The sequence below is a fragment of the Macaca thibetana genome, chromosome 7 (assembly GCF_024542745.1).
Source record: "Macaca thibetana thibetana isolate TM-01 chromosome 7, ASM2454274v1, whole genome shotgun sequence".
NCBI lineage: Eukaryota > Metazoa > Chordata > Mammalia > Primates > Cercopithecidae > Macaca > Macaca thibetana.
In genome coordinates, this window is record NC_065584.1 from 56,956,518 (window position 1) to 57,402,641 (window position 446,124).

The following is a 446,124-nucleotide window of genomic DNA, read 5'->3' on the forward strand; positions in this document are numbered from 1 at the left end:
TACCGGCTACTCAGGAGGCTAAGGCAGGAGAATCGCTTGAACCTGGGAGGCAGAGGTTGCAGTGAGTCAAGATCGCACCAATGTACTCCAGCCTGGGTGACAGAGCAAGACCCCCATCCCAAAAAAAAAAAGGCGGCGAGTGAAATACCCAACGGCTGCTGAAGACAGAAGGATGTGTTTTGTATCGATTTCCATTTGGGTCTCTTGGAGATCATCTTTGCAGAGGGCCTGTGCATCAGCACGATGTGGCCACAGCACATGAGAAATTGTGGTACAGGTTATTTAGGGGGTGCAGTATTGCCTGGCTCCTATGTTGTGCGGAATGGATGGAGTAGACACCCATAATGACAGCCTTAGTCACTTTTTACTGAGTTAAAAAAAAAAGTTTTTACTTTAGCCTGTTACGGGAAAAAAACCAAAAGTGCTTTTTTGTACTCTCACACAACACAATTTCTGACACCTGATGTGTAGGGATGTTTCTTCGCACACTAAGCAATCAATTCTACAGTGGACACCAGCCAGGTGTCCTTTAAATTCAATTTTAACACAATCTACCTCATAGGATCCCATAAGTTGAGGGCTTAGTCCCACAAGATTGCCCCACTTCAGATGCCAATCGCAAGCCCCACACTGTGACCTGTGTTTCTAACCCATCAGCTATAAGTTGGGGTTCCCGCAACTCCCTTCTTGGGTTTTATTAATTTGCTAGAGCAGCTCACAGAACTCAGGGAAACACTGTGTTTACCAGTTTAGTAAAAATAATAGAATAAAGGAGGGCTTCCATGCCCTCCCTAGGAATGGCGGCCTCCAGGAACCTCAGTGTGTTTAGCCATCCAGAAACTCAAAACCCAGTCCTTTGTGGTTTTATGGAAGCTCCGTTATGTAGAAATGACTTAGTATCTCACAGGCAACTTAACCTTCAGCCCCTCTCCCGTCCCAGAAGGTTGGTGGTGGGGCTGGAAGTCCCCACCCTTTAATTCTACCTTGGTCTTTCTCAGTTGACCAGCCCTTATTCTGAAGCTATCCAGCCACCAGTCATCTCATTAGCATACAGAAGACACTCTTCTGGAGATTACGAGGGTTTAAGAATTCTTTGTCAGGAAACAGAGATGAAGACCAAATATATATTTCACAATATCATGAAGCCAAGTAAAAACTGATAATTGCAAAGAATAGTTTAAAAATAAAGTTGAAAGTGGCTGAAGATAACGGCCCAATTCTGGAAGGAAGATAAAAGTTTCTAGGGTCAGAGAAGTCAAGATACAGAAAGAACCAGAAGGACAGACAACAGAAGTCCAAGGCCAGTGTTGCCAAGAATAAAAGACTCATTTTGGCTTTCTATCAAGTTTTCAGAGAACCTCTAAGTCTAAGCAATCACAGTACATAAGAACAAAAGCTAAGCTCAGAGACACCGAATCTCCCAGTTTGACTCCTTTTTATTAGAATTGTGTTACTAATTCTTTATGTTATTGGGGGGATGATTCGTCTTACATAACAGGAGTTTAGAAACCCAACTAAGTTGCTAATATTAAGCAGTTATATAATATCTTCAGAGCTGTGTAGACATTACACACCCTTATCCTTCATAGAAAACAACCAAAGTTTCTGCCTAATGGACACTTAGGAATTTACCCTCCCTTTTTTTTTGTTTTATAGACAGAGTCTCTGTTGCTCAAGCTGGAGTACAGTGGTGCAATCTTGGCTCACTGCAACCTCTACCTCCCTAGTTCAAACGGATCTCCTGCCTCAGCCTCCAGAGTAGATGGGATTACAGGCACATATCACCACGTCCCGCTAATTTTTGTATTTTTAGTAGAGACAGGGTTTCACCATGTTGGCTAGGCTGGTCTCAAACTCCTGACCTCAGGGGATCCACCGCCTCGGCCTCCCAAAGTGGTGGGATTATAGATGTGAGCCATCGCTCCCAGCCCCCTCCCATATTTTAATAGCAAAATTTTAGAGACTCGAAGAGCTATGATTGGCATAATTATTACTTCTTCCTGAGACAGATTAAGTTTATCTTGTTATGTGAACAAGAAGAGTGAGTTGGAGAGTAGACTAGAAGTTCCTCTTCTTTTTTACTTTTTCTTTTTTTTTTTTTTTTGAGGCTCCATATGTAGGCCTTATTTCCATTTTGGTTGTCTTTCTTGGATAATCTTTCACTGAATAGTTCACCCTTTAAAAATTTACATGCTTCTAACAAGAGGACATCAACATAGCATAAAGCCCTTAGCTGTCTTTGAAGTAACAATCTGGCATGAAATTTTATTTTTATACTAATGATGATTTTATATAATGCTGATAATTTAATATTTTAATAGTTGAATAAAAAACAAACTTTTTAAAGAAAGAAAATCACCAACATTTCTCTTATCCTATGAAGGTAAGTTTTTATTTTTGCCTATTCCCTTCTGCCTACATGGTGGAAAACTCCAGGACTGCAAGACACTTCAGAAATCAAATAGTTCAGCTGGGCGCAGTGGCTCATGCCGGTAATCCCAGCACTTTGGGAGGCCAAGGCAGGCAGATCACGAGGTCAGGAGGAGATCGAGCCCATCCTGGCTAACAAGGTGAAACCCCGTCTCCACTAAAAATACAGAAAATTAGCTGGGTGTGGCGGCGGGTGCCTGTAGTCCCAGCTACTCAGGAGGCTGAAGCAGGAGAAGAGCGTGAACCCAGGAGGCGGAGCTTGCAGTGAGCTGAGATCTTGCCACTGCACTCCAGCCTGGGCGACAGAGCGAGACTCTGTCTCAAAAAAAAAAAAAAAAAAAAAAAAGAAAGAAAGAAAGAAAAGAAATCAAATGGTTCACTTTCTTCATTTTCAGATGAGACAACCAAGAACTCAGAATGCTATGAGGTGAGCCCAGGGTCATACCCCACAGGCTCCACTAAAATAAATGTTGATGCTAAATTAATGTTTTTAAAAAGTTGTTAAAAACACGAGAAGCTTCCTAATTGCCAGTTTTCTCCACTGAGAATGTAACTGTAAGGGGAAAAAAAAATCTCTACTATGGAATGCAGTATTAGCATTACTGAAGGCAATGTCTGGAGAATTACAGCTCTGTGGAACTATAGCAAATCTGAATTCCTTAATAAAAATTCTCAGAAGTCAAGGAATTTCTAGAACACAGATGTTAATTGAAAGCTTTTAGATTTAAGGATTCAAATTCAAAGTTCACGTATTTGTTGTGCATTGCTATAGCTAATGCTGCCTGCAGATTGTTGATTCTGGAATGTACCCTCCTTGATAAAAAGGCAAATTAGGTGTCTTAAATAGAGCATCTAATTAAGGCTTTCTCTCTGCTATAATTCAAAGAAATGAAATAGCATTGTACAAGGGAGTACTTTGTAAGGAACATAGATGGCTTTCCAAACAACTGTGTTAGAAACAGTCTGGACTCACATTAGTGGGATTCTGAATGTTCTGTAGCAGAAAAGAGCCCCAAATGGAAATTGAGGCTGGCATAGTGGCTCACGCCTATAACTGCAGCATTTTGGGAGGCCGAGGCCGGCGGATCACTTGAGGCCAGGAGTTCGGGACCAGCCTGGCCAACATGATGAAATCCGGTCTCTACAAAATATACAAAATGTAGTTGGGTGTGGTGGCGGGCGCCTGTAATCCCAGCTACTCGGGAGGCCAAGGTGAGAGGATCGCTTGAACCTGAGAGGCAGCGGTTGCAGTCAGCTGAGGTAGTGCCACTGCACTCCTGCCTGAGGGATAGAGCGAGACTCTACCTCAGAAAAAAAAAAAAAAAGGAAATCGAAAACTCCAGTTCTGATGTTATTCTGTCATTAACCAGGAATATAATCTGAGGCAAAACACTTAATTTTTCTCGTTCCTTTTTGATGTTGATGAGGTGAGCCCAGGTAATCTCAGAATTCTTTTTCAACTATAAAATTCTAGGATTCTTTCCTCCACACGTGAAAGGTGTCCCGTATTTCAGGCTCTGGGAAAACTCGCAGTGAGAAGAGTTGCCTTTATTAACAAGATACTAATATCCTTTTGCCCTTCTCTGGGGTAAGCCTTGGGCAGAAACCTGGCACTTCTTTGGCTCCCCCTTCCCCCTTCAGCTCCTGCCTTCACACTCTGATGTGTAAAAAAAAACCCCATTGTGTTTTCACTTAAGTTTCATCACTCTTTCTTCTCCCTGCACACTATCAATGCTTTAGGACTTGTCCTTATTTCTGAACCACAGGAACAAGTAACTGTTTTTCTAATGTTTCTCTCAGAGTACACTCTGCTTCTAGTGAGTTCCAATTCTGTTTCTTAAGATTTTCGTACCCATGGGAGTGACTGATAGTCTCACACTCCATATTCAATGTCAGCAAATTTGGCGGGCTTTCTTTAAAATATGTCTAAAATGTGTCCACTTATCTCCACCTATTATTACCTGGGTCCAGGCCAGCAATAACTTCTGACTGATCTCCCTGCTTTTGCCCTTATCTCCATTGTCTACTCTCCACCCAGCACCCAAAGCAGTCCTATGAAAACATTAACTCAGATCATGTCACTCTTCTGCTCAAAGTAACACTCCTTACAATGGCCTATAAAGCCCAAGGTGCAGTGGCTATTGTTACTCTCTAACTGCATTCCCCATTCGTCTCCCCCTCTTTTCCAGTAGTAAACCCTCTTACTGTTCCTCCAATCTGCCAGGAACATGGCCACTTGCAGTGACTTTGCACTTGCTGTTCTTTCTGCCTGGAATACTGTTCCTCCAGATAGCTGCATGGCCAGTTTCCTCATTCTGTCACTTAACTCCAATGTCACCTTCTCCTGAGCCTTCTCTGGTCCCTCTATCACCCTCTCTAAAATTGCGAGTACTCTCTTATTTTCACTTCATCACTTACCACTATCTAACATAGTATGTTTTGCTTATTTTTCGTCATTTTTTTCTTTCCCATGACAGTAGGAATTTTTGTCTGTTTTGCTTATGGCTATATCACAAACACCTAGCACAGTGCCTAGCACAGTGGGTGATGAGTATTTATTGCTAAATGAATGAATTGTGGGAGATCTGCATCAAGGGAACATATGGAGACAGACCCTAGATTAAATGTCTCATTTGTTTGCTCATGGTAAAACAAAATTTGACCATCTTTTTAATGTTATGTGGTAAAAAAATTCCATGTCTTTTGTTGTGACATGTCTTAGATCTCTTGTGAGATGTTTTAGATCTCAGGGAAAGCATTCTTCATTATTAAAGCCTGAATTTGGTCACTAGGGGATGAATCCAATCTTATTTTCCAAATGTTATCCTGTACATATGGCAGTCTTGCTAAGTTATATAGAAGGAAGTAGAGTCTATTATTTTAGATAGAAAATTCCCGGTCCCGACTTGCAGTGGTCAAAGTCCTCAAAATTCTAAGATCGTAACACATAACGTCAGGAGGAAATACGTGGCTATTAATCATACTAATGATAATGATGCAATAAAATAATTGTAATATGCTAACACCAAATGTGTCTTAAAAAGAGGTACTGGAAATTCCATCTTGCATTCTTCCGTTTTTTCCTGTTATTAGAAAAACGCACTCCCTGATACTCAGTAGAGGATCAACTTATTTCTAGTTAACCAGCATGAACGCTTCCAGCAGAATAGATGATATGATATAGCACTACCCTGGGGGTCATGGTTAGCATTCCACATTTTTTACGGAACTGAATTCACCAGCCTTGGAAACACTAAGAAGAACACCCGTCTTGGGAGAAGAGAGTCACTGCCTCCATTAGAAATCCCGGAAGAACACAAAAACAACAAAAAAAACTGTCGTGGAGAATGGCTTCACGACTTGCGCATGCGACGAGCTCCCGCTCTCAGCTAGGCAGGGTTCGTCCTTCATCTTCTCAGTCGGCAGGACCTGCTTCTCGCTGAGGATGAGCGAGGACAGCCGCGGCTCGGTGGGACCCGCCCGTTAGCCGAGAGCCCCCGCACCCGAGTCCCGCCCCGGAGCCGCGCCGGGAGTGTGGTGGGGGAGGGGCGGCGGTGGCCGGCGCTGCGTCGAGCTTCCCAGAATTCCCAGCGGCCGCGGGGAAAGTTTACGGGATGTAGGCGGCGGCGGCGGTAGTGGTAGCGGTTGCCCGGCGGCCCGCGGCGAACCATGGCCCTGGCCTGGCGTCCCTGGGCTTTTCTCACGGCGTCCCCGAGCAGCGTCGCAGAGCGGGCCGACTTCCGGGAAGGAACTGACCAGCGACTGAGCGGCGGCCGGCGCGCTTAGCGCCCTGAACATGCGGCAGTCCCTGCAGGCAACCCCGGGCTCCGGACAGGCGGCGGCGGAGGCGGCGGCTCAGGAGGGAAGGAGGCGCCGGCGCCGGCGGAGGTGGCGGCGGAGACGGCCGGCGCCCGGCGCGGAGCCCTAGGGAGGCAGCTCAGCGCGGCCTCGGGCCTCGTCGAGAAGGATGCTGTCCCGAAAGAAAACCAAAAACGAAGTGTCCAAGCCGGCCGAGGTGCAGGGGAAGTACGTGAAGAAGGAGACGTCGCCTCTGCTTCGGAGTGAGTGTCAGGCGGGGCGCGCCCACACCTGGCCCAGGCGGCCGGGGGCTGCGGGGACCTGGGCGGGGGCGCCGGCGGGTCCCCAGGGCTTCTCCTTCGTCGCTGGTCGCTGTGAAATACTGGTTTTGAGATTTTCTTGTGCCTGAAGTGGTATTCGTTGATTGAAAGCCCGTAAGACTAAGAAACTTGGGTTAGTCCCCCCGCGCCTAACCGCGCCAAGAGCACCCCCTAAAAATAACAGACTTCCTCACCCCGCCTGGCAGAGAGTTGTTGGTTTTGAGTACTGGAAGAGAGACTAGAAAACACTTAAATTGTTTATAACCTAATGAGTAATTAGACAGGGACACTTTTTACTCTTCTGAGTGCGTCGAGATGTGCCTCATGTTTGCAAACATTGTTGGTGTCTCTCGACCGTGCTGCAAGTTGTGCAAACTCTGGGGCAGAATTCCTTAGTCCTGCTGCCGGATGCAGACTTGAGAAGGTGAAAAGCACACCATAGTTCTTGTGGCTGCCACCCAAAGCACATCCCAGAGCAGAGACAAAAGCCTTTGTATTTGGCTATATTCGTGAGATTCCAAAAAGGCAACTCAAAATTATTTCTATCGTGTTAGAGAAATTCCACCGTCCCCCGCCCCACCCCCGGAAAAGTGTTTTTTTTTGGATAGGGTATATCCCACCCTCAACCCCCACCTCCGATCCCCCGCTACTTTTCTTCTTAATTTAAGTATTTGATTTTTGAGTTGAATCTCTTGGATTTTTAATTATTGTGTGTTCAGGACATTTGTGAGGCATGGAGCTGGTATTTTGGTGCTTATACTGCGCCCCGGGCCCTTTGCGTAAGTTTCCTTCTTGGAAGCTGGTAGTAACCTTGTGACTTAAGTATTACCTCATACTGTAATTGGGAATGCTAGGTTTCTAGTATTTGCCCAAGATCACACAGATGGGAGAGCATGTTCTCCATTATAACCACATTGTCAGCCTTCCAGATTTATAGTAGTACTTGCAGTACTTTCAACAAAATATATGTCAGTTGAGCATGTCAGTAACTGGAAACTTGATTTTTAAGTTTTTTTTTTAAACTTGATTTTCAGTTACACATGCTGTTAGGTTTTTGGCTGTTTTTAAGTGATAGCTTGCTGTTTGCTACAAATAAAGTTTATCAAACATTACTTGAAATCGTGAATCATGTTTGTCACACTTTTTTTATTATTATACTTTAAGTTCTGGGGTACATATGCAGAACATGCAGTTTTATTCATGTTTGTCACAATTAAGCAAATAACTTTTGATATACTTTGTGGTGTTGTCGTTACATCAAGTGTTGAGCCTTATTTATTCGGATATTTGTTTCTGTCCAGTGTTAGTTTCTGAAGTTTATTAATATGAGTGTCTCCAATATTGTTTACTTAATGAATAATAAGAGGGTCTCCATATTCAGGTTTTTTCTTGTTTTAAAGGTATTTGCTTTCTAACTAGAAATGTCTTAAGCTGTTTTCAAGTTTCGTGTTTAAAAGTACAGTATCCTAAAAGCCATTGTTCTATTATCTACTATTTTGAATTATAATTACATAGTTTCAGGCTTGGTTTTTTTGAGCCAATTCAACATTTGTGTGCCTCTTTGAAATGAAAGCTTTTTATTTTCAATTTTCATACGTAAATTTTTGGCTTTCTAGCTTTTGATTACTGTGCTAGTGCTAGGTAATTCCAAGAGAAGAAAGAGCTACTAATTTTTTAATCTTTAAAGGAATCCACTTTTACATACTTGGGAGTAGCATTAAGTTCTATTTTATTTTTGAAATTGTGTTTGCTTCAAGAAGGATTTTTGGCAGTTTCTAAAATGAAGTGAGAACAACAAAATAAACTACTAGCTTAATTAACTAGAAACTATCAGTTTGTTAGATTGTTTCCTATTATTCATTAATTCATGACCATGTCATTAATGTGTAGTTCACAGATAAGATTATTGGCATTTTATCATATTATGTATGGTAGTATGCAGAATACATTTCATTCTAGCTGAGCTTTTACACATAGCATATTAATGCAAGTTATATAAATTCATTTGATTGGGAAAATATTAACCTTCTTCAGTTTAAAATGCCCAAGTACCATCCTAAACCAAAATTTAAAATTGTGTTTTAAGTTGACATTTGATTTTGGGGTGGTAGATGTAAATGAACAACTTTCGAAAACTTTTGTTACTTACTGATGAAAGGGTAATTTTATCCTTTGTTTTATTATAGATCTTATGCCTTCTTTCATCCGGCATGGTCCAACAATTCCAAGACGAACTGATATCTGTCTTCCAGATTCAAGCCCTAATGCCTTTTCAACTTCTGGAGATGGAGTAGTTTCAAGAAACCAGAGTTTCCTTAGAACTCCAATTCAGAGAACACCTCATGAAATAATGAGAAGAGAAAGCAACAGATTATCTGCACCTTCTTATCTTGCCAGAAGTCTAGCAGATGTCCCTAGGGAGTATGGTTCTTCTCAGTCGTTTGTAACGGAAGTTAGTTTTGCTGTTGAAAATGGAGACTCTGGTTCCCGATATTATTATTCAGACAATTTTTTTGATGGTCAGAGAAAGCGGCCACTTGGAGATCGTGCACATGAGGAGTACAGATATTATGAATACAACCATGATCTCTTCCAAAGAATGCCACAGAATCAGGGGAGGCATGCTTCAGGTAGCTTAACATTATAAATAATATAGTAGTTTATTGACATGTCAATTAAAAAGATGTTCTTTTCTAGATTTTCTTGGGACGCGAACAAATACTACTAGCGAAATTTTTTCCACTTTGCTAGTTCTGCTTAAGCCTGTGTGCAAATAGTTGTTAATCTACACTGAATGGAAGAGTCCTTGTGTCCATTTATTTTATTAACTCCTGTTATATAAACCTGGTACTTATCTCAAGGCTGTCTAGACTCTTAATCCTGTGTGTGACCCTTGAAAACCTAGAGAATTTAATGTCTCCAGTTGGTCTGAATTTAGGTTTAGGTTTGGTAGAATAATGGGAAGGGTGAGTCTTCAGAGACACTTGACAAACTTGGGAAAGGAAAGCAGAATAGGAACAACTGGGCATGCTCAGTGAGACCCTGAGCAACCGCATTACTTCACTAGATCCTGCACTTTTTCTCTGAACAAAAAGTAGTTTAAGAATTATTTCCTGAGTTGGCTAACATGGTGAAACCCCGTCTCTACTAAAAATACAAAAAACTAGCCGGGCGTGGTGGCGGGCGCCTGTAGTCTCAGCTACTTGGGAGGCTGAGGCGGGAGAATGGCGTGAACCCGGGAGGCGGAGCTTGCAGTGAGCCGAGATCACGCCACTGCACTCCAGCCTGGGAGACACAGCGAGACTCCGTCTCAAAAAAAAAAAAAAAAAAAAAAAAAAAAAAAGAATTATTTCCTGAGTTGATCAGAAAGACTTGTCACATGGTTAATTGTGTGTTGAGCACGTCTTTATTCTTTTTGTAACAGACAAAAAATATTACCATTTAATTTAGGAAAAGAAGGTGCTTTCCGTATCTCCTGACTTGGAAATACTTCTGAAAGGAGCAGAAGAGATTGGAGAAATGTACAGTTCTACTTTATTCCTAAAGTCCTGGTTTTACTAGATAAAATGAAGCGAGATGAAAATTAAACTTTTTTGTCCGATTGTTTTTTTCTACCAAGTTATAGACTTTAAATTTTGGCAGGATAAAAATAAAATGTGAGACAGATTTACTTTTTGGCTCACATAACTTCAAATAAGGCGACTTAAAAATGGTTTGGAGCATTAGTATTTTGACTGTAGAAAAAATTTATTCATTTAGTATTAACTGTTTATGTGCCTAGCGTTTTCCTTGGGTCTGTTGGTCTCTGCTTTCTGGTACCTTATTTGTCTGGTACCTTATTTGGAGAAACAAAACCAATTTATACACAATGGTCACAGAACAATTGTTATACTTTGTGATGCTAACTGTAAGTGCAACAGGGAATCAGAAGAGAGATCGGTATAGGCTGGAATACTTAAAGAGATGATTCATGGAAGAGGTAGGACTTGGACTGGGCCTTGAGCTTGGCCTTTAGATTAACATGGGCGAGAAGGAGGACATTTTACGTGGAAAATTGGGAAGAGCACAATGAAAACAGAGTAGGCGTGGTTTAAATCTAAGGAACAGTATAGTTCTGCCTGGTTTGAAGAAATAAGATGTAAGGTCGAGTGGAGATTTGTGGTTCAACAGTAGGCTTAGATTTGAGTCAAACGGAAGCTCTTGCACATTTTGAAAGACAAGTGATTTTATGAAAGCAGTGTTTAAAGATTAGTTTTGTACTAGAATTAAGGGTAGATTCCTAGAGAAAAGAGGATTGCAGGTACCAGTGGATACCAGTGGTAATAGGAAAGGGCAAATCTAGGACTCTCTTGAAGGAAAAATGAGAAGTAGAGTTTAGGAGAAAGCAAATCGCTGAAGTTTTAAAAATAATGTGGAATAGTTGGTAAGAACAACTTATTTTATGAAAGCTGACATCAGAGTCTCACTGGAACATTGAAGAGGAGAGGTTTTCTAGGCATGTGGAAATGCAGTAAGGGGCATGGGTAAGCACCTTTTAGTTTTTAAAAAATTAGGTTAAAGAATTAGCTGCATGCTTGAGTGTTTATTTTGGTTATTTCTGATACACAGTTCTGAACCTCAGGAATAATTTGTTATCTAACTAAAATAGTAAGTTTAATAGTGAGTTTTTCATTTATATTTTCTTCTAGAATAATAACTGCTTATTATAGGAAATTTGCAAAATGCAGAAACATAAAGGCAAAGTACCTCTCCACCAGAGATCCTCTTAGTATGTTATTTTCTTCATCTTTTTCCATGCCAAATTCTTTTTTTACATGGATGTGATTATACAATATTTTGTACAGTTTTCTGTTCTTTTTACTTGAATGATTTTCTTCTTGTTGTATACTTTTTACGAGTGGTTTTAATGACTGCATAATCTTCCATTTGGTGCATATTCAGTGGTTAATGAGGACTTGACCTATACTTAAGAAATTTGGAAGGCCGGGCGCGGTGGCTCAAGCCTGTAATCCCAGCACTTTGGGAGGCCGAGACGGGCGGATCACGAGGTCAGGAGATCGAGACCATCCTGGCTAACACGGTGAAACCCCGTTTCTACTAAAAAAAAATACAAAAAACTAGCCGGGCGAGGTGGCGGGCGCCTGTAGTCCCAGCTACTTGGGAAGCTGAGGCAGGAGAATGGCGTGAACCCGGGAGGCGGAGCTTGCAGTAAGCTGAGATCCGGCCACTGCACTCCAGCCTGGGTGACAGAGCAAGACTCCGTCTCAAAAAAAAAAAAAAAAAAAAAAAAAAAAAATGTGGAAAGAGGAAGAAGTGGGACATGCCCAGATTAATGGGACTTGGCCACTAATGGGGTTTGAAGGACAAAGGAGAGGGGAGAGTCAGATAGGATTAGCACAGCACATGACTGCCTAAGAGATGCTCACAAAAATAAATGGCTGAATGAGTGAATGAACCCAGCGGTTATAAATCTGGAGACTTAAGACAGTTTTTGGTAGCTGAGGGAGAATAGAAATAGCTATTTTTACTGTTAATATAGAATATGTGTTATTCTTTGCATTCACCTTTCCCATCTATATTGCAGATGTCACTGATAGCTTGTAATACTTTTCTACCTGAGGTTTAAGTATGTAAATATGAAGAATTGATAACAAGTTAAACTCTTGTTTTGAAAATCTGATTTGCAAAATATAATTGAGGAAATACTATGAGAACTAAATCTCTACTGATCCTCTCTTAGGAACAATTTGACATAATTTTTGTAAGTTTAAAGACAGACTTTAAAACAACTTTCCAGTCACAACTTCAAAGTAAAGTACAAGTTAATTGGATACGTTTTCAAATTCAAGTATGTCATTAAAAAAATAAGATTTCAGGCCGGGCACGGTGACTCACGCCTGTAATCCCAGCTCTTTGGGAGGCCTAGGTGGGCGGATCACGAGGTCAGGAGATCAAGACCATCCTGGCTAACCGGTGAAACCCCCTCTCAACTGAAAAAAAAAATACAAAAAATTAGCTGGGCATGGTGGCAGGCGCCTGTAGTCCCAGCTACTCGGGAGGCTGAGGCAGGAGAATGGCGTGAACCCAGGAGGCCGAGCTTGCAGTGAGCCGGGATAGCGCCACTGCACTCCAGCCTGGGTGACAGAGTGAGACTCCATTTCAAAAAATATATAAATAAATGTATTTTAAAAAAATAAATAAGATTTCAAAACACTGATGAAAGAAATTGAAGAGCACAAAAACAAATGGAAAGACATCCCGTGCTCATGGATCAGAAGAATTAACATCATTAAAATGACCATATTGCTCAAAGTAATCTGCAGATTCAGTGCAATCCCTATTAAAGTACCAGTCATTTTTCACAGAAATAAAAGAAAACAATCCTAAAATTTCCACAGAATCAGCAAGGAGCCCAAATACCCAAAGTAGTCCTCAGCAAATGGAACAGAGCTAGAAACATCACACTACCTTCTTCAAAATCTATTATAAGGCTGTAGTAACCACAATAGCATGGTATTGGTATAGAAAGAGACATATAGACCCATGGAACAAAATAGATAATGCAGAAATAAATCCACATACTTGCAGCCAACTGATTTTTTACAAAAGCACCAAGAATGTACATTGGGAAAAGGACACTCTTCAATAAACAGTGCAGGGAAAATTGGATATCCACATGCAGAAGAATGAAATCTGACCCTGGTCTCACCATATGCAAATTTAACTCAAGATAGATTAAAGACTTAAGACCTGAAATTGTAAAACTGCTAGAAGGAAATGTAGGGGAAACACTTCAGGACATCAATCTAGCAAAGATTTTATGGCTAAGACCTCAAAAGCACAGGCAGCAAAAAGAGAAATAAACATAGGGGACTATGTTAAACCAAAAGACCTCTGCACAGTAAAGGAAACAACAGAATGAAGAGACAACGTATTGAATAGGACAAAGTGTTTGCAAAAGATTCATCCAGCAAGGGACTAATATCCAGAATATGCAAGGAAGCCAACAGAAAAACAATCCCATTAAAAAGTGGGCAAAGGACGTGAATAGACGTATCTCAAAAGAAGACATACAAATGGCCAAAAGGTATGTGAAAAAATGTGCAACATCACTAATCATCAAGGAAATGTAAGTCAAAACCACAGTGAGGTATCTTACCCCAGTCAGAATGGCTATTGTTAAAAAGACAAAAAAATATACTACTGGTTAGAGTGTGAAGAAAAGGCAACTGTTACAGACTGTTGGTGGGAATGTTGTAATTAGGACAGGCACTATGGAAAGCAGTTTGGAAATTTCTGAGAAAACTAAAAACAGAACTACCATATGATCCAGCAATTCCACTACTAGGTATCTATCTAAAGGAAAAGAAATCAGTATATCAAAGGAATACCTGTACTCCCATGTTTATCATGTCATTTGCAGCAACTTGAATGGAACTGGAGGTCATTATGTTAAGGGAAATCAGGCACAGAAAGACAGGTGTCTCATGTTCTTACTCACATGTGGAAGCGAAACACATTGATTTCATGAGATAGAAAGTAGAATGATAGCAGAGGCTGGGAAGAATGGGAGGGGAGGTAAAGAGAGGTAGATTAATGGGTCCAAACATACAGTTAGATGGAATAAGTTCCAAGGTTTGATAGCAGAGTAGGGTGACTACAGTTAACATTTTGAAATAGCTAGAAGAAAGGACTTGAAATGTTCCCAACACATAGAAATGATAAATACTCAAGGTGATGGATACCCTAAATACCCTGATTTGATCATTTCATACTCTGTACATGTAACAGAATATCACATGTACCCCATAAACATGTGCAAATATTATATATCCAAAAAATGCTATAAAACAGTATTACCACCTGACTGGGCTCTTGTCTGCTATCCAAATAGAGCTGAACACTGAGACAGCAGATAATGTAAAGGAGAAACAGTTTAATTTTTGCAAGGCAGCTGAGTAAGGAGGATGGGAAATGTTTCTCGGAGTCATCACTGCAAGACTTCAGAAGCTAGGGTTTTAAACACGATTTGGTAAGCAGGGGGGTAGGGGATGGGGGCTGTTGACTGGTCTGGGATATTGCTGGTAAGTTGGGGAGTTGCAAGACCAAGTCAGTTCCATGGTTGAGTTCATGGAACACTGGTCCAGTTGGTGTCAGTTGGTCCACTTGTAAGCAAAGTCTGAAAAATATCTCAAGGACCAGTCTTAGGTTTTACAGTAGTGTTTGTGACTGCCAGTTACTATGGAAAGAAAGCTGGGGAAAAAATGGCAGGTTACTGTTTAAACCTATAGCTTAGCAGAAAAGTTTGCAGGAGGTGAGATCACCAGTGATGAAAGTGGCCTGGCCTCTTTGGCCAGTCCAACTTCTGGAAACCATCAAGGGAGTCTGTGTGATCTAGGATCAGTGTTTTCTTGTTCTTCTCTTCTCTTTTCTTTTTTGAGGCAGAATCTTGCTCTCTTGCCCAGGCTGTAGTGCAGTAGTGTGATCACAGCTCACTGCAGCCTCGACCTCTCGGGCTCAAGCGATCCTCCCACCTCAGCCTCCTGAGTAGCTGGGACTACAGGCATGCACCACCACACCTGGCTAAATTTTTGTGTTTTTAGTAGAGACTGAATTTCACCATGTTACCCAGGCTGGTCAAACTCCCCAGCTCAAGCAATCTGCCTGCCTTGGCCTCCCAAAGTGCTGGGATTACAGGCATGTGCCATAGCACCCAGTCTGGATTATTGTTCTTTAAAAGAAGCAAGTTTGTTAATCTTATGGGCAGCCTGCCCTGGGGCTACCACAGGAAGATAATTATTAGTGACTGCCATTTGTTGAAATGACTATTTGCAAGCAGTCATACATGGAGGTGGAAAAAGAAGGAAAATATTTTATTAAAATTCAGGCCCCTACTGTAATTTTAATCTTGAGGGTGTTTTTAATTTTATGAGGGAGGTTTCAGCAGGAGTCAGCAAGCTACACCCATAGGCCAAATAGACCTGCCTCCTGCAATAAAATAAAGTTTTATTGGAACGTACATACAGTGAAATAAGATTTTATTTCGTGGAATAGCCAAGACCTTGTTTTAATGAGACAGTAGACTTCTGCATTCGAAATCTCCTCCCTGGTTCTTTTATATCAGATTGCGTTAGGCTTAAAGCAGGTTGCGGGTAGTTGAAGAATCTCTCTGGTAATAAGGTATCTCCCCCAACCAAGAAAAAAAAAAAATTCTTTACAGCAGTTGATACATTGCTTGAGATACTTCATTTGATAACATTAATTTTTATCAGGGCAATATAGATTTAATATTTTACCTTGTAGAAAAAAATACTTTTTTTGAAGGAATCACTTAAGTTGCAGGGAAAGATGAATAACTAATTACATGCCAAACAGAAAAGCCTAATAAGCTTCCTTTTCCAGAAGGCAAAAATCTGAATATGAGACAGTAGCTGAAAGTTTCTTGAATTCACCTTGCGAAGACTTAAAACATACTTTTAGGATTTATGCTGAATAGGGTTCAAGGAATTTGAATGAATAGAAAGGAGAAAGTAACTTTATAGGAGGATAGGATAGGGATGTGTGATAGATTTATTTTCACAAACATTCAATTTTGATTGTCATAAGCATAAAAAGATTGGAAAATTTGTTTTGTAATGACTTAATGGCAATAGTAATTCCTGTCAATTAGTTATTAGATTTTCAGGAAACACCTTATGTCAAGGGTTAAATTCAGCTTATTGTATTTAGTAGAAGCACAAAAACAAGTTGTGTAATCTCAGAAAGTTTTAGAGCCTAGAAAGTTCTATGTTTAGCTTTAGAACTTTCAGATTAGAAAATTTGACCTTTTATGTTCTTGGCCACATACCAGTCACACACTTACTGTATGTGCCAAAGGAAGGAATCCTGCTGTTAACAGGAAGTCTTTAGTTGGAATACTAAAGGCAGATTGAATTCCTTTGTTTTGCGCTTAAATTTTAGTTCTGTTTTGAAAACATTTTTAAACATTTAAAGATGACTGAAGAAATCAGGATACAAACATCAAACTGAAAAGTGTGGGCTTTATCAAGAAGTACTGGATTTGCAATTACTCGGGTAATGTTGTAAATATTTGTGTAACCAGAAACCTTTGAGGAGCGGTTGATAATCTTTAGAGACACCACCTTTTCTGCATTTATTTTGCAGAGGAAGAGAGAAAGCATTTGGTTGGGTTTAATACTTAGATCTCTTTATCAACATCTTGATTATAACACGCTAATAATGTATAGTATCCATTACTAGGGACCCTGTGGAACTGTATTAGACCTCTAGATCCATTTTATTCTCTGTAGCCACTACAACATTTGGAAACCGGCCTATTTGAGTTTTATTCATAATGGTGGCTCTCATAAATATCTGCCTGGTTGTATGAGATTAAGTTTTTTGGCACATCTACTGAGAGCTTGGTAGAGAGAGAAAATAATACTTTATCTGTGTCTTCGACTAAGTCATATGTTGAGTATATGAATGTTTTACTTTATATTAATAGAAGGTGTTTGTGCAGTTAATTCCTGCAAATAGAAGCTGTTTTGAGGATTAATTATAAATCCAGTTTATTACTTTGAAGGACTACTTGAAATTACGGAAAGCTAATTTTGTTTTTGTCACTCAAAAACTGAAGTTCTCATTTTTTCTCACTGATTTGGTTCGAAATTGGTGGCTTGCTTTTTCTTTTGTGGCAGTCCTATTTTTCTTTAAAGAATAAATAACAGTTGATCTTTTGTTGCTAAGATTACATGGTTAGTAATAGGTTTGTCATTTGACCTTACACCACTTGTGTGACCACTGCTAAAATAATTCACTTGAACCTGTTTTCTCATCTGTAAATTGGTGGTAATAGTACTACCTCCTAAGGCAGTTTTGGCTATGAAATAAGACATATGGAAAGGGCTGGGGATAGAATACACATCCATAACTGTTTGCACATATCCTTTGTAAGAGTGAGTGTTTCCCAGCACTTCGGGAGGCTGACACGGGCAGATCACGAGGTCAGGAGTTCAAGACCAGTCTGACCAATATGGTGAAACTACGTCTCTACTAAAAATACAAAAGTTATCCGGTCATGGTGGCATGTGCCTGTAATCCCAGCTACTCGGGAGGTTGAGGCAGGAGAATCGCTTGAACCTGGGAACCCGCAGAGTGGAGGGTGCAGTGAGCCAAGATCGCGCCACTGCACTCCAGCCTGGGCAACAGAGTGAGACTCCATCTCAAAAAAAAAAAGAAAAAAGTGAGTGTTTTGTGTTCTGTTCTTTTCTCACATACTTGGTATGTTGGTTATTGAAGTTTGAGCTTTCTGGTGTAACTCATACTGGAGGAATGATGTGTTAGAGCTTGACATAGCTTTTTTATTTTTATTTTTTATTTTTTAGTCTGCTAGATCTGTTTTATTGCTAGTAATGCTTTAGTGGTTTGCATTATTTTGTACTATACATTTATCTCAATAGATTTTATAAAATTATCCCAAATAATAATTTGAAAAAAATATATCACACATATGCGCTTTCAGAAAGTACAGCTGGGGCCGGGCACAGTGGCTCACGCCTGTAATCCCAGCACTTTGGGAGGCTGAGATGGGCGGATCATGAGGTCAGGAGATCGAGACCATCCTGGCTAACACAGTGAAATCCCATCTCTACTAAAAATACAAAAAATTAGCCGGGCATGGTGGCAGCGCCTGTAGTCCCAGCTACTCCGGAGCTGAGGCAGGAGAATGGCGTGAACCCAGGAGGTGGAACTTGGCGGTGAGCGGAGATCACACCACTGGACTCCAGTCTGGGCGACAGAGCGAGACTATCTGAAAAACAAAAAGTACAGCTGGGGTATGTTTTGAAATTATTAATATCTCTAAAGAAGTTTAGGAATCATGGCTTTACAGGGCATTGGGGTTTTTTAATAGCGTTGGTAAAGCTGATGTGCCTATTTGCAACTTTCTGGGTACTTCATGGCTCCTTTATCAAATTGTCAGGCTTTAAAAATGAGAGTTTTTACAGAGAGGTCTTTGTGCTTCCTCTAAATATGAATTACAAATTTATGGTTCAGATATGGCTTTTGGTACCTAATGTTGTTTAAATGTAAAAGTACATGTGGTTCTAGATTTAGGCAAGTTCAGTACGTATGTGGAAATACGGGTTTTCTTAATAGATGAAGTTGCCACAAACTTTTAATACTCTCTAAACCTGTATAGTTTTTGTTTTTGTTTTTCTTTTTGAGATGGAGTTTCACTCTTGTTGCCCAGGCTGGAGTGCAATGGCACGATCTCGGCTCACCGCAACCTCCGCCTCCCAGGTTCAAGTGATTCTCCTGCCTCAGCCTCCCGAGTAGGTGGAATTACAAGCATGCGCCACCATGCCTGGCTAATTTTGTATTTTTAGTAGAGACCGAGTTTCTCCATGTTGGTCAGGCTGATCTCAAACTCCTGACCTCAGGTGATCCGCCCACCTCGGCCTCCCACTGCTGGGATTACAGACGTGAGCTACCGCACCCGGGCCCTGTATTGTTTTTAATTACTATAAAAGCTTTTGTTTTTAGTCCGGGCGCAGCGCCTGTAATCCTAACCAACACGGTGAAACCCTGTCTCTACTAAAAATACAAAAAGTAGCCAGGCATGGTGGCAGGTGCCTGTAATCCCAGCTACTCAGGAGGCTGAGGCAGGAGAATTGCTTGAACCTGGGAGGTAGAGGTTGCAGTGAGCCGAGATTGCACCATTGCACTTTAGCCTGGGCGACGAGGCTAGACTCCGTCTCAAAAAAAAAAAAAAAAAAAAAAAAAAAAAGGCAGCTTTTGTTTTTAATAATGCAGTATTTAGAAATTTATTTCTATTATGTGGTTCCTGAGGGAAGCTCTGTTAGCTAAAATATTATGGCTTTTATAAATAAATATAAATACACTAAATTGACTATGCATTAAAAAAATTGTTACATTGCTATGCTTGGTTTTGGCTGTAAAGCATTTTTAACATAATGAACATATTAGAGTGTAAAGTAATTGTGTGTTTCTACGATGTGATATTAGTCATTTGCTGTGTACATGTGTTTCATACATTGGCTTTTCTGTTTATTTTCTCTTTAAGTACTGAAGTTGCTTAAACTATATATATTAAACCTTCAGTTGCAGTTTAATAGAAGCCTAAGGTCAGTTTCACCAAAAGGCTTGTTTTGTTCTGTTTTATTGTCCCATCTTTTTAAAAATTACATATTAGCTTGCTTTTTCATAGGGTACTGGACAAGGGTGATCTTTAGTCTGTTTTTGTTCTTGCATCCTTTTTGCCAGAATACTTCATAGATAATGTTGTGTACTTTCTATCGCATAGGTTCCAGTGACGTATAATGATGGATTTGTCTGTGATGTTAAGATGCAGCCATGGGTACAGATGTCAGCTTAATTCATCCATCATGGAGTTCTCCATAAGCCTTTTATCTATTATTGGTTTTTGGCAGCCATTAATGATAAGTGGCTAGCACTATTACAGGCATACTTCATTTTATTATGCTTTGCTCTATTGTGTTTTGCAGATAACTGTGTTTTTTACAAATTGAAGGTTTGTGGCAGTCCAACAGCACATGCTCATTTCATGTCTTTGTCACATCTTGGTGATTCTCACAATATTTCAGACTTTTTCATTTCTGCCTGTTTTGGTGATCTGTGATCAGTGATTGCTGATGTTACGATTGTAATTGTTTTGGGGCATCACAAGGAATTGCACTCATGTGCAAACTAAACTAAAATAAGTGGAGCCTGATGATGTGACTAAATTGTTCTGGTCTCATGATAAAACTTGAACAGATGAGTTGCTTCTTATGGATGAGCTTTCTAAGAAAGTGGTTTCTTGAAATAGAATATACTCTTGGTGAAGAAGCTGTAAATATTGTTGAAATGACTAATGATTTAGGATATTAAATAAGTTTAGTTGATAAAGTAGCAGTGGAATTTGAGAGAATTGATGCCAATTTGAAAGAAATGCTACTGTGGGTAAAATGCTATCAGACAGCATCACATGCTACAGAAAAATCTTTCACGAAAGGAAAAGTCCATTGATGGAGCAAATTTCATTGTTGTCTTACTTTAAGAAATTGCCAGAGCTACCCCAGCCTTCAAACACCACCAGCCTAATCTGTCAGCAGCCATCAGTATGGAGACGAGACCCTCCACTGGCAAAAAGATGCTGTGAACTCACTAAAGGCTCAGACAATCATTTGCATTTTTTTAGCAATAAAATTTTTTTATTAAGACCTGTACTTTTTTTAATGATACAATGCTATTGCACCCTTAATAGACTACAGTATATTGTAAAAGATAACTTTTTATTTTTTTGAGACAGAGTTTCGCTCTGTTGCCAGGTTGGAGTGCAGTGGTGCAATCTCGGCTCACTGCCACCCCCACTTCCCAGGTTCAAGCGATTCTCCTGCCCCCGCCTCCCGAGTAGCTGGGACTACAGGTGTGCGCCACCAGGCCCAGCTAATTTTTGTATTTTTAGTAGAGACAGGGTTTCACCATGTTGGCCAGGATGGTCTCGATCTCTTGACCTCGTGATCCACCTGCCTTGGCCTCCCAGACTGCTGGGATTACAGGTGTGAGCGACTGCGCCCAGCTGTAAAGATAACTTACATTCACTGGGAAACAAAAAAATTCGTATAACTCACTTTATTGCCATATTCACTTTATTGCAGTAATCTGGAACCAAACCTGAAATGTCTCCAAAGTATGTCTGTATTTCATTAAGTGTTGCAAATTGTGACACTTGAATTCTGTCATTTCTTCTTTATTAGTTGGAATATTATAGTTAAGGACTTTATCAATTATTTGGTTGCTGTTCATATAGGAAAGAAGGGTTAAATGTTAGATCTTTTCCTTTGTTTGCTATTTCAAAATAATGAGTTGATACCCTGGCCACGTACAGAAGTAACCATGAACTCATGGATTTTTAACGCCAAGCTTTATTTGGATTTTATCATTTTTTAATTAATGTTCATTTTCTGTTCTAGGATTCATTCCAGATGTACTGCATTGCATTTAATTGTCATATGTCTTTAGTCTTTAATCTATGCTAGTTTCTCAGTCTTTTGTTTTTTATGACTTTGACAGTTTTGAGGAGTACAAAATGTTTTGTAGATTGTACCTCAATTTCAATTCTTTTTTTTTTTTTTCAATTTCTTTCTTTTAGACATTGTCTGCCTCTGTCACCCAGGCTGGAGTGCAGTGACGCAATCTCGGCTCACTGCAACTTCCATCTCCCAGGTTCAAGCAGTTCTCCTCCTGAATAGCTGGGATCACCGCCACGTGCCACCACACCTGGCTAATTTTTGTATATTGAGTAGAGATGGGGTTTCGCCATGTTGCCAGGCTGGTCTTGAACTCTTGACCTCAGGTGATCCACCCGCCTTGGCCTCCCAAAGTGTTGGGATTATAGGCGTGAGCCACTGTGCCCCACCTTTTTTTTCAATTTCAAAAGTCTGATGTTTTTCTCATGTTCCATATTATTGTGTATTTCCTCTGACCCAGAAGCCATTTCTCCAAGATGAACTGGTGGATTTTAAGATTTTTAAGACTTAGTTTTAATTATTGGTGTGGTATTCCTTTTGATGTTTAAATTGCTGTTTCTTTGATGGCAGGAGCCCCTTCAATGTTGGTTCCTTTTTATTTCTCTTTGCTTTCTAATGTGACTAGATATTCCAGGCTCATCTTGTGCATTTTCTGCCTCAGTCCTGTACTCAACCATTTATCTAAGGATCCCTGGTTCCTTTCAATGGGGAAGTAGTATTCAGGGATTGCACGCTTGTGCTCGTTGCTATTTGATGGATTCATGCTTGTAGACCTTTTCAGTGGACATATGTAGGAAATATGTTTTGTTGTTTTCTGGAAATAGAAATTCATTATGAGTTCATACTGTTTGCAGTTTAAGATTTCCAAGTTTTTACTTTCTGCTTTTTAAAAAGTTTAATTGTGATAAAATACACATAACAAAATTTACCATCTTAACTATTTTTAAGTGTACAGTTTGGTGGCAGTAAGTACATTCACATTGAGCTACCTTCTTTTTGCCTTAGGTTTTTATTTTTTTCTCATACTGAAAATCTTGGTTCCTGTTGACAATTATGTAACTATTCATTTGCTTTATCTGTAGCATAACTAGCTTTAAAAATACTGTCATCGACAATGTGATTACTGAATAAAACAGAAGATTTCTTTGTAGTTTATTTTTTAAATTTAGGATATTTCCTGATGAGGAAGTACAATTTATTGTGTTGAAAATTCTCTTTGGGCCGGGCACAGGAGCGCATGCCTGTAATCCCAGCACACTAGGAGACCATGATGGGAGGAATGCTTGAGTCTAAGGGTTTTGAGACCAGTCTGGGTGACATAGCGAAACCCTGTCTTTACAAAAAATAATAAAAAAAAGTTAGCCAGGTTTGGTGGTGCATGCCCATAGTCACACCTACTTGGGAGGTTGAGGTGGGAGGATTGCTTGAGCCCAGGAGGTTGAGGCTGCAGTGAGCCATAATTATGCCACTGCATTCCAGCCTGGGTGACAGAGTGAGACCCTGTCTCAAAAATAAATAACAATAAATATATAAAATTCACTTTGAATAATTTTTCAGAAGTATGCTTTAGCTGCTTCATGCACTCTTAGATTCATTTGCTTCATTTTGTTTTCACTTTTAGGGATTGCTTTTTCTAAATTTTGATTTAATTTTGTTTGGAAGTTACATAGGATATTTAAAAGGTTGCAAAATCAAAACAATAAAACAGAGTACATTTAGAAAATTAATTCTATCCCTATCCTCTTCCACCCCATTTCCTTCCTCCCCTTGTAAATACCCAATTTTATTTTACTTTATTTTTTTTATTTTTATTTTTTGAGATGGAGTCTCGTGCTGTCGCCCAGGCTGGAGTGCAGTGGCTGGATCTCAGCTCACTGCAAGCTCCGCCTCCCAGGTTTACGCCATTCTCCTGCCTCAGCCTCCCGAGTAGCTGGGACTACAGGCGCCCGCCACCTCGCCCGGCTATTTTTTTGTATTTTTTAGTAGAGACAGGGTTTCACTGTGTTAGCCAGGATGGTCTCGATCTCCTGACCTCGTGATCCGCCCGTCTCGGCCTCCCAAAGTGCTGGGATTACAGGCTTGAGCCACCGCGCCCGGCCAATACCCAATTTTATTAATTTTTGTTACGTACTTCATTGCAACATTTTATGAAAATAAATATAAATATATATAATATGTATTCATATTCTTCTCTTTCATGTATATTGTGTTAGGTTTCTGTAGCTGTAAAACACATTACTCCCAAACTCATTGGCATAAAACAATAAACATTTATTATCATAGTTTCTGTGGGTCAGGATTTTGGAAGTGGCTTAGCCAGGTCATTCTGACCTTCAGGATCTCTCATGAAGTTGCAGTCCACACACATATCAGCTGAGGCTGCAGTTATCTGAAGGCTTTGCTCAGGCTGAAAGATCCATTTCTTTCTTTTTTTGGAGACGGAATCTCTCCCTGTCACTCACGCTTGAGTGCAGTGACGCGCTCTCGGCTCACTGCAACCTCCATCTCCCAGGTTCAAGCGTTCTCCTGCCTCAGCCTCCTGAGTAGCTGGGACTACAGGCATGTGCCACCACACCCGCTAATTATTTGTAATTTCAGTAAAGATAGGGTTTTGCCATCTTTGCCAGGCTGGTCTCAAGCTTCTGACATCAGGTGGTCCACCCACCTTGACCTCCCAAAGTGCTGGTATTTCAGGTGTGAGCCATTGCACCCGGCCAAAAGATCCACTTCTAAGTACACTCACAAGGCTGTTAGCAGGAGGCTTCAGTTCTGGCTGGAGGCCTCAATTCCTTACTCATGGGCTTCTCATGATATGGTATCTGGTTTCCCCCAGAGTGAGTGATGAGAGAGCAAGTACACTTGACCAGGGCAGAAGCTGCAGGGTCGTTTATATCCTCATCTCAGAAGTCACACACCATCCTTTCTGCCATGAACTATTGGTCACACAGACAAGGGTGTGAATACCAGGAGGACAGGGATAATTGGGGCCCAGGGCCACCTTACTGGCTGGCTACTACATATATATGTGTGTGTGTGTGTGTGTATATATGTGTGGGTGTGTGTATATATGTATATATATAGTGGTGTACTGTCCAGATTCTTTTTTCAGTTAATACATCCTGAATATTATTCCAGGGCAATAAAGAGAAATCATCTTCATTCATATTTACAGCTATATAATCTAGTACTCTGTTCTGTGCGTGTAATAGTGTAATCATCCAGTTTGCTATTGGACATTTGGTTGATTTCTAGCCTTTTGCTACTACAGATGTTGCTGCAGTGACTAGCCTTATGCATATGCATTGTATGTTGTATTTAAATAAAAACTGTTTCTTAAACCACATGCCAATAACCTGTATTTATCCATACACTTACATATTCTTCTTTAGAATCTGAGTTTGAATTGAAGCATTTACCTTAATTTTAAAGTTTCTTCTAAATTACCTTTTGTCACTGGGGTCTGTTTCATTTGCCTTTCCTTAAAGGTAAACTTGATGTTTTCATTTTGCCTTAGTTTCCAGCCAACTGTAATTTTAAAAGCTCTTCAAAGTCGGCTGGGAACTTTTGACTAGTAGATGTTTTGCTCTGGCATGGTACTCCTTCGCACCTCAATGGTCACCCAGTCTTTCTTATTTTGGCCATTCTGAGATATTCTAAATTTGGCAGTTAGGGCCTTGGGTTGACTGGCAGTCTTCTGTTAACACACTGACTTTTCACTTAAATGCTGTATCCTTGTACCTTTAAGGGACAGGGATTCAAATTTACATTAAAATTTTGTCTGGGGTGCAACCATTACAAATAATGAGGATTAATAATAGCATGAACCATATACTGTCTTCCTAAGACTGTGTTAGAACATATCCAGCAATGATAATATATCTATATTTGCTGCCTAGTGGCTAACAAATTTACTCTCTTGTGATAAACACCTTCGTTTCAGAACTAGTAAAATGTGGGAGTGAAAGAGGCAAAATAAGTCCAAAAATCAAGGAAAATATTTATGCAGTTTCTGTCTCATTGATGTGTGTATCTCCTCCACTAATACCACGCTGTCTTTATTACTGCAGCTTATTTATTTAACACTTACTATGTGCTTTATTCTGTAGACACTGTTATAGAGACAGGAGATATATCTGTGAACAAAACAAAGATTCCTGTCCTAAGAATCTTCTTTGTGGGATTCTTGTAAGTTAATAAACAAACTAAAATTATAAAAAATGTAAAACGGTAAGTAGAAGCTCGGCAGATGTAGATTGCCATAGTAAGAATAAGCTTCATTGAGACATTTGAGAAGAGGCTTGAAGAGGGTGAGAGTGAGCCAAGAGAATATCTGAAGGAAGAATATTCTAGGGAGAATAAACAGCCAGTGCCTGCCATGTTTGAGAATAGCATCCAGGAGGTGAGTGTGGCTGGAACAGAGTGATCTAGGGGTTAAAAAAAAAATAGCAGCTTAAGTCAGAGAAGAAATGGAGGTCTGATCATCAGTAAGGCTTCATAGTGAAAGTTATACAGGAGATAAGTTTCATCAAGTAATGAGACAGTAAAGATAACTTGTACCAAGTGTCAAGGAAAAACTTACTGAGCTCAGCCAGTATCACCAACCGTAGTGAACCAAATAAATACTTCTTGTTTTAAGCCACTGAGTTTGGGGTGATGTTTTATACATATGCTATTAGTATTCTTGTGTGAGAATAAAATTATGCAGCCAGATTATTCTTTTAAAAAGTATAGTAAATTTAACTTTTTTCAAGTTACACAGTTCTTAGTATTAACATATGTATAGATTTCATGTAATGCCTGTGTAATGAGAATATAGAACATTTCAAACACCCTCCAGAATTCCCTTATGTTGTCCTCTTATAGTCAACTCCTGTCCCTCACCCCCAGTTCCTAGCAATCACTGTTTTCTGTCCTAGTAGTTTTGCCTTTGCAAGAATGTCATAAAAATGGAATCATACAGTTTGTAGCCACTTGAGACTGGATGCTTTCCCTCAGCATGATACTTCTGAGATTCATCTTTGAGATTCTTGCATGTACCAATAATTAGTTCCATTTTACTCCTGAGTAGATTTCACTGTACAGTTGCACCAAAGTTTGTTTATCCATTCTGTTGAAGGACGTGTATCGTTTCCACTTTGGGGCAAATATGAATGCAATCATTGTAAATATCCACAAATAGGATTTTGTGTGAATATGACTTCTCATTTCTCTAGGTAAATATTTGAGAATGGGATTGCTGTAGCATATGAAAAGCATATATTTAACTTTATAAGAAATTACTAAACTTGACTAAGAAATTATAAGAAATTACTAAGAGTGACTGTAGCATTTTGCGTCCGCACCAGCAGTGTATGGGCACTGCAGTTGTTCTGTATCCAACTTGTATTGTCAGGGTTTTTTTTGTTTTGTTTTGTTTTGTTTTTTGGCCATTTTCATAGATGTGTATTGTCATTTCATTATGGTTTTAATTTGCATTTCTCTCATGGCTAATTATGATCCTGAGCATTTTTTCATATGCTATTTACTGTCAATATGTTGTCTTCGGTGAAGTGCCTGTTAAAAGTTCTTACCCCCCCCCTTTTTTTTTTTTAACTGGGTCATTTTCTTTTCTTCTTCTGTTTTTGTTTTGAGAGAAGGGGTTTCACTCTGTTGCACAGACCGGAGAGTAGTAGCTGTTCACAGGCATGATGATAGTGTGCTACAGACCTGAAGTCTTGGGCTCAAGTAACCCTCCTACTCAGCTTCCTGAGTAGGTTGAACTACAGGTGCGCGTCACTGCACCAGGCTCAGGGTTGTTTTCTTACTGTTGAGTTTTGGGAGTTCTTTGTATATTCTACGTCAGAGTTCTTTGGCTAATAATGTGATTTGCAAATGTTTTCTCCCAGTTTACAGCTTGATTTTCTTTCTCATAGTGTCTTTCACAAGTGTTTTTAATCTTGACAGAGTTCAATTTAATCAGTATTTTTTCTTTATGAGTTGAACTTTCAGCATCATGGTAAAAAAAAAGTACTCTTTGTCTAAACTAAACTCATGAAATTTTATTCTGTTTTTTTCTTGTAAAAGCGTTATAGTTTTACATTTAGATATATGATCTATTTTGAGTTAATTTGTATATAAGGTGGGAGGTATAGGTTGTGATGAGGTTTTTTGCATATGGATGTCCAGTTATTGCAACATCATTTGTTGCAACGTCATTCCCCACTATTGCCCTTTCACCTTTATCAAAAATCAGTTGACCATGTCTGTGTGGGTGTGCTTCTGGATTCTCTGTTCGGTTCCATTTATCTATTTGTCTGTTCTTCTGACAGTACCACACCGTCTTGACTACTGTAGCTTTATAGTAAGCCTTAAAAATCAGGTAGTGTGAGTCCTTCAACTTTATCCCTTTTTCAAAAAAATCGTTTTGGCTTCTCTAGTTCTTTTGCCTTTCAGTATACATTTTAAAATCTGTTTGTCTAATAACTATCTGTATCTACAAAAACTCCATGGAATTTTTTTTTTTTTAAATTTTTTTTTTTTTTTTGAGATGGAGTTTCGCTCTTATTGCCCAGGATGGAGTGCAATGGCGCGTCCTCGGCTAACTGCAACCTCTGTTTCCGAGTTCAAGCGATTCTCCTGCCCCAGCCTCCTGAGTAGCTGGGATTACAGGTGCCCCCCACCACGTCTGGCTAATTTTTGTGTTTTTAGTAGAGACAGGGTTTCACCATGTTGGTCAGCCTGGTCTCAAACTCCGGACCTCTGGTGATCCGCTCACCTCAGGCTCCCAAAGTGCTGGGATTAAAGGTGTGAGCCACCATGCCCAGCCGGAATTTTTATTGGAATGACAGTAGTCTCCCTTTATCCATGGTTTTGCTTTCCACAGTTTCAGTTACCTCTGCAACTGCAGTCTGAAAATAGATGAATATGGTACAATAAGATCTTTCGAGAGAGGGAGAGAGATCACATTCACCCAATTTTTATTATAATGTAGTAATTGTTCGATTTTGTTGTTGTTAATCCCTTACTGTGCCTAATTTATAGGTTAAACTTCATCATAGATACGTGTGTATAGGAAAAAACATAGCATACACAGGGTTATGTACTATCTGCAGTTTCAGGCATCTACGGGGAGTCTTGGAATGGATTCCCCCATGGATAAGGGGGGACTACTGTAAAGATGATTTCAGGAGAATTGACATCTTAACTTTATGTTGAATTTTTCAGTCTATTAATGTGATAGGTTTTTTATTTCTTTCATCAGTGTTTTATAGTTTTTAGCATATGGATCCTGCACAATTTTTTGGAGCTGTTATAAATGATATTATCTCAATAACTTGTTTCCAGTTGCTTGTTAATATATAAATATTTAATTAATTTTTGTATGTTGACCTTACACCCTGCTACCTTAAGCTTACTTAAGAATTCTAGGGCACAGCCAGATTACTTTTAAGAATTTATAACTGAAACTGGTTTTACAAGTTCATTTTTGCATTTTTTTTTAAGATGAAATGTCAAATCTTTAATCGGGAAATTTTCTTTTTCCCACTTTTCTTTTGGCAGAACACATACTTAAGTAGCTTTACTACTACAGGCTGATTATCCCTTACCCCAAAATGCTTAAGACCAGCAGTGTTTGAGATTTGGGATTTTTTTTTAATTTTGGAATATTTGTATATACATAATGAGATATCATGGGAAGAAATCCCAAGTCTGAACATGAAATTCATTTATGTTTCGTATATACCTTCTACACATAGCCTGAAGGTAATTTTATATAATATTTTAAATAATTTTGTGCATAAAACAAAGTTTGGACTGAATTTTGACTATGACTCATCACATAAGGTCAGGTGTGGAATTTTCTACTTGTGGCAACATGTCAGCTCTCAAAAAGTTTTGGATTTTGGAGCATTTCAAATTTCAGATTTTTGGATTAGGGATGCTCAACCTGTAGTTAAATGTTTATATGGCCTGTTGATGGAAGCATCAGCCAGAAACCCTCCACAATTTCAAAGTCTAGTTCCTCCCCATTTTTATAATTAATTAGTAGTAATACTGACTACTTTTATGAAAACCATCATAATGGACATAATCATGAATTTAAATAGAAGAGTACAATCAGGATAGTTAATGTCATGACTTTGCTAGCTGACACATTTTTTACATTGAATAATTGTTCTGTTTCTTCTCTATCATTTTCTCTTTTCCCATAGGTATTGGGAGAGTTGCTGCTACATCTTTAGGAAATTTGACTAACCATGGTTCTGAAGATTTACCCCTTCCTCCTGGCTGGTCTGTGGACTGGACAATGAGAGGGAGAAAATACTATATAGATCATAACACAAATACAACTCACTGGAGCCATCCTCTTGAGCGAGAAGGGCTTCCTCCTGGATGGGAACGAGTTGAGTCATCGGAATTTGGAACGTATTATGTAGATCACACAAATAAGAAGGCTCAGTACAGGCATCCCTGTGCTCCTAGGTAGAGTATCAACTTTATTTTCCACTCTTAGTTTCGGGATTGTCTAATGTTAGATTTTGGACTGGTATTTTCATCCAAGAGAAAAGCATCCTAAAGCTTGAGACCTGAAAGCCTTACATTTCAAAATTTACACTTTTCTCTGAACATATGTTTAGCAATAAATGACTTTAATAAGTTAAAAAAGTACTTTTTAAACTACCTCAAAATCAGGGTCATTGTTCTTATGATCAGATTCTGCTATAATAATGCCAGAATGTTTTTGTTATAGGTGTCCAGAAAATGAAATAATTAAGGCTTCTGCCTTCTTACACTTAAATTTTTACAAATAATACAGACCTACCCCCTAAGTCACAATGCACAATTGAATTATAACATTTTGCAGTTTTTATTCAATTTCAGACATGATTGTATGTTCTGTTTCTTGCTATTACTAGACAAGAAAGTGAAAGTTGGGACTGAACAAAACATCCCATATCTGTTTAATAAATATAGCCAGTAATTCTTTGTGCTATTTTGATTGATACTGGGCCGGGTAGATCTGCTTTGTTGCCAGACTTTTAGCTCTTTGCTGCCTGATACTGTAGCCAGTTGTCATATGTGGCTGTTGAGCACTTGAATGTGATTAATATAAATTGAGATGTGCTGTAAGTGTAAATACACACTGGATTTCAAAGTACATAAAAACTAGTATTAGTTTAGTAATGAAGTTGCAAATATTTCAAATTAACCACATGTGAGCTTCAAAAGCTGAGCCACAAGATTAAGAATGAGTAAAATATCATCTGCATTTTGATAAATGTTGCTTAGTGTCATCTGGCATAATACAGTTTTTCGGTTATAGTGGACATTTGTATTTTCTTAGAACCATTAAAATAGTTATGAATATATGTTTTAGTATTACCAAGTGGAAAAGTAAGCTTTGTCATTATTGTGTTGTTTTAATTATTTTACATATTTGGATTTATTAATTCAACTTTGAAGATCTGTTTTTTCCCATGATTCCATGTAGTGGCACCCAATCAATGTTTATTCAACTACTGAGGTTGTTGTCCTTTGAAAGAATCAAACTTGTGGTGTGGTCATCAGGTGGCAATGATGGTTGCAGTCCAGATAACCAGATTTGAGAGTTTACTTTTCTGTTCATCACTGACATGGTTTGGCTCTGTGTTGTCACCCAAATCTCATCTCAAATTGTAATCCCCATGTGTTGAGGGAGGGACCTGGTGGGAGGTGATTGAATCATGGGGGCCGTTTCCCCCATGTTGTTCTGGTAGTGAGTTCTCACGAAATCTGATGGTTTAAAAGCATGTGGCAGTTCCCCCTTCTCTCTCCTGCTGCCATGTAAGATGTCCCTTGCTTCCCTTTCACCTTCTGCCATAATTGTAAGTTTCCTGAGGCCTCCCAGTTATGGAACTGTGGGTCGATTAAACCTCTTTTCTTTATAAATTACCCAGTTTGAGGTAATTATTTATAGCAGTGTGAAAATAGACTGATACAATCATCATTAACCTTATGTTATTACATAACTTTAATAGTTTTTTTAAAGCAATTTCATAATTAATGAATTTACTTCTCTCAGCAACTTGGTAGAAGTTGAACATGAGAGAATAAACGCTGCCCTTAAGCTCACATATGTAGTATTAATAACTGTCTGGTTGTCTATCTTAGGCCAATCCTTATACAGAATTCTTGACTTACATTAGGTCATTTAATCCTGAGAACAACCACCTGTGGTATGAATTTATTATTCCACTTTAAAAGTATGGAGGCTGAGGCTTAGAGAGTGGAGGAGTTTTGCCTATATTTGCATAGTTTGTAAGTGTTAAAACTGAGGTTCAAATCCAGGTATACCTGACTTCAAAGTCCCAATTCTTCCCCACCCCAATTGTACTATCAAAGAATATTTTCCTTTGAACCTATTTAGGAAAGAAGAGTTGAAGATAGAATTCAGTGCCATTTGCACATTGATCTTTTAAAATCGTTAACCACAGCATAATCTAACCTTATTTTAATCCCAGTTTATAAACAGTGACCTTTTCTAATATACACGTGCATTTTTTTCTCCCCACTGTTATATATACCACATTTTCTTTTTTTTCTCCCTAACTTTTATTTTAGGTTCAGGGGTACACGTGCAGGTTAATATGGGTAAACTGCATGGCTTGGGGATTTGGTACAGATTATTTTATCATTCAGGTAATAAGCATAGTACCTGATAAGTAGTTTTTCTTTTCTTTCTTTCTTTTTTTTTTTTTTTCCTGAGATGGAGTTTTGCTCTTTTTGCCCAGGCTGGAGTGCAATGGCGCAATCTCAGCTCACCACAACCTCCGCCTCCCAGGTTCAAGCAATTCTCCTGCTTCAGCCTTCTGAGTAGCTGGGATTGCAGGCATGCATCACCACACCTGGCTCAGTTTTGTATTTTTAGTAGAGATAGGGTTTCTCCATGTCGGCCAGGCTGGTCTCGAACTCCCGACCTGAGGTGCTCCTCCCACCTCGGCCTCCCAAAGTGCTGGGATTACAGGCGTGAGCCACCACACCCAGTCCCTGATAGGTAGTTTTTCAGTCCTCATGCTTCTCCGATCCTCTTCCCACAAGTAGACCTCAATGTCTATTGTTCCCTTCTTTGTGTCCATGTGTACTCAGTGTTTAGCTCCTACCTATCAACATGTGGTATTTAGTTTTCTCTTCCTGCATTAATGCACTTAGGATAATGGCCTCCAGTTCCATCAATGTTGCTGTAAAGGACATGCTCTTGTTCTTTTTTATGGCTGGGTAGTATTCTGTGGTGTCTGTGTACCACATTTTCTTTATCCAGCCCACCATTGATGGGCATTTAGGTTGATACCATATCTTTGTTATTGTGAATAGTGCTGCAGTTAACATGTGCATGCATATTTCTTTATGGTAGAATGATTTCTATTCCTTTGTAGAAATAGTCCCAGTAATGGGACTGCTGGACTGAATGGTAGTTCTAAGTTCTTTGAAAAATCTCCCAATTGCTTTCCACTGTGACTGAACTAATTTATATTCCCACCAGCAGTGTATAAGCATTCACTTTTCTTTGCAACCATACCAGCATCTATTATTTTCTGACTTTTTGATAATAGCCATTCTGACTGATGTGGAATTGTATTTATTTCATTGTGGTTTTGATTTGCATTTCTCTAATAATCAGTGATGATGAGCATTTTTTAATATGCTTGTTGGCCACATATACACATAAATCTTTGTGTTTGAAGGCGAAGACCCCTTTCAGTCTGAAATAGACCCTTTTGGCCTCCTCGAGTTCAGTTATTAACCTTCAGGTGGTTCAGTGCTTTCCTTATACTTTCCCATATAATATGTCCGCTTCCCACAGCATACACAGGCTGTTAGAACTAAAGCATTTATTTATTTTTTATCTCTGTGACTTAAAATAGGTTCTAATCAACTCTGACTCCCAAATGTTCTCTTGATTTGGCAAAAGTTGAAAAGTTATCTACATTGGATAGAGATATTTCCAACACAATACTCACTGCTGCCTCACTACATATCCCAACCCCCATTTTCAGCCTACAGGAGGAAGGAAACATCCTTTCTTAGAAACTGTCAACCTTTCTGTTACGAATTTACAGCTGATAACTATTTCTCGTGGGGATTTGCTATTCTAGTTTTAAGTCTTTGTGTAAAGGTTAAAACTTAGTTCCAGCTTTTTCATATCCTACTTTGAACCTGTTTTTGAAAAGACTAAATACCAGCCAGAAGAAATGTCTTTAAAATACATTATCTTTTAGGTGGTATAAGTCAGTTTGGGCAGAAGGCACACTGAAAAATGCCTAAGTATTATTTGTTCTTTATAATTTCTTGTTTAGATTTTAGGACGTTTATCCTAAAGAATGTCACTCCTCTCTTCTTAGTGTACCTCGGTATGATCAACCACCTCCTGTCACATACCAGCCACAGCAAACTGAAAGAAATCAGTCCCTTCTGGTACCTGCAAATCCATATCATACTGCAGAAATTCCTGACTGGCTTCAGGTTTACGCTCGAGCCCCTGTGAAGTAAGTACATTTACAGCACAAATTTGTTTGAGGAGTGAGTGAAGGGCTGAATGGAGTCTCTGGGCTGCTTAATCCAAGTAGTGTGCCATATTTTACTCTTAATAATATTGGGCTTCTAAGTAATACTTCACTTGAATAAAGGATATCATAGTTTATAATGTGTGAAAATCATTAATTAGAAATATTAGTTCTTCAAACATTTATAGAATCTTCATTTCTTTGTGTGCAGACGTCTGCTATAAGGGATACAAGTAAGAAACTTACATTCTCATAGGGGAAGATTAATTTGTAAATAAGTGATACAGTACTTGTGATAAAAGTAAGGACCCGGGCTTGGCACAGTGGCTCACACCTGTGATCCCAGCACTATGGGAGGCTGAGGCAGGAGGATCTCTTAAGTCCAGGAGTTCGAGACCAGCCTAGGCAACATATCAAGAGCCCCATTTCCACAAAAAACTTTTAAAAATTAGCCAGGCTTTTTGGCATGGATCTGTAGTCCCAAGTACTTGGGAGGCTGAGGTGGGAGGATAGCTTGATCTGAGGAGTTCAAGTTCAGCCTGAGCAACGTGGCAGGACTCTGTCTCTACAAAAAAATTTAAAAATTAGCAGCATGCTGTGGTGTATGCCTGTGATCTCAGCTACTTGGGAGGCTAAGGTGGGAGGACCGCTTGAGCCCAGGAGTTCGAGGCTGCCATGAACAATGCTTGTGCCACTGCATTCCAGCCTGGGTGACAGAGAGCGAGACCCTGACTGCCCCCCCACTACTGCCGAAAAGAGGAATGATAGCAGATGGCATTTTCTTTCCTATTTTTGTCTTTTTTTTTCCCCTTGATACCACCTGACTTACTACTGTATGTTTGTGTGCTGATTCTAAAGCATACGAAATATCTGCATGCGTTTTTATTTTCCTTAAATCTGGAAGAATATGTGCCCAGCTGTTAGCCTTGGTATTTCTGGGGGTGGATATGGTTGAGAAGAGTTACTCTTTCTATTGTATGTTATTTCTACTCTGTCGTTATGTTTAATAAGAAATGGCATAGTAAGCTTTCCTTTTGGGTGGAAGAGATAGTACTTAAATGGAATTCCTGGTTTCTTACAGAAAGAAACAGATTCCTGAAGATTATAGTCTTTTTCAGTTCTGTGGTTCTATAAGCTAACTATAAAACTCAAGAAAACTAGCAAATAGGTTGTAACTCTTCCAAAATGGGCCAGACTGACAAAAAGAGAGCAAGTACTATACGTCTTTACTGCTTAAAAACTTAAACAAGAGGTCCAGAAGCCTGCTGCTTTCTAGTTACTTCTAATTAATGTTTCTGAAGAGGATGGATGGAAATGGTTAATATTCTGTGTTTTGTTTGTTTGTTTGTTTTTGAGATGGAGTCTTGCTCTGTCGCCCAGGCTGGAGTGCAGTGGCACCATCTCGGCTCACTGCAAGCTCCGCCTCCTGTGTTCACACCATTCTCCTGCCTCAGCCTCCCGAGTAGCTGGGACTACAGGCGCCCGCCGCCACACCTGGCTAATTTTATTCATTTTATTTTATTTTAATTTTTGAGAAATGGTTAACATTCTGTCAACAAAGGGTGAGTGGTTATCTATGAATTAGATAATGAAGAATCAATTATCACAACAAAAAGAGACATTTTTTGCAAAAAAAAAAAAACGTGCCTGTCTCTTTTTTCAGACAATTGAGAATCTGAAATTCTTTAATCCTATCTCTTGCAGTAATTTACCAACACAGTTTTTGCATATACTTCTAAAACTTGATTTAGAAATAGATTGTTTTCCATTTTTTTTTAATTTTTGTAAAATTGTGTTCCTGTGTCTGCTCACAAAAGTCTATAATCGTTAGTATAACTGTACTCAAGCTAAACTATAGGATAAAATTTTTAAATTTAGGCCGGGTGTGGTGGCTCACGCCTGTAATCCCAGCACTTTGGGAGGCCAAGGCGGGTGGATCACAAAGGCAGGAGATCGAGACCATCCTGGATAACACAGTGAAACCCTATCTCTACTAACAATACAAAAAATTAGCCAGGTATGATGGCACGTGCCTGTATGTAGTTCCAGCTACACGGGAGGCTGAGGCAGGAGAATTGTTTGAACCCGGGAGGCAGAGGTTGCAGTGAGCCAGGATCACGCCTTTGCACTCCAGCCTGGGTAACAGAGTGAGACTCCACCTCAAAATAAAATAAAATAAAATTTAATATTTGACAGCAAAAACATTGTCAAGAACATACATACTTTCTGTTATTTCTGACACGCACACCAAAACACTAGTTCTCAGCAGTGTGTGGCAGGGGTATTTTTTATTCCAGTGGCTTGGCAATCCTGCAGTATCACCATTGACTCTGCTCTGGATACAGGTGAAAAAGGGAAGAGTGGGCACAGTGTTAGGCGGGTGGGTGCAGGAGACTTAGGCTACATGGCGATACCTGGAGCTGAGGATGGCAGCACTGTTGATCTTGAAGTCAGCATGCAATGTGGACAGGTTGTTTTTGGTAGCATTATAGCAACTGGCTTTTGTATATATGGGTTATTTATAAGTAGTGTTTGAATAGAATACTGCCCTAGGAAAAACAGAGCAAAAGAGATGCTAAAAGCATAGACTACTGGAGTGGTTTACACCCAATTTTCTGAATGATTTACCTGTGTATATACAGTATAAATGACTAAAAGTTAAACTTGTGGAAGCAGATTTCATGGCTAATTAAGAGGGAAAGAATGGGAGTTTATACTTTTCAGAAAAAGCAGGCACACTTAGGTGATTATAGGCAGAAGGGTAGTAACTATATAGAAGCTACAGAAGAAAGAATTTGGAATAGGATTTCCATTCCATGCTTTGCAGTTTTTTTCACATCTGTGCCCTTCTTGGAGTGCACTTTCTTCCCCCAAAAGGATTTTCTCTAATCTCATTTTTTTGCTTCTACCCATGATCGTACTCTTGATGCTGAATGCTGATTGGCAAGTCAGAAACTTGGCCAGGCATGGTGGTGCGCCTGTAATCCGAGCTACTTGAGAGGCTAAGTCAGGATTTCTTGAGCCTAGGGGTTCTGGGCTGTGGTGCACTATGCCAGTCAGATGTCTGTACTCTTTGGCATCAATATGGTGACCTCCCAGGAGCAGGGACCACCAGGTTGCCTAAGGAGGGGCGAACTGGCCCAGGTTGGAAATGGAGCAGGTTAATACTACTGTGCTCATCAGTAGTGGTATTGTGCCTGTGATTAGCCACTGCACTTCAGCCTGGGAAACAGTAGATCTTTATCTCTAAAAAAAAAAAAAAAAAAAAAAAAAGGCCACAAAATTGTTTGAAGGGTTGTTTTCTTCCTTTAGACATAACTCAAATACTTATACAAAATATTCGTGTCTTAAAAATAAGTATAATATTTACCAGTTTATTCTTGTTCTTTGTTTCCCTTGCTAGAAAGTACACAGATGCTAGTTTAGTTTAACATTGTTGTAGTTCACCTGGTATAAATGTAACCATCTTGAATTAGTAGACATTGCTGAATTGCCTCTTAGCTAACTCTGGGAGATTAAGATTTTTTGTTAGGAATTATGAATTTGTTTCCAAGAAACACATAAAATCTTAAGTTATGGGAATGGTTACGTGAATGGTGGACGTTCTAAGACGTTCTAAGGTGGACGTTCTAAGGACCTTATAACTGTTTCTTCATGGAGGCTTATTGAGTATTTCTTACAGTGTCACTCTAATTTATGTTCACAAGTAGTTGGAGTTTCCCACTAAAAAGAACAAAGCTTCCTACCAAACAAATCTGCATCTATTAATAAATTTGCAGCTCTTGCCTGGTGCGGTGGCTCACGCCTGTAATCCCAGCACTTTGGGAGGCTGAGGCAGGTGGATCACTAGGTTAGGAGATCGAGACCATCCTGGCTAACATGGTGAAACCCGTCTCTACTAAAAAATACAAAAAATTAGCCAGGCGTGGTGGCGGGCGCCTGTAGTCCCAGCTACTTGGGAGGCTGAGGCAGGAGAATGGTGTGAACCCAGGAGGCAGAGCTTGCAGTGAGCCAAGATCGCGCCTCTGCACTCCAGCCTGGGCAAAAGAGCAAGACTCCATCTCAAACAAAAAATAAAATAAAATAAAAAATCAATTTGCAACTCTCAAGTAACTGAGTAAAATTGGGAGTCCAATTAAATATATATACTTTCCAGTTTTTGCATGTTGTGTTACTGACATTTCTGTTACACATGCTTAAGTTGGACAGAAACGTGTCAAAATGCTAAGTATAGTAGCTCACACAATTGCTCAGTATGTTTTCTGTCTCCCTTTTTTAAAATCTCATTTTAAAATATTAGTCCTTTTGAAAGAATATGGTATAATATCAAAGAACCACTGGGTAGGAAGAACTATAAACGATCATTAAAAATAATACTAGAGTTTGCAATCAGAGCTTCCTATTATGTCTGCTCAGCAGTATGATTTGAGAGGCATAATTTTAGGTATAAGATGCCTTTCCCTAATTCAAGTTCTTTATCTAGTCTTAGTGGATATTAACATTCAAAACCACTACTTTGAAGCATCTTGGTCCATAGTTCTCTTCCTTTCTGAACTTTTAGTCACTAAACACTTTTGCAAGAGGTAAAGAGCCTCTTTAGGTTTTAGTGTTTTTCATCTTTAAAATGAGAATATTAGAGTGCTGTCTTCATCAGATACTGAAATGGAACTATGTAGCCAACTACTAAAGGTACTACTGCTAAGCAGGGATCTACTTACCACTGAAAGACTACTAACAGTCTTCCATGATATGTGTAAACAGAATCTTTTGTGAATCCTTCACCACACTGAAGCCTTCTACGGTCTACTTACTCTTTCATTTTAAAAACAGTTCTTTCCTTCCTTAGTTTTCCTGTTTGTTTTTTTAGATGCTATGTACTCAGCCTCAGGAATACTTAGATCCACGAATGACAGTTCCTCTTCATTTCTCCTTCTGTTTGGTTCCTTGTTGGCTGTGGTGAATAGCATTCCTCAAAAAGATCCATCAACATGAATGATGCAAATGACCATCCATTTTTGTGCATTATCATTTGCAAGCACAATATGGTCTAAAATATTCTTAAGTTCCTGACAATTAACTTTTGATGAACTTACAATAGCACAAAATATGTTCTTCAGAAATTATAGAACCACTGTAGTTTGAAATCTGTGTTCATGGCTATCTGCTGTTAATATTAGAATAATGGGTAAAGAAATAGGTATTCTTTAACTTACATTGAAATGAAGTAATATTAGCAGTTTTCTCCTTTCCCTAGAAGAATTATATGTAGGACAGGCGTGGTGGGCTTAAGCCTGTAATCCCAGCACGTTGGAGGCTGAGGCCAGCGGATGACAAGGTCAGGAGATTGAGACCATCCTGGCCAACATGGTGAAACTCCATCTCTACTCAAAATACAAACATTAGCTGGGTGTGGTGGCATGTGCCTGTAATCCCAGCTACCCGGGAGGCAGAGGCAGGAGAATTTGCTTGAACCCAGAAAGCGGAGATTGCAGTGAGCTGAGATCACGCCACTGCACTCCAGCCTGGTGACACAGCGAGACTCCGTTTCAAAAAAATAAATAAAAATAAAAAATAAAGAGAATTATATGTAAACAGCATTTAATAACTCAGATATTTAAAGAACTGTTTTATTTATTTTTAGAAACAGGGTCTTGCTATGTTGCCCACGCTGGTCTCATACTCTTGGGCACAAGCAGTCCTCCCACCTCAGCCTCCCAAGTAGCTGGGGCTATAGGCGCCACCACTGTGCCCAGCTACTCGGTTCTTTTTAATTAAAACTTATGGTTTGTTTAGTTATCAATAAGGTTGACATTTTAAAAAACAGACTAGTTTCTTGCTAGAAATACATGTTTATGTATGTGTTGTGAACATATATATGATTGTGTTTTAAAACAGATACGACCACATTCTGAAGTGGGAACTCTTTCAGCTGGCTGACCTGGATACGTACCAGGGAATGCTGAAGTTGCTCTTCATGAAAGAATTGGAGCAGATTGTTAAAATGTATGAAGCATACAGACAAGCCCTCCTTACAGAGTTGGAAAACCGAAAGCAGAGACAGCAGTGGTATGCCCAACAACATGGAAAAAATTTTTGAGCTGATTTTTGAAAAATAAAATTTAAGTTTTATAAGAGCTTTAAAATATTTTCACAGATAAAAAATTACAAGTACTTTGGTTAATAAATGCAGCTTCCTTTGTGGAGATTATAAAATTCTAACTTTACATGTATTTTTTATTAGAAATTTTCTTTTATTGAACAAGAAAAATGAGTGTATCATTTTAAGAGCCAATATGACAAACACTTTCAGATGCTGTATATTAGGAACTGCTTTGGTATTCCTGATGGAAGAATGCAGCGGAAATGTCATTATGAACAGATGTTAAATAGGAAATTATCACTTGTTAACTTCTTAACAGCAATAGTACCTTCTTTAAAAAAAAAAAAAGAATCTGCAGTATTTAAAAAAAAATGTTTACTGCTCTAGTGTGAAATATTGTCTGGAAAGGGATGGTTTAAATATTACCATGATGCCGTTTAAATATAAAATAGGATTTGGAACCTTATTGTGATAAATATTTATATATGATGTATGTTTGTCTCCCCCTCCAAAGTAAGGAACCCAGCTGGGTGTGGTGGCTCACGCCTGTAATCTCAGCACTTTGGGAGGCTGAGGTGGGTGGATCGCTTGAGCTCACGAGTTTAAGACCAGCCTGGGCAACATGGTGAACCCCCATCTCTACAAAAAATACAAGAAAATGAGCCAGGTATGATGATGTGTGCCTCTAGTCCCAGCTACTTGGGAGGCTGAGGTCAGAGAATGGCTTGAACCCGAGACACAGAGGTTGCAGGGTCAAGATCACACCACTTGCACTGCAGCCTGGGAGACAGAACCAGACCTTGTCTCAAAAAATAAAAAAAAATGAAAACAAAGTAAGGAATCCTTTTAAAGCATGTTGAGAAAATATTTTTTGGTATGAATGGGTGACGGGCCTTTTAATCTTTCAGGAATACATACAAGCATAAGTACTTAGCCTGTATGGTGAAGGTGTGTGAAACTCCCAAGTTGCTAGCATCATCTTCCTTATTTTCAGCCAGGGCTGTTACTGCATTTAGCATGGCTCTGATGAGACAGTGGAGAGTTCCTGACAGCATAGTATACTGCCTTCTGAAAGACTGGGTTAAGCTACCAAAAATGACAATCAGGGATTCAAAAAGAATTTTTGGTCATTAAATCGATTGTATATTATTACTTTTTAATCTAAGTATTTATCACAGGACTTTAACACCATATATTTCCCTGCCAGTTTTTCTCCCCTTTTGGTTTGATAGTTAAAACATTTTTCATAATTAGTGCTGTACATTTGATTGCAAACAATTTGGTGATACTTCTAAACTATAACTGTAAATCTCTAGAATTCTGTGAATTTCAACATTATTTGAAGTGTTCTTCTGTTATATTTACATGTGTTGTAAATATGTAAATATACTTTTAGCTTAGGAAGTCTTCCAGAATACAAACTGCTCCCAGTTACATATCAGTGAGTTTGAATTATTGAAGAAATGTTGACAAAGTTGAGTGTTTGATTTTATATAACAAGCTTATTAAATATATTTTTGTGGAAACTAAGCGTGTGGTTTTTGAGTCCATGTTTTAGACATAGTGCGGTATTTCATTTTTCTGTTCAAAAGGCCATAGACAAATGAATCAATTTAATTCAAAGGGGTAATGAAAAGGGGTATTGAAAAATGAAAGTATGGCTAGTGGAATTTTATCACTGGGAAAAGATAATTTGCTGAACTTGTGGTCAGATTTTTCTAAGATGTAAGTTTATATATCTTATGAACTCCCACACTCCTCTAACTTAATTGTTCTTTCCTGTCACTTCTTACTTTATATTGCTACTTAATTAAGGTGTACCCATTTCTGTGACAGTCTTTAGAAGTTACTCTGTTTTGGACCTCCTAGATAAATATTACTTTTTTCATTAACACACTTTCCTTCTTCCTCTAAGTCTGTTCAGTGAAACTCCACTAGAGATTTTAGTCATTAAGAACTAGAAGTTACCTAAAGGAATTAGCATGTTTTGTAAAATAGAAACTTAAGTTTGTACTGATGTCAACATTAAATAAAATGCATCTTGAGTCTAAAAAAAGAGATAAACCTTCATCATTCTATATCAGCACCTCTCATTTTCAAATTCAGTAAGCATTTTTTTTTAATCTTAGGAACCAGAGTAAACTTTAATAATAGTTCACATATTAAAAGAATAAACCTATGAAGAATACATTCTTTGTGTACCAAATGAAAAAATATACAATGCAGTGAAACTCACATATACAAAGTGATTTTTTTGTGCATTTTTTATCAAGAGGTTTATATTCTATTAAATCATGTAAAAGCAATAGATAGTTCTTGATAAAGCAACTGAAGGACTCTTAAATGTGCTTAAAAATAAGATTGTGATATATATAAGATGATACAGATTAAATCAAGCCTGCTGAGTTATGATGCTGTGCTTTAACAAATGGCTATGTGAAATAATTTTAACATTTTTTCTGTAGAAATTAAATGAGCATATCCAAACGTGGAATATCACATGATTTAATGATAACCCAGTAGTAGAATTTAGTAAATTCAAGCAGAACACATGTACTGTTATCATAAATAGACAAATACTTTATAACAGCATTTTTGAAGAAAAATCAGGAAATTGTACATGTTAACAAAATAGTATAACCATGCATACATACATCTGCTTATTAAACACTGAAGTAAAAGAACTAATCCAGTTTGCAGTCTTCAGAGGTGTTTAGTATTTTACTGTGTTCTGATGGAAGCACTTTGAATGTTTGCATGGAGACATAAAACTGAATATTTAATTGACAATTGGTCATGCACCTGTATTTCTTAAAATTTGGATTACATTTTTTTCTTTTCTGATTGTTCAGTAGATTCCGACTTTGGTGTAGGAAAAGCTTGATGATACAGATGTCTGTGGGTTGCTGCTGCACTGTAAAGCTTGTACAAAGCCTAGAATAAAAACATCAAGATTATAAAATATTTTATTAAACACACAGATGTAAAATTTTTTTCCTTTTTAGTTTATCATACTGTATAAAATTTAGCATGTTGAATTTGAAATCTTTTTTTATCAATATATAAATTAATACCTTAAAATTCAAAAGTATTTTCAACTCCTCAATGTGTGCATTAACTTAATCCTTTTGTGCGTTGACCTTTGTGGTAAATGTTTTATTCTCAAACTGTGTTTCCTTTTACCTTGCATGCCTCTTGGAGCAGAGAGCTGCTACTCTGCCCCAGGGGTGTGCTGAAAATTCAAATTGTAACTATTAGCAGTTTTAGATGAATTGTAAGACCTCATAACTTCTGATTGGCAGTAACTATTATGCATAGCTAGGCTACTTGCTTTCCTGAGTGGGACCAATTTTATTCTCCATCATTTACTGATACAGCCATGCAGCTCAGCACATATGGTGTCCTTCCCCCAGCACAGTAGGATCCTTCACTTTACATGCTCTTGCCTTGTTTCCATGACTTAGCTAATATCTTACAAACCCTATTCAAAAACATTACCTCAGCAAGCTTTCCTCATTTAAAACTACCTCTTATTGTTCTCTGTGGGCTTTTAATGATGTTTGAATCATAGGAATTTCTGTGTATTGTATATTGCTTTATGTAAGTGTTCATAAATATCTTTGTTTCCTGGCTCCCTCAGCTAGTGTCTAAGAGTTCATCCCCTGCTCTGACTTTCACATACTTGACAGTCAGTTACAAATGACTTGTCTGATTTAGTTCTGGAGTTTGTAAAGAGTCTTTGAATATTTTTAAAAGCTGCATAAAAGCTTGAGATCCTTTAAATAGTAATATGTTCCCAGGAAATTCCATTAATTTTTATCATTTGTGAGTCTGTATACCTACTTTCTTTTGATTTTCTTGTTTTCTTTTTGAGTTGGAGTCTCACTCTTGTCGCTCAAGCTGGAGTGCAGTGGCACAATCTTGCCTCACTGCAACCTCTGCCTCCCAGGTTCAAGCTATTCTCTTGCCTCGGCCTCCCTAGTGGCTGGGACTACAGGTGCCCGCCACCACACCTGGCTAATTTTTTGTATTTTTAGTAGAGATGGAGCTTCACCATGTTGGCTAGGCTGGTCTCGAACTCCTGACCTAAAGTGATCTGCCCACCTCAGTCTCCCCAAGTGCTGGAATTACAGGCGTGAGCCACCGCACCTGGCCTTGATTTTCTTACGGCATTAAGTCTGAATGGTACCATCTTCAGATCTATGAATGTATATTTGTGCAGCATAGTATTGTCTTCCATTATATTCTGATTCTAAGGCATTCAATTCAATTCTAATTCTCTAACTTATTTTTTTCTTAAGCTTTGATTTCCAAAGTTGAAATTTGCTTTTGCTTTTTTAATGAGCTTGCTTACTGAATTTTGCATGAAATAACTTCTTATTGACTTGTAAATATTAAGGGGTATTTGATTCGAGGACATAATCCAGTTATATGCCACAGTAGAAGCTGAGGAAAGAATTATCTCTAGTTATTCAAGATCAGCTTTGCTTCCTGAAGATAATGACTTAAATGATTCCAGAGTGATACTTTTTCTTAGTGTAACAGCTGATTCCTTCCTGGATGCCTAGAGTCTTTTCTGAGATATGTAGTGTTGCTGCACATGTGCAATAGGAGAAATGAACACTTACTGTACAGGTCAGGCCTGAGGTCTGCCAAGAGAGTTAGCATACATACTGGCCTGGGCCCTGCTTAAAGTGGTATGTATTACTGTCAGTCAAAAGCTAAAGTTAAAAACAACTTCTAAAGGTTGTAGCTACATTTAAATACCCTCCAGTAGTTGCATTTCCTCAAGTTTCATAACTGCTTGCTTTACTCTGCAGTAGAGCAGAGTCCACCTTTTCAGAGCTTAAGAATTTTGAAATTGTCTACACATTCATGGAACAAATACTCATGATACTCAATTTTGTGTGTGTGTAGATCAAATCATACATGATGTCTAGAATAAGTTAAATATTTTAAGACCATGTTAAAAATTCACAATTACAAATTTAAATGTTAGAAGTCACCAAAGATTGTTCTAATCTACACAAAGACATCCTTTAATGGCTGGTCAGTTTATAAAATAAGAATATCATAATGTTTACAAATATATAACTCTGAATTTTAAAAAATTTAACTTACCTCATTTGTACTTCCCTGCGGCAAAGGCAGATTAAAAAGAAAAAAGAAAAGTATATATCCTGCTTTATTAACAGCATTATAATATTCAACTTTGCTTACAGTATTAATTTGTGAGCATTTAAGAACAGAAGAGATACTCCTGCAGATTTTTCAGTTTAGATTACATATTTTATCAGAATCTTTGAAGAACTCAATTCTGTATTCCTCATAGGTTTTAGCATAACATATCTAGGAGGGTTTTGACATTGACCTCAAGTAACCCCTCTTAAATCTTACAGTTGAGACACTATTTGAGACAGTGGCTCAGAGGATCCAGTTTTTAATTCATTTCCCATTGTGCTACCATTCGTTTATCTCAACTAGATCCTTCAAAGGGCATGTTACAATTATGTTATAAAGTATATGTAAGTATGTTTTGTTTTGTTTTGTTTTTGAGACAGAGTTTCCCTCTTGCCCAGGCTAGAGTGCTATGGCAAGATCTTGGCTCAACGCAACCTCCGCCTCCTGGGTTCAAGCGATTCTCCTGCCTCAGCCTCCCTAGTAGCTGGGATTACAGGCATGCGCCACTATGACTGGCTAGTTTTGTATTTGTAGTAGAGACGGGGTTTCTCCATGTTGGCCAGGCTGGTCTTGAACTCCCGACCTCAGGTGATCCACCCAACTTGGCCTCCCAAAGTGCTGAGATTACAGGCATGAGCCACCGCACCCAGCCATAAGTATGTTCTTAATGCTGGAAGAACTGTAGCTATTACCCGCTGCCTACAGGTACAGAGACAATCGGAAGTAATCTGATACTGCTTTCAGAAGTTTTTAACTAAAGAGAATGAGATGACAACTTACGATAGTGGTTCATATAGCTCCTAACAAAGCTAATGCTAATCAAATCATAGGTTGTGAATATGAGATAATGTTAATGCAAGTCATAATTAGCTAAATAAAAGCTGTTTTCTCTTACAACTTATAATAGATTTAACATTTTTAGAATAATAAAAAGTAGGCTGGGTGGCTCACGCCTGTAATCCAAACACTTTGGGAGGCTGAGACGGGCAGATTGCTTGAGGTCAGGAGTTTGAGACCAGGCTGGCCAACATGGTGAAACCCCGTTTCTACAAAAAATACAAAAACCTAACCGGGAATGGTGGTGTGCACCTGTAGTCCCATCTACTCCAGAGGCTGAGGCACAAGAATTGCTTGAGCTGGGGAGGTGGAGGTTGCAGTGAGCTGAGATCATGCTACTGCACTCCAGCCTAGACAACAGAGCAAGACTGTCCCCACCCCCCAGAAAAAGAAAAAAATATGTATATACTACTAAATTGATGTATTTTTTTAAAATGCTGAAATGTTAACTGGAAAATAGGACTTCACATTTTACACAGTATTATATAGCTAGTTGTTCGTATCTGGGCAGGTCATAACATTCTTGATGACTGGGGCCCAATTCATGTTGATCTGTGTTATTTCCAACATCTAATGCAGTGGCTGGCACACGGATGACATTCAAATGTGTGCTGAAGTTAGTTGTGAATTAAAAGTGTTCTTACCTGGTCCCACAGAGCCGCAGCCACCTGGTCTATTACAGCTCCTAGCTCTCGGTATTCTCCAGAGTACCGGATATATGCCCAGGTGCACAGGGTGATAAGGGTCAGTCCCATTATCATATTGCATAGGCTAGCTATGATGTCCAAACCGATGAATCCAGTCACACCAGCAATCACATACGTGATAAAGATGACTACAAACAGTGTGGCTGGGGTACGAGCTGCATGGAAGATATTTTTGCTATCATTGTGCTTGATATATTGGATGTAAAGTTCATCTATTTCACTCTCCAACTGCTGCAGGTAACGCCGGCTAAATTCTTCCCCACCCATCTTCTTCACCCCTCGGAATAGCTTCACAGATTCTTCCTTAAGTTGCAGGTGTTTGCTCTGCAAGTCATTTGGGGCCAGAAATGGTTTGTCACCACCACAAATCTGTATCAGGCAGAGAAGTATTCGTTTATGCAATGTAGAGTAAAATTGGCAACTGTATCAAAATTTTTCACTTAGCTAGTTGAGTTTGTTAGAATACATGAATAATCAGGAGCCTGCATATATGTTTTTTCAGCCCACATCTTTCCACCCTCTATCCATGAGGCATGACTGTAAATGGGACTGGTATTCTATAGGTGGCTTAAAGTCATTTTACATTTTTCTCTTTTTGCTGTGGAAAATAATATTCATCACTTCAAGTCCTTCAAGATGAAAAGACATATGTGACACAACATGAAGTACAAAATTGAGTTCATTCACAGAATGAATCCAAATCTAAGAAAACTACATATATCCAAATTCTAGGAAATCTTCACCAAAGTCATTTTAACCAATGAAGTTTAATAAACAATGATCAATGCTATAAAGCTCTCAAAGTAAACTGCGAAATACATTCTTTAGCAGTTTTACTGATTTTTGTTTGAATGGAGCCCATTGAGTATTTTCTTCCAGAAACTAAGTAGGAGTATATTAAATGTTCTTGAATCACATTTTCAAGTTTTTGAAAAGTTACAAGGGTGATCTCAGTTAACCATACCATTCATTCACTTTGGTTATAGCCATGCCTCAGAGATAATACGTGTTTGGTTCCAGACCACTGTAATAAAGTGAATCACATGATTTTTTTATTTCCTGATGCATATAAAAGTTATGTTTATAATTATATAGCAGTCTATTAAAGTGTGCAATAGCATGTCTAAAAACCATGTACATAATTTAAAACACTTTATTGCAAAAAAATGCTAAGGATCATCTGAGGCTTCAGCACATCAATCTGCTGGTGGAGGCTCTCGCCTGGATGTCGATGGCTGCTGACTGATCAGGGTGGTGTTGCTGAAGGTTGAGGTGGCTGTGGCAATTTCTTAAAATACGACAACAGTAAAGTTTGCCATATTGATAGACTTCCTTTCATGAAAGATTTCTCTGTAGCCTGGAATGCTGTTTGACAGCATATTACTCACAGCAGAACTTCTTTAAAAATTGGAGTCAATCCTCTCAAACCCTGTCAATGCTTTATCAACTAACTTTATTTAATATTTTAAAGCCCTGGAAAAGGCAGGGGGAAGGGAATGAAGAGAGGTTGATTAATGGGTACAAATATACAGTTAGAAGAAGTAAGACAGTGTTCAATAGCTCAGTAGGGTGACTGTAAATAACAATATTGTACATTCAAAATAGCCAGAAGAGAATAATTCAAATGTTCCTAGCATAAAGAAATGTTTAAGGTGATAAATATCCCACTTACCCTGATTTGATCTTTACATATGGATGTATCAATTTATCATATGTATTCCAAAAATATGTACATCTATTGTGTATCAATAAAAAATATTCTAAACCCTTTGTTGTCATTTCAACACCGTTCACAGCATCTTCACTAGGAGTAGATTCCATCTCCAGAAACCACTGTCTTTGCTTATCCATAGGAAGCAACTCCTTATCCGTTAAATGAGATTACACAATTGAGTCACATCTTCAGGCTCCACTTTTAAGTTCTCTTGCTGTTTCCACCACACCTGCACTTCCTTCCTCCACTGAAGTCTTGAACCCCCTCAAAGTCATCCAGAAGAGTTGGTATCAACTTTTTCCACATTCTTGTTGATGCTGATACTTTTGCCTCCTATAAACCACAGATTCTCTTCATGGCATCTAGAATGGTGAATCTTTCCTGGAAGGTTTTCAATGTACAAAGCCCAGATCTATCAGAAGAATCACTATCTATGACAGCTATAGCCTTACAAAATGTATTTCTTATTAACATTTGAAAAATCAAAATTACTCCTTGATCCCTGGGCTGCAGAATGGATATTATGTTAGCAGGCATTGAAAACCTCAATTTCCTTAAATACATCTCCATCAGCGCTCTTTGGTGAACAAGTTCATGCCAATGAGCAGTAATATTTTGAAAGGAATCTTTTTCTTAGTAGGTCTCAATAGTGGGCTTAAAATATTCAGTAATCCATGGTGTAAACAGCTGTACTGTTACGTAGGCTTTGTTGTTCCATTAATAGAGCACAAGCAAGAGTAGATTTAGCATGATTCTTAAGAGCCCTAGAATTTGGGGAATGGTAAATGAACACTGCGTTCAACTTAAAGTCACCAGCTACAAGAAAAGCAGCCTGTTCTTCCAAGCTTTGCAGCCAGGCATTGACTTCTCCTCTCTAGCTGGTAAAGTCCTGGATGGCATCTTCCAATAGAAGACTATTTCATCTACATTGAAAATCTCTGTTTGGTGTGGCCACCGTCATCAATGATTTCAGGTAGATCTTCTGGATAACTTGCTGTAGCTTCTACATCAAGATTTGCTACTTCACCTTGCACTTTATGTTACGGAGATGGCTTCTTAAATCTCATGAACCAAAAACCTCTGCTAGCTTCCAACTTTATTCTGCATCTTTACCAACTCTTTCAGCATTCATAGAATTGAACAGAGTTAGGGGCCTTGCTCTGGATTAGGCTTTGGCTTAAGGGCATGTTGTGGCTGGTTTGATTTTCTATCCAAACTAAAGCTTTCTCTGTGTCAGCAAAAAAAGCTGTTTCACTTTTTTATAATCTGTGTGTTCACTGGAGTAGCTTTTTTTTTTTTTTAGACAGAGTCTCAGTCACCCAGGCTGGAGTACAGTGGCGTAATCTTGGCTCACTGCAACCTCTGCCTCCTGAGTTCAAGCGATTCTCCTGCCTCAGCCACCCGAGTAACTGGGACTACGGGCGTGTGCCACCATGCCTGGCTGATTTTTGTATTTTTAGTAGAGACAGGGTTTCACCATGTTGGCCAGGCTGGTCTCAAACTCCTGACCTCAAGTGATCCACCTGCCTCAGCCTCCCAAAGTGCTGGGATTACAGGTGTAAAACCCTCCCAAATTGCTGGGATTACAGGTATAAGTCACTGTACCCAGCCTGGAGTAGCATTTTTAATTTCCTTTAAGAACTTCTCCTTTGCATCCACAGCCTGGCTAACTATTTGGTGCAAAGGCCTAGCTTTTGGCCTATGTCAGCTTTTCATATGCTTTCTTCACTAAGCTTAGTCATTTCTAGCTTTTGATTTAAAGTGAGATGTGTCTCTTTGAACTTCAACACTTAGAGGCCATTGTAGGGTTATTAATTGGCCTAATTTCAATATTATTGTGCTTCAGGTAAAAGAGGACTGCAGAGAGGGAGGGATGGAGGAACTGCTGGTTGATGGAGCAGGCAGAAAACACATTTATCGATTAAGTTCAGCATCTTATAACAGCACAGTTAATGGCACTCCGAAACAATTACAATTACAATAGTAACATCAGCAATCGCTGATCACAGGTCGCCGTAACAGATATAGTAATCATGAAAAAGTTTGAAAAATTGTGAGAATTACCAAAATGTGACACAGACCTACACATGCTGTTGGAGAAAGGGTGTCAACAGACTTGTTCCACATAGGAGTGCTGGCAACATCCAATTTGTAAAAAGTGCAAGAAAGTGAAGCTCAATAAAATGAGGTATACCTGCATTTGAGATTTAACTATTACGGAGAATTCTTTCATTCTGATTGTCCTTATGTCATAAACAATGCCACTCCATATACTACATTTTCATTGATTCTAAGACTTCAATTTTGGATGCAATTTTAATTTCATAACGTTTTTTGAGACAGAGTCTTGCTCTGTTGCCCAGGCTGGAGTGCAGTGGCACAATCTCGGCTCACTGCAACCTCCACTTCCCTTGTTCAAGCAATTACCCTGCCTCAACCTCCCAAGTAGCTGAGATTACAGGCACACGCCACCATGCCTGGCTAATTTTTTTTGTATTTTTAGTAGAGACAGGGTTTCACCATGTTGGCCAGACTGGTCTCGAACTCCTGACCTCAGGCAATCCATGTACCTCGGCCTCCCAAAGTGTTGGGATTACAGGCGTGAGCCACCGCACCCAACCTAATTTCATAACATTTTCAAGAGAAAATATCTATCACAGTAGTACATATACACAATAATTATTAGATCCATCCTAATTTGGAGTGTTAAAATGAGGAAATGTAATAAATAGAAATATTGGCCCTTAAGGTTTTTTTTTTCCTAAAAGGTTTCATCTTTAAGAGAAATACCAAAATTGTGGAATATAAGGAGGCGTAGTGGTGAGGGTATCACATGCTATTTTAGCTACTAGATTTTATAAATAGTGGAAAGATCTGACACACCCCCAAATATGTGAATAGGAATATATTACAGAGAGAGACAATTCATTTAAAATGCCTTTAAAATTGCACACGTAATGTTTTAAAAAATATTTCAGGAATATAATAAATAGACACATGATACAGGCTGAGGAAAAAGTCAAAGCCACCTCATTGAATGTGTGTACAGTGTAACATGGAAGAAAAAAGAGAATGAGTTGCACGAAGAATACTGGTTTAAGACAGCATTTAAAACATTTAATTCTTACCTCTTCCATTTTTTTGTTGTACGTGTCCTTGGCAGTTGCCACGGCTGCTAAATTGTTAGCTTCTGCTGTGGCCTTTGGACAAAGTACAAAATATGATGTAAAATGCAGTTCATATTGATTAAACTTCCACAGGCAGTTCACATTTCAGAGCATCATGTGCAAGAAATGTGCAAGAAACCAAAGTCCTCAACGTAATTTAAAACGGTTACAATATTTCTACATTTTAAAAATTAGTAAAAAAGTTTCAAAAATGCATAAACAGATTTTTACTCAATACACAATAGTTCTAAAATGAATTTTCATTTGGAAGAGTTTCCTCTCAAAAAATATTTTTTAACCTGTCATTAAATGCTGGGAAGTAAAAATATCTATAAACCCAAACTCATGGGGAATAATACACAGTACATTTTATAAATACTAATATACACAAATATGTCTAAGGACTGCTGCTGATAGAAGAGTGTATCACTGATAACAAAAAGGAACTATTAAGAACTTACATTTTAAAAATATATAAGGAAACTAGTTTCTCCCTTTTTAAAATTTATTTTTTTTATTCTTATTTTTTTTGAGACTGAGCCTTGCTCTGTTGCCCAGGCTGGAGCGCAGTGGCATGATCTCAGCTCACTGCAACCTCCACCTCCCGGGCTCAAGCAATTCTGCTGCCTCAGCCTCCCGAGTAGCTGGGACTACAGGCTCGCGCCACCACGCCCAGCTAATTTTTGTATTTTTAGTAGAGATGGGGTTTCACCATGTTGGCCAGGCTGGTCTCGATCTGTTGACCTCGTGATCTGCCCACCTCGGCCTCCCAAAGTGCTGGGATTGCAGGCATAAGCCACCACTCCCAGCCAAAGTATGTTAACTTATTTTTTATACGTGAGGTCTCACTATGTTGCCCAGGCTGGACTCAAACTCCTGGGCTCAAGTGATCGCCCTGCCTCAGCCTCCTGACTAGCTGAGCCTACAGGCACATGCCACCGTGCCTGGCTCCTTTTAAAACAAAAATGTTTGTGGAGGCCGGGCACGGTGGCTCACGCCTGTAAGCCCAGCACTTTGGGAGGCCAAGGCAGGCGGATCATGAGGTCAGGAGACTCAGACCATCCTGGCTAACACGGTGAAACCCCGTCTCTACTAAAAATAGAAAAAAATTAGCCAGGCATGGTGGTGGGCACCTGTAGTCCCAGCTACTCGGGAGGCTGAGGCAGGAGAATGGCGTGAACCCGGGAGGCGGAGCTTGCAGTGAGCTGAGATCCGGCCACTGCACTCCAGCCTGGGGGAGAGAGCGAGACTCCGTCTAAAAAAAAAAGAAAAAGTTTGTGGAGAAACAGTTGTTTAAAACTCGGACCTGCTTTTCTACTGTGTGTTACATGTATGAATCTAAATCATAATATAAGACTGTTTTCTAAACAAATTTAGTGCGAAGAGAATGAAAACCCTTTGGTATAAAGTGTGTGTGTCTCAACACAAGTGAGGCTGCAATACGTTTATGTGAAAAATGTTTAGATGAAAACATAAATAGGTAAAGTTATTAGGCAAATAATCTTCCAATAAGTCATTCTGTCTAATATTATTATCTGGTAATTTCCGACAGCCAGAAATCTTAGCCTTAGTCACGTGTCTTAAAACATGCCTCCTCATTAATAAATACCTGTAACATGGATTTGGGATGTGGTAATTCTTCACCTTGATAGATCTTTATATAAGCCTAAAAAAAAAAAAAAGAAAGATTCATGTTCAAGCAATTCCATTCAATATTTCCTCTAATTCTATGAAATTGCATTCTAAGCTCTTGACATTTCAAAAATATTTTCAGGAACTTATAACTATTTTATCTTTCTCATACTCAAATTCCCTTTTTTCTTAGTTCATGTTGTTTCCCTTTCCCGAAATGCCTTTTTCAAACATCTCTGTCTGCCAATCTGGCCCTTCTTAAAGGCTCAACTGAATGCTACTCCCTTTAAAATGTTCTTAGACCCCTCTGCCGGGAGTAACCGCCCTTTTTCAGTTACCCACAGGAATCTGTACCCTGCTGATGTCATAAGCTTTATGGAACAGACCCTTGTGAGGGTTCTGAATCTCCTACCAAATTGTAAGCACCTCCACAGTGTTACACGCAGTAAAAATTCATATTTTAGATAAATAACATTACATTTATTGCTGACAATCATGAAGGTAAATAAATCGTACAGAACTTATATGACAGCATATTAAATGACAAAGCATGAATTTTAAAAATTGATATTTTAGTCCTTGGAGTGTCAGTCCAGAATTGGGTTGCTAACTGAAATTCTCCAGGATATATATGGGTTGTTAAAAAGTATTCAGTGCTATCTAAGGCAAACAGGTAAATGCAAATTTAAAATAATTCCACTTCATATTGGCTCTTGGTGCAGAGAGTAAGAAATGCGGAAGTATTTTCTTCAGTAGGAAGGTATCCCCTTGGGGAAAATCTTCAGAATTATGAAGGTAAAATTCAGAATAGATCATGGGCCCTGGGAAACACCCCATTCCCCCAAAAGACTTTTCCAGCTCTTACATTCATATTTCAAAATACAGTTCCCTCAGTATAAAAGGGGACAATAAAGTTACCTTTATGTGGTTTCCTCAAAAGAATAATTTCAGAAAGTAAGCTTTCTGAAAGGATTTCAAAAAGCTTTTAAAAGGGATTTTAAAAATCCTTTTTATAGATTCCTCGTACCTTTGCTCTCATATTATAGGGTCCATAATTTTTGTTTATAGGAATTGCGATCCAATATATGTCAAATCTAAGTACTCACAAAGGCTCTAGAAATGAGAGTGATACCTTGAAGTACTCCACCAGACCCCGACAGGTGATTTTATTCCCATTGATCTCTTTAATATCTAGGCTCTCAGGACTAAGTAGCCAAGGAATCAGTATTTTCAAGTTTTTGATGAATTCATCGTCTATTTCTACAAATAAAAGCAAATCCATTATTATTTTTGGAATCCTTCCCAGTCTTCCATGCCACAGAATAAAACATCCTTTGATCTCCCCCATTTCCTCCCCAGTGATAATGCCATCATGCACTTCCCTATCACTTAAGCAACTCCTGAAACCTGCTCTTCTCACAGTGAATGATTCTCCTTGCCCAAATTTCCACTCCCGTTTCATATGTATCTTGTCTTCCACCTATAAATTAGCTTTCTTGATATTATAAGTTAGCTTGCTTGGTTTTACATGTATGCTTTGTATGTAGCCCATTCATATAACCAGTTGAAGGTTTTTTTTGTTTTGTTTTGCTTTTTTGTTTTGTTTTGTTTTTGAAATGGAATCTTGCTCTGTCGCCCAGGCTGGAGTGCAGTGGTGCCATCTTGGCTCACTGCAACCTCCACCTCCTGGGTTCAAGCGATTCTCCTGCCTTAGCCTCCTGAGTAGCTGGGACTACAGGTGCACACCACTATGCCCAGCTAATTTTTGTATTTTTAGTAGAGGTGGGGTTTCACCATGTTGGCTATGATGGTCTTGATCTCTTGACCTCATGATCCACCCGCCTCGGCCTCCCAAAGTGCTGGGATTACAGGCATGAGCCACCACGCCCAGCCATAACCAGTTCGTGTTTTAAGTCTTATTTATGGTTTTATATACATAGGCTCATAAATGGGGAAGAGACCAGATTTTTACTGGCTTATTATAATGCATTCCCTCCAGAAAATGCATCCAAAAATTGCTCCATGCATAGATAGCGAGCCCATCTTCTAAGAATTGTACAAAACTGGGTAAGCTGTGGTAACTGGACTGCAGAGTTCAAAAAGATAGTGATAATGATGCTACCTCTAGTGGTGGAACTCAGCAACACAAAATAAAATAGCAAGAAAAGGCCACTTAAGCAGATGAGAGGTAGTATGCGTTATGTAGCTGTCATGTTTGATATAATTGATTACACATAACCCAAGCTGTAGCAGTAGGTTAAAGCTTAACATTACAGACTTAGCAAAGTAATATAGAAAATCATCACCAGAGAAGTCTTCTGAACACAGGGATAATTTCTTAAGTTGTTATTTCAAATATATGGAAAAATTGGGGCCGGGTGGAGTGGCTCCCGCCTGTAATCTCAGCACTTTGGGAGGCCGAGGCAGGTGGATCATTTGAGGTCAGGAGTTCAAGACCAGCCTGGCCAACATGGTGAAATCCTGTCTCTATTAAAATATAAAAATTAGCTGTACATGGCTGGGCGCAGTGGCTCGCGCCTATAATCCCAGCACTTTGGAAGGCTGAGGCAGGTGGATCATGAGGTCAGGAGATCGAGACCATCCTGGCTAACATGGTGAAACTCCACCTCTACTAAAAATACAAAACAAAAAACAAACAAACAAAAAACTTAGCCAGGCATGGGGGCACATGCCTATAGTCCCAGCTACTCTGGAGGCTGAGGCAAGAGAATCACTTGAACCCGGAGATGGAGGTTGTAGTGAGCTGAGATTGTGCCACCACACTCCAGCCTGTGTGACAGAACAAGACCCTGTCTCCAAAAAAAGAAAAAAAAAATACATACATACATACATATATATATACACACATACACACACACACATATATATATGGAAAAATACACATACTATGTAAAAAAGCATGATCTGTCCAGTGACTTGCTTGGTTCCTAAGTAAATTCAGTAACTGCCTGTAATTTTAAAAAATCTAAATTTTAGCAGAGTTACTGAGTTTTCAGGCTTTGGGGCTGGTGATTTTGAAGGCCTTAAAGATTCAAACCTTAAGACTGTGTTTGCATTTTTCCTGTTGTTATAACCCCAGTTATAACATTGTGGCTACACTGAAATACTATTTTATGTTAGAATTTGTTTTCTTTACTTCTTTTATGACACACACAAGCATGATGCTGGATATCTTTCAAAGTTATTTTGTTTCATGTTTTGTGCCACTTTGAAATTCTAGTGACCATGATTTATGGGTACTTGTAGTGGAGTTTATTCAAACTTACTTTGTTGTTTGCATTGTACCAATCTTCACTGATAATTTTGCTTTATACTATATATAGATTTATTATTGCGGTTTGCTTTTTAGTTACCAGTATTCACTGGAATACAATACTGATATTTGTATTTATGTTACCACATTCCTGTTTTGTTTTATTGCCTGCCATGTATCTGTATTCACTGATACTAATAGGTTTCTTTTTTGCTATATGATCTTATGTTTTTTCATCTTTAGTAGAGTATTACTATACATCTAGAATGTACCAATTCTTGCGTTTCTGAATAAAACAAAGTTTTCTTCTTATAAAATCACTTTCAAAACATGTATATAAATTTCTGTCCCCAAACATTCCTTATACAATTGGAATGGAATAAGATATGACTGTGTGTTAACGCACCAGCAAGTGTGGTAATTAATTATCATTAAAGTAACCAGCATCTAACCACACATTTGGATTAAAAAATGTGTCTGAAGATGGCAGTAGCCATCTTTGTTCTCACTGGAACCAATGCTACATATTCCAATTTTGGATTCAGAAAATAAGAACAATATATTCATAACATACATAGGTAGTGAGCTCTTGCTAATGTTAGTTGAACACCGTAAATAGATGACCCAGAAAATCTGCAAACCAGTTCAAATTGATTTGCAGAGGTGTATTAATAAGCTTTGGCATTGCAAGTGTTCAATTAATATATATGAATAGCTGATTCAGAATTATGTTCAGTAAGTTTCTTTGGTTATTTCTTCCACAATGGTAAAATCTTCCAAGGACTTTAGTGGCTTGGTCAAAGTGGTGGTTATCTGCCACAATAGTTGAGAATATGATGCATGCTTTGTAAGAACTCCACAGGGCAGATGCACTAGTATAGTATTGCTGTATAAATTAACAAAGGAAGATATTTTCTCGGGATTTCCTGATTCTGATAAGTGATTCGAAACACGCATTTGACTATGCATTCTCAAGTCTAACCGCAGCTGCTAAGGAAGCAGCTCCACATCTTATCATGTGGCTATCTGCCCATTCTACATATGGTGCTATAATGCAGAGCAACCTCAAAAAAAAAAAGGATAACTCCTTGTTATTTAAAAAATTGTATTTGCAATGCTAGGGTAGGTATTCAGTAAGCACCCAATAAGAGCTGGTTGAATGTTGCATAAATGAATGTGATTAAGTGCCTTTAATCTTCTTCATTTCCTTTTGGGAAGCTCTTAAATTAATAGTAGTTAAATTTAATCATAGTATTATCAGTTTTTAATAACACTAGACATAGGTAAAATAATAATAATTGCAATACTTTGAGCGACCATGAACAAATAGTTATTATAACAATGATTACTATTGATAATGAGCTAAAAGTTATTTCTGTGTGTGAAAGAGTATATGAGAAACTATTATCAAAGAACAACTTTTTTTTTTTTTTTTTTTTTTTTTTTTTTTTTGAGACAGCGTCTGGCTGTGTCACCCAGGCTGGAGTGCAGGGGCGTGATCTCGGCTCACTGCAAGCTCCGCCTCCCGGGTTTACGCCATTCTCCTGCCTCAGCCTCGGAGTAGCTGGGACTACAGGCGCCCGCCACCACGCCCGGCTAGTTTTTTGTATTTTTAGTAGAGAAGGGGTTTCACCGTGTTAGCCAGGATGGTCTCCATCTCCTGACCTCGTGATCCACCCGCCTCGGCCTCCCAAAGTGCTGGGATTACAGGCTTGAGCCACCGCGCCCGGCAAGAACAACTTTTGCATAATTGTTTATTCAGAGACTTTTCTTCACCAGAGGCAACCACTGAGATGCCAGCCCTCTGGAGAACATCATGGTCAGCTGACAAGACACCCTGGATAGAAATCACACCAAACTGTAAGATTCAGGGTGGGACAGAAAAATAATGTAGATAGCAGACTTTCAAAACTGCCCAAAGAAACACGGAGGCAAAGTACAACCTTTCTGCCCACAAGAGGGCTTATAGCAGCAGTCTTGTAAGATACAAAAGTCTCATTAAAATGGAACTTTTATGGAAATTGAAGCTACCTTTCACTTCTCTTTTTCCTAGGTGAGCCACTTTGGTAAACTCATAACTTATAGTTAGCTGTAAACCAATTGTGTAGGTCAATATATTCATAGAAGTGAATAAAATTTGATGGAGAACAAATGTCTTAAAAAGTGGGATTCTGGCCAAGCATGGTGGCTCCTGTAATTCATCACTTGAGGCCAGGAGTTCAAGACCAGCCTGGGCAACATAGTGAAACCCCCATCTCTGCAAAATAAATAAATAAATAAATAACCAGGCATGCTGGCACACTCCTGTAGTCCTATTTGGGAGGCTGAAGCAGGAGGATTGCGTGAGCTCAATAGTTCAAGGCTGCAGTGAGTTATGATCGCACCACTGCACTCCAGCCTGAGAGACAGAGTGAGACCCTGTCTCTAAAATAAAATAAGTGGCTGGGTGCAATGGCTCACGCCTGTAATCCCAATACTTTGGGAGGTCAAGATAGGAGGATTGATTGAACCCAGAAGTTTGAGACCAGCCCTGGAAGCACAGCAAGACCTCATCTCTACAAAAAATTTAAAAAAAAATTAGCTGCACATGGTGGTGTGTGCCTTTAGTCCTAGCTACTTGGGAGGCTGAGGCAAAACGATGGCTGGAGGCCAGGAGTTCAAGGTTGCAGTGAGCTAGGATTGCACCACTGCACTCCAGCCTGGGCCACAGAGTGAGACCCTGTCTCTAAAAATAAAAAATACAAATAATAAGTAGGATTCTGCATTTGCATGATTTGTCTTAAACTCTCTCCCTGAGCTCTTTCATTGCAAAAAGTATCAGTTATTCCAAGATCTGTAGCTGTATACTGCAGTAATGGAACAAGCCACGGTAATTTTTAGTTCCAATAAAGGACTGTTGTTGAAGGCGCACCCCTCCTCTGCCTGTTTATGTCTCCCAACTCCAGAGGAGAAAGAGAAGCTTTCTCTTTATGTAAGAAGCCTTTCTTTATGTAATTTATTCAAAACACATTAAAGCCATTAGGTAATTGCACAATACTGAGATCTGTGCATCCACTAGTGGGTTGGAATTCATAAATGTGACAGTGAAATTATAGAAGCCTGTCATCCATATGTACCATATGCTTACTGCTATCTAGTCTGTTGTATAAAAGTAAGACAAAATGTGTATAAGCACCATGCTGATGAATGATTGAGAAATTTGGTATTGTATTTATGGTACTAACTACTAAAGTTAAATATAAGGTATCTGAGAGTCAATGTCATGGGTGCAAGGACAAAAATAATTCATTTGCTTTTCAAATCTGCCAGTATTGTCCTTTCTTTAAAGTAATTTTAAATCCCTCTGACAACAATTGTGCTGAAAAGCTTGTAATGTCACTGTCTCACTCCTGGCACGACGCACAAAGGCCACAGTAAATTAAACAAATGTCTGAATTCAGTGGTATATTCCACACCATGCTTTCAAGTTAAAAAGTCATGTCTTTGAACTATGTCATATTAACTACAAAGCATATGTCTACAGCCCTGATGGATATCTTTTGGGAAAGATTAACTTCCATTTTCCCAGACTCCTACCTCCCCTCCCGCTCTTGTTTGTTTGTTTGTTTAACAAGTCCAGCTGCTTTGGAATCATGTAACAATCAGTCCTCTATTAAAGACATAATTACATCCTATAAGTATACACTATTTGAAAAACACTCTAGTGGTTTTTTTTTTTTTTTTTTTAAGAAACTGGTCCTCTTCCACACAAGATTCCATTTTTAGTGAAGTTTTTATAATTTATAATTAAATTATTTAGGAGCAGTTTTAAAGAGCATTTCTCTCAATCTCTAATTATATAACTTAATACAGAATTCCAATACTATAAACATCTGTTTTCCTTTTTCATGTAGATAAGGAAAATGAAGCATAAAAACATGAAGGAGCACTTCTCAGTGCACAGAGATGAGAAGGTGATGGTTACTGCCTTCTAGGGGAACTCAGGATCTGGCCTATTTTTGCAGGCAGCATATATATTCAGCGCCCACAGAATCCCACAGTTCGCCAAGGAGGAGCACCAGCCCAGGATGCCCTATTCTCCTGACAATTTCTAATCATCAGCCTCCTATCAGTAGATAAACTAAACTATCAGCCATTAGCCCAGTAGATAAAATGACATTTTTATAATCAGACTAAGTGATGCAAACATATTCACTAAAAGACACAAACCTTTCAATTTTCCATCAAAGTTTGGATTGGTAGCTACTTTTAAGCCAGGATGAGGTAGCAGAAAACAGGAAATGTTGGTGAAACAGGAATGGATGTGTTTTCTGACATTCTGTAGTTCTTCATGCTGGTTCCCTGAGACCTGCAATAAATCATTCTGAAGTTTGAACTACTTTCGTCATAAATTTTGCAAAGGAATTCTGTGGCATCTTATATTTGCTATGTCTTTTTGGTCCCACAATGATAAAAATGACACGACAGGGCTGCTACTAAAGAAAGAAGAAAGTTTTGGGTGGTTTGCCACACACAGTCATGTCTAAGTATAGAAAACACATGGCATAGTTATAATTAGCAAGTGTCTACCCTTATACTAACTCAAATGGGCCTTCCCATTTTTAATACAAATTAATAGGGCTTTACTCTGGCTAGTTTCTACAAATTCAAATTTTAATTCAAAGTACTCATAGGAGCCACAAAGAGAAAGTAAGATATTTCTACTTTCTTTTTAGTAGATATTCAAGACAGCCTCCTATCACCTGGTAAGTGTATGTTTAAATTCTAGAATGGAATCTGAATAGTTGGGTGTTTACTTACAAGCCAAATCACCCTCACCTCCCACCTTATGTAGATACATATTTGATAGTTTTTAATATAGACAAACTATTATGACTGTAAACCTAATAGGTTCAGAGATCTCAATTTTCAAGGAACATTTTTGTAAATTTTGATCTTTCTCCCTGATTTCCCAGTAGGCACTTTTGGTGATATCTGCTCAGTGTAACAATTTGTACAGTATTGAACTAGCATGACGCAGAAAGTGGAAGGCCTTCTAATTTTACATTCTGTGTTCTAAGATTGACTCCAGGGATTTCAAAATTAGATATATGTTACATTGGCTTTGAAACTTCTACTAAAACCTGAATCTTGATATTTGCACTATCAGTCTTGAAGTGACTTAGTTCTTCAAAGTAAAAGTTTTATCTTTAGGAGTAAATTCTTGTTTTATAGGTATATACAAAGAATTCTTTACCTGTGTCATTAATATCATAACAAATGAGATTGTGGCTACTAAGTATCTATTCACCAAATGATCCAACAAAAATAATTCTAGATTATTGTCAGTGAAATTTCATGCACCTAAATATCTAACAAACCTTGAGGCGTTTTTCCAAGAATTTGGCACCACCATCAGCTCCATATGAAAATTCGTATGGGAAACTCCAGTCTCGAACAAGAAATATCAGACTCTAAAAAATGATAAGAAAGGATAGATATGAGGACTTTAAGGTGCCTCCCTTTGCTTTTTACAGAAACCAATTATAATATCATTGTCATTTGAATATCGTTCTTTCCCACATTGCTGAATTAAAAATCAAACATAAAACCTTTGAAAGTGTCTGGGCAGTCTCTCCCCTATGAGATCATCCTACCTATTTCCATTAAGTGTGAACAGAAAGCTGCCTACAAAATGCCAGCATGAAAGCACCCCACTGAGAGATGACAGAGATGACTCCCAAACTGCCTGAATGGAGCTATGTCACTATAATCAGATTTTGTGTAGAATACGTTCCTAGGAATCTTCCTTTCTGATGGCTATGGCTGAATACAGGCATAAGATATGAGATCAGCTTTTCTTTTATAAAGAAATTGTTTTAATGTTTTTATAGAAATGATATGTATGTATGCTCATCATAAAAAGTTCAAACTAGATAGCAAAGTCCAGAGAGAAAATTTAAAAATGCACCCCAGGCAGGGCACGGTGGCTCACGCCTGTAACCCCAGCACTTTGGGAGGCCGAGGCGGGCGGATCACGAGGTCAGAAGATCCAGACCATCCTGGCTAACACTGTGAAACCCCGTCTCTACTAAAAATACAAAAAATTAGCTGGGCGTGGTGGCGGGCGCCTGTAGTCCCAGCTACTGGGGAGGCTGAGGCAGGAGAATGGCGTGAACCTGGGAGGCAGAGCTTGCAGTGAGCCGAGATCGTGCCACTGCACTCCACCCTGGGTGACAGAGTGAGACTCTGTCTCATAAAAAAAAAAAAAAATGCACCCCAAATCCCATCTCCTGGATTTAACGATAATTAACATTTGGTGAACATCATCCAGTCATCTCCCTAGGTACATACACAAATGGAGGAGGGCTAAAAGGAAGAAAAAGGAGAAAAACAGTTTTATAAAATGTGGAACTGTTTTGTATGTGGCATTTTAAATAAAAAGTATTAAAATGCACTTGAAATTAACTGACTAAAAGGAAGATAAGACGACATTTAAAATACTGCTGAATTTCAAGTAAATGATTTTTTACCATTAGAAGTTCTAATAAATTCACTTGAAGTTAAGAACAAAGATTTTGGAAAACATTGAGCTGGGAGTCATGTGTTTAACTTTTTATACCTTTGATTGGAATATAGTCCACATACAGAAAACTGCACATTACGTATATAACTTAATGAATTTTCACAAACTGAACACATTGTGTAACTAGTACCTAGATCAAGAAACAAAGAATGTCCAGCACTCCACAAGCCCCTGCTCCTGCCACCCTCCAGTCATGACCCCTTGCTCAAGGGTAACCACGGGCCTGACTTTTAACAGCATCGGTTCGTTTTGCCTGTTTTTATAATTTGCATTAAGTGGAATCATACATGATACATGACATATTCTTTTGGTCTAGTTTCTGTCACTCAACATTATATTTGTGAGATTATATTATTGCATAATTGTTTATCATTCATAGTCATTACTGCACAATTTCCCATTATGTGAATAATTATTAATTCATTCTGTAGATGGGCATTTCAGTGTCTCTAGTTCTTGACTGGTATGAATAGTGTTGCTACAAACATTCATGTGTCTTCTGGTCTTCTTTCTGTCTTCTTTCTTTTGCATTTATAACTAAAGCAGAATTACTGGGTAGAGAGTGTGCACATGTTCAGGATTGGCTGACATTGTCCGTTTTCCAAAGTACCAATTTATAACCTTACCAGTAGTCTTAGAGGGTTCCTGATGCTACACGTTGTCCTCACCAATGCTTGATATTCTCTGTCTTTTTAATTTTAAACATTCTGGAGGGTGTGGTTTAGTAGCCTAGCCCATTGTGTTCAATATGCATTTCCCTGATGATTAATGAAATTAAGCACATTGTCCTATGTTTGTTGGCCCTTTGTGTTTATTCTCTTTTGTGAAGAGGCTGATCAGGTCTTTTGTCTTTACTGATTTGTTTGGAGTCATGCTTTTTAAATATATGTTTCACCTTTAACTCCCTGCCATGAGAAAATCAGCATTCTCAGATTTCCTATTACCATTCCTCCCTTCCTTCTACTTTTAACATGTCATAACTTCGAAATAAAACCAAAAGCAGTTTGAGTAAAAATGTTTAAAATATAATAAACATTGAAAGATACTACAAAATGCATATGGAAATTATAAGACAATTTATATACGTACTATTGCTATGTGTTCCCATATCATCCTGAACTCCCCCTATTATAACACTTCTACTAGAATCTGGCGGACTTCTTTCAATTGTAAGTAATGAAATCCAATTCCAACAAGTTTAAGCAAAAAAGTAGATAATTGGTTCTGCAACTGGAAAGGTCAGTGGTGTAGGTGATTTCAGAAGGATTTGGGACACTTAAATGACATCAAGGCTCTTTCTCTCTGAACAGTCCTCTCTACATAATGGCCAAGATGACCACTGAGATCCAGATTCACACCCTGCTAGCTTAGCAACACCAGTGCAAGTCAGTTTTTCATGACAGCAATCTCAGGAAATTTCCAGGAATGGGCCCAACTTGATCATATAATCCCAGTCCAGAAATAATCACTATGGTCAGAGGGATGGGATGGTCTGAATTGTCACCTCTATGTAAGGGGTGAATGTCATCAGGTTCACCTGAACCAAAGGGAATTGGAAAGAGGAGTTCTATTGCTAGAAGGGGAACTAGACAGAAAAAGAAATAGATAACTCCAAACCATAATGTTATGGTGCATTATTTATAGACTGTAAGCCTTCTGGAGGCAAACATTGAATCTCTTTGTTGCTCATTATAGTATCCTTAACACCTAGTACAGTGCTTGGCACAGAATCAGTGCTTAATACAGATTTGTTGAATAAATGATTTTCTCATTTTTTAATTATCAATTTCAGAATGTCAGGGTTTAAAATGTTTACAATCTGCTCTATAATCACAATATTCAAAGTTGTTTGGCTTTAGTGTTATATTTAATTGGATTCACTGCATCAAAAATCCTTTCACTGTCAACTTCTCCATATCTGAGCTCTTATTTTTAATAAAAGTGGGCCAAATTTTGCCATGTGGCTTTCCAAGAAGCAGTATTAGGATTGCTGTATTTCCTGAGTACTCACATTTTTGAGAATATCTTCTGTTGCTTTCATAGTTAATGAACAATTGGCAGGATATAAAAATTATTGGGGTGACTCTTTCAAAACTTTGTCAATTATCATTCATCTTTTTCCATGAATATTGCTATGGAAAACTCTGTGTGGATCCTTTGTTCTTAAAAGTTCAATAACTTTACTAAGTATATTCTCATATTGACTGGAATGTATCAGTTTTCCCTAGGGAAACAGTATGACGATTCAAGTTTCATTCGAGAAAAGTTTTCCTCTATCATCTCTTTAAATATTTTTCCTCTATTACATTTATTGTTTCCTCATTTGCTTCATTTTCTTCTTCAGGGGCTCTCATTATGCATATGTGGTAGAGAGGCAGGTGGGAATCTAGGTTTTATGGGGCCTGAAGCTTACATAATCTGTGGGGTAGTGTGGGGCAGAGGAAAGCCTCTGTGAGAAAAAGAATGCAGAATTAGGCTTGAAAGTGAATATTTATTTAGAATGAGGAATACAAATTACAAATTCAAAAAACTGGCAAGTATCACAAACAAAAAAAAAAACTAACATAACTTTATAACAGTTTTATTTTCCCCAAAGTTGTTCCAAGTTCATTTCCTGCCTTAGACCTAGAATTGGGCATTTCTCTAAGAAGCACTGGTTTCTTTTAGTGAAATATGGTACTTCAAGATTATAATGCTCAAAGTGCTGCCGCATTGGTCAGTGTTTCTAGACCTTTTCAGTGGGCAGAGCTAGGATAAAATTGTGTGTGTGTCTGTGAAAAAATATCTCATAAATTCATACTGACACTCCCAATTCAAATTCAGGACTATAGAGTTTCCACTGAATGTCTATATTATATCCAGATCTCCTTATCCAATAATCTTGAATCAAGAGTCTTGATTGTTAATGCATCAGGGATGGCTGAATTATGATATCCCATAATTACTCATTTTTTCAATGCTATAATACATACCCAACAGTCGCAGAGTAGCAATACCAATACCACCATCAACTACTAGGAATACTTAATGAAAGTTCTTTTTTTTTTAATTTGGCACATGCTCTCCTCATTCTCCTACTTTTTAGTTTATCTATTCATTTATTTATTTGAAGAAAATAGACATTACATATGATGTTCTCTCCCTTTTGTCCCTCGTTTAGTCTAAGTTCCACAAACAAATACACATTTAATGATCATTCCTAGTCCTTATGTCATCTTTGCTGATCTGAAATTCATTCTTTAGTAGATTTTGCATTAAGGGTCATGGGAACAATATTCCTTGGAATTTTACATGTTGATAATAGTTGTGGCCCTTTATACCTGAAAGTCAATTTTGCTGGACATAAAATCCTTGAATCACATCTTTTTTCCTTAAACAGGGTCACTTCTAAGTGGTGTGTGATTATGGATCTTTCTTGTTTCCATAAGATGGAGCCTCTCCTCCCTCTTATTTTGTTTTGTAGATTCTTGTGGGAGAGAGGAGGGATTCTTGTAGAGAAAAGAATTAAAAATACCCACATCCACCCTCTTTAAGTAGCCTGCTAACTTTAAATAGATGTCCATTTTTTGCCACAATTTTTGTCAAAATATAATAATTTGTATTTTGAATATTTCTTCCTAAAACATGTATTTTGGAAATAGATTTAGCTGGGAAGTAACTTTTGCAAAATAGAGTTTCATGAACCAGGATAAATGAAACCAAGTATGTGGATTTGGCTGTATTTTGCATATTTCTTGGGAGCTTTTAATCTTTCTTTTTCACTTGGCATCTTCCCAATTCAAAATAATGAGGACCATGTGTGGTATAGAAGCAAATATAGTTTCATTTTTTAAAATTACCAATATATAAAGTAATCATGAAATTAATGGCAATGTTCCAACTCCTAGGTTTCCTGCCTGATGTTCTCATCCAGTGATGTGCTGATAAACTGGCTCTCTGACAAAAAGAAAAACGAAAGCCTTGATTTGTAGCATTTGCCAGTTTCTGTGGTGTAAATATACCCATCATAGCTGATTCCAAGCTATTAAAAGTTTAATAACTGGTTTATATAATTCCTGTATATTTAATAATTGGTTCTCATGAACAGGGAGGAGCATGCCTACTATCCCCCATCCCTCCCTAGATAATTTATATGCTTTCCATTCATCATGTATGGATTTCTATGAAATTCAGTCTTTATGTCAAAATCTATCAGTTTTTTCTACACTGTAGAATCTTGATTTGCTCATGTATGTATATAAGTAGAGATAAAAACCAAGAATACAAATTAGCCTAATTTGCTCAGATAAAAACATATGAAACCACAAATACTTTTTAAAATTAAATTCAGTCAGGCAACTGGGTCAAGTGATGGACCTATACTATACTTAGCTTTCAAATGAAATAATCATCTAACTTTTTAAAATCATGATTAATTTTATTAGCTTCCCTCTGGAGACTATATCTTTCAGGAAATTATTCAAAAGGAGTATTACAGCATGACTTGGTAACCATGAAAAACTGAAATAAATCCAAATGCTCAACAATTGAGAAATAGCTATACAAACTATGGTACATTAATATGATAACACACAGCTACTAATAAGTATGTGGAATATATCAATACATGAGTTGATCATGTCAGTATAAAAAGCTTATATGAAATAAATGTTATTTGAAAAATAACAGTAAATTTATGTGCACATCCATTATAAATACATGAAATTATTCCTACAGTCACGGAAAAAGACTACATCTTCTAAAACTGCCAGTAAATACCTGAACTGGTTTTTAATACATTTAATCAGTTTCTAATTTCAGTTTCAGATAAAAGTAAACACCAGAACTGGTTTTAAACCCAAAGTAAGTAACAATTACTTCAATCAACAACCCATACCAAAAGCCAACAGAGAGCCTCATTGCTTTAAAAGTCAGTCAAGTGGACAAAGACTCACTCCAGAAAACTTACTGTTTTCACCTCTATATCCAACACATTGAACAAAAGACATATTCTCAGATTGATGTCAACCCATCTTGCTTCCACAACACACAAAACTCCAAAACAAGCCTCTGACGCCTACATGTGGTCTTCAGTTTGCTTTGCTCAATGAGACTATGCCTCACCAGCAGAGCTCTACTTCATTAAGCAATAAATTTAGCTTTGTTTTTTTAAGTCATATTTTGAGCGATGGTCTTATCCTTTGCCAATTCTGGAAGTCTCATTGTACCATTTTTGAACGCCCTCACTTGGCAGCATTCTCTATGACTCTTAGACTAGTAGGCACATTCTCTTTCTGCCTTGTTCCCAAATTCCATTTGTCCTTCAGTTTGCTTCCAGGTGAGTCTGTCTCAACAACAATCTGAGTTCTGATTTGCTTCATTGAGCTCTTGTTGCTAAATTAATTTGTTATCCTAGGATTTTGTAACCGTACAGGTCTTTACATAAGGTCATTAGTCCTAAGTCTTTGCATAGAGTAACTCAAGTTTTAGTTTTGGAAGTACATTCACCTGATCAATAATAAGACCTAATTTTTGTATAAAGTTCTTAGAACTTTTGGTTTGGAGGCACACCATTCAATGAATATTTTTGCCATTAGCCTGCTTGTTCTTTGGCTGCTTGCTTTGCTTTCTTTTATTTGACAATTTGTACAGAGTCTTGTCTCATGTGTTTTTGTTTTGTCTTGAATTGTTTTGTATCACTGAATGAATACAAAAGTGCTCTATAAAGAACAGATGGAAGCATAGGCCTAAGAAGTCTTCAGTCCTATTCACATTGCCCCAAAGACTAACGGTTGGAAGTCTGGTAGGCCGGCAACCAATTTATGCAAAAGTAATTAATCAAATTTTGCCTTAGATTCCCTACAAAACCTTCAAGAGGACACTCTCTGTCTTGTCAATACATGCATGAGTCACTTTGTATAGTACATAATACGAAATCAGTAATTGTCAGATTATTAATCATACAACTCTGTCCTAGCCTCTGCTTGCTTAATGAACCCAAAACACTTCTCATGAGCACATACTATTGATTAACTTTTATGTTACAGGTTTCTCTATATCAAAACTACAACCTCCTCCTAGAAGAATTTCTGCTTCCTATTTCTATTAAATGACAACCCTAATTTTTGTATCAATAATAGTAAATAAACTTTTAAAAAATGAGAATAACTGTAGCCATTATGGTGAACTTTGGACATGTAAAAATAAACAACACAGTTAAGAGGAGCTCTTTAAATATTGAGACAAATACCAACACTCATTAGTTAGCTTCTTTACATAATAAACTGAGGCCTCAAAATAAAATGCTGACTCCAAAACGCAGTCTCTACATTTGACACTGTAACCTTCTGAAACCTGCCTTCCTTGCATTTCTTTTCACTCAGTTTTATTTTTACCACTCAGTACATCCCTTCAGTTCCTTCTGCTCCTTCCCCTGACCTTATAAACAAGCTACTTTTTCCTCAGGAATTTTCACAGGAAAGGAATGGGCACACTGCCCAAATCTACTTAAAACTGCTAGATCACAAGGCTATTCTATGGAAGTTGAATTTAAACCCTGGTCTTGAGCTGAGTGTTAAGGAATTTCTTTTAACCCAGAAAGATAAAAATTTGTTGCAGTCTTGTTAAATATTTACTGTCCTAAACTATCAGTTCTGTTCCAACTAGTTCACTTAATTGTTAGACCTTCAGGTGGGAAAAAAAAATGGTTAAAAACAGTGGGATAAGAAAGACCAGGAGAATATTTAAGTAATCCAGCTGTTCATTAAAACATAATGATAATACATTTTAACAATTAAGTGGCCTTTAGGGGGCAAGAAAAATAAAAAAAATTACAGAAGGCTATTTTGGAAGACTTCCTCTTAAATATCAATTGGATAAAGATTCTAAATTATAAATAAAATAAAGATGAATCAACAGGAAACTTTAAAAATTGACTTCAGGAAACTTTCAGACATCAAATATGAATATGGAAGAAAAAACATATGAGGCTCAGCTATAAAATACAGACTCAGAAAAAAAAAAGGTTGAATGAGAAATTGCCAATTTGGAGATCTCCAGTGTATCACTGACTTTTCATAGGGCTTGGGTATTTAGCAAAATAGAAATCAAAATAAATTTGTGGCCCTTCAGATAAAAACAAGACCAAAATATCCTCTGTTCTCTATGAATCAGGAACCTATAGATAGGGAAGTCTATGGATATTGCAGGCAGAAAATCCACTGGAAGAACTGGTATCCCAAGGCAGCTAAGAATACCTATAACATGTATAATTAAAAAAAAAAAAAAAATGAAGAATCTTTGCACAAACTCTCCAAGGATATGGGCAGAAAAATTAGAGACAAGCTAATAGGAGGGCAGATCAATCCTTCCAAATTATCATAACTCTTTCCTATTTATTAAAAAGAAAAGCCATGCTAAGTATTAAATCAACAACAGTGAAGATTCAGTGCCTTTTGTGGCCCATTGCTTGATCCAGTAACCAAGGCTTATCTTTCTTGCCTCAGAGCAGTTACGGTTTCATCTAATTACTTGAAGTATCTGCAGACCACGTTGTAGGATCACCTTTAAATTTGATGGTACCACATACAGTACAATCACTATTGCTAACTGAAAACACCCAACATTTTTCTGTTAGTCTTAACTAACAAAATATGGTATTTTCTTTTTGTATTACCACCCATCAGTGTGACACTTTCAATGCAGCAACTCTACTACCCTTACCCATTGAAGGAGAATTTCATGATTGTGTTTTTCCAGTTCAAGAAGGGACCATGCCCAGTACAAATATTTTGGACACGCTCATGTCAACTTATGACTTAATATTGTTTGGTTATAGTTCTTACCTTAAAATTATAAAGAGACAATACTGGGCTGGATATGTAATAGTTGCTCCAGATCTTGAATCCAGGTCTTTCAATTTTGAGTTGTATATGCAGACTATTTATAATCCCAAATATGTAAATACCACCACCTTAGTGAACATTTATTGAACACATGCTTTATTAACAGCATGGTAGATGCTCTAGACTTCAAAAAGTCAATGACAAAGTTCTTGCTAATAAGGCATTTATAATTTAATTAGTGAGAGGGGATAGGCACATTAAAATGTAAGATAATAAAATATAGCTCAGTAAGTGACTCAGATTAAGATAGCAAAGAGAAGCACTAAAAGATGGTAATTAAGTGCAAGCACCCTGAGTTGTGGCCTAGGTTGAGGTCAGTTCTACAATTTAAAGATACATGTGACCAGGAGTAAGTTTCTCAACTACTGTCAGCCTCAGTACTTCTCATTGAACAGAAAAATTAAAGATGAGAATAAAGAATGAGTGGTAACATTACTTGTTTTATAGAACTGTAATGATCACTAATTTGAACAATGTAAGAAAAATGCTTAGCACAGTGCATGGCACAGAATAAGCATGCAATAAACTGCTGTTATTGCTCTTCTAGACATTTCAGGTACCTAAATGTAGAAATTGGGAGAATCCTAGTCTACACCACTGACCTAGTTCTGTGTAGCCAGGTAAGTATTTCTTCTAATCCATACAGCTCTCAGATCACCTAAATTGCTCTCTCGAGAGAACATGGGATAGGGTAGATAACTTCCTCAGCTGTCTTTTTCCACATCATTTCCTTTCATTTTCAGCCCAAGCTGACAGACATCAGCCTTTCATTTTCTCAGTGAGGTCATGCATTTATCAGGTATGACTTGTCAGTTATAATCATCACAGATATTTGACCAAACATGTTTTGTTTCAAAGTAGCTTAAATCACTATCAAATAATTTTGTGCAAATGGATATTCTCAAATAATGGGAATAAATGGTCCTCAAACATAATTAAGCAAACTAGAGTAAAATAATTCCTAATTGCCCTGTGTAGGCCCCATTTGAATGAGAAATTGTGAGAAACAGAGTACCTGTCTTAATGTAACAGAGTATTATTATATGCTTCCCCTTCTATTATTTTTCAGCAAACTTCAGTTTAACTTAAAACTGGCACAGACTGATGTGCTCACTAATAATTACATCTCCACTGAAAGGAATGTGAAGAATTGAGTTTTTACTTTTATCTCACAAAGAGAATTTGAATCTCTTTCTAAAGTTTAAGGTCTTGCTGGGCTTTTAAGTATACGAAAATGGTTAATAAACATGCTATGGGTGAAAACTGGGCTGAATTAATTCCAGAAAGTGAAGTACTTGACACTGAGGAGATGGAAGAAAAGAGAATAAATGTAAATAGTCCTAAAGTATATGCTCAAGAAAGAAATAAGGCTTCTAAGAGAAGTCAAGTTTGTGTGAAGGAAAGTTTTTTAGGGATTATGCTTCCTACTTTCTTATTATAGGCCAACCTTAATCTACTAACTACCTGTACACAGAAATGTACATAGAAATGGTGCCCTATCTCTCTGCTACCAGAACCTTCTGCCATAGATGCTGTCTGCTGGAGTGTGCCCAGTGGCTAAATCTGTCCTCAAATATGTGCTCAAGAATGACATACAGAGTGCAGATTCCCTGGTCTAAACACAGGGATTCCAATTCAGTAGAACTGTGGTATGGCTCAGAAATGATTCTAACCCAGGTGTCTAAAACACCTAATTAGGAATCAATCACCAAGGCTACAGATATGCTGCAGCCCCATCTCTTCTCTGTGAGTCATGCAGCCTAAATCCTGCTAAAATTCCCAACTACCTCAGGGCTCTGGGCCTCAAAGAGATCCAGGAATCATCAGATATATTCAGGACTGGCTTAAAGGAACCAAGGCTCAGGAACATCGTGGTCACTATTTAAATCTGCTGTAGATTAAACGGGCTTTAGAAGACTAGCCTACTAGAAACAGACCCACAATGTAGAAATGCCACTGAGAAATGTATTGACATCTAAAACATTGACTCAAGCGAATCTTGAGACTATAATACACTTTAGCAAATAAGGAATGTTTCTATTTCTTTATAGCCTACATAATTAGAAGGCATGAAATGATTAAATCATAAACTCCTGGGCTGCTATTGCCAAAGGGTACATTTAAAGGTATAATGCAGGGTCTTCTTAGTAAGGGGGGTCTGTTTTTAGCCTAGGCCCTATAACAAGCTTACTGTATTACCACATGACAGAGTGAAAACCCTCTCCACCACCACAGCCCAGCAGAACTGAGAGGACAAGAGTGACAAGCACACACAGAGAGAGCCACAGAGCCATACAAGTGGAAAAAGAGCCTTTCCTGGGGAAACAAGTAACTGGTGGCTGATCATTTAACAAAGCATTAGAGGAAGGCAGCCTTGCTTGGTGTTGATAAGCAGCCTGTATTTAGAATGAACTTCAAATAATGTCTGACAACATGAAAAACATCCAGAAATAGTCATAGGGATCCTGACCCAAGGATGTGACCATCCCAGTACAGAGCAACGTGGGGCCAGGTGTGGCTTATGCAAGTCTAAATGACCAAGAAAAAAACACTCATAACATACCAATATAGACACAAATCTATTGCATATGACAAGATATTTTCTCTAGGTTCTTACAGCAAACTGGGTGTTATTACTCAAATAAAACTTGCACAGTTATTATATACAGCCATGTCTAAATTAATGAAAAAATATTGTCATTCTCAACAAAAACTGGAATTCCTAAGGTAGAGAAGCTAATATAAAGAACCTAGTTATTTTATAGATAGATATGTTGATAAAGTAGCTCCTGCCCGATTTTATACTTTAAATTCAAATACTCATAGTGAGCAAAACAGGTGAGAAAATAACTAATGTCACTTAGATAACTCTATACTGTGTGTTAATATGAATTATACTTCCAGGGTATGCTACATAGTTTAGAACTGGTTCATTAGAGCTTGCAAAAGGCATTTGTTAAATTTTGAGGAATTTTTGCAAGTTGGTTGATGTCATGGTAGCTTGAAATTGGCCATGGTAAAAGTATTTACACCATAAAAATTAGCAAATAATATATATCAGGCTCACCTCTTCCCTTCTCCCCAGCCACTTTTAAACATTTTACCAGCACACCACTGGTTAAACTTGCACTTCAATATTGCTTTTAAACTGAATCGCTTAGCTTTTAATTCTCTCTTTTAAACCATGGTTTTTTAAATACACTAACATATTTTTGTGTGTTTGATTACAGCTTGATATAAATTGGTATTTTAAAGAATAAAGTTAATCTGTTAATTTAGCTATTCATTTCCCCAGCTAATTGCCTTCATGTTTGTTGTTTATTATAGGTCTTGTTTATTATTTATAATTGTACTCTGTTTCAGAGTTAAGAATTCTTCTATTTTAAATTCGTTTAAATTAATTTTATTTATTTTTTGAGACACGTTCTCACTCTGTTGCCCAGGCTGGAGTGCAGCGGTGCAATCATAGCTCACTGCAGCCTCAAACCCCTGGGCTCAAGCCATCCTCCCACTTCAGCCCCCACCCCCAAAGAGCTGGGACTACAGGCGCTGTAGTTCTTTGTGGAGGTTTTTTTTTCTTCTTTTTTCCCTTTTTGTAGAGATACAGTCTCACTATGTCGCTCAGGCTCATCTCAAACTTCTGGGCTCCAAGCAATTTTCCTGCCTCCACCTCCCAAAGTGTTGGAATTGCAGGCATGAGCCACTGCACCTGGCCTTAGTTTAATTTTAATACAAAATTATTTTTAAAATTTCATTACCCCTCACCTTAGTGTCTCGGGCAATGTTTAAAATTTCCCCACACCTTTACCCAAATGAATAAAGCTGTTAACTTCTCAAAGAGAAGAGGGTGGAGGTGGTGACCTGCTGAAAAAGATTGCCTAATTGAAATTTCATTTAAAAGTTATTTTACTTTGCAGTTTTTCTCTACGCTTTTCCTAATTGAAATGTGAATTATTTAACTCATGTATGTTTTGAGATTTGAATATATTTGCATTTTATCTTTTGATTTTATAATGTATAGTATTTTTTGTTTTGGATTTGGTTGCTTTAATCTAAAATATTATAAAATGGCTTTGGATGCCACCTTTACTACTTAATGAGCTTCTCATTTCAATTTCAGATGGTTAGAGTTACAAGTCCAAACATGTTTAGGAGTCATTGTTGACTCAGTCAGCAAAATCTTTTTCTTTTCACTGATATTTCATAATGCCAACAGTTTACTAACTAGGGTAATCTCTTAAAGTTTTTTTCCATTGTTTGTTTTCAACTCATTTTTTTTTAACCAAAAGCAGTAACTCTATCAATATTTACCTATCTGTCATCTGTTTTATCACAGCATTGATTGGTCTTTTCCAGTATTCGTGTGTCTGGCAAAATGTAAGGAGCAGTGACATCTGCTGGTTAGACCTACAGTCCCTTTCGGTAATTTACAATGGAGTTCCCTACTCTGGTTTGCCAGTGGTTCTCAGTAACAAGTTAGAGAAGAAGAAAATCAAAACAATAGCCTTACAACACTTAGACTATCAACCTAACAAATGATTAAAAATAAAAAAGACAACAGAGTCTAGTAGATATTGTAAAACATATAGAAGACTGCAAGCAAGACTGGTTTTATTCTACCTCACCTCCTCCCTGCACCAGGTTCCCGAGCCCTCAGGGGAGAATTCATACTCCTTCATCACAGCATACATCGTCTCTCCGTGCTACTTCACTTCACCATATTTTTCCCAGATCCTCACTCCCATTCCTCAACTATTCATTCCCATCCACACTCACTTTAATATATATTATTTTGTATATGTATAGCATTTTAAATATTCATAAATAGTACCATGTTATAAATCTCATACTTTTTCCTGCTTACTTCAGTACAAATTTTAACGCTCTATTCATGCTACTCTATGTACTTTTGGTTCACTGCCTTCAGATGTTGCAAAGTATTCCAGAGCATGTTTTCCCCAAATTTTAATGTATCCGTTCTTCTAGTGATGGACACCTAAATTGTCTCCAAATTCCTGCTACTATTACTCTATCAGTAAATATCCTTACATATTTCCTCTGCTCCACGGAATGGCTGCTCCAATCTGCACTTCCAACGATACGGCCTGGGTGTTCCCATTTGCCCAAATCCTAGCTTTCATTTGGTATCATCTCCATATTCCACTTTTTGCCTGTTTAATGAGTATAAAGTGGTATTTCATCGTTGTTTTAATATTTATCTCATTATCAGTGAGACTTGACATCCCTTCAAAAACGTATTAGCCATTCAGGTTTCCTTTCTGTGAGTTGGCTATTAATATTCTTTGCCTGTTTTCTGACTGGGAACCAGGTTTTGGTTACTTGCAGGTTTCCTGTATGTTCTGTCTAGTAATCTTATGTTGACTTTGACATTGTCAATATCTTCTACAAATCTGTTCACTTTGATTATAAAGTCGTTTGATAAATAGAAATACTTAATTTTGATGTAGTAATATGCATCAATTTTTTACTACATGGTTTATTTTGGAGGGTTTAATAAATGTTTCTTCACCTCAGTTCAGAAAAATATTCTCCAGCACTTTCTTCTATTAGCTTTATAGTTTTAACTTTCATATTTATTTCTTTGATCTATCTGGAGATTACTTCTATTATGGTATTTAGTAAAAATCCAGCTCTTTCTCCAAATAGTCAACTCGTTTTTCCAAACCCAACTATTAACCCATTTATTTCCCACCAGTTTATCCTGCCACCTCTATTGACTACCAGGCTCCCATATATATATGAGTGTATTTAAACTGTTTAGTTCCGTTGAGCTTTGCTCTTGTATCTGTGTAGGACCTCACCATTTTCATTGCTATGGCTTTGCAGTGTGTATTGAGCCCCCTAATTTAGATCTCCTTCTTAAAAACTGACTTAAGGCCAGGTGCAGTGGCTCACACCTGTAATCCCAGTACTTTGGGAGGCTGAGGCGGACAGATAACCTGAGGTCAGGAGTTTGAGACCATCCTGGCCAACGTGGTGAAACCCCATCTCTACTAAAAACACACAGAAAAATTAGCCAGGCATGGAGGCAGGCGCCTGTAATCTCAGCTACTTGGGAGGCTGAGGCAGGAGAATGGCTTGAACCTGGGAGGCGGAGGTTGCAGTGAGATGAGATCACACCATTGGATGCATTCCAGCCTGGGCAACAAGAGCAAGACTCCGTCTCAAGAAAAAAAAAAAAAAGAAAAGAAAAAAAAAAGAAAACCTGACAAATCAAAACAAGGCTTAATTCTTCCATATGAGTTGTAGAAGATATACAAAAAAAATCCTGTTGTAATTTCAATTATAATTGCACTGAGTTTGACTAATTTGTTGAGAATTAAATTCTCTACAACATTAAATCATACCATCTGTGATCATATTATATCTCTTTGGTTTATACAATTTTTTCTTTATGGTCTTTAACAGACCTTTGAATTTTTCTCCAGAAAGGTCTTTATATTTTGGTGGCTAATTACTAAAGATTTTTGTTTTGTTTTGCTATTATGAATGGTATATATATTTTAAAACTTATATTTGCTAGTTGTAATCGCTGGTTTTAAGAAATGCTATTGATTTTTTAGACTGAAAAATGTTATTACATAATATGATACCTACAAAAGAATGCATGTAACATATATGTATGCTATTAAGCAGATTAATAAATACTCGTGAACCCACAAACCTGCTTAAATAATTGAAAATACCAATAATATTGAAGCTTCCTGTGTGTCCCTTCCTGATACATCCCCATTTCTCCTCTCCAGTAGTAAATACTACTTTACTTCTGCTTTTTTTTAATAGTTTTATCACACGTCTTTATATTCTTAACATATTGTTTAGTTTTGCTCATTTTGGACCTTTATAAAAAATGTTATCCTACTGTAAATAGTCTTTGGCAACTAGCTTTTTTCCAATCCACATTATGTTTTTAAAATTGATCCATCTTGAGACATATAGCTTTTATAAATGTTCTTTCTTATTTTCATTAGTTTTTGTCTGTTATTTTTTCTTTTTTCTTTTTTTGTTTGTTTTTTTTTTTTTTTGAGACAGTCTCGCTCTGTCATCCAGGCTGGAGCGCAATGGTGCGATCTTGGCTCACTGTAACCTCCGCCTCCCAGGTTCAAGTGATTCTCCTGCCTCAGCCTCCGGAGTAGCTGTAATTACAGGTGCCCGCCACCACGCCCAGCTAATTTTTGTGTTTTTAGTAGAGATGGGGTTTCACCATGTTGGTCAGGCTTGTCTTGAACTCGTGACCTCAAGCAATCCACCCGCCTCAGCCTCCAAAGGTGCTGGGATTACAGGTGTGAGCCAGTGCGCCTGGCCTATTTTTTCTTCTTAATTTGTACTTATCACTAATTTTCTGCCTTTCTTTTTTTCTAATAGAAAACTTTTATGGCTATATTTTTTTCCCTCTAAGTACCATTTTCATGATAGCATTTAATGTTCAATATGTATGTTTTCTTTCAAGCACTCAGTTTGCAGTATTTTCCTATATCTATTATGAGTTTAACTTAACCCATGAATTATTTTTGAATTGTGTGCTTAAATTTCCAAAATATGCTTTTTAAAATTAGCACTTTCTTATTAACTTTTAACTAAATTGTCCTGTGATGACAAAATGAGGTCAGTATGAATTCAATGCTTCGAAATTTGTGGAGACCTGCTTTGTGGCTTAATACGTGGTAAATTTTTGTACATACACCTTGCATGCTTAAGAGTAATGTGTTTTCTTTGTTACTTACACTATTCTATACATGCACCATAAAGCAAGCTTGCTAGCCCTAGGTTTCACATCTTCTCTACTGTTACTAATTTTCTGCTTACTTGACTTATCAATACTTAGGAGAGCGGTGTTTCAGTGGATTTACTCATTTCTTCTTATGGTTCTATTGATTTTTATATATTTTGAGGCTATTTGTCACAAAAATTTAGAATTTTTTTTTTTCAAGAGACAGAGTCTCTCACTATGTTGCCCAGGTTGGATTCGAACTCCTGGGGTCAAGTGGTCCTCCCACCACTGCCTTCTGAGTAGCTGGGATTACAGGAATGTGCTACCATGCCTGACTAGAATTCTTGTGTTTTCCTGGTGAAATAACCTTTTATTATTATGAACTTCTCTATTCTAAATAATTCTTACTGACAAAATATAGACACTTGTTTTCCTTTACTTAGTATGTGCCTGATATATCTTTTTCCATCCTTTTATTTTCAAATTAACACGTTCTTATGTTTTAATATATCTCATAAGATATGGCTGGATGTTTAATTTTTGTACATAAATGAGGCTGCGCCCAGGGGCTCACATCTCTAATCCCAGCACTTTGACAGTCACTTTGAGTTCAGGAAAAAAAAGCTGACATTTTGCTGGGAACCAGAATGCCTAATTCATCTTTCATTTCCACATTTCTTTTATAAAAAATCATTCTTTAAAATTCTATTTCCTCATTTCTATCTCATTCTATCTTGCATCAAATAGCATAAAATAGGTCAAAAATGTTTTCTCAATGAAATAAAAAGAAAAGGAAACATGACCCTAATTAATATACCTGGTTACAGTCTTCAGGAAAATCTAGTAAGAATTTACCATCATTTAACCCTCACTCACCTGAAATGGCTTCAGGAATGTTTCCTCCATTGCCAGTCTGCCATACTCAGTGAAAAGCTAGAAAAAAAATTACACACACACACACACACACACACAGAGAGAGAGAGGAGACAGAGAGAACTTTAGCATCTGCAAAGTTTTAATTCTTGGCTTTCTTTCATTTACTTTTTCCCCTAGCTATAACAGAATATTATATTAAGAAGATTATAATAATCATTTTCAGGAAATAAGCATTGAATAGGTAAAGCAGAGCCATGGTAATTAGATATTTAAGAATAAAAGACATAAAGTACATTTAAAAATAAAATTTACATTTTATTTTTAAAATTAACACCTTTTATGTTTTAAAATGAACACCTTTTATATCTAAAATGTGGGTTAATTTTTTGTGGGAGACAAAAGGGAAGAAGGAAACATGCTAAATGACCTTTAGAAGCAGAACGTATATAAATTAGACCAGAGAGATGTAAAGTATGTAGGATATATTTACAAAAGCTGTTGACTGAGGAAATTTAATGGCACAATGGCTTGGATTACTACAAAAACATTAGGCATTTAGCTTAAGAATGGAAAGTCCTTTTCTTTGTCTTTTTTCTTTTTTTTTTTTTTTTTTTTTTTTTTGGAGACAGGGTCTCACTCTGTCACCCAGGCTGGAGTGCAGTGGCATGATCTCTGCTCACTGCAGCCTTGACGTCCCCGGCTCAAGTGATCCTCCTACTTCAGCCTACTGAGTAGCTGGGACTACAGGCATGTGCCACCACGCCTGCCTGGCTAATTTTTGCATTTTTGGTAGAGATAGGGTTTCACCATGTGGCCCAGGCTGGTCTCAAACTCCTGGGCCCAAGCAATCTGCCTGCCTCAGCCTCCTAAACTGCTGGGATTACAGGTGTGAGCCACTGCATCCGGCCCTGGAGAATCTTGAAATGAATTCGAAAGAGGAGAAGAAACATACACTGTGCCCAGAGCATAATAAAACCTGAAGAGTTGTGCTCCTTAGTGCTAATCCTGGGAACTTTCTCAGTACTGTCACTATTTGTAAACCGAATCTCTGCTTCTTTGTTTCTGCTCCTTTTGGAGCAGTGATTGCTCTGTAGTTTTCCTGAGGCTAGATTGAGCCTTATCACCTCAGTTGTGTTTTTTTTTAAATGTCTGTGACTTGCAGTGTGACTCTTTTTCTAAAAAATATATGAAATTTGATGTCAAACTAGGGAGAAAGGTAGTTACTTATTGATATGGTTAGGCTTTGTGTCCCCACCCAAATCTCATCTTAAATTATAATCTCCATAATCCCCACGTGTCAAGGGCGAGACCAGGTGAAGGTAAGTGAAACATGGAGGCTGTTCTTGTGATAGTGAATGAGTTCTCACAGATCTGATGGTTTTATAAGGGGCTTCTCCCACTTCGCTTAGCACTTCTTCCTGCTGCCTTGTGAAGAAAGTGCCTTGCTTCCCCTTTGCCTTCGGCCATGATTGTAAATTTCCTGAGGCCTTTCCAGTCATGCTGAACTGTGAGTCAATTAAACTTCTTTCCTTTATAAATTAACCAGTCTGGGGCAGTAATTACCAGGCACCTAATTGGGCCAATAGTTCCTGTGTAAACAGCAGAATCAGAATCTGATTATGTTTTGAAATCATTCCCCAAAATTCTGCTATATATATTCCAAAGACTACCAGGTACACAAAAAAGAAAATATTGTTACCTGGAGGTGCTGAAGATCATCCTCCTGGACATTTTGGGATAAGTTATATACCTTGATAAAGAAATAAAATCACAATGATAAGATAATTGGCATCATCCTAAGCACTTACTTCATCATTCCCTACTTTTAAAAATATCAGTTATCACAAAAATGAACTTTCTTATATACTTGCTTACATGATGATATTTGTAAGACCTTGAGAGAGAAGTAAAAGAAGGTTGAGAGACAATAAGGAATGTACAATGATTATAAAATGGTTCCAGAAATACAGTAGCCATCTGCTCTGGAGACAGAATATTTAAATTATTTTATGAACCTAAAGAATGAGTCAAAAAAACTCATTCTTCCAAGCAAGACAAAATAATAGCAATCTAAATCTCAGCAAGCCATATGGAAAATTTTGTTTTGAAAAATCATGTTGGCCGGGCACAGTGGCTCATGCCTATAATCCCAGCACTTTGGGAGGCCGAGGCAGGCGGATCACAAGGTCAGCAGATCGAGACCATCCTGGCTAACATGGTGAAACCCCGTCTCTACTAAAAATACAAAAAATTAGCTGGGCGTGGTGGCAGGCGCCTGTAGTCCCAGCTACTTGGCAGGCTGAGGCAGGAGAATGGCATGAACCTGGGAGGCCGAGCTTGCGGTGAGCAGAGACCGCGCCACTGCACTCCAGCCTGGGCGACGGAGCGAGACTCATCTCAAAAAAAGAAAAGAAAAGAAAAGAAAAATCATGTTGACTTCTTCACAATTAATAATTTTATTTATGTCTGAACAGAGTTTCATCACATGGAAGTTAGGTTCTGAATATCATGCTCACAGCCTTATACATATGCATTGCTGCTTCATGAACAGATCACAGCATTAAGATGACATTTTTTGAGGGGAATAAATATCATTAACTTCAAAGAAAAGTTAAGGAGGCTTATATGTTTATATGGTGATATAAAAAGAATACTTTGTATACTTATTTAAATAACATCATTTCTCACATAATAAAAAATAGTCATTATAAGGAGTTAGCAGATTTTTCTATGAAAATATTCAATGTATTCAGGTCAAATATAAATAATGAGTAATACTGAAAAGGCAAACTCAATCTGGTTTAAATAGGCTTGTATAAATATGGCTTACACTGTAAATTATGAATAAATTAGATTAAGTCGGTATTTTAAAGGCTTATACAATGTATGTATTCAAAACATCATATTGTACATGATAAATATATATAATTTTTATTTGTCAATTGAAAGAAAAGTTAATTTTTAAAAGTTGATTAAATAGGTTATAACCATAACATTTTTTATGACTTTTACTTTAAAGTCCTTTATTTAATAAATTCAGTCTTTCCTTCCTCCTTCTGTTTACCCTGTCTTGTTTGTCCTAACCATATATGATGCCCTTGTTGCTGCTTTACTAGTTCCATTCTCTATGCTTGCTTATAATTTCATCCTTGACTCACTCATCCTAATTACTTTGCCTTTTCTGCATTTTTAAGCTCTCTTACTTTTTTTTATTGATCTGCCCTGTTCCTTGGCCACTCTCTCTTTTTGCTTTTGCCAGTGGATTGAAAATATCTAAAAATAGTCTTAAAATCTTTTATGCTATGGGTTCTATGGTTCTAATAAAACTCTACAAAGATTTTCAGGACAATTTAGAAAGCCCACAATAACCTCAAAAATAAAACTTTTTAAAAAGTGAAAGAAAAAAGGAAAGGAAAGAAAGATAAATTTTATATACAAGATATTTGCTTTCCTAAATGTACATTAAGGTGTTTTTAAAAGCTATGAACACATGTAAATGTTTTTACATTTAGTTCTACTGGCTATGTAGAACAAAATTTATATTTATAAATCCTGTTTCATTAAACATAACTTATAATAGATGGTCTCAATGTACACTCATATAAAATTTATGTTACTGAGTTTATTGTAGGCTTTAAACAACAACAACAAAAATCCCAATAAGATAATATGACCTTTTCTAACCAAAGCAGTCAATTTGAAAGTTTGTCAGTAATTAGACTACAATAACAAAAACAATTCTACTCTTACAGAAATCACAAGAACTGGCATGCTAATTGAGTCAAATAATATATATGATTCCCAATTTCTGTTGTTTATCTCATTATCACATGTATATAGAAACACATATATTCATAATTTTTAGTTAAAGAAACATCATCAAAATGGGTTTATTTTATTTCATACCTGTATTGAGCTGATCATTGTGCTAAGGGCAAATACTGTGGCTGAATCTCTCAAAGTTGACTGACTATCAAAGGTTCCCTGAGTATCCATCAATAACACTGCAACCTACAGGCAAGAAGAGTACATTACTGATATTTTATAGAACATCTAGGTCATTAGGGTTACCATAATATTAATATCATAAGAACTAAAGCAAACCATTATTAATGAATACTATTTTAGATAATTTCTTACACATACCATGAATGCCACAGAAAATAAAAATATTAACTGCTGATTACTATTATAAGTAATTTTTACTAGTAATCCAACATTACAGAAACTTTATGTAGCAGTGAAACAAAATACAGATGTTACTTGCTGATCTGCTATTCTATCATCCTTATAATTTTGCCCACCCTGATCACAAGAAAGGGAAACAAAGATCATGCTATAGGATGCTACCCCACTTTAAGCTTCATATCAAATGATCAAAATTAATTTTCAAAAGCGCATCTTCAAGGATTCTAAAAAGTAGTAACTGTTATAAGTGAAAACTCAATTTTATTTAGGAAGTTAGCATCATACCTTTTTACCATCAGGTTTATTGATAAGGAAGACTTCACTCCATATCTGAATTCCTGTAGTCTCTCGTTCAGATCCACCTCTCCATGAGAAACCAGTCAATGGTTCATTGTAATCTCCAACCCAATCAACTGATTCCTATAAAATAATAAAGTCTGTGATATGGAACTTGATATGTGTGTATAGTTTTTTTTTCCATTCATCCATTCTGATTCTTATCCCTCTCCAATTCCAGTTAAAAGGAAACAACATATGCACATCTAATGCATCAATACAATCACTTTATTCATCCAAAAAATAATTACAGAGGAGCAACCATCTGCCACATTTTTTATATGTCCTGGGGATATAAAAATGAAAAGATATCATTGCAGACCAGAGGAAATTCACAGCCTAACAGTGAGACAGACATGCAAACAAACCATTATGATGCAATAAATGCATGCCAAAATGGAAGTATATATAATGCATAAATGGTAGCATAAAAAAGAAATAACCCTTGGTCAGGCAAGACCACATAGGATGTTTGAGCTAAGACTTGAAAAATATTTAGGAATTTTCCAGGGGAGCAAATTTGGAGAAGGCATTCCAGAAAGGAAGGCAGGCAGGCAGAAAGGAAGGAAGTAGAGAGCATATTATGCTTTGGTTTTGGGGGAGGAGGAAGCAAGTAGCAGGAAAAGGCTGGACAGATGGCCAGATTCTGAAAGGCCTTGCAAGGTGCTTAAGGGAGTCAGATTTTATCCTGCAGGCAATGGAAAGTTATGAAGAAGCAGAGATGAATTATCATCATAGTTGTGGTAGAGAGATACTATTCTAGAAGTAGGTAGGGGTAGTTAGTAGGGAAGGGAAATGATAGCTAGAAGGGATAAGGGGTGGGTGCTATAATAAAGGTCAAAAATATGATTGAGGGCCTGACCAGGGCCGGGACAGCAGGAAGGAGTAGACAAGTACTGCTACAAGTGGGGTTTGAGAAGCCAAAGGAAGAGAGAATAGGAAAAACTATCAATTGTATAAAGGCTGAAGATCAAGTTGGATAAGGAATGGAAAATATCCCATAGATTTAGTAAGTCAGTAATTGGTGACCTTGGTTGATAGTAGTTACCCCCATTTTGATATTTGTTACAGAGAATAAGTTATTAGTTTTTTGGAAGATCTCATTAGATAATTCTCCAATCTAAAACCTTACATTAACGAATGCAGAGGAATTTTGGAGAGGACTACTTGGACTGATAAAATATCTACATAAACTAATTTAAAGAAAAACTTATTTAATTATATCTTATCTTGTTCTAAAAGGCATTTTAAACCCTTACCAAGCGCTTTGGTTCTTCTATGAATTTGTTCTATTATCTGCCTCAATAACCTATTCAATCTTATTTCTTCTTCATCTCCAATACTTAATTTCCACTCGAGGTAAGAAGGTGTACACTGTTTAATACATATATCATACTTTTTCCTCATAGTCCAGAATGTCCATTTTTCCTTTTCTGATCCAGATCCACACGTCTTCAAAATCTATTCTAACTCCCAATATCTCTATAAAGTTTTCTCCAGTTACTTTTGCCCACTATATGCCCTTCCCTGAACTACACTTAGAAATATATCGATCAGGCCGGGCATGGTGGCTCATGCCTATAATCCCAGCACTTTGGGAGGCTGAGGCAGGCAGATCACTTGAGGCCAGGAGTTCAAGACCAGCCTGGCCCACATGGCAAAACCCTGTCTCTACTAAAACTACAAAAGATTAGCGAGGTGTGGTGGCGCATGCTTGTAATCCCAGCTACTTGGGAGGTTGAGGCAGGAGAATCCTTGAACCCGGGAGGCAGAGGTTGCAGTGAACCAAGATTGTGCCACTGCACTCCAGCCTAGGTGACAAGAGTGAAACTCCATCTCAAAAAAAAAGAAAGAAAGAAAGAAAGAAAGAAATATATCAATCACCATATCACCATGTAATGATACTCTAAATATTTCACCTATCGTTATTCTGTCTCCTTGGCCAAACCGTGAGATGCCTAAATGCAAAATCTATGGTATGTTTTCTTTGGTATCCACCATAGTGCCTAGCACAATCTAGGACATTTAGCAGGTAGTCAATAAATAATTACTATTGAGGTGGAAATTGAAATTTTTCCAATAAGGTATTACCTGGAAAAATGTCTGGGGATGCATACTTCAATGAATAAATTGTGATTATTATTAATTAGCATAATAATATTTCTATAACATTCACTCTGAGTCAATGATCTACATTGAGATATTCATAAAAACCATAAGCCTGAAAAATAACCTTGAAGGACAAGGAAAACATGCCCAGCTAATTTTTGTTTTTGTTTTTGTTTTTAGTAGAGATGGGGTTTCACCATGTTGGCCAGGATGGTACTGATCTCTTGACCTCATGATCCACCCGCCTCGGCCTCCCACAGTGCTGAGGATTACAGGCGTGAGCCACAGTGCCCGGCCAGCAATTTATTTTCAAATGCATCAAAGAATAACTTGGAGTGATGGCTGGAAAGAGGGATGAATAGATGGAGTCATAAGTGATAACGCAGGAATACTAATGTTAACGGTAGAATCTGGGTGGTGGATACCAAGATGTTTAGTATAAAACTCTTTTAACTTCGCTATATGCTTGAAATATGTCATACTAAATGTCGGAAAAAAGTGATTACAATACAAAAGTTATGTGACATTTTAAACACTATAACATTTAAGTATAATCAGGATATTCTGTGTCTATTTTTTAAAGAATAAAAATATAAGTCATATTCTAAGGGAAATGCAACAAAGCAGCTTCAGAGAAAATTGGTCTGTGTAGTTTGGCCCCCAAAGCACTGAGGTTGGAATGGTTACACCACAGCATTTCTTTAGCGGGTTCATATATAGGGTACATAATAATAGAAATGAACATTTTGAACACCATTAAACAAAAACACGAAGTGACAGAAGCACAGAAGAAAGAAAACTTTTTGAAGTACTTCCTGCATACCTGGTTGTACATGTATCTCAACATGAAGTCCATCAGGAATGATTTTCCTTTTCTAAATGCTCCAGCAACAGATACAGCAACAACCTCCTTGTCTCTGACAGCCTCCGAAAGAAGGATCCGATTTAATGCAGTTTCATCTAACTCAAAGGAATGGTCATCTTTGACAATGAGCACTTGGACTGGTCCTGCCTTTTTCACTGGCTCCTCCTCTTCTGAGCTCCATTCATATGTCTTTTCCGAAAATCCACCTGTTGAACAGAGCAGTGACTGGTTCAGCTAATCATTCAAAGTGCCAAGAAATGTATATGTATCTCTCAACTCTCAAACATCTGACACAGGAGCATACTGGAATTAGAAATGCTCACTTTGTGCTGGGTGCCATGGCTCATGCCTGTAATCCTAGCACCTTGGGAGGCTAAGGTGGGAAGATCGCTTGAGCCCAGGAGTCAAGAGCACCCTGGGCAACATAGCAAGATCCTGTCTATATAAAAAATTTAAAAATTCGCCAGGTGTGGTAGTGCGTGCCTGTGGTCCCAGCTCTCAGGAGGCAGGAGTGGGAGGATCACTTGAGCCCAGGAGGTCAAGGCTACAGTGAGATGTGATCGTGCCACTGCACTCCAGTCTGGGCAACAGAGGGAGACCCTGTCTCAAAAAAGAAAAAAGAAAGAAAGAAAAGAAATGTTTGTTTTAGTGACATATTTTAATGTCATTCACACTATATTCCAGAAGGACTTACATTTGTTCTTTCTGATCATATGACTGAAACAAAAAAAACTTTCAAGAAAACTCTAAGTCAGTGCAGATGTCTCTGTTTGCTGAGTCAGAAAGAAAATCAAAGCAAAGCACTCTACTTTTGGAGCAGAGGAATAAAATGATTTTAGTTCACACTTTCTTTATCCCCCAGAAATAGCTTATTTACATAAAGGATCCTTGCAATACTTTTTAAAGCTGAACGTACATAGGAAGAAATACATAGAAGGGCTCGGAATCACAGATTCTCAAGCATACTATTGGCATTATTATAGATGAGGAAATTAAAGCCAAAGACGTGACTGACCTTGCCCAAGAGATGGAAATGGAATTTAGAAGGAAGGAAATGGTAGACTTCCTCATATAGGATTTCTATATCTTTCTCATGTTATTTATTTAATCCTTGTAATGTTCCAGTAAGGTATTTATTATCTGTATTTTTGACACATGAGAAAATTAAGAATCTAATTAAATTTCCCAGGAGCACAACTATTAGAAAGTGACAGATTACAGGTCCAAGTTCACATGGACAGTAACTGCCAACCTGGGATTGGATTGCAAGAGTCAAAACTTTCATCCCAGATCTTCCTACTACGATAAAAAATAAAAATAAAAAAAAAATTCTGCCTCTTTGGTAGCAATCCAATAACTTTTGGACAATACATACATAGGCTCGTTTGCTTTGTATCATAAGAACAGAAAGTCTATACATACACCAATTAATTCCTCAGATCAGATATATGATCTAGCCTCAAAGAAACCCTCAATAATTGCTATTGTAGAAACCTTAATCCACAATGTGACAGTACTTAGAGATGAGGCCTTTGGGAGGCCTTAGATTAGGCTTAGATTAAGTAATGAGGGTCTCCCATCATAGAGTTAGTTCCCTTATAAGGCAACTAAGGAACCAGAGCCTGTTTTCTCTGAATTGTGAGGATACATGAAGAAAGCAGTCTATGAACCAGGAGGAAGACCCTTACAAAAAATCCAGCTCTGCTGGCATTCTGATCTCATCCAGTTGCCAGAACTGTGAGAAATAAATGTTTGTTGTTTAAGCCACCCAGTCTATGATTTTCTGTTACAGCAGCCCAAGGTGACTAAGACAATAATACTAATTTTGAAACAAACTGGACTTTTAAATAATCTTTTATCTAAATTTTTGAAAATATCTTTAGGTAGACATTCTTCATGATGTCTATTTGATAAGAAGTTTTATAACTAGATAAAAGCAAGGCAATCATATCTCTTGGCATACTTTTAAATAAGTCTTCAGATCACATTGACATATATATCACATTGATAACTTTATTGCTGTTCATCTATAAAATAATGCTATTGAAATACTGAAAATATATAATTTTAGTTTTGCATGAGTAGAGATAAACATACACCACTACTTTCTGAACAATCGTACAAAGCATCTAGAGACAACAGACCTTTGCCTATAGCCACGAATCAGAGTTGTTCTCTCTGCAAAGTTAAGAAAATTTGACTTTTTATCTGAAAGATAATAGCTTCTCTATTGCCGTATCACAGGTGCCGGAGTCAGAGAGCCTTTGTTTAAACCCCAGCCTTACAATTTACAACATAAAGTTGTGGAAATTATTTAGCTTCCCAATGGCTCAGTATGCTCCATTTTAAAAAGAGTAATAATGGTACCCATATTAGAAAGCCTTTGTGAAGACTAAACAAAGTAATTTCCATTCAATAAAAATTGAAGAATCTGACAAACAGTACATGCTTAATTAATGGTGACGGTTATTAATGCTATTATCTATTCATGTTTGATTACAGTCCTACCTACCATCTAATTTCAGCCTCAGTACAAAGGCCCTTTTTGAGAATAGCAAATACACATTTTATTTGATGATGCTCCTTGCCTATGATTTAATTATGACCTGAGCACACAAATGTGAATCACGGACCCAAGCTAGACATAATATTTTGGATAGACAAACATCTTTGGTGCAGAAAACTAGATCATAACTTTCTATAGACTGAAATAATTGTTTGTAACAAACTACACATATGCAAAAGGTACTTGAGAATGCACATAGAAATGGAATTTCTGGGTTGCAAGTTTTTCAAATATTCAACTTTAACACATGATGCAAAATTGTCTTTTTCTAAGTGGCTATATAAATGCTTTGCTTCCACCATCAGTTTAACATCCTATTGATCCATATCCTTTCTAACACTTGGTTTTATCTGACTTTGTTTTTGTCAATTGCAGAGGTATAAATTGGTATCTCACTGTGGTCTTGATATACATTTCTCTAATTGCTAATAAGGTAAGCATCTCCTTTTATCCATTTTTCTATTAGGTAGTTTGTCTTTCTCATTGATTTGTAGTTCTTTATGTATTTTGAATGCTAGCCCTTTGTTAGTTATATGCGTAGCAAAAGTCTTCTAGTTTCTAAGAGCTTGCCTTTTCATTTTCTTTCCTTAAGCTATAATTGATGAAAGGCATTCTTAATTTTAATGTAATAGATTTTATTAATATTTTCTTTCATGGTTAACATTTTGTATGCCATGTTTAAGAAATGATTCCATATACAAGATCTGAAAGATAGTCACATATATTTTATTTTTATTTTTTATTTTTTATTTTGAGACAGAGTCTTGCTCTGCCGCCCAGGCTGGAGTGCAGTAGCTGATCTTGGCTCACTGCAAGCTCCGCCTCCTGGGTTCACGCCATTCTCCTGCCTCAGACTCCTGAATAGCTGGGATTACAGGAGCCCGCCACCATGCCCGGCTAATTTTTTTGTGTGTTTTTAGTAGAGACAGGGTTTCACCGTGTCAGCCAGGATGGTCTCGATCTCCTGACCTCGTGATCCACCGGCCTCGGCCTCCTAAAGTGCTGGGATTACAGGCATGAGCCACCGCGCCCAGCCAATAGTCACATATATTCTTCTAAGTGTATTTGTTTTTGTTTTTGAGACAGGGTCTCACTCTGTTACTCAGGCTGGAGTGCAGTGGTGTGATCTCAGCTCACTGCAACCTCCACCCCCTGAGCTCTATCGATCCTCCTGCCTCAACCTCCCGAGTAGATGGGACTACAGGCACACGCCACCACCAAATCCCACTAATTTCTGTATTTTTTGTAGAGATGGGGTCTCACCATGTTGCTCAGGCTGGTCTCAAACTCCTGGACTCAAGTGATCCACCTGCCTTGGCCTCCCAAAGTGCTGGCATTACAGAAATGAACCACTGTGCCCAGCCTTTTCTAAATTTTAAAGTTTGCTTTTGATATTTAAATTCCTAGTCCATCAGAAGTTGCTATTTGTAGGGTGGAAGACAGAAAGCCATTTTTTTTAAACATGAGAAACAAATTTTTTCAGAGCTCTGTCAAAGCCCCTTCTTTCTTCAAGTGGTCTGCCATGAGATCTCTGTCATAAGTAAGAGTTTTACACACACACACACACACACACACACACACACACAGACTCATTTCTGAGCTCTCAATTCTGATCCATTCATCAATTTGTCTATATCAGCACCAATATTACACTATCCTAATCAAAATAGCTTTATAAAAAGTTATCGTATATAGTATGGCAAGCACCTCTTATCCTTCTAATTATTATTGGTCTTGGCTATTTTAACCCTTTCCATATAAATATTAAAATCAATCTGTTAGTTGAACTCTTTACTGAAGTTACATTAAATTTATAGATCAATTTGAAATGAATCAATACCTTCATGGTATTAAGTCTTCCAATACATTAACATGATCTATCTCTCCATCTATTTTTGGTCTTTAAACTCCTTCAGTAATGTTTTTATAATTTGGGGGAGTAGGAAGAGGTTTATTACATTTAGTCCCAGGTGCACTGTAGTTTTTGTTGCTATGACTGGTTTATTTGTTGTTTTAATTATATTTTCTAGTTGTTGCTTGGATAACAAACTGTAATTAGCTTTAATGCATTGGTCTCACATTGAAGCATTTGTTAAACTTTATTATTTCCTGTAAAATTTATGTAGATACTTTTGGGTTTTTTTTTTTAAATATAGAAACAGAAATACAATTTTCAAGTAATGACAGTTTCCAACTTTTTAATCTTTATGTATGTTTTTTTTTCTTAAATTATTAGACATTCAATGCCATGTTGAATAGAAAGGGTCATAATGGGCATAACTTTTGATTTCAGTAGGCATAACTTCATGATTTTAAAGGGAATGTCTCCAATATTTTCCTATTGGGGTTACTTTTGTTACAGTTTTATTGGGCTTGGTTTGATAGATACATTTTATCATATCAAATGAAGGAAATTCTATGTATAGTTTACTAAGAGTTTCTAAAAATCACAAACAAATAATGGATTTTATCAAATAATCTCTTCGGCATCTATTGAGGTCATCATATAGCTTTTTACATCCAACATATCAATGCAGCAAATAATATATATTTGCATTTTTTATATAAACCTAATAGTCTCAGGGTATAGTATAATGCTGGATTCAGTTTGCTAAGATTTTGTTTAGGAACTGTGCATATATATTCATAAATGAGTTGCCTATAACTTTACTTTCTTATTTTGTCCTTGGGTGGTTTTATTATAAAAGTTTTGCAAGCTTTATAAAATGAATTAGCAGCTGGGCATGATGGCTCACGCCTGTAATCCCAGCACTTTGGGAGGCCAAGGTGGGCAGATCATTTGAGGTCAAGAGTTTGAGACCAACCTGGCCAGGATGGTAAAACTCCGTCTCTACTTAAAAAAAAAAAAAAAGAAAACAAAAATTATCTGGGCATGGTGGTGCATGCTTGTAGTCCCAACTACTTGGGGGGCTGAGGCAGGAGAATCACTCGAACCCAGGAGGTGGATGTTGTAGGGAGCTGAGATCACACCATTGCACTCCAGCTTGGGTGACAGAGTGAGACTCCGTCTTACAAAAAAAAAAAAAAAAAAAGAAAGTTTGTAATAAAAGATTGGAGTGAACAGTTCTTTGAAAGTTTGATAGAACTCACATGTAAAACTTTGTGAACCTGGTGTTTTATTTGTGAGATGATTTTTAACTGTCACTTCAATTTTTTTTTTTTTTTTTTTTTTTTTGAGACGGAGTCTCGCTCTGTCATCCAGGCTGGAGTGCAGTGGCGCGATCTCGGCTCACTGCAACCTCTGCCTCCCAGGTTCAAGCAATTCTCCTGCCTCAGCCTCCCGAGTAGCTGGGACTACAGGCACTTGCCACCAAGCCCAGCTAATTTTTTGTATTTTTAGTAGAGATGGTGTTTCACCATGTTGGCCATACTGGTCTCGAACTCCTGACCTCAAGCGATCTGCCTGCCTCGGCCTCCCAAAGTGCTGGGATTACAGTCGTGAGCCACCGTGCCTGCCCTCTTCAATTTCTTTAATAGTTATGATTGTTATTGTTATATTAGTACCAATAAAGCTCGATAGTTATTGAGATACTTCTGGTTCGTTTTATCTTTCTAGGAATTTTCTTTCCACTGTCTTAAAATTCAGACAAAAATCAGTAAATATGCAGATTTGAACAGTATCATTAGCCAGCCTTACCTATCTAACATCTAGTAATTATAGACCACACATTCTTTTTAAGTTCATATGGAACATTTACCAAATAGCCTATGTACTGGTTTATAAATCAGATCTCAACAAACTTCAAAGAATTATAATAATAAAGAATATGTTATCTCATCATAAAGGAATTAAACTAGAAATCAGTAACAAAAAGATATTAAGAAAATCTCTAAGTGTTTGGAAATTAAGCAATAAATCTAAATAACCTATGGAATAAAGAAGAAAGTATACTGAAAACTAGAAAATATTGTAAACTAAATGACCTGATGAATGTTCTGATCTATTTGTCAATTTGTCTTTGACAGCACCAATACAATACTATATTCATCAAAATAGCTTTATGAAAAGTCATTATATATTAATGGGACAAGCCCTCTTATCTTCTAATTACTATCAATCTTGGCTATTTTGACCCTTTTCATATAAATATTGAATCAATATGTTAGGTTGTAGTATCTTATTTATACTGAAATATTAAAAAGATGACATATACAAAACTTGCTTAGAGGAAACTTACACTTTGAAATGCATAAAGTAGTAAAGATGTTTGAAAAAAATCATAAGCTAATATCTATGTCAAGAAACAATAAAAAGAATATCAAATTAGATTCAAAGACAAGAAATGATAGGAAATAATGGTCAAAAATAAATGAACTAGAAATCGAGATCAGTGAGATTAACTTATAAGACTGATCAAAGAAAATAAGAGAAAAAACCCACAAATTACCCATATTAGATATAAAAAAAGATACTATAGATCCTACAGATATTTTAAAAATAATATGGAGATATGAGTAATTTTATGACAATAAATTTGATAACTGATGAAATGAACAAATTAAAAGTATCACTTATAAAAAAACCAGCCGGGTGCGGTGGTTGACGCCCCTAGTCCCAACACTTTGGGAGGCCGAGGCGGGTGGATCACGAGGTCAGGAGATCGAGACCATTCTGGCTAACACGGTGAAACCCCTTCTCTACTAAAAATACAAAAAAATTAGCCGGGCGTGGCAGCGTGCGCCCGCAGTCCCAGCTGCTGGGGAGGCTGAGGCAGGAGAATGGCGTGAGCCCAGGAGGCAGAGCTTGCAGTGAGCCAAGATCGCATCTCTGCACTCCAGCTTGGGCGACAGAGCGAGACTCCGTCTCAAAAAAAACACAAAAAACAAACAAACAAAAAAACTACATAAGACAAATAACTATGAATACTGTTATACCTAGAAAACAACTTAATTCATAATTTAAAACCTTCATGCAAAGGAAACTCCAGGCTCAGCTTCCCTGGTGATCTCTTCTAAACATTTAGAAAACAGCGAAGAGCAATCTTAAACTTCTAAGAAACAGAAAATAAGAGATCATTCTCAACTTATTTTATAATGTCAGACTATCTCTGATACCAATAACTGACAAGAACATTATAAAAAAGGAAAGTCATAAGCCATTATCTCTCATCAACATAAACTCAAAAGCTCTAAACAAAATATAGCAAATAAAATCTAGACATAAATTTTTAAAATATCACAAACACATGGTATCTATTATAGGAATTCAAGGTTAATTTAACATTCAGAGACAATGAATGTAATTCACCACATTGCATAACAGAGACAGATATATGATTATTTCAGTAGATGCATAAAAGTAGGTATGAAAATGTAATAGTCATTCCTGATTAAAGAAAGAAAACAAAACCAAAAACACCTCTCAAAAAGTAGGAATAGAAGAAAAATTCCTTAATTCAATAAATGGTATCTACAAATACAGCTAATGTTACATTTATTGTTAAAATACTGAAGGCTTTCTCCCAAAGTCAGTGAAAACCCATGTTCAGACACAAACCTGCACAAATATGTTTATATCTGTTTTATTCATATTTGCTAAAAACTGTGAACAACCCAAATTTCCTTTAACTAGCAAATGGATAAATAACTGTGATACATTCAATTTTAGAGCTGACTCTAAAGAGATAGAGAAAATTATCTGGGGTAATGGAACAGTTTTAAATATTGATTGTGGTAGTCATAATGTGATTATACACATTTCTCACAAGTCACAGAGCAGTAGATTTAAAAAGTGAATTTTGCTGTATGCAGATTATAACTTAATTATTTTTAGTGAGAAAAAATATTTATGTAGCATTATAAAACCTGATCATCTAGTAATCAGTCTAAGTGATGTGTTGGCACATGTTTAACAACCAGTTCTTAGCAGTGGGTAGGTGGGGAAAAGTCCTGATTTGTGACATTTGCCAATTTCTGTGATATAAATACTACCACCATGGCCCACTTCAATCTCACAATGTGATTTACTGAATGTGGAGCCAGGAAGAGAGGTACCCGATCGGCTCTCATGAACTAGTAGGAGCTGGCTCCAACATACCACTGAAATCTAATGAAAGACACTGAAGACTTCCGCAGAAAAATATAAAACGTTACTGAAAGAGGGATATACATGTTCTCAGATTAGAAAACTCTGTATTGTAAATGTGTCAATGCTCCCCATTGATCAATAGATTGATTATAACCAAAATCATATTCTCAGCAATCTTCCTGTACAAATTAACAAGCTTATTTCTCTGCTGCATAAATATTTATTATGCAAATTAATAAGCTTATATGGAAAGGCAGAAAGCCAAGAATAACAAAGAAAACCTTGAAAAGGAACAAAATTGGGGGACTTACACTAACAGACACCAATAGATAATTAAAATCTACAGTAATTAAAACACAGTGATATCACAAGTATAAACAAACAGACCGATAGAAAAGACTACAGACCCATACATATACAATCATCTGATTTACAACAAAGGTGCCACTGCAATAAATGAGAAAAGGAGATCTTTTCAATAAATGATGCTAAATCAATTGAATATTCATGTGTGGGGAAAATGAGCCATCACCCTTAGCTCTCAGCATACACAAAAACCAGTTCCAAATAAATCATAGACCTATGCCTGGAGGAGGAGAAGTGGACAAAAGATACAAATAAGCAATTGACAAAACCCACAATATTAAATGACCCCATAAATATAAAAATATATTTACTGTCATGCAAATAAAAATGAAAAAATACATTGATAACTTTTTCACATATTGGATTTACAAAGATCAAAAGTGTAATAATTCTTTTCATTAGTTCAGATGTAAACTTGTACTCACAGATACTACAGGTGGGAATTAAAATGGATACAGCATCTTTGGGCTGCAATTTGGCAGATAACTATGAAAAGCACAAATACATGTATTCTTGACCCAGCAATGCTATTTCAAAGAATTCATTCGCAGATATACTCATACATATGCAAAACACCAGAAACAATGTAAATGTCCATCAATGAGGGACTGATTAATAAATTATGGTTCATCCTCTTGTTAAATATAATTGTAAAGAATGAGGAAGTTCATTTGGAACAATTGCCCAATATATATCATAAGAAATAACTCAAGGTATAATACAGTGTGTACAGTATGGCATAACTCAAAAAAAGTATGTGGGAGAGTCTGTTTGGCATGTTTAAGAATAGCAAGTAGTACAGTATGCATGGAGCAGGTTGAAAAGGTTATAAGGGGCCAGGTCAGGAAGATAAGACAGAGCACAAATCTGAAAGGATTTGGAAGAGAGTAGATATTATGGGTGAGAGTAATGGAAAAGACTTCAGTGGATATTGGTATCTGATTATCCTTTCCTTCTCTGCCTTTGTATACTAGGTGTGGGTTAGGTAGATAACTGAACTTTACGTTTATATGTTCAAGGCTCTTGAAGAGTTACACATGGAATTAATGAAAAGGAGGGATATTGTCTATTAATCATGACTTACACAGGCTACAAAATAAAACAAATACCTGAGTTGTGATAGTTCTTTATCACTCAGTATCAAATACTGAGATGCTTTATACAAAGAAGTCTCATTCTGTGAATGTAAGCAAAATACCATATTAAATATTCCTTCTTGGTGTAGAGACTTATAAAAATACAGAAATAATTTGTTATTAAATGAGAAAATAAATAATAGAATAGAATGAATTTGTGGAATATTTATAAATATATAGCCATTAGTTTGTATGTAACTTAAAGTTAAGAAAGAAACCTATCATTAACATCAGCCCATACATATAATTATGGTAATCAACATTTACATATAAAAGTATTTAGAAAAGCTACAATCTAAATGTGTATCAACAAATAAATGGACAGATAAAATGTGGTATATCCATACAATGAAATATTATTCAGCAATAAAAAGAAATGCAGTACCAATATATACTATAATAGGATGAATCCTGAAAACACTATGTTAAAAAGTCAGTAACAAAAGACCACATGTTGTGTAATTCCATTTACATAGAAACGTATAGAATTAGGCAAATTTATAGAAACAGAAAGTAGATTGGTGGTTACCCAGAGCTGGGGAGTAGGAAGGGTATGGAGGGTATAACAGGTATAAGGTTTCTTTTGGGAGCTAATGAAAATGTTTTAAAATTATAATAATTTCAGAATTATATATACTAAATATACTCTGAATATACTAAAACCAGTGAATTGTACACTTTAAATGGGTGAATTATGTGGAATATATATTTCAATAAAGCTGTTAAAAAACTATTTAGAAAAACTTCAGTTTCTGTAAAATAACAAAACCAAAAAACTAGACTAAAAATATTTAGAGAGCAGAGACCGTCTTATTCATCTTTGTATTTCTTAAAAACTTACAGCCTGGGCACAGTGGCTCAGGCCTGTAATCCTAGCACTTTGGGAGGCCAAGTCGGGGTGGTTCACGAGGTCAGGAGATCAAGACCATCCTGGCTAACATGGTGAAACTCTCTCTACTAAAAATACAAAAAATTAGCCAGGCATGGTGGCACGGGCCTGTAGTCCCAGCTACTTGGGAGGCTGAAGCAGGAGAATCGCTTGAACCTGGGAGGCAGAGGTTGCAGTGAGCTGAGATTGCGCTACTGCACTCCAGCCTGGGCGACAGAGCAAGACTCCGTCTCAAAAACAAAAACAAACAAATGAAAACTTATAACAGAAGTTCACACACAGTAGGTGCTCAATAAATATTTATTTACATATATTTAATACAAATAACTGAAAAATATTGGACTGCAGGGTATTACTAAGAACAAATGTTATGCAGTTGACTCATTATTCGTAACTATATATTATCTACACAATAAATATTATCCTTGTTAATCTAAAATAGGCTGGGCATGGTGGCTCATATCTGTAATCTCAGCACTTTGGGAAGGTGAGGCAGGAGGATCGGTTAAGCTCAGGAGTTCGAGACAAGCCTAGGCAACATAGCAAGCTGCCATCTTCACAAAAAAATTAAAATATTAGCCAAGCATGGTGGCACATGCCTGTAGTCCTAGTTACTCGGGAGGCTGAGGCAGAAGGATCATTTGGGTCCAGAAATATCAGATTATAGTGATCTATGATCATGCAACTGTACTTCAACCTGGGAAACAGAATGAGACCCTGTCTCTAAATTTTTTTTAATTCAAAAATCCTTTGGAATGCATAACAAGTTTCCTCAGCACCAGATTTCTTTTTTCTTAAACATGTTTTGCTAAATTAAACTCAGTTTCAATTCCCAGAATACTATGCAAATCCTAAAAAGAGATGGGGCAGGAAACAGGTCAGAAGTAAACCAGATGGAGACTAGCACTTTACTATGAATAATACAAATGTACAGCTCACAAGGAAGGAAAGAACCAACTATGCAGATGCTCCTCAACTTACAATAGGGTTACATCCTGATAAAACCATCGTAAGTTGAAAATATATTTTGAAAATGCATTTGATACACCTGACCTACTGAACATTACAGCTTAATCTACCCTACCTTAAACATCCTCAAAACACTTACATTAGCCTACAATTGGGTGAGATCATCTAACACAAAGCCTATATTATAATAAAGTGTTGAATATCTTATGTAGTTTATTGAATACTATATTGAAAGTGAAAAAAGAATGGTTATATGGGTGCTTGAAGTATGATTTCTACTGAATAGGTATCGCTTTCATACCATTGTAAAATTGAAAACCCATAGGTCAAACCATCATAAGTTGAGACAGTCTGTATATCATTTCACCTTTTTATATACTTGGTGTTATAGTCAATCACTATAGGGACTTTGGGGACTTTTTCATTCTGTGTGCTGTTCTGAGTTACTGGAAGCTGGCACTCACTACTGAATTTAGCCATGTAGAAGGGGAATCTTCAAAAATGTCAAATGTGGAGAATAATCATATTTATATACTAGAAATGCTGTGGAAGTATATTTCTAATTTTCTCAATTGTAAACTTTGTAAAAAACAATTCTATCTTTCCAGCATAAACTAAGTAAGATGACACACTCTGGGCATATTGCAGTCATTATACAGAAAAAAAACATACCACCAAGGAAACTATCTCTTGGCAACTAAAATTAAAAAGAACTATTACTTTTTCTTAAACTATTTATATCTCTTCCTTGCAGTAGAACTCAAAGAGAATGACATAAAAAACATTGTGTGAATGAAAAACTGAGAATGACTTCCAAAGTAACAGCAAAAGAGTTTATACAGAGACAAACAGAGATAAGGAAACAAAAACAAAATACTAACTCATAAATGTGAATCTTAAGAATGTTAGAGCAACAATAGAGATATGGGATTATATGTAATAGATCTCAAAACACTTCCGTACAGACTCTCAGGTAGTTCTGCTGTTAATGATAGCCTTTGAAGAAGAGGGTTAAAAGGATTAATGCAGATCCTGCAATATGAAGGCCTTGGAAGAGGTTAAGTCAGTCATTTATATAACAAGCTATTTATTTATATCGGACACAAACGAATTCCATAAACCATTCAATGGATGTCTCTAGAAGAACAATGACATGATGATGAGGGCACTGTGAGTGTGCGTGTGTGTGTGTGTGTGTATGTGTGTGTGTAGAAAAGTAAGTCACTAATAAAAATAGAAATAGAAATGGATAATAGACATGAGGGGAAAGTTAAGTCTTTCTAGTAATTAAAGACAAACTAATTAAAACAGCCTTCCTAAATCAAGGACTAGACAGAGGGGAAAAAAGAGATAGCCTTTTTGGCTATCATAACTAGTAAAAAAAATATATATATATATATATACACACACACACACACACACTCAGTATTGAAAACAATGAAAAACACTTAAAAATACACATACCTTTTAATAAAACAATTCCATGTGTATTTATTTACATAGAGGTTCATAACAACATTATTTACATAATGACAAATTGGAAACAGTCTAAATGTCTAACTGTAGGATACTGTAAATAAATTATGTCACAGTTCTATTATACAAGATATGGAGCCACTCAAAATCATGGTATAGAAAAAAATCTCATCATAAGAAAATATGTTCACATGTTTTAAGAAAAACAGATGGAAGGCATAATTCCCACTAAGAAAAACAAATACATATACCTTTGTAGTCACTGAAAAAAAGTCAGTTTTAGACACAGTTGTTTTCTAAAGAAATACCTAGTCCTTTAATCATCTTTGAGTCAGCTATATTGAAAATGGATGATTACTCTTTTGCTGAATTTTGTCTGTGTCATGCTCAATTCTATCTCCATCATTCTAAGCTGTTCTCTACATTGCAAAGATTGGAAATATACTGCAGAGACTGTGAAACTACGGCACTACAATTCTTACAATCCATTCTTGGAGAGCTCTTGTTTAGATTTTGCCAATGAAAAGCATTAATGACATTTGGAAGACAGGGTGAAGGAAAAGCCATTATTGCCTTCTAACAGAAAGAATAGATATGTGAACTGACAGCAGCCATGAGACTTGCAGCACATGGCAAAGGCACAGAACTACACCAATTTGTGGACAGTAGCTAACACGTCCACCAGATAGTCAGGCACTTGGAAAAAGTATGTGATAGAGCTTTGGAACAGGCATGGAGTATAAGGATATTCAGTCCCAGGTGAATGTCCTCCAAAGGGCATTCACTGCTGAGGACCATCAAGGTAATTAGGTACACAAGGTGACTCATTTTATGGATATCAGTCAATCTCCTTCCCTTGCTATCCCAGCTCAGTAGTACCAGAAACTAACCCAGCAAAAGAAATATAAAGCACCTACATTAATATCAGATAAAATAGACTTTGGGGCAAAAAGCATCATGAGAGATAAAGAGGTTTGTGGCATAAAAAATAAAAGGTTAAACTCATTAGGAAGATATAACAATTCTACATTTGTGTGCACTTAACATAGCTCAAAGGTCTATGAGCAAAATAACAGAACAGAAGGGGAAATTGACAAATGCACTTCATGTTTTTTTTTAAAAACTTATCTGAGAACTTTAAAGTATCTATCAGATATCAGTATTTGGTAGATCAAGCAGTTCAAAATCAGAGTATAGAAGATATGAACAATACATTTAGTAGGTTTGAGCTAATGGACATATATTGCATACTGCATCAAAAATCAGAAAACATGAAATGCTTTTCAAATGCACATGGGATATTCATAAAAATTAAAAATGCATTAGTACATAAATCAAATTTCAACCAAGTTCAAAGCATGGGTGTTCTATAAACATGAACTGCTCAATATTGTAGCCAGTAGCCATATGTGACTATTTAAATCAATCAAAAATTAAGTGTATTTGGTCCTCATTCTAACTAGCCACATTTCAAGTGCTCAATAGCCACATATGATTAGTGACTACCATACTGGACAGTGCAGACAAAAAACATTTCCATCACCATAGAAAGTGGTGCAATACAACATATATTCTGACTATAATAAAATAAAGTATGAAATTGATAACAAAACATTAATTTAGAAAAAACCATACTTTTACCACATTCATGAGTAAAAAAATATATTATGAACAATGATATGGTCTGGCTCTGTGTCCCCACCCAAATGTCACCTTGAATTGTAATCCGAATTGTAATTCCCATGTGTTAGGGGAGGGACCTCGTGGGAGGTAATTAGATCATGGGGGTGGTTCCCCCATGTTGTTCTCATGATAGTGAGTGAGTTCTCATGAGATCTAATGGTTTTGTAAGGCACTTTTACCCCATTAGCTCTGCGCTTCTCTCTCCTGCCGCTACGTGAAGAAGGATGTGTTTGCTTCCCCGTATGCCATGATTTTAAGTTTTCTGAGGCCTCCCCAGTCATGCAGAACTGTGAGTCAATTAAACCTCTATAATTAAACCTCTATAATTCCTTTATAAATTACCTAGTCTAGGGTATGTCCTTATTACAGGATGAGAATGGACTAAAATTACATATTAAAATACTTAAAACTGAACAATAATAAATCTACTACATATCAACATATATAGGATACAGCAAAATTGTTATGTAGAAAAAACTTATAGCCTTAAATGCATAGATCAGAAAAAGAAGAAAAGCTGAAAATATATGAGCTCAGAATCCAACTTCTTAGGTTACAAAGAATAAAATATAGAATAAACCAAAAGAAAGTATAATAATACAGATGCACAGAAATTAAATAAATAGAAAAGAAAAAAGGAGAAATCACATGATAAAAGATATACTAAGGAAGGTACACGTAAACAAAATTAAGCAGAGAAAATAACAGAAAACTTAGAACAACCTTATGCCAGCTTGATGAAATGGATAGATTTCAAGAAAAATGTAAATTACTAAAACTGACTCAAGAAGAAATAGAAAACTTTAATTATTCTATAACCAAAACAGAAATTGAATGAATAGTTCAAAATCTTATATGTCAGGTCCAGGAGGTTTAATAGACTAGTTTTCTCAAACTAGATCATCCTAATCTTACATGAATTCTTACAGAGAATTTTTTTAAAAAGGAAATGTCCATACTCATTTTATAAAATTAGTATAGCCTTGATACCTTGATATCAAAGTTGGACAAAGAAAGTGCAAGAAAGGAAATTCAGTGACCTGTAAGCCCATGGAAAAGACACCATGAGCAAAGCTCACCCTCTGGAGTTGAAAAAATGTATGAACAAGAAGTTATAACTGAAATTAAATGGTGGCAGACATGTCCAAGGAATATTGTGGGGATTTGATCCCTTTATGAATCTTGTGATAGATAAATGTGTGGAGATGGCAACTAGTGGACAGCAGAACAATACTGGAATGGTGGTAATACAAGGAAATAGTACCATCATGTTAGAAGCCTTGAAATGAGTATAAATAATGACCGTTTAGAAGAGAAATCCATGTTGCCTCTCCAAAGGGCCTATTTTACTATGATGTAAAAATTAGGTCATATACATTTTCTTATTAGACTTTTTGTTAAATAAACTTTTGTAATAGTCAAAAAAAGAAATTTAGTTGTAAACATGCTTGCAAATATCGTCATCTAAAGATTAGCAGACCCAGTAATGTATTGAAAAAGGAAATACAGCATGACTATCCTGGATTTCTAGAAATGCAAGATCACTTCAACATAAAAGATCTATTAATCTAATTAAACATATTAACAAACTAGAAAAAAACCATATAATTATTTGAATGAATGCAGGAAAGGCATTTGTTAAAATTCAATATCCTGTGATGATTTTTTAAAACTAATAATTATGAATAAAGGAGAAATCTGATGAAGTCTTAATCTGATGAAGTGAGACTGGGAAGAGTTCTGAGAAGAACTCTGGAATCCATTGAAGACTTGAAACTTCCAGGGATAAGCTTGGACATAAATTGCAGTTAATTTCAGTCAATTTTAGCTCTTAGTTCAGCAGGAGCTACACATCCCATATCTCCCAGTCTCATGGCATATGCAGCCATACATGTGTTCCTGGAGCAGCTTGAATGCAGGTTGTGGGACCCAAGGTGGGAAAAAGAACCCTGTCTTCCAAAATTTGGAGATCTGTATTCTGATTGATAATTTGCTGCTTCTGATCATGGAGGTGCAGATACAGGTGAGTTGTCCTTGTTGCACACCCCACCTCTCATTGTTGGAAGCCCCACCCACTCTAGCTCAAGTGTCTTTCAGGGGACTTAAAGGGCAGGTTCCTTTAACTACCCCTTCATTTTTCTTTTTCCCCCCTTTTGGAAACCAGACACTAAAGACTAGGACATTCAAAAGCAACTGCATACACAGGGGAAATTAGTTACCGCATATGCCCAGGGAAAGTCATAGGCTCAGAAAAGACCATGAAGATCTTAAGTTTACATGTCAGGCTGATCCTTGACATGGAGACATCCTACAACAATTAAAACAAAAAGAAAAAATAGCAAACCCTGGGAAAGAGAGAAATTCTGACTTCCAGAGTTACCACATTATTAGTTTCAAATGTCTAGTTTTCAACAAATCACAAAGTATACAAAGAAATAAGAAAGTACTAGCCATTTAAGGGGGAAAAAATAAAACAGAAACTGTCCTAGAGAAAGACAACATGGCAGCCCTACTCAATAATTACTTTAAAACCACTGTCTTATAAATACTCAAAGAACCAGCAGAAGACATGCAGAAAGTCAAGAAAAATGACATACAAACAAAATAGAAATTTCAGTAAAAAGATAGGAAACCTAAAAGTAAACCAAAAATAAATTCCACACTGAGCAAGATGGTTCATGCCTGTAACTTAAGCACTTTGGGAAGGTGAAGTGAGAGGATCATTTGTGGCCAGGATTTTCAGACTGCAGTGAGTTTTGATCATACCACTATACTCCAGCCTGGGCAACAGAGTGAGACCCTATCTTTAAAAGAAGAAAAAAAGAAGCTTAAAAATATAATAATTGAAATGAAAAATTCACTAGAGGGAGTCAAAGACAGATTTGAGCAGATAAAAAAAAATCAGCAAACTTGAAGATTAGGAAAATAGAAATTATCAAGTCATTGAAGAATAGAAAGAAAAAAGATTGAAGAAAGCTGAAAACAGCTTAAGGAACCTGTGGGACACCATCAAATGAACCAACACACACACACTGTAATAGTTTCAGAAGAAGAAAAGAAAGAGAAAGTGGCAGAGAGATTATTTGTAGAATAACAGCTGAAAACTTCCCAAGTTCGATGAAAGATAGACATCTGAGAAGTTCAACAAATTCCAAGTAGGATGAACTCAGAGACCCACATTGAGACCCATTATAATCAAACTGTCAAAAGCCAAAGACAAAGAAAAATTTGAAAACAACAAGAGAGAAGTGACACATCACATAGAAGGGATTATTAACAAGATTTGTCAGCAAATTTCGCATCAGAAACTTTGGAAGCAAAAGAGCAGTGGGCAGACATAGTCTAAGCACTGAAAGAAAAAAAACCTGTGAACTAAAAATCCTATATCCAGCAGCTCTGTCCCTCAAAAATGAGGAAGAAATTAAGACATCCCCAGATAAACAAAAGCTGGAGTTTGTTACCACTAGACCTGCCCTTCAAGAAATGCTAAAGGTAGTGAGTTCTGCATGTTGAAATGAAAGGACACTACACAGTAACTTAAAGCCATATGACAAAATAAAAATCTCAGTAAAGGTAAATATATGGGCAATTATTAAAGGTAGTATTATTTTAATAATAGTTTGTAGCTTCATCTTTGGTATTCCATATGATTTAAGAGACTAATACTTTTAAAAAATAATTATAAGTCTAAAAGCTACTATAATAATAATTGTAATTTTGGTCTGTAATTCCACATTTTCTTTTCTATATAATTTAAGAAACTAATGTATTCTTTTTTTTTTTTTTCCGACAGAGTCTTTCTCTGTTTCCCAAGCTAGAATGCAGTGGCATGATCATGGCTCAATGCAGCCTCAACTTCCTGGGCCCAAGTGATTCTCCTGCTTCAGCCTCCTGAACAGCTGGGGCTACAGGCATGCACCACCACGCCTCGATAATTTTTGCATTTTTTTTTTTTTTTTTTTTTTTTTTTTTTTTTTTTGTGGAGACAGGGTTTTGCCATGTTGACCCGAACTCCTGGTCTTGAACTCCAGGGCTCAAGCAGTCCTCCCACTTCATCCTCACAAACTGCTGGGATTATAGCCATGAGTCACCATGTCCAGTTGAGAAACTAGTGCATTTTAAAAAACAGTTACTAGTTTATGTTTTTTGGACACTTAATATGTATAATTTTATGATACCAAAAACTGAAAGGGGTGAGGATGGACATGTAAAGGAGAAGAATTTTTGTATGTTATTAAAATTAAACTAATATACATTCAAATTAGAGTGTTACAACTTTAGAATGTTAAATATAATCTCCATGGTAACCATAAAAAAAGCTAGAAGGGAAATGATAAGGGAATTAAAACATTACACTATAAAAATCAACTGAACACAACAGAGGGTAATGTGCAGTAATGCAGGAAATGAGAGACAAAAAAGCTGTAAGACACACAGAAAACAAACGGCAAAACAAACAAAAGAAGTCACACCTTATTAGTAATTACTTTAAATGTAAACAGATATAAACCCTCCAATCAAAAGATAGAGATTGGCATAATGAATTTAAAAACATGATCCAACTATATGCTGTCTATAAGAGCTTTGCTTTAGATCCAAAGACACAAGCAGATTGAAAGTGGTAGGGTGGAAAAAGATATTCCATGTAAATATAAACCAAAAGAGAGTAGAGGTGGTAATACTAATATCAGAAAAGATAGCCTTTAAAAAATCAAAAAAGTTAACAAAAAACAAGAACTGGTTTTTCTTTAGAGACAGTATCTTGTTATGTTGTCCAGGCTGGAGTATAGTGGCTAGTCACAGGCAAAATCATAGCACATTACAGCCTCAAACTCCTGGGCTCAAGCAATCCTCCTGCCTCAGCCTCTGGAATAGCTGGGACTACAGGCGCATACCACCATACCTGGCTAGGAAGTCATATACTAATAAAAGTTTTAATACAGCATTTGAATATATAGCAATAACAAAAATCTATGTACCTAGGAACACTGTATCAAAATATGTGAAGCAAAGTTGACAGAATTGAAAGAAGAAATGGTTCTCTACTAATAGTTGGAGGCTTCAATATCCTATTCTCAACAATGGATAAAACAAACAAACAAAAAGGAAATAAAGACGTGCAAAGAAATAGAGAACTTGAACCACACAATATGCCAACTAGACCTAACAGACAAATACAGACACTCTAGCCAACAACAATAGAATACACATTTTTCTCATGTGTACCTGGAACATTCTCCAGATAGACTATAAGGGAGGTCACATATTAAATCTCAATACATTTTTAAAAGATAGATATAATACTAGATATTTTCTTCAATCACAATGAGATGAAGTTGGAAATTAGCAACAGAATGAAAATTAGAAAATTCACAAATTTGTGACAATTAAACAACACACTCTTAAACAATAAAGGATCAAAGAAAAAAATCACAAGAGAAATCATAATATTAATTGCAAATCAAAACTACAATGAGATATCACATCACATCCATTAGAATGACAACTATTTTTTTAAAAAACAGAACATAACAAGTGTTGGCGAAGATGTGAAAAAATTTAAACATGTGTGCACTGTTGATAAGAACACAAAATAGTACAGCCTCTGTGGAAAACAGTATGGCAGTTCCTCAAAATATTAAAAATAGAATTACCATAATAAGATCCAGCAATTCCACTTCTGGGTATATACCCAAAAGTATTGACAGCAGGGTCTCAAAGGGATACTTGTACACCATGTTCATGGAAGTATTATTCACAATAGCTAAAATGTGAAAGCAACCCAGTGTCTGTCAACAGATGAATGGATTAAAAAATGTGGTATATACTTACAATGGAATGCTATTCAGCCTTAAAAAAGAAGGAAGTTGTGATATATTCTATAATATGGATGAAACTTGAGGACATTTTGCTATGTGAAATAAGCCAGTCACAAAATGAAAACTGTATCATTCCACTAACGTGAGTTACACAGAGTAGTCAAAATCATAGTTAAAGGAAGTAGAATGGTGGCTGCTAGTAGCCATGAGAAGGAGGGATGAGGAGTTACTGTTTAATGGGCACAGAGTTTCAGTTTTGCAAGATGAAGAGTTCGGGAAATAGACAGTGGTGATAGCTACACAACAATATTTTATTTGTGTACTAGTATCATGGAACTGTACATTTAAAAATGGTTATGATGGTAAAATTTATGTTATATGTACTTTACCACAAATTTTAAAATCTGATAAAAAATGAAGTGTAAAATTTTTAAACCAGATAATATAAAAGACTATTTTACAACTTTGAGGTAAGAGAAGATATTTTTAAAAATATAAAAAGTACAAGCCATAAAGGAAAATATTGTTTAAATGGACTACACTTAAACACATAATATCTATTTGTTAAAATACACTGTAGAGATCAAAGTCATGCACAAAATGGTAAAAGATATCTATAAGACAATCAGCAAAGGACTTACATGAAAAATATGTATACAACTCCTACAAAGCAAGAAGAAAAGATAACCTAATTTTAAAATGGGCAAAGGGCAAACAGACACTGAGGAGGGAATATGAATGGACAATAAATATATGCTCAAGCCTCACTGGTAATCAGTAAAATGCAGACTGAAACTACAATGAGATATCATTTCAGATATATCAATACCAACTATGGGTAAGGATGTGGAGTAAACAAAATATCTTGTGGAAAATTGCACACTCCAGATTCTCTTTATTTTAGGCACTTCAAATGTAAAACTAAATAGTGTATTTTTTAGGGATATATATTTATTTTTAGCTAAACTGTAAAAATTATCAAGCGAATTAGAAACTTCAAATTAATGAAAGTGTTTACTTTTGGAGAGGAATAAGAACAGGTTGTGCTGGCCGGGTGCAGTGGCTCACACCTGTAATCCCAGCACTTTTTGGGGCTGAGGTGGGTGGATCACCTGAGGTCAGGAGTTTGAGACCAGCCTGACCAACCTGGGAAAACCCCATCTCTACTAAAAATACAAAAATTAGCCGGGCATGGTGGTGGGCACCTGTAATCCCAGCTACTCGGGAGGCTGAGGCAGGAGAATTGCTTGAACCTGGGAGGCAGAGATTGCAGTGAGCTGACATTGCACCATTGCACTCCAGCCTGGGCGACAGAGCAAGACTCTGTCTCAAAACCAAAACAAAACAGATTGTCCTTAAGGAGAGGCATACAAGGTGTGACAAAATATTGATAATGTTCCATTTCTTTGGCTGGGGGTCACAGGTGCTCATTCTTTTTAAAAAACTGAACACATATGTTTTATATGTTCTTTTGTATACATATGTTTCATAAGAATTTTTATGTAAAAGAGGAAGACCCTCTAAATCTAAAATCTTTTTTTTATTACTGGAAGTACCACACGGTGGATTATTTCCCTGGTGATCATAGGTTCTGCCTACAGTGTAGTCACTGATTGTAAAGATAATAAAGGCTGCAGAGTCTGAAATGGAACAAAGGTGTAACCCATGAGTCATCAAGACAAGGTAAGCAGATGTTAAGTATAAAAAATATATATCTATAGGAAAAGTAAATTTAAAAGATGCAGGGAAGGCAACTTAAGTTAAAAAATGTAGGGAAGGAAAATGTACGGTACATGTCTTATATACAGTACACATCACACAGTACATGTATGACCCAGTAGAAAATTATTATTTTTTTTTTTTTTTTGAGATGAAGTCTCGTTCTGTCACCCAGGCTGGAGTACAGCGGTGCAATCTCAGTTCACTGCAACCTCCGCCTCCCGGGTTCAAGTGATCCTCCTGCCTCAGCCTCCCTAGTAGCTGGGATTACAGGTGTGCACCACCATGCCCAGCTATTTTGGGGTGGTTTTGTTTGATTTATTTATTTATTTTGAGACGGAGTCTCACTCTGTGACCCAGGCCGGAGTGCAGTAGTGCAGTCTTGGCTCACTGCAACCTCCGTCTCCTGGGTTCACGCCATTCTCCTGCGTTCACGCCATTCTCCTGCCTCAGCCTCTTGAGTAGCTGGGACTACAGGCACCCGCCACCACACCCAGCCGATTTTTTAATATTTTTAGTAAAGACAGAGTTTTACCGTGTTAGCCAGGCTGGTCTCAAACTCCTGACCTCAGGTGATCCATCCACCTCGGCCTCCCAAAGTACTGGGATTATAGGCATGAGCCACTGTGTCCAGCCAAGACCCAGTAGAAATTTTATATTGTTTTAAGAGAATTAGGTATATAGAAGATGAGGTAGGTAAAAAGGGACAAACAGTCTCATTTCAAGAAAAATAGAATGTAGCCAACTGGAAAAGAAAGAATATCATGAGGTAACTATAGCACACTCAAGATTGTTTTAAATCTTTCCTCAAAACCAGAAACCTAAAAATTAATTTTCCACAAACGCCTTTTCAACAACTGGGCATTTCCTACACTTACTATGAAGCCAAGATAGTGATTTTTAAAGGCAGTCAAAGCTGCACTTTAGTGCAAATACTATTTTTCTTCTTCTTCTTCTTTTTTTTTTTTTTTTTTTTTTTGAGACAGAATCTCGCTCTGTCGCCCGTGCAGTGATGCGATCTTGGCTCACTGCAACCTCTGCCTCCAGGGTTCAGGTGATTCTCCTGCCTCAGCCTCCCAAGTAGCTGGGATTACAAGTGTATGCCACTACACCTGGCTAATTTTTTGTATTTTTAGTAGAGATGGGGTTTCACCAGGATGGTCTCCATCTCCTGACCTCCTGATCTGCCCGCCTCAGTCTCCCAAAGTGCTGGGATTACAGGTGTGAGCCACCGCGCCCCGCCTAGCGCAAATACTATTTTTCTAAAGCAATTTCGCACTATCTGTTTCTGTCACATTGTAGAAAACTCAAATTCCCAGGTGGTATCCCAAGTTTTTAAGCAACTTTGACAAAAACAAACAAACAAAGTATGCATTTCTGTTTTGTTTCTGGTAGTACTTAAGCTCTAACCCAGCAGTGAAAGACTGCTTCCTGGGCTACTGTTTCTGACACTTACCTGTCCCCTTTATTTTCCACACTAGCACATTCTTTGCCTACTTCTCTAGTCCAAGTGATCACATTTATAGAGCATCGATTTCTTATATCAGCTTAATCCTAGATAAGCTTGTTGTGGTACCTTTTGGCATACTAGTCCTTGCCCTCATCACATGGACTGTAGAAGCAAACAACCCTGAATTTGAATACTAGATTTATAACCTAGAAACTATGGTACCTCTGGCAAGTCACTTACGCTCTCTGAATCTCAGATCCCTTATACATTCAAATGATTCATAATAATACTAATGCCTATTTTGGAAGAATTGACTTGCATATGCTTAAATTTATTCAAACATCTTAAGGGTAGATTTAGGTACAGGTGGTAGGATGCTCAGTTCTACTCAGACTTGCTTCCCAGTTTTATCTCTGAGTATGGTCTTCAAACATCACCCTCAATTCTAGTAGTCAGCAGAGATGCTTTTCTGCTGTCTAGCTTTCAGGGTCCCTGTAAGACCTACAGGTCTGTAGCTACTAAGATAAAAACACCTGTTATATGGTCCTTAGGTTCCTTATCTAAATTTTAGCTCTCAGGTTGATTTTGCAAATATCTTTCTTGCCCTTTTCTTGGAAATCACCGTATTTTCCCATTCTGGATTGTCTACCTTGATGCCTTTTTCTTTCTAACTTGTCTGAAAAATACTTACTTAGCTAGATAAGGCCAATTCGCTGTGTTTTTTTGTTTTTTGTTTTTTGGTTTTTTTTTTTTTTTTGAGACAGAGTCTCGTTGTCGCCCAGGCTGGAGTGCAGTGGCACGATCTCGGCTTACTGCAAGCTCTGCCTCCCGGGATCACGCCATTCTCCTGCCTCAGCCTCCTGAGTAGCTGGGACTACAGGCGCCTGCCACCACGCCTGGCTGATTTTTTGTATTTTTTTTTTTTTTTTTTTTTAGTAGAGATGGGGTTTCACCGTGTTAGCCAGGATGGTCTTGATCTCCTGACCTTGTGATCCACCCGCCTTGGTCTCCCAAAGTGCTGGGATTACAAGCGTGAGCCACCATACCCGGCCGACTGGCTTATTTTTTAAGCTCTCATAAGATTTTTCTCATGAGAGACCTCTGTCTACTACGAGGATCTGTTTTCTGTATTATCTTCACACCCCACCCCATTCTCTCCATAAAAACATTCCACAATATCATGTTATAGAAAATAAATTAGGAAAAAACCCCAGGTTCTAATTTCAGTCCTTTTACTTACCAAATATGTGACTTTCACTAAATCATTTGACTCACCTCTGAGTTAGTTTTTTTATCTGCAAAATAGTGATATGCCCTAAGACACATAATTACTTAAGAGGTTGAAGATCAAATGCAATAATGTAGATGAATATGCACTGAAACTGTAGTTCTATAATATAATACAGAAGGTATTAACCATTCAACAAAGAGATAGAATAGAAGATAAGGGAATCTGAATTCAAACTGAAGAGCAGGAATCCTGGGTCAATCATCTACTAGCTATACCTTTTAACATGTAAAATGAGGATTACAGCATCTATTTCATATGATATTAGCTTAATGATGTTGGCTACTATTGCTGTTACTAAATGCCTACTATGTGTTAGTCATTCTACTAGATACTGGTAATAAAATGGAATTAAGACTGACAGGGCTAACATCTTTGCCAAAACCTCTATCTCCTACTCCATCTACTACATTTTCTAAGTCATTTATGTCATATATTCTTTACAGCAAAGAAAAATCTGACTAGTAAAGCATTTCCACAGAACATCAAGGTAAGAGTCCAGAATTCCACTATTTCTTTTCTATAATAATTTCCAGTGAACACTATAGTGATTCTAGTATTTCTTTTCTTAATCCATCCCTTCAGTTGAAACTTTCCTGATGATTTCTGGGTAAACTATCTGGGATGTTTCTATCAAATGTAAATAATCCAAGGTAGTATTTCTCAAAATAACACCTAAAGACCATCTGCTTCCCAATCACCTAAAATGCTAATTAAAAGGCAGATTCCTAGGCCCTCTTTCAGATCTGTTGATTCCAAAGCTCTGGCTAGAAGATGGGAGAGTCTGCATTTCTAATAAGTCTCTGTGTGATTTTTATGAAAACCCGATGTGAGAACCATGTTCCCAAGAGGAAAAAACTTCCACTACATAAGAAGTTTATAAGACCGGGTGTGGTGGCTCACGCCTGTAATCCCAGCACTTTGGGAGGCTGAGGTGGGCGGATCACAAGGTCAGGAGATCGAGACCATCCTGGCTAACATGGTGAAACCCCTTCTCTACTAAAAATACAAAAACATTAGCCGGGCGTGGTGGTGGGCACCTGTAGTCCCAGCTACTCCGGAGGCTGAGGCAGGAGAATGGTGTGAACCCAGGAGGTGGAGCTTGCAGTGAGCTGAGATGGCATCACTGCACTCCAGCCTGGGCGACAGAGCGAGACTCCGTCTCAGAAAAAAAAAAAAAAAGAAAAGTTTATAACCAAAGGAAATTCTGCGCAATAATGATCCAAAACTTCATGAAGGAGAAAAATTTTAATCCTCAGAATACATTTTCACACGCCTCTGTTAATAGGGTGGAGACAACAACTCATGGAGATTGAGAACAAAAGTGACTTGAATATATGCACCCTAACTCTGTGTGTTCAATAAATTCCTACTCTAGAGGCCAAGAGAACGGGTGGAAATGGGGATACACTGCAAATGTTTACTTAAATTTCAGAAGAAGCAAATAAAACGTATCGCAATAGTCAGATCTGTTAAACCTGAAGTTTCATGATCTCAGAAAATGGAACCACTTTCTCTTAAACTCAGCCAAGTCATGACAGACCTCTCCGCTCCAACTCTCCATGCCTACCACAAACCTTGGATAATCTCCCAAATGTAAACCTTGCCTACCGGATCCTGTGACCATTAGAACAATCAGAGGCAAGGAGATACACGGTCTTTTCATTAAAGTAAACTGAAATAACTAATTAAAATTTACATTTGTTCCTCTTGGTCAAATAAACAGTTATAGAAGAGCTCTCACTGAGATGTGGAAGAGAATCAAGCAGCTCTGAACTTTTCAAATAATAACAACTGTTATTTCCAAATAACAATTTCCAAATAACAAGCTGATGAACAAAATATTTCTTTACCCACCAAGCCACAGTAGCCTGAGACACTCTCTGGTTCAGATAATAAAATAAATGCCTTAGAGAGCTTTCGTTCCTAAGATGCTGGTGAGTTTAGCACTGTGACTGCAAGAAATCGGGAACCTACGACAAAAAGACGCCCAGCCTGCCCACACTAACCGTCCAGAACTAGGTCTGGAGCAGCAAAGCGGGCGGGGCCGCGATTTCTCCCGCATCGCTGCGCCCGTTCTTCTCCGCCTGCGTGAGCACCGCCCACCCACTCGCGGTGTGAACATACTGGGTCTCGCCTCTCCTTTCCCCTCCCCTCGGCCTGGTGCTGAATCATGAGCCCAATGTCTCCAAAAGGTAAAATCAAAGAACAAAGCCACCCTTGGGGCTGGTCTGAATGGGGTACCGCGTCGGGGTGGGGCAGAAGGCTGGAAACCACAACTTTGCTCCCCTTCTTCCCCAATTTCCCCACCTACCCCCCAAATTAAGAGGAGTACTGCAGTGCTCAGGAATTCTCAAGAGGGTGGCCCTTCTCCCCGTTGCTCGGGTCTGCTACGGTCCGTCGGGAACCCCGCGCGCTCCGCCTCATTGTTCCAGCGCGCCGCCCGCCGCCGGGAGCCCGCGCCCTGCAGGGCCAGCGAGTTGGCGGCTCCCGGGGAGGGGGTTGGGGCTTGGCCTGCTCTAGATCCCCGACCCATCGCCCCTCTGGGGCCGAGTAACAACAGCCCCCTGCCCACCCCCATAGCCTTCCTCCCAACTGATCGCTAAGGCGGAACCACAAGTCCCCGGAGGCGCCTGGTGGGTGCTGTCCAAATGCTGGGAGGAGGCGGCAGGGGGGTGGGGAAGAAGGAGCTGGAGGCCCGGCCTGCGCGAAGCTGCAGCCCTCGCCCCGACAGCGCGATTCGGTGACGCGGTACCGCTCGGCCATGGTTCCTCCGCCCAAACAGGGAGCAGCTCGGCTACGGCCCGTCTCCCAGCCGTGGACGCAGGCACCGAGCAGTCCTTGGCCCTCCCTGTCTCCAGAAGCAGAAAGCGGAGGGCCAGACCCCGTGCTGGCTGTAGAAGTTCTCATTTGCTACTCACCCCAACTGTTTCTGTCCCTGCGGTTCTTGGCCATGGTGGTCCAGGACCTGGTGGCGGTGAGGCGCTGTCACTGCGCTCGCTGCCTTCTCCGGGGCCGCAGGTTGCTGGCGGTGGGAGGCTCCGTGCCCGCGCTGGGCGCAGTTCGCTCAGACTCTGAGGATGTTGCTGTGGCGCTGGTGGGAAGGAGTGGGGAGGAAAAGGGAGGAGAAAGCAGATGAACCAAGCTCAGCATCACAAGCCCGAGTTCACACAAATACCAGCGTCACACCCTCCCTACCTCAGCCCACCCCCAGAGCGTGAAGACAGTGATAGACCATGTACTGCAACATTTTCAACGGAAAACGCACACAAATAAACAGCACCCCCCTCGCACCCACTCTCAAAGAATTTAACAGCATTATCAGAAATACACAAACCGATATACTGCATGATTCTGGATGTTCAAATACCTGTTTCAAGCACGGTTATACATTATTAGCACAAACAAGCTGGCAACATTCGTATAGCCAAAGTAGCTAAAATAATGTGCATTTATCTACCAGGCACCCATTTTTTTTTTCCATTTTAAAAGCAAGGTCATGTTAGTAAAGAGGGTATCATGCATTTTTGTATATGTATACTGAGTAGTTTGTCTTAAAATTAGAATAGCAAAATTTATATCAAGAAGATCAAGATAAATGAAAACTGTAGATTCATTGTAATCTGTAACTCAATATCCACTGGGTAAAATTTCCCACTAGATTTGCAAAGATAAGGTCCAGACTGATAGTCCAGTAGCGATTATTTGAGCTGAAATCATACTACATAGTCTGGGTGGACCCTGGCAGCCATAAAGGTTGCAGACAATTTTGAAGGGAAAAGAAAAAAAATAAAAAATATTTTCAATCTTTCCCTTTTCACTGCTTTCTTTCTCTCTGCTACAAACTTAGTTGTTTTCAGTAACCTGGAGACACTCTCCCTTTATACTACCTCAACCGTAAGATACCATCATCCCGTCCCTTACAGTTTCCTCCTGCCATTTGGTTGTTACCCACACTCTCTACTGATCGGTTCTTAGGAGATCACTGCCAGCCTCGTAATTACCAGATCCACGATCTCTGCTAATTCCTAATCGTAAGCAACTCCTCACGCTACACTCTCTCAATGTAATTTACTTTGATGGCTTCAGACAGGACCTCCATGCGGATGATTCCCAAATCTATACTTCTAGTCTTCTGCCCTCTAGAAGAGAGGACATCATACCAGAGGTGTGTTTATAACTGCCTAAGGTTATCCTCACATTGTTTTCCTCCGGACATTTCAACATCAACATATCTGAAAATAAACTCCCCCATCACTGCCAAATCTTATGCATTATATTTCAGTTACTGGTTCTAGTGACCGCAGAGCTGTGAACACCGTAACCGAGTTTACACCATGGTTTTAAAGAGGTCTGTGCTCAACAGAGTTGAAATGACAATAATGAAACAACATGGGAAGACATTATCTCATCCCTGTACCTATAAACCAAGTTCATAGAACAAAAAAGAAGTGTGAGTGTGGTCTGCTTTTCTTCTTATATTCCTTTACTATCATTCTCAGCTTATATTCCAGCCTGAAAATCCCTTTCATATGAATCCCATTTTTAAGAGTACAATAGATTACACACACAAAAAGGAAAAATTTATACAATGCAACACCTATGCCTAATTGAAAAAGAAATTAATTTTTTAAGAAACTGTTGCCTTTATAATTAGTAAGTAATCTGCAGGTGAATACTTCGAGACTGTGTGAATCACAAAAAAAAAAAAAAAAAAAAAAAAAAAAAAAAGCTTAAATAAATAGCTCTCTGTGTAAGACTTTTTGTACTGTTGGCCAATAACTTTTCATCCATTGATTTTAGCATTCATTGATCCTTGCCTGAATCAATTTCATATTAGTGATTTTTAAATGGAGACTTTAAAATAATTGTATTTTGTTTGTTTGTTTGTTTTCCAGACAGAGTCTCCCTCTGTCGCCCAGGCTGGAGTGCAGTGGCGTGACCTCAGCTCACTATAACCTCCGCCTCCCAGGTTCAAGCGACTCTCATGCCTCAGCCTCTCAAGTAGCTGGGATTACTGGCTGTTGCCAGCAAGCCTGGCTGTTTTTGTATGTAGAGACGGAGTTTCTCCACATTGCCCAGGCTGGTCTCAAACTCATGAGCTCAAGCGATCTGCCCACCTCAGCCTCTCGATGTCATGTCTTTTAAATTAAGTAGCTGGCATTCCCTCTCCAACCTTTCTCTGTTGAGTCCCACTATAAATTAGTGGAAACTTTTTTAAAAATTGTGTTATGCATCACCATTCTTTTTAATGCCTAAATTGCCCTAAATTTAGCCGAGGGTCAGCTCGTGTGTCCTTTTAACATTGTCCCTTTTTGTCTTTGAGCAGTTCCCTGTATTCTGGTACAAGAAAATGTTTCAGGAGTCCTTTGTATTTTCCCTTAGAACTAAAATAGCCATTTCTCCAAGATGCTCTGACTCCCAAAGGTGTTTAGAAACCAAGACGTGGGTGCTAGTTGTGCTCATTGCTGGCTGAAGTATCACTGTTTCTAGACCATTTCAGTGGACATTGCTAGAACACATTTTTTAAATCATAAGTTTAATCTACTCTGAAGAAATACCTTCAATACTATGAAAATATAAACATATGTGGTTATTTATTACAGTACTTTTTGTTATTGTAAAATGCTGGAAACAACCTAAATGCCCATCTATGGATGAGTGGTTGAATACATTATAATACATATATGCAATAAAATGTTACATAGGTGTGAGAAAGAACATAGAAGATCTTTATAAGCTAATACAGAGTGATTTCCAGATTATAATGTTAAATGAGAAGGAAAAAGTGCAAATAGTACACCAGTCCTGGAAAGAGTAAAGGATATGAAACAAAGTATCCATTCATCTGTGAAAAATAACTACAGCAAGAATAAACCAGAAACCAATGAGATTGGTCACCTGTGGGAGATGGGTGGGAATAGGGTAGAAATAATGGAAGAATGGTAAGAGGTTAGTAGGGACTAGGGGGACTGATATTTCTCTAAGTGTAATGCTTTTATATAACTCTGAGTCTTAGAACAGTAATGTTTCACTTTCTCCAGAATATGTTTAAAAATGCTTACTATGATGACTATAATCAAAAAGATAATAACAAGTGTTGGTGAGGATGTGGAGAAATTGGCACCCTCATAAACTGCTGATGGTGCAGCCACTTTGGGAAAAAGTCTGGCAGTTCCTCAAAAAGTTAAACATAGAATTACCATATACATTAGCACTCCCAGATATATACTCTAAAGAAATTACAATATATGTTCACAGAAAAACTTGTACAGGAATATCCATAACAGCATTATTCATAATAGCCAAAAGGTGGAAACAATCCCAGTGCCAAATAACTAGTGAATGAATAAACAAAAAGTAGTATGTCCATATACTAGAACATTATTTGGTCATAAAAAGTTACTGAGTACCAATATATGCTACAACATGGATGGACCTTGAAAACATTATAGTAAATGAAAGTAGCCAGCCACAAAGACTACATATTATATGATTCCATTTACATGAAATTTATAGAATAGGTAAATCTAAAGAGGCAGAAAGTACATTAATTGTTTCTTAGGGATGGAGGAAAGGAGTGGGAGGTTGGGGAGAAATTGGAGAGTGACTGCTAATGAGTATGAGGTTTCTTTGGGGGGCAATGAAAATGTTTTAGAATTCATCATGAAATCAACTTTGCACAACTCTTTGGGTATACTAAAAGCCACTGGATTAGGCTGAGTGCAGTGGCTCATGCCTGTAATCCCAGCACATTGGGAAGCTGAGGTGGGAAGATCACTTGAGGCCAGGAGTTCGAGACCAGCCTGTATAACATAGAAAGACCCCATCTCTATTAAAAAAAAAAAAAAATAGAAAAACTAGCCAGGTGCAGTGATGTGCACCTGTAGTCCCAGCTACTCAAGAGGCTGAAGTGGGAGGATCCCTCGAGCCTAGGAATTCAAGGATTCAGGCCACTGCACTTTAGCCTAGATGACAGAGCAAGACTCTGTCTCAAAAAATGAAACAAAACAAAAAACTCCACTGAATTGTAAAATCTAAGCTGGTGAATTGTATGGTATGTGAATTATGTCTCAATACAAATGTTTTTTAAAAGTCAAAGGTCAAGTTCATTTTAAATCAGAATAAAAGAAGAAAAGGTATTACTCCATTTGAACTTTAGTACTTTAAATCCTCTCTCTTCTTGACTCTTCTGGGATGTTACTCCACAAACTATTCTCTTCCCCCTGTAACCTCAATTCTTTTTTCTTCCATTGGTTCTTTCACCATGCTCATTTTCCTCCATCATAAGTAAAGGGGTCCCTCAATCAGAAGTTTCTCAATAGTCGATGGTTCAATTTGCTCCTTCCCTCTATAAATAGCAATCTTAGAAAAATATTTATGTCAATTAGAATACTTTTGGTGGTAACTCAAAATGGCTTAACCAAAAAATGACATTTACATTCACACAACAATTTGTTTAAAGATAGATTGGTTCTATGGTGGTCAATTCATCAGCTCAGTGGTATCATGGACTATACTAGTTAGGATATAGCTTTGGCTGCTATAAAAATTACAATGGCTAAAATAAGACAAATATTTATTTTGGTCTTATGAAAATAACCTGAGCATAAGTCATCCAGGGATAATACTGTGGCTTTAAAATATGAAGGAACTGGCCGGCCATGGTGGCTCACACCTGTAATCCCAGCACTTTGGGAGGCCAAGGTGGGCAGATTGCCTGAGCTCAGGAGTTCGAGACCAGCCTGGGCAACACGGTGAAACCCCGTCTCTACTAAAAAATACAAAAAAAATTAGCCGGGCTGGGCGGCATGCACCTGTAGTCCCAGCTATTCAGGAGACTGAGGCAGGAGAACTGCTTGAACCCAGGAGGCGGAGGTTACAGTGAGCCGAGATCACACCACTGCACTTCAGCCTGAGCGAGACTCCATCTCAAACAAAACAAAACAAAACAACAACAACAACAACAAAATGAAGGAACGGAAGTTCTTCATGCCTTCTTCCATCTTTCACTCGGGGCTTCCATCATATGTTCCATGATGGCTGCTCTAGTGTGGGCATTCACATTTTCATTCTAGCCATACAGAAGGGTAAAAGGGAAGAAGTGAATATATCCATTCTCTCTAAGAGTACAATCCAGAAGGTGCACATATCATCTCCACTCAAATACCATTGACTTACCATGTCCCACCTCATTGATAAATATTTTTATCAATGAAAAATTTGTTGCATACCATGTATGCAACAAAAATTTTGGGGTCTAATACTAAACAAAGAAGGGAAATACACATTGGAAAATAACCAGAAGACTTTGCCAAAAAGACAAAGGTGCATTCTACCATCTTCAGTGTGTTGATGTTACGAAAAAAATCCAGGATTATATAGAAAAATGTTCTCCCAAGCTGGGAGGGAACCAAGAGACCGAAGAATGACTCAGATAAGTCCAGCCCGGCGAGTGGATGAGTTTGTGAGACTTATACAGGACACTTCTGGGCAGCAGCAGGACAGCTCTAGAGATCCATGCCACCTCCCATCTCTAAACTGCTTTTAAACAATTTTTCTGTAACTTCTTTGCCTACTGCGTTTGAGCAATGAGACTGTTTTCCTTGGTAAGACACCTGCTCCTCCAGTGGGCATCATGGTCTTGGCTCACTGCCCAGCCTTCCCCGTTCAAGCAGTGGACGTACACTCTAAGTAACCTGGTGGGGACACATCACACTACAATCCACCCCATTCCCCAGCTCTCATATTCTTCCCACCAATCTTGCATGAAAGTTCTTGAGTGGGGTATGAGGGGAAGAACTATACAGACCTATAATGTATAGCCATGGCTTGTGTGTACAAGCCACATCTACAGTATACAAAACATCATAAAAAGCAGAAACTAACTACAATTATGATGCCTGTTAGCAAAATGTAACTTCAATGAGTAGGTAAGGTGTGTAACCAATTTGAGAATGAGTCAAAGAAGCCTAATTAGGTTATATAATGGATTTGAGTTGACAAATGATTTAAAACATTTGTGACACTGTTCTCTTCATCAGGCATATAGGCACAACAGGTAGTGTCTGTAAGGGTACATATTGGTTTTTGTGGCTTAAAAAAAACTTTTTAAAAATTTCAATAGTTTTTGGGGACCAGATGGTTTTTTGTTACATGAATAAGTTCTTTAGTGGTGATGTCTGAGATTCTGCTGCACCTGTCACTGGAGCAGAGTACACTGTACCAAACATGCAGCCTTTCATTGCTCACCCTTCCGACCATTTGCTCCGAGTCCCCAAAGGCCATTATATCATTCTTACGCCTTTGCATCCTCATTGCTTAACTCTCACTTTTAAGGGAGAACATAACAATATTTGGTTTTCCATTGCTGAGTTACTTCACTTGGAATAATGGCCTCCAACTCCATCCAAGTTGCTGCAAAGGCCATTATTTTGTTCTGTTTTATGGCCAAGTAATATTCCATGGTGTATATATACCACATTTCCTTTATCCACTCATTGATTGATGGGCATTTAGCTTGGTTCCATATCTTTGTAATTGTGTATTGTGCTGCTATAAACATGCGTGTGCATTTGTCTTTTTCATATAATGACTTATTTTCCTTTGGGTAAACACCCAGTAGTGGGATTGCTGGGTCAAATGGTAGTTCTACTTTTAGTTCTTTAAGGGGTATTCATACTGTTTTCCATAGTGGTTGTACTAGTTTACATTCCCACCAGCAGCGTGAAAGAGCTCCCTTTTTACCACATCCAAGCCAACATCTATTTTTTTTTTAATTTTAAATTATGACCATTCTTGCAGGAATGAGGTTGTATCTCACTGTGGTTCTGATTTGTGTTTCCCTTATAGTGATTTTGAGCATTTTTTCCTATGTTTGTTGGCTGTCTGTATATATTTTTTCAAGAATTGTCTAATTGTCTATTCAGTGACTACAGGCACACGCCACCATGCCCAGCTAATTTTCTGTATTTTTAGTAGAGACAGGGTTTCGCCATGTTGGCCAGGCTGGTCTTGAACTCCTGACCTCCAGTAATCTACCCACCTCAGCCTCTCAAAGTGCTGAGATTATAGGCATGAGCCACCATGCCTGGTCCCATTTATTTATTTTTGTTTTCGTTGCATTTGCTTTCAGATTCTTAGTCATGAATTCTTTGCCTAAGCCAATGTCTAGAAGAATTTTTCTGATGTTATCTTCTACAATCTTTATGGTTTCAGTTCTTAGATTTATGTCTTTGATCCATCTTGAGTTGATTTTGATATAAGGTGAGAGATGAGGATCCAGTTTCATTCTTCTAAATGTGGCTTGCCAGTTATCCCAGCACCATTTATTGAATAGGGTATCCTTTCCCCACTTTAGGTTTTTGTTTGCTTTGTCGAAGACCAGTTAGTTATAAGTATTTGGCTTTATTTCTGGGTTCTCTATTCTGTTCCATTGGTCTACATGTCTATTTTTATAGCAGTACCACGTTGTTTTGGTAACTATAGCCTCACAGTAAAATTTGAAGTCAGGTACTATGATGCTTCCAGATACGTTCTTTTTCTTAGTACTGCTTTGGCTATATGGGCTCTTTTTTGATTCCATTTGAATTTTAGGATATTTTTCTAGTTCTTTGAAGGATGATGATGGTATTTTGATGGGAATTGCGTTGAATGTGTAGATTGCTTTTGGACATATGGTCATGTTCACAATATTGATCCTACCTATTCATGAGCATGGGATGTGTTTCCATTTGTTTGTGTCATCTATGATTTCTTTCAGCAGTGTTTTGTAGTTTTTCTTGTAGAGATCTTTCACTTCCTTGGTTAAGTATGTTCATAAGTATTTTATTTAATTAATTTTTTTGCAGCTGTTGTAAAAGTGATTGAGTACTTGATTTGATTCTCACTTTCGTCATTATTGGTGTAGAGCAGCGCTACTGATTTGTGTACATTGATTTTGTATCCTGAAACTTTACTGAATTCATTTATCAGGTCTAGGAGATTTTTGGATGAGCCTTTAGGGTTTTCTAGGTACATGATCATATTAACGGTGAACAGCAACATTTTGACTTCCTCTTTTCCAATTTGAATACTCTTTATTTTTCTTTTGTCTGACTGCTCTGGCTAGGATTTCCAGTACTATGTTGAGTAGAAGTGGCAAAAGTGGGTATTCTTGTCTTGTTCCAGTTCTCTGGGGGAATGCTTTCAACTTTTCCTTGTTCGATATTATGTTGTCTGTTGATGTGTCATAGATGGCTTTTATTACTTTGAGGTATGTCCCATCTATGACAATTTTTTTAGGGTTTTTATCATAAAAGAATGCTGGATTTTATCAAGTGCTTTTCCTGTGCCTACTGAGATGATCATATGATTTTTGTTTATGTGTCATATTACATTTATTGATTTGCATATGTTAAACCATCCCTGAATCCCTGGTATGAAATCCACTTCATCATGATATATTATCTTTTTGATAAGCTGTTAGATTTGGAGAGCTAGTATTTTGTTATGATTTTTTGCATCTTTGATGATAATGCAGACCATTATCCTCAGGGATAACCCCAGTAACTCCTCAGGGATAATGGTCTGTAGTTTTCTTTTTTTGTTATGGCCTTTCCTGGTTTTGGTATTGGGGTAACACTGCCTTCATAGAATGATTTGGGGAGGATTCCATCTTTCTCTATCTTTTGAAATAGTTTCAATAGAACTGGTACCAATTCTTCTTTGAATGTCTGATACAATTCGGCTATGAATCCATCTGGTCCTGAAAGGAGTTTTTGGCAATTTTAAAATCACTGATTCAATCTCACAGCTTGTTATTGGTCTGTTCAGTTTCTATTTCTTCCTGATTTAATCAGGAGGGTTGTACATTTCCAGGAATTTATCCATCTCCTTTAGACTTTCTAGTTTGTGTACATAAAGGTGTTCATAGTAGCCTTGAATGATCTTTCGTATTTCTGTAATATTGGTTGTAATATCTTCTGTTTTGTTTCTAATTGAGCTTATTGGATCTTTTTTCTTCTTTTCTTAGTTAATCTCACTAATGGTCTATCAATTTTATCTTTTCAAATAAATAGCTTTTTGTTTCATCTGTCTTTTGTATTTTTTTGTTTCAATTTCATTTAGTTTCTGCTGTGATCTTTGTTAATTTTTTTTCTGCTGGGTTTGGGTTTGCTTCTTGTTTCTCTAGTTCTTGAGGTATGATGTTAGGTTGTCTATTTGTGCTCTTTCAGACTTTTTGATGTAAGCATTTAATGCTATGACTTTCCTCTTAGCACCATTTTTGCTGTATCCCAGAGGTTTTGATAAGTTGTGTCACTGTCGTTCAGTTCAAAGAATTTTTAAATTTCCATCTTGATTTCATTGTTAACCCAAAGATCATTCAAGAGCAGATTATTTAATTTCTATGTATTTGTATAATTTTGAGGGTTCCTTTTGGAGTTATTTTCCAGTTTTATTTCACTGTAGTCTGAGAAGGTACTTGATATGATTTTTATTTTCTTAAATTTATTGAGACTTGTTTCGTGGCCTAATGGCACATATCTTTGAGTCTCCATTGCATTGGCAATCAGGCCTCCATGCAGAGACAATCCTTAGTGAGCCTGGGTTGCCTTATTGGTGCTGTCGAACCAGTCACTCCAGTTCTGTCAGGCAAAAGGCAGAATATCCCAAGGCATACTATTACCACTTAACAGGGGGAGGTATCCACATACCCCACAATAGGACTGGTTGCTGGCTGCTGTTGTAGTCACAGTCTAGTTCAGAAGACATTACCAGCTGCCATGGGTAGCAGAAACAAGGCAAACACAGGTCTTCAACAGAGACCCTCAAGGGTATAGCCACTCCTTGTAACATTATTACTGCTATATTTTCTCCCATTGGCCCTATTAGTGAGGCTGCCAGAGGCTTCAGTTAGGGCTTACAGTACCACACATGGCTTCCCTCTCTAAGAGTGGGCATATTAGCCAATTGGTAAGCTTCCAGCCTTGCCTATGCACTCTGCACTATGACCACTCCAGCAGGTATCAGTGCTGCTGATGTTGATACCATAAGGCTCTCAGACCTCCCTCTAAGAGTACATACAGCTGGGATCACCTATCCTCCGGCAGTCTTCATTCACCCTCCAGCATCATAAAACCAGTCCAGTATAGGGGCACTTTCCAGCTCAACTTCAGGTCCATGTAGCCATCGCCAGTTGGCAGATCCACTGGTGTTCTTAGAAGCACAGCATGGCTTCTGCTTCAGAAGCATGACTCAGTGTCTCAGAGGTAATGCTGAGAGTTTGCGGGGCATATTTTACAGGCCCATTCACAGGGAGTGATGCCAAGTGTGTTAGTGGGTAACTCATTTAAAATTTGTATGGCTTCAGGGAGATTCTTAGTCCAGAAACTTAGCCATTCTGGGACAGTGCATGTAATTGGGTTTTTAACAGGCCATTTTTTTTTTCTGAGTCCTGCCCCTATTGGGATATATGGTAGTGGAACCTCCAGTCTATGTTTTGCTCTGATGCCCAGTGTTGGATATTGTGGCCCACGAATGGGAGCCCTGATCATTATATATTCTTCATAGCATGCCATATATGACACTAAGAGCAGTGAGACACTTAACGGTCTCCAGCTGGGTGGCATGTTTTATTGGGAAGGCCTGTAGTAGCCCCACTATTGTGTCCACAGAGGTTAAGGTATGCCTTTCCCCACCATTCCAGGGCAGAGGACCAATAAAACTGACTTGTCAGTCCTATGGAGGTTGTATGGCTTTAGGTATGTGACTTAGTGCAGAAGGAACCCTTCTAGGTCTCAGCTGTGAGTAGGTCTCACAGTTCTGAACAGCTGCTAGAATATTTACAAAGAGGATGGAGATGCCTGCTGCCTTTGCTGTGGCCCACCCTGTGGCTGCTCTTATGATGTACCTATACAGTTATATGGTGTCAGTATCCATTTGTGCCATGACCACTGACCATTGGTGTTAGGTGCCTTTGCTAGACTCATCAATGTACCAGGCCCTAGGGGGTATTGGTGGGGTCCCCTTATATACAATGGTTGGCCCAGTAGGTGGTTCTATTGCCATCTTGGCTCCCTCCACTTGTTCAAAGTGGATGGGTCCAGGCACCTCCTGTAGAAGCTGACTTAAAGGATTAGTAGACAGGACACCCCTTTGTTGTAGACAGGCATGCCATTTCTGCAGGGTATGTAATTGTGCCACCCCAGAGGTGGGCTTGGTTAGAAAGCCTTCCACCCACCTTTTATGGGGTAGGCAGTTTTTATTGTGTGGTCTTCTTTCTGGTGGTGATGGCCTCTGCTTGTTGCAATGCTCTATACACGGCTAATAGCTGTTGCTCTAGGACTGTATAGTAGGATTCTGCCCCCTTTCATAATTGAGACCAGGCCGGGTGGTGGCTCACGCCTGTAATCCCAGCATTTTGGGAGGCCGAGGCAGGCGGATCACAAGGTCAGGAGATGGAGACCACATCCTGTCTAACACAGCGAAGCCCTGTCTCTACTAAAAATACAAAAAAAAATTAGCTGGGTGTGGCAGCGTGAGCCTGTAGTCCCAGCTTCTGGGGAGGCTGAGGCAGGAGAATGGCGTGAACCTGGGAGGTGGAGCTTGCAGTGAGCCGGGAGTGTGCCACTGCACTCCAGCCTGGGTGACAGAGCAAGACTCCGTCTCAAAACAAACAAACAAACAAAGAAACATAATTGAGACCAAAACCCTACAGTTACCATTCCCATTGGCTGCTTTTGCCACAAACCCTAAGTCATCCTTGTGGCATCTCTAGTGACTTCTAATACAAAAGGATCCTGTGGCAGTGGGACCTCTAGTGCTTGGGCTTGTTTCACCAATATTTTTGCTTTGTCAAATGGCTCTTGCTCTATGTGTGTTCAGTCCCATTTTTTACCCTTCTTTATTAGGGTATATAATGAGCTGAGGGTTTGTGCCAAATGAGGAATGAATATCCTCCAGTAGCCCAGTAAACCTAGGAAAACCTACAGTTGCTTTACTGTCTGGGGAACAAGCTGCTGTACTATCTTATCAATGACAGCTCCAGGTATGTTTCACATCTTAGTTGACCAGGTAACTCCCAGGAATTTGATGGCTATCCTGGGCCTCTGTATCTTTTTGGGGTTGGCTTCCCATCCCCTGTCCTTTAGGCCGTCCGAGGTGGTTTGTAGGGTAGTCTCCAGATCTGCAAGAGACTCTGAGGTTAGCATGATATCATTAATACAGTGAAACACAGACTGAGGCAGGCAAAGTGAGTCTATATAGGTACTATGCAACTATACTGTGACAGATGGTGGGGTTGTGCAGGTATCTTTTTGGTAGTACCTGGAAAGTCCATTATTGGCCCTCCCAAGTGAAGGCAAACTGGTCTTGTAAATCTTCTGCTAAAAGAATACTGGAAAAGGCATAATGCAAGTTAATCATAGCATGGACACTTCCCAGATTAAGGACTACTTGCTGTAGCAGTTGAGCAATATTGGGTATAGCAGCAGATACAAGCAGCACCACCTCATTTAGCTCATGGTAGTCTACCATCATTCTCCAGATGCCATTTGGCTTTTTCAGAGGCCACACAGGGCTGTTATAGGGGTTCTAGCCTATCCGTACCTAATATAACTTCTGGATTGTTTGGGTGATCTCAGAATATTCTCCTGGTAGGCAGTATTATTTCATCTTCATTGCCCGCCTGGGCTAAGGCAAGTGTACAGGGACCCATCTGGCCCATCCCCTTTTTGTTCCTTGATTTCTTTTCAGACTCCGTCCTTATTTTTATTCAACTCACAGAGGTCCACCAATGCTTCTCCCACATAACAGATTTTATTTCTCATTAGTGGGTACAGAAGTACAACCAACGCCCTCTATATAACATTTTTTTTTTCAACTGGAAATCCCTCAGACATTCACTGAGTAACTAAAATCATTTTAAGATTTTAAATTACACAAGAGTTCACCTATAAGCATTTATCTCATTCACATTTATTCAATTCATTCGTTTTTAGCAGTTTATCTGGATGACTCACGAGAACTCAGATTATTAGACAAACCTCACCACTATTGTAACTTATTTTTCTGTTAACCATTTTTATAGCCTGTAAATATAAGATGTTCACCTAAGTAAAAACCTTAAAGTTCCCCCCTCCCCCCTCCTCCTGTGTCCATGTGTTCTCTTTGTTCAACCCCCACTTATAAGTGAGAAACACCGGGGCCTGTCGGGGAGGGATAGCATTAGGCGAAATACCTAATGTAGATGACGGGTTAATGGGTACAGCAAACCACTATGGCACGTGTATACCTATGTAATAAACCTGCATGTTCTGCACATGTACCCCGGAACTTAAAGTATAATAATTAAAAAAAAAAACACCTTAAACACATGGGCATTTTGCTGATAATTTAGAAGATTTTGCTACTTTCACTGAACCAACTATATTAAATTTGTCAAAAAAACCCACACAACGATCATTCTGGTTTTGGCTGGGTTTACAGTCTTATAACTTTCATGTCAAATTCTGACATCTTAAAATATCTAGCAGAGGCAAACATAAAACTTACCTAATCAGTAAACCCAGACAAAAATGTATGCTGACAATTCTGAAGACATTTCTATTTTATTTTATGAATAATTTTAAATCCAGCTTGTTTATTAAAGATTACTAAATTTACAAAACCTTAAAAGGTACTTGACTTTACCTTAATGTATGAGTATTCATTTACTTATAAGCTAAGTTGGTAGCATGTCAGACATAACATATAACACATGTACATACATATAAACATATTTAAACATGTATGTTCTCACACACTCATACATGCACGCATATGCACACACACGCACACACCCAATACCTTTTACTTCAGAACTTTAGCCATGAGACAGTATTATAAACTCATCAGCCTATAAAAGATAACTGGATCCAAATTATTTTTGACAAAATTAGGACCCCTTCACATGGCTAAATTTTATTTGCCCTAACAGGTAATCCAATGAAGGCTGTGGACAAAAATTTTGGGTAAAGTAGTTTTCATAGCAGTTTGATTTTTTAAAAAAACTTCTTTTACCTCCTTTTTTTCTTCAGTTTCAAATGAGTTTCCAACATTTACATTTTAGTTAGATTTGTCTGAACTGTGTAAGAAAAACAAAATCCCCAAGTGGCTTTGAATTAGCAGTACCATAAACAGTGAGTTTTATTTCAACACCAGGAGTTTAATAACAACAGATTCAAAGCAGGCAGAAAAGAAAAGAGAAATAGAGAGCTTCAGAAGATCTGATTAACTGTAATTGAAGGTGAAACATTTGAGCTCTGGATTTTTCTTGCTGTAATTTGGCCATCAGTTTAAAAAGGTCCACAGGGTGAGTCATAATATGTAACCAGCTGGAGTCCTAGAAAACCTGGCATGCCTTTGAACTTTCCCATGCTTTTGGAAACATAAGCCACAGGAGTTCCAACCCTTCCTCCCTTTTATCTACCTTCTCCACCAAATCCCCAACCAGGGCTGACATGCATACTCGCATGTCCCTTTCTAACTGTAGCTCCTCCCTTAACTTTTGTATCTATTTTTCCTGCTTTAACAATTTCTCAGTAGCCAGTCTAACCACAGCAACAGCACATTTGCTATCCTTATTGTACTTTAACATCTTAGGTCCTTGCACTACATGTTTATTCCCCACTGGAATTTTCTAAGCATCCCTGTACTCAAGCAATAGCCCACAAAGGTCGAGCAGTTGGACAATTTCACCCCACATGGATGCTGTCGATCACCCTGGGATTCCCACTGCAGACACCCCTTCCTAAATCTTCCTTTGGTCTTTTAGATCCTGTTTGTGATACCAACTGTTACAAGAAAAGCCCAGGATTGTATAGAAAAATGGTCTCCCAAACTGGGAGGGAGCTGAGAGACCAAAAAGTGACTCAGACAGTGCCGATTGGCAAGTAGATGAATTTATTAGGACTTACATACAGGGTGCTCCTGAGCAGCAGCAGGACAGCTCTAGAGATATGTGCTACTTTCCATCTCCAAACTGCCTTTAATTTTCTGGCTCTTTGCCTACTGTGTTTGAGCAATGAGACTGTTTTTCTTGGCAGGTTCTGAGATACTCTCCATGATGTTTAGGTTCTCAGAAACACCTGTTCCTTGGCTGGGCCTCATGGCCTTGGCTCAGAGTCCGGCCTTCCAAGTTCAAGCAGTGGACACACACCCTTCAGTAATCTGATGAGGGACCTGTCACATTATAGTTGGCTGCCTGTTTTTTGAGAGTGGGTCTCACTCTGTCACTCAGGCTGGAGTGCAGTGGTACAATCACAGCTCACTGCAGCATCCATCTCCTGGGCTTATACAATCCTCCTGCTTCAGCCTTCTGAGTAGCTGCATTTATAGCCTCATGCCACCATGCCTGGCTAATTTTTTCCCAACTTTTAGTAGAGATGAGGTCTCATTATGTTCCCCAGGCTGGTCTCAAACTCCTGAGCTCAAGCAATTCTCCCACCTCAGCCTCCCAAAGTGCTGAAATTACAGGTGTGAGCCACCACCGCCCAGCCAACTTATTTTCTAATGCTGGCTCGTCTTATGTTTTCAAAATGGCAGTTGCCATTCTAGTCACATCAGAAGCAGACATCCATGCCTAGAGACAGAAAAAGTCATGTCTGTGGCTTGTGTACCCTGTTAATAGCAAGGAAAACCTTCCTAGAAGCACTCCAGCAGACTTTTCCTCCCGTGTCATTGTCCAGAATTATCCAAGCCTAAACCATTCCTTTAACAAGAAAAATGAGGCTAGACCAATCAAGATTTATTCCCTAAGATGGGGGAGTGTCTCAGTCTCCCCTGATGGACATAGCCACTTGGAAAAGGTCAACAAAACTGTGGTTCTGATAGTAAGGACAGAGAAAAGAGGGTAGTTATTAGGCCTAAGGGCCAAAGTGATCATCATGGCTTTCATTTTCCCATAACCCTTGACTCATACCTCATCTGGTGGGGTCACCCAACCTTAGTCTCAGAGGATCCAAGTCCTTAGTGCTCTCATCTTCATTGTGTTGTTTCAGTTTCCCACTGTCCAGTAATATTAGAGATGTGAATACTAAGAGACACCATAGTGAATACCTGGGATTCCAGACATAGTCTTGCTTGTTCCCTTTGTGGAGCAGCAACCAATTTCTCCATGGTCGTTAGAATCAATCACCCCAACCAGTACAATGACCCCCTTCTCTAACTGTTGATTTAGTGATCTGAAGACTCCAAAATAGCCAGGTGGTAGTTTCAGCTTCCCATTAAATAGAATTGTGACCATGTCATCTGGGGAAAGTATCAATCCCTTGGGCACTGGGGCCTCCAAACTCACCAAGTCCAATGCTATAGGGACAATATGATAAAGACAAAGTTGTAGAGAAAAAAAAATACAGGAGAGAGATTAGGAATAATAGAAGAGCCACTCCTACCTCTGCCTCTTGGTTCACAGAACCATGCATTCTGAATATTGAGTAGATGGCAACATATAATGGTGACTGGGTTGAGTCCTATACTACATCCTTACAGGGGTTTTCTCTCAGCCAGCACCACGATTGATCCTTCTGCATACTTTCCTCCATCCTATCAAACTAGCTCTTCCTGAGTGATGGGTAAGATCAGTTAATTCCATGGGCATGACTCTGCTGCCACACTTCCCCCATAATAAAATTACTTTCTTGCTCAAAGATATTTGTGATACATGGTGATAAAACAAGGCATTCCATAAGCCCATGAATTGTGGCACTAACAGAAACTTTCCAAGCAGGGAAGGTAAACTTCTACCTGGAATATGTATCTATTCCCATGATGACAGATCACTCTTCCCTCTATAATGAAAGGAATCTAGTGTAGTTAAACTGCCACCAGATGGTTGACTAATCTGTCAAGGGAACAGTATCATACTGGGGTCTCCGCAATGGCCTCTGCTATAAGCAGATTAATCACTCCATAGTGGCAGTAACTGAATTATCCTTGGCAAGTAGAAGTCCACATTGTTGAATCTACTCTTAGCCTACGTTCCTATTGTCACGTAGGCCCCCTGAGCAAGCACTAGGGTGACTGGGTAAAGAGACTGATTGACGCCTGTAGGACAGATCTTCTTGTATAACTATCGAGATGGATGCCCTCTGCTGGACAGTATTGTAGTTCACAGATATTTTCACATTCTGGGCAATTTTAAGAATCCATCCATAATACTTCTCCCACTGACTTCCTTATCTCAAATCTTCTTCCTTCCAAGTAACTGACCAATCTATTAGCTACTGTGCATAAATCAGTACAGATCCATACCTCAGATCAACTCTTCTTCCTAAAAAAGAGGACAACCAGATGTACTATTCAAAGTTATATCCACTGGGAGAATTTCTCCTCCTCCCTATCTTTCAGGGCCACCCCATTATGGTGTGGACACAGAATTCTGTGGCTGTCTGCTTCAAGTTGGTGCTAGCATATCATGCAGACCATTAATAAACCAGGCCTAAACTTTTTCTTCCTCTGCTAAATGGCTATGAGCCTATAGATAACAGGTTGAAAAAAAAAACAAAAAAAAAAAAAAAAACAAACACATAGCAAAGAAGTAATGGCAGGTCCAATGGACATTTGTTCCATGTGATTTACTTGTGTCTTCCAGATAATCTCAGGCCACCTCAGTGTATACTCTTCCATTTGACAATGGAATTCTGCTGCCTATGTTCAACTTATGACCCAGTAAATTAGGTAACACCCAATTTCCTTTTTTATTTTTTTTATTTTACTTTAAGTTCTGGGATACCTCTACAGAATGTGCAGTTTATTACATAGGTATACACATGCCATGGTAGTTTGCTGCACCTATCAACCCGTCATCTAGGTTTTAAGCCCCACATGCATTAGGTATTTGTCCTAGTGCTCTCCCTCCCCTTGCCCCCAACCCCTCCCCCCTTGACAGGCCAGGCCCCGTGTGTAATGTTGCCCTCCTTGTGTCCACGTGTTCCCATTGTTCAACTCCCACTTATGAGTGAGAACATGCAGGGTAACACCCAATTTCTAAAGAGCAGTTCATGTCACATAGTTACTTAGTATCCTATGGTCAGGAGTCTAGCATCTACTAAGGCCTAGAAGTAAATCAAGAGTTGCCTTTCAAACAGACAATAGCTGTCAGCAGATAAAGGCATATTCTTATCCCAAAATCCTAGGGGTCTGCATTGGGATTCTCTTACTGGGCTTGCAAGAGACTCCATACAGTATCCTATTTACCACTGGGACTGCTGAATCCTAAAGCCTAAGTGTCAGGGCAGGTTGCATCAGAGCCTGGACCTTCTGTAGTACATTATGTTGTTCCAAGTGATATGAACAAGGTGGCAGTCATACAGGTTACATGGGTCAAAAAGTAGCAAATGCAGTACATTGTCTCAAAATAAAAACAGGCCAAACAAACACTGTGCATCTTTAAGGTGGATGATACAAGGTAGAGCACTACTTCGTTGTTAGAAATTTCACGAATGTGTCAGGTTCCTAAACTGGGTTTATCGCTAGTTCTCTGATATTAGTGGTATTTTTAAAAGTATGTAGGGTGGTTGCTACTTCCTGCTCACAAGGTGCAACTTCCATAATGTTATCAAGATAAAAGACTACCATGATATTCTATTGGATATCAAGGAAACAAAGGTCCCTCTGGAATGATACTCTATCATAGAACAGAAGTCTTTAAATATCCCTGAGGTAATACAATGACAGTGCTGTTGCAATCATGTGAAAGCAAAGTGCTTCTGATTATTTTTGCTGATGGGAATTGAAAAGAAAGCTACTTTCTAGTTTTCAAGTCAATAGCTACCCTCTAGGTGCCAAGAACTGTTCTGATTTGCTCTAGTAAAGATCCCCCACATGTGGAACCACAACTATGATTGGCATCAACATTTGATTAAATTTTTAATAATCCACAGACATTCTTCAAAACTAATTTGGCTATTGCGTGAGCCAAGATGAGTTAAAAGGAAAAAACTTGTATCTTTCATATCTTTAATGGTGGCACTAATCTCTGTAATTTCCCCAGTGATCAAGTTTAAATTTGGTATTCAACTTTGGCGTGGGTAAGAAGTTAGCTAGGGAGGTTACACTTGTTCCTACCAATCATAATAGCTCCCTATAAACCTAATGTAGGAGTTCTGCTACTCAATATATCTATATTCACATATATTTTGAGACTGGAAAAAATAACTCTGGAGTGGATCTTTAGTCCCACTTGACTTTCTTAAATCTCTACTTTAATCACTGGAATTTTGGTGGTATTTTGAGACTGCAGAGATTAGTATTCAGAGCTAATATCAATTAACCTCCAGAACATATGAGAATCTCCCATTCCTTAGTTCACAATCACCCTAGTAAAAGGATACAAGTGCCTCTGGAAATGGCCTTAAGGAAAAGTCACCGTTTATACCTGGCTGCACTATGGGACTCTTCCTCAAAGACATCTGGCCTCACCCTTAATTAAGGGACTCCAGGTTTGTGAACTGGTTTATGTCTAAGATTCAGGTAATATGTCTTGAATCTCTATTACAGTGATTTCAGTTAGGTTTCTACCTATCAGTCCCAGGATTTTTCCAACTACATATGTCAAATAGCACTTAAGTAGGCTGATGGTTTTATTCATTCCTAGAGACTCAGGGATCAATAGGATACCACCACCTATCCTTGCAGTCAAAACATCCTGATTGTCACCTGTTCCTGAAGGTTGTTATAGCAACTGTGCTAAACATGGCTTTGACAGTTCAGCCACCTGGCCTCTACCAGGATATAAAATCATGGATCCCAGTTTCAATGTGGGCTCGTGATCATCATCTCTAATCTACTGAGGGCAGCTACAGAAGAATTTTTCAAGGGTATCTGTTCTCCCTCATTCAATGCCTTGAAAAGAGTAAATTCTACGGGCCCTCCTGGGCATGGTGTGAATAGAGTATGACTAAGCAGAATGACTATAATAGAGCAAATCCAACATCCCATCTCCCTAAACCTTGAGATTCTTTCTTCTACAGTATGCCAGGGAAATTCTGGCATCTCAGCATATAGATTGTAAGCTATTATTGAGAACAAGCTTCTAGTAACCCACTTAGAAGGACTTCCAGATGCTCAAGTCAACACAGCAAATCTGAATCCCAGGTAAGTATTTAGCAAGATCCTACAGCTTCTTCATTGTATAAGCTCTCCTCCAAGAGCATTCTGTGTACTTCCCCATTAGGGCTATACTGAAACTCTTTCTTCCAACTCATGTTTAAAGTTCTAAGCCTCATTCATATCTGCTCAAATGCCCCCATCCCATGTCATAGGTCCTAGGCCATCTTTACCAGTGCCCTTACCTTAGCATAACAGAACTAGTTCTCACATTTAATTAATATTGCAACTCCAAAGGCTTTATAGTCAGGCCCTGGACTTGATCCTCAGCCATATCTTCCCCTTAGCTATAAGAGATAATAGATTTCTTCAAAGCTGTCAAGGAAGTTTTCTGAATTTCTATTCATGCCTGATATTTGGAACCCAAGGTTATTTGTCTTTTCTTCATTACTCTCACAGAAGCAGTCAGAAGAGCCAAATGACACAATTTTAGTAAACCTCACTGTCATAGCAGCTAAGTGCTAGAGACTGATCTTTCAATGTTGTGCCCTACACTGACACTCCATTTCATGCCACTACTGATAGTCTGAGTAATTGTGTTGCCACTCCATGCTATAGAATACCACCGTTTCATTTTCCTTGGCAAGTAGTTTATACAAGTAATCATCAGATAGGCGAGTAATACCATCCTAGAAAGCCATTTTGAGAGTCTCTTTTCAGAGACTAATTCTAATCCCTATAACTTTATCAATCGGGTTCCTCGGAAGAAAAAGCACAGAAAAAGAATATAAAAAAAGGACCATTTATAAAAATCAAAGCTGGGCACAGTGGTGCACACCCATAGTCACAGCTACTTGGGAGGTTGAGGTAGGCGGATTCCTTGAGGCCAGGAGTTTGAAGCTGTGATACAGTATGATAGCACGTGTCAATAGCCACTGCATTCTAGCCTGGGCAACAGAGCAAGCACCATCTCTAATAAATAAATAAATGATAACAAATGAGGACAGGGTTAAGCGAATCACCAATAGATAGCAAGGAATCCTGAGATTAGCAACAGTGGAAAGCCATTATTACCTTGCTCTGCAGAGACAAAGAAAAGGAGAGCTTATTGGAATCCTGCAAGATCTATTCAGCTGTAGGATAGGATCCCAGTCAAGCGTTGTGGCTTTTTCTGCTCATAACACTAGTCTACATGAGGTGCAGGCAAACTTTGGGCACCCTTTTGAACATACTTGTTATTGTGTGAGGAAACCAATAAGGAACAGCATAAGATTATTTGTAGTCTGCTATCTTTTCTTAGCTATTGAATTTGCAGACAAAATCAATTTGTGAGTTGAATACAGAAATCCTTCTACCAATTTTCACATAAACCTTAAAACCACTCTGACAATAAAGGTTAATAGAAACAGCTTTTTAACTCTATTAGTCTGTTTTCACACTGCTGATAAAGACATACCCAAGACTGGGCAATTTACAAAAGAAAGAGGTTTAATTGGATGTACAGTTCCATGTGGCAGGGGAAGCCTCACAATCATGGCAGAAGGCAAGGTGGAGCAAGTCACGTCCTACATGGATAGCAGCAGGCAAAGGGAGGGCTCGTGCAGGAGAATACTCCATTTTAAAGCCATCAGATCTCATGAGACTTATTCACTGTCATGAGAACATGACGGGAAAGATTTGCCCCCAAGATTCAATTACCTCCCACCGGGTCCCTCTCTCAGATGGGAATTCAAGATGAGATGCGGGTGGGCACACAGCCAAACTGTATCATTCTGCCCCTGGCCCCTCCCAAATCTCATGCCCTCACATTTCAAAATCAATCATGCCTTCCCAACAGTCCCCCAAAGTGTTAAATCATTTCAGCGTTAACTCAAAAGTCTGCAGTCCAACATCTCATCTGAGACAAGGCAAGTCCCTTCCACCAGTGAGCCTGTAAAATCAAAAGCAGGTTAGTTACTTCCTAGATACAGTGGGAGTACAGGCATTGGGTAAATACAGCCATTTGAAATGGGAGAAATGGGCCAAAACAAAGGGATTACAGGCCCCATGCAAGTCTGAAATCAAGCGGGGCAGTCAAATCTTAGAGCTCCAAAATGATCTCCTTTGACTTCATGTCTCACATCTAGGTCATGCTGATGCAAGAGGTTGGTTCCCACGGTCTTGGGCAGCTCTGCCCTGTGGCTTTGCAGGGTACAGCCTCCCTCTGGCTGCTTTCATGAGATGGTGTTGAGTGTCTGCAGCTTTTCCAGGTGCACAGTGCAAGCTGTCAGTGGATCTACCATTCTGGGGTCTGGAGGACAGTGACCCTCTTCTCACAGCTCCACTAGACAGTGCCCCAGTAGGAACTCTGTGTGGGGGCTCTGACCCCACATTTCCCTTTCGCACTGCCCTAGCAGAGGTTCTTCATGAGAGCCCTACCCCTGCAAAAAACTTCTGCCTTGACATCCAGGCATTTCCATACATCGTCTGAAATCTAGGCAAAGGTTCCCAAACCTCAATTCTTGACTTCTGTGTACTAGCAGGCTCAACACCACGTGGAAGCTGCCAAGGCTTGAGGCTTGCACCCTCTGAAGCCATGGCCCAGCTCTATGTTGGCCCCTTTCAGCTGTGGCTGGAGCAGCTGGAATGCAGGGTACCAAATCTCTAGGCTGCACACAGCACAGGGACCCTGGGTCAAACAAACAAAACCACTTTTTCCTCCTAGGTCTCCAGACCTGTGATGGGAAGGTCTGCCAGGAAGACCTCTGACATGCCCTGGAGGCATTTTCCCCATTGTCTTGGGAATTAATATTCAACTCTTCGTTATTTACACAGATTTCTGCAGACCACTTGAATTTTTCCTCAGAAAATAGGATTTTTCTTTTCCATTGTATCAGGCTGCAAATTTTCCAAACTTTTATGCTCTGCTTCCCTTATAAGACTGAATGCTTTTAACAGCACCCTAGTCACCTCTTGAATGTTTTGCTGCTTAGAAATTTCTTCTGCCAGATACCCTAAATCATCTCTCTCAAGTTCAAAGTTCCACAAACCCCTAGGGCAGGGGCAAAATGCCACCAGTGTCTTTGCTAAAATATAACAATAGTCACCTTTGCTCCAGTTCCAACAAGTTCCTCATCTCCATCTGAGACTACCTCAGCCTGGACCTTATTATTATATTACTATTGGCATTTTTGTCAAAACCATCCAACAAGTCCCTAGGAAGTTCCAAACTTTCCCAAATTTTCCTGTCTTCTCCTGAGCTCTCCAAACTGTTCCAACCTCTGCCTGTTACCCAGTTCCAAAGTTGAGTCCACATTTTCAGGTAACTTTTCAGCAACATCTCACTCTACTGGTACCACTTTTTTTTTTTTTTTTAGACAGAGTTTCGCTCTTGTTGCCCAGGCTGGAGTGCAATGGTGCAATCTTGGCTCACTGCAACCTCCGCTTCCCAGGTTCAAGCGATTCTCCTGCCTCAGCCTTCCGAGTAGCTGGGATTACAGGCATGCACCACCACACCTGGCTAATTTTATTTTAGTAGAGATGGGGTTTCTCCATGTTGGTCAGACTGGTCTTGAACCCCTGACCTCAGGTGATCTGCCTACCTTGGCCTCCCAAAGTGCTGGGATTACAGGCATGGGCCACTGTGCCAGACCTCAATTTAATTTATTAGTCTGTTTTCATGCTGCTGATAAAACAAACCTGAGACTGGCCAATTTATAAAAGAAAGAGGTTTAATTGGACTTACAGTTTCATGTGGCTGGGAAGCCTCACAATCATGGCAGAAGGCAAGGAAGAGCAAGTCATGTCTTACATGGATGGCAGCAGGCAAAAAGAGGGAGCTTGTGCAGGGGAACTCGTCTTTTTAAAACCATCAGATCTTGTGAGACTTACTCACTATCATGAAAACAGCATGGGAAAGACTTGCCCTCATGATTCATTACCTCCTACTGGGTCCCTCCTACAACACGTGGGAATTCAAGATGAGATTTGGGTGGGGACACAGACAAACCATATCAGTAACATATCTGATGATCAATTCAAACTGGATGAAAGGGATATCGACTGCCTTCCTCACCTCTTCTTTTTAAAACTCTCATCCTAATGACCTGATACTCATCCTGAATGAGATACATGTTCTATTGCCATCCAGAACAAAATATATAAGAATTGCCCTATATTTGGAAAACATGGTTTATGCCTCAAAAGACAAGTGGCCCTAATTAGTAAAACAATAGTTTAATAATAATTATTTAAAAATCCAAATCATAGTTGTGGCATTGTCTTCCAACATTTAATTGATTTCTGTTTAACAGATCTATAGAGCAGTCAACTGAATCACATAGAGTTACATGTTGAAATTAGTTTATGTTGGCAGATTAATCAGGAGATTACCATATTGCTTAAATCTGTATGTTCAATAGACTAAAGTTATTGTCCTTATGCTCTGTCCTATCACACTTGAAGGTTTAATTAGCCATTTTGTCATGAATAATAAATTGTGAAACTTAGCTTTATATAAGATAATGCATTTTATGTCCCCCAATTCTTTTTTATTCAGCCTTGGCTAAAGTTAGAGCTGAAACTAGAGCCCACAGACTATAGTTAGCATCTTACCGAAGAACTTTGAAGGAAGGGAAGTACATTACAAAGTATGTGACAAACCATTATCGTATATTATACTGATAAGGGTAAAAGCTGAAAAATATTTATGTGTCAGCATGAAGACACTAAGAATGCATGACAATTAGGCTGGAATGAAGGACCTATCAAGCCATATTTATTCTTATTCTAAACCTTGTCATATGAAATTGGGTGGTTTGTAAGAAACTCTCTAGTCAGTTTCCATGACATAACTAACATATTATTACATAAACTTCAACTTTGAAATTATTTGCTTAATTGTCCAGGATGCAAAATTAAATTTACTCAGTGTATATTTAAGTAAATTGAATTTGAATTTCTTTACAAAGCAACCCACTTCACTGATCTTGTTAAAATTAACTCAACCAGTATTTTAAAAATCCTTAAGATTCTTTTGGAGTTAGTATAAAACAAATGTTTTCCTCTTTGCATGAATTGCAGTACAAGTAAAATAATGATTATAGCAGACACATTTTTTAACTACCACATAGAGTCTTAACTTTTTCCATGCTGTCTGCCTCTAGGTTAATGGTCAAAGCATATGGATCTGCCATTACTGGCAACATAAAATATCTGCACTCCAGGGTCTTGTTGAAGCCTATGACCTCAAACATTTTATTGCCTAATTCATTTTAAATGCTGTATTTCAAGAATAACATGCTTAAAGGATTGTCAGGATATTTATCCTTGTCTCAAACTGGGCATTCAGTTTCTACTTTATGAATAAAGCTCATTAAATAAAATTTTTTGAAATCTTCGCATCAGGAAAATATGTGCCTCTTTCTTGATCGATTGGTTAGTCTTGATCTCAAAAACACTACAAAATCCTCTGGTTGGCTGATTTGTTGCACTGTTCTGGGTTCGTATTTTCCTTCTCTTTAACTTCATCCTAGTTTGCCCACTTATTTTTATCTTGTTTTAGAGTATGTGTTTTCTGTATGCTGCCTGAAATTCCCTGGAGTAATGCAACTATAAATATGTAAGAATAAACATACTTCAGACTAGATAAAGGATCAATGCTTATAGGGCCAGAGGAAAAAAGTCCCAAATGAATCTATGACAGTAAACAAGTACTAAGATACCAATAGAACATTTGAAGAGATTTTGAGTCATCGAAGCCAAAAGTATGTGCCCACCAAAACAAGGGCCAAGAATCTTTGAAAGAAGGAACTGTTCTTCAACAATTTTTTCAATGCAGCAAACACATAGGCTTTGTCCATGGAGCATGTAAGTCTGGGCTTACTTATGTTCCCCAAATAAGTGTCCTTTGTGTGTGGAGCACAAGAAAATACATATATGCCCTGTCCTGTTAAGGTGCGAATTTAATTTCTACATTACACAATTATCAACAATCAGGAGTATATTTCTCAAGAACAGAATTAAAAATTGGATGTTCAAAGTCACATGCCAACATCTCCAACTTGCTCTTTTGTGATGTTTCGGTCACTAAATGCAGTGGCTGAGTGTTATCTGGCTTTTCTGTTCAAATTCTCTGTGAGGCTCTAGAAATAACTTAGCCAGTATAATGTAACACTGGCAACTTAATTTTCTACCTTCAGAACAAGACTGGAACTGAAACTGCAAACAGCTTGTGAAATATCAGCCAAATTTCTTCCCTGAACTCCTGTTCCATATATGCTGTGCATTAAGTATTTTAAGTATTTTAAGACCTCTTATATTCGATAACTCCCTTTATAATCCTGTATAACGCTTTATAAACACTTTCCTGTGTGTCAGATGCAAAATCTTACCCTCTTCAAGCTGCAGATAAGGACATTGAGATGTTGCCAAATACGCTGTTTTGTCCCAGAGCACATACTGAGGAAGTGGTAGAACCAGAACCAGTCTGTGACCCCCGACTTTGTTTTACTTTTTCGGAACTCCTGATCTGTTAAAGGTGCAATACCAGCGATAAGACACTGCGTGTGGCCAACAGGCACAAAGGCCACTGAGCAGTCCTAGGAATTCAGACTTTCAGAAATGTCTCAGAAGAACTAAGTAGAAGACAGGTTGTGCAGGTGTGCAGCGCAGTCTCAAACTGGTACCACCGGGAATGGTTTGCAAAACAGGAAGGTGCAGTAGGGTGTGCCGGGACTTAGTTAACCTGGCACTCCCCCACCTCCTTCCCTGGCGCCCCGCTGCCAGGTTACTTCTGGCCCGGTGCCCTTAACGTATCTTTTCCGTGTTTAACTTGAGGGCTACGTTCCCATCGCCCTTCTTCCTCTACCCGTTACCCTACAGGCCTACCTGACAAATGTGGGGACGGTTTAGCCAAGGCCCGTTGGCCCACGAATGCCCAGGGGTGTCCCTTATTTCTGAGAGTGGGAGGGAGACAGCCCAGGCCCTGCAATGACTCGCCCGGGTAGGGGGGCGCGGTGGCGCGGTCGGGAGGGTGTCGTGTCTTCAGCAGGCCTCAGGGCGGCACTCTGGTTCCGCGGCCGGAGCGCTCGGGCGGGCCGCTGGGCGCCGACCCATGCTGGCTGGGAACGTGTCTCCCGGTGACGCAGCCCCGGGTGGGGAACGTGGTGCGGCGGCGGCGACCGTACGCGTCTCCGCCGCCCCCGAGAGGACGCGCGGTGCAGCGGCTGAGTGGCGGCGGCGGTGGTGGCGGCAAACCCGGAGGTGCGGGTCGGCGCGGGGGAGGAGGACGCGGGTGCGATCTAGGAAGTAGGTCCGGGGCTCCGCGCTCGACAAAGAGCGGGGCCGCCCCCATCAGGTACCGAGCCGGCCCTGGGCCCCGGCGGGCGGGGAGGCCCCGTCGGGCAGTTCGCGGGCGGCCGGGGAGGGGGAAGGGCTGCAGCCCGAACAGGGATACTGGGCGCCAGGGGCCCTTCCAGGCCCATTTCTCTTCCACGGCCGCTGGCGGAACGGAAGGGAAGGGGCCGGGCCGCGAGGGGTCGTAGCCCGCGACGCCGACCCGTCTTTGCTCGTCCCTCGTGCAGGCGGAGCTGCCGGCGAAGGCTCCATGTTGGGAAGCGGCGCCGTTCGTGCTCGTTAGCGGGAATCGGGGAGCCGCCGGCTGAGCCGGCGGGGGCCGGGCCCTAAGCGAAGATGGAGGCCCCGCTGCGGCCTGCCGCGGACATCCTGAGGCGGAACCCGCAGCAGGACTACGAGCTTGTCCAGAGGGTCGGCAGCGGCACCTACGGGGACGTCTACAAGGTAAGTGAGGCTGGCCCTGCTTTTTTTTCCTGCGGTCGACTGGGTCCCGGGAATGGGACGAGTATTGGGGCGAAGTATTGGGGCGAGAGGAGGATGCTTTTATTGTTGCCTCTAGGGGGGAAAGCGGCCGAGGTCCCTTTTACTCGGTTCTGAGCAACCTCGACTCGTAGCTTATGCTAATCTCTACCAACAAGCAGAACTAACCACACAGTTGCAAACCGCTGTTGCACTTTTTTGTGGTTTAAAGGCTTTTTAATAGGGCTTGTTTATGGTATTGAAGGGAATTTGAATCTGCTTGTGGAATTACACCGAAGGATGCCCTAGTGTTAGCATGGAAAAATGCTTCATGGAAGATAGACAGGAAAAAATATTGACATTCAGACATTTGCATTTTTTTAAAAAAAATTTGTTTTAATGGATGAGTTTGGCTTAAAAAGTCATATAAAACCCTGTCTCTGAGCTTTAACTGTAAACAAACTAATATTGGTGACATGTATGCAAACATTATCCCATATAAAAAGATGCTTTTCCTGGTGGAAGTTGGATCGTTTGTTTTTGGTTGACGATAAAAATGTGATATTAATTTGCTGGGTTTTGTTTTACTTTAGCGGTTCCTTTCAGGCATTTCTAACATCCCATAACCATGAGTGGATATGAGCTGATGTCTTTGTATTGTACTCTTTTGTAATACTTAAGACAAACGATGAGGGTGAGTTACTCCTAATTTAGGATTTTAAAAAGCATTGTAGAGAAGCAAACCCAATTCCCCAAATCCGCTGTGTTATTGAATGGTTCAGAGGAAAGAGATTGAGATTGCCTTATGCTTTTTGTTGTGTGTTCCAAAAAGGGAATAGCGTTGTTTATTGGATTTGATCATAATACATATCCCATTGTGCCAAACAACACTTCTGCATATCCGCTGAGATGGTTTTGTGTCATTTGGGTAATTAACCAGTAGATTCCTCTGGAGTTATGTTGTTGTTTTGCACAGGTGGTTCCCCTCTTTCTACTTACTTTTAATTTCCTCCCTATTAATATTACCATTTCAAGGTGGTGGTATTACAGCCCTAGCACTGTTCGATTCTACTGAGATAAACTGTAATGGATAGGCTTTTTATTCCTTAAACAAGCATTCGAGTCTTCTGTACCAGTCACTGCTAGAGGTACTGAGGTGATGAATTCTGAGCAAGGCTCCGGCTCTTACCTTTTGAATACCTTTGAACTCAACGTGTATGATTGTAACAATCCTCCTCTTCTTTATGTAAAATTAGAGGTAGTTAACTTAGTTGTTTATCCAAGGATTAGCCATTTTGTGGAATGCTCTTTAGAAAATTGAAATTCCTGTTTCCTTTCTCAGTCTCATTTTTTAGTCATCTTTGTCTTATGATTCACTGTGTATTAGACCAGTTCAGTTTAGTTCATGTTAATTTACAATAGTATAAATTCTACTTGTTGTATATAGTCTCTTCTCCCTACTACAATAAAGTTTCAGGAGTGTTTTCCCCACAAAGATCTTAAGACGTGCACCCTTTTTCTTCATAGATATGGTAACTAAAGCAACTATCTGGAGCAGGATTTTATTCATGCCAGGGAAAAAGCAAAGATTATATTTAAGGGGCAGCTAATGCCTGCCTTTTACCCTGGTGCCTTCCTGCCCTAGTCTCTCTTCTGCAGTTCCCAAACAGAGGATCAAAAACTGAATATTCATCACCCTCTACCTTCACCCCTTAACACATGGTCCCCTACTCTCACAATATTGCTTCCTCACACTTACATGTATATTCATTGCACACTAGGCCAGCCTCTGATTCTAAACATCCTTAAGGCATTCGTAGCTCCTTGTCTTTTGTTTTCCTTTGTTCTAATTACTTGGAATCACCTTCCACCCCTCCATTTCCACCTGTTGCTATAATACCTGTCCATGAAAACCTTACCCAAATGCTCCTGGACAAGACCTAGCCCTTCCCCCTTGTTTTTCAGCCTCATCTACCACTCTCCTTAGTCATTCTGCTCTAGTCACACCGGCCTGCTTGCTGCTCCTTAAACATAATAAGCATCTCCCCATCTTTGGGTCCTTGTTCTTGCTATTTCCTCTCTTCGTAATGTCTCCCCCTTCCCCCCACCCCCTACTGTATGGCTTGCTCCCTTCCTCCTTTTTTTCACACCCTCTCAAATCTTTTTTTCTACTTAAATTTTGCTTTGTACTTACCACCAACAAAATGTTTTACTTATTTTTTTTTCTTGTTTTTTATTTATCTTGATTTACTAAAATACTCCATGATGGCAGGGATTTTAATCTCTTCACTGCTCTGTCTCTGATTATGCCTACCACAGAGTACTTCCTAAAAATTTGATGAATAAATGAATGAATGAATATCAGACTCTGTCACCTAGTTCTCTGAGCATATGCTTTTGACATAACACTAAGTTAGCATTTAGTACTCTATGTATTCCTGTAATGCCTTCTTGTTTGTCTGTTTGGTTACAGGGTCTCGCTCTGTCCCCCAGGCTAGAGGGCAGTGGCGATCTTGGTTCATTGAAACCTCAATCCCCCTGGCTGAAGTGATCCTCCCACCTCAGCCTCCCAAGTAGCTGGCACTACAGGCAAGCGCCACCATGTCTGGCTAATCTTTGTATTTTTTTTTTTTAGTAGAGAGGGGATCTTGCCATGTTTCCCAGGCTGGTCTTGAACTCCTGAGATCTGCCTGCCTCAGCCTCCTAAAGTATTGAAACTACAGGCATGAGCCACCACATCCGGCCCTATGATGCTTTCTAATGATACCCTGCATGTGTATTTTTATTACACATTTCAACTATTTGAGTTCTCTGGGGAAATATTTCTGAAAAACTATTTTATAGTATATCCACTATCAGTGATCTAAGTCCTATAGAATTTTGTCAGTTTAAATTTACTCCTTAGTATGCCTAAAAACATGAAACCTGAAACTATAGTGCTGCATTTTTTTAAGCTCTGGGCAATTAGAGTAATTTTACTATTTATCACTGTGTTTCTGATGAGCTGAAAATCCTAGGAAGTTTTGGAAGTATTTTCAATGTAGGATATAAACTAGTGAAATAACTACAGTAAAGAATAATAAAGGTAAATTAGCCACTGTTCTACTCAGATAATATCCCCCCTTTTTTTTTTTTTGAGACAGGGTCTTGCTCTTTAGGCTGGAGTCCAGTGGCACAATCAGCTCACTGCAGCCTTGAACTCCTGGGCTTAAGGGATTCTCCCTCCTCAGGCTCCTCAGTAGCTGGGACTACAAGTGTGTGTGGCAACATTCCTGGCTAATTTTTTTTTTTTTTTTTAATGTAAAGACAGAGTCTTCTTATGTTGTCCAAGCTGGTCTCAAATTCTTGACCTCGTGTGATCCTTCTGCCTCAGTCTCCCGAAGGGCTGGGGTTAATGGGTGTGAGCTACCAAGCCTGGACTTATCCCCACTTTTTTTTTTTTTTACACCTTAGGTATCTTTTGAAGCAGGAGCTTTAAAAGGACTATGGCTTTCAGATTCTTCGTGATGTTATGTTCATCAATACCACACATCCCCTCTGAAGCTTCCATCTTTCCTGAGAATCCCCAAGAGGGAGAGTTCAATCTTATATTGGCTGTTCCTTGGTTGAAAGAAGAGGAGGAACATAAGGATTCTTTTAGATAAATGGAGTGAATCATTGAGGGCAAGAGCAAGAAATGGTAGAGGGGAAAGAAACACAGAAGACAAAAGAAATTTGGTGGATGGTGGATGAAGGATTAAATTTCAACTAAGCAGCTTTTATTTGTAATTACTGTAAAAATTTAGATTTGCCAACAGGAAGGATAAATCTGGAGATTTAGATTCTCAACTACCTTCTGACCACAAGGATCTAGAACAACTACAGCATCATGATACAGTTCGTAATCAGTAGTACAAGCCATTTGGGCAGTCCTTATCCAAATATTTGTATCAAAATTGTTTCCAGCCTAGATTTCAGAGAAGTTCTGGGAATCTGGCTTTTTATTTTTATTTATTATTATTTTTACCTTTCATAGAATGTAAATTTAGACTGGGCAGTCCCATGAATTTTTTTCTAACCTTTATTGCTTTATCTGATTGATTATAGAAGAATAACATGTTTAGTTCCCAGAGGACAGAAACAGATGTCTCTTGCACATCTCTGTAATGTAACAAACAAATGCTCAATAAATATTTGTTGAACAAATTAGTTGTAGAAAATTAATGAGAGATAAGTACTGCTAATAATTTCATACAGTTTATTTCAGGCTTTTTTCCTAAATGTTTTTAAGCCAGTATTTCCAAAATGTTTTTTATATTTAATTTATGATTGGGATTATGATATAACTCTTTTTTCTGATTGATTGAAATGACCAGCATTTTCCCTAGTCGTTAAATATTCTACAAACGTACTAATTTTTTTTTTTTTTTTGGATGACAGGGTCTTGCTCTGTTCCCCAGGCTAGAGTGCAGTGGTGTAATCACACAAAAGAATTTTTTTTTTTTTTTTTTGAGACGGAGTCTTGCAGTGTCGCCAGGCTGGAGTGCAGTGGTGCGATCTCAGCTCACTGCAACCTCTGACTCCCTGGTTCAGGCAATTCTCCTGCCTCAGCCTCCCAAGTAGCTGGGATTACAGGCATGTGACACCACAGCCAGCTAATTTTTGTATTTTTAGTAGAGATGGGGGTTTCACTATGTTGGCCAGGATGGTCTTGATCTCCTGACCTTGTGATCTGCCCACCTCGGCCTCCCAAAGTGCTGGAATTACAGATGTGAGCCACCGCGCCCTGTCTGAAGTACTATTTTTAAAGGATCCATTAAATGAACCTTCATTTAATCATTCTAAGTTGCATATTTGTTATTTCTAGTTTTCAAACTTTTTTTGCAATTATAAATGATATTATAATTTGTGTAGAAGTCTTTGTCATGTAGTCTTGTCACTAACATGGGTTCCTTTGGATGCTAGATGAGGTAGGTCTGCTATGGGGAATCTCCTTTATGTATGCCTTCACTTTGCTTTCCTCCATCCAAGAGTCACCATTCTGGAATGGCTTTAGGCACTTTGAAACATATCCCAAGATCCCATTTTATAGAGACAAAGCTTAATGTATCATCACACTTCTATAATAAGCATTCATTCACTAAAGAAGTATTTATTAGGTGCTGACAATGTGTTAGGGTATGGGGATGCAAACATGAGATAAAGAAAGTACACTATCAATAAGGAACATATAGTTTAGTCAAGAAAACAGATGTGGCCAGGCACAGTGGCTCACACCTGTAATCCTAGCACTTTAGGAGGCCAAGGCTGGTGGATCACCTGAGGTCAGGAGTTTGAGCCTGGCCAACATGGCAAAACCCTGTCTTCTTTAAAAATGCAAAAATTAGCCGGGCATGGTGGCAGGTGTCTGTAACCCCAGCTACTTGGAACGCTGAGGCAAGAGAATTGCTTGAACCTGGAGGACAGAGGTTGCAGTGAGCTGAGATTGCGCCACTTCACTCCAACCTGGGCAACAAAAGCAAAACTCCATCTCAAAAAAACAAAAAAGAAAACAGGCATGTAAGCAGTCATAATTTGTTAGAAAATTACGTGCCATAGAAGAGAAGTGGAAGACATGCCCAACTCTGTCTGTATTGGGGATGAAAGAAGGGAGAGAGGGGAGTGTGAACCAAGGAAGATTAACAGAGGAAGGGGCATTAACTGGATTTTTAAAAGAAGACCAGTGGTTTCTAGGTAGAGAAGATAGGAAAAGATATTCCAGACTTTGGGAATGGTATGTGCAAACACCTGGAGGCTTAAGAAACTGTGATGAGTTTTGAGAGGTCTGCATTTGTATTCATTCCAGGTTCAGTGTGACATCTGGCAGAGATGTCATTTCAATTATTTATTTTTATTTTTTTATAGATGGAGAATAGAGGCTATTTTCTGGCAGGAAACACCAGCTTATGGACCCTGTGTGTCATATCAAAGAATTTGGACCTTTTCAATTATTTATTTTTATTTTTTTGAGATGGTCTTACTCTGTCACTTAGGCTGTAGTGTAGTGGCATGATCTCGGCTCACTAGACCCTCTGCCTCCCAGGCCCAAGTGATCCTCCCACTTCAGCCTCCTGAGTAGCTGGGACTGGCACACACTGCCATGCCCAGCTAATTTTTGTATTATTATTATTTTTTTTTTTAAAGATGGAATTTTGCCATGTTGCCCAGGCTGGTCTCAAACTCTGGGGCTCAAGCAATTGACCCACCTCTGCCTCCCAAAGTGCTGGGATTATAGGTGTGAGTACACCGTGCCCTGCCTAGGGAAACACTTTTTAGGAGGAGATATCTTACAGTGTAGTGTATAGATTTTACAAAGTGGCCAGAAATGTAGAGACCAGTTCCTGAATAATCCAGATGAGAGCTTATGCAAGACGAAATTTAGGCGGTGGTATAGAAGATGAAAGGAAGGGATGGATTTGAGTCATATTTAGAAGAGGATCAAAAACACCTGGTAATGGGGGGCAGGGGAGGTGGACGGGGAGGAGGAGAAGGGTAATTGATGGCATTTAGAATTTCTGGCTTGAGTGAGACTACATTGATGCTATCAACAGAGTTAGGAAATACCAAATTTGTGGAGTCTGGATTTTGTGTTTGGTTTTGAACATAAGGCATTGCATAGGTGAATATGTCTGGTAGGTGGTAGGAAATGCAACTCTGGCCTTGAGAGTTCTGGACTGGGGATACAGGTTTGGGAGTCATCATCACTTTATGGGTGGTACGTGTGAAATATAGGTGAGGTCACCCAGGAGAGTTTGTAGGAGAGCTGAGGAAAGGCTGTAACCTTAGAGGGGTGGCAGAGAAAATAATACATTGAAGGTGTCTGAGAAGAAACAGAGCGGTATGAGGAAGTTCTTTTCATAAGAACCAAAAGTTTCAAGAGATCATCTCTATCATCTCCTGCCTCCATTCTTGTTCCTGTCTGCTCTAACTACAATGAGGAAAATGAATTCATTCTCCAAAAAATATAAATCTGAAGTTTTGTGTCATATCTCCTTTATTTCCCTTGTCCGTAGAATAAAGTCTTAGAATAATATGCCTATTAAGGCCCTGCTTATCCCAATACCGTATTTATACTGAACTTTCAGTTGTTTATATGCACTCTCTGTCTTTCAGATTTTTGCAGGTATTCCTTTAGAACACTCTTTCTCTTCCATCTTATTGCCTGCTCTTTGGGTTTCTGTTTAAACATTACATTTCTTGGCGGAGGGGAGGAGGGGGCTTTTCTGTCCCTTAGAGTATGTCACATCTAGCAGCTGTATGTTTTCAAAGCTCTATGTACATTTTTATCATGATACTCATCATTTATTACTCATCATTTTTGCTTGTCTTCCTGGTAGACTCAAACTGCATGAGAACAGAGATCTAATGTCTACTGTTGACACACCTATAGTAGGATATTGCCTAGGATATAGTATGTGCTCAATAAATATGCCTTGAAGGAGTAAGCAACATAGTGGTCATGTAAGTAAGGAGTTGGGATTACAGGCATGTGCCACCATGCCCGGCTAATTTTGTATTTTTAGCAGAGACAGGGTTTCTCCATGTTGGTCAGGCTGGTCTCAAATTCCCGAGCTCAGGTGATCCGCCCGCCTCAGCCTCCCAAAGTGCTGGGATTACAGGTGTGAGCCACCACACCCGGCCCATTGTGATTTTTAATGAAGTTCACCAGTTGGTTATAGGTTACCAAGTCTTATGTTTTTAAGCATGAATTTGTAAGCAAAGAAAATATAGCTGTTTCCTATGTCTTCTCTCCACCAGTATACTCTGATCTTTAAATATTAAAGAGTCTAGTGCGATGCCTAAAAATCTGAAGGTAATAGAAAATGGATGTATGTGTTGTTATTTCTCTGACATTTGATATTAAAACATCACCCACTTTCTTATTTTTTAATAGTAACACAGTTGAACTATGTGAATATACTGTCCTTTTTGTGTCCTATGTCTGACATTATGAGAGACTCCTGGTTTTCATATTTGAGTGAGAGAGTGAATAACTTGGAAAAATAGCTTAACAGTAGAAAATAAGAGATGAAAGATTGTCCTTCAAAAGCTTTATTTTAAATTATATTTCTTATTAAATAAATGTTATGTTAAATGTTGTATAAGGTCACTGCAAAAATAAAACATGTTTTATTGGGATGATGTGTTACTGTTGTGGATATTTACTATTTTATAAGTCATCTGGGTAAAATCTTATTATTTATTTTTCTTACTGTTCAGAGGTAGGCTTATTTTGTGACTGCCTAAAGAGAGAATATGGTTCTGATGGTGAATGTGAAGCTCTGAACCATACCTGGGAGCAAAATACATGTTCTGAAAACTGTAACAGAAGTCTTTAAAGTACTTTCAACTTGGTGAAGATAGACATAAAACAGTGCCGTCTCTAGTACAAGTATAGTGATGCATTACTAGCGTAGTCCCCAAATTGACTTGTGGATACAGCTGCAACCTTGGGCTTATTCATCTAGTATTCTAGTTGTTTACATAGCTTTAGCATTTTCACTTTGATCATCATTTCCAGTGTATTTTATGAAGACAAATGGGATAGAATACAGATTGACTTAGATTTCTTTTTTTAGTTTTGCTTTCAACATTTAAAAGGGTTTCACTTGTGAACTAACATTGTGGTTTCAGACCAAGAACACAGAAAGAGAAACACAAACTCTGTTAACAAGTGATACTTGTGTTTTCAGGGCTTTGTTGTCAATTTGAGAACTTTGACTAAGATAAATCACTTGGTGATATTGGACTATTTTGAGTATTTGCATATGGAGAGTGTTACTAGAAGGCTATTACTTTCCAGTGACGTGAAGTATTGGTCAAGTTCGAGAGGGTAGATGACTCTCTGAGAAGTACAAGATGAATTTAGGCCTAATATACTTTTATTTCTGTTAAATGTAATCTCTCATGGAGATTTTGAGACGATGATGTGGGACCTTAGAGGTGTTTGGGCTAGTGAGTCATATTGGCCCCCACCTTCCAACATTTTTATGAAAATGAAATAGGATTAACATGACTAAGAATGACTAATGTTTGTATAACCCTCTCATGATCAGTGTGTGATTTGTTTCACACGATAATCTAGTGAGGTAGGTGGAACAGATGTGCTATCATCCCTATTTTACTCACGAAGAAACTTACTGTTACCCTCAATCTCACTGTTAGTAGATGGCACTGTAAGGACTTGAATCCAGATCTTCTGATTCCACAGTCTCTGCTCTTTCCATTATTCCAAGCCACCTTAGGACTGCATCTTTAAATTCACTACTCTACACATAGTCCTTAACACATTGTCTACCACGCTATAGGCACTATACATATTATGGTCAGATGAGGCTTAGCAGCCTCACCCCTGTGCTGAGAAATGAGGGATTTATGGACTGATTTGAATACATAAAACTTAAGGTCTCAGCACCAGTTTTCAGATGCACTTCGTCCTGGTTATCACTTGGTCATTACTCTGACGCTCTTGTTTCCATTCAGAGCCTAGGCTTGATTTACCTTTGCTATCAAGATGACTTTGGCCGGGTGTGGTGGCTCACACCTGTAGTCCCAGCACTTTGGAAGGCCAAGGTGGGTGGATCACCTGAGGTCAGGAGTTTGAGACCAGCCTGACCAACATGTTGAAACCCCGTCTACTAAAAATACAAAAATTAGCTGGGTGTGGTGGTGGACGCCTATAATCCCAGCTACTCGGGAGGCTGGAATCGGGAGAATCACTTGAACCAAGAGGTGGAGGTTGTGGTGGGCAAAGAGTGAGCCACTGCACTCCAGCCTGGGCAACAAGTGTGAAACTCCATCTCAAAAAAAAAAAAAAAAAAAGAAAGATGACTTTGCCGATAGCCACCTTACAATACAAATAGCTAAAAATAGAAATGGTCCCGTTTTTGGTTGCTGCATACTCTTCCTGCTGTGCCTTCTCTTGTCCTCATTTTATTGGAACTTTAGATTCATGTTTATTGTTAATTAACTGAGTCCTATAAACTAGGCTCTGTAATGCTGCTATAAATTACAAAATGTGAATTATTTCCCGCAGATGGAATAACCTGCGTTAAGTAGCACTAGCTAGTTTTGTTTGCTTCTCTCTGATTTAGGATAATTAGGACTACCTGAAAAGGATTGTGACTTCCAGCTTTGTCTTTTTTTTTTTTTTTTGAGACAGAGTCTTGCTCTGTCGCCCAGGCTGGAGTACAGTGGCACGATCTCACCTCACTGCAGCCTTCGCCTCCTGGGTTCAAGCAATTCTCCTGCCACAGCCTCCTGAGTAGCTGGGACTACAGGCGCATGCCCCCATGCCTGACTGATTTCTTTTTTATTTTAGTAGAAATGGAGTTTCACCGTATTGCCCAGGCTGGTCTTGAACTACCGACCTCAGGTGATCTGCCTGCCTTGGCCTCCCAAAGTGCTAGGATTATAGCGTGAGCCACCGCACCCGGCCGAATTTTTGTGTTTTTGATAGAGACGGGATTTCACTATGTTGGTCAAGCTGGTCTTGAACTCCTGAGCTCGTGATCCACCCTCCTTGGCCTCCCAAAGTCCTAGGATTACAGGTGTGAGCCACCATGCCCAGCCCCAGCTTTGTCTTATGAATCAATGTGTTATTTCTCACCTACATGCATCCCCTTTGTAGGTACCCTGTGCCTTCTTGACCCTCTTATTAACCCTTCATGTATCCAAATCGGAAAGAATCATATGTAACTCAATATATTTTTAAAGACATCTTTTGATGAACAACTTTTGCATTTTCAGCTTTTGGCTCGTCATTGTAATACATGCTGGAGATGTTTGGGTTCTTTACCAGTTTTTTCCAGGAATTGTTTTCTGTTATTCTTTCTGTAGTAGTAAAGATCTACAGGTAGGACTCACCTTCCTATATGTTTGTCTCTCCCTTTCTTGCCTCAGCACAGATAGCCTCCTTTTACCTACCTTTTTATTTTCAAAATACATTTTAAGTGATACATGTTCATTTTTTATTTTTGTTTCATTTTTAGTTATTTATTTTTTGAGATGGAGTCTTGCTCTGTCGCCCAGGCTGGAGTGCAGTGGCACAATCTCGACTAGTTACAAACTCCACCCCCCAGGTTCAAGCCATTCTCCTGCTTCAGTCTCCCGAGTAGCTGGTACTACAGGTGCGTGCCACCATGCCCGACTAATTTTTGTATTTTTGTAGAGACAGGGTTTCACCATGTTGGCCAGGCTGGTCTCGAACCCCTGACCTCAGGTGATCTGCCCTTCTCGGCCTCACAGAGTGCTGGGATTATAGTCGTGAGTCGTACCTGGTGATACATGTTCATTTTTAAAACTATATAGGAATGAAAAATTACTTGTGTCTCCTTTACCAAGAGATAAACATTCCCAACTTTTAAAAATTCATATTAAGGACATACGTGTAAATCATAGAATAGATATGTATAATAATATGCAGTATATATTATATAGATGTATATTTGATAATGTGCTTTCAAATTTAACAATATATAGCAACTTTTTGTCAGTAAATATACGTATTTAATACTTGTGTATTATTTTCTTGTATAGTTATATAATTTTTAATTCATTGTATACAAACATACAAGCAATTGTCTCCAATATTTCTTTTTTGTAAATAATGCTGGGATCGGTATCCTTGAACAAATTTTTTTCACACAATCTTAATTATTTCTTTAAATAAATTTCTGGAGCCAAATTTCCTAAATTGTCTTAAAGGTTTTGGTGAATTTTGACCAATTATTCTCCAAAAAAATTTGCACCCATCTACAGTGATTGGGAGTTCACGTCTTCCCTACCTTGAAACTCAAGCCCTTTCCTCTCTTTCCTTTGCCACTAAGACCTCCAGATAATTAGTTCAATTTAAGTAATCCTCTGTAAGTAATTCTCTTTTTAATAAAATCAATCTGTGTTAGAAAAGAGTTGGGAGAAGCCTTTTCAGAGACAGATGAGTATCCTAATAGATTGGGCGGAAGACCTGAGATCGAAGTCATATAAACAGATTTTGAGTCATTCTAAAGGAAGGCTTACTGTCTGCCTGGGAGTGGGGAAATTGTGCAGTTATAGCCTCCTTCCATGGGATAGGAAGCATCTGTCCAGACCTGTATAACTGTGTGGAAGCCAGCTTGGAAGTAACTTGCTCCACAAAAATTAAGGAGTTTTAAACCGCATGTTCTCACTCGTAAGTGGGAGTTAAACAGTGAGAACACAGGGACGCAGGGAGGGGAGCAGTACACACCAGGGCCTGTTGGTGGTGGGGGGCAAGGAGAAGGAACTTAGTGGACAGGTCAATAGGTGCAGCAAACCACCATGGCACACATGTACCTATGTAACAAACCTGCACGTTCTGCACATGTATCCTGGAACTTAAATAAAATAAAAAGGAGTTTGGGAGCTAGCAGGGAACCTGTGGCTGGCACATAGTGCATATAACCCCTATCTTGTCCTTTACAAATGGTCATTTATAACTTCTTATTTAAATAATAAGGATATACTGTGTTGGGAAGTAGTGGTCTTTTTTTGGACAGTTTCGATTGCTAAAGAAAACTTCCTTATATGGATCTAAAATCTGCCCTATTGAATCTCAGGGCAGGTACAGATATTTTTATTCATCTTAGTAATTCCTTGCTGTCACTCTGCTAATATTATCCTTGTACCTGAGGTACCTGATGCTTCAGAGGTGCTCAGTGAATCAATGTTAAATTGATGGATGACTAATATATGTAGTGACTAAAGCGTTTCTTTTTCCCAAAATGATTTATAAAAAAAGTAAAATGAAGCACTTTCTTTACTCTTGCTAGAAGATAAAATATAGCATTCTGTTTTGGATAGAACACTTTCAACATTTATTTTTTGTTTTATTTTTTTGAGACAGAGTTTCACTGTCGCCCAGCCTGGAGTGCAGTGGTGCTACCTCGGCTCACTGCAGCCACTGCAACCTCTGCCTCCCGGGTCGAAGCAATTCTCCTGCCACAGCCTCCTGTATAGCTGGAACTATAGGTGCCTGCCACCATGCCCTGCTACTTTTTGTATTTTCAGTAGAGATGGGATTTCACCATGTCGGCCAGGATGGTCTTGAACTCTCGACCTCAAGTGATCCACCCACCTCGGCCTCCCAAAGTGCTAAGATTACAAGTGTGAGCCACCACGCCCGGCCTCAACATTTATTTTTAAAACTTAAAAAAAGTATTGTAGGCTGGGTGTGGTGGCTCATGCCTGTAATCCCAGCACTTTGGGAGGCCAAGGTGGGCAAATCACCTGAGGTCAGGAGTTCGAGACCAGCCTGGCCAACAATGGTGAAACCCCGTCTCCACTAAAAATACAAAACTTAGGCATGGTGGCACGTGTCTGTAATCCCAGCTTTTCGGGGGGCTGAGGCAGGAGAATTGCTTCAACCCAGGAGGCAGAAGTTGCAGTGGGCCGAGATCGTGCCACTGCACTGCAACCTGGGTGACAGAGTGAGACTTTGTCTTTAAAAGAAAAAAGAAAAAGTATTGTAATTTTGTAGAAACCTGAAAAAAAGAAATGTTGCCTTTGTTGTCATGAATCTAATGTTGTTAACTACTATCATTTTTGTTGGATATCAAACTTTGAGCACATAGTCAAAGTAAATAGTAACTAGACTGGTGGGAAGGGTCTAGAATTTATATGGCATGGCATATTGAAAAATTCGTGTTTTGTCTGTAGGTAGAAGCAAACTTTTATATTTTATCTGAGCAGAGTTAGAGCTTAGGCCTCCTGACTTTCATAGGGACTCAATACTTATTGAATAAAGTAATGAATTTAGAGATCTGAATTTGTCATATAGTAGAAGGAGCAGGTTAAGTCAGCGTTACCTTACAAACCAAAACTGAGACCACTGAAGAGAAATTATTCGAGAATGTATTTGCTTATCATGGAAAAGACTTTACAACTACAGTTATCCTAAAAATGAATGTGTTAGGTTGACCAAATGACCACCATAGATTAAGTAGAAGAGATTTGCTCTTTAAAAGAGATTGGATTGGATGACTTTAAAAAATTCCTGCAAACTGAGATTCCAGAGAATAGTATTCCGTAATAGTTTCATTTTAACTTTGTCTATTTTCACTATTCCTTAAGTGTGGCTAATTTTTTAGGATTCTGTTCTTGATCCTCTTCTCTTCTGACTACTTACTGTAAGTAATCTCATCCACCTGCCTGCATTCAGTAATGTTGATGATGCCCAACCCTGTTTTCAGTCCAGTTTAGCTCTTGTTAAGCGGCTTCTAGGATATCACTAGATTGGTTTTCCATAGCAAGTTAAAATTTAAATATGTCCAAAACTGAGCCCCCATCTATATCCCTCTCCCCTCCACAGAATGTGTGCTTCCTCCTATGTTTGTCATCTCAGTAAATGGGACCACTCTCTACCCAATTGTGCAATCCAGAACAGGAATTATTCTTGACTTGCTATTTCTTTATGTTTCACAGATAGTTTACCAGTTCCTAGTGGAGACAAGCTTGGACTACAGTATGGCACTGGAAATAGAAGGAAGTGCATGGATTTGGCTTATATGTTTAAGCTGTCAGGATTTGCTGATGTATCAGACATGACGAGTGTGAAGGAAAGAAAAAATGACCTGGGTTTTGGGCTTAAGTGAGTGTGGGTGGAGGCAGTAAATTTGATTTAGATTGGGAATATGTGGGAATGAAAAAGTTTGTGGAGAGGGATAATCGAGCGTTCTGTGTTAGACACATTAATGTTAAGATGCCTGTCAGGTTTCCATGGATGTAGGAATCTGGAGCAAAGTGAGGAGAGATGTGCCCAGGAGATAGATGGTCAGCTACATAGGTGAATGTTAGATAAAGAAAAGCTACAGTTCCATGATCAGTTCTGGTAGGTGAGAGAAGAGGGGGTAACAAAGAGGCTGAGGGACTATTGAAAGTTCAAAGCCAGAGGAAAGGAATAGTTCTTATGAAGAGTGGAAAATAAAACCTGTCAGAGAAGTTGTAGTTTGAGATTTGTGTTGATTTGAAAATAAGACCAGTTAGCATGATTTTGTGATTTTTTTTCTGGTAACTCATAGCTATTTGATGCCAGTGTGGAATTAGTGGATAATTGGGATTAATCGGGATTAGGATTTTGCCAGGCTAGTACGATAGAGGGAAGAGGAAGTTTACTCCTTATAGGTAAGGGAGGATGTATGGAGTTGAGAGAAATAATTGATGGTCCTGGAGAAATGCATTGGCAAATTGATGAGGTGGGAGAATGGCTGGAATGGGAGGACTAGAATAAGTGAGCTGAAAGGATAGGAGGTAGTGATTAGGAAGGAAGTATAATGTTTGTTAGGTCAGAGAATGAAAAGTCAGAGTAGTTCCAGATACTGAAGTCACTAAGAGTGGTGGAGGCAAGAGAAGGGATAGAGAGGAAACTGTGAACCAGGGGTCATAAAATCTTAAAGGAATAAGGATGACTGGCTAGGCACAATGGCCCACGCCTGTAATCCCAGCACTTTGGGAGGCCAAGGTGGGCAGATCACGAGGTCAGGAGATTGAGACTATCCTGGCCAACATGGCGAAACCTCGTCTCTACTAAAAATACAAAAATTAGCCCGGCACAGACGGTAGCATGTGCCTGTAGTCCTAGCTACTCGGGAGGCTGAAGCAAGAGAATTGCTTGAACCTGGGAGGCAGAGGCTGCAGTGAGCCAAGATTGCACCACTGTACTCCAGCCTGGGCAACAGAGTGAGACTCCATCTCAAAAAAAAAAAAAAAAGTATATGATAGCTACAGGAAGGTAGGGGGTGATATGTTCTGTCCTGAGCATCAAAGGAATCTTAACTTTCACTATTCCCTCTTTATACCTTTATATTCCCTTAATACAGGATAGTTTTGCTCCTTTAAACTGCCCATGTTTTCTCTTGTCTTTACACCTTTGCCTGGAATTTTGCCATCCATAATCTCTTACCCACCATTCCTCCCAGGAAAGTCTTCCATTAGGTCTCAGTTTAAATTTGCTTTCTCCTGGAAACTTTTTCTTCAGTCTAGTTTGACTGGGCTCAGAATCCTCCAAGGTTGACTTGTATCATCTTTGAGAGCATTTTTCACACTATATGGTATTTACTCTTCCCTTCTCTGTCTTTCTAACTGATAAAAGCTTTCGGAAGACAGGAACTGTTTTTGTTTCATTACATTCCTAGTATTAACATAGTACCTGGCACATAGTTAAGTATTAAGTAATGTTTGTTGAATAAATGAACCAGTTAAAAACAGTGTTTCGGCCGAGACTAGTGGCTCACGCCTGTAATCCCGGCACTTTGGGAGGATGAGGTGGGTAGATCACTTGAGGTCAGGAATTCGAGACCATCTTGGCCAATGTGATTGATACCCTGTCTCTACTAAAAACACAAAAATAATTAGCCAGACCTGGTGCCTTAGTCCTGGCTACTCAGGAGGCTGAGGCACAAGAATTGCTTGAGCCTGGGAGGTGGAGGCTGCAGTGAGCTGAGATCACACCAGTGCACTCCAGCCTGGATGACAGAGCAAGACTCGGCCTCAAAAAAAAGAAAAATGAAACAAAACAATAACAGAAAAAGCAATGTTCCATAAAGTATTGGGTATGGAGGTTTTACACCTTATGACATAATTGACTTTTCACTTTTATTGTGAATGAATCAGCTTTGTATTTTTCAAACCTTGTGTGTTCCTTCTTTTGTATTGTAGATCATGTTCTTGAATCTGGAATACATAATTATGACTCTGAGAAGCAGTCACTGGCCACTGGAGATAGCTTGTTAAAAATATTGAGATGTCTGGATTTTCTGATGTTATGTTATAGAAAAAAGGGGCATATTTAAAACTGAAGCCCACAGTTGGCTTAATGGAAAAGTTTTGTGACCCTAAGAATATGATGGAAGAAAGTTATATGGGGTAGGATGAGAACAACAGTGAAGTAGAATGCAGGAGCTTTTTCATTTTTCTTCATAATGTTGGTCTTGATTGCCATAGCTTTTAGATGGCTGTCTTTACTTGCCAGGTTTTTTATTTATTTATTTTTTTTAGCCCCAGTTTATAAAAAATTACCTTTCAACTTCATGAATACTAGGATGTATTACTATGTATTGAGTCATATCTTCCAATTCTATGTTGAAACCTTGTAGGTAAAATGTTTAGACTTTTCCTCATTAATTTTTAGTTTTCATTAAAAATTTTACAGCATGTAGAAAAGTTCATAGTTTACAAAACTGGCAATTGCATAATATTAATGAAGTAGAAATGGCTTAATTAACATCTTTCAATTTTTTTTTTGTTTTGTTTAAGTGGAAATCCGTAGGCAACTTTTAACTACTAGTAAGACTGAAGACTGGAGGGCTTGAGTTGAAATACTTCTTTAGTAGTAAATTGACTTGGAAATACGAATTAAGAGATGAAAATGAAATGCATTAGCAATGTGAATAGAAAATTAATTTAATTGGAATGATTCTATTGTGGATTTTATAGTGATACTGATCCTATTTATTGTGAGTTTATCTTTTCTACCTAATAATTTCAGTTCCTGATTAATAAGAGTTAAATAAGACCTGTAACTGTACTATGTTTTACTAGATTTCTAGGTGTTTAGTATATCTCAAGTCTGAGTATTAGTGTATACCAAAACCCTACTAACATGAATAGGAATCAAAAATATAGTCAGATCTTTTTTGTGTAGTTGCCGTGGGACTCCAGTTAGTTCCTTTTGTAAATATAATGCAAGATCTTTCAATTCTTGTGTGTTAAAGTTAAAAACAAAAATAATTGAGAGTATCATGTTTAACTTGTTGGAAAGAAATGTTGGATTTCAAAAACTGGTACTCCAAAACTCTTTTGGATTATAGCGTGAATTTGTATAGTTAAATTTCTGAAAGCTCTCTTTAGTAAATTGAATCTGTAAGGTCTCTGTTTAGAAGATCTCTTTTTCTGAAAGCCTCTTTGCCTTTCATTATAAAAGAGCCTGGTACTGCTTTCTGTTTTAAAAATCCAGCTGGAAAATTACAGAGTACAAACATTTGCCCATCAGTTCTTCACTTGGAGAAAACAGAAATGTGTCTTCAAAATGGAGGCTGACATTTAAGTATTTATTCCTATCAGTGGGAGCTGTAGTTTGTATTTTTTGCTTTTTACTTCTGTAACTACATATAATATAACTTGGCTTCTGCGTAGTGTAACTGTAAAACACCATCTTTATCTTACGTCATTTTGTGATTGTTGTTCAAATCCTCCAATGATCTGTTTCTTTCTGAGCCCCTCAGAGTCTCTAAAAAAATCCAGGTATCCTTGCCTCTTCTTTTTGGCTCTGTTAAATTGAAACGTGATATAAATGGGTTGATTCTAATAATAAAAATTGGCTTATAATTGTGTCTGAAAATGTATTCTTTTAAAAAATAATTTATCTTTAAATTAATAGGCTTCATTTTTTACTGCAGTTTCAGATTTACAGAGTAATAGAACACATAGTACATAGAATTACATTTAGCCAACCCCTGAATTCCTGCATACAGTTTTGTCTTTTGTTAATATCTGGCATTAGTGTGGTACATTTGTTATAATTATTGAACCAATATTGATATTTTATTAACTATAGTTCATAGTTCATAGTTTACATAAAGATTCACATTTTGTGTTATATAGTTTTATGGGTTTTGACAAATACATAATGACATGTGTCTATCATTACCATTTCATACAGAATATTTTCACTCTCCTAAAAATCCCGTGCGCGTCACCTATTTGTTTCTTTCCTGCCTCCACTAAACCCCTGACAACCATTGCTTTTTACTGTCTCTGTAGTTTTGCCTTTTTCGGAATGTCATATAGTTGGAATAATACACTTTGTAAGCCTCCTTAGACTGGCTTCTTTCACTTAACAGTATGCAGTTAGGATTCTTCCATATATTTTTGTGGTTTCCATTTTTTTATTATTAAATTTAATTTTTAAAAATTGACAAATGTACATATTTATGGGTGATTCATAGTGACTCATAGTGACGTTTTGATATGTAAAATTTGTAATGATCAGAGAAATTAGCAAATCTATAATCTCAAACATTTCTCCTTTCTTTGTGTTGAGAACATTTGGTATTTTTCTAGCTATTTGAAACTATGTGTAATATATTATTGTTAACTATAGCTATCCTGTAGTAGTGGTATAGAGGACTAAAATGTATTCTTCCTATCTAGCTATCGTTTTGTATCCTTTAACAAATTTCTCTCTATCTCTCCCTTTCCCCTACCCTTCTCAGCCTCTAGTATTCTCTGTTCTACTTTTTACTTTTATGAGATTAACATTTTTTAGCTTTCACATGTGAGTGAGAACATGTGATGGTTAACTTTCTGTTCCTGGCTAATTTCACTTAACATAATATCCCCCAGTTCCATCCGTGTTTTCTCAAATGACAGCATTTCATTCTTTTTTATGGCTAAATAGTATTCCATTTTGTGGATATATATATATATAAAATCACATTTTCTTTATTCATTGTTGTTGGACACCCAGGTTCATTCTGTGTCTTGGCTGTCATGAATAGTGCTCCAATAAACATTCCACTGTATGGATTTACCACAGTTCGTTTATGCATTCACCTATTGAAGGACATCTTGATTGCTTCCAGTTTTGAATGACTGTGAATAAAGACTGCTTTAAACACTTATGTATAGGTTTTTGTGTGGACATAACTTTTCAGCTCAGTTGAGTACATGCCAAGGAGTGGGGTTTCTGGCTGGCTCATAAGGTAAGACTATGTTTAGCTTTGTGAGAAACTGCCAAACTATCAAGGTTTGTGTTCTGTCCATATGTGTTCTTAAGACTCAACCTAATTAACAGTTTGGAAGGATATGCTCTAAACCATTAACAATAGTTATTTTGGGAGATGAGATTGGGATGGAGGGGTACTGTCATCTTTCACTGATTTGTTATATATTAATTTTTCTACCACAAAATCTTACTTTTGTAGTAATTTTTTACAAATAATTTTCTTCAGAATAATTCATAATATGACTCAACATAAGTGAAAAAAGTAAGAGTCAAACAGTATATTGTCAGTTTCATAGCATTTTCTAGTTGAAGATTTTGATTTTTTTAAGAGAGCGGTACCCTTCCTACAACCATGATTGTCTATTCAACAAATTTGTAGAGCATCTATCATGTGGCACAGCTTTCAAAGGATCATACCTAGAGCTAAGATGACAACACACTTAATCCAGCCTTAGGATACCAGGGAGACTTCCTAGAGGAGGTGATAACTAAACTGAATCCTGAAGGACAAGTCAGAGTTAACCAGGCTAAACGGGGAGGGAGGCGGGGAAAGGAGAACGTAGCAGAATGAGGACTGTTTTCAGACCTGAGACTGAGCTATTCACTTCTGATTAATCTGACTAAAATCAGAATTAATTGTTCCAAACTCTCAGAGAAGCATATTAGATCTTTTCATGTTGTTGACTCTTGTTTAATAATTGGCAACTGAGAAGAATGGAGTCATTTTCTTATGGTTTCTGAAAGTAAGGGGCAGTGAATGGCAGAATGCATTGCCCAAATGCCCGTTTTTTGCTTGGAATAATGCATTGCCTGAAGATATTTTGTTGTTGGAAATGTTAGCATCAGTCATGTCATATGAGTTGAACATTGTATTCCTTACCTGAAATGTATAATCTTGAGTTTTTCAACCGTCACAATTTGCGAGTGTACTTTCATAACTTTCTTGTTCCTTTATGGTACTTATACTTAAATCTTTCTCCTCAATTTGTAAACTTATACTATATGTCCAAAGATGTTTTTCTGTTTTCAATAGGATTCCAGTGAAAATTTTAAATGAAAAAAACAATATAAATGATCACTTAGGTGGATAGGGAAAGAGGGAAAACCAGGGTGCTGACATTTAGGCATAGGAGTGGCTATCATGTTTGCTAGATTATGACATCAGTGAGTTAAAAGAAGAGTTCATTGAATTTGTTCTTTTTTTTTTTTTTTAAATTCCAATTCTTTACGATGAATTTTAAGCATATTAGAAGGCTGCTCTTTTATTTGGTGATTTTTTTCAGAATGTTTAGAATACTGTTTTCCTTGGATCAAATTCTAACTCTCAGATTATTTCTTTAAGAATTAAATGTGTAATAGTTCACCTTCTGTTACATTGAAAATTATCACAGAGAAATTTAATGTGAAAGAGGACTAGCATATTGCTTTGTTAATCTGTTTTCAATATTTTCTTAGTCTATTTCAACAAAAGTTACCACTGTTGCTGATCTGTTAAATATTACACAATTAATACTTTTCTCTAGTATCTGTTGCATTTAAAAATGAAATAGAGAATTCTCGAATTCTGAAAAGGAGCGGTGAAATATTGTCATCAGAATACACTTGGATTCTAACTCTTTTTTTTTTTATACTTTAAGTTCTAGGGTACATGTGCACAGCGTGGAGGTTTGATACATAGGTATACATGTGCCATGTTGGTTTGCTGCACCCGTTAACTCATCATTTACATTAGGTATTTCTCCTAATGCTATCCCTCCCCCTGTCCCCCACCCCACGACAGGCCCCCGTGTATGATGTTCCCTGCCCTGTGTCCGAGTGTTCTCATTGTTCAATTCCCACTTGTGAGTGAGAACATGCGGGGTTTGGTTTTCTGTTCTTGTGATAATTTGCTCAGAATGATGGTTTTCAGCTTCATCCATGTCCCTGCAAAGGACATGAACTCATCCTTTTTTATGGCTGCATAGTATTCCATGGTGTATATACATCACATTTTCTTAATCCAGTCTATCATTGATGGACATTTGGGTTGGTTCCAAGTCTTTGCTATTGTGAATAGTGCCGCAATAAACATACGTGTGCATGTGTCTTTATAGTAGCATGACTTCTAATTCTTTGGGTATATACCCAGTAATGGGATCACTGGGTCAAATGGTATTTCTAGTGCTGGATCCTTGAGGAATCGCCACACTGTCTTCCACAATGGTTGAACTAGTTTACGCTCCCACCAACAGTGTAAAAGTGTTTCTATTTCTCCACATCCTCTCCAGCATCTGTTCTTGCCTGGCTTTTTTTTATATATATATATATACTTTAAGTTCTAGGGTACATGTGCACAATGTACAGATTTGTTACATATGTATACATGTGCCATGTTGGTGTGCTACACCCATTAACTCATTTACATTAGGTATATCTCCTAATGCTATCCCTCTCCCCTCCCCCCACCCCACGATAGGCCCCTGTGTGTGATGTTCCCCATCCTGTGTCCAAGTGTTGTTGTTGTTCAGTTCCCACCTATGAGTGAGAACATGCAGTGTTTGGTTTTCTGTCCTTACGATAGTTTGCTCCGAATGATGGTTTTCAGCTTCATCCATGTCCCTACAAAGGACGTGAACTCATCCTTTTTTATGGCTGCATAGTATTCGATGGTGTATATGTGCCACATTTTCTTGATCCAGTCTATCATTGATGGACATTTGGGTTGGTTCCAAGTCTTTGCTGTTGTGAATAGTGCCACAATAAACATACATGTGCATGTGTCTTTATAGCAGCATGATTTATAATCCTTTGAGATGGAGGTATGGAGGAAGATCTACCAAGGAAATGGAAAACAAAAAAAAGCCAGGGTTGCAATCCTAGTCTCTGATAAAACAGACTTTAAACCGACAAAGATCAAAAGAGACAAAGAAGGCCATTACATAATGGTAAAGGGATCAATTCAACAAGAAGAGCTAACTATCCTAAATATATATGCACCCAATACAGGAGCACCCAGATTCAGAAAGCAAGTCCTTAGAGACCTACAGAGAGACTTATACTCCCACACAATAATAATGGGAGACTTTAACAGCCCACCATCAACATTAGACAGATCGAGACAGAAAGTTAACAAGGATATCCAGGAACTGAACTCAGCTCTGCATCCAAGCAGACCTAATAGACATCTACAGAACTCTCCACCCCAAATCAACAGAGTATACATTCTTCTCAGCACCACATGGCACTTACTCCAAAATTGACCACATAGTTGCAAGTAAAGCACTCCTCAGCAAATGTAAAAGAACAGAAATTATAACAAACTGTCTCTCAGACCACAGTGCAATCTAACTAGAACTCAGGATTAAGAAACACTCAAAACCGCTCAACTACATGGAAACTGAACAACCTCCTCCGGAATGACTACTGGGTACATGACGAACAGAAGACAGAAATAAAGATGTTCTTGGAAACCAATGAGAACAAAGACACAACATACCAGAATCTCTGGGACACATTTAAAGCATTGTGTAGAGGGAAATTTACAGCACTAAATGCCCACAAGAGAAGGCAGGAAAGGTCTAAAATTGGCACCCTAACATCACAATTAAAAGAACTAGAGAAGCAAGAGCAAACACATTCAAAAGCTAGCAGAAGGCAAGAAATAACTAAGATCAGAGCAGAACTAAAGCAGGTAGAGACACAAAAAACCCTTCAAAAAATCAGTGAATCTAGGAGCTGGTTTTTTGAAAATATCAACAAAATTGGATTCCAACTCTTGACTCACCCCTGCCAGCAGGATGGCCTTGAGCAAGTCAACTTTACTAAACTAAGTCTTTTTGTATTTAAATAAATAGAATTAAGTAAAGTATATGAAAGTTCCTGCAAACTGTAAAGCATTACAAACATAATTGTCATCATTATTATGGAATTTGTCTTCTAACACACATTTTATGATTTACTGAACAAGATTCCCAGGAAGTCAATTATCATTGCTTGTTCTGGCCATATTTTTTTTATACCTGAGTCTCACTGGCATGTGAATTGGCCGAGAGGTGGACAGGCTAAATCTATGTGCACATATCCTTTTATGACCCAAGGGAGATTTTAGCAACTAGAAGAAGACCTGAGGCTAACAGACAATTCTTATGTCCAATGGCAGAAAGGGGAGAGGGTAGGAAGGGTGTGAGGCTTCTGGCTGACGATTGCTCCCCTTTTTGTAAATGTGTTCATGATTAGGAGAGAAGTAACTATAACTATGAAAGAGAAGAGTTAAAATGCCTGCTCTTCTGTCATGAAACCCCTTCTTACCCTGTTCACTAGATTTAATGAGGAAAATGTGAACTTATCACAAAGTAGTTGCAACTTCTGCTGTTGAAAATTCTTTTCTTGCCAGGCCTGGTGGTTCACTGTAATCCCAGCACTGCAGGAGGCTAAGGTGGGAGAATTACTTGAACCCAGGAGTTTGAGACCGGCTTGGGCAACATGGCAAAACCCATCTCTACAAAAAATACAACAATTAGCTGAGTGTAGTGGCAGGTGTCTGTAGTCTCAGCCACTTGGGAGGCTGAGGTGGGAGGATCACTTGAGCCCAGGAGGCAGAGGTTGCAGTGAGCCGAGATCCTGCTGCTGCACTCCATCCTTGGTGATAGAAGTGAGGCCCTGTCTCAAAACAACAAAAAACAAATAAACAAAAAATAGATTCTTTTATTTTTCTTTCTGTTTGTGTCCTTTCCTCTGTATATCTCTCCCCCATTCTATTCTTTATCTCACCCTCTGTGTGTCATTTTTAAAAGGATCTCTTTGAAGGCACTCTTCCCTACTTTATCATTCTTCTATTCCTTTCCCTTTTTCTCTTCTTTCCTCTGGTAATTTGACTTATTTAATTTGGCAAATTAGTATAACTATACTTTTCTATTTTATCTTTTTCTTGTTTTTTCTGCCATTTGAAAGTTGATATTCAAATCTAATATAATAAATGAAAAAGGTCATAAATTAGTAAATTCCATTTCCACATATGATATACCACTGAGTACGATGAAAATGAGCACTCATATTAACAAAGAGAATATAGTGATAAAATGCTTTTAGACTATTTGATGGTATGTGTTCATATTCACAACCTTTGACCTAGTAATATCGTATCTTAGAATCCATTTAAAACAAATATGTCTTAAATAATGAAAAGACTATATATAACATCCTTCATGTCCAGCAATAAAGGACGATTATTATATGGACTATGTTATAATCATTTAATTTTTACCTACAGTAAGTCTTGGCAGACGTGAATTTGACATCCGAAGTCGATGACAATATAAATTTACACAGTGTTTAGAGCAATATGGCAACATACCCATTATAAGTCCACATACCTTTAGATCTCACAATTGTACGTCTAGGTTGCCTATAAGCTGATCTATGGTAAAATATTTGTAGTGATATTCATTGTAGTGCTAATTGTAGTAAGTTTGTTGACTTTTTGTTAAATAGTAAATAGTTTCTCTTCTAGGCATTTAACTGAAGGAAATAAGGCTGTGGATAGATAACAAAGCTAAGATATATTTATCCCTATTTTTATAACTTGCAAATTATATTAAAATTGTAAATGTCCAACAATAGAGGGTTGGTTAAATTATATATCCTATCAGTGGAAAATCAGGCAGCATTCGCAATCATGTCATCGAAGACTGATGGGGTCATCTTCCATAATGCACTTGCGTATACATATGTGTACCAGGAAAGAGATGCATATACACTGAAATGTTCACTGTTTTTCTCTAGGTAGTTAGATACAGATGATTTAAAAAAAAGTTTAATGACCTATGATTATGTTTTCTGATATAAATAAAAGCCATGAGATTTTTAAAATTAAAAACATTAACCCAAGGCTGAAGAAAAGCCTTGGAGGAAGTAGACCAAATTTTAAACAGTAGCTGTTTTTGAGTGGTGGGACTAATGGTAATTTTTATTTATTTATTTATTTATTTATTTATTTATTTTTATTTATTTATTTTTTTTTGAGATGGAGTCTCGCTCTGTCACCCGGGCTGGAGTGCAGTGGCCGGATCTCAGCTCACTACAAGCTCCGCCTCCCGGGTTTACGCCATTCTCCTGCTTCAGCCTCCCGAGTAGCTGGGACTACAGGCGCCCGCCAACTCACCCGGCTAGTTTTTTGTATTTTTTAGTAGAGACGGGGTTTCACTGTGTTAGCCAGGATGGTCTCGATCTCCTGACCTCGTGATCCACCTGTCTCGGCCTCCCAAAGTGCTGGGATTACAGGCTTGAGCCACCGCGCCCGGCCTAATGGTAATTTTTAAAACACTTTTGTGTCATATCTATATTTTTCTTTAATGGGAAAATGAGTACGCTCATTTTATTGGAAATATTTTGTTTTTTAGTTTTGATAAAAGTATGGTTGATAAGCAATTAAATAGTACCAAGTAATTTTAATGTAATTAACAAGCGTTTTAATTAACAAGATTTTTGTTTTCATGTTATTTTTAGGCCAGAAATGTACACACAGGAGAGTTGGCTGCAGTAAAAATCATTAAATTGGAGCCTGGTATGTATTAAAACCCTCAAGACAATTTTTGAACAATTTTCTTGTGCAGTTCATAAATATAGGTCTCAAAACTATTTTCCGTATTTCTTTCCTTGTTTCCCTTCTTCCCAAAAGAAGTCTTTGTATGTTCTATCATGTCAGTAGAATATCTTCAATTAAATTCCCCTGGAGGTGGTTAGTTAAAGGTGAGTTTGACATGACAGTTTTGTTGCCAAATAAAATTTGACATGTCCACATTCAAAATTGGAAGACACATTGACATTGTTAATTTGCTTTTAAGATGATAGTGAAATATTTGAACTTCAGGTTTAGCTTTTATGAGAATTTGGTTAGGAAAGTATTCAGTGATTTTTTTTGGGGTGAATATTTGGTATAATGACATTTGTTTGTCAGCTATTCCCTTTGATTGATTTAGGTTTGTTAATTCTGGTTTTAGCTTAGTGCTTATTTTATTAACACTTCTGTGTGTCAGAAGACTGCTTGTTTCAAAACACTGAACAATTGGCTTTGAAAATAAAACTGTAATCTTGAAACGGTTTTATGATTTTGGTATCCTAAAAGTTTCTAATGAGTGCAGTAGTACTTTTTGACCAGTTAAGTGAATCTTTGGTGATATGTTCGTTTGCTGGTTCATAAACTTAGGCATGTAGGGTAAGTTTACGACCATAATTATGCCAGTTTCTTAGTTTGAGCAGTTAAAATGACTTTGCTTTTGAAACACAGTATTTGAATCATTATACATGTGACTCATTAAAGAGATAATAGTACTGAGGCAGCATATGCTGGAACACTAAAAATAAGCTTTCAGATATGTCCCAATATCTTTTTTTTCCTGGCAAATAGAAATTGTTATAATAATACTCTTTTAGGATCCTTTTATTAAATGCCACCTAGTAAGTTTAAAATGATCTCCAAAATGTCACTAACACAAATAGGGAATATAACAGAACTATACAAGCATTTGCCACTCCTGGAAAAGTCACTACAGCAAATATTCAAATTATGTTCAAGGATGGTTATTCAAGTTATGTCCAAGTACTGGCCTGTGCTCTCGGAGAAAACGAAGATATTTATCCCTTTTCCGTCTTAAGCGAGTGCAGTGGGCTTGTTACAGCACAGTTTCACTTATTTGACTTGAGGGAATGGCTTAATTTTTATTAGGTTGATGCATAAGTAATTGCAGTTTTTGCCAACCTAATATAGTTCATTATAATGAATTAATGAGTATATTTTTTACATCCTGCAATTCTGAATTCTCAATAAACCATATATTAGAACTAACATAAGAAGGCAATTCAGTAAAAAAAGAAAAATATGTGTATGATTACTTAAAATGTGAGGATTAAATGCAAGGATCGTAAGTTAAGACTCCTTTGAAAGGCTGGAATTTCTCACTGCCTTGTTTTGTAAAAGCTACTGATTATTTTATGTTAGACGTAACCCATGTATTAAGATTGAGTAATATTTCAACTTGTCCCCCAAAAAAGAATAACATGGAAGTTCAGTAAATATTGATGAAGTGATCTTAGTATTTGGCTATTTAAAAATTTTGTTGGTTGCCTATTCTTATGCCTTGCCCCAATCCTATCAGGTTATTTGTATTTTATTTTTGAATTTTAGATGCTGTTTGCACTTTGAGGATAGTGACTCTTTATCATGTATTTTACACTTCCCACAATTTGTCTTCTGTCTTTCACTCTGCTTATACTTTTTTTTCCCATGTGGAAGTCTTCTTTTTTCTCTCAGACAAATTTGTCAGTCCTCCTTTCTCTATTCCCCATTTCCCTGTACGTAGGCCTTTTCTCCTAGATAACTGTAACAATTTTAAACTGTAATTTCTTCCAGTTTTTCCTTTTTTTCTTCCAAAATTTAAATATTTGCTCAACCAGGAACGAGTTTGTTCTAAGGGATGAAGGAGAACTCTCTCTCTATATTTTTTCAAATGGCTAAGTTTCCCAATGCCATTACTATAGATTCAGTCTCTTATCCACAGATTTGAAGTGCCTTGGTTGTCATAAACTAAATTTCCATGTAAGCATAGATTTTGTGTTCTGTTCCAGTGATTTTCTTTTTTCTCTTCCTACTTTAATACTATCCTGGTCTTGATTACTATAACTTTTGTTGCATATTATAGTCTTCATTCCTTTTATTTTTCAGATATTTCCTTTCTGTTTGTAAAATTTTTTTCTTCAGGAGAACTTCAAAATCATTTTTATCGAGGAGAAAAAAGGCACATAGATTGATGTAGGATATTTGGCATTTTGACAATAGTAAAGGTTTTTTCTTATTCAGGTCTTTAGGAAAGTTTTTGCCACATCTTCATATTTATGGTATTTATCGCTATTGGGAGAGGTTTCCTTTTTCCCTCTTACACTGTCTAACTGGTTATTATAGATATTTACTTCAGACATTGATTTTATTGGTTATATTTTGTCTCTGGCAGTCTTACAGAATTCATATTTTTCTGGCAGTTTTCAAATGTTTTTCATTCTTTTTGCAACTTTACAGATATATCATATAGAATGTTATTTTGGCCTGGACTTTCACATTGTAGGATAGTGCTTCCAATGTTGTTTACTCATTAAACGTTAACCCATTTATGCTGGAGTTTGCAGTTTTTTGAATTGCAGACGTGTGAAAAATCAGACCTTGGCGATGAACTTGAGCCATAGGATGTAAATAACTCTCACATGCTTAGCGTTCCAATAATGGAACACTGGGCATAAATGGGTTCTGACAGAAGTGTTGATCATCTTCCACTAGAGTGATTTTGTCCATTTCTCCTTCCATTTGTGGCACATCTGCTTAATGTATTATATGTGTATCAGTTGATCCATAAAATTCATGTTTACCTTATATTTTCATTTCTTAATAAATATTTATTGAATACCTAATATATGCCAAGCTCTGTTCTAGAGGGTAGGAATGTAGAAGAGAACAAAAAGGCAAAGACCTTGTTCTCATGGAACTTGAATTTCAGTAGGGGAGATAGAATAATGGAATAAATGTATAATGCATTAGTCACTCATATTGGTCAATGGCTTCAGTCTTTCCCTTACTATTGTGACTTGTATGTTTCATCTTTAATCATTCACTCCCTTAATGATCTTTGATACCCTTTTTACCTTGAATATAACTTTATCCAACATTGATATTGCCAACCCTCCTTTCTTTTTGTTTATATTTATGTGGCATACAACAAATGGATAGACCTGGTGTACCTGGGCCTATCATTATACTTTAATCCTTGCTGGGTCATTGATGTTTCTCTTGTAAAAAATTATATTTGACTTTTGTTTTACAACCCAATCTGAATCTTTCTTTTTTTTTAATATGTGAATCTGTCCACTATTATATTGTTTAGAGAGATGTTTAATTTTACTTCTGTTGTTTTTGTTTTTAATATTTTCTTAAATTTTTAAAAAAAATTATGGCTAGGGGTTTCTTTTATTTTTACCGCTGATAATTTGTAAGATACAATTCTGTAGTTTTGTCAGAGAATGACTTGTAAGACCTTGAATAATATACTTACATTTGTGGCTGTTTTAGTTTATCAGTTTAAGAAATAAAACAGTCATCTATTGAATTCTTGGGTTTACAGATTTTGAAATTTGCATATTTATACTCTTCCTGCCTCATCATCCCCCCAATTTTCAACTGTTTGTTGGTTTATTTGGGGATTTTAGCCCAGAAACTTTCTGATTGTACTAGGGTATGAGTATGTATTAGTATGTGTACCTTCTTTTAAGAAATGTAATATTTATAATTTATAAATGCCACGACCAATTATTTAGATTTAGGTTTTTATTTAATAGATTTACTACCCACCGTTGGTCTTTTTATGCCATTTCCTTTGCATTCTCACCTACTTAGTATCGGCTATCAATAGGCTAAATCATATTGTCAAAAAGATTTTCCAGTATTAGGAATATTGTAATTTAAATCCATAAATTGATTATTCTTCTCAAACCTGCTTTTCTTCCCCATTTTCCTAAGCAGTTAACCCATCCAAAAATGTAGGCATTAACCTCAATTTCTGTCTTTTATTTGTGCTCAAGAATCAGTCTGTCAGCAAGTTCCCTCAGCTCTACCTCCAAAACACATCCTGAATCCATCTACTTGTCTTTATTACCCATCTCCACCCTTCTAGTGCCTGTTTCCTCACCTACACTTCCCATTCCCCACCATCTATTTTCAAGAAAGCCTCTGGAGTGAACTTTTTAAAACATAAATCATATATCATCGCACTTTTCTGCTTAACACTTCTCTGAAGCCTTCATATCAACTTAGAAAAATACTCAGATTTTTAGCCTTTTTTATAAAACCCTACATGATCTGCTCTCCCCACTTCTCTGAGCTCATCGTGCATGTTTCTCCCTACTCTACTATGCCTCTGTTTTCTTTTTATTTAAACAGTCCAAGATTAAAACAATTCTTCTCTTTTGCCTGAGGTAACTTTTTCAAGACCTTTGCTCTGAAGGCTCCTGGTCATTCAGACCTCAGCTTAAATAAATATCATATCCCCAGAGAGGCCAGTCCTCTTGTGTCCTATGCAGCGAACTTGTTATTTTAGTTCGTCGCATGGGACACATGAGTGCCTGATACTTTTCTTGTTTGTTTATATGTATATATTGTGTTTGTCTCTCTCCTCTCTCCTAGAATGTAAGAGCCATGAGAATAGTGATTATCCTCACTGCTATATTTCACCACTTGGGACAGTGTAAGCACATAACGGACACTGCAATAAATATTCTTCCTACAAAAGAATATTGCAGAAGTCTTTCTGTTGCCTTTGAATGAGAATGACAATTTGACTAGGTATAAAATGATTGCATCACATGTTCTTCTCCCTCTACCCTCAAAAAAACTCTATAGACATTTTTTTCCCTTGAATATTGTTGGAAAGAACTGTAAGGCCTACCTGATATTTTTCCCCTAGTAGGTAACTTGCTGTTACTACTTGATTTTAGCAAAAGCTGGCATTTCTTTCTTTGTCTTCAAAATTAGTAATCTCAACAGAATATAACTTGGTCTCAAAATTTTCTACAGATTTTTCTCCCTGAGACACAATGAGCTGCTTTTTTTCATCTGCAGTTTTGATTTTTTCTCTATTTCAACAAACTTTAAGATTCTTGAATTTTTTTATTTAATTACTTTGGAAAGTAATGAATTTTTAAAGTCTGCCATATCAGTTACTTTTTTTTTTTTTTTTTTTTGGAAACAGGGTCTCTCTCTGTTGCCCCGGGCAGGACTACAGTGGCATGATCTGAGCTCACTGCAACCTCCGCCAACTGGGTTCAGGTGATTCTCGTGCCTCAGCCTCCTGAGTAGCTGGAATTACAGGCGCATGCCACCACACCCAGCTGATTTTTATATTTTTAGTAGAGACAGAGTTTCGCCATGTTGTCCAGGCTGGTCTCGGACTCCTGGCCTCAAGTGATCTGCCCGTCTAGGCCTCCCAAAGTGCTGGGATTACAGGCATGAACCACCACGCCTGGCCCCCAATACTGCTTCTATTCCTTGTTGGTTCCAGTGCTTTTATTAGTTCTATGCAAGTATTATGTCTACACAGCTTTTCCCCCCTTAACTCTACCAGCATTCTGTTTCATTTTGTTGCCTTAATTTACCTGTAATCTTTTTTCCCCTTTCATATCCCTGAGAGTTTGAAGGACTTACTGTCTTAAATTTTCTTTCAAAACAAATTCTTCATATCTTCGGCATCCTGTATTTGTCTTTTTTTTGCCGTGGAATTTTTGTGGAAAATCAGTGGACTTTTAGCATTGTTGGTAAAGCCAAAGTAGATGGTATTTTTCACATTTTTGGAACAGACTTAAGGGAATCTTTAGGTTAAAAATATGATGGTATGCTAATGAATTTTCCCAACATTCAGTTCAGATACTTCAAATAATTTTGGAGACTGCTGTATTTCAAAAATGAATTCTCAACTGTATTCAGCAGCTTTCAAAAACTTGCACTAAAGCCAGCATAATACAAAAGTGCTTTCTTGTATTGATTTAACAGATGAACTGGTTTAAAATTGTATTTAGACATGAAAAGATAATTATTTGCCAGTATGACTTAGAAAAAACATGTCTAGTAAAACATAAACAAAAATTTTTTTAAGTAAATGAAATTCCAGCTGTAAACTTAACGTGCTTTTCCCTGTGGTGAAAAATAGGATATTAAAGTTTATGGTAATTTTAGAGTCCTAGATTGTATTTACTGACTTGCCCCTGGCAATTTAATTTCATAATGCTGTATTCAAAATTTTACTGAAACGGATTGCTTTTGAAGGTCTTCCTAACAGTCAAAAAATGCTACAGTAAGCCTTAGAGTTGAAAATAGGTTAGCAGAGAAAATTGCTTTTATTAATTAGCCACAAAAATATTTCTAAAAGAAAATGAAGTCAGCATTCCTTCCTATGTCTGTATGTTCTTGTTGCTCTTTGTAGATACAGGCAAAATGATTATTTTCAGGAATGATTTAACCATTTCTTTTACATTTTTTTTTATAGTAGATAACTTACTAAATAAAGTCACCACCTTACAAATGGTAACATTAAATAGAGTTTGACTTACCAGTGATTAGCATTGAAAATAATACCACCAGTGATACCATTGTGAGTTTTAGTTGCGTTTTTCATCTCTTTGCTTAGACATCCGGAGTGCCCTATAAGACCAGGCAGATAATATGATGGTTCATGCCACTCTGTTTTCCTGTCTTGTCTGAATTTCAGCCTACCATCTAACTCATTTTATAGATGCTCAGTTTGCTCAACAAGTCTGTAGCTAGTGGTGGCCAACAGCCAGAACAGGAACAAAGTTTGTGGGAAAACTTTTACCATCAGAATCCTACTTTCCCTTCCCTCTCTCCTTCTTCCATTACCCCTCTTGTATGGTGAAACTACAAAATAATATTTTAAGCTTATGAAAATTACAGTTTGTTAAATATTGTCAGCCTTGCTTACAGGGATAGAATTTAATGCATCACTACCCAGGATGATTAATGCAATACCCTTTTGGTTTGTTCCCTTGCTTGTCTTTTAAAATGGCAAATTAGAAATATTTATAAAATAGTTTAGTATTTTTTAATAAGTTAAATGTATTTCTGTAGACAGTTTTCGAAATAAATAGGAATCTTTAAATATCTTTCAATAGATGTTTAAAGCTTTCCTTGGACTTTCAGGGGATACTTTATCCTGTTTCCTGAAAGTATAAGCAGAGAAAGTAGTGTAAATCTTAAAAAGTCAAGAAGTATACGGAGGTTTAAACCAGCCATTTGTTTGCCTTGTGAAAGTTCTTGAAAGAAATCCCAAGGTAGGTTGTTTGGCCAAATAGGACAAGTGTCATCTATTCTGGATAGGTGGTGTGTTCTTTTCAGAATTTCTGTTCAAAAATCTAACAACCTTGATTTTTAAAAATATTCTGTAAAGTAAAATATTTGTACCCTATCTTCACTGTTTGGACAGTTCAAGTCTGAATTAATGGGAAATGTTAATTTGAAGGCACAAATACATGCCCCAAATGTCATTTTATTTGTTTTAAATAATAGATACAGAAAATGAATAAAGGTTAGTGTTGTTTACTAGTGTCTTCTGTTTAACATTCTACATTCATTACACTCAATGGAAAAAAAAAAAAGTATTATTATGAACCAAAACAACCATATTCACAAGATTGCCACTATTGTGTCACTATATTTTTCATGGTTGTTTAAAAATTAGCTGATTGAATATTTAGCATTGGATTAATTGATTTTCTGAAAAAGTACTACTAATTTATTCACTGTACAATGAACTACCACTAAAATTAGTTTTCGTTTTGATACTTTTACATTATTTCATAAACTTCAGAAATGTATCTAGTACTTACTAGTACAGAAAACTTCCATTGCACATATTAAGAGATCTAATTTTTACATTGTAATTTTGCTGTAAATGATATACAAATTTTTAGGTTACTGCATATTTATTTTAAATACTTGTTTTAAAAGTTATTTATTTATTTATTTATTTATTTATTTATTTTTGGTCTGGGAGTGGTGGTTCACATCTGTTGTTGTCTCAGCACTTTGGGAGGCTAAGGTGGGAGGATCTTTTGAGCCCAGGAATTTAAGACCAGCCTGGGCAACATGGTAAGACCCCGTCTCTACAAAAATTTTTAAAAATTAGCAGACCATGGCAGCCTCCTTCTGTAGTCCCAGCTACTCAGGACACTGAGGCAGGAGGATTACTTGAGCCCAGGATGTCGAGGCTTCAGTGAACCATGTTCACATCACTGCATTGCACCGTGGGCAATAGAATGAAATCCTGTCTCAAAAAAGAAAGAAATTAAAAATACATATATATATATATATATTCATTTAAACATCCAGCTGTAGTGAAATGATTAAATTAGGCTATGCTCACATTTTAATATTTTTTAAATTTCAGTAAAAAACACATAAACTTTACCATCTTAACCATTTTTGTTTTTTTGGTTTTTGTTTTGTATTTTTTTGAGACAAGAGTCTTGTTCTTGGCACCCAAGCTGGAATGCAGTGGTATAATCTCGGCTCGCTGCAACCTCCACCTCCCGGGATCAAGCCATTCCCCTGCCTCAGCCTCCCGAGTACCTGGGATTACAGGCTCCCACCACCACACCCGACTAAGTTTTTATATTTTTAGTAGAGACAGGGTTTCACCATGTTGGCCAAGCTGGTCTTGAACTCCTGACCTCAGGTGATCTACCTGCCTCGGCCTTCAAAAGTGCTGGGATTACAGATGTGAGCCACCATGCGCAGCTGTCTTTATCATTTTTAAGTGCATCATTTAGGAGTTTTAAGTATATTTACATTGTTGTGAAACAGTTCTCTAGAATTTTTCATCTTGCAAAACTAAAACTCTATATTCACTAAACAACAACTCCTCTTTGCTGCCCCCCCCACAGCCACTGGTAACCACCATTCTGTTGGTATCTATGAATTTGGCTCCTTTAGATACTTCATATAAGTGGAATCATACAGTATTTGTCCTTTTCTGAGTAGCCTATTTCACTTAGTGTAATGTTCTCAAGGTTCATCTATGTCACAGCATATGGCAGGATTTCCTTTTTAAGTCTGGATATTTTTCATATACTACAGTTTTATTCATTCTTCTGTCAATAGACATTCTGTCAAACTGGGTTGCCTCTACCTCTTGGCTATTGGAAATAGTGCTGCTATGAACATGGGTGTACAAATCTCTCTTTGAGATCCTATTTTCAGTTCTTTTGGATATAAACCTAAAACCATGATTATTGGGGTCATGTGATAGTTCCACCTTTAACTTGTTGAGAAACTGTTACACTGTTTTCTGTAGCAGTCTCACTGGTTTGCAGTATCAACACCAATGTACAAGAGTTCTAGCTTCTCCACATCACCTCTAACCAGTTTTATTTTCTGCTTTTTTTTTTTAATTGTAGCCATCCTAATGGCTGTGGAGTGATATCTCATTGTGGTTTTATTTTTCTCTGATTAATGATGTTGAGCATGTTTTCATGTGCTTATTGGCTGTTTGCAGGTCATCTTTGGATAAATGTATATTCAAGTCCTTTCCCATTTTTAAAATCAGATTATTTGATTTTTTGTTGTGAGTCGTAGGAGTTCTTTATATATTCTGGGTGTTAAACCCTTCTTAGATACAGGATTTGAAAATATTTTCTCCTATTCCATAGGTTGCCATTTCAACTCTGTTGATTTTGTCCTTTGGTGAACAAAAATTTTTTAATTTCATGTGTAGTCTCATCTGTTTTTTGTTACCTGTGCTTTTGGTGTCATATACAAGAAATAACTGCCAAATCCAATGTCATGAAGCTTTTCTTCTGTGATTTCTTCTAGGAGTTTGATAGTTCGGGGTCTTACAATTATATCTTTAAATCATTTTAAGTTTTGTGTATGGTTTAAGGCAGGGGTCCAACTTCATTCTTTTGCATGTGGATACCCAGTTTCCCCAACACCATTTGTTGAAGAGACTGCCCTCTCCCCATCAAGTAGTCCTGATACCCTTGTTGAAGATCATTTGACCATGTACTACGTGAGGGTTTGTTTCTGGGCTCTCTGTTCTATTCCATTGGTTTTAAATATGTCTGTCTTTATGCCAGTACCCTACTGTTTCTATTAGGATAGCTTTTAGTAAGTTTTGAAATCAGGAAACATGAGTCTTCCAACTTTGTTCTTCTTTTTCAAAATTGTTTTGGCTATGGAGAGTCTTTTAAATTTTATACAAATTTTAGAATAATTATTTTCTATTTCTGCAAAAAAAAAAAAAGTTACCAGAATTTTTCACAGGGATTGTGTAGCTATTTATATCACTTTGGGTAGTATTGACGTCTTAGTAATATTAAATTGGGTTGGGTGCAGTGGCTTACGCTTGTAATCCCAGCACTTTGGGAGGCTGAGGCAGGCAGATCACGAGGTCAGGAGTTTGAGACCAGCCTGGCCAATATGGTGAAACCCGTCTCTACTAAAAATACAAAAATTAGCCCAGTGTGGTGGTGCGTGCCCGTAGTCCTACTCGGGAGGCTGAGGCAGAAGAATCACTTGAACCCCTGGAGACGGAGGTTGCAGTGAGCCAAGATCACGCCACTGCACTCCAGCCTGGGTGACAAAGCGAGACTGTATCTCAAATAATAATAATAATATAATAATAATAATAATATTGGTTTTTAAGAAAAGATATTGGTACTTTAGGACATATTAAATGTAAGGTACTAGCAAGACATTCAGATGGAAATAATAGGTATATAGTCAAAACTGAAGATAAGATAAGGGGCTCTGTGGTTCTCAACTAGTCTCATCCTTACATTGCCAGGGTGTGAAGAATAAAATTTCTCTTCTTTAAGCAAGTACCTTTTTTTTGGAGACAGGCCCTCACTCTGTTCCCCAGTCTGAAGTGCAGTGGTGTGATTATAGCTCACTGCAACCTCAAACTCTTGGGCTCAAGCAGTCCTGCCACCTCAGCCTCCTGAGTAGCTGGGACTACAGGTGCGTGCCACCATGCCTAGCTTATTACTTTGTGAAGACGAAGTCTCTTTATGTTGTCCAGGCTGGTGAGCAACAGGGCTGGAACCTACAAGCCTAAGTTCTCTGAACCTAGTGGATTTTATGCCACATCTCAGTGGAAAGTAATATTATTTTGGCATATCACCCAATTAAAAGAATAAAACCAACTATCCAAATTTCAGATTATTTTTATGAGGCTGATGTAGGCCATCAAAGAATAGCTACATCTATGATAACCATATTTAGCTTACCTACCTCTCAGGATAAGCTACAAAAATATTACCTTTATGTAAGTCTCTTCCGTGGTATAATTTCAGTTCACAGAAGATTTTACTCTCTTTGCATTAAAGTTTCAAATAATATAATAGTGAAGCAGATATATGAAGAATATATCTGAAGCTGGAGTTCAAACATCTGAGTTATTAATAACCTGTGCTTGGGAATTCTTGCTTCCAGCTACAGCTGTGAAAAGTTGTCATTCACTCTCACCAAGATCTCACCTTCCGTGGTAGAAACCTCACATACCTGCTGCTGGGAACACAGTTGCGGGTGGAACTCAGAACTCAAAACTACTACCAAGAGGTAGTAGTTTGTTACTAGTAGTATTAATTCAGCCATATTGTTGACTTTTACAGGTCAGTTTAAGAATATACACACGATTGAGAAGTTAGGCACCATATGTGAAGCTACTTGTGTGAGAAAAATCTGTTCTAAGTCCCAGACTTAACTGAAGAATTTTTCAGCACAGCTCAGATACAAAGCTCTGTGCACATTTAAAAGTGAGTAGGTGGGAATCCAAAGAATAACATATTGATATGGTTAGGCTTTGTGTCCCCACCCAAATCTCATCTTGAATTGTAATTCTCAGGTGGCGAAGGAGAGACCTGGTGGGAGGTGATTGGATCATGGGAGTGGTTTCCCCCATGCTGTTCTCATGATAGTGAGTTCTCATGAGATCTGATGGTTTTGTAAGTGTCTGACAGTTCCTGTAACACACACACTCTCTCGCCTGCCACAATGTAAGACTTGCCTGCTTCCCCTTCTGCCATGATTGTAAGGCCTCCTGAGCCATGCGGAAGTGTAAGTCAATTAAACCTCTTTTCTTTATAAATTACCCAGTCTTGGGTAGTTCTGTATAGCAGTGTGAGAAAGGACTAATACACATATATTAACAAAATTATGTGCTGCTTTACTCTTCTTTCCTTTATAATTCATATTTTTTCAAACATGAAAGATGGGCTAGAATTTAGCCCATTTGAGGGAAATCAGCATGCATAAAGAAGTTGTTTTAATGCTATGATGGAAAAGGCTTAGATGGAGGAGTGATATAAAAGAACAAAGCGTTCTGGTTCCCGTGAGTGAACACAGAAAGCAGGGCCTTTCGTCTGCACCTAGGTAGGCAGACTTTCTACTGTTATCTCCAGGGCTTACTCACAGCTTCTGCCTAAACTGATAATGAGTAACAGGAGATCATCTTCTATTTTGGATTATCTCCTTCGATCCTCTTTTATTGTCAAACCATTAAGAAGTACATTTTCAGTTGTAACAAGTTGCCATTTGTGCACTTATGTTTAGGGTATATGTGACCATTTATGTAATACACAGTTTCCCAGTTTACAAATAAAAGCTAGATTATCTTTAAAGGTTTTCTGTCAGACATTCATTCAGTTAGAAGATTGTACCCTTGTTTGGCTTCCCTAACCCTTTAAAATTGTTAACATGAAATTCTGTAACTGAACTATCAGTTAATGTTTACATGAATTGACTGTTTAAAAAAATGCTCTAATGATTACAAATAAATGTGGCATATTAATAGTTAAACTAAATATATGTGTGAATTTTTGTTTTGTTTTGTTTTTGAGGCAGAGCCTCGCTCTGTGGCCAGACTGGAGTGCAGTGGTAGCTCTCTGCTCACTGCGACCTCCACTTCCCAGGTTCAAGCAATTCTCCTGCCTTAGCCTCCCGAGTAGCTGGGACCACAGGCACCTGCCACTACACCCAGCTAATTTTTGTATGAAGCTAAATATATGTTTAAACCACATCAGTAGTGATAGGTTCTTTAAAAGCTTTTAATGGCATGGCAAGAATATTTAAAGCTCTATTTTGGTTTTGAACTGGAAAAGTTGAAAGTATAAAGGGAGAAGATATCTCTGACTTGTGTGAAGATTTTGTTTATTTATCTAAGACCTAATTGCTGAGTTTTTCATTCTTGGCCTTGTATGTTTTTCTAAGATGACTTTGAGTTAGAGCCAGAGTCTGTCTGGATACCACTGAACTTTTTTTTAGTGGGGGGAAGAGAGGCTTACTGTGTTGCCCACTGATTTTAAACTGGAAGTTGCTTTTCAAGTTTGAAGATTACAGGTGCCCACCACCACACCCATCTAATTTTTGTGTTTTTAGTAGAGACACGGTTTCACCATGTTGGCCAGGCTGGTCTCGAACTCCTGACCTCAAGTGATCCGCCCACCTTGGCCTCCCAAGTGCTAGAATTACAGGCGTGAGCCACTGTGCCAGGCCTAATGTAGCTTTTTCTAATTAACTTATATGGGTCTGTGATAGACTAATTGTAAAATACAGACCAAAAAGGAAGAAAGCAAAGTTACTTTTGAAATACTTTTTCTATGTACTAAAATAATACATAATCTCCTTTTTCACATAATATAAACCTATTTTCATGTCACAACACACTGTAATGTAATTTATGTAACCATTCTTGCATTATTAAACCATACTGTAGTAAACATCTGTCTTTGTACATGTCTCCTTAAGAAAAAAAAATTTGTAAGTGAAATTGTGGGTTCAAAGATTCTGTATATTTTAAAGACTTCTGACTTTATGGAAAGATTCTACCAGTTTGCATTTTCACTGAAGTGTTAAGAATGCCTAATTCCTCATCTCTAATATTTATTGTAAAGTTTTCCTTCCTTCTTTTCATATGTAGAGATTTTGAGTAACATGATAAACAATTTATTTTGTTTTCCAGGAGATGATTTTTCTTTGATTCAACAAGAAATATTTATGGTTAAAGAATGTAAACATTGTAACATCGTTGCCTACTTTGGGAGTTACCTTAGGTAAGAGGGAAAAAAAGCATCATCTCTCCCTGTATTGTATATACTCTTTGCTACTACACTCTCTCCCTTCCATGCAAGTGCTACTGTATATGTATGTTTTTAAACACTGCAAAGTTCTAAATTTTTTAGAGTCTTCCTATTTCTAGGGTTTTCCCCTATTATATATTAATAATGGTACTCCCATTTTTACAGTTGTACCTTATCTGGCAATTTTAATGAAACATTATAAGTGATTACAAGTAAGTGTTTTAACTTATAAAACTGATCATATTCTAAACCACTTAAGTTGGGAACAAAGCTGAAATTAATGTGCTTTTCTGTATATTATAGCAAGATTGCATGGCAGTTTCCTGTTGCACTTTGCAGTCCATCCTGAACCTTGGTGTGCTAAAGAGTGAGAGCCTCAGAGTATTTCAGTGATTGAGGATTACTAGCTAATACAATTTTCTTTCTTTTTCATATTAGTCGGGAAAAACTATGGATTTGTATGGAATACTGTGGTGGCGGATCACTTCAAGATATTTACCATGGTACTGTTAATTTGACTTTACATTTTAAACAGACTTTGGTTTTAATGATTGTTGTTTGGTATTTCCAGTTAACCACGGATTTAACAGGTAGACTTACTATTTTGCATTCTTCTGTTCCCGGAGCACTGCATAACAGAAATTGATACTTATTTTTTATTGGTTAGTCAATTAAACTTGCCTGAGCCTGAACTGAGAAATGCAAAAGTATTTATATAATCCAAATTTTACTCTTTAAATATAATCTCTAGGGAAGTGTTTTATCTACAAATGAAACTTCCTAAATTTCCTTGTAAAAAAAAATTGAAATGCAAGGGGTAACTCACAGAAAGGAAGTTACATGTCTGTCTTAATAACTTAATCTGCTAACCAGAAAAACAATTTGTTACTGTAATATTTTTGTATTAATATGTATGTTTTAAAGTTTCGAGTATTTTATGTAGTATTCCTTTAATTTAGGCAGTTTTCTGAGCTGAATTTGACATTACATTCTAATACTATTTAGAAAGTTTTAGTTTTGGCTCTACTGTTTAGCTTTTAATTTGTTTTGTTGCTGCTGGCAATTTCTTGAATTTCTAGAATTTATGAGACTAAATGTAGATCCTTATAATTTTTCTTCTCCTTGTTTAACATGGATATGGGATAGTAAAACTCCCATTGCAGCTACTCATTTTATAATTCATTTTGAAGAATTATGTGAAATATTTTTAAAGTTTCTATGCTGAAATCTTTATATTGGAAACCTTATCAAATTTTAGTTATGCAGTTTACAAATGCAGCCACAGTAGATATAAAAACAGAAGTGCTATTTCACTTCAAATAATAGGTTGTAACTACAGAGCTTAGTTTTAAAATGTCAATCAATAGAGCAGTGGTTAAATAAACTACTCTTCAACTTGTAATATGGAATACTGTGTGGCACTTAAAAAGATGAAGTTACTTCGTAATTATTGATCTGGGTATATATCCCTAAGGCTTGTTTTTAAATGGAAAAATTGAATCATGAAAGAGTATGTATAACATACTTGGTCATACTTAGGCTTTTAAAAATTATGTTCTTATAAGTATAAATATACAATGTAAATGTATAGCAAAATGAAAGAATACCTACCAGTTGATTAAGTCATTACCACAGGAGAGGGAAAGCAGAGCTCAGAAGTAAATTTTTAAATTATAATAAAAGCTTATCAATGTAGTACTTAATTATCAATTTTAAAATGTCATAATTATCTAATTTTGTCACAACAAATCATAACAACAAAAATTCTGACTGATGTCTAAACACTGATCACTACGTCTTTATTAACAAAAATGTTTAACATCACATAACTGTTACAAATACACAAATTATGATGATTCAGGCTATCTCTTATGCATATGGATTTAAAATTCTCTGTGCCACTGGATTTAGTTTTTTTCTATGATTTTTATAAAGAATTGCTATCTTCTCATGCATGCCTGTAATCCCAGCACTTTGGGAGGCCGAGGTCAGGAGTTTGAGACCAGCCTTGCCAACATGGTAAAACCCCATCTCTACTAAAAATACAAAAATTAGCTGGGCGTGGTGGCAGGCACCTGTAATCCCAGCTACTTGGGAGGCTGAGGCAGGAGAAATCACTTGCACCCTGAGGCGGTGGTTGCAGTGAGCCAAGATCATGACACTGCACTCCAGCCTGGGCGAGAGAGCAAGACTCACATAAATAAATAAATAGCTGTCTTTTCTATGAAAAGTTTTTATTCAGTAATTGTAATTTTTATCCATTTACATTTTTATAAAATGAGAGCACTCTTATGACTATATGGATAAAATCAAGCTATATAGCTGGCTCTTTTTTTTTGCAACTTCTAAGTTTAAAGAATAGCTTTGAAACATTCATTTTATTTTTTCACAAAATTTTGACTTTCTCTTACTAAACCTGATATTTGTTGAATTAAATTGAACCTAAGTAGTACCCATCCTGGTAGTTAGTATACTAGATAGCATAATAATCAAGAAAATCTACACTTATAATTAGATGTTGCTAATAAAGTGACTTTTCTTCTTTTACTACTATTTATCATGTTACTAAGAATCAGAAGTTTATTTTCCTGAATAGGTAAAGAGAGCCAGTGGTTAAAATATGCAGTAGAATACTTCTGTAGGTGAAGAATACCCATGATTACCTGATTTGGTTTCACTGTCAGCAGATATCACCCCAGAATTACTCTCATGGTATTGAAAGGCATAGTCACAAAACCTCTGGTTGAGTTCTTGAAATAAGAAGAATTTTATATTTCATATTAGGGAGAGATCTGGTTGCCAAAAGTGACATGGTTATTTTTTAAATTCTTAGATAAGGTACTAGATCAAGCCTCTCTGTTTTGATAGGTATGGTAAAGAATTATGCTGAAGAAATAGCATCTTGATCTTTAAAAAAGTATATGATGCCTTTTTATATATTGGAACAGTCAATCTCTTTATGGTTCTCTATTTCTCTGTAACACTAATTAGTTATATGTATTTCTTCATTTTTGAAAAATTATTCAGGTTTGCTTTCTATAGACCTTCCTATGATGCATACCACTATGCTTTGCACATGCGTGCTTAATATTTTCATGGACCAAAGTTATATGGAGTTAAATCTTTTATTTTTAAAGTACATTTGAAAAAATTCTCAGTGTTACCTTTCGTTTTTGTCTCTTGATGACAAAAATAATACATCCTCACAATCAGAAGAGAAATCATCCAACTATATAAATAGAAGTTGTTTTATAATAGTTTGTCTGTTTTTTTTTTTTTTTTTTTTTTTTTTTTCCGAGACTGTGTCTCGTTCTGTTGCCAGGCTGGAGTGCAGTGGTGCGATCTCAGCTCACTGCAACTCCCGCCTCCCTGGTTCAAGCAATTCTTCTGCCTCAGCCTCCCAAGTAGCTGGGACTACAGGTGCGCACCACCATGCCCAGCCAATGTTTGTATTTTTAGTAGAGACGGGGTTTCACTGTGTTGGCCAGGATGGTCTCCATCTCTTGACCTCGTGATCCACCCGCCTTGGCCTCCCAAAGTGCTGGGATTACAGGTGTGAGCCACTGCGCCTGGCCTAGTTTGTCATTTTTTAAGTAGACTGTTTTTAATCTGTTAGGTTTAATTGTATAACATTGTGTTCTCTTTTTCTTTCTAGTTACTGGACCATTATCAGAATTGCAAATAGCCTATGTATGCAGAGAAACTTTACAGGTACTGTATTTTCTTAATGTAGTTAGAAAGGCAATTCTAAGTTGACAATTGATAACTATAAAATGATAGTCTGTCTTAAAGAGAAAGGGAAAGGGTAAAACAAAATGATTTTTCTGTTAATCTCTTATAATTCTGTAAAACTAGTTATTTTTCTTTCATGAATGAATCACATGAATTCATTTAAGCTGATGCCGACACATACAGTGATCATATGTGGACTTCCACTTTGATGCTGATGCACACCATGGTCATGTGAGGTATTCTGCTTTATAGCACTTGGCCCTCAGTTGTGTAAATTGGTTTTCAAGAATGAATCACCAAACCTCTCAATTGTAACAAGTTGTCTAAGTGTTCTCTTCAAGTTTATGGCAGTAAAAGGAATCTCTTCCATGAGACATAGGGGCTTTTACTATTTCTCTTGAAATAAAATAAATTAGCACAGCATTAACCCAAGGCATTATCTGAAAACCCTAGTTCTATGTGATATTAACAGGTGTTAATGATAGCAGAATCTTTTTTTGTAAGTTTGGTTAACATTGCATTAAACAGATTTCTTTACTTCAGGGCCTGTGAGAACTTTAAGTATGCTAAAATAGGTTATGAATATTCAATAAAGATATAGAGTATGTGGTATTTCTCCCAATTTGTTTATTTTTTTCAGTGCCCTGAAAGACTACTCACTGAGAAAATTAGTAATTAACAATTTTGTTTATATACTTTAAGGCATTTAAATTAGGAGGAGGGAATAAGTAGTAGTGATTGTGGTTTGTATTTTTGTAATTTACAACTGATAATTGTTAATTAATTCTTCTATCCCTACATTTCCTAGATTGTGTAGTTTGTTTAGAAATGAAATTGATAGTCTATGCGTTGTTCTTTCATCTTTTTCAAAATGGGAGAGTGGGCTGATCTAGGAAAAAGTTCTAGTCAGTTTTGAAGAGTTGGTTCCCACATGCCTTAAAAGACATAACCACTGCCAAATCTTAGAGATAAATCAGATTAATTTATCTGACATATATATATTTATATGTAGAAAGAGAGAGATGTATAATATATATGTATATATGTGTGTGTATATTCCTGTAACATTTGCATAACATAGAAACCTACTTTATTGTATCTACATAAAATACAAACTTAATCATACACTCGTAGCAGGGAATTATTGACAAATTCATTTTCTTTGTATTTTAATTTCCAGAGTTCATTGTTTCCCTAAGTATCAAACAAGGTACTGAGTGGAGGTGAAAAATTAAAAAAAAAACAAAAAACAAAGTTCGATTTGTACTCTGGCGCTGGTTTATGACCTTAACCATTTATATAGTTCTAGTTCCCAAAATACAATGCTGCACTGCATAACATTTCGGTCAACAGTGGGCTACATATACAACAGTGGTCCCATAAGGTTTTAACACTATATTTTTAGTGTACCTTTTCTATGTTTGGATATGTTTAGATACACAGTAATTGCCATTGTGTTACAGTTCCTACAATATCAGTACAGTAATGTGCTGCACAGATTTGTAGCTTAGGAGCAGTAGGGCTATACATATACCCTAGGTGTTTAGTAGGCTATATGTATATACCATCCATGTTTATGCAAGTGCCCTCTATGATACTTGCACAACAAAATTGCCTGACAATGCATTTCTCAGAATGTATGCATCCCCATTATGTAATGCGTGAGTATATAAAATGAGGCTTATTTGCAAGAACATGGATGGAACTAGAGATCCTTATGTTAAGTGAAATAAGCCAGGGACAGAAAGACAAATATCACGTGTTCTTTCTTATTTGTGGGATCTAAAAATCAAAACAATTAACTCATAGACATAGAAAGTAGAAGGATGGTTACCAGAGGCTGAGAAGGGATTTGATATGGTGGCGGGGAAAGTGGGGATGATTAATGGGTACCAAAAAAAAGAATGAATGAATAAGTCCTAGTGTTTGATAACACAACAGGGTGACTATAGTCAATAATAACTGAATTTTATATTTTAATATAACGAAGAGTGTCATTGAGTTGCTTGTAACTCAAAGGATAAATGTTTGAGGGGATGGATACCCCTTTCTCCATGATGTGCTTATTTCACATTGCCTGCCTGTACCAAATAAATACCCCATAAATATATACCTACTATTTACCCACAAAAAATCAGAAAATTTTTTTTAAAAAAAACCTAATATGAAGCTTAGGAAGGGAATACCTCCAAGATTATTTCCAGTTTTAAAATTCTATTATGCAGATAAACTTCCATATCTGGTCAAAATTGAGTAACAAGAAGTAGATTTACCATGCCACCCAAAACAATCAAATAAAGTAGGCAAAATATATGAAACAGTGATTTTCAAGAAACTGAACGTCAGGTAATGAAGGACAGTGAGGCCTGAAAAATAGGAAACAAATCAAGGAAGCCATATAATTGCCCCAGCTTATGGCCTTTGGAAAGTTTTCAGGCCATGGTATAGGGAGAAGGAACCCAGGTGGGGTCCCAAGCCAGTTAGAGTATTTAAGGTAGAGTATTGGAGAGTACTTCAGAGTATTGGAGTGTTTTTGAAAATTCAAAAATATACAGGCCTAACAAAGTAAAATGCACAATGTTGGGTGTCTTCTCAAAGATTACCAGACAAGCAAAGAAGCATAATAAAATGAAAATCAGTAAAACCAACCCGCACTGACAGAGATGCTAGAATTAGCAGACAAAAACTTTAAAACAGTTATAATAACTGTTTAAGATGCTTGACAAGTTGAGATATGGAAGGTATAAAAAAGGCCCAAGTCAAACTTCTAGAGATGAAAACCACAGTGTCTGATGGAGTTAGCAAAGGACGAAATTAATAGATGATTAAATATTGCAAAAAATGTATATTAGTTTGAATTTGAGGGCATAGAGATGGAAAATATTCAGAATGAAACATGGAAAGAAAAAATAATTTTTTCTAAATGTAGAGTATCATTAAACTGTAGGACGATTTCAAATGGCCTAATATGGATATAATTGATGTCCTTGAAGGGACAACAGAAAAAAAGGGACAAAAATGAGGGGAAAAAAAAAAAAAGAACAGAGGAACAAAGAGAAAAAAGGAAAACGAAAGAGAAAAGGGAGACAAACTGAAAAGGGGAGATGGCTGAAAATTGTCCATATTTGATGATAACTATTAATATGAACCCACAGATCCAAAGTGCTCAACAAACCCTGAGCACAAAAAAAAGAAAAAAAAAACATGAAAAAAAACTACACTAAGACACATGAATCAAATTGCTTATTTGGTTAGAACATCTTAGAAGAGTTAAGAACAGGACTCGTGATATACAGAAGAACAAAGACAAGGAAGATTTATTGTTAGAAATGAGTGAGAAGACAGTGGAAAATCTTTAAAGTACTGGAAAGAAATTGTCAACCTAAAATTCTATTCCTAGAGAAAATCTCTTTCAAAAACAAAGACAAAGTAGAGTTTTTCAGACTTACAAACACTGAAAGAACAAATCACCAGCAGACCCATCCTACAAGAAATGTTTAAGAAAGTCCAACATTATGCTCAAAGAAAATGCTCATTGGAGCATTTTGTATTTTCTATTTTCTGATTAGGGATGCTTAACCAGTATATATTCTGCAAGTACTAAAAAACGTGAAATCTGGAATATTTCTGGTCCCAAGCATTTTGGATAAGGGATATTCAGTCTGTACTTACAGGGAAGTTTATAGCAATAAATAGAAACTCTCAAATTAATACCCTCAGCTTCCACCTAAGAAGCTAGAAAAAGATGAGCAAATATAATGCAAAGTAAGCAGAGAAAGGAAAAAAAAAAGATTAGATTAGAAATAAAAGAAATGGAAAGGAGAAAAATAGTAATAGAGAATATTGATGAAATAAAAATCTGATTCTTTGAGACAAGCAATAAAAATGATAAACATCTAGACAGATTGATCAGGGAAAAAAGTAAAAAGAGAAGAAACGAGTGGTCAGCATCAGAAATGAATAATGGATGTCAAGACAGAATTTACAGATATTAAATAACAAGACAGTATTATGAACAGTATTATGCCAATAAAGCCTACAACTTAGATAAAATGGGCAGTTTCAACAAGAGATAAAAACTACCAAACTCACTCAATTATAAGTAACCTGAATAATCCTATATGTATTCTCACAAAGAAAACTCCAAGCCAGATGGTGCCATACAGTCAATTCTACCAAACATACAAGAAAGAAATAATGCCAATCCTATATATACCTTTCTAGAAAATTGAAGAGTGAGGAATAACTCCCGAATCATTTTGAGTCAGCATTATTCTGACACAAAAATTAGACAACAATCTTACAAGAGAACAAAACTACAGACTAATGTTCTTCATAAACCTGGGTGTAAACATTAAATATAAAAGGTTTAGCAAAGGTAATCCAGTAATATATTTTAAAAGTTAATACATCATAAACAAGTGGAATTTATTCCAGAATGCAGTGTTGGTTTAATATCCAAAAATCATTTCATCTTAACAGCTAAAAAAGAAAAACCACATTATCATCTAAATACACACAGAAAGGGCATTTAGCAAAATCCAGCAGTCATTCCTGATAAAAAATTCTGAACACGCTAGGAATAGAAAGGAACTTGGTCAACCTGATAAAGGGTACGTGTGAAAAATCTATGATAAAATCATACTTAATGGTAAAAGACGGGATGTTTTTTCCTCCAAGCTCACTCAAACAGAGTGATGAAGTCTGCCTTTACTACTTACTTTTCAACATTGTCCTAGAGGTTTCAGCCAGTGCAAAAAGAGAAAATAATGAAATAAAAGGTATCTGGATTAGAAAGTAGGACGTATAACTGTCTTTATTCACAGACCACATCATCATCTAAATAGAAAATGGAATAAAATCTACAAAGTAGCTACTAGAACTAATAAGTGAGGCTAGAAAGATTGTAATATTCACTACCAATAAACAAAAATCAATCAGATTTCTATATACTAGCAACGGACAATCAGAAATTGAAATAATACAACATATAATAACATAAAGAATATGTTATACATTCTTAGGGGTAAATATGATAAAAGATGCATAAACTCCTGCATACAGAAAACTACAAAACTGCCAAGAGAAATTAAAAACCCAAATAAATGGAGAACTATACCATGTTCACAGACCAGAAGACTCAATACTGTTAAGATGATAATTCTTCACAAATTGATCTATAGATTCAGTGCAACTCCAGTCACAATTTGAGAAGGCTTTTTATTAAAGAAGTTGGCATGCTGATTCTGAAATTGCTGTGGAAATGCAAAACACCTAGAATAGTCAAACAACTTTGAAACCCTGATCTATAGTGCCAGAAAGCAGATCAGTGTTTGTGAGGGTTGTGGGGAAGAATGGGATAAAGGAGCATCACATAAGGAAACTTTTAGGGGTAATGAATATGTTCGGTATCTTGATTGTGTTTAGTGAAATATTTCTGATGTTTATCAGAAAATAAATTAGAAATCTTCAGGCCGGGTGTGGTGGCTCACACCTGTAATCCCAGCACTTTGGGAGGCCGAGGAGGGTGGATCACTTGAGGTCAGGAGTTGTGAAACCCCACCTCTACTAAAAAATACAAAAATTAGCCAGGCATAGTGGTGCATGCCTGTAATCTCAGTCTCTTGGGAGGCTGAGGCAAGAGAATTGCTTGAACCCAGGAGATGGAGGCTGCAGTGAGCCAAAATGGCTGCCACTGCACTCCAGCCTGGGCAAGAGCGTGAGACTCTGTCTCAAAAACGAAAACAAATCTTTAAAATATAGTAAACATTGATTTACTTACCTGGGTTTTTTCTCCCCAAAATAGACAGTCTAGTTATTCGATAAGAATTAAAGTAGAAAATTTAGGAGTCACATTTACAGTTTTGCTGATACTTTTTTTTTTTTTTAACTTTTAGGGTCTTGCCTATTTGCATACTAAAGGCAAAATGCATAGAGATATCAAAGTAAGTTCATTTAATACATTTAAATTGCCAATTCTATTGGAAGAAATTTTATGATGCTAATTTAATAGTATTTGTATTTTTTGTTCTAGGGTGCTAATATTTTATTGACAGACCATGGCGATGTAAAATTAGGTATGTTAAATTTTTATAAAATTTTAAATGAGAATTAACATTATACACTTTTCATTTTCATATCAAGAGTCGCAATAATGTTTAACTTTTGATCCAGTAATTTTACTCCCAAAACTCATTTTAAGGAAATTAAACCTAAAGTTGGAAAATCCATATTCACTGAAGCATGAACGATAATATTACTTATGGTAGAAAAAATGCAAACATAAGTCTAGCAATAGAAAAACTGTTAAACTGTGATAAATCTATTCAATCATTGATATCTATGAATTTGTAAGAGTAAAATCTGGTGTGTTAAATGACAAAAATGGACTGTATATTTATTTAGTATTTTACAACCACGTATTTCTATGTGTTATTTTGTTTGTTTTGAAAGAGATGGTCTCACTCTGTCGTCCAGGCTGGAGTACAGTGACTCAGTCATAGCTCACGGTATACTTGGACTCCTGGCCTCAGGCGATCCTCCCACCTAATCCTCCCAAGTAGCAGGGATTACAATACAATGATGTTTAACTACAACACTTAAAAAGTTTATACATAGAAAAAATGACTGTAAAAAAAATAGTACCAGAATGCTATCCTTATTATATTAGGATAAAAGGAATATAGGTGTGTGTTTTTCCCATGTGTTTTATTTTTTATGCTTTTTTTCTCTTTTTCCCAAATTAACTTCATTGTGTATATAATAAAAATATTTTTTGTTAACTTCATTCTTAATAAAGTACATTTTCATTCTAGTAAAGTGCCAATAAATTTTTTTTAATAAGTGTGTTGTGAACTAAGCAAGAAGAGATTTCGGTATTCAATTTATGTACATTTTTCTAACATTAATATTTGAATTATTAATATTGCCATGCCTAAGGGTGAAAGTAAAAATGTTGTTTGATGTACTGTAAAGAACTAAAATTTTCTGGTTTTTTCCTCACCAGCTGACTTTGGTGTGGCTGCAAAAATAACAGCTACCATTGCAAAACGAAAATCTTTCATTGGCACCCCTTATTGGTAAGACATTACTGTGATAGAATTTGATCCATTTTCATTTCTTCATGGTTTAATGATCATCCTCGATACTTGATAATAGAAGTGATTATTAAAAATAGGGAGATTTGCGTGCTCATTGATATTATCATAAGTTCTGGTTGGGTTAGGGAACTTTGATGCTTATATTCATGGTGCAGCCTTCCCTCTGTTGAAGTGTTAATAGTTTTCACTATCTATATGATTTTATATTGAGAGGACTCTTAAGTATGAAATTTTCAAAAGATTTGCCTCCTGTAATTTTCTTACCCTTTCTTCTGGCATTTATTCTATTTTAATCTAGGACTTTTCTACTTTATTTTATTTTAAGTTCCGGGGTACATGTGTAGGATGTCCAGGTTTGTTACATAGGTAAACATGTGCCATGATGGGTTTGCTGCACCTATTGACCCATCACCTAAGTTTAATCTAGGATTCTTCTTCCTGGTTGTTAAAACTCCTACATCCTACCTACTATTAGTCTTACCAGCCACCCCACTCTTAGTGCATTCCACTGATTACTGACAAAATAATCTTTCTAAAACACTGCTTTCATTATTGACAGATGATAGAAATAAAAAGCCTCATAACAAAGCCTTAATATTTAAAATAGTGAATGTTATAAAGGTGACATTTGCAGTTTGTGTGAAAGGTTGGATTCTTTTCTTTTTTTTATCTTCTTCTTTTTTTTCTGAGACGGGGTTTCATTCTGTCGCCCTGGCTAGAGTGTGGTGGCACAATCACAGCTCACTGCATCATTGATCTCCCGGAGCCAGATGATCCTCCCATTTCAGCCCCCGAAATAGCTGAGACTACAGGCATGCAACTCACGGCCAGCTAATTTTTTGTAATTTTTTTTGTAGAGACAGGGTTTCATCTAAAACTCCTCGGCTGGTCTAAAACTCCTGGTCTAAAACTTAAGTGATCCACCTCCCAAAGTGCTGAGATTACAGGCTTGAGCCACCGTGCTTGGCCAATTTGGATTCTTTAATGGGCAGTGTTTGGATAATTTATTATTTGAAAATAAATTTAAGTAGCTCTGTACCTCATACCTGATGTCAAAAAATGGTATGTGGAAATAGTTAAGTATAAAAATGAAACCAAAAGAGCCATCAGTAACTATCTGCTTTAAGAGCTGAGGAAGCCTTTCTGGCCATAAAGCATAAAACCTTAAAAGGAAATGCTGATAGATTTAACTGCATGAAAATTTAAAACTTACGTATGTCCACCAGCTTAAGCAAAATTAAAAGGCAAGTAAAAAAACAGGAAATATTGTCTAAAATATGCCAAACTAGGTTTAATATTTTTAATATGTAAGTTCTTTTAAGTCGATAAAAAGAATGTCTCATTAGAAGCAATTAGTAAAATAATACATATTAGGTATCATAAAGTATGATAATGGATCACAAGAAGTTACAGATTTCTTTTTTTTTCTAATACCAACTCCATTAGCCAAAAAAGTGGCATAGACTTATTTGTGTCAAAAGAGAGTATTTTTTCCATAAAAAAGAAAGGTAGAATATATCTAATTGGTGAGGCGTAACCAACACTTTTCACATGAGGCCAGTAAGAAAATCCCCAAAATTAACAAAGACTCAGTTTTCAATGACACATTAATCACAGACCAATTAAAAAGCTACATAAAAATCTTACCTACATATTAGAAATACATTTTTAATTCATCCATACATAGATCCAACAACCTTTTAGAAATATAAAGAAAAATTTTTATTAACTGACAAAAAAACACTACATATTGAATTCACTTAACTGTCACTGAAAGGGTGTCTACAGAATTCTCACCTCAATATTTTCATGGAAAATAAGTGGAAATCAATAGTCCAGAGATCCTCATTAAGAATGAGCCACTGATAAACACAATATGTTTTTAATTTGTGTAACATTTCATTCATGTGCATGTTTTGAGCATTAGTCAATGTTTAATTTGCATCAGGCTTTCCAAATTAAATTTTTAAGATTTCTTTTCAATAGGCATTCTCAGATGACTTTTGAAATAATTATTAAAATGGAAACTTACCTGTTTTGCCAAGTACTAGGATTTAGATGAAGAATACATTCTTATAAGATTCATCTCCAGTGTGCACATATCATGTGTCTTTGAATGTACCTGGGAGAAACAAAGGCATCCCCACATTCCGTATGTTTACAGGGTTTTTCAGAAATGACTTCTTTCATGTCTTCATCTAGAACTGGAAACACTGAGGACATTACCACATTGTTTACATGCATATTTTCCCCCCAATATGAGTTTTTTGTATTTTCAAAGGGAAGTGGCAAAAATACATGCCTTCCCATATTCCTTACGTTCATAGGTTTTTCTTCAGTATGAGTTTTTTAATGTGTTCAAAGGGAACTGGAACATGCAAAGGCTTTACAACATTTCTCATATACATATGGTTTTTCTCCAGTATAATTTTTTTCATGTTTTCAAACATAACTCAGATAATTGAATGTTTTCTCACATTCCTTACATTCCCAGGATTTCTGTGAAGTATAATTTATTTCATGTTTTACATACAGAACTGGAATATCTGAAGGCTTTATTGCATGTCTTACAATCATAGGGTTTCTCTCCAGTATGAATTCTGTCATGGTTTCAAGGTAGTTGAAACGACTAAAGGCTTTACCACATTTTTTTTTTTTTTTTACCTTCATAGAGTTTCTCTCCAGTATGAGTTTTTTCATGTGTTCGAAGGGAACTGAAATGTCTGAAGGTTTTACCACATTTTTCATATTCATAAAGTTTATCACCAGTATGAGTTCTCTCATATGTCTGAAGGCAACTGAAACAACTGGAGGATTTACTACATTTTTGACATTCATAGGGTTTCTCTCCAGTATGAGCTCTTTCATGTCTTCTAAGGGAACTGTATTGATTGAAGGCTTTACCACATTTTTTATAGTCACAGGATTTCTCTCTAGTATGTGTTCTTTCATGTCTTCACATGGGGCAGAAATGACTAAGACTTTACCACATTTCTTACATGTATAGGGTTTCTGTCTAGTAGTATTTCTTTCATGTTTCTGAAGGGAACTAGAAAGAAAAACTCCCTTACCATATTTCTTACATGTAAAAGATTTTTCACCAGTATGAGCCCTTTGAAAGCAACTAAGACAACTTAATTATTTCACATATTCCATACATTCATAGGGTTTCTCTCCAGTATGAGCACTTTTGTGGTTATGAAGGTAACTGGAATATCCAAAGGCTTTATCGCATTTATGAGATTTTTCTCTACTATGAGTTCTTTTATGTTTTTGAAAAGAACTGCAGAATCTCAAGGCTTTACCAAATTTCTTCCATTCATGGGGTTTTTCTCCAATGTGAATTACTTCATGTCTTTGAAGTAAATAGGCAAATGTAAATGTTTTCTCATGTTTCTTACATTAAGTAATGGCCTGCAGGTCATGGCTAGGGGCATGCAGCCCCTATTCTTTGTTCCTTCTTTGCTCTCAGTGCTTCACTTGACTAACCTAAAAATATATATATTCTTGTTTCCCTTGATGAACAAATTAAATGACTTTTTTCTATCATATTGGAAAATGTTTGGAATTATGGGCATACTTGCTATTACTAAATATTTGGCAGTGAGAGTAGAAATTGGTAGAATAGGGGTTAGGGAGGAAGAGCATCAGGAAGAATAGCTAATGGATGCTGGCTTAATAGTGATACCAACATGATGGGTTAATCTGTGCAGCAAACCACCATGGCACACATTTACCTGTGTAAAAAACCTGCACGTCTTGCACATGTACCCTGGAACTTAAAAGTTGAAGGAAAAAAAAAAAGAAATTGGTAGAACAATTTTGAAGCATAATTTGATGGTAATGTTTATCAGTAACTTTAAGCAATGTTTATCTTCTTTATTCTCAGTAATTCCACATCTAGTAATTTATTAGAGAGGCATACAGATTTATATATGATAAGCTTTATCACACTGTTTTAATGATAAAAATTGAGGGAAAATAATATACAACAGGAATTAGTTAAGGGAATTACATTTATTCAGTTCAGTGGAATAATATGCTACTGTTCATGATATGCTGTTAATTTTAAAAAGCAAGACTCCAAGTAGTATATGCAATATGATAACATTTTATAAAAGGTGTGTGTGTGTAAAAATCATGGATGAAAATATGTGAAACAGGAGCTCTCTTTGAGTGGGATCATGCTTAACTTCTTTTCTTCCATATTTTTTCACATATTCCAAATTCTTTTCAGTCAACACATATCACTTTAACGGGAAAAAAGCCTCAATAAGTATCAGTTAAATAAAAGTTAAATGAAGATATAGGTGAGTTAGATAACCTATAGGATTTCCTTAGTGACATCAGAGTCCCTCACTCTCTATGACTGTCCTTTTTGTGAATACTCTTCTAGTCTAAATTGTCTATTTTTTGTACCCTGACTGTATCAGGTGAAATACTACTACTTTAGCTTTCTTTACTGCTTCCCTAAGTTACCATTTTTCTGTGTTATCTTAAGCTATCCCCATTCTTGAGAGGGCCACGCTCTCTACCATTCTATAGCTATGGCCAACTGATTGAATACAGTTTCCCCCTGAGCCAGGAAGTGCAACAGTCATAGTCAACTTGACATTCTGGTTAGCCACCACCACTAACTGATTCCAGTGGGTAGAGGAGATGAATCCTGTTTGCTTTCTCTGGGCTGCACCTCAGCCTCTTTCCTCTGTGAAACTTGCCTTCAGTTATCTTGCTCCATGGTGATTGTTTACTTCTCCTTACTCCTATATCCATTATTATGTTTGTAGCACTTGCATATAGTACACATCTACCTGTTCACATTTTTAGTATACATACTTTATATCCTAACCACACTTAATTTGAGAGACAGTGTGTTAATATAACTTTTTGTAGCCTAAGTACATATAAAAGCAACTTGTCCCTTGTGGATATTCAATTCAAATTATTTGAAGTTAAGTTAGTAAATGTTTGAAAAGATAAAAGAATATTTCCCCTGAACAGTATCATCTACACTTTATAACTTCAGATGCCTTCTACAGTACTGATTCCCAAACATATAACTCCCCCTTCAGTCTTCTGCATATTCAACAGTTGTTCAATAATAGCTCTATTTCAATATCCACAAGCATTTCCTCCTCAGATCTATATCTTAAGTTAACCCCTTTCATTCTGTTCCCTCTGCTACTGTCTTTGAAAAGTTCTTGGGGGTTTTTTTCCCCTTGTATTTTTGAAACAGACCTCTAACATGTCTGCCTGACTGGCTTCACCTGATTTCACACTATCCTTCATCTTGCCATGAAGTTTTAGATTGTTTGCCCTCGTAATTGAATCTTTCATTGGGTCCCCATCATTTTCATGATAAAGTCTAACCTTTTTTGTTTAATCAGTAGATGATTTATAATCTAGCCTCTACTTCTGAAATTTCTTGTCCAAATACTTTCTAGACTTTCTCAAACCATGTGTTACTTCCTGTCCATTACAGACTTATTTGTAAAATAAGATAAAAATGAATGTATGCATTTGGACAAGCATAAATGCTTACTCTCCATTTCTGTATTTACTACAGACTGGTAGCCAGCAATGTATGGCCCCTTATCAGTTTGCAGGTGATACATTGAGCACTGTCGTGTCAGGTTTCCTGGTCTCCCTAAATCTGTACTCGTTTCCTCTCACTGAAATGTCCAGGCTCCGCACCTTACTTAGAAGTCTCACCTCCTTTGGGAACTTTTCTTTGACCTTCACAGGGATTTAAGTATTCTTTTTCTTTTTGCATATTATATAACAAGATTCACAAAAACAGAAACTAAACTAAAACAAGATTTTTCCTTAGAACATAAACATTCAGAGGAGGGCATTCAAGATTCTTAATTAGTTTTAAAAGTGTGTATGTGTGTGAAATAGAGATTTAAGCCTTTACTTAGTAATGTTTCTTCTTTTCTGGTAAACATGTCTCAGCCTCCTTCCCTTCAACAAGCCTAGTGATTATAACAGGAAGTAACAGATTCAGATCAATATTTAACAACAAAAATGTTGTATTCATTGATTCCTTCTAGGATGGCCCCAGAAGTTGCAGCAGTAGAGAAGAATGGTGGCTACAACCAACTCTGTGATATCTGGGCAGTAGGAATAACAGCAATTGAACTTGGAGAACTTCAACCACCTATGTTTGATCTCCACCCAATGAGGTGTTCTCATTATTTATAATTATCCAGTTATTGATCAAGTCTATGGGGAAAGTGAAATGCTGATAACTCAGCATCAAGCTCATTTTTAAGAATGAAAAATAGTAAAGGTGTTGTAAGGGATTTAGGGATAATCTCATCCAAAACCTATTGTGGGCTAGTCCGAAGATAGTTATCTCAATTCATTTTTCACAATTACAGATCAAGCTCCTTGTTCTGCTCTTCTTCTCCTTCTCACTACTGTACTTGATTAGTCTTTAAAATAAAAAAAAAAAACCTGTCTTGTATTGCTGCTCCTAAAACAGCATAAGAGTAAATTTTCCACACTGTTTGAAGCTTTTCCATAAAACAAATTTCCCTTAATAATCGCACTAGGATATGACAGTTAACATTCTTTTAAGACTCTTTGAGTCTTCCTGTTCATTCTTTTATCAATTCATCTTTTTTTTTTTTTTTTTTTGTCCTATGTGGAATTATAAGTAAATGATAGAATGCAGATGAAACTTTTCTAGTTATATTTGATTTTGTTTCTTTTTATTTTGTCGAGGAATAACGAAGAGGTGTCTGTGCTGAATATAATTATCATTTACATTCTAGGATGTATTGTCTCAGAAAAAAATATTTGAGGGCTTCTGAAAAGTTTTTTGATACTTTGAAGGAAAAGATAGATTAGGCTAAAATTGACACTTTAAAAATAAATGATATGAAGCTAAAAAAAAATTAACAGAATGGTAAAAGTGTTTTACTAACATAATCGGCAACTGATTAATATATACTATATAAGGAAATCATTCAAAGACTACAAGAAAAAGATAGATTAAGGTTTATGAGCAAGTACCAGATATGGGAATCTATTTGACCTCATAAGCAGCTAAAGATAATATATATTAAAAGATACCTACTTTTAGCTAGAATGCTGATAAGTACAGACCTTTTGGAAAACACTTTGATGTTATTTATTAAGGACAATACAAATGTTTCAGTGATTCCACTGTTTAGGGGATTATACTTCAGAAATAATCTAAGAAAATGCTAAGAATTATGCATTTCAGGATAACAAGGGAAAAAATCTAAATATGTAGTAGTTGATCAATTGCTAATCTAATTATTTAGCAGTTAAGGGGAGCGGTTACATATATATGAACCAAAGCAAAATGGAAAATTGATTATTAATGGAAAAAATTATAAATACTAATGTAAATATAATGCAATTGGTAAGCATTTAGATAAAGACTAAAAACATTAGAAACTTTTTAAAGTTTAGAAAATGTTAAATAATAGAATGGTGGGAATATAGATTTTTTAAAATTTTTCCTTTGAATCATTTAATTTTTAAAAAGGAAAAATGTATTTGTTATGCTAAAAAAGAATAAGGAATTTGCTTAGAAACCTGGGATTTCTGTAGGAAATGCTGAAATAGAGCATTTTAGAACTTCTTAAATCCTCTATCATACTACCCCCATAGCCCAAAAGAAAATGGGTCACACGTGAGTTTATAGACAAAGTTCTCTTGTAGATTGGTTTGTGTATTTAATATACCAAGAGAATATGGGAAACCATTGTCCAAAAAAGGAAAACAATCAGGAAATGGATATAATTTGCCTGTACACCCAAAAGAAATATGGAGCCAGTCTTTGGTTAAATATGCAACCTAATGTTAGGGGAACATGTCATCTCTATGTATTAGAGAGTTATATACAATTATATAGACATGTGCTTAAGATATAATATGGGTTACATATGTAACAGTATAGTAGGAAAACTCTTTTCCAATGTTTGGTAGGTTTGCTTTGTGAATAAGGGCTTGTTGGAAATTTAAAAATCTCCTCTGTAGTCGAGAAATTTTTTGTAGGCTTATAAAGTATTAAAAATTTAATTTCTATATCCCATAGTAGTTTTTATCATTGCCCACTTATGTGGTAGTCTTGTATAAATTCATTACAGAGTATTCATTCTAATTGTTAGATGTAGTAATTTTGATATTGTTCTTTAACTATAATTTTTATTTCAGGGCTCTCTTCTTAATGTCAAAAAGTAATTTTCAACCTCCCAAACTAAAGGACAAAACAAAATGGTGAGTTAAAGAATATATGTTTTATAGAATTTTACAATCGAAAGGGGTGTAGATTCAGTTCCTATATTTTATAGATAATTAAACAGAAGTTCATAGACATTAAGCAGTTTTGTCAAAGCTACACAGCTGATTTGCTTGCAGACCTATGGCAAGGATCTAGATTTATTTTCTGATATTTCTTTTTTTTTTTTTTTTTTTTTCTTTGAGACAGGATTTTGCTGTGTTATCCAGGCTGTAGTGCAGTGTCATGATCATAGCTCACTGCAACCTCAAAATCCTGGGCTGAAGAGATCCTCCCTCCTTTGCCTCCTGAGTAGCTGGGACTATAGGATGTGCCACCACACCTGGCTAAGTTTTGTTTGTTGTAGAAACAGGGTCTCACTATGTTGCCCAGGCTGGTCTCAAACTCCTGGCCTCAAGAGATCCTCCCACTTCAGTCTCCAAAAGTACTAGGATTACAGATGTGAGCTACTGTGCCCAGCCCAGTGTTTCTTTCTTTTTTTTGGAGACAGTGTCTCTCTCTATCGCCAGGCTGTAGTACAGTGGCACAATCTTGGCTCAATGCAACCTCTGCCTCCCGGGTTCAAGCGATTCTCCTGTCTCGGCCTCCCAAGTAGCTGGGACTATAGGCACGTGCCACCACACCCAGCTAATTTTTGTATTTTTAGTAGAGATGGGTTTTCACCATGTTGGCCAGAATGGTCTCAGTCTCTTGACCCCGTAATCCACCCACCTCGGCCTCCCAAAGTGCTGGGATTACAGGCGTGGGCCACCTCACCCGGCCCAGTGTTCTTTATAATCCAATATTCTCATAAAATTCAATACTTTCTTAGCTCTTTGGCAGATTGGGTAAGAAATGTGGTGAGGAAAGAATTAGAAGTGAATACATGAAGATTTTGAAGAATCATCTATTTTTGCCCTGTATTCCTTTACTTCCATTAATTTCACATTGACTTTCATGGAAGGTGATATGAAAAGGGTTCCCAGATACCATGACACTTAAAATCAGTCTCTGTTGGTTTTTCCCTCTCTTCCTTCGGTAATACTCAAAATGTTTATTACTTATTTTCATCTTGATCTCTTCTCTTACAAAGTAAAGCAGTTTACCTATCTTTATAGTCCAAAAAGATGTCATCAATTGGTTAATACAAATTAAAGATTATTTTTCTGGTAATATCTTCCCCATGCATTTAATAAAAGAAGCCGTGTGAGTAAGTTTCCGAATTCTTAAATTCTGGAATTCTTTATCTAGATTACATGGATCTTTGAGGAATTGTGAGCCCCCAAAATTCTGTATGTATATCCATTTTTCTGAGAAGACAGTCTATAGCTTATTTCAGATTCTAAGAGGCCCCTCCCCACAAACAGGTTCTCAACCACTGCTTTATGTTTCAGTAGTCTGTCTTATTTTATTTAGGACTCCAGCCATTCTGGGGATGATGACAGGAAAGAACAGCAAATCACACTGTGTAGAGAAAGGAGTTTATATTCTGCTGCTAACAGTATTGACACTGGGTCCTTCCTATTTCCTGTTGCCCTAAGTTCCTAGACATCTGGAACTGAATGGTTTTATGGAAGAAATGACTGATATTCATTCAGGAATGAATGAATGTTCGCTATAAATGCTAAATTCACAGTCAGATTTCAGAGCAGTTGTTACCATTGGAGAATCTTTGCCAGTCCCGATACTGTCTGACTCCATGTTATCTCTGTCACGAGCCATCAAATGCGATATAGTGATTTGATTTCTCTGCACAGAACTGGTGTGTGGTTGTTGTCGTTGCTGATAAATATGGTTATTTCATCCCTTTAGTTCTTGTCCATTCTCTCCAGTGGAATCTTGGCAATGGTAGAAATACCTTTTTGTGTCATTTATCAATAATCAAAATGTGATACCTTTAATTTATGTCTTCTCCCTTTCCCCACTTCGTCAGTGAAGGTGGCAGAAAACCCTTCTGGTTGCTAAAATTGCTCCCTCCTCTTTGCGTTTTTTTCTAAGAAATTAATTAGTCTCTTTGGGATTTAAATAGTCTCTTATATTATCCCGTGCCTGCCTTTTGTGCCATCCAACTCTTTTGGTATAGCACAACATTTACATACTAGGTAAATTATGCAATGAGAAAAGGACATTTAGACTCCTAAGTAGTACCTAGAAAATTAGGTCATATATAAATGATACAGCCTATCCATTTCTGATTGTTAGTGTAATTTTTATGGTTGTATATTACTGTTCTGTTATTTAATTGTATTTTATTTAAAAGACAAAACTGACACAGTTGTTTCCAAGGAATATATTGTACTTTAACTAAGTGGCCCAATAAAAAAATCATGGTGTTTTAGACTTACTAACTGTTCCTAAGTTAATGTTATTTACTAACACCAAAATATAGTAGTGAAATATTTTTGTACATCTCTTTTTATTTGAAGGTCATCAACATTCCATAATTTTGTCAAAATAGCACTAACCAAAAACCCAAAAAAAAGACCAACTGCTGAAAGACTTCTGACTGTAAGTCATTGAAATTACAAGGGGATTTCCTGTAGTTGTAAATTAGACATATCAGTGGAACAAAAGTATTTAGGTTTTTAATATAAAAATGTTAGCGATCTCTTACAGCAGGGGTCAGCAAACTTTCTGTTTTTTTTTTTTTTTTTTTTGGAAACAGGGTCTCACTCTGTTGCCCAGGCTGGAGTGCAGTGACACGATCTCAGCTCACTGCAACCTCCGCCCCAGCTCCCCAGGATCAAACCATTCTCCTGCCTCAGCCTCCCGAGTAGCTGAGATTACAAGCGCATGCCACTACCACCTGGCTTATTTTTGTATTTTTAGTAGAGACAGGGTTTCACCATGTTGGCCAAGCTGGTCTTGAACTCCTGACCTCACGTGATCCACCCGCCTCAGCCTCCCAAAGTGCTGGGATTACAGGCATGAGCCACCATGCCCAGCCAGCAAATTTTCTATAGGCAGTTCACATAGTAAATATTTTAAACTTTGTGGGCCATACAGCGTCTGCCACAACTACTGAGTTCTGCCATTATAGCCCAGAAGCAGCCATAAACAGTTGTACACATGTGGGTATAATTTTAATACTCAGTAAAACTATTTACAAAAAGAGGCGGTCAGTGCACTAGATTTTCCCCATGGGCTGTAGTTTGCTCACCCCTGCCTTAGAGAAAACTTTAAAATGTTGCCCTTAGCTAAAATGAATTACATTTCTTGGCTTCTAATATGAATGTATAGAATACTCTGCATATGTGTGTGTCTAAAACACTTTTATATTAGAAATAGTCAATGATTACAACAACCTAAGAAAGCTTTACTGAAATGCCAGTATTCAATTATATACGTCTTTGTACATTAACATAATTTTACAGAATTAAATGTATGCAAATATAGGATATACATGCTTTTTTCTTATTGTGGTTATGGACCATACCACAGTATTCATTTGCATCAGTATAGTGATATGAGTAATGAATGTCATTGATATAGCCATATCTAATCTATATAATTTTAGAACTTAATATAGATTAGATAACTTTACAAAAAGAAATTACTTTCTAAATTTACAAAGGCTCTTCAGTTTTATATAATATGTAATTATGGATTCTCTGATGAATATTTTTACTAAGACAGTTTATTTATATTAGTAGACTCCCATATACTTGTCTCTGCTAGTTACCGAATGAAAAAATGAAGATAGCATTTTCTTTAAACCATAGACATAAAGGCATGCTCATGAAATTTCATTTTGTTTTCTTTTAGCACACTTTTGTTGCGCAGCCAGGTCTCTCTAGAGCCCTAGCGGTTGAACTGTTAGACAGAGTGAACAATCCAGATAACCATGCACATTACACTGAAGCAGATGATGACGACTTTGAGGTAAGGAAGTGTTTGCAGTCTCATAGTTGAAAACAAATGTTTTATAAGGCCTAAAGTTTGCTTTTTTTTCTTTGTTTTCTGAGTCCATCTTTTCGCTTAGTTAAAACAGGCTTAGCTACAGAGATTAATAGTGTAAACTACACCTTTCCTGCACATAATTATCAGTTGATACTTTTTTTATCCTAGTTCTCCTCAGAACTAGGATTAGTTCTTAACACACTCTCTTTTTATGTTCTTAGTTTGGTTAGCCTGAAGTTTTGGTAGCTGAGATTGAAATTAGGTGTCCCTCTGCAGCAATGCAGAGGTGCTTTCCCTTTTGGTGATTGCCCTTTTCTCTGGACCTCAGCTTCTGTAGTGAGTTTGATCTTTCTATGGGATATATATAAAGAACATCTGTTTCCAAGGAAATAAAGGTTTTAAGAGCCTTGCTTTCAACTAAGGGAAAAAAAAGCATAGCCACAACACATATGCGTATTATTTTTTCTGAAAAAGACTTCTTAGAAATCCAGCTGCTCATTTTTGTAGTTGAATTTGTATTAACAGAATACAAATAATTTTCAAGAATGAAGCTGAAGTTCCTGTTGGAAAATGTTATCCTTTTCAGTATTTCAAAACTATTATTTCTTATATAATTAGTTGTAGGGCTATTCATAACCATGCTTGCCTTCTCTGAAAACATTATAGAATTATTTTTAATGTATTTTCTTTTTTCTTTTTTTTGAGAGGGAGTCTCACTCTGTTACCAGGTTGGAGTGCAGTAGCACAATTTCGGCTCACTGCAGCCTCCGCCTCCTGGGTTCAATTGATTCTTCTGCCTCAGCCTCCTGAGTGGCTGGGACTACAGGCTCCTGCCACCACACTCGGCTAAGTTTTGTATTTTTACTAGAGACAGGGTTTCACCATGTTGGCCAGGATGTTCTTGATCTCTTGACATCATGATCCACCCACCTCAGCCTCCCAAAGTGTTGGGATTACAGGCGTGAGCCACCGTGCCTGGCACGTAATGTATTTTCTATAACAACACAACTTGTCAGGAAATCAGGAATGAGAGACTTCCTCTTCATTAACAGGTATCTACTTATGACTGTATATAGCACAACTATATTTTTTCACCAGTCTCTTTCTCTCCTTGTGTTCCTTCTTCTCCTTTTATGATTCTATTTTTTTCCTAAGTTTTTCTGAATCTGTCTCTTCATGTCCTTTTTAGCCTTTATTTCCCTTATATCTCTATCTTCACTAAAGGGAATTTTCTATTTCCTGTTCTTCAGTTTTAAATTATTTCCTATAAATATCATACTATGGGCCAGACACTCCTGTAATCCCAGCACTTTGGGAGGCCAAGATGGACAGGTCACTTGAGGTTAGGAGTTCAAGACCAGCTGGCCAACGTGGTAAAACCCTATCTCTACTTGAAAAAAATACAAAAATTAGCTGGGTGTGGTGGCAGGCACCTGTAGTCCCAGCTACTTGGGAGTCTGAGGCAGGAGGAGCTCTTCAACCCAGGAGGCAGAGATTGCAGTGAGCTGAAATTGTTCCATTGCACGCCAGCCCGGGCAACAGAGTGAGACTTTTGTCTTTAAATAAATAAATATTATAGTAACTACTAGCACTCATTGGGTACTCAGTGTGTGCCACGTGTTACGCCAAATAATTTCTGTGTTAACTCATCTAATATCAAAACAGTCCTTTGTAGTAGGTACCATTAATATCCCTGTTTTATAAATGAGGAAACGAGGGACAAAAAATGGAAGTAATTTGCCCAGCATCATATGGCAAATAGGAAATGGAACCAGGATTTAGATCCAGGCAAACTCCAGAGCCTCCTCTCTTAGTTAATACACCATCATATCTATGTATGTATTTAATAGAAATAGTCATTAAACAGTCTTTAAACTCCAATCTTTATTTCCCCGTTGCCTGGTGTATAGCATAATCCTGTCATGTCGTGAGTACCCAGTGAATATTTAGTGGAATGTTAAATGAACTTGAAGTGGAAATATTAAATAAACCAGCCATACATAAAATTGTTTTCTACTTGAACCACTGTTTGCAACTTGGGATTAATAAGTATTTTAATTGTTTAAAGATCCATTGTTTAAAGAAAGTAAAGTTATTCTTGCATAAATGTAGAGTTAGATATTACTCAATTCTCCAGTTTGCCTTTCACTGGTTATGTAAATAACCAAACACCTATTTTTTACCACATTTTGCTGGGCTTCCCAAATCTACTCTACTTTCTGAATTCTCTATTTCTGTTTAATGATGTCACCATACTTTTCAATTCTTGAAATGCAAAACCATGTGCCAGGCAGTTGGGGGCACAATGGTGTATGAGACTAACATTATCCCTGCTTTTATAGTGCTCATAGTATAGTCTCAAAGGAAATTCAGAAATACCGATGACTAATTTACACATGTGATGGAATGGGAGGTAAAAGGTGCTATGGAGGGATATTATAGGGGCAGGAAAAAACTCACTATTGTAGAAGTGACATTTAAGCTGAAAACCTGAAAGATAAGTCAGAATTCGAGGAAGAGAATAAATGTAAGTGGCCTGAGCAGAGGTGTTAATAACATGTTTGAAAGCCTGGTGATAAGGGAGAAGGCACTGTACATAAGGAACTAAAGAAAAGACAGTCTGGGTTGGACGCGGTGGCTCACATCTGTAATCTCAGCACTGTGGGAGGCTGAGGCAGCTAGATCACTTTGAACTCAGGAGTTCAAGACCACCCTGGGCAACATAGCGAAACCCCATTTCTACAGAAAATACCAAAAAAATTAGCAGGGCATGGTGGCACATGCCTGTAGTCCCAGCTACTCAGGAGGCTGAGTCTGGAAAATCGCTTGAGTCTGGGAAGCAAAGGTTGCAGTGAGCCGAGATCACGTCTCTGCACTCCAACCTGGGTGACAGGATGAGACCCTGTCTCAGGGGAAGAATAAAAGAGAGAGAATGAGAGAGAAAGAAAAGTCAGTCTGACTAGAGCAGAAAATAGGGAAGAAGGAAGTGATAGAAGATAACGATACAGAGGTAAATACCGTCTCTCAAACTGTGTTTAAAATGTTGGGCTTTAGTCTAAGGGTAGTAGAAAGCCATTAAAGGGTAAGGGAGTGACGTAATCAAAATGTGCATTTTTTAAAGATCTCAGTGACTTCAGAATGGTGAGTTCATTACTGAAAACCTGTTAAAAGACTGTTGAAATTATATGAGATAAAAATAATGGTAAACTAGGATGGTAGAGCAAGGATGGAGAAAAGTGGATTAATTTAAGAATTATATGAGAGAGTTAATGATTGGATGAAGACATGAAGGTAAGGAATAAGAAAAGAATTACTACCAGATTTTGACTTGAGCAGTTGGATAGATATAACCATTTACTAAGATAGGAACACTATGGTAAAATCAGGCTTGGGAAGAAAGATGAGTTACGTTTTATACTGAAGAAGATGTTGCATAGAACTTCCAAATGGAAATGTCTAGTAAGGCGCTAAATACGTCATTGTAGCTTGGAGAGAAAAGTTTGGATTAAAAGTACAGGTTTGAAGCTGGGTATGATGGCTAATGCCTGTAATCCCAGCAGTTTAGGAGGGCCTAAGGTGGGAGGATCACTTGAGCCAAGGAGTTGGAGACCCACCTGGGCAACACAGTGAGACCCTGTCTCTACAAAAAAATTTTAAAAATTAGCAAGGCGGGGGCGGAGCAAGATGGCCGAATAGGAGCAGCTCCAGTCTCCAACTCCCAGCGCGAGCGACACAGAAGACCGGTGATTTCTGCATTTTCAACTGAGGTACTGGGTTCATCTCACTGGGGAGTGCCGGACGATCGGAGCTGGTCAGCTGCTGCAGCCCGACCAGCCACAGCTGAAGCAGGGCGAGGCATTGCCTCACCTGGGAAGCGCAAGGGGGAAGGGAGTCCCTTTTCCTAGCCAGGGGAACTGAGACACACAACACCTGGAAAATCGGGTAACTCCCACCCCAATACTGCGCTTTAGGAAACAGGCGCACCAGGAGATCATATCCCACACCTGGCCGGGAGGGTCCCACACCCACGGAGCCTCCCTCGTTGCTAGCGCAGCAGTCTGTGATCTACCGGCAAGGCAGCAGCGAGGCTGGGGGAGGGGCGCCCGCCATTGCTGAGGCTTAAGTAGGTAAACAAAGCTGCTGGGAAGCTCGAACTGGGTGGAGCTCACAGCAGCTCAAGGAAACCTGCCTGTCTCTGTAGACTCCACCTCTGGGGACAGGGCACAGTAAACTAAGACACACAGACACCTCTGCACAGACGCAAACGACTCTGTCTGACAGCTTTGAAGAGAGCAGTGGATCTCCCAACACGGAGGTTGAGATCTGAGAAGGGACAGACTCCCTGCTCAAGTGGGTCCCTGACCCCTGAGTAGCCTAACTGGGAGACATCCCCCACTAGGGGCAGTCTGACACCCCACACCTCACAGGGAGGAGTACATCCCTGAGAGGAAGCTTCCAAAGCAAGAATCAGACAGGTACACTCGCTGTTCAGAAATATTCTATCTTCTGCAGCCTCTGCTGCTGATACCCAGGCAAACAGGGTCTGGAGTGGACCTCAAGCAATCTCCAACAGACCTACAGCTGAGGGTCCTGACTGTTAGAAGGAAAACTATCAAACAGGAAGGACACCTACACCAAAACCCCATCAGTACATCACCATCATCAAAGACCAGAGGCAGATAAAACCACAAAGATGGGGAAAAAGCAGGGCAGAAAAGCTGGAAACTCAAAAAATAAGAGCGCATCTCCCCCGGCAAAGGAGCGCAGCTCATCGCCAGCAACGGATCAAAGCTGGACGGAGAATGACTTTGATGAGATGAGAGAAGAAGGCTTCAGTCCATCAAATTTCTCAGAGCTAAAGGAGGAATTACGTACCCAGCGCAAAGAAACTAAAAATCTTGAAAAAAAAGTGGAAGAATTGATGGCTAGAGTAATTAATGCAGAGAAGGTCCTAAACGAAATGAAAGAGATGAAAACCATGACACGAGAAATACGTGACAAATGCACAAGCTTAAGTAACCGACTCGATCAACTGGAAGAAAGAGTATCAGCGATTGAGGATCAAATGAATGAAATGAAGCGAGAAGAGAAACCAAAAGAAAAAAGAAGAAAAAGAAACGAACAAAGCCTGCAAGAAGTATGGGATTATGTAAAAAGACCAAATCTACGTCTGATTGGGGTGCCTGAAAGTGAGGGGGAAAATGGAACCAAGTTGGAAAACACTCTTCAGGATATCATCCAGGAGAACTTCCCCAACCTAGTAGGGCAGGCCAACATTCAAATCCAGGAAATACAGAGAACGCCACAAAGATACTCCTCGAGAAGAGCAACTCCAAGACACATAATTGCCAGATTCACCAAAGTTGAAATGAAGGAAAAAATCTTAAGGGCAGCCAGAGAGAAAGGTCGGGTTACCCACAAAGGGAAGCCCATCAGACTAACAGCAGATCTCTCAGCAGAAACTCTACAAGCCAGAAGAGAGTGGGGGCCAATATTCAACATTCTTAAAGAAAAGAATTTTAAACCCAGAATTTCATATCCAGCCAAACTAAGTTTCATAAGTGAAGGAGAAATAAAATCCTTTACAGATAAGCAAATGCTTAGAGATTTTGTCACCACTAGGCCTGCCTTACAAGAGATCCTGAAGGAAGCACTAAACGTGGAAAGGAACAACCGGTACCAGCCATTGCAAAAACATGCCAAAATGTAAAGACCATTGAGGCTAGGAAGAAACTGCATCAACTAATGAGCAAAATAACCAGTTAATATCATAATGGCAGGATCAAGTTCACACATAACAATATTAACCTTAAATGTAAATGGACTAAATGCTCCAATTAAAAGACACAGACTGGCAAACTGGATAAAGAGTCAAGACCCATCAGTCTGCTGTATTCAGGAGACCCATCTCACACGCAGAGACATACATAGGCTCAAAATAAAGGGATGGAGGAAGATTTACCAAGCAAATGGAGAACAAAAAAAAGCGGGGTTGCAATACTAGTCTCTGATAAAACAGACTTTAAACCATCAAAGATCAAAAGAGACAAAGAAGGCCATTACATAATGGTAAAGGGATCAATTCAACAGGAAGAGCTAACTATCCTAAATATATATGCACCCAATACAGGAGCACCCAGATTCATAAAGCAAGTCCTTAGAGACTTACAAAGAGACTTAGACTCCCATACAATAATAATGGGAGACTTCAACACTCCACTGTCAACATTAGACAGATCAACGAGACAGAAAGTCAACAAGGATATCCAGGAATTGAACTCATCTCTGCAGCAAGCAGACCTAATAGACATCTATAGAACTCTCCACCCCAAATCAACAGAATATACATTCTTCTCAGCACCACATCGTACTTACTCCAAAATTGACCACGTAATTGGAAGTAAAGCACTCCTCAGCAAATGTACAAGAACAGAAATTATAACAAACTGTCTCTCAGACCACAGTGCAATCAAACTAGAACTCAGGACTAAGAAACTCACTCAAAACCACTCAACTACATGGAAACTGAACAACCTGCTCCTGAATGACTACTGGGTACATAACGAAATGAAGGCAGAAATAAAGATGTTCTTTGAAACCAATGAGAACAAAGATACAACATACCAGAATCTCTGGGACACATTTAAAGCAGTGTGTAGAGGGAAATTTATAGCACTAAACGCCCACAAGAGAAAGCAGGAAAGATCTAAAATTGACACTCTAACATCGCAATTAAAAGAACTAGAGAAGCAAGAGCAAACACATTCGAAAGCTAGCAGAAGGCAAGAAATAACTAAGATCAGAGCAGAACTGAAGGAGATAGAGACACAAAAAACCCTCCAAAAAATCAATGAATCCAGGAGTTGGTTTTTTGAAAAGATCAACAAAATTGACAGACCACTAGCCAGACTAATAAAGAAGAAAAGAGAGAAGAATCAAATCGACGCAATTAAAAATGATCAAGGGGATATCACCACCGACCCCACAGAGAAATACAAACTACCATCAGAGAATACTATAAACACCTCTACGCAAATAAACTGGAAAATCTAGAAGAAATGGATAATTTCCTGGACACTTACACTCTTCCAAGACTAAACCAGGAAGAAGTTGAATCCCTGAATAGACCAATAGCAGGCTCTGAAATTGAGGCAACAATTAATAGCCTACCAACCAAAAAAAGCCCAGGACCAGATGGATTCACAGCTGAATTCTACCAGAGGTACAAAGAGGAGTTGGTACCATTCCTTCTGAAACTATTCCAATCAATAGAAAAAGAGGGAATCCTCCCTAACTCATTTTATGAGGCCAACATCATCCTGATACCAAAGCCTGGCAGAGACACAACAAAAAAAGAGAATTTTAGACCAATATCCCTGATGAACATCGATGCAAAAATCCTCAATAAAATACTGGCAAACCGGATTCAGCAACACATCAAAAAGCTTATCCACCATGATCAAGTGGGCTTCATCCCTGGGATGCAAGGCTGGTTCAACATTCGCAAATCAATAAACATAATCCAGCATATAAACAGAACCAAAGACAAGAACCACATGATTATCTCAATTGATGCAGAAAAGGCTTTTGACAAAATTCAACAGCCCTTCATGCTAAAAACGCTCAATAAATTCGGTATTGATGGAACGTACCTCAAAATAATAAGAGCTATTTATGACAAACCCACAGCCAATATCATACTGAATGGGCAAAAACTGGAAAAATTCCCTTTGAAAACTGGCACAAGACAGGGATGCCCTCTCTCACCACTCCTATTCAACATAGTGTTGGAAGTTCTGGCTAGGGCAATCAGGCAAGAGAAAGAAATCAAGGGTATTCAGTTAGGAAAAGAAGAAGTCAAATTGTCCCTGTTTGCAGATGACATGATTGTATATTTAGAAAACCCCATTGTCTCAGCCCAAAATCTCCTTAAGCTGATAAGCAACTTCAGCAAAGTCTCAGGATACAAAATTAATGTGCAAAAATCACAAAGCATTCTTATACACCAGTAACAGACAAACAGAGAGCCAAATCAGGAATGAACTTCCATTCACAATTGCTTCAAAGAGAATAAAATACCTAGGAATCCAACTTACAAGGGATGTAAAGGACCTCTTCAAGGAGAACTACAAACCATTGCTCAGTGAAATAAAAGAGGACACAAACAAATGGAAGAACATACCATGCTCATGGATAGGAAGAATCAATATTGTGAAAATGGCCATACTGCCCAAGGTAATTTATAGATTCAATGCCATCCCCATCAAGCTACCAATGAGTTTCTTCACAGAATTGGAAAAAAACTGCTTTAAAGTTCATACGGAACCAAAAAAGAGCCCGCATCTCCAAGACAATCCTAAGTCAAAAGAACAAAGCTGGAGGCATCACGCTACCTGACTTCAAACTATACTACAAGGCTACAGTAACCAAAACAGCATGGTACTGGTACCAAAACAGAGATATAGACCAATGGAACAGAACAGAGTCCTCAGAAATAAATCCACACATCTACAGCCATCTGATCTTTGACAAACCTGAGAGAAACAAGAAATGGGGAAAGGATTCCCTATTTAATAAATGGTGCTGGGAAAATTGGCTAGCCATAAGTAGAAAGCTGAAACTGGATCCTTTCCTTACTCCTTATACGAAAATTAATTCAAGATGGATTAGAGACTTAAATGTTAGACCTAATACCATAAAAATCCTAGAGGAAAACCTAGGTAGTACCATTCAGGACATAGGCATGGGCAAAGATTTCATGTCTAAAACACCAAAAGCAACGGCAGCAAAAGCCAAAATTGACAAATGGGATCTCATTAAACTAAAGAGCTTCTGCACAGCAAAAGACACTACCATCAGAGTGAACAGGCAACCTACAGAATGGGAGAAAATTTTTGCAATCTACACATCTGACAAAGGGCTAATATCCAGAACCTACAAAGAACTCAAACAAATTTACAAGAAAAAAACAAACAACCCCATCAAAAAGTGGGCAAAGGACATGAACAGACATTTCTCAAAAGAAGACATTCATACAGCCAACAGACACATGAAAAAATGCTCATCATCACTGGCCATCAGAGAAATGCAAATCAAAACCACAATGAGATACCATCTCACACCAGTTAGAATGGCGATCATTAAAAAGTCAGGAAACAACAGGTGCTGGAGAGGATGTGGAGAAATAGGAACACTTCTACACTGTTGGTGGGATTGTAAACTAGTTCAACCATTATGGAAAACAGTATGGCGATTCCTCAAGGATCTAGAACTAGATGTACCATATGACCCAGCCATCCCATTACTGGGTATATACCCAAAGGATTATAAATTATGCTGCTATAAAGACACATGCACACGTATGTTTATTGCAGCACTATTCACAATAGCAAAGACTTGGAATCAACCCAAATGTCCATCAGTGACAGATTGGATTAAGAAAATGTGGCACATATACACCATGGAATACTATGCAGCCATAAAAAAGGATGATGAGTTTGAGTCCTTTGTAGGGACTTGGATGCAGCTGGAATCCATCATTCTTAGCAAACTATCACAAGAACAGAAAACCAAGCACCGCATGTTCTCACTCATAGGTGGGAACTGAACAATGAGATCACTCGGACTCAGGAAGGGGAACATCACACACTGGGGCCTATCATGGGGAGGGGGGAGGGGGGAGGGATTGCATTGGGAGTTATACCTGATGTAAATGACGAGTTGATGGGTGCAGCACAGCAACATGGCACAAGTATACATATGTAACAAACCTGCACGTTATGCACATGTACCCTACAACTTAAAGTATAATAATAATAAATAAATTAAAAAAAAAAAAAAAAAAAAAAAAAAAAAAAATTAGCAAGGCTTGGTGGCGGGTACCTGTAGTCCCAACTACCTGGGAGACCAACGTAGGAAGATCACTTTAGTGCAGGAGGTCGAGGCTGCAGTGAGCCATGATTGTGCCACTGTACTCCAGCCTGGGTGACAGAGCAAGACCCTGTCTCAAAAAAATAAAAGTAAATAAAATAATAAAAATATAAATTTGAGAGTCATTAGATACACATGTAGTTGATGCCTTAAGAGTAAATGTGGGCCGGGCGCGGTGGCTCAAGGCTGTAATCCCAGCACTTTGGGAGGCCGAGACGGGCGAATCACAAGGTCAGGAGATCGAGACCATCCTGGCTAACCTGGTGAAACCCCGTCTCTACTAAAAAGTACAAAAAACCAGCCAGGCGAGGTGGCGGGCGCCTGTAGTCCCAGCTACTCGGGAGGCTGAGGCAGGAGAATGGCGTAAACCCGGGAGGCGGAGCTTGTAGTGAGCTGAGATCTGGCCACTGCACTCCAGCCTGGGCGACAGAGCGAGACTCCGTCTCAAAAAAAAAAAAAAAAAAAAAAAAGAGTAAATGTGATCACCCAAGGGAAGCATATAGAATGAGAAGAGAGCCTAGCACAGAACCTGAGATTTCTCCCAAAATTTAAGGATCAAGTAGGCAAAGGGCAATAGCAGAGGAGATTGATAAGGAACATTGAAAGAAGAAAGGAGAGTTTCAATGAGAACATAGAAATTAAGTTAAACTAGTTTTTGGCTTTAGGTGGTTAGTGTTTGATGAGTTTAACAGGGATAATTTTCTAATAGAGGAAGGGGAGCTAGATTGACTGGTTTGAAAGATATGTATTGCAATTCATTTATGAAATTGAGCTGTGAAGGGAGGGATAGGGTAGAGCGGTAGCTGGAAGAGAATAAGCTGGAGAAGGATTTTTTTTTCATGCTTTTTCTTTCGTTAAATGCTCATAATACTGTCCAATAGACAGAAGAGTCAAGGGAAGCAAGATGGAAAGGCAGAGTCCATGAGAAGAAAGCAGGGAGACGCAACACTGCTCTTCCATTAGAGAAAGGGATGGTTGGTAATGCAGTGTAGCTGGTGATTTCTATTTTCTCTGTGAAGTAAGTGGTGAGGTGATCTGTATGGGTGAAGGAAAATGGGTAGGTTTGAAGAATGTGAAGAAGGTACGGAATAGTAATTGAGGGGAATGGAGGGTTAAATGACTAGAGTCAGAGCTCAGGTTAGATGAATTTTCAGTGTGTTCTACTGTATAATTTTCCTCCAGCATGATTGATACCCCAGATGTGTAAACGCAAAGGTGACCAGTTGAGTTTATCCAGGATTGGCATTTTGCTGTCCCAGTCTACTAAAAGATAGTGGGGCAAAGGGAATTTAGGATTTTTGCAAGAAATCACTTGAAATTATGTGCTACCAGACATAGACCAGATAAGGAGAGATGTTGATGGAGAGTGAGAAAGTAATGGATCAGTGCACTTGATATTCCATTGGGAACGTTGAACAAGTGTAATGGGAGTAAGTGAGAGAGTAAACTCAAAACATCGGAGATTTGTAATATAGAGGAAATTCATGCATCAGAGTTGATGACAGGGTCCAAGCTGTGATTTTTAGGAGTTGAGAGTACATTGAAATATATGAGAGTGTCTTTGAAGATGGGGTCAGAAAATAAGTCTAGAACAATGGATCCTCTTGGGGCTTTGAATTTATTTGGTGTGTTGGTGGGTATTGAAGTAAGAGGTGAACAGATGAGCCACTTTCAGAGCCATCAGTGAATGAGAGTGAGTCATCAGAAATTTGGTAAATAGGGGTTGAGCTGAAGGCCTAACTTCAAAAGAGCAGGAGGTTCTGCACAGTGGGTAGAAGTAGCATGCTTCTCACTTGGCTTACTACAATATTCTTACTCAATCTCCCTGTATCCAGTATTTCTCTCCTCCGTAGTCTCATACATACTTAATAGATAACTCTTAAAGCTGACACTGGCAATGCCATTTCCTTGCTGTAAAGTCTCCAAAAAATTCCTTTTGCCAAGAAACTGAGGTGAAAATACCCAGACTGACATTCAGAGCCTTTGATGATCGGGCTCACCCTCACAGTCTGTCTTTCCATCTTTGTCATCTCATCACCTAATCTTCACTGCAACCAAATAATAACCAACCCCCACTCCCTACAAACACTCCGCAATTTCCTGTTACTTCTTATCTCACTTTGTTCATATTCTTTCTGCTATCTAGAATGCTTTTCCCACATTGCCGCATATTCAGTGCCTACTGGTACTTCAGGGCCCCAGATGAGATTACAGCTTTCATGAAGAACTATACCCCTTCAGGTCAAAGTCATTTCTCCCTCCACTGGGCTTTACTAGTAGTCCATTTATCCTCTTAATGAAAAGTGCTTGCCATTTTCTTACCTGTGAGTATTTGTGTGTCTTACCTCCCTAGACTATAAGCTCTTTGAGGACAAGATTTGTGTGTGTCTTTGAATCTCTTCAGTATTTTATACAGTATAAACATGGAACAAGTGAAAAACCTTCCAAAGTATTTTAGCATACATTGTATTTGTTTTATGTTTATCCTATAATTTACTAGTAGATATTCATATTTATCAATAAATGATGAGAGTTTGACCTTATAACTTTATCATTGAAATTTGTTAAAGTATATATATTATGCTTATATTCACAGCCCCATGCAATCATTCGTCATACCATTAGATCTACAAACAGGAATGCCAGAGCTGAACGGACAGCTTCAGAAATAAATTGTATGTGTTTGGTTTACATTTTCCATTGGTGGTTTTGGAGGGTTGTGCTGGGTGTTCTTGTATGTTTTGTAGAATAATAAAATTTCAGACTAATTAAGACTACATACTTCAACATATCAGAATACTTCTAAAATAGGGGTTGCTTTTCTGGTTTCAATGGAATTCCCTTGGTTTATAATTTTTGAATAATTTTTATTTTCCAATTATGGACATAATCATGCCCATTGCTGAAAATCTAAAAGAAAAAAAATAGAAAATTAACATTGCATACAATCACATCACCCAGAGCCAACCCATAGTTAATATTTTGCCACACTTCTTTCATTTTCATGTGTATTTTTACATGGATGAATTTATGCTATGCATAAAATTTCACTTAATAATAAAACTAATTTCCATATATTAGCGTAGACTTTATAACCATTCTGTTTAGCGATTGCATTCTTTTTCATTAATTGATTTATTGTAGTTAGCCAATTTACTCTCACTGCATGTTTGGGTTGGTTTCAGGTTTTAAAAATCAGATTAGCACTAAGATGAATCTTTTCTAAAGGAAATATTTCAAAAGAGAGATTGGTTTTTAATTTAATAAATTAATCATTGACCGGTGAAAATTTCCTATCAGTATTTGTCACCTTAGCCAAATTAATTTAGAACAACAGATTCGTAAAGAAATTTTAGTTCTTCTCTGGTTTATTGCCTTAAATGAATACTTGTTCTGAGAGATTTAAAGTAGTTTACAGTAAAATAAGGTTCATGACTAACAAAATCAATAAAATTGTAAACCATACTAGAGGAAGATAATTCATTAAATATTTGAACTAATTAGAATTATTGGCAGTGTGCATTTTGTTTAAGTCTGAGTTTTCATAAACCCAAACATCTCTAGCTTTATGGGTGCAGCTTTAAAACTCTTAGTCACTGGAGAGTATCCTTCCCTTCTCAGTTGTTTCAATCAGGCCTTTTCATAATTAAGCCAGTAATTCAAGATTTAGTATCTTTGTTAGTGCCTAGATCGATGATATCTTCTTATGCTGTTCTCTCCTTTTATAGTCTGAGATGAAGTCTGTGGGCCTCAAATACTAAAGAGAAAAGTAGCAAAGTTGATATTCCATTGTAACATATTCTTTATTTTATGTAGTTCTGTAGTATTCCATTAATGTAGTCTATTTTATCTGTCTTTTCTCGTATAGTTTTGGGGTTTTGTGTCATATTTAGAAGGCTTTCTCGATTCCAAAGTTATAAAATAATTTTCGTATTGTTTCTTGTGTTTTTAGTTTCTTTTTTAATATTTAAAAATCTGATGTAAATTACTTGGTAGAAGGTATGAGTATGGATTGCAACTTGAGTTTCTTTCTAGATGACAACTCAGTTTCATTATTTATTGAAAATGCAGTCTTTCTACTCATGGATTTGACATGCCATCTTTATTATATACTGAATTGCCATACATATTTTAGGGTTGTTTCTGGAAATTCTATTCTGTTGCGTAAATGTCTGTTTTTGTGCCAGTAGCATACTTTTGATTATTATGTCTTGATAATATCTGTTAGAACTAATCCTACTCCTACTCTCTGCCCCTCCCCACCACACACACATATGTACCTTGTCACACTTATTTTTCATTATGACATTTGGCTATTGTGCCTTCCCCACATAAACTTAAGAATCAGCTTTTGTGGTTTTAAAAAAAAAAACCTGTTTTTACAGAGATCTTAATACTTTGGGAGAGTTGACATATTTATGATATTCAGTCTTCTTAACCAAAATAGGCTTTTTCAGAGATAAGATCAAGATTTAGTTCTTTTATATTCCATGATATTAGCCCAAAATACTAATATCCTCATAGAGTGAGCTCCATGTGCTTAAAGCACCAGACAGAAAGTGGTAGAGTAGAAGGTCACTTTATTAATGACTTGTCTTTAAAACTTCTTTGTATTTATCAGGAGTGTTTTACCACTTTGCTTTTGTTTGTTCAATAGATTTTATGCTATTTATTTCTACTTTGTTTTTGTTTCAGTGTTTTAAATTGAAGTGATAACTTATATATAGTAAAATGCTCAAATCTTAAGAATACTCCAGGATAAATTTTTAAATATATACACTCATATAGCTACCACCCAGCTAAAAATACGAATATAGAACATTATCAGAATCTCAGAAGTTTCCCTCATGAGAGCCTTCACAATCAGTATTCTTAAATTCTATACTCGCCTGCCCTCCCCTCTCCCCAGGCGAATTACTATTCCGATCTCTGTCACATAAACTGGCTTTTACCTGATCTTGACCTTCAGGTAAATAGAATCATACAAAAAGCACCCTTTTGTTCCTGGCTTCTTTTACTCAACATTATGTCTGTTAGAGTCATGTGTAGAAATAGTTCAGTTTTCACTATACGGTAATACTCCATTGTATGACCATACCATAATTTATCCATTCTTCTGTTGATGAGCATTTGATTTATTTCTGGTTTTGGGCTATTATGACTACTGTAAGCATTCTTACCATGTATTTTTAGTGGACATAAATTATTATTACGAATCATACCCAATCAGTCTAAGACCACCAGGGACAAACGTGTAGTCCAACACAGTCAGGTTTACTGACTCCTTGCAATGAGAGAGAACACACACCAGAGGAACCAAACCATTCAACATTTCATCAAACAAGGGAAAAGAAATACATGATTTGGGGAAGAGTGGAGTTCAGGTGAATTTTAAGTGATGACTTAATGCAAAGTAGGGATGTGTATGAAAGGGTCTCTGCTGTTAAAGTAAACCCAGGAGTATGTTTCCTTGGAAACTTTTTGAAGTGTTGTGTTCAAATATGCCTTTATTTGAAGCTCTGCATCTGGATTGGAAATTGAGTCTGTTTCTCTGTGTCAGTGATTTAGTCCAGGCAAGAATAGGATGATTCATTCTTAATGTGATTTCATATAGCAATGTTTCTGGCAGTCAGTGATTTTAGAGAGAGAGATTTCTCAGAAAGCAGAATAACTCAGAGGGGGTCATTATATGAAACTTTACATGTACAAAATATCCTTGGGAGAAACATTGTTTCTTGTTGACTTTGCATTTGGATTTATGTCTGTCCTTTCAGCCTCATTAATGGCAAGAAAGATTTCTTACTTTCTCAGTCTGATTCAGATATGAGTGTATTAGCTAAATTACCTAATTTTTTTTTTTTTTTGGTTTGTCATCTGAAGAGTGTATTAGTGGTTGAGCCCAGTTACCTAGGAAACCAACTGATTACAAGGAATTGGCACCAAGGGAAGATAGGAGTTATTCACAAAGAGTATAAGCCTAACAGTTAGTTTAGTTGTATAATTTTAGCTGACTCACGAGCAAATTTCAGCCAGGTGTTAGACTCATACTCCAGGCTGACTAAGGCTGCAAAGGGCAATAGTAAGAATAGGGACTCTACAGGTATCATAATAAAGAAGTAACAAGTATCTGTCAACAGTCCAAAACCTCCAGCTAGCAAAAAGCCGGGGGAAATGTGACTAAGAAAATAAAGTACTGTTGTTGCAGGTTAAAGTAACCAGCAGCTCCAGTTATCTTTCCATGGGCCTTGGGCAGACTTTCCACTTCATGTAGTTATCAGTTTTGGTACAACTGACTTGGGTGGCGGCTCTCTTCTTTTTGTAGTCATCTGCTTCAGAAGGATTCCATGTCACCTCTTTTTGAGGTGCCCTGCTGGGACAGTCTTCCAGCAATTTAAGATTGGCATATGTCTCTATATTAGAGAGACATGAATACAGGGATCAACACCCTATTTTACCATTGCATTAGTTATTAACAATACTTGGCAAAATTCTATGTATTGAGTTTAGAGGGCAGTTTTCCAGAAGACAGTCTCTGAATTTTAATGTAAATGTTGTTTCAGAGGAAATGCTTCCTGGACCTGTTTGAATGGAAAACTGTGTGTACTCTGAGTTCCAGTTAATAACTGGAAATGTAATAAACGTAGTAACTTGAGTTAATGGCAGTATTCCCAGATGTATAGGATGCCCAGATATTTTGGTTCATAGAGTTAATGAACTCCAAGGGGAACTGCTGTCACTTGACATTCAGGCAAAGGAGAAAAACAACAACAACAAAAAACCCTTTAGGCTAAGGAAGTCTCAGGATTTCTGAAAGTTTAACCAACTTCAGTTTGAGATTTCTGTTTGTCCTGTTTATCTTACCTGAAGGCTAAGAGTGATAAAGGCAATAGAGATTTTGAGTAAGATGTACAGATGCTCCCTGATTTACGGTGGGGTTACATCCTAATAAACCCATTTAAGTTGAAAATATCATAAGGCAAAAAAAAAAAAACATTTAACACACCTAACCTACCAAACACCATAACTTAGCCCAGCCAGCTTAAACATGCTCAGAATATTTAATGTTAGGGTAGCTGACTGGGAGCTGCGGCTTGCTGTCGCTGTCCAGCATCTCTCAAGAGAGTATCATACTATATATCGCTAGTCTGGGAAAAGATCAAAATTCAAAGTACAGTTTCTACTGAATGCATATCACTTTTGTACCACCAGAAAGTCAGAAAAATTGTAAGTCAAGCCTTTGTCAGTTAGGAAGCATCTATATTGTCTTACAAATCTGTTTAGTAACAGTTCTAGGGAGGTAAGTGTTTCTGTCTCCAGAGAAGCAATCACAGATTTCCCAAGTAGGAAGCACAAACTCAAGACACTTTTATTTTTTAACCATTGGTATAGTTGAGGCTTTTTGACAAGCTATATTCATCCTAAAAATAGACATATAACTACCAAATAAAAACCTATATTGACAGAATAACTATTTTTGGGAAAAAAAAAAAAAACCTGAACTGTAGCATATCTGTATGTTCTTCTACATGAGTATTTTTTAAAGCTGCGAACTACAACCCAATTCATGACATCAACTCAGTTTTTTAAAAAAAAGATATGAGGTACTGCAATATGAAATTTTTGTGGGTTTTGGTTTTTTTTAAGCAATTTGTGTTGTGTCTAACTACATTTTTTTCTTTATGTTCTGTCTTGGGCTCATTGAGCCTCTTAGATTTGTAGGTTAATATTTTTTATCAAATTTGGAAAATGCTTGGCCACTATTTATTCAAAATTTCTGCCCCAGTCTGTCTCCTCTGCTTCTGGGACTCCAGTTATGTATGTAAGAACACTGAATGTTGTCCACAGGTCATGGAGGCTTTGTACTCCCACTCCACTCTTCTCCCTGTATCCACACATAAGTTTTTTTTTTTTCCTTCACTGTACTTCAGTTTTGTTTTTCTTGCCCTGACTTGAAACTCATTGATCTTTTTTATAGTTATTGAGTCTACTGGTAAGCCCATTCAGTGAATTTTATTTCAGGCAAGCGTTTTTTGGATCTAGACTTTCAGTAATATATGTAATATACCTGTATATACACATACATCCATATATATAATTTCTGTTTTTCTACTGAGCTATTCCATCTGCTCACTTACTGTGTTTATCTTTTCTCTTAAATCCTGGAACGTATTTATAATTGCTGTTTTGAAATTCTTGTCTGCTGATTTTAACATCTGTGTCACCTCTGGGTCTGTTTTTAGTAATTTGTTTTTAACTGGTTATGGGTTCCTATTTCCTGGCTTCTTCAGTTGTTTTTGTTATTGTATATTGGACAATGTAATACAATGTTGAGAGTCTGGATTTTATCCTCTTTCTTTAAAGAGTTAATTACCTGGTATGTCTACTTAATCCTTTCAAGGCTTGTGTCAGGTTTTAGAGTATTCAGCAAGGTCTTTCCTCTGGTAGAAAGCCAAATTTTTCCTGGTACAGTGGGATCTCCAGAAACTCACAGCTCTCTGTTAGCCGTTTTCTGAGATACCTTGCATACTCTGGCTTTGCTCTTGGTATTCAGCCAAAGACTTAAGAAAACCTCTTTGCATATTTTTGGAGTTCCTCCTTTATACAGCTTTCTTATTTTTGGGACTGTGCCCTCTACCTTAGCAGCGCCAAATTAAAATCCTTGTCCCTTCACCTGTTGAGACTGTTACTTTCTCTTTGGGCTCCATTTTCTTGTATCCTCGTTTGGAAAGTGCCCCCAGGCAGAAAGTCAGGGTAAATATGGCTCTTATCACCATGTATTTTCCTTCTTTTAAGAATCACAACCTTATGGTGTCTGTGGTGCATTGCCTTCAAACAGTTGCTTTAGTTTGTACACACACAAACATGCAGACATATATATGTATTACATGTAGATAGTTGTTTATACAGAAGGGTAAGTCCAATTTCTGTTATTTAAAAATGGCCAGGCGTAGTGGCTCACACCTGTAATCCTGGCACCTTGGGAGATTTAGGCAGGCAGATCAACTGGGGTCAGGAACTCCTGAGGTCAGGAAACCTCATGAGATGGTAAAACCCCATCTCTACTGAAAATACAAAAACTAGCAAGCATGGTGGCACACACCTGTAGTCCCAGCTACTCGGGAGGCTGAGGCAAGAGAATAGCTTGAACTCGGGAGGCGGAGGTTGTAGTGAGCTGAGATTGCACCACTGCACTCCAGCCTGGGCGACAAGAGTGTGAGACTCCATCTTAAAAAAAAAAAAAAAAAAAGTAATATATTATTTTCACATTTGTGCTTTTTATAATGCAGCTCTAGACCTGCTTGCCAGTGTTTCTGGTTGTCACAAAAATAAACCTTAGTTCATCTCTGTTTCAAAAGACTAAAGAGGTTCTTTATGAATTATAATAGTAGTTCTTGAATTCAGATGTTTTTAATTATGTTAAATAAGTCATTAATGACCAAGGACTTTTTATTTTTTAAAGTAGATACTATATTTTATGGAATGTCTTCCAAACTTTTATTGAAAAATTTATGACATACTGTTTTTGTTTAATGTGATGAGTTATGTCAGTACTTTGTATTTGCTTTTTATAAATCTTGTTTTTAGAAATAAGGACAACTGGATCCTATTTGAAAGTGCTTTTTAAAAGTATTTTGTTTGCTAAGATTGTATTTAGGAATTTTGCATCTCTATGAATCAAGTATGAGTGTTTAAAAAAATTTGGAGGGCTTTTAGTCACATTAGATTTTAGAATTTTTTAATTTTAAATACTTTATGAGGAAGTGATAAACCCTCCTTTTCTCTGTTTTAGAATATTTTATACAAAAGTTACTCTTTGAATATTTTGAATAATTCTGAAGTCAGTATGACTAGGTCAAATAAAATACATATTTAGCAAAATATATCAGATTCCTTGTGACATTTAATTTCATAGAAGTCATTTGTTCTTTTTAGGTAATTTATAGGTAGTTTTTCTTAGTTCATCTCTATCATGAAGCTATAGCTTAAACTGTCTCAAAACAGAGTCTACAGCGTAGAGAAAATCTTTAAAGTTTTTACTTAGTCATTTACTTTTGATGAATCTTTGAAAATCTCTTTTATACAAAAAGAACTGTTTGTTTAATTTCCTTATTCCAACCAAGAATTAAGTAGAGATGTTAGGAAGATCCCAGTTTGTTACTTACTTTTGGTAAGCATAACAAAGGGATATTCTTGTAGTCAAGAAACAAGATTTTTTTGTCTTCTCTTCTTTCCCCTCTTCTTTCTCCCTCCCCCACACCATATACAAACTTGCCATTACATTTCTGAGATCAACCCTGAGATGCTGAGTTTGGACATACCTGTTATATATTTTGCAGTTGACAAATTACAATTTGAACCTCCTCTGAGAAAAGAAACAGAAGCACGAGATGAAATGGTAAGAATTAATTTTTAAAGCATTATTTTCACATTAAGATTTGAGAAAAATTTTTTTGAGTTAGTAGTACTTTAGAAAACAAAGTAATATACTCTTTTAAGCATTAATTTTGATTTTTCCCATATTAAAGTTTTTAAAAGTTTATAGTTGTATTTTTACTAGAGTACAATGTAATACACTCTTTCAGTCATTCATTTTAACCTCGTTAGTTTTTTGAAGATTTTACTTGATGTCATTAAATACACAGAATTTGATTCTCAGCTTTAAGCTCTCAGGACCTTTTTTTTTTTTTTTTAAATGATTCTGTTTAGTTTATAGTAAATTCTACATTCTGTATTGCCTTACTGTTTTTTAAATGTATTTTATTTGTTAATATAGTTTCTTTTTTAACCATTGCTCCTATTTTGAATTTACTGTTTAGTTACCTCTTTCCTTATCTAAAATGAAAAAAGTGGTCGGGCGCAGTGGCTAACGCCTGTAATCTCAACACTATGGGAGGCTGAGGCAGGTGGATCGCCCGAGGTCAGGAGTTCCAGACCAGCCTGGCCAACATGGCAAAACCCCATCTCTACTAAAAATTCAAAAATTAGCCAGACATGGTGGCATGTGCCTGTAATCCCAGCTACTTAGGAGGCTGAGGCAGGGAGAACTGCTTGAACCCAGGAGGCGGAGGTTGCAGTTAGCCAAGATCAGGGCACTGCGCTCCAGCCTGGGCGACAGAGCAAAACTCTGTCTCAAAAATAAATAAATAAATAAATAAATAAATAAATAAATAAGGGAAAAAGTAATGAAGCAAGATATTATTAGAGTTAGCCTAACCTATAGCCTATTGAGTTCATCCTTAACGTTTGGAAGTAGTGCTCTTCTTACTATAAATGTTGCTGTATGATAAAACCCCAATTTCCATGCTAGTAGGAAAAAGTAGTAGCACCAATAAATTGATGACAGTTTAGTAATACGATATTTAGTTTTCCATGCTAATAGAGTGATGATGTAGATAATTCAGTTGTTTATTGTTTGCTTTGGAATATACTCACATATTGATAGAGAAGGTTTGTCACATTTGAAGCTATATTTAGTATGTTTATGGAATTTCTTAAGTTCAGGTCAACTGATAATGAGTCATTGACCTAAATATGTCAAATGACAAAGCAAATCTAGCTAGAGATTAAAAAATTGATTGAATGCCAAGATGATTAATAATCATGATACTGGAATGTTTTCTTGAATCAAAATCAAATACCTGTTACAAAGTAACATTTTAAACTATATTTTTATCTTTACAGGGATTGTCATCAGACCCAAATTTCATGTTACAGTGGAATCCTTTTGTTGATGGTGCAAATACTGGCAAGTAAGTTGTTTTCTAATTTAATAACTATATTTTATTTGATTACATAAGAACAGTATGGGGCGTGTGATTTATTCTAATAAGTTTTAATTTACATTCTTGAAAAAGTTTTGCCTTTAATGAAGGTAAAGCTTTTGACTTTTACCAAAAAGCATCTCATATATTGATAATTAAGGTTTTTTATTTGTTTTTGGTTTTAGTCAGAATATATTATGTAATGATGATATACTGAAAGGTGAGTCACATAATGTCATGGGAAAAAATACTGTAACAGAGTTAAAAAGCCCCAGTTTCATCTCTCCAGTATAGTTACCTCAACAATTAAGTGAGGGGGCTGGCCTTCATGAGTTGTTCCTAACCTCTCTGTGCACTGCAGTTACCTACAGAGCTCTTTAGAAATGCAGATTCCTAGGTTCCCATATTAGGCCTATACGTTTGGGGTTAACAAACTATGGCAGCCCACAAACTAAGAATAGTAATTACATTTTTAATGGTTGAAGAGAAATCAAAAGAATAATAATATTTTATTACACATGGAAATTACATGAAATTCAAACTTCAGTGTCCATAAATAAGTTTGTTAGAATATAACTATGCTCATTAGTTTATGTATCGTACATGGCTGCTTTCACACTGTAACAGCAGAATTCCATAGTTAAAACCACTCTATGCCTCGCAAAACCTGCAATATTTACTCTCTGACCCTTCATAGAAAAAGTTTGCCAACCTCTGGAATAGATACAGTCTTTGGGACTGGATCTAAGAATCCTGAAAGCCACATGATTGATTTCAATGACTGTGGATAACTGTGTGGGACCAGTGGACTAGATAAGTGCTTCTCAAACTTCTTGACCTGGAGAACTTATTAAAAGGAAGATTCTGCCTCAGTAGGTCTGAAGGGTACATTTAGAAAAGTTCCCATATAATGCCAGTTCTGCTGGTTTGACGACCTACTTTGAGTAGCAAAAGGTTTGATGGTATACCCACTTGAATCTATGGGTCCCAACTCTAAAATTCTGAATCAATTTTTTAACCAAGAAGTTAATTTAGTTTTTATTACCTATGAAATATAGCAAAGCATAACCATAAAGTAAAATAAGACTTTGTGTCCACTTTTTTAAATCTTTATAGACATACTAATACAATTTGACAATATGAGTGAGGTCTTAGGCCTTCCTAAAGATTTTATACTCTGCATTGTGATCTGTCTTTTATATCCTCTGTATAGGAACTGATTTTAATACATATTTAATAGTATCTATGTTTTCGGTTATGGTCATTTATCATCTAAATTGCATTTCTTCTTTGTATTAGATCAACCTCAAAACGTGCAGTACCACCTCCCCTACCTCCTAAGGTGAGCTACTTAATGATTTTGAACACTAAATCCTTATTTAAATAATAAATTTTAAAAATAATTTTGAGTTTTTTTAGAATTTTCTTAAATGTATTTTAGATGAATACAGTTTTCTTCAAAAGGAGTGTATGATGGTGTAAAATATATAGTAAAGAAGATTTCATGAGGAATACAGTATTTGTAATAGCTATTTTAAAAAGGCAGTCAGGCGTGGTGGCTTACCCATATAATCCCAGCATTTTGGGAGGCTGAGACAAGTGGATCACTTCAGATCAGGAGTTCGAGACCAGCCTGGCCAACATGGTGAAACCCTGTCTCTACTAAAAATACAGAAATTAGCTGGGCATGGTGGTGCGTGCCTGTAATCCCAGCTACTCAGGAAGCTGAGGCATGAGAATCCCTTGAACCCAGGAGGCGGAGGTTACAGTGAGCTGAGATTGCGCCAGTGCACTCCAGCCTGGGCGACAGAACGAGACTCCATCTCAGTAAAAAAAGAAAGAAAGAAAAAGACAAAAATAGGTTATTGCTTATTGAAGAAAATACTTGACTACATGGAGGGGAAACAAGAGTTCATTTATCATTCTTATGACTACAATTTGACGTGTTAGTGGAGTCATTTTTCTTGATTGTTTCTAGTTGTTTTGTGGATTTTTATATAATTAGTTATAAAAATTTTATGAGTTTTGAGTTAGGGCTGATTAAAAATCACACGGCAAGTCGATAATTGTGTTGGGGCAGTAACTCACCTCTTACTTTGCTCACTTAGCCCAGTGAATTGAACTGTATAGAAGAAAGAAAAACGGTGCATTTCCCTTTCCCTAAAAACTCTGATGTGTAGTGATAACTATTAAAGTACTTTTTTGTCTTTGTACCACTAGCCAAGGATAAGCAGTTACCCTGAAGACAACTTCCCGGATGAAGAAAAAACATCAACCATAAAACATTGTCCTGATTCAGAGAACAGAGCTCCCCAAATTCTGAGAAGACAGAGTAGCCCAAGTTGTGGGCCTGTGGCAGAGACTTCCTCTATTGGTATGGCTAGCAGTATCAGCAGCCATGGAGTACATATGGCTAGATATTGTTATCTGGGTGAATAAATCAAAGTGAAAACTGAAATGAGAGTCATTTGTTCCTATTTCAAAAAATAACTTTTTTGTTTAGTCAATCCTATTACAGCTTAAAGCTTTGTAAAGGCTCTTTAATTCCGCATGGATGGGCTATAAATAGATTCAGTTCACTTCAATCCTAATTGGAATCCTTACTAAATGTTTATTATAGGATGTAGAAGGGTGAATGCATGTTTCTGCCCTCCAGAACTTCAGGGTCTATAGCAGAAGGTATACCCACAGAAACATAACATTAGGAAAGACAGCTTATATAAGTGTCTTCTGAAATAATTACCTGGATGTAACAGAAGACTAGAGATTTCTGAGGGAGATAAAGATGGGGAATAAAGAAAGTAAGCTCTTGCAGGAATTTTTTTTTTTTTCTATAGAGACGGGGTTTCGCCATGTTGCCCAGGCTGATCTCGAACCCCTGAGCTCAAGTGATCCGCCTGCCCCGGCCTCCCCAAGTGCTGGGATTACAGGCATGAGTGACCGCACCTGGTCCTTCCTGCAGGATGTTAAAGGGCTTGATGAGCCTTCAGTAGGTAGATCAAATGCACTGAAGCTGGGAAATCTGAATTATGCAGTCTATTATAATAGTTTTAAAGGGTGTATACTGGAAGATACAACTCAAAAGGTGGATTGAAGTTCAATTATGAAAAGCCTTGCATATCAGTGCCAGTAGGTCAGATTTTTTTTCTTCATGATACGGAAAAACATGGATGAAGACCACTGCTAAAGATGCAATGCTGCCTCTATAGAATCTAAAGAAAGGCATCAAAGATAAATTAACTTACCTGAGAGTAGAGAATATTCTCCAATAAAGCATCATCCAAGTGGGAGACAAATAGTGGGAGAAAGGGGAAGTAATTTTTCAAAGAAAGTACTTATTTGTGTGGTCATTCAACTTTTAACATGATTCTCTTTAGGAAATGGTGATGGTATTTCAAAACTGATGAGTGAAAATACAGAAGGATCAGCACAAGCACCACAGTTACCACGAAAAAAGGACAAACGAGACTTCCCTGTAGGTATAACAGGCATTTAGCAATTAGTTGTAAATAATACTATATTTATCATGCAAGGATCATGGTCTGTTTAATTCAGTAATTCAAGTAACCAAAGTTCTAAATGTCTCAAGTTTTTCTTTAAGACTTAGGAGGTCTTACACTATTAAATTTTATTTTTCCATAGAAACCAGCCATCAATGGCCTTCCACCCACCCCAAAAGTTCTGGTAAGGAATATTTTTATGTGAACTATTTGCCATTTTTTCTCTCTTTAGAAGCAGCAGTATATTGGCTATCAATATACTTGAGCCTTTGAAAGTTAAGATATCATAAAATACAAAGATATTGGATGCATTTGGATATCTTATAAATCATATCATGCATTCTAATTTGAGTGCATGAATTTGAATTGGCAGTGTTTCACTTTTTGTGAATACTGGCAGTTGAGTCATCAGATTAGCCTACACAGGCCTATTTAATTTTAATGTGATGATATTAATAGTACTGTGTCCTCTTCTTGATGTGGATTAAATATCTTTTTACCTCTAAAGTGATTTTCACATTGGACTATATACAATGAAAAGGAAGCAGGGAAGCTTACATTAATGCTTTCTTCCTGGCCAGTCAGGGGAAGTTATCTGTGAATGGGAACCCCATGATCCCATGAATAGGATGGGAACCAATCATGTGAATGGGATGCTTTATACGTTGTCCTTTTTTATTCAGTGAAGGTCTAATGTATAATATAAATATCGACCTTTTTGTCCCTTATGACTATTAAAGAGTTATGCTGCAATTGTAATCACTATAATGTTACTGAATAAAATTATCCATTGTGTCACATTAATAATTGTCAGTCCTAAAAAATAGTATTAACTTAAAATTCCTAGACTATATCATTCATGTATATAGATCTTTTGGTAAGTTTGATATTTTTGCCATAAAATAGTGGATTACAAAAGGAAAGAATATGAGACTCTCTTGGTAGTAGGGGTTTAATAATGTCAAAATATTGATTTTGTTTTGGAATGAAACAACAAGCATAGGCAAATAAGAGTAAATTTGGTATTTCAGTGATGTTAGCTATTTTCCAAGAATATATGAAATTTTCTAATCAAGTAAGTCAACATTTCTTTCTTTATAAATCAGATGGGAGCATGCTTTTCAAAAGTTTTTGATGGCTGTCCTTTGAAAATTAATTGTGCAACATCCTGGATACATCCTGATACAAAAGGTAAAATGTTTGAATTTTATATACATCTCCAATAAAATATTTATTATGGGAAAGATCTTTATGATCAGTGACTCGAAGTTGTTTATTTTAAAAATACGACTTTAGAGACCTAATGGTATAGGAACCTGCAGCAACCTAAATAGGTTGATAGGGTTTTGGTTTAAAGGCATTAAAATTTAGGAGTGTATAGGAACTATCCTTAGTCAAAGGACTAAAGAGAAATCACAACTGATTGCATCCTTAATTTAGAATTTTCTTTTACTATAAAAGGACATTATTGGGACAATTTATAATCTCAATTAGTAAGGATTATAGATTAGATAACATTGTTTATTGTTTAAGTATTAATGTCTTGTGGTTATATGACTTTTTTCCCTTAATGTACACAAATATTTCAAAGTAAAGAGGCATCATGCTCATAAGTTATCTTAAACAGCTCAGAAAACAAACATTTACATAAGGAGAAAGAAGGATCAAGCAGAAGTAGTAAATGTTCAACATTTGTGGAATTTGTGTTACAGGTATTTAGGAATTATTTGTACTATTACAACTTTTCTGTAAGTCTGAAATGATATTAAAATAACTGAAAATTTAGACTATGTTTCTGAAGTAAGGAAACATTTTTAGAGGCAAAAATTTGGAATCAAATAGATCTGGGTTTGGATTCCCACTCTGTCATTACCATGTGACTTTGAAAACAAACATAACACCTCTGCTTTTCGGTGTGATGGTTTGAAACACGAATCACTCCCCGTATTTACTTTGTTGGAAGGAAGGAAGAAGCCTACCCTAGTGTCTGGCAATTAGCTATTAGGCAGTAGAGGATTTCAGGAAATGTGTGTTTCTACTTAAACACAATAGTAAAAACAGGTTATAATGATTGGCTTTACATGCCACTATTAAAAAGTATGACAGGGGGAATATATATATATAAAAAATAATTTTTATTAGAGACAGAGTCTTGTTCTGTTGCCCAGGCTGGAGAGCAGCAGTGCGGTCATAGTTCACTGCAGCTCAAACTCCTGGGCTTGGGCAATGCTCCTGCCTCAGCCTCCCAAATAGCTGCGACCACAGGTGTATACCACCTCTCCCAACTGATTTTTTATTTTATTTATTTATTTATTTTTGTAGAGACAACGTCTCATTATGTTGCCCAGGCTGTGCTGGGCTCAAGCAATCCTCCTGCCTTGGCCCCCCAAAGTGCGGGGATTACAGGCATGAGCCTGTGCCTAGCCTGAAAAAAATATTTTCATTAAGGAATTTGTTGTTGTTCATAACCTTTTAATTGATATGATTTCAAACATACAGAAAAATTATAAAAATAGCATAAGAAACTCCTGTATATTCAGTCATCAGGCAAAAATCATCAAATTTTGCCCCATTTGTTTTGCCACTTTCTGTCTGTATATACTTTTTTTTAAATACTTGAGAATAAGTTGGAAATATGTTCCTCTCTTCTTTATACTTCAATGTGTACTTCCTAGGATCAAGAATCATATAACTGCAGTACAATTATAAATATCAGGAAATTTATCATTGATACACTACTGCTTTCTAATCCAAAGTCCATAGTTGGATTTTATTAATTGTCCCAATAATATTTTTTATAGTCTCCATCCTGTTTGTATTTTTCCAGTCTAACATCCAATTCAAGATCGTATGTTGCGTTTAGCTTCCATAGCTCTTTAGTCTCTTTTAGTGTAAAACAGTTCCTCAACTTTTGATCTCAACATTTTTGAGGCCACTTATTTTGTAGAATGTCCCTTAATTGGGGTTTGTATAATGAGTCCTCATGCTTGAATCAGGTTATACATTTGTTATGGGAATGACACAGAAATGTTACTGTGCATCTTCTCAGTACATCATATCAGGAGATACATGATACCAGCTTGTGCAGATACTAGTGATATTAATATTGATCTGTTGGTTAAGGCAGTGTTCATGTTCACTAGCCTTCTCCGTTCTCAGGTTACTATTTTTTTCCTTTCTGATTTATAGGTAATTAATATGGAGATGCACTGAGATTTTGTTTATAAATACCTCTTGCTCATCAGACTTTCACTCACTCAGTTTAGCATCCATTGACAATCCGTTGATATCCATTGACAGTTCCTCTTCTTTCCCACTTATTCATTTGTTTGTTTCAGTTTAAACTTACGAATTCTTATTTTATTCTGTGAGATATGATCTATCTCTATTATTTATTTTCACACTTAAATTGTCCCAGAATTTTTGAGCAGTGGGAATGCCTGTGTTCTTTTGTTTGAAATGTCCTCATCATTTTTTAGCACTTCTTTACTTTCTGCCACAGCAAGATTTCTAGGCTCAGCATCTAATTTTATTGCCCCAGAATTGGAAGCAGTCTTTCTCTAAGAAGCCCTGGTTCCTTTTAATGGACAGTAATATTTAGAAACCAAGATCTGGATACTAGAGGTGCTCATTGTTTCTGGTGTGTCGTGATTTATAATTTAATTTTTTGTTTCCTTGGTCAAAATATTTGAGGTGTCTTGCAAAAATGTGTAACTATAATTTAAAAATCTTAAAATACAAAAATTATGTTGAAAGGCAGGGTTATATAGTAAGATAAAATCAGAGTGAGTTAGTCTAACGTAGAATGTATCTGCTTTTAAAAAATAAGAAAAGAGTTGGGGAAAGAGGTAAAGAAGGTGATACAAATTTAAGAAAGTAATTTTATTTTGGATGGATAGGTGACTAATTCTTAATCCATTAAAATGCAAAGTCATTATTTTAGTGAATGATTTCAGAAGATGATAGTAAATTCTGGTAATTCATCTCAACTCTTTTAGATCAGTACATTATTTTTGGAACTGAAGATGGCATTTACACACTGAATCTCAATGAGCTACATGAAGCAACAATGGAACAGGTAATTAGACTTTTTAACTCAAGAAATTAAGCAAATTGAATAAAGTGTATTAATTTTAAATCAATCTGTGTAGGCCCTAATTTTAATTTTTATGATTTAAATATTTAAAGGGATAAAATTGTACTCTTTACATGTTCATGTTGAAAGATTTTTTTCCCTAAGGGTTTAGTAATTACCTAAAAGTTAGAAAATAGTTATTTTTATACCATTTCAGAATGTTGGAATTTGGAGCTTTAAGAGATTAAAATAATGACAATGAGAGAATCTTAATTATCTTCTTTTTCTTAGTTATTTCCACGGAAGTGTACTTGGCTGTACGTTATCAATAATACTTTAATGTCATTATCAGGTATGTATGTGATGATACACATACACATGCACATACACATACACATGGTTAAAAATAAACCATAGATAAGCAGAGAAATGTAATTTTAGTATATACCATTTTTAAATGTTATTTGTAATTCTGGATGACTATAATCTAATATAGTAACTCTGGGACTTGTGGATATTTGTTACCCACCTAGAATGGGAAGAAACTTTGGGAAGGGGTCCTGTCTTCAGTTAGGGCTGCACTTTCCAAACCCACCCAGCATCTAAATACCTGAAGGATATCACAGTGCTTATCACTAGAGGCTGTTCCCTTCCACTCAGCCTCCTCCACAATCACTATCACCACTCCTGGCCTCCTTTGGGAATTAACAGGAAAGAAGCAGAGGATCACACTATCTTCTTTCTCTGCGATCTTGAGCAAGTCACTCTCTCTCAGCCTCATTTATCTTAATTATGAAATGAGGATGATGGGGTAACAGTACAGCCTCATGAGGTTGTGAGAGTTAAATGAGATAATATCCAGAGTGCTTAGTAAACTGTATAGTCTTATACAGGTGTTTGCTGGTGAAATTCATGTTGTTCTGTACACCTGTTAACTGTCTTGGACTGATTCTTTAAGGTCTTCTGAACAAGGTTCCAGAGTAACCTAATTTTGTTCTTTCTTGGTTATTATTAGGGGTGAATGGGTAGGTAGGTGGTGTTTTAGGCTTTTTTTTTTTTTTAATTCTTACCTATGAAAAGAATATTTTCTTATATTTTAGATTTAAATGACTACCAAGAAGTTTGCTGATTGCTTTCATTTTGGTAGTAGAGTACAAAATAGTTAATTATTATTTCTCTCTAGTAGAGATTTTTTAAGTGTCTGTGTATTTGAGATAATGACACTGTTTATGGAGAGCATATTATTTTGTTGTGTGTTAAATGGCTTCTAAAAAGCTGGGGTCCTCAAAAGAATATTTAATATCTTTTAATTATGCTTCCCCCCAACCTTTTTTACTTTTGTTTGGTAAAATATTAATATGTTAATATTTTATATTACTATTATGAAACTAAAGCCAATTCTGTTTGAGTTAACAGTTATGAATTTTATACATATAAACTTACTTTTCTCTAACTCTCTTACTGCTTTTATCCCTACTCATACTTGTCTTTGGAAATAAGCTTAAAAATTACACAGGGTACATCTTAGGTAGCAATGCTCAATAGGAGGCATGTACATGTGTGTTTAGCTGCCTGGCTAGCTGGGTAGCAAACTATGTAGATTGGGGAAATGGAGAAAGGAAGGGTGTTTAATGTTGAGGCAGAATATTTCTGTTCTGAGAAAATACAGATAATTTTGTTGAGGATAAAACTGTATATGTGTGTGTATATATGTATTCTAATAATAAAAAGATAAATATTGTTTTGTATTGTTATACCATATATAACAAAAAATCAGAAGATGTTTACCATATCCATCCCTCTTAATACAGCCATATTTTTTATTATATGGAATTGTAGCCCTGTTATCCTTGTATCATGGCTTATAATATTGATTGGTTTTACTTAAGTATTTCAATCTGTTATATTTAAGACTTCATTCACAATGATTTTTAATCCAGGGTAATTTGCTAAGTTCTTGACAAATAGGTCTGTCCCAGAGAAATAATGATAATATAGCTTTATAGAATTTTCCATATTGTATTAAAATAATCACATGTACATCATTATAATTCAATCCATAACATAAGATTTTGTACAACAGTTTCTTTTTATGTGCTGGCATCATTAAGATTTAGTCTGCCCAGATCACCTATTAGTATCTCATTTATATATTATGAATTAAGATTATTAATTTAAAAAACATTTTATCGTCTTTCAAAATAGTATTAACTGAGGGTTTTTTTGTATGTGTTTTTCTATTTTGCTTGGCTTTTTGAACATTACTGGACTCCTCATTTTAGAAGGTAATTATGTTTTCTTTTTCTCGAAAATTGTATTTCTTTGTTGTAAATGATCCTTAAAAAAGTAACATGTTTTTCTTTTATAGGAAAAACCTTTCAGCTCTACTCTCACAATCTTATAGCTTTGTTTGAACATGCCAAAAAACCAGGATTAGCTGCCCATATTCAAACTCACAGGTTTCCAGACCGCATACTACCAAGGTATAAAATATCATTTTGATTCTACTGAACGAGGGGAATTAGTGTTTATTTTAAAAATAGCCGGTATTTCTTGCCCAGTAAAAAACTTCGTCTTAATTTTCAAAAGTAGTTTACACTAAAGTGTATTATATCTGGAAAAGCCGAATGTTTTCTGAACTTGACCATGAGAATCAACTGTGGAAGTTTTATAATACAGACTATCAGGCCCTTCCTCAGTCCTGTAAGGTCAGATAGTGTGGAGTTAGGATCCAAGACAGTTTTTTAAGCTCCTTTCTGTCTGATTCTGATGCAACTGATTTACAAATCACTTTATTGTAACCACTACTGTAGAGTACATTTATATTGTCTTATGTTTTCAGAAAATTCGCTTTAACAACAAAGATTCCTGATACAAAAGGCTGCCACAAATGTTGCATTGGTGAGTAAATGGTATTTCTCAAACTGAATGGTTAGAACTTTTAAGATCTTTAAAATTATCTGAAGAGTCTTATGGAAACAAATAGGAAGGAGGGTAGGTTTTTAAAATTTGTTTTTAATAAGAAGTTAAGCTGCCATTGAAGTACAAGAATATAGACAGACATGGCATAGAAATGCTTAGAGATAAAAACCTTAGTGTTTTCTCAGAGCATAGTGTTCCTAGAGTTTTGTAACCATAGTTCCTGAGACTGTTTCTTTACTAATATTCTAACTTTCATTTATTTAATATTTGCCATCTACCAGTTACTACCCATGTTTTATGAACATGTTTACAGGAGTTGAGCCAACTATGCAGTTAGAAGGAACAGTTCACACAAAAACAGCCTCACTTATGATACCAATTGCAAATTGGGGGATTCCCAAAACTACCCCCAGAATAAAAAAATTCACTAGAAGGTATCACAGAACTGGAAGCAGTTATACTCATAGTTACGATTACAATTTAGAACAGGGAAAGAATACAGATTAAAATCAGCCAAGGGAAGAAGTACATAAGGCAGAGTCCAGTAGAAGTACCAAACATGGAGCTTCTGTTGTCCTCTCCCTGTGGTTAATGGATAGCACTACTTTTCCAGCATTGGTATGTGACAGTACACACAACCATTGCCAACCACAAGCTTATTCGAACCTCAGTGTCCAGAGTTTTTACTGGGGCTTCATTACAAAGGCGTGATTGATTGACCACCTTGCTGATCTCAGTATGCAGCCCCACTAGAGGTCATCTGATGTTGCATGACCCAAAGCCCTCACCCAAAATCACATTTTTGGTATTTCTGGCATGACCAGCCCTCACATTAAGACTATCCAGTGTGGCCAGTCCCCACCCGAAATCATTATTGTTATATTATCCAGTGACCAGAGTCCCCCAGACAAAGACAGTCCTGTCAAGCCTGACATTCCAAAGGCTTAGCAATTACCTCCCAGAAGCAGGACAGAGACCAGACCTCTCTTTGTGTGAGGTTAAATTCTTTACTACATAATTACCTCATTTAACCATTAAACAACTCCATAATACTAATTATGTCACTAGTAAGTAACAGAACGTAGGAATCAGATTCAGGTTCAGTGACTTCAGATCTTGAGTTCCTAACTTCCTATTTATTCTTTTGTTTGATCAATGAACTTGCACATTGATCTTTGTGCCACATAATAGTTTCACAGCATAGTCCATACTGTAAAACAAAAATGTTTAACCACAAATGTGCTATAAATATAAGCACATTGTATGATTATTTTTCTGGGGAGAATCATGTCAATATCTATTATCAGATTCCCAAGATCTGTGATGCACAAAAGGCCTAGAAGCTTACAATCTAAGATATAAACTCATAAATAATACTTTAGAGTTTAATGCAAATAACTATTCTTATAATAAATGATTATAATTATTAATGGAAATCAAATTTGGGAGAAGGAAAGAGCAATATGAATTTTTATAGATTTGAGTCAAGGATGTTATATCAAGATGAATTAATATATACAAGATGAATCATTTTCATCTTAAGTAGACATCTGTACCCTACTATACCAAAACGAGGTGCTTTTCAGTTGCCTCCTAGACCTTGTCAGAACTCATTCTTGTAAATTTTCTTAGTAAATTCAATTTGAATTTACTAAGAAACAGCTTTTTGGGGAGGCCAAGATGGGAGGATTGGTTGAGCCCAGGAGTTCAAGACCAGCCTGGGCAACATAGTGAGACCCCATCTCTTAAAAAAAAATTGAAAAATTAGCTGGGCATGGTCGCATACACCTATAGTCTCTGCTACTCAGGAAGCTGATGTAGGAGGATTGGTTGCGCCTGGGAGGATGAGGTTGCAGTTAGCCGTTATTGTGCCACTGCATTCTAGCCTGGGTGACAGAGCAAGACCCTGTCTCTTTAAAAAGAAAAAGAAAGAAGGAGGACGGGAAGGAGTGAGGAAGGGAAAAAAACAGCTTTTTAGGTTGCATATTAGGTTGTTATTGTGCTTGTAAAAAGTTCTTATGTTTAAGAACCTAGTATATGAAAGTTGTTTAGAAGTAAACATATATAATTTAAAATCTAGATAAGAAAGTAAAACGGAAAAGGCGACGAAGCCAAAAGAAAAGACACAATCTTTTTTTATTTTCCACCCACTCTTGTCATCCTAGTTAACAGATACAGTAAAAGTATTCAGTATTTTGAGTGTGTCTGGGTTTTTTGTTTATTTCTTTCCAGTCAGAAACCCTTACACGGGACATAAATACCTCTGTGGAGCTTTACAGTCTGGAATTGTTTTACTTCAGTGGTATGAGCCAATGCAGAAATTCATGTTGATAAAGGTATATATTATTTTGTTCACATTTTTCTCCTTTAGAAAACACTAGCGTATAACTGAAGCTAAAATTAAAAGATCCCAATACTACTATCTAGGGTCAGAACATTTATAGTTATTTGTAGTTGTTTATTTGATTTAGGGCTTTTTGTGTTCTTAGGATTTAATCTTTAACTGATATTAATAACTTCCAGAACCATCAGTCATAAAGATTAATATGGCCAATTCTCGAAGACACATTTTTATAGACCATTTATCCTTCTTATCATCTTAGAGGTAATCCTTTTTAGAACTAGATAAATGAAGAAGATGGGAGTCTTTCTGTTGAGTTTATTCAACAATGGTATGAATGGGGAGATTGTTTCTGAATTATGGCTCTCTTGTTTATTTTTTTGCAGCACTTTGATTTTCCTTTGCCAAGTCCTTTGAATGTTTTTGAAATGCTGGTGATACCAGAACAGGAATACCCTATGGTCTGTGTAGCGATTAGCAAAGGCACTGAATCGAATCAGGTAGTTCAGTTTGAGACAATCAATTTGAACTCTGCATCCTCATGGTTTACAGAAATTGGTGCAGGTAAGTATTTTTTACCTTATGTTAGAATATTGATACTTTTGTGTAATAAAAGAAGCAAAACACCAGTGTGGGCTCTTTTAAATATTCAAAACAGTTTCCCAAGTAAGCCCATAGAATCGTGTACATATATTTATGATCTCTATTTGCCAGAGGTAGTTTGATACAAATTATTTAGACAAAGGAAATTTTTAATGATTTCTGACAGTGGAAAGTCTTAGTTGTTACCAGTGAATCTTTGGACTTGCTAAGTAAATACATTTTCTAAGCAGTTCTTAAAATTTTATCAACTTCTCAAGCAAAGAGCTTCACTTATCCTGTTTTATCCTGTCTTCCCCCCTCACTTCTTAGAATCAGTGAGTGTGGCTTTCAGACTTGAATAGAAGCTTCTTAGGTGTTGCTTCTGAGCCTTTCCATTTAAATCAGACATATCTCAGTGAAAGATCTGAAAAAAAATGGGAAGTTTATTCCTAGACTTTAAAATTAGAACAAATCATTCAATAAATCATTTTTTAAATCTGCATAATATGTGAAGTGGGTGGGGAGGGGTCTCCATTTTGCTGGTTTCCTGTTTGTTGTGCTGGTGTATTTGGTCATTTATAATCCAGGTTTATTAGGCTAGTTTTACATGTGCCAAGCAAGCTTTAGTTATGGCTGTTTCATTACTCACCACTGTTGTATTCTTTACCGCCTTTTGAAGAAGTCTCTTACATGTATTATAAGTTTGATGCTTAATGCTTCTTATTAAATAACCTTTGGCTTTTGATAATTTATAAGCTAAGTTACAAGACCTCATTATAATATAGAACCTACACTAAATTCACTTTCAAAATAAGAATCAGTGAGAACCAGCCGGGCGCGGTGGCTCAAGCCTGTAATCCCAGCACTTTGGGAGGCCGAGACGGGTGGATCACGAGGTCAGGAGATCGAGACCATCCTGGCTAACACGGTGAAACCCCGTCTCTACTAAAAAAAAAATACAAAAAACTAGCCGGGCGAGGTGGCGGGTGCCTGTAGTCCCAGCTACTCGGGAGGCTGAGGCAGGAGAATGGCGTGAACCCGGGAGACGGAGCATGCAGTGAGCTGAGATCCGGCCACTGCACTCCAGTCTGGGCGACAGAGCGATACTCCGTCTCAAAAAAAAAAAAAAAAAAAGAATCAGTGAGAACCAGTGATATCCTGGCAAATATCTAACAACAGGCTCTTGAGGTACAACCATTTATTAGAGTTGCCTATTTTTGTGGTACAAATACTCCACCCATGGCCAATTTAAAACAGCCAACCTGATGTCATTTGGCTCACCAAATTCCTGAAAATTTAACTCAGTACAAGCCAGCTCCAGCATGCACTGGTCTATAAACATATTCTTTATGGACCAGGTAACATTCTGCACCCTTCTACCTCTACCTGCACTCTGCCTTTTAAGTATGTTGATCAATGCTTTAGGTTGAGTTGGATGTATGCCCTGCTGTTATAGCTAACAGAAAGGTACAAATGTATTGCTTTATTATCATGAGCTATAAACTGCCCAAATAGAAATATTTCCCCAGGCTGGGCACAGTGGCTCACACCTATAATGCCAGCACTTTGGGAGGCCAAAGTGGGTGGATCACCTGAGGTCAGGAGTTCGAGACCAGCCTGACCAACATGGTAAAACTCCATCTCTACTAAAAATACAAAGTTAGCCGGGCGTGGTGGTGCGTATCTGTAATCCCAGCTACTTGGGAGGCTGAGGCAGGAGAATCGCATGAACCTGGAAGGCAGAGGTTGCAGTGAGCCGAGATCGCACCATTGCACTCCAGCCTGGGCAACAAGAGCGAAACTCCATCTCAAAAAAAAGAAAAAGAAATATTTCCCTGTTCTTATTGCTCAAAGGAAAGGTTATGGGTCAATTTATTTAAAGACAAGTTTTGGCTGACAGCCCAACTTCTTTTTTTTGCTCATTAGCATGGTATAGAGCAGGTCATTTAATACAACTATGTAATGTATATTTGCGACCACTTTCTTCTGGATGATATATTAGAAGGTTACATTGTTCAAGGCAAGAGTTCAGTGAGTCCTCTTTTTGAGTTTTGGGGTATGTTTGAGTTTGGGGGGGAGGTTTTGAGAGTTTTGTTGTTTGCTTTGTTTTTTAATGCCTGAGGCGTACTATTCTACCTACTTTTAACATTGTCTTGGCTAAAATTAAAGCAGACCCCCAACTACTGTCTACCTGGGATCAAGGCTCTTTAAAGACCCAAATTACTTCCTGAGGGAGGGACAGGACTCTGCCTGAGGGTAATCATTGAGGTCACCTTCAGGCAGAGGTGAGGCAACCTTTCTAGTCCAGCACTTTGTCCTCCTTAGGTTTCCCCATTTTTCTAAGTGATTTGTTAATCCAACTCCCAGCTGTGTTCATTGTTGAACAAAGAGGCTATGCCTTGAACTGGCAAGTTTTAACATTAAAATAAACTCCTATTCAAGACTCTTTCAGGCTCAGTCTGATTTATCATTGCTGTATCCTCATCTCTAAGGATGGTGCTTAGCTTATGGTCAGCACTCAGTAAATATTTGTTGAATGAATGCCTGAACATAGAGTAGCTAAGAAAAACTATTTTTGAAGTGTTACATGAGGGACAGTTTATCGATTCTGTAGATCTGAATTCTTCACCATGTATAAGCTTTAGAAGGGCCACAAACACCTCAAAATATTATATGAAATTCTGTGTTTATGTTTGAATGTGCAGTTTCCAAGGGAGACAATGCATAGGCTTCCCAAAGAGGTATAGTTAAGAAGGACTGCTCTAAATAATCTAAAATCTTTTCTTAGATTCATGTAGACCATTCAAACAATCTGAGTGCTTAAAATGCATTGTTTTATCAGAAATTTTTTTTAATGTTATTACATCTGTCAGCAGATGTTAGAAGCAGCCCATTAAATATCAGCAAAATAATGAGAGTTGTATCCTGCAAAGATGTTCTTGACAATATTGTTCATCATGTTACTCAGTGTCCTCTATGTAAAAGACCTCCCAGCCACCTATAAACACATACCTATACCGGGAAAATTTCTCTGTTATTATAGATTCATTAATCCTGTGCCCTTTTGAATCACTGGCTTATTTTTAATTTAGGTTTGCTGTGATTCACCCAGCTGATCTTGTTTGTATCTCCCATTGGCTATATAAAGTGCAGAGCAAAACCTAGCCATTATATAGCATGCATCTTACTTTTCCTCCTCATATTTTACCTTTGCTTCGTTTTATTTTTGTAACTCACCTTTCTAGACCTAGCTGAGGTATTAATTAAAGGTAATACTGATGTTTTTTTCAGCTGAGTTAGCCATGCTTAGGACATATTTGTCTTAAATTGATTTACGTGCATTTTTTGAAAGATAACATCACAAAATATAAATTGTGTTAAATTTCAAAGATCAATTTGAAGTCACAGCAAAAGTCAGAATTTGTTTTTTCTAGTCTCTAGGTTTTAAAAGTATAATTGTAACCTTGTCTTTTACTCCCTAAGGCAGCCAGCAGTTAGATTCCATTCATGTAACACAGTTGGAAAGAGATACCGTTTTAGTGTGTTTAGACAGTAAGTACTATTTTTAATTTTATTTTGAGTATAGTACTTGATAAAGCAATTTTTTTATTCTGTTAAACCATAATTCAAGATTTTCACTTTGTTTTACTAAAAGTGTTACTTATGTGTAATTTGTAAAGGAAAAAAATCACCTCTTATGGCTAAATATTTGAGCACCAAGGTAGCCATTTTTAAAGAAGTGTACATTTTTAAAAATGAGAGTGTTAATATTCAATATATACTGTAAAAAAAAGAAAATAATAGCAGAATTGCCATTTACCAATGAAGGCACTCTTACAGTATTTTTTGCCATTTGGCATACTTGACTCAAGATAAATAGTTGAACGTTATTTAAGAATATTATTTGATATCCATGTAAAATCCACATATATCAAGGTGCATTTATTTTAGCAGATTTGCATGTCCAGTCTTGACTTGTTTATTTTTTTTTTAAGAATTTGTAAAAATTGTAAATCTACAAGGAAAATTAAAATCAAGTAAGAAACTGGCCTCTGAGTTGAGTTTTGATTTTCGCATTGAATCTGTAGGTAAGTCTCCTTTTTTTCATAAAGCAGTTTGCGATACTTATAATTATTAAAATTCATTCTGTACTTAGTGTTGTCTAGACCAGCACTGTCTCAGAAATTTCTGTAAAGATAAAAATGTTCTACGCCTGTAATCCCAGCACTTTGGGAGGCCAAGGTGGTCGGATCACAAGGTCAGGAGCTCAAGACCAGCCTGGCCAACATGGAGAAACCCCGTCTCTACTAAAAATACTAAAATTAGCTGGGTGTGGTGGTGGGCGCCTGTAATCCCAACTACTTGGGAGGCCAAGGCAGGAGAATCACTTGAACCCAGGAGGCGGACATTGCAGTGAGCCGAGATCATGCCATTGCTCTCCAGTCTGGGCGACAAGAGCAAGACTCCATCTAAAAAAAAGATAGAAATGTTCTGTATCTGTGCTCTTAAATACAGTAGTGATTAAACACATATGGCTGTTAAGCACCTGAAACATGATTAGTGCTACATTTTCATTTTTTAGATTTTGATTCAAATTTTAATGTAAATAACAACATATGGCTGGTTGCTCTCATATTGCACAGTGCAGGTTCAGACCATCATAAATCTTTTATTGTTTCCTGAATATTTAAAACTTGTAATCACTTTTAAAATTTCTGTTCATTATTCCCTTTGCTGCATTAAGTGAATTATACTTCCCCCGATTCTTTCCCAATCAGGAAGGTATTTGTGTGATGTGATAACAGTGCCATAATTCTTTGCCATGTAAGATTCTGGGTGGTGGGTGTTGATATTACTGCTTTTGGATCTATTTTTATGTAAATAGCTAGTTCTCACAGGACTTGTAAACTTTTATGCCATTTAATTTGCTTCCTTGTCAATGAATGTTTTACTCTCTAATACTCATTGGTTTTATGATGAAAGTTATTACTGTTTATTATTGTTTGCATGCTCATTGATCATATGTCAGTATTTTCCCCAGGAGTGACAGAACTTGTGAAAAAAATCATGAGTGGAAACATTTTTAAACATTTTATGACATGAGTCTGCCATATATCAAAGGCACTAAAATGAAGTTGGCAATTTTTATTTGGGCCATAAACAATAACATGTACTTTATAATTACGTACTTTTAAAAACACGATTTTCATTACTTAGAAAGTTTTTTATTTTTAAAAAGCATTTTAATATGTATTTCTCAATTGGAGTTTTACCTTATCGCAAAGTCAGTTTGTGCCTCTGTGGAGGTTTTACATGAAAAATAGTTTACTTATGATTGGGAAATTTAATTCATTAAAGCAAAAAACCTAAACTTTCTGTAAATGTCCAGACAAAAGGAATTTTGGAAACTAGTTTGTTCTTTTACTCCTTGTATTACATTTTTGTAGTATAAATTTTTTTGAGAGAGATTTTTGAGAGACATTCTGACATAGGAATCCTTAATTCCTCTTCACTTTGAAACACACTGATACCTCAACTTTTTCAGATGTGCCAAATTATCTTCGTAATTTTAATTGTTACACAAAAGTTTGTTCCTCCTAGGCTACCATCTTTTCTTGCCAGTAAACCTTGGAATAATTACAAGCATCTTCCTGGGAAAAAAAAAATGCCTTTACAACACCTCTTAAAAATAAAATCAGTAACTGGGTTTTTTATTTGTCGCAGTTAGTGAAACACATGTGATTTGTCATTGTCAAATACTTTCATTTTTATTGAGATTAATTATATTCCCAGAACATTCATACATTAACTTTTTACAAAAAGTCAATAGTCTAAAAAATAATTAATTTTCAATTACTTTCTTCAATCACCTTTAATCGTGCTTTTCTAAATCTGTAATACTTATAATGGTTAAATACTAAGAATATTATGTAAGAATTGACTCACAGATCCTAAATATTCAATGTGTGGTAAAATGTTGGATTGTGGGGCAGGTTTATTTTTTATTTATTTATTTTGTTTGAGACGGAGTCTCGCTCTTTCACCCAGGCTGGAGTGAAGTGGCATGATCTAGGTTTACTGCAGCCTCCACCTCTGGTGTTCAAGCAGTTCTCCTGTTTCAGCCTCCTGAGTAGCTGGGACTACAGACGCAGGCCACCATGCCCGGCTAATTTTTGTATTTTTAGTAGAGACAGGGTTTCACCATATTGGTCAGGCTGGTCACAATATCCTGACCTCAGGTGATCCACCCACCTCAGCCTCCCAAAGTGCTGAGATTACAGGGATCAGCCACCGTGCCCGACCAGGTTTATTTTTTAAAATTTATTTTGTTACAGGGAAAATGTGAACATAAATTAAAAATGCTTGTTTAAAGCTACTTCTGAATATGTAATAGTATTTAAACAATAATGTTTTAATGCAAAAACCCAGTTATATATGTTTTTATGATTTCATTCATTTAAGACAAAAGATGCATGAAAGATGTATAAAAGATGTATGAAAGAAACGAATATGCCAACATCTACCTTATCTGAAGTTAGTTCATGTTTACATGAATGGCTTTTGTATGTATCTTCGAAGACTTGCATAACCCTACCTCAGTAAATTACTTGAGCTTAGGCATGTCTTAGCCACAAAAATGTTGAGAAATAATGGTCCAGACAGTGGAATTTTGCACTAGACACTCAAATAGGCTTATATTATCATTTATTAAAAACAGAGAAAATTTATAGTGAAATGCTCTGTGCTTTATATTAGTTTCATTTCTCCCTTATCATTTTTAGTATGCCTTCAAGACAGTGTGTTGGCTTTCTGGAAACATGGGATGCAGGGTAAAAGCTTCAAGTCAGATGAGGTAAGCCTTCTCAGATTACCTCCACTGACTCCCACTAACAATTTTAAATGTTGAAGCACTCATTTTATGCATTTCCTCTCTCAACCTACATTACTGTGTTTAGTGCTTTTAATGCTATGAACTGGTAGAACAAAAGAGCCAGTATTTTCCCTTCAAATGTGTTCATTTTTGTATCATAATTCAGAATTCTCAGTGGCCACCAGGAATTGCAAAATATAAGTTCGCACAATTTCATTTATCTAATTTGTAATTTGTAAATGTGATTGCTAAGTTTGTAAAACTTTTGTAAATTTAATATGTGTTTTCCATAATGTATAAATATGTAGCTTCTTTTTAAATATATTTTAAAATCTACTTACTGAAGCATAGGACTAAGGGAAATCTAAGAAAATTGACTCATTGAGTAACTATTGAGTACCAGCTATGTTCAAGACACTTATTGTAAATATCAAATAAAACCAACTGTGTTCCAGGTACTTTACAAATATTTGCTTATTTCAGGCTCAAAATAACCCAGTAGAGGTAGATACTATTCATATTGCCATTTTTACAGGTACAGAGTGGTTAAGTAACTTGCCCAGAGTTACATAACTAGTGAAGTGGAAGAGTCTGGATTTGACGGGTCTCTTTTAATCACTTCTACCTGAGATAATTAGGATACATTTCATGCAGGAGATGGGATTTGGGCCTCCAACTTGAGGGATGAGTCCTACTAGCTAAGATAATACTAACAGAGACATTTCTCATTTATGTGAGTACTTGTGTGTTCTTCTAACCATGGCCTAACAAATTTGTGAACTTACTTAAAGCTCAAAAACTTCTTCTGTTTGCTTTTACCTTTAGTTTTATCCACACTCTTACTTATATATAAATGAATATTCCTACCTCTTATATGAATGCAAAATTAGAATGCTTCCAGGAAGAAATGATATAAATCAGCTGTCTTTGAATATATAGGTTTATCTTGTTACTGATACATGTCACTAAATGTCACCAAGTCTCTGCACTTGATGAAACCTACAGTCCTACTTACTATCATACAGTTAATTATTCTTAAATGCTATTTTCATTTTGTCACTCCTGTGGTTAGAAATCTACAGAAGGTCCTTGTTTCTTACTATATCAAATATTGATTCCATTTCCTAAATATCTATTTTTAACTTATCTTTTTTTTTTTTTTTTTTGGAGATGGAGTCTAACTCTGTCGCCCAGGCTGGAGTGTAGTGGCACGATCTTAGCTCACTGCAACCTCCGCCTCCTGGGTTCAAGCAATTCTCCTGCCTCAGCCTCTTGAGTAACTGGGATTACAGGCATGCACCACCACACCTAGCTAATTTTTGTATTTTTAGTAGAGACGGGGTTTCACCATGTTGGCCAGGCTGGTCACAAACTCCTGACCTCAGGTGATCCACCTGACTTGGCCTCCCAACGTGCCGGGATTACAGGCACAAGCCCCACACCTGGCCTATTTTTAACTCATCTTGTTTACCCTTTTTTCAGCTTATGTTCTCATCCTTCAACTTGGGTCTAGCTGAAGTCTTGACCTCTTTCATAAAGTCATACTCAGTTGTTCCAGTCCACAATGATTAGAACATCTCTGAACTTAATACTCTGAAAAATCAGCTCCAACTGTTATAACACCTAATTTACTTTCTGATTCAAGCTTATTAATTCTATTTTCCCAGGTAGACTGCAGATTCCTTGATATCAGACTTTTTTTTTTTTTTTTTTTTACTTATTTTATATCTACACTGTCTTAGTGTGGGTTCCTCTAAAAGTAGACCCTAAGACAAGGACTCAAATGCAGATAGTTTATTTGGGAATAGATTCCAGAAAACAAGTGATGGAATGAGGAATGGAGAATAAAAAGGGGCAAAAAGCCAGTAAAGAACACATTAATAAGCTAGTTCCCACAAAGAGCAACTGGGGCTTAATCCAGTAGGGACCACTGAAGAATGGGGCAAAATACACCTCAGAATTGACTCATTTGTAGGTGAGGAGGCTGGAGCATTTACGCAGCAACTGCTACTCCATGTTGGTTAAGGCCTGCCCCCTGGTATGCAAACTGCGGGCACTTTGGGATAGCACCTGCACATGGCTGAGCACGCTCTGCAGCTTTGCAGAAAACAGACTATAGAGGGTCTTGCTCTGTTGCCCAAGCTGGAATGCCATGATGCAATCATAGTTCACTGTATCCTTGAACTCCTGAGCTCAAGCGATCCTTCTACTTCAGCCTCCTGAGCAGCTAGGACTACAGGCATGCACCACTATGCCCAGCTAAAATTTTTAAATATTTTTGTAGAGACAGGGTCTCACTGTGTTGCCCAGACTGTTCTCAAATCCTGACCTCAAGCCTTGGCCCCCAAAGGAGCTCTGCAGTCCAACAATACCTGTATTCAAGTCTTGAGTCTACCCATTATATGACCTTGAACAACTTATTTAACCTCTTGGAGTCTTAGTTTCTTCTTCAATGATATGAGAATTATAATGCATATCACAGAGTTCTTCTAAGTAGAGTGCCTGACCCATACTAGATGTTACATAAATGTGGGTTCATTTCTGATAATATGCAGTCAAAAAAACTTACTGAAATTTCTTTTATTTGAGGATTTAAGTCTACCAAAAAGTATTTATTGTGTTAATAATTGCTCTGTCTAAATTAATTTTAAATTATTATTAAGGCAATTTGAAGAGTAAGATGTTACTTATAGGTATTTTTCTTTCCTAGGTTACCCAGGAGATTTCAGATGAAACAAGAGTTTTCCGCTTATTAGGATCAGACAGGTAATAGTTTGGTTGTATTAATTTAATTACCAAAGAGGTTCAAAGATCATACTCTTAATTATACTGTCAGTCTGTAATTGTTTCAAACAAAACTCTTAGAAGCTCATTGACTTAGATAAATTTCTCTGTGTCTTTACTGAGAGAATTAGTAATATTTTAATAAGTTGACCAGCAGTCTTTTGTCAGCATGAGGATTGTCATTCTAGAGACAGTTATATTCAGCTGAGACAAAATGTGTTGGTATAAATGTTGATGTCCCTAGTACCATGAGAGCTATTCTGGGCCCGTATGTTTTCATTTCTTCCTGGTGTGCTACCTTCCGTCAACTATTAGGAATATGTACCTCCTGATGATACTTGCTTTTATATTGGAAAATGCCTGATTCAGTTTCTAAAGTTAATCTAAGTTAAAAAGAATTATGTGGTCTCTTTATACCCCAAATAAAAGACAAGTTGCAAAACTGTCATCTTACGAAAAAAAGGTAGGAGCTGTAGCTTTTGATATCCAAAATCTACTGCCTACTTCTTTTTTTTCTTTTTTTTTTAAGACGGTTTCACTCCGTCGCCCAGCTGCCTACTTCTATAACTAATAAAATACCCATTCCTTCCTCTTTTCCCACCAAAAGTTGTTACTAAAGCAAAATTGGCTATAGTGGTATGCATTAGTCCTGAGACAAGGATTGGAAACCTCTGGTCTTCAGGTTCACATTGCTTCAGTTTTAGATACTTGAGGAAGGAGAGGGAAATGGAGTCATAACTCCAAAAAAATTGTGAAGAGAGTTTTATAGGAGAACAGAAATTTTTCAAAAAATGATGACTACCCTCAGTGAATAGAAAAGGTAAGCCCACAAAGCATGGCAACTTAGTGAGTAGTCCAGCCAACAAAAAGAGAATTTGAGAATCATCTGGTAAATGACTCTAGAACTAGAATGAGAGGCTCTTTGCTTTTCCAGGAAGGGCTGAGAAAAGAATTGTGGGCTGAGCGCAGTGGCTCACGCCTGTAATTCCACCACTTTGGGAGGCCAAAGCAGGTGGATCACCTGTCTCTACTAAAAATACAAAAAGTAGCCAGGTGTGGTGGCGTGTACCTGTAATCCCAGCTACTCGGAAGGTTGAAGCAGAATTGCTTGAACCCAGGAGGCGGAAGTTGCAGTGAGCCAAGATCACACCACTGCACTTCAGCCTGGGCGGCAGAGCAAGACTGTCTCAAAAAAAAAAAAAAAAATTGTGGATCATCCATTGATCCTGGTGTAGATAATCCTTTAATGAGACCAAGCATGAGAGAATTCAGCTTGGTAGAGGGTTGGCATCAGAGGCTGTTTCTCTCGGTTCCTTGTTTCCTTCTACCTTCTCCACCCAGAGCTTTCTCTATCACTTTTCCCTTCCCCGTTCATATTCTCTGTCCACTCTATCACTATTTGCTCCAAAAAACTTTCCTTCAGACTGTTGCCTTGCTCTGCTTGTCTTCTTACATGGGCATCTCCTTGATTTTAAGATATATATCTAAACAGAGTTTTTGTTTTGTTTTATCTTTAAAAGTGGTTAAAAATTTATTTTGTTGCTGGGCACAGTGGCTCATGCCTGTAATCCCAGCACTTTGGGAGGCTGAGGCAGGTAGATCACCTGAGGTCAGGAGTTCGAGACCAGCCTGACCAACATGGAGAAACCCATCACTGCTAAAAATACAAAAAAATTAGCCGGGGTTGGTGGTGCATGCCTGTAATTCCAGCTACTCAGGAGGCTGAGGCAGGAGGATCACTTGAACCCAGGATGTAGAGGTTGCAGTGAGCTGAGATCACGCCGTTGCACTCCAGCCTGGGCAACAAGAGTGAAACTCCATCTAAAAATAAAAATAATAAAAATAAAAATTATTTTGTTGCTTAAGTATAGATATTTGTGTCTAGGAAAAAAAACTAAGCATGTCAAAATTTTAATAGCGGTTAACTCTGGGCAGTTGGATTATAGGTAATTATATTTTCCCTTTCTACTTTTCTGTAATGCCTAATATAAAGTATCTATGACTTTTTAAAAATGTTTTCATTATTAAAGTAATAACATGCTAATTATAGAAAATTCATACACTAGAAAAATAAGTGTTATGTGCAAATTTTTTCTCCCATTCCTCCTCTAGAAACTTTTTTCTCTGTGTGGGTATATTATTTTTTATTTTGTTCTCAAACTCTCTTCCCCACAATTAAAATGTTTGGAATAGCACTTGATTTTTTTTTTTCCTATCAGTCCTTTGATTGGACTCTTTCTCCACTTTTGTTCCGCAACTAGGGAGAGGGGCCCCATTTCATACTTTTTTTAAAAAGCTATTTCAAATACCTTGAAGAACAGTTTGGACGAGTGTCTCTTAAGAGTCCTATTTTATTCTCTTGGCTCTTCTTCCATCCTCTTCCTGTTAGTGTAAATTCCTAAATTATTATATTATACCTTTTGTTGGCATAAATGAGTAAGCAGATTTTGTTTGTTGTTTTTTGTTTGAGAAGGGGTCTCACTCTCTCCACCCAGGCTGAGGCGCAGTGGCACAATCACAGTTTACTGCATCCTCAAACTCCTCAGCTCCAGGGATCCTCCTGCCTCAGTGTCCTGAGTAGCTGGGACTACAGGCGCAGGCTTCCACACTCAGCTAATTATTTTATTTTTTTGTGGAGATGGGGTCTTGCCATCTTGCTCAGGCTGGTCTCAAACTCCTGGGCTCAAGCGATCCCCCTGCCTCAGCCTCCCAAAGTCCTGGGATTACAAGTGTGAGCCACCACACCCAGCCCAGATATTTTAGTTGGAATAAGATAATGAGACTACCCCAAAATGTCTTCAAAATTTTATATTAATCAATTCTTATTGTGTTTTAAAGCTGTAAAATGTAAAGCCGAATTTGATTGTGCATCTGTGATCCTTATGTAATCTTACTGAAATGTGAACAATGATATTCTTTCCTAGTTTGATGTTAGTATTTGATGTATGAAATCTGTAGTTAAACAAGCCCTTTGTTTTGGTTTAATTACAGGGTTGTCGTTTTGGAAAGTAGGCCAACAGAAAATCCTACTGCACACAGCAATCTCTACATCTTGGCTGGACATGAAAATAGTTACTAAGCAACAGAAACTGATCTCAAATGACAGGAAAATGAATATACTCCACTGAAAGGAAAAATAAGGAAACTCAATACAAACTGCACTATGATTTGCTTTAACTGTTATGGGTTATATTGCAAATGATCTGTACTTTAGGGTAGAATTCAGTATTTTCTGCAGCTGGAAACAGCTAGTCTATCTCTTGCCACTGTGTGGTGGTTATATCAAGTTTGCTTAATAAAAGCTAAGAGACAAATAGTCCTCTAGTTCCAGGAAACACAGTCTTTTTTTAAAAAAAAAATAATAATAATGTTTGTAACAAGGGTGTCATGGCATTTTTAGATAACTCATGATTATCTTAAGAGAGATAAATTTAGTGATCATTTTATACCATGTCTTATTCCTTCTTAATGAACATAATTTGATAAATTCTCAAGCAAGGTTTTCACTTTTATATTGGCCATTCTGTATGTTTTTGTAAAATAGAATATTTAATCCTTATTTATTAATCTCTTGCTGGAGTGGTGTAATGTATCTAACTTTTGGCAAAGGAGGGTTGCAGAGCAGCTTAAATTTTTTTATAATGTATAAGAATTTTGTTTATCTTTTAAGAGTAGTAAAGTACTTTGAGTGTTTGGGGTTCAACACACACATGCAATTTTGCTTAACATAAGTATTTTATAATACAGTTTCATACAGAATTACCTTAAAAGGGAGTTTTATGTTTTCAACTACAGATAGTTGTAAGGGATCATACAGAAGATATTGATGATAGTTGAAATATTCTTAGAAGGGGTGTGTATGTCTAGGCGTGTCTACCATGTGTATGTATTCTTGACAAGCAGTATAAAATACCTGTGATTTTTCTTTACATTAGGGATAATGCATAAGGAATTAATCTTCATATATATTATCATCCCTAATGTAGAGGGGGGAAGTATTTAACTGCCCATGATATGTATTTTACTTATACTATGCCAGAGAGGAAACTGTAAAGTAATTACACATGTAATCTTGGGTTTTTCACATACGTAGGTATTCATTTTGAGTAGGTTTAAGAAGAAAAAAGATCTTTAAATGAATTGAATTTCTGATGGGATAGTATCATTAAGTATTTAAAAGCCAGTATTCTAAAAATAATAAAGGGTAGGGTCATTTTTGAGTTTGTTTTTCTTTGCTATTGTTAATATTCAAAATTAAAGTGTTACATTGGTACCTGTTGTCTTAATGCATTTATTGAGAACAGCATTGAGATGATGAACAAGGGGTTAGCAGTAGCAAACTATAGAGTTATTTTGACTAATTACCTAAGAGGAAAACAGTATAAGTATCTCATTCAGTATTTAGCAATTCTGTAAAATAAGTATTATCTCCATTTTTCAGATGAGGAAATAAGAGTTTAGCAGGGTTAAGAGATCTACCCAATTTACACAGCAAGTTAGCAGTTGAGCCTGACCATGAGTCTTCTGACTCTGTTCTTTTCACTATGCAATATGCAAACAATAAAATGTTATACAAATGAAATATAAAGGTATTTATTCTTTAAAAATGCACATATGATTTCACTAAGTGTGTGGCTGTTTATTTTGGATATGTTAAGAATACTGGATACGGTAGATGACAGAGGGACCATCCTCAAAACAGAGGACATTTACATGATGGATAAGAAGGCCAGCATCCTCCTTTTCTTACTGAATCCTGGCAGCCAGATCTTTACCATTCCATGACGGAATACTGAAGAGTCTTCTCTGTGAAATCTGACCAATGCAAGTGAAAAGGCCTAATTAAGATCTTGATGTCAGCCATGTCCCAGCTAAACTGCCCAGCTACATAACACTGCAGTGAAAATCATAGTTGGCATGCCCACTAGCCCACACATTGTGTCTAGACCTTGCAGTTAGTCTTTGAGTCCTGTGCTCTTAAAAATGAGCAAACAACCAAGGATTACAAATAAATGAAAGAGAAAAAACAGTCTAGGGAAGACACTTAGAGGAAACAGACTATGAAGGGTAAGGAGAACATCAAAAGAAAAAGTATTTTCAGAAGGATGTTGCAACCATGAGTCAAAGGCAGGGGACTTTTAAAAAGTTGGGTTTCAAAAAAACAAAAAGAACTCTTAGAAAATCCTATGATAGCATAGCTGAATAATTCAATTAGAAGACTTAGAATATAAAGTTAAAATTTCTCAAAAAAAAATTTGGAAATGTCAAAGAAAAAAGTTAAGAAAATTGACAGCCCAGGAGGCCTAATATGTAATCTTCCAGAGTTCCAAAAAGAAATCATTGGAGTGTTTCGATAATTTTTTCAGTATTAAAGAATATCAGATTCTAGATTGAAAGAACACAGTGGATGAAAAAGACCTTTACCAAAGCACATCATTATGAACTTTCAAGGACACTGGAGTCAAAAAGAAGATCTGCATTTCCAGAGGAAAAGGTCAGGTCAGATACCAAGGAATAAGACTCAGGAGACCTTTATTTTTATTTTTTGAGGCAGGGTCTTGCTCTGTCACCGAAGCTGGAGTGCAGTGGCACAGTCTCGACTCACTGCAACCTCCACCTCCCAGGCTCAAGCCATCCTCCTGCCTCAACCTCCCGAGTAGCTGGGACTACATGCGCCCACCACCATGCCCAGCTAAATTTTTTTGTATTTGTTATGGAGACAGAGTTTCACCATGTTGCCCAGGCTGGTCTCAAACTCCTGAGCTGAAGCAGTCCGCCCACCTCAGTCTCCCAAAGTGCTGGGATTGCACGTGTGAGCCACTGCATCCAGCCCCGAATAGCTTTAAATTTCAACAGAAGCAATGCCTTCAAACTTCTGAAAGAAATGTCCAACCTAACATTCTGTATCTGACTAAATGTAACATAAAGGTCAAATGAAGAGTATAAAAAAAGTTCCTCCTATATATCTTTTCTCAGGAAGCTACGAAAGGATGTGCTTCATAAAAAGGCATAAACCAAACAAAATGACACAGGACGCAGGAAATGGGATTTAGAACAGGAGAGAAATGAAAGAAATCCCCAGATGATGAGGATGGAATATCCGAGGATGGAATATCCAAAGATGACCACTACACCAGGCTCAGAGAGTACATTGAAGCACATCAGAAGATCCTGGTGACACGTTTTTAGAAAGATTAATAAAACATCCGATGTATCTTAGTTCTTTTTTTTTTTTTTTTTTTTTTTTTTTTTGAGACGGAGTCTCGCTCTGTCGCCCAGGCTGGACTGCAGTGGCCGGATCTCAGCTTACTGCAAGCTCCGCCTCCCGGGTTTACGCCATTCTCCTGCCTCAGCCTCCCGAGTAGCTGGGACTACAGGCGCCCGCAACCTCGCCCGGCTAGTTTTTTTTTTTTTTTTTTTTTTTTGTATTTTTTAGTAGAGACGGGGTTTCACCGTGTTAGCCAGGATGGTCTCGATCTGCTGACCTCGTGATCCGCCCGTCTCGGCCTCCCAAAGTGCTGGGATTACAGGCTTGAGCCACCGCGCCCGGCCATATCTTAGATCTTAAGAGTGAGGCAACCAGCAAAGTAAGAGGTTCCTCCTGAAACAAAGCCTGAGTCAAGAACATGGGTTAGTTTATTTTAGAGATCCCAGAAACTAGGAGTGAGGGACTTGTGGTACTGCGAAGGAGAAAGGGGAAAAGTCAATATAAAACATGGTGTATTTTTGAGGTCATTTCTGTGTAAACAGTGGGAACTTGATTCCACCAGGTCCTCAAGCTATGTGATAGCTCCCCGAATTGCCTCCTGAAAGACAAGTGGCTGGAGCATTTATCTATACACTGTCATTTTTCACTCATCAAGTTGCTGCCAGGGGCATTATCTCCTTGCACATGGGGCAGTTTGCACATGGGCATAGTAGGCTCCGTGTCAAAGAAGACCGTGAGACAGAAAGCTGAAAGAGAAGAAAGGGGTCTTCAGTTCCCACGGAACTGTCCACTGATACTGGCTGGAATCAGAAGGTGGGTGGAGGAGATGATTTTCAAGGCTCCAGGGTTCAATCAGAGATGACAGTGATTCTGAAGAAAAACTAACCAAACCAAACAAAAAACTGGCAGTTAACTCCAGGAAAGCAAAATGGGCAGAAAAGAAAAATTATGACCAGTGGTTGAATGGCATAATGATGTTAACAAAATATTCATCTAATCAAAATGACAACAACTGTATTGCGAGAGGACATGGTATTGTGAAGGTAAGAAAAGTTATCAAATTCTCATTTTCCACAGTAGGAAATCAGTGGATAATACGTAAAAATTGAAAATCAAAGGATTACATCAATCTAAAAATCTACACAGCAAAGGAAACAGTCAACAGAGTGGGAGAAAATATTTGCAAATCATACATCTCAAAAGGGGTTAACATCCAAAATACATAGTGAAGTATACTCATGGCAAGGAAACATCCCAATTTTAAAATGGCAAGGCCAGGTTGGGTGGCCCACACATGTAATCACAACACTTTGGGAGGCCAAGGCAGAAGGATCTGTTGAGACCAGCCTGGGCAACATAGCGAGACCCCATCTCTACAAAAAATTTTTTAATGAGTTGGGTGTGGTGGTGCATGCAGTCCTAGCTACCCAGGGGTCTGAGGCAGGAGAATCACTTGAGCCCAGGAGTTTGAGGTTCAGTGAGCTGTGATTGTGACACTGCAACTGAAGCCTGGGCAACAGAGCATGAAGACCCCGTCTCCAAAAGAAAAAGCAAAGGACCTGAATAGACATTTCTCAAAAGAAGACATACAGATGGCCAACAGGGCCAGGTGCTGTGGCTCATGCCTGTAATCCCAACACTTTGGGAGGCCAAGGCGAGTGGATCACAAGGTCAAGAGATTGAGACCATCCTGGCCAACATGGTGAAACCCCGTATCTACTAAAACTACAAAAAAATTAGCTGGGCATGCTGGGCACACGCCTGTAGTCCCAGCTACTCAGGAGGCTGAGGCAGGAGGATCACCTGAACCTGGGAGGCAGAGGTTACAGTAAGCCAAGATTGTGCCACTGCACTCCAGCCTGGCAACAGAGCAAGACTCCGTCTTAAAAAAAAAAAAAAAAAAAAAAAAAAAATTGCCAACAGATACATGAAAAAATACTCAATGTCACTAATCAGGGAAATGCAAATTAAAACTACAATGAGATATCACCTCACACTGTTATTATCAAAAAGATGAAAGAGGCTGTCTGTGGTGGCACATGCCTGTAATCCCAGCACTTTGTGGGGCTGAGGTGGGAGGATTGCTTGAGGCTAGGAATTCGAGACCAGCCTGAGCAAACAGCAAGACCCTGTCTCTATTTTAAAAAAAATAAAAATTAGCTGGGTGTGGTGGGCATGCCTGCACTCCCAGCTACTTGGGGGGCTGAAGTGGGAGGATCCTTTGAGCCTGGGAGTTTGAGGCTGCAGTGAGCTATGACTGCACCACTGCACTCCTGCCTAGATACCAGACGAAGACTGTCTAAAAAAATAAGTGCTGAGAGATCAGGAAACCCTTGCACACTGTTGGCAGGAATATAAATTAGTGCAGCAATTAAGGAAAACAGTATGGAGGTTCCTCAAAAACATTAAAAATAGAATTATTGTATCATCTAGCAATCCCACTACTGGATATGTGTCCAAAGGAAATGAAATGAGTATGTTGAAGAATTACCTGTGATCCCAAGTTCATCACAGCATTATTCACAGTAACCAAATGTGGAATCAACCTAAGTGTCCATCAGTGGATGAATGTATACAAAAAAATGTGGTATATATACACAGTGGAATACCATTCAGCCTGTGATTTGTGACTACATGGATAAACCTAGAGGACATTATGTTAAGTGAAATAAGGCACTGACCAACAAATACCACGTGGTTTCACTTACATGTGGGATCCGAAAAAGCAGAACTCGTGGAAGTGGAGAATAGAAGTGTGTTACCAGGGCCCGGAGCTGTGCTGGGGGATCTTAGTTTGGGGATGGGGAGATGTTGGTTAAAGGATACAAATTTTCACTCAGGAGGGTTTTTTGTTGTTTGTTTGTTTTTCTTTTCTTTTATGAGACGGAGTCTCACTCTGTTGCCCAGGCTGGAGTGCAGTGGCTTGATCTCAGCTCACTGCAAGCTCCACCTCCTGGTTCACGCCATTCTCCTGCCTCAGCCTCCCCAGTAGCTGGGACTACAGCCACCCGCCACCACACCCGGCTAATTTTTTTGTATTTTTAGTAGAGACGGGGTTTCAGCACGTTAGCCAGGATGGTCTCAATCTACTGACCTCGTGATCCGCCCGTCTTGGCCTCCCAAAGTGCTGGAATTACAGGCTTGAGCCACCGCGCCCGGCCAGGAGGGTTTTTTTTTTTTTTTTTTTTTTTTTTGAGACGGAGTCTCGCTCTGTCGCCCAGGCTGGAGTGCAGTGGCCGGATCTCAGCTCACTGCAAGCTCCGCCTCCCAGGTTTACGCCATGCTCCTGCCTCAGCCTCCCGAGTAGCTGGGACTACAGGCGCCCGCCACCTCGCCCGGCTAGTTTTTTGTATTTTTTTAGTAGAGACGGGGTTTCACGGTGTTCGCCAGGATGGTCTCGATCTCCTGACCTCGTGATCCGCCCGTCTCGGCCTCCCAAAGTGCTGGGATTACAGGCTTGAGCCACCGCGCCCGGCCCAGGAGGGTTTTTTTAATCAAGAAGATTATTTAGTGGCAGGGGGATAATATAATCTGCAAAAATAATGAAAAGTTGTTTTTGAGGAGAGAGATGGAAGGGCATGCTTTGTAGTAACAAACTTTTACGGGTCTATTTGATTCTCTATGTGCATGCATACATTTGGTTTTTTTCATGTTAAAGAAAAATGTAACTTTAAATAAAAGCATGAACCCCTGCATGACCAAAACAGTGTGACAAAGCCAGCTTCTTACACTGTACTTTACACACAGTAGGCATTCAATAAATATCAATTGAGTGTAGCTAATGTATGCATCATGTGGAAGGAGGCAAAAGTAGCTGGGGACAAAAAGCTAGGTGAAGTAAATCCCATAAGGTCTTGTGAGAAAAAGTATTTTCATCAAACTTCTTTTCTTTGGCTAAGCCTCCTCTCCAGCCTTCTCTCCCACTATTCTGCCAAGCACTCTAGGATACTGGCACATAGAGGCCATGATCACTCCAGCTTCATTGCTGGGCTCATAATGGCTCTTCCATTCTGCAGTTCTGATTTATTTTATCAAAACTTAAATCCTTTACCTTAATGATACTCAGTTCAAGCCATAACTTTTCTATGACAGCTCTGACCACTTAATCCAAACCGTTTTCTCTTTCTCAGAATTTCTACAGCACATATGGATTGTACATTTCAGTGTAACATTCAATTGTTAATTACTAGCCAAACCACTCAGCACTTAGCACTTACCTTAGACAACTTATTCAGACCTGTCTAGGCCTCCATCTTTTTTTCTGTTGTTGGAAATAATGGCCACTTCATTGGTTGTTAGGAGGATTAAAGGACATAATGTAGATTAGTTTCCTGCTCATAGCAGTAACTCAAGGAAAAAAAAAAAGTTGGCTTATTTATTTTTCACCAAGAAGTTCACTAAGGGCATAGGGTATATTTTCATTCTTTAATTGTTCCTTTCAGTATGTCACATATTGGTGGACTTAGCATGGAGCTTTTAAATTTTTTTTCTAATTCCTTATATGCCTTTTTGTTGTGGAAATAACCAATATCTGTGTCAAATGTTCAAGAAACACTCCTATACCACCACTAGCAGAAGGGATCATTCTAGGTTTTACTGAGAATTTCAGACTGTTCCAAATGGATCTCATTTAGGAGAAAAGCAAGAAATATTTGTTAAGGATTTATTATGTTGACATTGAGAACAAGTCAAATATTCTCATTCTGACCACTGATTAGTCATCATGCTAAAAGTCCTAGTCAGTTCAATAAACAAACAAAGAAACAAAAACTTAAGAAAAAGATAAAAGATCAAAGGTTTGGAAAGGAATAAAAATGCCATTATTTGCAAATAAACTGTTAGCAATTAAGTAAATTTGGAAAAGCAGCTGGATGCACCATCAAAATTTAAAACCATATATACCAGTAATAAACAAAATGCAACTTTAAAAGAATACCATTTACAGTATAGAAACCTATCAAATAACAATAAAATGAAAGATGCAAGATCTCTACACTGAAAACTGCAAAACATACTGAAAGAAAGTAGACCAAAATAAATGGCAGATTATGCCATATTAATGAATTAGAAGCTTTGGTATTGTAACGATGTCTGTGCAGTCCCAACAGATATTTTGTGGAAGTTGACAAGTTGATTCTAAAATTATATAAAATGTAAAGGACCAGGAGTAGTCAAGACAATCTTGAAGAAGAAAAACAAACTTAGAAGTCTTAGGCTACCAGATTTCAGGAGTTATTATAAAGCTACTATAACAGTTAAGAGAGTATGACATTGGCACAAGACAAATGCAATACAGTCAAGAGTCCAGAAACAGACCCACATTTCATTACTTCATGGATGACTAAGGTACACTGCAGTGGAGTGAAAGAAAAGATAGCCTTTTCAGTAAATTATACTGAAAATTTATTGAAAACAATAATGGAAAAATCAAATGAATTTTGACTGCTCCCTCACACAAAAGTAAATACCAGATGGATCGGAAATAATCTCAAATATAAAACTAAAGCACTTCTTTTTTATTATACTTTAAGTTCTAGGGTACTTGTGCAGAACAAGTGCAGGATTGTTACATAGGTATACATGTGCCATGGTGGTTTGCTGCACCCATCAAACCATCATCTACATTAGGTATTTTCCTAATGCTATCCCTCCCCTACCCCACCTTCCCCCTGACAGGCCCTCGTGTGTGATGTTCCCCTCCCTGTGTCCATGTGTTCTCATTGTTCAACTCCCTCTTATGAGTGAGAACATGTGGTGTTTGGTTTTCTGTTTTTGTGTTAGTTTGCTGAGAATGATGGTCTCCAGCTTCATCCATGTCCTGCAAAGGACATGAACTTATCCTTTTTTATGGCTGCATAGTATTCCACGGTGTATATCTGCCACATTTTCTTTATCCGGTCTATCATTGATGGGCATTTGGGTTGGTTCCAAGTCACTGCTATTGTGAATAGTGTCACATTCATAAGTCTTTATAGTAGAATGATTTATAATCCTTTGGGTATATATTCAGTAATGGGATTGCTGGGTCAAATGGTATTTCTGGTTCTAGATCCTTGAGGAATTGCCACACTGACTTCCACAATGATTGAACTAATTTACACTCCCACCAACAGTGTAAAAGTGTTCCTATTTTTCCATATCCTCTCCAGCATCTGTTGTTTCCTGACTTTTTAATAATCGCCATTCTAACTGGTGTGAGATGGGGAAAGAATTCCCTATTTAATAAATGGTATTGGGAAAACTGGCTAGCCATATGCAGAAAGCTGAAAGTGGATCCCTTCCTTACACCTTATACAAAAATTAACTGAAGATGGATTAAAGACTTAAACGTAAGACCTAAAACCATAAAAACCCTAGAAGAAAACCTAGGCAATACCATTCAGGACATAGGCATAGGCAAGGACTTCATGACTGGAACACCAAGGGCAATGGCAACAAAAGCCAAAACTGACAAATGGGATCTAATTAAAGAGCTTCTGCACATCAAAAGAAACTATCATCAGAGTGAACAGGTAACCTACAGAATGGGAGAAAATTTTTGCAGTCTATCCATTTGACAAAGCGCTAATATCTAGAATCTGCAAAGAACTTAAATTTACAAGAAAAAAACAACCCCATCAAAAAGTGGGCAAAGGATAGGAAGAGACAGTTCTCAAAAGAAGACATTTATGCAGCCAACAGACATAAAAAAAAAAGCTCATCACTGGTCATTAGAGAAATGCAAATGAAAACCACATTGAGATACCAACTATAGCATTTTTAAAAGAAAGTATCTTCATGAACTTGATATCTGCAAAGATTTTTTTGAACAAAACATTAAGTTTTGACTATAAAAATGTTGGTATGGCAGCTCACACCTGTAATCCCAACACTTGTAGGAGGCTGAGGTGGGCGGATCACTTGAGGTCAGGAGTTCGAGACCAGCCTGGCCAACATGGTGAAACCCCATCTCTACTAAAACTACAAAAATTAGGCAGGCGTGGCAGTGGGCACCCGTAATCCCAGCTACGCAGAAGGCTGAGGCAGGAGAATTGCTTGAACCTGGGAGGCGGAGGTTGCAGTGAGCCAAGATCACGCCACTGCATTCCAGCCTGGGCAACAAGAGTGAGACTGTATCTTGAAAAAAAAAAAGTTGGTAGAACAGACATCATTAAAATTAAGATTCTCTACTCAAGATGAGTAGAGAAAATCTTCATTTTATAAAAATGAAGACAAGCCACAGAATGGAAAAAGAAACTTGTATTATATATAGCCACAAAAGATCTCCCAGAAGACATAAAGAACTACAATCAATAAGAAAAAGGCAGACAACCCAGTAGAAAAAGGAGCAAAAGATTTCGAGCAGGCATTCCACAAAAGACAGCATCCAAGTATCAATAAATATGTGAAAATGTATTCAACTTAATTGGTTATCAGACAAATGCTCCCTTCAAATGGATGCTGGACTGCTATAAGCACCAGATGTCCTGTGTACTATAAACAACCACTCGGTGAAGCTTAAAAAAAGCAAAACCACTCACCGCATTTGAGTGAAATGGTTCATTAAATCATCATGATATTCAACCACATATTCTTTCCTCAGTAATTTTGCTAATTGTAAGATTTAGCACACTGTAAATGTGACATTTGATTTTGGGTATATGACTTTATCCTGGTCATGTTTCTTAAAGCTAAGTCTGCCTGGACTAGTTACCTCACCATGATTATCTTACAATAACTAAAAGGCACAAGAGAATCCAGAGATGTCTGTTGATCATGGAGCACCTGTCAGGGTGCCAGGGCATCCTGGCCATTTGACATGTAAGTGATCTACATAAAGCACTGACTCTGTGTCAAGCTTTCAAGTCCATAATTACTTCTCAGTTCATGGTTTCTGAAAACCCACAGTGAATAACAATGTCCATTTAAATTCCTTAAAGTCCAGTTCGCAAATCTCCTCCAGTATTTCACAACCTTGATATGGTTTGGCTGTATCCCCAACCAAATTTCATCTTGAATTGTGAATTGTGGCTTTGCAACTTCTAAAGACCAGAACTTAAGCTACAATAATGACATGGAATTTTATGTTAGAGTATTAGGCGGGTCATAGAGCTTCCTTGAGGTTCCTAAAATTGTATTATACAGCTGCCTACACTAATAACCTTATGTCACATCAGGAAGTGATGCTTACATTTTATTGAGAGAAAAGAGAAAAACAACATTTTTGGCACCTGCTCTGGGCCAGGCACTGTGTTAAACATTTTGCATGAGAAATCTCATCTCATCTTCAAACTGAGTCAGGGAGGCAACTATAATTATCCCTATTTATAAGTAGAATAGAAAAATACAGCAGATACTTCTCATGCTTTGTGTTTGTCTTTGAAAACCCTTCCAATACTAGAGTAATTTCCCACCTTGTGACTCTCGTGTCTCCAAAGAAGCTCAACTCCCTTTCCCAGCACCTAGCAGCTAGGGTTCAGGCTCCTCCAACCAGACTTACTCACACAAGTCTCAGTCTGAAACAGAGCAGCACAAGGAAGCAGGTGCTGTCCTGAACCATTTTTCTAGCATGGATGGTGGAGAGGAGTCTGGCCTTTGTGGGTAGGAATGATGCAGAGTCATGTGTATGGCATCCATCATTAGCAGAGCCAAGTGTAGTGCCAGCAGCAGCAGTGGCAGCTCTAAAGTCTGGCTGAGGCAGTCCTGCAGAACAGTTTTGTTATTGTTTCTAACTGTGTAGGCTCCACATCTGGCTTTCTGACCCTTCTGGAGATTCCTCAAGCTATTTAATATCCTTGAATAAATCCCTTTCTGCTTAAACAAGTTGAAGAGACTTCTGCAGTTGTCAACTAAGATCCCAGAATACAAATGAAAGCCACATTGAGATACCAATTCACACCCACTAGGATGGCTACTATCAAAACAAATGTTGGTGAAGATGTGCAGGAATTAGAATCCTTGTATACACTTTTGGTGGGAACGCAAAATGGTGCAGCTGCGGCATAAAATAGCAGGAGTTCCTTTAAAAATTAAAAACGGAATTACCATATAATGCAGCAATTCGACTTCAGATATATACCCAAAAGCATTGAAAGCAGGGTCGCAAAGACATTCGCACACGTGTTTATAGCAGCATTCATCAACATGGGTGGAAGCTTGGGCGGAAGCAACCCACGTGTCCACTGGAAACTGAATGGATAAAGAAAATGTTGTATGTACATGCAATGGAATGTTATGCACTCTTAGAAAATAAGGAAATCATATGCTACCTGCGTATACCTTGGACAAACACAGTTGATCTTAAGGACATTAGGCAAAATGAAATAAGCCAGTGACAAGAGGACAAGTACTGTATGATGCCACTTACAAGAGGTACCTATAGTAGTCAAATTCATAGAGACAGAAAATAGAATGCTGGTTCTCAGGGGTCAGGAGGATGGAGACTTTTCTTTAATGGGTACAGAGACTTAGTTTTGCAAGATGATAAGAGATCTGGAGATGAATGACGGCATTGGTTGCACAACAATGTGAAAGCATTTAATACCACTGAACCGTACACTTAAAAATGGTAAAAAATGGCAAATTTCGTATTATGTGTATTTACCATGTTTTTTTTTTTTTTTTTTTTTTTTTTTTTGAGATGCAGCCTCACTGTCGCCCAGGCTGGAGTGCAGTGGCGCGATCTCAGCTCACCGCGAGCTCCGCCTCCCAGGTTCTCGCCATTCTCCTGCCTTAGCCTCCCGAGTAACTGGGACTACAGGCGCCCGCTACCACACCTGGCTAATTTTTTGTATTTTTAGTAGAGACGGTGTTTCATATGTTGTTGATGGGAATGCAAAGTGACACAGCAATTTTGAAAAAGCATATAGCAATACCTTAGAAAGTTAAATATCTATTCACCATTCAATCCAGCCATTTCAATTCTTGGTATTTACCCAAGAGAAAAAACACATAGGCCTACTGAAAGACTTCTTCAATAGCCAGGGGTCAGGGATGGGGGACAGGACAATATGTGGTATGCTTGTGAGGGAATGGTTCCACATCTTGACTTTATCAATGCGAATATCCAGTCATAATGCCGTACTCCAGTCTTGTAAGATGTTATTACTAGGGGAAACTGGGTAAATAGTATACAAGATCTCTATGTGTGATTTATTTTTTGTTGTTGTTGTTTTTTGTTTTGTGAAACAGAGTCTCTCACTCCCCACTAGGCTGGAGTGCAGTGGCGCAATCTCAGCGCACAGCAACCCCTGCCTCCCAGGTTCAAGCGATTCTCCTGCCTCAGCCTCCTGAGTAGCTGGGATACGGGTGCCCGCCACCATACCTAACTAATTTTTGTATCTTTAGTAGAGACAAGGTTTCACCATTCACCATGTTGGCCAAGCTGGTCTCAAATTCCTGACCTCAGATGATCTGCCTGCCTCAGCCTCCCAAAGTGCTGGGATTATAGGTGTGAGCCACCATGCCTGGCCCTCTATGTGGGATTTCTTACAACTGGATGTTTACAATTATCTCAAAATAAAAGTTTAATTAAAAAAAAAAAAAAAAACCACCTTAAAAGCCAAGTGTGGCAGCACACACCTATAGTACTAGCTACTTGGGAGGCTGAGGCAGGAGGATTATTTGAGCCCAGGGAATTCAAGGCTGCAGTGAGCTGTGATCGCGTCATTGTACTCCAGCCTGGGCAACCAAAGCAAGATCCTATCTCTAAAAAAACAACAAAATTTTAGACATATTCTTGACCAACACACAAAGTAACTTTCCTGATTTCACTCAGCCAAGGAAGGGTAGAACCCAGATATGAGCCCGGGTCTGGTGGGCTCTCCGGCCCTTCCTCCTCCACCATGTGCTGTCTCCTTTCTAGAGATTCCCCCTTGAGCAGATGCACGATGTGGTGGCAAGAGTACTGCTCTGGCAGTGGGAAACATTGGGTTTCTCCAGCAGAAACCCTGGGAGTGTGGATTAGGACTCTGAATGACTAAATAAATGTTTTCCCTTGATTGCTAAGCCTGAAATGAATCCCTAAACTTAAAATTTAAATTGTTTTCAGTGGAGCAGGGAATACATTTTAGTAGTAAATAAATTTCTCATCTGAACAGAAAATAATACACAGGGATTATCATCGTCATGATGATAAAAGCTAACATGGGGCCGGGCGCGGTGGCTCATTCCTGTAATCCCAGCATTTTGGGAGGCCAAGGTGGGCGGATCACAAGGTCAGAAGATCGAGACCATCCTGGCCAACATGGTGAAACCCCGTCTCTACCAAAAATATAAAAATTAGTTGGGTGTGGTGGCACGTGCCTGTAATCCCAGCTACTCGGGAGGGTGAGGCAGGAGAATCGCTTGAACCCAGGAGGCGGAGGTTGCAGTGAGCCAAGATGGCACCACTGCATTCCAGCCTGGGCAACAGAGCAAGACTCCATCTCAAAAAAAAAAGCTAACCTGGATCTAGCACTGAATCCTCACAAGAACGTGAAGAGGTAGCTCATTTCAATGTTGCAGACGACACATATGAAACATCAGGAGTTAAGGAACTTGCCCAAGTCCTCACAGTTACTAGCAGAGCTGGATTTGAACCCAGACAGTCTGGCTCCAGAGTTCACATTCTCATTGGGGGAAATCAGGTCAGACAATATTGTAGAAAAATTAATAGGCTGTTGTTTAAGGTGAAGGATTTATGTTATTATTTTGGAGGAATACTGTTTAAATGTATATTTTTTACAAGGACCTACATGTGGATTCACTTTAGATGCCTCACAATAAATATCTCACTACTAATATTTGACAATGAGCCATTCTTATGAAAGCTATTTACAGTAATAGAACTTTCACATGTGGTTTTAACTATGATCTTCACAGAATCCTTGGCATGCATGCAGTTTAGAGATAATCTTATGGAACTACGTAGACTTTTTTGATCAATACATGCCTAAAAATTCAATGGCTGTCATGGAAAATGTATCTTGGGCACCAGAGATTTTTGTTTGTACAACTAGTTATATAGACACTAATGAATAAGTATCACAGAGTTTCTGAAAGGGAGGAGAAAGGTGATAGGACTTACAGTATTAACTCCATTTGGAAAATAGATGCATTTCTTAGAAAAAGAAATCATCCTAAAATTCCCAGGGAGTCTCAAGGGGCCCTAAATAGCCAAAACAATCTTGAAAAAGAAGAACAAAGTTGGAAGCCCCACACTTCCTAATTTTATAACTACAAAGCAACAGTAATTAAAAACAATAAAAGGTGTGGTACTGACATAAAGATGGATGGATTAGTTCGTTCTGACACTGCTATAAAAATACTACCTGAGACTGAGTATAAACTACCCGAGGCTGGGCGCAGTGGCTCATACCTGTAATCTCAGAACTTTGGGAGGCTGAGGTGGGCGGATCACCTGAGGTCAGGAGTTCGAGACCAGCCTGGCCAACATGGTGAAACCCCTTCTCTATTAAAAACACAAAAATTAGCTGGCCATGGTGGCGGGCACCTGTAATCCCAGCTACTCGGGAGGCTGAGGCAGGAGAATCGCTTGAACCCAGGAGGCGGAGGTTACAGTGAGCCGAGATCGCGCCACTGCACTCCAGCCTGTCGACAGAGCAAGACTCTGTCTCAAAAAAAAACAAAAACAAAAACAAAACTACCAGAGACTGAGTATAGGCTTTCTTTATAAACAAAGGACGTTTAATTGACTTACAGTTCCACATGGCTGGCGAGGCCTCAGGAAACTCACAATCATGGTGGAAGGCAAAGGGGAAGCAGGGACCTTCTTCACAAGGTGGCAGGAGAGAGAAGAAAGTGAAGGGGAAAGAGTCCCTTATAAAACCATCAGATTTTGTGAGAACTCACTCACTATCAGAGGAACAGCATGCGGGAACCACCTCCATGATCCAATCACCTCCCTCCCTTGACACGTGGAGTTTACGGGTTCCTCCCTCGGCATGTGGGGATTACAATTCAAGATGAGATTTGGGTGGAGACACAGAGCCAAAACGTATCAATAGACATCCATAGACCAAGCGAGCAGAAGAGAGAGCCAGAAACAAACCCTTGCGTATCTGGACAAATAATTTTTGACAATAATGCCAAGACTACAAAATGGGGAAAGAACATTCTCTTCAACAACTGGTGTTAAGAAAACTGGATATCCACAAGCAAAAGAATAAGGTTGGAACATTATCGTACACAATATACAAAAAGTAAGCCAAGATGGCCAACATGTAAGCCCTTCATGTAAGATCTAAAGACCTAAATGCAGATCTTCAATTATCAAACAAAGACCTAATGTAAGATCTTCAATTATTAAAATTCCAGAAGAAAACATAGGAGAAAAGCTTCAGGACATTGGATTTGGCCATGATTTCTTGGATATGGTACCAAAGGCATAGGCAATGAAAGAAAAACTAGACAAATGGGACATCGAACTTAAACAAACTGAGTCCAAGGAATCAGTCAGCAGAATGAAAAGGCAGCCTACAGGGGCAAGTAATTGTAAGCTATATATCTGATAAGAGATTAATGTGCAGGGTATATTAGGAATTTCCACAACTCAATAACAACAACAAAAACAAAACCAAATAACCCAGTTAAGAAATGGGCAACAAACTTGAATATACATTTCTCCAAAGATAAACGAATGGCCAGTAAGCACATGAAAAAATGCTCAACATTATCAATCTTTGGGAAAATGCAAATCAAAACCTCAATAGAATATCACCTCACATCCATCAGGATGACCACTATCAAGAGAACCAAAAATAACAAGTGATAGCAAGGATGCAAAGTTAGAACGCTTGTATACCATTGGTGGGAACGTGAAATGGTGCAGCCACAGTGGAAAACAGTAAGGCAGTTCTTTAGAAAATGTAAAATATGAGGCCGGGCGCGGTGGCTCAAGCCTGTAATCCCAGCACTTTGGGAGGCCGAGACAGGCGGATCACGAGGTCAGGAGATTGAGACCATCCTGGCTAACACAGTGAAACCCCGTCTCTACTAAAAATATACAAAAAAACAAGCTGGGCGAGGTGGCAGGCGCCTGTAGTCCCAGCTACTCGGGAGGCTGAGGCAGGAGAATGGCGTGAACCCGGGAGGCGGAGCTTGCAGCGAGCCGAGATTGTGCCACTGCACTCCAGCCTGGGCGACAGAGCGAGACTCCGTCTCAAAAAAAAAAAAAAAGAAAAAAGAAAATTTAAAATGCACCATATCATCCAACAAGTCCACTTCTGGGCATATACCCAGAAGAATTCAAAGCCAAACCTTGCAGAGGTGGAAGCAACCCAAATATCCATCCACAAATGAATGAATAAAGAAAATGTGGCCGGGCGTGGCGGCTCATGCCTGTAATCCCAGCACTTTGGGAGGCCGAGGCGGGCAGATCATGAGGTCAGGAGATCGAGACCATCCTGACTAACATGGTGAAACCCTGTCTCAACTAAAAAATACAAAAAAAAATAGCTGGGCGTGGTAGCGGGCACCTGTAGTCCCAGCTACTCAGGAGGCTGAGGCAGGAGAACGGTGTGAACCTGGGAGGCGGAGCTTGCAGTGAGCTGAGATCGCACAACTGCACTTCAGACTGGGCGACAGAGGGAGACTCTGTCTCAAAAAAAAAAAAAAAGAAAGAAAGAAAAAAGAAAAGAAAATGTGGTGTATACACACAATGGAATATTAAGCAGTCTTAAAAAGAAGGAAATCTTGTCATATGCTGCAACATGAATGAACCTTAAGGACATTATGTTAAGAGAATTAAGCCAGTCACTAAAGGACAAGTACCATATAATTCCATTCACACGAAGTACCTAAAGTGATGAAAATCATAGAAACAGAAAGTATGAAGATTTGGGTTAGAGTAACCAAGAGCTAAGGGGAGAGGGAATTCCTGTTTAGTCGGTATAGAGTTCCACTCTTGCAAGATGAAAAAGTTCTATGGATCTGTGTACGACAATGTGAGTGTACTTAAACTATGAAACTATACACTTCAAATGGTTAAGATGGTAAATTTTGAGCCTGGTGCAGTGGCATGTACCTATAGTCCCAACTATTCAGGGGACTGAGATGGGAGGATCACTTGATTCTAGGAGTTCAAGACTGTAGGCTGGGCGCAGTGGCTCACACCTGTAATCCCAGCACTTTGGGAGTCTGAGGCAGGTGGATAACCAGAGGTCAGGAGTTTGAGACCATCCTGGCCAACATGGTGAAACCCTGTGTCTACTAAAAATACAAAAAATTAGCCGGGCAGCGGTTGAGGGCACCTGTAATCCCAGCTACTGATGAGGCTGAGGCAGGAGAATCGCTTGAACCCTGGGGGTAAAGGTTGCAATGAGCCGAGATCATGCTACTGCACTCCAACCTGGGCGACAGAGTGAGACTCCGTCCCCGTCCCTGTCCCCCTCCCCCCGCCAAAAAAAGACTGTAGTGAACTATGATCTTGCCTGTGAATAGCCACTGCACCTCAGCCTGGGCAACATAGCAAGACTTCATGTCTAAAAAAAAAAGGTAGTAAATTTAATGTTACGTGTTTTTCACCACAAGAAAATATAACGAAAGCATTTCAAAGAAAAAAAAAGGAATGGATAAATTTCTAAGATAATCTGTATGAAAAGAAATCTAAGTGTATTTTATGTAAAGTGAGAAATATTTTTAAATGCAAATAATTCATACTTCCTGCCCTTTCCTCCCCTCCTCCCCATTTTGTCATACAATATTAAGGATGTTTCTATTTTAATATTGGGTTCCTTTAAGGTAGATTTATATTTCTTTAACCAAAATTAGAGCTACCTAATTTGAAGTCAACTGCACAGTAGTGTGAGAAGAATGCAACTTGAAATTAAGACCCAGGTTCTAGGCCTGTTTGTTGTCATAAATTTGCTTTTGGACTCTGAATGAGTCATTTAAATTTTCTGTATCTGCTTCCTCAAATGCCAGATGTGCCCTCTCTCCTTCACAGACTCTTGTGAAGTGTTTTTCAAAACAAAAAGTACAATATAAACACCAGCCCTCTAAGTCCTCCTATCTAGTTTCCTCCATGGAGGAACCCCTCTGAGGGGGAGGCAGGAGGGTTTGCTCTGCAAGGAAACACAGTGTTTCATCTCGACAAAGTGGCTTCTGAGTCTCCAGTGCCCAGCATGGTGTCTGACACATGTCAGCAGGAAAAGTTGGCTTTCCAAACTGCTGATTCTGTGTTACAGTTTTAAGCTAAACTCAGAGAGTAATTAATGTTCTTTCCTATTTATTCAATCTCGAAAAGTTACCTTTTGCAGGGCTTTTCCCTAGAATATAATGATGCCAAGGTCATGATAGTGCAGAAATGTTCATAGATAGCCTTATGATTAAGTATGGTTAGCAACCAACTGTCCAAAGTGGCAAATAGATGTGCAACTTGAGGTTTTGAGACTTATTTCCTGGAGAGGATCATATTCATTGACTCACTCACTGGGAGCCCAGGGCTAGCCACATAAGCCTTCCAGGGCTTTAGTGTTAATATTGCTGAGCTCTCCTGGCATGTGGGTTTGTTGATGAAAGTACTGGGTGGTTCTTTGAAAACCTGGAAATGCAAAAACAGTGTTAATAAGACTCAGAAAAGAGGCCAGGTGTGGTGGCTCACATCTGTAATCCCAGCACTGTTGGGAGGTCGAGGCAGGCAGATCACTTGAGGTCAGGAGTTCGAGACCAGTCTGGCCAACATGGTGAAACCCTGTCTCTACAAAAAACACAAAAACTAGCTGGGTGTGGTGGCGCACACCTGTAGTCTCAGCTACTTGTACCACTGTACTCCACCCTGGGTGACAGAGTGAGACCCTGTCTCAAAAAAAAAAAAAAAAAAAAAAAAGAAAGAAAGAAAGAAAGACTCAGAAACAAAAGATTTTAGGAAAAAAGGTGCTTTAAAAGGACTAGCTCACCATATATAAAGTACAATAAAGGCCAGGCGCAGTGGCTCACGCCTGTAATCCCAACACTGTGGAAAGCTGAGGCGGTGTGGTCAGGAGTTTGAGACCATCCTGGCCAACATGGTAAAACCCCATCTCTATTAAAAATATAAAAATTAGCCAGGCATGGTGGTGCATGCCTGTAATCCCAGCTACTCTGGGAGGTGGAGCTTGCAGTAAGCGGAGATTGTGCCACTGTACTCCAGCCTGGGTGACAGAGCAAGACTCCATCTCAAAATAAATAAATAAATACAATAAATATTTAAAAGGAAAAAATACATACAGAATAACTAAGGTTAATCAGAGAATGGAGACATTTTACTTTACTATTGGCTGAGCCTGTTTATAAAATCAGAGATGATAGGCTCCTTTTATAATCGATTTTCCCAGATTTACATTGATTCAGCAGTCTTTTTTTTTTTTTTTTTTTTTTTTTTTTTTTTTTTTTTTTTTTTTGAGATGGAGTCTCACTCTGTCACCCAGGCTGGAGTACAGTGGTGCAATCTCGGCTCACTGCAACCTCTGCCCCCTGGGTTCCAGTGATTCTCCTGCCTCAGCCTCCCAGGTAGCTAGGACTACAGGCATGTACCATCATGACTAGCTAATTTTGTATTTTTAATACAGACGGGGTTTCACCGTGTTGGCCAGGCTGGTCTCGAACTCCTGACCTCATGTGATCTGCCTGCTTGGCCTCCCAAAGTGCTGGGATTACAGGCATGAGCCACCGTGCCTGGCCAATTCAGCATTCTTTTCTATCTCCAGGTAAGGGGAAAGTTATTTGCATGCCTGGCTTTGTAACATTCTAGCAGTGACTGGTCAAGAAGAATGCAGCTGACACCTGGCTTCTCTTCAGGATGTTGTAAATTTGGATTGGACTGGCAGGTCTGCCCCGCTGTTAGCTCTCTAGGGCATCCAAGGACAGAGGATCCTTCTCAAGGCATTCTTAGTTGTTCTAACTCTATTCATCACCGCAAGAACACGGGCTTTGGAAATAGGCAGAGTTGGGCTTGAAACCTGTGTTCAGCCCTTGATAACAGGGTGACTTTGTCTCTATTGATCAATCTCTCAGAGCCTCAGCTTCTTCTTTCATAAAATAGGCCAGTTAATAATCCCAGTCAGTTAACAAATCCATGTAAAATTGTCATAAAGATCAGAGATAATGTGGATACTGAGACTGAAATGTGTCCCTAAATGGTACTTATTAGCTTTTGTCTGTATGGACTCTAGAATCAATTTCTTTCCCAATTCCACTTAAAACAGAGATAGTAAATTCAAGTATTTCCTCAAGCTGCTGTAGAGTGTCATTTTAAGATGACATTGACTCAACTCCCCTTTCCTTACAACATAACTGGGGGAAAAAAAAGCTGGCCAGGTATGGTGGCTCACGCCTGTAATCCCAGCACTTTGGGAAGCCAAGACAGGCAGATCATGAGGTCAGGAGTTCGAGACCAGCCTGGCCAACATAGTGAAACCCCGTCTCTACTAAAAATACAAAAAATCAGCTAGGCGTGGTGGCAGACGCCTGTAATCCCAGTTACTCAGGAGGCTGAGGCAGGAGAATGGCTTGAACCCGGGATAAAGAGGTTGCACTGAGCCAAGATCGCACCACTGCACTCCAGCCTGGGCAACAAAGCGAGACTCCATCTCAAAAAAAAAAAAAAAAAAAAAACAAGCTTCAAGCATTGGCCCTGGGTTCTGCACTCAGATGAGGCTTCAGTATTCTGCCCAATCTCATGGAAGTTCATTCTCCTGGTGCTGGAGCTGCACACACATGAAGTTGCTGAGCTACCATGAGAAGGAAGCATATAGACAAGACTCATCTTCCCAGTAGCCTAAAAACAAAGAAGGAAGGTGCCACACTGTGCATCATTTTAAGTGCTTTGCACCAGCTCTCAATGTCCTACACATTAACTCAATAATCCTGCCAACCACCCCAATGCATTAGGTAGTATTAGCAAAATGGTTGGGAGAAAAGATTCTGGAGTCAAACTGCCTGCATTCCAATACTGACTTCACAGTTCACTAGCTGGGTGTCCTTAGGCTAGTTACTTTTCCTCTCTGACTCAATGAGAGTCATCTGAAAGCTCAGGATAATATTACTGCCTATCTCCTGGGGTTACTGTGAGGCTCATGGGTCAAATATTCTTAGCATAATGCCTGCCACAAAGTAAGCACTCATTAAATAATATTGTTATTGTATAGGCAATAGTAATTATCTTGCACAAGATCAAACACCAGGAAGAAGCTAGAAATCCTGGTCTTCTGACTCCAAATTCCAGGCTTTTTCTATGACTATGTGTTACTCTACTGAATGTTTATTTTTCTTTAAACGATTAAAATACCATAGTACGGTTTGTACTGTTCTAAGAACACTGAAGTGTTCTTGCTAATTATACAGAACTGCAAAGAAAAGATCACTGTTAGCAGAATATAATGCTGTTTCACTTTGCACTGGCTTGAGAAAAAGCCCCCACAGAACAGACCATTTCTGAGATTCCCAAGAGCTATACTTTCCAGGATATACTTCTTTGATATCAAAACCAGTGTCGCACCTGCCAACAGAAAGGACTGTCAGTTTGACTAGTCTAGAGGCCATGTTACCTTCTCTCTTTCGTGCTAAGTGGTGACAGCGACTGTTTATCTCCTTTTTAAAGTTGTTCTCTAATATTTTGTTTCAAATTCCTCCAAACAAAACAATTTGCAGCTGCAACTCATGCTAGCTTTCTGGTTCACTGCCTACTTGGGCATAAATAACCAGTACACTGGCTCCCACTTTAACTACCACTAGGCCTGGTACAGTTCCAGGCTCTTTGGGTACTGAACCTTGTGGAGTCCATAAAGTTAATTTTCCACACAAACTTGATTTAACCTGGTATGAACTTCAGACGATGCAGCTCTGGGGAAATTCACACTGACATTCTCACTTCATTTCAAAATATTTTTTTAAATTGTCAAAAAGAAACATTCATGAACATAGACCATATTCTTTCTGGGTCATAAAACAAAATAAAACATTTCAAAGAATTTAAGTCATATAAAGTGAGTTCTCTGAAAATAATGGAATTAAACTGAAATCAATAACAGAAAGATATCTTTAAGAATCCCCAAATAGTTAGAAATTAACACACTACAAAAATAACCCATGAGTCAAAAAGGAAGACACAAGGAAAATATTTTTGGGCCAGGTATGGTGGCTCAGGTCCGTAATCCCAGCACTTTGGGAGGCCAAGGCAGGAGGATCATTCAAGGTCAGGAGTTTGAGACCAGCCTGGCCAATATGATGAAACCCTGTCTGTACTAAAAATACAAAAATTAGCTGGGTGTGGTGGTGCGTGCCTGTAGTTCCAGCTACTTGGGAGGATGAGGTGGGAGAATAGCTTGAACCCGGGAGGCGGAGGTTGCAGTGAGCTGAGATCATGCTATTGCACTCTAGCCTGGGTGACAGAGTGAGACTCCATCTCAAAAAAAAAAAAAAAAAAAAAGAAAATATTTTGAACTGAATGAAAATGATAATACAACATATCAAGATTTCTGTGATGTATTTAAAGTGGTGCTTACAGGAAAAAATATGGCATTAAAGGCTTATATTAGAAGGCGGGGTGCAGTGGCTCATGCCTGTAATCCCAGCAATTTGGGAGGCTGAGGCAGGCAGATTACCTGAGCTCAGTAGTTGGAGACCAGCCTAGGCAATATGGTGAAACCCTGTCTCTACAAAAAATGCAAAAATTAGCCAGGCGTGGTGGCACACCTACTTGGGAGGGTGAGGCAAGAGGATCGCCTGAGCCTGGGAGGCAGAGATTGCAGTGAGCCGAGATTGCACCACTGAACTCCAGCCTGGGTGGCAGAGCAAGACTGTCTTAGAAAGAAAAAAAAGCTTACATTAGAAAAGGAAACAGGTCAGTCATGGTGGTTCATGCCTATAATCTCAGCACTCTGGGAGGCCGAGATGGAAAGATTGCTTGAGGCAGGAATTTGAGACCAGCCTGGGCAACATAGAGATACCCCAATCTCTACAAAAAAGTAAAAAAATTAGCTAAGTGGGGTGGTGTGAGCCTGTAGTTCTAGCTACAAGAGAGCCTGAACCCAAGAGTTTAAGGTTGCTGTGATTAGGCCACTGCACTCCAGCCTGGGCAACAGAGTGAGACCTCTACACACACACACACACACACACACACACACACACACACACGAAGATCTAAAATTAATGTTTTAAGCTTACATCTTAAAAACAAACAAATAAACAAAACAACCTAGAAAAAGTATCTAGGCCAGGTGCAGTGGCTCACACCTGTAATCCTGGCACTTTGGGAGGCCGAGGTGGGTGGATCACCTGAGGTCAGGAGTTTGAGACCAGCCTGGCCAACATGGCGAAACCCCTTCTCTACTAAAAAATACAAAAATTAGCCGGGTGTGGTGGCGCACGCCTGTAATCCCAGCTACCCGAGAGGCTAGGGCGGGAGAATTGCTAGAACCCTGGAGGCGGAGGCTGCAGTGAGCCAAGATCTCAGCACTGCACTCTAGCCTGGGCAATAGAACGAGACTCCATCTCAAAAAAAAAAAAAAAAAAAGAAAAGAAAAGAAAAGCTAAAACCAAGCAAGCAAAGGAAGAAAATAATAAAGAGATGAAATTAATAAAATTGAAAAACAGATAAACAATAGAGGAAATCAATTAAATCAAAAGCTGGTGTTTTCTTAAAAGATCAATAAAATTGATAGGCCTTAAAGGAGACAAAATTTACCAATATTGAGAATAAAATCTAGAACACTACTATAGATCTTACAGACATTAAAATAGTAATAATGTAATATTATTATATTGAACAACTTAATGCCTAGAAATTTAATTCTTTAGGTGAAACAGACACCTTGAAAGACACAAACTACCAAAGCTTTCTGAATAAGAATTAGACATCCTGAATATTTTATTTTAAAAATAGAATTTGTAATTAAAACAATTTCAACAAAGAAAACTCTAGACCTAAGTGACTTTACTGGCAAATTCTTCCAAATGCCAGGCACAGTGGCTCACACCTATAATCCCAGCACTTTGGGAGGCCAAGGCGGGCAGATAATCTGAGGTCAGGAGTTCAAGACCAGCCTGGCCAACGTGGTGAAACCTCATCTCTACAAAAAATACAAAAAAAAAAAAAAAAAAAAAAAAAAAAAAAACGAGAGTGATGGCACATGCCTGTAATCCCAGCTACCTGGGTGGCCAAGGCAGGAGAATTGATTGAACCCAGGAGGCGGAGGTTGCAGTGAGCCAAGATCGCACCACTGCACTCCAGCCTGGATGAAAGAGCAAGACTCTGTCTCAAAAAAAAAAAAAAAAAAAAAAAAAAAAAAAAAAATTCTTCCAAACATTTAAGGAATTAATAATACCAATTTAATATAAACGTCTCTAGAAAATAAAAGGGAAGAGAAACACTTCCCAACTCATTTTTTGAGATCAGTATTATCCTGATGCCAAAATTAGCAGACATTACAAGAAAACTATACATCAATATCTCTCAAAACATGAATGTAAAAATTTCCAATAAAATATTAATGATCAAATCCAGCAAAAAAAAAAAAAAAATATATATATATATATATATTTTTTTTTTTTTTTTTCTTTTTTGAGATGGACTCTCGCTCCGTTGCCTAGGCTGGAGTGCAGTGGCACAATCTCGGCTCACTGCAAGCTCCGCCTCCCGGGTTCACGCCATTCTCCCGCCTCAGCCTCCTGAGTAGCTGGGACTACGGGCGCCCACCACCAAGCCCGGCTAATTTTTTGTATTTTTTTAGTAGAGATGGGGTTTCACCGTGTTAGCCAGGATGGTCTCATCTCCTGACCTCGTCATCCGCCGCCTCGGTCTCCCAAAGTGTTGGGATTACAGGCGTGAGCCACCGTGCCCGGCAATATATTAAAATGATAAAATCATAAATAAGTTGGGTTTATCCCAGGAACAAAAGGTTGGTTTAACATCTAAAAATCAATGTAATTCACTGTATCAACAGACTACATAAAAACAATTAGGTGGTGAACACCTATAATTCCAGCTACTCAGGCCTGGCAGAAGTAGGAGGATTGCTTAGGCCCAGGAGTTCAAGGGTACAGTGAGCAGTGATAACACTACCGCACTCCAGCCTGGGTGACAGAGCGAGACCCCCTCTCAGTTGAAAAGAAAAGAAAAGAAAAGAAAAGAAAAGAAAAGAAAAGAAAAGAAAGAAAAAGCAAATGATCATCTCAATAGATGAAGAAATGCATTTGATAAAATTCAATGTCCATTCATAATTTTAAAAAGCAAACAAAAACACAACTAAGCAAACTAGGAATGAAAGTGAACTTTCTCAGCCTCCTATTAATAAAAGGGCTTCTGTGTTAGATATATATGGCTGCATAACAAATTACCCCAAAACATAACAGCAAACATATTTCAGTTTCTAGAGGTCAGGAACCCAGGTATGGCTTAGCTGGGTGCTCCTGGCTCAAGGTCTCTCACAAGATTGAACTTACATTGTCATCTGCGGCTACAATCTCATCTGAAAGCTCACTAGAGTTGGGGTGGCGGGGGAGATCCACTATCCTCAAAAGGCTACATACGGTCTGATTCCATTTTCATGACATTCTGGAAAAGGCAAAACTATAGAGACAGAAAACAGATCAGTGGTTGCCATTTGCAAACAATTTCTGTTCACAGACCACCTCTAGGCCATCCCTGTACTGGGTTTCCAGGGCAACCACCAGCCCTCCCTCCTCAGCTCCAGGCTCCTTTCTGAACCCTACCTGGGTTTACATTTAGTAGCATGCTGCTTGACACGGGATTGACTCCCGTTTCATAGACACTGTGTTAATTTTCTCTCCTCGGGTACTGCTTCCAGGGCAAATACCCGCATTGATGCTGGCACCGGGAACGGGGCGGATGACAAAGTGTGAGGCAGTCTGCCCAGTGGCAACTGACATGATTTCATGATTTCCACAGGTCCATCCGCTTCCTGCCAGTGTGTCAGATCAGAGCAGCAGGAGTCCGTCGGGAGAAGGATGGGGGAAAGGAACCGAAAACAATTAAGGCAGGCTCTGTAAGCTTCCACCTCCCACACCAGAAGGGTCCCACAGCAGAAGACTACAGTGGAACCTTCCCTGCTTTAGGAGGAAAGTGCTGACTTTAACCAATTTCTGCGGTCACGCCTTCCTCTTCTTTCCTTTCTCCCTCTCATTCATTCACTGACGCCGCAGCACTGATCAGCACAGACACAGAAGCTGCCTCCAAGGGACCAAAGGGAATAACCGCGGTTCTGAGGTGTGGGGACGGCTGTTCCAGGGAAATGTGGACCGCTCAGGAGGGGCTCCTAGCGCAGGCGTCTTCCCCGCAGACGCGGTTACAGTTGCGCTTTGCACGGCCTGCGGAAGTTTGCAAATCTAGCAGGTCTGCTCTCCCGGCAGCAGGACGTGCAGGGACTCGGCCCGCGGTCAGGACAGCTCCCGTGGACTAAGGGCGGCCCCCCGGGGCCCTTCCCTGCAGCCGGGACGGCGGCCGGGCTGGGCCGGGCAGGGGGTGGGAAGCGGGGACGCTACGGCCCCGCCCAGGCCGACCCGGGGCGGGGGCCGGTTCCCATAGGGATCTCGGGCCGAGGCACGCCGAACCGAGCCGAGCCGGGCGAAAGAAGGCGAGGCGGGAGCCAGGCCCGGCCCAGACTGCCGCGGCGCGGTGAGTCCCGGGCGGGCTAGGAGCGCGGGCCGTGCCGGGCCAACACGTGGCACCGCTGCACGCTGCGCGGCGCGGCTGGGGGGCACGTCCGGGCGCGGGAGGGTTTTATCGGTCCCGCGGACTAGGGGCGCGTGGTGGTCCCCTGCGGCCCAGCCTCGCCGCCGCCCCGGGGAGAGCCGGGAGGTGTCTTCTTGCCGCAGGGAAATGAGACCCGAAATTAGAACCGGGGAAGCCCTTAGCTCTCCCCGTGCTCCAGCCAGCTCAGGTGTCTTAGATCGGATGAACGATAACGTTAAAAAGATAGATTATCTTACAGCTCGGCTCGTTTTAGGATGGCAAGTTACATTTTAACTTACAGGGTATTTAACGGGCGATTAAAATTGGGTTATTGGAGGCAGCTAACTCTAGGCTGTTACTCCTGATCGCGTTGCCATTGCCGACACGGGTCCACGCTTTGTTCCTTAACATGTCCTGTTCTGTTCTAGGCCCGTGACGAGCACTCATCGTTGGGTGGGGCTCTAGTGCAGTCCGTTCGTGCCAATATTTTATAAGCGACGTTTTCAAACTATGTGAAGATCTGTTTTTTGTTTGTTTGTTTTTTTGACGGAGTCTAGCCCTGTCGCCCGGGCTGGAGTGCAGTGGTGCTGTCTCGGCTCACTGCAACCTCCGCCTCCTGGGTTCTCGCGATTCTCCTGCCTCAGCCTCCTGAGTAGCTGGGATTACAGGCGCCCATCGCTACACCCGGCTAATTTTTTGTATCTTTAGTAGAGACGGGGTTTCACTATGTTGGCCAGACTCGTCTCGAACTCCTGACCTCAGGTGATCTGCCTGCCTTAGCCTCCCAAAGTGCTGGGATTACAGGCGTGAGCCACCACTCCCAGCTGAAGATCCATTTTAAGAAGATTTATTCCTCTATGATGGAGAAGTATGAAAAAATTGGGAAAATTGGAGAAGGATCCTATGGAGTTGTTTTCAAATGTAGAAATAGGGACACGGGCCAGATTGTGGCCATCAAGAAGTTTCTGGAATCAGAAGACGACCCTGTCATAAAGAAAATCGCCCTTCGGGAAATCCGAATGCTCAAGGTAATTGATTCACTTTTCCTTTTTTCTTTTTCCAGACAGGATCTCACTCTGTCACCCAGGCTGGAGTGCAGCGATGTGATCATACCTCACTGCAGCCTGGAACTCCTGGGCTCAAGCCATCCTTCTGCCTCAGCCTCCTGAGTAGCTGGGATTACAGGTTCTAGCCACTGCTCCAGGCTCCACTTTTTCTTTAAAGTGAATTTTTAGGGATGAAAGAAATAAAGTGAGTCATGTTATGTTAAAAGAATGTCATGGGACATGGTTACATCTTACTTCATAGCCTTTTGACTTCAGTGACACAAATGGGATATCTGTGCACAAGTCACTAATTATATAATGAACTAGAAAGCAGAAACAAAAGTGCCAGGTAAGGTGGCATTCACTTTTAGAGATGCTATGGTATATTTTATTTTTCTTCTCAATAGTTTCCCACCTGTAGACCTGGGTTTTCAAGGACCATCACAATTTGATAGTATAGGAATGTAAGACAATTCAATTTTGCCTAGCATTGTTGATTTTTAAACTTCTAAGGTATTTTCTATTGGTATACTCAGTCTTTTAAGAGAATTAACCATTTACCTGTTTTCACACTGCCAGGAAGCTCACAGGTCTCATTACACCTCATATATATTTACTGCTGAGCATCATCATGTCTCATTTCTAAAAAGAAGTGTTCTTCTTAAAGAAGTGAAATGATCACTTTCTATTTTTTTTTAATGTTTTGTAGAAATGGGATCTCGCTATGTTGGCCAGGCTGGTCTGGACCTCCTGGCCTCAAGCGATCCTCCCACCTTGGCCTCCTAAAGTGCTGGGATTACAGGCATGATCCAACGAGCCTGGTCTGATCACTTTTCAACTGTTTATTAGTTAACCCTAAAAATACCATGATATCGGAGGGGGGAAAGGTATTTATTACAAGCTAAAAGTGTGTGTGCCTCTAATGGAGAGACCTCTTTACAGAACTTCTGTGAAGGTGAAATCCAAATCCCAATGTGAAAGGTGACATGTAATGAATACCGTGGAGGTCAACTTTGTTTCAGTTATGGCCTCTGTGTTCTGACCTGTGTAACTAACTACATGAGGAGGGAAGAGCAACATGGTGAGAGACAGATGAATGAAACTTCCAGGGGATTTACTATTATTCTTGCTTCTGCAGTTTCTCCAGATCACTCTACAAATCTTTTACCCATGGATAAGTGTGTGGGGTCACTTCTAGATAAGGAACCTAAATGGAAAGCAGCAAGCTTTGGACAAATTGAAATGGGTGGATAACAGGGCAACTTCTCTATTTAGGTTTGGAATGTTCTTAGCCAACAGGATATTATGTATTGAGAGGAGATGCTTCCCAAGTCCCCCAGGGGAGTGCTCCCATAGGCAGGGGTGAGACCTGCAGTGTCTGACCATCCCCCTGCCCGGGTCACTCTACCCTTACCCTCTCTGTACACAGGGAGAGGCCGGTAGGCATTTTCTCTTCCTCAGGCTTTCCTAGGGGAGGAGGTGATCATTACATTTCAAAGGGTTCATTGACCTGAAAGAAAATCTGTTTCTTGCAGAAAGATACTTTTTCTGATTCTGCAGATTACTTTTGTGAATGCTCCTTTCAAATCTCTCACCACACTTTATCAATACTACATTAACAGTGATAGCTCCCCAAATTAATTGAGTTCTTCCAGGATGGAGACCTTGCCTCTGTAGCTCTGTATCCCCAAAGCACACTAGTTGGCACATCTAGGCCTCCCAAAAATGTTATTGTTGGATTGAAAAAAAAAAGTTAACAAAATAAGCTCTTAAAAAAGGTGGATGTTGGCCGGGCGCGGTGGCTCAAGCCTGTAATCCCAGCACTTTGGGAGGCCGAGACGGGCGGATCATGAGGTCAGGAGATCGAGACCATCCTGGCTAACACAGTGAAACCCCGTCTCTACTAAAAAATACAAAAAACTAGCCGGGCGAGGTGGCGGGCGCCTGTAGTCCCAGCTACTGGGGAGGCTGAGGCAGGAGAATGGCGCAAACCCGGGAGGCAGAGCTTGCAGTGAGCTGAGATCCGGCCACTGCACTCCAGCCTGGGAGACAGCGCGAGACTCCCTCTCAAAAAAAAAAAAAAAAAAAAGGTGGATGTTGCCAATAAATTGGGAAGTCAAATGTGTTCTCTGAACTGAATATTGATATCCTCCAAAGGATGGGGTTGTGTGCACATGATCCTGATTTCAAAGCATGCAGCACCCCACTCTCCAGATTAAGTGCACAGACGTAGACACCCCCGATCTCTATGAAGTGGTGGGACTAGATTAGAGGTAGAGTCTGTTCTTTAAAGCTGTAACTTTTCAGAGTTGTGTGATATTCCTAACACATAATATGTACTAGACTGGGCATGGTGGTGCATGCCTGTGGTCCTAGCTACTTAGGAAGGAGGCCAAGGCAAGAGGATGGCTTAAGCCCAGCAGTTCAAGGCTGTGGTGAGCTATGAGTAGGCCACTGTACTCTAGCCTGGGTGACAGAGTGAGACCCTCTCTGTTATAAAATAAAGATACTTAATAAATATTTGCTGAGTAGGTAAATTGAGGGTATGGTGAATGAACATTTTATTTTCTCCATTTATGGATTCAGTAAATACTCATAGAGTCCCAGTTGTGCCTACAATGATGTTTATGCAAAGTTGTACACCCTGTCTTTCAGCAGCTCGGCTCTTGGAAGGGAGGTAAGATGAGTTGCCCTTTGGCTCTCACTCCTTATAGACTGGTTCCAGTGAGCAGGGCATGTGTACCCTTGTCTGGTAGGAACTCTTTAGGTGCTTGTTGAATGGTGAAAATAAAGTGACTGGGGGCATGTTTGAGCTGAACTTTGAAATGTTTAGGGAAACGTGGAATGAGAGATAAGGCATTCCAGGCAGACACTCTATCCTAGGAAAAGGTGCATAAGTGGAAAGCACAGTATATTGAGGGAACACAGGTAATAACCCCAGTGTCTTGGCCAAGATGCCCAGTGGGTGCTAACAGGCCAGGGAGAGAAGAAAGGGGGAAGCCAGGGTCCAGCAGGATCAGGTCATATTCTAGATTTCTTCTGAAAGAAGAGCACATAGGAATCTAATGATTGGATGAGAAATCAAGAACAATTTCAAGGTTGTTGACTGAGTGACTGGAAGAATGAAGAGATCGTTCACTGTGATAGAGACCTAGGTGCAAAATTGGTGGAAAGGAAATAAAGAGCTCTGTTTTGGACAGGTTAAGTTTGAATTGTGAACCCAAAGAGACTTGTAAAGTAGGCAGTTGACTACACAAGTCTGGCAGTCAGAAGAAGTCCAGGTTGGAGACAGATAAAGTTGGGGTACATAAGCTTATCGATGGTATTTAAAGCTGTGGGACCGGAGGTGGTCACCATGTGGGATGGAGGGACAGGTACTGAAGGTGGAAGCTTAGTGTACCCAGCCCTTGGGGGTCAGGAAGATGACAAGGAACCAGCAAGGGAGGCAAGAAGAGGCGATCTGCATGGTAGGAAACCCCATAGAACAATGTTCTTTCTTTATTATCATTATTATTTATTTTTTGGAGACAGTCTCGCTCTGCCACCAGTGGCACAATCTCAGCTCACTGCAAACTCCGCCTCCCAGGTTCAAGAGATTCTTCTGCCTCAGCCTCCCAAGTAGCTGGGATAAGAGGTGCCTGCCACTACACCTGGCCACTTTTTGTATTTTTAGTAGAGATGGGGTTTCACCATGTTGGTCAGGCTGGTCTCAAACTCCTGACCTCAAACGATCCGCCTGCCTTGGCCTCCCAAAGTGCTAGGATTATGGGTGTGAACCACTGCGCCTGACCACAGTGTTCTTAAAAGCTTAGTAAAGAAGATAGCTCAAGAGTGAGGGGATGCTCTGTGGTGTCAGAGGTCTCCATTAGTAGATTTAGGATTAGCCATTGGCTTTGATCATGTGAGGGTCTTTGGTGACCTTGACAAGAGCTGTGTGAGTGGAGAGGAATGAAACCTTCATCAGCAGAGGTTTAAGAGAGACGAGAAGAACGAAGTGGAGATAGTGATATGGGCAACTGTTTTGAAGAGTTTTATTATAAAAGGAAGACAAAAATGGGGCAGAGGTGTTTGTAAAGATGTGGGCTGAAGAGAGGTTTTTTTGTGGTTGCTGTTTTTAACTACAAGTGAGAAGTACATTTGTATGCTAAAGTTGTAAATAAATCCAGTAGAGAAAAAACTTGATGTTGGAGGAGGGAGAGAATTACTGGACCCATGACCTTGAGTTACTAACCTGAACCATACCAAACTTCAATATCATTGCATAAAAAAAGACAATTTAGGCCGGGCACGGTGGTTCACGCTTGTAATCCTAGCACTTTGGGAGGCCAAGACGGGCGGATCACCTGAGGTCAGGAGCTTGAGGCCAACATGGTGAGACCCCATCTGTATTAAAAACACAAAAACACAAAAACTAGCCAGGCGTGGTGCCAGGCGCCTGTAATCCCAGCTACTCCTGTCTGAGACAGGAGAATCGCTTGAACCTGGGAGGCAGAGGCTCCAGTGAACCGAGATCGTGCCCTTGTGCTCCAGCCTGGGTGACCGAGTGAGACTGCTAGATTCTTTACATACACTCTCCTTAATCTTTCTGTAACAGGATCCACAGCGGGCTCCAAGCTATGGGGTGGAACTTCTTCCACCAGGGTATTCACCGTCTTCTGATTTGCGTATGATACATGGACTCTACGTGAATTCAACTCCTTTCCATAACTCAGGTTTAAATATATTAAGGATTTATTGGATGAGAGGTAGGGTGGTCATAACAGAAGTCAGATTGCAGAGAGAGACAATGTAACTGAAAGAAAATCACCTTAAATCAAGAAGTCAGGAGCTGGGTGTGGTGGCTCACGCCAGTAATTCCAGTATTCTGGGAGGCCGATGTGCGGATCTCTTCAGCCCAGGAGTTCAAGACCAGAGGGGGCAATGTGGTGAAACCCCATCTCTACAAAAAATAGAAAAATTAGCTGGGTGTGGTGGCATGCACCTGTAGTCCCAGCTACTCAGGAAGCTGAGGTGGGAGGATCACCTGAGTTCTGGGAGTCAAGGCTGCAGTGAGCCGTGATTTGTGTGGCTACACTCCAGCCTGGGCAACAGATTAAGACACTGTATCCAAAAAAAAAAAAAAAAAATCAAGAAGTCAGGCATGATGGGCTGGAGCATCACAGGCCCTGTGGTGGAAAGTGGGCAGTGGTTCTGCATAAAGCAGGCGGATGCACTTGAACTCCACACAGTCCCTTAGGGGAATATCTGTGTGTCCGGAAAGGAGCAAGGAAAGGGCTATGTGTTTCAAAACAAATACAAACCATACAAATACAAAGTAATACAAACCAATACAAAACAAATACAAACCATACAAATACAGTGTAATACAACAGAATAATTGAGTTACTAAGGCCCCAAGCCCCTATGCTGCTGAATCTTCTCTCTGTGGAATGAAAATGGTAGGAAGAGGAAAGAAAGAATTTCAGCCAGCAGTGGCAGAAAAAGTAGATGCTCCTAGCGGAGTTGGAGGTTAAGGACAGGACAGTGTCACTGTGGGATCTCTGGGCAGATGTTCTACCTATGGCAGGTGGTATGGGGGCGTTAAAATATATTAGACCAGCATTGGTCAAGGGCTGAGAGCAGCAGCTGGAACATTGTCCGTGACAGGTCTCCCTCCAGAAAACAAGAAAAACAAGACAGACAAAGAGAAGGAATCATCTACTGCTCTGTGGCAGGTAGGGGCAAGGGACCTAGTAAATCTGGACAAACTGCCAAGTGTCGTTGTTACCTGGGATGCACAAATTACACTGCTAACAACCTTAGAAGGTAGATATTGTTATCCCGTTTTACCAATGGATTCAGTGTGGTTAATGATTTGCCAAGGCATCCCGGTCAGTAGGCTGGAATGCAGAAACAGTTCTCTCTGTCCCCAGGTTCATGCCATGTGGTTTGCCCGTACCAGAACCATCCATCACTTTATACCAAACACCATACTCTGAAGTCTCCCCATGACTGGTCCTCAGAATTTATACTGCCCATTCTCCAGCAAGGCCTTAGCTGTGAGATTCGTGGCTTCTGTGGAGGCCTGAGTACAGATTCTAGCTGGAGCAGCAGTTCTTTCCATCTCTCATTCCATAACCCTATGGACTATTTTAGAAGGCTAAAAGTTATGGTTTGCCACCTACAAAGATGAGAATAAGCATGAGGGGAAATGTCCATTTGAAAATTAATTATAAATATCACAACGTAATGCAGAGATTAATAATGAGAACAAGGTCACTCCTAAAGGGGGAAAATTGGTTCTTGGCAGGTGACAAAAAAGTCTAACTTTTTTATTGTTTAAAGCACAGATATACATATGGTTCATATACAGATATATAGTATATTTGTGATATTAAAATTTCATTGGTAAGTGATTAGAAAAAATGTGTAAAATGACTCTTTGGGGGAAAGAAATGAAAAAAGGTGCATGGGGTGTGGGTGAGTGGGACTGTTGAGTGTATCCTAGATGCCAGAAGTATGCTCTCATTTGATTTTAATTCATCATGAATAGTAGTAACCTTCTGAATGTCCAGAACATCCCTTTTTTCCCTGCTGTCCGCTTTCATCAGTAGCCTTCTAGAAGGGACAGGGGCTGTGTGACTGAATGGGGACAGGAGCTGCAGTTAGGGACTTCAGCAGTCTGGTCCCCTCTCCTCCCCTCCCCCTCCCTTCTCTCTCTCTTTTTTTTTTTTTTTTTTTTTGGAGACAGTCTCACTCTGCTGCCCAGGCTGGAGTGCAGTGCTGCAATCTTGGCTCACTGCAACCTCCGCCTCCAGGGTTCAAGTGATTCTCCTGCCTTAGCCTCCCCAGTAGATAGGATTACAGGGGCACGCCACCACACCCAGCTAATTTTTGTATTTTTAGTAGAGACAGGGTTTCACTGTGTTGTCCTGGCTGGTCTCAAACTCCTGATCTTGTCATCCGCCTCCCTTGGCCTCCCAAAGTGCTGGGATTACAGGGATGAGCCATCACATCCGGCCATGGGACTTCAGTTTCTGATCATGCTTGAAGCTGTGGAGCGACCTTGGGCAAGCTCTAGTGCTTCCTGGAGCCTGGCCCACCTTATTGCTATGATTTATGTCCCTGTTTGGCATTGCTTTGCTGAATTTTTGCTGAGGAGAGCAGAGGGCTCTTGGGTCAAACATCTAACAGCAGTCAAGCAGCCTCAAGGATGCAAGGGCAGGAAAGTAGAGAGTCAAAGGGAGTAATAGTATAGAAGAGGAAAGCACAGACGGAAAGGCAGAAGGTGAGATTTTAACGTGGTGCTGTGGCCAATGGAGACGCTAGAGACAAAGCTCTTCACACAGTACCCCCAAGAGGCTCACTGTCTTCAAAGAGCAGACCAGAAATCCTGCTGGGCACATTACCATCATGGTGACAGGCACATGCTCTAAGAAGCAGGACTGTCAAAGTTGCCTGTTATCCAAAGCATTTATTAAGTGCTTAATTGAATATGCTCTGTGCCAGGGCCACATCCACTAAATGCTAACAGAGTACCATGTAAATGCTCGCTAGCTTTAGAATCTAATTAGAACTTTCACAGTTGGAAGGGCTTCTGCTCCTCAAATATTAGCTGAAGGAGTGTTTCCTAACTCAGTAAAAACCTTGGCCAGCCACAGTGGCTCATGCCTGTGATCCCAGCACTTTGGGAGGCTGAGGCAGGTGGATCATGAGGTCAGGAGTTTGAGACCAGCCTGGCCAACATGGTGAAACCCCATCTCTACTAAAGATACAAAAAATTAGCCAAGTTTGGTGGCATGTGCCTGTAACCCCAGCTACTCGGGAGGCTGAGGCAGGAGAATCGCTTGAACCTGGGAGGTGGAGGTTGCAGTGAGCCAAGATAGAGCCATTGCACTCCAGCCTGGGCAACAGGGCGAGACTCAGTCTCAAAAAAACAAAAAACAAAAACAACCAAAAAAATCTTGTGGAAAATCCTGTAACATCTTTAAGAATTTAGTCCTGCTGTTGCTAATAGGAGTCATTTCTAGGCTCCCTCTCTTTAAATTGTTTAATTGGCTTGTTGAGGTGGATTAATAACATATGTCTATTGTTTTAGCTGAGGTCAGCATTTTCTATTATGGATTATAGATTAACAAACCCAAATGTCTGTGGAATCACACTGTTAACATAAATGAGGGAAGCAGCCTGAATATAGGGCAAGATGGAGAGGTGGAGACTGGGGCAAACTGGAGTCCTCATGTCTCATCTAAAGTGGACAGCCACTGCTCAGCACCACAGACTGCAAGCCTAGGGTGCTGGGTTTTCAGTCTTTTTTTTTTTTTTTGAGACAGAGTCTTGGTCTTGTCACCCAGGCTGGAGTGTAATGATGTGATCTGGGCTCACTGCAACCTCTGCCTCCCAGGCTCAAGCGATTCTCCTGCCTCAGCCTCCTGAGTAACTGGGATTACAGGCACCCACTACCACGCCCAACTAATTTCTTGTATTTTTAGTAGAGGTGGGATTTCACCATGTTGGACAGGCTAGTTGTGAACTCCTGACTTCAGGTGATCCACTTGCCTCGGCCTCCCAAAGTGCTGGGATTACAGGCATGAGCCACCGCACCAGGCCCACCACCCCCCTCCATTTTGTTTTTGTAAGACAGGATCTCACTCTGTTGCCCAGGCTGGAGTGCAGTGGCACAATGATGGCCTCACTGCAGCCTCAATTTCCAGGGCTCAGGTGATCCTTCCACTTCAGCCTCCTGAATAGTTGGGACTACAGGCATGCATCACCACACCAGGCTAATTCTTTGTATTCTTTTTTTTTTTTTTTTTTTTTTTGAGATGGAGTCTTGCTCTGTCTTCTAGGCTGGAGTACAGTGATGCGATCTTGGCTCGCTGCAACCTCCACCTCCCAGATTCAAGTGATTCTCCTGCCTCAGCCTCCTGAGTAGCTGGGATTACAGGTGCCCACCACACCTGGCTGATTTTTGTGGTTTTAGTAGACATGGGGTTTCACCATGTTGGCCAGGCTGGTCTCAAACTCCTGACCTCAGGTCATCCACCCACCTCAGCCTCCCAAAGTGCTGGGATTACAGGTGTGAGCCACCGCACCCAGCCAATTCTTTGTATTCTTTGTAGAGATGGGGTTTCTCCTTGTTGCCCAGGCTGGTCTCAAACTCCTGTGCTCAAGCAATCCTCCTGCCTTGGTCTCCCAATGTGCTGGGTTTACAGGCATGACCCCCCCCATGTCCAGCCAGAGTCTTTTTTAAAAAATCCAGAAATCAGAATTTTATGTAAAGTGTCCTGGGGGTTTTCCTACAAACTTTTATTCTGAGAAAAAACGAATCTTGTGTTTACAAGATGTACAGAAGTACAGAGAATAGTGCAATAAATACCTGCATACCCTTAGCTAGATTAGTTCATCAACTTGTTAGAATTTTGCTGCATTTCCTTTCTGTCTTTTTTTCATTCTTTCTTTTTAGAGACAGTCTCACTCTGTTGCCCAAGCTGGAGTGCAGTGGCACAATCATGACTCACTGTATTCTTGAAATCCTGGGCTCAAGTGATCCTTCTGCCTCAGCCTCCTAAGTTGCTGATATTACAGACATGTGAGCCCTAGTGCCTGGCTAATTTATTTGTTTTTTGTAGAGATAAGATTTTACTATGTTGCCCAGGCTGGTCTCCAACTCCCAGCCTCAAGCAATCCTCCCACCTCAGCCTGCCAAAGCCCTGGGATTACATGTATGAGCCATTGTGCCTACACTTCCTTTATTTCTATTTCTGCCTCTATCTCTTTTTCTTCCGCTCTCACACACACTTTTTTGGCTGAGCCATCTACCTAAATATTTAGCATGATCTCCTGAAGCAAAGATGTTCTTCTATATAATCACATTATGATTTCCATACTCAATAAATTTATCACTGATTCAATACTATTATCTAATATATACTCTATGTTCAAATTTCTCATATTATCCTAATAATGGTTATATAACTATATATATAATGAAATAACTATATATATGTGTGTGTGTATAGTTATTTTTTAATCCAGGATCTATTCAGTGACTGTACATTGCCATGACTCTTTTTTTTTTTTTTTTTTTTGAGACGGAGTCTTGCTCTGTTGCCCAGGCTGGAATGCACTGGTGCAATCTCGACTCACTGCAGCCTCCGCCCCTTGGGCTCAAGTGATTCTCCTGCTTCAGCCTTCCGAGTAGCTGGGATTACAGACACCTGCCACCGCGCCCGGTTAATTTTTGTATTTTCAGTAGAGACGGGGTTTCACTATCTTGGACGGGCTAGTCTCGAACTCCTGACCTTGTGATCCACCTGCCTTAGCCTCCCAAACTGCTGGGATTACAGGTGTAAGCCACCACGCCCGGCCCATTGCCATACCTCTTTAGTCTCCTTTCATCTGAAAGTTTTCCACCTTCTTTATTCTCTTATTTCATCTTTCATGATGCTGACATTTTTGAAAAGTCCAGGCCATCTGTTTTGCGGAATGTGCTTTGACTTAGACTAACTGGCTGTTTCCAAATTATTTGATACAGGTTAAATGTTTTCAGTAAGAACACTGCATGGGTGAAGCTATGTTCTTCACACTAGCTCCCATCAGGAAGGATATGATGTCATTTTTGTCCCCTAATTGGTTCTATCAGTTTTAATTCCTTAGTTAAGATGGGTCTACCATATTTCTCAATTGTAAAAATGATTTTCTCCTTTATACTTAATAATCTGTGGGGTGATATTTGAAACTGTGACGACCTTGCTCCCCAACAACTTTCACCCAATGGTTCTTTTTTTTTTTTTTTTTTTTGAGACAGAGTCTCGCTCTGTTGCCCAGGCTCAAGTGCAGTCATGTGATCTTGGCTCACTGCAACCTCCACCTCTGGGGTTGAAGCAATTCTCCTGCGTCAGTCTCCTGAGTGGCTGGAATTACAGGTGCCCGCCACCATGCCTGGCTAATGTTTGCATTTTTAGTAGAGATGGGGTTTCATCACGGTGGCCAAACTGGTTTCAAACTCATGGCCTCAAGTGATCCACCTACCTCGGCCTCCTAAAGTGCTGGGATTATAGATGTGAGCCACCATGCCCGGCATCAACCAATGGTGATGTAAAAAAGTGATTGTAAAATAGTTATTTTTCTATACTTCTTTCTATACTCATTAGTTATCATTTTTCTGTTAAAAAAAGAAAGATATTCTTCCCCTCTCCCCCAACCCCTCCTTTTCGTATCACTGTGGATTCATGGATTTTTAAAAATTCAATATGTGACACACCATCACTGTCAGTATTCTTTTTGACTCTGAATTGTCACACATTTAGCATTTGCGGCTCCTTCCATCTAACTCCTGCCCCAGACCTGTATCCGCCATTTCTCCAGAGTCCCCTGGTTCCTTTTAGTCGGAATGAACTCTCTTGACCTTAAAATGTTGACAAATAATTTTTAAAAATTTTAAACATCATTTAGGCCAAGTAAAACGCATCTGCAGATAATGTTTGCCATATAAGCTGCCAGTCTGGGGCCTTAGGGATTGGACAGTTTTCATTCTCTGCAGGTGTTCTCATTAGAGACTCGCAGAGATCTGATCCATTGATGTTCATTACTAATGTATAGATAGATGCTGGGAGTTTATGTAAACTGGTTGTCAATAGCCTAGGAGACAAAACAGAGCATTCCCTTGCCCACAATGATAGAAACCAAACAATCCTCTTATCATTATCTCTCCCTATTTGTTCAACAAGTGGAGACCTGTTTAATTTTATTTTTACAAGATAATATACTAACTGCAAATAGTAACAAGCTGCTTTGTTTGCTTATTAGAAGATTTTTTGGCTTAGCTCTTGACGTGTTTATCTAGAAAGATTATATTCCTGCTGTGTAGTGAACTCCTAAGTGATAAAGCTGCCACACAAATACTTTCACAACAACAGAAGCAGAAATCAACAAGCTGGCTCATTACCTTCTTAAAGACTCCTGGTTTGCAAGGAGATTAAGCACATACCACCATCTGTCAGTGTCCTGCTGCCACTACACACACCCTGCCACACACCATAGACTAGAAAACAAAATATCACAGAGCAGGAGGAGGCAGGATAAGTGATCTTTATAATTTACATTGATAAAAGACATAATTTATGCTATTGCTTTTTTGCGACTTAAATTATTTTTATTTCTAACCTGTAAAATTTCTAGGTGGACGGCATTTTTTTTTTTTTTTTTTTTTTGAGACGGAGTCTTGCTCTGTCCCCCTGGCTGGAGTGCAGTGGCACTATCTCGGCTCACTGCAAGCTCTGCCTCCCGGGATCATGCCATTCTCCTGCCTCAGCCTCCCGAGTAGCTGGGACTACAGGCGCCCGCCACCGCGCCCGGCTAATTTTTTTGTATTTTTAGTAGAGACAGGGTTTCACCATGTTAGCCAGGATGGTCTCAATCTCCTGACCTTGTGATCCGCCCGCCTCGGCCTCCCAAAGTGCTGGGATTACAAGCGTGAGCCACCACGCCCGGCCAGCATTTTTGTTGTTGTTGTTGTTGTCGTTGTTTGTTTTTTTTTTTTTTTGAGACAGCCTCACTGTGTTGCTCAGGCTGGAGTGCAGTGGCACAATCTCAGCTCACTGCAACCTCCTCCTCCCCCCAGGTCCAAGCGATTCTCCTGCCTCAGCCTCCTGAGTAGCTGGGATTACAGGCCCACATCACCATGTCCAGCTAATTTTTGTATTTTTAGTGGAGGTAGGGTTTCACCATATTGGCCAGGCTGGTCTCGAACTCCTGATCTCAAGTGATCCTCCCGCCTTGGCCTCCCAAAGTGCTGAGATTATAGGCGTGAGCCACCGTGCCCAGCCGACAGTGTGTATTATATATCGCTATTATAAGACTCCAAACTGGCCAGACGTGGTGACTCACACCTGTAATTCCAGCACTCTGGGAGGCCAAGGTGGGTGGATCACAAGGTCAGGAGATCGAGACCATCCTGGCTAACATGGTGAAACCCCATCTCTACTAAAAAATACAAAACATTAGCCGGGCATGGTGGCACGCACCTGTAGTTCCAGCTACTCCAGAGGCTGAGGCAGGAGAATGGTGTGAACCCAGGAGGCGGAACTTACAGTGAGTGGAGATCGTGCCACTGCACTCCAGCCTGGGTGACAGAGCAAGACTCTGTCTCAAAATAATAATAATAATAATAATAATAATAATAATGACTGTAAACCACACTAAAAGGTAGTAATTATTGGCCGGGCATGGTGGCTTATGCCTGTAATCCTAACACTTTGGGAGGCCAAAGCAGGCAAATCACTTGAGCTCAGGAGTTCAAGACCAGCCTGGGCAACAAGGTGAAACTTTGTCTCTATAAAAAGTATAAAAATTTCCCAGTTGTGGTGGTGTGCACCAGTGGTCCCAGCTACTCAGGAGGCTGAGATGAGAGGATCACTTAAGCCTGGGAGGTCAAGGCTGCAGTGAGTGTGATTGAGTCACTGCACTCGCACCTGGGTGACAGAGTGAGACCCTGGCCAAAAAAAAAAGAAAGAAAGAGAGAGAGAGAGAGAGAGAAACAGAGGAAGAAAGGAAGAGAGGAAAGAAGGAAAGAAGGAAGAAAGGGAGGGAGGGAGGGAGGGAAGGAAGGAGTAATTTTTGTATGGAATGAATGGAAACATTCTTAAAGGGGTAAGGCTTGTGTCTTTCACTTTAAATTTTTGAAAAATGTTTTAATCCACCTTTTTACTTGGCAGACTTGATGATTTAGGCCACAAATTTCCTTTCAACAAGCATATTTTCTTGCTAATTATTAACTTTCTTTATTGCTTATTAACCTTAAAGTCCCTCTAGTAAAAATACTCTTGGGTAAAATTGCCTGGTTGAAAATCTTTGAACTCCATCTATTTTTTTGTTGTTGTTGGAATAATGAAAGGTTAAGCATTTCTAAGCTGGCCAGGCACAGTGACTCACTCCTGTGATTCCAGCGCGTTGGGAGGCTGAAGCAGAAGGATAGCTTGAGCCCAGGAGTTCCAGGCTGCAGTGAGCTATGATCGCACCACTACACTTCAGCCAGGGTGACGGACTGAGACCCTTTCTCTAAACAAACAAACAAACAACAACAAAAAAGAAACCACACAGAATTTCTAAATCAACAGATGTTATCAGCCACACATAAAAACTAATGAAATAATTGACTTTATAACTATCACAAGGTTTCTGCATTAATTCTTGGCTGTGTCAGTGCCATTTTTCATTTTCATCACAATTGCACTATTCCTTCTCTCATAGTCCTTTCCACATACTGTGTTAGTCAGTAAAACAGGTCAAGCATCCATGGTGCACATCACTGGCCTGTGCTGAGTCTGGAGAGGAATCCAGGTAGAGACCTAGAGCCAGGCATGAGGCTTTGTTCTTCATACATGTAAACTGAAGGAGAGGTGACAGGGCAGCAACACAGATGACTTGGGAAAAGGGGCTACCTCTTTTTTTCACTTGCTTGTTCCCTCCAGAATTGCTCGAGGCTGATTCCAGATGTTTTCTTAGGACAGTGGACAGTAGATCTCTATTATCCAGCCCACAGTGGGCGGCTTCGGGTTACTCAGTCACTTGGTGTCCTACATTTGGGTGCTCGCTCTACCAAGTCCCAACGACATGCCAGGAGCTGGACACCTCTACACAACTGGGAATGCCGAGTCATATGGCCTGAACAGTAGGGCAGTTTTGACCTGCTGTGGCAAGTTCCCTCTTGTCCTACTCAGTGTTAGCAGCCTTCCATATCACTTGGTAAATTAGGTAGAGCAGTGCCCAAGGGCTGTATAGCTGCCTCCAAAATCCAGAGACCCACCAGGAGCAATGCCCCTTTTTAAATGGTAGGGGATACAAGGTGCAACAATTTGTCTTTTAAAGAGGATGCAGCTGGGCATGGTGGTGCCCACCTGTAGTCACAGTTATTTGGGAGGCTGAGGTGGGAGGATCACTTTAACTCAGGAGTTGAAGGCTACAGGGAGCTATGATCATGCCACTGCACTCTAGCCTTGAGACAGAACAAGGCCCTGTCTCAAAAAAAAAAAAAAAAAAAAAGAAAAAAAAAAAGGAAGTCACAGCATGCCCCAGGCCATTGGACTCCTAGAATATCACTTCTATGCCATTCCCCAGACGGTTTTCTTCCACGCTCCGGTATATACATAGCTTAACTGGACATCCAGAGTACTTGCCATTTCTGTTCACCAGGAGATCCAGTTCACATGATGTCATCAATACAGTGGAGCAGCATGATATTCAGTGGAACGTCAAGACAATTAAGGTCCTTGTGGATTATATGATGACAGAGCGCAGGAGAGTTAACTTAGGCTTCAGGCAAGACAGTGTGAACTGCTGTCCATCCCACACAAGACGAACGGCTTTTGATCTAACTTACCGATTGGAATTGGAAGGAATACATTCAAGTCAGTAGTTGCATGTCAAGTGCCAGAGCCTGTGTATATCAGTTCCAGGAAAGATACCATATCTGGCCCAGCTGCTGCAATTGGAACTACAGTTGGGTTGAGTTTATAGGAGTCTACCAGGTGAGTTGAGGGAGTTAGCATGGGGATCACTACCTCGGCATTCCTAAGTCTTTGATGGTGGTACTCATCGATGCCATTTTCTCCTGGGATGCAGTTTTGCCTCGGATTTACTATTTTGACCAGGGTTGTGTTGCAGGGAGGAAGAGCAGTTTCAGGGGCTGGTATTTGGCCCTTTCTGCCATATTGGCTCTTACTGCACAGGTCATAGAACCAATGTGAGGGTTTGCCGACTGCTAAGCATACCTATCCCAATTTTGCACTTCTCAGGTGGAGGAAACGATCTCAAGAATGGATTCATGGACCTGTTAAGCCCACTGTGAAACGGTGCTCTAACCTGAGGCCATGGTAGCATTTGGGGTCCCCACATATCAGTGCCAGCTCAGACCTTGTAGCCATAACCCTTGAAAGGTCTGAGTATTTTCCTTTCCCAGTTACTCTGGTAAATGGCCACAGATCCCTTTGAAAAGTGAAGAATACTCACAGTGGCATTGCAGGATCCTCCTTCAAGGTGACTCAGTCAGCAACACTTTGGACTGGAACTGACTTAGACCTAGAAACTGGGCAAGGAGCTGCAGTTTTCCACTCTAGCAGTTGACACCAACCTTCTGCTTGCTCGGTTTCTTCTGGCAATGCAAGTCAGGTGACACATGAGCCAGCTGCCCTTCTGTCTCACCTATAGGAACTCCATGATGAGATCCCATCTGTGCATTATTAGCACAGACTTCTGTGAAATAAGGTGTTCTGGCTGTGCTTCCCATTATGGTAATTTTATGTACCTTGCCACTGTTAGCACCTGGTCTCTGCCACTCTGGAATCTTACCACTTTCATCAGAACCAGAAAGCCTAGTTCTGTGGTAGCATCTCCAGCCTACTGAGGACAAGCCCGTCTACCCCACCCACAGAGGACAGCCGACGATGAGCTCTTGAAGATGCCACCGGGCTCCTTTCTGCTCCTTTCTGCTTTAGTGGAGAGAGTATCCTCTGGGCCTTCCAAGGAAACATAATCAGGCAGTGGGTCCTGCAGTCCCACATCACACATCGTTTCTAACATTTCCACCTCCTTGAGTCCCCAGGGCCCTTCCTCAATACTCTGCCAAGGCAGTTCCAGCATGTCTCCCTTATCTACTAAAAGCCCAACTTCAAAGAGCTATGCCAGCAGCACATTTAAGACTGTCTTCTGTGCGCTGTGACTCACACCTGTAATCCCAGCACTTTTAGAGACTGAGGCAGGCAGATCACTTGAGGTCAGGAGTTTGTTACCAGCCTGGCCAATATGGCGAAACCCTGTCTCTACCAAAAATACAAAAATTAGCTGGATGTGATGGCGTGCACCTGTAGTCCCAGCTACTGGGGAGGCTGAGATGACAGAACCTCTTGAACCCAGGAGGCGGAGGTTGCAGTGAGCCGAGATCACACCACTGCACTCCAGCCTGGGTGACAGAGTAAGACCTTGTCTCAAAAAAACAAAAAACAAAAAACAAAAGATTTTCTTGACAGGCACAGTGTCTCACAGTATCTCACATCTGTAAACCCAACAATTTGGGATGCCGAGGTGGCAGAATTGCATGAGGCCAGGAGTTTGAGACCAACTGGGCAAGATGATGAGACCCTGTCTCTACAAAAAAAAATTTTTTTTAATTATCCAGTCACGGCGATGTATGCCTGTGGTCCCAGCCACTGGGGAGGCTGAGGCAGGAGGATCACTTGAGCCTAGGAGTTCAAGGCTGCAGGGAGCTATGATCATGCCACTGCGCTCCAGCCTGGATGACAGAGTATGACCCTGTCTCTATAAAAAATAAAAGTAAAATTTAAAAAAGAACTGTCTGCAGGTATCCTTGTCAAGAATTAAGTCCCAAGTTATGGGACGGTGTAGTGCTCCCGTATCAATGAATTTCCCCTTCTCCAGCCTTACATTTTACTACTGTCATGGCCCAGCCCCTTCGTGACTGCTGCTGGTACCTATGAGGTAGGTCTTGTCATTCTTGAGTGCAGTTATTTCCTCGCAGAGCAAGAACCTTATTCCCCTACACAGACACTGCTACAACGTCATCCTATTACAGGTCCGTGGGCCCTAGAAGGAGGTGGGGTAGAATCTAAGGAGGACAGGCATCCCCCCACCAGCCCAAGGAGGCACCTGCATCATCTGAGGGATTTTTAGTGTCTGCAGGTAAAGGAAGCAGCTCACCTACAGCAATGCAACTGAGTCGCTTTTCCTAGCCCTGAAGGTTCAGGGAAATTTGAGAATTTCAGATTCTCAGGCTCTTTCTTGTAGATGTCCCTATCCTAGATCTCAGGATTCTTCTCTTTTCTCACCATAGCCCTGACTTAGACATGAGAGACCTGTTGAGGTTGGGTATTATCCCCTTTGTAGCTGTGCTGCTCTTTAAGTCCTGAGATTGGTTTTTTGGCACAGTCTGTCCTTTCTGTAGGAGATAAATGTCTGAATACTGCCAGCAAGGCCTTCTGACTCCCACAGTTGACTGTTGGTGGCTAACCTGACCCTGTCATTTTCTCTTTTTTCAATGATTTAAAGGTGTTAACAAGAGCCAGCTTATTCAATACTCCCCATAATGACCATTGCCACATACCACTCATGTGCCACTGCAGTGCCTAAGCAAACCTACACCCCATTCAAAACCAGCCCTGACAAAAGACTTAGTGACTGTGTTGCTACAGCTCCCCAGGCTTCTTCCCACCCCACTTACCACCAGCAGTGGGGTCCTTGTTGTCATCTATCCCATGATTGATTCAGTTCCAGAATTCCATTCTGAAGGTCTGCTAACTAAGGCCACTTCTGATACCAACCGTCTTAACCCGTGCACCTCCGAGAAAGTAAAATCTTAGACAGGAACTGTGTATTCGGAGTTTATTTTGGGAAGTGATACCAGAGAGCAGGAGTAGGAGACAGGAGAGAAAACAAGGAAGGAGGAAAGCCAGTGTAACCGGGAACGGGGACTCATCCTGCCAGGCCGCATTAAGGAGCCCAAGGAACGGAAGAGAGGACATTGAAGCACCCTGTTCCCCATTGGTCCAAGGCTCCGTAGTGGAGTGTTAACTCCCGCAAGTACAGAATCCCAGCAGCATCCCACACCTCAGCATCACACAAGGCCTGGGCAGAAAGCAAAAACCAAGGGCAGCTGGGATGAGGCTCTGTCAGGCTACAGGCACACAAAGCTGGCTGCTGCAGCAGTTTCAGCAAATCTTCAATTAAAAGATGGACTGAGAATGGGAAACAAGAAACAAGAGGCGACTAAAACACTGACCCCCTTGCTGTTCTAGAAACACTCCAGGCGGAATCCCACATAAAACCCTTTGGAATGATTGTTCCTACTGCTTGGAACGTTTTCCCAAACATCCTTACGACCTTTACCTTCTTCAGATCTTTTTTAATTTATCACCTTGTCAGTGAGGGCTTCCCTCATTTAAATTTCACCGCTCCACCACGCTATGCCCCTACCCACCTTGTTTCTTTCCATAAGACTGATCAACACCTAGGTGCTTGAATATAAGCTCACGAGAGCAGGGATTTTTGTCAGTCTTGTTAAGTAGATAATCCCAGATCTTACAGTAATGTCCAGCAGAGCAGAGGGCTCAGTATACTGTTCTTAACAATAATATATGACAAGTGAAGATACAAAAATGGAAAGATTTTAAAATATTTTTTCATATACTTCCGATTTTCATGTATTTTAAATAAAATTTATTTTCATATGTTTTTAATAAAATTACTCAGTAGCTTGCCTTCTTCACTCAACACCAATACATCATGGTCATCAGTCAATAGATAGGCCTCTCTTAATTGCACTCTTTTAATACCTGCATAATATTTATTATTTCCTGGTCTGAATATAGCACAGTGTATTTAGCCGTCCTCCTCTGTTACAGGATGTTCATGTTGTTTCATAGTTTTTGCCTCCACAAGCAGTGCTGGAATCCTGGTATGGACATTTTTATACAGTGATGCTTTTATTTATAGACAGTATATTCTCAGAAGTGGAGTGTTAGTAAGAGGACATGTCTGTGTGTGTTTTCAATAAATTTTATTTTTAGAATGGTTTTAGAATTACAGAAAAACTAGAAGATAGTACAGAGTTCCCATATACCCTGCTCTCAGTTTTACCTATTAGTAACATCTTATATTAGCACAGTGTACTTACTATAATTAATGAACCAATGCTGATGCATTATCATTGACTGAAGTCCATCCATACTTTATTCACATTTCTTTAATTTTTTGTGGAATTTCCTGTTTCTGTCCCAGAATCCCTTCTAGGAAACTACAGTACATTTAGTAATCGTGTGTCTGCAGGCTCCTCTTGGCTGTGACAGTTTCTTGGACTTTACATGTTCTGATAACTCTGGCAGTTTTCAGGAGTACTGCTCACATATTTTGTAGAATGTGCCTCTATTGGAATTTGTCTGTTGTTTTTTTCATGATTAGACCAGGGTTATGGGCTAGAAGACCATGTCCCATCCCATCAAGTGTACATACTATCAACATGATTTACCGCTATTTTTTTTTCTTTGTTTTTTTGAGACGGAGTCTTGCTCTGTCGCCCAGACTGGAGTGCAGTGGCATGGCATGATCTTGGCTCACTACAACCTCCGCCTCCCGTGTTCAAGCGATTCTCCTGCCTCAGCCTCCCAAGTAGCTGGGATTACAGGCGCCTGCCACCATGCCCGGCTAATGTTTGTATTTTTAGTAGAGATGTGGTTTCACCATGTTGGCCAGGCTGGTCTCAAACACCTGACCTCGTGATCTGCCCGCCTCAGTGACTTACTGCTATTGATGTTGACCTTGATCACCTGGCTGAGGTAGTACTGTCAGGTTTCTCCACTGTAAAGTGACTTTTCTTCTACCATTCTATTCTACACTGTTTGGAAGGAAGTCACTATGTGCAGCCCACTCCTAACAGAGGGAGAAGTTAGGCTCCCATCCTTGAAGGTGGAGTGTCAACATAAATTATTCGGAATTCTCCAACATAGGAGATGTATCTATTCTCTTCCATTTACTTATCTTTTTGTTTATTTGTTTATTCATTCATCCAATCAATCATTTGTTTATAGTAGTATGGATTTGTGGATATTGCATCCTTTTGATATATCTCCATCAGTGTAGCGTTTGCTTTGGTTTGGGTTTTAGCACTTTATTATTTTCTGGCACTACAAGATGCTCCATGTTCATCTTGTATATTTCCTGCCCAAGTTCTAGAATTGGGTATTTCTTTTTTAAAATTTTTTTAAAATTTTACTCTAAGTTCCAGGATACATGTGCAGAATGTGTGGGTTTGTTCCATAGGTGCACATGTGCCACAGTGGTTTGCTGTACCTGTCAACCCATCATCTAGGTTTTAAGCCCTGCATGCATTAGGTATTTGTCCTAATGCTCTCCCTCCCTTGTCCCCCAACCCCCAACAGGCCCCAGTGTGTGATGTTCCCCTCCCTGTGTCCATGTGTTCTCATTGTTCAAGTTGAGTATTTCTCCATGGATCCCTGGTTCCTTTTATTAGAGAACAGTATCAAAAAACAACATCTAATCACTTGATATACATATTGCTACTGGGGTGTGGTTTGTTCTAGGCCCTTTCAGCTGACAGAGCAAGGTAAGATATGTGTGTATACCAACCTGTGTACATACACATATCTAGAGTTATTTCTATATGTAATCATCTGTATCTTTATTAAGCTAAACAAGAGTTCATACTGATGTCTTCAACTATAATCTGTGGACAGATGAGATGGGTTTAGCTCATGAATCTCATGGGTTATTCTAGCCTCATCTCCTTGCTTATCTGGAAACTCGTATCAGCTTTTCCTCTACCCTCTTTGGTGAGGTTGTTTCATACATTTGTAATATAGTTAGATTCTTTTTGTCACAGTCTTCATTCTATCCTAGGATTCCCCAACCTTCTAAATGATTTTTTAACACTTTGCATACCTTAAGGTTCACACATTGTGTTGTAAAGTTCTATGGATTTTGCCCAATGCATAATGTCACATATTCACCATTACAGCATCATACAGAATAGTTTCACTGCCCTAATAAATCCTGTGTGTTTCACCTATTCAACCCTCCCCACATCCTCTGAACCCCTGGCACCTCTTATTCTCTTTACTGTCTGTGTAGTTTTACCTTTCCAGAATGTCATAGAATTGGAATAGTACAATATGTAGCCTTTTCAGACTGGCTTCTCTCACTTAACAATATGCATTTAAACTTTATACATGTCTTTTATGGCTTGCTAGCTTATTTTATCGCTGAATGATATTTCATTATATGAATGTAGCACAATTTTTTCATCCTTTTAGGAAGACAACTTGGTTGTTTCTAGGTTTTGGTGATTATGAATAAAGCTGTTAAAAACATTTGCATGTAGGTTTTCATATGGACATAGTTTTCAACCATTTGGGTAAATACCTAGGAGTGTGATTACTGGCTCGTATGGTATGGCTATGTTTAGCTTTGTAAGAAACTGCCAAACTGTTTCGAAAGTGGCTGTCTGATTTAGCACAACCACCAGCAGTGAATGAGAGTCCCTGTTGCTCAGTATCCTCACCAGCATTTGGTATTATCAGCTTTTTTGGGGATTTTAGCCATTCTAATAGGTGTGTAATGGTATCTCATTGTGGTTGTAATTTGGAATTTCCTAATGACGAAAGATGTTGATCATCTTTTCATATGATTAAAATTTCCCACTTGTATTATATCTTCTTCAATGAGGTATCTGCTCAGATCTTTTGCTCATTTTTTTGGTGTATTTGGTTTTCATATAATAAATATTGCTGGTACCTTTCCCAAAAAGTTATAGCAGTTTGCACTCTAATTGGCCATGTGTGAGGACACCCCTTTCCCTATGCCCTTGTCAGCACTGGATGCTGCCAATCTTACGTGTTTGCCTGCTGGTTGGGAAATAAGTGGCATCCGCTGTTTCTCTAATTTGACTTTCTCTTACAACCAGTGAGACTGAGCATCTTTTCATATGTCCCTTTATCATTTATATTTCCTCTTCTTTGTATTACCTATTACTATTTTGCCCATTTTCCCACTGAGTTGTCTTTTCCTTTCTTTCTTTCTTTCTTTCTTTCTTTCTTTCTTTCTTTCTTTCTTTCTTTCTTTCCTTTTCTTTTCTTTTCTTTTCTTTTTTTTTTAGATGGGGTCTTGCTCTGTCGCCCAGGCTGGAGTGCAGTGGTGCGATCCTGGCTCACTGCAAGCTCTGCCTCCTGGGTTCACGCCATTCTCCTGCCTCAGCCTCCCGAATAGCTGGGACTACAGGTGCCCACCACCACGCCCAGCTAATTTTTTGTATTTTTTAGTAGAGATGGGGTTTCACTGTCTCGTTAGCCAGGATGGTCTCGATCTCCTGACCTCATGATCTGCCCACCTCGGCCTCCCGAAGTGCTAGGATTACAGGCATGAGCCACCATGCCTGGCTGTCTTTTTCTTAACAATACATAAATAAGACTTCTTTGTAATATTAGGAATATAACCCTTTGTTGTAACTTTAATGAATATTTCCCAGACAATTATTTGTCTTTTGGCATTGTTTATAGTGTTTTTTTTAAACATAGTGAATTAATATTATTAAAATGTCCATACTACCCAAAGCAATCTACAGTTTCAATACAATCTTGATCAAAATTCCAATGTTATTTTCCATTGAAATAGAAAAAACAATGCTAATATTCATACGTAACCACAAAATGTCCCATATAGCTAAAGCTATCATGAGAAAAATGAACAAAGCTGGAGCCATCACACTACCTGATTTCAAACTATTTTATAAAAATATAGTAATTAGAACAGTATGGTACTGGCCAAAAAAAAAAAAAAAGTAGACACATTGACCAGTGGAACAGAATGGAGAGCCCAGAAATGAACCCACACCTGAATGCTCAATTGATCTTTGACAGAAGCATCAAGAATACACAATGGGAAAAGCATAGTTTCTTCAATAAATGATGTTGGGAAAACTGGATGTCCACATGCAGAACAATGAAAATGGACCATTGTCTCACACCATATACAAAAATCAACCCAATTGATTAAAGACTTAAACTGTAAAACTTCCAGAAGAAAACATAGGGGGAAAATTACACAACATTGGTCTGGGCAGTGATTTTTTTAAATTTGACCCCAAAAGCATAGGCAACAAAAGCAAAAATGGACAATTGGGATTACATGAAACTAAAAAGTTTCTGCACAGTAAAGAAAACAACACTGTGAAGAGACAACCTATGGATTAGGAGAAACTATTTGCAAGCCCTACTCCTGATAAGGGGTTATATGTATCCAAAATATATAATGAACTCGGGCTGGGTGTGGTGGCTCACGCCCGTAATCCCGGCGCTTTGGGAGGCTGAGGCAGGCAGATCACCTGAGGTCAGGAGTTTGAGACTAGCCTGGCCAACATGGCAAAACTCTGTCTCTACTAAAAATAGATAAATTAGCCAGGTGTGGTGGCACACACCTGTAATCCCAAATATTCAGGAGGCTGAGGCACAAGAACTGTTTGAACCCAGCCAGGAGGCAAGGGTTGCAGTGAGCCGAGATCTCTCCACTGCACTCCAGCCTGAGCAACAGAGTGAGATTCCATCTCAAAAAAAACAAAACAAAACCAAAATACCCAAAACATATAATATACTCAAACAGCTCAAAAACTAGATGTTCCCCTCCCTTGGTCTCCCTCATGTGCTCAGTGGTGCCCAAAGTCCAGAGGGGTCTGAGGCTACAGGGGGCTGGCGTGTCAGCATGTCCCTCAGCATGCTCACACCTGACCGGGTCATGACAGTCCCTGGGCTTGGCCATAACTTTGCTCTGAAATTGGAGTGGGCACCAGGAGTGGGGAGAGGTCAGGGAGTCGGATCAGTCATGGCACTTCTGAGCCTGCAGGGGCAGGGGTGCCTCCCAGACCCCAAGTGTGCAGAGATGCCCAGGTCTGCTGTCATGGCTGGGTGGCTGCAGCTGCGCCTGGGAGGGTGGGGCTCCTGCTCCTCCAACCTGAGGCTCCCATCTGTTCCCAGCTCCTGCCAGCTCCAGGGAGCACACAGCCATGGCTGCGTCTCCCCCACTGCAGCCGACATCATGGCAGCAGCTGCTGCAGATGGGCCACTGGTGCCATCACTGTCTCTAAAAGAGGGGGGGAAAATGAGCCTGGGATCTGAGTGGACATTTCTCAAAAGAGGACATACAAATGGCCAACAGAGATATATGGAAAGAGATATATGGAAAAATGCTCAACATTTCTAATCATTAGGGAAATGCAACTGTAAATCACAATGATATATCATCACACACCTGTCAGAATGGCTGTGATAAAAAAGATGTAAGGTAAGTGTTGGTGAGGATGTGGATAAAAGGAAACCTTTAAAGTTGTTGATGGGAATGTAAATTATGGAAAACTGTATGGAGATTCCTCACAAAACTAAAAATAGAATTACCATATGGTCCAGCAATCCCACTTCTGAGTATTTACCCAAAAGATTGAAATTTGAAATGTCTGCACTCCCATGTTCATTGCCACACTGTTAACAATAGTCAAGTCATAAAATTAACCTAAGTGGCCATCAGTGGATGCATATATAAAATGTAGTATATATACACAATAGAGTACTATTCAGCCTTTAAAAAGGAGAAAATTCTGACATTTGTGACAATATGGATGAAATTGGGGAACATTATGCTGTTAAGTGAAGCAAGCCAGGCACAGAAAGATAAATGCGCATGTTCTCACTTATATGTGGAAATCTGAAACAAGTGAACTCATTGATATAGTTTGGATATTTGTCTCCACCTAAATCTCATGTTGAATTATAATCCCCAGTGCTGGGGATGGGGCCCAGTGGAAGGTGTTTAGGTCATGGGAGCAGATCCCTCATTACTTGGTGTTGTCTTTGTGACAGTGAGTTCTTGTGAGATCTGGTCATTTAAATAGGTGTGCCTCACCACCAATTCCCTCTCTCTCCCTTGTTCTTGGTTTTGCCATGTGACATGCCTGCCCCCGTTTCACCTTCTGCCATGATTGTAAGCTTCCTGAGGACTCCCTAGAAGCTAAGCAGATGCCAGCCCCATGCTTCCTGTAAAGCCTGCAGAACCATAAGCTAATTAAACCTCTTTCCCTATAAATTACCCAGTCTCAGGTATTTATAGCAATGTGAGAACAGCCTAATACATTCTTAGAAGCAGAGAGTAGAATGGTGGTTACAGAGGCTGGGGAGGAGGAGAATGGAGAGATGATGGTCGAAGGGTACAAAATCTTAGACAAGAGGAGTAAGTTTCATTTCCAAGATCTGTTGCACAACATGGTGAACATAGTTGTTAATTATGTATTGTACACTTCAAAATTGCTGAGAGAGGCCGAGTGCAGGGGCTCACGCCTATAATCCTAGCACTGTGGGAAGCTGAGGCAGGTGGCTCACCTGAGGTCAGGAGCTTGAGGTCAACCTGGCCAACATAGTGAAAGTCCATCTCTACTAAAAATGCAAAAACTAGTCAGGCGTAGTGACAGGCACCTGTAATCCCAACTTCTTGGGAGGCTGAGGCAGGAAAATCATTTGAACCCAGGAGGCAGAGGTTGGAGTGAGCCAAGGTCATGCCACTGCACTCCAGCCTGGGTGACAGAGCAAGACTCTGTCTCAAAGAAAAAAAAAATTGCTAAAAGACTAGATTTCAAATGTTCTTACCACAAAAAAAAATGGTAAGTATTTGAAGTGATGGATATATGTTAATTAGCTAGGTTTAATTATTCCACATTATAGTCATAAATCCTAACATTAATTTGAACCCCATAAACATATGTAATTAGCCAGGCATGGTGGCTCACGCCTGTAATCCCAGCACTTTGGGAGGCTGGGGTGGGCGGATCACTTGAGGTCAGGAGTTTGAGACTAGCCTGGCCAACATGGTGAAACCCTGTCTCTACAAAAAATACAGAAATTAGTTGGGGGTGGTGGCTGGTGCCTGTAATCCCAGCTACTCAGGAGGCTGAGGCAGGAGAATTCCTTGAACCCAGGAGGCTGAGGTTGCAGTGAGCCGAGATCATGCCACTGCACGCCAGCCTGGGCAACAGAGCAACTATATGTGTGTGTGTGTGTGTGTGTGTGTGTGTGTGTATTATATATAATTATAAATTGTATATTTACAATAAGTTTACGATTTACAATAAAGTTTTAAAAGAACAACAAAAAATTAAATATGCCTCTATTGCTTGTACATTTTTCCACTTTTGATAGAAATTGGACATATTAAATATTTCACTTTTAACTCGTTTTATTTCACTTTTAATATTCATCACAATAAATATCACAAATATTTCACTTTTAACTCTAGTATAAGAAAGTCAATAAGGCAAAAGTGATGATAAAGAGCAACTCTCACTTGGCTTCATGATCAGGGAGCAATAGGGAGTGGTGGGGACTGCGGTGAACTAAAGCATACAAGCCTTGTCTAAAGTGAACAGCCGCTCTCAGTCCTAACTCATTAGTGCCACAGAGTCTACAGGCCTAGACCTGCTTATCTCCAGCATTTGCAACAGACTCCTGGTAACTAGGATTTTAAAGTAACATTTCCTGGTTAAGAATAGTGGCCGAGTGCAGTGGCTCACACCTATAATCTCAGCACTTTGGGAGGCCAAGGTGGGCAGATAACTTGAGGTCAAGAGTTTGGGACCAGCCTGGCCAACATGGTGAAACCCTGTCTCTACTACAAAAATTACCCGGGCATGGTGGTGCACATCTGTAATCCCAGCTGCTTGGGAGGCTGAGGCATGAGCATTGCTTGAGCCCGGGAGGTGGAGGTTGTAGTGAGCCGAGATTGTGCCACTGCACTCCAGCCTGGGTGACAGAGTGAGACTCCATCTAAAAAATAAAAAAATAAAAAAAATGTTGGCAACTAGCACAAAACTCTTCAAAATCTTGTGGGCTAAACAGGCCAAGCAATTAACCTTAGAAGATGGAGGGTCTGAACTTATCAGAACAGATGGGTGTCCAGTGAAGACACAGGGCTGATGATAGAGACAGCTGCCCAAGTAGGATATGTATGTAGCATTCTCAGCTCTGCAGGGAAACCAGGTAGGGCTCTGGCTAAATTCAACCTCAGAAAAATGAAGTCTTTTTTTTTAGTGTCACAGAAAATACTTGACTTGGCAACATAATGTGGAACATCAGTATTTGAAACACAAGAGAGAAGGCTGGGTACAGTGGCTTACACCCACAATCCCAGCACTTTGGGAGGCTAGGGTGAGAGGATCGCTTGAGCCCAGGAGTTTGAGGTCAGCCTGGGCAACATAGTGAGACACTGTCTCAAAAAAAATTAAAAACAAAAAAACAAAAAAACTAGCTTGTTATGATGATGTGCACCTGTAGTCCCAGCTCCTCAGGAGGCTGAGGGAAGAGGATCACTTGATACTGGAGTTTGAGGCTTCAGGGAGCCATGATCACGCCACTGCACTCCAGCCTGGGTAATGGAGAAAGACCCTGTCTCAGAAAATAATAAATAGACTGGGCGCAGTGGCTGACACCTGTAATCCCAGCATTTTGGGAGGACGAGATGGGCAGTTGGCTTGAGCCCAGGATTTTGAGATCAGCCAGGGCAACATAGCAAAACCCTGTCACTACACAAAATTTTAAAAACTAGCTGGGCATGGTTGTACTCATCTGTAGTCCCAGCTACTTGGGAGGCTGAGGCAGGAGGATCCCTTGAGCCTGGGAGTTGGAGGCTGCCATGAGCTGTGATTGCATTCCCACCTGGGTGACAGAGTGAGACCCTGTTTCAAAAAAGTAATAATAATTTAAAAATTTTTAAAAAACACAAAGAGAAAATAAAAGGAAGACTAAAATAAAATAGCAGCAGCAAAAGTGGAAACTTTTGTCCATGAGAAAGTAAATCTGAGTCCGAGAAAGCCCGTGCTTCTAGATAGAGCATAGCTGAAGTGATACTGGCCTGGTAAGGAGCACCAAGAGCTTCAAGATTAGCCCAGCACAGACACCCCGGACCTGAGGCTTTGGCTTCACAGACTTGAACATAGGAAGGAATTGCCATTAAATGAGCCCCAAACATCTTTGTGGTATATATGGTAATGTAATCTGTTCTGTCTATTAAGTTTACTTGTATGTACTGTGAACAGGTTGGGTAAGCCTGTAAACAGTTTGTCCATTGTGTTGCTTGGTTCTTCTCATCTAATTCCTTTGTATGTCCCTAAAGAACTCCATTCAGCATTGAAGCAGAAATATCCAAACCCTTGTGAATGCAAACATTCACAATGCTGGGGCTATGATGGACACCTCCAGCTATTCGCTGCAGACTGGTTTGAGGATCGGAGGTGTCCCTTTGAGTTCTACCCCTGAGGTCAGTGGGGTCAATAGAGAGAGAGAAGTAAGGAAGTTTGAGATGTTAAGTCCACATAATCTGGCTTCTGGTCTCACCACTGCACTGATACTGTTTCCAATAAGGTCACTCGACCCCAACCCAGGGAAGCCCACCAGGTACCTCTCAGCCCTCTGTATCCATCTGAACTTTCAGCAGCTTCTGTCAACACTGACCACTTCCTCCTCCCATGATGCCCCCATAGAGCCTGCTCTGCTGTCTTCTCTCTTATCTTAAGGGGCCTTCTTCCCTTTCCCCTTTTGTGTTTCCTCCTCATCAACCATACATCTAGGTGGGAGGGTTCTTTAGACGGCTTTCTCATCTCACTCTCGCTCCTCCGGGGCAATCTCCTCCCTCTGCCTATGGCTTCGCTTACACACATGCGGACTCCCTGGCTTTTATCTTCGCTCAGACTCTGGCTGACATAACAACTCCACTTTGGTGTCTCAGATCCCCACCAATTCAATGAGACAAAGCTAGTGACTTCTTTCCCCCAGTCTCACTCCCCCTCTCTGGGATGGCATCACTATCTACCCCAGTGTGTAAACCTTTGTGTCATTTTTGACACTTCCTTCTCCCCTGTCCCTCACCTCCAGCCGATCACCACATCCTGATTATTCTGATAACAAAATACATCTCAAGACAAAGGTTCTCACCAACTCCCCTGCCTCTGCTCTGCTCCAAGTCACCACAATCTCAGCTATCAACAGCCACTTCATCCATTTCGCCTCCTCCAAGCCATTCTATATCCTGCTGCCGTAGGGAGCTTTTAAGAGCCCCATGGTATCATATCATGTCTTGCTGAAATTCCTTCTAGTGGCTTCACGTCACACTAGGATAGAGTGTGAATTGCTTGGCAGGGCCTGCAAGGCCCTGTAGGATCTGTCTTCTGACACTCTGGCTGGCCTTGATTCCACGAGCTTCACCCACCAGCCACACTGTCTTTCAGTTGCTGAAGTGACCCAAGTTCTCTCCTGGCTCAGGGCCAGTCACTGCCTGGAAAGCTGCCATCCGTGCCTTTACCACCACCCCTGCCCTTGGTCTGGTCAGACCTTTACCCTCTAGACTCAGCTCAAGGTCACTTCCTCAGGGCCAGTTTCTCTGAGACAGCCTAATTTCATAGATTATTTATGGCATGTCTTTGCTTAATGCCTGAGTCCTCTGTCTCATTCACCAATGCCTGATGCAGAATAGGTGCTTATATTAGTCAGGGTTCTCTAGAGGGACAGAACTAATAGGATAAATGTATATATGAAGGGGAGCTTATTAGAAGAATTGGCTCACACGATCACAAGATGAAGTCCCACAACGGGCCGTCTGCAAGCTGAGGAGCGGGGAAGCCAGTCCGAGTCCCAAAACCTCAAAAGTAGGGAAGCCATCAGTGTAGCCTTCTGTCTGTGGCCAAAGACCGGAGAGCCCATGGCAAACCACTGTATAAGTCCAAGAGTCCAAAAGCTGAAGAACTTGGAGTCTAGTGTTCGAGGGCAGGAAGCATCCAGCACGGTAGAAGGATAAAGGCCAGAGACTCAGCAAGTCAAGTCCTTCCAGCTTCTGCCTGCATTATTCTAGCTGTGCTGGCAGCTGATTAGATGGTGCCCACCCAGATTGAGGGTGGGTCTGTCTCTCCTAGTCCTCTGACTCAAATGTTAATCTCCTTTGGCAACACCCTCACAGACACACCCAGAAACAGTACTTTGCATCCTTCAATCCAATCAAGTTGGCACTCAATGTTAACCATCACAGTGCTCTAGGGATATTTGTTGAATGTATGAACACAGCCAGACGGACGGGTACTGGCTTCATAAGGGTGCTATGCCAGACCTCATATCTGCTGCTCTGGAGTATTTTCAGGTCGCCTGGAATCCTGGCAACCCAGTGGAAGTTAATAATTTATTTAAAAATATTTATAATTTAATATGTATAACCCCTAGTTAGGATTTAGTATTAATGATCATTTTTCTATATTAAAATTATTCTAAAAACAGGTTGAGAGATAAGTTATCAGCTGTTTGCAATTATTTGAAGATAATCTCATGGAGGAAGATGAGAGAGACAAGTTACACCTTCCTGTGTTGCCAGAGGCACTGTAATCCCTCAAAGGAAGCAATTTGGCAATATGTATCACAAGCCTTAAATTGTCTATATGCTCCTTAAAGCTGCCTATAATATGGTAAAACTACTTTCTCCTGGCCAAGGGGTAAATATGCACAATCCTTTTGGAAAGCAATTTGACTGTATCTAGTTAGAGCCATAAAGCTATATTTCTGGGGCTCTAGATGGTGTCCAGTTAACTTCAGGTCATTTTCAGTTAATGAGTCATTAACTTAATGGCCACTTCCTCAAAGAGATTTTCCCTGAACCACACCTCACCCTCAAACCAGGTACTCTTTACCTCATTTTTATAACATTTATCATATCTGTAATGACTTCTCCAACATCTGTCTCCTTTCCTAGGTTCTAAGCCCCAGGCGGGTAGGGGCAGTACCTGCTTTATTTGTCTTTATGTCCTTAGGGCTAACACAGTGCCATATGCACCTTAAGATCTATAAATAATTGTTGAATAAAATGAATAGAGAAAAATAATTCTAAATAAAAATAAATTTAACCCAAAGGTAACAATATCAATAATTAATGTTTATAGAGAGGTTAATATTTACCTGACCCTGTTGTATGTGCCTGTGTGAAATGGGCACTACAGCCCTTGCACTTTCTCTTACAGATGGAAAACTGAGGCCTAGGGAGCTTAACTAACTTGGTCCAAGTGAGGCAACCAGCTAATAAATTGTTTATCAAAACCTTATTTATGATAGCAAAAAATTGGAAAGAACCTACGTGTTATTTGAATATTTAATACATGCAGTTATCAGAAACTCAGTTTTCCTTCCTTTTTTAAATAGACAGATTTATTTCTTTTTTATTTTTTATTTTATTTTATTTTATTTTTTCGAGACAGAGTTTTGCTCTGTTGCCCAGGCTGGAGTACAGTGGCACAATCTGGGCTCACTGCAACCTCTGCCTCCTGGGTTCAAGTGATTCTCATGCCTCAGTCTCCTGAGTAGCTGGGATTACAGGTGTGTGCCGCCACAACCAGCTAATTTTTGTAGTTTTAGTAGAGACAGAGTTTCACCACGTTGCCCAGGCTGGTCTTGAACTTCTAAGCTCAGGCATCCACCTGCCTTGGCCCCCGAAGTGCTGGGATTACAGGTGTGAGTCACCACGCCTGGCTAAGAACTTTGGTTTTCAAAAGATGTATAGTAGCATAGCAAGATGGGTGCAATATAATAGTTACTGGTCCCATTCAGACAAATGGATATGGCTGTGACAGTGTCCTTTACTGGCACAGTGCTACTCCTTGCTTGGGTGCCAAGGTCATAGCTCTTGCAGTGCATACCAGCTGTGTCAGGGTGGGGCAGAGGAAGCTGAACAGAGAAAGTAACATCTGGAGGTAGGGAGTGCTTTAGAGACAGGAAACTGAACACGTCCTGAAATGAGAGGGAGTGTGAGCCTTCTAGGAAGTGAGAGAAATTCAGTGGGTCCAGAAGGAAGTTATAAGCGATGAGGCTGGAGAGGTAAGCAGAGGCCAAATGGAGAGGACCTTTGGGCCTTGTCCTGGGGCAGCAGTGTCCTGCTGTGATCACTGCAGGATTGGACGTGGCAAGTGGGAGGCACCAGCCTTTTCATCCAGAGAAGATCGAGGGATTTGTTTGGGTAGAATTGATGCATTTCTACTTTTGTTAGAAGAGCCGGCTGGAGACATGAGGACTAAATATGGAATGTGGAAAATGGAAAGAGAATTCTAAGATTCAAAGTCTTGGCCTCAATATCACATCCTGTCAAGGGAGCAAATAGTGTGAAAATGAAAGTAAAGCCTAAGGATGATTATTTTTCAGTCTGAAAGAAAACCTCTGCTTTCTGCGAATTCTGTCATAAAGTTAGCATTTAGCCCCTTTTAACGTGGTTGTTTGCTCTCTGTTTGAGACGTCTTAATCAATCCAGTTCAGAGGTTTAAGACAGTAATCAGTTATATTCTACTGTGTTTGCAGAATGTTAGTTCAGGCTAAGGGTTTTTCAGGTATGATAACAAATGTGGCATTTTATAACTTGGAGCGCCCTCAGTTCTAAGATCCAAAGGTGATTAATGGGCTGCTCTGTTTCAATGGTGGTGCTACCCCCTCCAAACTTCATGTTGAAACTTCACCCCCAGTGCAACTGTATTAAGAGGTGTGGCCATTGGGAGGCAGAGCCCTTATGAATGGGATTAGCACCCCTATAAAGAACTCAAGGTTGAGGGGGGTGCTCTCTTGCCCTTCTGCCTTCTGCCATGTGAGGACACAGCAACAAGGTGCCATTTTGGAAGCAGAGAGCAGCCCTCAGCAGACACCGATGCCAGCACCTGAAACTTGGATTTCCCAGCATGTGGAACTATAAGAAAAAACATTCTGTTCTTTATAAATTACCCAGTCTCAGGTATTTTGTTATAGCAGCACAAATGGACTAAGACATGGGCTTTAGAAATGTCTTGAATGTTTTATACTTGTTCATCAAGTGTAATATCTGAAGCAGGAATTTCACATCTTGAAAATACAGAGGGATTTTACAGAGAAAATGAGAAAAAAAAGAACTGTCTTCTTTAGTATCTCCTTGCGGGCTGCTTTTACTGTCACTGCCCACACAAATGTGCTACAGCATGCAGTTCAAGAACTTCCATTTTCCTCCTTATACCTTTTATTACTTATGGAGTGCCTGCTTGTCTGTGATTAATACCTCTGAATACACATTGAATCACCTGGGGAATGTAGGTGAAACAAAACAAAACAAAACATATGCCTGGCTCATTCCTGCAACCAAAGAATTGAAAGTAGAGTCTCAAAAACATATTTGTACATTCATGCTCACAGCAGCATTATTCACAATAGCTCAAAGGTGGAAGCAAGCCATGGCCATAGATCAAAAGATAGATGGATAAGCAAAATGTGGTATATTCATACAATGGGATATTATTCATGCTCAACCTTGCTACCACCTGGGTGAGCCTTGAGGACATAACGTTAAGTGAAATAAGCCAATCACACACACACACACACACACACACACACATACACACACTACTCTATCATTCCACCTGTAGGAGGTACCTTGTCAAAAATCAGAAAGTGGAGGCTGGGCATGGTGTCTCATGGCCGGGTGCGATGGCTCAAGTCTGTAATTCCAGCACTTTGGGAAGCTGAGGCAGGTGGGTCACCTGAGGTCAGGAGTTCGAGACCAGCCTGGCCAACATGGCGAAATCCTGTCTCTACTCAAAGTACAAAATTAGCTGGACGTGGTGGTGTGCACCTGTAGTCGCAGCTATTCAGGAAGCTGAGGCAAGAGAATCTCTTGAACCCGGGAGGCGGAGTTTGCAGTGAGCTGAGATCTTGCCACTGCACTCCAGCCTGGGCAATAGAGTGAGACTCCGTCTCAAAAAATATATATAATAAATAAAATTAAATAAATAAATAAATAAATAAAAAGGAAGTGGAATGGTGTTTGGCAGGCACTAGGGGGAGGAAGGAATGGGGAGTTAATGGGGGAAACTTAATGTGATAAAGCAGCACTTGACTGTAAAATTCTTATGGAAAATTATCTGGTGGCACTATCAAAGAATATTTGGAAAAAGAGGAGCAATCCACCAACTGTTAAACTGTACAACAGTAGGTAAAATGGACTGTAATTGTGATCTGATAGTGAATGGGCACTGCAGAAGGGACTCCATGATTGATACGTTTTCCTGTGATTTTTTTGGTCTTTCTTAGTGTAAGTCTCTCATTTTCATCTGCAGAAAAAAAGAGACCAGTGCCTAGTTGTAGTGTTTCTGATAGGATTATGTCCAGAAAGGGCCAGGAAGCTAGGTACAAGATTTATCTCTGCCAAAGCTCACATTCACTCCTGGGTTTTTTTTTTCCCCCCCTAGACACACATTTTCAGGCACATCTAATTGGAGAGTAAATAATGATGGAATGCCTGTTATGTACAGGGCCTGGCGCTGGAAGTACACCACCACAATTTTGATAAACAGAAGAACGTAGACCCTGATGCCGTCGTTCGTATATTCTATTGAATTTATCTATCGTAGCTATTGATACCAGAGGACATTAAACAATTAACCGAACAATAATTACTAAGGATTACATATTATTTATTAATTACTTAGTAATTCTGAAAGAGTCATACTTCAGGGGGGCTTTTAGACATACAAGGCACTGAACTAGTTTGAGGAGATTAATGGAGACCCTAGGAAGGGACATTTGATCTGAACCTTGAAAGCTGAGTTTGTATTACCATCTCCCATCTGTCTTCATTCTTTTTTATTTTCTAGCCTTCTTACACCTCTCTTTGCCCTCACCAACCACCTGGGTTATAATCATCTTTCACTTACAAGCTACTGAGATATAGCTTGTGAAGAGTGGTAAGATGATACTGTTGACAGCCTCCTTCAATCCAAGAATGAAACTCTTAAAGGACAAACAACTTACTTTTTATTGGATCAAGATTAGAGAAAGCTGTCTTTCACAAGTCAAATTTAGTACCTTGTTTTTTTGTGTTTTCAGCAACTCAAGCATCCCAACCTTGTCAACCTCCTGGAAGTCTTCAGGAGGAAACGGAGGCTTCACCTGGTGTTTGAATATTGTGACCACACAGTTCTCCATGAGTTGGACAGATACCAAAGAGGGTGAGTGATCCATCCCTTACAAACAAAACAGAGACACACTGGGATTTGTCAGTGAAAAGTGGCAATGATTCTTTTTAAGACTAGGTAAGGCCAGGGGCGGTGGCTCATGCCTGTAATCCCAGCACTTTGGGAGGCTGAGATCGGTGGATCATCTGAGGTCAGGAGCTCAAGACCAGACTGGCCAACATAGTGAAACCCCATCTCTACTAAAAACACAAAAATTAGCTGGGTGTGGTGGTGGGTGCCTGTAATCTCAGCTAGTCGGGAGGCTGAGGCATGAGAATCGCTTGAACCCGGGAGGCAGAGGTTTCAGTGAGCCAAGATTGCGCCATTGCACTCTAGCCTGGGCGACAGAGCGAGACTCCATCAAAAAAAAAAAAAAAAAAAAGACTAGGTAAAAACAGCCAGTGTTTGGACAATATACTCTGCTGCTGAAGTGGACAGCAGAAAAATTACCAAAAATGTTAACAAAAGAGATAATAAATAGTCATTTTAATGAAGAAACCAGCAGAAGCATCATTAGATTGAACTTGATTTCTTCGGTACTTTATCTCTGCATAGAAGTGATCTCAGTCTCTAAGAAAAGGAAGGATATTAGTTAGTCTGTGCCTGACCAGGGAGGTAGAAGGGCTTGGAGATTGAAAGGAAGATTCCAAAAGCAATGGCTACTAGGAAGTTTGAGACTAAAACAAACATAGTATTTCATCAGAAACAATCTGGGTGTCTAGTCTGCTGTATTACTCAGGATTTCTTTGGTTTCAAGTGACAAAAACCCAACTGAAGCAAGCATAGGTGAAAAGCAATTGTGTTGTGACTGTAACTGGGAAGGGTGGGAGTGACTCTGGGGGCTCAGCTGATCTTACCACACATCTCTCCCTAGCATATGCAACATCTTTGCATGCGTTGGAAGAATACTTGGCCAACAGACAGAGGCTTTGTCCGAGAAAAAGAAAAAAGGGGGAGGGGGTCCCTTCCTGCAGTTGAGGGCAGCCTCTTGCAGGGTGAGAAGACTGGATTCCAGCTCCCACCCACTCCTCAGCTGGGTGTTTTCAGGCAGGGCAGCATAGGTAGTGCCTGTTCTTTCTCTCACTCTCTCCCAGCCCTAATTCTTTTTCATTGTGCCTTGCAAATAAGCTTCCCTTATGTGATGGATTTGGGAGGGCATGTGGGTGGCATGGGATGGAAGGAGTTTGGAAGGGAAAAGTACAAAATGGCCACAGGCTTACATCAATCAATATAGCTGTTCTAGAAGAAAGGAAGTTCTAGAAGAAGGTAGCATCTGCACATTAAGTCCAGTGGAACTCCGATTGGCTAAGCTCAGGTGACGCAACTGTCCGTGGGGCCAGTTACTGTGGCTAGAGGAAGAGGACGGAATGATTAGCAGGTCCTGGGAGATACTATTCAAAGAGGGTTTCATGGTGAAGGTGGCCTTGGAGTTGAAAGGGGAGGAGACTTTAGATAAGGTAACCAGGGATGAAAAATATCCCATCCTTTCCTTTTTTGGCTGTGTTCCTGGGAGCCCAACTTTGGCTGGGGACAATATGAAGAGTGGATTATAGATTAGAGCCACAGAATGGTGTCCCATCCCATGGAATGTGAATGGCTCCCATTCACACTTCAGTGGCTGGAGGCTGAGGCTTCTCCAACAACTCTTTCAAGTCTTTGCCAGGGGCTTGCTCTGCCACATGGTGATGGTTATATATGATCTGCCATGACCTTCAGGCAAACAGAATGGAAGTGGCTTGTGGTTTGATAGTGACCATAGCACAGACTTTTCATGTTTCAGAATGTTAATTTACATAGCCAGAGAGAGCCAAGAGGACAGACACCTCCCTTCAGAAAGTCGTCGATACAGAGAAATTATGTTTTCAAAGGAGAAAACATTTCGTATGTTGATATTTGATCTTTTGACGGCTTGCAAGTGACACTTCAATTAAACTTATTAATATAAGTTACTCATGGCTATGTGGTAGCAGAGGGATGTTCCAGGGAATTTGATTAATCATGTCGAATGACTTGGGAACACTGATTTGTGGGAGTCAAAAGCAATGGAAGTCAGCTCTTTTTTTTGGCATATAGTTTGAGCAGAATAAAAAGGGTGATTACAGTTTGAAAGCAGATTTTTTAAAACTTCCACTGGCTAAAAGATGTTATATATGTTCCAGGAAACAGAAAATGCTTTAATATGGGAGTGGGAGAAAACAGAAAGACCTATAGGTAAATGTGTGGTTAATTAGAAGCAACCTCATTTCCAAATGGTAAAATGCTATGGTTTGCCAAATATAAGATTTACTTAAGGAAATCTTAAGGAAATCAAATATAAGATTTCCTTAAGGAAATCAGCCCCCGACAGGCCTCAGTGTGCATTGTTCCCCTCCAAGTGTCCATATGTTCTCATTGTTCAGCTCCCACTTATAAGTGAGAACATGTGGTGTTTGGTTTTCTGTTCCTGTATTAGTTTGCTGAGGATAACAGCTTCCAGCTCCATCCATGTCCCTGCAAAGGACATGATCTCATTCCTTTTTCTGGCTGCACAGTATTCCATGGTATGTATCTACCACATTTTCTTTATCCAGTCTACCATCATATGAAAACTTTTTAATTTAGAGACATCATACTGTAAAATAAAATTTTGTAAGCACATTCACAGTAAAGGTGAGTTAGCATTATCTGTGTGACCTTGGGCAAATTGCTTACAGGTGTCTTCACCTGTAAAAATGAGAGTTTAGGACTAGGGAAAGTTTAAGGGGACTTCTAGATGTATAATGCTATGAATTGGTGATCAAGTACCCTAGGGGTCAGAAGACTTCGGTTATCTTTCAGTTTCATATTTGATCTATTAGACAATATCAACAAAGGATAAGCTACTGATGCTGGTGTTGCCAGGTTGGGTTACCAGCCTGCTTGGTGCCAGGTGGGGTCCCCTTAGGTTAGTATACTCACCCTCAGAATGCCCTGTGATCACTTCTTATATTTCTAAGTACAGATTTCTAAAATACAAAGTTGAGCATGCCACCCTCTACATAGAATCCTTTAATAGCTCCCCAAAGCTTACTGGTATGGGGAAATGCCCCCAGCATGAGATACAAGATCTTACTCTACCACCCCACTCCCCACCAGTTTGCCCATAATACATGGCCCGTCCTACCAAATTGCTTGCATTCTAGGGTTCAGGACATGCTGTTTGCTTAGCAAGCATGGGTTTCCCTACTTCCTCTACTCTGCCTGGAAAACTCCTGCTGTCCTTACAGCTCACATATGACTCTCTTATGATGCCTGCCAGCACACTGGCCTCTATAACATCTTCTGGGATTATTTATTTACATATCCCATTTGCCCAGTAAACTATACAATCCTCAAGGGCAAGAGCTGGGCTTTCCTCACCTGTGTATTCTCAGTGTCTTCTAGCTGCATATTTGGCACTTGGTACACTCAGTACTTGTAGAATGACTGAATTAGCAAACCAATAAATTGATAGTTACAAAATGATTTTGAAGAAGAATAATCATAACAAGGTTTGGATTTTCATTTTAAAAATTACTTTGATTTAAAATTTCTAAAGCCTAATATTGTCAAAAAAGATTATAAAGTATACTGCTGGAGCAACCTGTCCAGAAGGCAATTTGGCAATCAATGTATGGTATTAAAAGTCTTAGAGGCATTATCTTAAACCCAGCAAGTCTACTTTGAATGATTTACCATAAGAAAATATTTGAATATATGCGCAAAAACTTAGTTACAAAAGTATTTATTGTTATGGGATATTTTTAAGTATTGTTTATAAAGAAAAAATTGCCATCAACTGAAATATTTAACAATAGAGAATTAGTTAAGTAAATTATGATAAAGTTTTATGATAGAATACAGTGGACCCATTAAGAATAATGCTTATATTAATAGATAAAACATATATTGACATAGGAAAAAGTTCCTATGTGCTTGTCAAATGAAAAAAATTATACTGTAATAAAAATACATATCATTTCATTTTCATAGAATTTATATGTAGATGGGAAAAAAGTAATAAATCTGAACATTACTAGTGATTAGTTATGATTGTTATTGATATTTTTCATTTTATTTGTGCTTTTATATTTTTCATGTTTAATTTATTACTATAGTAATGTTTTAATGTTTAGTTATTAAAAATAATTCTTGCCAAATCAGACTCAAAGACTTCTCATTTGAACCTGAAATGGACACTAATTCATCTTCTTATTAACATGCTTGTAACTTCTGGTACTCCCTTGGAAAGCTTTTGGAGAAGATCCAACTTCATGTTGCTACTAACACAAGCAAGTTTATACCACAAGATATGTATCCTGTTACAGTAACATGAATACATGTCAATTATAATTCCCAGTGCTTAGGTTTATGTTTTTATAATTGTCCCCAATCACAACCATTTCTTGTCTTATATAGAACTTAAAAAGCTTTGAATCTATTATTCTATAAATGATTGATCTCCCTGTGTCAAAGTTTTACAAATAACTGGTTTGGATGTTTTCTCCTTATTTTTCTGCCTACCTGTATGTTCAGCCAGACATAAGACTTCATTGATTCTTTCCTGCACAGATTTAATTACCACCAGTTCCTCCTCTGAATAACATAGTTTGTTCAAGGAACATCTCCTGGGTAATGTACATTACCGCAAGTTTTCAGTTTCTGACAGTGAAATTCCAGAAATGTTATCTTTTATAGATTAAAAATGATACGTTGTTTGTTGCAAATTTTTAAAGCAACACAGACATTGAAATGAAGGGCTGGGGGCGGTGGCTCACACCTGTAATCCCAGCACTTTGGGAGGCCAAGGTAGGCGGATTAATTAAGGTCAGGAGTTCAAGACCAGCCTGGTCAACATGGTGAAACCCCGTCTCTACTAAAAATACAAAAATTAGCTCGGCGTTGTGGTGGGCACCTGCAATCCTAGCTACTCGGGAGGCTGAGGCAGGAGAACTGCTTGCATCTGGGAGGCGGAGGTGGCAGTAAACTGAGATAGCGCCACTGCATTCCAGCCTGGGTGACAAGAGCAAAACTCCATCTCAAACAAACAAACAAAAAATTGAAATGAATAAAATCAATAGCTTTACATACTGTTCTGCATTTATTTTGTTTTTTATTTAGTTAAATAAATTAGTTAATTTTAGAAACGGGGTCTTGTTGCTATGCTGCTCAGGCTAAACCTTAACTCCCGGCTCAAGAGATCCTCCTGTTCCAGCCTCCTGAGTAGCTGGGACTACAGGTGTCTGCCACCACATCAGGCTGCATTTTTAAAAAATGTACTCTGAAGCTTTCTCCCTATCTGTACATATCTACCTTTATATTTTAAAAATGGCTGTATAGAATTCCATTGTATGAATATACCATGATTTCTTAGTTCAATCTCCTGTTGATAAATACTTAGATTGTTTCCAGTTATTTTCTATTACTAACCATGCTACAGTGAACAACCATTTTCATAAATATTTTTTTAGGATAAATTCCTAGTAATATATTCTTTTTTTACAAGAGTTTGGCCAGACCCCCAGCCCTTCCCATTTTTGTGATAGCCTTGTGTAGAAATGAAGTCTTGATGAATGCCAACTGTTTGATGATCTGTGTCACAAATATTAGACAAGCAGCAGTGGAAAGAATGACTTCTGTAATTGAGAATGCTAGACAGAGATATATGTTATTTCTTCATCCTCTCGGAAGAATTTCACATTTCTGAAGAATTTTTAAAAATCAGTTTGATGTCTTCACTTTCATATAGACATTTCTCTCTGTCCAATTTTGTTATTAGGACATTAGGGTCACAATACAGCCTCCCCTAAAAACTTGGAGAGACAGAGATTGCTCTCTGAAAGTTATTTTGTGAAACGAACACATAATGCATCAGGGCAGAGATATGTAAAGCAACCTTAAAGAGACAGAATGACTGCTAGGCTTGTTAGATTTGACTGACTCTATGTTTTATCTAATGATAAATTCTTCCTGATGTGCAGATGGATGCAGTTAAGTGCTCTCAGTTTAACAGCAATAACCTGTCAAATTGCCAACTTTCCCTCATCCAAATTCTTTGCTCATCATTCTGATTATAACTTGACTTTATGAAATTGTCTACAAAGAAAGCATAAGCTAGTACTCAGAATTTGGGCACGGGTGAATATGATGGCACTCAAGTTTTATATGTCAGGCTAGTTAATTTGTTTAATGTTCACTTGCCCCTTTGAAATGGATACTGTCTTGGTGTGCTGACAAAATTGAGTGTCTGTGTCTGCAAGCCTGAAGATGGTGAAGGCAGCCAAGCTTTTCCAAACGAAGCACCACATTCTCTGTGTTCTGTGATGAGATGGCTGTTTTTCCCCTCAATTCTATTCTTCGCTTAATATTCTTTTCTATGTATTTTCTATATATGTTGCATTATAATCTTTAGCTCTATTGTCAATGACTATAAAATATTACATTAAGTTTGTTATGTCTCACCATTCCTCTCTGGTTGGATACTGAGGTCATTTTCAGTGTTTGGTTTGATAATGATTCTGGTATAAAATTTTCCTACAAATAGATTTTTCTTCTTTTGTAATTTTCCTTTAAAAGTTCTCAAAGTGGTACTCTTGAGTTGTAAATTTTGCCAAATGGAACCAATTTACTTTCTCACCAAAGATATGGATTTATATATAAATTTTTTCCTTATAGTCGTGCTACCTTAGGTTCTATTATTAAAATATTTGATGGATGAATTTTATCAATATGTAAGGAAGAAATAACAGTAACCCTACCCAAACTCTTTCAGAAAATATGAGAAGGAACATTTCCCAAATCATTTTATGAGGCCACTATATGCTGATGCCAAAACCAGACAGACATTTCTAGAAAAGAAAATGACAGATGAATATTACTCAAGAATTTAGGTAAAAAACCCTTAGCAAAATTATTAGCAAATCAAATCCAGCAGTATAATGTAATATAAAAGAGTGATTAATATATCTCAAAATATCAATGTTTAGACATCAAAGGCTTTCTATTATGACAGATGAAAATTTAGCTCCCTGAAATCACTATCCCCTCTACTTCCTATTCTAATCCTCCAAAATAGTTACATTAATGTTCACTGTTCCCATTATTGTACCTATGTAAATATTACTTATAGCTGAGCATTGTACCATACTATGGCTTCCTTTTCTACTTTTTCCTCAAATTAACACTTGTCTTATTTTAAAATGTGCTTAACATTCTTTAATCCTGTTGCTAATTCCCTCCCCTCACCATTTTTGGGTTTTTTTTTTTTTCTCTCTTTTTTTTTTTTTTTTTTTTTTTTTTTTTTTTTTTTTGAGACAAGGCCTCACTCTGTCACCCAGGCTGGAGTGCAGTGGCCCAATCATAGCTCACTGCAACCTCCACCTCCCAGACTCAAGAAATCCTCCCACCTCAGCCTTCTAAGTAGCTGGGACTATAGGTGCCTGCCACCATGTTTGGCTAATTTTTTGTAGAGATGGGGTATCACCATGTTGCCCAGGCTGGTCTCAAACTCCTGGGCTCAAGCAATCTGCCCACCTCAGCCTCCCAAAGTGCTGGGATTACAGGCATGAGCCACTCACTGTGCCCCACCCCCACTCATTTTAATAGCCTCTCAATGTACATTTTCACAGGATAGTTGCATCAGGTAATCTGTCAGTTCCATTTTTTTCTTGGTAATGTCTGACCTTTAAGCCTCCTTCTCCTTCTGTCTGGCTTGTTGTACTCAAGACCTGCTGTCCAGCTGTGTCCCTTGGATTTCCCTTTGCCATCGTCCTTGTAATTCCTGCTGCATTTCTCTGTGGTCAGATTCATTACTTCCTGGATTTCTTGTCTTCCTGTTTCTGGGTTTACTTGCTTATTTTGACCAAGTACATCCATCTCTAACTGGTTAAAAAATGATATAATCACACAGAAATCTAGACTCCAGGGATTTCAAATGACACCACCGCCCTCCCCCTGGCCCACACCCTTCCTTAGAATCAAGCAGTTGGGAGCCCTTTATGTTCCTGAGGGGTGAAATAAAATGCCCAAAGCAGGCAGGAAGAATGCCACGAGGTCACACCAGTGGAGATCTCAGCAGTGTGTCTGTTCTCCACATCTTCCCACTAGCGAAAGATGGATTCCATTCCCCCCTCCCCAGAAGGAGTGCCTCTGGGTAGCTGGGCAACAGCCCAGTGGCCTCTGGAGGGGCAACTGGAGCTCTCAACAACGCAACTGAACTGAAGACCTCAAGGAAGACCACCTGACTACCTATAGAAGTGCCTTCTTGAGCCCCTTCTGTCTTGGTGTGGGACAGAAAGGAAAAGGGGGATCCTTGCTTGATTTTCTCATACCTTGCCCAGACTCTCATATCTAGGTCTGGGGAGCTGACATCTTCAGGAGTTTAAAGCCCACCAGACCAGGCCCAGCTGGCTGGGAGTCCAAAAGGCCCGAGCTGGATCCTGTCCCGCTGCCTTGGAGCACTATTTACTAGGAAGGAAAGCTGGGGATATATATGGCTCATCTAAAGTTCAATCACCTAATCCCATGGCAGAGAAGAACCAGGTCCAGGAGAATAGCTCATGCCCCTTCTTCTCTCATAAGTTAAGGTTGAGCTTATATATGATTGCTCTGAAAGGAGAGCTTGCTTTTGAGCTAGAAGAGCTATTAAAGGGAGTAAAGAATGAGAGGGGATTGAGCCCCTTCTCTTCATGCCTGTTCTAGCCCTTCCCCACTCTGCCCTAGAGCTCAGCCACAACCACTATTTACCACCAATGTGGAAACAAATACCTTAAGGTGGAATGAGTTCCCTAGCCTGGCTAGCACAAGCTACAATTTTAAGAACATCTTCCTTAGGCCAGGCGTAGTGGCTCATGTCTATAATCCCAGTGTTTTGGGAGGCCAAGGCAGGAGAATCACTTGAGCCCAGGAGTTCAAGACCAGCCTGGGCAATACAGTAAGACCCCCATCTCTACAAAAATTTAAAAAGTATTGGCCAAGTGCAGTGGCTCACACCTGAAATCCCAGCACTTTGGGAGGCTGAGATGGGCAGATCACCTGAGGTTTGAGACCAACCTGGCCAACCGTGGCCAACATGGTGAAACCCCATCTCTACTAAAAATACAAAAATTAGCTGGGTATGTGGACATATGCCTGTAATCTGAGCTACTCGGGTGGCTGAGACAGGAGAATTGCTTGAACTCAGGAGGCAAGAGTTGCAGTGAGCCAAGACAGCATCACTGCACTCCAGCCTGGGTGACAGATGGAGACAGTGTCTCAAAACAAAACAAAACAAAACAAAACAACAACAACAAAAAGACAAGAGAGAAGAACAAAGGACATCAAAACATCTGCCTAAGCCTGAAGGGTCCAGCTAGTCACCCAGACTCTTCCAGAACTGTTAAGTTTGTTGAATATATTCATATTTATTTGAGGTGGCATGAGGCAGAGGGCATGGCAATGACATCCCTCACTGTGCCTGACTCTTGTGTCACACTGTCCTGTCCAAATGGGTTGCTTTTGCCACGTGGAGTGCAGTTATCCTGTCATCTCCCTCTGCCATCCTCCCAGAGACTCCTGCTGCTTCCTTCCTGCGTTGGGTCTCCATCCCATATAATCTTCTTTGTAATGGACTGCTCCTTTTTGGTGGACTGCATCCATGAGGGGCTTCTTGAGAAACAGTAGATGAGAGGTACAGGAAGAAATAAGAAGTTGAGACCTTGCCCTTGCATGCTTTATTCCATCCTCACACTGGATTGGTATTTTGTTTGGGTATAGGCTTGTTTGTTGGTTTTTGGTTGAAGATAATGTTCCTTCAAAATTTTGAAGTCATTATTTTAGTGTCTTCTATCTTCTAGTGCCAAGAAGCCTGATGCCATTCTATTTTCTGCTCTCTTTTGAAGTCCTGTTTCTTTTTCCAGAAACTTGTAGGAGCTCTTTGTGCTCAGTGTTCTTGATTATGAAACTCATGAGTGGGTCTTCATTTTCATCCATTATCCTGGCACTTGCTGGGCCTTTTCTGCCTCAGAAAAAGTTTTTTGAATTGTTTTGTTATTGACTTCCTGTTCATTGTTTTACCTATTTTCTTTTTCTCAACCCTCTATTATTTGGGTGTGGACTCTTGAGCTGGTCCTCTCATTTTCTCGTAGTATCATGTTCTTATTTCATGGATACAACAGCTTTCATTTTCTGTCTGAGGATATTAATGGTATTTTAAAAAGTTCTCTTCACCCTCCATAATTTCTGTTTCTTTTAAGTTGCTTTTTTTGTTTGTTCTAGTCTTCCACTTTCTTACTAGAGGCTTTTCTTGGGCATCATATAATCTCTGGTTGTATGCTCATAGTTTAGAATAAGGAACTATTGGAAGCTTTGAGCTTCACTATGGTTTTCTAGCTAGGCCATTTGCTGGCGGAACTCCAGTGTTGGAATCTTCAGATCTTTCCCTCCGAGCTTCTCCCAAAGAAGTCTTTGAATATTGTGCCTGGAGAGAGTGAAGTCTGCCTGCTGGATTTCTCAGAGTCCAGCAAGGGAAGAGGGATGGGGAATCTCAGCATTCAGCATTTCGTATGTGTACAGTCCTTTAATCCCATTTTCAGAACAGTATCCACATTTTCAGAACAGTATCCACAATCTCACCTATGCCAAATGTCCTCTGCTTTATCCTCTCCGGAAACAAAGCTCCAGCCTTCTGCCTGGTAGTGGAGAGTGTTTCCCTGTGGGCAAGTAATGGGAGAGGGGATCTAGGGATTTAATTATTTCCTAAACAGTTTTTTCCATACTCCTTAGCTCCTCGTTCCATAGAGACCTTGGCTGCTGCTTCCTGAGCCTTTTGAGGATTCTTTCCGGATAAATTGGTTGGTTCTCCACCTTCCCTCTCCTGGCTTAGATTTTCGCTTTCTAGGATTGTTAAGTTAATTATCTTTCATTCAGTTGCTTTCTGGATTCCACATTGTGTTGCTGTTATCTCTTCCCCTGTCATCTCTGACCTTGTGAGGTTTTGTCTTTAAAAGTCTTCAGCGTAGTTCTAGTCAGGTTTCGCGACGGAACGAAATTAACTGGGCTTGCTCAGTCCATCACCTTAATTCAGAAGTCCTTTGACACACTTTCTTCAGTTGGTTCTGTGACACTGTATTCTCCTGAGTGTTGTCTTACTCACTTGATGCTCTCAACTCAGGTGCCCTTGTGGGGTCCCGTTCCTCTTTCTGCCCTCTCTGTGGTGAAGGGTCACAGCTTCCTTCCGAGCTCCTCTTCTTTAGCTGAATTCACCCTTAATTGGCTTCATTCAGTCCTAGGCCCCAAATACCACCCATATGCTATGCTTCTCAAACTCATATTTCCAGCCTGACCTTCCTTCTGAATGTAGAATCGCTGACTCAGAGTCTTCCCTTGGGTGTCCAGTAAGCATTCCCCTCCCCCAAACCAGTTTATCCTCCAGTGTTCTCCTGAGTAGAAGGCACCACCGTGTACCGGTTACTCAAGCTAAAAACCTGATGTCATTCCTTGATTCTTCTCTTTCTCCCACATCCAATCCCTCAGAAAATCCTGGAAGCTCTATTTTAAAAATATAGCCCCAATCTGGCCACTTCTCACCACCTTAACCACTATTTTAGATGTTCCCTTAACCAGAGAAGCTTTCTGGGCCACCCTATATAAGGTGGTTCACCCCTTCTAGCACAGCACTCTCACGCTGTCTCTCTCTCTCTTTCTGTCTCTCAATCCAACACCACAGAACATATTCTATCTATTTTTTTGCCTTTTTATAGTTGTAATTCTCTTCTCCAACAGTGAAGACCTGGCCCCTCTTATTATCTGAGTGTTTCAGCTAAAAGGGATCTCAGAGGCTGAGGCCTCTGCATTCCAGAAAAGAAACTGAATAAAGAGTCAAGTGAGTAGCCAATTCAAGATGATGCTAAGTAATTTGTACAGAGCTTTTACATTTGAGAATTTTGTAATTCTGGGGATTAAATGTGCTGGGGATTAGAGGAGCAATAATGATATGCAACTATAACTTACTTTTATATGCTCCTTTTATGTAATTTATCTGGGGAAATATTTGTAGGAACTAAAGTTGCCTGGTACTGGTAACTGTATATTAATACTTAATTTGCAGGAGGGGCATGGTGGCTTACGCTTGTAATTCCAGCACTTTGGGAGGCTGAGGCGGGTGGATCACTTGAGGTCAGGGGTTTGAAACCAGCCTGGCCAACATGGTGAAACTCTGTCTTTATTAAAAATACAAAAATTAGCCAGGCGTGGTAGCACACGCCTGTAATCCCAGCTACTTGGAGGCTGAGACAGGAGAATTGCTTGAACCTGGAAGGTAGAGTTTGCAGTGAGCTGAGATTGTACCACTGCACTTTAGCCTGGGCGACAGAGCAAGACTCTGTCTCAAAAAAACAGAACAAAACAAAACAAACACCCAAAAACCTAATTTATTGAATAATCAAGATATATTCCATTTTTCTGGACAAAATGTAGAGGCTACTTGGAAGGCTGAGGCGAGAGGATCCCTTAAGTCCAGAAGTCCAAAGTTCAGTGAGCTATGACAGCACCACTGCCTCCAGCCTGGGCAGCAGAGCTGTCTCTTAAAAAGAAGTAAAAAGTGGAGGCTAATGTCTCATCTTAGTTGCATTTTTCTCAGCCTTTTTTCTTGACAGGGACTTTTTCTAGTGTCTATGCCTATATGCCGCTCAAACAAGGAAAAGAGAATTTAGAGAGAAGCAACTTCAAGCCCAGGGACACAGCCCTGGTCCAGTAATGTCCCAACTAGCCTTCCTGGAAATGGCCTCTTCCTTTCCTTCATGTGATCCCACTCTCTGCTCAAATACCCCCCGATCTGCCTGAAAGGATTTCCTGAACTTCTGGCCTGTGACAACAGTGGCCTTGGAGCTTCTCTCAGAGGCTGGAAGTGACTTTTTGTGGTCCCCTTAACACAGTTACTCAAGAATTTCCTCCGTGATTTACTTATTCGTTTTGGCTGAGGACCACAGCAACACTGTGGAATGTTTGATTTATCAAAACAGTAAGTCCAGCCAGTGGGTATAAATGCACTCTCTCTGTGGTTCATTTCTTACACTCCCTGCCTTGGTTTGTTGTTGTTGTTTTAAATGCTTCCAGGCGATGTGCCTCTTTCTAATTCACAAGAAGTACCTGCTGGGACTACTGGTTGCCCTGGTAATATAAGATGTGAGTCAGGGAAGAAGTACTGGGAGCAGTGGCTTGGAGTTTAGCTGCTGTGATGGAGAAGAGAGTAGAAAGATGTAAGTGGGGTGCAGCTGGCTGCCATGGCAGCATGGGGAAAGAACCAGGGTGCCTCGGGTTATTAGATTATTATTAACATTTGTTACATGGTTTGCAATGTAAAGCTCTTCGCTATAATCAGTAAAGTCTTCATTATCTAAACAAACAAACAAACAACAGCAGTGCTGCTCTGAGAGACCATGTGCCCACACATGGAAGATGAGTCCTGCTTCAAGGCCATCGGTTTGGGGCAACTTGAGAAAATAAACAGCATCTTTTGTGCTGAATAGTAACTAACTTTACATCAACAAAAAATTCCTTGTAAAAATGGAGCTCAAGTTACTAGGCAGTCTCCCAGTAGTGTCACAGATGTTTGAGATAGGTGGTTATAAATACTTGTTGAAATCCCTGTAGGTTTTCATATCCTTACCTATAGAAGTAGATGTTTGCATTTTTGTTAACCTGTTGTCCCTAGAATTCAGCGGTGTGCTGGTCACATATTTTTACATTTTGGATTCACGGAATGACTGTTTGATGAGTAAGATGACTATGTGTCACCTAGGGTTTTTCACTAATAAAGCCTATCTTGGTTTATTTTTTCTTTTCTTGAGCTGAATTCCATGGCTACACTAAAGAATGTGTTTGTGCTGCTTTATTTTTATTAGGGTACCAGAACATCTCGTGAAGAGCATAACTTGGCAGACACTGCAAGCTGTAAATTTTTGCCATAAACACAATGTAAGTCTCATGATCTCTTTTGAAAAGTGAGAAGGCTCCCCTGAGGTGGAGCCTTGTACAAAGTTTATATCACACTTTTGTGGGTAAAATTTTTTACCGAAATCTTCATAAGCCTGATTGGGTAAGTAGAGGCTAAAAATGCCAACCTAGCTATTCCTTCTTGCTCAGGTTATACAAAATATGCATTTTTATGATTTTAAGAAACTAGTGCCAGGCATGGTGGCTCCTGCATGTAATCCCAGCACTTTGGGAGGCCAAGGTAGGCAGATCACTTGAGCCCAGGAGTTCGAGACCAACCTGGACAACATGGCAAAACCCTGTCTCTACAAAAAATAAAAAAAATTAACTGGGTGCGGTGGTGTGTGCCTGTGGTCCCAGTTACTCAGGAGGCTGAGGTGGGAGGATTGCTTGAGCTGGGGAGGTGGAGGCTGCAGTGAGTCAAGATCACACAACTGCACTCCAGCCTGGATGACAGAATGAGACCCTGTCTCAAAACACACACACACACACACACACACACACACACACACACACCCCCCAAAAAATTATTCATATATTTATACTGCTTAAAAACTACTCAGATTTAAGGTAGAACCCCATTCACTTGTAGTCTATGTGATCTTGTACTCCCAAAAGGCTGTGAAATTGGGGGAAACCCCAGGTGATTCATGCCTGCTTGGTTGCAGTATGCCAGTTGCAGTAGGTGGAACCCCAAACCCAGTGCAAAGTGCTAGTGCCTGCTTTGGTGAGATAAGAGTGTCGAGTCTGGAACTAAGCAACCCATTGAAAGCCTGTGACACTTCTGGCCACAGGTGGCTGGTAGAGGCATAGTAGACTATTGCCCAGGTGACGTGACTTCACAGAGGCTGGGAAGCCTGCTGCCCCATCCAATACAACACTGCTCACTGCCTGTGCATAGAAACCAGATTTCAAAGTTAGAGCTTCATTTTGACCATGAGTGCAATTTCACTGCAATATTTTATCCTACTCAACTGCCAGGGTCAATTTAGGTGGTAGGGCTAAATCTCCTTCTTTATATTGTTCCAAATGATTTTTCCTGATGCTGCATTCTTGGAAGGAGGAAGTATGAGAGTAGACAGCACTTCTCCCTGAGGGGCCTCCAACTAGCTAAAGCTATAATCCTTGTCATACACAGGGGAGAGTGGACACCCATATTGTTAGTTACTGTGACTTAGCACTCTCTCGAGAGCAGGTTTTAGGATTGGGGAGCAAGAGAGACTGCACTAAGACCCTGGTAGGGCAGATCTGGGATGCTAAAAACAAATATAATACATACCACAGTTCCCTGGAGAGCCCCAGACGCCCTGTTTGGCTCCATGTGCTGATGGGGGTGGGTGCAGAAACTTGTAAAGAATTCCCAGAACAGAATAGGAGCACATACTTGCTTACAAGTACTTCTGACCATATGTCATCATGATATTCATGGTGTACCCATTTATAGCAATATGTGAAGCCACTGGTAAAAGAATAGAGATCTCAGGGATGTTAATTGCTAAGAACCAGATAGATTGTAATAAAATCCCAAAGTTGTTTTATTTCAACCCAAATTTTCCAGAATAATAAATACCTATGGGCAAACATTGACACTGATCTCTCATCCTGAAGGTCGTTTGGAGTGAGAACTGGTCATGTCCAAGAAGAACCCGAGTCCTCTCCAGGTTCTTAAGGATAACCCCAGGGTTTCAGGCTGCAGGCCAAAGAGGGTCTCTCAGGTTGCAGAACGATCTAGCATTCTCCTCCTGAGAGGAAAACACTTGGGAAAGAGGAAGATTATTAGGGACCCTGAGCAGTATTTTGACCCAACTTTAAAAAAAAAAAAATGTAATTGTTAATTAGGTTGTTGATTTGTTCTTTACCAAAGAAATTGTCGTGTAATGAGAAAATCATGTGAAGATTCTCAAACGTTCTTCTCTCTAATATCACCCGGTTAAAGAATGTTGGCTGTGGGCTGGAAACCACAGGTGACTTGAGTCTAAATTCTGGAGGGGGGGCCATATCCTGAGGGGTGGCTGCAGCTCTCAGAGCACTTGTGTGTGGGACAGAGCTGACATCTAGCGACTCTCCCCAGAGGGTGAGGGCTGCTGCCTACTCTTGTTTATCTTGTCGGGATGAATGTCAGAGCTGGAAGGGAGATCTCTTGGCAAGCTGTGGTTGCCGCCCTTCGCTTCCAGCTTATCTCAGCAGGCTCAGGGCTTGTCCTGTTTACGAGGCCAACTGTATTCTGTTCACAGTTAAACAAATGAATTGTGAATTCTGCTTATGCACCAATGTGCAGCTCCTGCAACCGTGATGCAGCCTCACCCAGACCTTTCAACATTTTCCCTTTCACCTAGTACTGTTAGTTTAAACACAGGACACCCAGTTACATTTGAATTTCAGATAAACAAGCATAACTTTTTAGCATAAGTACATCCCAAGTGCTTGATGGTATGTATTATACTAAAAATTATTTGTTTATCTGAAATTCAAATGTAACTGGGTGTCCTGTATTTTTCTTTGCTAAGACTGGCTACCCTACTTTCATTTTCCTTTCACCCTTCTTGGTTCTTTTGGGCCTTTTAGGAATTTGGGATGATTCAGGCTCTGACAGGCTTGGTACTAGATTTATTTTAGGCTGCTCTTTTGCTGTTGTCCAATAGGCCAAGGAGACATTTAGATGATTTATCCAATATTTGCTAAATAGTCAAGTGTTTCATTTATCTCATATATAGTTCAGCCTTAATATTGTTTTTGTTTTGATTTGTTACACTAGTGCATACATAGAGATGTGAAGCCAGAAAATATCCTCATCACAAAACATTCCGTGATTAAGCTTTGTGACTTTGGATTTGCTCGGCTTTTGAGTGAGTATTGACATTTTCTTTTGTTAAGTATAAAAGATGGAAAAGTTATTGATACAATAAAGGATTTAAATGCTCTAGAAGTATACAAGCCAGTACTTGTATATTTAGGGCATAAGCATGCCATAAATTATAATTTTGTAATTCCTGAAAACGTGTAGATACATACAGTGGTTTACATATGTATGCTATCCATAAATTATACCACAGTAAAGCGGTTATTAAAAAGTATCTTACCTCCCTGATTTTTACCATTTCTTGCTAAAATAATACTTTTCAGAAGTGCTACTTTAGAATAGTGGCTTTCAACCTTGGAGGCAGATTAGAATCACCTGGGGGAACTTTTTTTTTTTTTTTGAGACAGGGTCTCACTCTGTTGCCCAGGCTGGAGTACAGTGGCACAGTTCACAGCCCACCACAGCCTCGACCTCCCCAGTTCAGGTGATCCTCCCACCTCAGCCTCCTGAGTAGCTGGGACTACAGGCATGAGCCACCACACCTGGCTAAGTTTTGAATTTTTTTTGTAGAGACAGGGTTTCACCATGTTGCCCAGGCTGGTCTCAAACTCCTGGGCCCAAGCAATCCACCTACCTCGGCCTCCCAAAGTGCTGGGATTACAAGCGTGAGCTGCCGTGCCCAGGGAACTTTAAATTTTACGCCCAATAACACCCCCAGACCCTCCCCCATGGATTCTGTTTTAACTGGACTGAAGTGTGGCTTGAGCATCAGTAATTTAAAAATATATATAAGTGATTTGAATGTGCAGCTAGATTTGAGAACCAGCGATATAGAATAAGGCCACAAGATTGGGCGCAGGCTTGACTTCTGAGATCGCCCTCTCCCAGTTTTGATTCCAGCCTTCCGCTGCTCTTTGTTTTCCATGTTCCATCACTGGCCAGCTGGACCGAGTGACTACTATACAGACTACGTGGCTACCAGGTGGTACCGCTCCCCTGAGCTGCTGGTGGGGGACACGCAGTACGGCCCCCCAGTGGATGTTTGGGCAATTGGCTGTGTCTTTGCTGAGCTGCTGTCAGGAGTGCCTCTGTGGCCGGGAAAATCGGATGTGGATCAACTCTATCTGATTAGGAAGACCTTGGGTAAGTGGTGTTTTCGTCCTGCCTTTTGGAAAACTGGGTATTTCCCCAGGTTGGGGCAGGGCAGAGCCAAGTTCCCTGTCTCACCTAATGCCCTTTAAGGCATTAGTTAGGAAAGAGGAAAACTCAAAGCCTCATTTAAATGACTTCATTAAAGGTGGCCATATTTGTTTTAATTAAAAATAGTTAACAATTATTGAGTACTTACTCATTGTCCAAAAAAACCCAAGATTCTTGAGCAGTTTGGATCAAGTTAAAATGTTAATGACAATAACAACAATAAAAACTCACATTTCTGTAAGGGCTTAGCAGTTTACAGAATGCTTTCATGGTTTACCTCATTTATGACGATTTGTGTCATTCATTTGAATGTCCTTAACCCCAGCCTGCCTGACTAGTTTGGATTATTCAGACTCTACGGAGGATGATTCCCAGCCTTCTAAGTGTCAGGAGGAAGGCTAGTGCTAATGTCACGCAGCCTGTCTTGCTTTCCCGCCCCAGTGCCCTTTCCTTTCTCTCTAACCTCGGAGGCGGAGGGGAAGGGCAGGGGAGGAGAAGGGAGGGAAGGTGAGAGAAAAAAAAAAAAAAAACCATCAGTATTGATTGCCCTCTTCCAAAGTCAGGGAGTTTAGACATAAACTCCCCTGACTCCCCTGAGTATCCCAGTTTAAAGTAAACTTTTCCTCCTCTAAACTCTTGTAGCAACTGCCATCGCCATGCCTTCCCTTGTAATCTTATCTTCGCAAAGATACTGTAAACTTCCTGATGGTGAGATCATGTCTTATATTTCTACTTACCCTCCACCAGTGTCTGCACATTGTAGGCAATAAATGTTTGTTGATAGCTTGACTTTGTCGAGTGACATGGAAGGTGCTTTGTAGACCTTCCAGGGGCACTCAGCCTTTCTTGGCTGTGTTTCCTCTAGTGATTGTAGGACAGCCTTCCCATGTCACCCCTCTGGCACTGGAGGAAGAAGGTTATTAAGGTACAAGGAATTGTGCTCATGATGCAGCTCACTGAGATCTGAGGCAAGGCATTAGAGGGTGTGCTTTTTGGTTGCTCACCCAAAATGAGGTGAGGCAGCAGTTTTTGCATTTGAGTGCGAGGTAAATTTCTAGGATGCATCAGTAATTAGATAATTTGATACCCCGGAGTAGGAACTCCCACAGTGCCCTGGGAAATGGGCCTGGTTGTGCCCCAGGAGAACACTCTGAGTATCTCTCTATATTCTCTGAACAAAATCCCTCTTCAAGTATAATATAGAATTTTACATAAAGGCGATTTTAGCTGATGTGACGGAAATGTGGGCAGGAGGAGCTTCCTAGAGTCCCCTGAAATATAGAAATACTCTTTTTGTTTCATGGTGTCACATTGTAAGTGCTTCTAAACAGTAGATGAAATGGCACTTCCAAGTGATCGCTAATTGGTGAAATAAGAAAAGATGGTCCCAAATGTGGAAATGTATTTCTTCTAGCTAGAAAATCCATGATTTCTTCCCTCCTTTCCTTCCCCTTCCCTGCCTCCCTCCCTCCCTTCCTTCCTACCTTCCTTTCTTCCCTCTCTTCCTTCTTCAAATATTTATTGAGTGCTTGCTGTATGTTAGACACTGTTATAAGTGCTAGGGCAATAACATTTTATCTTGACCTATCAGGATTCAGTTAATAGGATTTTGATTTGTGGTTGTTGCCCTTTTGCTGTTTTTTAAAAGGCATTATTTTATTTGTGTGTATGTGCTTCTGAGTTGTTTGGTTTGGGTTCCTTCAGTACACTGTAGGCTCTGAGAACAAGAACCTGAGAGCAAGAAGCTGTAGCCCTCAGTTTCTGTTGCTTGCCTCCTCTGTGCCTAACACAGTGTGCTGTCCACTGTAGGGATTGATACAGGTTGCTGTGGGTTGCCTGAATGGCTCTCCTTCTGATTGCCCGAGAACACTGCAGTGTCCATAGACATGGGCAAGACCAATACAGCATTGATGGAAGAAAACCATAGATCAGTGTTTGCTAACCAATTTCACTTACCTTTTTTTTGTCTTGTCCAAAGGGGATCTCATTCCTAGGCACCAGCAAGTGTTTAGCACGAATCAGTACTTCAGTGGAGTGAAAATTCCAGACCCTGAAGATATGGTGAGTGACCCATTTTGGAGAGAGCTCTGTAGGCCAGGCTAGCTAGGCTTTGGTCGTTATTCACCTCCCTGAGCCCCATGGCTCACCCTGCATTGGAGGTCAGTCTAAGAGAGAAAAAGAAAATTGGAGCAAATTGGCTAGTGAGACTTTAGCCTCAATGCTAATTTAGAGGCTGTTGATAACAGAGTCCAGCCAGCCTGTTGCACAGGAATGCAGAGCTGCCTGCCAGAGCCACACCTGTCCTTTATCATTTTTTAGCAGTTGAACCTAGGTAGCTCAGAGCCAACCAACTTTTAGACCTAGACCTATCCAGATAAAATTAACTAGTTTTTCCCCAGCATTGTCCAAATTCCCTACTCTACTATGCCTATGGTCTCCAGACCATGGGAAAAATCATAATGAACTTACTTGGGTTGGGCAAAATGGTTCAGGCCTGTAATCCCGGCACTTTGTGGAGGCCGAGATGGGCAGATCACCTGAGGTCAGGAGTTCCAGACCAGCCTGGCCAACATGGTGAAACCCTGTCTCTACTAAAATTACAAAAATTAGCCGGGCATGGTGGTACATGCCTGTAATCCCAGCTACTCAGGAGGCTGAGGCAGAACTGCTTGAGCCCAGGAGATGGAGGTTGCAGTGAGCCGATACCACACCACTGTACTCCATCCTGGGTGACACAGCAAGACTCTGTCCAAAAAAAAAAAAAAAAAAAAAAAAAAAAACCAACAACTTCCTTAGCCAGTCTTACTCTGGTGCTTGCCCTCTATGGCCAACCCAAATGGGGGAAGTCCATTTTTTAAGAATAGAAAAATTTGAAATGTGTATATCCCTAATCCACTTCCAAAAATTTATTCCTGTGAAACCATTATCCAAGAGCATAAAGATGTGGCATTATTTAATAGAAATTATTTCCTTCGGTATGCTATCAGTAGGGGATTAAGTATGGTACATCCTTACAATAGAAATACCTCATCAGGCCAGGTGTGCTCATGCCTGTAGTCCCAGAATTTTGGGAGCCTGAGGCAGGTGGATCAGGGGCTCAAGACCAGCATGGGCAACACAGCAAAACTGTCTCTACTAAAAATACAAAAAGTTGGCCCAGCATGGTGGCATGCACCTGTAGTCTCAGTTACTCAGGAGGCTGAGGTGAGAGGATCACCTGAGCTCAGGAAGTTGAGGCTGCAGTGACCTGAGATTGCTCCACTCTAGCCTGGGTGACAGGAGTAAGACCCTGTCTCCAGAAAAAAAAAAAAGAAAAAAAGAAAAAAGAAAAAAGAAAAAAAAAATAAAAAATACCATATAGAGTCAGGTGCGGTGTCCCACACCTATAGTTCTAGCAACCCAGGAGACAACTGAGGTGAAAGATGCTTGAGTGCAGGAGGTCAAGACCAGCCTGGACAACATAGCAAGACCCTGTCTCTACAAAATATTTTAAAAACTAACTGGGGTTGGTGGCACATGCCTATAGCTCCAGCTACTTGGGAGGCTGAGGCAGGAGAATCACTTGAGCCCAGAAGTTTGAGGTTACCGTAAACTATGATCATGCCACTGCACTCCAACCTGGGTGACAGAGCAAAATTCTGTCTGTAAAAGTAAGTAATATCATGCAGTGAAAAAAAAAAAAAAAAAGACGGTTAGAAAACAGTGTAGGCTGGGCATGGTGGCTCATGCCTGTAATCCCAGCACTTTGAGAGGCCAAGACAGGTGGATCGCTTGAGCCCAGGAGTTCGAGACCAGCCTGGGCAACATGATGAAACCCCGTCTCTACTAAAAATACAAAAATTAGCCAGGCACGGTGGCACACATCTGTAGTCCCAGCTACTTGGGAGGCTGAGGTGGGAAGATGGCTTGACCTTGGGAGGTGGAGGTTGCAGTGAGCCGAGATCATGTCACTATACTCCAGCCTGGGCAACAGGGCCAGATTCTGTCTCAAAACAAAAACAAAAACAAAACAAACAAAAAAAACAGTATGTGTAATTTGACCAAGTTTTAATAAATATGTAATATGTACACAATGCATATATATATATTTATTTACATATATAAATACACAATAATATGACATCATCTGGGAAATCACAAGCTCTTTTTTGACATTTGTGAAATAAATGGCTGCAAGGATATATATCAAAATACTAACAGCAGGTATCTCTTTTGGGTGGGATTTTGGGGTAACTTTATGATTTTTTATATTTTTGAATGTCTTCTAACGAGTCTGTATTGCAATCAAAAACATTTCAGAGCATAATTAAGGTTTGTGAAATCTTGAGTTTCCACTGTCTGAGGAAGGTATCTTAAAAATGAAACTAACTCTCCAGTTGCTCACTAAACCCTTCAGTTTCCAGATGTAAATTCTGTCTCTACCACTTGTGTTTTATTTGTTCCCTAACCTCTTGGCTTGTCCCACAGTGAAGGTTTCTGCATCTCCATTGCCTCTTCCTCCTGCAGCACTAGCATTCAAAGTGGGTCTTGCTGGGACGGAGGGGCAGGAATGACACCTGACATATGGGAGGTGACCCATCTGGCTTCCTTGTGGTCTGGACATTCCCAGTTCTGTACTAAATATCCTTAGTGATTTCCTGTTCTCTTGTCTGTTGGTGAAGCCTCAGAAGTAACCCAGGTTTCATAAATGTAGAAAGCTTCCCATGGTTTCCCAGAGATTGTCCTGCAGATTTCCTGTTGACAGAAACACAGGAAGAAGCAGTGCGGGGGCTGCACTGGTTGAACATCTGTGCCCCAGTCCCTCTGCCTGTCAGTAACCCTGACAGAGGGAGGCCTGCCTGCTTCTGGGGCTGGGAAACTAGCTCAGCCGGCAGGATGGGCTCCAGCGTATCACAGGCAACCAGTCAGCCTCATTCAGACATTGTTGCTGGGACAGCAGAGCTCGATGATATAGCAATGGCACGTCAATCCCCAGTGATGCTCAGATTCAACCGACAGAAAGAACAAGAGAATTTAAGCTATGGAGCATGAGTGGGAGTATGGAGGTGCAACAGGGAATACTGTCAAGGGCTAATACAAATCTACTTTAGAATTTTTTTTTCTCCTGTTGAACATAGGGAACTCTAAAACAGAGGCTCTTCTCTCCTACTCTTATCAATGTGTACAATCCAGAATTGGTTATTGGGAGCTGGTTCCTTGTCCAAAATAATACTGTACTGTGAAGGCTGGCCACGGCACCAGGACTGTGTTTGATTAGATGAGCCTGGCCAGTCACTCCAGCCGGCAGCTCACACACTGCCACTTTTATACACACAATGCACTGCAGTCATTTATTTTGCTCAGCTTGGCTGGCTCTTATTTTCTCAGCCTCTCTGCTCAATTAGCCTTTGTCAGCGGTACCTCTCTTTAACTGGCCTGTTTGTCTGCCTGACATTCGGCATTCCTCCCATTTATAGTGTTATTCCTGATTGTCTCCAGCACATGACTGGAGCAAAATAGCCTTACATGGCCAAAAGGAGATTGATGAATGCCCCGCAGGAGACTCTTTAAACAGTAGGCTGATAAGGGAAGCAGCAGGCTCTAGTGGGAGACGACGGTGTTTATACCAGAAAATCAAGAAGCATCTGTTCACCTGGGTAGGGGAAAAACATCTATTTTACAGCTCCCTTTATATAATTAGAGCTGCCTTTTTTTTTTTTTTTTTTTTTTTTTTTTAAAGGCAGGGTCTTGCTCTGTCGCCCATGCTGGAGTGCTGTGGCACATTTATGGCTTACTGCAGCCTCAATCTCCCAAACTCACGCCATCCTCCCACCTCAGCCTCTCAAGTAGCTGGGACTACAGGAGCACACCACCACCCCTGGCTAGTTTGTTGGTACATTTTTTTTTTTATAGAGACAGGGTTTCATGTTGCCCAGGCTGGTCTCAAATTCCTGGGCTCAAGCCATCAGACTTGGCCTCCCTGAGTGGATTATAGGCATGAGCCACTGTACCCAGCCGGCTGCCTTTTTATAAACGCCACTATAAATGCCAAAAATTATTCTCAGGAAAGGCAAGTTATATAAATTGAGGCCAAAAAAAAAAAAAAAAAAAAAAAGGAAAAAGCTGCTCAGAAAGTTTTTTGTTTTTCATTAGTATTTTTATTTATAATTTGCTAAGTGAAGGGAGTGGTTAGGAAGCAAATTTGAAAAAGCATTTTGGAGATGGGGAGAGAAAGCTTGTGAAAAAGGCAAAGGGAGATTGTTTTAGGCAGCAGGTGGAGTGGGCAAAGGGTGGAGGAGGTGAGGAAGGTGCCGGGAAAATGTTTCTATCGAAAGATTTAATTTGAGGTAACCTTAATTTGAATACATGCTGTAAATTAAAAATCTCTTTTCTTTTCAACAGGAACCACTTGAATTGAAATTCTCAAACATCTCTTATCCTGCTCTGGGGCTCCTAAAGGTAAAATCGTGGCTTCCAACAGACCAGGAAGCACACAGCAGTTGTCATCAACTGGGGAATCTGAATTATTTATGTCAATCCATGCAATGAAAAGTGTTCCTTTTAGAATTCTCCTGGCTGTCCGGTGGCTCACACCTGTAATCCTAGCACTTTGGGAGGCTGAGGCAGGCGGATCACTTGAGGTCAGGAGTTCAAAACCAGCCTGGTCAACATGGTGAAACCCCGTCTCTACCAAAAATAAAAAAAAATTAGTTGGGCATGGTGGCACTCGCCTGTAATGTCAGCTACTCGGGAGGCTGAGGCAGGAGAATCGCTTGAGCCCGGGGAAGCAGAGGTTGCAGTGAGTCGAGACTGCACAACTGCACTCCAGCCTGGGCAACAGAGCAAGACTCTGTCTCAAAAAAAAAAAAAAACAAAAAAATTATCCTTGGAAAAGTATATTTTCAACTTTTAAAATGGATCACATTCTATTAAGTGAAAACATTTGCAAGTATTTTTCACTTTAAACCTAACATTATATTTGAAGTCTAAATTTACACAAAACAGAAATTTCAGAGGGGTGGTGATAGTTTTACAAAGGGAACCTTTTCTTCAGAAAATGCTTAGCTGTAGGATCCTTTTAAATAGCTAACTCCCTGGTACATTTGAAGTACATTTAAAAACTTGATTTATATATATATTTTTAGAAATATAGCTTTTATGTAAAATGAGTTATGGTATCAACTGTTTGCAAGTTACAGTCAATGTCCCACATGGTTTAAAAATTATTTATTTACTAATGTATTAAATAATGAGTTAATATAAATGATAACTGTTACCTGAAAGGGTCCCAATCCAGACCCCAAGAGAGGGTTCTTGGACCTCGCACAAGAAAGAATTCAGGGCGTGTCCACACAGCAAAGTGGAAGCAAATTTATTAACAAAGTAAAGGAATAAAAGAATGGCTACTCTATAGGCAGAGCAGTGCTATGTCCTGCTCAACTGAGTATACTTAGTTATTTCTTGATTATATGCTAAACAAGAGGTGGATTATTCATGAGTTTTCCAGGAGAGGGGCAGGGATTTTCTGGAACTGAGGGTTCCTCCCCTTTTTAGACTATTTAGGGTAACTTCTGGGCATTGCTATGGTATTGTCTGGTGACTGTCAATGGTGCTGGTGAAAGTGTCTTTTAGCATGCTAACACATTATAATTAGTGTATAATGAGCAGTGAGGACAACCAGACATCACTTTCATCGCCATCTTGGTTTTGGCCAGCTTCTTTACTGCATCCTGTTTTATCATCAGGGTCATTGTGACCTGTATTTTGTGCCGACCTGCTATCTCATCCTGTAAGAATGCCAAACCTCCTGGGAATGCAGCCCAGTAGGTCTCAGCCTTATTTTATCCAGCCCCTATTCAAGATGGAGTTGCTCTGGTTTCAACACCTCTGACATAACCAACAAAAATTGAGTCAATTCTTTGGAGTATGTAGTTGTGAAATTTAATCTATCCAAGAATGAGCTCCATGGCCTACTCAGTGGCAACAAAAATAGTTAACAATGATGTAATATAAAGGCATGTACATTATGCTTCTCCTTATATACATGCTCATATACACTTATAATGGATAAACTATTTCTGGAGGGATACACCAAAAAAAAAAAAAAAAAAAGAGTAGCTGATTTTAGAAGGGTGAATGGAACACCTAGAGTGGTGGAGACTTTGCTGTATGAATTGTATTTGTTATCATGTGTAAATATCATTTTTAACATAAAAACACTAGTTTTTACAAAGTACATGCAGGGGACCAAACTAGCTAAATGGATTACCCCATTTGGCCACTGAGGTAAACTCTAAATCTTACTCTCCCAGGGCAGAGTATCAATTGCCTCAAGAACAGAATAAGGTGGAGAAAATGATTTTTCATTACTACTTCTAGAAATGGTTTATTTAATATGTGAGTGCCCATTTAGGAATGACTGGAAGGAACTAAAATCATGACTGGTGTGTTTTTCTGGCTTTCCCCCCTTATTGTTGCAACTGAAGAGTTTCATCTTTCAAAGAAGAAAAAAAATGACATTAGTAAGTTAATACAATTTTAAAGAAGTAAGAAGGAATTTTCTGTTCTTTTAGGGCTGTCTCCACATGGACCCTACTGAGAGACTGACATGTGAACAGCTGTTGCATCACCCATATTTTGAAAACATCAGAGAAATAGAGGATGTGGCAAAAGAACATGACAAACCAACAAGAAAGACCCTAAGAAAGAGCCGAAAGCACCACTGCTTTACAGAAACATCCAAGGTTGTAATTTCAAATGATCTCCTACCTGCCACCCGGTGGTATGACTCCAGCTAGACTTGAGGATGGCAGTTGTGGCTTTCAGCTCTAGCATCCTCATTCCAGCACTAGGAGACAGGTCACAGGGTCTATCAGCCAGGGCCCCAGGGATATCTGTCTCCTGAAGTCCCCTCTCCCTGAATCCTAAAGGTGCTCTTGTCCTGCTGTCACATAGGGACCAGGGTTTCCGGCCTGCATGAGCACAGGTCTCAACAAGATACATGAGTATGAGTCCAGCTGAACACACTTCTTGTGCTTTGGAAAATGAAATCAGATTTTCCCAGGCAGTTCTGTGTCATCATGTACACCTTCAGTATTAACTAACACTCCAGGTTTGTCCAAAAAAGGAGCGTTTTCCTCCCTGATCCTTTGTCATAGTTGGCTAGGGCAAATACAGTGATGAATGCTTTTGGTGATATCAGCTGAAAACATTTAACCAGAGACCAGCATCCAAACTGCACACTGGGAGTCTGTGAAGAATCCTGATTGGTATAAAATAGCCTCATATTAAGCATCTTGTGATAAGCCAAAAGCTGTAATAATTTAGAATGAACTGTTGTTGGAACCACAACTGATCCTGGGTAACCTCTGGATCTACCTAGGTACTCCTTAAGCTATACATTATCTTGCCTTTGTCTTTCCCTTTGCAGCTTCCACTGCCCAGCATGCTGAATGGTACCAGGGTGTTGTGTGTGAGGCTGGGAGGAGGGAAAAGGGTGAAGAGTCCATGAGGAATAAGTACAACATGAACTCCAGGGCCCTAATGTAGATCACAGTTACAAAATTAATAATGTTTTAATTTTATTCTCCATCATGTATGATCCAGGTGGCAAAACAGGCCAGAAACAGACTCCTCCACCCCCACCCCCGAATTATTCCTTATCTCAGCATTACTTTGTATTCAAGAGCAAAAGGTTTTGATGGAAATATTTCTACTTGAAAAAATAGGGAAACTCCACTATTTAGTGTATTGCTTTTTTTTTTTGAGACCGAGTCTCACTCTGTCGCCCAGGCTAGAGCGCAGTGGTGTGATCTTGGCTCACCGCAACCTCTGCCTCCCGGGTTCAAGCGTTTCTCCTGCGTCAGCCTCCCCAGTATCTGGGATTACAGGCACGCGCCAGTATGCCCAACTAATTTCTATATTTTTAGTAGAGACGGGGTTTTGCCATGTTGGCAGGCTGGTCTCGACTCCTGACCTCAGGTGATCCATCCGCCTTGGCCTTCCAAAGTGCTGGGATTACAGGCATGAGCCACCACACCTGGCCTGGTGTACTGCTTTTAAATCCTGAAAGAATCAACTGATTTAAAAGTACTAAAAAGTCCTTTTCTGAGGAGAATGCCTGAAAAAATTTTTTCTAAAAAGTAAAAGTACTAAAAAGTTCCTTTTTAGGGATACCTAAGGACATATAGTGCAATACAAAAAAATACAGGTGTGTTCTGACTTTCATTTGACATTGACAATAAATTCAAACATTTTCAGGAAGCAGTTTTGTCTTTTTTCTTTAGAGATGGGGGTCTTGTTATGTTGCTCAGGCTGGTCTCCTGGGCTCAAGGGATCCTCCCACCTCAGCCTCCCTCGTAGCTGGAACTACAAGTGTGCACTGTGCCATGCTTGATTTGCCTTTTTAACTAAGGAAAGAGAGTAAGTAGGCAAATTGCCTAGGTGCTCTGGTTATCAGTTTTCTCTGCCATAAGACAAGGCATTGGCTTAAATGATCCCTAAGATCTCAGCAAGCTCTCAACTCCTGTAAATCTGTTTTTTCCCCAATAATGTTAACATGTAGATTCTCCCCTTTTCATATTCTTTAAATCTTCTTTAATGTGCACGTTTTCCTTTTTAATATAAAATAAACATTTAAAAGGAAAAGCAAAGACCAAATTGAAACATTTAATCCTCTCTCAAGTCCTGGATTCTGTGCCAAAAAAGTGTTTCTATACTAAAAAGCTTAATTACCTCTTTTGTGATATATTCTAAATAATGAAAACAAAAAATGCATGGCACAGTTTTGAACCTAATTCTGTGTTTTGCATTTTCAGTTGCAATACCTACCCCAGCTAACTGGCAGCAGCATCCTTCCAGCTTTGGACAATAAGAAGTACTACTGTAATACCAAGAAACTTAACTACCGTTTTCCAGACATTTAAAGGAGCTAGGAGACATGATTTTTTAAAAAGGAATCAATAGATACTTTGAAGAAAATAAAACTTATACAGTTGATCAAAAACAATTACAATGTTGAAAACACACCAGGAGAAAACATAAGCAAGAAACTGGGAGGCCAATTGGCAAGATATGAAGGGAAATTCCAGATCCAGTCTTCCATGCTTGATGATGGTGTCCAGAAAAGAAAGAAAAAACCTGTTTGGAGTTGCACTTGTATTTCAGTTCATGTAAGCAGCCGAGCTTATGGACTGAATATGAACTGTCCCATACCTCTGGCAAAATTAGATGATACCAAAAAGATTTATGCTTCAGTTGTACCACATGCCACACAAGAAAAATGGACTACAAAATGCCCATATGTATTTCCTTGGATCTGTTGCCTTGAGTCCTATCTCCTGCCTCTCAGATTGTTTCAGCATCATATTTAAGGAAAGTTCTACTTCTTGAAATCAAAATGTTTAAAATCCCATTTCCTGCTTGCTCTATTTCTTGATTTTTATATTTTAAAACATTTTGAGGGTAACAGGTTCAAAATATTTAAAAGCATACGAATTATCACAAAGACTTGGTAATTTATATATTTAATTATATGTTTATACATTTCATCCTTACTTTATCAGTAAAGGATGCACCTTAGTCACTTTTGCAGGCAAGATGAATTTACTGTAATCTGTCTACATTTATTCACCCAATTCCCCTTGCAAACCATGGCATGAAGCCTGGCAGCTGATTAAGGCAGTCAAAGGGTAGAGCAAGATCTACAGGCTTTGCAGGAACTGAACCTGTCAGCCTGAAAATAATTAGTACATCATTCTCTCTGGCACAGCCTTTGACCTGGTACATCTATAGGCAAACCTGTAAGTGATCTGGGTTTCAGAAGAAATTGCTTGTGAGCTTTTCCTTGAGCCATGAAAGACATTATGTTGTAAACTGATGTTTTCCCTGAAACATCTTTTTGCACTGTTTGTATGTTTTGTATGTTTATGTATGTATATGTATATGTGTGTGTGTGTGTGTGTGTATATGCTATTCTAACAACTAATGTATTACACTAAGTAGTCCAAAGTATTATTGAGGACTCATAGCCTTGCACAGTGAGACTTAAAATGATGACATATATATATGTCGATCCTCCCACCTCAGCCTCCCAAGTAGCTGGGACTACAGGCATGTGCCACTATACCTGGCTAATTTTTTTTGTATTTTTTGGTAGAGGCAGGGTTTTGCCATGTTCCCCAGGCTGGTCTTGAACTCCTGGGCTCACATGATCTGAGCGCCTCGGCCTTCCAAAGTGCTGGCATTACAGGCATGAGCCACTGCGCCTGGCCAAAATGACATAATTAGCTTTGATTTGGTCTACTGCTCTTCATCAAAAAGCTTTTTCATCCTTGTTCCCCCGACACAAGGGCAATATGAAGCCTGACGTCTGTTTCTTACAGCTCAACACCATTTCTGGTTGATGTGCTGCCACTATTCCTAGCACTTCTCAGCCATGGTCTTCGAAGTTGAATTTCACTCTATTTTCAAAACAATTCTGTACTCTCATTTTCTTCCCGTTAATTTTCTTCACGATGACATCTGACCCCATTTACTTAAGTAATCCACTGAGGTCTGGTGTGTGTTCAATAATTTTGACTCTAGGCAGTTTAATGATATCCTAAGGCTTCCTAATGTATGTCATTTCTTGCCTAGACCTGATATGGGTTAAATGCTAGTCCCTGAATTATTCAATTCCTGTTAGACAGCCTTGATTCAAATGACAAAGAAGAACATCCAGCTTCCATGAATAGTTAAAATTTCTTTTTTCCTTAACCCAAGAAAATGCACTTGACGGAGGCAGATTACTATAACTGCCTAATAATTCAGCAAATAGTTTTACCAAAAACCATTCAGAATAGAAAAGTAGTTCTCGACTAAATCGTGGTGAATCAGTTGTCTCACCATACAGTAATGAAACAAACCTGAGAAAAAAGGCTTATTTTTCTCTAATGAGTTCCATTACATTTATGCTTATGTTCAATTTAACCATATTTATAATCCTTTTATTCAGCATGAAATCTCCACTGTATCACATGACACTCTTCCACATCCTTTTATTTACTATTTTCTGATTTTTAAAATGACAGCGGCAATTACCATTTATACTATGTGCTATTTGTATAAGCTGGTTTTTAAACACAACGAAAATTCATTTTTCTACCTGAAAACTGTATCATAGAAAGTGTTTATTTGAAAATTATTTTCAAGTTTATATTCAACAGCTCAATAATGTTCAAACCAGGCTGGGCACGGTGGCTCACGCTTATAATCCCAGCACTTTGAGAAGCTGAGGCGGGTGGATCCTGAGGTTAGGAGTTCAAGACCAGTCTGGCCAAGATGGTGAAACCCTGTCTCTACTAAAAATACAAAAATTAGCTGGTGTGGTGGCGGGTGCCTGTAATCCCAGCTACCTGGGAGGCTAAGGCAGATAATTGCTTGAACCTGGGAGGCAGAGGTTGCAGTGAGCCGAGATCACACTACTGCACTCCAGCCTGGGCAATAGAGTGAGAGTCTGTCTCAAAAAAAAAAAGTTCAAATCAAACACACAGAAATCTATAAACAAACTGGCATATAACAGTAATAGAATCAGGGCCATTTCACACAGGTAACAATAAAGACCTGTTTTATCTATTTTTGACTTTTTTTTTTTTTTTTGAAATAGGGTTTTAATCTGTTGCCCAGGCTGGAGTGCTGGAGTGCAGTGGTGCCAACATGGCTCACTGCAGCCTTCACTTCCCAGGCTCAAATGATCCTCCTACCTCAGACTCCTGAGTAGTTGAGACTACAGGAATGTGCCACTATACCCGGCTATTTATTTTTTAATTTTTTGGTAGAGACAGGGTTTTGCCACGTTGCCCAGGCTCGTCCTGAACTCCTGGACTCAAATGATCTGCCTGTCTTGGCCTTCAAAAGTGCTGGGATTACAGGCCAGCCCTTTTTTTTTTTTTTTTTTTAAGAGACAGGGTCTCTGTCTTTCACCCAGGCTACCACGCTGGTGTTCAGTGGCCGTGATCATAGCTTACTGCAGCCTCAAACTCCTGAGCTCAAGCGATCCTACCACCTCAGCCTCCCAAAGCACTGGGATTACAGGCATGAGCCACGGCACCCAGCCTAAAGCAGTTTTAAGTTTTAAGAGAAACCTAAGCATAGCCTACTGGTTTTTATTATTGTTTCCTTTATTATATTGCAATCTGCAAAACTATTTGTATTCAGCCAAGTATCTGTCCAGTTTTAATAAAATAGTAGCCTAAGCTTACAAAATAGACAAATTAAGCAGCAACTGTTGATTCTGAGAAAGTCTGTATGCTATCAAGAACACAAGAATGCAGGATCATGGGAAATGCATGCAAATCCTGGGAAGCAATATGAAATGCATGCTTCAACCACCATTGACCACTATGCATAATTGATGCCATCAATGAATCTGTAATTTAGCTTCTAATTTTTCGTAATTGTGCATTTATGGTAGTATGCTTCACTAACTTTAAAGTTAAATTTAATGTAAATTACTAATAAAAACATCTGTTGTACAAATAACTTTAAAGGATTCTAAATAAATATCTACATCAAGAGATATCTATAGATTTACATATTAAATGAATGTATTAAAATGTTACCTAGTTTGCATTTTTCTTTTTCTTTTTTTTTTTTTTTGAGACAGAGTCTCGCTCTGTCGCCCAGGATGGAGTGCAGTGGCGCAATTGCGGGTCACTGCAACCTCCACCTGCCAAGTCAAGTAATTATCCTGCCTCAGCCTCCAGAGTAGCTGGGATTACAGGCGTGGACCACCACACCCAGCTAATTTTGTATTTTTAGTAAAGACAGGGTTTCACCATGTTGGCCATGGTTGGTCTCGAACTCCAGACCTCAGGTGATCTGCCCACTTTGGCCTCTCAAAGTGCTGGGATTATGGGCATGAGCCACCGCGCCCGGCTGCACTTTTCTTAAAATGAATTAATGTACATAAATTCTCACTTCCAACTTAGTAACATTAGTGAGTCACATCTGAATATTCATTTTCTAAATATGATGCACTCTCCACTTGTAAATGTCATGATATGGCATCCTTATAATTCTACTGATGACTATATAATATTAGTTGATGTTTAGAATCAACAGTTTCAAATGATCCTTTATACTGAAATAAGACACATTATTTTACTTCAATTGTAATTTTAGTTCCAGAGAGGGCAGTGCTGTCTCAAAGACTTGGATAAGATTTTCTTTTTCTCTTACTCCGGGAAGATCACTTAACAACAAATATTTGAGGTTTCTGCAAATAAAGAAAAAAGTCACTTCAATTTAGCCAAGAGCATTAAAAATAAACTCAATTTACTGGCTTAAAGAAAGAAAATTACATAGAAAATTAATCTATATCACCCTATGCTTTCAAAATGACTTTTAGAGCAGTAGCCTTAGAGATGAAATTCATGCCAGGAAGTAACACAGACCTTAGGTTATGTCAATATTTCTAGCTGAATCATTCTAAATAAAATATATATTTATAATGATGTAGATATCCTTTGCATGTGAAACATGAAATGTGAATCTCAACCCCAAAAGGGCAAAAACTGGGAAAATTCTTAAAGATACTCGAGTTTCTACTAAAAGATGAAGCTCTGAAGCCTCAAGTAATGTAAGAGATGGACAATCTACTACTTGTGGTCCTAATGTTTAAAATTTCTCAAACTTCCTGTGATACTGAGGTTACTGGTAGATCCATTTTATATTAAAGCAGAACTACACTAATTAGATTTATAATTTGAATGTTGGGATCTCTAACACAGAGATTTGATTAAACAAACTTCTATTCTTTTTTCATCACGCTGATAAGACTCAGAACCTTACAATTTTAGAGTTAAACATTCCTTGCTAGTATTATCTGTTTTTGCATTTGGAATTAGGTGAGTTGTTCCAGGCCATGGCATGGGTCTGGTTGGTGGCACAAGAGGATGTAGAAAAGCTTTCCTAACCAGTGAATGTGTGCTTTTGATGATTATTATAGTGTCAGGCAGTGTTCTAGGCTCTAAACACAGAAAGGTGAATACTTCAAGGTTTTTTCCCCTCAACCAACATAATTACAGGGTAAAATGCTAATAGGTATATACCAAATGTCCTGAAAATATCAAAAACATAGGGGAAATTGCTTTAAAAAAAAAAAAGGAGAGAAAGCATAATCGTTGAAGCTTACTGAGGGCTTACTGTGACAGGCATCATGCTAGGTGCTTAATGTAGATTTAATTTTTAAAAACATATCCTATAAAAAATTCAATAAAATATTAATGTATTAAGATTGATCATTTTAGCTCTTTTAAAGTATTACAGATGGAAGTGAAGTCATTTTTTAAAATTATCTTTTTCAGAACTAAAAATAGACACCAGCCCTCACAGTCAGTTAAATTCTACCTATTCACCTTAACAGCATTATCAAGTTTCCACTTTGGCTTTGATCATCTACCTTAAATGACGCAAAGCAAAGATGCCTTTGTCTGTGATATTCCCACAGGATATTATTTCCATTTCCAATATGCTTTTTTGTAAATTTTCAAGTTGACCAAGTCTCAGCAAACAGTCATCCTCGATATAATGACACTTGCACAGCCTTATTTTTTCAACATGCTGTAGGCCCACTGGGGAGAAAAAGTACAGATTAAGAATCTGCTTTACCACTAAGATAACAAACTGTCCTGGTTTGCCCAGGACTGACTTGGTTTTAGGATTGAAAGTCCTGTGTCCTGGGAAACCTCTGAATCCCATGAAAACTGGAATGATTGCTCACCCTATTAGCCATATAAGGAATTCACTACAGAGCTTGTGCTGATGGACGGGGCCATTCTACAGTCAGATGCCCACACACTGGAGGAAAGAAATGCCCACATAGGGCCAGGCCCGGTGGCTCATACCTGTAATCCCAGCACTTTGGGAGTCTGAGGCGGGTGAATCACCTGAGGTCACGAATTCAAGACCAGCCTGGCCAACATGGCAAAACCCCGTCTCTACTAAAAATAGAAAAATCGGCCTGGCGTGGTAGTGCACACCTGTAGTCCCAGCTACTTGGGAGGCTGAGGCAGGAAAATCACCTGAACCCAGGAGGTAGAGGTTGCAGTGAGCCAAGATCGCGCCACTGCACTCTAGCCTTGGCGACTAGCCTTGGTGACAGAGTGAGACTCTGTCTCAAAAAAAAAAAAAAAAAAGGAGGCCAGGTGCAGTGGCTCACACCTGTAGTCCCAGTACTTTGGGAGGCCAAGGCGGGCGGATCACGAGGTCAAGAGATGGAAACCATCCTGGCTAACATGGTGAAACCCCATTCTCTTCTAAAAATACAAAAACAAAATTAGCCGGGCATGGTGGCGGGCGCCTGTAGTCCCAGCTACTCAGGAGGCTGAGGTGGGAGAATGGCATGAACCTGGGAGGCGGAGCTTGCAGTGAGCCAAGATTGTGCCACTGCACTCCAGCCTGGCTGACAGAGCAAGACTCTATCTCAAAAAAAAAAAAAAAAAAAAGAAAGAAAGAAAAAAAATGCCCACGTAGGCAGAAGCTGTGTGGATATAATTATTCCTGCATTACTGAGGGCTTCTCAATGACAGAAGTTTGACAAAGATAGTTTGATAAACAAGGCCCTGAATTTTAAGTCAATAAACCAAAGACTAGAGACATATAGAAACAAGCTTAGTGAGAGGAGGAAGGAGAGGAAGGTGTCTGTAACCTCAATTTAATTTGAAAATAAATATCAAACCCAGGAAGAAATAAACTTGACTATACTGAAATGGGCAAAAAGGACATACCTATGACTATAATTGTGAGTCAACTGCAACAAAATGGTCACTGCAAAATCATCTGCATTTCCTATTAGCAAAATGACAGGGTAGTTACCCATGTGATCAAATCCAATGCTCATGATACAAGAGTTGGTGGCGTCAATCGCCTGAATCTTGTATTTGTCCAGAGGGCCTGTTGGAAGGTGGTTGTAATCCGTCTGCCACCTCTCCTGGCCATGGTAGCGCACCATGGCCCCACAGCGCAGCAACCACTCGGATGCCGCCCTGTCAGGGCCAACATCCCTGATGCGATCATAATCCACCCTGTTGGCAAGTGAAAAAAAACAGTTTGCTTTTACAATAATAACTAGCTTGTTAACTATATTAACTGACATAAATAATACAGAACGCAACAAATTTTCATTTCAAGTGACTGAGGAGGAAGATAAATGTATTAGTGAGATCCATGCAAAAACCAAAAACAAAAACAAAAAAAAAACCTGTAGTCTATCTGCTTTTTTAGTTTAGTTTTTGTTTCCAAGTGAACACTGTCGATGCGTATTATTTTTATATGAATTTATCAGACACAACTTTTCATTGATTCACATATAGTAGAGTGCTTGATACCAGAGATATTTAGTAACTATTCTACGAATGACTATACTTGGTTAAAATTTGTATTAATAACAAAAGATTAAAGAGAAAATAATTCTGAATCTGTATTCAAATTAATCTCATTAAGTGATATTTATTAACTTCTACATATGCTTTTTTCACAAGCTAGGGATCATAATGCTGTATTAAGTAATCAGAAGGAGGTTAGTTTCATCAGCTTCAAAATGCTATTTTTTTCTCTTTTTTTTTTAGATGGACTCTCATACTCTCACCCAGGTTGGAGTGCAGTGGCGCACTCTCGGCTCACTGCAAGCTCCACCTCCCGGGTTCACGTCACTCTCCTGCCTCAGGCTCCCGAGTAGCTGGGACTACAGGTGCCCACCACCACACCCGGCTAATTTTTTGTATCTTTAGTGGATACAGGGTTTCACGGTGTTAGCCAGGATGGTCTCGATCTCCTGACCTCGTGATCCGCCTGCCTCGGCCTCCCAAAGTGCTGGGATTACAGGCGTGAGCCACCGTGCCTTGCTCAAAATGTTATTTCTAAGTGTGCCACCCACTAATTTTGTGAAAACCTGAGTTACTTTGATAGAATTCAAAAGGTTAACTACATTCCTTTAAAAAGCCATAAAAATAAAATATTTTAAAATTATGTTTTTCTGATTATAAAATAAATGTTTATTTTAGAAAACTTGAAATGTATCAAAAGGACAGATAAGTAAGAAAAATCACTGAAATCCTGCAACCCAAACAGCCACAGTTAATATTTCGTAATCCATTTTTCTGGTGTTTTTTCCATGTTTGTGTGGGTTTTGTTTGTAAACAAAATTAGGATCACACTGCACAAATTGTTAAAATAATATTTGAAATACGAGAAATAGCCAAACGAGCTACTGGGAACTTATTTTGCCATAACCATCTCCACATTTCTTCACTTTATTTAGAGTCACTTACTTATTAAACACTGCATTCAACCAGCCCCAGAAGTATCTGGAATCACATGACCATGGGAGTTTCTTTATGCCACACAACTGCTGGGAAACTTTTCCAAACAGCATCATTTGATCTAGACACACAAAATAGTACTTACATTAGATCATCATCAGAGTCCCATACATATAGCAACTTACTTCACAACCTCAGAGTCAATGCTCTTGTACTGATAAAGCTGATGACTCACTTGCCACTCAACAATTATTGTGCAAGTCACTCCTGTTTCTTGTTCTTGGGGTTTTTTTATTTGTTTGCTGCAAAAAAAATGAGGGGTTGGACTGGATGGTGTCTAAGGTTCCTTCCGGCTTGAACATTAAGTTCCACTGTTGAAACCTCAATTGGAGTCTGTTTGTCGTACTGCCATCTAGTGTCCATTCAGGCGCTGTAGCTATGAATTTGCTGAAGCTGGCTCTACTCCCCATCTATATTTCCAGTATCAAAATGACACACTAAAATCACCGAAAGAGCAACGTGTCGAGGTTGAGATGCTTGCATCCAGGAAAGGAGACATGAAAATAGATCTACCTATGACAAGGCTGCAAGTGCTGTCACCAGAGCAGTGTAAACAAAAAAACTAAGGGCAGCTGGGAAAGACTGGGCAAATAACTTCACCTCTCTGACCTCTGGTTTTCTCATTTGTAAAATGAGATGATTTGCTTAGATAATTTCCAGCTGTGAAAATCTATAACCATAATTTGAGAACGTGATTCCTGGAGTAGGTTTCGATTTGATTTACCTTAATTCAAGTTTCCTTAGTAGTGTGCTAGGTGTGTGCAGGGGACTGGGTGCGGCGGGGAGTGGGGGGATGGGGAGACAAAGATAAATGAAACATGGTGTTTGCTTTGAGCATCTGACAGTGTAATGCAGGATGGAGTGGGCTAAGACATGTTACCAAGTAGTTAAGAGTGACAGAACTTGATAAATGCCTGAAAATAGTTAAAATAAGGAAAGAAAGGATTTCAACAAACAAAGGTGCCAGGAAAAATTATGCCAGATTAGCTGAAGCAGGAACATTTAAGGCATGTTATTTTCAGTTTCACTAGCACATGTGAGTCATGAGAAGAGGCAGGCAACTTGCAGTCAGGTCATGAAGGGTTTTGCATGCTCAGCCAGGGAATTTGGACTGTATTCTGTAGGCAGCGGAGAGTCACCAAGGTTTTTGAACAAAGCACTGGCCTTTGGGAGGCTGAGGCAGGCTGATCACGAGGCCAGGATATCGAGACCATCCTGGCTAACACGGTGAAACCCTGTGTCTACTAAAATCCAAAAAAAAAAAAAAAAAAAAAAAAAAAATTAGCCGGGCACGGTGGCATGCACCTGTAGTCCCAGCTACTCGGAGGTTGAGGCAGGAGAATCGCTTGAACCCGGTAGGTGGAGGTTGCAGTGAGCTGAGACTGCACCACACCGCACTCCAGTTTGGGCAACAGAGCGAGACTCCGTCTCAAAAATAAATAAATAAATAAATAGAACAAAGCATTGGCATTGTTACAGTTGTGCTTCAAGAAATTTACTCAGACAGCAGCATCAAGATGAACGGTCAACAGAATGGGACAGCCAGCCAGCAAGGGCTTCAATCACATGAGGCCATAGGAAAGGGCCTAGTTGGGGAAGGATGGGAATGACATTACAGAGTTGGTTCCGTATGACTTAGTTAAGAGAGATGTAGGGGCACGGGCTGCAGGAGTTGAAAATGACACCAGGTTTTGGCCCTGAGTCACTAGTAGTAGGATGGTGATGCCATTAAAAGAAATCACATCAGGAGGACAGGGTTATAGGTTCAGATTTTTTTCTTCTAGTTTTTCATAATCTACATATTAAGTGTTAGCAGGATTTCTAAGTGCAGATTACGAAAAATCATTGGAATCAGAGGTCACAAAATGTTAGCGCTATAAGGAATTTAGATCACCTGGATGAAATCTCTCATTTAGAGGTGAGGAAACTGAAGCCCTGATGTTAAGTAACTTCCTGACACCCTAAATCCTTTCTTGAACAAGGTGGGGTATTAATAAATGCTGTGTTTAAAGGGACTTGCTCAATGTTTCATGACTAATTGGTGGTAGTGTTGAAACTTGAACCCAGTTCTCTACCAGCCCAGGGTCCTTTCCTCAATCATTACAAGGTGCTAGAATTCAAGAGAAAGAAGAGGGCTAGAAAGATGCCTGAGTGGGAAACACCTTAGAGCTGAGGAAGTGATTGAGGATGCTGAGGCTGTGGAACAGTGAGAGATGTGAACTGAAGACAGAACCAACTACCCTTTTCATCTCTTTTCCACCATAGCCGTCTTCATTACTGCAAACCTCTGCTCCACTACCTCTTGTCATGTTCTCAACCCTTTCCAGCTTTTTGTTAAAGCTCTCTCTGTCTGTGCCCACCTCGAATAACTCTATTAGTTGTCAATCTTATTTACAAATAAGGGCTTTCCCAGTTTCTACTCAGGCTGTTTTCTCTTAAGCCTCCCTCCCCCATCACCATCAATCTGTGGAAATCTCACCCAATTTCAAGACCTTACTCAAATGCCATGTCCATTCATTCATTCATTCATTCACTCACTCAAAAAATGTTTACTGAATGTCTGCTATACTTAGTGCAAAGGCAACAATGGTAAGACAAAACAAACAAAAATAAGAACAAAGGAGAAAGAGACACACAGAAAGACAAGGTTCCTGACCTCATAGAATGTATAATTTAATACAGACAGATGACATAAAGAGATAAATAACACCCAACGTGGTTGGCTAGTAGAGGTGTGAACAAATGCCATGAGAACCTAGAGAAGGGAGTGAGAAGAAGGCTTCACACCAGAGGTGTCTTTTGAAATGGGTCTTGATTAAGAGTTTTCAATTAGTCTAAAAGCAGAAGCAGAATATGCAAAAAAAACAAAAAAAAAATCCAGTTAGAACGAAAACAGAGTATGCAAAGTAAAAGAAAGAGCAAGGATGGCATCTCATTCATTTCAATTTTTCTCAGCATAATGCAAAAGTTTAATAAATATTTGTTTATTAATAGTCTTAAATGGTTGACATGTTTCCATGGAGAAAGGTAAAACCAGTTAAACTGTTATTAAGCAGGTGAATTAGAGTGATCTTTGAAAACTGACTACTTTTGCTTGATTCATTTTGACCCATCTTATAATTTAGCTTAAACGAAAGGCCAAATTTACTTCAGCTGTAATCTCTAAAAACACAAGATACTAGATTTAAAATGTTTTAAACATAAAAATTAAATTTATATTTGGCAATAGAGTTAACAAAAATTGGTAGGTTTTTACATTCTCAACTGCAACTTTGCTAATGATTTTGCAAATTATTCCTACTTGAGTCCAAGCAGTTGCCTTTGGGAACACTTTCTAAAGGGAAAGAGGAGACCTCTAGTGGTAAGTTAGTGAATCTAGCTCTAATAAATTAAAAGTACCCAGTTAAATGCAAATTAGAAAATAACCACTACTAAATTACTGCTGCCATAGATAATCTACCATGATTAAGTGGGTTTCGTACCAGGGATGCGCAAATGGCTTAACATACACAAGTCAATAAACGTTATACGCCACATAAACGCAATTAAAAACAAAAATCACATGATCATCTCAATAGATGCAGAAAAAGCATTTCACAAAATCCAGCATCCCTTTGTGATTAAAATCCTCAGCAAAATTGGCATACAAGGGTATGCCAAAGTAATAAAAGCCATATATGACAAACCCACAGCCAACATAATATGAACAGGGAAAGTTTAAAGCACTCCCTTCAAGAACTGGAACAAGATAAAGATGCCGACTCTCACCAGCCCCCTTTCTTTTTGTTTTTTTGAGATGGTGTTTCACTCTTGTTGCCCAGACTGGAGTGCAATGGCACGACCTCAGCTGACTGCAACCTCTGCCTCCTGGCTTCAAGTGATTGTTGTGCCTCAGCCTTCCAAGTAGCTGGGATTACAGACACCCACCACCACATCCGGCTAATTTTTTGTATTTTTAGTAGAGATGGGGTTTCACCATGTTGGCCAGGCTGGTCTTGAACTCCTGACCTGAGGTGATCCACTCCCCTTGGCCTCCCAAAGTGCTGAGATTACAGGTGTGAGCCACCACACCCAGCCTCATTCTCATCACTTCTATTCAACATAATACTGGAAGTCCTAGACAGAGCAATCAGACAAGAGAAGAAAGAAAAGGCATCTAAATCGGTAAAGAGGAAGTCAAATTGTTGCTGTCTGCTAATGATATGATTGTATACCTAGACAACCCTAAAGACTCCTCCAGAAAGCTCCTAGAACCAATAAATAAATTCAGCAAAGTTTCAGGATACAAAATTAATGTACAAAACTAGTACCTTTCCTATATACCAACAGTGACCAAGCTGAGAATCAAATCAAGAAACTCAACCCCTTTTATAATAGCTGCAAAAATAAATAAATAAATGCTTAGGAATATGCCTAACCAAGGAGGTGAAAGACCTCTAAAAGGAAAACTACAAAACACTGCTGAAAGAAATCACGACACAAACAAATGGAAACACATCCCATGCTCATGGATGGGTAGAGTTAATATTGTGAAAATGATCATACTGCCAAAAGCAATCTACAAATTGCTTCGAGTTCACTGCAGATTCTGGATATTGGTCTTCCCATCAATACAATCCCCATAAAAATACCATCATTCTTCAGAGAACTAGAAAAAATAATCCTAAAATTCATATGGAACCAAAAAACAGCCCACATAGCCAAAGCAAGACTAAGCAAAAAGATAAATCTGGAGGCATGACATTACTTGATTTCAAACTATACCATAAGGCCGTAGTCACCAAAACAGCATGGTACTGGTATAAAAACAGGCACATACACCAATGGAACAGAGAACCCAGAAAGAAAACCAAATACTTATAGCCAACTTACCTTTAACCAAACAAACAAAAACATAAAGTGGGGAAAGGACACCCTATTCAACACATGGTACTGGGATAATTGGCAAGCCACATGTAGGAGAATGAAACTGGATCCTTATCTCTCACCTTATACAAAAATCAACTCAAGATGAATCAAGGACTTAAATCTAAGACATGAAACTATAAAAGTTCTAGAAGATAACATCAGAAAAACCCTTCTTGACATTGGCTTAGGCAAGGGTTTCATGACCAAGAACCCAAAAGCAAATGCAATAAAAACAAAGATAAGTAGTTGGGACTTAATTAAACTAAAGAGCTTTTGCATGGCAAAAGGAACAGTCAGCAGAGTAAACAGACAACTCACAGAGTGGGAGAAAATCTTCACAATCTATACATCTGACAGAAGACTAACATCTAGAATCTACAATGAACTCAAACAAATTAGCAAGAAAAAACCAAACAATCCCATCAAAAAGTGGGCTAAGGACATGAAGACAGGTCTCAAAAGAAGATATATGAATGGCCAACAAACATATGAAAAAATGCTCAACATCACTAATGATCAGGAAAATGCAAATCAAAACCACAATGTGATATCACCTTACGCCTACAAGAATGGCCATAATCAAAAAATTTAAAAAAATAGATGTTAGCGTAGATATGGTGAAAAGGGAACACTTCTACACTGCTGATGGGAACGTAAACTAGTACAACCACTATGGAAAACATTGCGGAGATTCCTTAAATAACTAAAATTAGAACTACCATTTGATCCAGCAATTCCACTACTAGGTGGCTATCCAGAGGAAAGGAAGTCATTATATAAAAAAAGATACTTGCACACACGTTTATAGCAGCACAATCTGCAATTGCAAAAATGTGGAACCAACCCAAACGCCCATCAATCAATGAGCGGATAAAGAAGCTGTGGTATATATATATGATGGAATACTACTTAGCCATAAAAAGGAATGAATTAATGGCATTCACAGCAACCTGAACAGGATTATTCTTTTTTTTTTTTTTTTTTTTTGTGAGACATAGTCTTGCGCTCTATCACGAGGCTGAAGTGCAGTGGCGCCATCTCAGCTCACTGCAACCTCCGCCTCCCAGGTTGAAGTGATTCCCCTGCCTCAGCCTCCCAAGTAGCTGGGATTACAGGCACATGCCACCACGCCTGGTTAATTTTTTGTATTTTAGTAGAGATGGGGTTTCACCATGTTGACCAAGATGGTCTCAATCTCCTGACCTTGTGATCCGCCTGCCTTGGCTGCCCAAAGTGCTGGGATTATAGGCGTGAGCCACCGCACCTGGCCTGGAGTTTACTATTCTAAGTGAAGTAACCCAGGAATGGAAAACCAAACATCGTATGTTCTCACTCAAAAGTGGGAGCTAAGCTGTGAGGACGCAAAGGAATAAGAATGACATAACAGGCTGGGTGCCGTGGCTAATACAGTGAAACTCTGTCTCTACTAAAAATACAAAAAATTAGCTGGGCGTGATGGCGGGTGCCTGTAGTCCCAGCTACTCGGGAGGCTGAGGCAGGAGAATGGCGTGAACCCGGGAGGCAGAGCTTAAAGTGAGCAGAGATCGAGCCACTGCACTCCAGCCTGAGTGACACAGCAAGACTCTGTCTCAAAAAAAAAATAAGCAAATACAAAAGAATGACACAATAAGCTGGATGTGTTGGCTCACACCTGTAATCCCAACACTTTGGGAGGCTGAGGAGGGTGGATCACTAGAGGTCAGGAGTTCGAGACCAGCCTGGCCAACATGGTGAAACCGCATCTCTACTAAAAATATAAAAGTTTGCGGGGCGTGGTGGCATGTGCCTATAGTCCCAGCTACTCAGGAGGCTGAGGCAGAATTGCTTGAGACCAGGAGGCAGAGGCCACAGTGAATTGAGATTGTGCCACTGCACTCCAGCCTGGGCAACAGAGCATGACCCTGTCTCAAAAAATAAAAATAAACATGCACTTACCATATGACCCAGCAATTGTACTCTTGCGCACTTATCCTAGAGAGAAAAAAACAGGTTCACACAAGTCTGTACACTTGTGTTCATAGCTGCTTGATTCACAGCTAAAAACTAGAAACAACTCAAATGTCCTTCAATGAGTGAACAGTTGAATATACCTGTATTAGTCCATTTTCACACTGCTGATAAAGACATACCCGAGACTGAGAAGAAAAAGAGGTTTAATGGACTTACAGTTCCACATGGCTGGGGAGGCCTCACAATCATGGTGGAAGGCAAGGAGGAGCAAGTCACATTTTACATGGATGGCAGCAGGCAAAGAAAGAACTTGTGCAGGGAAACTTTTTAAAATTATCAGATCTTGTGAGGCTCATTCGCTATCTGGAGAACAGCACAGGAAGAACCCACCTCCATAATTCAATCACCTCCCACCCGGTTCCTCCCACAACACATGGGAATTGTGAGTTACAATTCAAGATGACAAGATGAGATTTGGGTGGGGACACAGCCAAACCATATTAATACTGTAGTACATCTACATTATGGAATGCCACTCAGTAATAAAAAGGAACTACTGATACAAGCAACAGTTTGGATGTATCTCAAGGGATTATGCTGAATGAAAGAGTCAATCTCCAAAAGTTACATACTGTATAATTACAATAATTACATTTATGTAACGTTCTTGATATAACAAAATTTTGGAAACAGAGAGTAGATTGGGTGGGGCTACAAAGGGAAGTTGTGGTTATAAAAGGGCAACTGGAGGGACCCTTGTGATGATAGACCTGGGCTGTACCTTGACTGTAGCGGTGGATACAAGAATCCACACACCTGATAACAATATATAACTAAATATACACAGAGAACACATACAAAATGAGGAATCTGAATGAGATCAATGGATTGTGTGAATGTCAATTACCTGGCTGTGATATCGTACTAGTTTTGCAAGATGCTACCACTGGGAATCCACAATTACCTCACAAAGTTGAATAACCATCTCTTTTTTTCATCTGTGATGGAACAAGCAGGCAACATTCTACATTGTTTTAACAAATAAAGCAAACTATGTACCACTGTTCTGATAGTAAAACCCTTTAACCATAATAAATGCCATCACGTAGCAAATGCTTCGCTGTGCTAAACACCTTATCTCGTGTAATCTGCTCAACGGCCCTAAGATTAGGGAGACACTGCTATCATTCCTAGTTCACAGAGGAGGGTCGGACGCAAAGAGGTGAAGTGATTTCCTGGAGCCACCTGACCAAAGACTGGAACCAAGATTCTAAGAGGCACACGAAGTCCTTCTGGTAATAAATTTGTGTCATTCTATTTATGTTCAGCTGTGCTAACCCTAAAAATTAAAAACTGCCATCAAGCATACAGAATGGGCGTTAGTAACACCCGTGTTAGCACGGTGATAGTGAATCACATAATTTTAAGGAGTTAGAAGGTCCTTTAGACATTACGCAGCCCACTGCCCTCATTTTTACAGAATGGGAATCAGGTGAAGTGACCTGTACAGGTGAGTCGCTGCTCAGAGCCCGCACAGCACATTTAAAACTGTATTTCGGTTCAGTACTCGAGAAAAGGGCACAGACTGATAAATGGTGGCAAAGACCGAGCTGTCTGGTTCATCCGGTACCCAACGCCGGGTCCAGTACAGAGCAGGCGCTCGATATTTACAAGACGAATCAATGACTGAATGAATAGCACCGCCAGGAGCCCCATAAAAGAAGTCCAGAAGACTACGGGCTGTCAGTCTTCGCTGTGACAAAGAGCCTCCGTGAGGACCGAAGACTAGGGACGGACAGGGAGCGCCCTTCCAGTGGACGCTCGACTCGGCTAGAGCCGGGACGGAGACGGTGGGTGCCCAGGCCCTCTCCCTCCCGCGGGCCGCGTGCAGGGCCGAGCGGGAGCGGGGGCGGGGCGAGGCGGGGGCGGGGCCGAAGCCGAGCCGGGAGAAAGAAGCCGCTGGGCCCACCCAAACAAGCATTTTCACCGTAATCCCGCCCTCAAAGTTTCTCCCGCGGCCCATATCCGCATGGCGGTGAAGGTCGAAGATGCGCGACCTAAAGGGCCAGGTTTTCGGTCAGCCCAGCGTTGGCGAAGAGCGAGGGCGGAACACAACGACCAGCCTAGTACCGCCCGGTTAGGGGCCTAGCTCCTCTACTCACAGCGTTGGAAGGAGGGAGGCAGCCCACGTCCGCGCGTCTGCGGCGCACTGGCCTGCCCTTCGCCCTCCGCCGCGCGCGCCCATTGGCCACCGCAGCCTCTCCCACATGGGGCGAAGGCGCGCACTTCATTGGCCCCCGCATGAGGGGCGGGGCTAGAGGACGCCGGTCTCAGGCCGTGGAGGGTCAAGTGGCGGCTTCTGAACGCTGAGGCAGGGGAGCGTAGGGGATGGTGCCGGCGCTGCGTTATTTGGTTGGTGCCTGCGGACGGGCCCGCGGGGGTTTCGCCGGGGGCTTCCTTGGGGCGTGCGGGTCGGCGTCTGGGAGGCCCCGACCGCTGTGTGGAGGTGGCCGCAGCGCCAGCACCAGGTGAGTGACAGCTGGTCCTCCCCGCCGCCTGCACTGCTGCCTCTCGCAGAGGCACCTGGTGGTGGACCTGTGCCCCTGTTCCTATTTCCCTGTCCCGGGGTGAGAGCAGGTTGGGGTCTTGTGGCGCTCCAACCTCGGATCCCAGGAGCTACCAACCTGCAGGTTCATTCGCTGTATTTACGGGCTGGAGGAAAGGCAGTGTATAGAGTAGAGGTCAAGAGTAGCTCTGGCTTTGAGCAACCCGTTCACTTGCTGTTGAACTCTGGGCTACTTAACCTCCTTAAGAGCTCAGTTGTGAATGGGACCTTAGCCTCTCCTGTAGGTGGTCGTTTGAAGGATAAAAGGACCTAGCACACAGTGTAAGCAATCAAATATGCTGTTTATTAGCTGGCGTCTTTGGCGTTGCTTGGAAGATCTGAATACAGTCTTAAATCAGTTCCTGGCACACCCCGCATAGAGTTTCCCCCATCGGAAGCAGCTCTTATGCTAATCAAAGCCCGCAGAATTCAGTGTCCTGTGATTTATAGTTTGGACGTGACTTTCGAAACCACTGTCTTTCTCTGCCCTCTGTAGAAGAAACAGTTTGTGTGAAGGCTGTAAGGCTTGGAGAGGTTTTGGCTATTTTGAGGACTAGAAGGTGGGCCATATGAGTGTGACTGAAGCTTAGTGGAAGACAGATGGTGTGGAATGACCCGGGAGAAGGACTACATCACAGCAAGGTTTTTATTTTATTTTAACCACACGTTAACTTTTATTCTAAGAGCCACGGGAAACTATTTAAAAGGGTTTTAAGAAGAGGCTACACTTTGGGAGGCCGAAGCGGGCGGATCGCCTGAGGTCAGAAGTTGGAGACCAGCCTAACCAACATGGCAAAACCCCGTCTCTACTAAAAATATTTTAAAAATTAGCCTGGCGTGTTGGTGAGCCCCTGTAATCCCAGTTACTCGGGAGCCTTAGGCAGGAGAATCGCTCGAACGTGGGAGGCGGAGGTTGCAGTGAGTCGAGATCGCGCCATTGCACTCTAGCCTGGGCAACAGAGCGAGACTCTGTCCCGCAAAAAAAGAAAGAAAGAAAGAAGAGACTAGCGATTAAATGTTGATGTTGTAAAAGTTGACTGGCTGCTGCGTGTTGGTGGATGAGGGGAGTAGAGTGGGAGACCAGTAATAGTGATTGTGATTTTTTGTGGGGCATGTAGACAGTTCTTTTGGGAAGCTTTTCTTAAGGAAAGAAAAGTAGGGCTAGTGAAAGTTTTGTTTATACTTAAAATGTTTTTTAAAACAATTTTTGGAGTCAGGGTCTCACTCTGTTGCCAAGGCTGGTTTGCAGTGGCACAATCATAACACAGCCTCCACCCTCTTGGGCTCAAGTGATCCTCCCGCCTCAGCCCCCCTCCCCAACTTTTCCTGCCCTCCAGAAGCTGGGACCACAGGCAGCTAATTATTTTCCTATTTTTTGTAGAGACGTCGCCCAGGCTGGTCTCGAACCCCTGACCTCAAGTGAACCTCCCTCTTCAGCCCCCCAAAGGGCTGACAGTACAGGTGTAAGCCACTGTGCCTGACCTATACTTTTATTTTGAAATAATTATAGATCCATTGGAAGTTGCAAAAATAGTACAGGCCAAGCATGGTGACTCAGGCCTGTAATCCCAGTGCTTTGGGAGGCTGAGGCAGGAGGATCACTTGAGCCCAGGAGTTTGAGACCAGCCTGGGCAAAATATGAGATCCCATCTCTACAAAATAAAAAATAAAATTAAATAAACAGTACAAAGAGATCCCATGTACCCTTCACCCCATTTACCCTAATGAAAACGTCTTATATAACTGTAGTACAATATCAAAACCAGGAAATTGATATTGGCAAAATCCATGGACATTGTTCAGCTTTCATCAGTTTTACATGTATTCGTGTGTGTGTGTGTGTAGTTCTATGCAGTTTAATCATATGTATTAATTTGTGTAACTACCACCTCAATTAAGATATGAAAATGTGGCCAGGCATGGTGGCTCAGGCCTATAATCCCAGCACTTTAGGAGGCCGAGTTGGGAGGATTGGTTGAGCCTGAGTTGGAGACTAGCCTGGGCAACAAAGGGAGACAGCAAAACCCCTGCTCTACACAAAAATTAAAAAATAATTAGCCAGGTGTGGTGGCTTGCTCCTGTAGTCCTTGTGGAGCTGAGGCAGGAGGATCACCTGAGCCCAGGAGGTTGAAGGTGTGGTGACCTATGGTTACACCACTGCACTGAAGCGTGGACAACAGAGCAAGACTCTCTTGAAAAAAAAAAAAAAAAAGGTGATATAAAAAAATTCTGTTGCCACAAGGTTATCTGTTGTGTTACCTATCTCTTTATATTCACACCTTCCTCTCCATTATTCCTAACTCTTGGCAACTGTGAATCTAAATTTTTTTTTTTTTTTTTTTTACACAGAGTCTCGCTCTGTCACCCAGGCTAGAGTGCAATGGCATGATCACGCCTGTTTGCAACCTCTGTCTCCTGGGTTGAAGTGATTCTCCTGCCTCAGCCTCCCGAGTAGCTGGGATTACAGGCATGTGCCACCACGCCCGGCTAATTTTGTATTTTGAGTAGAGATGGGGTTTCACCATGTTGGCCAGGCTGGTCTCAAAACTCACCTCAGGTGATCCATCCACCTCAGCCTCCCAAAGTGTTAGGGTTATAGGCATGAGCCACTGTACCCTGCCTGAAATTTTTTATATCACCAAATATTTACTATAAAACTTTTAGAAAAAGGACAAAATCTTTGGACCTTGAGATGACATCAAAAGCGTGATCTCTAAAAGAAAAAAATGGACAAAATGGACTTCATCAAAATGAAAAACTTTTGCTCTGCAAAAGACTGTTAAGAGGATGAAAAAACTACCAAGAGATTGGGAAAAAATACCAGCAACTGCATATCTCCCAAAGGACTATTACATAAAATACATAAAGAACTCTCAAAACAAGCCTTTGGAGACCGGCTTTTTTCGCACAGCATAATGTCCTTAAGATCCATCCAAGGTGTCGCCTGTATTGATAGCGGGTTTTTCAAAATTGTTGAATAGAATTCCATGGTATGGATACATCACAGTTTAACCATTTAACATTAGTTGAAAAACATCTGAGCTGCTTCCAGTTTTTGGCTATTATGAATAAAGCTACTATGAACATTCATGTTCAGGCGTTTGTATGAACAAAAGTTTTCATTTCTCTAGAATAAATGCCCAAGAATGCAGTTGCTGAGTCATGTAGTAAGTCCATGTTTAGTTTTCTTTTTTTTAAGAAACTGCCATACTCTTTCAGAGTGGCTGTATTATTTTACATTCCCACCAGCTATGTGTGAGTAATCCAGTTTCCCTTCATTCTCACCAGCATTTGGGGTTATCACTTTTTAAATTTTAGCCATTCTGATAGAGATGTAGTGATATTGTGGTTTTTATTTACATTTCTCTGATGCAATGGTGTTTGAACAATGCAGTGACTAATGGTATTGAACATCTTTTCATGTGCTTCTTTGCCATCTGTGTATCTGTCTTGTTTGATGAAATGTTTGTTAATATCTTTTGCCCACTTTTTGTTTTTTTTTTTTTGGAGAAGGAGTTCTGCTCTTGTTGCCCAGGCTGGAGTGCAGTGGCGTGATCTCGGCTCACCACAACCTCTGCCTGCTGGATTCAAGCGATCTTCCTGCCTCAGCCTCCCGAGCAGCTGGGATTACAGGCATGCGCCACCATTCCTGGCTAATTTTGTATTTTTGGCAGAAATGGGGTTTCTCCATGTTGTCATGGCTGGTCTCAAACTCCCGACCTCAGGTGATCTGCCCGCTGTGGTCTCCCAAAGTACTGGGATTAAAGGCGTGAGCCATCGTGCCTGGCCTGCCTATTTTCTAAATGGCTTGTTTCGAGAGTTCTTTTATGTATGAGTCCTTTGGGAGATATGCAGTTCCTAGTATTTTTTTTCCCAATCTCTTAGTTTTTTATCCTCTTAACAGAGTCCTTTGCAGAGCAAAAGTTTTACGTTTTAATAAAGTCCATTTTATCTATTTTTTTCTTTTATGGATCATGTTTTTGATGTCAACTCTAAGTTCCAAGATTTTGTCCTATTTTTTCCTGAAAATTTTAAAGTGAATATTTGGTGATATAAAAAATTTCGTGTTAATGTTTTTAACTATAATGGTAGTGTGTGTTTTTAGAGATGCCTTTTAGAAATAACATTGAAATATTTACAGATGAAATAATGTGATGTTTAATATTTGCACCAAAATAGTATACTACAGGAGAGGATGAAATAGAGTTTAGAAGAAGCAAGATTTGCTGTGAGTTGATAATTAGTGAAGCTGGGTGATGTATATATGGGGCTTCATTGAACTATTTTGTCTAACTTTGTGTAGGTATGAACTTTTCCATAAAAAGATTAAGACAATTATCTGTTAAACCATTCATTGGGGTTAACTTGAGATGAAGTGAGTTGTAGAGAAGGATGTCCCTTTCAGCCTCCATGGTTAGCTTAGCCTGCAGCTGTCCTCCAGTGTTCATCTATGACTGTTGTTCTGTTCATCGTTCTCCGTAGTGGATGCTTGGAGATTTGTGCTTTAGTTTGTGAAACATATTTCAATGATTTTGTCTCACTGGATAAAACAGTGATTCTTCAGATTTGAGGAGGGGGAGTGAAGGGTGGCACATGTAGTTGGAAAAAGCATATTCAGTATGATAGTTTTATGTTTGAAAATAAGAAGAGTTTATTGATGGTTGTAATATAATCTGCAAAAACAATATATTGGCTGGGAATCTGTACCAAGGTAATAATTCTAAGTGGAAGGTCTACCTCCCCAAAAGCTTTTGTGTTATAATTATCAAAAGGCAGCAAGGGGCCACGTGCAGTGGCTCATGCCTGTATTCCCAGCATTTGGGGAGGCTGAGGCAATTGGATCACCTGAGGTCAGGAGTTTGAGACCAGCCTGACCAACATGGTGAAACCTCGTCTCTACTAAAAATACAAAAACTACCCCAGCATGGTGGTGTTCACCTATAATCTCAGCTACTAGGGAGGCTGAGGCAGGAGAACCGCTTGAACCTGGGAGTGGGAAGTTGCAGTGAGCCGAGATCATGCCGCTCCACTCCAGTGTGGGCAACAGAGTGAGACCCTGACTCCAAAATTTTTTTAAACATTTTCAGTATAAACAAAACTTACACTAGCCCTGCTTTTTCTTACCTTAAGAAAAGCTTCCCAAAAGAACTGTCTACATGACTCACAAGAAATTACAATCACTATTACTGGTCTCCCACTCTACTACCCCCATCCACCAACACACAGCAGCCAGAGTCAACTTTTAGAACATCAACATTCAATCACTAGCCTCCGTCTAAAACAAACAAACAAACAAAAAAAAAAACAAAAAAACAAAAACAAAAAACCCAAAAAACAAAAGGCAGCAAGGATGAGAACATTATTATGGAAGTCAAAACCACCTGTGTAAGTGCCAAGGTTATGCTACCTTTTACAGAAAAGTGAGGCTTGAAGGCAAAGCAAAGTATCATAGTTGAACTTGAAAGTAAGAAACAAAAACAGTGTGAAAGTTGTCTCTCTTATACACACACAGCCATGTAATTGATGTAGATATCAACTTGATAAATTAAAAAATTACAGCCAGGTACGGTGGCTTATGCCTGTAATCCCAGCATTTTGGGAGGCCAAGGCGGGCGGATCACGAGGTCAAGAGATCAAGACCATCCTGGCCAACATGGTGAAACCCGTCTCTACTAAACATACAAAAATTAGCTGGGCCTGGTGGCGCACACCTGTAGTCCCAGCTACTCAGGAGGCTGAGGCAGGAGAATCACTTGAACCCAGGAGCTGGAGGTTGCAATGAGCCGAGATTATGCCACTGCACTCCAACCTGGTGACAGAGCCAGACTCCGTCTCATCAAAAAACAAAACAAAACAAAAAAAAACAGTCGGTCAAAACAGTCGGTCCTCGTTTTTGTGGGTTCTGCATCTGCAGATTCAACCAACTATGGATCAAAATATTTGGAAAAAACTATAAAAAATAACACAATTTAAAATACAGTATAACAACTATTCACATAGCATTTACATGGTACTATGTACTGTAAGTAATCCAGAGATGACTTAAAGTATATTGGAGAATGTGTGTAGATTATATGCAAATACTGTGCCATTTCATAGAAAAGACTTGAACATATGCGGATTTCCCATGGTATCCATGGGAGTCCTGAAACCAATCCCTTGTGGGTATTGAGGGATGACTATGTATAAAATACGATTAAGTAATACACATACAAATATCTTAAGTATTTGTAAATGTTTTGAACACCTACGTTAGTGGAAGATTATAGAGGTTTTGAAAAATAAAAAGCCTATCTTAACAATAGTTATTCTTCTGGAATTCTTCAAAGCCAGGATATTTTAGAATCCATAAAACATCTGTTTATTGTGACAGTTGTGTAAAGGGTCAATGGCTGTAAATCAGTGAAGTAACTCCAGTGGAATGTGAATGTAGTAGATAAAAGATACCTTTTATCTACTGAACTTATGTTTTTAAAAACCTGTTTAAAGGCTTGGACTTCCAAATACACTCTGATCATATTAGTAATTTTTTAGTTGACCACTGTAAGCATTTGCCAATAACTAGTATTAATGTAGTGGACCCAGAATCCCATTTTGCTTGTGCTGCTCTTTTTATACCCTCTCTTTTTAAATGAGGTGTCATTCACTATCCTTGACAACCATTTTATCCAATCTAAAGCTGCTGCAGGAGAACCACCTGCTGAGCATCACCTGGAGGTTCTCCCTGTTTAAGTTATGAGGCTTATGCTCTGACCGAGGGAACTTTATCCACTTATGACCCCCAAGTTAATTTAAGATGTAGGATTTGATTTATCAAGCTTACATGTTAGTTCCTAGTTGTCCAGGTATCTGTTTCTGGTTCCAGATATAGCCATAGATGTGGTAACAATTCTAATCAAATTTATGTGCTTTGCTAAGGATTTTGAAATTGAAACTTAGGTCACTTTTCAAAGAAAGGCCCTAATCTCTGAAATTTCCCTCTGTCTACTATTCCTAGAAGATCCATATTTGTTGACCATCAGGTTAGTGTTAAAGGTAATCTTTTAAGCTTCTAATTGCAGAGTTATATAAATTATACATGCCTGTTCTAAATTTTGTAAATGGTTGTATAATCAGGGTTTGCCATGGCAAAGATTGTGGTTCCTAAGCCCATTTCTGGACCAATTATTGCCCCAAGGTTTATTTTCTCAGAGTTGTTTCCTTCTCAAAGAAAAACATGTAAAAATTCTTGCACACTAAAGTGTTAAAGCTTTAATGTGCTAACGCATTGTCAAGAATACTACATTGGAATTTTAAAAGGATAAGTAGTAGAAGCATGACTATGCTTAACACAAAGTATACTCATGCACTGCATAACAACGTTTTGGTCAACCACAGACTGCATGTACAATGGTGATACCAAAGATTATAATACCTGTTTTTTTCTGTACCTTTTTTTATATTTACACATTTTTAGATGCACAGATACTTACCATTGTGTTACAGTTGCCTGCAATATTCAATATAGTAACCTGCTGTACAGGCTTGTAGTCTAGGAGCAATAGGCTATACCATATAGCCTAGGTGTACAGTAAGCTATATCATCTAGGTTTGTGTAAGTACATTCTGTGATGTTGCACAATGAAATCACCTAGCAATGCATTTCTTAGAACCTATCTCTATGGTTAAGCAATGCATGACTGCAGTCACTTATGTAACCAGCCCGGCTGCTGTGCTATGGAAATATAGAGCAGATTGGGCAACCAGCTATCCTGCCTGCCAGTAAGCTGTAGTTGATTACCCTGCTGACCAGCGATGTGTATAACTTTTGAGGGTTTTTTTTTTAATGCGTATAACTTTTTTTTTTTTTTTTGAAACAGGGTCTGGCTCTGTCTTTCAGGCTGGAGTGCAGTGGCATGACCTCGACTCATTGCAACCTCCACCTCCCAGGTTCAAGCGATTCTTCAGCCTTAGCCTCCCGAGTAGTTGGGATTACAGGTGCCTGCCACCACACCCAGCTAATTTTTGTATTTTTAGTAAAGATGGGGTTCTACCATGTTGGCCAAGCTGGTCTTGAACTCCTAACCTCAAGTGATCCACCTGCCTTGGCCTCCCAAAGTGCTGGGATTACAGGCATGAGCCATCACACCCAGCTTTGATTTGTATAACTTTTAAGGGTTGTTTTTTTTTTTTTTTTTTTTTTTTTTAAATACATGTGAAACCAAATAGCACAGGGCCCAATACTTTTTTTTTTTTTTTTTTTTTTTTTTTTGAGATGGTGACTTGCTCTGTCACCAGGCTGGAGTGCAGTGGTGCAATCTCGGCTCACTATACCCTCCGCTTCCCAGGTTCAAGTGATTCTCCTGCCTCAGCCTCCCGAGTAACTGGGACTACAGGTGTGCGCCACCACGCCCAGCTAATTTTTGTATGTTTAGTAAAGTTGGGGTTTCACTATGTTGGCCAGGATGGTCTCGAGCTCTTGACCTCGTGATCCGCCCGCCTTGGCCTCCCAAAATGCTGGGATTACAGGCATGAGCCACCACGCCTGGCTGCCCAGTACATTTTAATGATTACAAATTAATAGTTTAATTGTCCATTGATGATGAAAATTATGCATGTGAAGTTTGGTGAGGTCTACTGTAAATATGCATTACTTTAAAGATGACTTTCTTTTGAAGCTCGTTTGATATAGTCATCGTTGGTGGCGGAATTGTGGGGCTTGCCTCTGCCAGAGCACTCATCCTGCGACATCCATCACTTTCTATTGGTGTTCTGGAAAAGGAGAAAGATTTAGGTATGTATATAATCAAAGTTGTTCTTTGGGCTTACTTGGGCATCTGCTTATTTTGTCTGTTCTGAATCTTTCATGCTGAATGTCAATGTTAGTATCTTAGTTTGTGTTCTAAAAGCAGAGTGTGGGACAAGGACATGGCTATAGGTTATTTATTTGAGAGGTTAAAGTGCAGTGTGGGACACAGAGGACATGTTTATAGGTTATTTATTTGAGATGTTATCTGAGGAAACAGGAGTGAGGGGGTGAGGAAAGTAAGACAGGGAGGGAGGAAAAGACATGAGAACACATCAAGATTGCTGTGGTGAGCTCGATTCCACCGGAACCTCTGAGGAGCAGTATAATGTCTCCCAGAATTGTGCTCACGTATCCGTCAGCTCCTGTCCCTACTGGTTGAGGATTGCTGCTGGTGATGTTGAGCACCCTGTGCCTTTCTCTAAAAAAGTTAGCAGAGGCCCCAAGGCAGAGTGCAAAGAGACATAGTGGGCCCCTGAAGTGGTGTGCTGGTAATGAGAGGTAAGTTTGTGCACCAAAGTTGTAGTTTAAATCAAGAGACGGACTGGAGGGATGCAACATGGATACCAGAGATGGCTGTGAGAAGAAGCTACCAGTTATCTGAACGAATTCAGGCAGAATTTTACATGATGTGGTCTCTAATAGCTTCAACTATTAGTTTGTTCTCTTACCTCTTATGTTTTGTATGAATCATGTACTTACTCTTATACCCTGTTTGTCTTATTCTGTAGCTGTTCACCAGACTGGACATAACAGTGGTGTCATACATAGTGGAATTTATTATAAACCTGAGTCTCTGAAAGCCAAATTATGTGTACAAGGTGCAGCCCTTCTCTATGAATACTGTCAGCAAAAGGGAATTTCCTACAAGCAGTGTGGCAAGGTATGGCATTTTACCAGAGCCTTGACTGATTTCCAACTAGCGTTTTCTTAGTGATGTTTAGTATTACATTTTTTAAAAATATGGTATTTTGTTTCTTTGTATCTATGTAATTTTTGAAATCTAATCTTAGGGAAGAACTAAAAAAAGATGGTGTGACTTTATGTAATTTTCTAAATAAAAGTTTTATTGACATATAATTTATGCACCATACATTTCGCCCTTTTAAAGTGCACAGATCAGTTTTTAGTATACTCACAGAGCTGAGCAATCATCACCACTATCTAATTTTAGGCTTTTTCATCACCCCAAAAAGAAACCCCATATCCATTAACAGTCACTCCCCATTTCCACCTTCCCTGATGCTCTAGCAACCACTTTCTGTCTTTGTGGATTTGCCTATTCTGCACTTTTCATATAAATACCTTCATATGCTATGTGGTCTTTTGTGCTGACTTCTTTCACTTAGCATAATGTTGTCAAAGTTCATCCATGTTATAGCATGAATCAGTACTTCATGGCTTTTGTGGCTGAACAATATTCCATTGTATGAATATACCACATTTTGTTTATTCATCAGTTGATAGACATGTGGATTGTTTCCACCTTTTGGCTGCTATGGATACTGCTGCTATGAACATTCATGTACAAGTTTTTGTGTGAACATATGTTTTCATTTATGTTGGGTATATACCTGGGAGTGGAATTGCTGGTTGTCAGGGTAACTCCATGTTTAACATTTTGAGGAACTGCCAAATGGTTTTCCAAAGCGCTGTACTATTTTACATTCCCACCAGTAATTAATTAGGATTCCAATTTTCCATGTCCTTGCCAACATCTATTTTGATTTGTCTTTTTTATTTTAGCCATCCTAGTGGAAGTTTTGATTTGCAGTTCCCTAGGGATAATGATGTTGAGTGTCTTTTATTTCTTCCTTTTTAGAAAATAGTTCTATTTTCTAAATATTAGCCAGATACTGTGGCTAATGCCTGTAATCCCGGCACTTTGGAAGGCCAAGGCTGGAGGATCACTTGAGCCCAAGGGTTCGAGACCAGCTCAGGCAACATAGTGAGACCCCATCTCTACAAAAAATTTAAAAAGTTAGCCAGGTGCGATGGTGCACACCTATAGTCCCAGCTACTTGGGAGGCTGAGGTGGGAGGACTGCTTGAGCCTGGGAGATCGAGGCTGCAATGATCCATGATCATGCCACTGTATTTCAGCCTGGGGGACAGAGCGAGGCCTTGTCTCAAAAAAAAAAAAAAAAAATTAAAATTATTACTTTTTAACTTTATTTCTTATTTAAAAGTTGAGACGGGATCTTTCTTTGTTCCCCAGGCTGGTCTCAAACTCCTGGCTTCAAGCACTCCTCCTGCCTTGGCCTCCTAAAGTGCTGGGATTACAGGTGTGAGCCACTGTGCCTGGCCTAAAATTATTTTTTAATTGACAAAAACTGTATATATTTATCATGTACAACATGTTGTTTTGAAGTATGTATACGTTGTGGGCCGGGCACGATAGCTCACGCCTGCCTGCAATCCCAGCACTTTGGGAGGCTGAGGCAGGTGGATCACGTGAGGTCAGGAGTTTGCGACCAGCCTGGCCAACATGGTGAAACCCCATCTCTACTAAAAATATAAAAATTAGCCAGCTGTGGTAGCACACACCTGCGATGCCAGCTACTTGGGAGGCCGAAGCACGAGAATTGCTTGACCCTGGGAGGCAGAGGTTGCAGTGAGCCGAGACCTCACCACTGAATTCCAGCCTGGGCAACAGAGTGAGACTCTGTCTCAATAAGTATGTGTACATTGTGGAATGGCTAAATCAAGCTCACCAACATATGCATTACCTTTCATACTTATTTTTTTTTATGATGCGAAGACTTAAATCTACTCTCTGAGCAGTCTTCAAGAATATAATACGTTATTAACTACAGTCAACATTTTGCGTAAAAGATATCCTGAACTTACTTCTCTTACTTAACTGAAATGTTGTGTCCTTTAACAAGTATCTTTCCATACCACCCCTGCCTCCCTGCCACCCCCAGCCCCTGGTAACCACCATTCCACTCTCTACCTCTGTGAGTTCAACTTTTTGAGATTCTACATATAAATGAGATCATGCAGCATTTATCTTTCTGTGCTTGGTTTATTTCACCTAAGATAATGTCCTCCAGGTTCATCTCTGTTGTCATTTGTGGCATGGACCATTTGTGACAATAGAGATGAACATGGAGGATATTATCTTAAGTATTTCTCATTATCTTAAAGATTTTCTCCTTTTTTAAGGATGACTGGTATTTTGTTGTGTATCCGCCCAACCCGGCCTCCCACAGTGTTGGGATTACAGGCGTGAGCCACCACGCCTGGCCTGATCATATGGTTTTTGTCCTTCATCTTGTTGATACAATGTGTCACATTGATTCATTTACATATGTTGAACCATCCTTTGCATCCCTGGGTTAAATCCCACTTGGTCATGATGAATGATCTTTTTAATGTGTTGTTGAATTTGGCTTGCTAATATTTTGTTAAGGATTTTTGTATAGTGTTCATCAGGGATATTGGCCTATAGTTTTCATTTTTTTGATGTGTCTTTGTCTGGTTTTGGTATTGGTACTACCAGCCTCATGGAATGTGTTTGGAAATATTTCCTCCTCTATTTTATGGAATAGTTTGAGTAGGGTTTGGTATTAGTTCTTCTTTAAATGTTTGGTAAAATTTAGCAGTGAAGCCATTAGGTTCTGGGCTTTTCTTTACTGGGAGACTTTTTATTATGGCTTCGCTCTTATTGCTTGTTATTGGTTTGTTCAGGTTTTGGATTTCTTCATGGTTCAATCTTGGTAGGTTGTATGTGTCCAGGAATTTATTCATTTCTTCTAAGTTTTCTAATTTATTGGCATATATATTTGGTCATAGTAGCCTTTAGCAATTTTTTGAATTACTGTGGTATTGATTTTTCATCTCTGATTTTATGTATCTGGGTCTTCTCTTTTTCTTAGTCTGACTAAAAATTTGTCAATTCTATTTATCTTTTCAAAAAAACCAACCTTTCATTAATCTTTTGTATTGTTTTCTTTGTTTCGATTTCATTTATTTCTGCTCTGATCTTCATTATTTCTTTCCTTCTACTAATTTTGCATTTGGTATGCTCTTGCTTTTCTAGTTTTTTAAGATGCATTGTTAGATTATATGAAGTTCTACTTTTTTGATATAGGTGCTTATAGCTATAAACTTTCCTGTTAGTACGGCTTTTGCTGTTTCCCATAGGTTTTGGTATGTTGTGTTTCTGTTTTCATTTGTTTCATTTAGGAGCATATTGGTTTTGTTTGCTTGTTTATTTTTTTTAGATAGAGTCTCACTCTGTCACCCAGGCTGGAATATAGTGGCACTATCACAGATCACTGGAGCCTTGACCTCCCAGGCTCAAACAGTCATCCCACCAGCCGGGCGTGGTGGCTCATGCCCATAATCCCAGCACTTTGGGAGGCCGAGGCAGGGGGGATCACCTGAGGTTGGGAGTTCGAGACCAGCCTGACCAAGATGGAGAAACCCCGTCTCTACTAAAAATACAAAATTAGCTGGGTGTTTTGGTGCATGCCTGTAATCCCAGCTACTTGGGAGGCTGAGGCAGGATAATTAATTGCTAGAACCTGGGAGGCAGAGGTTACAGTGAGCTGAGATCGTGCCATTGCACTCCAACCTGGGCAACAAGAGTGAAACTCTGTCTCAAAAAAAAAAAAAAAAAAAAAAAAAAAAAGTCCTTCTACCTCAACCTCTGGAGTAATGGGGATCACAGGTGCACCACCATGCCTGGCTAATTTTTTTTTTTTTTTTTTTTTTTTTGAGATGGAGTCTTGCTGCCACCCAGCCTGGAGTGCAATGATGCCATCTCAGCTCACTGCATCCTCCACCTCCTGGGTTCAAGCAATTCTCCAGCCTCAGCCTCCCAAGTAGCTGCGACTACAGGTGCACACCACCACGCCTGGCTAATTTTTGTATTTTTAGTAGAGATGTGGTTTCACCTTGTTAACTAGGCTGGTCTCAAACTCCTGACCTCAAGTGATCTACCCGCCTCAGCCTCCCAAAGTGCTGGGATTACAGGTGTGAGCCACCATGCCCAATCATTTTGTTGTTGTTGTTGTTCTTTTTTTTTTTTTTTTTAAGTTAGGATCTCCCTCCATTGCTCAAATTGGTCTCAAACTCCTGGGCTCAGGTGCTCAAGTGATTTCTCACCTTGGCCACCTAAAGTGTTGAGATTACAGGTGTGAACCACCGTGCCTGGCCAGCAGCATATTGTTTAATTTACATGTGTTTGTATAGTTTCCAAAATTTCTCTTGTTATTGATTTCTAGTTTTATTCCATTGTGGTCAGAGAATATACTTGATATAATTTCATTTAAAAAAATTTTTAAAGACCTGTTTTGTGGCCCAACATATTGGTCTATCCTTGAGAATGATCCACTTGCTGGAGAGAAGAATATATATTCTGTGGCTTTTGGATGAAACTGTCTGTAAATATCTATTAGGTCCATTTGGTCTGTAGTGCTCAGTAGTTTATTCTTTGTGATGCTTTTGTGAGAATTGTTCTCCTAATTTCATTTTTTGTAATTCATTGCTAATGCATGGAATATGATTGATTTCTGTATGTTGATTTTTTTTTTTTTAATCCAGTGACCTTTCTGAACTCATTTTGTTCTAATTGTGTGTGTGTGTGTCTGTCTATGAATTCCTTAGGCTTTACTATATGCAGGATCATGTCATCTGCAAATAAGTTTCTTTTCCAATTTAGATGTCTTTTACCTACTTATTCTGCTTACCTGATTTCCACGAGTGGAAGCTCCAATACTGTGTTGAACAGAAGTAGTAAAAGTGGACCTTCTTGAATTGTTCTTGATCTAATGGAGAAGCATTCAATCTTTTACCCTTAAGTTTGATGTTAGTTGTGGATTCCCTTTATCAGATTAAGAAAGTTCCTTTCTGTTCCTAGTTTGTTGAGTGTTTTCTATCATGAAAAGGTGTTGAATTTTCTCAAATGCCTTTTCTGCTTCTATTGAGGTGATCATGTGGTTTTTATCCTTTATTCTGTTAATGTAGTGTATTAATACATTTTTGGATGTTAAATTGATTTTACATTCCTGTGATAAATCCCTCTTGGTCATGGTGTAAAATCCTCTCTATATGTTGCTGCATTCAGTTTATTAGTATTTTGTTCAGGGTTTTGCATTAATATTTTTAAGGGATATTGGTTTGCAATTTCTTACGATATTTGGTTTTGGTAAAAGGCAAAATACTTTTTCTTTCTGAAGAGAAACCAGAGCACTGGTTGTAGTATCAAACTAATATTGGCCTCACAGAATTAGTTGGGAAGTGATTCTTAGTCTTCTGTTTTTTGGAAGAGTTTATGAAGAATTAGTTTTTTTTTTTTAACATCTGGTAGCATTTGTGAATAAAGCCTCTCAGCCTGGGCTTTTTTTTTTTTTTTTTAATGTGGGAAGTTTTCAGTCACTTCATGTGTTATAGGTTTATTAAGTTTTTCTTGTCGAATCAGTTTCAGAACTTTGTGTTTTTCTAATAATTTGTTCATTCCATCTAGATTTTCTAATTTGTTGCCATACAATTGTTCATAGTGTTCTTTTATAAGTCCTTTTATTTCTGCAATGTTGGTAGTCATGTCCCTTCTTCATGTAAGTTTTTTTTTTTGGAGACAGGATCCCACTTTGTCACCCAGGATGGAGTGCAGTGGCACAATCTTGGCTCTTTGTAGCCTTGACCTTCTGAGCTCAAGTGATCCTCCCACCTCAGCCTGCTAGTAGCTGGGACTACAAGTGCACACCACCACACTCAGCTAATTTTTTTGTATATTTTTTTGTGTGTGTGTCTAGATTCCATCTAAATCTAGATGGAATGAGTCACCATGCCTGGCCCTTATAATTTTTAAGAATAAAAACTTATTGTCACCATTAAAGATGCTGGGTGTGGTGGTTCACGCCTGTAATCCCAGCACTTTGGGAGGCTGAAGTGAGTGGACCACCTGAGGTCAGGAGTTCCAGACCAACCTGGCCAACATGGTAAAACCCCGTTTCTACGGAAAATATAAAAATTAGCTGGGCATGGTGGTGGGCACCTGTAATCTCAGCTACTTGGGAGGCTGAGGCAGGAGAATCGTTTGAACCTGGGACACAGAAGTTGCAGTGAGCTGAGATCCTGCCATTGCACTCCAGCCTGGGTGACAAGAGTGATACTAAAAAAAAGATGCTTTGAGAAAAAAAAAAAAAATTGTAGGGCTGGACTCAGTGGCTTATGCCTGTAATCCTAGCACTTTGAGAGGCTGAGGTTGGCAGATTACTTGAGCCCAGGAGTTTGAGACCAGTCTGGACAATGTGGTAAAACGCTGTCTCTACTAAAAATACCAAAAATTAGCTGAGTGTGGTGGCACATGCCTGTAGTCCCAGCTTCTAGGGAGGCTGAGGTGGGAGAATCACTTGAGCTTGGGAAGTCGAGGCTGCAGGGAGTCATGAATGGGCCACTTCACTACAGCCTGGGCAATGGGAGTGAGACCCTGCCTCAAAAAAAATAATAAATAAATAGAAATTTAAAAAATAGAAACAAGTTTTTTGAAGAGACAGAGTCTTGCCCTGTTGCCCAGGCTGGAGTGCAGTGGCACAATCACAGCTCACTGCAGCCTTGAACTCCTGGGCTCAAGTGGTCTTCTTGCCTCAGCCTTTGAAGTAGCTTGGATTATAGACATGAGCCCCTGTGCATGGCCACATTTTAAAAAATAATTCAGTAAAATGGGCCTGACGTAAGTGAAAAAGGCAAGGTATAAAAGTCTAGTTTCAGTTTTTCTTATTGAGTTGTAAGAATTCTTTACATATTCTAAATACAAGATCTTTATCAGCTACGTGATTTGCAAATATTTTTTCTCATTGTGTGGGTTATCTTTTCAATTACTTGATAGAGTCCTTTGATTCCACTTCTGTTTTTAAGGTTAATTATTTATTGATTTAAGCCTTTATACCTTGATTAAAAGTGTCACCTCATGAAATTCGGTTGCCTCTTTGGTATGAAATAATGACTTGTGAATTCTAAAATACCTTCAAATATGCACCTGTGTTTTCCTTTGCCCCTTTCCTTAAGTAAAGAAGAAACTGTACCTCAAACAGATATTTTTCCCATAAATAAATATAAAATAAGTTGATGAATTTACTGTTTTTCCCCTTGCAACAGAATGTATTAGTAAATACTTTATAATGTATTCCAAAAATAAAAGGGATTGTCTTGTCAGTTATATTCCATTACATTCAATACCAGTTGTCTTTCTGATGTGCTGATATTTTACATTTTCCTGAAGAAATAAGGAGGCCATTCTGTTTTGGGGGGGCGGTGGTGGGGAAGTGAAGTCCAAGCAACTTATGCTTCTCTCCCTTCTGGGATTGAGAGTGTGGTAGTGATGAGTTGCTTATGACCAAGATGCACATAGAGACTGTGGTAACAGAAGTGGAAATTGAGGCTACATTGCACTTTTAGGGAAAATGTGTTTTTATGCCATTTTCTTAAGACAACTTTTCTTGGTGGAGGAAAAAAATAGTCATGAAGAAAGGAAGAATTAGATATGTGAAGAAAAAATAATTTAAAAAAATTAACCTCGTTTGGGTCATACGATAGTTGATGATTTTCCACTGACTTTATCTTTCATCACTGATGATACATTGACCATTGACCTCTATCAATGCTCCTTACCTTTTTTTTTTTTTTTGAAGCTTATAGTAGCTGTTGAACAAGAAGAAATTCCCAGACTTCAGGCCCTGTATGAGAGAGGCCTCCAGAATGGTATCCAGGGCCTGAGGCTGATCCAGCAGGAGGATATAAAAAAGAAGGAGCCATATTGTAGGGTAAGTGATTAACTAGCTTCAAAGGGATGTTTTTATTTAGGGCTTAGTCCTGTGACATGGAGGCTGAGGGTGAGTTTATAGGAGGCAGGAATAATGTAAAATCAGTCAGATAATCCTGTCACAGAAGTAGTGAAGTGACAGACACAAGAGGGCATTGCCACAAACTCTGGACACCTGATTTCTTTCTCTGTGAGAAAATACCAGGTGTGAGCAACATGAACAAAGACAGGAGGAGGCCTGAGACCACATGGCATGTTTGGAAAACACTGAGCAGTGAGGTGTGATTGGGAGCATTGGGTATATAGGGAAAGATAAGAGATGAGACTGAAAAGGCAGGGTTAGGCCCACATAAAGGGCTTGGCATTCATGCTAATAACATTGAAGTTTATCCAGTAGGCATGGGGAGCCATTGAACATTTTTGGAGGAGGGCAGCTGTAGTGTCTGATCTATATCACAGGTGGATAAGGCTGGCATGAGTTTGAAGAGTAGCTTGTAGACTATCTTCCTTAAACTTGCCATAGGGAAAAAAACAGATCTTTATTCATGAAAGAGACAGGAATAGTAATATAACAGTTATTCTGCATGTTAACTTTCACTGATAACCTTTCAGAGACTATTAGTCCAACTTCGCAGTTTCACTGACTGTTCCAATGAATGGCTAATTTTCTCCTGTGGGTAGAAATTTAACTGTTCCAATAGCTGGACTTCCGGAACGTGTCTCAGAGAATGTGACCTTGAACTCGCTATCAGGCAATGCTTTTTAACTTGGTTTAGAGAAACACTATGGGAAATAGGCTGGAAAATGTGTAGACTATTAGACCATTTATTTGTTCATCTACATCTCTCAGAGTGGCATGTCTACACTGCAGTGTTTTGTCTTCCCCATTCTACCCCTTGACCCCAATTACTGTCTTTGAATTGTGCTTTGGTTTTATGGCATCAGCCTATGGAGAAGGTCATTGTGTCAATCACTGTGACCTCCATTGTGAGGATGTGATTGAGGACATAAGTTATTCACTCTGTTACACAACATCTTGCTCTGAGAACCTGCAGGAGACATTTCTCTCAGATCTTAGTTCTGAGAATAATTTTATTCTTCCTGACCACAGTTGGCTTGTTTTTATCTTATGGACATTGAGTGATTTAACTGATTGCATTGCCCTGTGTACTTTGGCTGCAAGGAAGCTCAGAGACACATTTGTGCCCTACTCCTGCCAGATATCTAGGGCCTTAAACATACATTTTTATTTTTGTATACTAACTTCCCTCTTCATTTCATCTTACCTTTCCACCCTCCTTTTCTGTCTACCCTAATTTCTTGGAACCATAACATACAATGGAAATTATAAATGGATAGCTTAGTGAATTTTCACAAAGTGTGACCAGCACCCAGGACAACAAACAAATGTTACCAACCTCCCAGTACTCCCCTCATGTCCTTCCACTAGGACGTTTCCCCTAAGAGTAAACACTGTCCTGACTTCTTACATCATAGGTGGTTGAATTTTAGGTAAGTAGAATGATATAATATGTGTTCTTTTGTATCTGAACTTTTTTTTTTTTTAAGACAGGGTTTTGCTGTGTTGCCCGGGCTGGAATGCAGTGGCACAGCATTATTATAGCTCACGGGAACTTTGAACTCCTGAGCTCAAATAATCCTCCCACTTCAGCCTCCCGAGTAACTGGGACAACAGGTGTGTGCTACCACATCCAGCTAATTGTTTTTTAAAAAAACTTTTTAATTAAATTTTTTGTTAACCCAGGCTGGTCTTGAATTCCTGGGCTCAAGTGATCTACCCATCTTGGCCTCCCAAAGTGCTAGGATTACAGTTGTCAGCCATCATGCCCAGCTGTGTCTGGGCTTCTTAAGTTCAATATTGTTTATTAAATTCATCCATATTGTTACATATATTTGTAGTTTGTTTGTTGTCCTTGCTGTATACCGCTATGAATGTAGCATAGTTCATTCTACTGTTGATGGGCATTTGGACAGTTTCCAATTTGGGACTCTTCCAAAAATTGCTGCTATGAAAATTCTAGTACATATGTTTTAGTGAGCACACGTACACGTTTTTATTGGGTATATACCTATGAAGGAACTTGCTAGTTTGCAGTTTATGGATATGTTTAGCTTTGGCAGGTATTCCAGAGTTTTCCAAAGTGTTTGTCCCAATTTATACTCTCATGACCATTCCAGTGCTCCATGTCCTCAACCAACACTTGGTATTGCTTATTGATTTTATTTTAGCCATTCTGGTGGGTATGTAGTAGTATCATATTATGATTTTAATTTATATTTCCCTGTGGATTCACACATTTATGCACCTTTATATGTATTTATTGACCATTTGGATATTTTATTTTGTGAAGTACCTGTTTGATCTTTTACCCACTTTTCTATTGGGTTGACCGTCTTTCTTATAATTATTAATTATTCATTTTAGGACACATGTAGTCTGGATATGAGTCTTTTGTTGGATATATATATGCATATACACACACACACACACACACACAAACTGCATATCACAAATATCTCCTACTACTCTGTAGCATGTCATTTTATTTTATTTTATTTTTTTGGAGAAACAGGGGGTCACTCTGTCATCCAGGCTGGAGTGCAGTGGTGTGATCACAGCTCACTGCAATCTTGAACTCCTGGGCTCAAGCAATCTTCCTGCCTCAGCCTCCTGAGCAGTTAGGACTACAGGTGTGTGCCACCACACCCAGCTAATTTTGTATTTTTGTATTTTTGCAGAGATGGGGTCTTGCTATGTTGCCTAGGCTGGTCTCAAACTCTAGGGCTCAGGTGATCCTCCTGCCTTGACCTCCCACAGTGCTGGGATTGCAGCGTTTCACTTTCCTAATATTGTCTTCAGATTAATAGAAATTCTTAATCTTAATGTTACCAATTTATGCCTATGTTTGTTTTTTATGGTTAGTGTTTTTTGCGTTTTAGTTAAATTTTCTGGATGCATTCAAAGACTTTGTAAGAGAAATAAAATAAAATAGAAAAAAAGAGAAATATTTGCCTAGCCCAAGGTCTAGAAGATATTCTATGTGTTTCTCTAAAAGTTTTATTGTTTTACGTTTCACATTTAGATCTGCAGTCCATTTGGAATTGATTTTTATATATGGTATAAGTTAGGGGTCAAGGTATATTTTTTCCCTAAATGGATACCCAGTTGAGTCAGCATCACTTATCAAAAAACCATTATTTTCCTACTGTGCTGCAGTATTGCCTTTATGATATCAGATATGTGGCGGGTCTATGTCTGGACTCCATTCTGTTCCATTGCCTCTTCTGTGCTACTACCATAATGTTTAATTATAATAGCCATTTTTTTTTAATGGGGTTTCACTCTGTCACCCAGGCTGGAGTGCAGTGATGTGATCACAGCTCACCATGGCCAGCTAATTTTAAAATGTTTTGTAGAGATAGAGTCTCACCATATTTCCTAGGCTGGTCTCGAACTCCTGGGCTCAAGTGATCCACCTGCCTCGGCCTCCCAAACTGCTAGGAATACAAGCATGAGCTATAGTAGCTTGGCCTATAGTAGTTTTTTTTTTTTTTTTGAGACGGAGTCTCTCTTTGTCACCCAGGCTGGAGTGCAGTGCCACCATCTCGGCTTACTGCAACCTCCATCTCCTGGGTTCAAGCAATTCTCCTGTCTCAGCTTCTCCAGTAGCTGGGATTACAAGCACCCGCCAACATGCCTGGCTAACTTTTGTATTTTTATTTATTTATTTATTTATTTATTTTGAGACGGAGTTTCACTCTTGTTGCCCAGGATGGAGTGCAATGGCGCAATCTCAGCTCACCGCAACCTCTGCCTCCTGGGTTCAAGTGATTCTCCTGCTTCAGCCTCCCGAGTAGCTGGGATTACAGACATGCACCACCAGGCCCAGCTAATTTTGTATTTTTAGTATAGATGGAGTTTCTCCGTGTTGGTCAGGCTGGTCTCGAAAACTCCCGACCTCAGATGATCCTCCAGCCTTGGCCTCCCAAAGTTCTGGGATTACAGGCATGAGCGCCTGGCCCTATAGTAGCTTTTTAATGGGCCTGAATATCTGGTAGAGTAAGGCCTTCAGTTTTTTTCTTCAACGTTGTCTTGGCTTTTCTTGGATCTTTACATTTCTACATGAATTTTGGAGTTAATTTGCTAAACTCCACAATATAACCTGTTATGATTTTGATTAAGGTTGCACTGAATCTGTATGTCTATGTGGAGACAATTTACATCTTTGTAGTATGGAGTCTTCCAATCCTTGAACTTCATATATCCCTCCTTTTGTCTGGATCTGTTTTGATTTATTATATAATGTATTATGATTTTCAGGATATAAGTCTTGCATGGCATGTCTCTTACATTTATGTCTACAAATAATTTGTATTTGATGTTTTCTGATACTCATTAATAGTATTGTTATTTAAAGTTCATTTTTTATTTGTTTGTTGCAGGTATATGTGGAAATATAATTGATTTCTGACCTTGTATTCAACTTTCTAGTTAAATTTACTTATTGGTTCTAAATAATTTGTCTAGAAATTCTTTTGGATTTTTTATACCCAAACATTTTATCTCAAATAATAACTATTTTATTTCTTCTTTTCTAATTCATATACTTGGTTGATCCAATGGTTAATCCTAGTTTGTATAGTTTTATATGTGTTTTTTTTATTTTTACAAACTGCTTCATCCTTTCTGCAAAAAGATAAGATAGAAATGTATTTTTCAAGTTCAGGACAAATAAAAGCTTAAAGGAAAAAAAATGTATTTTTTCTTTTTATCTCTGGTTGTAAAGTTAAAGTTGGGTCAAAATATGCAAGATTTTCTGAATTCATGTAAAACTCCTAAGACGCTGATAGTACCCAGGAGTCTAAATAATGTTGAATGAGTTCTTCCTGCAGAGAAGGTTATAGCATCTTGGTCTCCAGCAAGCCACTATTCCTTTCCTGGCACCCAGTCAGGATAATCAAACTCTTTTGCTTGTGGGATACACTAGGTCTTGTTACTTCCCTTTTCTCTCCTCAAATATTCCTTATTTCTCTGAGATAGTGAATTAGTGACTGATTTTTTTAAGTAGAATATTTTCATTGACCACCTTATTTTGGCCACCTGCTTATTTCACACTCTGAGCAAATTCTAAATGGTCAAAGTCAAGGTTGGCAAATTCTGTCCTGTGGGCCAAATTCATCTTGCCACCTGTTTTTGTATGGTCTGAAAGCTAAAAATGTTTTTTTTTTTTTTTTTTGAGACGGAGTCTCACTCTGTCACCCAGGCTGGAGTGCCGTGGCATGATTTCTGCTCACTGCAACCTCTGCCTCCCTGAGTTCAGCAGTTCTCCTGCCTCAGCCTCCCGTGTGGCTGGGATTACAGACACATGTCACTATGCCTGGCTAATTTTTGTATTTTTAGTAGAAACAGGGTTTCACCATATTGGCCAGGCTATTCTTGAACTCCTGACCTTGTGATCGCCTGCCTCAGCCTCCCAAAGTGCTGGGATTATAGGCGTGAGCCACTGTGCCTGGCCATGCTAAAAGTGTTTTTTACATTTTAAGTGTGTTAAAAAAAATTAAAAGAAGAACATTATTTTGTGATGAATTAAAATTGTATGAAATTCGTCCAGGCATGGTGGCGTGTGCCTGTAATCCCAGCCACTTGGGAGGCCGAGGCAGGAGAATCGCTTGAACCCAGGAGGCGGAGGTTGCAGTGAGTGGAGATTGGGCCACTGCACTCAAGCCTGGGCAACAGAGCGAGATTCCATCTTAAAAAAAAAAAAAATTATATGAAATTCAAATTTCAGTGTCCATAAAGTTTTATTGAAATACAACCACAAATATTCATTTATGTATTGTCTGTAGCTGTTTTTGTGCTGAACAGCCTCATTGAGTAGTTGCAACAGAGATCATAAGCCTAGATAGTCAAAAATATTTACTATCTGTCTCTTATAAAAAAGGTTGCCTACCCTTGATCTAAATAGCAGGTAGCTACTGAAGGACTTGAACAGAACACTGACAGTCAAAATGTACTAATTTAGCAAAGTTTATCAAATTTGAATATGTAAGATGGAACTGGACATGGGAAGAGGAGAACCAAAGCCACTTATTGTTATTTTTGAATTATCTGATTCCAGTAATTCTCAGACTTAAGGGAGTTTTGACATGTTATCCTTTAGTTTATCTTGTTGCATCCTTCCATTTTTTAAAATTAACTTGGATCTAGCATAAGGTGAGCACTATAATGTAGCTGTTGAAAATCAAACAGACATAAGCTCCACTTTCACATCTGCCTCTTTAATGGCTGTTAACATTGAGTGGGTTATAATCTTTCTAATCCTCAGACTCCTCCTTTGTAAAATGGAGATTGTTTTGAGAATTAAATGAAATACTATGTATAAGGCATTCGGCTTATGTTAATCCCTTAAGAAATGGTAGATATTATTATATGCTTATTTAAACAATCCTAGTAAATTCAAATTGGTTTTGTTTGAAATATTTGGGGATGTTTTCACTTCTGCTTTCTTCAGCTTTTTTTCTGCCAGCCTCCTCTAAAGCCATAAAGCCAGCCTCCTCTGGTCAGCTCATTAGAGTGCTCTTTCTAAACCTTTGAATGAGATGCTCCCTGAATCATGAATTGTTAGTAAAGCTAATTAGATCTTTAAACTAAATTTGTTGTAATTTTGTCTTTTAACACACTCAATGGTTTTGTAATGCACTGTGTAGATAAGAAACAGGATAATAGATTTTCCTGTTAAGATAATTAAGAATATTTAATTATGTGTATTCTTCCCCCAGTTTGTATTTCCCCTTTTCCTGATGTGTTACATTTATTATTTTATTCTTTTTATTTTCTTTAAGGCATATCAGTCTTTTTTAGAGTGAGATAGCCTATTTTAAAACAATGGAGAGAGATCCTGGCTTATTATAAAACTAGGGTTGTGAATAATTGATATAAGGGCTGGTTGTTTAGACTGATGTTATGCTTCAAGGAAAAAAAATGCTAGTATTAAAATTAAGAAATTAGGAGGCTGTTACGTATGTTTGAGCAGAGAGTATATGGGAAATCTCTGTACTTTTGCTCAATTTTTTTATGAACTTAAAACTGCTCTTAAAAAAGAGTCTACTTAAAAAATTTAGATTAAACCCACTTCCTGTTTCTTAGCTATGCAGTCAGTGCATTACAAAACTGTTGAGTGTGTTAAAAGACAAAATTACAACAGATTTAAAGACCAAATTAGCTTTTTTTAGTGATTCATGAATCAAGGAGCATCTCATTCAAAGATTTAGAAAAGGCACTCTGATGAACTGACCAGAGGAGGTTGGCCTTTATAGGCAGAAAAGAGCTGAAGAAAGCAGAAACAGAGAACCACTGCACTCCAAATAATTTAATTGTCGAGTTTGAAAAACAGGATTACTGGTATCCTAGTGGTACTGAAATTTGGAGAATTGGTCTATTTGATTGTTGTCTGTTGTGTTGTTGTTGTTAAGGCTTTAGAGACAGAAAAAATCGGAACAGGAACCCATGATTTTTTATATTATGTATTACCTAAAGAAAAGCAGATTGGTTGTTTCAAAGTTACTTTCCTTATAAGGTTAAAACAGAGGCCAGGCGCAGTGGCTCACACCTGTAATCCCAGCACTCTGGGGGGCCAAGGCGGGCAGATCATCTGAGGTCGGGAGTTTGAGATCAGCCTGACCAATGTGGTGAAACCCCATGTCTACTAAAAATACAAGAATTACCCAGGTGTGGTGGCGCATGTCTGTAATCCCAGCTACTCGGGGGCTGAGGCAGGAGAATCGCTTGAACCAGGGAGGCGGAGGTTGCGGTAAGCTGAGATCGCGCCGTTGGACTCCAGAAAAAACAGAGAAGACTTCCTTATCAAGCTGGCTAAAACCAGCCTGTTTGGGAACTTGGCTGTTAGTTATCTCTTCTGATTTCTTAGGTCATATAAACAACTTGGTTTCCATCTGGTGAGGAGGAATTTTAGTGTGAGTGACTCCATTTTGGTTTGGTCTGTAGAGGCCTAATACAGAAGCTCAATGCAAAACAACGGCTTCCTATATATGTTATTAAACATGTCCTTCCTGAAAATAGACTAAATCTATTGCTGTTTCATAGCTTTATATGATTTTGATGGAATTTGATTGTGAACTAATATAAGAATTTCACATATTTTCAAAAAGCTAGAAAAAAGGATTTTGAATTTTTACATCACAAAGAAATGATAAATGTTTGAGGTGATTGATATACTAATTACCCTGATTTGATCGTTACACATTGTATACACATACTGAAATATCATTGTGTTCCATAAATATATACAAGTATTGGCTGGGCGTGGTGGCTCATGCCTGTAATCCCAGTACCTTGGGAGGCTGCGGTGATTGGATCATTTGAGGTCAGGAGTTCGATGGCAAACATGATTAAACCCCGTCTCTACTAAAAATAAAAAAAATAGCCAGGCGTGGTGGTGGGTGCCTGTAGTCCCAGCTACTTGGGAGGCTGAGGCAGGAGAATCGCTTGAACCTGGGAGGCAGAGGTTGCAGTGAGGCGAGATTGCACCACTGCACTCCAGCCTGGGCAACAGAGCGAGCCAGACTCTGTCTCAAAAATAAATAAATAAACAATTATTATGTGTCAACTAAAAATAAGTTTCAAAAAAATTTTTAAAAACACTTGCATTGATGTGCTCCTATCAAGTATTGCCTTGAAGGATGAAAGAATTGATAACCTCCTTCAAAAGGACGTGCCAATTTTTAACACCTTTTAATTTTTATTTCCTTTGAAAAGTCTTTCAAATGTTAAGATTGGTATCAAAAAGAAAAAACGTACATCTGAGCTGCTGGCCCCATGATAGATTTGGTCATGAAAATAATTTAATTGTAGAGTTTGAAAAACAGGATTACTGGTATCCTAGTGATACTGAAATGTGGAGAATTGGTCTATCTGATTGTTGTCCGTTGTGTATACTTGTTAAGGCTTTAGAGATAGAAAAAATTGGAACAGGAACCCATGATTTTTTATATTATGCGTTACTGAAAAAAAAAACTTCAGATGTTGTAAAGGTTATGGATGAGTCTGGATATTGTTTTCTGTACCTGATGATGTGACCATCACAGGTCCTTGGAATGAGGTCAGTGAGATATGTGTGCATAGGTAATGAAATTATATGTATTACACATACTTTTGTGTCTTATAAATGAAGAAACTGTTTGTTATTTTCCCAGGGTCAAACAGCTCCCAAAGAGTTCCCACCCCAAGATCTGACTCAGAACTGGTATTTTTTTCTGTTTGGTTCAACCAAAGGTTCTTTGAGTACTATGTGCCAAATACTGTGTTAGGCACTGTAGATAGATAAGAAAATGAATAAGGCATGGCTGTCAACCTGAAGGAGGTTATAGTGTAAAAGAAGATATAACTTAATATAGTGATAAGTATTCTGATAGAGCTGGTACTCTCCTGTACCAATGTTAAGGGAATGCTTTTAGCGTAGTACAATTGTTTAAGAAACCCTCAGAGACAAACCCCCACTTGAAAGATGAATGAGTAAAATAACTTATAAAAGAGGCATATTCTGCTTCTCTTTGAGGCCTCCACGATATACTTTATATGATTCTAAGTTGTAATCATTAGTGTTTACATGTGTTTAGGGATGGCAATATGTAGTAGAACATGTAGTTTGATTATTTTCTAAAGATGTTTTGAATAAAGTCCTTCCTTCCTCACCAACCTCACCACTGCTATATGATAAAATGTCACCACTGCTATATGATAAAATAGTGGATAAAATGTCCATGGTACAGGGTCACTTCTTTGTTTTCCAGGCCCCCTAGAAAGAACTTTACCAGGGCAGCTCTAAAGGGTTTTTTAGACCAGGTCCCTTTAAGAAAACCAAGTATCATCAGGGAGAGGCCCTTGGAAAATTTTAAACTGCCACTGTAAACTTTGACTTGGGAGGATAGCTCTTTTTATTTTTTTTTAAGTACTTCTTGCAGAGCATGGCTACCCCATAAGCAGTATGTCCAGAGTAGCTGAAGATAACTCTTGACTGCTCCCTCTCTGGGCGAATCCTCACTGCTACTCTGACCTCTGGTCTGCTTTTGCCATTTTATTAATACTATTGGTCAATCACATGTTCATCTGTTCCTCTGTATCCTGACTGAGATCTGCTCTCAACTTTCCCTGTCCTGCTTGCCTGGTTCTTGCCTGGTTCTGATCTGCCAAGGCCTCAGATTTCAATCTCTGACCTGCTGACCTGGACAGTTCATGCCCAACCTCCTGGGTGACAGACACAGCCAGCCTGTCCACCAATACTACCCCAACTTGGCAGCCTCTACCTTGCAGCTAGTCCCAGGCCAGAGCATTGGATCGCTTGGTGATGATGACTTTTTTCACCTTTCTACAACACACGTGTATAGGTGGGGAACACCAACATCTCATGAGGAGGGGGAAAGCCAAGACTAGAAAGAGAAAGAAAAGAAGGGACGCCTTCTAGGGAAGGTCTGGAATGGAGTAAGGGGGATCTTATGTGTTTAAACACAGCCGTCAAATTCAATCCTTCAGTAAATGTTTGAGTGTCTTCAGTGTGTCAGACATTGTGCTGGGTAATGGGAGCATAAGATGAATAAGGAAGCTATTTGAAATTGTAAAAAACAATTGATCGAGAATGAAGCACTTTTACAGAATGTTTTTATCCCTCTGTTATACTTGTCACATAATTTTATGCTAGGTAAGGAAGTTTTCATGGACTAATCTCTTGGTATTATCCTAAGTGAGCTTCTAAGGTTATTGTACCCAAAATATTGTTTATAGGTTGAAGTTGAGTTATAGTTACTGACATGTGAATTTAGTCAATGACTAAGTCTTATGTTTATTGACTGTATCAAAACAGAAGGAATGATTTCGTATGCTTGGCCAATACTCTCGTATTCTAGAATTGAGACTGTCAGGAAAATGATGAAGTTTGCCAAACATTGCTTTTAGTTTGTTAAAAAAGAGACTGTTGATGTTTTGGGAGTCTTTACTCTCAGTGTGACCTGGTCATTAGGAAACATTGGTCACAGTTGGATAGCAAAGAGAAAATATTTTTTTAAAGACGGAGTCTCTGTTGTCCAGGCTGGAGTGCAGTGGCGTGATCTTGGCTCACTGCAACCTCCGCCTCCGGGGTTCAAGCGATTATCCTCCCTCAGCCTCCTGAGTAGCTGGGTCTATAGGCGCCTGCCACCACGTCTGGCTAATTTTTGTATTTTTAGTAGGGATGGGGTTTCACCATAATTGGCCAGTCTGGTCTCGAACTCCTGACCTTGTGATCCACCTGCCTTGGCCTCCCAAAGTGCTAGGATTATAGGCGTGAGCCACCGCACCTAGCCGCAAAGTGAAAATCTTCTAAGGGCCAAGCAGGTGAATGTGTTGGGGTAATGGTCAGGTGGTGAATACAAGAGTGAGATCTTTACAATAGTATTATATCTGATATTATTTTAAAACCACAACAACGATAGTGCTGTGCTGGCCAAATGAGAGGATGGCAGAATTTATCAATAGCACTCACCTTCTGGATGTTATCCTGGATAGCAGGCTACCCTCTTGGGAAAATTGATTGGGAGAACTGATATACTGTTATGCAAAAAAGGGCAACAGAAAATGGTGCTGTTAACAATGATCACCAAAATGTAGTCAGTACTTAGTGTGTGAAATTCTCCTCTTATCCTTTTCTTTAGAATTAGAAAAGGTCAATGACATGTTCAACATTTATTCTAAAAAAATAAAATAAGCATGTGTTATATAGGTCATTCACCTACAGATTGATGAACATTGATTTGGACATGTCTTTAGGGACAAAAACAGAAACAAACAAACAAAAACCAGTCTATTAATTTCTTGTATTACCTGAAGAAAAAGTTTGAGTTAACCACATAAAATCTCCATTCCATATTTGTAGTCTCAAAGATAGGGTCTGGGCAGTAAGTCAAAGCAATGCTCTGGAAACATTGTGAGTAGCTAGAACAACTCTTGAGTTCTTACCAAGTATGCACAACGTAGTATGTGCTACTGGGAAAAATCTCACTAGAGCTTATTTAAAACATAATTGTTTGATGATACGGAATTCAACTCAGAATCAGATATGAATCAAATCAGAATCAGGTATGGTGAGGGATAAATAAATGGAAAAACTCATTGTAGCAGCAAGAAAAGCTTGGCAAAATCAACTCCTCTAAAGGACAAAATTGTTTCTTGATTATAGAGATTTTGTTATTTAGCAAGTATTATTTCTCTTATCTGTTATCTTTTCATAACTCTGTTTCAGGGTCTAATGGCGATTGATTGTCCACATACTGGCATTGTGGACTATCGGCAGGTGGCTTTGTCATTTGCCCAGGATTTCCAAGAAGCAGGTGGCTCTGTCTTGACTAATTTTGAAGTAAAAGATATTGAAATGGCTAAAGAAAGTCCTTCAAGAAGTATAGATGGTAAGCTATCCTTGTCTTTTCTATTGAAAAGATCAGCCCTCCATATCCATGGGTTCTGCGTCTGTGGTTTTAACCAACCGAGGATGAAAAATATTTGGGAAAAAAAAAAATAACAGTAGAACAATACATAATACAAATAAAAAATGTAGTATAACAAAAAATAGCCTTTACATTGCATTAGGTATTGTAAGTAATCTAGAAATTATCTAAAATATCCAGAGTCTGTGCACAGGTTATATGCAAATGTTATATGCATTTTATATAAGGGACTTAAGTATCCTTGAATTGTGGTATTTGTGGGGTTCCTGCCACCAATCCTCCTTGGATACTAAGGAATAGCTGTACTTACAGTGATTTTTTTTTTAATTGGGATATTTTTGGGGTTAGTACTGGTGGGAGAGCCACAAGGAGCTAGGCTAGAGTACGGTGCAGAACCAGAGGTAGGGGCAGAAGGGACAAGGATGAGACTGAATGTGAGAGAACTGGGACTCCTGGAGGGTCTTGTGCTGGTAGAACCAGACCCTGGTCTGACACTTCTGACTGGTGCTAAAATCTGAACTGCCAAGGCTGTTTATGGAAAATTCGTCTCCAAACACTTCCCTACCCTGTAGGTTAGAGTCAGCATCTCTTGACAATGCTTGTTAAAAATGCATTTTTTTCTCCTTGGGGCAGAGTCTTGCTCTGTCGCCTAGGCTGGAGTGCGGTGGCGTGATCCCCGCGCACTGTAACCTTCGCCTCCCAGGCTCAAGTGATCCTCCCACCTGAGCTGTCCGAATAGCTGAAACTACAGGTGCTTGCCACCACCACACCTGGCTAATTTTTGTATTTTTCCTTTTTTTTTAAATTTTAATTTTTATAGAGATGAGGTCTCACTGTGTTGCCCAGGCTGGTATCGAACTCCCGAGCTCAAGTGATTTTCCCTCCTCGGCCTCCCAAAGTGCTAGGATTACAAGTGTGAGCCATCGTGCCCGTCCCAATTTTTGTATTTTTTGTAGAGACAGAGTTCCACCATGTTCCCTATGCTGCTCTTAAACTCCTGGACTCAAGTGATCCATCCACTTGACCTCCCAAGGTGCTAGGATTACAGGTGTGAGCCACTGTGCCTGGCCAATAGCTAACATTTATTAAGCACTTAGTGCTTTCCAAGTATTAACTCATTTGACTCTTAAAATTTTCTGTGGCAGGCTACCATTATTACTCACATTTTTTTAGGGTGAAAAAACTGAGGCACAGAGAGAGTAAGAAACTTGGCCATGGTTGTACAAGTAGTAAGTGGTGGAGTCTGGATTTCAACTCAGACAGTCTGTACCTAAAGCCCACATAGTTAATTACCGAACTATATTGGACCCACACCATGTTCCCCACAAGCTGAATAATGAGCAAGAATTTCAGATTAACAAAGATGTCAGGTGGAAAGCTTCACTGGTTTAAATGAAGACAGAAGAGTTTGAGAAATTGGTGGTTAGAATGAAGGAAAAAGACTGGCTGTGAAGCACAACAGGAAGGTGGAAGCTAAGAGGCTGGACTAGGAAAGTAGGATACCAAGGTAATTGCAGAGGGGAGGTCTAGGAAAGGGTTTCTTAATTCTGACGCTATTGATATTGGGGCCAGATCATTCTTTGTTGTAGGGGGCTATCGGTGCACTGTAGGATGTTTTGCAGTATCCCTGGCTTCTGTCCACTGGATGCCAGTACCATCACGCCCCCAAGTGATTACAATTAAAAATGTCTCTAGGCCAGGCACAGTGGCTCATGCCTGTAATCCCAGCACTTTGGGAGGCCGAGGTGGGCGGATCATGAGGTCAAGAGATCGAGGCCATCCTAGCCAACATGGTGAAACCCCATCTCTACTAAAAATACAAAAAATTAGCTGGGTGTGGTGGCTTACGCCTGTAGTCCCAGCTACTCAGGAGGCTGAGGCAGGAGAATCACTTTAACCCGGGAGGCGGAGGTTACGGTGAGCCAAGATCACGCCACTGCACTCCAGCCTGGGCGACAGAGGGAGACTCTGTGACAAAAAAAAAAAAGGTGTCTCTAAACGTTGGCAAATGTTCCCTCAGAGTTAGGGGTGAAGGAGTCACTCCTGGTTGAGAACCATTGCTCTAGACTTACAGTTAGACTAGTTTGAACAACCAGGAATAGAAATAAACCAGTAGACTAAAAAAAGGACAAAGAACCATAAACTGAAGAATTTTGAAAGTTCCTATAAAACCAGAATTTTATAACTATGAATGATAATTTATTTTTATTTTATTTTATTTATTTTATTGATTTTTTTTTTGAGGCAGAATTTCACTCTTGTCACCCAGGCAGGAGTGCAATGGGATAATCTTGGCTCACTGCAAACTCTGCCTCCTGGGTTCAGGCGATTCTCCTGCCTCAGCCTCCTAAGCAACTGGGATTACAAATATGTGCCACCCCATCCGGCTAATTTTGTATTTTTAGTAAAGACATGGTTTCACCATGTTGGCCAGGCTGGTCTTAAACTCTTGACCTCAGGTGATCTTCCTGCCTCAGCCTCCCAAAGTGCTGGGATTACAGGTGTGAGCCACCACACCCAGCTTGAATGATAATTTGTTATACTCCTGGAAAGGAGAGAAAAAATTTTCATATGACGTGACATTTCCTTTTTGGCTTGTCTATATGTATCAACATGTAAATTAGTCTTCCAGTGTGCTAGACTTTACCACTCCTAAGGAACATATACCATTCTGGAGAATTTTTTTTTTCCTTTTTTTCTCCCTTAGAAGTCTGGACAGCAAATCTAATTGTGAAGTTAAAATTTTCAGAAGTACTTTGAGAGGCCAAGGAAGGAGGATCACTTGAGGCCAGGAGTTTAAGACCAGCCTGGGCAACATAGCGAGACCTGTCTCTACAAAAAATTTTAAAAAATTCCCTGGGCATGGTAGCACACACCTGTACTTCCAGCTACTTAGGAGGCTGAGGCAGGAGGATTGCTTGAGCACAGGAGTTTGAGGCTGCAGTGAGCTATAATCGCATCACTGCACTGCAGCCAGGGCAACACAGTGAGACCTTGTCTCAAAAAAAAATTTTTTTTTTTTAGGACTGAGGGCAGTGGCTCACGCCTGTAATCCGAGCACTTTGGGAGGCCAAAGTGGGTGGATCGCTTGAGCTCAGGAGTTCAAGACCAACCTGGGCAACATGGTGAGACCCCATCTTTACTAAACATAAAAAAATTTGTTTTAATTAAATAAAATAATTTTTTTTTAATTCGCAAAATCCTATGGGACTCAGATGTCCAGTTTACCGGTATAACTATTCAGGTTCTGTATCTCTAAATGGCAAATGTAGTCAGTAGGAAAATTGGCAAACCTTGTGTCTCTGTGAAGAGTACAGGACTGAATTGATCCTTTTGTTGACAGCTGTAAATATGTCTGTATAAAGCAGTGACCTGGGAGGCATGGTGGCTCATGCCTGTAATCCCACAGTTTGGGAGGCCGAGGTGGGTGGATCACCTGAGGTCAGGAGTTCCAGACCAGCTTGGTCAACATGGTAAAAGCCCGTCTCTACTAAAAATACAAAAATTAACTGGGTGTAGTGATGCGTGCCTGTAACCCAGCTACTCCGGAGGCTGAGGCAGGAGAATTGCTGGAATCTGGTAGGTAGAGGCTGCAGTGAGCTGAGATTGCACCAGTTCACTGCACTCCAGCCTGTGCAACAGAGTGAGACTCTGTCTCAAAAAAAAAAAAAAAGCAGTGACCGATGTGGCTCAGTCTTAGAGAGGTGTCAGTACCACCAAGGAGTAATTTCAAAAGAACTCTTTTGCTTGTATATTTCTTTTGTTTTTTTTCTTCTTTCAAGACGGCGTCTCACGCTATTACCTAGGCTGGAGTGCAATGGCGTGATCTTGGCTCACTCCAACCTTCGCCTCTCAGGTTCAAGTGATTCTCCTGCCTCAGCCTCCTGAGTAGCTGGAAATACAGGCATGCATCACCATGCCCAGCTAATTTTGTGTTTTTAGTAGAGATGGGGTTTCATCATGTTGGTCAGGCTGGTCTCAAACTCCTGACCTCAGGTGATCCACCCACCTCAGCCTCCCAAAGTTCCAGGGTTACAGGAGTGAGCCACTGTGCTCAGCCTGCTTGTGTATTTCGAGAACCATGAAAGGGATCCAAGCTATCTTTTTAAATATCCTTTTTCTTCTTTTCTTCCTTCCTTCTTCTTCTTCTTCTTTTTTTTTTTTTTAATTATAAAAAGAGACAAGGTCTCACTATGTTGTCCATGCTTGTCTTGAACCCCTAAGCTCAAACGACCTGCCCACCTTGGCCTCCCAAAATACTGGGATTCCAGGCATGAGCCACCGTGCCTGGCCCAAAATGTAAATGTTAGCATCACCCAGACTTACTGAATCAGACTGTGTGGAAATAGCACCTAGTAATAAGCTTTTAGTGATTTTTAGACACACCCAAGTTTCAGAATGTCAGAATGACAGCCTAAGGTCATAAAATGACCTGGTCATTTGGAACTCCCCCTACCTCATGCCCAGCCCCCACACAGTTTAAGAGTGCAATTAAGAGTTTGTCTTGTTTTGCTTTGAGGGCATTAATATTTTTTTTGTCCAAATGATAGATTTTTGAGGCTTCTATTTGCTGTTGAGAAATTTGAAGGAGAAAAAAAGTAGTGTTCTGTTCTTTCTTCCTTGACAGGTTTTTAAGGAGACCTAAGCCATCTGAATCATTCTGTCTTTCTGAATTCTAAAATGATGAGCAAAATTGTTAAATAATTAAAGTTTTTTTAGGTAGGTAGCATAATAAACCAAATTCATGGTACAAGTAGATTATATTTATCTGCTCTATGTATGCTTTATAAAACTTTGAGATCCCGTGTATCTGAGTGGGAACTAATTTTAAAAATGGTCAGTTTTTTATTGGAAGTTTTTGTGTTGGGAGAACTCTTGCTTCTCTAAACAATGTAGAACCTGCAAAGAATCCAGTAACCAACACGTGGATGGCAAGGTTTCTCATATCATAGCTTTAGTTCTGTGGGAAAATACATACTGGTTTATGATGATCCATTATACAGTGTGGTTTCCAGGATTATAATAGCTATGTCTATGTTGGAGGTCAGGTGGGGTATGGTTTATAAGCATAGATTAGATGAGTTAAAACCAAGCTAAAAACATGCTGGAGTTTTATATGTTGTTAAGTATGAACTAGTTTCATTGTGATTTGGTAAAAAGTTTCAGAATGAACTGTAGGGTACAATCATAGTAATGACAGAAAAAAAGTTATTTAAGTTTGTTGCTAGTGTAATATTTCAAATAATATTGGCCTTTTGCTAAAAATAAATTTTTTACTTTTTTTTTTCAGGAATGCAATATCCGATTGTTATAAAGAATACAAAGGTAAAGATTCTTAAGCAAAACTGCTGGCTACTTTATTTCCCTCCCCTTTATTAAAAATTAAATTAACCCACAGGGCTGTATTTTAAGTTATTGAATGGCATTTATCTAATGTAAAAGTAATTCTGAGAGAATTTCTTTTAGGGAGGTTTAACAGTTTTTATTCTAAGGAGAGTTTCAACTTGGGAATGTCCTAATTAAGTGACTGTGCTGGCAAAGAACAGGATTATAAGCATATGGAGTGTTTAATTTTAAGGCAAAACTGATAGATATTTTATCACTCTGCCTACTGATCTCCACTAACTTATTAACTCTCTATAAATTAGAAGACTTCGGTAGAGAGAGTACACAGGTTTTCCAGAGGGAGATGGACTGCTTTTTTTCATCTTCACATAGACCTAAAGCAAGAACCACTGAATGGCATAGAAGCAGTGGATTCCCTGTAGGTTCACTGCATCAGGTTGTAGTCAAGGGAGCAGAGTCATTAATGAGTGCTCTAGGATTTATTATAGAATAAGACCTTACACAATTGTGGAAGTTTCTGGGAAAGTATAGATTCAGAAGAGAGTTGATGGATCAGTAATTGGGAAACAGAGCTGAATATGGAGCTGGAATTCACTGGACAGTGGGTATCTGTCTGTCACCTCTTTGGACTAGGATGACCTTCAGAGAATAATACCTGCTGATTTATTTCTGCTGCCAGATTATTATTATTATTATTATTTTTTTTTTGAGATGGAGTCTCACTCTGTCACCCCAACTGGAGTCCAGTGGCGCAATCTCGGCTCACTGCTAGCTCCGCCTCCCGGGTTCACACCATTCTCCTGCCTCAGCCTCCCAAGTAGCTGGGACTACAGGCACCCGCCTCCACGCCCAGCTAATTTTTTGTATTTTTAGTAGAGACAGGCGTTCACCATGTTAACCAGGATGGTCTCGATTTCCTGACCTTGTGATCCGCCCACCTCGGCCTTCCAAAGTGCTGGGATTACGGGTGTGAGCCACCGCGCCCGACCCTTTGCCACCAGATTATATGCAGCTCCTGTTTTGACCAACTTTAAGTTGGAACCATGAAGAGAAGGGGATTCTGTCAAGCATAGTTCCTAGCTTAACCAAATGGACACAGTACAAACCCCTACAGTCTACCCTTTGTCAACCTGACATCTGTCCACGCCCCTTATAACCTTATAATGATATTTAGCTTCCAAATAAAGACAGAAGTAAAAGTATGCTTCCACCTAACAAGGTGTAACTATCTTTCATAGGACTGAAGACATGCTAACTAACTCTCAAAAAAACAAACAAACAAAAACAAAAAAAACAAAGTCTACTTTATCCCTCCTGGGTTATGTTTAATTTTTACTAGCTGAGTTACACTCCCGCTTTGAGATCCTGTAACTTAAATAACAAGATATAAGGTTAACCACTATTTAAGCATTTTGTATTAGATAAGTAGTTCTCAACTAGAGGCAGTTTTACTTCTCAGGGAACATTTGGCAATGTTTGGAGACATTTTTGATTGTCACAACTGGGAGAGGGGAGGGGCACAGCAACTGGGATTTGGTAGGTAGATACCAGGAATGTTGCTAAACATCCTTCAGTGTGGGGAATAGGCCCCCAAAACAAAGAAATGTCTATCCCCCAAAGTCAGTAGTACTGAGGTTGAGAAACCCTGTGTTAGATAATGTGGAAATGGTAGAGATGAGTATATTAGTCTTCTCAGACTTCCATAACAAAATAGCACAAACTGGGTGGCCTAAAAAGCCCACAGTTCTGGAGGCTAAAAGTTCAAGATTAAGGTGCTGGTAGGGTTGATTTTTGGCTTGTTAATGGCTGCCTTCTTACTATGTCCTCACATGGCCTCTTCTCTGTGTGCGCCCAGAAAGAGAGAGCATGATCTTGGGTATCTCTTCCTCTTGTAAGGACACCAGTGCTATTGGATTAGCCCCTACCCTTATGACCTAATTTAACCTTAGTTACCTCCCTAAAGGCCCTGTCTCCACATAAAATTCACATTAAGGGTTGGGACTTCAATGTATGAATTGGGGTGTGGGGGGGGGCACAATTCAGTCTATAGCAATGGGAATAAATAAAGAATTAGGTAATGTATGGAGAAATGTATTTATTATTTTAAAGTAAGATATACTCACATTATAACATCCCTCATTTCTGTAACTAGTCATGTGGCCATAGCCAATATTTATGATATCCTTCCCCTACTATGCATTTCATATTCTCTTTGCCTTTGGCAAGCATCTTAGCTGGTCATGATTTCTAGTTTGGTGGTGTAGCTCACACTTTCATTCCTGAAGTCTATGCCATTAGCAGCCCTGGCTGTTTTGGGTTGAGGTAGTTTCCAATAACTTTTATAACAGTATATGGGAATACTAAGAGAAGCTTCAGGAGATATGTATTCCAGACATATTCCTTTTTATCATCCCCAAGACTAGTTGTGGTAGCAACTCATTTTCTTGAGAGTCAAGATTAGTTATCCAATTCAATACAGCAATCCCCTCTTTGATTTACTGGCAAGGGAACCCAAAGTGGCCAGGTGTTGCAGTATCAACCTCCAGTTTAATGGAACCACTGTCATTCTCTAGTAGAAGTACTTCTCCCTTGGGAACTAAGACCTCTAGATCATAAGACCAAAGTTGTGAGGACAGAATGCAAACATTTCATGTAGTGGATGATTGGGGTAATAGTAAGGAACCACCCTCATTTCTACCTCAATTTCCAGACCTGTGAATTCTGGCTGTGGGACAAACAATACCATATATTAGTCACTGATTTAGAGCACGTAGAGCATCCTGGAGGAAATTACCCCAGCCCTTCAAGGAGTTGCCAGCCAGCTAGTGCTATTACGTCTAAAGCCCATTCCAGTTTCTGTCACCCAGTGGCTTCAGGGTGATGGGGAAAATGGTAAAATCAGTGAATTCCATGATCCTGAGCCTATAGCTGCATTTCATTTGCTGCAGAGTAAGTTCACTGATCAGAAGTAATGATTCTCTGTAAAATACCATGATGGTGAATAAGACATCTCATAAGTTCACACATGGTGGCTTTGGCAGAAGCATTATAGGCAGGGAAGACAAATTTATATTCCGAGCAAGTGTCTATGCAAGTGAGAAATAAGTGCTGCATTTTCTATGATGGAAGTGGTCCAGGGACCATATCAGTGGCTCTTTTGGTCTCTACTATGGCCGATTGAGCACTCAGCATTAGCTGTAGACAGATCAGCAGTGGTGAATAAGTCCATGTTGCCGATCACCTCCAACCTTGCTACCATAACTATGTTTTCCAGCTTTATGTTTACATTGTGAAATGATTATCACAATCAAGTTATTTGATATCACATCTGCCACCTCACATAGTTACCATTTATGTGTACGTGATGAGAACACTTAGATTTGCTATCTTAGCAAATTTCAAGTATACCATACAGTATTATTACCTATAGTCACCATGCTGTATATTAGATTTCTAGAATTTATTCATCCTATAATTGAAAGTTTGTACCCTTTGACTAATATCATCCCATTCCTGCCCACCTCCTCCCAGTCTGTAGCAACCATCATTGTACTCTCTTTTTCTATGAATACAACTATTTTAGATCCCATATGTAAATGAGATTGTACAGTATTTGTCTTTCACTGTCTGGCTTATTTCACTTAGCACAGTATCTTCCAGGCCCACCCATGTTGTCACAAATGGCAGAATTTCCTCCTTTTTTATGGCTGAATAGTATTGCATTGTATGTATATACACACACATATATATATACACACACACATATATATACACACACACACACATATATATATATCACATTTTCTTTATCCATTCATCTGTCAATGGACACTTAAGGTTGTTCTCATGTCTTGGCTGTTGTGAATAATGCTGCAATGAACATGAGAATGCAGATATCTCCTTGAGGTACTGATTTTGTTTTATTTGGGTATATACCCAGAGGAAATCATATGGTAGTTCTATTTTTAATTTGGATGTTATGGTAGTTCTATTTTTAATTTTTTGAGGAATGTGCATACCGTTTCCTGTGATGGCTGTCCAATTTACATTCCCATCGATAGGGCACCCTACATCCTCACCAATGTTTGTTTTCTTTTGTCTTTTTGATAATAGCCATCCTAACAGATGTGAGATTATATCTTATTGTGGTTTTGATTTTCCTGATGATTAGTGATTTGGATGCCTTTACATGTATCTGTTGGCTATCTGTATATCTTTGAAAAAAATACATAAAAATACATATTCAGGTCCTTTGCCCTCCCCACCTCTGGCCATTTTTTTTTTGAGACAGGGTCTCTGTCACCCAGGCTGAAGTCCAGTGGCATGACCATGGCTCACTGCAGCCTCAAACTCCTAGGCTCAAGCTGTCCTGCCTCAACCTCCAAAGTAGCTGGTATTATAGGCACGTGCTGCCATGCCCGGCTTCTTTGCCCATTTTTATTTATTTTATTGTATCTATTATTATTATTATTTTTTGAGATGGAGTTTCGCTCTTGTTGCCCAGGCTGGAGTGCAGTGGCACGATCTTGGCTCACCTCAACCTCTGCCTCCCGTGTTCAAGTGATTCTCTTGTCTCAGCCTCCTGAGTAGCTGGGATTACAGGCATGTGCCACCACACCTGGCTAATTTTGTATTTTTAGTAGAAATGGGGTTTCTCCATGTTGGTCAGGCTGGTCTCGAACTCCTGACCTCAGGTGATCCACCCGCCTTGGCATCCCAAAGTGCTGGGATTACAGGCGTGAGCCCCCGTGCCTGGCCTTTCTTTGCTAATTTTTTAATCAGCTCATTTGTTATTTTGCTCTTGAATTATATGAATTTCTTACATTTTTTTGGATATTAACCTATTATCAGATATATTTTCTCCAATTCTGTAGGTTGTCTCTTCATTTCTTTTACTGTGCAGAAGCTTTTTAGTTTGATATAGTCACATTTGTTTAGTTTTGCTTTTGTGCCTGTGCTTTTGGTGCCTTATTAAAAAAAAAAAAATCATTCCTAATACCAATGTCTTCCCTATGTTTTCTTCCGGGAGTCTTAGTTTTTAATCTAAAATCTTTAATCTTTTAATCTAAATATTTAATCTAGTTCAAGTTAATTTTTGTGAATGGTGTAAAATAGGAGTCCAATTTCATTCTTTTGCATGGGGCTATCCAGTTTTCCCAGCACCATTTATGGAGACTATCTTTACACCTAATCATGTAGTTCATGAGATGGGTGCCTGGAGAAAGAGGCTAACTAACATCCACAGAGCAGGTCATTTTTTTCTACTGATTATTAAAATTGTCCTTGGCCAAGATTTCTCTTCAGTGAGCATTCATATGGAACTTGAATATCTTTACTCTCTGAAACTGTCTTGAAGTGGTCCATTCATACACCTTTCTCCACAGGTCGTTTCCCTGTCCATCTAGCCAAACCATTAGTTGTTGCACATGAAACAGTGTAGATCCATACCTTTGGCCATCTGTCCTTCTAAAATAAGATGAACAACTAGGTGTGGTGTTCAGAGATCTGCCCACTGAGAATATTTTCTTCACCACAGTCCTTCAGGGCCACTCATGAGTGGGGCTCTGGTGCTGTGGCTGTTCAGTTGTGTGTGGTACCAGCATGTTGTGCAGAACCATTTCTAAACCTGGCCTATATTTTTTCTTCTTAGGTCAACTGGCCATAGAGAACTCCCTGTGGGGCTATAGAGGCAGGTTGATAGGAAGGAGGCAATTTAGCAGGCATAGAGGCCATGGGAATTTGAACCACTTGCCTCTGCAACTTATGTGTGCCAGCAGGACCTGTACAACCCTATCTTACAATTTTCCTTGATGATGGAATGCTGCTATATACACCCAATGTTGTGGCTTGATGAGTCAGACACCACCACCCAGTTAATAATGGGTAGTTCATATGGTAACTTAGTGACCTGTGGTCAAGTGTTCAGTCAAAGCCAGAAGCACTTTCTCAAAAGGAGGTTAGTTATGTGCAGAGGGTGGTATAACTTTCCTCCAAAAACCGTGAAGTTCTGTGCTGTGATTTGCCCACATATGCCTTCCAAAGGCTCCATAAAGTATGACTATCTGCTGCAGACAGTTCGATTACCATCAGAGTTTCTGGGTCATGTGACCCAAGTGGCAGGCTTTCCATTCAAAGAAGAATTGAAAATCTGTTTCTGTGCCTGCCCTCATCTAAGGGACATTTTCACTAGAGTATAGCATCATATGATAGAATATACACAGGGGCCTATGGCATACCAGTGGATATATACTTTACCCAGAGTTGCCGCTCTTTATTTTGGCATTTTCAGTAAGTATAATTTTGGGGTTCTAATTCAAATTGAGCGGTCCACTTACCAGGTTGAAATAGTTTTATGAAAAGTTAAGGCCGGGCGCGGTGGCTCAAGCCTGTAATCCCAGCACTTTGGGAGGCCGAGACGGGCGGATCACGAGGTCAGGAGATCAAGACCATCCTGGCTAACACAGTGAAACCCCGTCTCTACTAAAAAAATACAAAAAACTAGCCGGGCGAGGTGGCGGGCGCCTGTAGTCCCAGCTACTCAGGAGGCTGAGGCAGGAGAATGGCGTAAATCCAGGAGGCGGAGCTTGCAGTGAGCCGAGATCCGGCCACTGCACTCCAGCCTGGGCGACAGAGCGAGACTCCGCCTCAAAAAAAAAAAAAAAAAAAAAAAAAAAAAAAAAAGTTAAAAGAAATTTTGTCTTTTTGAGACAATCTCACTCTGTTGCCCAGGCTGGAGTGCAGAGGCATGCTCTTGGCTCACTGTAACCTCCGCCTCCCAGATTCAAGTGATTGTTGTGCCTCAGCCACATGAGTAGCTGGGATTACAGGTGTGTCTCACCATGCCTGGTTAATTTTTGTATTTTTAGTAGAGACAGGGTTTCACCATGTTGACCAGGCTGGTCTTGAACTCCTGGCCCCAAGTGATTCACCCACCTCAGCCTCCCAGAGTGCTGGAATTACAGGTGTGAGCCACTGCGCCTGGCCAGGGATTTTTAAAATAAATTTTTGCAGGTAGGATTTGCTAATTAAAGATTTATACATTGGATATTGTGGGGGTGTGGAGAAATCTGCTTCACTTATGAAAGAGCAATAGATATACATGGTTTATTTCTTCTTCTTCTTTTTAATTTCTTTTTTTTTTTTGATTAGAGACTTTACATAGGGAGACAAAGTCTCCCTGTGTTGCCCAGGCTGGTCTTGAACTCCTGGGCTCAAATGATCCTCCCACTTTGGCCTCCCAAAATGTTGGGACTACAGGCATGAGCCACTGTGCCCAGCCTAAAAGAAATTTATGTTGAACAGATGTATCATTTAATGGTTACCTAAATTTTAATTTGGAAGTAAAATTAATATGTTACTGAGTTTAATTATTGTTTAACATATAGCATAAAATGATTTCAGAAATCTGTGATAGTTTTTGATAATTTTCTTGGGAACTGTTGCTTGAGTTTTTAAAGAGAATTATTAGGTTATTGCATGCTGGTACCATTTTATAAATTCTGTTACTATCTTTACATCTATCATAAGACTTATCTGCATTTTTTTGTTCCAAGAACAAAAGAACTGCCAATCTTTTATGTAGGAGCTGATGATTTATGTCACAAAAATACCTCTCGTATTTCTAGAATATAACTCTAGATGAACAGGAAAGATATTAACCTATTTAGAAAAAGGTAATTTTGGCTGGGTGCGGTGGCTCACACCTGTAGTCCCAGCTGTTTGCTTAGGCAAGAGAATCACTTGAACACAGGAGGTTGAGGCTGTAGTGAGCCAGGACTGCGCCATCGCACTCCAGCCTGGGTGACAGAGCAAGACCTTGACAGCCCTTTAGACTTCAAAGGTCTTAAAACAATCATGGCTTAGTCTAGCTAATTTGAATTCTTTGTGGAGAAGTTTCATCTAATTTTTCTAAAAACGATGACATGTATAACTCCTGAAAAGAGGCTTAACTTTCTAGCAAGGGCAAAAATAGGATACATACAGTGGTGGAAATTTAGCTCAATAGAGTAAGGCTAAACAGTAAGGCCTGGAAAGAAAGAAAATGTTGAGACAGGTGAGAATTCTGAGGCTTCAAAAATAGGTCATCTGGGAAGAAGATCTAAGAGTAAGAACAGAATTGCTAGGTGTTTACTCTGTTAGAAGTAGAGATGGGAATTCGAGTGTGGTGGTGAATGCAGGATAAATGAAGTCATTTAGGAAATAGGGTGGCAAATTGGCCAAACTTGGTGAGTAAAGTTAAAAATGAGCAGATGATAATCACAAAATAAAATTTATAGGAAATCATAACAGCCTAACATTAGCAGTCTCCTAGGCACTAAAGCAAACCTTGAATGTAGTGTGTGCTCTCAGTAAATGTGCATTGAATGAATGAGATTTCTAAAGTGTCCTCAGTTTGCAAAGTAGATATTGATTAGGAAGGAGAAATTGCTTGGTGGGTAGATTACAGTTGCAACTGGGCAGGATTATTGAGTGTGAGGCAACCGAAGAGTAACACAGTAATTGCTCAGATACAGGAGAAGCTGGTTGCTATACAGAGGTTGCCTTTAAATGAGAGGGTTACAGGCCCTGTGACTTCAGTGCCAGAGATGTTATGGATATAATTATCAATAGGTAACAACTTTATTTTTAAAAATTCTTTTATATGCTTACATTTTTAATGTAGGAAGTTTTGTCTTTCTTGATATTCTACTAATTGGGTAAATCCTCGTATTTGTGATTGATATATTGAATTTTTAATTAATCCAAATTAAAAGCTGTGGGGTAGGTGGGGGAGCAAAAAAAAATTGGTGGAGGCTATCTAAATGACATTTGCTTCTTCATGCAACAAATAGTTAAGAAGCTCCCCACTAGGTCCTAATAAACAGATTTGTATGTATTTGTGTGCATGCATGTATACCTTACTACGTATCCTTGCTGGGTTGACCATTATTATCTTTAAAGTACAAAATTTAAGGTGACATCCTCTTACATGCCACTGTCCTCAGTTTCTAGCTGCCACCTAAATGCTAAAGAACATATTTTGCTGATACCTGTATTGAATATCCTCTTTTAGAAAAAATTCTATTTCTGTACCTTGTTTTCTTTTCTATCACCTGTTTTTCCCCTCTTGACCTAGTCTACTCCACTCTATACAAATAACTATTATTTTATTTTGCACTAGGGAGAGGAAATTCGATGTCAGTATGTTGTGACATGTGCAGGACTTTACTCAGACCGTATTTCAGAGTTGAGTGGCTGCACTCCTGATCCTCGAATTGTACCATTCCGGGGAGATTACCTGCTCTTGAAGCCGGAAAAATGTTATCTTGTAAAAGGAAATATTTATCCGGTAGGTAATGATGCTTCCTACTTCTAATTTTTTTCAATCAGGTGGTGGTCATAAAGGAGATGAAAACAACTTTCACTTGGGTCAGAAATAAGAGCGATTTTGGAGGACCATTTGTGTAAGCATTTCATCAGTTTCTCTTGCGGTTAAATCCCTAAATCTTTATCCTGGTATCATGGTTATTAAATTGTAATTAATTGCCTGCAGGTACATGTCCCCAGAAAGCATGAGTGCACTATGGGAAGTGCTATCAGGAAGGAACTGAATTCTTCCTTCTCTCTGGTGGAGGGAAAGGGAAAACTTTCCCTTATGGAAGTCCCTGATACCCAACCCTTTTCCTCAGTTCACTATCTATAGGTACAGAAAAGGGATGTGGCCACTCTGTAGTTTCAGGGACTAGAAGACAGAGGTATTTAAATGAAGAGTTCATTTTTCTGTCTGGAACTACCCTGGAAATGATGAATCTCTTAAAATATATTAGGTTGAACCAGATGAAATAGTCAGTATTTGGCTATTTGATATTTTTGACCTTGCCAAAACATGAATTTCATCTGTTTCAACCTCATGTATTTGTACTTTGCAGAAGCCTGTGCTATGAACGTGTATTTTTTTTCTGGCGGCTCTGATTTTACTTTCCAGTCATAGACATCCCTTGTGAAAGACAGAGAATAACCTGAAGTAGGACAGTTCATCTTTTTTTTCCCCTTTACCCAGAAAGATGCATAGATGGAACAATGTATTAGTGTTAATAACATCAGAGTTTCTTTTTTTTTTTTTTTTGAGACAGAGTCTTACTCTGTCACCCAGGCTAGAGTGCAGTGGCGCGATGTTGGTTCATTGCAACCTCCACCTCCTGGATTTAAGCAATTCTCATGCCTCAGCCTCCCAAGTAGCTGGGATCACAGGTGCACACCACCATGCCAGGCTAGTTTTTGTATTTTTAGTAGAGACAGGGTTTTACAATGTTGGCCAGGTTGGTTTTGAACTCCAGATCTCAAGTGATCCTCCCGCCTTGGCCTCCCAAAGTGTTGGGATTACAGGCGTGAGCCACTGTGCCTGGCCAGCATCAGGGTTTCTTGTGTGCATTTCTAAGCAGAAGCATGTTAATGGAAAAGTATATCTGAGTACAGCTCACAATACAAATTAAATGCATGGGAAGAAAGTGTTTTATGTTACCAATTGAATGTTTGCATCTCTGATAACATGTAATGTGAAATAAGGCTGTTATTTACTATGTTAAATTTATAGGTCCCAGATAGCCGGTTTCCTTTCCTAGGAGTTCACTTCACACCAAGGATGGATGGCAGTATTTGGCTAGGTCCTAATGCAGTTCTTGCCTTTAAACGAGAGGGTTACAGACCCTTTGACTTCAGTGCCACAGATGTTATGGATATAATTATTAATAGGTAATGTTATTTATTCTTAAAAATGATTTTATGTGCTTATATTTTCAATGTGGGAAGTTTTGTCTTTCTTGATATTCTACTTGTTGGGTAAATCTCCATTTTTGTGATTGGTATATTGAATTTTGTATTAATTCAAATTAAAAGTTTTAGAGTGGATGGAGTCACCAAAAAAAAAAAAAAAGAGCTTTGTGGAATAAGCATAACATTTTAACTATTTCAAGAAAATTCTGATGAGCCAGGGTAATGTCTTGGTTAAAAAGAAGATAAGACCGGCCAGGCATGGTGGCTCACACCTGTAATCCCAGCACTTTGGGAGGCCAAGGCAGGTGGATCACGAGGTTAGGAGACCAAGACCATCCTAGCTAACACGGTGAAACCCTGTCTCTACTAAAAATACAAAAAATTAGCCAGGCATGGTGGCAGGCGCCTGTAGTCCTAGCTTCTTGGGATGCTGAGACAGGAGAATGGCGTGAACCCAGGGGACGGAGCTTGCAGTGAGCTGAAATCACTGCCTCTGCACTCCAGCTTGGGCGACAGAGCAAGACTCTGTCTCAATCAATCAATCAATCAATCAATAAAAACTTAAAAAATGAAAAGAAGATAAGGCCAAGAGTCATTCATATATCTGGCAATCTAAATCTTATATTGCTAACTTTCCAGTTTTATTTGGGGGTGGAAAATAGATTCTCTCAAAATCAGTAGACGGCTATTTTAATACAATCATTTTGAGCCAGTCTCCATCATTTTGTAAGCCACTGGAGAAATTACTGATGACCAAAGTAATTTCCTTGTGTAGGAAACTAACAATACAATTGTGTTGACCTAAGATACAGATTCTTTACTATTGTAAGAAATAACTGAATTAGGTGTTTTGTTTGAATTAGGTATTTTGTTTGGTCCTTTTAGCAATGTTTCTCTCTAAAGGGTTTCACATGAAAATTACTAGATTTTCATGTTTAAATCACTAGATTTAAAGCTATACTTGAGTTTCACCCTCCATGGATTCTGAAACAGAAAGTTTAGGATGGAGCTTCCTGGCACGTGTACTTGTAAAAATATATACATATATGCATCTAGGCTTTGCAGAGTCTCACTTGAAAATCATAACTAAAGGTTTTTTTGTTTTGTAATTTTGAGACAGGGTCTTACTTTGTCACTCGCTGCAGCCTCAACCTCCTGGGATCGATCAGTTCTCCCACTTCACCATCCAAGTAGCTGGAACTACAGGCAGATGCTACCATGCCCAGATAATTTTTGTGTTTTCTGTAGAGACAGGGTTTGCCACGTTACACAGGCTGATCTTGAACTCCTGGGTTTAAGCAATCCACCTGCCTTGGCCTCCCAAAGTGCTGGGATTATAGACATGAGCCACCACACCCTGCCTCAACAACTAAAGTATTTTACCTCTGGCTGACTAAGGAAAACTAGGGTAGATGTCCCATTTCTTTCATACACTGCCTTTTAGGTGTGTTGAAGGCATGTAATATTTGCATTAGAGAGCCTTGATACTGGCAGGCTTTATAGAGTTCTAGTTTGAAACCCCTCCTTGGGAATTTGAGTTTAGAAGGTGTTTACCTCTGTATTTTTTTTTTTTTTTGAGTCAAAGTCTCACTGTTGCCCAGGCTGAAGTGCAGTGGCACAATCATTGGCTACTGCAGCCTCAAACTCCTGGGCTTAAACGAGCCTCCCATGTCAGCCTCCCTAGTAGCTGGAACTACAAGCACATACCACCATGCCCAGCAGTGTTTACCTCCTGAGCTGATGAGGTTTGCTTCTTATATTGGCCAAAAGTTGATTTTCATTGATCAATCGATTGATTGAGAGAGGGTCTCTCTGTGTTGCCCAGGCTGGAGTGCAGTGGCACGATCTCAGCTCACTGCAACCTCTTCCTCCCAGGTTCAAGCAATTCTCCTGCCTCAGCCTCTTGATTAGCTGGGATTACAGGTGTGCACCACCATGCCTGGCTAATTTTTGTATTTTTGGTAGAGACAGGGTTTTGCCATGTTGGCCAGGCTGGTTTCGAACTCATGACCTCAAGTGATCTGCCTGCCTTGACCTCCCAAAGTGTCGGGATTACAGGCGTGAGCCACCACTCCTTGCCTTGATTTTCTTTTAATCTGTAGTTTTTCTGACTTTGCCTAGATTTTTGTGATGACATAAAAAAAAGAATCTAATAATTGTAAAGGTATTTTAGAGTAATAAAGAATTCCTTTGTCTCATAAAGATTTGTTTTGCTTTGTTTTCAGTGGCTTGATTAAACTGGCATCCCAGAATTTTTCCTATGGAGTTACTGAAATGTATAAAGCGTGTTTTCTTGGTGCAACAGTGAAGTATCTTCAAAAATTCATCCCTGAAATTACTGTCAGTGATATACTTAGGTAAGGAAAAGTGATAAGGAGTGTAAATACAGTCCTGACCTGTGTGAACTTGTGGGTGGGTCTGACTTGGTGATTAGTAAGCACCATTTCAGAGCCAGTCTGCATTGCACTGAATTTTCGTTTGCTCTCTTTCCCAACATGTTGTTGAATTCCCTTTGCAGTGCATTTATTGGTCATTGCTACATCATGGCCCTTAGTGCCGGTCCATTTATAATTATCTAGACTCCCTTACAACTCTAATCTGAAATCTCCATGACAGCTTTATTGTGATGCTACCTTAGCCTTTTTGTCTAGCTATCACTTATGACAAAAACAACTTGCCTGAATTTTTAAAAATCTCTCTGGCCAGTTACTCTTGTGATTCCAAAGTCTTTTGGCTTTAATTTTATATAAGATTATTGATCAGTGTGTTAACTAATTAGGTAATAAGCACATTAAAACATTGTATTTTGATTGATTCTTAAAACTTAAAAAAAAAAAAAACTTTTAGGTTTGGGGGTACATGTGAAGGTTTCTACATAGGTAAACACATGTCATGGGGCTTATTGTACATATTATTTTATCACCCAAATATTAAGCCCCGTACCCAATAGTTATCTTTTCTGCTTCTCTCCCTCCTCCCTCCCTCCCCACTTAAGTAGACTGCAGTGTCTGTTGTTTCCTTCTTTGTGTTCATGTGTTCTCATCATTTAGCTCCTACTTGTGAGTGAGAACACGTGGTATTTGGTTTTCTGTTCCTGTGTTAATTTGCTAAGGATAATAGCCTCCAACACCATTAAAACCTGTTAGAAACACACTCCTAGACCTGGCATCTCACCTTGCTTCTTCTCTACTTCTTTTGTTCTTTCTTGGGCCTTATTGTACTCAGGGACTCTACTTTGAGGATAGAAGTGGAAAGCAGCATGGTAACAATCAGAGTCCTTGCTACAAGGGTATGGGGCAAAGTAAGAACAACTTACATCTTTTTTTTTCTTTTTTTTGAAATGGAGTTTCACTCTTGTTGTCCAGGCTGGAGTGCAATGGCACCATCTCAGCTCACTGCAACCTCTGCTTCCTGGGTTAAAGCGATTCCCTTGCCTCAGCCCCCTGAGTACCTGGGATTACAGGCATGCGCCCCCATGCCCGGCTAATTTTGTATTTTTAGTAGAGACGGGGTTTCTCCTGTTAGCCAGGCTGGTCTTGAACTCCGGACCTCAGGTGATCCACATGCTTCAGTCTCCCAAAATGCTGGGATTACAGGCGTGGGCCACCACACCCGGCCACATCTTTTATTCTTAAAGATAAAAGACTTTTCGCATGGCGGCTCACACCTGTGAAGTGGGTGGATCACCTGAGGTCAGGAGTTTGAGACCAGCCTGGCCAATATGGAGAAACCTCGTCTCTACTAAAAATACAAAATTAGCCAGGCATGGTGGCACATGCCTGTAATCACAGCTATTTGGGAGGCTGAGGCAGGAGAATCGCTTGAACCTGGGAGGTGGAGGTTGCAGTGAGCTGAGATCACGCCATTGCACTCCAACCTGGACAACAAGAGCAAAACTCCGTCACACACACACACACACACACACACACACACACACACACACACAAAGATAAAAAATTTTCTAGACTTGATCTGTAGATTATTCTTAATACTACACAAACCTATTTTTTTTCCTTCTTTGGTAATGCGTTTAGTGTTCACCTTTTTTCCTGAGCAAGCCATTTGTTAGGCCTAATCAGCAGTGTACTTTGAGGTACTCTCACCCTGCATTTACAGTCCATCCCTCCATGAATCTTCTGAGCACTAGATATCTGCTTTCTCTGTAACAGCTGCTGAACTAGCCTGGTAAAAAATGTCAGCAGACTTGACTGTGTATCTGTGAAGAGAGTAATAATCATGTCAGCTGTCTCCCTTAGGGGAGCGTCCTGGTTTAAATCTGACTCTAATGTACCATTCTGAGACCAGCATGTTTGAATCCTTAGAAGAACTATTAAAACTCAGCTAATGTTTTTACTCTTATCTCTTTCACTCCTCTACTTACCTTCTGAAATAGAAGGAATAAAAATATGTAGCCATTATTTTCTTTCACTCACTTATAAATAAGGGCTTTTATGTTTTCGGTGATCTGCTTTAGCAAACTTGTGATGTTTTATATCTGAAAATAGACTGGTCAAATCTGGTTTCTATTACTGCTATTAATATTCCTTGGAAAGCAAATGAAGTGAGCATAGTGAATTCTGTGTAAAAATAGTTGCAGTGAATTCACTGCCTGTATTCAGTTACCACCCTTTCATAGAAGCCTGAGGAAAACTTTTTAGACCACTGGATTTCATATGGTAGAACTGGACTTTGGGCTTGTGGATATTAGTGAACTCTCCTGTCTTTGGCTGTACGGGTGTGAATTTCAGTTACCAGTTTCTTTGGCATGTTGTGGAAACGGGCACAGCACTGTAGGCAGGTGCATTTGGGGACAAATTCAACCCAATCACAGATTTCTCTCTTTAAAGAGAGAAAAACTGACTAATTCAGCAATTACTTTCGCTTCGTCTCTTGATTCCTATAGTTATTAAGTGCAGGAAATTATTAATAACAAATAGGAAGTTGTAGAAGATACGTTTTTGGGTTTCTCAGGGGAAGATATGTTTGATACCATTTGTATAAGTTTTAAAACAAGTATAGCAAAACCATGTATTACTTACAGATTACACATGTAGTATGAAAATAAAAACGAGCAGAGGAGTGATAAACACCTAATTCAGGAGAGTGATTACCTCTGGGGAGGGAAGAGAATGGGATCTTGAGAGTTCTACAGAGGCTTCTATCATATTGGTAATGCTTTATTTCTTAAGCTGTTTGAGAAGAAACTGGATATTCATTGTGTTATTCTCTGTTCCTTATTATAACCTGAAATATTAAATAATAAAAATAAGATCAATAGACTTTTTTTTTTTTTTTGACACAGAGTCTCGCTCTGTTGCTAGGCTAGAGTGCAGAGGTGTGATCTCAGCTTAGTGCAACCTCCGACTCCCTGGTTCAAGCTATTCTCCTGCCTCAGCCTCCTGAGTAGCTGGGATTACAGGCACGCGGCATGACGCCCAACTAATTTTTGTGGTTTTGTTTGTTTGTTTGTTTTTTGATTTTTCAGATGGAGTCTTGCTCTGTCACCCAGGCTGGAGTGCAGTGGCGCAATCTCGGCTCACTGCAAGCTCGGCCTCCCGGGTTCACCCCATTCTCCTGCCTCAGCCTCCCAAGTAGCTGGGACTACAGGCACCCACCACTACGCCCGGATAATTTTTTGTATTTTTAGTAGAGACGGGGTTTCATCGTGTTAGCCAGGATGGTCTCGATCTCCTGACCTCGTGATATGCCCGCCTCGGCCTCCCAAAGTGCTGGGATAATTTTTGTATTTTTAGTAGAGACGGTTTCATCGAGAGCCAGGAAGGTCTCGATCTCCTGACCTCGTGATCCTCCTGCCTCGGCCTCCCCAAGTGCTGGGATAATTTTTGTATTTTTAATAGAGACGGTTTCATCGAGAGACAGGATGGTCTTGATCTCCTAACCTCATCATCCTCCTGCCTCGGCCTCCCCAGGTGCTGGGATAATTTTTGTATTTTTAATAGAGATGGTTTCATCAAGAGCCAGGATGGTCTCAATCTCCTGACCTCGTGATCCTCCTGCCTCGGCCTCCCAAAGTGCTGGGATTACAGCAGTGAGCCAATGCGCCTGGCCAAGATCAAGACTTTTCCACAGCTTGAAACCTAAGTCTTGCCTTGTCTCATTTGTCTTGCAACCAGTATACTAAACCATAAATGCCCTTAGTATTGCAGTGAAAGCACATCAGGCAGTAGTAGATAGTAAAAGATAGTTGAAGCAACACTTTCAGTGGGGTGTGTTTCCCAGGATGGTGTCCTTAAATTTCAGTAACTACTAAAGGGCACCCAGGTTGACTTCTCATTGCTTAGCCAGAGCATTTTGGGCAATAATTTACTGGTGAACATTAGATTGGAATATAAAGTTATGATCTGTTAAATATTTGCATTAGATAAACTTCTCATTTTTAAAAGAGTCTCTGAGACTCTTAATGTTAGCTCTAGGCCAGGCACAGTGGCTCGTGCCTGTAATCCTAGTGCTTTGGGAGGCTGAGGTGGGAGGATCACTTGAGCCCAGGAGTTTGAGACTAGCCTGGGCAATATAGTGAGACGCCATCTCTACCATTTTTTTTTTTTTTAATTAGCCGGGCGGGTGGTGCACGCCTTTAGTTGTAGCTGCTAGAGAGGCTTAAGTGGGAAGATCCCTTGAGCCCAGGAGGCTGAAGTTACAGTTAGCCATATTGCACCACTGTCCTCCAGCCTAGGGGAGAGAACAAGACCCTGTCTCGAAAAAAAAAAATGTGTGTGTGTGTGTATATATATAGCTCTAAACTTTAAAAATTTGTTCTGTAATTAATTTTGACATGTTAATCTTAACAGCAGTTTGTATCTGTTAGCACCGTATAGATGTAAAAGACGAAGACATATATGTTACAATTTCCCCTTTTTCAATTTGGAAAATGTCTCCTATGGGGAATTCTAGAGTAAACTTTCAGGCAAGATATTTTCATAGCAAGTGATAACTAGACTGTGTGAAACACAAAGGTGCAAAACTCAAACATTTCTACAATAAAGTTGTAATGGCTTATGGTGGTCTAGATTAGGGTTTCTCAGTCTTGATGCTATTGACATATTGAGCCAAATAATATTTATTGTGGAGGACTGTCCAGTTCATTGTATAATTTTTTTTTTTTTTTTTTTTTTGAGACGGAGTCTCGCTGTGTCTCCCAGGCTGGAGTGCAGTGGCGTGATCTCGGCTCACTGCAAGCTCCGCCTCCCGGGTTCACGCCATTCTCCCGCCTCAGCCTCCCAAGTAGCTGAGACTACAGGCGCCCGCCACCACGCCCGGCTAGTTTTTTTTTTGTATTTTTAGTAGAGACGGGGTTTCACCATGTTAGCCAGGATAGTCTCGATCTCCTGACCTCGTGATCCACCCGCCTCGGCCTCCCAAAGTGCTGGGATTACAGGCTTGAGCCACCTCGCCCGGCCTGTATTTTTTTTTTAGACGGAGTCTCACATTGTTACCTGGGCTGTAGTGCAGTGGCGCCATCTCGACTCACTGCAACCTCCGCCTCCCGGGTTCAAACGATTCTCCTGACTTAGCCACCTGAGTAGCTGGGATTACAGGCACCTGCCACCACGCCTGGCTAATTTTTTGTATTTTTAGTAGAGACGGGGTTTCACCATGTTGGCCTGGCTGGTCTCAAACCCCTGACCTCAGGTAATCCACCTGCCTTGGCCTCCCAAAGTGCTAGGATTACAGGCGTGAGCCACCATGCCTGGCTGTTGTAGAATGTTTAACAGTATCCCTAGCCTCGACTCATTCTCCTAATTGTGACAACCAAAAATGTGTCGACATTGCCAGATGTCCTTGGGGGGCGAAATCTCCCTTGGTTGAGAACCACTAGTGTAGAAAATTTGGTAACCTTCACACTACAAAATACTAATAAGAGTCTGGAGGAAATATGATAAACATCCTTGAAGTACATATAGCTGAGAGTAAGGGAAAGTAAGGGGCATCCCAGAGCAAAAAACAAAAACAAAATTAAAATTCATACTAAAAGGAGTTGGTGCTGATGCTGACTTGGAGAGGTGGGGATGGTTTGCTAATTTTAATAACTGAGAGGCTTGAGTTATATTTTTAATTTATGTGTGACTCACATATAAAATATATAGATCTTAATTGCTTAGTAAATTTTGGTAATTGTACAAACCATATCCACCACACAAAACAAGATATAGGACATTAGGGACTTGTATTTTAATTGCCACTCAAGTGCTGAAAAAGAAATCTTGGGTGTATACAAGGTAGAAAGTTGGAACTGAGACTCTTAAGTAAGGCCCCCTAGAGACTCTTGAAAGGCTATACCCTCAGAAGAAAGGAAGTCTGGAAAAAAAATTCCCCTTGGCACTGGGAAGTATTAAGGAACTTTGTCTATTTTGGTGGTGGGGAGTAGGAGGAATCTTCCCAAAAATCTGGAATCCCTCGAAGTGCTTAGATTTTGAATGTATACCACCAGCTTGGTTTAGGAGCTGTAAGCTAACAAATTAACTGAAAAAGTGGAGCCAGACATTTCTGGATCCTGCTTCAATCTCTCTCCCTCTCTCTCTCTCTCTGTCTGTCTATCTTCTTCTCTCTCCTTCTCTCTCCCTTCCTTCCCTCCCCACCCTCTCTAATTCAAATAAATTAGCAAGACTAAAAATCAGGTAATTTGGCCACAAAGTGACTACTGACACTAAGCAATTATTGGTTTATAATTATTTAAAAAAAATTTTTTTTTTTAAGAGTCTCACTGTCTCCCAGGCTGGAGTGCAGTGGTGCAATCTCAGCTCACTACAACTTCCGCCTCCTGGGTTTAGGTGACTCTCCTGCCTCAGCCTCCCAAGTAGCTGGGATTACAGGCATGTGCCACCATGGCTGGCTGATTTTCTTTTTTCCTATTTTTAGTAGAGATGGGATTTTACCATGTTGGCGATGCTGGTCTTGGACTGCTGACCTCAAGTGATCTACCCGCCTTGCCCTCCCAAAGTGCTGGGATTACAGGTGTGAGCCACCGCACCTGGATAATTTTTAAGAATCTTTTAAAAATAAATACACATTGAGGCTGGGCAGGGTGGCTCATGCCTGGTGGCTCATAATCTCAGCACTTTGCGAGGCCAAGGTGGGTGGATTGCTGGGCCCTGGGCAACATAGTGAGCAACATGTTGGTCACTATGTTGCTTGGGCAGCCTGGGCAACATAGTGAGATCAGCCTGGCAGAAGAATCGCTTGAACCTGGGAGGCAGAGGTTGCAGTGAGCCGAGATCACACAATTGTACCCCAGCCTGGGTGACAGAGTGAGACTCCATCTCAAAAATAAAATAAAATAAGACATGGAAAAGAAAACTGAGAAGATTCCAGCCTATCTCTCATAGCTGTTACAAAGAAATTGAGAAGAGGCAATCCTTTGAGGAGAGAGTACTTAAAAATTTTCGAGAATTGACAAAAAGACATCAAATTCAAGATGTACAGTGCATCCCATCTGAGTAAATAAAACTAAATACAAGATGGAAATAGACTTCCAATTCAGTAGAGAAGAGAAAAAAGAACATAGAAAACTCAATAAGTGAAGAAAGAGGAGATAGAAACCTTAGAAAATCAGGTTAGATAGTATAAAATAATATGGTAGAAATCAAGCATATCAGTAATTACAGTAAATGTAAATGTATTTAATAGTTAAGACAGATTATCAGGTTGGGTTTTTAAAAATCTATGTGCTAGAAAAATGCTTTTATTATTATTTTTTTTTTAAGATAGGATCTCGCCCTGTCACCCAGGCTGGAGTGGAGTGCAGTAATGTGATCATAGCTCACTGCAACTTTCAACTCCTGGGTTCAAGCCATCCTCCTGCCTCAGCCTCCCAAATAGCTAGGACAACAGTTGTGCACCACCACACCTGCCTAGTTATTACTATTTTCCTAGAGACAGAGTCTCCCTATATTGTCCAGGCTGGTCTGGAACTCCTGGGCTCAAGTGATTCTCCAGCCTCATCCTCCAAAAGCATTGGGATTATAGGCATGAGCCACTCTGCCTGGTCTGGACTTATATTTTTAGATTAGCAGTAGAGTTTTATAAAATACTAGATTGTTCCATCATATTTGGAACTGGCTGAAGATGCCTGTTACAGCTTTCATAGCTGTTTTCCCAACCTGTAGTGTAATGCTTGACATATGACAATAATGTAATACAAGACTTCTCATGAATGTGTGTATTTAATTACACATTCACCTGTTCTTGTTTCTGGACATATTTTTTTTTTCTTTTTTTGAGACAGAGTATCACTCTATCACCCAGGCTGGAGTGCAGTGGCGCAATCTCGGCTCACTGTAACTTCTGCCTCCCAGGTTCAAGTGATTCTCCTGCCTCAGCCTCCCAAGTAGCTGGTATTACAAGCATGCACCACGATGGCTGGCTAATTTTATATTTTTAGTTAGAGAGGAGGCTTCACCATGTTGGCCAGGCTGGTCTCGAACTCCTGACCTCAAGCGATCCACCCCTCAGGCCTCCCAAAGTGTGGGATTGGGCTTGAGCCACCCTGCCCAGGATATATTTAAGCATCTAGGATGTACATTCCCATTAAGTTTAGCTACAAACATAGCAAAATACATGGCTAATATGTAACACATTAGCTATATTTGTAGCTAAATTAATGATATGTTAAATGTAGCTGAATTGAGTGGGAGTAGGGTGAGGGATGGGAAATTACTTATTACGTACAATGTACACTATTTGGATGATGGTTACACTAAAAGCCCAGACTTCACCTCTAAGTAATATATTCCTGTATCAAAACTGTACTCAGACTGGGCACGGTGGCTCACACCTGTAATCACAGCACTTTGGGAGGCTGAGACAGGTGGATCACCTGAGGTCAGGAGTTCAAGACCAGCCTGGCCAACATGGCAAAACCACGTCTTTACTGAAAATACAAAAATTAGCCAGGGGTGGTGCTGCGTGCCTGTAATCCCAGCTACTCGGGAGGCTGAGGCAGGAGAATCGCATGAAACCGGGAAGCTGAGGCAGGAGAATCATGTGAACCCGGGAGGCAGACGTTGCATTGAGCTGAGATCACACCACTGCACTACACTCCAGCCTGGGTGACTGAGCGAGACTACGTTTCAAAAAAAAAAGCACTTGTATCCCCTAAATTTATACAAATTTTTAGAAAGAGAATTTGCTGATATTAACTTATTGAGTCACTGGCTCTTTCAGTTGTTAAAACAATTAAAAGTTAAAAGAATTAGAAGTTAGCTTGTCACAATGGTGTGTGCCCATAGTCCCAGCTCCTACGTGGGCTGAAGTGGGAGGATCACTGGAGCCCAGCATTTCAAGGCTGAGATGAGCTGTGCTCATGCCACTGCACTCCAGCCAGTCTGGGTGACAAAGTGAGACTCTATCTCTTTAAAAATAAAAATTAAAAAAAATAGAAATTTTAAATTTTAACTTAAAGCCAAAAGTTTCTAGCCTTATTAAATACCTACTATGTGCAAGACACAAATCTACACATGTGGGCGATGTAGGGATGTTGACGCCATACTTGCCCTCAAGACATTTATGGTTTATGTTACCTGAGATTTTTTTTCTTTACTTTTTCTTTTTCTTTTTTTTTTTTTTTTTTTTTTTTTGGAGATGGAGTTTCGCTCTTGTCGCCCAGGCTGGAGTGCAATGGCGCAATCTCGACTCACTGCAACCTCCACCTGCTGGGTTCAAGCGATTTTCCTGCCTCAGCCTCCTGAGTAACTGGGATTACAGGTTCCTGCCGCCACACGCAGCTAATTTTTGTATTTTTAATAGAGACAAGGTTTTGCCATATTGGCCAGGCTGGTCTGGAACTCCTGACCTCAGGTGATCCACCCGCTTTAGCCTTCCAAAGTTCTGGGATTACAGGCGGGAGCCACTGTGCTCGGCCGAGATTTCAAATAATAATACTTATTTCAATTTGAAGTATTCTGCGGGGAAAGCATATGTAATTCTACAAAGAAAAACCCTGAAGTTGCCTTAAGTGCTGAAAAGGGAACGTGAAAAATTTGGTAGTTTAAACATTTCATGTTAAATACTTGTTTGAACTAAAATGAGATCCTAAGAAAAACATCATTATCATGTATTTATTTATTTATTTGAGAGGGTCTCACTCTGTCCCCCAGACTGGAGTGCAGTGGTGTGATCACCGCTCAACTGTAGCCTCTACCACTGTGAGCTCAAGGGATCCTCCCACCTCTGCCTGCCCAGTAGCTGGGACTACAGACACTCAGACACTCACCACCACGCCTGACTGATTTTTTTTTTTTTTTTTAACTCGTAAATACGGGGTTTCACCATGTTGCCCAGGCTGGTCTCAAACTCCTGAGTTCAAGTATCCGCCTGCTTTGGCCTCCCAAAGTTCTAGGATTACAAACATGAGCCACCGTGCCTAGCCAGAAAAACATTATTATTATTATTATTTTAAAATTTGGATTGTCAGATTTTGAGTATGTGGACAAGAGTATAGGGGACATTGAGAACATAATTTTTGTTTGTAAGAAAAATAAGTGTAGACATTTTTAACTGTGGTTAATCACTTGTAACCTCTATGTGCTTAGAAGGAGCAAAGGGAATGCACTGACTAACTAACTATACAGCAGAGTTTTACATTGGACACTCAACATCAGTGGCTGGTCCTGATGTTGAGGGGAGAAATGCTACTTCGATGACTTCAGATAAAGTATAAATAGTATATAAAATAGGCCACATACCAGCTGATACACATATGCATCTCTACCCCAAAAAGTTTCAGCTTTCAGTCCTGTCCCTTCTTTTTGTGTTCTATGTGGTATATCTGATTCTTTAAGTGTTGTTTTTTTTTTTTTTTTTTTTTTTTTTAAATGGTTGCCTAGTAGGTATATATATTTATGGGGTACATGAGATATTTTGGTACAGGCATGTAAATCACATCATGGAAAATTGGTTGTTCATTCCTTCAAGCATTTATCCTTTGTCTTACAAACAATTCAATTACACTCTTAGTTATTTTTAAATGTACAACTAAATTATTGACTATAGTCTCCCTGTTGTGCTATCAAATACTAGGTCTTATTCATTTCATTGTTTCTATTTTTGGGGGGAGGTATCCATTAACCATCCCCACCTCCCCTGTAAAACCCCACTCCACATTACCTTTTGTAGTAACAATCCTGCTGTCTTATACTCTATGTGTTCAATTGTTTTGATTTTTGGATCCCACTAATAAGCATGAACAGATGATATTTGTCTTTCTGTGCCTGGCTTATTTCACTTAACATAATGACCTCCATGTTAATGCAAATGGCAGGATCTCATTCTCTTTTGTGGCTGAATAGTACTCCATTGTGTATAGGTACCACATTTTATGTATTCATTCATCTGTTGATGGACACCTAGGTTGCTTCCAAGGAAACCTTGGCTATTGTGAATACTGCTGTAGTAAACATGGAAATTCAGATATCTCTTTGATATACTCATTTTCTTTCTTTTGGGTATATATCCAGCAGTAGGATTGCTGGATCATATAACTCTATTTTCAGCTTTTTGAGGAACCTCCAAACTATTCGCCATAGTGGTTGTACTAATTTACATCCCCATCAACAGTGTATGAGGGTTCCCATTTCTCTGTATCTTCACCAGCATTAGTTATTGCCTGTCTTTTGAATAAAAGCCATTTTAACTGAGGTGAGATGATATCTCATTGTAGTTTTGATTTGCATTTCTCTGATGATCAGTGATGTTGAGCACCTTTTCATATGCCTGTTTGCCATTGGTATGTCTTCTTTTGAGAAATGTCTATTCAGATATTTTGCCCATTTTAAAATTGGATTATTAAATTTTTTTCCTATAGAGTTGTTTGAGCTTCTTATATATTCTAGTTATTAATCCCTTGTCAGATGAGTAGTTTGCAAATATTTTCTCCCATTCTGTGGGTTGTCAGTTCACTTTGTTGATTGTTTCCTTTGCTGTGGAAAAGCTTTTTAACTTGATGTGATCCCATTCAGGACCATATTGTTTAATTTCTATGTGTTTATATAGTTTCCAAAATTCCTCTTGTGATTGATTTGTAGTTTTATTCCATTGTGGTCAGAGAAGATACTTGATATTATTCCAAATTTTTTGAATGTTTTAAGACTTGTTTTATGACCTAACATATGGTCTATCCCTGAGAGTGATCCATGTGCTGAGGAGAAAAATGTGTATTCTGCAGCCATTGGATGAAATGTTCTGTAAATATCTATTAGGTCTATTTGTTCTGTAGTGTAGATTAAGTCTGACATTTCTTTGTCGAAGTTCTGTCTGGGAGATCTGTCCAACACTGAAAGTGGGGTGTTGAAATCTCCAGCAATTACTATATTGGGGTCTATCTCTTTAGCTGTAATAATATTTGCTTTATATAGCTGGGTACTCCAGTGTTGGGTGCATATATATTTGCAATCGTTATGTCCTCTTGCTGAATTGACTCCTTTATCATTATATTATAATCTTCTTTGTCTCTTCTTACAGTTTTTGTCTTGCAATCTATTTTGTCTGATATCAGTATAGCTATTCTAGCTATTCCTGCTCTTTTTTCATTTCCATTGTTATGAAGTATCTTTTTCTATCCCTTTATTTTTAATCTGTGTATATCTTTATAGGTGAGGTGTGTTTCTTTTAGGCAACAGATCATTGGGTCTTGTTTTTTCATTCATTCAGCTACTCTATGTCTTTTGAGTGCAGAGTTTAGTCTATTTACTTTCAGTGTTATTATTGATAAGTAAGGACTTACTCCTGCCATTTTGTTATTTGTTTTCTGGTGGCTTTACAGTCTTCAATTCCTTCTTTGCTTTCTTCCTATCTTCCTTTTAATGAAGGTGATTTTTCTCTGATGGTATGTTTTAATTTCTTTCTATTTATTTAATTTTTTGGTATCCATTGTCTGTTTTTCTATTTGAGGTTACCATGAGGCTTGCAAATACTATCTTATAACCCACTATTTTAAACTGATGACAACTTAATACTGATTGCATATGCAAACAAACACACAGAAAGAAAACTAATAAAAACTCTACACTTTAACTTTGTTCCTTAGCTTTTAAATTTTTTGTTGTTTCACTGTCCGTGTCTTGAAAAGTTGTTGTAGTTATTTTATTTGATTGATTCATCATTTAGTCTTTCTATGTAAGATGAGAAGTTTACACACCACAACTACAGTGTTATACTATCCTTTGTTTTTTTGTGTGCTTGCTGTTACCAGGAAGTTTTGTACCTTTATATGATTTCTTCTTGCTCATTAACATCCTTTTCTTTCAGATTGAAGAACTCTTTTTAGTATTTCTTGTAGGACATATCTAGTGTTGATGAAATCCCTCAGCTATTGTTTGGGAAAGTATTTCTCCTTCACGCTTCAAAGATATTTTCACTGGATATACTATTTTAGAGTAAAAGCATTTTTTCCTTCAGCACTGTAAACATGTCATGCCACTCTCTCTTGATCTGTAAGGTTTCCACTGAAAAGTCTGCCGCCAGACGTATTGGAGTGCCATTGTATATTATTTGTTTCTTTTTTCTTGCTGCTTTTAGAATTCTTTCTTTATCCTTGACCTTTGGGAGTTTGATTATTAAATGGCTTGAGGTAGTCTTCTCTGGATTAAATGCACTTGGGGTTCTATAATCTTCTTGTACTCAAATGTTGATATCTTTTTCTAGGTTTGGGAAGTTCTCTGTTATAATCCCTTTGAATAAACTTTTTACCGCTATATGTTTCTGTACTTCCTCTTTTAGGCCAATAACTCTTAGATTTACCCTTTTGAGAATGGTTTCTAGATCTTGTGGGCATGCTTCATTGTTTTTTATTCTTTTTTCTTTTGTCTCATCTGACTATGTATTTTCAGATAGCCTGTCTTTCAGCTCACAAATTCTTCTGCCTGATCAGTTCTGCTATTGAGACTCTGATACATTCGTCAGCATGTCAGTTGCATTTTTCATTTCTAGAATTTGTTTCTTTTAAATTATTTCAATCCCTTTGTTAAATTCATCTGAAAGAATTATGAATTCCTTTTGTATTGTCTTGAATTTCTTTGAGTTTCTTCAAAACAGCTATTTTGAATTCTCTGTCAGAAAGGTCATATATCTCTGTTTCTCCAGGATTGGTCTCTGGTGCTTTATTTAGTTTATCTGAGGAGGTTATACATTCCTGGATGGTGTTGATGCTAGTAGATGTTCTTTGGTGTCTGGGCATTGAAGAGTTGGGTACTCGTTGTAGTCTTCACAGTCTGAGCTTGTTTATGCCTGTCCTTCTTGGGAATGCTTTCCAGGTAGTCAAAGGAACTTGGGTCACAAGCCCAATAACACTGTTATTTTTGTAGACATGTAGAGGTACCACCTTAGTGGTCTTGGATAAGATCCAGAAGAATTCTCTGGATCACCATGCAGAGACTCTTGTTCTTTTCCCTTACTTCCTCCCAAATAAATGGAGTCTCTTTCTCTCTGTGCTAAACCCCCTGGAACTGGGGTTATGGTGATGCAAGCACTCCTGTGGCCACCACCACTGGGAGTGCACTGGGTCAGACCTGAAGCCAGCCCAGCACTGGCTCTTGCCCAGGGCCCTTCCCTTCAGGGCAGTAAGCTTCCTCAGGCCCCAGGCATGTCCAGAGATGCTGTCGGGAAGCCAGAGATTAGGGTCAAATATCTTAGTAGTTTACCTGATGTTCTGTTCTACTATGGATAACTACCACTCACACCACAATACAAAGTTCTTCTCACTCTTCCCTCCCCTTTCCACAGGCAGAGGGGCCACTCCCTGTGGCTGCCACCACCTTTGGTCCACAGGGTTTCTGCCAGGCCACCACCAATATTCACTTAAAGCCCAAGGGCTCTTCCATCAGCTTGTGGTGAAAGCTGCCTGGCCTGGGACTTACCCTTCAGGGCAGTGGGCTCCCTCTGGCCCAGGGTAGTTCTAGAAATGCTGTTCAAGAGTGTAGGCCTGGGCCGGACGCGGTGGCTCACGCCTGTAATCCCAACACTTTGGAAGGCCAAGATGGGCAGATCACCTGAGGTCAAGAGTTCGAGACCAGCCTGGCCAACATGGTGAAACCCTATCTCTACTAAAAATACAAAAATTAGCTGGGTGTGGTGGAGTGTGCTTGTAATCCCAGCTACTTGGAAGGCTGAAGCAGGAGAATCGCTTGAACCCAGGAGGTAGAGGTTGCGAACTGAGGTCACACCACTTCACTCCAGCCTGGGTGACCGAGTGAGACTCCATCTCAAAAAACAACAACAACAACAAAAACAAAAAAAAAAGAGTGTAAGCCTTGACTTGGGGACCCCAAGAACCTGCTTGTTGCTCTACCTCACTGTGGCTGAGCTGGTACCTAAGGTGTAAGACAAAGTCCCCTTTACTTTTCTCTCTGCTTTTCTCAAATAGAAGGAGTCTTTCACTGTAGCCACCACAGCTGGGAATGTGCTGGGTCACACCTGAAACCAGCACATCTCAGAGTCTCATCCAAGGCCCATGACACACTCCTTGGTTATCACTGCTGGTTATTCACGGCCCAAGGGCTCTTTAGTCAGCAGGTGATGTATCCTGCGAGGACTGGGTTTTTCCCTCCAAAGCAGTAGGTTCCCTTTTGGCCCAGGGTGGGTATAGAAATGCTGTTCAGGAGCAGCTGGGCGCAGTGGCTCACGCCTGTAATCCCAGCACTTTGGGAGGCCAAGGCGGGTGGATCACGAGGTCAGGAGATCGAGACCATCCTGGCTAACACGGCGAAACCCGTCTCTACTAAAAATACAAAAAAAAAATTAGCCGGGCGTGATAGCAGGCGCTTGTAGTCCCAGCTACTCAGGAGGCTGAGGCAGGAGAATGGCGTGAACCCAGGAGGTGAACCCACTGCACTCCAGCCTGGGCGACAGAGCGAGATGCTGTCTCGAAAAAAAAAAGAAATGTTGTTCAGGACCTAGGGCCTATAATGCGGGCCTGACAACTCTGCCCAGTGCCGTATCCTACTGTGGCTGAGCTGGAATCCAAGATGTAAGACAGTCCTTTTTACTCTTTGCTCTTTGCTCCTTAAGCAGAAGAAAGGAGTCACTTCTATTGCAGCTGCCTTGGTTTGGGGCATGGGTGATGCAAGCACTCCTTTAGCTATGTCAGCTGGTATCTCCCTAGATCACATGCTACCCTAGTCTAATTACTATAAGCCCAGCCTCGTGCTAGTAGCCTAGGAATTGGAGTCCTTGTGCCCTAGACTGTCTTTCAAGATTAGGACCCCAGAGTATTTCAGCCCACGGTGGTGAGGCTTGCAGGGAAACTCAAGTTCTGGCCACTGGGATGGATGCTTTCTGTCTAGCTAGGGCGGGTCCAAATGCTCCCTCCATGTGCTGGCGCTGGCTGAGCCCAGCACGGCTTTATTCTCCACTGTGACAGGGCAGCACTAAATTCAATGTAAAGGCTCCCAGCCACTGTGCCCTCCCTTTCCCAAGTGCATAGGTTCTGTCTCCACACCGCATGGCCGCTGCTAGGGGGTGAGGAAGGGGTGGCATTGGTGATGCAAGACCATCTTTTGTGCCCTCCTCAATGCCTCTTTCAATGATATGAAGTCAAAACTAGCCACTGTGATTGCTTACCTGGTTTTTGGTTCTTGTGATGGTGCTTTTCTGTGTGCAGATAGTTAAAAATTTGGTGTTCTAACAGGGGAACCAATGTTTGTAGGCTTCTGTTCCACCATCTTGCTCCGCCTGCTCCCATATCTGATTCTTACTCGGAAATTCTTACAGCTGAAAAATCTCCTGTCCAGATTCCCTGCAGGATTCTATAGGGAAGATCACTTATATTTATCATACAACCTTTCACTCTTATTGTTATAATTCTTATTTACCTCTCTAAGAATGAGTAGTATAGCTCTGTGATTTCAGGCAAGTTACTTAATCTCTCTTTGTTTCTTTGCTGTTAAATATAAACTGTGTCAGTTGTTTTGAGGATTAAATGAGGTAATTCCTAGCACAGAGTAAGCACTTACTAAATAATAGCTATTACTATTATCTCTCTTCAGCCAGCTGAAGTCTTAGAGGGCAGTGCCCTCATAGTGTTCTTTGCATCTTCTGCAAGTACTTGCTGGTGTGTATAAGATAGAATTTTTCACACTGGGCTTCCTTGGACAAGTTTCATAAGAGGTGCTTTTTTGTAGTTCAAAAACATTGGATTCAAATTTCATCTGTAAATTTTAACTGTTTTAAAAAACAACAAAAATCAGTGAGCTCAAATGTTATAAAATAGAATTTTAAGTAATAAAGACTATCAGTGTCTTTACAGTTGTTCACACCTATAATCCTGGCATTTTGGGAGGCTAAGGTGGGAGGATCACTTGAGGCCAGGAGTTTGAGACCAGCCTGGGTGACATAGTGAGACCTCGTCTCTACAAAAAAAAAAAAATTTTAATTAGCCAGGCGAGGTTGTGTACACAACCTGAGCAACAGATCAACACTCTATCTCAATTAAAAAAAAAAATTCTCATTTTATTAATATGCTGCTAAATTACTTCATTTTTATGCTTTTCCTATCATCTTTTTAAATTGAAGATGATCCTGATATTGAAGAGTAAACTGTTAAAAACAAACTGCAAAACAAGAACTTGTTGCCATTTGCAAATATTTCTGTCCATAAATTTTAACCGTGTGAATTTTAAAAATACAAAAATAAGTAGAATAGGATACAGGAATGCAACTGACACATAACCTCTGCTTTCATTGATTTGTATTACTCAGATGAGGCTCGTTGTAGCCATTGATTGATTTTTATAATAAATTCATTCTATAAATTTAAATAAAAATATACCTGTTCTAGTTAAGTGTGGATTTACCTACTACCTTTGGAAAGAGGAGACATTGATAAGTAACTTACTTGTTTTTATGTATTTCTTTGATAAGCATTTATTATACTATTGTTATATAATAGGTTTTAGGCTCTAAGTTAACAATATAGGTTTGACAGGCTACAACTGACGGCCTTTGGTTAAACATAAGCTCATTAGGTTTCCATGTAATTGTGCATTTAGAAGAATATTGCTTTAAGACTCTTTGGAAACACTGACGTGTAAAGTATCCTATGTCTTTGAGTCAGCTGACTCCCATCTTTCACTTTTGCAGGGGCCCAGCTGGAGTAAGAGCCCAAGCCCTGGATAGAGATGGAAATCTGGTAGAAGATTTTGTATTTGATGCAGGAGTTGGGAATATTGGAAATCGTGTTCTTCATGTGAGAAATGCACCTTCCCCTGCTGCTACTTCTTCCCTTGCAATTTCTGGAATGATTGCAGATGAAGTACAACAAAGATTTGAATTGTAAATAATGAAAGGAGCTAGGTATGCACTGTAATCTCCATGTCAGCAACAAGAGTGTACTAATTGCATTCTTTAATTTAAAAAATGGTTTTTAAATTTTCATTTTTAGGTCAAAGATAACCACTGAATTGTTAAAATGATATAACATAGAAATAATAATTTTCTACAAAAATTAGCTGGGCATGGTGGCACATGCCTGTAATCCCAGCTACTCGAGAGGCTGAGGCAGGAGAATCACTTGAACCGAGGAGGCAGAGGTTGCAGTGAGCTGGCTCTCCAGCCTGGGTGACAGAGCAAGAGAAAACATAATAATAATTTTCAAAATGTTAGGCTGGGGACCGTGGCCAGCACTTTGAGAGGCCAAGGCAGGTAGATTGTAGCCTAGGAGTTTGAGACCAGCCTTGGCAACATGGCAAAACGCTGTTTCTACAAAATAGCTGGGTGTGGTGCCTCTGTAGTTCCAGCTACATAGTAGGCTGAGGTGAGAGGATCACTTGAACCCAGGAGGTCCAGGCTCCAGTGAGCTATGTTCATGACACTGCGTTCCAGGCTGGATGATAGAGCGAGATCTTGTCTCAAAAAATAAATAAATAAATAAATCCAGCCTAAGCAACATGGTGAATGAAACCCCATCTCTACAAAAAATACAAAAATTAGCTGGGCATGATGGTGTGTGCCTGTAGTCCCAGCTACTTGAGGGGCTGAGGCAGGAGGATCACTTGAGCCCGGGAGGTCAAGTCTACCGTGAGGTGTGTTCATGCCACTATACCTCAGCCTGGGCAACAAAGTCAGTCCCTGACTCAAAAAATAAAAACAACAACAAAATATAAATTCCATGCTTATTTACTTTGTGAATAAAGAGGCAAGATACAGTTTTATCTGTCCTGAATCCCTGACTTTTTTTTTCTTTTTTTAGATGGAGTTTCACTCTTGTTGCCCAGGCTTGAGCGCAATGGTGAAATCTTGGCTCACTGCAACCACTGCCTCCCAGGTTCAAGCGATTCTCCTACCTCAGCCTCCTGAGTAGCTGGGATTACAGGTGCCCACCACCATGCCTGGCTAATTTTTTTGTATTTTTAGTAAAGATGGGGTTTTGCCATGTTGGCCAGGGTGGACTTGAATTCCGACCTCAGGTGATCCACCCGCCTCAGCCTCAAAGTGCTGGGATTACAGGTGTGAGCCACTGCACCCAGCCCTGAATCCCTGACTTTGTTAATGACCTGTCCTTACCAACTATGACCTAGAGAAGATTTAGCTTTTCAAGAATTTTGGAGAACGATGGCATAAAAATGGGTTATTTCCTTAAATCAGTTTTTTAGCATTATACTACCTAAGCTCGTTTGGTCTCTCACAGACAAGGAAATACATCATATTGTAGGTTGCATTCTTTTAATTTCGAAGAGTCACAAAACTCACATTATTTAGAGCAACAATATTTGTATTTAGAAATTAAAAATTCATGATTTCAAGAAAATACATAAAATTTACATTTTTGAGTAGTTTGAATAAGTTTCTATCTTAGTTATAATATTTGTCAGAAATAACAAAACAAACTCAAAACCTTTATTATTTTCAGTCTCTTTATAACTGATGTGGTATGGTATCATCATGAAATGTAAACAGTGGTACACTAAGTAGTTGTCTTGCTCTTCAGTCTCTGTGGCTGAGAACTGAAATAACTTAGAAGAGATAGATTTTTATGAGAGCAGTTTTAGAATCCTGACACTGATGTATAGAACTCTAATTTTAAGTTTATTTATATATTATATCTCTGATCTTTAGTCACACTAAGACTCTCAAAATGTTGGCCAAGATTGCTAATGATTCATACCTACTTGATTTTTCAGGGCTCCTATAAAGTTGTGTAGGGATATTTTTCCATTTTTGATAAATATCTAACTTTGAGGCATTCACTTTTGTAAACCGCGAAAGTGCCTTACATTCATGTGTACCTCATGAGTATTTTAAGTTGATGCCCAGTGCTGTACTATATCCTGTATATATGTGTTGTGTGGTATCTGTTGAAATGATTCTTGTAATTTAGAAAGTTAGAAAATAGAAATGTAAATGAAAATGTGACGACCTGACTGCAGAATTTTGAGTACTGAACCACATTTAAGTGAGGCGTTTTCATCCATTGTCTCTCATTTGCTGTCTCAGGAATCATATTCTAGTCTGTATGTCTTCTTTCCTCTTAGCTCTCCAAAGCTGTATGATGGATGGGTGAGAAGGATGTGCATTTTGGTTGATAGGAAAAATGCTTCTGTTTTCTTCCTTTTCCCCCTCACTTCAAGCATTGATGATTACATTGGTTGAGCTACCTCATCCATTAATGTGAAAGGCTACACATCATCAGCTCGTGTTCAAGAAGTAGCACATCCCAGGTAAACAGAGTAGGCCATTATTCAACACTTGAGATGAGCATATTAAAAGCATTCAGATATCAATGACAGAAGAAGCAAGCCCTAATGTTTCTTTATAACAGCTATTCCTGCAAGAAATGCAAACACACCATAGTTTTCTGTTCCGTTACAAGATTACTAAGAGATGGAAAATATTATCATTTTCTATTTCATCAACAGTACGATTGCATACATACTAAGTTGTAAAGACTGGAATTACAAAAAATGATTGTCCTAATTGAAGCAATCCTCAATCCATTTGAGTCTGTACAATACCCCAAAAAATAAAAGTGAAAAATTTGTTGAAAGTGTTTTGAATATGTAGGTTATTCTGTTTGTAAAACATTTTATATGTATGTCAACAGGGTTTTGTTGTTTAATACTGATATAATAAAGTTTTATTATTTCTGACAGAAGAAATGTATATTAATATTTAAAATATTGTAATGATCCTTGGTGTTGTAGAGAACATATTTTTTAGTTCCATAAAGACTTTTATGCAAATACATTTTTTATGTGTAAAACATAAACTGTTTGCTTTAGGATAGCAGCCAACCTTTTTAAAAAACTCATTTCTGTGTTAGTATATAACACAAAATGAGGTTGAGTAGTTTATATTTTGGGTAAAAAATGGAGCATTTTAGATTTTAACTTCAGAGTGTTTGTGAGAAACTCTTGATGTACCAGCAAGTATATTTTTGGTGTTTCATGTTACATAGCTTAACTCTTTTATCCATGCATATATGTGCATATCAAAGTCCTTCCCTTGATCCTCTTAGCGTTGGCACTGTTTGGGGAGTTGCCTTTACTGTTGGCAGAATTCCACTTTCCCTGAGGCCATTTGGAAATCTACCTGGTAACCTGTGGGATAACCTTAACTCTTAAACTTTCTTCATAGGATGGTGGTGAGAGTGGGGTATACTGCTAGGCCCTGTCCTTTGGGAGTTTGTAGGACCTGCTTTCGGAGGCAATCCAACCCTGATGGCTGTAACTATGAGCTATCCCTGTAAACACAGGAGGCATGGTGTCTATATTTAAGGACTGGCTCTGCCCTCCTGGGCACTTGATCTGTGTCTAGACTTCTTGGTCAGAGGTTTCCTCATCTTTCTGCACATACACTGTTATCTAAAGATCTTGTAAACATTTTTGAGTTGTAGTCATAAAGTCAGTTACTAAGCTTTTCTAATACACTCAAAGGGAGTTTTTGAAATCTCTTCATCAGGGCTTAAGGTAGAAGGACAGGATGAAATGGTTGGGAAAGCAAAATCTGCCTCGAGATGTTTTCGAATAGTTTGTACTCATTAAAGAGTTTAAGAATGGAAATAAACCCTGAAGCCCTGAAGGGAAGAACTGTGTTGATACCAACCAACTCTACTTTTCTGGCCTCAAATCCTAGAAAATATTGTAGGTCTTTGTTGTTGTTGTTGTTGTTGTTAATTGCTTTTATTTTCTGCTTATGGGAAGGGTCTCACATTAAAGTTATCTTAAGTTTCTTTTGTCCCTGGGATAAAATGAGAAAATTTACCTTTTAGATATGGCAAGAGATGGCAGGTCTTGGGTTGCTCAGGAAGCCCAACTTTGAATATTAGGAAAGACCTGAGGGACAGTGGTAACAGAGGGACCTCTCTCACTAGAGAACCTTGAATTTTAGCCAACTTCTGCTTAAAACTGTATATTTAGAAAAACCTCTTTCAACTTGGTTGCTGTGAAGCAGAATGAAATGGCTACAGCAGTGGTTTTTTTTTTTTTTAAACACCTTTCAGATTTAATTTTCCTTAAATTTGTCCACTGGGAATATAAGAGATGTCTTTTAGGGGTATCAGTTTATTTTTTAATTTTTGTCTCCCCTTCCCTCTCTCCTTTCCCCCCTCCTTTCCCCCTCCCTTTCCCCCTCCTTTCCCCCTCCTTTCCCCCCCCTTTCCCTCTCCTTTCCCTCGACAGGGTCTTGCTTTGTTGCCCAGGCTGGAGTGCAATGGCACTATCTTGGCTCACTACAACCTCCGCCTCCTAGGTTCAAGCGATTCTCCTGCCTCAGCCTCCTGAGTAGCTAGGATTACAGGCACATGCCACCACACCCAGCTAATTTTTTATATTTTTGGTAGAGATGGGGTTTCACCATGTTGGCCAGGCTGGTCTCGAACTCCTGACCTCAAGTGATCCACCCGCCTTGGCCTCCCAAAGTTGGGATTACAAACGTGAGCCACCACGCCCGGCCTTTTTATTTTTTATTTTTTAAGACAGAGTCTCACTCTGTCACCCAGGACCCAGGCTGGAGTGTAGTGGCATGATCATAGCTCACTGTAGCCTTAACATCGTGGGCTCAGGTAATCTTCCTGCTTTAGTCTCCTGAATAGCTGAGACTATAGGTGTGCATCTCCAGGCCAGGTAATTTTTTTTTTTTTGAGAGACAGGTTTCACTATTTTGCCCAGGATGGTCTGGGACTCCCGGCCTCAAGCAGTCTTCTTGCCTTGACCTCCCAACGTGCTGAGATTACAGGCATGGGTTGCCACACCTGGCTGTGATACCAGTTTATAATAATAGCAGATTCTTTTGTTTGTATGGGTTTTTGTTGTTGTTTTGGTCTCTGAGTAGCTTCCCAAGTCACGTGCGCCACGTACTAATTGCTCTTTCCCAGAATGCCTAGATCCTTAACCTTTGCCTATGTTTTTCTTAGACGCTTTTTTTTTCCTTTTTTTTTTCTTTTTGAGACGGAATCTCACTCTGTTGCCCAGGCTGGAGTGCAGTGGCATGATCTCAGTTCACTACAGCCTCTGCCTCCCGGGTTCAAGCGATTCTTCTGCCTCAGCCTCCCAAGTAGTTGGAACTACAGTGACACACCACCATGCCTGGCTAATTTTAGTATTTTTAGTAGAGATGGGGCTTCACCATGTTTGGCCAGGCTGGTCTCGAACTCCTGACCTCAGGGGATCCACTTGCTTTGGCCTCCCAGCATGCTGGGATTATAGGCATGAGCCACTGCGCCCAGCCTTTCTTAGATTCTTGATCAATCATTCCAGCTGGGACCTCCTGGATCCTTCTAAATACTCAGAAACAAGCATGTTGGTTATGTTACAGGCCAATAGGAAAATGTTGTCTTCTGACATCCAACTTTGTGCTTTGGAATTTAGGGATATAAAGATGTTTTTGCTTCTGCTTTGCATGTTAGAATTTTGTGGTTGGTAGTGAATTTTTGAATATACTTTTATTTTTGAATTGTCTCCAGAATTACTTGGTAAGTTTTCTGCAATTAAAGAAAAAGCCTAATGTTAAATGTTATTTTAAAAGGGTTGATGCAACATTGAGGATTTCAAGGTTCTACCACCATTTCTAATTGAGAGAATGGTAGTTTCCTCTGGAAGGAAACTTCCTATGAAAGTCATATAGTAATGGCATTTATTCTAAGAGTGGATATGGTAGGTGAGAACTACAGAGTTGAAGGGAATCTGGAGGGTCATTCCAGGCTACTTAGCTTCCAGAAATCACATCAATGGATAACACCAAAGAATCACACTGTTTTTCCAAGTAGAGAGTAAATGATTATATATTTGGGTCAAAAAACTGAAGTTTGGTTATCAGTGAATATAGTAATCACAGAACAAAACAACACTTTGTTATGAGTTAGTAATATAAACTAACACAGTAGTATAAACCTACCCAAGAGGGAGGGGGTTTGCCCTGTTTGGTTTATTATTTTGGGTTCAGTTGGTAGAGAATAGAATCCATTCTAGCTAAACAAAAATAAATTTATTTTGGGCCAGGTGTGGTGACTCATGCCTGTAATCCCAGCACTTTGAGAGGCTGACGCAGGAGGACTGCTTAAGGCCAGGAGTTCGAGACCAGCCTGGACAGCATGGCGAGAGTCCTAGCTATCTTTTTTTTTTTTTTTTTTTTTTTTGAGACATAGTCTTGCTCTGTTGCCCAGGCTGGAGTGTGGTGGCGCAATCTTGGCTCACTGCAACCTCCGCTTCCCAGGCTCAAACTATTCTCCTACCTCAGCGTCCTGAGTAGCTGGGATTACAGGCATGTGTCACCACACCCGGTTAATTTATTCTGTATTTTTAGTAGAGATACGGTTTTGCCATGTTGGCCAGGCTGGTCTCGAATTCCTGACCTCAAGTGATCCACCCGCCTTGGCCTCCCAAAGTGCTGGGATTACAGACGTGGTGAGCCACCTCGCCCAACCAGTCCTAGCTATCTGAAAGGTTGAGATGGGGATCCCTAGAGCCCAAGAGTTCAAGGCTGCAGGGATCTATGATTGTACCACTGCACTCCAGCCTGGGTAACAGAGTGAGACTCTGTCTAAAAGTAATAATAGCAATAATAATAATACGTTCATTCAGAGAATACAGAATCATTGGAAGGCTAATGAAGTAGATTCTGGTTGAGCTTTCAGGAACAAGTTCCAAAGCCACATCACAGAACCAGGACACTAAGAGAGTAATTTCAAAACAATTATGATCCACAGAGAACTGCCACACCATGCATGAGTTTGGCCATTGCTGCTGCCACATAAAACTAGTGATTGAATGGTGCTTGCTAATTCACTTCTGCCTTATTTATTTTTTATTTTTTTGAGACGGAGTCTTGCTTTTGTCACCCATGCTGGAGTGGTGCAGTGGTGTGATCTTGGCTCACTGCAACCTCTGCTTCCCGGGTTCAAGCTATTCTTCTGCCTCAGCCTCCTGAGTCTCTGGGATTACAGGCGACCACCACCACTCCTGGCTAATTTTGTATTTTTAGTGGGCGGGGTTTCGGCATGTTGGCCAGGCTGGTCTCGAACTCCTGACCTCAGGTCATCCATCCACCTTGGCCTCCCAAGGCACTGGGATTACGGGCGTGAGCCACCGCGCCCGGGCTTACTTCTGCCTTCTATATCTCACTCCAGTGTATCTGATAGGCTGGGAGCTGTACTGAAGAGATTATGAATACATTTGTTGTTGACAGCTCAACTTTATAACTGTCAGGAATTTGAAGGATTCTATTGCGATAACATAAATAACAAAAATTTGAATGATGCTTTGCCCTCTCTCTTTTTTTTTTTTTTTGAGACGGAGTCTCACTCTGTCTCCCAGGCTGGAGTACAGTGGCACAATCTCGGCTCACTGTAAGCCCTGCCTCCCGGGTTCACACCATTCTCTTGCCTCAGCCTCCCAAGTAACTGGGACTACATGCGCCCGCCACCATGCCAGGCTAATTTTTTGTGTTTTTAGTAGAGACAATTTCACCGTAGCCAGGATGGTCTCGATCTCCTGACTTCGTGATCTGCCTGCCTCGGCCTCCCAAAGTGCTGGGATTACAGGCATGAGCCACCACGCCCAGCAATAATTTGCCCTTTCACCTTTATTATAGGAGATGGTGTTTGGAACAGCTACTTCCCCCACTTACAATGACTTTCCACCTGGTGGTGGTGGCAATATTTGGATGACCTCAGTGGCATCTTCATTTGGTTTTCTGGAGAACCAGAAAACACTCTTATTTGTTCAATAGCAGGTTGTATGTAACATATAAACATACAATGCCTTTTTTGTGGGGCGTGGGGAGGCATATTAAATCAATCTTTTGGAATTTCATACAAAATTACAGTTCCTCTTGGGAAGACCTTTTAGGTATGCTGTCTCTTACAGGGGGTTGGGCATGAGCCTCCCATGAGGGTCAGAGGACAAAGGCCTGTCTGAGGGCCTGCTTCAACTTCTTTCAGGCAGGTGGCTGTGAGAGGACCGAGCTAGCTATGGCAGCAACCCATGAAAGTGAGTGATAACGACATTGATTGTTTCCTGTGGCATTGCTTTGCTTTGCGTAATTGACTGGTAGCACTTGTAGCTTTAAATAAATTGAGGAAGTATGAGAGAGTAAATGGGAGAAATGTTGAGTAAGTCCTTCTTGAAAATGTTTTTAAGTGGGAGAATATTAGTGGTAAATTACTGTCTTTTAACATTTTAATTGTGCTTAGATCATTCATATTTTCCCTCAAATCCTATCTAAATTTAAAAAAAGGTAAAGCCAGTTGCAGTGGTTCATGCCTGTAGTCCCAGCACATTGGAAGACTGAGGCAGGAGGATTGCTTAAGACCAGGAGTTCAAGACGAGCCGGGGCAACAGAGCAAGACCACATCTCTTAAAAAAAAAAAAAAATTACAAATTACAAAATAAATTAGCTGGGCATGGTGGTGCAATCCTAGCTACCTGGGAGGCAGAGGCAGGAGGACCCCCTGAGCCTAGGAGTTCAAGGCTGCAGGGAGCTAGTATGATCACGCTACCACACTCCAGCCTAGGTGACACAGTGAGACCCTATCTCTTAAAAAAAAAAATAATTTAAAAAGGGAAGCAAAATTACAATCCATCAAATTATTGGCTGGGCACGGTCGCTCTCGCCTGTAATCCCAGCACTTTGGGAGGCTGAGGCAGGCAGATCACCTGAGGTCAGGAGTTCGAGACCAGCCTGGCCAACATGGCTAAACCCCGTCTCTACTAAAAATACAAAAAATTAGCCAGGTTTGGTGGTGATTGCCTGTAATCTCAGCTACTCGGGAGGCTGAGGCAGGAGAATCACATGAATCCAGAGGCAGAGATTGCAGTGAGCCGAGATCGCGCCACTGCACTCTAGCCTGAGTGTCAGAGCAGGACTCCGTCTCAAAAAAAAAAAAAAAAAAAAAAAAAAAAAATTACTAACATGATAATTAGCATATTTCAGTACAAATTTGTGATTAAGCTTTTTGTTATGTATACATATGCCCTTCCTCTTATAGTATCAGTGTGTTTAATACTTGCATTTTTTTTTTTTTTTTTTGAGATGGAGTCTCACTTTTTTGCCCCAGCTGGAGTGCAGTGGCGTGATCTCGGCTCACTGCAACCTCCTCCACCTCCCAGGTTCAGGCGATTCTCCTGCCTCAGCCTCCCTAGTAGCTGGGATTACAGGCACCCACCAATATTCCTGGCTAATTTTTGTATTTTTAGTAGAGATGGGGTTTCACCATTTTGGCCGGGCTGGTCTCAAACTCCTGACCTCAGGTGATCTGCCAGCCTCAGCCTCCCAAGTGCTGGGATTACAGGCGTGAGCCACCACGCCCAGCCTAATTTTTTATTTTTTAACACTTGAAGCAAATGTTTAATAGTTAGACTGGAAATTTTTCATTAAAAATACCTCTTAATTAGTGTTTTGAATAAGTACCATTTTCATGTGGTTGCAAATTCAAAAGTCATAATAAGGGGTCTGGACAAAGTTGGCTCACACCTATAATCTTACTACTTTGGTAGGCCAAGGAGGGAGGCTCTCTGGAGCCCAGGTGTTTTTAGACCAGCCTGGGCAACATAGCAAGACCCCTGTCTGAACAACAACAAAAGTCACAAAAAGGTACACAGTGAAAAATCTCCCTTTCATCTCCAGCCACCCAGTTTTCATCCCTGTGGCAACAAAAATCTTTGTAGCCTTGCTGATATGGTTTGGCTGTGTCCCCACCCAAATCTCATCTTGAATTGTAGTTCCTATAATCCCCACGTTTGTGGGAGGGACCTGGGAGGATGAGATTGAATCATGGGGGCGATTATGCCCATGCTGCAGTTCTCATGATAGTGAGTTCTCACAAAATATGAAGGTTTTATAAGGGGCATTTCCCGCTTTTGCTCAGCACTACTCCTTGCTGCCACTATGTGAAGAAGGACTTGTTTGCTTCCCCTTCTGCCATGATTGTAAGTTTCCTGAGGCATCCCCAGCCCTGTGGAATTGTGAGTTGTTGAAACCTCTTTCCTTTATAAATTACCCAGTCTTGGGTATGTCTTTATTAGCAGCGCGAGAACAGACCAATACAATAAATGCAGAGAAATTGAGTCAAATGCTTATATAATAAAATTATGTAAAATATAGTATTTTATATAATAAAATACTGCCAAGGAGCCTCCCTCCTTGGCCTGCCAAAGTATAAGATTATAGGTGTGAGCCAACTTTGTCCAGACCCCTTATTGTGACTTGAATTTGCAACTACATGAAAATGGTACTTATTCAAAACACTAATTAAGAGGTATTTTTAATGAAAAATTTCCAGTCTAACTATAAACATTTGCTTAAAGTGTATGAGGAGCCATACTTTCAGTACTATACATCCTGCACTTTTCACTTTGCAGCATATCTTGGATAATGTTCCACAGAGGCCTGGTTATTTTAAAATAACTTTATGGGTTCCACTGTACGGATTTACTATTATTTATTGAACTAGTCCCCTATTCCTACTGATTATTTAAACTGTTTATTTCTAGGACATTTTTTGTTTTGTTTTACTTCTGGTATAATAAACAACACTGCAATGAATAACCTTGTCTCTAAGTGACTTCATATAAAAGCAAGTATATCTACAGGACATATTCCTAGAATTTGCTAGGTCAAAGGGAAACTTTGATGTTATCTCGTTCCCCTAGACAGAAGTCCTAATATACTTACAATTTACAGTCCTAATATACTTACAACATATTAGAATGCTTGTTTCCTCATATCTTTACCATCATAGTGTGTAATCAAACTTTTTCATCTGTGCTATTCTAATAGGTGAAAAATGATAACAGTATAACCCCCAAAAGAGGATTATCTTTTTCTGCACATCCTCAACAGCATTTGTTATTACCTGTCTTTTGGATATAGGCCATTTTAACTGGGGGAGATGATATTTTATTGTAGTTTTGATCTGCATTTCTCTAATGATCAACGATGTTGAGCACCTTGTCTCATTTGCCATATTTATGTCTTCTTTTTTCTGTGTGTTTTACATTTTTTTACAAGTTTTTTTTTTTTTTTTTTCTAAAATAGAGATGGGGTCTCATTATGTTGCCCAGGCTGGTCTTCAATTCCTGGGCTCAAGGGATCCTCCTGCCTCAGCCTCCCAAAGTGCTGGGATTACAGGTGTTGACCCACTGTGCCTCGCCCCTTTGTTTTTCTTATTGAATTTTAGTCTTTTAATTTGTAGGAGCTCTTTTATATTTTACTGAAAATAACTACAAAAATGAATTGCACCAGCTTGGGCAACATGGTGAGACCCTGTCTCTACCAAAAATACAAAAAATTAGCCGGGCATGGTGACACATGCCTATGATTCCAGCTACCTGGGAGGCTGAAGTGCGAGGATCACTTGAGCCCAGGAGGCGGAGGTAGTAGTGACCCAGGATCATGCCACTGCAATCCAGCCTGAGCGAGAGAGTGAGACCCCATCTCAAACAAACAAACAAACAAAAAACCCACAAAAATGAGTTGCAGGTATTTTTTCCAGTTTGTCATTTTCTTTTTGGCTTATCTGGTGATTTTTTTGCCTTTTTTTTTTTTTTTTTTTTTTTTTTTTTTAAAGAGACAGGGTCTCACTGTGTTGCTCAGGCTGGTCTCTAGCTCCTGGCCTCAAGCTATGCTTCTACTTCGGCCACTGGAGTTGTTGGGATTACAGACATGAACCACCATGCCTGGCTCATACATTTATAAAAATTGAATTCATCAGTCTTTTAGATCTTGTGTCATAGTGAAAGTGTCTTTTTTCTGCTCAGGTTATAAATGAATCATTGTATGGTTTTATTGTTTATATTTAAATATTTGACATATCTGGAGTTTGTGCTAGTATAGTGTATAGGGTATGGATCCAACATTTTTTCTAGATGGCCCATTTGTCTGAATGGGAAACTTTTTTTTTTTTTTTTTTTTTTTTTTTTTTGAGATGGAGGCTTGCTCTTGTTGCCCAGGCTAGAGTGCAATGGCGCGATCTCAGCTCACCACAGCCTCCACCTCCCGGGTTCAAGCGATTCTCCTGCCTCAGCCTCCCATGTAGCTAAGGATTACAGGTGTGCGCCACCTTGCCCAGCTAGTTTTGTATTTTTAGTAGAGATGGGGTTTTTCCATGTTGGTCAGGCTGGTCTCAAACTCCGGACCTCAGGTGATCCGCCCGCCTCGGCCTCCCAAAGTGCTGGAATTACGGGTGTGAGCCACCTTGCCCGGTCCTGAATGGGAAACTTTTTACTGCTGTCATTCTTGGACTATCCTCCACATGCACGTGGATCACATTTCTGTTTGCTCAGCCCAGAGATCACAACTCAGATGCCTGTACAGACTAGGCAAGTTACATAAAAGGGTGAAGAGTGCCAGGTGGGAAGTATAGCCAACTGGAAATGGATGGCATACTTTTGTAAAGAGGGCAGCCACTACCCAGTGCCTCCTGATTACTCTCTTGCACGAATGCAGTAGGCCCCAGTGTTGCCAGATCTTTGTCAAGAGAAGCTGAAAATACAGATTTTTATATGAAGCCCCTTGATTTTAAAATGTTAACAATTAAATTTAAATACAGCCTTAGCTAAACAAAATATGTCTTCAGGCCTGACTTGGCCCAGAAAAGCCTTCTGATATTTCTGGCCAAGAATGAGATTTCTAACAACTTTACTCTCCTATGAGTAAAGAGAACATACATGGTCTAGTAGTTTGACAGAATAGTAGTTTATAGCTGGAGTCTGGGAACAGGAGAGAAAACTAAGGACCCTCTATATAAGCCAAAGTCTTTGCTCTCACAGACTGAAACATTAATGGGAGAAATACAAGCATTTCACCATCCCACCTTTTATCCTAAGTACATGTGAATAGATATGGCCATTTATTAGAGGATATTCTTGATTAAGTGGATACTTGGATTAGAAAAATAATCTTATTTTCCAACTCTGCCATTCTGATTTTACCCAAATGAAAAAGTGGTGCATGTTTTGGGGAGAATTGCTCAGCTACTGATGCCGGAACCGAACTGTAGTACTGACTTATTTTTTGTACCCTGTTCATCTTTTCCCTTTCTCACTGCTGGTGGCTAGAGACAGGGAGTAAGATATCTTCTTTACAACCTGTTAAAAGTAATATGCTCAGCCTCTAGTGGGATGAAATTCGTGGTAATGATAAAGTTACCAGAGCCTATGCCTCTTTGAACTGAAAAGCTTGTCAGATCTTTTCTGGGTTGCTAATGAGTGTGTCCCAGAGGCCAATCCAGGTTTTGTAGGACCTGAAGCCTACACAATTTGGAAGACACGATTAAGAAAACAATTCGAAAATATCTTTTGAAAGTTTTGTAAAAACGATATGATTTTGTGAACGCACAAGGGCCCGTGCAAGTGACGGACCTTTCAATTCAAGCTTGATCAACGTCACTGTCATCTGCCCCTTCTGACCCTACCACCAGGCAAGGGCTTTCCACGCCTCATCTCTCGGTTCCCACACCATCACCCTAAGAAACAGTTACTATATCTCCTAACGATATACTATATATAGTATATAATTTGTATA

At 39.2% G+C, this 446,124-nt stretch overlaps 6 protein-coding genes, 1 long non-coding RNA gene and 1 pseudogene across 19 annotated transcripts; 5 read left to right on the forward strand and 3 right to left on the reverse strand.

Annotated features, from left to right (window-relative positions):
- The first annotated feature begins 6,004 nt into the window (after positions 1-6,004).
- Positions 6,005-41,755, forward strand: SAV1 (salvador family WW domain containing protein 1). The gene is made up of 5 exons (XM_050796927.1): positions 6,005-6,491; positions 8,735-9,178; positions 29,797-30,067; positions 33,964-34,107; positions 40,021-41,755. The coding sequence occupies exons 1-5, from the start codon at positions 6,398-6,400 to the stop codon at positions 40,220-40,222; spliced, it is 1,155 nt and encodes a 384-aa protein (XP_050652884.1). The 5' UTR covers positions 6,005-6,397; the 3' UTR covers positions 40,223-41,755.
- A 959-nt stretch (positions 41,756-42,714) lies between these two features.
- ATL1 (atlastin GTPase 1) lies at positions 42,715-142,886 on the reverse strand. Of its 2 annotated transcripts, XM_050796904.1 has the most exons (15): positions 142,636-142,886; positions 115,623-115,795; positions 87,250-87,497; positions 84,267-84,401; positions 83,700-83,804; positions 81,493-81,543; positions 79,794-79,850; positions 62,098-62,190; positions 60,947-61,085; positions 54,596-54,723; positions 53,441-53,497; positions 51,793-51,864; positions 46,888-47,319; positions 45,347-45,361; positions 42,715-43,159 (listed from the first exon to the last, which is right to left on the reverse strand). In XM_050796904.1, exons 2-15 carry the CDS (start codon positions 115,654-115,656, stop codon positions 43,049-43,051), a joined length of 1,677 nt encoding a protein of 558 aa, XP_050652861.1. In that variant the 5' UTR covers positions 115,657-115,795; positions 142,636-142,886; the 3' UTR covers positions 42,715-43,048. The 2 variants fall into 2 exon arrangements, with proteins under 2 accessions (XP_050652861.1, XP_050652862.1); XM_050796905.1 differs by lacking the exon at positions 45,347-45,361 and having other exon boundaries at positions 142,636-142,882.
- Positions 103,451-103,714, forward strand: LOC126958547 (small nuclear ribonucleoprotein G-like; annotated as a pseudogene).
- MAP4K5 (mitogen-activated protein kinase kinase kinase kinase 5) lies at positions 142,885-256,314 on the forward strand. 3 transcript variants are annotated; one of them, XM_050796874.1, is made up of 32 exons: positions 142,885-143,010; positions 143,331-143,547; positions 169,802-169,859; positions 183,862-183,952; positions 184,418-184,482; positions 187,635-187,690; positions 193,609-193,656; positions 193,746-193,788; positions 194,718-194,790; positions 200,865-200,996; positions 203,005-203,067; positions 205,495-205,576; positions 206,834-206,950; positions 219,495-219,573; positions 227,236-227,294; positions 228,581-228,648; positions 229,960-230,002; positions 230,881-231,034; positions 232,038-232,135; positions 232,303-232,344; positions 233,267-233,351; positions 236,159-236,238; positions 236,527-236,587; positions 238,604-238,718; positions 239,078-239,136; positions 241,390-241,493; positions 241,885-242,062; positions 245,564-245,632; positions 246,076-246,168; positions 248,863-248,933; positions 251,662-251,717; positions 254,727-256,314. In XM_050796874.1, the coding sequence occupies exons 2-32, from the start codon at positions 143,440-143,442 to the stop codon at positions 254,812-254,814; spliced, it is 2,538 nt and encodes an 845-aa protein (XP_050652831.1). In that variant the 5' UTR covers positions 142,885-143,010; positions 143,331-143,439; the 3' UTR covers positions 254,815-256,314. The 3 variants fall into 3 exon arrangements, with proteins under 3 accessions (XP_050652831.1, XP_050652832.1, XP_050652833.1); XM_050796875.1 differs by having other exon boundaries at positions 142,964-143,104; XM_050796876.1 differs by lacking the exons at positions 142,885-143,010; positions 143,331-143,547 and having other exon boundaries at positions 169,808-169,859; positions 181,514-183,952.
- Positions 256,315-272,384: 16,070 nt separating this feature from the next.
- Positions 272,385-281,703, reverse strand: LOC126958551 (uncharacterized). The gene is made up of 3 exons (XR_007727217.1): positions 281,614-281,703; positions 281,344-281,470; positions 272,385-274,465 (listed from the first exon to the last, which is right to left on the reverse strand). It is a non-coding gene; the product is annotated as an uncharacterized LOC126958551 (long non-coding RNA).
- A 338-nt stretch (positions 281,704-282,041) lies between these two features.
- Positions 282,042-348,451, forward strand: CDKL1 (cyclin dependent kinase like 1). 3 transcript variants are annotated; one of them, XM_050796930.1, is made up of 10 exons: positions 282,042-282,127; positions 283,021-283,620; positions 319,095-319,216; positions 333,100-333,172; positions 335,946-336,036; positions 336,933-337,133; positions 339,169-339,251; positions 343,572-343,628; positions 345,743-345,913; positions 347,987-348,451. In XM_050796930.1, the coding sequence occupies exons 2-10, from the start codon at positions 283,450-283,452 to the stop codon at positions 348,092-348,094; spliced, it is 1,077 nt and encodes a 358-aa protein (XP_050652887.1). In that variant the 5' UTR covers positions 282,042-282,127; positions 283,021-283,449; the 3' UTR covers positions 348,095-348,451. The 3 variants fall into 3 exon arrangements, with proteins under 3 accessions (XP_050652887.1, XP_050652888.1, XP_050652886.1); XM_050796931.1 differs by lacking the exon at positions 282,042-282,127 and adding an exon at positions 282,447-282,535; XM_050796929.1 differs by lacking the exon at positions 282,042-282,127 and having other exon boundaries at positions 282,603-283,620.
- Positions 341,053-365,557, reverse strand: DMAC2L (distal membrane arm assembly component 2 like). Of its 6 annotated transcripts, none has more exons than XM_050796942.1 (5): positions 364,891-365,296; positions 356,480-356,591; positions 355,026-355,234; positions 353,611-353,782; positions 341,053-341,924 (listed from the first exon to the last, which is right to left on the reverse strand). In XM_050796942.1, the coding sequence occupies exons 1-5, from the start codon at positions 364,928-364,930 to the stop codon at positions 341,807-341,809; spliced, it is 651 nt and encodes a 216-aa protein (XP_050652899.1). In that variant the 5' UTR covers positions 364,931-365,296; the 3' UTR covers positions 341,053-341,806. The 6 variants fall into 6 exon arrangements, with proteins under 6 accessions (XP_050652899.1, XP_050652903.1, XP_050652901.1 ...); XM_050796946.1 differs by lacking the exons at positions 341,053-341,924; positions 364,891-365,296 and adding exons at positions 345,897-346,017; positions 365,446-365,516; XM_050796944.1 differs by lacking the exons at positions 341,053-341,924; positions 364,891-365,296 and adding exons at positions 345,897-346,017; positions 363,374-364,271.
- Positions 365,558-365,581: 24 nt separating this feature from the next.
- On the forward strand, positions 365,582-436,330 carry L2HGDH (L-2-hydroxyglutarate dehydrogenase). 3 transcript variants are annotated; one of them, XM_050796912.1, is made up of 11 exons: positions 365,582-365,916; positions 374,651-374,766; positions 375,510-375,661; positions 383,420-383,551; positions 395,862-396,024; positions 401,354-401,388; positions 410,570-410,737; positions 411,983-412,140; positions 414,387-414,518; positions 432,250-432,462; positions 433,358-436,330. In XM_050796912.1, exons 1-10 carry the CDS (start codon positions 365,777-365,779, stop codon positions 432,443-432,445), a joined length of 1,392 nt encoding a protein of 463 aa, XP_050652869.1. In that variant the 5' UTR covers positions 365,582-365,776; the 3' UTR covers positions 432,446-432,462; positions 433,358-436,330. The 3 variants fall into 3 exon arrangements, with proteins under 3 accessions (XP_050652869.1, XP_050652868.1, XP_050652870.1); XM_050796911.1 differs by having other exon boundaries at positions 432,250-436,330; XM_050796913.1 differs by lacking the exon at positions 365,582-365,916 and adding an exon at positions 366,490-366,635 and having other exon boundaries at positions 432,250-436,330.
- Positions 436,331-446,124: the final 9,794 nt, after the last annotated feature.

What these genes read in the sequence shown, in the direction of transcription:
- MAP4K5 (XM_050796874.1), top strand. Translation starts at nt 143,440, where the DNA reads ATGGAGGCCCCGCTGCGGCCTGCCGCGGACATCCTGAGGCGGAACCCG. An exon ending in CAGAAGCACGAGATGAAATG is followed by an intron (nt 227,295 to 228,580) that starts GTAAGAATTAAT and finishes TTATCTTTACAG; the next exon opens with GGATTGTCATCAGACCCAAA. An exon ending in ATGAAGCAACAATGGAACAG is followed by an intron (nt 236,239 to 236,526) that starts GTAATTAGACTT and finishes TCTTTTTCTTAG; the next exon opens with TTATTTCCACGGAAGTGTAC.
- CDKL1 (XM_050796930.1), top strand. Translation starts at nt 283,450, where the DNA reads ATGATGGAGAAGTATGAAAAAATTGGGAAAATTGGAGAAGGATCCTAT. An exon ending in GGGAAATCCGAATGCTCAAG is followed by an intron (nt 283,621 to 319,094) that starts GTAATTGATTCA and finishes TTGTGTTTTCAG; the next exon opens with CAACTCAAGCATCCCAACCT. An exon ending in GCTTTACAGAAACATCCAAG is followed by an intron (nt 345,914 to 347,986) that starts GTTGTAATTTCA and finishes TTGCATTTTCAG; the next exon opens with TTGCAATACCTACCCCAGCT.
- SAV1 (XM_050796927.1), top strand. Translation starts at nt 6,398, where the DNA reads ATGCTGTCCCGAAAGAAAACCAAAAACGAAGTGTCCAAGCCGGCCGAG. An exon ending in TCAGGGGAGGCATGCTTCAG is followed by an intron (nt 9,179 to 29,796) that starts GTAGCTTAACAT and finishes CTTTTCCCATAG; the next exon opens with GTATTGGGAGAGTTGCTGCT. An exon ending in AGGCATCCCTGTGCTCCTAG is followed by an intron (nt 30,068 to 33,963) that starts GTAGAGTATCAA and finishes CTCTCTTCTTAG; the next exon opens with TGTACCTCGGTATGATCAAC.
- L2HGDH (XM_050796911.1), top strand. Translation starts at nt 365,777, where the DNA reads ATGGTGCCGGCGCTGCGTTATTTGGTTGGTGCCTGCGGACGGGCCCGC. An exon ending in GGAAAAGGAGAAAGATTTAG is followed by an intron (nt 374,767 to 375,509) that starts GTATGTATATAA and finishes CTTATTCTGTAG; the next exon opens with CTGTTCACCAGACTGGACAT. An exon ending in TCCTTCAAGAAGTATAGATG is followed by an intron (nt 396,025 to 401,353) that starts GTAAGCTATCCT and finishes TTTTTTTTTCAG; the next exon opens with GAATGCAATATCCGATTGTT.
- DMAC2L (XM_050796942.1), bottom strand. Translation starts at nt 364,930, where the DNA reads ATGTGCTGTGCGGGCTCTGAGCAGCGACTCACCTGTACAG. An exon ending in GCAGCGACTCACCTGTACAG is followed by an intron (nt 356,592 to 364,890) that starts GTCACTTCACCT and finishes TTGTGTGTCTAG; the next exon opens with ATCAAATGATGCTGTTTGGA. An exon ending in TTGAATGCAGTGTTTAATAA is followed by an intron (nt 355,235 to 356,479) that starts GTAAGTGACTCT and finishes ACTTGCCAACAG; the next exon opens with GGTGGATTATGATCGCATCA.
- ATL1 (XM_050796904.1), bottom strand. Translation starts at nt 115,656, where the DNA reads ATGGCCAAGAACCGCAGGGACAGAAACAGTTGGG. An exon ending in CAGGGACAGAAACAGTTGGG is followed by an intron (nt 87,498 to 115,622) that starts GTGAGTAGCAAA and finishes TCTGTTCAACAG; the next exon opens with GTGGATTTTCGGAAAAGACA. An exon ending in ATGATCTTCAGCACCTCCAG is followed by an intron (nt 79,851 to 81,492) that starts GTAACAATATTT and finishes TTTTTTTTCTAG; the next exon opens with CTTTTCACTGAGTATGGCAG.